The following is a 576,716-nucleotide window of genomic DNA, read 5'->3' as shown; positions in this document are numbered from 1 at the left end:
TGTGGGACCAGGAATACTGTGGTAGCCACTTTTAGAAAAGAAAATTGACCACACCTGCACAGTTGAGGTTGAATGAGCTAACACAACAAAGTGCTTCGAACAATTAGCAGTGTCCACTGCACACTGTTATGGCCATAGGTAACAGCCTCCCTGCTCAGCTTCTGTTGTCTCCTCACAGCCAGCTTTTCCCATCCACAGGGGCCCATTCCCAGCACCACTTATCACAGACCCCAGAACAAACTAAGGGAACCTCAATACAGGAGGAATTAAGAAGCATGCTAACGCTGGCTTCCACCACATATTCATGCAACAGTCTGACCACAGATTAGGGCATAATCCCTCTGAGGCTGGACTATCACAGACCCAGGATTAGCTCCTCTTTACATTTCCCTTGTAAAAGATTTAAGAAGCTTTGAGTTTTTATGTTAATTAAGATAATCTACCTACACGTGTATGATAGTGCCAGAGATCTGCAAGAACATGTTAAAACTATTTAAAAGCAGTAGCAGGATATGTGGTGGGTTTTTACTTTCATTTTTAAACACAAGGATAAAAATTCTGTCAAACTACATGGTATTTTCTTAAGAGCAGATATTAAGGCAAAGTGAAATAAGCCTGTAGCAGGCAAGTCATTTACTAGGTGCTCAGGAGGCTGGAACCACAGGATATCAACTAGCAATCTTTTAGTTTATGCCTGTGAGGACTGGATTGTTTGTTGTTAGCCATGCTGTGTGGATTAGATACTAAGGACCTCCTTTTCACTGAATGACTAAGATCAGAACGACCTACGAAAACAAGCTTGGTAGATATGTAAGCTATTGCGTTATGTGCATGAGCCAAGGGCCTACCATGTCCTCCAAACTTCTACTATGAAAGGTGCAAAGGAAGAGAAACTGTGTACCAAGAACATTATGCACCGTTTATGTGTAATCTGAAATCCAGCAACTTGCTGCCATTCTGATCAACCTCAAGTTTGATATGGAATTGAAGTATCTCTAAAACTTCCAAGAGGTATCTGAACATGGAAGATCTCACAGTTACTAAAGTTAAAAATCTAGAGCCACAAAGTATTTTTAACGCTACCTGGCTTGGTTGGGTGAGGCTTTCTCAGGAAATATGTTACAGTCAAATCATGCCAGGCTTAAAATTCAAGTGTTTACAAGTACAAGAAAATCCTTAAAAGTCATCTAATTATTAATGGCATTTCCTGTTTCTAGGAGAAATTTTTTAATCGTAGAGAAAAAAAGACCCTCCAGCTAGTCTCAATTTCTCATTTTCTAATAGCTAAATTTCTAGCCTACTCACTTTTCCCATCAAGTATTCTTATATTTACCTGTACACCACCATCCCCTTTTTAAACATTTTTAAGAGCCAAATGCACATTCCGTATTTCAATATATTGTCTCTAAACAACCAATGAGTATTTAAAACTCTCTACCTGGTCACTGAATGTATCCATGATATATTTCCTTTCCCCAACTATGTTCAAAATACTTTTTTCAATCAAAAATGCTTATCTTTGGTTCTATAACTAAGTTTTAACAGACCTCAGCCATGCCTATTAGCTGACATTATCTACATGACTAAAACAGAGCTAAACAGTTCCAACACAGATCCTTAAAGTCTAACATATTACTATTAAAGTTTTATTAAAGCTTACCCCCAGCTCCAGAATAGTCCCCAGCAAGGACATTGGTTCAACATAAAAAAGAAAAAAATGAATTGGTATCTTAGAAAACAGAACTGCCATGAACTCCTACAAAGGACTTATATCTCTAAAGTTTGCCTAGCCAGCTGTTAGGATGGAGCCAAGACTAAGAGAAGTTGCTAAGGGACCACAGCAAGATGACACAGCTCTGGGAGGAGGCCACATTTCCATGAGGCCCAGATAGTTTCCAAAGCGGTTCTATCAGGAAAGTGTTATGAGCTACATCAGACCTCCTCCCACTGCCTTGTTTTGTTGTTGTTTTTAAGGGTGTTTGGGGAGGAGAAGGGGCTGGGATTGAACCAAGGGCCTGTGCATGCTAGGCAACAACACTACCACTGAGTACATCCCCAGTGTTTGTGGCCTAGTTCACTGTCCTCCTTACAATGATACACCAAAAGCTGCTCAATTTGTAACTACCAAAAATGGAAGGACTAAGTGAATATAAATGAGGAGAGCAATGTTTTAGATGTATGACTTTTATTTTTGTCAAGCCCAAACCTGAGTGGTTGACTCTTACTAGTCCCCTATCCATCCCCAGCTTCCCCACCTTCACAGCAAAAAGAAACGTCTGCTTTCCCTCCTCTGTGTGGACAGCGAGGGCCTAAGCTTTGGTGGCTGACTTGTAATGGGTCAGAGTTCGGGCCGAAGGGTCGGTGGCGTTGATCCACTTGGGCATCCAGTAGTGGGTCAGCCAGCCAGCCTGGCCTGGGTAGTGGCATTCAAAGATCTGGCGATAGTAATAGCCTTCTTTCGTTTTCGGGGTATTGAAGGGAAATTTCTGGGCTGCAGCTGCCATCATTGCATCATCAACCTGTAAGAATAAGAGTGTGAGAGCAAAACAGCTTTGTAACTGTCATGGAAATACTTGCATTTGCTCTGGTGCCACAAGACCAAAATAAAGTTAACAGAAGCCACAACAAACAATGGCACAAGCCTCTGAATCACTCACTCTTTTAAAGGCCAAAACATCCATAATATGCATCACTGCATTAACTTTCAAAAAAAATTCACATGGCATATTTCTAATAACTTGGTGTGGAGCATTTCATTCATTTTTGGCTGATATTAATACCCAGCAGGTACCCAAAAATGTGTTTAATGGTTAATGATGATTAAGTCTCTGCTCCTCCTTTCTCTTTTGCTTCTTCTACATGCTACTTAATTCTTATATAGTTCTTATAAATGAGGTATTATTTATAGGCACTGTGAACCTCTCCTATAAACACAAATTTTTCAAACTAGATAAATATGAATCCAAATTGTCCAATTCCAGGAAAGCCTTCTTAAAAAAATCAGATCATACCTGATGTTCAACAAATTCCCGTAAAATCTTAAACCAGGAATTCTTGACTGAGGTTATCCCATCGCTGAAGGCCTCTTTCGGTCGCCAGAGAATTTCTTTAGGTAGCAGTTTAGAGTCTTCAAATGCCTCTCTCAGGAGATGTTTTTCTATCCCATTCTGACATGAAAACACAAGGAGCATCAGTAAAAGTCATATATGCAACCTGAGAGCAATGGACAGTGTTTATTCTGAGTTGATTTACTCACTTTTGGAATTCTCATTTCTGGTGGCAGAGACAAGTAATAGGAAGAAAATCGATGATCCAGAAATGGAACTCTCAGTTCAAGGCTTAAAGGAGAAAAGAGAATAATCTAAGTCAAAATGAATATTTAGTACTTGTCAGTTCAGGTTTTGGTGCAGTCTCCTAGCAAATGAGCCAGATTGAGTAACACTAAGCTTAGAGTCCTTTTTATCACTCCTAATGATCTACACTAATGGATGGATATGAATATCTGCTTTCAAAATAATATGTATTAACTTACCTAGGGCATAAAACTACCTATTCAAAACTATTACTTTTACTTTCCTTCCAATGAAAAGTTAAATGCACATCTCACAAAGCAGAAAAGTTAAGAATCATGAGGAAGCTGATCATTAAGAATGTGCCTTGCCCAAATCTTTGTGGCTCATATTTTTCAAGGTAAGATCATCTCTTCTACTAGTAACAGAGTTGAAAGGACAATTCAGTGTTTTTTACCACTGATCAATAATTCACATACAATATTCAAATTAAACCAATGTTCCACAACATTTTATCAAATGCCACATCATCTGTGTCTGGCATCTTAGTGACTCTGATTAAGACAACCAGATAGGATAATAAGCAAGGGTCCAGTACCTTCCCTATCCCCTAATAATTATTTCCTATACTTAAGCATGCTTCAGTAGAGAAAATTAAAACATTTAATTCAGTTGTTTATCACATGCAGTATGAGTCTTCAATTCTCCAGCATGACCAGTTAAAACAGGAAAACTTAAGCCAGGGGCAAATGACATGGAAGAAACCTGGTTTTCAAGTAATCTAGTCATCTTGTGTCTTCATTCCCATTAGGGTCACCACAACATCAAGTAGGTATAGCAGGTGCTCAATAATTGCTATGCAGAGTTTACAGCTTTCGAGTTCTTAGACTTAAAGACGGTTGCTACAGCTTTCCCTGGGCTCAAACGTGGAAGACTGCTGTAAAGTCTGCTGTTATGCTTGAAAGATAGGCCCTCCAAGCAGACAGTGGTGTCACAGGCCTATAACCCCAGCTCTGTGGGAGGCTGAGGAGAGAGTGCAGGTTGGAGTACACACTGAGCAACCTAGCACACCCCTAGCTCAAAAAAAAAAAAAAGAAAGGAAGGGAAGGGAAGGGCGAGCCCGCACTGGGGATGCAGTTTGATGGAAGACCTTTCAATCCCCAGTGCTGAAAGGAAAAAAAAGGGCAGGTACTATGTCTGAAACAATCGACACAGGACCGCTCCCCATTCCCATGGCAGCACTTTCACTTTATCCCAGTTACTCTGGTGCTAAAAGAGACGACTTTCATTTTGTTTATTAAAAGAATAACCACACTTTGCAGCATTTGGCCAACTGTGGGGGAGGGGCAACTCGTCCACCAGTCCTTTTTATTTATTTTTTAAGAATCATTTCTTAAAAGATCTAGTTACCCATGGGCAGCAGTAGTTCGGTCTGCACGGAGAACATCAAACAAATACAGTTCCTTCAGAAGCCTCTGGCTCTCTTCTTCAGCCTTTTCCGGAGAAGGAGCCTATTTTACAAACAATGAGCTCAACAACAGCTTTGCTTTTGGCACACAGAACAGTTTTGATTTCTCCTTCGGACACGCATTGTGACACTAAAGGTGGGTAAGGCAGGCAGTAAAACAACTGGGCATGGAGCAGAGGACTGGACAGCAACGGGCAATGCTTAACCTGATCTTCTCCACAGCCCTGGCACAGCATCAGAGCAAACAAAATGGGCCCACTGGGGGCAAGGGCCGTAATTCTGCAGGGATTAAGAAACTGAAAGGTGATTCTCAGCTTTACTAATTTCAGAGAATGAGTATTATCTGATGCTATTAAGACTTCTTTCTTCATAAAAGAAATAACAGGTACACACTATTAGATTTCATCACATGTATGAACTCATAAGATACTCAAAAACGTCACTGTTACACTGAGACTACAGGTGATAGAAAACAGTCACGTAATTCAGATTTTTCTTAATCTGGCACAGATGTCCCTTCATTTCAGAGTGCTTACCTTGTGGAAATATATGTATCCCTGTGTCAGTTCATCTGATCCTTCTCCAGAGAAGATCACCACGCTATCCGTGTTCTTCTGAATATATTTAGAAACTAAATACATACCTTAAATAAGAAAAAAAATTGATGTTAATGTAACATAACCTTCCATCAAAAAGCAGCTTGCAGGTTTTACTACTATACTGGGATTTGTATGAATATGAAGTAACTTCCAAATAACCTCATATTGACAAGCCATTCATGTGTACTTAATCCAAAAGTAATACTATTGTAATAAAATAGCCCAGAAACCATTCTACAATTTTATGCAATTTTTAAAGTTCTAATGTTTTTAGATCAAGAATGTCCACCTTAAACTTTTGCTAAACTGAACAATGACTCAAATGCCTAAAAATCATGCCTTGCACACTATTATTATAACACAAAAATAAGGGTTTGGTAGTACTATAGTTTGACCATGCTTTGTCCCTGAAGGTTATGAATTAGAGGTCTGATGCGCTGTGGCAATGGGGACCTAGAGGGAGGCCTAGTTTTATGGAGGTCCTCTGGTCCTTGAAGGCATGCCTAGTAGCTCTGCTGAGAGCTTGTAGTTACAAAAGTGCGCTTCCTTCTGGTTTCTCCTTTTAATCCCTCCCTTTCACACATATTTCCACTGGGACGCTGTCTACCATGAAGGGACATAACCGGAAGGGCTCTGGCCAGAGTGCCATGCTGTTTAGACTTTCAGCCTCCAAAACTATGAGCTAAATAAACCTTCAAAGTTACCAGGCATCGGGTATTTCATTACAGTAACAGAAAATAGACTGATACAAGTGATTTTGTTTAAACTTTGTTATTTTGCCCTCCGCCACTCCTTATTTATAAAATTTCACTGTAGCTAAAGAAGCTTAATTTATGAAAACATGCCTGCTTGGCACTCATTCCACATCTCTCTAAACCACTATCATCTTTCCACCCTTTTATTTATCACCCGCCAAGGGAGCCTTTTCAACTTTTTTCCTAATCTCACCCCACCCCATTAAATTTCAATAACATATTGTACACCTGCCTATTTTCTATAATATTTGGAGGGCCATACCTAGGGTTTTGGGGTGTGTGTGTGTGTGTGTGTGTGTGTGTGTGTGTGTGTGAGAGAGAGAGAGAGAGAGAGAGAGAGAGAGAGAGAGAGAGAGAGAGACAGAGACAGAGACAGAGAGACAGAGACAGAGAGAGATTTGAGCCTTTTTTTGCCCTCCAAGACAATATCTTAGAAAAAAGATATGTATCCAAAACAGTAGCACTTTACAGACTCACCAGCAACACTGGATCTGTCTGATTTGGTGTATGCTTCAAATATCAATACATATCTATCAGATAAAACTAGTACTGTCTGCAAGGCAATCATAGCTAGTGATTGTTAGGTTGTATGATGGAATATTTACCAAAACACATCTCAATCTAACGAAAGTACTCCTTGAGGAAAAAGAATTACACTAAAAACCTATTTCCAATTTTCTACAGACCACAGTCTTTCCTTGGCATCCATGGGGGCTGGTTTCAGGTCCCCTTGTAGATGCCCAAATCTGCAGATGCCCAAGTCCCCCTTATAAAATGGCACAGTATTTGCACATAACCTATGCACACACTCCTATATATAGGCACATCTTGTTTTATTTTGCTTTGCTTTATTGTGCTTCACAGATTTTTCATTTTTAAAAAAATTAAAAGTTTGTGGGAATCTTGCATCAATTTTGGTATCACTTTTTCCAACAAAATGATTAACTTTTTTTAGCAACAAACTATTTTATAATTAAGGCGTGCCCCTTTTTTTGAGACAAGGTCTCCCTATATAGTTCAGGCTGGCCTTGAACTCATGGTGATCTTCCTGCCTCAGCCTCTCAAGTGCTAGGATTACAGGCTTGCACAACTCCTGGCCTGAAATAATGCTATGAAAGCTTAACAGATCACAATATAGCATAAACACGATTCTTATATGTACTTTGAAGCCAAAATATTTGTGACTATTTATAGCAATATTTGCATTATTGCAGAAGTCTGGAACTGAACCTACAATGTCTCGAAGATCTACCTGGACTTTAAATCATCATAAATTACTTATAACACATAATACAACATAAATACTATGGAAATAGTTATTAGGCTATATTGCTTAAGAAATAAAGACAAGGAAAGAAAACTCTGTACATGTGTAATACAGATGAAATTTTATTTTCAGGTATTTTCAGTCCTCATTTGAATCCAAGAATAAGGAACCTACAAATACGGAGGCCAATTAAATGCCCCAAGAAACTCACCCAGAGCACCTGGGAGAGCAGGGGGCCAAAATATGTACCTACTTTTTTTGGAAAATAGAAAAGATGGTATCATACATATGGTGGGTAAAATAGGTATTTACCATCCCCCTCACTCCAAAGGAAATTCAAGGAATTCTGAAGGGGTCATAATTAGCAATATAGGATTTTTTTGTATTCATTCTTAAACAATGTTACTTAAGCTGCATGCTATGGTTTGGATACAGAATGTCCCCCAAAAGGCCTAGGAGTTTGAAGGATAGTCCCCAGCCTGTGGCACTATTAGAAGGAGGTGAAACTCTTACCAAGTAGGCCTAGTGGAAGAAGCTAGGTCACTGGAGACATGCTGCTGAAGGAATAATAGGGTCCTGGTCCTTCCTCTCTCTCTCTTTGCACTTCCTGGCTGCCATAAAGTGAAGAGCTTTGCCACAGACACAAAAGCAATGGAGCTGACCAACCATGGACTGAAACTTCTGAATCCAGAAGCCAAAATAAACTTCTCTTCCGTTTAAGTTGATTTTTCTCAGGTATTTTGTCACAGTAGTAGAACACTGAATGAACACTATTACTTGAAATATTTTTTAAACCTTATGCTTTTACAATATTAAAAAGTTTTAATTCATATAATGCCTTACCCACTGATGCTCGAACTGTTGTAATGTCATAGGTCTCCAAGGAAAATATGACTTCATCCAAGGCCTGAATGCCTTCCTCAGAGTTAAAGAGGACTTCATGATGTTCACTTCCAATATGATTTGCCACCTGAGTATACAAAGAAAAATCCATATAGTAAATATTTAAAGAAAACAATTACCGTTGAAAATGAAACAGGATAGTGGTCCACAAGACACTGTAAATTAATAGTAAAAAGTAAACAAGGCAAAATAAGAGGAAAGGGTTCTCCAGGACACCACACACAAGCCCACCTACCCAACTACCTTGTCTGCCCTGCTCTCTGCTACTCAGCCACAAGTAGTATTGTCTCCATAAGCTCTTCTCATTCCAAGGCTGACACCTAATAAATACGAGGCTCCCAACTAGCACCCCTCTTCCCATCTATTTACCTAACCTACCTCATCTCTCTCTAGTCCAACACACCTCCACTTTAATCTTGGTCTCTTTTTGGGCCTCTCAAAATGTCTAATTTTATATCCTTCATGTTATTCCTACATAGAGTGGCCCTCCCCTCCTGCTACTTTCTTTGGATATTTTAGAGTCTTCTAGTATTGATCAATTTGCATTGAGATTACTCTTCAGCTCTTTCTCAGTCACTCTTGAGTCTTCGAGACCAAGAACCAGATCTCCTACATACTATGCACAAGGTCCCCTCTGCACACAGTTCCAAACATAACACCTTATAAAAAATGAAAAATAAATCAGCTAGTATTCACTAAATATTTACTTGCTAGATTCTATCCTATGTATTTCATATGAGTTATATATTTTCCCTCAAAACTATCCCATTGTAGATACTATTATTCCTAGTATGTGAGGACTTGTGTGGTAAATCCAGGATTTAAAACTACAAAGCCTGCAGTTTTAACACCACACCATGCCTTGACTTGTAGCACAGAATGAATGTCATGTGGTTTTTGTGAGGATTGTATGTGTCATGATGGATAAAAGTAACTAGGGTACAGTGCAGAACATGGTGGATATTCAAATGACATTTCATTCCATTTTAATGTATTTAATTTAAAACAATTACTGGAGTCTATATAGCAGCAGAAATAGGATCATCTCGACTGACTTGATTTCCATCCTAGTAACAAGTCTGTTCTAACTACATAATGTGCACAGACAGCTTCTTACTTTTCTAGCAGCCAGTAAATCGGGGCTGTCTTCCATGCCAATTGCAAATGTCTGGAGAGGATATTGTACTTGGGCCTCTTTTAGTTGCTTCAACAGAGTGGCAGCAACCAAGCTGGAGTCCAAGCCCCCTGTAAACAAGAGAACCGGGGTACTGGTTATGTGCCTTGCATTAGACAAGGACAGACATCATAACTTACAGTCCTATTAAACATTGGGATTTTAGTTTTACCACTTAAGAGCTCCAAGTTTTACAAACAGAAATCAACTTTCATAAATGAAAATATATAACATAATTTTTATGGGATGCTGCAGTAACCGTAACTATGCTTAAATTGGTTAAAAATCACTACACAGGATTCTAAAGAAAGTGTACTCCTAGCTGTTAACACTAATACAGCTACAGCATAACTCTAAGTTACATCACTATGAATATTGAATACAACTTACAAAAAGTTTTACACCCTATAAGAGAAAATATTAAATCATAAAACAAATACTTTAGTCAAAACCTCAGGAATGGCTATAAATCATTTCATTTAAACACATACTAAATATTATTAGATTTTTAAATGGGCTTCACCTGATAAAAGGCAGCCAATCCTTCTATCTGTCATCAAACGCTTCTTCACAGCATTGTTAAAAAGGACACGGAGGTTGCTCTTCACAGTTTCTATCTCAAAACCTATGAACACAGAAAGTAAATTCAACAGTTCCAGAAAAGCTGAGGCTGACTTAGTTATGAAAATGAAGTCCAAAGGAGAAGGGGAAGTGGGAGGGGTAGGAGAAAGGAAAGAAGGGAATGGAATTAATATGAGAAAATGAAAAAATGGCAACAAAGTCTTTGTAAATAGGGAGGGGTGGAGGGGTTGGAGGGCAGGGGAAGGGGGAAAAATAAGAACCAAGAGAGATTATGTAAAGGTGCAAATTTCCAATAATGAATGTCATTATATTGTATACCTAAAATGTACCAATAAAATTAATTAAAATTTTTTAAAAAAGAAAGAAAATGAAGTCCAGTCATCCACAGCCATCGTGATGCCCAGCAGTCAACAGTAGAATCTGCCAAGCCCCAGGGTGTTATATCCAAGTAAAATCACTCAACTGATGTGACAATATGGCTTTTGTTTGGGGGGAAAGGGTGGAATGAGGGGGAATAAGTAGCTGCTCGTTACCTGGAAAGAGTTTCCCCACACCATCATAGATGGCATGTGCAGGTTCATCAGTACAGTGATGAAACTTAACCATTTCCACAGATGCCACTTTGCCATTTGGCTTTAAATCCAAAACTTCATAGTGTCCCGGAAGAAAAGGCTCCACTTTTAAAAACGGAGTCATGGAGTGCTTCAGTGTAACCAGACCTACAAATTTTAAAAAGATAATTTATTCAATAAGGTAATACTTCACAGTAACTTTCATGATTAGGTAAAATTCTCTAAATTCCTTTTTATTTATGATATATTATTTATATTATATGTTATGATAATATATTATATATATATATTGGAGACGGGGTCTTGCTATGTAGTCCAGGCCAACTTTAAACTTGCAGCAATCCTGAGTGCTGGGATTATATGGTCCATCATATCCAGCTATTTTTCTACTTTTAAACAAAAAAACACCCATTATATAAGCAAAGTAGGGAAAATTGATCACTCAAAGATCTTCTATCTACTTACTAGAAAGATAAAAGTGGCATAGAGACAGAGCAAAATTACACTAATTTGTAGTAATTCAAAGAAATGGGCAAATTTTTTATTCAATTCCTTTTCCTGCGTGGAATTTCTAAGAAAACCTATTTTCTACAATAAAGTTTTAAAAAATACCCCTAAATCCACTTATGAAACAAAAAGAAAGAGATTAACTCAAATCTGTTAATTTTATAATGATCTGGAAGTCATTTCTTTGCCATCACTTAAGTATTTTTAAGAAAAGATCCATGAATCCTAATCCTTTACTGAGCAAAATGATACAGTGTTAAGTACTTTAAGGAAGACACTTAGAAATCAGAATCTATTCCTTAATCGTTATGTACTGTGTGCTCAGAACTGTAAAAGTTAAATTTCCTTAGTAATTTTCTATAGGCAGTAACCAACCTGACATCACCATGATCTTTGAGACAAAAGCCAATGTTTTATTACAAACAGCAATAGCCTATTTATACACAATACTATGACTATCTCCATTTATTAGCCTTATAATCTATAGAGCACTGAATTTGATGACCAAAGGACCTAGATGTTCTCACTAACCAGCAGCACCCAAGGTTTTAAGTAGAAAGTATCACAATCAGATTTAAAATGACTGAAAAGGGCCAGGGATTTAGCTCAGTGGTTCTGCTGCCTGCCTTACAACCGCAAGGACCCGAGTTCAATCCCCGGTACCAAACAAACAAATAATAAGTAAATAAATAAATAAATAAATAAATTGAAAAAAGAAAAACTGTACTCTACATGAGATCTTTTAGTCTGAAAAAGGACACTGTCAAGATTACAGACAAGAACAATCAAGAAAGTTCAGAGGGCAAATTAGGCATGAGGTTGTAGTTTTGTATCAATTGACCAAAGGAGACCCTGTAGAAGTAGAAGTCTACTTTTCCTTTGTATTTTCTGTCAGGTTTCCAAAAGCATATTAGGTAAATATATACTTGTTTTGGGCTGTTTTACCATACTAAAATATCTAAAATTTCAGGTATTTACTGATACCCACGCTGTAACTAGCATCTTAAGGACCCTGTGACTGATCTCATTATCTTTGTCTTGGCCAACATTAAATCTAAAAATTAATAAGATTTAGATAGGCAAAAGAACTCATTTTAAGATGCTACTGATTTCTAGGTAAAAGACGAATGTTTTTGTCAAGTTTACTGTCAAAAAATGCCAAGTATGTTTGTTAGCTTTCCATCACTGTGACAAGATACCTGACATAATCAATTTAAAGGATTTGTATTTTGGTTCACCATTTCAGAGGCTCTGGCTCATGGTCACTTAGCCCTCTTGCTTTTGAGCCTGTGGAAAGACAGGATCACAACACAAGCACACAACAGAGGAAGCCTGTTCATCTCACAGAAGCCGGGAAGCAAAAGAGCAAGGGGAAAGAGCTCAGGTCCCAATACCCACTTTCACAGCAGACCCCCAATGACTAACTTCTTTCCACTAGACCCCCACCATGCAAAAGTTGTACCTCCCAAGAGCAGGCTGACAATAAGGCTTTAACACACTGGCTTGGGGGACATTTAAGAACCAAACCATAAAAGTGTGGTTTGCAGTGTTTTTTTCCTTTTTCTTGAAATGTATCCTTAGTAAAACAAAAATTTTAGTCTTGATAACATACAATTTATCAATCTCCCTTATGCTGGTTATACTTTTTGGTATTACACCCAAGAAATCCTGGCTAAATTCAAGGTTAGGAAGATTTACTCCCACATTTTCTTCTGAGAGTTATTTAGTTTTAGTTCTTATATTTAAGTCTTTGATCAATTTTGAGGTAATTTCTGAATATGAGATAAAGGCCTAACCTAATTTTTTCATATGTATGTCCAGTTGTCACAACAACATTTTCTTGAGGGTATTCCCTCTCCCATTGAACCTTTATTAAAAATCAGTTGACTATCAATGTCTGGATTTGTTTCTGAACTCCCAATTCCATCCTACTGGTCTATATGGATACTCTTATGGCAATATAACACTGTCCTGATTGCTGTTAATTTGTAGTAACTTTTCAAGTCAGGAGTATGTTCTTCTGTTGTGGTTGGAATCCATTATGTCCCCCCAAAAGACTCAATGTGTTGAAGGCTTGGTGGCTAATGGGGTTTTGGATAGTGATTAGATCATGGGAGGTAATGGAAACTGGACATGGAGCCTAGTTAAAGGAAATGAGTCACAGAGACATGACTTTGGTGGTAGTACCTGTCCCTGACCCCTTTCTCTCTGGTTCCTTCCCTCTCTCCTTGCTTCCCAGAGATGAGCAGCTTCGCACTTCCATGCCCTTCCACCTTGATGTTCTGCCTCCCTGTATGCCCACAGCGATGCACCCAGCTGACCATAGCCTGAAACCTCTGAAACTATGGGCCAAAACTCAGATGTGATTTTCTCAGTTATTAGGTCACAGCCACAAAAAGCTAGCACATTTACTTTGTTCTTTTTCATGATTGCTTTGGTTGGTCTAGTCCTCAGTAACTCCAAATGAATTAAAATCAGCCCATTGATTACAAAGTTATCTGGGATTCTGGTAGGGATCACACTGAACCTATAAACTTTGAGGACTACTGCTGTCTAATGTTAAGTCCTAGACCCATGCTCACTGGATGATTTATTTAGATTTTCCTTCATTTCTCTTAACTCATCTTGTAATTTTCAAAGCACAAGTTTTGCACTTCTTTGGTTAAATTTATTCCTAAATATTTTATTCCTTTGATGCTACTGTAAAAGTAATTGTTTTCTTAATTTCATTTTCATACTTTTTTTAAGTATATAGTATACACTCCATGTATTGTTTTATATATTGATTCTGTGTCCTCCAACCTTACTGAAAAATCTTCCTGAGATTTATACCTAGAATAAATAAGAATGGCTACAACTAGATAAAAAGACAAATAACTTAATTAAAAATGGATAATTCAGAAATGGTTAAACAAACTGATACAGCCATACAGTGAATAAAAGGATAATCAAGCTATGAAAAGACATTCAAGAACTTTAAATGCATATTGCTAAATGAAAGAAGCCAGTCTGAGAGGGCTACATACTATGTAATCATAACTATATAACATTCTTGTTAAGGCAAAATTATGGAAATAGTAAAAAGATTGGTGATTGCCAGGGGTTCGGGTGGTAGAAGTGGAAAGTTGAAGAGATGGATCACAGATTATTAGGACAATCGAACTATTCTCTATGATAATGTAATAGTGGATACGTGATATAACTGTCAAACAAAAACTTGTAAAACACATGAACCCTTATGTAAGCAATGAACTTTAGTTAATAATAACATATCAATATGAGTTCATCAATTCTAATAAATGTACCACAGAAAGCAAAATGCTAACAATAGAGAAGCCTGGCAGGGTGGGGACAGTACATGGGAACTCTCTGTACTCTGCTCATTTTTGTGAAACCATAAACTTTTCTAAAGAGTCTTAATCTTTTTAAACAAAATTATCCCCAGCAAGAAAACAAAACAAAAATGACAAAGACACTGAATAGACATTTCTCCGATGAAGAGATATAACTGGCCAAAAAACACAGAAAAAGATGCTTACAGTCACTATAAGTAGGAAAATTCAAAATCAAAGCCACAGTAATATATCACTTTACACACATCAAGATGGAAAAAATGAAAAATTCCAGTATAAAAAACTGAAAGCTTCATATACTTTTGGTAGGAGTGTATATTGATACAGCCACTTTGGAAAAACATCTGGCAGTGCCACTAATAGTTACTAGATGACCTAACAATTCCACTATTAGGTACACACCCAAAAGGAAAATGTATATCCAAACAAAAACTTGTACACATTAATAGCGGCATTATCCAGAAACATAATGTGTCTTATCCATGAAATAAAATATCATGATGCCAGAAAAATAAGTACTTACAAAATAGGCAATCTTGAAAATATTATACCAAGTTTTTAAAAATCCAGTCACAAAAACACATATAATGATATTATTCTATTTATAGGAAATATCCAGAATAGGGAAATCCATAGAGAAAAGCAGATTAATGATTGCCAGGGACTGAAGTGAGGGTACAGGGCTCTAGATAATAGATAAGAAGGGTTGGGGAACGGCAGTTAAAGGGTAGAGGGCTTATTTTTGAGCTGATAAACAACAGACTAAAATTGATTGGCGTGCTGGTTACACTGTGACTATACTAAAAACCATCGACTTATATACTTTAAATAAGTTATATAGTACATGAATTAGATATCAATAAAGCTCTTTTTAAATGCTATTATTTACTTGTGCAATAGCTATGGCAAAGTATCACAGGGCAATAAATGTAGCACTAATTCTTTGATTATACTCAATAGGAAAACTTAAAAATGCATGTAGGATCAAACTAGATGCAGAATATATTAGCCTAACATCACATAAATGTACTAAAACTTGTCCTTCAAGGATTACAGAATTTAAGTGCTAAAAAAGAGAGCTTATCTATTAAAAAACAAAACCAAGCTCAGAGAACTCACAACTTACTTGGCCACTTGTAAAAACTTGGAGGTCCCCCTAGGGGATTTCCAAATATGATCTAGAAGAAAACACGAAACTAAGACAAGATTAAAAATTCATAGGAAAATTAATTTTATTATTACCTTTAGCTTCTGAACACACAGCCAGAAATCCATCTTCTGTCATGGCTTTAAACAAAGGTCTGACTCCATAGGTATCTCTGCCCAAGAACACTTTCTTATTGGCAGTGTCCAGTAAAATAAATGCAAACACCCCATCCAACATACAAATTGTTTGTTCAATTCCTCCTTTGGCATACAGATGAAGAATTATCTCTCCATCCACATTGGTCTGGTATTCAAATTCAAAATATTGTTGCATCTTAAGGAAGCAGAACAAAGCAAAAATGTTAGGCTTCTTGTGCACTGACCAATTAATTTTCTATTGCAAAGCTTATTAAATATTTTGGTCCCCTACAAGCATTCCATGCATCTCGATGTAGAAGAGTCACGACATTATAAAAAGAGTTTGTTGCAACTCACAAAAAATTCTGAACATGTTCTGAAACATAAGACCAAACCCCTGACAATTTTAGTTGTATTTTGATAAATACTGTACAGTGGCATGTACCAGAAGAGTAATGTGTGGAGGGATGAATACTTACGTACATACTTATATATTTATATATGCAGTCACCCCTAAGTGTCCATGCAAGACTGGCCCCAGAACTCACACGAACAACAAAATCTGCAGATGTTTTAATCCTTACATAAAAAAATCCTCTATTCTATACCAGGCATCATTTTTCCAGGCGCTTAGAAATGAAATGGTGAAAAGAAAGGTAAGAACAAAGTGTCGTGTTAGTGGAAAGTGGAGGAGAGGAGCAGTTCTGATCAAAAATATACAAGGGGTGATCAAAATATAGTGAACAGTTAAATTTTTAAAATTTATTTCAGTAAAGACACATTGCCATTAATCCTTCAGAATACTCAAAATGCCCTCCTCACCTCTTACACACTCAAACACACTTATCCTATTGTTCTTGGCAATTACAACTATTCAATCTAGATGATCATTGCTCTTTTTTTCTGAAAGAAATTTTTTTCAAACTTAAAAGTTGTAGAGGAGGTTAATAAACAAAAAAATAATAACTTGAAAATTGTAGATTAGAAAGTTTTTATGAAATATTACACAAATAATCCCGGATCAGAAAGTTCTTTTCAAATTTGGCTTCCTAGGACCAAAATTTCCATCTCTTCACCTGCTCTCATCCTAAAAGTAAGCTTCACCAGATTAGGAAGTTGTTCCAATTTCAATGCTGCTAAAAGTCTAATATACTTCACTGCAGTCCACCACCTTTCTGTCTTTTGGTTTTAAGTGAAGTCTGAAATTGTAATAAATCTCAGTAGCAGTCTATGTAAGTATTATAAATATGATCATCTCCAAACTATTAAATTCTATCCCTCCCTTAAAATCTTGATTGCTTCTGCCCTGAGAATGACATTCTAACTTCTTATCAAGGCTATTACATCCTGCTCCACGTTACCTACCTTCCCAAGCATCCCTTCCCCATATACCTCTCACTCACTACAATCCCAGGGCTGCTTTCTTCCCACCACGGGCTGCTACACCGGCCATTCCTCCCTGCATCCAACGCTCTTCCCATCTTGACTAGGTGATCTTAGTCCACCAGGTCTCAGTTTGGGTGTCACTTCCTCAAAAGCCATGCTCTGAACACATTTCCTAAAAGTGGTCCTCATATTCACTTCTGTAATTGTTCTTCCAGGAATCCTATTATATAAACAATGATATTTTGTCTGTTTCCTTCTAAAATGAGCTCCATTCAGTTGCAGAACTATCCCTCTTACTGCCGTCTCTAACACAGAACTAGTGCAACCATAATGCTAAAATTTGTAATAGAAAAAAATCTAATATTCAAAGAATCTTAGATTAAATTGTAATCTCCATTTTTATTACTTTGTGTAACCAAGTCATTCACCTCTCTGTGCATCAGTGCCCTGGCACAGCTACATGACTTGAACAAATAAGATAATCAACACAGAAAAATACTTTTTAAAAAAATCATATAAAATATAAAAAATTATTATAGCCAGAGAGCTCTTGGGATTCATCATAAGCAGACATCTTCTGGTTTCCTTTTGCTTACCGCCCTGTGGTTGTAGATTTCACCATTGTAACAGAGCCACAAATAAGGATATTTCTTCACTCGAATTGGCTGCATTCCAAACAGAGGATCAACTATCGCCAACCGGTGAAATCCAAAGCAGCAGTTGGTGTAGCCATTGACATTCTCAAAACGGAATGCATCTGGACCCCTGTGTGCAATCTTCATAGCACTCAGACACTGCACCGCAAGGCAATCATCACTGCCAAAGAGGCCCCAAATGCCACACATGGTGCAACAGAGATATGGACACTGTGGACAGAAAAGCATATCGGCCAAATATTTGATATCCAATCTAAACCAGAATTAAACCTCTATTCCAAAACTTATATAACACACTTCAAAAGTTGAAACATAATCATCTCATCTTTACCAGTTTTCCATTAGGTTGGCAGGCACACAGGAGTAGGTGATTTTTTTTTTTTTACAAGTATTCAAAAACAATATGACCTTTACATTGAAACAGCTACACAATTTAGTACATAGCCAAAGCCCCACCACCCCAGGATCAGAAAAATCTCTCAAAAGTCTGGAACATGCCCCAGATTAGTAGTCTCCTTGACAATTACATGCCCTCTGTTTATGTACTAACAGTAGGTAGTACATGGAAGGTATAATAGCAGATCACATATACCACTAAGGATAATATTGAGACGTAAAGGTTTTATAAGCATTTCACAACTTCTACCTCTAAGTGACTTATTCAAATGTAACTGAAGAATGAGAAAGAAATCAATAATCTGATATCAGATGTCCTAACCAAAAAAAAAAAGCTTTTAAGTTGTAAGACCCAAAATGTTCACTATCAAAATATTATAAATGACAAAAATGTTCTCAAATATTTGTCTTGATTGGTCAGTAAGAAAGCAAACAAAATAAATTATAAAACATTACTTTAGGGAAAAGAAAAATAAGGGAAAAGGAAAAAACGGAAATAGTCTTTGTAAATAGGGAGGGCCGGACGAGCTAAAGGGAGGGCAGGGAAATGGGGAAAAAATAAGAACCAAGATATATCATGTACAGGTGCAAATTCCCAATGATGAATGTCATCATACTGTATACCTAAAATGTACCAACAAACTTAATGAAAAAAAAAAAAAACCATTGCTGAAACAAAAATTTAATGTATCCCTGTAGGCCAGGAAGCAAATAATTCCTACAAATGTTACTTCAATTTCCAATTTCAAAGTATCAACAGTGAAACAAAAGGCTGTTTGATTTGTACATTGTCAGCTCAAACAGTTTTTTTAACATCTGTAATTTGGGGGAAACTACTTTTGGATTTTTAACAAAAGGCAAATCTGTAACAAACGCCAGCATAATTTGGGACAAACCCCCTAAAGAAAAAAAGATAGATTCAAGTTACATCAATCCCTTTGAACAATACTTTGAGGACATTTCATTTATATCTAAATGAACTGCAGCTTTGGAATTTTAGCAAGACGTGAAAACAGTATCAACTTAGGCAATTTGGAAATGAAGGGCCTCATGTTGTATGTAGTCCCTTCCATGTACTTAACTAAACAGCCTATAAAAAAGATTTGAGATTTAGTGCAAAAATTCATTGAGATTTTAGACTTGACTCAATTTAAAAGATTCAGGAAAATGCTTTGAAAATAAGTAGGTATCAGTTACTAAAGTTGTCTCAACACTGCTTTGTGAATCTTCCTATATAGCCTAACACACTAATTACTAAAGTGAAGCCAAAAGAAAGAAAACAAAGTTTTGTGAAACACATTTACTTCTTCAGCAGAAAAAAAATCTAATTACAACTATAACCCATCGTTTTTGCAGCAGTCAAACTTACTGACTGTAAAGTCAGAGGTCTTACGCTGTAAGGTCAAAGAGCTTTTTCTTTACTGCTGCTGCCTGTTCCCAGGAATTTTCCTTTTCAGTCCTACACTTCCACATCAATGATATCCAATACAAATCCAAGCCACATGTGTAATTTTAAATATATTAGTACCCTTATTTACAAAGTGAAAAGAAAATAGAGAAATTAATTTCAAACATATTTTAACACAATATGCCCAAGTAGCATCATTTGAAAATATAAATATATGAGATCTTTTACACTACTTTTCCTACTAACTTGTAAAAAAAAAAAATGATGTATTTCTTATTTTCAGAACATCTCAATTCAGACTGGCCTGCATTTCAATTGCTCAATACCTGCAATCACACCTGGCTAGTGTCAACTGAACTGGACAACGCCACCGCAGTGCATTTCATTTCTGTTCTACTTAGGAACCACTTAAATTCGCCATATCACCCTATTTTAAAATTAAGAGCTCAATAAATAAGCGGGGCTTGGTGGCGCATGCCTGTAGTCCCAGTACTCCGGAGGCTGAGGCCTGAGGTCGAGAGTTCAAGGCTAGCCTGAATTACATACAGAGCAAGACCCTCGGAAATGAAGAGCCAATAACCAACTCGGAGACAGGTGCAAGTACTTCTAATTACTTTTACAGTAATTCCATCATTGAAATAAGAGTTGTCAGTCTTTCCAATTATACGTACCGAGGGCAATGGCAGGCCACGGTCGGAGAAGAAAAGACTGTCCCTTTATTTAAACAGTGACATTAATCGGAAGCCCACTCTGTGGAACAGATGTTCGTTAAGAGAAGGCAGTGAACTCTTGCCTTTTTCTGTGGTTCGCCTGTCTCCGGAGCGGGCACTCCACTTCGCAGGGTTCCCTGGAGGAGTCCTGAGGCCTGCAGACCAGAGGAGCGGAGAGAGGAGGGAAGGTGAGCAGGGCAGAGCGAGCCGGGAACCCAGACAGCAGGGAGGTGACACGACACCAGGGACCCTCCCGCCGAACCGAACCGAACCGAGCCGAGCTCATCCACACCCGGCCACCCGCCCCCTCCGGCTGCTCGGCGGGGCCTGGGACTGCTGGGATCCCAAAGGCTTAACTCGACGCCGCCAAGTAAAGCGGAATGCTATTTAACCAGGGCCCGACTTAGGCGGCCGCTGCCTTCTCTCCATGACCCCCGGGGACCTCTCCCGGCTCGCTCGCTCTCTTTCAGATGCGCAGCAAATCGCCCGGCGCCCTCAAAGGACCCGCAGGATTCTCCCGGCGCCCCGGAATCGCGTCTGCCGGGCTCCGAGCCGCAGCGCATCCTCCTGGGCCTGCAGGGTCACAGCAGAGCGCAGCCCCGGGGGCGAGCCCGGCTTACCTGGGCGCGGGCCGTGGGCGCCTGGCGGAGCGGACCGGGGCTGCGGGGCGTCGGCGGGAGGCGGCTAGTCCCCCACGCGCGCGGCCCAGCTCCTGTAACCCTACGGGAAGTTTCATCAGGCCCGGAGGACCAATCAGCGCGTGGGGTGTGGCTCCGGCCGTTGCGATGGGCGGGGCCTAGGGGACCGAGGGTGGGCAGCTCAGAGCAGCTGCTGGGCTCCCAGGTCCACCAGGTGTCTTCATGCCTGCTAAGGGTAGCCTCAGAGGCCCAGCCAGGTGCTGCATTGGCATCTAGGTTACCTGACCTCTTCTGGCAGTCACAGGCCTCTGTACTTGATTTGTTCCTAGAAATTCATCATAGCGTCCCCTCTACAGCAGATTTTTCCCATTCCCTTCATTTTTAAGTTCTCCCTTTCTAAGAGATCTTCTGATACATAACTGTGATACACAAATACTTCCTAAAGTAATTAAAGGTAACGCAGATAAGAATAGCTGGAAGGGTGGTCTCCTAGTACAAGGTAGATTGCACAGTGTTCAGGGACAGTTAAATTTTCCTTCCTCCGCGTAGGAGCAGCAACAGACTGGAGATGTGGTGCATTCCTGCACCAACCCTTTTCTGTTGAAGTATTGAGTCCTGTGTTCAGCTCGGTGAATAACACTAAGTAAATTCTCAATATATATTCCATTCGATTCCCTATTATACTTGGTTTTGAGGTAGAAGAAATAAAGATAAATAGAAAGGAGACTAGGAGATGGTAATTTTAAATTGTACTTTTAAGAAAAACTACAGCTTCGGGACACTAAATTTAAAAAAAAAAATCCTAAAGGCCTTAAAAACCCAGTACTCGTGGGCACATACTTTTTGCTCTTTTACCTGTAGAATGGGCCATTACCTTCCCACCTGTGGATGGCCCCACCCCTTCACCTGTAAAATGGTCCCTTTGTAGCTGTTGAAAGGACCACGCCTTTCAATTGTAACTTGAACCTCTTTCCACACATAAAACCACATAAATATACCCAGCTCAGGCCAAAATATGCCCCCTTACCTGCTCCCTGACACATTCAAACCAAAAAATCCACTGCATTTCCACCAACCCCACAACCTCCCACCTTTCCTGATCTTAAGGAAATCCTTCATAGGGTAATCATTGCTTCAAGAATTATTGCTTCAGAAATACAGCTAAATGTGGTTCAGAGTAGAACTCAGCAAAGATATCAGAGCAGAGACTGAGATAGTAACAATAATAACATTAACTGACATGTACTGAGGACATCCTAATTGTAATATATCTTATATAAGCTATTTTTGTGCTGCAATCAACCCTGGAAAATAAGCATTATTCTTCTCTTTTGATAGTTAAGGAAGTGGCAAGTGACTCGAGATGATAAATTAACATTCCAGCACCAAAGAGCTACACAGTAGTGAGCCACTTGTTTCAAACCTAGTGTGCTGGCTCATGAGTCCTCCTGTCTCCCCAAGAAGTGGATCAGCAGGCAGATCAGGAAGTGAGAGCTCTTCCAAGAAATGGCAGTGAAACATGAAAGATCTCACTGTTTCCCCAAGGACTGCTGGAGCAATATGTAGATCAACTGGAAAAGACAATGAAGAGGAAGGGATTCCATTTTAAGAGAGAAAGATTAAGTGGAGCAGAGCTGAAAGGGAGGGTTATAGGAAATCTGCAGAATGCAATACAATTGGAGAGAGAGAAAAAAACTTTCTTTAGGTGGAAGAGAGAGAAAGGAATGGCAGTGGTGTTGATAGACCAAGGGGAAGAGGAAAGGGGAACCATAGAGAAAATAAACAAGACAAAGTATTTGTTAAATGCATCAGTGATGATAAATGATGAAAGAAAAAAAAAGAATAGAGTGAAGGCAAAAGGAGTGGAGGAGGGTTTAACAATTTTTACAAGAGTTTGTAGGCTCATTTTCTGTAGAGCATAGGAGGCACATCGTATGAGGTACCACAGAGCTGGTGAGGCTGTGAGGGTGAACTTTGAAATAAGCAACAAATATCAGAGAGAGTTGATGAAGGGAAAAGATAGAGATCCAGCAAAGGAGGAAAACAAGTGTGGACAGACGGGGGGCCATCCTCCAACCACAGGGAGGTCTCAGAGCTGGAGTGAGACATGGAGAGGAAGGGATCCAGCATGTCTGGAAGAAACATCAGAGGCCAAAGGAGCAAGTGTGCAGCATGTACACCCAGCAGGGTCAGGATTTGTAGTGGGTTCTGTTATTGCTCAGAAATAGTCAGTGCCCTTCCCTGGGTGGGGTGGGGGGTGGATTATACTATTTCCAGTCTGTTGCTATCAGCATGGCTATGTGACTTGCTTTGCCAATAACATGTGAGCAGAAGAGACAGGTATCACTATGAGCAGCCCCTGTGTGGTTCACCACCTACTCCTTTCCTTTTAATGATCCAGATAGGAGCAGTGCCACAGACCCAGGGCCCAGAATGAAAACTACAGAGAGGCCAATCTACCTATGATCCACGTGCAGCTTGGGTGAGTGAAGAAACCTTTCCGGTTGTAGTGCCTTAGGCTTAGAAGTCATTTGTAACAGTAGCATAAACCTAATCTAATCTGAATAATGGAGTTTGATTATTGTGTAGTAAAAGGGTAAGAAGTAAAGCCAGAAATGAGTTAACTTATGGACAGCATAACACACAAGTTGGGCTTAGTTTTAAGTGAGAGACGTACAAGAAGGGAAGTAACAGATGAACTAGATATTTTCATGGGAGAGGAGTATGTAAATTTTTAGCATTAAATACATTAAAGAAAACAAGGAATGTAAGATTTTCTAGCCTGGATCCATGGACACAATGTGCATTAAATAAACAAAGGTCCTTCCCAAACAGAATTCTTCAATCATTTCTGAACTATGCTCTATCCAGCCAAAATGGTTATACATAGTGGGAATCAGCAGCCCTGAAATAAAAGCACCCCCCCTCCACAAATCAAGGTCACATATCAAGCCCAGAAGCTTGTAAATTACCCTCATCCTTTTTATATTATGCTTTTTACTGCTCTCTTCCCAGTTCATTATACCCCAGCCGCACTGGTCTTATTGTTCCTGAACATAGCAGCAAAGGTGAACAGTTTTCAGCAGATAGAAGGTAGAGTTGTGGTGAGAGACCAGACCAATCTCTTTTCCTTCCTGTGGAAGCTATGATTTGGGTTATCAGGGCAGAAAATTAAGGTTTAATTTCTTTATTAACTCATAATATATTTTGTGCATCTATTGTGTTTTAGAACACTGAACTTACACCAAGATAAACAATTTGCACATAAGTTAGAATAAAATAAACCACTGTGGAGAACAGTAGAGCAAAGGAGTGTGTGTTTCACAACACAGCCCTGCCACTCCATTATATAATATCATTCTATAAGAAGTGTGCTTGGATTTCACATTTAGTAAAATGTTAATGAATATCTCTCCATGATGAAACTAAACCACAGTCTGCATTGCTGTAGTGAAAGGTCCTTGGAAGACAACCACTACCCTCTAAGGCTTCTCAGGTATGATCAATACATCCATTGCATCTCAGCCCTAACTATAAAGAATGCTTACCAAAGGGGAAAAGGTTTGCTGTGTTCCAACAGTCAGTACAATTTTGTACTAGTTGGAGGTTCATTTCACACTTGCCCTAATTTTGGCCACCATGACATGATCCAGCACTATATATCTATATCACAGCAAGATTTTTAACACCATAGTGGGGACCAGTGTTTCCCAGAAAAATACAGGTACAAATGACACTGTAGCATTTTTACTAAAAAAGTCAAGAGCAAACAGGTATTAGCTACAAGGCTGTCTCTATGGCCTGGGAAAATGACTTTTAAGAAACTGGAACCTGGTAAAGGCTACACTCAAACTATCCAGAGCAATTGTAGCAGACCAAGAAAGAATGATAACATCTACTGTTTATTGAATTTCTACTGCTTATTGGGGGCATCTGGGGTCACTTTTTCCAAGTGATTTATTTTTACCTACTGCTATATATCCAGTCAGACACCTGCCTTGTAAGTTGGACACCATTGTCCCCCTGGTAGAGCAGGAACAGCTCCAGCCTCAGAAAATTCCTCATACTAAATGTATCTCGACCATCAGGCCCAGCACAGACAGAAAAACACATCTTTCTGGGGTGTCTGGGTGTGATTCAACAGTACAGAAGTCAAGGAGGGTGCAATGGGATTAACAGGGCAATCAAATAAGGGGCTAAAAACGGGCCTACCTGTGAGGCCACCTTGGCCCATTTATCTCCCAATATAGTATACAGTGGGCTTGGTATAGTGACTTTAATGGTGACCCCTAAAACATGCCTGAATCGCAGAATTTCTAAATGTGACCTTATTTGGAAACATCTTTGTTGATGTAATTAAGGTAAGGATTTCAAGATGAGATCATCCCAGATTATCCAGACAGGTCTTAAATCCATCTTTTTATAAGAGATTCAAAGAAGAAAGACAGAGAAAAAGACCATATCAAGACAGACTCTTCTTGAAGTTAACACAACCACAACTCAAAGAATACCTGAAGCCACCAGAAGACAGAAGACGCAAAGAAGGAATCTTCCCCAGACCCTTCAAAGGGAGTATACTCCTGCCTTGAAATAGACTTCTGGTCTCCACTCCTGCACCTCCACCAACCCCACAACCACCCAAGTGAGAGCAAAGAACCTGATCTTTAGAGAAATTGTTCATCTCCATGGATTATTCATCCCATTTGCCTCCAACCTTCCATGCCAATGATTGTCTCCACTTGACAAGGCACCATTCACAAGAATCCATGCAATCATCCTCCTGCTAGTGTCCAAACACACTCAAGACAAAGGAGTCCTTTTAATACACCTCTCCAAACACCATGGTTCTTCCACCTGCGCAGCCTCCACAGAAATGTACTATAATAAATTACTTTTTCCCTCCTAGAGACTAGCAAATTTCCTCAAAATTGTCATTTTTCCTCTCTGCCTCTTCTCAGGAATACATTCATTTTGACACAGTTCAGAGCTGAGCTCAACACCTAGCCCAGGTGATAAGACAAAAAATTCTGAGATGTCCTAAACTTAATTACAAAGGCCAGAGTATGAATAGGAGGAGAGATAAAGGAAGTTAATCAATTAACAGCTATGGGCCAAAACCAACTAAAAACTGCTACACATTCTTGAACAAATGCTGAAAGCTTGACTCAAAATCCCAGATGGCCAACACCCACAGGCACCATCACGTCCTGCTAACAGCCCCAATCCATCTGAAGCAACAGATACTTCTCCTTGTGGATCATCTTTCTATTCCCAAACTTTCCCCCACATTCCTGCGGTTCTTATCTATAGACAATGTAGGTTTGATATAAACATTTTTTTTCTTTCTTTTCCAAAATTTTCATTATAAAAACGTGTTTTGCTTAGGTCCAGAGGACAAAGGACAGTTCCAACTATATAGCTTTGCTCCTGATGCTTGACACAGGACCTGGTCCTTTTTCTGGCTAGCATCTGGTAATGGCTCAATAAAGCCTGTTTTATTTCAGAGATTCTTCAATCTGAATAGTTTTGGTTTAATGAAAGCACTCAATGAATACTTGCCGGTAGAATAACAAGGAACTGGCCAGCTTAAGAACCCTCAGGCGAATGGTCTAGAAAACCAAGGATACATGAAAACATGTTCTAAATATTTCAACTGGCACTGCTCCTACTGGCCTCCTACTACACTTGACTACCTTTTCAGCTCTACCCTAAACTCAATGCCTGTCACATGAGAACTGTGGGGGCCTTTCCTGGCCTCCCCCAGTGGACACACAGGAATACATTAGCACTTACTTCTACCAAACCTTTCCTGCCAAAGGGGGAGAAGTCTATGAGTTGAACAAGCGAAACTTCAAGCGTAACTCCTACCTCTGGCCAGTATTCTCCCTACTGGCTCTTCTTCCCAATTTTGGCCTCCTTCATTCTATATCTTGAGTTCAGATACTCAGAATTCTTGGCTTTTATTTAATGTTTGGACCAATTTCTTCACCTAATTTTACTCTCACAAGTTATCATGTAGTGTTTTGGGAGTGTGAAGATAAATATACTTGTTCTTTGTCTCCAATGCCTGACACAGAGTTTCTAAAGCCCTTAGAATTTCCACATGATGTGGGTGATTGGAGCATGTCCTAGGCACACTCCTCTTCACTGAGACACTTTCCCAATACCCACAAATTAAAGGTGGAGAGGTTTACTTTGGTTCATGTTTTCAGTCCACAGTGGGCTGGCTCCAAGACAAGAAAAGTCTGGTGGGGAACAGATGCTCAAGGTGATCAGAAAGCAGTGTGCAACCTGGGAGGGAAATGTACCCTTCCAGGTCACACCCACAGCAAGCTGCCTCTAACCAGGCCCCACCTCCCAACAGCACATTCAGCAGCTAAATTCCTTAGAGGATGAATCCACTCATGAGTTTAGCACCCACATGATCCAATCTCCTTCCAAAGGCCCCACCTAAGAATACATGAGCCTCTTGGGGAACATTCTAAATCTAAACCGTAACACAGCATCTTTTGATATTCATAACAATTCCCTTTCAGCCTGAGTTTATGCTATATATATGATTCTCGGAAGACAGGGGTTGATTGCTAAAGGAATCCATCTGGTGATTAGAGGGTTCAAACTTTCTGCCCCACCTCACCTTTACCCCTGACTTACTAGTAGGAAGAGGGACTGAAGATTTACTTAATCAACTATAGCCAATGATTTAATCAATCACCCTTGTGTAACAAAAGCTCCATAAACCCAGCAAACAATGGTGTTCAAAATGCTTCAGGTTAGTGAACACCTCAGGGTGCTGGGAGGGTGCAGGAAGACTATGGACTCTTGTCCCATACATCTTTTCCATTTGGTTGTTCCTATGTTGTGTCCCTTATAATAAATGCTAGACAAAAGTAGAGTGCCTTTTCAGGTTCTGTGGATTATTCTAGGAGATTATCAAACCTGAAGATAGAGTTCTGAGAATTCCATTGTATAACCAGCCAGTCATAGGTACTTATGTCCTAGACTTACAATGGCCTCTGAAATGAGGTCAGTCTTGTGGGACTCTGTCCTTCACCTGTGGGATCCAATGCTAGCTCCAAGTGTCAGAATTGAGTTGAGTTGTAGGACACCAGTTGGTGTCCAGAGAGTCGCTGAATTGTTTGGTGTGAGGAAGACCCTCCCATACTTGGTGTCAGAAATGTTATGAGTAAAAGTAGTTCCAGGAGAGAAAATCTAGACTAGCAACTCATATGGAGCAAATACAGAATTCCAGATACATGACCTTCGACCTTGAGTAAGTCCCTTCAGCTTCTGAGTTTCTTTATTTGCCAAACAGAAAACAAAGATAAGACGTTTTCAGATTTCTTGGGATGGTTGGAAGTAGTAAGAGGACTGGCAAGTTAGCAGAGTAGCTGGAAACAATAAAAGTTCAAAATATGTCAGCTGTTCGAGTTGTCCTCATATTATTGTTGGACACCTCCATATTTGGCCTCCAAATTCACGTCACACTCTGCGAAGGTGGTCTTGTAGAACCCTGGAAAGCTTTGCAAAGTCTTTCAGATCCAATGAAGTAAGCAGCATATTGCCACTAATCCCATATATTTCTACTTCATTGGACAAGGGGTAGAAATAATGAAAACCATAAAAAATAGTTTGAAAAAAATAACTTTTTGGCATTTAATTTTGTCTCTTGGAAATGTAACTGTCCACTATTACATACTATCAACAGATGTAATTCAAAATGCTATACAAAAAAAGACACTGTGAATATGCTAAATACTTCTGATTTCTATACTAAAAATGATTTAAGTGGTGAATTTTGTCTTATGTGAATTTTACCTCTGTCCACACACATGTGCATGCACACACAACACACACACACTTTTTTTTGGCAGTACTAGGAATTGAACCCAGCATCTTTGCTTTGAGTTATAACTCCAGCAGTATTTTATTTTGAAACAACTTATTTGTTAAGGCTGGGCTGCAATCCTCCTAATTCAGTCAGAGAGAGAGAAAAAAATGCAGCAACTGCTGTTGTCTTCAATATCAAAATGTTGACCTGGGCATTATTTTGCAAATATCCTAATTCTGAAAGTCAAGATACAGAATAGTCATTTTTACCTTTTAAAAATTACTCCCATAGTGATTCAAGTGAATCAAAGTTGAGAACTACTGATTCATGACTTAAAATATCTCAAAATTGGGCAAAGGATATGATATGAACTAGAAAGTGCACTTTCTTTTTTCCTTCTTTCTTTCATTTTTTGGGAGGAAGAAGCAATTGCAGACTAAACCTTCACAGTGAGTTACATCCCTGGGACATTTTTGTTAATTTTTAGATAGAGTTTTGCCAAATTGTCCAGGTTGGGCTAGAACTTGCAATCTTCCTGCCTCAGCCTCCCAGACTGTAGAGATTACAGTCATCTACTACGTGGCTGGAAAAGTTGCGATTTTGTTTTAAAGGCAGTTGTTCACTGGTTAAATGGTGTGATTCTGGTTAAGATAGTGGGATTCTTGAGAGCATTTTTTTTCTCTTTATTATCCTCATATTGGGGTTATAATACAGTTTGAGCAATACACTTAATCACATAAATAATACTTTTCTGTGGGATTTCATTTATTTTGTTTTTTGAAAGAAGCATCTGTCTAGTGGTATGGAAGCAAGTAGAAGGTAGAAGCCAGATTGGGATTCAGTCAATGGGAGGGAAGGGGAAACCAGAACAGCATCCCCATAGCACCTCAGGGACTGTCCACCAGGTTCTATCAAAAGCACCAAGCACATCTATTGTCCTGCTGTGTCCTGATAGGAGGTGGCCTGAGAGAATGTGAACATGCTAAGATGACTGAGGTTTTCCTGATTACTAGAGTGCTTGAGGTCTGGAAGCAAAATGGGTACAGAGGTACAGCCAGGGTGCCGCATGCCTCACTCCACTGCCCAAGGCTAATCTCAGTTTTCCCACTGACCTCCCCATCTGTCTTCCTCAGCCCGCTCTACACCTATTGCATGGCATGTGAATGCAGACTCCACAGGACCTTATTTCCGAAATGGCTTGCTGCTGCCAGAAAGACATCACCTCAGCCGAGATTGTAGCTCAGCGGCTCCATGCCTGCCTGGCAAGTGCAAGGTCCTGAGTTCAATCCCCAGTACCACCTCAGACAAGAGGAAACAGACTGACAGGGCTCTTCATGTTCACAGGGTTGGGGAAAGAACATCATGTCTGGGTATTTGGAGGTCACATGATTTGCTGTAAATTGAGAAAATATGGGTTCTGGGTATAGCTTAGTGGTAGAGCACTTGCTTAGCATGCACAAAACCCTGGGTTCTGTCCCAGCACTTAAAAATCAAACAAACAAATAGAGACAATGTGTTTCGGGATTTGCTTGCATTTCTTTTAGGGATATCATCATTACTTGTTGTTACTATCCCCCTCTCCATTTTATTTCTCCCTCATCCTTTATTTATAAATAAATTCTTTGCCTTTTTTAATATCAATTCAAATACTACCTATCAGACTTATTATGCACAAATATTTTTTTAATCATGAAGTATTGAGTGGGAGTGGAATAAGTGAGTTGGAATGGAATACAATGGAATATTCTTTGACTACAGCAGATGTGATGAATCTTTTCTGTGATCTCCAGGAAAATGAGCCTTCCTTTCTGTGCCTCCCATCTCTTACAGCTTGTGTCCCAGTCTTACAACATTGGTATCTCAATCAAGGCACAACCCTCCTCCCAGGCTGTAATCCCCCATCAAAACACGTTAGGTTAGGAGACAAGAACACTAAGGTCTAGTCCCAGGTGTGTTTCGTTTATTACTAAGTATAATCTTTTCTTCGGGCTTTACCTAAATTCCTTTTTTATTAGATAACAATTCAGCTATTAGGAAAGAATCTATTTGTTGTTGTTTTGGTTATTTTGAGACAAGGTCTTGCTTTGTAGTTTAGGCTGGTCATGAACTCACATGTAGCCCAGGATGCCCTGGAACTTGTGGCAATGTTGCCTTGTCCTCCTGAGTGCTAGGATTATAGGTATGCACCACCATGCCCAGTTTAGAAAAGAATCCATTTTATTCCTGTTTTAAAAAGATATCTCTGCTTTCCCTGTCTGTACTCTGTCACTCTTCTATTACCAAAGTTTCTTATGTAAAATTAATATGCCCTAGTCACAAGGTCCACAGCCAAAGAACAGATCTGACTGAGAATATTAGTTAAAATGAGTTTTTTCATTAAAATAATTTAGCTGGTATGTAGTTATGAATACAAGTGCTTTTTTAACATATAAATATTAAGCAGACTTACATGTCTATTTAGTTACCCACTGTCTGAGAAAAATACGTGATCATTTTTAATTTGGTAAATTTATTTAGCATTTAATAAAGATTTTTAAAACTAAGTTTATTTCCTTTGTCATAAAAGATAACTACATATATCATGAAATATAATCCTTTGCATGTGTTCATGATGTCTCTGGCAAGCAGAGAGTACCAGCCATTTATAGAGTAATATTCTAAGAAGACTGGAAATGCTGTTGCAGGCATCAAGGGCCATGCTAGGTTTCCAAGTGCCATGGAATGATTAAGGTGACTTTTCAGATGCTAGTCTCGACAGCTGCAGTGAGAACTAGATGTGGTGTGGGGCCCAGCAGCAAGAGGTCAGACAGGAGCCCCAGAGAAGGTCAGCTGCACTGTAATTCAGAGCCCCCTCTGTAGTGACTCAGACACATGGGTGAGGGACACAGAACAATCCAGAATATTCTGGATTTAGGAAACGGACTGAAGGCGACGCTCTGATAATAAATAAGGAATATCAGGGCAGAGGTAATGAAATAGGGACGTATGGTGGGTAGGTAAGCAAGAAGTTGAAGTTAGAGGCAATAGTATGAGTTTAGTTGAACACCTATTAAGGTAGAAACGCTAAGCTACATGCATTAGGTAATTGGATGTCCTGGTCTAAAACTAAAGGGATCTGAGTTAGAGCTTTAGAAGATAATAAAATATTATAATTATAATAACAGTTTTAGAGTCAAATAGACAATGGGTTCAATTAAATTATGATACTTACTAACTCCATGGAGTTGGGCAAGATTTGGAGCTTTTCTGAGCATTAACTTCTTCATCTGAAAATGAAGGATGGGTCAGAATTACCCTATTAAGCAGATACTGTGTAGTGGAGAAGATTACCTGTCAATGAAGATGGCTTTACTGATCTGAACAAAGAGTAGTTTGATGAAAGACAAGGTAGAGACAGTACATGAGGACAGCTTTCAGCTTTCCTCGACATCTGAAAACTTAATTATTAATTAGTAACAATAGATGTAATTCTAAGAAAGGGAATAAAGATAAGAAGGCTAATTAATTGAATTAACACAACGGAAGTGGCTCTCTTAAAGAACTTCCCCTCAGTGAGTGATTATGCTATTATTTCTCCCATTGGAAAACCAAAAATGAAAAAAAAGCAGACTCAAGCTTCCTCCATGCTGGGAGCCATGGGCCGGGAAGCAGAATACCATCACCAGGATGTTACCAGCAACCCCAGCTGGATTAAGATACACCTGCATGGCCCACTCCAATGGCTGGATAAAGTTCTCACCCAGATGGGTTCACCTCATAATTCTATTTCTTCAGTGTCTTAAATGGCCTCAGGTTTGTGCCTCTTGAAAACTACTGAGCCTTGCATGTACTTGAAGGATGGATGAGTCAGACGTGATGGAGAGCTGACAAAGGAGCCTTGATAATATTTGACCTCTGTGACCAACTGTTGGATTCAGAAATTTTAAAACTTTGGTAACATACTGTTGATATCAAGAACCTGTGTAGTTTACATTGTAACATTCTGTTGTAAAATCAACTAAAATGCAGACTTTTAGCAGGATGTTGTGTATAGTTAAAGAAGAGATGGCCAAGCCAAGGACAAATTATCATTAGAAAAATGGTCCTAAGAGATGCTTTTGTGTTTGGCACTTTAAGGTCATCATTTGGCGGAAGTTTAGCATTAATAGTCTCTCTGAAGTGTGTTTTTATCAGGCTTGGAGCCCATGGTGAGACTTTTCATGGGTTTTTGTAATATTTTAAAACTATTTCTTGAGTAATGGTTTTTGTTTTTGTTTTTTTAAGTAAAGGTTAATCTTTATGATATACATAGTAATCTTTCTAAAATTGTATGGTGACCACACTGTTGTCAGAATAATGTTAGGCCTATGCTCTTTGCTAAATATGTATATACAGAACATTTGGAAGTTAAGAATTGATTAGACTAGTGAATTTAGGAATATTTGAGGAGGGTAAGGGAAGAGGGAAATGACAACTGCAAATGTAGAATATACTGTAAAATTTCAGTGTGTTGCCTAAAAGAAACAAATTGATATCTGAATTTTGCTGTGTTTCAATTTTTTTTAGAGATTTTATCCTACCTTTTTGTTTTGTTTTGTTTTTTGGCATTCTTCTATCTCATCCTCTCCAAAAAGTAGTTATATAGCTGGATAATTCATATAATGGTGAGAGTAAATGAGTAATTCCTGCCATACTGAAATTGACTGACTGTATATTTCAATACCAGTCATATGGAGTGCTTAAATTTAATAAGCAGTTTTTATGGAGTTTACAGAAATAGGCTTTAATTTTCAAGTGAATTGTTTGCCAAACCAAGTGACTCTGTTAAATATTTGGAGGATTTAAAGAACATTCCTGTTTAAACTCATTTCAAACTTTTAAAAATTTCTTTGTACTATGTTTCATTTTTTTCTCTGTTAATCTTTTATATTAGCTTAATGCTCTCATACATAAGTACTTTTATTCCAAAAATAGTGGGTTTTCTCTACTGGAAATTTTAAATAAACCTGTCGTTATTGCGTACTTTGATAAAAAAAAAAAGCAGACTCATGCACATCCACATATATCCTCTTGCATCTACAACTGTACTTCTCCCTCCATCTACTGCTCCATTTCTCTCTTTACCTTCAGAGAAAAATTCTTCCAATGGTTGATCTAAACTCCTCATTTCCAACTTGCTTCTTTTCTCTCCCACACCAACTCCAAAAATGTTTTTATTTTTTTCTGTATTACACCCAAACTACTTTAGGGAGTCATAGTGACCTTCATGTGGTAAAATCCAATGGCCAATCTCAGTCCTCACCTTAATTGGCCTATCAGCAATATTTGATACAGTTAACCATCCTCTTCCCTTTGATCTATTTGATTTCTAGGACACACATTCTCTTGATTTTCTTCTTTTTTTTCTTCAGCAACCACTCTCAGTATCCTGTGCTTATTCCTTAATTACATCTTGATCTCTTAATTTGTGAAGGTGTGAAGTTCAAGACAGGTTCAAGACAGAAATCTGAGTTAGTATATTTTGTACCATAGAATAAGTTTAAGACAACGGCTTTGCAGTCAAATCCATGATCAAATCCTATCTCGTCCAAGCTGTGATTTGAGCCAAGTATGCAACTTTTTTGAGTCTCATTCAAAATGGAGACATAATAATGGCCTTGTCTTAGTTACTTTTCTCATTGCTGGGAAAAAAATACCTGACACTCAAAATTAAAAGAGGAAAAGTTTATTTTTGTCTCATAACTTGTAGTGTTCCCAGTCCATAGTCAGATGGCTCCAAGGCAAGGTGGCGTAGCAGAGGGGCATCACAGAGGAGAAACAGTTCATAGCAGATCAGGCACAAAGCAGCAAAGCAACAAGCAGCAGCAGCAGCAACCTTCTCTCTGTCCCTTTAAATTCCATCCAGGATACAAACCTACTGATTGGTGCCACACACACCCAGGGTGGGGCTTTCATTATTCACACCCTTAATTCCAGTATCACACCCTTAATCCATAGTTACACATCCTAATCCAGGCAACTTCAAAACTTCCCACCTATGACTGTGTGAGGTTTTGGGGGACCATAGATACAAGCCATAACAGACTTTAAAGATCACTGCAAAAATAATTGACATAAATATATAAAAAAAATAGTAACTGGCACATAATAATTACTCAAAAAGTGGTAGATTTTGAAAGTTATCAACATATTTGGAAAGTGAAAATATCCTGAAAGGGCAAAAAGGTGGTAATTAAAAGCCAGGCCTCTGAAATGTCAATATTTCAAAAATAAGGAGAGAATGATCAAGCAAATACATCATAGAAATGTAGGCAGAGAGGCCAAAGAAGGTTCTTAGGGAGTGATAAATTAGAAGCAATGGAGAAAAGTTCTTTTATGGTCATAGAAAAAGATCAATACCTTTAACACAGGAAGTAAGGAAATTCTGTCATTAGACTGGAAAATGAGGAATTCGGTGTGAACTGAACAATTTCTAACAGAACTGATCTATCTCCAGCTTGTACCCTTGGGGATGTTATCTAAGCTTGGTCTGTAAAAATCCCTGTGACCAGCCATTAATTTAAATAACTGGTTGATTGATGTCTTGTCTAAAGTCCATTAAGCTAATAAAAAAGGTTGGATACACTATTTTGTGCCTTCTTGTACAGATGGTAGAATGTGATCTGAAGGTAGCTTTCATTTTAATCCAGCTCAAGCTTTTACAATGACTATATTTTTTATCAAGAACCAGCCAAGGATATTTCCTTAGGGTGCTTCATGCACCCTCTCTTCTTTATCTGGAGTACAGTTTCAGTACAGACCAAAGTCCTTATTTAAAGACTGATCCTGGGTATCATTTTATACAATAATTTGATTATAAAACACATTTTTAGTTGAATGGGAAGCATCAAAAACCTTGAAAATGGGTGGGAACTGTGTGAACTCAGGATGAGACTCCTGGGCACCTTTGGTCCCCACTGCTCCTCAGGGATGCTTGGACAGGCTCCAACCTCACACTGGTTTCTGTTCAGAAAGACTGTCTCCACAAGAATTATGAAGTGACTGTCTGCCTCATTGCCCTTCCTGCCTCATTTATCTTTACTGTATGACCCCTTAAGAATAGAGAGCTTTTGATTCCAAAACCAGGGAAAGACCCCACCCAAAAAGAGAACTACAGGCCAATCTCCCTGATGAACATAGATTCAAAAATCCTCAACAAGGTACTGGCAAACAGAATACAGAGGGTCATCAAGAAGATCATACCACCCTAACCAAGTGAGATTTATCCCAGGGATGCAAGGATGGTTCAACATTCGTAAATCAATAAATGTAATACACTATATTAACAGAGTCAAGGACAAAAACCATATGATCATCTCAATAGATGCAGAAAAGGCATTCAACAAAATCCAACACCCATTCATGATAAAAACCCTACAGAAAATTGGAATAGAAAGTCTTTATCTCAACCTGATTGAGGCTATCTATGAAAAACCAACAGCCAACATCATATCAAATGGTCAAAAACTGAAAACTTTCACACTAAAATCAGAAACAAGACAAGGATGCCCACTATCACCACTGCTGTTCAATATAGTTCTGAAAACATTAGCCACAGCAATTAGAAAAGAGAAAGAAATAAAAGGAATAAAGATAGGAAAGGAAGAAGTGAAACTGTCATTATTTGCTGATGATATGATACTTTACATAGAAGATCCAAAAAACTCCACCAAGAGACATCTAGACTTAATTGACACATTCAGTAGCGTAGCTGGATACAAAGTCAATACTCAAAAAACAATAGCCTTCTTGTACACAAATAACAGACTCCCTGACAGAGAAATTATGGAAACAATTCCTTTTACAATAGCATCCAAAAAAATTAAATATCTAGGAATCAATCTAACAAAGGAAGCAAAAGACCTCTACACTGAAAACTACAGCACTATGAAAAAAGAGATCAAACATGATACAAGAAAATGGAAACACATCCCTTGCTCCTGGGTAAGAAGAACCAATATAGTGAAAATGGCCATACTTCCAAAACTACTATATAGATTCAATGCAATGCCAATTGAAATTCCAACAATATACTTCACAGAACTAGAGAAAACAATCAAAAAATTCATTTGGAACTATAAGAGACCTAAATAGCTAAAGCAATTCTAAGCACCAGAGACATGGCTTGGGGTATCACAATCCCTAACGTGAAACTATACTACAAAGCTACTGTGATAAAATCAGCATGGTACTGGTAAAGGAATGGACCTGAGGATCAGTGGAATAGATTAGAAGATGCAGAAACAACTCCAGACATACTCAGCCACCTTGTCTTTGACAAAGGAGCCAACCACCCTCATTGGAGGCAAGATAGCCTATTTAATAAATGGTGTTGGAAAAACTGGATTTCAACCTGTCAAAGATTAAAACTAGACCCATACCTATCACCATGCACTAAACTGAGATTGAAGTGGATTAAAGATCTAAATATTAAGACTGAAACACTAAACTTTCTGGAAGATAAGTTAGGTAGAACTCTTGAAGACATTGACATAGGAAAAGACTTATGAACAAAACCTCAGTAGCACAGGAACTAGCACAAAGAATCAACAACTGGGATCTCATCTTATTAAAAAGCTTCTGCACTGCAAAAGAAACCACCAACAGAGCTAACAGACAACCTACAACATGGGAAAATATTTTAGAAGCTATACCTCAGACAAAGGACTAATATCTAGAATATATAAAGAATTGAAAAAAATCAGACCCCCCAAATTCAAAGACCCAGTTCAAAAATGGGCATCTGAAATGAATAGACATTTCTCAGACAAAGAAGTAAAAGCAGCAAACAAATATATGAAAAAATGTTCAACATCATTGATCATTCGAGAGATGCAGGTGAAAACAACACTAAGATTCCACCTCACCCCAGAAAGAATGGCTGATATCAAGAAATCAATCAATAACAAATTCTGGCAGGGATGTGGGGAGAAAGGAACCCTTCTCCGTTGCTGGTGGGAGTGCAGACTGGTGCAAGCACTGTGGAAATCAGTATGGAGATACCTCAAAGAACTAGGACTAGAGGTCCCATTTGGCCCAGCTATTCCCTTGCTGGGTATCTTCCCGAAAGAATTAAAAGAATCATACCACAGTGATATATGTGCACCCATGTTCATAGTGGCACAGTTTGTAATAGCTAAAGCTTGGAAGCAGCCCAAGTGCCCATCAACTGGAAACTGCATAAAGAAGATGTGGTTTTTTATAAAATGGAGTATTATTCAGTCATAAAGAATGAGAAACTATAGGCATTTATAGCTAAATGGATGCATATTGAGGCCATACTCTTCAGTGAAATAAATAGGACAAACATGTGTAAATACAGAATAGTTTCTCTAGTGTGAGAAACTGATAGTGTGAACAAGGGTTAAAATGATTAAAATGAATAATTGATAATTTGAAATAGGAAAAAAGGTCCAAAGATGAAGGGGTGAAGAGAGGGGAAGGGGAAAGGAAAAGAGGTAAATGAAAAACTATGAGAAAAGAAAAAAAATGGAAATGATGTCTATGTAAATAGGGAAGGGTCCACAGGTAATGGGGAAAAAATAAGAACCAAGATACTTCATGTACAGGTACAAGCACCCAATGATAAATGTAAATGAACTGTATACCTAAAATGCACCAATAAAAGAATTTTTTAAAAAAATCCCGTTTACAGGGATATTTGGTGACACCACATCCATAATGAGTCCCATCCAACAGCACCCTTTGCCCCTAATTCCAGACAGTCTAAAGGTTTTGTGATGACAAAATTTTATGTGTCAACTTGGCTAGGCTATGATCCAGTTGTTTGTCACACATTAGTCTAGATGTTTCAGTGCATATATTTTGTAGATACGATTAACATTTACAATTGGTTGACTTTAAGTAAAGATTATCCTTCATGATGCAGACAAGGCTTATCAATCATCTAAGGGCTTTAAGAGCAAAAACTGAAGTTTCTAGAAGAATACTGATAAATATGAATATGGCCATCATTTTAGCCAATTCTTTTGTCACAGTTAACCTAATTGAATTCAACCTAACCAGACTCTAGCCTTCTCCTTCCAGCTGTCATTATAGCCCCATGATTTTCCAGCTGTTCAGTGCCCAATGGCAGCCAGATGCTCTTTTTTCACACTCTTTAGGGAGAAGCTGTCCAGATTGCTAGGCTACCCATTAATCCCTCCATGAGGTATGCCTGGAGCCAGCTGTCACTTTCCTCCACGTTGACCAAACCACACTTTCCTCCTTTTCCATCACCTAGGACCCCATTCCTCCCCAATCCTCTGGTATAACCCAATGATTAGCAGACTTTCTAACTTATAGAGATTCTGAAGAGCAAAACTCATGTAGGAAAATCGGTTAGTTAGCAAGCGAAGGTGTCCACGAAGACTTTTAAGAAATCTGATGGACCAGTAAAAGTGAGAAAGGATATCTGTTCTCTCCTCCAATTACCAATTCTGCCAAACAAAAGCCATATAATAACCCTCCAGGATTATTGTAGGGTTTAGAGTTCATCAGAGGCTTCATGGGCACTAGAAGAGCCCTTGGAACACAGTAGGAAATTTAAAATTGAGACAAAGAGATACAGGGACAAAGTGCAAGGGCCTGAGTAAGCTAAAAGTAAGCTCAGACAGGCCTTGGAAAATTGGAACACAAGGGACTAACCAAATTATTACATAATTTCAAAAGAGGAAAAAGTAATCTGGATTAAAAATAGAATGGATATAATTAACCACATTACAAAACTGAAAGAAAATTTTTGTTTAAACTAAAAATGTCAAGTAATCTTTGATTTGCAAACCCAATCCATCATCAACTACTGTTCCAAATGCAATTCTGTCTCTTCTCTCCTACTCCTTCACTACCTCCCTGACTTGAAGCCACCGCCATCTCTTTCTTAGCCATTTTAATAGCATCTTTACATCCTCCTTTGTCTCTGGAGAATCTATCCTTGATATTTTGCTTCCAAATGGTCTCCTTAAAATGTCAGTTACAAAATTTCTGAGCATTACAGAGAGACCAGGTGAGGATGGGGGCCGCGGTGTGTGACATGAAACTGGGGTCTATTTCCTAACTTCAAAGGAAGCCCAGAAGTAAGAGTAGATAAAACATTGATCCATTTTGCTCTGCTTGACAGAGCACACTGGAAGGTCTCCTTGGTCTCTCTTTCTGTTCCTTACCTCTGCCTGCTCCCCCACCCCAGTATCCACTGCAGCAGCAGAGTAATTTAGTCCACCTATAAATCAGGTCACTATCTCAGGCAAGTTCTGGTTTAAGTTGCCCAGAATAGAACCCGGAGATATTATGGTTTCTAATCTCTCTGGGTGATTCCAATATGTAGCCCAGGCCGAGCATCCACAGCCTAGAGGTGTGAATCCCAGTGGGGTAGGGGGCATCCAGAAATACTGTATTTCTATATAACAAGTTCCTCTGTGCTTCTGGTGCTAAGCCAGTCCCTGGAAGGGTAAAATCATTACTCCCCTCTGGTAGGTCTGACCCTCTTCTGACACCCTCCCCCCAGGAATAATTCCTACTGTGCTGGGACACGTCACACACACCACACCTGCTAGGTCACAGTGCACCCACAACAGAACATTAGCAGTTACTATGGCCACGTACTCAGCTATTCTGGCTCCCCCACCTAAGTCCATCCCACTCACCCCCTAGCCCTATCTATAAATGACCCAGCTCAGTAAACTGAACTCAGACTCTCCTTTGGAGTTACTCAAGAGATTCCTCCTGGAATTCCAAATTCATGCTGGCTATGTTCTTTACTAGGTTGTCACCATTTACCTAACATCTGGTGCACAGTAGGTTTTATCCAGGTACAATGCTACAAAATTTCATTGCCCTTTTGGAGACTGGGTCTTCATGGGGACAGATTAAAATCTAACTACAGTACACCTTTCTCTCTGATAGGCCTCTAAAGCAGGGATTCTCAACCTTTTAATTATGATTACCTCCCTTAGAAGCCTTGTAGACACTTTTTCCTAATTGCATACTTCTGTGTGCTCAGTAAATGGTAGTACCTGACTAAGACTTAGAGTTTGCCCTATACAGCTTCCTACTTCAGTTTAGATCTCTTACACATAGCATTCTGATGTTCTAGTATACCAAGCCAACTAAAGTTAGATAGTGCATCTCTAAGGAAGAAGAAAGACACATCTTCCCTATGGATCTTCCTGAGAACAACGGCATCCTAAGGGAGTCATAGGATTATTACTAGAGTGGAGTAGGGGGCTAAGATAGATTTATCAGCACAAATTAACATACAGCCTGCATCCTAGGTCACTTCTATAATTTTTAATCCTAGCTAACTGTCTTCAACTCAACTCTACCCTTGATAATTACTTTCTGGACAGGGATAAGCCTGAGCAGCGTAGGTCTGATACGTCAGTCTTCATCCCAAATGTTCATGGCTGGAGTTCCATTTCAAGCATCATATTTAACCTCACCACAGTCATCCTAGTTTGTCTCTTGAAATACCTTCTCCACTGTCTTAGTTACCTCCTCATTGCTGAGACAAAATACTGGATACTCACAAGTTAAAGGAGAGGTTTATTTTGGCTCACAGTTTGTAGAAGATTTAGTCTATAATTGGCTGGTTCCTAGGCAGGATGGCATAGCAGAAGGGCATGGCAGAGGAGAAACAGTTCATGGCATGGCAGGCAGGAAGCATATATTCCCTTTCAGGCCACGCCCACAGTGACCCACCTCTTTCCACCAGGCTTCACCTCCCAATGTCACACCCAGCTCTAAACCCATCAGAGGACTAATCCAGTGATGAGTATCACACCCATAATTCAGTCATTTCCCAAAAAACCCACCCATGAGTGCATGAGGCTTTGGGTGACACTTTAGATATAAACCATAATACATGCCAAAACTATGGGCCACCACTCTCCTCTTCAGCAGGGACTCTCCATCTTCCAGATGACCTACCACCTGAACTGCACCCATCACCCCCAGTGTTTATTCCTATTTTGCAAAGTACCATTCAAAGCTGAATTATTCTGTCCAGTGCCCAGACACAAGCACACAGAAAAAATCAGCTCCCATCCTTCTGGTTTATGCTCTAAAAATGCCACAATTGTCATCCTCCAAAATAAAAAAGCCTCTTCCCTCAAAGTGACAATTCCCACTCCACCAATTTCCAAGTCTCCATTCATCCTAGAATCCCTTGACTAATTCCTTGCTTGGCCCAATGCCCAAAGGACCCAAAGTCCTAAGTACATACATGTTGCCTATTGGCCCACTGCAAGCACCAAAAACACCCATCTTCTATCAGCTGTGTGACCCTCCTACAGATGACCTTGTCTCCTTGATCCTCAACTCCCTCATCAGTCAATTGGCAGTAAAGTAACCTCCTCCCAGAACTTTCATGAGGGTTGGGACAATTAGAGAATTGGAGATGTAACAGGAAGCCTAGCCCCCTCATGGCCCTTTCTAGTCAGAGCATGACCCAAAGAGATGTTTCCCTGGGGGTGCTTCTTAAGGACAGATGGCTTCACTGGGAGAAGTTGGCTGCCACCTCTTGTTGAAATTTCAGGTTGCAGCTGAGGACCAAATTGTATCATACTATAGGTGTGCCTTATTACAAAAGAATTATTATTTCTTTTTCCTGACTTTAACTCCTTCTCATTAGATCCTACCATCAAAGCCAAAAGCCTCTTACAATTCTACCACATAATGAGTCTACACTAAGGATCACATTGATCTGTGAGTTGCTTTAGGGCACCTTCAGGTCTCCTAGGCCTCCTGCTAATATCTACTGCAGGAGTCAGCTCCATGGCAGGACACATCAAGACAAAACTCAAGAGCTTTAAGACTGCCTCTTTGACAGTTGTTTCCTCAACCGGACTGGGAACTGCTGGCAGAACTACCTGGACTTTCCACCACAGCAAGAAGTCAGTGACCATGAAAAAGTATGATGTCTGTACGTGAGAATGGAACTGGCATGTGCACAATTCCCTTTGTCCTGTGTCCTCAGTCTCAACCAGTGGCCATAAAGGACATTTCCTAAGAAAATTAGAACTGGCTCTACCCCTACCTCTCCTCTGCCCTCCTCCCAGTGTGGTGAAGGGGCACCTGGGTGCATGGTAATCCCGATCTAGGATCTTGAATCATGACAACCAATAATAAGAATTCATTGTAAAAGCATTTTTTAAAATTATACCACATAAGAAACCACCTTTATTTTTAAATGATTTAGTATGACAACAAATAACAGAAATATTTAGGAAGTGGGATGATAAACAGGACCTTCCTGATGCTGCATTTCTTCCATTTTGTGCAACTTGAATTAGTTCCAGCTCACAGCCAAGAGTCCTCCTCTGATTAGATGCAGAGCACAATGGAGAGCAGAGTCCAGAATTTACAGAAGTCTTCAAATTACTGGAGGCGTGGTCCTGGGGAATGAAGGGACAGAGGCAGTGGGAGCTGCCACCCAAAGGTTCACGCCTCCTTTTGCCCTGCATGTCTGGCAATTGGAACGTAGACTAGACATTTCATCATTTTTACAAGCACTTACACAAGAAGGGATATGAACTCCGATGCTGGAGAGACTCTAGTTTAGACTAGAGGCTGAGGAGGTGGGGTGGGGAGACATGAGTGAGAAAGATGAGTTAATGCTGCATTTTTGAACCAGGACAAAAAATTTGACCCTGCATGGAGATTTTAGCCAATAGGCTCTGTTTTTCAGAGAGACAAAGAGCCCTCATTCCCAGCATTTGGTATTGGATTTATTTATATTTCTTTGGGGAAAATATCAACTTTCCCATTATTTTTCCCCTATACATCTTATTTTCTCCCATTTCCTTAATTTTAAACTATAAATTGTCATCAAATGCAACATCCTGTACAGTCCAAAATTAGAATTTCTACTGCATAAGTATAATGTATTGAATTAATGAATAACTCAAATTGGAAGAGCTAGAACAGAAGTCTATCACCAGGCAGATAGAAGATATCCCAGAGCCTTCCTTTTGATCCCCAGGCGAAATAAATGCTGCCCTCATTTTGCTTCTGCCACCTTTGGCGCTTCTGCAGAGTTGGTCACCCCTGCTTCCTTTGTTAAGCTCTGTGACTCACTGCAGACCACTGGTTCTCACTGTTGGCCCTGGAGCAGAAGCATCACCTGGAAACATTAAGAAGAACATGTCCTTGGGCCCTGCCCAAACCTACTGAATCAGAACTCCAGATAGGGCCCTCAACAATAGGGTTTAACAAGGCCTCCAGGTGATCCTGTGCAGACCAGCATGGTTCTCCTTTGAAGCGTGAGTTCCTACAGGGAAAAGGCACCACTGAGGTGTACCCTGTAAAACCTGGGATTCCTGTAGGAAGGCAGATAAGTAAAAGACAAAAATGTTTCTAGTTTTAGACACTGGATTGGAAACCAAATAAGTAATATAAGAGGTATTTCCATTTTATTATTATTTAACGGTGGGGGATAGTTTACAAGAAGAAACATAGGCTAAAAATGTAGTTTATGCCTATTTTTAAATGCCTGAGCTACATATAAGAGCAGTCCACTAGGCAATTTAAAACATCAATCTGAGAATGTAACTCATAAACAGAATAGTAGCCACCTTATATTTGTCAGTGGTCGTGAAAACAGCTGGAGAGCCACACAGGCCTGGCTTTAAATCCAAGCTTGCCATTTTAAATGGTTTGATCTTGGGCAAATTCTTGCCCATTACTGAGCCTCAGCTTCTTTGTCTGACAATTAGAAGAGTCATACCTACTCCAGAGTTGCAGAAAAGATTAAATGAGATAATGTATGTAAACCAATTAGCAAAGTTCCTGGCTTATAGAAATAGCTGGTACTGTTATAGATTTGTAAGCCTGCAAAATGTAGACGGAGACTGGTGATAATGAGTAGATTTGATTAACATCGTTCACAAGAGAGACAGAAAGGACTGAGCCTAGGGATGTCAACACTAGAGGGGGCTGGAGGTGGGGGCAGACAAAGAGCTGCTAAGCAAGCATGGGTGAGAGGGAGCATGAGAATCTTGTGCCCGTGGCCTGAGTCAGTGGAGGAAGGGAATGAATTGTCAGCTGCATGTTATAGCTATTAAGCAGAACTGGAACTAACAGCCATTTTATTTGGCCATAGGAAAGTCACAGAGGTGTGGAACACAGCCACATTAATGGAAGTGTTCAGAGAGAGCCAAGATGCACAGGCTGCATCAACCAGTCCTGAAGTGCTCTAAGCTTAATCATTGAAATGAATCAATAATTGAAAGACAAAAGAGGATGCAGTCCATCTTAAAAACAGGAAGAGCCTAATTAATGACAATAACAGGAATAACAGAATAAGTTTAGTCAAACCCAGATTTCTTGGAATCATCAACAATTCTTTTTTCCCCTTCACATATTACATGTAATTCATCAGCAACTGTTTTTGGGCCTGGCACCAAAATAAATCCCCAATCTGTCCACTTCTCTGCTCCACTGTTGCCACCCTGGTCAGGGCTACATCTCCTCTCTCTATCCTGGGTGATTTCAATGGCCTAGCCGGTTCCCTGATGATTCTTGATGACTCTTCCACTCTCCTGCTGTCTTTTAAGCAGCCCCAGTGATCTTTCGTCATGAAAATCATCCACAGTCATCCTGCATCAAACCCTTCAGTGGCTGCTCAGGACACTTAGCCAGTAATCCCAGACTACTCACCTTGGTAAATACAGGACTCACTCAGCCTGTTCCCACTTACCCTTTGACCCCATAGTGTCTAATATGGAAGCCACTAGTTACATGTGGCCACTGAACACTGAAATGTGGCTGGTACAATTGGTAAGCTTTGGGTTTTACTTGATTTTAGATTAAATGTAAAGAACCACGTGACTAGTGTTTACCACCTTGCAGAACAAATATTTCTGTGGGACCAAAATGACTCCATTTTGGAGCTGTCTCCTTTGTTCTCTCAAATTTGTGCTTAAACTAGGAATTCACCACTTGAAATTCCTGAGTTTATTACCCAACCACCTGTGTACCCGGGGAGAGAGCGTTCCAGGCACACTATCTGTAGGATAAGCAGTTAATGAGCTGACTGTCCACACAAGATAGATGCGGCCATTAGTTAGTGGGTCTGCTAACGATCAGTATGTAACAACCGGCCGTTAATCTTTGCCCCTTTTCTCCCTCACAAAAACCAATACGTAATCCCCTTTGACCCCCAAAGCCTAGCCAACCAAAACCCTACACTTCATATGTATTAAGTATTAACCAATCACCTGGCTACTAATAACCAAAGCTTGTTGTATTCTCAATAAAAACCCTGCTAGTTAGGGACTCAGGGCTCTCAATCTCGATCCGCTGTGTCGGTGACAGTTGAGAGTCCCTGCTTAAGCTTGAATAAATGACCCTTGTGTGCTTACATCGGAAACGGCCTCCTGGTGGTCTCTGGGACTTCACAATCTGGGCACAACATTTGGGGGCTCGTCCAGGATCCCAAGACCTTCAGGACTCCCGTACCGGAGGGTCAACGCCGGCTGGTGAGTGTTTTTTGTGTTTGTAAAGTCTGGGCCTATTTTCTGGGAAGGTCGGCAGACGGTCTAGGCGGATGCGCTGCAAGGGCCGCCGACCCGGGATCCTGGAAGACGTTCCGGATTCCGCTGGTGGGGACGGAGTGCCCCAAGAGTATGAGTCAGTGAGACTCCTGGAGGGACGGTGCGGGTCGCTCCCGCGGCATGGCACGAGGCCGTCGTTCCATTTGCATTGCCTCCGATCAGGCGGAGGACGGTTTTGTCTCGCGTGTTTTTCTGTTGTGTTTATTTGTCTGTGTGTTGTACTGACTTGGACTGAGACGATGGGACAGACTGTGACTACCCCTCTTTCCCTCATGAAAGATCATTTCAAGGAAGTTAGGGAGAGTGCTCGTAACCTAAGTTTAAAAATTAAAAAGGCTAAGTTCATCACCCTCTGTAGCTCGGAGTGGCCCACCCTTGGGGTAGGATGGCCCCCCGAGGGAACTTTTGATTTACAAATTATACGCAGAGTTCGTAAAGCCATCCTTCATCCCGACCAGGTACCCTACATTGCCATTTGGGAATTTCTGATCTCTAACCCACCCCCATGGGTTAAGCCTTTTTTGCCTTCACAGCAACAGCAGCCAGAGTTAGTCCTGACAGCCAGTAAGAAGACTCCTAGAGGGCGCGATGACAAGGAGCAGACCGAAACCAAGCCGACCGCGCCACTCTACCCTGTCCTCCAGGGAGGGACCGAAGAAGATCTTATTTTCCCTCCCCCTTACTCTCTCCCCTCTCTTCCGCAACAGCAGGCTGAAAGAAATGACCCAGTCCCAGCCGGGGCTAGGGAGGAAGAGCCCGCCCCGGGTGCTGGCAACTGTAATGGTCCCGCCCAAAATACTCGTCACCGGCGCGCCGCCTCGCCGGCAGGACCAGCAGACTCTACTGTTTGTCCGCTTCGAGCGATAGGGCCCCCTGATGAGCATGGGAACCAGCCTCACCATTACTGGCCCTTTGCTACAAGTGATCTTTATAATTGGCGCCGACAACATGCCAATTTCTCTGATAACCCTAGAGATTTGATTAACCTGTTAGAAACTGTTTTGTTTACCCATCAGCCCACTTGGGATGACTGTCAACAGCTTCTGCAGGTCCTGTTCACCACTAAGGAATGAGAGAGGATCCAGAATGAGGCCAGGAAATTGGTTCCTGGTGACAATGGTCAACCCACCACCAATGCTGACACTATCAACACTTCTTTTCCTCTGTCCCGACCCAACTGGGACTTCAACACGGCGGAAGGTAAGGAGAGGCTTCGGGTCTATCGCCAGGCTCTATTAAAAGGTCTGAAAGCAGCAGCGAGGAAGCCTACAAATTTGGCTAAGGTAGGGGATGTACAACAAAAGTTAGATGAAAGCCCTGCTGCTTTCCTAGAAAGAATTCAGAAAGCTTTTCGTAGGTACACTCCTATGGACCCAGAAGCAATTGAGACAAAGGCAGCTGTAATAATACATTTTGTCAACCAGGCGGCGCCAGACATTAAGAAAAAGTTACAGAAAATAGATAGGTTAAGAAAAAAGAGTATTCAGGACTTAGTGGCAGTGGCAGAGAAAGTGTATAACAATAGAGAAACCGCAGAGGAGAAACGAAAAAAAGCTGATGACCGCCAGACCCGAAACTTAGCTCGGATCCTTCTGGCTGCCACTGCGGGAGAACAGAAAGAACGTGAACGTAGACTAAAAAAGATTGCGGTGGAAGGAGAAAACAAAGAGAGATGCAGAGAGCGCCCCCAGTTGGGAAAAAATCAATGTGCTCATTGCAAAGAGTATGGACACTGGGCCAGAGACTGTCCCAAAAAGAAACAACAGGAAGGACGCCCCAAGGCCCCTATCCTGGCTATGGATAAATTAAATGATTAGGGGGGATGGGGTTCGGCACCCCTCCCCGAGCCCAGGGTAACCCTAAAAGTGGAGGGGAGACCTATCGAGTTCCTAGTGGGTACAGGGGCTCAACATTCAGTCCTACTTGAACCATGTGGCCATGTTTCTGATAAGACCTCCTGGGTTCAAGGAGCTACAGGCATGAAAAAGTATTCATGGACAACCCAAAGAACAGTAGACTTGGGAGTGGGCCAAGTAACCCACTCATTTATGATTATACCAGACTGCCCCTACCCCTTATTGGGAAGAGACTTACTTACTAAATTAGGGGCTCAAATTCATTTCCAACCCGGGGGCACAAAAGTCCTTAATCAAGAGGGAAGGCCCATTCAGGTACTAACCATAAACCTAGAAGATGAATATCTGCTACATCAAAAGAGGGCCCCTCCTGATCCTGACATGGAACAATGGCTCACCATGTTCCCACAAGCATGGGCGGAGACTGGAGGCATGGGGTTAGCTGCACACAGAGCACCAGTGTTTGTGAAAATAAAACCTGGGGCAGATCCTGTACAAGTTCGCCAATATCCTATGCCCCTAGAGGCCCAAAAGGAAATAACTCCACACATCAGGAGGTTGCTTGCTCAGGGGATTCTTAGGCCTTGTCAATCAGCCTGGAACACCCCCTTGTTGCCAGTGCGAAAACCTCATTCTAATGACTATCGGCCAGTACAGGATCTCCGGGAAGTGAACAAGAGGGTTATGGACATCCACCCCACAGTGCCTAATCCATACACCCTTTTGAGTTCACTTCCCCCGAGCCATCGATGGTACACAGTCTTGGATCTCAAAGATGCTTTTTTTAGCCTTCCGCTAGCACCCAAAAGCCAACACATCTTTGCATTTAAATGGAGTGACCCAGAACAAGGCCTCAACGGACAGCTGACATGGACCTGATTACCCCAAGGATTCAAAAACTCTCCCACCATCTTCGACGAGGCCCTACATGAAGACCTGGGTGAGTTTCGCCTCCAGAACCCCCAACTAACTCTGTTACAATATGTAGATGACCTCCTCATAACAGCTAAAACGCGGGAAGACTGCCTAAGTGGAACCAAGAGACTCTTGATAGTCATAGGAGAACTGGGGTACCGGGCGTCCGCCAAAAAGGCCCAGATCTGCAAACCCGAGGTAAGCTACTTGGGGTACATGCTTAGGGAAGGGCAGAGATGGCTGTCGGATGCTAGAAAAGAGACAGTTCTTAAGATACCCACACCAGATTCTCCTCGGAAAGTCAGAGAGTTCTTGGGATCGGCGGGCTTCTGCCGCCTATGGATACCGGGGTTCGCAGAGCTCACAAGGCCCCTTTACGAGGCAACCAAAGACAATCAGGCTTTTCAATGGACAGAAAAGCTACAAAAATCTTTCGATCAAATTAAAACAGCCTTGCTGACGGCACCAGCCTTGGGCTTGCCTGATATTACTAAGCCATTCCACCTTTACATTGATGAAAACAAAGGAGTCGCTAAGGGCGTCCTGGTCCAGCATCTAGGGCCATGGCGCCGCCCAGTGGCGTACCTATCAAAAAGACTTGATCCAGTTGCATCAGGATGGCCCCCGTGTCTAAGAATGATTGCAGCAGTGGCTCTAATGGTCAAAGATGCTGACAAGTTGACATTAGGCCAAGAACTGTGCGTGACCACCCCTCACGCTATTGAGGGAGTCCTAAAACAGCCTCCGGATCGATGGCTCAGTAATGCTCGCCTGACCCACTACCAGAGCTTACTCCTAAATCCAACCCAAGTTGTCTTTCAGGCCCTGGCTGCTTTAAACCCAGCCACACTGTTGCCAGACCCGAACTTGGAGGCTCCGCTTCACGACTGCACAGACATCCTAGCCCAGGTACATGGAATTCGAACAGATCTGAGTGACCAACCGTGGCCAGATGCAGATGATACCTGGTACACTGATGGGAACAGCTTTGTTCGTGATGGCCGCAGGTATGCAGGAACAGCAGTGGTGACAGACACTGAGGTCATTTGGGCAGAACCATTGCCCACCGGGACCTCAGCACAACGGGCGGAGCTCATAGCTCTGACCAAGACATTGACTCTAAGATGGGGCCAAAAGTTAAATATATACACAGATAGCCGGTATGCCTTTGCCACTGCACACGTCCATGGGGCCATCTACAAAGAAAGGGGACTCCTGACAGCTGAAGGAAAGACTATTAAAAACAAAGAAGAGATCCTTGCCCTCTTAACAGCCCTCTGGCTACCTAAAAAATTAGCCATTATCCATTGCCCAGGACACCAAAAAGGCGACACTCCAATTGCCAGAGAAAATAATTTAGCTGACCAGACAGCCCGAGAAATAGCCTTAAAGATTAATCTGACACTGGCCACTCAGCTGCCCGATCCGGGAAGTGCAGCCCTACCAGAAAAACCCCAGTACACTGAAGAAGATTTAAATTGGATAAAACAATTACCTATGCCTCAGTGCCTCAACGGGTGGTGGAAATCTTCTGATTGTAAAGTCATCTTGCCTAAAGCGCTGGGAGAACAAGTTCTCTCCAAGATGCACCGGACCACCCACATGGACACTCAAAAAATGCAAGATCTCCTGAGACATGCTGAAATTAAGATCCGTGATGCTAATTCTAAAATTGAACATATTGTTGCTACCTGCAAAGCCTGTCAATTGACAAATGCCACCCACAATAGGGCCAACCCAGAAAATAGGCTGAGGGGAAGCCGACCTGGAGCCTATTGGGAATTGAACTTCACCGAGGTAAAACCTGGAAGGTATGGTTATAAATACTTGTTAGTTTTTGTAGACACTTTTTCAGGATGGACAGAAGCGTTTCCTACCAAACATGAAACAGCGCAAAGTGTGACTAAGAAACTGCTAGAAGACATCCTGCCAAGGTATGGTTTTCCAGTAATGCTAGGATCAGATAATGGACCCGCCTTTATTTCCAAGGTGAGTCAAACCCTAGCACAGATATTGGGGACAGATTGGAAATTACATTGTACATACAGACCCCAAAGTTCAGGACAGATAGAGAAGATGAATAGAACATTAAAAGAGACCTTAACTAAATTAACCTTAGAGACTGGCGGTGACTGGGTGACTCTCCTTCCCTTCGCCCTCTATAGGGTATGCAATTCACCCTATAAGATGGGATTAACTCCCTTTGAAATCATGTTTGGAATTCCCCCTCCCATTATTCCCAACCTTCAATCAAATGTGCTTGTTGAATTTGATGACCAAAAGTTGTTACTTTCTTTAAAAAGCCTCCAAAGTGTGCACGAGGATATCTGGCCTAAATTAGAAGCCTTATATCAAACTGGACCGCCTCCCGAGCCCCATCACTATCGACCAGGAGACTGGGTCTTCGTCCGGAGACACCGACAAAAGGACCTTGAGCCCCGTTGGAAAGGACCCTACGTCACAGTCCTGACCACGCCCACCGCTCTCAAGGTCGACGGGATTGCCTCGTGGGTGCACTACACCCACGTTCGCCCTGCAGATCCTCACACTGTCCTAGAGGACTTCGTTCCATCATGGCAGGTGTCCAAAGACCAAGACAATCCCCTCAAACTCAAGCTGCGTCGTCGACGGTCATGATTGTGGTAACTGTACTTTTGACACCGATATTAAGAGGACAGAACCCACATGCTCCCCTAAATTTAACCTGGATGATCATCAATACCGCCACAGGTGACATTATTAACAGCTCGTCCAAAGTGAGCCCACCATTAACCTGGTGGCCTGCTCTAGAGTTTGATCTCTGTCGGCTAGCCACTGGCAGCTGGGATATCGGACACTGGAGCCTAGAGTCACGGGGAAGGCCTGAATGTGGGGAAACAAAAAAGGGGTGTACCCTCCCCCCGGTCGATTCACGAACACCGGGTTGCAACCATGTAATTCGCAGGACAATATTACGAGACACCCCCTTCTACGTCTGTCCGGGGGGGGGGGCGTACTAGAAGTCAAATTGTAACTTGTGGGGGTGCTGAACAGTTCTTTTGCAAAAATTGGGGTTGTGAGTCAATGGGGGCCATAGCTTGGAAACCCTCCATTACAACTGATTTTATTTCGGTCGACAAGATTCCCCAACAGAAGTTGGCACACAATCCTCTCTTTGGCCGCTGTGCCCAATTTCTGTGTAACCCCATCCGTATTACTTTTACGGACCCAGGCAAGCAGTTCACAAATTGGGAAACAGGCCGCAGTTGGGGGTTGCGATTATATGAAAGTGGATATGATAATGGATTACTTTTTACTATAAAACTAAAAGTGGAGCCGCTCGCAATAAGGCCTCCCCAATTGATAGGGCCAAATTTGGCACTAGCCCCAATAGCCCCTTTTGGACCTACTAAGCCCCCTCCCCCGAAGAGCTCGCCCATGCCACCAAAAACAAATACCTCCATACAGCCATCAAACTTAACCTCCGCTTCCACATTCCTGCCCTTGGTTCAAATGATCACCCAGACAGAAAAAGTCAATCATAGCCAGGACCAAGACCCCCTTTGGGAACTGATGGTCCACACCTTTAAGGCCCTAAATACATCTAGGCCAGACCTCACTCAGTCCTGCTGGCTATGTTATGATACCAAGCCCCCATACTATGAGACAATAGCTTATCTAGACAATTTCACTAAATCAGACAGTCTGACTCAGTGTAGATGGCAACAAAAAGGGACAGCTAGGCTGACCCTACAGTCGGTAACTGGACAAGGAACTTGTGTTGGTAGTGTCCCGGTCTCCCACCAACACCTTTGTAACAAAACCATTCTTCGGCCTAGACCCAAATATCTCATTCCCCCTTATGACGGGTGGTGGGCCTGCTCCTCTGGACTCACCCCTTGTGTACATGGACTAGTGCTAAAACAGACTAGAGATTTCTGTGTACTTGTACAATTGGTCCCCCGGCTGTTATATCACTCAGAAAGGGACATCTCCAGCCGCCTGACTGAAACCCAAATCAGAGTTAAACGAAAACCTGTAACGGCCATTACTCTGACCGTCCTCCTAGGTTTGGGGCTAGCTGGGGCAGGAATGGGAGTTTCATCGCTAATACTACACAATAAACATTACAATGACTTAAGGGCAGCCATAGATATAGATATTGAAAGACTAAAAAGCTCCATCTCCCACCTCCAAGAGTCTTTAACTTCACTGACAGAAGTAGTCCTCCAAAACCGAAGGGGGCTAGATTTAATTTTCCTTCAACAGGGAGGACTCTGCGTTGCCTTAGGTGAAGAATGTTGCTTCTATGTAGATCATTCAGGAGTGGTCAAAGAGTCCATGGCTAAAGTTAGGGAGGGCATCGCCAAACGTAAGCGAGAAAGAGAACTATCTCAAAACTGGTTCGAATCTTGGTTTAATTCTTCCCCTTGGCTAACTACCCTAATCTCTACCCTGCTAGGCCCCTTGCTTATCGTGTTACTACTGTTGACCTTTGGACCTTGTATACTCAATAGACTAGTTTCGTTCATCAAAAAACAAATTAATGCTGTTCAGTTAATGGTGCTCAGGTCCCAATACCAGCCAATTCCTACCGACTTGATAGAATTAACCCCCAGAGGCCCATGATTGGCCCTCTATAGCATCATGAGAAGGGGGTAATGTGGGACCAAAATGACTCCATTTTGGAGCCGTCTCCTTTGTTCTCTCAAATTTGTGCTTAAACTAGGAATTCACCACTTGAAATTCCTGAGTTTATTACCCAACCACCTGTGTACCCGGGGAGAGAGCGTTCCAGGCACACTATCTGTAGGATAAGCAGTTAATGAGCTGACTGTCCACACAAGATAGATGCGGCCATTAGTTAGTGGGTCTGCTAACGATCAGTATGTAACAACCGGCCGTTAATCTTTGCCCCTTTTCTCCCTCACAAAAACCAATACGTAATCCCCTTTGACCCCCAAAGCCTAGCCAACCAAAACCCTACACTTCATATGTATTAAGTATTAACCAATCACCTGGCTACTAATAACCAAAGCTTGTTGTATTCTCAATAAAAACCCTGCTAGTTAGGGACTCAGGGCTCTCAATCTCGATCCGCTGTGTCGGTGACAGTTGAGAGTCCCTGCTTAAGCTTAAATAAACGACCCTTGTGTGCTTACATCGGAAACGGCCTCCTGGTGGTCTCTGGGACTTCACAATCTGGGCACAACAATTTCCATCATCATGAAAATTTGCATAAATAGCCCTGCTCTGACCCAGGGTCCTCCTGTGTTCCTTCTCTCTTGCTTATTCGACAACAATATCATTGAGACCTTCTGCACTTTGCATATGTAAAGTTCCTTCTCTTCTGAGGGTTTTTGCATAGGTTGTTCTCTCTATGTAGATTTTGTTTCATTTTTATCTTGTTCATAAGCTTGTTTCAGGTTGAATGTCACCCCTTTCCACCCACGATAAAGTCTCCTTGTTTTATTGACTTCCAAGTATCTCTGGATAGTTGAAAATATTTTTGTAGATTATTTATTGCCCACAGTCCATTTTGGTATGCTATTTCTGAAAGGGCAGGGACCTTCACTCTTTAATGTAGGTGGAAGATTTCAGATTTAAGAGGCAGAATTTCTACTTCTGTGGAATAAGAGAGCAGGAAGTAAGCACAGGTGTTTTTTCTCAGAAGAAGAAAAATGCATTAAAGATTAAATTTCAAGATTGTTTCCTTTTAAAAATAAGAGGCAAGGTTGTCAGCTGAATGTAAGCCTGGGGATAAAGTGATTTGAGAATCTGGAAAACCCAGTAAGAATCTACTGAAAAGGATTTGACTAGCCGTTAAAGGCACCACTGAGAATTGAGAAGGGAGTAAAGGTATAAATATGGTTTGTGGTACAATCTATGTGACTTTTCTCAAAATAAGAGATGGTCCAAATGTGCTTATCACATTTAATCCTTATAACCTGCAAGACATGTGCTCACATGCACTTTATAGGTGACTAAAGTGAAAGGCAGACAGGTTAAGTGACCTGTCTAAGATGAAGCAGCTAGGAAATGGAGGAGCTGGAATCAGAACCCAGGCATTCAGAACCCAAAACCAGAGCTCTTAGCCACGTTACCATATGGCCTCCCACCTAGTTAGAGAGATGTTTGTAGCAACCACTCCTTATAAACTACGATAAATGAATGTTCACTCCAGGGCTCTCAAGTTTACATTCCTTTCACAATGGCAAACCAGGCATAAAAAACAAGAGGTGATAGATGACTTAGTAATGTGTATATAAATTTCCATAAATTAGAACTTTTGCCCATGAAATAATACAGATTATTCAAGAACACATACAACAATATGGACAGTAAACTCTTGAGAATGGTTACTTATGGGGTGTTGAGGACAAACAGGAACAGGTAAAACGTGAAATGGGCCTTACTTGGACATATAATGGCAGGAACTGAGACGTAGAACCAACTGGCACTTTGGACCTGAGCTCTAAGCACCTGGGCCCATCTCCATAGACATAAGTAGCAGTGTCCCCCCAGAATCCCCCACCATTCTAACCTTACAGGGTGTGTGATGTGATAAGATTTAAATTTATAGGGCAATGCTTACCAATTTTAGGTGAGGCTAGATACAAAAATGAGACACTCCAATCAAAATTCTATAAATAAAAATATATGCTTTCACACTTCTTCTTCTTGGCAATGACTTTAAATACATCTTCTCATTTTGGGAATCCACATTTCTGCAGTCTGGCCCAGGCAGCTGGATAGTGTGTGTGGGGGGGTTGTTACTGCTTTTAACAGCTTTATTGACATGTAAGTCACATACTATATAATTCAGCCATTCAAAATTTAAATATGTAAATTGGACAGTTTTTAGTATTAATAGAATTATGCAACCATCACTAGAATACATTGACTGTATCTGCAAAAGAAATACACACACTTTACCAGTCACTTACTCTTTCTCATTCCCATTCTAACTAGCATCCCCAGGTAACTACGTCTGCTTTCTCTATCTCTGGACTGACCTAATCTCAGATTTGCATATAAATGGATTTATACTGTATGTGACCTTTTGTGAATGACTTCTTTCACTTAGCATAATATTTTAAGTTTGATGCATGTTGCAGCATGTGTTAGTATTTCATTACTTTTTATGGCTGAATAATGTTCTATGGTATGGATATACTACATTTTGATGGTCTAATCAACAGTTGATAGACATTGGAATTGTTTCTACTTTTCTGGCAGTTATAAAAATGCTGCTATGAATATTTATGTCTAAGTGTTCTTTTGTGGATGTATTATTTTCTGTTTTCTTGTGTATGTACCTGAAAACATAATGTGTAATTCCTAAGTTATAAAAATTGTTTAACTTTTTATATACTCCTGAAAGTATAATGTGGAATTCCTAGGTCATATGGTAAATTAATGTTTAACTTTCAAAGAACTTAGACATCTGGATATTTTAAACCTCCCTGGCACATTCTAAATGATATCCAGGAGGGACAACCACTGATTAATTCTGTAACAAATATTACAAAGCTATATATTAATATGGCTAAGAATGAGAAAGTATATAGAAAAAATGACTATTTGGTTTATTTAGATAGGATTGAGGGTAATGTTTTGAAATTTTTACTTTTTGTTCCCTAAATTTAGAAAATGTAAATTACACATTTTGTAAACACTCAGTACTCCAGTGGTTTTCAGAGGGAATGGAGGTAAGGTTAAAAAAAAAGAAATAAATTAAATTAAATTAAAAAGAGGGAAGGAACTACAAGGAAGTTGAGGGTCCAAGAGCCTAGGGGAAGAAATTGTAAGGCAGTTGAGCAAAGAAGTCAGCTGAACATTCTTTTTTGTTACCCAGAACTAGCTCATCAGCCTTCCCTGGAGGCAAAGGGAAGTACAGGTCCTACTGGGTAAGGCTTATTCAGGAGCAAGGACCTGTGGGTTGCTGAGAATTGCCCAGGCACGTTGGCTTCCCAGGCTACCTCCTGGAAAGGAAAACCCATAGCTCAGGCTTTTAGGAGCTTCTTCAATACAGTATTTTAGGAAAATAATTTCCTTCATTTTGACCATTTAGTGAAAACATCAGCATGGTTATTATTTCCCTTTCATCCTTTTCTCTTTAACTGTATGTATTCTGAGAATGAAGTTATTTACCAGTTTAAGTGACAGGCTGCCTAGTGTAGTGATGAGCATATGACATAGAAACAGGATTTCTGGGTTCCATACTGGGCAAGTTACTCAGTCTCAGTTCCTCACCTGTAAAAGTGATATGATGATAGTAATGATACCACCCCTTTAGGCTTATTGTGAACATTGAACTCATACCTGTGAAGACCATAGGAGAGTACCTGGCATAGCCAAAGTATTCTATAAATGCTCATTTTTATTATTCTACTACCTGTATTCCATAATGACATAGAGCTAGTGTTCCAAGAATATCTGCTGAATGAGATGCATGACAGAAGAGCACAGCTGGATGAGACATGGACTTATGCTATCACACAGAAAATGGAGTGGAACACTCTTTCCCATTTGTTTCCTGGGAAATCAATCCCTTGTTCTTAGTTGTACCAAAAAGAATATTTAGTACATCCAGTAGATCTAATATCTCAGCCATGGAATATGGTGGCTGTGCTCAGAGCTATAACCCGCACCCAATTTCAAGTTCATCTTTTTCACCACTGACACCCAGGGGCCAGGCACTAAGTAGGCTTGCAAATAGTCAATGCAACATCTTATTGTCAATGGATTGCTGGCCAGTCTCATCTTCTTTAGAACATGGAGAAAAATGTTAGCCAGAATCCAAGAGTACAGAGTTAGTTACAACTAATAGTAAGGCTTTTGATCATGCAGCTTCCCTCTTTTGGGTTCTCATATGTATGATTCTGGGCCAGATGTATAATTAAAAAATGATCACTAATAAGTTATTTAATATGATTCAACCTAATCCTTCCAGCTGTCAAATTCTATGCAGTAAGCCAGTGGTTCTCAAAAGAAACAAAAACATTCCCTATGACATACTCATACACAAAATATAATTTATACTCATTAAGATATACTACATAAATAATGGGCTATTTTGGAGACTAGGATTAAAGACAGGAAATTATTATTATTATTATTATTATTATTATTCAGTATCACAAGCCAGCATTTATTATCATTTGATTTCTTGATGGTAGCCATTCTTTCTGACCAGGCATTGAAATGTCATATGAAATACAGAACTCCAGATTTTCATTTCTATAATCCTTACCAGGCATCTCATCATGTGTTTGTATATTCTCCTAAATGTGTTAACTAAAGTTTTACATTTCAGATACTATGTTAAATCTTAGTGCAAACTTGTTTTATCACTCGTAAAGCAGTTACTTAGACTCAACCTTGTATTCTTTGCGTGTTGAAAACACTATTGGCATAGTTATAAAATGTTATTTTTTAATTTATATAACCTCTGTATTGTTTTACTTGATACCAGTCTGTGTCACTTGTGTAAAGTGCAATGAAGAGACACGTTTTTAAAATGTTCTAAAGAGTTAATTTGTAGAACCAACTAATTCATGTATCAGTGATTCACTTATTCATTGACTTAAACTATCATTTATTGTCCCATAGTTACAGATAATAAGGTTATTCTGGATATATAAAATGAATATACCCAAAAGCTAATGCTAATTAATTTTATTCATTGTGCTGTGAAAGAGATGAATACATAGAACACAAAGTAATTAAGAGTTATAGGAAAAGTGATTAAAAACGCTAAATTATTTATTGCTGTCATCAGGGTAATACATTTCTCTTTTCCTTTCTCCAAAAAGCAGAGTTAATTTGCCTCAGGGTATGTGTTAAAAGTTCTGTCACCAAAAAGTGTAAGGTTGGCAGGTACCTAGAAGTCACCTCATGGGCACAATGGAACTATCACTGTGGATCATCCAGGGAGGAAGGACACCTCCAAGAGAGTAAGCAGTAGACCTGCGGATGAGAGAGCGAACAGGGCTGTGGAACTTCTCTGGGGGTTGGATGGGGCTGGGGATGGATAGAGAATAAGTGCTGGGCTTCTGGGATAACAGAGACCTCCCTGCCTTGTAGCACCTTGGAAAGCAACAGGACCTCTGCCTGAAGTGGCTCCTTCAGAAGCGTCCTGGGACGGCTGCACACTATTCCAGTTTTTGGTCCAAATTTGCCACAGAAAGCACGATGCTATTTGACTTAAAGGAGTCACAGGCTGTAATAATTACCCCCATGACCTTAGGCTGACAGGTCCCTTAGGGGCTATGTGGGCTCTTCAAGCCCAAGGAAGGAAAACAAGCCACCAAATACTAGCTTCACTTGAACATCTTATAGACTCTAGGGTTTAGAAGAGACTTAATTTGCTTTAAAGGAACAAAATAATATAACTTTGTTTCTTTACCATCACACATTTTTTCGTTTTGTTTTGTTTTTTGTTGTTTGTTTGTTTGTTTTTTGCGGTACCGGGGATCGAACTCAGGGCCTTGCCCTTGTGAGGCAGGCGTAGCACCACTGACCTAAAACCTTGCCCTACACTTTTTTCTGAATATTTTTGATTTTGTGTACTTCATTCTATTTTTTAAAATAAATTTTATTTTATCCCATTTCCCCCCTCAAGCCCCCTCCCCTCCCTATATACAAAAGCTTTGTTTTTATTTTTACTTTCTATTCCACTACACTTTTGAATATATGTATATATCCCGACCATATCATAAAAGTTAGAAAAAATGCTCAACACCTCTGACCATTAGAGAAATGCAAAGGAAAACAACACTAAGATTTCATTTTTGATGGAATGAATGACAATCATTAGGAAATCAAACAATAACAAATACTGGCATGTCTGTGGGTAAAAAGGAATTGTCCTACATTTTTGGTGGGAATACAAACTAGTACAACCATGTGAAAATCAGGATGGAGATTTCTCAAAGAACTAAAATTAGAAATTCCATATAACCCAACTATTCCTCTGCTAAGTACCTTCCCCAAAGATCTTAAGTCATCATACTACAGTGATACATGTGTACCAATGTTACAGCAGCACAATTCATAGTAGCTAAATCCTGGAAGCAGGATTTACAGGAAGTCCTGTATAGCCATCAACAGATGGTTGGATAAACAAAATGTGGTATCTATATATAATGGAATACTACTAAGCTATAAAGAGTGACAGATTTGAGGCATTTGTGGGAAAATGAGTTCACCTGGAAAATATAATGTTGAATAAAATAAATCAGACACACAAGCTTAAACACCATATGGCATCCCTCCTTTGAGTGAGGCAAAGTACAAATAAAGAAAATTATAAATGATGGATAAAAAGGGACATCTTTATTCTTCTCATTTCCCCTTCCCCTCCTCATCACCCCTTGTCCTTGTTCCCTTGGATCACTTTCCTATTGGATGAGATCTGTCCCCTTTTTATCCTAGAATCTAAAGACCGCCGAGAAGTAAGAGAGAGAGAGAGAGAGTATGTATGTGTATGTGTAAAAGCGACCTCCAGAAGATTCTCGTGAACAGCAAAGCTTAGGAAGCACTTCTATGCCACTGGATGAGGATCAGCTTCCCAGTCAGACAGAGAAGGGAAGGATATTTCAAGCAGAGACAGTGACAGTGCAGCAGGGAGAGTCCTGGTGGTCTAGAACAGGTCATCTACTAGAGCTCAGGTTGGTGTCAACTGGTGGCAGAAGCTGAGGCTGTGCAGGTGCAATAGGGTCAGATTTTGTGGTCCCAGGAAATGCAGAGAGCACAATTTCATTCAGGAGATGATAGGGTTACCACAGGTTTTTATGCATGAAGTGGGACAATCAGATGTGTCTGTTGCCAGTATCAAGCCAGCAACAGTGTGTAGGCTGGAGGCCCTGGTACACACACTAAGTAAAAAGGCAAGATGGAAGGCAGCAGCCCAGACATTCTTCTAACAGATGAGAGAAGTACAGGGTGACACTGATGTTTCTATCATTGGAGACTAGGTGGGAGGTGCCACTCAAAACATTAAGTCCTTGTTTAATTAGATCATCTGGTTTGAATTCATTTCTGACCCCCCAAAAATGCCAGCTGATATTCACTTCCATGTACTTTTATTACTTTATTGTATTTATTACTGAGAATACTAATAAAGCAGGATATCTGAGACAAAGATGAAATACCCAGTTTAGAGTGTGTTAAATTCAGATATATCTGATAAATATCCAGTTTGATGTTCAATGGGAAATTGGATGTAAGCCTTCAGAACATAGGTTTTCACCCTTTGTCGTAAATGAAAATTATTTCTGGAGCATTAAAAAAATTACATATGGAATCCTTACCCCTGAGAATTCTGTTTGAGCAGAGTTTGAATGGGGAACAAGTATATCTATATTCATATCTATAAACATATATGTATGTGTATATATGTGTATATATATATATTTATAGATAGATAGATAGATATCTCCATGGGTCAATCTGGTTTGAAGCAGAGAATGAAAAATGAAAAACACTGCCCTGAAACTCAAGCTAGAGATCTTTCCACAGGTACAGTAGGTCATAGACTATGTAACGCTTAAGAGCATCAGCTTTGAAGTTACTGGAACCTCGGTTCAAATCCTAGCTCTGCTATGTACTGCCTGTGTGATCTTGAACAAAAGAACAAACTTTGTAAAGCTTCACCTGAAAAATAGGCATCATAAATATTCTCAGAGAAACTTTAGCCAGTTAAATGATTGAAAAATTCCAGGTATAATGGGTAAGCTTAAAATTGGCAATTTGATTGGTTTGGGAGCTGCCTCAGAGATTAGTAAAGCACACTTCTGTGTGTGTCTTGGTGGGTCCTGCAGGAGTGACCTAGGAGCCTATATCTTCCTAGCCTCTTTCTCTGGTGCTGTTACCTTGCTGTGCTTCTCAGCTGCTGTGAACTAAACAGGTTTGCTCCACCACACCCTTCCTCTATGATGCTTCTGAGTGGAGCCAGATGATCATGGACTGAATCTCCCAAAACCAGGAGCCAAATTAAATTTTTCCTCTAAGTTGTGGGTGTCTGGTATTGTGTCCAACCAATGGAAAATCTTACTAATGCACTTAACATAGTAGTAATTATTTGGTAAGACTTATCAGCTATATTAATATGAAGAGAGAGCTAATCAAAGATATCAACATGTCAGAGGGAGAAAGAATATAATGAACTCAATGAGCATCTGGTTTTTAAAACTTGAGATAATTAGCCCTAAAATCATATAACTAAATTTCCTGGCTTGAATTCTCTTCCCTTCAAACAACACCTTTATATATTTTCTACTGAAAAATAATGCATTAGTCATAGATTCTTAATATAAATAATGTGCTTTACATAACAATATTTGTCATTGTAACTTAATAAGTTAAAATTTTATTGTACATATCAGGCATAAGTTTGGTTAGCATAAGTCAAGTCTTCCAAAGTTTGGCCAACCCCAGAAAAATCAAGAGGACTAAACCTTAGGGTACAGTAACTTCCCCAATATAGCATCATCCCATGAGGCTGTATCTGAAAGACTGAAAAGTTTGCATCCCTTTATTAACAACCCCTATCTTGTTTGTCCTTTAAACTGCAATCAGTGATAGAAACCCAAATGCAATGAGTTAAAGAAGAAAAGGAATTACCAAGTGATGACAACAAATGTTAGCAATGGTTCTAGAACTTTAGGGGTCAGAAATGGCTTGAAATGATTAAAGGGATTTTATTGAGGATGGGGAGACTATAGCAGATATATGGGCTGAGAGAGAAATGCTGATTACAGTGACCCTCAGCTCTTACCTTATATTCTGCTACCTGCAATGCTCTCATAGGATTCCCTATTGAGCCAAACAAAAGAGAAATAATGATAATGACTTTTAGAACTTCATAATGAAAAGAAACATTATTTTTAGACATTTCCAGGATTTAGGTCTTATCTCCTCCAGGGTGCAAGATGATAACAACAGTTCGATTTAGGATGAGAGATTAGCACTGGAAACCCTTAGAATCACAGATTATATAGTTTTCTCTATTGCAAATTCTCAGTACAAATTGCACACACATTGTCAAAAAGGCAAATGGAAATTTACAGCAAGTTGATTCATTGGTGGTGTGTTTCTGGATGTTTGTTCTTTTTTATTAACATTGTTATTCATATACATATATATTTATGTAATTTTTCTCTCAATAATACTTATCTCGTGAAGAAGCTAAGAGAGTAAACAAGGAGGGGGAGCTGCAAGAGAGCACAACATGGGTCTGCTCTGGCTTTTCTCCCCTCTAATAGTTCCCACCCACAGCCTGGTAGCCTGCATGCAAGTGTGAAGATGTACTGACTCCGTATTTCTGCAAGGCTAAGTAACTTTAATGTAGAAAGAAGCTATTTAGGGCTGTATTTTTAGTTCTCCTCTTTCCTGTCCCTTGCTACACAGACTGGGATCTGCTGAAGGCCAAGTAGTCAGCTGAAATTCTAGCCTAGATACAAAAGAGCCAAGAGAAGGCATGGGCAGGTTGATAAGAAGGGTTGTGTGCTGTGGTCTGAGGGAGAAGGAATACCACAAAAATCTGAGTCACTGACTTTCCAGGAGTCCTCAGGATTTTGCACTGAGTTAGAAGGATACTGCATGTTATTTACATCTCTTTAATGAAGAGCTGAGATACTGCCCGAAACTGAAAGTAATGCTTGCTTTCTAGGCTCCTGCTGAGATGATTATGGGAGAGCATCCAGGTGTGGGGAATTAAACACCAATCTGGAGGAACCAGGCAGATGATGCAGCCAAGAAACAAACCAAGCTCTTGCTTTTTTTGAGTCATGTAAGCCAGAATGTTTATATTTAAGCAGCCACATTCATTTGACCCAGCCTCTACCCCTAGGGTGGGAGTCTGAGAAGGATGGCTATGGTAGCTTTATTCCAAGTACAAATGCTGAGCACAAGCAGCCCAGCTTACTGTGTGTCTTCTGCTTGATCATGTAGCCTCCTTAAGCCTTAAATCAGCCTGGTAAACATCACTGACCCACCAGGCTATATTTTTTTGTGTGATGATTTTGAATATCTATATTCCTTTATCTTTTAGTAGCTTCTCCCTTCTACTCAGGTCATTCCCTTTTCATCTGCCTTGTCAGTCACACTTTATCTCTCTGCTTCAGTCTTGCTAGATGATTATAAAAGTAACAGCTACAATTTCAGGTATAAAGTACTGTTATAAGCACAGTTACAGTTCAGCTCAAAATCCTCACTGACAGCAGGTGAAGAAATCCTGCTGAGAAGTTGTGCAGTAATCCAGAAAAGAGATAAGAAGAATGTGGATGAGGAGGTGTCAGGGAAATGAGAGGCCAAAGAATTCACATGGAGACTGCACATATATTTACTGAGGGGAGAGAATGGAGCTACTTAAAAGATGAGGGATCACTATTTAAGAAGGAAAAGGTGTGACAAAACAAAAGTTTAAAAAACAATCACTAATAGATATCGACAAAATAAATATTTTTAAGAAATTCTAGTATGGTAGAAATAGAAAACATCTCTGAAAACGTGATAACTTCAAAAGAAACCAACTTTTTATGAGATCAATTTATCCTGTATTAACTTCTTGAAAGACTTCTCTTTAGTAAAGTGATACACACCAGACTCTGTACAAGACACTCTGCTCTCGGTTATGAATCCCAAACCTTGGCCTCCCCTGCTAAGACATCTCACTCCTCACTTCTTTCATCCAGCCCCTATAGTATTAAAACACCAATGTTCCACTAACACCCTCAAATTTGCTCATAATCCAACTTCTCTTAAGTAAACTTTTCAGAACACACTATCATGAGAACTGATTTTGGGGAGTTTACCATTTGCTAAGCAAAGCACCAAGCACTTTACAGAACTTTTCATTTTTAATAATAACAAGGAAATCATTATCCCTTCCTAACACAACAATTAAAGCTAAAATGGATCGCTCCTCTTGTACCTCCTTGTCTGGACATGATATGATTGAGTTATGCCCCTCCTGGTAGCCTTATTTCTGAGAACAATTGTATGTACGGTATCTTACCTTTAAAAATCACCCTAAAACTTCTTGGCTTAAAACACCAAGCTTTTATTAATCTTGCAGTCTCTGGGTAGAGCTTAGCCAGGTATCTCTACCTTGGCTTCTCCCAGTAGGCTAACATCTCAGTGTTGCCCAGAGTTGTGCCCCTGCCTCCAGAAGGCTCAGTTGAGGGTAGACCTGCTTTCAGATTCACAGGTGTGGTTGCTGGTAGGACTGAGCTCAGCCCAAGCCCTTAGCCTTGGGCCTCTCTCAGTCCCTTGCCATACTTGCCTGTCCATGGAGCAGCTCACAACATGACAGCTGGCTTCCATCAGAGCAGGTGGGCAAGAGACCAAAAGGGAATTCCCAGGACAGAAGCATCAAATTTTTGCAACCTAGTCTCAGAAGTTACAATGCTTCACTTGTCCTATAATCTATTCATTAGAAATGAGTCACTATATTCAGTCCACCCTGGATGTGAGGAGGTTAGTTGAAGGTTCAGACCCAAGAGGCAGGGATCACTGGGGGTTGCTGAGTGCAAAACCTCATACTCATGATCTCCAGTGTGTATAGGAGGAGCAGTAATTGTCTGAGGTGTTAATAGGGTTTAAAAAGTACTGCATTTTGCATTTAAACTGTATTTTTAAATTTCCATGAGCTTTAATAAAGCTGAGTAACAAGTATAGGAGTATGCTTATTTTCTATAATTTATTTACATTTATAATATAACAACAGAAACAATTTACATGTGAAAATCAAAAACACTCCTAGAACTGTTTTCATGCAGTAATCTGTATATACAGTCTTTTCATGTGCTGGTCTATGTTTTACATCTTACCATAATTTCAACATATGTTTGAGTATCAATGTTGATGTACTAATCTTTTGTCTCACATAAGCTCTCTCTCACTTGTTCCATGCACTTGTTCCATGCCTCTTCACATTCTAATTACAATGACTTTGCCATTCTACCTACCAGACTAGCAAAATGCTCTTCTTTCCTAGTTTTCCTTTCCCCAAATATCCAGGAAAATTTCAGATGTGTTTTTACATGTCCTTTAATCAAATCTAATTATTCATCTAGTGATGCTAATTTATTTTTTCAAACTTGCAAGCAGGAAGAATATTCATTTTCTTGATGGATATGAAGTAGTGATTGTGGGTAAATATGGCCAACCCTACAGACTTAACTTGTGTAATGGGGCCCCTAGACCTAGAAGACAAGGAATAGCTGGCTCACAGCACCTAAACTCCAAGCTGGGTTCCAATTCAAGTGATTCTTTGCTTCCTGTATACCTGATTCCCACATATACCTTACAAATGGTTCTGAACTCAAAGGAGAAAACAGGGATATTATTAATTATCACCTCCTAAAACTCCAACTGATATTATATAACTTCTGAATATAAACTGGCAGATAGCAAAGGTACATGGAAGACATAAAAGGTAAATTTCAGTGGAAAAAAATCTTAAAACTAGAACCTCACTTTGAGACAAAACAACACTGTAGAGCCTATAAAGAGAGTGGAAATGATGTGGGAGAGGGGAGGGGGGACCAGGTCATGGTGAATGTTGCTCCCATGCCAAGGAACTCAGGACTTCTTCTAAGTCAATGAATAGTCACATATAATAGCTACATTTAAAGTGTTCATAGGTGATGGCATATAAGTAATTCTTTTCCCTTTTTGTACTTTAAGTATTTTCTTCATTTGGAAAGAAAAAAAACCTATTTTATAAAGGCCTCCAGCCAATAAGAATAAAGTGAGAAAGAGAATGCACCAATCTCCTATTGTCCAGAATTGTGGGACTATGTGGATTTTGCTAGGGTCGCTATTAACTGACATATTTCCTTTTCTTCCTCAACTACCAGGAGGGTTTGGACAGGTCCATGACTCAGGGCCACTGCATACATTTGTGAAGACTACACCTGCCAAGGGTGTACAGGCAAGGAGAAAGAGTGGCTGACATTTAGTCTTTGCTCTGCTCCCCAAGCCCTATGCCTTCATGTGACCTAAGGGAAAGGCACCTTTTGAAAGGTGTGGGCTTGAAACAGTCCTTCTTGAATTCAAAATAACCTACCACTGCCAAATGCCTCCAGACTAAGAACAGAAGGCCCTCTGTGCCTGCTGTCATACAAAACATGCAATAGGAGCTTCTTTGTCTGAGGAAGAAAGAGTGAACACAGGAAAAACCCACAGGATAATGATGTCTGATGTACCTGCAAATAGTATGAAATCTAAATGAAGCAGGTGCAATGAAACAACAGGTCTCGTTTCAGGTTCTGATTTGTCTCCACAAATGAAATAAAACCTCATTTGAGTAAACACATATGCAAAGGGTTTATTTAAAAGATACAGAGGAACTTCACAGAGACAAAAGCACAGCCTGGCTTCTGGGGAGCTGGGAACCTAGGGTGAGGCGCTAGTTTTACTCTGTCTTTGTCATCTCACTGCCTTTCCTTAGGCTCACTTCTGTGCATCTGCTCTACAGCTGTCAGCAAACAAGTTTCTCCTCTTCACCAGAGACCTTGTAGCAAAGGGTGGCTCCTCAGTCTCAACGTTATGGTGCCAACCTGGGCATGTGCTCAGTGTTCTCTGACCACTAGTCTAGGTTTGGGTGAAATTCCCACGAAATGAAAGAGAAAATATCTGCTCATTTACACACTCAACAGTAGCACATATATGATTTCTAAAAGAGAATTTTTTTTTTACCAACCTTGACAGATGCCCTACATTTAGTTCTACAGATCAGCTCATAGCTTGTTCCCAACCATTAATCACAAAGAAAGGAACAATCAAAATAAGACTTAAGTAGTTTTATAGAAATTTTCCAACAAAGTGATGAATGTATCGATGATGATCAACAGTGAAATAAGCATGCTATAAACATCCCTGCTCTGTATAAACTATTGAACTGACAAACACAGACATGTGATGTATCAAAGAGGAAATAACCATGCTTTTTAGACATAATGCCCAGGAAATTAATCAGTTCACAGCTTAGGAAGATGGGTTCTTTTTCTCTATTGCTTAACAAAATGAGACCCTTGAATTAATATGTTGGGTGGACAGGATAAGACTTGTTAATGCAAAATGTCCAAAATGTTAGTACCATAAGGATTGAGTCTTCTCTCTACAGTAAGAAATAGGGATGTTGCTCTGCCCCACTTCCTGTCTTAAGGCTGACAGTTGTCTGTCCTCTGATGATATGGGCCAAGGTCTCCCTACCCCCACCCAACCCACAGAATCAAGAAGCATTGGCATCTGAGATTGGCCCCTCCCACTTGCAAGTCATTTACCTAGGCATTGGTCACTCTGAGGAATCACTGTTTGAGAGATAAGGAACTCAGGATCTAATCTAGAAGATAAATGGCAGCCCCCATCTGACTAGTGGCTAAAAAGTACACAGAATCAGGGCCTTGTAGACTTCTTTTGTTGGCTGTTCCACTTTAAACTGCTGTTGGGGAGGCTCCCCTTACAGATTAAACTGTTGAGAAACAGTGCTAACTCAGCTTCTGTTTCTAAAGGTCAAGAAATAAGTGCATAGCACACAGCCCTGGTGCTGGTATCCTCAATCTTAACATCTGTGTGCTTTCTGTGCCCGACTCTCTAGTCCAGCAATGGTGAACCTTTTAGAGACCAGTTGTCCAAACTGCAACCCCAAACCCACTTATTTATCACAAAGTGATAAATCTGAATGTCTGATACTCAGCTGCTGGGGTGACCTGGCTCACAGGCCAACATAGAGGGCTCTGCATGCCCTCTGCAGTACAAGTATCATAGGTTCATAAGAGTTGGCTCATATTTGGTCCCAAAAGTGAAGTTTCAGTTTCTTGGAGAAAAAGAGGGCTTATTATGTTGAACAAAATGGTAAAGAATATTTTAAATATTATATGTTGTGTAGTTTAAATAAACTGCACATAATACATCTGTTTTCTGTCATCAGGCTGCCTACTATGGTTCTCTTCAGACACTTGTCTGAGTCCCCCACTATGGCAGCCCTGGTCCCAGGCATGGCTCAGGACATACCCAGAAGAATGATTTTCAGCTGCTCACAACTTGCACCACCTCTAACATAGGATTTCAATCCATTTTGTCACATCCACTTTTGTACAGTCCCTGTGGTGTGGCACTGTCAGTCAAAAAGACATATTTATTCTGGCTTTTCTCCAAGGACACATTTGAACAGGGATTGTGATCACTTTGCTGGTAGAAGAGAAGGGGATAGGACAATCCATTGTTGCCTGTAGTTACAACTTGAACAGCAAGAGACCGGCAAAAGGAAGCAGGAAGTTTAGTCAATGGGCAGGTGGAGGAGGCTAGCAGATGGTCTATTGACAGGTCTGTGAAAAAGGAAGGCACAAAGCAGGGCTTGCTTGGATTTCAGGAAAAGTTAGAGATAAACAGCAGACTCCTTCATATCTTGAACAACAGACCCTAGCCTTCCTTCTCTGTGAAGAGAGTGACGACTGGATCTCCTTGGTAACAGGGCAGGCATCCTGGGCTGGCCTCACAGGCATGCACCAGTGAGCCTGGAATGAGGGCTGTTTCTCCTGCCCTTGCTTGCTCAAGCCATCCAACTCTACTTCCTTTCACTGGTCTTCATTGCTTTTATCTAATGCCTTTAGGTCATTTGCTACCATTGAGTAAAATATTTACCGACAAACAAAAGCCCAGGTCCTTATGGCTTCACTGCTGAATTCTCCAAGACATTTAAAGAAGAACTATCACCATTACTCTTTAAACTCATCAAGGAAATTGAAAAGGAATCAATACTTCCAAATTCATTCCTGGAAGTAAATGTTACTTTGATTCCAAAACCAGGAAAAGACCCAACCCAAAAAGAGAAGTACAGGCCAATCTTCCTAATGAACACAGATGCAAAAATCCTCAACAAGATACTGCCAAACAGAATACAGAGTGCCATCAGGAAGATCATACATCCTGACCAAGTCAGATTTATCCCAGGGATGCAAGGATGGTTCAACATTCATAAATCAATAAATGTAATACACTATGTTAACAGAGTCAAGGACAAAAACCATATGATCATCTCAATAGATGCAGAAAAGGCATTCAACAAAATACAACACCCATTCATGATAAAAACCCTACAGAAAATTAGAACACAAGGTCTTTATCTCAACCTGATTAAGGCTATCTATGACAAACCAACAGCCAACATCATACTAAATGGTCAAAAACTGAAAATGGAAAGACATCCCTTGCTCCTGGGTAGGAAGAACCAATATAGTGAAAATGGCCATACTTCCAAAACTACTATACAGATTCAATGCAATACCGATTGAAATTCCAACAACATACTTCACAAAACTAGAGAAAAAAAATCCAAAAATTCATTTGGAACCAGAAGAGATCTACAATAGCAAAAGCAATTCTAAGCAACAGAGACATGGCTGGGGGTATCACAATCCCCAACATGAAACAATACTACAAAGCTACTGTGATAAAAACAGCATGGTACTGGCAAAAGAACAAACCTGAGGATCAGTGGAATAGATTAGAAGATGCAGAAACAACTCCAGACATACTCAGCCACCTCATCTTTGACAAAGGAGCCAACCAATATCATTGGAGGAAAGATAGCCTATTTAATAAATGGTGTTGGAAAAGCTGGATTTCAACCTGCCAAAGATTAAAACTAGACCCATACCTATCACCATGCACTAAACTAAGATTGAAGTGGATTAAAGATCTAAATATTACAACAAAAACACTAAACTTGCTGGAAGATAAGTTAGGTAGAACTCTTAAAGACATTGGCATAGGAAAAGACTTCATGAACAAAACCTCAGTAGCACGGGAACTAGCACAAAGAATCAACAACTGGGATCTCATCTTATTTAAAAAAAAAAAGCTTCTGCACTGCAAAAGAAACCAACAGAGCTAACAGACAACCTACAATATGGGAAAAAAATTTTAGCAGCTGTCCCTCAGACAAAGGACTACTGTCTAGAATATATAAAGAATTGAAAAAAATCAGATGCCTCAAATTCAAAGACCCAATTCAAAAATGTGCATCAGAAATGAACAGACATTTCTCAGACAAAGAAGTAAAAGCAGCAAACAAATATATGAAAAAACGTTCAACATCACTGGTCATTCAAGAGATGCAGATGAAAAGAACTCTGAGATTCCACCTCACCCAGAAAGAATGGCTGCTATCAAGAAATCAACAAATAACAAATGCTGGCAGGGGTGTGGGGAGAAAGGAACCCTTCTCCATTGCTGCTGGGAATGCAAACTGGTGCAACCACTGTGAAAATCAACATGGAGATACCTCGAAGAACTGGGACTAGGGGTCCCATTTGACCCAGGTATTCCCCTGCTGGGTATCTTCCCAAAAGAATTAAAACAATCATACCACAGCTATATATGTGCACCCATGTTCATAGCAGTACAGTTTGTAATAGCTAAAGCTTGGAAGCAGCCCAGTGCCCATCAACTGGAAACTGGATAAAGAAAATGTGTTTTTTTAATAAAATGGAGTACTACTCAGTCATAAAGAATGAAAAACTACAGTCATTTATAGCTAAATGGATGCATATCGAGGCCATACTCTTAAATGAAATAAATAGGACACACATGTGTAAATACAGAATAGTTTCTCTAGTGTGAGAAACTGATAGTGTAAACAAGGGTTAAAATGATTAAAATGAATAATTGATAATTTGAAATAGGAAAAAAGGTCCAAAGATGAAGGGGTGAAGGGAAGGGAAGGGGAAAGGAAAGGAGGGAAAGAAAAAACTATGAGAAAAAAATGGAAATGATGTCTATGTAAATAAGGAAGGGTGGAGGGGGTGAAGGGTCCACAGGTAATGGGGAAAAAATAAGAACCAAGATACACCATGTACAGGTACAAACAACCAATGATAAATGTAATGAATTGTATACCTAAAATGTACCAATAAAAGAACTTAAAAATATATATATAAACTCAATTCAAGAGCCTAGAGATAGTGTTTTCAGCAAGTGGCACTAGAACACCTGGTATTCCTATATAAAAAATTAAGCTCAACCCTTTTATTTCCATACATAAAAATAACTTGAAAGGATCTATGAATCTAAATATGGAAGCCTAGAAGTATAAAACTTTAAGAAGAAATTATAAGGGAAAATGTTTATGAATTTACGGTAGACAGTAACTTCCTAGGATACAAAAAACATGATGTATAAAAGAGAAAAATTTATAAATGAGATTCCATCAAAATTTAGAACTGTAAATGACATTGTTAAAATGAAAAGTAGTCCTTTAACAGACCATATTTACAATGCATATAACCTATGACCAGAATATATAAAGAACTCTTACAGCTCATTAATAGACAAACCAATTAAAAAGTAGACACAAGAAGATGATAGATAGCCAGTACAGCTCAAGGAAAAGTGTACAACACTAGAATCAGAAAAATACTAATCAGTACAATAACAAGATTGAATTATACATTCATTAGAGAGATGAAGTTAAAAGTTTTAAAAGCCTTGTCATGACTTTTCTTTTTGTTGGATTCTCTCCCTTTGCATTTAATTTGCCACACCCAATGGATTCATTCTGCTGGGCTTCCTGGCATTGTGGTCCACATTGTCTTTTCCTAGGATATTGTCTAAAATTTTTTGGAATGCTGGTTTGGTATTCATGAAGTTTCTGAGGTTCTCTTCTTCTTGAAAGTATCTTGGCCAGGGATTTAGCTCAGTGGTTCCGTCGCCTGCCTTGCAAGCACAAGGTCCCGAGTTCAATTCCCAGTGCCAAAAAAAAAAAAAAAAAAAAAAAACTGTGAGAAAGTATCTTATTTCTCCATCAATTTTGAAAGATAGTTTTACAGGGTACATCAATCTGGGTTGGAGGCTGTTTTCTTTTAGGGCTTAAAATACATCACTCCAAGCTCTTCTTGCCTTGATGGTTTGCATTGAGAAGTCGGCTGTGATTCTGATGGGCTTTCCTTTGTATGGGATTTGTTTCTTTTCTCTCACTGCTTGTAGAATTTTGTTCTTCTGTTGGGTTTCTGGAATCCTAACTATTCTATGCCTATGTGTAGATTTTTTTTTATCAAGGCTAGTGGGAGTCCTACATGCCTCACTTGTCTGTATGTCAAGTTCTTTTCCCCTCCTTGGGAAGTTTTCTGCCATCACTTCTGTGAACAGTTTTTATGTCATCTGCACTCTCTCCTGTTTCTTCATTGACTCCAATCAGTCTTATGTTATTCTTCTTTGCATCATCTAGCAGCTGCTGGATTGATTTCTTGTGGTCCCTTACAATTTTAAAGCAATTTTTCTTTTCCTGGTCACTAATTGCAATCTTATCTTCTATATCTGAAATTCTGTCCTCACATTGGTTCGTTGTGCTGCATAGACTTTCCCTGGAGTTTTTAATCTCCTGGAAATCTATTTGCATCTGTTTTATGGATTCCATTTGTTTCCTATGTTGGGATTCCATCATGTTCCTCAGATCCTCTATTTTTTTATCTGTTTCCTTTCTGGATTTATTTATCATGTCTTGCACTGTGGGAACAATCTTTGCTGTTATCTGAGAAATTATTTCTGATTTCATTTTTTCCAGATCCTCTTTTGTTGCCAGTTCGGTTCATCCACGTGGTTGAGTATCAGATTGTTCCATCTCATTTCCCTTTGGGGTTGCTGTAGGTGATCTGGAAGTCTGTTTTTGAGGTTTGTTTGTGTGTCTTCTCATTTCCACAGGGTGGGGGCCACTGCCGCCACCCATGTGGCTCACCTCCTCTGCCCTGGGAGTGGTGGAATGTCAGAGGAGGAGCCTCTCCTGGGTGTTGGGATTGGCTCACCTCCTCTGCCCTAGGAGTGGTGGGATGGCAGTTGCAGAGCCTCCTCCTGGGTACTGGGATTGGCTTACCTCTTCAGACCTAGGAGTGCTGGAATGGCAGCAGGGGAGCCTCCTCTGTCTTAGTTACTTTCTGATTGCCAAGACAAAATACTGATGACTCAAAGTTAAAGGAGGAAAGATTTATTTCAGCTCACAGTTTGTAGAGGTTTCAGTCCATACTTAGCTGGCTACAAGTCAAGGTGGCATGGCAGAGGGGCATCACAGAGGAGAAACAGTTCATGGGAGGGCTAGTAGAAGGTAGCAAGCAGTAACAGCAAGCCTCATTTTCTCTTTTATCTCATTGAAGTTACAAGCCTTTTGAGTGGTGCCACCCATATGCAGTGTGGGCCTTCCCACTATACCCAGAACTATGCCAAACCAATCAGTGGACTAACCCAGTACCACAAACACTTAATCCTAGAATCACACACCCTAGAATAAGCCACCTCTGTAAAGCCCCACCTATGAGCACATCAGGCTTTGGGGGGACATCTAGATACAAGCCACAACATGATTCTACTTCTGTCCACTACAAACTTTCTGCCTCTTCTGACCAAGTCTCCCTTCACCACTACCAGGAGCATCCCCACTCCATTGCACTTTCATACAGTGGCAGAGTTGAGTATATAGTTATAAAAGAGATTGTATGGCCCATGAAGCCAAAAAGAACTGATGTATGATTCTTTATTTAAAAAAATAAACTGCTGACCCAACTCCTCTAAACCTGTAATTTCTGCCCTGCTCAACCCACAATGATATGATCTTACTTTTGTGTCTTGCCATTTTCTTACTATTCCCCATAGTAATTTGATGCGTATTTGCATGAGTGACCATAGTCACTTATACTTTCCTAATTTAAAGGAAGGGAGTATTTTTTCATTTCTCATTAGACCTCTTTGCTACAGTGGATGCTTTTAAATCACACACTTCTTGAAACTCTAAGAAAAATTCCAAATTCAAAGCCCCAGAAAGACCAGGCAGATCGTGTCGATTTGTGAAGAAAGCTACATCGAGATATGAGCATTGTCTTTACATGCTGAGTCCCATATGGACCTGGAGAGCACATTCCCCACAGCAAAAAGGCTCCTCTGCTGAAGGAAACACTGCCTGCCTGAATTGCCAAATTCTCCAAGTTTTGAGGGAAGCTAGAGATGCAAATTTTTGTGACACCTCTCAATTCTTTGATGTTGGAAAATATTTTCAAGTTATTACAAATACTAATGCAGGAAACAAAAAAGAAACTATAACCCTATTTAGCCTAAAGGCTATAAATTAATCCCCCTGGATTTCATGTAGTCATCCCATCCTCTGCAAAGGCCATTCCAGCCTTCCACCACCCCTAACCCCTCTCCTTTGTCAACCAACACTTGCATATTTGCATACTTCCTACTGACCAAGCTGCCCTCTTTCCTATCTTACCATCAGGATGGGGTACCTCTCCCTGTGTCTTCACTTCCTACAAAGTATTGTGTGTGATTATTTACCTTTGGATCTATAACATCCCTAGAGTGTGACTTCTCAGAGAGAAGAAGCTATGTCACATTAGTCTAAATTTCCAACTTCTAGCATAAGGCTGGCATACAGCAGGTTCCCATTAAATGCTTGACAAATGAATAAATAAGAAAATATGAAAAGATGCACTAAAATTAAAATTTTATATTATGTCTATAGGGTAATTTTGCTAGTGCTATTTTATTTTTGCTCTCTCTTTTATAGTGTTACTGTTAATATAACATTTTAGTATTTTACCAGAAATAATTTCCCCTAATTGTTATTTTAAAAAAGCATTAGCTGGGCTGGGGATTTAGCTCAGTGGTTTTGCTGCTTGCTGTGCAAGCACAAGGACCTGAGTTCAATCCCTGGTACCGAAAAAAAAAAAGCATTAACTAGCATAAATTTACAAATAAAAATAGTAAAACTGAATAATGGAATTAATGAATAACGTATGATTTGTCAAATAAATTATTAAGCAAAACACAGTGGATAAAGATCTCTACTATTAAGTGTAAGATTTACTGGGACAATTTGATACCATATAGAACATAAAAAGTAGCCTCTTGATTGTCAAATCTTGATTTGTGGAATGAAAGCAAGTAACAATGAAAGTGGAAGTTTCTCTCAAGAAATTACAGAAGGCAAAGGATTCCAACTGTCCTCTCATCTTTTTATTTTATAGCATACTTTTAAGAATATGAGCTTCCAGGTGTGCTGATACACTAAGCCCAGCCTTTGGGAGGCTAAGGCAGGAGGATTGCCATGAGTGCAAGATCAGCCTCAAATACAGTGAGACTCTGTCTAAAAAAAACATTTAAAAGTCCTATGAGCTATACCATTGGAGGAAACTTGTCAGGGATGGGCAGGATGTGAACATTGAATTAACAGTTTTATTTTTGTACATAATCTGGGACTCCATCATTAGGGCTTGTATACAAAACATTGATATAATGTTCTCTTCATCTACCAATAGATGGCAGTATTGCTTCGAGACAAACAATAACAAAGACTACAGTACTCTTGTGGATTTATGTCTTAAATTTATTGAATTCTTAAATTCTAGGCTGCAAAGTACCCCAATACAAATGACAGATAGTAAACAAAGCACAAAGTATGATACTTGAGGGAAATGAAATTTATCTCTTCAATTCATTGGGAGCCTCCCTTTTGGAAAGAATTGGCACTAATTTCTCTCTTCCTAGGAAGGCCTCTTTCTTATCAAGTAAACCTAAAGTTATGATTAAGGCAGAGCACAGGATAGATGTTGGAAGTGGTAAATTTCCTTCTCTGAGAATCTCCAGATCAGGTTATACTCAATTAATGAATCTGTTCCCCAGCCTGCCAAGAATTTATCCTAAAAATGTATTCATATACATTCCTTTCTTTCTTTTTTTACATTGATTACTGGCATAGGACTTGAGTCAGGGATCTCAATTTCTTGGTGCTGTCTTAATTTTTTTAAAGTTTTGCATGTATATGCTCCCATGTAACCACCATACCTATTAAGATATAGACCTCAGTGGTACAGCACTTGCCCAGAATGTGCAAAGCTTTGCATTAATCCCCAGTATTCCAGTACGTACTTTAGAATTTTCCCTGTGCTCTCTTTTTAAAAGCAGGAAAGCATTATATTTTTCAAATTTAATTTTAAAACACAGCTAAAAAATAAAAACTGAAGGTAGAAGGATTGGAGGGAAGATTACCTTACCTGATTCATTACCCTACCTCTCTGCATTGCCTGAATGGAAACTGTGTGGTAGATGCTTTTTGGAGGGTCTTCTCAACCATGAGCTATGCCTTTCTCTGAGAATGGCTTCCCAATCCACATCCTGGGTCTCCAGAAACCATGTTGGTAGTCTGTAACTCTGTGCCATTTGGATACAGTTGATTGGAAAAACTGATCCAAGTTAGCCAATCTTTTCCCCCCAGGAACTTGGAATTAAGAGCACATAAGATGATGTACATAAAATGCTAATAACAGTACCTGGTAGAAAGCAAGTCCTCAATAAATGGTAGTAATGATTATACATTAATTCAATAAATATTTATTGATTACTATTTAAAATTTAGGTGACCTGAAATGTATATATTCAAGAATTGGTCCCTCCTCTCAGAAAAATACATAGACATACACAATAGAAAACAATGTAAAATAATAAAGGCTGTGTGAATGTTTAAACACCAAAGACTCCAAGTCGTCTTCAGAGAAATACAAATTAAAATCACAATGCAACCCCACCAGAATAACACAAATGAAATAGGTGGAAGATGCCAAGTGACAGTGAGGATGTGGAGCAACTGGAACCTGTGTGCTCAGAGGCAGGCTTTTGGAGGGTAATTGGATCATAGGCCACTGTACTCAGTCAGATGGTCCATTGATGAGCTCACACTGGGTGTGCTGTTGGGAGGTAGGGCCTGGTCTGGAAGAGGCAGGTCACAGGAGTGTGATCTAAGAGAGTATATCTTTTCTTTGGTTCCTGCCTTCTCTCTTTGCTTCCTGGCCAGCATGATGTGAGCAGCCTTTTGTCCACCTGACCCTCCTACCATGTTGTTTCTGCTTGGAACCAGCCAATCAGAGACTGTAACTGTGAGCCAAAATAAACCTCTCCTCCTTTAAGTTGTTGGTATCAGGTATTATATCTCGGCAAGGAGAGAAAATAGCTAAGACAGTGGGTCTAAAATTTATACATTTGCTTTGGAAAAGTGTTTGGCAGTATCTGCATAAGCCTATGCTATGACCCAATAACTCTATTATGAAAATGCACAACAAAAATCCATATGTACTTTCACTAAAAGAATATATTAGAAGGTTCAAAGTAACAAAAGTCCTCTCAACAGTAGAATAAATAACTAGATTGTGATATAGTCACACAATGGAATACTATACAGCCACAAGGATGAATCATCTATAAATACATATAATAATATAGATAAATTTTCAAATTTGAAATTAATCTGTGCCTGATAATCTGAAATCATTACCCTTCAGTTGAAACAGTGACTGGAGAAAGGATTTCTGGCGCGCTGTTAATGTTCAGATTCTTTTTTTCCAGTACCATTTATTAAGGAGGCTATCTTTCCTCCAGTGAGGGTGTTTGGCTCCTTTGTCATAGATGAGGTGGCTGAGTGTGTCTGGAGTTGTTTCTGCATCTTCTAATCTGTTCCACTGGTCCTCGGGTCTGTTTCTTTGCCAGTACCATGCTGTTTTTATCTCAGTAGCTTTGTAGTATAGTTTCAAGTTGGGGATTGTGATACCCCCTACCTTGTCTTTATTGCCTAGTATTGCTTTTGCTATTCTAGGTTTCTTCTGGTTCCAAACGAATTTTTTATTGTTTTCTCAAGGTCCACGAAGTATGCTGCTGGACTTTCAATTGGAATTGCATTGAATCTATATAGCAGTTTTGGAAGCATGGCTATTTTCACTATGTTGGTTCTTCCTACCCAGGAACAAGGGATGTCTTTCCATTTTCTGATATCATCTTCAATCTCTTTTTTTCAGAGTGCTATAGTTTTCAGAAAAGAGCTCTTTGATTTCTTTTGTTAAGTTGATTCCTAGGGGCTTCTACCAAATTTTATAAACAACTGATTGGATTCTTTTATCCATTCTCCTGTGAATGGATACTTGAAGTGTTGCCTAAATCTTTCTTCACATACCTATATATTTGGTATTTGCCTTTTTATTATATTTTAAATTTTGTTAATAAAAATTTTATGAAATCATGTTTCAATTAGGCTCTCAAGTGTGGGTAAGTCTCCCTAGGTGGCAATGGAGAATGGACATCCTAGGGGAAAAAAGCAAAAGGAAAATATTGTATAAGCAAACTCACTGAAGTTAGGAAGAGTGAGGGGCAGTCAGAAAAAGTCTCCACTGCCCAAAGAATAAGGTTGGTGTGAGTAAGAAGCAGGAGACAATTTCAAAACTTGACTGAGAGCTAAAGAATTTAGTTTTTATCTATTGGGCAAGAGGGATTGTTTCAGTGTTTCCTTTTGTGTTATGTTGTTTCAAAAAGGAAGCAAAATGATCAGATGCACACTTTTGGAAGGCCAATGTGCAGGTTACAGTGCAGAAAGACTAGAGACTCAAGCTAGCATACAAGGAGCATATGAGATGTGACCTACCCCCAAACACCTACCTCTTCAACTTCATCCCTCACCTGACTCCACCCCCTGCAAAATAGTCATTAAATTACTTACAGTTCCACACCAGATCAAACCCTCCCAGCTTTCACATGAGATCCCTTCCCCCAAATGAAACCACCTCTGCTTTTTCACTAGGCTTATGCTGGAGAGGAAGCAACATCCCTCCCTCCAGCACTCTTAGGAATTTCCCATAAAATAAAGCAAAGTCTCAAAGGCCAAAACTTGTCTTCAGGATCCTTACAACCAAAAAGAATGTACTATGTATAAACTAAAACATAAAATATTAACAGTTTTTATTGTCAAGTCACACACAAACTATGAAGAAAAAAATTATTAATTTTTAACATATTAATTGATAAAATTTCATGCAGTGGTTTCTCAGCACTCATTAACCTCTTATCATTTTGAGTGCTGTAACTGAGGTCTCTGTAACCACAGAAGCTTATCATAGTTTCTATAACAGAAAACACCATGAGTCCTCTCTGACAAAATTGACCCAATTTTGCTTTGGTGCACAATACACCATTCTTCTTCCCTTCCCATACTACTGACCAGAAAAACTCTCCCTGGTTATTGCCAAGAAATCAAAATTGGAGTTATTTGTATAGACTCAAGTTGCTCAGTGAGTGGACAAAAGATGTAAAAGGACAATGAACTATCTCTATGTATTCCAAGGTTCAAAAGGAAACAGGAAAACTCAAACCATCCGTAATTATTTACACTTTCTGAACAAAGTATATCATTCAACATTGTTAAGTGCAGTCTTCTATAAATGCAAATATTGGTCCAGGTGACATACATGCAGGGCAGCAGTAAATGTCAGGAACAAATATTTGTAGTGGGACTTCAGTGCCAGAACCCAGCTCTGACAGAGAATGGAAGCCAGTTGCAGGCTTACAGTGCAAATAGAGCAACATTAGTCCAAAGTTTCTATATGAAGGGGCTGGAAGGAAACTACTCATCTGGGAGCCTGTAGGACAAAGGTCCAGGGAAGATCAGTGTTTCAGAATTGTAAGATACTACTGTTCTGCCTCTATCCCCAGATTTAGTATAGTGAAGGGTCCAGCCGTGGAGATTTCCCCAAACTTTCCAGTTGATAATGTAGCAAAGTTTGGGAATCACTGCAAAAACAAGAAGGCAGAAGAGTTATAACTGTGGGGTGAGTTGAGGTTGTAATACCTCCCTGGCAGAAGTTGCTCTCCTTATTATCCTAGCAACCCACCTCACTTTATACACACTCACCCTCTAGCCACTAAGTTTTGTTGTCTTCCAAGTCAGACTCTAGAAGTCTGTGTTTTTCCATTCACTACCCCTCAGCTCTCACCTCAGCAAACTCTTTCCATCAATCACCAAGTTTTTGTAGTCTGCATCATCATATCACTCAAACCTTTTCTTCTTTCCATTTGCATGGTTGCTACTTTGCCCTGGATATTCATTTATACAACAAATAGTTACTAAGTGCCTAGTACTCTGTAGATACAGGGTATACGCACTGTGTTGGTGAATGAAACTGCCTCTGCTCTTCAAAGCCTACACCCTAACGGGCGAGAATATAAACAAGCAAATGAGCAAACAGGTTTATAATATAAAGTGAAGTTCTAAGAAGGAAATAAGCAGGGTGCAGCGAAAGAAAATAAGGAGAGGGAGAGGAATCTGATTAGATAGGGCAGGAGAGACTTCCAGGTTCGTCTTATAACGTTTTTTCTAAACTCTAGCATAAATAATCTCAGTTTTATTCCTGTCTAGTCCATCGCCTCTGGAGGCCCTTAGCAGAGCCCATGGTTCTTCCTAACCTAGATCCCACACACCCACCCTGAATCACATGGCCTGTGGCCCTCAGGCTTCAGGCCACTAGCAGCTTCTGGATGCCCATGATCCTGCACACCCACTGTAGGCACTTGCCCCAAATGCCCCTGGTCTTCACACCCTCCAGCTAGCTTACTCCCACCTGCCTTTCACAGCACATCTCGGGTCATCTCTTCTGAGAAGTCTCACTGAGCTTCTTCCAGGTGAGGGCAGCTGCCAATTTTCTGGGACGCCAGGGCACTGTGTTTACACTGAACACAGCCCTGGCCTCTCTCAGTCTGCTCCTGCTCTGACTTGGAGTATCTCCTGTACAGGCCCTGTCTTGTTCCTCTCTCAGCCTCCTGTGCCTAGCTCAGTGCTTTGCACATAAGCATGCAGCAAACCTGAATGTGTGCCTGGAAAAACCTTTTAATGCTTTTTGGCCTTTTGTGTAGTCCTGCTAGGTAGGTCTTAAAGAAATACAGAGTGATGGACTTTGCCCATTGGTTTAAGTACTAAATCAGGATTTGAAGCCATTTCCTGTCTCCAAAGCTCATGTCGCCCGCCCCCCCCATAATAATGCTATAGTTTTCCTTACACTTGCATGATAATGAGTATACGGTCACTTTTGAAAACTTAGAAGATACAGATAAACAACAAGAAAACAAATCACTAAAATCCTATCTGTAAGTAACTCCTGTGAACGCACCCTTCAAGATCTCTTCCCATGTAAAGTCACTACATACAAACATGGCGGGGTTTGACCAGGCTTGTGGGGGAGTATCGTTCTTCACTGCGTCAGGGCCTTGACTGCAGATATGGAAAAGAGACTATTCCTTGTTCAGCTTCCAAAACTCTGGGATTTTTTGTTTCATTTTTTTAATATGTATGTCACCAAGTGCTTAAAACAGGACACTCCCTCCCATGTGTTCTGTACCTTTATTATACAGTCATACCCTGGAATTTGATACTCGAGGAATTTTGATGCAGAAATTTTGTCATGTTTATCCTTTGCTTGGCACCAGATGCACAAGCTAGAACTTGTCAGTGTAGGTTGCCTGGTGATTCCTTATACCTTCCAGCCAAATAATTTGTTTGGTCCTCAGTTTTGTGCCTCCCAGAGTCATTAAACAACAAAAACTGAGGCACTACTGTATCCTCAAGTTTTCAAGCTCTCAATGATAAATCAGTCCAATCCATGCCGGGCTTTTCTGAGCATTTCCCATCCAGAGTCCTTAGTCCACTGTGGGCCATTTGCAGGCTGATTTCTAAAGCATTAGGCTGCTGCCCAGCACTCTTCCTGGGGCCTGACAGCCCATTCTCCTGGGTTCCAGTGACTGCTCCCTATGTTGACCCCACCACCACCCCATTCTTCTTGCTTTTATTACTCTTACTACTGAAATCCATCCTGAAGAAACTTTTAATGAAAGGATATGTTGGAGATAGAATTTCTAATCCTCAAGTATTTAAAATGCCTTTCTCTATTGATAGTTTGGCTAAACATAGCAATCTGGATTTTAAATTATTTTCCATAGAAATTTGAAAGCCTTGCTTCATATTTTTCTGAGGAAGTCATGATGCTGCTAAAAAGTTCAATGTTGGTTTAGTCTCTCCCATCTCCCAGATTTTAGGGTGTGTGAGTCATGTCTGTGTGTGTTATTACTGAGTAAAATGAAATGTATATTTTACTGCAATAGACAGAATAATGATCCTCATCCCCTCAGATGTCTATGGTTAATCTTCCAAGCCTATGAATTTGTTGTTTTACATAACAAAAGGGATTTGACAGAGAGTATTACAGTTGGTGACCTTAAGACAGGAAGATTATTTTGGATTATCTGGGTGCGTGAGATGTAATTATGAGTCCTTGAAAGAGGAGGGCTTTCTCAACTGATTCATTTGAAACAGAAAGACACTGAAGTGTGAGAAGGACTCAAGCCACCACTTCTGGTCTCAAAGCTAGAAGAGGGGACTATGTGTCTCAGAATGCAGGTGGACTCTAGAAGCTGGAACCACCCCCAGCCAGTACCCATGAGAACATTCAGGAACTTGGACTTAGATCAGCAAGGAACTGAATTTCACTAAAGACCCAAATAAGCCAGAAATGGATTTTAAAACCTAGAAATCTAGATTCTACAAATGGATCACAGAGCACCCAAAATGGAACATAGCCCTGATGACATTTGGGTTTTAATCTAAAGAGACCAATACCAGCCTTCTGACCTACAGAATTTAAGTTAATAAATTTTCATGTGTGTCTTTATATATTTGTTTTAAAAACCACTGAGTTTATGTTAATTTGTTACAGCATCAATAAACACTACTATATTTATATTTTGATAAATGCTGCCAAAGTTTAATCCCAAAAAGCTGAATATACTTATATTATTCCAATAGTTGATGAGAAAACACTTTCTAAAAACTGAAAAATATATAATTTTTGTTTTCATTGAAAATCTACTAATTTTAACATGTTTGAGTATCTTTCACAGATTCATTACATCACTTTTTGCTTGGAATTATGCTTTTTAATACTTAGATTAATAAAATTTTAAATTGTTGTGACTATGTGTATAAAAATGTATCCTGTTAGGCATTTGTTAGAAACTTTAAAATTAATGATTTGTATCCCCTTTCTGCCTTGCAAACTATATTATATATTAAACCATGTGGCAGAAGCTGCTAATGTCCTAACTGGAGAGCAGTAATGCCCTCCTTATTGAGTATTCTGACCTTTTTATCTGGTTATATTGCTGCCCAGAATAAAAGACTACTTTTCCTAGTTTTTCTTGCAGCTAGGTTGGTCAGTATGATATAAGAAAAATTATTGGAAAGCTGCTTAAATTAATTAGTTGCCACAGCTTTAGAAGGGTTTTGTTTTGTTTTTCTTTTTTTTTTTCTGTCTTCTGATTTGACTTCTTTTTCTGGCCTGGATTTAGATATAATGATTTGAGATCTAGCAGTCATCTTATTACCAGGTTCTGAGGTTCTGGGATTCTGGGGTCTCCTCCTAGAAGTGCTTCCTAGGTTCTTTCTGTTCTGAACAAAGAACTGGTCAAGACAAATCCAAAAGGTAGTGAGGTTTTATGTACATTAAAAGTAGGAAAAGAAGCATACTCTGCAGAGAGAGTGTGGGCCAATTAAAAACAGGAAAGGAAGTGCACTCTACAGTGTGAGACCAGACCACTGTAAAAGAGAGAGCACAATGACCAAGAGCTTAATTGTGGCCATCTTTTGTATGCCCCACTCCTCAGGCTAATATTAGATCTAGGCCATCCTATCAAAAACCTGTTTGACTTCTCATGATAATAATTGGAGATAGCACTTTCTGATTGGTTCCAGGTTCAGGGTTTGGGCATGTCTGATGAATCTCTGTGATTGACAAGTCACAGTCTGCCCAGCCAGTTTGCCACACCCTAATCTGCTTCAATCTTGAACCATGAAGTGTCTGTACAAACAGAAATCATTTGGCAGATAGTAAAATGGAAGGTAAGATTTGTTTCTGGTGACTCAACTGAAATCACCTAATCATCTTGAACTTTCTTTTTATTTTATGTAAGTGAGAAAGTTCTGTCTTCTCAATCTTAGATCATTTTGTGATTTTTTTTTTTTTTTACGGTATGTAGTCACATCCAATCCTAATATAGTACCCTGTATGGGTCTGCCATGTTTTTTATACCTTATTTCTCATATCTCTCTTTCTTATTGTTAGATTTCCTGGGTGAATTTCTTGAATTCATCTCTAAAACCTTATCTTTACTGTTGGTTCTATAATTCCAATTTTATTTTCTAAGAGCAATACTTTTCATAGTAAAAATTATCATTTTTTTGTGCACAGTGGCTTCTCAAATCTCAAAAGTCACCAATTGGAAAGTTTCTCCTTTTTAAAAGTATATTTCTCTTCCCTAAATTATGTCTTTCTTTTGATGTCACTGTTTCTTCCTGTTGTTTATTTTGGATTTTTCTTTTATTTTGGAGATTTTCGTCTGATATTTAGTGACCTGTGGTTGTTGCTCAGATTAAGAGTAAGTCAATGATGGAACAAATTAACATGATGTGTCTCCTGATGAAATAATACACTGAGGGGCTGGGGATTTAGCTCAGTGGTTCTGCTGCTGGCCTTGCAAACACAAGGACCGGAGTTTGATCCTAGGTACCAAAAAAAAAAAAAAAAGAAATAATACACTGAGGAAAAAAAAAAATTCCTGTGATATTTCGGCCAAAGGTAAATAATATGAATTTAATTATGAGGAAACATTAGACATACCTATACTGAGAGACATCCTACAAAATAATTGACCAGTAGTCTCCACTGTGAGTTCTATGAAACACAAATAGTGGGATGTGAATGTTGGTCCTCATTCAAAGAGATTAAAGAGATAAGCCAATGGAATGCAATGTGATGTAGAAATTTCTTTTTTTCTTCTTTCTGTGTGTGTGTGTGGTGCTGGGTATTGAATCTAGGGTTTCATGCTTGCTAGGCTAGTGTTCTACCACTGGGCCACACCCTAGCCTTGGAAAATACTTTTGCTAAAAGATTTTTTAATAATAATCAGCAAAATCCAAATACAGTCTACAATTAGATAATAGTATTTTATCAATGTTAATTTCTTGATCTTGATGTTTTTCTAATAGTTATGACAGAAATTTTTAAGAAATGCACATTTAAAGCCAGTAGTGTTGGGTCATTCCTGTAATGCCTGCACTCTGGCGGGATCAGAAGTTCCAGCCAAACCTGGGCAACTGAGCAATTTAGTAAGACCCTGTCTCAAATTAAAAAGTAAAAAAGGGCTGGGGTTTGAGCTTAGTATAAAGGCCCTGGGTTTGATATTCAGTTCCACACACACACACACACACACACACACACACACACAAATAAGTTGAGGTGGAGGGCTGGTAATATAGTTCAGTGTAAAAGTCCTGGATCCAATCCCCATTACCCAGTACCACAAAAACAAAACAAAGCAACGGGGGAGTGGGGGGGAGGCGGAGAAAAGAAGGAAGGAAGGAAGGAAAGATGGAAGAAAGACACATTTGAGTATCTAAAAATAAAGGAGCAACATCTACAATTAACTCAAATGGTTCAGAAAAAATTACATTATATATATAATGTGTATATAATATATATATGGATGGATCTTTCCATCTCTCTCTCTTTACCTCTTTACCTATGTTTCTATGTAGAGAGAACATGATAGGGAGAGAGAAAGAGGAAGACAAAGAGAGATAGAGACAGGGAGAGAAAGGAAAAACTACATATGTTAAAATGTTAATATTTCAGAACCTGGGTATACTGTACATGGAAATTTTTTTTATTTCTCTTCCAACTTTTTTATAATCTAGGAATTATGCCAACATGAAAAGAATTTTTCAAAGAACATGGTAATATAACGACTTTCTGGAAGCTGCACCGGCTGGTTGGTGGCAGGCTTCTTAGAATGTGCACAGGTACAAGCCAGCCTCAACTCTGGGAACCCTTTCATGTCAGAATTAAGAGGTATTTGCTATAGAAATATTTTTCCTTGTCATCGTCCCTATTCTTCCTAGGCAGTTACCTAAGATTTCAAACCCCCCAATTTTGGCCTGGGATAAATGACTATTCGATTTTAAATCTGGAATCTTTCAAAGGCCCATGTGCTAAAAGGCTTGGGCTACAGACTGTGGTGCCCTTGGGTGGTAGTAGAACTGTTAGGGGGTACAGTCTCATGAAAGAAACTTAGATTGTTGTAGGCAGGTCCTTGAGGGGGCTACTGGGATCCCACCCCACCCCCTGCTCCCTGGCCCCCATGAGATAAACAGGTCATCTCGACCACGTACTCCTATGATATACTGTGCTGCCATAAATCCAAAGCAACAGAGCCAACCAACCATGAAATAGAACCTTGAAAACTGTGAAACAAAACACATTTTTCCTCCTTAGAAGTTGCTTGTCTTAGATATTTTGTCACAGTGATGGAAAGCTGACTAACATGACTGAAAGTCCTTTTGATCTAATTTCTGAAACCCATCCTCCGCTGTGTCTGCTGCACAAAAGTCCAGAACCTCCCCAGAGCTGGACGGTCCTCTCCATGGTATGACCTTGATTATGGCTTTCTCTACTATACCCCATCAATACTGATAAGCTTCCCAGAGAGTCCTGGAATCTCCTGGATACAAATTATCCCTCCCATTCCTTTCATTGTGTTCTTTTTTATTTTATTCTCTCTATATTTTTATTCATGAGCATTCATTTCATCAGCCAACTTGAACCAGAATTCTTTAGACAACATAATGCTAATTTTAGTATGTAACTAATTAATCAAAGAACATAGCCTTTTTCCTGTAAATATGTTTGACATATCTGACAATATGAATATCATAAGCATTCAAACATTCCACGTTGTCATAAGCTTTCTTAGGTCAGTGAAGATCGTATGTGATTCTTACCATTTGGTATTTACTTATTTTCATACTATTAATTTGGCCACTTAAGTTACATAATTATTTCATGTGCACTGACTTCTATAGTTTTGCTTTATACATTTTAGCTTGTCGGGGTAAACTTCAGTGGCATTATTGATTTATTTTATTCATCTGAAGAAGGGAGTGCCCATAAGAATAGGCACTCAAGCACATCACAGGCACTTCCCCTTCCCCACCCATGCTGATAGGGCAGGTATCTGCCCCAGACAGGCAGCTAATCTACTGGTTGATGAAAAGCCATTGTCTGGTGTGGCTTAACTAGAACAGAGATCCATACCAATCCATTAATGATGGATTCTCTCCATCATTCATTCAAACTATAAAATATAGAGATTGATACTAGTCAGGGGTGAGAACTGTAATGGTAAAGTTATTCAGCTTAGTGGCTGAGGAAGCTATTTGCAAAATGATAAGTAAGCAAATGAAATTGATCTTCAGAGACAAAATGGTATACATGTTGAAAAAGAAGCTGCATTTAAGTGAGAAGAAGAGAAGGAATATATCTTTGTTCTGAACAGCTTTCTAGTTTGTTTGAGGCCCAACTGCATGGAATGCTATGATATCCATAACATTGAAATAAATCTCTCTAAGCTAATTTGAGTGAGTTTGTAGTCTTTGCAACCTAAAAATCCATTAACTTTATTATTTGATTTGCATGTTTTATTTTTTAAAAAGAGGCTTATTTAACAAATCTCTATACAATTAGCATATATGCCAATCACCAATTATACACAAAATAAAATGCTAAAAAATTAGAAGTTATGGTTTGCAAATTCTCTGATAGCATATCCCATACTAATCTTCAGCTGCTTTTAGTAATTTTAATCAATTCCTGCTACTAGAATAAAAATTTAGTCTTCAAAAATTTGTTTTAAGAGTCAGCATCAGGCAGGCAATTTCTGTTGCAACCTCTCCTATAAGAGTTCTTGCCAGCAACTGATTAGAGAAACTTAATGCTCCCTCTGCTCTCTTCGTTCATCCTTCTTCATCTTTTCCTAGAAGCAGCAGGAGAAAGACCCAATGCCTTTAATGTTTGTACACATTTGCTATTGTGAAAGGAGGCCCTCTATTTGCATCTTGACCTTTGATGTTAAGTGTTGATTTCTGTATCAATTGGATCAGATATATCATGGATTTTAGAAACTTGTATAGAATTATAAAAGTGTCCAACCAGAACAAAATTATTTCAACACATTTAAAATCTAACTTTGAAAATGAATTAAGAAATAAATTAAAATAGTCCTCCAAAATGAGTTCCAAAAGGCAAGTACTGTTGCTCTTCATTCTTCATACTTTCCCTCCGAAGTGGACAAAACAAATTCAGAGCTGAGTAACCTTCAGCTGTCCAATAAGTGTGGTTGAATTAAATCATTTAAATTACCAGAAGAAAATTTTATTAAATTTTTGTGCCAAGTTTCAATATGAAAACACTTTTAAAGCAAAGTTTGGAAATGGTGTTAAGTTTTTTTGAATTGCAAAAGTAAGCAGTTCAGAGTAATATTGCAAAACAAACACAGTCCATCTCCTATGAATAAGCAGTTTACTTTGGCAGAGGCAGAAGCTTTTCTTGGGTGGGTTATAATGATCCTGTGCCATCTCTGTTCTTTCCCAGATTAGTAAGAGATTTCCTTTTTATTCAACTACCAAACTGATTTCTAAAACTAACACAAATATGTAGTCAGAATATTTTTTTCCACTTTGAAATAGTTCATGTTCAAAAAATAAGTTTGAAAAGTATGGCAAAGTTGAACAAAGAAATTTGCCAGAGTTCCACAATCCAGTTAGATTCACTTTTAGTATATTCTTCTGGTTATTCTCTCCCATAGATCCCAAAGCATATTAATTGCTTTTTGTGTGAGATAAAAAACTAATCTATATGAAATGTTGAGTAATTTATTATCTAAACTACAATGTACCATTTGTTCATGAACAAACTCACAGACTTACTTCTGTACTCTAGGTCTGAGTTAGCCTGCTGAAGGAAACTTTGGCCCCAGTTACAGGTTGTTTGGGTAGTTGTATTTTGAGAGAAGACGAGAAAGCATACTACAACAACAATGCTTCTGAAACTTTACTACACATGGGAATCATCTGTCAATCTTGTTAAAATGCAAAGTTAGCGTCTAACCAGCTCTGGACATACACTGAAATTTCCAGTCCATGGACAAGCATTTAGTGGGAAGATCCTAACATAACCTAAAGCAGGATGAAATTAATGGAAGAATTTTTGCTGTCACATATCTACCTATCATTAATCCATTACAACAATTCTAACCAGTTTCTGGGAAGACATGGGACTATTCCTCATATCTGGAAAATGTCCCAGTCTAAGGGCGGAGTAGCATGTCAGTGAAAGTATTGAGCAACTATGGCTAGTCTCTTCTCTGCACAGGCAACCTTCCAGAGGTCATAAAGTGTTCACTCATCTCTTTCTCCTTGGAAATACTACCTACTGTACATGGGCATATGGCTTCCACCAATAAGGGCTGCCTTTCACACCTTTATTGAAAGCTGGTTATGACCATATTACCAAGTTCCAACCAATGAGATCAGAGCAGAAGTATGTATACAAGCTTTGTTTTGAAGATGACAAATTACATTAATTTAGATATTTTATTTGTCCTAGCTATGTTTTTACAGTTCAGGTACAGTCAGCTAAAATTTTACCTGAAAGTTCACACTCCAAAGTTAGCATCATTATTCCAATAGAAAAAGCCTATATCTTAGAAGGAGCTACTCTATTCCTATCATTCATATTTGGAACAGAAATGGACTCTGTTAATATTCTCAGTGAATTTCAGAAATAAGCTTTTAAGGGTGAATAAAATTAACAGTGTAATAACATGATAATGCCAAAAGAAACTTTGATTGGCTAAATTAAAGATATTTAAAATATTTAGCTAAAATATTTTAGAGACACTCCCCTCCTCCCCCCTTGTATTAAGAAAGAAAAAAATTCAGTGAGACCTATGGCCTGTACCTATAGGTACAGGTAGAAGTGGTGCCTTTAGCTTAATTTCTAAATGCCTGGGGTTCCTAACTAGTTTTAGGGACTTTTTCTTGCCTGAGGCTGACTACAGAATAACAGATTCCTGCTTCTGGAATGTTCTAATGCCTGCCTTAGTTGAAATTTTCATGACTGAAGGCCTGGAAACTAGAGGAGTAAAAGCTGATTTTTCATATAAATGAAAGAATAGAGCACATCAACTATTTTCATGCTTGCTTATTATGATGACTTAGACCAAGAATGACCGCCAAAACTCTCAGGCATCCAGAGGCAATGCTATTAAAGGTGAATGAATCATGGGGGCAATATAACTGACTTGTTGTTAGCAGGTCAGGTCGGAAGAGGTGGCCACTGAGGGTATGACCTGGAAGGGTGTATCTCCCTACCTGGCTTCTCCCTTCTCTCCTTGCTCCCTGGCTGCCATGCTGTGAGCAGCTTTCATCTGCCAGACCCTTCTACCTTCCTGCCATTCCTGCCTTGGAGTCAGCAGACTATGGGCTGAAACCTCTAAAGTACAACAGGATAGCAAGGTGGTTCTCCAAAACCATGGGACTGTCATTAATCTCCAGACTGCTTTTCCTGTGAGTGAGAATTAAATTTCCAACTTGCATCAGACTTTACCATCTTTCATTTTTTATTACTTAGAGTGGAATCTGTCCAGATAGTTCTGTATGCCTATTCATTTAACTTATCGTTAACTTATTAAGTCAGCTATTCATTTAACTTATTTCCTCCTCACTATTGTCCCCTCCTGTAATTTAGGATTCTCTTCTGCCCCCTCTTCCCTGTATTGTCAGATACTCTGCACTCCCCTTCAATCATTTCCAAGCAGAAACAGCTACTTCCTAGGGAAGGGTCTCCTATATACTGCTCCCTTTGTAGTGCTCACCTTCACTGTGTCAAAAAAAAAGAAGTTCCTAATCTTAATTAATTTTTAATGAAACATCTACCAGAAGTCAAGCATTTTATTTAGATTTATGTTTTGGTGCCTATGATTTTAAAAATGAAAGTGATCAATTGTTCAGAATCAAATAAAAGCCAGAGCCCATATAAAATGATATGACATTTCTTTTCATTTCTGAGTTATTTTCTTTGTATCTCCCTTTGTATTCACAGATTTAAAATAGCATATTTTCAAGATCACAAATGACTTGTGAATGTATTCAAGATGGCATTACATGACTTCACCAGCTAGAACATTTTTCAGGACTATTAGCATTCTTTACCCTTTTCTTCATACAACTTTCCCCATTTTTCTCATAAAATAAGAAAAGAAAATAAAGGACTTCATGCTCTTAAGAGCTCTCAAACCTTTTGCACAGCTCAGCAGCATAATTTGGATTCCTTGGAAATTCCTCTTCATATGAAGCCCAGCTCATGGTGAAAGCAGCTGAGTATGCTAATTTAGCATGTTCTCAGAAGTCAGTCTGAGTTCAGATCCTGGCACTAGCTACATGCCTTAAGCACTAGCTACATGCCTAAATGCTTAATACTTAACCACTCTGTGCTTCACTTTCCTCACCTAAAACTGGGAGCAGTAATAATGCCTACATCACAAGGCATTGAAAGTATTAATATATTTAAAGAGCTTGGTATGAAGTAAGCATTTAATCACATTTAATTATTCAACAAATAATAACCTAATATATACCATAATCCTAAATATGATAGAGAGTTAGAAATTGAAGTAGACTGAGTTCTTCCCTTAAGGAACATGCAGTCAGTCCCCTAAGAGCTGAAACATGCAAAGTAGATAACTATAATGGAGATAGGTATAATTCAGATATATCATTTTTTAGCATATTAAAAATAGCTGCAAATTCTTTGTTATTCCTGTTGCTGAGGCTAATTCCCCTTGCTCTAAATTCAGGTTTGTTTTCGTGACTTGCTTAACAGAATATGACAGAAGTGATATTCTAGGAGTTCTGGCTCTCTTAGAATGCTTGCTAGGGGGAAGCTGGCCATCAGGTAGCCAACTGTGTGAGACTACTGTGCTGTAAGGAAGCCCAAGACATCCATCTGGTAAATCTGCATAGACAGCACTAGCAGGTCCAGCTATTTTACCCCATGTGCTAACATTGTAAGAAGAAGCTGTCCTAGCAAGATGGGAACTCCAGCAAACACAAAATGGAGAAGGACCAAGAAATTAACAGCCACGTCTTAAGTCTCTTTGTCAATGAAACACAATATCCAACACCCACAACTTTTAAAGAAGGAGAGGTTTACTTTGGCTCACAGTTTCAGAAGTCTCAGTCCACGCCTGACTGGCCAGTTCCAAGGGGAAAAGGGCATGATGGGAGAGGCTTCTGTGGAGGAAAGCTGCTCACAACAAGGCAGCCAGGAAGCAGAGAGAGAAGAAAGGAGCAGAGGAGGGAGATATATGCTCCCATTTACCCACCTCTTCTGATCAGGCCTCACCTCCAATAGCACATGTAGCTATAGAGCCTCTATGATCTAATCACCTTCCAAAAGTGCAGCCTCTAAGCATATGAGGCTTTGGGAAGAATATTCAAGACCTAAACCATAACAAGCCAGAACTGAGGCCCCAGATCTACACAAGGGGTGACCAAACTATATGGTGAATGTTTAATTTTTTTATTAGTACATGTTTGCAATACATAATGTGTACATTCCTGGGCCAGGGATTTAGCTCAGTGGTTTCGCTGCCTGCTGCACAAGTGCAACGACGCAAGTTCAATCCCCGGTTCCAAAATAATAATAATAATAATAATAATAATAATAATAATAATGTGTAAATTCCTTGTGTAGAGTTGGTACATGTGCATAACCATCTTAATTCCTTTCTTCATTCCCCTACTCCCCCCATCTCTTGATCTCCTTCCCATTTGAGAAAGATATCTCTCCCTACTTCCTAGTATCTGTCTTTTATTTTGCTGTTTATTTATAACTTGCTTTTCTCGTGTAAGAGAAACCATGAGATATTTAAGCTTGTGTGTCCGATTTATTTCACTTAACATTACAGGCTCAAGGTGCATGCATTTTCCAGACACATTGCCATTAACCCACCCAAACTATTCCCCCTCACTTCAAACACACTTACCCCATCATTCTTGCCACTTTCTGAAGCAGTTCTGGGAGTCCTCTTTCATGAGTATTTTTGTGAGATGTGATCAAAAATATGGTGAAAGCTGCTGGTGAGTACATCCAACAGAAAAGCAGGGTCATAAAAACATTATAATGTGGGCCAGGAATGTAGCTCAGCAGCACAGCGTCTGCCTGGCAAGCACAAAGTCCTGAGTTCAATTCCTAGCAACAAAAAAATTATGATGTGTCTCATCCACCTTATTCAGCAAATCTGGCATCCTGCAATTTCTGGCTCTTCCCTAAAGTAAAAATGACCCTGAATAGTAAATGTTTTGAATTTATTCAGGACATCAAGGCAACCACAACAGGGCAATTAAAGACACAAAAAGAGACTTTCAGAACTGTTTCAGAAAGTGACAAGAACAATTGAATAAGTGCATTCCAAGAGAGGGGGAGTATTTTGAAGGAGGTTAATGGCAATGTTCCTTTTACTGTAATACATTTAAATCTTCATTATGTTTTTCATCATACCTCATAGAATCTCAGTTGAACTCAGTCAACTAACTAGGTAAGACTTTCAGCAAACTAACCTAAGATACAGGTTAGCTCAAATGAAATTAAGCTAATTGTCATTCCTTTCTATGCATGCTGAAATGAGGAAACTTTGCTGAGTACAGAGAAGAATTAGCACAGCAGACTTGGCCTCTGTCCTTGAGAGGCCTGCTTGCAATGTCAGCCCTTGGCTGGCATCTGGAAACCTGGATGGGAAAAACTTCCTTACGAAGATATAAGACTTTGCCTTAGCAACAGGTGTGGCTCACTATGGCTAGAGTGCTTGGGCAGACAATTTGGTTTATACTATACACTGCTTTCCTTCTGGGAGTCTGGGAGTTTGGTATATGCCAGGTAGAGGTTCTTATTTGGTGAGTCTCAGATTAAAAATATTAAGCAGTAAGTCTGTAGTGAGCTACCTCAGCAGAGAATTATTTGCATGTGTTGTCACAACTCATTGTTTAAGGACTTAAACCACTTTACTGAAAGAATGCTCAGAAGCATGTACCTGGTTTCCTCCTGAATTCATCCTTTGCACCTACTCCTCCTTCTGATTTACTTTGAATTTTTTTCTTAGTAATAAATCTTAGCTGTGAGCTCTGTTCATCCTTTCATCGAATCACCAGACTTAGAGGGTAGTCTTGAGAACTTCCAACACAGAGACTTTAGATATTGTGAGAGTGTGCTCTTTGACTTCCATAAAAGGAGGTTACCCTAACTTTCTCACACTCTCTTTTCTTTATCTTTCCCAGGATATTCATATTTACCTTCCTTATTCATTCCCCCCATGTTGAAAATGGCACATAGACATAAATATAACTACCAGAGGTGACACTTTCAGTTCCTCAGCTATAGAGATGCTGGAAAACATATTTTGCAAACAAATACAACACCAGTTTACGGGAATTTTACTTTTTATCCAGTTATGTAAAGTCTTTTATCTTATTATGCTAAAGATAGCACTGAAATTACCTTATAAAGTATTTATCCAAAGGCTGATATGGTGATGAAAAATATTTACTTTGCTATTACATAGCCAGATATCTTAAATGTGTGACAAGTCACTACAAGAACTAACACTACAAAATCAGCATCAAATAAAATCTGAACAGAATAACCTTCCGTATAGCAATCCAGCTCACGTTGTATAATATGCACAACTTGTTTCCAGATGATTTTCTTAGTAAGATTTGTGATTCTATTTTGACAGAATTGAGTATCATTTTTTTAATATTTGAGAACAATAAGAGATTAGGCACTATGGCAAGCAAAGGATTTTAGATTTGACTGTAAAAATCAACTGAGCACAATATACTTTAGGAATTCACACAATAAGCCAGTAAACTACTAAGTATTATGTACAGAGACTGTAACACAGTTTATGTTCTAAAGATGTGGCCTGGGAAAAGTAATTTAGGCTTAGTGGACCTCTGCTTTTCCAGCTGTAAAATGAAGGGTTTAACCACTCTTTTTCAGTCTCACACATTCTTGGATCAGTAATAATACAAAATGTGGGACCAATGCCCAGCGAAAGGGTACACATGTATATTGTAGGAGGTTTATGTCCCTAAAGGTGAAAATGGGGAAATGCAGCTGGCCATAAAAGAAAGAGCACTCTACTTGGGGGAAGGAGCTCAGATGAAGCTACAGAGTCAGAATCTCTACTCCGAGGAGGGAAAAGTCAATGTGAAGTAACGATGATATTCACAATAGCTAACTTTTGTTGAGCATTAGCTAAGGTAATGTGTTATTTCACTTAATTCCCACAATCACCCCAGGTTTTATCATTATTCTCTTTTTGTAGGCTAGAAAAATGACACACAAGAAAATTCAGAATTTGTCTGAGGTTTCATAGCAAGTAGCAGAACCCGGAAGTGAACCTAAGCAATCCAATACTCCAGAGACAAAGAGATTAGCTTCCAGTTGTTGTGCCCAGATTGTGAGGTCCCAAAGACCACCAGGAGGCCGTTTCCGATGTAAGCGCACGAGGGTCGTTTATTCAAGCTTAAGCAGGGACTCTCAATTGTCACCGACACAGCGGATCGAGATTGAGAGCCCCGAGTTCCAAATTAGCGGGGTTTTTATAGAGGTTACAGCAAGGTTTGGAGATTCTCTACTTAGCAGTTACAATGATTGGTCAGCGCTTAACATGCATGAAGTGTACATTTCTGATTGGGTGAACTCATCACGGGTAAGGGGTGATTACGTATAGGTTTTACAAAAGAAAAGGACAAAGGCTAGTGGGCAACTGTCACGTATTGATGGTCAGCAGACACGGTGACTAATGGTCACGACCACTCAGCACTGACAGTCAGCACATTGACAGACGGTTCCTACAGATAGTGGGCCCAGGATGTTCATTTCCTGGGTAAACAGATGGCTGAGTAATTAACTTAGGAACTTTGGTTTGTTACAGATTGTATCTTTTGTCCTAGATCAAGCACATTTTAATCATTAATGTGAGAGGACAAAGGAGACTACTCCATTTTGGGCAAAAGTGGAGTCATTCTGGTTTCACATAAGCAAAATGGAGTCACTTTGGTCTCACACAGTCACCACTAGGGCAGTCAGGAGTAAAAGCTGCCCATAAAATTCTCCACAGAATCACTGTAGTTTAGATGAATTTGACTGGAAAACTAGCATTAAACAGAAAATGATAGGCCATCATCAGAAAAATGATACTTACCAGTCATAGACCGCCAATTGTGCACTTTCTCACATTTGGTCTAGGCTTCCCAGACGTTTTTGGTTTTGTCTTAATTTACTATTGCACAGATTTTAAAAATCTAGGACCAGCACGCGCAATTTTCACCAGGTCAATGTTGACAGGTTGGAAACTTAGGATGCAACTCTGCCTTCATCTGTCTTCAAAGACCCTACTTGTTCCACTATACCATACAGGATTTTTGGCAAGGAAAAAAAAACCTATGATATTAAAAACAGCAGTATGTTACTGCATGCTTGTATTTATATGAAGTCCCAGAACAGGGAAAACTAGTCTATAGTGACAGAAAGAAGATCGGTGGTTTCTTGAGGTGAGGATACAAAGGGTTTCCCTACAAAGGGACAGGAAGGACCTTTTAGGAATGGTGGAAATTTTTTATGTCCTGTTTCTTTCTTTTTTTGTTTCTTTTTTTTTTCCTAAATTCTTTTATTGGTACATTGTAGGTACACAACACAATTACATTTCTCATTGGGAATTGTACCTTTACATGATGCATCTTGGTTCTTATTTTTTCCCCATTCCTAGCCCTCCCTTCACCCCTCCACCTTTCCCTATTTACAAAGACTTTATTTCCATTTTGTCCATTTCTCATCATTTTTCCTTTCCCTTCTTTCCTTTCCCCTGCCCCTCCCACTACCCCTACCCCTTTGGACCTTTTCTTCCTATTTTGCATTATCGATTATTCATTCTAATCATTGGTACATTTTAGGTATACAACATGATGACATTCATCATTGGAAATTTGCACCTTTACATAATTTCTCTTGGTTCTTATTTTTCAACCTTTCCCAGCTCTCCTTTCAACCCCTGCATTCCTTCCTGTTTACAAAGATTTTGTTCCTATTTTTCCATTTTCTCATATTAATCCCATTCCCTTCTATCCTTTCCCCTAGCCCTCCCACTTCCTTGCCCTTTGCCCCTTTTCTTCCTATTTCACATTTCCTATTATATATTTCAGTCCTTATTTACACTTTCAGTTTCTCAAACCAGAGAAACTATTCAGTATTTATACACATGTGTCCTATTTATTTCACTTAAGAGTATTGCCTCATTGTGCACACACTTAGCTTTAAATGTCTCCAATTTCTCATTTTTCATGGCTGAGTAGTACTCCATTTTAGTCAAGTAGCTGGTTATAAGGTCAACACACAAAAATCAATAGCTTTCCTCTACATGAATGAAAGACTCACTGAGAGAGAAATAGGGCAAATAATTCCTTTCACAATAGCATCTAAAAAACTGAAATACCTAGGAATCAACCTAACAAAAGAAATCAAAGACCTCTTCCCTGAAAACTATAGCACTCTGAAAAGAGAAATTGAAGATGATATCAGAAAATGGACAGACATCCCCTGCTCCCGGGTTGGAAGGATCAACAGTGAAAATGGCCATACTTCCAAAACTGCTATATAGATTCAGTGCAATCCCACTTGAATTCCCAGCACCATACTTGGTAGACCTTGAGAAAACAATCCAAAACTTCATTTGGAACAAGAAGAGACCCAGAATAGCAAAAGCAATTCTAGGTAAGGCAGGGGGTATCACAATCCCCAACCTGCAACTCTACTACAAAGCTACTGTGATAAAAACAGCATGGTACTGGCAAAGAAACAGACCTGAGGACCAGTGGAACAGATTACAAGATGCAGAAACAACACCAGACACACTCGGCCATCTCATCTTCGATAAAGGAGCCAAACCACTTCACTGGAGGAAAGATAGCCTCTTTAATAAATGGTGCTGGAAAAATTGGGCTTCAACTTGCCAAAGATTAAAACTACACCTATATCTCTTGCCATGCACTAAACTAAAATCAAAATGAATTAAAGATCTAAATATTAAAATAGAAACTCTGAACCAGTTAGAACAGAGGTTAGGTAGAACTCTTGAAGACATTGGTATAGGAAAAGATTTTATGAACAAAACCTCAGTTGTCTGTGAACTAGCACAAACAATCAACAAATGGAATCTCTTCTTATTAAAAAGCTTCTGCACAGCAAGAGAAACCACCAGCAGTGTGAAGAGACAACCCACAATGTGGGAAAAAATCTTCACCCGCTTTTCCTCAGACAAAGGTCTACTATCTCGAATCTATAAAGAACTGAAAAAGATCAGACCTCCCAAATTTAAAGACCCAATCAGAAAATGGGCATCTCAGACATTTCTCAGACAAAGAAGTAAAAATAGCAAATAAATACATGAAAAAATGTTCAACATCACTGGTCATTTAAGAGATGCAAATGAGAATAACATGGAGATTCCACCTCACTCCAGAAAGAATGGCTGCTATCATGAAATCAACCAATCACAAATGCTGGCGGGGCTGTGGGGAAAGAGGAACCCTGCTCCACTGCTGGAGGGAGTGTAGACTGGTGCAAGCACTGTGGAAATCAGTATGGAGATACCTCAAAGAACTAGGACTGGAAGTCCCATTTGACCCAGCTATTCCACTGCTGGGGATCTTCCCCAAAGAATTAAAAGAATCATACCACAGTGATACATGTGCACCCATGTTCAAAGCAGCCCAGTTTGTGATAGCTAAAACTTGGAAACAGCCCAAATGCCCATCAACTGGAGACTGGGTAAAGAAAATGTGGTTTCTTTTTTTGTTTCTTTAGGAGAGGAGGATATAGTCTTACTGTGTTACACGAGCTAGCCTTAAACTCCTGGGCTTAAGTGATCCTTCTGTATCAGGTTCCCAAGCAGCTGGGACTACATGCATGCACTATGTCTAATGATTTTATATCTTGATTATGTTAGTGATTAAATTTATATTATCTGCCAACAGTCACTGAGCTGTACACTTCAAATAGTTACATTTTCTTATATGCAAATTATAATTCAATAAAATTGATTTTTTTAAAAAAATCCCAGTTTAATGCAATATTTGATCCGTTAGATAGAGCAGACCACTGGCATATGTCCTTTCATATGCAGGAAATTATTCATCAATTCCAGCCACCTCTTATGGTATCTTCTCATACTGCAGTGGCTGAAAAGTCAAAATTGGATTTCTCTGATCCCTTTATAGCTAGCATTCTGTTTCTAAGTTTAATAAACTTGAAAGGCAAGACTGAGAGCAGGGCTACCTGCCTGCTGTGATGTTTGTTGCTGGGGACAAGTAGGACCATAATGGCCCTAAATTTTCCCTCAACAGGATTGCAACATTCAGCATCCAGCTTTGCAAGTGTTATAGTTAGTAGGTGAAACAATGACAGTGACTTAATCATTCTCAGATTGCAACTCTGGCACTGTGTTCAAGGATTCAAAAGTTTTGGTGGGACACTCTTGATTTTCCATACTTATGACCATGGCTGGGGCTATAGCTCTTTTAACAAGTCAGTTTGATAGTTTTCTCCTGGGAGTTATTTCTGGAGCTCAGCCTAGAGACTGTTTTACAGTCTGTACACGGAACTACACATTGACGTCATCACAAAGGATGGTACAGCTTCCTTTCGTCAATGTGGTAACTAAAATTACTACCAGGATTATCAGATTAACAGCGCCTTTTTCTGAGTATTGACTTTCTGCCAGGACAAATAAAGTGAACTGCTAGTGGAAGACAACTTTGTTCTTTTTCTTATCCTATTCAAACCTGTGGGTAGATTTGTCCCCTTCCCCATGAATGAAAAGGGGAGGGTATCATTGCCTTTTCAGTTCCTCTCAGATCATAAAAAATCCTCTAATTTATTTTGGCCCCACAGAATGATCTAATTTTAGTCATTAAAACGTCTAGTCCAGGTCAGTACCATATAACCCAATGTCCTCATCCAGTTTAAATCTTACAAAGACCTCCCACCTGAGCTCCCTTTGGACTGGAAAGCTTGCTGATGTGGAGGACAAGGCTGGCTTCTGCTCCAGATCTCTGTAAAATACATCTCCTTTTCTTTTTTTTCTTTTTTTTTCTTTTTTTGGTACTGGGGATTGAACTCAGGTCTTTGCGCTTGTGCAGCAGGTGGCGAAACCACTGAACTAAATCCCCAGCCCTACATCTCCTTTTCTGTCCTCCTTCTCCTCCTTTCAATGTCCCCTCTCCCACAGGACTGCCTCAGGATTCCCTTGGGCCAAAATACAAACTAGGTAGGAAGAATTCTCTAAACTGGTCTGGATATAGTCAAGAGTTAAGAGTCCTCTGCAGATTCCCATTGCTGATTCCTTCCCTGCTGCAGTGTAGACATTATTGTGTCTGCCAGGGGGCGTCTCTGAGTGACACCCCACATCTCCTCAGGTCCTTGCCCTCATTTCAATGAACAATGAAGAAGTAGAGCTCTTAGCAGGAAGAGACAGAGTCAAGACTGATATAGTACAAGGCAAAAGTTTATTTAAAGTGTGGCAAATACAGAGAAAGCAGAAGAGAAGTTCTCTGAGCATCAAAGTGGTGCTGCAAGAGAGGGGGCATCCCAGTCAGGATGCCAGTGAGAATGGCAGGTGCCCATACTTATAGGGGTAGACTGTCTTGTTGATTGGTGTGGGCTAGACCAATCAGAGTCTTAGACTTTGTTTCTGGGAAGGGGACAAGGTCAGCATGTGAGTAACGCATTTGCAAAGCTCAAGTATACAGTAGGGTACATTTTCTCAGGTACATGGTATAGGATAAGCATGTGGTGATCTTACAATCATCAGCCACAGATAAAAATTTGATGATTTTACAATGGTAGTCATCCTTGTCTTGCCCTGGATTTTTGTTGTTGTTGTTGTTGAATTCTTTTATTGGTACATTTTAGGTATACAGCACAATTACATTTCTCATTGGGAATTGTACCTTTACATAATGCATCTTGGTTCTTATTTTTTCCCCACCCCTAGCCCTCCCTTCACCCCCTCCACCCTTCCCTATTTACAAAGACTTTATTTCCATTTTTTCCATTTCTCATCATTTTTCCTTTCCCTTCTTTCCTTTCCCCTGCTGTTCCCACTACTCCTACCCCTTTGGACCTTTTCTTCCTATTTTGCATTATCGATTATTCATTCTAATCATTGGTACATTTTAGGTATACAATATAATGACATTCGTCATTGGAAATTTGCACCTTTACATAATCTCTCTTGGTTCTTATTTTTCACCCTTGCCCAACCCTCCCTTCAACCCCTCCATTCCTCCCTATTTACAAAGATTTTGTTCCTATTTTTCCATTTTCTCATATTAATCCCATTCCCTTCTATCCTTTCCCCTAGCCCTCCCACTTCCTTCCCCTTTGCCCCTTTTCTTCCTATTTCACATTACCTATTATACATTTTAGTCCTTACTTACACTTTCAGTTTCTCAAACCAGAGAAGCTATTCGGTAATTATACATGTGTGTCCTATTTATTTCACTTAAGAGTATCACCTCAATGTGCATCCACTTAGCTATAAATGTCTCTAATTTCTCATTTTTTTATGCTGAGTAGTACTCCATTTTATAAAAAAAAAAAAACCCACATTTTCTTTATCCAGTCTCCAGTTGATGGGCATTTGGGCTGTTTCCAAGTTTTAGCTATCACAAACTGTGCTGCTATGAACATGGGCGCACATGTATCACTGTGGTATGATTCTTTGAATTCTTTGGGGAAGATCCCCAGCAGTGGAATAGCTGGGTCAAATGGGACTTCCAGTCCTAGTTCTTTGAGGTATCTCCATACTGATTTCCACAGTGCTTGCACCAGTCTACACTCCCTCCAGCAGTGGAGCAGGGTTCCTCTTTCCCCACAGCCCGGCCAGCATTGGTTATTGGTGAATTTCATGATAGTAGCCATTCTTTCTGGAGTGAGGTGAAATCACAGTGTTGTTTTCATTTACATCTCTCAAATAACCAGTGATGTTGAACATTTTTTCATGTATTTATTTGCTATTTTGGCTTCTTTGTCTGAGAAATGTCTGTTCATTTCAGATGCCCATTTTCCGATTGGGTCTTTAAATTTGGGAGGTCTGATCTTTTTCAGTTCTTTATAGATTCGAGATAGTAGACCTTTGTGTGAGGAAGAGCAGGTGAAGATTTTTTCCCACATTGTGGGTTGTCTCCACACTGCTGGTGGTTTCTCCTGCTGTGCAGAAGCTTTTTAATAAGAAGAGATTCCATTTGTTGATTGTTTGTGCTAGTTCACAGACAACTGAGGTTTTGTTCATAAAATCTTTTCCTATACCAATGTCTTCAAGAGCTCTACCTAACCTCTGTTCCAACTGGTTCAGAGTTTCTATTTTAATATTTATGTCTTTAATTCATTTTGATTTTAGTTTAGTGCATGGCAAGAGATACCGGTGTAGTTTTAATCTTTGGCAAGTTGAAGCCCAATTTTTCCAACACCATTTATTAAAGAGGCTATCTTTCCTCCAGTGAAGTGGTTTGGCTCCTTTATCAAAGATGAGATGGCCGAGTGTGTCTGGTGTTGTTTCTGCATCTTGCAATCTGTTCCACTAGTCCTCGGGTCTGTTTCTTTGCCAGTACCATGCTGTTTTTATCACAGTAGCTTTGTAGTAGAGTTGCAGGTTGGGGATTGTGATACCTCCTGCCATGTCTCTGTTACGTAGAATTGCTTTTGCTATTTTGAGTCTCTTCTTGCTCCAAATGAATTTTTGGATTGTTTTCTCGAGGTCTACGAAGTATGCTGCTGGGATCTCATTTGGGATTGCATTGAATCTATATAGCAGTTTTGGAAGTATGGCCATTTTCACTATATTAATCCTTCCGACCCGGGAGCAGGGGATGTCTGTCCATTTTCTGATATCATCTTCAGTTTCTCTTTTCAGAGTGCTATAGTTTTCAGAGAAGAGGTCTTGGATTTCTTTTGTTAGGTTGATTCCTAGGTCTTTCAGTTTTTTGGATGCTATTGTGAAAGGAATTATTTGCCCTATTTCTCTCTCAGTGAGTCTGTCATTCGTGTAGAAGAAAGCTATTGATTTTTGTATGTTGACCTTATAACCAGCTACTTGACTGAATTTGGTTATTAAGTCTAGAAGACTTTTCGTGGAGTTCTTGGGGTCTTCTATATAGAGTATCATGTCATCTGCAAATAGTGACAATTTGACTTCATTTCCTATCTTTATTCCTTTTATTTCTTTCTCTTGTCTAATTGCCGTGACTAATGTTTCCAGAACTACATTGAACAAGAGTGGTGATAGTGGACATCCTTGTCTTGTTCCTGATTTTAGTGTGAAGGAATTCAGTTTTTGACCATTTAATATGATATTGGCTGTTGGTTTTTCATAGATGGCTTTTATCAGTTTGAGATAGAGACCATCAATTCCAATTTTATGTAGGGTTTTTATCATAAATCCATGTTGGATTTTGTCAAATGCTTTTTCTGCATCTATGGAGATAATCATATGGTTGTTGTCCTTGGCTCTATTGATATAGTATATTACATTGATTGATTTTTGTATATTAAACCATCCCTGCGTCCCTGGGATGAATCCCACTTGATCAGGGTGTATGATCTTCTTGATGATCTTCTGCATTCTGTTTGCCAGTATCTTATTAAGGATTTTTGCATCTATGTTCATTAGTGAGATTAGCCTATAGTTCTCCTTTTTGGTTGGGTCTTTCTCTGCTTTGGGGATCAAGGTGATGCTTGCTTCCAGGAATGAATTTGGGAGTATTGCTTCCCTTTCAATTTCATTGAAGAGTTTCAACACTAGTGACAGCATTTCCTCTCTAAATGTCTTGTAGAATTCAGCAGTGAAGCCATCAGGGCCCGGTCTTTTCTTAGTTGATATGTTTTCAATTACGTTTTCAATTTCATTGGTTGATATTGGGTTGTTCAGAATTTTTAGGTCTTCTTCATTCAACTTTGGTAATTCATATGTATCTAGGAATCTGTCCATTTCTTCTGTGTTTTCCATCTTATTGGCATATAGTTTCTAGAAGTAGGTATTGATGATCCTCTGGATTTCTGCTGGGTCTGTTGTAATTTCACCCTTTTCATTCCTAATTGCATGGATTTGGGCCTTTTCTTTCCTTTTTCTGATAAGGTTGGCTAAGGGTTTGTCAATTTTGTTGATTCTTTTGAAGAACCAACTCCTGGCTTCATTGATTTTTTTGTATTGTTCTCTTAGTCTCCATTGCATTGATTTCTCCTCTGATTTTTATAATTTCCTCCCTTGTATGAGCTCTGGGGTTGTCCTGCTCTTCTTTTTCTAGAAGCTTCAAGTTCAGCATCAGGTTGTTTAATTGGGCTCGTTCTGTTTTTCTAATATGCGTATTCACTGCTATGAATTTCCCTCATAAGACTGCTTTCATTGTGTCCCATAGATTCTGCTATGTTGTATTGCCATTGTCATTTATTTGAAGGAACTGTTTGATTTCTTCTTTAATTTCCTCTGTGACCCATTGGTTATTCAGAAGTGTGTTGTTCAATTTCCATGTGTTTATGAAATTTTTCCAGTTTCTTTTGCTATGGATCTCCAATTTCATTGCATTATGGTCTGATAATATACAGGGGATAACTTCAATTCCTTTGCACTTACTTAAGCATGTTCTATGTGTGAGTATGTGGTCTATTTTGGAGAATGACCCATGTGCAGCTGAGAAGAATGTGTATTCTGATTTTGTGGGGTGGAAGACTCTGGAAACATCTGTTAAGTTCATTTGTTCGAGTTTGATTGAGTTCTAGTATTCCATTACTTATTTTTTGTCTAGTTGATCTATCTATTTGTGACAGTGGGATGTTGAGGTCCCCTACTACAATTGTATTAGTGCATATATGACTTTTCATGTCCATTAGTATTTGTTTTATATAGTTGGGCACACTAGTGTTTGGTGCATAGATATTTACGATCGTCATCTCTTCCTCTTGAATTGTTCCCTTTACAAGGATGTAGTATCCTTCTTTGTCTCTCTTAATCAGTGTTGGTTTGAAATCTACTTGATCTGCAAAGAGGATAGCTACTTCTGCTTTTTTGGGGGTTCCCATCACATGGAGTATTGTTTTCCACCCTTTTACTTTCAGTCTATGAATTTCCTTTTGAATTAAATGTGATTCTTGTATGCAGCATATTGTTGGATTTTGCTTCTTGACCCATTCTTCCAGTCTATTTCTTTTGATTGGTGAATTGAGACCATTAACGTTGATGTTTATGACTGAAACGTATTGACTTGTCATTGTCATGACTTTTTCTTTTTGTTGGGTTCTCCCCCTTTCCATTTAATTTCTTGGCATGCCAGATGGGTTCATTCTGCTTTGCTTCCTGGGGTTGTGATCCTCAATGTCTGTTCCTAGGATATTGTGTAAAATTTTTTGGAGTGCTGGTTTGGTATTCACGAAGTTCCTAAGGTGCTCTTTGTCATGAAAGTATCTTATTTCTCCATCCATTTTGAAAGATAGTTTTGCAGGGTACATCAATCTGGATTGGAGGCTGTTTTCTTTTAGGGCTTGGAATATGTCACTCCAAGCTCTTCTTGCCTTGATGGTTTGTCTTGAGAAGTCTGCTGTGATTCTGATGGGCTTTCCTTTGTATGTGATTTGTTTCTTTTCTCTCACTGCTTGTAGAACTTTGTTCTTCTGTTGAATTTCTGGAATCTTAACAATTATATGCTTATGTGTAGATTTTTTTTTGATCAAGGCTCTTTGGAGTCCTATATGCCTCACTTATCTGTATGTCAATCTCTTTTACCTTGCTTGGGAAGTTTTCTGCCATTATTTCTGTGAAGAGTTTTTTTATGTCATTGGCATTCTCTCCTGTTTCTTCATTGACTCCAATCAGTCTTATGTTATTCTTCTTTCCATCATCTAGCAGCTGCTGGATTGATTTCTCATGTTCCCTTATAATTTTGAAGCAATTTTTCTTTTCCTGGTCATTAATTGCAATCTTATCTTCTATATCTGAAATTCTGTCCTCACATTGGCTCATTCTGTGTAGACTTTCAATGGAGTTTTTGATTTGGAAATCTATTTGCATCTGTTTTATTAATTCCATTTGTTTCCTATTTTGGGATCCCATCATGTTTCTCAGCTCCTCTCTAGATTTATTAATCATGTCTTGCACTAGGAGCATAATTTCTCCTGTTATTTGAGAAATTATTTCTCATTTCATTTTTTCCAGATCCCCTTTTGTTGCCAGTTCAGTGGGTCCAGGTGGTTGAGTATCAGAGTGTTCCATCTCATTTCTCTTTGGGGTTGCTGTAGGTGATCTGGAAGTCTGAGATTTAACAAAGTCTGAACACTGAGACTGGTTTTGAGACTTATTTACGTGTTTTCTCATTTCGAAGGGGGGGGCGGGGGGGGTTGCTGTTGGCACCTGCACCAGTTACCTCCTCTGAGCTGGGAGAGGTGGGACAGGGGATGGAGCAGTGGTAGGAATCCAAACCCCTTTCCTCTGGGCTGGGAGCAGTGGGAGGGATGGTGGCCAGGAAGCCCCTTCCTCTGGACCAGGAGCAGTGGGATGGTGGCTCGGAAGCCCCTACTTCTGGGCCGGGAGCAGCGGGACTCAGTACCATGATCTGGTGGTCCGGTGTCCTCTGCATCTTTGTAGTGTGGAGCCAGGTGGCTGTACAGAGGAGCAGGGGGTTGGGGTCCAGTGGATTGTTGCCAGGGCAAGGGCTGATTCGGCACATTTCATGCAACTCGTGACCTCGGTAGGGCATGCGCAGACCTGCCTGTCTGCAGCAGGCTCTGCCCTGGATTTTTGTTTACATCCTTCTGATTTGCCCTTACAACATAGGTTCCTGAGAGAAGCCCCCTCTGTGCCTTCCAATTATGACACTTTTCCAGACTGCCACTGATGAGTGCCCTTCAGTGTCAGTTCTGGTGGCAAGCTCTTTCTTTCTTTCTTTCTTTCTTTCTTTCTTTCTTTCTTTCTTTCAGCTGAGATCCAGAATGTCAGCAAGCTCTCTTGAGTTCAGCCTTTCTAAATAGTTCCAGGCTAGCTTTATCACAACCCAACTCAGGACTCACGGAAAGCCCCCTCATCACTGTTCTGCTACCCTGGGAAAAATTTGAGCCCCTGCAGTGATGAGGCAGGCAACTTTTTTTCAGAAAAAATTCCCTGACCTCTTCAGTCTGGATTTTTTTATCACTAAAAATGGTGGTTGCATATTCCAATCCAAATAACTTTATTTTTTTAATTTAACTTAATTTAATGTTATCCCACTCCCCCCTCAAGTCCCCTCCCCTATGTACAAAAGCTTTGTTTCCACTTTTTCCTTCTATTTTCACTTTTTTTCTTGTACCTTCCTTCCTTTCTCCCTCCCTCCTCCCTTGTTCCCCTTCCCATTTGAACACTTTCTTCTCATTTCCCAACATCTATTATACATCTCAGTCCTTATTTCCACATTCAGTTTCTCACATCAGAGAAACAATGCAGTATTTAAACATGTGTGTCTGATTTATTTCACTTAAGAGTATAGTCTTAAGGTCCATCCATTTGGCTATAAATGTCTCAAGCTCATACTTCTTAATGTCAGAGTAGTACTCCATTGTATAAAAAAAAACACACCTTCTTTATCCACTCATCAGTTGATGGGTATTTGGACTGTTTCCAAGATTTAGCTATTACAAACTGTGCTTCTATAAATGTGGGTGTGCATATATCGCTGTAGTATAATGCTTTTAATTCTTTCAGGAAGATACCAAGAAGAGGTATAGCTGGGTCAAATGGAACCTCTGCTTTTAGTTTTTTGAGAAATCTCCATACTGATTTTCCACAGTGGTTGCACCAGTCTACACTCCCACCGACAGTGGCGAAGGGTTCCTTTTTCCAACAGCCCCTCCAGCATTTGTTATTGGTTGATTTCTTGATAGCAGTCATTCTTTCTGGAATAAGATGAAATCTCAGCATTGTTTTAATTTGCATCTCTTGAATGACCAGTGGTGTTGAACATTTTTTCATATATTTATTTGCCATTTCTAATTCTTTATCTGAGAAGTGTCTTTTTATTTCAAATGCCTATTTTTGGACTGGGTCTTTAAATTTTGGAGTCTGATTTTTTTGAGTTCCTTATATATTCTGGACAATAGTCTTTTATCTGACTAGCTGGTAAGAAAATTTTCCCACTCTGTAGATTGTCTCTTCCCTTTGTTGGTGGTTTCTCTTGCTGTGTAAAAGCTTTTTAATAAGATGAGGCACCAGTTGTTGATTCTTTGTAGTATTTCCTGTGTGGTCTGTGTTTTGTTCATGAAGTCTTTGCCTACTCCATGTCCTCAAGCATTCTACCTATTCTCTTTTCCAGCAGATATAGTGTTTCTGTTTTAATATTTAGATCTTTGATCCATTTCGATTTTAGGTTAGTAGATGGTGAAAGATATGGATCTAGTTTCAATCTTCAACATGTGGAAAGCCAGCTTTTCCAGTTCCATTTATTAAAGAGGCTATCTTTCTTCCAGTGAAGGTGTTTGGTTCCTGTGTCAAAGATAGGGTGGTTGAGTATGTCTGAAACAAACCCAAATAGCTTTAAAGTCATTGAGTATGAGTAGTGTATCAATTCACTTTAGAATGTCGAGGTACTTTGCAAGTATTTTGTTTTCAGTCTTGGAGATCATGGACAAAAGTGAGACAAAAGGAGATCTACTCTAGTATCATGTTAAATATATGTTATTTAAGTATCCCAACAACTCTACAAGGTCAATGACCCTATTTGAGAAACAAAGAAATTCAGGTGGCCAAAAATGGGATTCTAACACAAACAGATCTCATTCCAAGGCCTTGGTTGTTAACAATTATAGTTATATGATTACACTGACAATTGTTATGGATTGAATTGTATGCTCTAAAACTCATAGGTTGAAGTCCTAGCACTTCAGAATGTAATCTTATTTGGAAATATGATTGTTGCAGATGTAATTAGTTAAGTTATAATGATTCAATATGACTGAGATATCTTAATACAAAGGGAAAATCTTGAACCCAGAGACCCACACAGGGATAATGCTTCCTAAAGACAGAAATATGCTTCCACCAGCCAAGGATCCACTAGCAGCTGGGAAAGAAATCTGGGGCACATCATTCCCTAGTGTCTTCTGAGGAAGAACAGCCCTGCTGACAATTTATCTCAGACTTTGAGCCTCTAGATTAGGAGACAAGAAGCCATTCAGTTTATATTCTGCGGTAGGATCCTAGAAAACTAGTAAAACTGTGTGACAGTCATGGAGATTGACATTTCAGTTGAAATGCACACTGCATGAGACAGCACCTGAGCTGATGAGAGAAGAAGAGGTACTGGAACATCCAGAGTTGAGCCTGACATGTGTCTGTTGGATGATAAAAAATTGGCTGGTCATTAGGAACTTTAGACAGGCTAAATAGAAAGCTTCTAAATTAATTCCACTTCCTTTGCAACAAGCAGAAATGGATTTTTTAATTTACCTTGAGAAACTTTTCAGAAAACAAATCTCATACCAGAATTTTACATAGTTGTTTTGGGGAGGATCTAAAGATATTTGAAAGTTGGCTAAGCAAGACATTCCACGTGTATCTGAATGTACAGAACTTGAGGTAAATGAAAGGGCTATGGAATACAGGCTTGTATTTAATATTTAATGTCCATGCCATCTTTGAGAATAGGGATGCAAACATGCTAGAATACTTTTAATTGAATTTGTATATACACCCATGAGACTAACAAACGTATAAGCAATTGCAAAGATTTTCAAAGTGTAATTCATGTAGAATATGGAAACATATTTGAATGTCCTTAATGATGTATTCTCACATTATTGTTTTGAATATTTTAGGTTTAGTCTGTATCCAGAAATATTGGCTCAAGTAGCACAGATCTGCAATTAATTGTTAGTAAAATACGCAAAAAAATATCGATGTCTTATCACAATAAAAGTTTTCACTCATAGTCCAGTATGGGTCAAGCCCTCCTATAGCTTGTAACTATGCCACCTGGAACATTTTATCTCTACTGCAAAGGAAGAAAGGGATAGAAGAAGGCAACTGACTCCTAATTGTCTTTGACTACATTTGATTTAAGTCAAAAGGCAGAGAAGCTATTGCCTCAGTCCAGAAGAGACACAACATCACTTCTGCTCATAGTTCATTGTCTCAGAACAAATCACATGGTCTCCAACCTAGCTACAAGTTAGGCTGCAATGTAGAACACCTGGAATATCTGGGCGCACTAATTGTCTTTGCTATAAAAACCAATATGGGGGGCCCGGGGATTTAGCTCAGCGGTTTCGCCGCCTGCTGTGCAAGCGCAAGGACCCGAGTTCTATCCCTGGTACAAAAAATATATATATAGGGGCTGAGTATTTAGCTCAGTGGTTCCGCTGCCTGGCTCGCAAGTGCAAGGTTCTGAGTTCAATCTCGGGTACCAAAAAACAATATAGGGAAGAATTTATATATACATTTATTTTACATACTCCCAAAAGGTGAGATGTTTTGTTAGCTGATGAGCCCAGTGAATGAAGTTATCATCATTAATCTTAATGAGGGATGCTCTGATGCTTCCTATCTTCATGTAAATTAGTACAGCATAGCTTGCTTGCCTAAATTAAATACTGTTCAAAAGACTCCGCATTTCTTCTTAGAATTCTCAAAGGAGTACCTGTCATATGACACCCTCAAAGTTGAATTGCTCCATATATAAAGCAAAAAGAAATAGGAATTTTCAGAGAAGCTGAAGATAGGGAGTAGCAGTGGAAGAGAATGCCAGGACTTGGAGCAGAAGTAAAAAGAAAGCAGGGTCTCAAAAGGGACCCAGTCAAATGGCAGGAGGCAAGAGCCCTGGGGGGAAGGTGGCCAGTGACACATCTTCTGTGTCAGGATAGTGAAGGCTAATAGCCCACTTTGAGTTAACCATTCATTCTTTGGCTCTAGTCTTGCTTGGGACCCTAAACAAGAATAAAAGTCTGCTGTCTCAGAGGAAGTCTGCAGTCTTAAGGGTTCAGGATGGCTAGAATAGTGACAGAGACCTTGGTCTCATGATTTCCAGGGAAAGCCCACAATCTGGTCCTATATTTTATAAAAATGTGCTTCTTAAACCTTGTATTACCTTTTTCTCCCAAAACAAAATCACTGTGGAAAGCATCTCTGTGGGAATAAAAGTATTGTTCTGTGTAAAGCCCCGTAGCAAGCAGATGAGAGAACAGATTTGAAAGTGGGTCCCAGAAGCATATTTTCATAGTTTTTGCCAACAGTGTTCAATAGAAAGGAATTTTTTCCATATTCTCGTTGTATTTTATTTGCATAAATGAACCTAAAGTGATATCAAAAGAAGCTAATCAAGTAACTACCTAGGGCAAGGAAAGGGAGGAAATAAGCCCAGTGAGGACAGAGCCAGGAGCAAGAATGTCTACTCTATACCATTTCATATGTTACAAACTATGAAGTGTGAATATATTATCTATTCAAAATAATCCAATCATCACAGCCTTGGTTTAAGCTGTTTTGAGAGAATAAAAAATAGGACAGACCCTGTCCAGAGTGAAGCAGCACAGAAAGAGGACAGTAGCATGACCGTTAGGATATGCAGGAAATTGGGGAGCAGGAGATGGTCAAGTAAACTGGGACCTCCTGGCTCATCTACATCCCTTGAAGCTTCAGATATACTTACAGGGGTGAGGAGTATAAGGAAAAAGAAAATGATGTTGGGCTTTCCATAGAATGAGAATGAGAGATTGAGACTTTAAAATTTAGGTGATAGAGGAAAGGGTGGCTCTAGACGGATGGAGATACTTGGAGACATCGAGTAGCAGACACTTGACTTACATAATCATGGCATCCAAGGTCATTGGCAATGTGACTGACCCTTGCTGAGTCTCAATTCTTCCATTTCCTGGAGCACTTCTCTAATTAAGGTCCAGCCCAGACCAGCTGTTGGGAACACAGCAAGAATAAAAGATTAAGGAGCTCTGGGGCTGGGTGATAAAAACTGACTTCAAACAACAGGTGTTACTAAGACTCTGCTAGGAAAGTGTGGACTTTCAGTGAGGGGCTCTAGGGTGGAGTAGTCAATGGTGTCTGGGGAGACTAGATAATGGGGCTTCATAGTCAAAGTAAAGCTTGAGCTAAGGTTTGAGAGGTGAATGGAGATGGTTGGGTGGGGAGAGAGTGTTCCTGGCTGAAGGCTTTGTGAAGAGGCATGGAAGGGCCACACAAGTTTGGGTTTGAGGAACCTCAGGTGTTGCACAAAGGGAAAAATAAGTAAAGTAGGTGCTGAGAGATGGAGCTGGAGAAACAAGAAGAGAGGCTTTAGATGTCAAAGACTTTATCCCATAGTGGGGCATTTATAAAAGTGAGTCAAATGATCCCATAGATTCCCTAATAAATGTGTTAAATAGTTGAGTCAAAGGATCCTATACATATTTATTTAATAACATTGGCTTCAGTAGTGAAGATTGATTGGACTTGCCAGAAGGATGAAAGACTAGAAGTAGTGAGGTATGCTAAACACCATTTCTATAGAGAGAAAAAAGTTGGAGAAAGGCCAAAATGAAATAGAAACATTACACTTCACCATTCTGCCATGACTGTACCTGTGACATCACTGGTCATTCGAGAGATGCAAATGAAAACAACGTTGAGATTCCACCTCACTCCAGAAAGAATGGCTGCTATCATGAAATCAACCAATAACCAATGCTGGCGGGGCTGTGGGGAAAGAGGAACCCTGCTCCACTGCTGGTGGGAGTGTAGACTGGTGCAAGCACTGTGGAAATCAGTATGGAGATACCTCAAAGAACTAGGACTGGAAGTCCCATTTGACCCCACTATTCCACTGCTGGGGATCTTCCCCAAAGAATTAAAAGAATCATACCACAGTGATATATGTGCACCCATGTTCATAGCAGCACAGTTTGTAATAGCTAAAACTTGGAAACAGCCCATCTCCATCAACTGGAGACTGGATAAAGAAAATGTGGTTTTTTTATAAAATGGAGTACTGCTTAGCCATAAAAAATGAGAAATTAGAGACATTTATAGCTAAGTGGATGCACATTGAGGTGATACTCTTAAGTGAAATAAATAGGACACACATGTGTAAATACTGAATAGTTTCTCTGGTGTGAGAAACTGAAAGTGTAAATAAGGACTAAATGTATAATAGGTAATGTGAAATAGGAAGAAAAGGGGCAAAGGGGAAGGAAGTGGGAGTGCTAGGGGAAAGGATAGAAGGGAATGGGATTAATATGAGAAAATGGAAAAATAGGAACAAAATCTTTGTAAATAGGGAGGACTGGAGGGGTTGAAGGGAGGGTTGGGCAAGGGTGAAAAATAAGAACCAAGAGAGACTAAGTAAAGGTGCAAATTTCCAATGATGAATGTCATTATATTGTATACCTAAAATGTACCAATGATTAGAATGAATAATCAATAATGTAAAATAGGAAGAAAAGGTCCAAAGGGGTAGGGGTAGTGGGAGGGGCAGGGGAAAGGAAAGAAAGGAAGGAAAAAATGATGAGAAATGGGAAAAATGGAAATAAAGTCTTTGTAAATAGGGAAAGGTGGAGGGCATGAAGGGAGGGCTAGGAGTGTGGAAAAAATAAGAACCAAGATGCATTATATAAAGGTACAATTCCCAATGAGAAATGTAATTGTGTTGTATACCTACAATGTACCAATAAAAGAATTTAATACAAAAAAAAAAACTATGATTCTGTAGGTTGTCTAGGTGATTCTGCTGGTCTTCCTGGGGCTTCCCTTATATGGCCACATTCAGCCAGTAGCTAAACTATACAAGAAAATTTAAAATAGTGGCTTCACCCACATGTCTGGGACTTTGGTAAGAATGAGGGAAGCTGGAACTTAACTTTCTCCACATGGCCTTTCTTAATTCCATAATTGATTTCAGGCTTTATACATGGTGGCTAACATCAAAGACAGTAAAAGTGAAAGCTTCAAAGGCTGCTCTAGTTATTTATTGCCATAAAACAAACCATCCTAAAACAGTTCAGCCATTTAGAGCATGTATCATTTCATGATAAGCATACATCCTGAGAAATGCATGATTTTATTATTGTGTGAACATCATAAAGTATACTTACACAAACCATGTGGAAAGGCGGATCACTCAATGTGGTCTCTTGATGCCATCAAAAGACAAAGTAAACCCAAGATATATCAGGCATCATGCTAAATTCTGTGAGGCCCCTTTAGGTCTAAGCCTGCAGGTCAAACCATATTTTTTCACCTTTATTCTCTTGGCCAAGCCAAGTTACAAGCCTAGACCAAATCCAAGGTACCAGAAACACATCACTTCTTGATTGGAGATTGAGAAAAGTCACATTGCAAGAGGACAAGTGGAGCGAAAAGAATCATGGAGGCTGCCTTGAGAAATGAATTATTCCATTAGGAAAGCACAGGTTTGAGAGACCTACAACTTGTCGACATTGTTACTTAACTACTCATTAAAGATTTTCTGCCTAAATGTAGTGGTCTTAGATTACCATCCAACATCTGGACTGTTTTCTAAGTAAGAGTACCCCTCTCATGAGCCACACCTTCTAAGATCTACCACTAGACTTGAACGTTCTAAGAGGAAGACTATCTTGATAATTTCTTTATATTCAGAATTTAACATGATTCCTGGCACTGAGTAAAAAAAATAAAGCACTCAACTATTTGTGTTAAAAATAAGACATGATCAAAAACTCAGCAAATGTTTAAAATTTTTAAAAAATCATAGTAGAAGTCACATTGCCATCATTTCCCCCTCAAAGTACTCCTTACTTACTAAACACTTATCCCATCATGCCACTTTTTAAAGCAGTTCTGGAAACTCTCTTTCATTTCTGTAGTTGCATGGTTATGTCTGCCTTGATGTCCAGAACTGACTCAAAACATTTACCTTTCGTGGTCATTTTGATTTTAGGGGAGAGTCAGAAGTTGCAGGGTGGCAAATCCCATGAGCAAGGTGGATGAAGACAAGTTTAATGTTTTTTCCGGTCTTCCATTATTTTGAATGATATTGCAAAACAGCATTCACTGTATTTTTATCATACCTCATAAAGATACAAAAGAGTTCCAGAACTACTTCAGAAAGTGGCAAGAACAATGGGATAAGTATGTTCGAAGTGATGAGAGTATTTTTGAGGGGAATCGATGGCAATGTGACTCTTAATGTAAAAAAAAAATTTATTTAGACACTCAGCATATATTTTATCAGTTTTTATTGGGCACTTCACATATATCAGAGAGTGCTCTAAACAATATGCATGTATTGGTTTACTTAACTATTGCAACCCTCTGAGACAGGCACTATTTCCCAATTTCAGATTAGAAACATAAAACTCAAAAGGCTAAATCATTGACCTAACTGAGCATTATATACCATTGGTGGCTTTGGATTCGGATCCACTTTATGAGGCTCAGAGACTGTGCCCTGAACTGCCAGGCTTTAGTGCATTAGCAAAAGTGTAAACAACTGTAGTGAAGACAGCTGAAGAAACACTGGACTCGATTTATTACAAACCTAGTTCCAACATCATATTAAAAGGGGAAAGCTGAAAGAATAAGCCAGGAACAAGACAAGGATGACCACTATCACGACTTCTGTTTAATACAGTATTCAATGAGGCAAGAGAAAGAAATAGACTGGTACATATAGGAAAGGAAGAAGTCAAACTATCCTTATTTACACATGACACGACCTTTTACATAGAAGACCCAACAAATTACATCAAAAGAATCCTAGAACTAATAAACAAGGTCATCAAGGTAGCTGGATATGAAATCAATACACGAAAATCAATAGCATTGCTGTGTATCAATAATGAACTCCCAAGAAAGAAATAAGGAAAACAATACTGTTCATAATTTCTTCAAGAAAAATTAAATACTTAAGAATTAACATAACCAAGAAAGTGAAAGCTATAGTACAATGAAAACTATAGTACTTTGAAAAAGGAAATTGAAGAGGACACCAGAAAATGGAAAAACATCCCCTGGATAGGCAGACTCAATATTGTCAAAATGATACTACTTCCCTATTGGGTTGATAGCTCAACCAGTTGCCTGGGGATTCCCAGTCACCTGAGTGAGGTACAGCAAGGGATGAAAGAATAATATAAGAAGAACAAGGAATAAAGAATAACAAATAATAGTTTATTACTTGGGGGGCTGGGAATTTATCTTAGCTCTCTCCTGGCTAAAGACCTGATCTTAGATCTTTCATGGCTAAGACCATGGGCTTCCTGAATTAGTCAGTATTTATGATTATACTATACCAACATGGCATGAAGGCAGATGTAAGGAACAACAGAACTAATGCACTAATGAGCCAGGCTGTAAAAGGGAGTAACTATGTATACTTGTGAAGGACAGGTCACAGTTAACAAGCCATCTGTGCTATCTTGCAGATAATAGCTAATGAGCCACCTGTGTTATCTTTAGCTAACATTTGACATTGGACAATGGTTGCACAGAGTCATAATTTCTCAACTGCAGTGTTTCCTTGTTATTAGAGATCTCACAGCCTCATAGATCATTGAGATCTCAACTGTGACTGTTGCTGTAGGGAACTCTATCTCAGTACACCAGGTGAAAAGTCAATTAACAATTCACACTTAGGCCTTGGAGTGACTCATAATTTTAATCAATAGATGAATTCATATGCAAATCAATAATATCTAAAGTCTGCTCAGTGCAGTTTTAAGCTGGTCTCCTGCACTCCCCAAACTGATATATAAATTTAATGCAATCAAAAGCAAAATGCCAACAACATTCCTAACAGAACTAGAAAAAATTCCTAAAATTCATATAAAACTCAAAGAAATCCAGAATACAGAAAGCAGTTCTAGACAAGGGCAAGGCAAGGGGCATCACAATCCAAGACTTCAAGTTACACCACAAAGCAATTGTGATAAAAACAGCATGGTTTGGGGAGAAAAAAAAAAAACAGACTTGTGAATCAATGGAACAGGAGAGAGGATTTAGACTAAGGTACATTCTGTTACCTGATCTTTGACAAGGGGCCAAATAAATTTCACTGGAGGAAAGATAGCCTCTTAACAAATGGTGATGGACAAACTGGATTTCCACATACAGAAGGATGAACCTAGACCCTTATCTTGCCATGAACTCAACTAAACTAAAAAATGGATTAAAGATCTAAATATTAAAATGGGAACATTTAATCTGTTGGAAGATAAAATAGGTAAAACATTTGAAGACTTAGGCATAGAGAAGGACTTTCTGAACAGAACCCCAGTTGCCAAGAAATAACATCAAGAATCAATAAGTGGGATCATATCAAATCAAACATCTGCACAGCAAAATAGGCAAACAACAGAATGAAGAGACAACCTAGAGAATGTGAAATGAATTTTTTCAGTTACTCTTCAGACAGAGGAGTATATTTTATAAAATATATAAAAAACTAAAAATAAAAATTAGATTCCCCCATAAGAAAACACCCAATCTAGAAATGGACAGCTGATTGAAATTAATAAACCCTCCTTTGAAGAAGTACAAATTGTCAATATATACATGAAAATATGTTCAAAACCTCTGCTCATTAGAGAAATGAAAATTGAAACAACACTGAGATTCCATCTTACTTCAGAAAGAATGGCTATCATCAAGAAATCAAACAATAACAAATATCAGCAAGGCTGCAAGGGAAAAGGAACCCTTTTACAATGTTGGCGGGAATGTAAACTAGTATAACTAGTATGAGAATCAGTGGCCTATATGTTCATCATCAGATGAAGGGATAAAAAATGTATTTATAACACAATGGAGTACTACTGTGCTATAAAGAAGGATGCGTTTGTTTTATTTGTAGAAAAGTGAATGCACCTTCAGGCCAAAATGCTAAGTGAAATAAATCAGACACACAAGCTTAAATACTGCAGGACTTTTCTTATATGAGAAACCCAAAATACAAATAAAAGAGAAAAATAAAAGATAGACGATGGAAAAAGGGAGGTAGATCTTTTGCAAAAGGGAAGAGGACAAATCCATGGGAGTGGAGTATGTAAAAAGCATTAAAGTGTGTTATGTATATCTACCAACTCTCCATGATTAATGTAATCATTATGTACTACAAACAGGTACTAATAAAAATAAAAATAAACTTTTGGAAAAGGTAGATTATATTGAAAAGTTTTAAAAGGCTACTATAGCAAGAAAAAAAGGTTAGGTGACACACCAAAGAATTATTAAACTCAAGAATCAAGAGGACTGGGGCTGGGGATTTAGCTCTGTGCTTCCACTGCCTGCCTTGCAAGCGCAAGGTCCCAAGTTTGATCCCTGGTACCAAAAACAACAACAACAACAACAAGAATCAAGAGGACTACTCAGTGGGCAAAACACAAAAAAAGACAGAACTCTCCAAGAAAGAAAGAGAAAAAAATTCCAACATGATAAAATCCTAATACTAGTTTTCAAATTAAGGGTCAAGTGTACTACAAAGAAATCAATATGTAAACGCCAAGTGACGAAAGGTTTGAAAACTATGTACGAGAGTTTTATTTAATGGGGATCATGCCAGATAAGCTGAATGAGCCTGTCATTGGTATCTGATGAGAAAAAAAGTCACAGACATGTTCACTGGGGTTATCTAAATAATTCCTTTCTTTTTGGCACCTTGATGAAGCCTTTATTAGAAAACTAGCAAATAACATCTGTAGAAAGAGAAAATGATGCATCTTAAGTTAAATCCCTATCTTTCCCCAGTCTACTGAGGCTTGTCCTCCCTCCATCCTTCCCTTCTTCCATCTCTCAGGTGAGGAAGGTAGATAGGAAGCAGTGGAATCTAATGACAGCACTGGTGATGGGGAGGAGAAGGTATCAGTTTCCTGTGCATGACACATAAAACAGCAACCTAACAGTTTGTTTTCCATGGAGAAACTGGAGACCTTCTTTGTCTTCAAATTATAAATACAAATTGAAGTAGAAGATTATAAAACTGTTTATATCTTTCAAAACAGGACTTTCTTGAAAATATTGGTTCTACAAGGCTCTGTAATACGAGAGACTCTCCAGGGTTTACAATGTTCTTTTTACTTCACCTACTCATCATGTAGCTCTGTATCTATAAACGATGCAGCACTGTAAACACTTTTTAGAAAAGAGGCATAAAAAGCAATATTTATTTTAGGTATAAGAAGCATAAGCACATTTTTAAAAAGGAAATATAAAATAATATACAAGGTTATTTGACTTTCATTGACTAAAACAATGGGATTCATTTAATCATCCAGCAAATATTGTGAAATGCTTAATATGTGCCAAGTGCTATTCTAGACACTGGGAACCCAATAATAAATAAGACAAAGCTCCTGCTCCCTTGGGCATTGCATTCCAGTGAGGGGAAACACGATAATTTTTTTAAAAGACACATGAAAAGTGATTGGGTCTTGTAAAGAAAGATAACTCAGAGTAAAGAGAAAAGAGAACAGTTTTGAATCTCCTTAGATAAGGTGTTCAGGGGAGGCCTTCTGATAAACAGAGACCGAATGAAGTGGAGGAGCATCCAGGTACAGGAATGCCAAGTTCAAAGGCCATGGGGCAGAGTGTGACCTGTGTGGTCACATCAGGCCCATTTTAGGACTGCATGATTTCTAATTTAGTGCTACCCAATCACTAAAATTCTTTGTAATTTTAGAGCAAATGGCCACATGCTTTCATTTTACACCGAGCTCCAAAAATTCCATTGTCAGTCCTTCCGGGGGGCCGGGGCTTTGAAGAATACCAAAGAGGTAGCAGGTGTTTCATGATTGTCATGTGTGAAGAGTATAAGTGTACAAGATGCAAGGAAGAAGGTAGTGGGCATTAAGACACTGTGGTAACTTAGGACTGATCACAATCTCAGATGGTCACCTTGGTGCTTGATAAAATACCACAGCTTGCCTGGTAACTAGATCGCTGATTTCAGATCCATCAGTTCCTTGGCTTTTGCTATAAACTGAAATGCTATTAGTACAACATAGTATTTGGAATCAAACACATGAAGTTCTGTCCCACAGCGCTTTGATTTATAGGAAACAATAAATTTGGTAGAATTACTAGAGAAACTACAAAATGAGCTAACGACGGTAAGCAAAGAGTGTCCAGGATGCTAATGCCCAGCACCTCGCTCTTTCTTTCAGTACCCATCATGGACTAATTGCTCTCTGCTGAGAATGTCTGGCAGTTTGCATTTCAGAATCATAAAGATACTGCCCATTTCATCTGCTGTAGCTGTCTGAATGGCGTGTTTCCAACTGGTCTAATAACTGATTACAAACCATATATATTTTTATTTTTCTTCATCAAAACTGTTCTTTTTTATCTTCCAAGAGCCTCCATTTTCTTATTTGTAAAATGAGACTCTCAAGAACACCCACTTTAGAGTGATGTTATGATCAAATTATATAATATTTACAAAGTGCTTAATATATATGTCACGCAGCCTCAAGAGCTGTTAAGAGCTGCTGTTACTGTTCTTGACATTATCATTCATGATGGAGATATAAAGGTTCTATTCTCCTTCACCCTGGCTTCCTAGGGATGTTAGTATAATTAGTTACGCCACTGTCAAATTTCACCCAGTTATAGGTGATGATAGCTTTTCCTTCCATATCATTCCACTCTCATGATGCTAAAAAGCCCTCCCTTTGGGAGTTTTTGAAGAAAGGAGGATCCTGTGAGGACCCAGACCCTCTTGGACCATTGGTTGGCCTCTTTTGAATAGATTTTTGGACTGCCTCCTTGACTCTTTAATATGGTTTGATGTATGGCATATTTCTATGTTTGTGATTGTTTCTTGATATCATTATTGTTATTCTTTGATCTGCAACCCAAAGTTCAGTCCTGTTCCACCCCATATCTAGGCTTCCAGAACCATTGTAAGAACCACTTACCTCAGCTTGCTTAAATTGGAATCAGAAAAGAGGCTGGATTGTGAAGTGGAATAAAGAATGTTTTGGATTTAGACAGACCTAAGTTCAAATCCCCCTACCATTATCTGCTAGTTTTATGAGTTAGATCTGTTACAGGACAACTCTGTGAGACAGTTTTATTAGCAGTAAAATGGATAAGATTAATTTGTTCAAAATAGCAGAGATAAGTTTTTAGATAATAATATATCATTGTTATGTAGGTGAGACTCTGTCATCTCATCTTTTACTACTTCCTAGGCAATTGCTTTTCTTCACAATCGTTTGTTTCTAGATACTTGACCTTGGCTTACTATCTGATTTTATTATTTAACATAACTAGTAGCTTATTTGATTATTTTAATTAAGTTGAATTGGTGCCTGAACATGAAAATATCCTTGTTTCTTAGTAGGCCAAGTTTCTCCTTTGCTGATTCTGCCAATTCAGTCAACTAATTTTGCCTTTTGTGAATGCGGTATTTCTGTCTCCATATTTTTCTCAGGGAAAATGCCAATTAAAAATATGTGTCCTGGAGCCAGGAATTTAGCTCAGTGGTTCCACCACTTCGCAAGTGCAAGGTCCTGAGTTCAATCCCTGGTACCAAAAAAAAATGTGTTATGAATATTTATTGATGGTTAGAGTATAGGGTCCCTTTATGAGACAGAAGAAACTCTCTTTATTATTACTGTAAGTGTGGGGAAAACTTTATGTGTTCACATTTTGATAGGCATATTTTAAACTCACTGTTTTTCACCACTATAAAGTAGCAACCATTTCTATATTCTCTAGCAAAACAAAATTCTTAATTTGATAACTTTGTTCTTTGTTCAACTATGTAAAAGCTCCACTCAGAAAGATGCTCAGAAGGCTGGACACTTTTACCCTTCTATTCAATACATTCATTTAACCTTTTAATAAAGATTGTCTCCTCTTTATCACCATGTTGAAAACCTAGCAGTATAATTCCTTCTATTCCTTATATTGCAAAAGATAGTTTTAATTTAGCCTTGGCATATTTATAGCTAAGAATTTACTACATTTTGGTAGTCTGTTGTGAAACTAAAATACTCCTATCTGCAAAGATGCAGATAATGTCTATTTATTACTCAGTGGGCTCTGTTTGCTGCAGAAAAGAGTGAAACTTTTAACTACTTAGCACATTTGCCAGTGAAATATACCTGACAGGGCAGAAGTTATAACTTTGATCTAATTATTTTAATAATGACAAGACATGAGTTTTGTTTGTTTACATGCTGTTTACAATGGCATAATTTTTAAATATATACAACAATTGAGATATTTATTGTATACTATTTTAAAGATGTTTTGTATGTTTTCACCTTTGAAATATATTGTTACATTTCCTGTACAGATAATTTGGGTGGCTTTGTTAATGCAGCTAGTAATTTTTATGACTACTAAGTGACCAGTTTTTGGTGCCTTTTATTGTGGTATGCATGATTATGTATTTATTGTACGGAAGCTACTGATGTGTGTATTTTTGTACTTTGCCAAGAGTAATGGTTGATCTTGATGTACATGATGGTAAGAGAGCTCTTTCTCAAAGGGCACTGCCCTGAGATTATCCTTCTGAAATAATAATGCACTTAAAAAAAATATGTGTTAACTTGGAAACAGCCCAATTGCCCATCAACTGGAGACTGGATAAAGATGTGGTTTTTTTATAAAATGAAGTTTTATAAAACTCAGCCATAAAGAATGAGAAACTAGAGACATTTATAGCTAAGTGGATGCACATGGAGGCCATACACTTAAGTGAAATAAATAGGACACACGTGTAAATACTGAATAGTTTCTCTGGTGTGAAAAACTAAAAGTGTAAAAAGGATCAAAATATATAATTGATATTGTGAACTAGGAAGAAAAGGTCTAAAGGAGTAGGGGAAGTGGGAGGGGGAGGGGAAAGGAAAGAAGGAAAAAGAAAAAAATATGAGAAAAGGAAAAACTGGAAACAAAGTCTTTGTAAATAGGGAAAGGTGGAGAGGGTGAAGGGAGGGCAGGGGAATGGGGAAAAAATAAGAACCAAGATACATCATGAAAAGGTACCAGATCCCAATGATGAATGTAACTTTATTGTATACCTAAAATGTACCAATAAACTTAATGGAAAAAAATGTGTTATCGTGCTCGCTTCAGCAGAACATATACTAAAAATATGTGTTAGTGAGCATTTTAATAATAGCATACATTTTTTTAAATGGAAGTTATTGATTATTCAATTAGCAAGAAGTTCATTTATCTTGTAGTCTTCAACTACCTTTCACATTTAAGAAACCAGCATGCTAAGCCAAGCATGGTGGTGCACACCTATAATCCTAGCATTCTAGATGTCTAAGGCAGCATTATCACAAGTCCAAGCCCAGCCAGGGCAACATAGCAATTTAGACTCTATCTCAAAATTTTTTAAAAAATCACTCAGTGCAAAATTCTGGAGTTTAACCCCCCATAATGGGGAAAATAACTTCCAGCACGCTAGATTTGTTACTAAAAGCCTCTGTCTGCACTACCATGACAAAGCTATATAATTTATAATTGATTAAACGTGGTCTTCCTGATCATCCCTCTTAGGCCTTTGGTCAAAAGTCAAATCTTCTCTCATTGTGGTTTATATGAAGAAACAGGGTTCAATTATATTACTCAAGTTCTAGCACTTTTTCAATTTTTCCCAGTTAGGGTAACAGGATTAGCAAGGTAGTACCTTAGAGAAGAAGAAAAGAGGGAGCAAGTAATCCCAGGAAGAGAAATGTAGGTTCACACACACACAGAGTACTGAGGTGAAAGAAGGTCTTTCTCCTTTAATGTTTCTAAGTTCTGGATTCTTGCCTTTTTATCCTCCAGGGAGGATAAACCAGCTTTTCTGAGTTCTGGACCTTTATCCAAAGGTAGAATTGTGTTTCCTGAAAAACAAGAGCCCTTCTGTGCTCCAAGGCCTAATGGAAAAGGGGGTGGGGTCTAGGGGCTTAGTGTAAGGACCAGGTACTGTTCAGAGCAATCCACAGTTAAATGAACTCCTGTGAGTATTGCTATGTGGCCCCTGTGGTGACCAGGTGGGGAGGCCTGCCTTGCCTTTTGTTCCTGGAACCACTGTGGGAGTGCAGGGATCTTTCTAGCAAACAGGTGCCCAAGGATTACAGGAAGGGAGCCTTGAGAAATTTTAAGTTTCCCTTATAGTTTCTTTGATTCCACTCGTCTCTGGGACCTCCCAATCTAGCAATGCTCATTAGTAAGCACCCAGAGGTCTCAGGCTCATCAGGCATATCAAAAGATGTTCAACATCATTGCTCATTGATAAATATTTTCCTAAACTTGCTATGCAAAAATTTATCACTTCTGCATCTCTTCTGATTTTTTCCAAACTATTCATAAATAAAGATCATTTTTAGCTTGTGGGCCACACAAAAAAGGTGGTGGGCTGGAGTTTGCCAACTCTTTGTTTGGAGCAAAGATCATGACTATTATTATTATTATTATTATTTCATATCATATTCAATATGTGTGCAAAATATCCTCTCTACCATTAAAACACTCCTTTGGTATGGCTATATTTAAAACTAGCTGGATGTTTTGTGGTGGTATGCACCACATTTTGGGGCCCTAGAAGTGATACGAATAACAACTAACATTTAGAGAAATTAATACATGCCAAACTCTGCACTCAAGTGATTTTACGCATCACATATCTTACAACATACCCTTACAACATATAGTACACATATCTTACAATAATCCTGTGAGGAGGTAACTCTACTATTGTCATGTTTCTGATGAGAAAACTGAGATGCAAAAAGATGGAATATTTGTTTTTATTGACTCAATTGTAATAGCTGAGCAGGACATTGAATCCAAGCAATCTACCACTGGTATTCATTTGCTATTGGTAAAATTTTTAATTAATTATATAACTAAGATAATCCACTCGAACTATCCAACAATTATATATACAATACACATAATATCCAAACTAAATAACTCTGGCCTTTATCCATTATAAAAACAAGAATGTTTTTGTTTTCTTTTCAGCTGACTTATTCTGGATTGGGAATATGTTTAATACAAGAAAACCTGAGGGTATGCTCTGTTAGCAGAGGCTCTTGTGGCTGCGATTTTATTTATTTTTGCATCACATATTGCTATGGCCAACAGAGATAGGGGTCCCTGGCAAGAGTAATGGCAAAGATTCAGTGAGACCAGTGCCATGTAATACACTAGACCCAAATGTGGATTTCAGAACCTTCCGGGCCCTTGCATTATGTGGTATAAGCACAGTGCCCAGACCTACAAGGATCTCAACGGCCTGCAACATGGTTTTATGCCTCAAAAAGAAACAAATTATTGGGCCTACAAAGAAAGAAAAATCAAAATTAGCAAATACTAAATTAAATGTCTATAAAGGGCACTGTCTTAAGTCAAGTGGTCAATTCCAGCTAAGCCCTCATCAGGTTTATGGAAATATTTTATGTGAGAAATGCTTGCCTTTTAGTATGTTTGATATGACATGAGAAAGAGCTGACAAGAGAAGAAGGTCTGTGTGGTGATCCCCTACCCCAGCTCCAAGACTCCAGGCTAGGCTGCTCCCTATAGCTTTACCAGCCCAGGTCGTGAACAGGTCTTACTTCTCCAAGCCTTGCCTCCTGATAGCATCTCTCTGGGAGGCCTGATCTGTAAGCACACAGTATGTACACACATTTACTTCCAGTTTACCTGCTCACAGCTACTTTTCTCTCAGCACACAACTGTCTTTTGCTCTCATTTTCTCTCCTTTCCAATCCAAAGGAAAACCCATCTGACGACACTGACTGTATTTTAGGAGGGACCAAGAGGCTGCAAATTCAAGACTTATGTCAACCAAATACAAAGAGAGAACATAAATTAGAGACAGATGAAAAAGAAACCATTAAAAATTATACTGAACTAAATTCATGAAGTGCTCAGGAAAATAAAATACAAGGTGACAATAAGTTTACACTTCCATTGATATAAAATCTATCTAAAAATTTCTTTGTAATTTAGTTCTGTATTTATTGATACTGAAGAATGCTCACAATACATTTAGTGAAAAAGATTGCAAACCAATAGGGGCATATAATTCTATTTTTGTTTTAAACATATGAATGCACATTTGTTCAAAAATTAGGAAATTCTAGAAAGATGAAGAAAAAATGTTTATCACTGATACTTTTCATTGGATAGTAGGATGATAAGTAGACTTTTTCTGATTTTTCTATAAGAAACATAAATTATTATAAATTTTAAATTTATGAAAAACAATCATGGCCTAGTCCCGCGGAAACACTTTACTTTGTGATACAGGGGATGGGATTTGTTTACTTTGAGAGGAAATGAGTAATGATATTTAATGTCAGTGAACAAATTTTTAAAGAGAACTTCACTAAGCATGAGAAAACTCTGGATCCATTTCCTGGCTCAGCCATGGACCATCTGTATATCTTGGGCAAAACACTCAGAGATACAGTTTACTTATCTTAAAAATAAATATGTAAAAAATACTTAACCTAAAAAACTAACATCTTTTTGTTTTCTGAGATAAGTTTTTTTTTTGAATATATCTCAGGCTGGCCTCAAATTGGCAATGTAGTCCAGGCTGGCCTTGAACTTGTGATCCTCCTGCCTCAGCCCCCCAAGTGCTGGAATTATAGGCATGCACCACCACTGCTAGCTCCCAAAAGTAACATTATGTGATTTTATGTTCCAAATTCTATAGTAACCAGTAATATGGATGGACCTTTCCTTTTTCTTTCTAGGTATATCCTGAAATACATCAATTTATCTTTCTACTAATATATCCATACATGTATCCATTTGTTCAAATAACTTTTATTGGCACGTTATTATGTGTTTGGAACTTATTGAAGCATGTCTTTTCACTTTTCATAAAACTTTTTCTCTCGTTGATTTATCAAGGAATAGTAATCCATGAGTGCTTGCATGTTCACACATGCTTTGCTTTTTGTAGCTTTTATAGTTTGAAATAAGTTTAAGTGTGTATAAAAATCATTAATATTTTGTCCTTCAGTATCTTAAGTATGTTTCTCCATTGCTTTATGATATAATAGAAATTTTTTATAAATGTGATTTTATTTTCAGCCTAGCTATTTCAGAACAATTTGAAGGTACTTAAAAGCCATTCAGACAGCAAAGATTTATAAGGCCAGGATTCAGGAAAAAAGGAATCCCAGAGAGTTGCATCTGATATGTGCCATTGCTTTTAGGTTTGAGGCATTTGCATATTTGAGAACAATGGGTGAAAAGATCAGAATTTGAGCAAAACTTTTGATACATTAAAGAAGTTAGGGTAAAATTGGAGTTCAGAGCTATCCAGGAAGGAAAAAAATCAGTTAAACATCCTAGTCTTGCCGGGGATTTAGCTCAGTGGTTCCGCTGCCTGCCTCGCAAATGCAAGAACCTGAGTTTGATCCCCGGTACCAAAAAAAGCATCCTAGTCTTTCAATTGGTAGCAAAATAGTGTAAGCTGAAAATAGACCAACCTTCTTACTATACCGATTCAAACCAGTTATGAATTACAATACCTTTAACTGATAGCCATCTTACTTCTGAGTTTCTTGGTTCTAATATATGCCATTCTTTTATAGTTTCTATTATTTTCTTAATTTCCTGTAGACAATTTTGTCACATTAATTTTCATTTGTTTTTAAAATTTTCTGATATACATTAATTATCCATTGGCTCACTTATTTATTTTGTATCCTTTATGTATTAACAAAATCAAGTGTTCTATACTTTTAAGGAGTGGTTCTCATGGGATTGAGATGTGCTGTGTGACCCTTTTACCTTTGAGAGCTCCCTCCTCCATATTATAACAGGATGGATGGATGGATAGATAGATAGATAATGTCTTTATGTAGTCACATTCATGTTCAGAAATCTGCCTCCTGTAGAGTTCTATCTCATCTGCCAGTGTTTAATCCTTTTCTCTCCTTTACTTTCACAGTTCCTGTCCTGTTTAATCTGAATTCTTTTAGCATTACCTTATGTTGAATTAAGTCATCCCACTACCTTCCGATCTCTCCATGGTTCCCTACTGTATGGCTGACATCTTTTAATATTACTCACTCATAGATTAGAGCTTGAAGCTCTCTCTTTTTCAGTGTTTTCTTACAATATATATTTGCTGTGACTTTCACTCAAGGAGAGGTCCACCCTATCTGTTTGCAGTGCCATCAAAACTCTTGTTCTTTCCTCTCCACCGCCTCTGCTGAGCTGCTGAACCTATGCATGTCCTATATGTGTCCTGCTGTTTCTGTGGTTTGGGTGGGCAAAATTCACTGGTGTTTTGGGACTCATGGGAATGTTTTATCAGTTGGTTTTGTGGAGGATGTGGTAGGTAGAACTTTTGCTATTCTAGTTGTTTAGTATGTTTTTAGGAAAGGATTTGGGGAAATTAAAAAACCTGTGTATCATGATCTTGCCCTGACCTAAAAGGAAGGATTATTTTTAAATCATTGACTCATCAATCAACATAAGTGATTGTGCATCATTTTATTGCCTTGACTGGCTTCTGAGATTGTACTTAACTTCTAATATACTGTTCAACTTAGTTAAGTATTTATTTTATTTATTTATTTATTTATTTTATTTTTGTACCAGAGATCGAACTCGGGACCTTGCGCTTGCAAGGCAGGCGCCGGAACCACTGAGCTAAATCCCTGGCCCAAGTTAAGTATTTATTAACTTCCCTGAATTATTCTTTTGAAATATATTCAGCCTCTATCTCAGAGTTGCCCATGTTCTGATATTGCTTTCATTTTCTTCAACCTTTTTCAAATTTCAGCTCTCTTCATTAGCTAGCCTCTGTTAGAGTACACACATGTATTTTCTTCAATAAAATTATTTCCTTTAAATTCAGACTTTGTTTTAGAACTGTTGTAATACTGAAATTATAATATTTTCCTCATAGGCGTGTTTTAAATTGCTCTTTATATTTCAGGAGCCTCAGAATATTTCCTTTAATATTCAGAGGACTTGCTAAATTGAAAATAGTTTACTCAAATTACTGTTGTATTAACTTTGTGGATTTCCTTTCAAATGAAAATTGGCATATACAAGCCTATTACCCTCACATTGCTAGATCTGAAATCATTCTCTGATGAATAAAGTAAATTTACACATCTCTGAAATTTTTCAGAGTTGTCTCTACACCTTAGATGTAGAATGTCCCTCCCTCTCTTCTCTACAGAAAAGAAATTAAATGGGAAGTGGGGATGGGAGAGGGGGAGTGTTCTCTAGTCTCCAGTTATCTACTGCACAACCCTACTCCTGACTCTGCTAGTTTTAATTCAATCAACAGTCCAACATTCCTGACTACTTCCTATGTACTAAGTCTCATGTAGAGTACAAAAGATAAATAAGAATCATCTTTCAAGGCAACACTGCAGTTAGATATAGGTTTTAGAATTCTGATCTATTTAGTAGAAGATGGTTTGGGTTAGCTATTTAATTGCTTTGCACCTCGATTTCCATTTTTTAGTATAATAATTCCCACATGATAAAGCTGTTACAAAAATTTTATATAGAGAGAAAATTTTATAATATATACTCCATATAGACACATACGTGTATACAGTAGTTATATACAGTGAGGGCTCCATATTTGTGTGTTTCATGTCTATAGATTCCTACCACAGATAAAAAATATTCCACAAAATTTTCATCTGTACTGAAGATGTACAGACTTTTCTTGACATTATTCCCTAAACAATGTAGTATAACAGCTTTTACATAACGTTTACAATGCATTTAGTATAATAAGTAATCTAGAAATTTAAAGTATATGGGAGAATGTACATAGGTTTTATGAAACTATTCCATCATTTTAGATAAGGAAATTAAGCATTTCCACATTTTAGCATCTGGGAGATCCTAAAAACAATCCCCCAGGAACACTGAGGGGTAGCTACATATACATATATGTGTATATTTTACATATATATATATAACTTTTACAATTGCTGTATCATGTAGATATCATACATAAATTTATATGTGTAAATTTATTTGTATATTTGTACATTATGTATGTAAGTATATGTAGTAGGCATTCAATAAATGCTTGTTCTTTTTGGATAATGTACTTGTAATTTGTTAGTATTTCTTCCTCTTCTCTAATCACACAAAATGACTATTATATGGCCTATTGATTTTCTTAATAAAATGAATTAAAACATTATATCTTAAGAATGTTTTAAGTCACTCTTTCTGTTTCAAATTGTCTGACAGTTGTGATATTTGAAAAATATATTGAGACAAGCAGCATGGTTCTAAAGTCATAAACTCCTAAGGAGTCCAGGGAGTTTTTGAACCTTCTGAAATTATATTCAGATAGAATTTGTCAGTGACTTATGCACTTTTGGAAGGAAGCAATTCATCACTAATTAAAAGTCACTAGATTTTTAATGGGATTTAGAAGAAGAAAAAAGTCAAGAATCATGAGCATGTTATAAAATCACAGCCATTATATATGAATACTCGCTCTTAGTGGAATTGGAGAGATAATTTTTAACAAGCTTTTGCTTTGTGTTGATATATGGTTTGTTTTTTAGTTGTCAGTGTTACTAGTAGTTCTTTTCTCCTTTCAAAGTGATCTGAAAGCAGCCAGGCATGGAAGCACATGCCTTTAATCCCAGGAGCTTGAGGCAGGAGGATCTCCAGGAATTTGAGGCCACCCTCAGTTATTTAGTGAGTTCAAGGCCAGCCTGGACTACATAGCAAGACCCTGTATTAAAACAAACAAACAAAACAAAACAAAGTGATCTGAAAGCATTGAGTGGGTGATTTGATGCCGAAACACACAACCCAGAGTGCACTGTACAGAAAAATATACCCCCATATGATAATGGAAGATATATCCATCCCAACAAATGTGTATATCTCAACAATAGAAACATAACAAGCATGGCAAAACAAGACAAAAAGACATCTCCTAAAGGTAATAATTCCCCAATAACGCAATCCATATATATTGATGTGGATGACATGTCAGACAGAATTCAAAAATTGATTACAAACATGATCAATGAATTCAAAGAAGACAGAAATAAATAGCTGAAGGAATTAAGAAAGATAATATAGGGTATGAGAAAGTATTTTTCTGGGAATTTAGCTCAGTGGTTGCCACACTGCCTTAAAAGTGCAAGGTCCCAAGTTCAATCCCCAGTACCAAAAAAAAAAAAAAAAAAACAAAAATAAAACCCTGAACAAGTATTTCAATAAAGAGATAAAGATTTTTAAAAAAAGTAAAGCTTGAAAATGAAAAGCTCAATAAGTCAACTAAAAAAACACACCTGAAAGTTTCACCACTAGATTAGATCAAGCAAAAGAAAAACTATCAAGGCTTGAAGACAAGGTTGGTGAACTAGAACATTCCAACCACAATAAAGAAAAAAAATCCATAAAGAGATATATAAGAACTCTGTGACAACATTAAAAGACCAAACTTAAGATTCACTGGTCTTAAGAAAGGAGTAGGAATATTGGTCAATGGCATAGAAAATGTATTCAGTGAAATAATAGGAGAAAAATTCACAAATCTGAGGAGTAAGATGACAATTCAAGTACTAGAGGCATTTAAAACCTGAAATAGACATGATGAAAAAAGAACCTATCCATGACATATTGTATTTAAAATGCCAGAAACTCAGAATAAAGAAAAAATATTGAAAGCTGCAATAGGGAAATACCAAATAGAGTACATTTTGCAATAGAAACTCTAAAGGCCAGGAAAACATGGAATGATGATTTCAAATGATGAAAGAAAATAACTGCCAACCTAGATTACTGTATTCTCCAAAGCCATTCTTAAGAATAAAAGAAGAAAGAGAGACCTTCAAAGACAAGCTGAAAATACTTAATGGAATCATACACAGGAGGAAGATAAACAAAAGACAGGAAGGCATAAACCTTATTAGAAGAATAGATAAATGAGGAATGAATCAAGTATTAGAAAAACAAAGAAGACAGGGATTAATATATACATTTCTATAATATCCTTGAATGTGAATTTTTTAATTCTCCAATTAAAAGAGATAGCCTGGTGGATGGATAAAAAAAATAAGATCCAAGTGTACATTACCTACAGGAAACACACCTCAAGGGCAAAGACACACACAGAATAAAAATAAAAGAATAAAGTTATTCCATGCAAATGGAATTTTAAAGCAAGCAGTAACAGCTACACTCATATCTGACAAAGCAGACTTGAAGCCAAAATTCATTAGAAGAAAAAAGATCACTACGTGTTGGTAAAGGGAACAAAACACCACAAAGATATATATATATATATATATATATGTGCACACACACATCAATGTATGCAATTTCATAAAATAAACACTATGTGCCATAAGGGACATTTGGGCCCAATACAATATTAGTGCATGATTTCAATATTTCACTTTCACCCACCACCTGGGAGGAGGCTCCCCCTCCACCACTCCACATTCCTAGGGCCGAGAAGGTGAGCCAGTCCCAGTGCCCAGGAGGAAGCTCCCCTGCTGCCATTCCACACTCCTAGGGCAGAGAAGTTGAGCTATGCCGGTGCCAGAAGCACCCCCGCCCACTGTGGAAATGAGAAGACATGTAAACAACCCCAAAAACAGATTTCCAGATCACCTACAACAACCCCAAAGGGAAATGAGATGGAACAATCATACTCAAACACCTGGACTCCCTGAACTGGCAACAAAAGAGGATCTAGGAAAAATGAAATCAGAAATAATTTCTCACATAACACCAAAGATTGTGCTCATAGTGCAGGACATGATTAATAAATCTAGAGAGGACACAGATAAAAAAAAATAGAGGATCTGAGGAACATGATAGAATCCCAACATAGGAAACAAATGGAATCCATAAAACAGATGCAAACAGATTTCCAAGAGATTAAAAACTCCACCAAAAGTCTGTGCAGCAAAATGAACCAATGTGAGGACAGAATTTCAGATATAGAAGATAAGATTGCAATTAGTGAACAGGAAAAAAATGCTTTAAAATTGTAAGGGACCACAAGAAATCAATCCAGCAGCTGCTAGACAATGCAAAGAAGAATAATGTAAGACTGATTAGAGTCAATGAAGAAAGAGGAGAGAGTGCAGATGACATAAAAAACTGTTCACAGAAGTGATGGCAGAAAACTTCCCACACAGGAGAAAAGGACTTGACATACAGGTAAGTGAGGCATATAGGACTCCAGCTAGCCTTGATCAAAAAAAAAAATCTACACATAAGCATATAATAGTTAGGATTCCAGAAACCCAACAGAACAAAATTCTAAAAACAGTGAGAGACAAGCAACAAATCCCATACAAAGGAAAGCCCATCAGAATCACAGCAGACTTCTCAATGCAAACTCTCAAGGCAAGAAGAGCTTGGAGTGATGGATTTCAAGCCCTAAAGGAAAACAGCCTCCAACCCAGATTGAGGTACCCTGCAAAACTATCTTTCAAAATTGATGGAGAAATAAGATACTGTCATGATAAAGAGCACCTCAGGAACTTCATGAATACCAAACCAGCATTCCAAAAAATTTTAAACAATATTCTGGGAAAAGACAATGTGGATCACAACCCCAGGAAGCCCAGCAGAATGAATCCATTCAGCATGTCAAATTAAACACAAAGTGGGAGAATCCAACAAAAAGAAAAAGTCATGACAAGGCTTTTAAAACTTTTAACTTCATCTCCCTAATGAGTGTATAATTCAATCTTATTATTGTACTGATTAGTATTTTTCTGATCCTAAAGTTGCACACATTTCCTTGTGCTGTACTGGCTATCTATCATCTTTTTGTGTCTACTTTTTAATTGGGTTGTCTATTAATGATCTGTAAGAGTTCTTTATATATTCTGGTCATAGGTTATATGCATTGTAAATATGGTCTGTGTAAGGACTACTTTTCATTTTAATGATGTCACTTAAAGTTCTAAATTTTGATGGAATCTCATTTATCAATTTTTTTCTTTTAGACATCATGTTTTTTGTATCCTAGGTAGTTCTTGCCTACCCTAAATTCATAAACATTTTCCCTTATAATTTCTTCTTAAAGTTCTATACTTCTAGGCTTTCATATTTAGGTTCATAGATCCCTTCAAGTTATTCTTATGTATGGAAGTAATGGGTTGAGGTTAATTTTTTATATACGGATACCAGAAGTTCTAGTGCCGTTTGCTGAAAACACTATCTTTTCCTCAGCTCTTGAATTGAGTTTATATTCTATAAAATGTTAATGTTAAACAATCTTTCAAAACTCAGGGGACCATATATGTGTGGTTCTATTTCTAGATTCTCTGTTTTATTCCAATGATCTATGTGTCTTTCCTTACACCAACACTGCCTTGATTACTGTAGCTTTAGAAGAAGTCTTAAAATTAGGTACTAACTTCCAACACTGTTTTTTTTTCTTCTTTTTCTTTTTACTTTTTTAGGTCCTTTGTACTCCTAAATAACTTTTAAATTTCAATATCCAATTCTTCATTTATAGCATGTATACATAGACCTGAATTTTTATATATACCTTGTGTTTTCTAATCATTCTAAATTCAAATACAAGTTCTAGGGGCTCCTAGAGATTTCTTAGTATTTTCTCTGTAGATGATCATTTCATCTATATATAAAGATTTTGCTTCTACCTTGCCAATACTATCCTAATTGTGTCATTTTATTGCCACACTATTTTGGATGTGGGCCTATGTCTCAAAGTTTAATGAACAGATGAAGAATAAGCATATCTGCCCTTGTTCCCCACCTTAAGGAGAAAGCATTTTATCTTCTCCATTCATATAAGGCGTTTTTGCTGGAAGTATGGAGTACATGTCTTTAATCTGTTGAGAAGGTTCTGTTCTACTTTTAGTCTCCTGATAGCTTTTACCATGAACAGCTGTGGAATTTAGTCCAATACTTTTTCTCCAACTAGTGACAGGATCATATGGCTTTTTCCTTTCCTCTGTTAAAATGATGACTTTTGGGTGTGGATCTTCCAATGCTGAACCAACGCTGCCATCCCTGTAATAAAACCACTTTCTACATACTGCCAGATCTGACTTCTAATAGTTTGTTTTGTTAAACAAATTTCTATCTATGTTCATACTTTTTTCTTCTATTATCTTTATCCAGTTTTAGGATTAGTGCAATATTGATTTCCTAAAATGAGGGGAGAAGTGTTCCTTTTTTTTGTGCTTTAAATGTTTGATATAATTTATCAGTTAAAATGTATATGAGCCGGTTGTTGTCATATAGGTAGGTTTTCAAGCTAGGAATATACTTTCTTTAATAGGTGCTATTCAAATTTTATATTTTCTCCAGCGTTAGTTTCATTAATTTGTCTTCCAAGGTACTTCTTAGAAGTTGTCAAATTTATTTCAAAACAGATGTTTGTAATATGCTTTCTATATCCTTTTAAATTCTGTAAAATTTGTGGTAATGTCTCCTAGATCTTGATATTGTAATTTTAAAAATGTATAATTGATATTGCGTAATAGGAAGTAAAGGTCTAAAGGAGCATGGGAAGTGGGAGGGGTAGGGGAAAGGGAAGAAGGGAAAAGAAAAAATATGAGAAAAGAAAAAAATGGAAACAAAATCTTTGGAAATAGGGAAGGGTGGAGGGGGTAAAGGGAGGGCAGGGGAAGGAGGGAAAAAAAGAAGAACGAAGATACTCATGTAATGGTACAAGAGCCCAGTGATGTATGTAAATGTATTTTATACCAAAAATGTACCAATAAACTTAATGGGGAAAAAAAATATTTCACTTTCACCAAGAGAGACCAGAAAAAACCCACACAGACTCCAAAAAAATATCACAAAGAAACAATAGAGTCAAACTACACCATACATTAAGTAGACTTAACAAGATATACAGAATATTCCATCCAATAACAGGAGAATACATATTTTTTTCAGCAGCTCATAAATTTCTCCAAAATAGATTATATTTTAGGACATAAAGCAAGTCTTAACAAATACAAGGTATAAAATAATTTCTTATATCATATCAGATCAAAATAGGATGAAACTAGAAATCAATAGCAAGAGAAACTATAGAAATTATACAAACATATGGAGATTAAATAATACATTTTGAACAATCAGTGAGGAAATTTTGAAATATCAGTGTGGAAAAACTGGGAGGGGGTTTAAAAATTTCTAGAATCAAATACAAATAGAAACACAACAACACAACACCCAGGGCTGGAGACTTAGCTCAGTGGTGCCATGCCTGGCTCACAAGTGCAAGGTCCTGAGTTTGATCCCAGTACTGGAAAAAAAAAGAAAAGAAAGAAAGAAACACAACACACCAGAAAAAAGAACCACAAACACCACAGGGGACACAATGAACACAGTTGTAAGAAGGAAGTTTACAGCCATGACTGCCTACTTAGAAAATCCAAAAGATATCAAACAAATAACCTGACAATGCATCTAAAGGTCCTAGAAAAACAAACTCATACCATACCCAAAACAAGTAAAAGGAAAGAAATAATAAATAGTAGAGCTGAAATTAATAAAAGAGACTAAAAGGACACTAAAAAGGATCAGTAAATCAAAAAATGATACTTTGAAGATAAACAAGACTGATAAACCCTTACTCAAACTAAGAAAAAGAAAAAGAGGGAATATATAAATTAATAAAATTAGAATAAAAAAGGAAATATACAGCAGATATCATTAAATCTGGGGGATTGTTAGGGAGTATTTTGAAATTTATATTCTAATGATTTGTAAAATTTAGAACAAATGCATAAATTACTAGACACATATGACCTACTAAAAGTGAATCAAGAGCATATAAGAAAACATAAAAAAACAATAACAATGATCTTGAAACATTAATGAAAAGTCTTCCAACAGAGAAAACCCAGGGCCAGATGGGTCCACTTCTGAATTTAACACACATTTAAAGAAGAACACCAATGCTCCTCAAATAATCCCATGAAATAAAAGGTAAGAAATGCTTCTAAAGTCATTTCACAAAGCCCGTATCACCCTGATACCCAAACCCAAAAGAAACAAAAATAGAAAAAATTATAGACCAATACCCTTGATGAACATGGATGCAAAAATCCCCAATAAGATTCTTACAAACCAAATTCAATAACACATTAAAGAGATCATAAGCCACAACCAAGTTTCATTCATGAGATGCAATGTTGATTCATCATATGCAAATGAAAAAAACATAATACAACACATAAAAAAAATCACATGATCATCTCAATAGATGCAGAAAAAGTCTTCAAAAATTCAACACTACTTCATGATAAAATACCCAAAAAATTAGGCATAGAAGTATCTTACCTCAGTATAACAAAGGGTGTATATCACAGACACACAGCCAACATCATACTGAATGGGGAAAAACTGAAAGTATTTCCTATAAAACCAGGAATATGACAAGTGTTTTCTCTTTCATCACTCCTCTTCAGTATAGTGCATGAGATTTTTACCAGAGCAAATAGGCAAGAGAAATAAATAAAAGGGACACAAATTGTATGGAAAGAAATCAAATTATCCCTATTTGCAGATGATATAATCTTACTTAGAATACTCCAAAAAATTCAGCAGAAGATTTTTATATCTGATAAACAGAATTGGCAAAATGGCAGGATACAAAATAATCATATTTAAAAAATCCATAGTTTTTCTATGCACCAAACCTGCAAAGAAAGAAATCAGGAAAAATAATTACTTTCACAATAACTTGAAAAGATAGAATACCTAGAAATAAAAATAATATAACCAAAGAGGTAAAAGACGTCTACAATGAAAAGTATAACACTGAAGAAAGAAATTGAAGAAAACACTAGAAGACGGAAGGACCTCTTGTATCCATGGATCAGTAGAATTAATATTGTTAAAAGGCCATATTATTACTGAAAGTGATCTACACATTCAATTCAATCTCCATCAAAGTACCAGTGATACACTTTAAAGTACAACAAAAAGCAATCCTAAAACTTAAATGGAAAAGCAAACGACCTAGAATGGCCAAAGCAAGTCTCAGGAAAAAGAACAATCGAGAGATATCACAATACACAATTTCAAAATATACATCAAAGACATACTAACAAAACAGCATATTACTGACATAAATGTGGACACATAAACCAATGAAGTAGAATACAGGACACAGAAACAAACTGTTATGGCTTGTGTCTAGATGTCCCCCCAAAGCCTTAGGCAGTCACAGGTGGGCCTTTTTCTGAGGTGGCTGGATCTACAGTGTGTGACACTGGGATTGATTCATGGTGCAATGCAAGGCTCAAGGACACCAGGATTCAGGTTGTGAGTTTTACCCGCCCTAAGTAGCTTGGATAAGATATAAGGGATAGAAAAAGCTGTGGTTGTCCCTGTTGCTTTGCTACTTTCTTCCCTCCATGAACTGCTTTTCCTCAATGTTTGTCTCCCATGCCACCCTGCATTAGTGCGAGCTGATTATGGACTGAAACCTCTACAAACTGTGAGCTAAATAAACCTTTCCCCTTTTAGTTTTGGGTGTTGGGTTTGGGTCTTATCAATGAGAAAAGTAACCAAGTCACAAACCAATACAACTATATCTATCTAATTTTTTACAAAAGTACTCAAAACACATGTTGGAGAAAAAACATTCTCGTTAATAAATGATTCTGGGAAAACTAGATATCCATATATAGATGTCTGAAACTGGATCCCTTTTCTCATCCTGTATAAAAATCACTTCAAAATGGATCTAAGACCTAAGCATAAGTGCCCAGTCTTTGTAAGTGCTAGATAAAAATAGGAGGAACTACTTCAAGACATAGGCACAGGCAATAATTTCCTGAGTTGGACTCCAATAGCTCAGGAAATAATAACAAGTGTTGACAAATGAAACTGCATCAAATTAAAAAGCTCTAAAACTGCAGCAAAAACAGAGTGAAGAGAGAGCTTACAAAATGAGAGGAAATCTTTGCCAGCTGTTCTTCCCACAGAGTAGGATATATACATAATATATAAAGAAACAAACAACAACAACAAAACAAAACTTTCCAAAACCCCCAAATATCTCAATGAATGGACAAATGAACTGAACAGACACTTCCAAAGAGAAGAAGTACAAATGGTCAACAAGTACATGAGAAAATGTTCGACTTCTTGAGCCATCAGGAAAATGCAAATCAAAACTACAATGAGACTGCATCTCTCCCCAGTCAGAATGGCTATCATTAAGAATACAAAAAATAATAAACGCTCGCCAGGATGTATGGGAGAAGGAGTGAGAATCTAAATTAGTGCAGTCAATTCAGGAATCAGTATGGTGGTTCCTTAAAAAACTAAGAATAGGGAAACTATTTAATCCAACTATACTCTTTAGTATATTCCTGAAAGTAAAGTTCTGAAAGTTAAAATCCATCTATAGAGATCCCTGCATAATTACATTTATGGGGGCCCAATGTGCAATAGCCAGGCTGGAAGATCAGCTTAGGAACCATCAACAAATAAATGATTGAATGAAGAAAATGAATGAATGAGTAATACAATGAAGTGTCATTTGGACATAATGAAAAACAGCATCGTGTCATTTGCAGGTAAATCGATAGAACTGTAGATCATGATCTTATGTGAAATAAGCCAATCTCAGAAGGACAAATATTTGTATTGCATGTTTTCTTTTATATTTAAAACCAGAGAGGCAGGAGAGGGAGAGAGGGAAAGAGAGAAAGAAAGAGGGGAGAAGATGATAATGATATTAAAGTACTATTCGAGAAGAAGGAAATAAAGAGAAGTGAAGGGAAGGGGTAATACAGGTGGAAATGATCAAAGCATGTTATATGAACATATGATTAGTCTAACATGAAGCCCATTATTCTCTGTTTAACATGCACTAGTAAAAATAATTTTAAAAGAACTGAAAAAATTTAAGACTTGTTTTGTGACATAACATTTGTTTTATCTTGGAGAATATTCCATGAACTCTGTGTATTTTGCTATTATTGGGAAAAATGTTTTATACATGTCTGCTTGTTGAAGTTTATTTATTGTTTTGTTCAAGTTCTCAAATTTTTTATTTATTCAGCCTTTTCATTTATTTTTAGAAGTACTGTATTGAAGTCTCCAACTATTATTGTAAAATTGTTTGTCTCCCTTTAATTTTGTCAATATTTGCTTCAAATATTTGGAATCTCTTGTTTGGAGCACATGTATTTATGGATGAAATATATTTTTGGTAAATTGACTCTTTTGTCAATTTATAATGTAATTTTTGTCATTATAACAATATCTGACTTGAAGTCTTACTTGCCTGACATTGACATAGACATCCTGCCTCTCTTGTTTACTATTTACATGGAGTATCTTTTTATCTCCTTTCATGATGAACTTGTCTCTTTCAATCCATCATGAATCTCTTTTAGATAATGTATAAGTGGATCAAGTTTATTAACCTTTTCTGCTAATCTCTCTCTGCCTTTTGATTAAAGAGTTTAATACATTTATATGAGAAATAATATTTATACTATTATAGTATTTATATAATATTATAATATTTATAATATGTTTTGTACCTTTTTGGTCCCCCGTTTCTTCTACAACTACCTTCTTTTACATTTAGTTGATTTTTGTAGTGAACCATTTTCATTTTCTTGTCATTTGCTTTTGTGTATATTCTTTAGATATTTTCTTTGTAGTTAGCATGGTGATTACATTTCACGCCCTGTTTATAGCAATCTATTTTGAATTGCTACAAACTTCACAAATATACAAAAACTATAATCCCCTTTTATATTATTAATATCTTTATTACATCTTTATCCATCATGTATCCAATAATAGACTTACAAATTTTCATACATGTGTCAGTTAAATCCCACCCAAAGTGAAAAGCAGAGTTAAAAAAAAAACATGTTTTTTATTATTTCCCATGTATTAATCTTTAGCGGTGATATTTATTTTTTCACATAGCTATGAGTTATTGTCTAGTGTCTTTTCATTTCAACCAGAAAGACTTTGTTTAGCATTTCTTATACAGTAGGTCTGGTGGTAATTAAGTTCCTCAGATTTGTTTATTTGGGGATATCTTAATTGCAACTTCACTTTTGAAGGACAATCTTGTTGAGTATAGAATTCACTGTTTACAGGTTTTTCTTTTCATGACATCAAACACCTCACTGTCCTGTCTTCTGGGTCCACGGTTTCTATAGAGAAATGGGCCATTACTCTCATGTAGGATTGCTTGCATGTGATGTTTCAGTTTTTTTCTTGCTTGGTACTTTCAGATTCTCTGCTTATCTTTGGCTTCTCACAGCTTGTTTAGAATGTCTCAGTGTGCATGTTGTAGTTTAGATGCGAAATGTCCCCCAAAGATTCATATAGTAAGGGCTTGATTGCCAGTGCAGCTATGTTCAGCAGTGTGGCTTTTTGAAGTAACTAGATCATGAGTGTGCTAACTATTGAGGACTTAATCCACTGATGAGTTCATAGTTGTATGGGTTATGAAGAAGGGAGGTACAGTTGGGGAATGAAGGTCACTGGAACTGTGTTTTTGAAAGTTATGTTTTGCCCTGGCCCGTTTCTCTCTTGCTTGATCTCTTCCTTCTCTCCCTGCTTCCTGGCTTCCATGAAGTAACACCTTTCCTCTGCTCTGCCCTTCTACCATGACAGTGAGCATATGTGTTTGGAATGGTACACAAACAAACAGGTGGCTCATAGCACACCTGTTGAAAGATATCTTGGTTGCTTCCCAGTTCTGTCAATTATTACCAAGGCTACTATAATCATTTACATACATGTTTATGTGTGTACAAACGTTTTCAACTCGTTTGGGGAAATACCAAGGAACAAAATTGCTGAATTGTATGTTAAGAATGTTATGGTTTGTAAAACTGTCTTTCAAAGAGGTTTGGCATTGGTATCCCAACAATGAATTTCTTCGTTCTTATTTCTGTTCCTCAGAATCAATTATTTTAATTGTCCTGCCTTCAAGCTCACTGAAGCTCTTTTCTGCTTGTTCATTTTCCCTGGATTTATTCTTATTTTAGTTATTATATTTTTCAGTTCCAGAATTTCTGATTTGTTCATTTTTATAATTTCTCTTTATTGATATTCTCATTTTGTTCAGACATCATTTTACTGGTTCCCTTTAGTTATTTCCTTTGCTCTTTGAGAATACTTAAGACAGTTGTTTTAAAGTTTTTATCTAGGAATTCCAATATTTGGGCTTTTCTAGGAATGGTGGTGTCTGTCAACTTATTTTGCTCCTTTTAAAGAACCATAACTTCTTATTTCCCTGTAGGTCTTGTGTGTGTCTTTGTAAGTGAAAATGGGATATTCTATCATGATGTGTCAAACAGAAGTGAGCTTCTCCCTTCTCCTTTCCCTAAGATTCCCAGCTGAAGTTTGTGGAAGACTGTGGTAGTTAATTTAATGCCTTTTCTGAACTATTATTGGAAAGACTATATGCCTTGACAATGAGATCACTGAAATCTCTTTTCTTTAGCTTGTGTTCAGCTAGTGTTTTCACAGGGATTTCCTTGGATGCCATAAACTCTTGCCAACTTGGCAAACTGGCTATGAGCCAGGGCCTTCCTTCAATTAATCAGGTTTGCCCATGCCAAAAGATCAGCCCAAGGTGAAAGCTTTGGGTTTTCTCAAGTATCTTTTGAACATATATGCTGTTTTTGAATGTCATAATTTCCCAAAGAAACTCTGGGCCAGCTTTTGCCTTAAGCAGTCTACTATATGTCTCAACTGTAATCTTTTTCCCTAGGGTTGTTAATTCAGCTTGCAATATTTTAAAGCTTTTCTACTCTAAGTTTTGGTTTAAATAAAACAGAGAACAGCACCTTGAATCAGTTCTTCTGTGTCAGTCTGCCTGGACTGCTGTAACAAAATGCCATAGGCTGAATGACTTGAAAAGGAGAAATGGATTTTTCACATTTATGGAGGCTGGAAAGTCCAGCGTGGGAGCTTTGGCTGATTTGGTTTCTGATGAGGGATTTCATTCTGTTTTGCATGTTTCTATCTTCTTGTGTCCTCACATGATAGGGAGAAGGAAAAGAACAGGGTACACTCTGATGTTCATTACTTTTCTTTTTTTTAATTCATTAAGTTTATTGGTACATTTTAGGTACACATATGATGGCATTCATTATTGGGAATTTGTACTGATACATCTTGCTTCTTATTTTTTCCCCATTCCCCTGCCCTCCCTGCAACACTTCCACCTCTCCCTATTTAGAGACTTCATTTCCATTTTTTCATATTTTTTCCTTTCCCTTCTTTTCTTTTCCCTTCCCCTCCCAGTTCCCCTTCCCTTTGGACCTATTCTTCCTGCTTCACATCATCTATTACACGTTTTGGTCCTCATTTACACTTTCAGGTTCTCACACCAGAGAAACTATTCAGTATTTACGTGTGTGTCCTATTTATTTCACTTAAGAGTATGGCCTCAATGTCCATTCCTTTTCTTAAGAGCAACAATTCTATCAGATTGGGCCCAATCATTATGCTCTCATTTAACCTTGATTACTTTCTCATAGGCCCTGGCTCTAAAATCATATTGGAGGTTAGAACTGCAACATCTGAACTTGGGAGACACAACTCAGTCTATAATATCCCCAAACATACAGAATAATTTCCAAACAAGCAATTACTTTGCTCTTTCTAGTACTTGGTATATAGCCCCACACTAGGAACCAGAGACAATAGTGCTTTTAGAGGGCTATCACTTTAAGACTTCAGTCTTTTCATGTCTATAGCAGCTTTATAACTGCTACTGCTTTACCATACTGTTACCACTTTAAGACTACTGTCACTTCAGATATCCCCATGAAGGAAAGGTGTGCAGGGTAAGTACAACCAAAATCCTCACAGAACATTCCTACTGTTTTCAAGTGCTTTTGTCTTGCTTAGTATGCTTTTGCTTAGTTCATTACTATAAACTTTTAAATGTTTTCCAGAGTTTCTCACAAAATTAGTTGTAACAGCTTCTGCTTGTGTTTTGATCCTGATAGCAGAACAACAACATGGAGCTTCTTGAAAGTCTGCCATTTTTCCCTCTTTATTGAAAAGACTACTTTTGCAGGCTCTTCATAAACCTTATATTATTGCTTTAAGCTTTCAATACAGTTTTTACTTCTTGTAAGTAAAAAGAACTATTTAGGTCTCTTAAATGAAGTGATAAAATATATTTTAAGGAAAAATATTCATTCAAACTAATTTAACAAAAAGCAAGTTATGAATACAGAGTAGGGATTCATGGAACTCAAAGCTATTTCTGAGATGGAGGCCAGGGAAACCTACGAGAAACCAGAAACAAGCCTGTCCTCTTTCTCTCTCAAAGAGCCCAGATCAGGGTCAACTACTCTTCTATGACAGTCTGCTTTATTCTTCTCTTTCCCTGAAGAATGATTTCTCCTTATTGTGGGTTTACCCCCTTGGATTAAAAGCCATGTTTGGTTACAATTTCAGTGTTCAACAGAGAGTAACTAAAACCTTTCTGTCCCATCTCCAAATTCCCAGAAAAGGAAACTTGATTCAGATTCTTTCAGGAACCAACCCTACCCAATCACCTGTGACCAAACATGGAGAAAGGTTCTCTCCTATAAACACAGCTATGGGGCCCAACCTGTACTGTACATAGGGATTGAGGAAACTAACCAAGGAAGCAAGTACTCTCAATGGAAATGAACAGAAACCCAATAAGGTATCTCATACAGTCAACCTTTAGATTTAGGAATACAACTTGAAAGAAAGAATTTAAAATTTATGGTTTATTATACAGTTAAAATTTGTAGATCAGTTCTTTACAATAACAGAGGCAGCACACACATTTATAAATAACTTACTTCTTCAGGATTTCAAAGTAAAGCAAGCTTCCCCTACTCTATTTACAACAAATGTTTTCTGCTTTTGGTGAGCCACCAAGGAAAACAACTAAGGAATATTATGGTTTTTATTCCAGGGGTCTAGAAGAATATAGAGTAACTCCAGGGAACCTAACCTCATAAGTTGAGAATATTTCTCAAAATAACACAAGTTCCTCAGTGCACACATGGCAGTCTTTACTTCCAAGCTGATATGATGTGAATCATGCTGAGTCCTCTTCCCTGGAGGTTAAAAGTATTTCCTAGACTTTCTTTTTTAAAATCTCCTCCTCTGCTCTGTTGTTCATCTTTACCTCATTTCTGTGTCAATCAACTCAGAAAATAACACCAGCCTTTCCAAGTGCCTCAAAATCTTGGTATATTTTATGATGATATAACTGTAAGGAATAAAAACTAGAAAATGCTTTTTTTAGGTTTCCCAGTGTGGAACTAGAAGGTATTTTCAAAGAGAGATGAGAAGCTCTGTTGAAAATCACACTGACTAATACTTTCCCACTGTCCACTTTTCATTTATTTCCTAATTTAATATGGGACATGGAATGCATATTTTTTTGTAGAATTCTTTTTGCTATTGAGATAGCATCTGCAACCACAAATAAGCCAATGTCTGCATAAACTAATAGTTTCAACTGATTTGGGATGCTAGTTAAATAAAAGGAAGCAAGAAACAACAATACTATAGTATTCCTTCACTTGTGTTCGGGAGACCAGAGGAGAATTGAGGCCTAATTGGCCTCCTCTGTGAGCACAAAGGAGAAAGGGTGCACTCAGAGGGGATGGCATACTGCAGGTTCTAGGGAAAAGTTAAAACAGCTGAGATTGAGTTGTTTACCTGAGCATGGACTAATGAATATTGGGAAGCAGATGAATCTTGTGCTACTTTGATTGCTTGTACCTGTGTTTGGGTGACTAAAAGTAAGATGAGCCAGATGCTGGGGGCTCTTCCACCTACTACAGGCAAGAATCCTGTCTGCTAGCATGTTAAACTGACTCCATGTCTCTTTGTCATTCATCCTCATTCGCTCCCCAGGGTCAGGGAGAACAAAGCAGCTGGTCTAGATCCCCCACAAGTGGCACCTGGGTGGGGAAAGTTTAGAGGATGTGGGCTAGCTCCCCACAGGTGGTGCCTGGGGCAGGAGGGACCTGAGACCTGTAGTGATAGCCAGCTAGGTGGGTCAGCTACACCCATGGATTTGCTTCTTGAGGTTTCATTTATCCATGTTCATCTTCAGTTCAAAAAGTTAAATGGGAATTTTTCAAGTTTTATATTGTGCATGATTCTGAGTAGTGTGATGAAATCTCATGCTATTCCACACCATTGCACTGACCATGTGAATCATTCCTTTCTCTAGCATGTCAATATTATATATACCACATGCCCATTCACTTTGTAGTCATTTCAGTATCAGAGCAGCTTATGGTATTGCAGTGCTTGTGTGTAGTAAGCCTTGTTTTATTTATTAATGGCCCTAACATATAAGAGAAGGGATGCTAACAATTTGGATATGGCAAAGAGAAGCCAAAAAGAGCTTCTTGTAAAGAGTAAGAGTTCTTGATTTCCTAAGGAAAGACAATTACATGCTGAGATGGCCAAGATCTATAGTACAATAATGTATTTTGGAAGAAAGAGACAGAGACAACATCCACACAATTTTTATTAGTATATTATTATACTTATTATATTATTAGTTATTGTTAATTTCCTACTTGCTTAATTTATAGACAGTCATAATTATGTATGTATAAGACAAACAATACATATACATGTGTATATACACACATACAAACATATATAGGCTTTGGTACTATTTGTGGTTTTAGATATCTACTAGGGGTTTTGAAATATATACCCTGTAGATAAAGGGGGACTACCGCACAACAAAACCAAGTAGTTTGGATAATTTGTCCACTACATAATTAGGACTTGAATTTTACACTGGGGCTCTATTTTACTCATTCTGTATTGCACCAAATTGTGCAATGTCATTAATTGTATAATTACTACCTCTGACATGTCATTCTGTAAAGCCTCCCTCTATCCCCCTAGTCCTCCTCTGTGAAAAAAGAAGAGATATATTCTATCACTTAATTTCTTGCTGTTGAGTAATATTTTACCTTACTTTAGACTCAGACCAAATTGTAGAATAAGTGTATGTTTGCTACTAAGTATGCTGAAGTACCACTGTTGCTATAAAGAGAGGCAAATACCCAGCCACAGTTACAAGTTAATTCTTGAAAAGAAAAAGGAGAGTCATAATTATGCATTCTGTTTAAAGTGCAATAAACTTTCAACAGGCTAATAAAATGAGATCTGATATATAATAAACTATTATCCTGCCATACTTCTAAATCTACACTTCCCTACAATGTACGCAATTCAAATCAGTAAATAAATTGCCATCTCTTAAAGGAAAATCTCTGTACTTGCATCTAAAATATTGAATGCTTACTTACTCCACAATAAAAATCAACGTAATTTGATGAAACAAATGTTAATGTTTTGCAGTTAAACTGTAACATACAATTTCACTGTCTTTTGAGGAAGGTTGAGATTATTGTCCCCAATTAATGGATTGGAAAATTGAGGTTTAGAAGAATTTGGTGTTTTACCATAAGTCACTCTGCTAATTAGTGATAAAATTAATGACAGAATTCAATTTCAAGAATTTTATTGCTGTATTCACCAAGTTATACAAAGGACTATAAACATTTAGTTCCCAGTAAGATTCACAACTGCTTTCTCTATGAACATATAAAAACCCTCATAATACAGGCTGAGAAGTCAAGATAATAACAGTATTGTATATAACCCTTTAAAGTTAAAAACACTCTACAGCATTCATTCAACAAATATTTACACACCTGTGTAGTGCCAGTCATTGTACAGGGCACTATTATATCTAGCTGTATTAGTTATTGTTGCATAAAAATAATTCCAAAATATTGTGGTATGAAACAATTACTTAAACATGTATAGCATTATTTCAGTTTCTGTAGGCCAGGAATTTGAGAGCAGCTTAGCAGAGTGGTCTTGGCTTGGGATCACCCTTGAGGGTATAGTTAAGATGTTGGTCAGGATTGCATGCAATTATTTGAAGGCTTGATTAAGGCTGGGGGATTTGCTTCAAGATCACTTGCATGGTTGTTGTATGGAAGCCTTAATTATTCACCAACTGAGCCTCTCCATTAGTTGTCTGAGTGACCTTACGACTATGACATAACAGCAAGAAATTCCAGAAAGACAACAAGAAAGCTGGCATGTGTTTCATAAACTCCCTCAGAAGTTGTACTATGTTATTTATGCCTCAGTCTATTAATGAGAACAAGTCATTAAGTACAGTCCAAACTTAAGGCAATAGGACTTAAGCTCCATGCTTTGAAAGCAATATCAAAGAATTTGTGGATATATATTAAAATGACCCCATGAGCAAATATAACAAAATTTAATTTATTATAAGATGATTTGTTAATCTATTTAATATTTGTGTATTAAAAGGAAAACTAAGTCTACTAGAGAATTATTTGCATTTTCTGTCCCTATTTTTAATCTCAATTTGTCTATCAAAACATCATCTATAATAGACTCATTGCAATAAGACTGTATAATCTACACAGTGCCAAATAAGTGATGATGTATTATACCATTTAGGAATTGCATTCAAACTCATATAACAAAGCCTCATATAGGACATATTTATTTTTCCTCACATAAGAAAAATCCAGAAGTGGGCAGTCCAGTTCTGCTAAGCTGGCCCTCCAAATAAATTGTGAACTCGGGACCTCGGGCTTCCAGCACTATTAACAGTCAATGTCACTGCTTTTGTTATTGTACTTAAAATATGGCTGTTCTACCTTCAGAATCATGCCTGTTACAAGTATGAAAAGGTAAGGGTGAAGGTCAAATAGCTAAAGCTTTCTTCCATAAAATTTTGTTAAACTTCTCTTAGAGACACTGACTTTCATTTCATCAGCAGGTCATGAAGCCAGCCATGACTTACAAGATCCTAGGGAAGTGAATACACTATCTCTATCTGGACACATTGTCTGCCTGGAAAAAAAAAAACCAGGGTTCTGCTAGTAAGGAAGAAAGGGTATAGGTTTAGACAACTGCCAATGCTTATCTTCCTGCTCCAGGGAGTTTTGACACACATTTTTCTGATCTGAAGAGCTTTGACATTCAATATTGAACCATTAGACACCAAACCGACAATACTGTCTGAGGTTTATTTGTGTTTCAGATGGGAGAATCTGGTCAGTTTTGAGTCCCACACATGCACTATGTTTTTCAAAGTAGCCATAACGTTCTTTTTTCTAGTTGATAGCACTGAAGAATAACCTGACATGAACATCATTTCTAAGAATGTGTCCAAGAAGATAACTGCACAGTTGTGCAAAGATATATACATGAAGTTTATCAAAGAATTAGTAAAAACTTGAAAGAATCTATCAAACTATCAAAGAATAGTAAAAACTTGAAAAAAACCCATGTCAATCAATAGAATATTGGCAAGATATATGATGGTACATCTACTTAACACATACCATGAAAAATTTTAAAATATTATTTATGACATATTTTTCAGTGAGAAAAGACTTGTATATAAACTCTAACTCACAAAATATTGTACTTATATGTCCTGATGTGTGTTTTAGTTTTAGGAAGATATTTGGAAGAATGTAAGACAGAATTTTAAAAGTGGTTATCTCTAAATTAGGGATTTGGACAAATTATAACAATCATCTTTGCATTTTTGTTTGAATAAGCATATATATGTATTTTTCATAAAATAGCTATTTTCAAAAACACCAAAAAAGGTATTCCTATCAACATTCCGTCTTGCCTCTAATTTTCCTAGATATGGCTATGGCTTACCTTACCCTTGGAACAGTTTATCTTTGTTCACTAGAAAAGTTATTCATTATAGCTTTCAATAAAATTAAAATGATATAAGGAACCCTGAGTTTTGTTTTGTCTTTTATTTAGAATTTTGTGATCTCTACACCAGTCCCCCTTTCTGGTTTTACAATGGTACAGGAACTGGGAAGGAGAGGAAAATGGAGGTAAGGATGTCAGGGAGAGGTATGAAGACATGGGCCAGGGAAAGGCCATCGACTTGGGTATCAGAATACCTGCACTTATTTTCTTGTACGGGCCTCTCATTTTATTTTTTTGGCCTCAGTTTTTTCATCTGAAAAAGAAACATTTGGAGTAGAATCACTAGATGTGCTTCAAGTTTTAAATTTCTTTTCAAAGATTCTTTTGGATCTGTTGATGGTGTGACCTGGTAAACTACACTAAAGCTGAACCTAAGCAAATTGACGGAAAAATAACAACAATAACACACACATTGTTTATTATGTCTCCCAGGAACACTGCTAAGTAACTTAACAAAGTTACATAACTAACAGATGGAGGGAACAAAGATTCCAGCCTATTATTTGAATGAGGATTGTCCTCTCCCAAACTCATGTTAAAATTTAATCTTCATTATGAGAGATTAAGAGGTGGACCAAGTGGAACTGTTAGGCAGGTAGTTAGACTTTAGCAGGCCTGAGGGACAAAGGTGGGGAGAAAGTCCAAAATACATGCTTTGTCAGTTACAGTTAAGAAAAAAAGACTTCAATGTGTAATATATTTACAATCATTTGTTAGGTCTCAGACCTGCAGCAATCCTTTACATTACAATATTGTAAGGTCATACATTGTATACCTTCCTTTTGATACTTGGCCAGTTGTGGCTATTTCCAAAACAAGGCATACAACATTCCAGGGTGCCATACCTATAGCCACGTATCAGAAAGGGGAGCATTCTTTAAGATTCTCCCTCCTTGGGCTGAGACCTGATTTAGATTCTTATAAGATTAACGCCCTTAGGGGAACAATAGCTACCTGAAAGGAATAAGGAAGACATTTTTGAGATCTTGACATTCCAAAGTAATCCCTAAGAGAAATGTCAGTAAGAATACATATAATTAAAAGCACTGATAATCATCATAGTTCCCTAAAGCCCAAGAGTAACCTGTGTGTGCATAAAAATATATTCAAAGTCACACATGGGGCAGATGTCTTTGTGGCACTGCTCACCTTCTGACTTGAAGATGTAACTCTCTACTTTGCAATAAATCCTACCTATTCTTCAGCATGGCCAGTTACATGTCTTGAATTCTTTTAAGGGCACAAAAAACCAGGGATCAAGGAAGTGAGGATCCAGTTTTTTGCTGCTTCAGGACCTGGCTTCCCAATGACAGAACATTTATGAATTATTAGGATTCTGCCCTCACGAATGGCTTAATATGTTCATATGATGAATGGGTTGATGGGCCATTTTGAGAGTGGGTCTGCTACAAAAGTCAGCTTGGATAAGTCTCTTTTGGTTTCCCTGTTTCTTGCCATGTGCTTCATTTCAGGACTCTGTTCAGCAAAACCGCTGGCACCAGATACAGCCCTTTGGCCTTTGTCCAGAACCAGGCAATAAAAATGTCTCCTTTATAATTTATCTAGTCTGTAGTATTCTGTTATTAGCAACAGAAAATGGACTAAGACACAGCCCAAAGGGGTTGATTTCAGAGCCCATAACTCTGAATAGCTATGTTTGGGTACTGAAGAAGTGCCTGAGTAGGATATTTAAAGGAAGAAGGAATGAGACAAGAGATTAGGGCATGGTAAAGCTGGCTGGGGAAGCAGGTGTGACCTGTTAATTACAAAACCCCCAACACATGCGCAGAATGGGTCCCAAAGCCCTGCAGGTGGGCTTCTCCTGAGAACAAAAGCAGGTTTTTGATAGGATGGCCTAGACCTGACGTCAGCCTGAGGAGTAGACAATACAAAACAATGTCCACCCTGTGTTCTCTCTTGCATGGTGATCCACCCTCACGCTGTAGGATGTACTTCTTTTCCTACTTTTACTTGGCCAAAACTTGCTGCTGTAGAGCCTGTTTCTTTTCCTACCTTTAATAAAACTTTGTTAAGAACCTAGAAACCCTCTCCAGAAAGAAATTCCAGCACCCCAAAACCTGGTAAGAGAAGCAGCTTCCCCATCATGGAGCTGGGCCTTGCTGATGATAGCTGACACCAATAAAGTCCACACCAGTTCTCCTGAGAGGTAGCATAGGAAAAATAAACGGTACAAAGGAGACTAGAAAATCCTAACTATCAACTGTACTTCGTTAAAAAGACTGCAACTTATGGGACAAAACTAAAGTTACCCAAGCCATAAATTGACTCAGTTATGACAGACATAAGAGACTGGCAATTTGGATATGTGTGAAGGCTGCAAACAGGGTCCTAGGAAAGCGGGTCACAGGCACCTGGAAGGCCAAGCTAAAGAGGGAGTCAGATGTATTCAGTAAAGGTGGCATCAATGCCCAAGACCTGGCACCTGGAAGCTCAACCAACAAAGGCTTTATTAGATTCGCAAAATTTTCCTGCCCGGTAATAATATATCCATTGGCAAAATCTTCTTGCCCAGTAACAATATATCCACACTGGCTATAAAAAATGTCCTTGTGTTTGTTTATACTGATAGTTTAAGCAATGCACTCATTTTTTTTTTTTTTTTTTTTTAGTATAAAAGCCCTAAGCTGGGAGTTCCTTTGGGCAACCCCTTTCCGACCCCTCCCCAGATTCATTGGTGGGGGGCCTACTTGCTTTCCCTTCTCCTAAAGGCTCTCTGTTTTCCCTCTATGATACTTTTGCTCTGTCCTTGCCTAATCCTACTGTCTCTGTGGCGCGTCTTTTTCTGCGACAAGACTCAGCAAACCCATTTAAAAAGGATGGGTTAAATTCTTTATTTCAGCCTTGGAGATCACAGACCCAACCCGGTGACACTCCCACCTCCTGTGGCGGGATTGCCTTACTAGTGGCCGCCCGCTCCCTCTATTCCAAAGACAGCTTCCTGCTGCATAGCCCTGATGCCAAGGAAGAGCTTGAATTTTGTAAAGCCTTGAGGAACTTCTTCCTGCCAAGCAGGACAGAACTATAGCACTAACAAAACCAAAGACCATACTCGTGTTCTACAGGAGGCTTTCTGGAATCACTATCTGGGTTTTCACCAGCATTTCTGGGCTCACAAAACTAGTTATACAATATCCTTTTGCAAACCTCATCTTGTCATATTTCCTTTTATTAAGAACAGAAAGATATTGGGTAAAGACTATGGAGGAGGAAAGAGAAAAAAACTAGTTAAGGGAATAAGAGCGTATTAGACGCAGGGTTAGAGCCAGTTCTTCACACAAAGATCCCTCAGGCACCCCCAGCCTCAGTTCTCGTTGTTTCCTTGCTTTAGTCTCCCCTGAGCCCGGAAGCTAGCTCAGGACCCAAGAGCAGATCAGAAAGGTGGTAATCAAAAAACACTACCACAAGAGGGCTGCAACCAAAACTAAAGCTGATGAAGCCCCGACATCCCAGACCCCTTCGCAGGGGGCGGAGCATGAGCTCGGCAGCCAATCGTCGCGCCCGCACGTCTCCGGAGGCGGGGAGGCCCGCCCCAACCTGCCCCCTCCGGCTCCGCCCTTCCCCGGGGCTGGGTGGAGGCGGTGCCGACGTCAGCGTTGGAGACCCCTGGGTGGTGGCGGCGCCGTGGGCGGGCCGCGGCTTGGACGCGCTGCGGGGCGGGGTGGGACGAGCCAGAGAGCGAGCGAGCGGGCGGGCGTGCGCGCGCGCTGGGCCCGCCTCGGCCGCCGCTGCTGTCGGAGGATGTCTGAGCGGCCGCGGCGGTGTGGGCTAGCGGCCACGAGCTACTTCTGCGGCTGCCCAGAGGAGCGAAGGTCGCCGGCCCCGCTTCGTCCCCTCTCCGCCCCCCGGAGGGGCGAGAGGGAGCGCAGCTGATGTCAGGTACGGCCGGCGGCGGCGGCGCCCTCAGCCTGCGGGTCCGAGGTCTCTGCTCTCCGCGCCCTCTTCCCGCCCGGGCCGCGCGGGGAAAGCGGAGGGTGGGACCCACGCCGGGCGCTGCCGAACAGGTGCCTCGGGGTCGCGGTCCGGCTCCCGAGGGAGGCGTGGGCACTTCCTACCCCGGAGCCTCCGACTCCCCCAGGGGCCGGGCGCTCGCGGCCGCTACGTTGCTGCGCGGAGCCGCCGCGGGGTCGGGGTTCTTCCCTTCCGCCCTCTGTGCCTCTCCGTCCCCGCGCAGCCCGGCGGGCGTCCGGCCGGCACTTAGCGGTCCCCCCCCCCCCGGCCCCTCCCTGGGTCCTCCCGCGCGTCCCCGCCGGTGGGCGCTCAGGTGTGCGGTGCCTCCCGAGAGCCCCGAGCGCTCCTCAGGTTCGTCTCGGGCTGATTTATTTTTTAAGTTTCCCTGTTGCTGGATGGACGAGCCGGGTGTGTGTTGGGGCACTTCTGTGTGGAAGAGGAAAGGGGTTCTATGTTGCTTCTCCCCTCCTTGGGCCGGACATAGTGTGATGGGATTTCCATACGTGTTGGTAAGTTTGTCCACACTGCTTTGAATTTAGATGAATTGTATACTCTTAGAAGATGACTGAAATTTAGGGATGGGGAGTTACTGTGTTTTAGCCCTTAACGCCCGCTACCTCCCTTTAAAAAGAAGTATCAGCAACAGAAACCGCACATTTTGGAAAAACTGACTAAATTTCTAATCCAGTTCTCTCGAGTCATTGGGAGTTGCGATATTTTCTTTCACTGCTGTAAGGATTGAAAACTATTAGACTATGAATTGGTTTCATTATGAATTTAAAAGTTACAAAGTCAGAACTTTAATGTTTCCTAATTAGGTAATGTGTAAGGGGCAGGAATTGTTAATTTATAAAAAGCCTAAGAACATAGCTCTTCCTGGATACCATGAAAATAATTGCAGGTGGTTTAATTCTGGTATGGGCTGAGAATCTAGAGTTTTTAGAAGGTATTTTAGACGACAGCTTTGCATTCTCATGTCAGATAAATGTCAGGAGAGCCTTACGTGCATGATACTGTGTTCTAAGTATTGTGTATAATAAACTGCACTTGTTTTATTTTCTGCCAGCTTTAGTGTATATTGATGTACAGTTTAAATGAATATAAAGCTTCAAGTAACCAAACAGTTAACTCTTTTCACTGTATGTTAAGTAAAGCAGTGATTTAGTAAGGAAAGTATGACTCATTTAAAATTCTTCGTAGGAAAAGAAAATGATTTTTTAGTACTCGTGGAGGCCTCTTAAATGTCTCAGATTTGCCTGGAATTTCTTCAGTATAATAAGAGATGTTAATAGGTGCTATAGGTAAGAGTAGTGTGATCAGGGAATGTTTGAGAAGTAGACCTGAAGTAGTTGGGGAATAAGACAGATAAGTGAGGTATGTGCCCTGTAAAGAGCAGCAATTTTAAAAACCCAGGGATGACTGAGGAACTATAAGGAGTCCAAATTTAAAACACGGTGAGGGAAACAGTATTACATTCAATCCTATGAAATTTCTATTTGTTCACCCCCAACCCTCTGAATTCAAGGAAGAGAGAAAGAAAGGAGTGGAATAGGATGGCAGATTATGTGAAGATTATTTAAGATTTTGACTTTTAAAGTAAGATTAGGAAAGCAGAAGAAGGTTTTGAGCAAATGGGTGACAAGGATTTCACTTTTTAAAGAATTACTCTGGCTGCTGGTAAAAATAGACTGAAGAAGGGAAACATTGCTCAAAGGTTATTCCAGTAGTTAAGAGAAAAAAGTGACTCAAAGGCATGTATTAGCTGTGGAGAGGCTCAAAAAGATTAAAAACACTAAAAGTAGGGGCTGGGGATTTAGCCCAGTGGTGCCGCCACCTGCCTCACAAGCACAAGGTCCGGAGTTTGATCCCTGGTAACAAAAACCAAACAAACAAAAACACTAAAAGTAAAAGTAGTGAAGAATGAGCATTTTTTTCTTCTAATTACCTTAGTCACCCAGTTGTCCTCAAGAACAACCAGTGTTACAAGTCTTTATATATTCTTTCTGAGATATTTTGTATATTAGCACAAGTGGTGTGATAAAAATACAGTGAATATTTAGATTTCAAAAATGTATTACAGAAAAAGATATATTGTCATTAACCCCCTTAAAAATACCCCCCTCCACTTCCAACACACATATTTCACCCTGCTTGGCACTTTCTGAAACACTTTTGGCAGCTCTCCTATTTGTCTTCATTGCTGTCTTGATGGCCTGAATCGATTCAAAATGTTACGACAATTTCTATCAAATAAAAACATCATGGTGTTTTCTCGTCCATCCCATTCACCAGATCTGGCACTATGCAATCTACCCCAAAGTCTAAATGACCATGAAAGGTAAACATTTTAAATTTGTTCAGTTCATCTGGATAGCCACAACAGTGTAACTAAAGATACTCTGGAAAGAAGATTTCCAGAACTGCTTCAGAAAGTGGCAAGAATGATGGGATGAGTGTATTAGAAGTAAGAGAGAGAGTATTTTGAGGGAATTTAGTCAGTGTATCTTTCACTGTAATGTTTTAAAATGTAAACATTCACCATATTCATTGAGCATATCTCACATATGAGAAACTAAGTTTCAACAGGTTAGTAGAGTGGTTCTTAACTGGTTCCTCCAGGGAACATTTGGCCATGTCGAGAGACATTTTTGTTTGTCACAACTGCTGGGAATGCTATGGTTTCTAGTAAGTAGAAGCCGGGGAACCTGGTAAATATCTTGTAGTACAACAGAGTATTTTCTAGACCATAATGTCAGTATGCCAAGGTTAAGAAACCCTCACTTTATGGCGCTTGTAGAGGTTTGGGCATAGTGGAGGGAAGAAGGCTTTGTAGTCAGATAATAAATAGGAATAGAGGACGTACCTATATTGGAATGTTTAGGGAGTCATTGATAATTCAGGATTACTAAAGTATAAACTATAAACCATGGAATCAGTGAAAGATAAGGCTGGAAACCTGAACAGAAACCTCTACTACATCAAGGAGAGCCTTTAATGTATCATGTTAATTAAAGATACTTAGTTTCTGTTTTGTAGATGGTGAGGTTCTATGAAAGGATCCATGAAGTTACACAGTCACCTTTTCATTTTAGGAGGTCATTCTTCTAACAGACCGGTGATGAGTTGAAGAGAGGTAGCACTTAAGTTGGCAGACAGGTTACATATTGTAACAGTTTAGAAAGGAGATGAGGGTCTGACGTAGGACAAAGTAGAAATGAAGAGTAGATGATGGTTTAGAAAAATAGAAAATAAAATTGACAATACTTAGTAATTAGATTTGGGGTGAGGGTAAGAGGAGCTTTAAGAATGCCTCCTGGGGGCTGGGGTTGTACTCCATGGCAGAGTACATGTTCAGCATCTCCAGCACCCCTCCCCCACAAAAGTTTCCCTAATTTCTTGTTTGATAACCAGATGACTCTGAGTGAAATAGGAACCTTTTGGTGAATAATTTAGATAACTACCAGTAATTAAGGTAAAATGAGCCGATTTAGGGGAAAAAGGAAATGACTTGGACTTGTTGAAAGATGCCTGTATGTAGCAGGGATTTGTGTATAGTCTTTGAAACTTGGAGAAATCTGAAAAGGATCAAGAGATTTTGTGTAACAAGTGTAGGAAAATTACAGTGCTTTGACTTATTCTAGATAAAATACCCTACCTTTATTTCTGTTAAAGAAACAATAAGTGTGTGCCTGATAAAAAATTTAAACATTAACATTAGTTAGACATTAACAATTAAATGTGTTAGGCATTTACAATTAAACATGTAATGAGTTGGGCACAGTGGCACTACACTCAAAGAGGCTGAGGTAGTAGAATCCCTTGAGGCTCCTAAAGTTCAAGACCAATCTCGACAACATAGTCTCAAAGAAGAAAAGACAGAAAATGTATAATGAAAAATTTTTTTGTCCTTGCCCATCCCACCCAGTATCTCCCAGAGGCAACCCTTGTTAAAATTTTCTTTATGATCAGATTTTATATATAGAAGCATTTTTTATATTTAAATATTCAGAATTTAATACTTACATAAGAATTTTAAAAGCCAAATGGGATTGTGCTGTGCACACTTCAATAGTTTGCCTTAAAAATTCTTCTGTATCATTATTAAAATGAATGCAGTTGTATTACAGAAAAATTGAGAAGGGTAAATTGGATATATAGCGTGATCTCTAACAAAAATTAAAAGATAGGGCCGGGGATTTAGCTCAGTGGTTCTGCTGCTTGCCTCGTAAGTACAAGGTCCCGAGTTTGATCCCAGTACCAAAAAAAAAAAAAAAATTAAAAGATGTACTTAAATGTATGCTGATGTAGGTATTACTTTTTTTCTTGCAAAGTTTCAATGAGTGGTAATTACCTTTGGAGAGAGCTGGTAATAAAAATAGTAAAACAAAACACTTTTATAGGTATATTTTTCTCTTTGTGTAGTTCATTTGATTTTCTTTTTTCTTTTCATTCTCTGATTTTTAGAAAAGTATATTTTATTAACAAATAACCTTAGCTGAAAGTGCAAAGATTCTCCTTGTTACCACATATAGGCCGTTGTTAATTTTAACAGCTGTATTCTGTTGTATAAATGTATGGAATTCCATCAACAAAGAAACATTTTATACTTACAGTTGTCAAGAACATTTTGGAAGACTTTATGATTGTGTCCCCAAGATAAGTTTCCGATCATGAAATGATAGATCAAGGTATATTCAGTTAAAATTTTTAACATATTGTCAAACACCCTTCTAAAAGACAGTAAAAATATGTAATTGTGAGGGAAAATGCATGCATGCCAGTTAATAAATACTGGATGTTAATAAACTTTACAGTTTGTTAAAAATAGTATCTCTTCATTTGATTTACCCTTTTTTTTTTATGAGTGAAATCAAATTGTCATTGATCATTGTATTTTTTCTGGGAATCTAATATTTTCTTTATGTTTTTATATTTTGTGGGTCATTTGTGCTTTATGATATACACTGATTTTTTTTTTTTTTTTTTTGAGTCAGTGTCTCGCTACATAGTTCAGGCTGGCCTCAATCTCACTATGTAGCTTAGGCTGGCCTCGAACTCGCACCAATCCTCCTGCCTCAGCCTCCCAAGTGCTGGGATTACAGGCATGTGCCACCACGCCTGGCCTTGTACACTGATTTTTATGAAGAAACCTACTTTTGAATCAACATTGCCACCAGAAATTTGTCCACTGAAACTCATAATTCTGTAGTCATAGCTTCTGAGTTTTGAGATCTTAATTTATGATTTAAAAATGCAAAAAGATTTTTTTTCTAGTTTTAATTTCAGTTTCTTGAATATTAAAATCTCAGACATTTAGAATTGTTAATTATCAGAATGAGATCCATGTGGTTACTTTTTGTTTCCTAAGAGATTGATTCCAATACCATTTCTTCCATAAGCCATTTTTTTCTTGATTTGAAATGCTGTTTGATTTAGGTATTAAGTTTCCACATGTACTTACTTTTTCATAAACTATTTCAGTTGATAAAATCCTTCTGATAATGATCATTGGGGACATCTCTGTAAATTGATGAAGTTAGACTAATTAACTTGCTGTAAGGGAGACTTATACAGCAGAGGAAGAGCCTTATTTCACTGAAGAATAAACTGGATTATTACAGGATTTTGAAGAAGTATTATTAAGGCAAATTTTAAATGCAATAATGTTTGATACTTTTAAAGCACTAGAGGACTGTGTCTCAGGGGGTTAATAAACATCAGGCCAGGCTAACAAGCTTACTCAGGGTCTTGTTTCCTTGGAGACTATAGAGCTGGGATACATGTGGAATGTGTATCTGGAAACCCCTTATCTGAAGCTCTGTGATGCAAATTGAGGCTGCTTCTGTTTCCTAATAATTCATGCAAGAGTGGGATGGTCCTTTCTCACTAATACAGTTCAAACAAAATAGCTTCTGAAAATCTGATTATAGAGAAAAAAGGTTCAGCACTATGTCTTTAGTATCAGTAATGCATTTTTTTTTTAAATTCTGTATTTTTATCTTTTGGTATCAGGGATCAAACTTGGGACCTTGTGCTTGTGAGGCAGGCAGTGGAGCCACTGAGCTAAATCCCTGGCACTTAGTACGGCATTTTTTATAGAGTTGTAGAGAAGTTGCTCTGTTCCGTGTAAATATCAGTTTGTTTTAATTATCGTTCCTGTGTTTTGCAGATAATATATTTTAGTATGTGGTAGGCTTTGCTCCCCTCTCTATCCCTTTCAAGAATTTCCCATCTATACTCATTTATTTTTTCAAACAATATTTAAAATAATTTTGTTATTTAATTTTTTAAAATCTTGCATTTTTAAATGACTCTCATAGGCTTAGTTCATCCCTCCCCCAGTACCTCTTTCCACAATTTATGTTCATCTTTTCCAAACTTTTAAGATGCTTTTTGCTAGGTTATTTACTTTTTTAAAAAATCTACGTGTATTTTAACTGTGATCTTATTACTGTATACACATTAATCTGGAGAAACTGACACCAATAAGGATTTTTTTTCTATTTTATTGTAGTAAAATAAATTCACCATGTTAGTCATTTTTAATTATACAGTTAAATGGTATTAAGTACATTTATAGTTATGCAATCACCACCATCCATATCCAGAATTCTTTTTTCCTGCAGAGATGCAGAAATATGCACTTAATAATTTCCCATTTCCCTAACCCTATAGACCCTGGCAGCCAAAATTTTGCCTCTGATTTTTACTGTATTTCATATTAGTGGAATTATACATTATTTGCCTTTTTATGATTGGCTTATTTCACTTAGCATTATGTTCTCCAGGCTCATGCATTTTGTAACAAATGTTAGAATTCCCTTTCCTTTTAAAACTGACTAATATTTTTCTGTGGGTAGATACCACATTTTGCTAATTTGTTCATCTGTTAGTATATGGGTATTTTGCTTCCACTTATTTTTTGATACTACTGCTGTGCACATGGATGTACACATACCTCTTTGAGACCCTGCTTTCAAGTAATTAGGACTTATATCAGAAATAGAATTGGTGAATCATACAGTAATTGTCTTTAATTTTTCAGGAGCAGCCATACTGTTTTCCACAGCAGCTATACATTCTTACCAATAAAGCACAAGTGTTCAGTTTCTCCATATACTTGGAAAAACTTGTTTCTTGAACATTAATGGTAGCTATCCTAATGGGTATGGAGTGACATATCCTTGATTTGTATCTGATTAATGATTAGTTATGTTAAGAATATTTTCATGTGTGTTATTGGTCATTTGTTTATCTGCATGCAAGAAATACCTATTCAAATCTTTTGTCCATTGAATTGGGTTGATTTTTGTTGAATTTTAGTTCTCTGTATATTTTGAATATTAATCCTTTATTGTTTGTCTGATTCATAGTTATATTTGCCTGTTCTCTGTGTTACAGCTTATATCTAATGCCCCCCCCCCAAAAAAAAACCTTCATGCAGTTATAGGTGGGGCTTTTCAGAGGTGGGTGGATTATGCTGGGATCGATTCGTGGTACAGTGCGAGGATTAAGGGTGCCTCACCCTGGGTGTGAGTGCTACTTCTCCTAAGGGTGGATAGCCTGGATAGAGTATAAGGGACAGAAGGCATGTCACTGCTTGTCACTTGCTGCTTTGCCACTTCACTCATCTGCCTTCTGCCCACCATAAACTGTTTCTCCTCTGTGGTGCCCCTCTGCTATGCCACACTGCCTTGCAGCCAGCTATGAACTGAAACTTCTATAAACTCTGAGCTACAATAAACTTTTCCTCCTTTATCTTTGGATGTCAGGAATTTTGTGTCAGCAATAAGAAAAGTAACTAAGATACTGTGGTTCTGCCTTTTACTATGTTGATAGTGTCTTTTAATGCACAAATTTAAAAACTTTTTAATAAATTCCAGTATGCTGATTTTTCGTTGTTATTGCTGTTGTTGCTGCTGTTAACTGCCTTTGTGGTCATATCCAGGAAATCATTGCCAAATTGAAAGTCTTAAAAACTTTTGCTACGTTTTTTTCCTAAGGATTTTATAATTTTAGGACCTATTTTTTGATCTTTAATCCATTTCCAGTTAATTTTTGGATACTCTCTTATGTAAGAGACCAAATTTATTCTTTTGCATGTGAATATCCAATTTTCTCATACCCCTTTTTTTAAAAAAGACTGTCTTGGGCCAGAGATTTAGCTCAGTGGTTCTGCTGCCTGCCTCGCAAGTGCAAGGTCCCAAGTTCGATCCCCGGTACCAATAAATAAATGAATGAATGAATGACTGTCTTTTGCCCATTAAATGGTCTTGATTCCTTTGGCAAAACTCATTTGAACAAAAGTGAGGATTGTTTTCTAGACTATATTCCCCTGATTTGCATATGGCAGTACCACATTGCTGTGATTACTAATAATAGCTTTGTAGTTAAGTTTTTTTAAATCAGGAAGTTTTTTTTTAATCAGCAAGTCTTCCAGCCTTCTTTCTTTTTCAGGATTGTTTTGCCTATTTGGGATCTCCTACGATCCCATACAAATTTTAGAAAGGATTTTTCTCTTTCTGTACAAAACATTGTTGGGGTTGTCCTAGGTATTGCATTGAATCTGTAGTTCACTTTGGGTAGTATTGATATCTTAACTGTACCACGTCTTGCAGTCTATGAGCATGGAATATCTTTCTACTTATTTTTGTCTTAATTTCAGCAGTGTTTTTAGTTCTCATACAACTCTTTCACCTTCTTGGTTAAATTAATTCCTAGGCTTTTTGATGCTGTTGTAAATGGAGTTGTTCATTTGCTTTTCAGATTGTTCCTTTTTCCTTTACAGAATTCATTTATTAGTTCCATCTGGGGTGTCTGTTTGTGTTGTGGGTGTGTATAATCTTTACTACTTTCTACATAAAAGATCATATCAAATGTGGAGATAATTTTACTTCTTTCTTTCCAATTTGGATACATTTTCTTTTTCTTTTTTCTTTTCTCCTTCCTCTGGCTGGAACTTCTAGTGCTGCATTGAATGGAAGTGATAAAAGCAGGCATCTTTGCCTCTATCCTGATACTGGAGGAAACTCTTCCAGCCTTTTGCCGCCCTGCATAATGATTGTTGTGGTGTACTCATTTATGTCTTTTATTATGTTGAGGAAGTTTCTTTCTGTTGTTGGTTTGTTGAGTATATCATGAAAAGTATTAAATTTTGTCTGTTGAGAAAGGTTCTTACTATAAAGTTCAGGCTGATATGGAACTCCAGGCTTGCCTCAGTTTTTCTACCTCAACCATCTGAGTACTGGGACTATACCGGTGCACTATTATGCCCAGCCTCTGTCACATTCTTTTTTTCTGACTTGAGAAGATTGAGCCCCCTCCCCTGCCCCCTGTCCATTATGTTAATGTGGTATATTACCTGAACTGAATTTCATATGTTGAATCAGCCTTGCATTTCAGGAATAAATTCCACTTGGTCATGGTATTTGATCATTTAATGTGCTGCTGAATTCAATTTGCTAGTATTTCATTCAGTTTTTTGTATCATGGTTCATAGTGGATACTGGTCTGTAGTTTTCTTCTGGTGTCTTTTTCTGCCTTTGCTATCAACATAATGTGGGCCTCAATGAATAAAGTATTCCTTCTGCTTCTGTTTTTTGGAAGAGATTGATAAGGCTTGGTTTCAACTACTTAAATGTTTGATAGAATTTAACTTTGAAGCCATCAGGTGGCCCAGGGCTATTCTTCAATGGGAGATTTTATTACTGATGCAATCTCTTTTTGATTACTGATTCAGTCTTACTATAATAGGGCTCTTCAGTTTTTGTTTTATTTTATTTTGTTTTCATGTGTGTATGTGTGGTTCAGTTAGGGTACCTTTCGTGTTTCCAGCAGTTTTCCTCTAGGTCATGCAGTTGTTGGCATCAATTGTTCATAGTGTTTTTGATCCTATGCATCTCTGTAGAATTGACAGTGTCTCCATTTTCATTGATGATTTTAGTGTTTGAGTCTGCTCTTTATTTCTTAGTCAATCTATGTAAAGATTTGTCAATTCTGTTGATCTTCTTGAAGAACCAACTTTCAATTTCATTGTTTTTCTCTATTTTTTCTATTTGTTTTATCTTTGCTCTAATCTGTATTATGTATTCTGTACTTCTCCTAGCTTTGAGTTTAGTTCTTCCAATAGGTTTTAGGTTTTGTTTTGTTTTTTCTTCTTACCTGAGAATACCTTAATTTCCTCTTCACTTTTAAAGGACAGTTTTGCCAGATACAGAATTATCAGTTGAATTTTTAAAAATTAGTACATGTTTTCAGTACATGCATTTTACAGTCATCTTGAATTGATACATGTACATATTCAGCTTTCTTTTTTAATCTCTTTCCCTCCTCCTTCTTCCTAATTCCCCTTTCCCCCTTTTCATTCTTGTTCATATTAATCTTAGTTCATGTTTATGGCATATGATGTCCACATTTATTGAGGTAATTAGGACTTCGTATGTGGCTTATCTTTGCTGTACATTATTTCCCCATCCCCTCTCCCTCACCCCTTGCGCTTGATCCTGTGGACCCCTTCCCATCTGCAAGAGATCAATCCCTTTGTCTCCTTCTGTCCTTCCTTTATTTTGATCTTAGTTTGTACTTTGCCTTACTCAGATGACAGATACCATATGGTTTTCAAGTTTGTGTTTCTGGTTTATTTGACCCAACAATATTCTGTGTGCTTCTTGTTTTCCTACAGATGTCTCAAATTTATCCATCTTTATAGCCAAATAGTATTCCATTATTTATAGACACCACATTTTTCTTTATCTAGTTGTCTGTTGATGGATGTACAGGCTATTCCCAGGATTTAACTACTGTGAATTGTACTATGAACATTAGTATGCATGTATCACTGTATTATATCTTGATCTCTCTGGGAAAAATACCTAGAAGGGGGGATAGCTGGGTCATATGGAATTTCTAATTTTAGTTCTTCGAGAAGAACATGTTGATTTCCATAATGGTTGCTCTGGTTTACATTCCCACCAGCAATGTGAGAAGGTTCCTTTTTCACCACAGCCTCACCAGCATTTGTGATTTTTAAAAAATTTTTTGTTGTTGTTTTTGTTTTTGGTACCGGGGATTGAACTCGGGTCCTTGCGCTTGCGCAGCAGGCGGCGAAACCACTGAGCTAAATCCCTGACCCGTGATTTTTTGATTTCTTGATGATTGCCATTCTTTCTGGAGTAAGGTAGAATCTTCACAGTGTTTTAATTTGCATCTCTCTAATGGCCAGAAATGTTGAACATTTTTTCATGTATCCGTTGGTCATTTGTACTTCCTCTTGAAGTGTATGTTCATTTCTCTTGCCCATTACTTGACTGTATCTTTAATTTTAGGTGATCTAATTTTTTTGAGTTCTTTATGTACAGTATTCTAGATATTAGTGCTCTAAGAAGTAGCTGGCAAAAAATTTTTTCCCATTCTGTAGGTTGTTTCTTCATTCTACTAATTGATTCTTTTCCTTATAGAAGCTTTTTAGTCTGACATTAATTGCCTTTGTTGATTCTTATTTCTTGTTCTGTTTAGAAAATCCTTTCCTACACCTATGTCTTCAAGTATTTTACCTATTTCATCTTCCAATCTTTATTTTAATGTTTAGATTTTTGATCCATTTTTATTTTGATTTAATACATAGTGAAAGATAAGCACCCAGTTTCAACTGATATCCAGTTTTCCCAGAACCACTTGTTGAATAGGCTGTCTTTCCTCCAATGTATGTTTTGGCCCCTTTGTCAGAGATCAAATAGTTGAATGTATCTGGGGATGTTTCTTTATTCTATTCCACTGATCCATGTACAGTATGTGTTTTTGTTCCAGTACCAAAGCCACTGTTGCTTTGAAGTCAGGTATTGTAAGGCCTTCTGTTTTGCTCTTGGTTGCCTAAAATTGCTTTTGCTATTTTGGGTCTTTTCTGGTTCCATGTGAATTTTAATAGGGTTGTTTTCTCAAGATTTATAAAGCATGCTGTTGGTTTTTTGATTGGGACTGAATTGAATCTGGATAACAGTTTTGGGAGTATGGCCATTTGACAATATTTATTCTTCCTATCCAGGAGCAGGGAACATCTTTCCATTTTATGATGTCCTCTTCAATCTCCTTTTTCAGAGTAATGTAATTTTCTTTGTAGAGGTCTTTCACTTCCTTGGTTAGGTTAATTCCTGGGTATTTTTTCTTGGTACTGTTTTCATAATTTCCTTTTCATCAAGTTCATTATTGGTGTACACAAATGCTAATGATTTTTGTGTGTTGCTCTTGTATCCTACTATGTTGCTGAAGTTGGTTATTCTAAATTTTTTGGTGGAGTTCTTTGGATCTTCTATATAGAGTATCATCTGCAAAATAATGGTAAGTTGAGTTCTTCTGTTCCAATATATATCCCTTTTCTTTCTTTCTTTTCTGTTACCTGGTTTGGCTAATTTTCAAGCACTCTGTTCAGTAGAAGTGGTGATAGTGAGCATCTTTGTCTTGTTCCTGATTTTAGGGGGAATGCTTTATCTTTTCTTTAATATGGTGCTGGGTGTTGGTTTGTCATAAATTGATTTTATCAAATTTAGGTATGGTCTTTCTCTGCTTGTTTTCATCATGTCTTCATCATGTAGGAGTGTTGAATTTTGTCAAAAGACTTTTCTGCATCTGTTGATATGATCATGTGGTTTTTGACCTTGGTTGTGCTTATGTATTACATTTATTGACTTCTGTGTGTTGAACCATCCATGCATCTCTGGGATGAAACCTACTTGGTCATGATGTATGATCTTTTTTGATGATTAGCATTGATTAGCATTCTATTTGCTATTTGCTAGGTTCTATTTTATTTCTTCCCCATTTTCTTTTTGTTCTTCAGACTCAATAATTTCACTTGTTCTATCATCGAGATTGCAAGTATTCTTCTAAGATTTGCCTTTTGAGTCTCTTCAGCCAATTTTAAATTTCTGTTCCTGTTCTTTTCTGCTCCAGAATAATTTTTGGGGGGCGGTTTCTGTTTTATCAAAGTCTCTGTCTGTTAGATTTGCCAATCAGACCTATCTTAGGAACAAATTATTTTCTTTCTTTGAATGAATGATACTTTTATTTCTTCAAATGCCTTGTAGTTAGTTATTTGTTAAAAAGCAGATGTTTGAATTTAACTATGTGATGACGCTGGGACTCAGATTCTTCCCTTCCCTAACCTTTGCTCTTTTGTTTTGTCTTTGCTTGATTTTGATAGTTGTAGTTTTTATCAAGGGTAAATCTGAGTTTTTGCCTTTACTCAGCCATAATGACTTTCTAATTTCTCATGTGTATGGACCCCCCCCACACACACACACCATGGTACTAGTAATTGAACCCAGATATAGGTTTTATATTAAGGTATATCCCAGACACTTTTTATTTTTTATTTTGAGGCAGATTTTACTCAGTGCCCTGCTTCTTAAAGTCTGGCTTCTAAAAATGAGGAAAGAGAAAAATAAAGAGAAAAGAGGGTTGGGAAGATATTATCCCTTTAAACAAACCCCCTGGAATCACCTCTGTCAGAGGGGGGAATTTGAAGCAGTGGCGGTGCATCAACAGTGGCTGTCTCATCTCTGTCATCAGAAGCAATAGTTAACAAAACAACTTGTTGCTGATATTTAGAGGACCCTTTTTTTATTGCTCACCCTTGCAGCACAAGCATCACTCAAGCTGCTTCACAAATATACACTGTGTACCAAAGGAACTGTGTTAGGTGAGAGATGGATAGTTCCTCCTGAGCTAAGAGCTGAAAGTAACTGAAATCATCTACAACTGACCTTACTGTCCAAGCCTTTCCTGGGATGTTTTAAGCATTTAATAGTTTTTCAGAATTTCAAAACAGTTACATCAGATTTTGCCAGTGTAATTGGCTGGGTGGGGACACTGATTCCTCCTATTTCCTACTGTATTTCCCCAGAATCCTCTAAGCCAGTGGAGGAAAACTTACGGCACTTGTGCTGCAGCTGGCTGTTTGTTAGCATCGGAAGCTCTAAAAGGTTTCCTATCACTGCTCTAAGCTATTCTTTATATTTCAAGATATATACAGCACAATGATGCCTTGGTTCACGAATGCTTCTGTTTGTGAACAATTCGGTTCACAGTGTTAGGCAAAATTTTACTTCCATTCCTGAATTCTGCATTGGGTGGTGAACTCGAATACAGCTGTCTTCCCCAGAATAGAGGAATGCATCATGTTTGCGAATGAAGGAACCACTGTATTTGTCGTCTTTCCATTTACTCAAGTTTTATTATAGATCCTTCAGTGGAATTATGGTTTTTGTACATTTTTAGTTACGTTCATTCTTTGTACGTAGTTTTTTTGCTTGCTGTTGCAATAAGATTTTCCATTATGGTTGCTTATCATCTCATATTAATAATAATTTCACAAGTAGCTGCCTTACATTATTTTCTATTTTTATATAGTGTTTCAATTTTTCTCAAAAGATGGTCCAATTATAAATAGTTAATGATGACACTGTTCTTAAATACTTACATCTCTTATTTTCTTCAGTTGCACTGGCTAGTGCTTTCAGTGTACTATTTAATGGTAGTGATAACCTGTATCTTTGTCTTATATTTAATTTAGTAGGAAAGTTCTAAGGACGCTACTACATCAAAAACTGGTAATATTGACTCAGGCTGTATAATTTTAGTTTCACAATTGGTAGATATTGTGTGTAGAAGGGAAAGAAAGTATTTTTAGATATGGTAGTTTTTGTAGGTTCAAAGATAGACACAATTGGAAAACAGTACCAAAATGGATAAGAAATTCATACTTTGTTCTTATGAAGTCAGAAATAGGGACAAAAGTGGTCATGATGCATAGGGACCAAATGATAACCTTTCAAGAATAAGCTACTACCTTGTGGTTGGAGTCTCAGTGTACTGTTGGGAACAGGGCAGATGTGGGATTCATGGAGAAAGAATATTACTTGTTCCTAGGACAGTTTCATTGTGATAAACATCATAACTTCTAACTTTGGGTATTATAGGAATCATTGAGGATGTAAAAGATACTTGTGTACTGACAAAAAAGGAATGAAAGAATTCTGACTTGATCATCTGAACTTAAATTTAGGAATTTTTTAAAAATACAATGTCAGTCTTAGATTTATACAACTTGACTTCTTAGTATGACATTATATGCAACTTTTGGAAGGATTATTTCTTATCCTGAGGTACTTTGTCAGGATTTATGAAATTCCAAGATCATTTCTAGTGCTTGAGTTGTATAACTTTAGTGCTCATATAGTATTTTAGGATCATTAAGTAAGAGTTTGCATTAATTTTTTTCTGTAGATGTCACTAATTTAATATTTGTAGCCTCTGTCTTTGAATTAGTGTGTACTTTTGATAGTTCATAAGTCAAACACATTAAAAGAAATATATTATATGGCTAATTAATGACCTTGTGCTATAGAATAGTACTTAAAAGCATCAAATGATGGGCCTTGTATGATTTCATGGTTAGGCAGATTCTTAATGATTCTGTGGAAATATAATTTATTCAGTAATAACTCATTTATTTTTCATTTCTTTTTGTTGAGAGACTTGCAAAGCTTTGAAATAACTGTTGATGTAGATGTTAGACATGATTTGAAATACAGTAAAAACAGTTTTATTTAGTAAATCAGGCAACTCAGATAGCTGTTGGGAAAAATCATTTCAACTGTACCTTTCTCCTCCAACTTGGATATCTTTTACAAGCTATAATGTGTGTTAGAGTTGGAGAGATGGAGATAAGTGAGTTCATAGCCAGCTCTTCTAATGGTAGAGAGATACCATATCCTTACCCTAATGCAGCATGATGAGAATATGGTAGAGGTATAAATAAAGGAACAAAGAAATACTTGAAGGGAGAATAGTTTGCTCTTAGTGTTGAGGAAAGGGGTCATAGAGAGTACTGAAACAAAGATAACCTTAGAAGCTAATTATACCTCTATCTAGAAGGCAGAATGGGGTGAGATGCTCTGGGCAGAAAGAATAGAATGGTCAGAATCAATCGTAAAAGTCAATGACAAACTTAGAGAATGGTTGTAAGCTTTAGAGATAAGCATTATCAAAAAAATAAGAGGGCAGGAAGCTAAAGTAGTTAGATCTTATATACCAAATTAAGCAGTTAGGCTTGATAGTGTTGCATTGGAAAGTACTTATCTTCCTTATTCTTTCATAATTTCAGGTTTCAGTTACTGGCAATATCTGTGGTCCGAAAATAAATGGAAAATTCCAGAAATGAACAGTTTATAAATTTTAAATTGTGCACGGTTGTGACTAGTGTAGAGAAATCTTATATAGTCTTGATCTTTCTTCTTCCTACCTGGAACCTGAATCATCCAGGGTATTCATAGTATATATGCTGCTTACCTATTCATCACTAAGTAGCTGTCGAGGTTACGAGCTCTGTCACAGAATTACAGTACTTGTATTCAGATAACCTTTATTTTACTTAATAGTGGTCCCAAAGTGCAAAAGTGGTAATGTTGGCAATTTGTGGCAACGAGAGGCTGTAAAGTCCTTCCTATTGATGAGAAGGTGAAAGTTCTCAACTTCATAAGGAAAAGAAACCATATGCCGAGGTTGCTAAGATCTGTAGTACAATTTGAGAAATACAGAGATCATATTCTAATAACTTTAATTATAGTATCTTGTTTCATTTTTCTATTTTATTGTTGCTAATCTCTCACTGTGTATAATTTGCAGATTTATCAGAAACGGTATACATAGTGTTCACTCTTGTTCACTATTTTGGACATCTATTTAGTGTCTGAGTTTATTCCCTGTATATAAGGGGTGACTACTGTATTACAACTTTTTGCAAGTCTGTTATTTAAAGCCTCTATGAAGTAATTGGTTCAGAGAAGAATGATCAATAACTGAAGGAGAAAAGTATTGTCACAGAGTGGTTAAAGTAAGAAGGTAGACAGTTATGGTCAGATTTGACAATGGGAAGAATATGAATGAAATGTGGTGCTTTGAACTTCCACATCAAGCGAGCTAGTGTTGACTGTACTGCTGTCTTATGAAAAGCATCGTAGTCTACAACTCGGAGGCAAAATACTATATTTTGCCTGTAGGCAGTTTATACTCTATAAACAGGAGGAAAACTGTAACTTTATTACGGTAATGACGGTTCCAACTTTTCAAATTTACAGTGGCTTATCAGGGCATAACCCTATTGTAAGTCAAGGAAATCAGGATTTTAAATGGTTCAATTTACATTTTTTATTTCTACATTGAGTTTATCAAGATATTGAATGCATTTTTGGCTTATGGTGTCTTTACAATGGATTTATTGGAATGCAACTCCTTTGTAAGTTGAAAATCTGTTTAACAGATGGAAAGGTGTTTAACTTTTCCAAAGATTACATAGTCAAATTTAAAATCAAATTGTATAAATATGAATCACTGATTGTATATTTTTAAATGTTACTACCAGTTCTACATCAGAAGATCAAAACATAAGAATGTCTTATTAATATTCCATAAATCCACAGATTTTTTTGCATTCTCTGTGGTGTCTGTAATACCCAGAGTTACTGGCATGTTGTATAGATTTATTGTAACAGGCTGAAGAAAGGGCTGGGTGTGGTAGCACCGCCTGTAATCCCAGCACGGGGCAGGAGGAGTTCAAAGCCAGCCTGAGCTATGTAGTGAATTCAAAGCTAGCCTGAACTACATAGCAAGACCCTTGTCTCAGAAAACAAAATGAAACAAAACAAAATGGATGAGGGTAGAAAATATCACATTTGGCAAATATTTCTTAGTAGCCAACACTCAGATTAGTTCCAAATCTAGTTATACCTATAGATAATGTAAAAAATAACTGAATCTTAACCAAATGAAAGAAGCCTTGAACTAAAAAGTCTTGCTTCTCTGCTTTTTTAAAAGTTTTTTTTTCCTGAAAAAATAATATGAATTTTTTTAAAATTTAAGAGGTAAAAAGTATATATATATATATATTATATATATTGACCAGATGAAAGACACCCTGAACTAAGGAAAGTCAATATATTTATAGAATATAGATGGTTATAAAGAGGTAAAGAATTCTTTTTACCTCTTAATTTTGTTTACTTCTCCTTTCCCTCACCTACTTCCCCCTCCCCTCGCTTCATTCATCTCTTGGTCCCCTTCCCATTTGCAAAAGATCTATCTTCCTGTTTCCTATCTTGTATCTTTTATTTTGCTCTGGAGGTTATGTCGTATAAGAGAAACCATGCAGTATTTAAACATGTGTGTCTCATTTATTTTACTTAACACTTTGGTCTCAAAGTGCATCCATATTCCTACAGATGACTCAAAATTATTCTTTATTGCAGAGTAGTACTCCATTGTATATAAATATCACATTTTCTTTATTCATTCATCTGTTGATGGACTCATAGGCTGTTTCCAAGATTTAGTTATTATGAATTATACCCTTTCCCTCTCCCTCAAATATATTTTTCATAAAATGTTATTTGTATTAACAGATAGTGGGTTTCTCGTCTATTATGAATAGAGATGGTCCCCAACTTAGAATTATTCTGTTTGATTTTTTTCTTTACCATCGTGGGAAAGCAGTATGCACCCAATACAAATTATTAAAATTTTGAATTTTGACCTTTTCTTGGGTTTATGAGTCAGCTTCCTTGTTGCCGAGACACAATACCCAGCACTTAGAACTTAAATGCAGAAAGGTTTATTTTGGCTCATGGTTTTGGAAGTTTTAGTCCATGGTTGTCTGGCTCCAAGGTAGAAATGTCATGACAGAAGAGCCTAGAAGAGAACAACTACTTACTCCATGGCAGCCAGGAAGCAGAAAGGGAGGGGTGGAGCTGGGGGACAAGAATACACCCTTCCAGGTCAGAGCCCCAGGAACTTTCCTTTTTTGACCAGGCCCCAAATCTGAACAGCACAGCTATGAACTCATCAGTGGACCAAACACAGACCAGTGGAGCATCTCCGTGATCTAGTCACCTTCCAAAAGTCTCACCTCTGAACACAAGACTTTTGGGGATATTTTAGATCTGAACTATATCACGGGCTAGTGATAAGTCGGCAGGATACTTTCAAGGTTAGACCGTAGCAGCTCTCCAGGGTAAACAGCCAACGGTGTATAGTGTGTTGTTTTGCTAAGCTCTGTTATTTGGTAGGTTAGGTATGTTAAATGAATTTTCAGGGTCAGTATTTTCACCTTACAGGGGGTTCATCTGAACCAGACGTGGTGGTGGCACATGCTGTAATCTCAGCACTCAGGAGGCTGAGGCAGGAGGAGCACTGTGAATTTGAAGCCAGCCTGGGCTATACAGTGACTTCAAGGTAAGCCTGAACTACATACTGAGGCCTTGCCTCAAAAAACCAAACAAGGAGTTCATCTGACTATAACCCTATCGTAAGTTGAGGAGCAGCTGTAGTTTAAACACAGGCTTTTTAGGGCAGTGAAAATACTGCTATTGCAATCTAGTGTCAATATGCCATATAAACTCAGAACGTACACCACCAAGAGTGAGCCCTAATGTAAGCTATGGTAATAATGTAGGTTCATCAGTTATTAACAGATGTATCCTCTGATGAGGGATGCTGATAATAAAGGAGGCTATACATTTGTGGAAAGAAAGGGTGTATCTCTACCTTCTTAATTTTGTTGTAAATATAAACCTGCTTCAAAAAATAAAGCCTCAGAGTATTTTCTGTTTTAATTTCTAATACAAATCTAATCAGTAGATGTAATTCACATTAACAGGAGCTATTTGAGATCCTCAAAATTGAGAGTTTAAAATCAAAATTAATTTTTGAGTTCTTCAAACTGTGTATACTCACTACACTCAAATTTAGAAAAATAGGGAAAATAATCCTACCGCTGAAATTAGAAATTTTTACATTTCTTTTTCCTAGTTGTTTTTTTGGGATAGCTTTTTCTTAAATACATGGTTGGAAAAACAACTGTGTGTACAATTTTGCATCTTCTTTTTCTTTATTTGCTTACATTCTAACCATGTTTTTATATTGAAATATAATCTTTAGGAGATTTTTTAGCAGTTGTGTAATATTCTGCTTAGTGGGTTATTAAGAGTAATCTAAAAGTGGAGGCACCTACATTTGAACACAAAGAAAGGAGTACTCTAAAAAAGAATTTTAATTTGTCTTGAGGTTTTTATAGTAGCAAGCCACTTCAGCAAGCTATAAATTACTGGGAATTTATACACCTGTTTTAGCTTATGTGTGATTGTGGAAAGATGACATAAATTTAAAACACTTAGAAGAATATCCTTTTCAATGAATAATTAGTTACATATTTTTATTTGGTAGATTATAGGTTCGGTTTGACTTTTTAGTTTTGCAGTTCAAATATACAGATGACTAATGCTGTAACTTTTCCCCATCTCTAAACCTGTATCTCCAACAACTTGGTCAGCATCTCTATAGCTGTGTCTTATGTTTTAAAGTAGAAGTATTAACATCAAAAACTAATATAACCAAAATCTATTATGTTTAAAATTTCTGTATTCTTCCCTCACATTTGTTGGACAGTTTGGCTGGGTACAGAATTTAACATTGGAAATTATTTTCCTTAGAATTTTGATTTTTAACTTTACAGTTTTGAAGTATAAAAGTCCAGAAGCATTTTATTCTTAACTCTTGTCCATGACCTTTTGTTCCAGTTTCTAAAATCTAGCAGAATGGTTTCTTTGACATAAGTAGTCCAAAATTTTATGATAATGTAACTTTATGGGGCTGTTTTTACTTACTATGCTGGGCATCTGGATCGCCTCAGTGTGGAAACATCTTTGAAATAATTTGTTATTTCCTCCCTTTGGATTTATCTGAACATATAAAACTGATTTTTGGTTATCATGAACACTTTATTTTTCATCACCTTGTCTTTGCTTTGCTCATTTTCAGCAGATTTCCTTAACTTTTTCTAAACTACAGTTCTTCTGTTGAGGTGTTTATAATTTGTAGGGGTTTTTCTTTAATTTTCTAAAAAATTAGTGTCTTCATGAATATGAGGGTATGGCATCTTTTTATCTTTCAAGGTATTAGTGTATGTGCTGCCAAAGTGAGCACTATCTTTCAGGATATTAATGGTAGGTTTTTTTTAAATCACTACATAAGCTCTTCCAAGTTGCTTTAACTATGTTGGTATTCCTTAAAATGCCTTGGAATTCTTAACTCGCTATTTATAGCAGAGTAGATACTAAAAAATTTATTGAAATCTCTGTACACATCTTTGGGGCTAATCATCTGTAGCATGATCCACCTGGAGTGAGTTATTGCTCAAGCTTGTGCGAGTTCCACAGTGAGAATCCAAACTGAAGAGTTTTTAACTTTCCCTATCTGAAAACCACTGTTGCTGATGATACCAGTGCTTTGTGTATTGGCCTGTTGTTTCCTTCTTGATGTTAGACTTCTGATGTGTGTTCATTCCCAACTTCTGTAGTTCATTTCCAGCTTCTGTACTTCTTTGTGGGACGGCCCCCCTTATAATGCCAGAGTCCACTTTGGCAGCGTACACACTGTGGAAATGCCTTGGAAATTTGCTTCGTAAGGACAGATCTTAACCAGTGACTGATGGCATGAGTAAATAGATGTGACCTGCATTTTCTTCAGAGCTGTATTGAAGGATTGGGCTAAAATTGCTCTCCATGGATACTTCCTTGCTTTCTTTGCTTTGTTCCTGTCCCTGTCTTATTTCCCTACAAGTTTTTCCAGGGAATACTTCTGTTGACCCTTGAGAGAAAGAGAACAGATTAAGCAACAAAAAGTGTAATTGGGGTGATATGAGATGCAGCTCATAAAACACAAATTTCAAGCAAGTTGAAGTGTACTGTAAGATCTTAACAATTTTGAAAGGCAAAAATCCCAAGTGGGAGAAGGTCTATGCCAGTTCCTTGCCAGAAATTTAGATTAGTGCAGGCAGAGTAGCAAGCTATTTTGTAAGAAATTGCTTGGATAATTTAAAGAATGTTCATAAAGCAGCTCTGAGGAAAGAGGAGGAAAAGTACAAGAAAAAGAAATTCTTTTTTTTGTTTGGTACCGGTGATCGAACTCGGGTCCTTGAGATTGCGCAGCAGGTGGCAAAACCACTGAGCTAAATCCCCGGTCCAAGAAAAAGAAATTCTTGAGAAAATAATGGAGTTAGATGTGGAATGATTCTGGTGGATATCTAATATAATCTATAGCTAATAAACTAAGAAAGCCTAAATCCAAAGTCTGACTTTACATCTTTGGTGAAATGTGTGTTTGGTGAAGTATCTTCTGCACTTTTTCTAATTGAATTTTATCTTTGAGAATTATTTATATATTCTAGAAGCTAGTTGGGTTTTTTCCCCAGATGTGTGGTTTGCAGATGTTCCAGTCTGTCATTTGTCTGCTCATCCTCAGTCTTTCACAGAGAGAGTTTTTAATTTTGATAAAGTCAAGTTTCAGTTTTTTTCTTTTATGAATTATGCTTTTTGGTGTTACGTTTATGAAGTCTTTCCTAGTTCTAAAACACAAAGTCTTTTTCTAAGGGTTTTGACCTTGCATATTTTAGCATTTAAGACTGGTCCATTTTGAGTTAATTTTTATGAAGATGTGAGACTTACATTGAGGAATGTGGGCCTTTTTGCTTGTTTCATTTTTTGGCACTGTTAATTGAACTTGGAGCCTTTGTGCTGAGCTATGTCTTCAGCTCTTTTTTAAAATTTTGGCACAGGGTCTCACCAAGACCCTCAGTCTTGGCTTGAACATGCCATCCTTTTGCCGAAGAACGTTCAGCACCATTTATTGTAAGGATATCTTTCATTTGTTTCTGTATCTTTGTCACAAATCAGTTTGAGCATCTATACACAAGTCTGTTTCTAGATGCTCTGTTCTTTTCCATTGATTCCTGTCTCTATCTTTGTACCAGTACGCTATAGTCTTCATTACTCTATATGATACCCTGAACTCAAGAAAATCAGTCTTCCTGCCTTTTTCATATTTTCAAAATTTTAACTATTCTAGTTCTTTCACCTGAAGAATTGTGAAATAATATTGTCTACTTGTTGAAACTTTGATAAAAATTGCATTAAAGCCTAAATATCAATTTGTGAGGAATTGACATTTCTACCATGTACTTTTGACTCATAAACATGGTATATGTCCCCCTTTATTTAGTCTTAATTAATTCCTTGACTTTTAAGACTAAATTGCATGAGAATAGGGAAGGGCACCTTCTTTTACCTTTTCTCATAATATAACCTAATGCTATATATTTTAAATGATTTAGAACTTTCAAATAATATTCCTGTCAGAGGTCTTGGGTAACTGGATGCATTGTAAGTGAGCAGTAAAATTTTGATTTTTTTCTTTCTGAGCAGTAGGTCTTAATAGCACACTTTTTGCAACATACCATGCTGTAAGTAGATGTGCTGTCTGTTGGATTTGTTGTTCCATTTAGAAAGCATTGGCAGAGTAGATTTAGTATAATTCTTAAGGACCTTAGGACCTTTTGGAGTGATAAATGACCATTAACTTCAGCTTTCTTTTTTTCCCCCGGTACCTGGGATCAAACTCAGGACCTTGCTTGCACTTGCCAGGCAGGTACAGTGCCACTGAGCTACATCTCTGTCCCTAGCTTCAGCTTAAAACCACCAGCTGTTTTAGCTTCTAACAAGAGAGTCATTCCTTTGAAGCAAGATAGTGACTTCTCTTTAGCTATGAAAGTCCATTTCCTCTACATTGAAATTCCGTTGTTTAGTGTAGCCATCTTCATCCATTACCACAGCTAGATCTTTAATTTGCTATAGTTTCTACATTAGCATTTTCTGCTTTGCCTTGCACTTCTCTTTCCATAAACCTCACTGACCTACCTCTGCTAGCTTCGGGCTTGCCTTTTCCAGCTTTCTTACCTCTGGATTAGAATAAGCGTGAAGGATATATTATGTTAGATCTTCCATCAGACCACTAAAACTTGCCACATCAACATTGACTGTTTCACCGTCTTATTCTTGTGTACACTGGAGTTGTACTTTTAATTTCCATTAAAAAGTTTTCCTTTGTTTTTACTACTTGGCTCTTTGGTGCAAGAGGCCTAGCTTTTTGGTACTGGGGATCGAACTACGGACCTTGCACTTGCAAGGCAGGTGGTGGAACCACTGAGCTAAATCCCTGGCCCAGAGGCCTAACTTTTGACCTTTATTGTCTTTTTATGTGCCTTTCTCACCAAAATGTAATTATTTCTATCTTTGACTTAAAATGAAAAATGTGTAGCTGTTCTTTTCACTTGAACACTTAGAGGCCATTATAGGATTATTAATTGATGTAATATTAATACTTTTGTGTTCAAGGGAGTAAGGAGGCTTAAAAGGGAGAGAAATGAGGAACAGGCCAGAGTAGTTAGAACACACATAACCGTTATTACGTTCAAAGTCTTAAACAGGTGTGGTTCATGGTGCCCCAAAACAATTACAATAGTGACATCAAAGATTATAGACAAAACAGAAGTTTGAAATATTGGAAGAATCACCAAATTGTGACACAGAGATGAAAAGTGAACACTTGCTGTTGGAAAATAGACTTGCTCAATGAGGGATTGTCACATATTTTGAATTTGTGAAAATATCTCTAAAGCACAGTAGAACCAAGGACAGTGAAATAAGATATGCCTGTATTTTCAAGTGTAAAGGATCAGTTCTCAAACTTCTCAGCCATCTGTGTAAGAAGACCATGAAATACCATGTACAAAGTTCTAAGGAGAATGTTTGTATTTGGACAGGTTGTGCTTCATATATTAACGCAATACCAGACATTTTCCAGCTTGCAAGATTTTACTCAGCGCTGACATGAGAACTACTTGCTGATATCCAGTCCAAAAATATATGGCATCAATGAAGAACTAAAGTTTAGAGGAGCTACATAGAGTATGGAATCCAGTTTTGCTTAATCCAAGATTAAGCAGTCATGAAGTTACAATTCATAATAAATTTTAGCAAGTAAAAATAGTTCACAAAAATTGAGAGATATGTGTGTATGCAGATCTCTACATTTCTCACAAAAACCAAAAGAGTTACTACCTAAAATTGAAATGTGTAGCTAAATAAAGGGCCTATAGCTGCTTTGTTTTTCATAGTTTTTTCCTAATCTTTAAAGGGATAATTTAGAGGATGTGGGGGAGGGGTCATATTCTGAATAGCTAAGTGACATTTAATAGCTCCTTTAGATTCATTTCCTTTTTTTTTCTTATAAATCCAGTTTGTTAAATCTTTGAAAGAAAATGACTAGTAAAAACTAATAATGTTTAAGAAATTCTTGATTCACATTGCTAGTGTGACTGGGAATTTTACCATTTTCTGTGTCTGAGTTGTAAAATGGGAATAATAATCTCTATTTTATCCATGTAAAGTTCTTAGTACAAGGCTCAAATGTTAGCTATAATTACCACTTCTTCTATGTTCTTTATTCATAGCAATAGGTCTGCAATGATATTCACCAAATGTTAATGATGGTTATTTCTTGGTGGTAAGATTTGGGGAGATTTCTTCCTTCTTCATGCATTTCTTTGGATTGAGTATTTTCTTTACAGTGCGTAACACCAAGTTTTGTTTTTAGGGCAGTCTTTTTTTTTTTTTTTTTTGTACCGGGAATCGAACTTGGGACCCTGTGCTTGCAAGGCAGGCGACAGAACCACTGAACTAAATCCCCGGCCCCTACCAAGTTTTATTTTCCAGACAAATTTTTTGCATCTGAATTCTCTATTCTCAAGTCTACAAGTCTGCATTATTAAAATGCTTCTCAGGTAATTCTGCTGAGACATCAGGTTTAGAAAGTACCAGGTTTGGAAAGCACTTGTCATAAGTAACCCCCTCCCCAGTTCAAATAAATATAGAAACCTCCTTAATGTACAACATGGTTAAGTAATCTCTTCTTCCAGCCTGGTCTACTTCACCACTCTGGTGAAGAATCTGTAGAGGGGGACATGATGATTTTTGCCAGAACTCTGAGAGGCCTTTGGGGTGAGGGGTGTATTCCACCTACATGAGATGATTTTTATACTGTCATCAGAAAAGAAGAGTAGTTTACAGATATTTAATCATAAGGTAGAAGTCCTTGAAATTGGGAGAGAATCAGGTAAAATCAACAAGGAAAAGCCAGCATGTACATATGCTTGAGTGATAATACTCTGAGAAGAGTATAGCAACATGAAACAGCATCACAAAATATTTTTAATTTTAAAAGCAAATTATGTAACACAAAGGAAGGAGTGTTTTCTTGGATCTGTTCTAGGAAGACTGACTTTTGCTTAGTTTCATTGCCTCTCAACTGTTTTCTCTGTCAGAATCAGTACAGTAGAGCTGTGACAAGTGCCCAGTTCACCTCTCTTCTTTTTTCCAAACTTTGGACCCACTAATTCTCACTATTTTCTTATCTTACTGGTGTCTTCAAACATAATTTCTTTTTTTAACATTTAGTTTGTTGTTGTTTTTTTAAATTTTATTGTATTTTGATGGTTTGTCTAAAAGATCTTAGCCATTCTGGAAATACAGTCATGTGAAATTGTTTTATTTTTGTTGTTGCAGTGGTGATTGTTGACTTGTGTATTTGGTTTCATCTCTCAGACTTCTAACTTTATTACATGTGTCCATTGACTTCTTATTGGATGACAGGTTTGAGAAGTGTAACAGAAAGCACTGGTTTTTTCTTAAGCAAATAGATCTGGGTGCGAATTCTCTCTTCCTTCCTTGTGCTTACCTTTCAAAAATTTGTTTCCTCATCTGCAAAATGAGCATAGTCAGAATGAAAAATGAAATTATGTGTGATGGACAGCATCTGGCATATGATAGATGCCAAGAAATTTATTTTTTTAATTATCTTGAGAAGTTGGAAGCTGTGCTCTAAGGACTATTCTCAGAGAATTTATAACTGCAATGTATAGTAATTACTAGCAAACCCCTAAAAAGGGCCTGTGTGTTTGGCTGTGGGGCAGTTCAACAGGTATCTTTTGAACAGCCACTATGTTCCAGACACCCCACTACAGGTATTAATCCTGGTAATATAGATGCCATTCAGCATCTTGCAGTCCAGTGAGAGAACAGTGAAGGATGGTAAGCAGGGGAGGCTACATCCGGTACCGCCAGGGTTTTATAGCAGAGGCCAGCACTTTTTCTGAAAAGAGTCAGGTAAGGCTCTTTCCTCTGTTGGAACAACTCAACTCTAATTTGGAGTGAAAAGCAGCCAGAATAAATACATTAAAGAATGGACATGAATATACGTAAATAAAGCTTTAATTACAAAACTTGTGGCAGGCCAATCCCTCCACAAGCTAAATCCCTTTTACATTTTTAAGTTTTTTAGAACATGATGCAACAGGGATGACATTATAGTCCTCAAAGCCTGAAGCATTTTATTTCTAGTCATTTACAGAAAAAATTGAGTAACTTCTGGGTTGGAAAATAGGTGTTGATTGCTGTAAAAGTGAGGGTAGACTTCAGTACTCATAGTTGACAGCCAAGGGGGAAAAAAGATTATGGCAAAGAGGCTTGAGGTTCACAAAGGATACTGGTGGGAAAAATAAGTGTGTAAGCAAATACAGTACTGTCATTCCCCCATTCCAGCAGTAATTATTTTGCTAATTAGTCACTTGTTTTATTGAATATAATATGCTGTTACAGCAGGAAATAGTGATAGATAAGGAGAAATTAGAAATGTTCTTCTATATAGAAGAGATAACTTTCCATGAGAGCTAAAAGTTATCACACTTTTTTTACTTTTATTATGTTTATTGATTTATAATTTTATAACATCCTGCTTTTTTTTTTTTTTTTTTTTTAACAGAAATACACTTTCAGGAAATGGCCTCTAAATCTTGGCTGAATATTTTAACCTTCCTCTGTGGATCAGCAATAGGATTTTTTTTATGTTCTCAGCTATTTAGTATTTTGTTGGGAGAACAAGGTGACACCCAGCCTAATATTCTTCATAATGATCCTCATGCAAGACATTCAGATGATAATGGACAGAATCATCCAGAAGGACAAATGAACTTCAATGCAGATTCTAGCCAACATAAAGGTACGGGTTATGTTATTAAGGAGTATATCAGTCTAGGAGTTATGTAACTTTTTTATATGACCATATCTGTAAGCTAAAATGAGCTCTATATTCCAGGTATTAAAACATAATTTTTGGATTGCCTCAGGAGACAGAAGTTGCTAAAACACAGATTTATTTAGGGAGTAGTATATTAATTTTAATAGAAATGATTTAGAAACTGTGATTTAGCAAAAACATAGGGTTTTTGAAAATTGTTCCTTAGCCCCAATTCTGTTATTATGGTTATATCTGTATCTGTGGCTTTTGCTGTTGTTTTGTTTCCATCATAGTTTTTGCTTAGTCTTGTTTTCTTAGAAAAAAGATATGTTAACTACTGATAAAAATATGTTACAATATATACATGTATAATATTTTCTCCTTTTCAAAATAACAAAACTAAGAAAGTAACAAACTAAGGTGATGGTGTAATGATTTCATCTTCTCCTTGCCTATTACCTCTAACAGGATTTTTTCAGTTGTGTTTTGTATGTACCCTTGAAATGTTGTTTTTCTCCAAGTTTCTGTCCTTTAGCTATTTTTGTATAATGTCTCTGTTGTAACGTTATATCATAACCTTCATAATTTTAATTTCCATCTATTTCTTAATATATTTATCCTCAGCTGAGTTTCAGATACTTTGAGTACAATATAGAGATCTTTGCAAATGGTGATTTGGCAAAAAAGAATAAAAGCAGCTTGAAAACTGGAATTCTGGGATGCAGAGAGTCCTCCCATTAAGAGTTGTTTCTTTTACCTATCCAGTAGTAAAATACTCCTTACACAGAAGTTAAATGGTGAGATATCAAAACCTGGTTGAGTTTTATCGCCTAGGATGTACATGCATTCTATTACAAATTGTCATGTTACGTGAATGTTTATATAACAGCATTTAGGTTCTGAGAGACACTCTGTGTTCTTATGGAGCTCTTTGGTCACCGTGCACTTATTCAGTAGCATAGTGCCATGTCTTCAGATGATTGATTAGGACAAACTTCCCTACTACTAGTAGGATTTACAGGCCCCACTGCAGCCACTTTTATTTGATATTAATTTGTTCTGCTCAGTGGCCCACAAAATGTGGGTTATGGGAAAGGTCTGTCTACTCTCCTTAGATTCAGTATGTTAAATTGAGCTCCTGTTTCTTTTCTTAGCACTTTAAAATCCTGCTCTTCCTCCTATATTATTTTGTATCTCTTACCACAGTCTGCATAAATTGGAAACTGAAATTATGGTACATACTTTCCTTAATATGCCAGTTAATTTCATTTATCACTGAATTCTAACAGTTTTACTATTTTACCATTTTTTTAAAGAACGCTTCCTCTCAATCCATAGTATATTTCCCCTAACAAGGCCTTCAGCTATGGCCACATACCTACTCAGCTAAACTTTAACATACCTTTTGTCCTTTCTTTTGATGAGCTTCTACTCACTTAAAGACTTTCCACATCATCTCTTTTGTCATCTCATTTCTTTCTTCTCTGTTCTACCCAAGTCCTACATGTCACTACTCCGTAGGCTGAATCAACCATTTGTTTCTTTTCTCTCAGCACATTGATCACTTTATACATACTTGTGTTAGCATTTTTTATATGTAGCAATTACGGGTTTGCATATAAGGCTCCCCTGCTAAGCTGTAAATTCTTCTGTGGCAGGAAATGAGTGTCCATCTCCAGTGCCAGCACACCTTGGTACAGAGTGATTAATAAATAATTGAAAGTGAGAGTATCAATGCTGTTTGTGTCCTAAGTGAGACAGATTGGTGGCAGGGGGAGTGGGGTCCTCCATGTACTATTTTCTCCTTTTGTCCAGGGTTTGGTTTGTCTATATAGCTAAGAGATTGGGCTCAGGTATATCAGCAGTCAGTGCTTTCTTGCTGAAAATAGGGGGATAATGGCCTTTATGTTTGTGAATTCTTGATATTCAGCCTTTTCTTCTTTCCCTTCTCAATCAGTTAATTAGTAAATTATGCCAATATTTAGTAAATTATGCCAGTATTGTTAAATTTTTTTGGGGGGGGGGGTTGAGTCAGGGTCTCCCTTTGTATGTAGTTCAGGCTGGCCCTGAACTCACTATGTAGCCCAGGCTGGCCTCAAACTTGCAGCAATCCTCCTGCCTCAGCCTCCCGGGTGCTGAGATTACAGGTGTGCGCCACCATGCCCGGCTGTATTGTTAATTTTTTACAGGAATAAGATTTTTTTTTTTTTGAGACAGTGTCTTGCTGTGTAGTTCAGATTAGCCTTGAACTCACTTTTAAGCTCAGGCTGGCCTCGAACTCTTGGCGATCCTCCCGCCTCAGCCTCCCAAGTGCTGGAATTATAGGTGTGTGCCACCACATCTGGCTTACAGGACTAAGATTTTGAAACCCACTATTCCATCCTGACTTTAAGGTTACCCTTCCTTAAGATACTATACCATTGCTACTCAGTGTGGTTTGCAGACTCAGTAACTAAATATATATATGGAAACTAAACTTGAGATAAGCAGAAATGTTTTATGGTAATGGTGATTTTGTCTGAATCTAAAAATAAAGACTCCAGACCTTTTTATATTTTTGAGTCATTGATTTTTATCATATTTAATAATTAGAAATAATTCATCCTTCACCACAGATAGTTTAAGAAGTACTAGTTTAGAGTCTTATAATTGGGGTCTTCTTTTAGACCAGTACTATAGTGTGGTCCTGGCCTGACAGCCTGTGAATTGTTCTCAGTCAGGTAAGAAGCTTATGCCAGGATGTAAGTCAGTTTAAGTCCCTAAGCTTACTGCTTAGTTAAGTGGACCTTCCCCTCCTCATTTTAATCAGAATCCTTCCTTGATGAAAGAAGTAATATGTTGAATATGTTGATTTATATTCTCCCATAAGCTTATTTCTTTGCAAACTAGTAGTTTAAAAAACACTGTTCTGAACAGTCTTGGAAATTGCACCTGTTCTGTTTCTGCTTGGGGGATTTGCATTTTGAAATGAAGTGTTTAGAATTATCAGAAGTAATCTCAAACCTGCATTAACTCCTGTTGGAACTGTGCTAGCATGAAAGCTTTCAGGGCCACCTGAAGGTACCTGTAGAAATTCATGACCGTGGACTCTAGTGACCTTCAGAAATGAACTGCCACTTCAGCAGCATGTTTTTTTCTGCCCTTCAGAAGCTCAGAGTAGTGAGAAATTCCAGTGAATGTTCTGAATAACAGCCAAAACTTTCTTTGTAGTATGAAATACCAAGCAGAGATTATTTAAAGCAATATTTAACATGTGTATGAATCACCAGAACTTTTTAAAATTCAGATTCTGATTTGGCAGTTCTAAGGCAGGGCCTAAGATCCTGCATTTCTAACAGTCTCCGGTGGTCCTGATGATGCTGCCCCATGAACAACATCTGAGTGGTAAGAATGTGAGTCCTAGAGACACCTTTAGTAATCTGGGTAAAACTGACAAGAAATCAGTAATTCAGAATGTAGTTACCCTTAGGTTGAGTTTTGCTTTCTTTCATCTAAATCACTAATGATAGATGGGTAAATAGAGAAGAGTCTTTAAGAAAATATTTTCTTCAATTTATTTTATTTAAATTTTAGATGAGAACACAGACATCGCTGAAAACCTGTACCAGAAAGTTAAAATTCTTTGTTGGGTTATGACGGGCCCTCAAAATCTAGAGAAAAAGGCCAAACATGTCAAAGCTACATGGGCCCAACGTTGTAATAAAGTGTTATTTATGAGTTCAGAAGAAAATAAAGACTTCCCTACTGTGGGCTTAAAAACCAAAGAAGGTAGAGATCAACTATACTGGAAAACAATTAAAGCTTTTCAGTATGTTCATGACCATTATTTAGAAGATGCGGATTGGTTTATGAAAGCAGATGATGATACATATGTCATACTAGACAATTTGAGATGGCTTCTTTCAAAATATAGCCCTGAAAAACCCATTTATTTTGGGAGAAGATTTAAGCCCTTTGTAAAGCAGGGTTACATGAGTGGAGGAGCAGGATATGTACTAAGCAAAGAAGCCTTGAAGAGATTTATTGATGCGTTTAAAACAGAAAAATGTACACATAGTTCTTCCATTGAAGACCTAGCACTGGGAAAATGCATGGAAGTTATGAATGTAGAAGCTGGGGATTCCAGAGATACCACAGGAAAAGAAACTTTTCATCCCTTTGTACCAGAACACCACTTAATCAAAAGTTATCTACCCAGAACCTTTTGGTACTGGAATTATAACTATTATCCTCCTGTACAGGTAAGTTTGGAAATTTTATTACTGTATAAATACTTGGGACTAATTTACTTTGTTGACTTAAAAGATAAACTAGCTAGTATGTGTATGTTTCTTCAGTATCAATAAAATACCAAGGGAGAGTTCTGCTTACCATGGCAGTATAACAAAGCAAACGAAAATGGGAATCGGCAGTAGCCATTTAACCAGTGTTTCTTGATACTACCATAGCCAGGCATTGAGAGTATAAAAGCAAATACAGTCAGGCTTCAGTTCTTGAGAATTGAACATTCTGGATGGGGAAATTCACCATTAGCAGGCAGACTCATAAGGATATGAGTTTAGGTACTCTTCAGTTCTTTTGAAGAAAAAGATCCTTAAAAGTTACCCATAGTTGGTGGGATACTGTGGTTTTGATGCAAGGCATTTCTAAGAGATGACTTTTGAATAAAAACTTGCATGAAGCCAACTGGAGATCTGGTTAAAGAGCCTTCTAATCATCAGGAACTTGTGAGAAGACTGCGAGGTTCAGAAAGACCTAGGTTCAAATTCTGCTCTCCCATTTATTAATTGAATGACCATGGAATGAACAGAATTCGGCTGAGGTCTGTTTCCTCATTTGTAAAATGGACAAGAGCTACTTGTGCCATTTCCTTGTAATTACGTATAGTACAGCCTATCACGTGGTAAGCATTTAATGAGCTTTGGCTCTCATTTGGTACCTTAGCTTACCTTCCTGAGAATTTTATGTAAAATACATTGATGCAATATTTCAAGTATACAGCTGTTTGATAATAATATACCTTATACTTATCACCCAGCTTAACCAAATGTTAATCTTTTGTGAATTTGCTTCAAAATTTTTCAAAGGAGAAATATGTTATACTTGGAGCCTGCATACCCTCCCCATTCTAGCTCTCTTACTCCTTCCCTAGAATTAAACATTATCATAAATTTGTTATTCACTAACTACACATTTATTTTTCTTTCGTGTTGATGTTCATAAATATAGTATTGTTTTGCAGACTTTTAAATGAATAGAATTAGACCATATGCATCTTTCCACATTTTCCCTTTTCATACAACTAACATATTGTTAATGTGTCTACTTCATTATTTTAACCTGTTGCATAATCTAATATATAAACACTTTGTTCCATGCTGATATGAATGTAGATTGTTTCCAGTTTTTCACTGTTAAGAGTACTACTACAGTGAATATGTGACGAGGAATCATGAAACCCAGTTTTTAGCCTCAGCTCTCTTATTAAAGTCTTTAGGCAAGTCACTAATTCTCTGTACCTTTTCTCTGCCTGATATTAATAAATTGTACCACTCTCCTCTTCACAAGCCAGTGCTTTCAAATCATCCGCTAGAATAATGATTCTCTAACCATTATTGTTACCCCATGGGACATCTGGCAGGGTATGGAAAACATTTGGTTTTTACAACTAGGTTGCTAGAAACCCACTAGATACTAACCATCCTGCAGTGCATAGAACAGGCTCACACTCCCATCAAAGAATTAACTAGTACAGAATATCAGTAGTGCCAAAATTAACAAACCCTGGCCTACATCTGGCCCAGGCTTTTAGGTGACCAGCTTTAAAAGGAAATTTTGAAGCAAATCACTGCTGTTTGTATTGTCAGCCACCTGTGTGTTTTTTGTGTCTACACAAACATCATGGGTAGCTAATCCTTGCAACAGTTCTGGATTTAATAGGTGACAAAACTGAGCTCAGGAAAATTCAGTAATTGGCCTTACCTGATAATTGACTAGGCCATTGGTGGTGAACCTGTGGCATGAGTGCCGCACTGGGCTGTTTGTATCAGTGAGAGCTCTAAAAAGTTCACCATCACTGAACTAGGCAGTATTGCAAACCATTGTGATTCTAAAAGGTTTTATTTCCTTTTACTGCTCATATGCATCTTTCTATGATCAATAGGATAATGTGCCAAAAGAAGTAGTAGAGTGTGTATGTTAAAACAACTATTATATTATTGCGGTAAAAGTCCACTTTAATAAATGAAGATTTTAAGTTCACTTCTATGTAATGAGATTGTTGAAGCTTTATGCTGTTTTTTCATTGCTACTGTAGCTGCAACAATATAAGACTGTGAAATAGAAGTACAGTGTTTCCAGTCTGCTTTTTTGATACATGCTTTTCTTAATCTATTCTAAACATTGCAAGATGACTTGACCATTCCCCTTCTAAATTTTACACTCATTCCCATATAAAAATGTACTCAGATTTAATAGCATTACAAAGCATGTACAAATATATCCCAGGGCATATGAGTGTACTGAAATATTGGTTACATATACAATAACAAAAGGGCATCATAACTGTCATTATTTTGTAACCAGTGAAGTATTATCCCTATTTACAAAATTTGTAGAGGACATCTTTTATTTAAGTAGTGGTTTCTAAATGAAGGGTAAAGTTTGTTGTCACCTTAAAAATTTACTCTGTTATAATGAAAATTCTAAAACAAAATTTGAAGTACTGAAATTGATCGCATCTTCTAAAATTGCCTGTTCTGTATCAGGACATTGTACAGAAACCAAAATGCTGTTATTCATCTATCACTGAATAATATTTTTCTAAGTCTTTCTAAATATCATGCATATATTTTCTTTATAGTAATTACTAAGAATATAGAAAAATTTTATCTGGTAAGTAGGGATGAAGATATTCAACTTCATACATACTCAACTTTATCAAAGAGGTGGGTTTTTTTTGGTACCGGGGATCGAACTTAGGACCTTGCGCTTGCGAGGCAGGTGGCAGAACCACTGAGCTAAGGCCCAGGCCCAATATTTTAATTTTTGTTAGAGATCATACTATATATCCAATTTACCCTTCTTAATTTTTCTGTAATACAACTGCATCAGTGTCTGGGATTTCAATTCTGTGCCATTGTTCTGCTTGATTTTGCCCCACCAATATGTTGTTAGTGAACCTTCTCTAAGTTACTAATTTAAAAATGTGTTAGTCTCCCTTTTTTTCTTCTCTTTCAAGGTGTTTCAGCAACTTTATGTCTTTATTCTTGCATGGAAGCTCATTAGTTTTGGGACAATGATACTTTTGCCCAGAATTTTTTCCTTAGGTTGCCCTTTTAGATCCCTTCATGAAACTTTGTCAATTAACATCTTTATCTACTAAGTATCTCTTTAGGTATTTCCTTTTTTGGGTAATATTCTGTTTGAGCTTTTAAAAAACTTACCTGTTTAATTTGGTATATATGAAAATGTTTTAAGCATCTTTTTTAATCGGATTTATAGAATTCCCTATTTATGTTTATTTTTTCTTTGACACTCTTGAGTGTTTTTGGTAACCACAGTCATTATTTCTTTTAAATAATTTAGCTGTTTTCTTTTATTGTCTTTTATTGCTTGTATGCTTAAAAATAACAGTTTAGTACAATATTTCAGTCATAAATATTGCTTCCAGAAAGGATCAGAAATTTGAAATAAACTATACCTTAACAAGTTAAACCTTCTGTGTTCATTTGTGGCTCTCATACCCTTGCCTCACAAATTTGAAATAAAATAAACTATACCTTAGCAAGTTAAACCCTATGTGTTCATTTGTGGCTCTCACACCCTTGCCTGGGAACTTGTTTTTTACTAAAACACTGAAAAATAAAAGAATAGTTTCAGTTAGAAATACTTTGGCAATTTTGTTTGACTAGGAACTCTTAGTTTCTAACAAACTGTTAGTTTCTTTCACGTCTAATAAATTAGGTAACTCTGCTTTATGTTGCCAACTTTAATGCTTGGATTCTTTTAAAATTAGTATGTGATGATTGGATATTAATGTGCTTTTTATTAACAGTGTCTTTCCACCACTATTTTAGGGCCCTGGTTGCTGTTCTGATCTTGCAGTTTCTTTTCACTATGTTGATTCTACAACCATGTATGAATTAGAATACCTCGTTTATCATCTTCGTGCATATGGTTATTTGTATAGATATCAACCTGCCTTACCTGAAAACATACTAAAGGAAGTAAGTCAAGTAAACAAAAATGAAGATCCAAAAGTAAAATTAGGGAACCCTTGAAAGGAACACAAATGAGCCAAGGTAAAAAGTCTGACATTGCACTAAAGAAAGACTTCTGCATTTCTGACACAGAACCTTGAAATCCCAGTGATGTATAGAAATCTATCAAATGAATGACTGCAAACTAAAGCTTTAAATAAGCTGTTAAATGTTTTTTGATACGGTAATATATAAATCTATATAAGAACTTGTGTTTTTTAAAGTGGTGGCAAGTAGAAGAACTAGAAAAGAGATTTTGTCACCTGTTCTCCACCATGTGTATCATTGTCACTGAGAAACTAAAACAGTTAAATTTGCTAAAACTGCTGTGTACCACATTAGTTACAGTGCTAAACGGATCTGCCTTAAAATTTTAGAAGGAAGTACTGTTGCTCAGTATTGTTTATAAATTTATTTGCAGTATGATATAAATGAACCACTCCTCCACACAGTTGTCTAATGAAAAGTTTGCTGTGCTTATTAATAATTAGTATTTCTTAAAGAAGGTAGAATAAGAATAGCACTTATCGTAAAGTGCATTAATAAAACTGCATTTTAAAATTATCATGGGCCTCAATATATTTGGTTCTAATTAATCTTTTACTGAATCTGTTGTCTCTTTTTTTTTTTTTTTTTGCTACTGGGGATTGAACTCAGGACCTTTTGCTTGCAAGGCAGGCAAGGCACCTCTGAACTAAATCCCTGGCCCTCTGTTGTCTCTTCTTAATGTTTAACCACTCTTGAATACCATTTTCCACTATTCGTATTTATTAAAGCATTAATGTTCTATAAACAAGCATTTTAAAATACTTTGTTCCAAAATTTACCCATTGTTAACTATGGGTAATTAATAGTAAATTTAATGCTATTTTGGCATGCTTTTCTTTACAGATATTTTTAGTTATTTTTTTTCCAGCTATATAATTAAATTTTCATTCTTATCCTTTTGAGAAATGAGAACTTGCTTGTGCCTTTTCTAACTTGGTTAAAACTGTCTTAAAATTCATATTTAGGTTTGAGGTGGCTGTTACACTGGCAAGATATTTTGAATTAAGTTTTGGCCAGAGTTAATTAAATGCATTAGAATATAGAATGTTTAAGCTAAAATATGTTAAAAGACCAAATAATATATGAACAACAACCTGAAGTTTGATGTTGACTTATTTTGGAATAATGTCTCACCAGTGGATAATTCTGACAGCAGAGTACCCATTGAAGACTACCATCAAAACATGTTTGTAAATGTCTCATTCTAACTTAGTCACTCTGAAGAGTTTTTGCAAAGAAAGAAAATCTTAAACTTTTTTGGTCTTTAGCAGTACTGGGTGTATAACAATATTTTACAGACTTTCTGTAAGATTATTTTTAATGTTACATATGATTTTGATTGTGCTAATTTTATCTAGTTGTCATTCCATCGATTCTGTTGCTTGGCTAAATAATTTATATTTATTGTACCAAAACATGACCTCTTTGTATGGTATATTTGAGAGAATGTAATTTCAGTGACTAATTGTGGATTACTTTTTCACATACTGAAAACACACACCAACTTTTACCTATTATTTTAATGATATCTACCAAAATTGTAAGGCATTCATTCTGTTCTTTGAACACTTCTTTACTATAGTGTGGATATATGAGTTTATCTGTGGTCCATAGATGCTATTCTTTATTAGAAGTGTAAATAGTTTATCATAAACATTAAAAAAAAAAACTCTTAAAATTGACTCATAGGAAATGAATGCTGTGATGAATCCTGGACTTTAGAATCAGACTGCCCGGGTTTTAAATTTTTGTAACCTTGAGCAGTTAGTCTCTCTGTGCCTCAATTTCCTCATCTATAAAGTAGGGGTAATAATCTTAACTACCTCATAGGATTTTTATGAGGATTAATAAATGAATATATATAAGACTCTTAAAACATTGTCTAGGCCAGCATAGGGAGTTTTTATTATTCTGTTGTGAAGCATAAATATTTAAATGAGTAGAATGATCAAATGAGATAGCAAAAGATTTTTGTATGTTTCTTAATAAATAATATTTAGTGCCTACTGTATATCAGGTACTGTGCTTATTCTGTATACAGGAGTGTTAATCTTCACTTTTCCCATATTATAAATAAGGAAACTGAGGCTCAGGGAATTAAAGAAACTTTTGCACAAAGCTAGTAAGTAACAGAAGTAGGATTCATATTCAAACCCTATGTGTTTTGTCAGCCAGCCTCAGGGTCATTTGGCATTATTCTCATTTTCACGTATACGATACGTGACATGTACATTGGCTAGTAATAATCAAATTAACCAGCCAAATTGTCATACTGATACTTAAATTGTGGTTCTTATACTCTTTCCTGGGAGTGTTTTTAAATAGAGATCAAGACCTCAGCCCCAGGAATTCTGATTGTAGCTTGGGCCCAGGACTATACATTCTTAGCAGATACCACACAGTAGTTGTCAAACAGTGGTCCCAACAAGCAGTATCAGTCTCAGCTGGGAACTTGTTGGAAACACCCTCGCGCCAAAGAACTAAATCAGAAACCAGGGTGGGTCCACCACCCATGATTAAACAAGGCATACAGGTGAGTCTTAATTCCTCCTACTGTGAGAACCATTGCCCAACTGCTTACATGATTATGGTGCAAATAGTCTTTGGAACACACTCAGGATGCCCCCACCAGTAAGACATTTTTCAGAAACTTAGACAAAGTATGTTTTAAATCAATTCAGTCCAGGATCACACTATATTAAAGGTAAAATAAAGAAAATTTAAAGGTTCAGTGGGTCATTGATTTTGGCAAAATTCTTTAACTTCTCCAGACTGACTAATAATCAGGGAACTGATAATAAACTTGTAAAATCTTTAATTCTCCATTACTATTAAGTGCATATTCATTGAAAGCATACATAAATGAATGTCGTCAGATGGCCACAGATGTGCTAGTAATAAATTTTAGATAGCAAAATGCTGTTTTTTAATATAAAATGTTTGACTGTCCTGTATGATCTAATGAAACAGAAACATTCTCCCAAGTATTCAACAGAGCACATGCAATCACATTTCCTAACAGTGATTTATTCACCATCTTTTAGATAAATTATTTCAGTATGGTACCAATATAAGGCTTTTGATGTCTTTAATAATACCAGGCTTGTATTTTCTGGTTGGAAGTTCATAGAAAAATTTTTGTTCCAAGATTTGGTTATTTTCAAATACCTTAAATTTCGGAGGACTTTCTGTCATTGTACTAAGATTAGAAAGTAGATCACTGACCAGTTTTTAATGTTTTTGAATATGGTAATTGGACCTATGCATTAAAGTTGCTAGCTAGTTATTTTCATAATTGTTTCTTGAACATTGGCTTTTCATTTCCTTGAGCCCATCAAACTGTATTACCTGTTTTTGAGGCACTATAGTACTTGAAAGACTCCCTCACTTGATTGATCAGGTCATTCTGGACTTTTATTCACTTAAATTTTCAGTTTAGTAGATCATTCTGTCTTTAACTATTTTTGCTTCTTTGTATTTATTGCCCTTCTTTGTTTCCTTAATAACTAACCTCCACTTTCTAGCTACTCTTTATGCTGCCTTCATAATGTTAATTTGGTTGTGTTAGTGATGAGAATTTGTATTACTTGCTGATCATTTTATACCTACTAACTTTAGGTTTTCCTGTGAGATAAAAAGTTTAAGAATAATGCCTGCTGGTTCTCAGGGTACTTGTCCTACTTAAAAATACACAATTTTAAACTAATTCTACATCTGTAATTACTAAAGGAAGTAAAGTTATTTGGATCATTTGCTTCATTTCCCTGCCTCTTTATAATAGGTCTGACAGAAACCTGCTTAAGAAATCTGGGAGACAGCCTGTGGTGCATTGTATGCTAAATGTATTCTCTTGGTTAAAAATGATTCATGTTTATATATCAGAGTTGAAGTAGAAATTTAAAAATTGAAATAAGGACTTCTACAAGTTCTCTTTACAGAAACCAGCCCTAAAAGCAGCTTTAGAGTTGAAGTGTGCTGTGTTTAAACTTCCTTCTCTAGCTTTCAGTTTGTATTTAAGTTTGAATGACTTTGCAAGGCCCTACAGTGAATAATCTACATGAAGTATGTTATCAGAGGGAAACTAATCTTACTGCTAAGCAGTGTGTTGTACTGTATAGTGAATGTGTTTTGAAATTTAAGAATTATTTAAAGTAATAGTGTCATGAATGATTTAAAAATGTTTGGTGACTTGCTTATTTTAAGTGATCACCATTAAGTCAGAAAAATGTATTTTTAAATGATTTTAAAAGTGCCTTTTGAAAATTTTTAAACAATGGATTTAAACTACATGAAATAAATTACCATGTTCAAAATCATTTCGTCTCATTATTTTTAACCAATGTAAAAGTTATGGGATAAATATTTTGTGAGTTTTTTTCTTTTTGGAGGGGGGTGTCCTGAAGTTTTTCACATTTAATATATATTATTCACTTTAAGGCAAAAAAAAAAAAAAAAAAACCCAAAACCTCTACCTCTGTCTTAAAATAGTATACCTGATATACCTTAAAGAATTAGAATGCTTTTTTGTAGTCCATATTGGTTCATGTACACTGAAAAATCCATTTATTCAACAAATAATGGATTTGCTAGAAATGCATTGGCAAGCAAGACATACAGGATCTCTGTTCTCAAAGTAAATTCTAGAGTTAGAATATATCAATAAATGTGTGGACAGGGTATTTCAGACAGTGGTGTCAGTAAGCTAAAGTGATAGAAAAGCATTTTTCTGGGTAAGACCTCAAAGAAGACCCAAGAAAGTAACTCAGATTTGAGCTGAAACCTGAATATCAGACATTTTTTTACACTTCAGAAATTTTTTATATTTATAAGAATCTTTGCCCTAGTAAAAAATGTTTCCACCTTCACTTAATCATATTTTGGACATGTAATCTGTAAGGCCAAAAAACTTGGTGTTTTTAAGTATATTTCATGAAGAGCTCAGGTCTGTTGATATTAAATCTGGCTAGGAATTATGGGATATGAGTTAAAATTGAACTGTATTTCCTAGGCATAGAATTATTCAGATGTTCATAAGGCCTTTATGTGTAGCCTGTTTGCCTCAGTTATCAGTAATTGCTACCCAATATGTTGTTATTAGCACACATGTATATACATGTGTGTAAACATGGATTAGTCAGCTTTAGAAAAGCTAAGGAGGTAAATGTCACTTCATGTTCCTTTGGTAGCAGAGTTGCGTGATTTAACATGTTCAGATAGCCAAATATTTTCAAATTTGCTAATATCATTAGAAAGTAGATTTATTAAAGATAGATTTACTGTCTTTTAAATTTTCCAGGAGTATAAAATTACAGTACTGAAAAGGATACAGCATTATTTATTGCTAAATTTATCTTCTTTCTAAAGGGAAGGGCCCTACCTCAAACATTTTTTACCAGATGTAGTACTGACAGTATAAGATTGTCCAAGAAAAATTCCTTGAGTGATTAAGAATGAATGAACATTTATCAACCGAAATTCAGCAACGTTGACATTCTTCAGATAAACTTCTATTAGTAAAACTCAGAAGTGAACTTTGTTTTGCCGTAAGTTTATTGCTCTTTCATGCATTCAGTATTGCTGCCTAGAACTTTACTGATAAAATATTCTTGCAACATTTTATTTTCCAAAAGAACTGCATTTGTTTGAGCTAATGCTTCTTATACTCTTTATCTTTGTTTTTGTTTGTTTGGGGCTTTTTTCCCAGAACTGAAAACTTTCCCAAGGCATATATACACTTTGTTTTACATATTGTCTTTGTATGGTGGCTGAACACAGCAGCTTTGCCATGCCAAAATATTTGTCTTTTTTTTTAATACGATTCAACCCTAATATTTAAGCGTATCTGAGTTTTCCAATGAATTCCTAGTGAAAGATTAACAATACTTTATTTGTAGAACTACTAAATGCTGTGACTACAAATTTGAATGCAGTGTCTTAGTCTTAACAGCTATTCATGATTTGATTTTCGTCAGGCTCAGTTTTTCATAAAACTTACTCTAAACTACATTTTCCCCTGCTCTGTTCCTACAACAGTACAATTGTACTCTTTTTTTATGTTGGAAGTTATTTTTTTAAATGAATTTTATTGATACATTTTAGGTATACAATATAATGACATTCATCATTGGAAATTTGCACCTTTATATAATCTTTCTTGCTTATTTTTTCCCCATTCCCCTGCCCTGCCCTCCCTTCAACCCCTCCCTCCCTATTTACAAAGATTTTGTTTCCATTTTTTTATTTTCTCATATTCCATTCCCTTTCCTTTCCCCTACCCCTCTAACTTCCCCTTCCCCATTGCCCCTTTTCTTCCTATTTCACATTATCTGTTACACCTTTTAGTCCTTTTACACTTTCAGTTTCTCACACTTGAGCAAGTTCGGTATTTACACATGTGTCCTATTTATTTCACATAAGTATTGCCTCAATGTGCCTCCATTTAGCTATAAATGGTTCTAATTTCTCATTTTTTATGGCTGAGTAGTACTCCATTAAAAAAAATTACATTTTCTTTATCCAGTCTCCAGTTGATGGGCAATTTGGCTGCTTCCAAGTTTTAGGTATTACAAATTGTGATCCTATGAACATGGGTGCACGTATATCACTGTGGTATGATTCTTTTAATTCTTTGGGAAAGATACCCACCAGAGGAATAGCTGGGTCAAATGGGACTTCCAGTCCTAGTAGTCCTTTGAGGTTTCTCCATAATGATTTCTGCAGTGGTTGCACCAGTTTGCACTCTCAGCAGCAGTGGAGCAGGATTCCTCTTTCCCCACTGCCCAGCCACCATTTATTATTGGTTAATTTCATGATAACCAGGCATTTCTGGGGTGCATCTCTCGAATGAACGGTGATTTTGAACATTTTTTCATGTTTATTTGCTATTTCTACTTCTTTGTCTGAGAAATGTCTGTTCATTTCAGATGCCCATTTTTGGATTGGGTCTTTAAATTTAGGAGGTCTGATTTGTTTTTTTTTTTACTTTCTTTATACATTCGAGATAGTTGACCTTTGTCTGAGGGACAGCTGGTGAAAATTTTGTCCCACCTATTGGGTTGTCTCTTCACACTGTTGGTGGTTTCTCTTGCTGTGCAGAAGCTTTTTAATAAGAGATCCCACTTGTTGATTGATTGTGCTAGTTCACAGGCAACTGAGGTTTTCTTAAAATATTTTCCTACACCAATGTCTTCAGGAGTTCTACCTAACCTCTGTTCCAGCCGATTCAGTGTTTCTATTTTAATATTTAGATCTTTAATCCATTTTGATTTTAGTTTAGTGCATGGTGAGAGCGATAGGTCTAGTTTTAATCTTTGGCAAGTTGAAACCCAATTTTTCCAGCACCATTTATTAAACAGGCTTTCTTTCCTCCAGTGAGGGTGTTTAGCTCCTTTATCGAAGATAAAATGGCTGAGTGCTTCTGGAGTTGTTTCTGCATCTTCTAATCTGTTCCACTAGTCCTCAGGTCTGTTTCTTTGCCAGTACCATCCTGTTTTTATCATAATAGCTTTGTGGTATAGTTTCATGTTGGGGGTTGTGATACCCCCTGCATGTCTCTGTTACCTAGAATTGCTTTTGCTATTCTGGGTCTCTTGTTCCAAATGAATTTTTGGATTGTTTTCTCAAGGTCCATGAAGTATGCTGCTGGGATTCCAAGTGGGATTGCATTGAATCTATTTGGAAGTATGGCCATTTTCACTATGTTGATTCTTCCTACCCAGGAGCAGGGCATGTCTTTCCATTTTCTGATATCTTCAATCTCTCTTTTCAGAGTGCCATAGTTTTCAGAAAAGAGGGCTTTGATTTCTTTTCTTGGGTAGATGCCTAGGTATTTCAGTTTTCTGGATGCTATTGTGAAAGGTATTGTTTGCCCTATTTCTCTCTCAGTGAGTCTGTTGTTCAAATAGAGGAAAGCCATTGATTTTTCTGTATTGACCTTGTAACCAGGTACTTTATTACTGGAGTTCTTGGGGTCTTTATAGAGTATCATGTCATCTGCAAATAATGACAATTTGACTTCTTCATTTCCTGTCCTCCTTTTTAATTTCTTTCTCTTGTCTAATTGCCATGGCTAATGTTTCCAAAACTATTGAACAGGAGTGGTGATAGTAGACATCCTTGTCTTATTCCTGATTTTAGTGTGAAGGGTTTCAAATTTGACCATTTAATATGATATTGGCTGTTGGTTTTTCATAGATGGCTTTTACCAGATTGAGGTAGAAACCATCTATTGCAGTTTCTGTAGGGTTTTTATCATAAATGCGTGTTGGATTTTGTCAAATGCTTTTTCTGCATCTATGGAGATAATCATATGGTTTTTGTCTTTGGGTCTATTGATATAGTGTTTTATATTGATTGATTTGCCTATGTTGAACCATCCCTGCATCCCTGGGATGAATCCCACTTGATCAGGGTGTATGATCTTCTTGATGGTCTTCTGCATTCTGTTTGCCAGTATCTTACTAAGGATTTTTGCATCTATGTTCATTAGTGAGATTGGCCTGTAGTTCTCCTTTTCGGTTGGGTCTTTCTCTGCTTTGGGGATCAGGGTGATGATTGCTTCCAGGAATGAATTTGGGAGTATTGCTTCCCTTTCAATTTCATTGAAGAGTTTCAACACTAGTGGCAGCATTTCCTCTCTAAATGTCTTGTAGAATTTAGCAGTGAAGCCATCAGGGCCTGGGCTTTTCTTAGTTGATAAGTTTTTAATTCCATTTTCAATTTCATTGGTTGATATTGTGTTGTATAGAATTTTTAGGTCTTCTTTGTTCAACTTTGTTAATTCATATGTATCTAGGAATCTGTCCATTTCTTCTGTATTTTCCATCTTATTGGTGTATAGGTCCTTGAAGTAGGTATTGCGAATCCTCTGGATTTCTGCTGGGTCTGTTGTAATTTCACCCTTTTCATTCCTAATTACATGGATTTGGGCCTTTACTTTCCTGTTTCTGATAAGGTTGGCTAAGGATTTGTCAATTTTGTTCATTCTTTCAAAGAACCAACTCTTGGCTTCGTTGATTTTTTGTATCATTCTCTTAGTCTCCATTGCATTGATTTCTCCTCTGATCTTTATAATTTCCTCCCTTGTATGACCTCTGGGGTTGTCCTGCTCTTTTTTTTCTAGAAGCTTGAAGTTTAGCATCAGCTTGTTTAATTGGGCTCATTCTGTTTTCCTAATATGCATATTCACTGCTATGAATTTCCCTCATAAGACTGCTTTCATTGTGTCCCATAGATTCCAATATGTTGTTCTATCATTGTCATTTAATTGAAGTAACTGTCTGATTTCTTCTTTAATTTCCTCTGTGACCCATTGGTTATTCAGAAGTGTGTTGTTCAATTTCCACGTGTTTATGAAATTTTTCCAGTTTCTTTTGCTATGGATCTCCAATTTCATCACAGTATGGTCTGATAATATACAGGGGATAACTTCAGTTCCTTTGCACTCACTTAAACATGTTCTATGTGTGAGTATGTGGTCTATTTTGGAGAATGACCCATGTGCAGCTGAGAAAAATGTGTATTCTGATTTTGTGGGGTGGAAGACTCTCTAAACATCTGTTAAGTTCATTTGTTCAAGAGTTCGATTGTGTTCTAGTATTTCATTAGATTTTGTCTAGTTGATCTATTTGTGACAGTGGGGTGTTGAGGTCCCCCACTAAAATTGTACTAGTGCATATATGACTTTTAATGTCCATTAGTATTTGTTTTATATAGTTGGGCGCACTAGTGTTTAGTGCATATATATTTATGATTGTCATCTCTTCCTCTTGGATTGTTCCTTTTACAAAGATGTAGTGTCCTTCTTTGTCTCTCTTAATCAGTGTTGGTTTGAAATCTACTTGATCTGCAAAGAAGATGGCTACTCCTGCTTTTTTTCAGGTTCCCGTCGCATGGAGTATTGTTTTCCACCCTTCATCTTTCAGTCTATGAGTTTCCTTTTGAATTAAGTGTGTTTCTTGTATGCAGCATATTGTTGGATTTTGCTTCTTGACCCATTCTGCCAGCCTATTTCTTTTGATTGGTGAACTGAGACCATTAACTTTGATGATTATAACTGAAGCATATTGACTTATCATTGTCGTGACTTTTTCTTTTTGTTGGGTTCTCCCCCTTTACATTTAATTTCTTGTCATGCCAGATGGGTTCCTTCTGCTTTGTTTCCTGGGGTTGTGATCCTCAATGTCTGTTCCTAGAATATTGTATAAAATTCTTTGGAGTGATGGTTTGTTATTCACAAAGTTCCTAAGGTGCTCTTTGTCATGAAAGTATCTTATTTCTCCATCAATTGTGAAAGATAGTTTTGCAGGGTACATCAGTCTGGGTTGGAGGCAGTTTTCTTTTAGAGCTTGGAATATGTCACTCTAAGCTCTTGTTGCCTTGATGGTTTGTGTTGAGAAGTCTGCTGTGATTCTGATGGGCTTTCCTTTGTATGTGATTTGTTTCTTTTCTCTAACTGCTTGTAGAATTTTGTTCTTCTGTTGAGTTTCTGGAATCTTAATTATATGCCTATGTGTAGATTTTTATTGATCAAGGCTATTTGGAGTCCTATATGCCTCACTTATCTGTATGTTAAGTTCTTTCCCCCTGCTTGGGAAGTTTTCTGCCATTACTTCTGTGAAGAGTTTTTTTATGTCATCTGCACTCTCTCCTGTTTCTTCATTGACTCCAATCAGTCTTATGTTATTCTTCTTTGCATCATCTAGCAGCTGCTGGATTGATTTCTTGTGTTCCCTTATAATTTTGAAGCAGTTTTTCTTTTCCTGGTCATTAATTGCAATCTTACCTTCTATATCTGAAATTCTGTCCTCACATTGGCTCATTCTGCTCTGTAGACTTTCAGTGGAGTTTTTGATCTCCTGGAAATCTATTTGCATCTGTTTTATGGATTCCATTTGTTTCCTATGTTGGGATTCCATCATGTTCCTCAGCTCCTCTCTAAGATTTATTAATCATGTCTTGCACTAGGAGCACAATTTCTCCTGTTATCTGAGAAATTATTTCTGATTTCGTTTTTTCTAGATCCCCTTTTGTTGCCAGTTCAGTGGGTCCAGGTGGTTGAGTATCAGAGTGTTCCATCTCATTTCCCTTTGGGGTTGCTGTAGGTGATCTGGAAATCTGGTTTTGAGACTTATTTACATGTTTTCTCATTTCACCTGGGGGGTGTGTGGTGTTGTTGGTGCCCGTGCATATCACCTCCTCTGAACTGGGAGAGGTGGGACGGGCTGGGAGTGGCGGTAGGTATGGTGGCCCAGAAGCCCCTTCCTCTGGGCCAGGAGCAGCAGGACAGAAGACATCCCAAACGCCCTATCCTCTGGACTAGGAGCATCGGGAGGGATGGTGGCCCAGAATCCCCTTCCTCTGGACCAGGAGCAGTGGGACAGGGGCTCAGAAGCCCCTACCTGTGGTCCGGGAGTGGCAGGAAGGATGGTGCCCCGGAAGCCCCTTCCTCTGGACCAGGAGCAGTGGGACAGCAGCTCAGAAGCCCCTACCTCTGGGCCAGGAGCAGCGGGACAGAAGGCCTATTAAATGAGGTTTTTAAAGTATGTGTTTAGAATTGGTCTCAGTGGTGATTTCCCTCCTAATTTTTTACAAACCTACTTGCCCCATTGAATTTTCCTTCACCCTAGAATCTGGCTCTCTGTATCTCCCTCCTACTTTTATCTATGTCTTTTTTTCTTTTTTCTTTTTCTTACAACTGCCAGCAATTCTTTGGTTTCTTAAGACTTTTTCTTGCTCCCATTTTCTGTCAGCAAATATATTTCAAGCGTTCCTAATTACCTGTATTTAGGGAATTTCAATTTCCTCTCACTAATTTAAGCAACTTTCATTAGAAGTCACTGAAACCTGAAGGAAGAGAGAAGACTCAGAGTACATGTAGCATAAGCCTAATTTCCTTTTTCCTAAGGAGACATTTCCCTTTAGAACCTCCTCCATAAATTATGTTTAAATACTTGAAAACCAATAAGACTCATCCTCATTTTTGTTTTGCCTTCGTTTTTCGAGATAGTCACTATGTCATCTAGCACTGCCATAGAACTTTTTACATAGTCCAGCCTGGCCTCGAAAAATGAATCTTCCTGCCTCAGCCTTCTCAGTATTGGGAATTAAGGCATGTGCCAACCTGGCCTGATTTTTTTTAACCCCAGTTGATGCAATCTTCTCTGGAAATAGTAGTGTGATTTTGAATGGTACTGGTGGCAGAAGGAGCTTTTAGGAACAGAATCACAACTATTTGAAACAACATTTGCTGGCTTGCTAAAGATGGAGTTCAAATCATAGTGTGATACATAGGAGTTATATAAAAAAGAGATAGTTGTCATAGAAAGGTGGCATGTCTTGTCACTGCCCTCGGTCCTAGGCATCCAGAGCTTCAAGTGCTGCTGCCACAAGAGACAGCTGTTTCCCAGCTAAAAGATATAACTTCTTGGGCCAGGGATTTAGCTCAGTGGTTCTGCCACCTGCCTCACAAGCAGAAGGACCCAAGTTCGATCCCCGGTACCAAAAAAAAAAAAGACATAACTTCTTCAGATTGGAGTAAAGGGATATATAATAGACCCTAAGCTTTCTGTCCTAGGTGTACATGCAGTATTTCTAGTCTGATTTCAAATGGGTTGAGGTATGTGAAGATAATTTGAAGGGAGAGAGCTTGATGCCTTTAAACATTTTTTGAAAATAGATTGAAAACCACCTAAGTTTAGCCTAAAGATCAGTGACATCAAGGAGATGTGAATTTATTGGTTTAGGTTCATTCTTTTTAATTAAATATCAAATTCTTATCCCTAGTAAATGTAAACCAACAGTGGGATGTGAACTGACATGACTGGACCCCAAACGTGGACAAATTACATCTTTAATCTTAAGAATTTTTAGAACTATGATAATCAGAAAAATAAAACATTTCATAGAAGGAAATGTCTGTTAGGTCAAACTGTTGTCCATTCAAATCAGAAATTTAGCTTTATAGATAAAAGATTCCAACACTATTTAAAATAGTGTTGGAAAAATTCCAACAGTATTTAAATGGTCCCTCTAAACTGTTCACTACTAGCTTTTTAATATAGTACATATTAAGATTGTGTGACCTTCCACATCCTGTTTTCCCTTTTTGTTTCTATTTATTACACAAATGTTTAACTACAGAAAAAAATGTAGCTTCTTACCAAACATTTAACCAATATTTGAGTACTTAAAACAAGGCTAAATTAGGCTAAATCATAGGGATAGAGTGGCATATATTTGTGCTCTCAGGAACTCATTTCCTAGGAGGTGGAAAGTGCAAAGACAAAAGATAGTTAAAGGCCGTAGAATTGTACATTCAGGCAGTGTGCTCATGGGTTTATGTATCTTTAATTACAACGCTGGAGGGTGGACATTATCCCATTATATACAGGAGGAAATTAATTTACCCATGGCTGTAGGGGTGGCAAGTAGCAGAATCAACATTTCAGTGTGTTAATAAATAGGTCTTTAAGACAGCAGATTGTTCCAAATCACTGCTGTATATTATAAGGTTTAAAAAACAATGAAAAAGAAGAAAGAACTTACACTAATCATGTCTTCCCTTTCTGGCAGTGTTTTCTCCCCAGTTAATTTATTATACACAATGATTTCATGTCCTGCTATCAGGATCTAACTAAAAATGTTCTCTTCCATAAAACCACTCCAGTTCACTATAGTCAGAAGTGATTTCTTCTGTGTTATGCTCTGTAGAACTAATCTCCAAATATTCCAATTATGGAAAGATAACTAGCTTTTTAAAATCTTTTTTATGTCATTGCATTTTGGGGTATATATATACATACTTATGCATTATATTTGTACATGTATAATATTGGTATATTAGTACTTATTTGTTGAAGGAACATGATCAAAGACATTTTACTAATAGAATGTACAATGTAAAAATACAGTTTCTTAGTTCTATGAAGTTTTAGTTGTATATCTTAAATATCACAAATTGTCTTAGAGTATTTTTTGTGTAATGTATATTTTAGACTTTCCTGGAATGGTTTCTCTATCCATATTTGCCATATATTGAAGTGCCTAGTAATAGCCTAGTTCTAAAATTAAGCCCTTTCTTAGAGTGGCCCAGAATGAAATGGAAAAATATGATGACAATAACACATAACATAATGACCAGAAATAACACAGATTTGAGGAATTAGAAATTATGAGAAAGTTTTGGTTGGTACATTAGCTATTGAACCTTCTGAATTCAAAATTTTATAAACATCTTGAAAATGCATTGTAAGACATGTAAGTGGTAGTAGCTTTCTCAATTGCATCATGCCTGAGTTGGAGATGATAATGTCAGAGGTTGCTGGAAAGCAGAACTAAATATGTTACTTTTTAGCCTGAGCCATGTAAGGGGAACTGAAAGAACCAGATGTTGTGCAAGGGAAAAAACAGAATATGAACCAAGAGACTATTTCTGAAATGGGCTATCTCTAAAGCACTTCATTCTCATAACAAGCGATGTGTAAAAACTTTCATCTGTATCATTAAGTGCCTTTTATTCTGTAATTTCATGTTGCTAAAAACACTTCATAAGGTTAATAAAAAATTATCCAGAAGTATCCTGAATCCAGAGGCCAGGAGAAAAATACCACTTCTCTGACTTAAACCCATTAACCTATACCAAGTTGTCAGAATTGAGAGGTTATGGTTAGGAAGTTATTCCCTTTTTAAATATTTAAAATGTTTCCCCCTTGTTTGTGTTAATTTTTCTTCAAAACATACAGAAAAGTTCAAATCAGAAAGTTCACCAACTTAACCTACATTATGTCTTGTGTATTTACTGGCAATATTTTTCTTGGACTGATTACTTAGTAAATGATGAAATCCATTATGTAAACATTCATTAAAGTACAAAGATTAAAATTCAAATAGTATCCCAAGCCCCCACCCACCCAAAACTAATCCTAGACATCTATACACAAATATAAATAGGATAGTGAGCTAAATATGTCATAAACTAATTTTAATATTATAATTTTTTTAAATAGTTGTTCTGACACTGCACAGAATCTGCAGACTGATCTGGGGTGGGGAGAGAGAGGGGCATAATTAAGCAATAACAAACTCCAGTCACTTCTCTGGAGGGGGAAGATGGAAGAGGAAGAGATGGGTCTTAAGTTCTCCATAACAACATCCAGTCCTAAAGCAAATGAAGCATAGTCTACCAGGTCTCAATGGGGTAGAGAAAGCCAAACTGGATTTCAAGTGTAAAGGTAAGTGAGAGGAGTCAGGGAACATGAAATTGATGGACTCTATTTAAAAACTCTTAGATGATGAAATCCATCTAATAAGTGGACAAACATTGAGAAAAGGACTGGTGGTGATTGTTTGATCATTTAAATCTGTTACTAAGGATAACACAATAAGGCTAGAGAAGCATTTGAAGGGCATTTTTATAAATCTTTCGATATCTTAATATAAAAAAAGATGGTTAACAAGTTTGAAAATGGAAAATTCTAAGGTACACGGTAACACATGCCCTAGTTGCTTTTACTTTTCAGAATAGTTTTTGTGAAGTGTATCCATCAAGAAAGAGACATATGCCAAGTTATAAAAGTAATCACCAAAATAACCAAAAATGTAAGGCTGCTAACCATTAAATTGAAACAAAATTAAAGATAACACAAGCCATATATCAAAAAGTAAGGAAGGGGCCAGGAATTTAGCTCAGTGGTGCCACCGCCTGTCTCAGAAGCTCAAGGTCCTGAGTTCCATCCCCGGTACCAAAAAAAAAAAAAGGAAGAATTTAAATGGAAAGTAATACAAGATGAAAGATTAAGATATATGCAGTCTCTTATGGAGCAAGGTACTAGAATTGGAAGAAGATTCACTGTTCATTCTATTTTGAACTTTTAAAAAATCATATTTATGTGTTTTCATAATGAGAGAATTAAAGAGAAGAGGTACTGACTCTTAAGTCATTAGAATTTTTACTACTGATAAAGAATGGCCACAGAGACTCTTAAGCAGCATTTTTGGTAAGCAGGTGAACATATGTCCAGGAAGGATCTCAAAGCTGATACAGGTTCCTTTTCTATCTTTCCAGGAGGAATTCCTTTCTTCAATAGAGGGTAGAAAGACTACTGAATTAATCTTAATGACAGGATAGATCAGGGAAGTATCCACCTTTATAATGAGTAGGAAATAGATGACCCATATGAATAACCAGGAGCTTCAGCTGTACTCGTGTTAGTGCCCCTCACTTTCATCTACTCTATATACTCAGTCCATTTATTAAGCCTGGGAGTCAGAATTTAGTCTCCTATCTTCTTAAAACACATTTGTTCTGGCTTAAATCCAACTTGTCTTTCACAGAGAGAGAGGACAACAAATGAGCCCTTTCTCTTATAAAAATACAGTACTATCAATTTCTAGAATTTAAGACTTTTTAAATGCTTTGTTTTAAAGATCCAGCAACAAGTCTGTAGTTAAGTACACCAAACTGACACCATTCATGCTAGATCTGGCAACAGAACTCAGTTCTGACTCGAGATCAGTGGTGTTTGTACTGAATTGCCATTCTCTTCTTTCTTAGCTGTTTACTTTTTACTGCTAGATAAAACATTGTATTGGTCTCTGCCTTTTCCTACCATATGTAAATATATTGTAGGTAGTATAATGTTTCCAGGCACTGTTATCAGGCTATAGCCTCAAAAATTTTTCCAGTTCTTACGAAAGTGCCATAATACAGGTATGGATTCACTTTGTTAATAAGGAAATGGAACTTCAAGGAAGTTGGATTTTACTCCTCTAATAGGTAGAACAATGACCACCTAGAACCTCAGAATGTGGCCTTATTTTAATTAATAAGGTTTTGGCTGACATAATTAAGGATTTAAATATGAAAGAATAATACTGAACTGAGGGTGTGAATCCAGTGAGTAATGTCTTTATAGAAGAAAAGAGATTTAACATCCAGACCCACAGACATAAAGTCCTGTGAAGATGGAGACAGAGATTAGAGAAGTTACCAAGAGCCAAGGAATGCCAGAAGCCAGAAGAGACAAGGACACATGCTCCCCCAGGGCCTTAGGCTGGAGCATGGCCCTGCCAACACCCTGATTGCACGTTTTTGGATTCCAGGACTATGAAAGATCAAGTTTCTGTTCTTTTAAGTCACGAAGTTTGTGGTAATTTTTACAGCAACCCAAAGAAACTGGTATAAATCCATATTGCAACAGAACTGGAAAGTGGCCCCTAGGGAATTCAACTTGGGACCCATGACACCAGTGCCCTTGAACCATAACAGACAGCAGTGATTTGCAGCTGGCTTCCTGGATTGTTCCATTCAGTCTAGAAACCTTGTTTTGCTGTGCTGACTCTCATTATGTATCCTTTAAAGCACAGATTAAATGTCACACTTCCTTTTCAGAAGCATTTGCTGAGTAAGGCTGTAACCTGTACTTCCCTTTTCAGAACTTAGCAGTTTAAAAAAAAAAAGGCCTTTAAAATTACCTAGGAGGTTTGCTATGCATTATTCGAACAGGCATCAGGTGTCTTGAATCCTGTGTTGCCTAGGGGGGACATTATAGGAATTGTGTATTCTTCTGAACAAAGAAATGATGAACACCCTGTCATGAAAAGTTTTTAGATAAGACAAGATGTGATTGAAAACTTGGTGAATGTGTAAATTTTAAATTATTCCATCATTTTTGTCATTCTCTTGAGGCAGTTCTAGAAGTCCAGAACCTTTTGAATATTGAGCCATTTTGCATTTCATACATACATTACAAATATTTTGATTTTTCTCAACATAAGGTTTCTTAATTTTCATACAAATAAATGTATCAGGCTGTCTTTAGGGAGGCTGAATTTTGTCTTTCAAACTGTCAGGTAAAAGGGCCAAAAACCAAGACCAGACCAGGCCACAGCAAGCCTTTATTAGGGGAACAGATCTGCCGGGCTGTCTGAACAAAGGAGAAACAAAAGCAGTATGGCCGGGGCAGGGAGAGTCTTTTATAGAGACTGGGGTGGGGTTTGTAGGGGCTGAGGAGGGGTTGAGTGAGGTAGTGACTAGGGAATGGAGGAGCCTGTGAAGTCACTAGGTGGTAGGAGGTGAGCGAGTATTAGGTTACTCTCTAGGCGGGAACAGGGGCATGCTGGGAAGAAGGGTTTGTTCTTTGGTGGGAGCAACCATCTTGGCATGATGTCACACGGGAGGGGGCAAGGCACCATAGGAAGAGGGCTGCTACTATACATAATAGCTGCTGAGGTAGTGGGAGACCTATCACAAACCACATCCATAAGTAAATATGACGTTTTTGTTCTTAGTTTCATTTTTTATGTTTACATTTTCGATTCCCACCCTCCCCAAATTTGTTTTCTTAAATGGAGTAGCATAGGAAAGTAACTTTTTACTAGTCAATTTGTTGCCCAATTGTCTCAAAATGCATTGCTCAACATTTATTTTAAATCACGTATGTGTGAACCCTATTCTGGTCTGCTTATCTATTTTTTCTCCAATACTACATTATGTTAATGCTTTTAGATACATAATGCTTAATTGGCAGAATAAGTTACTCAAAGCAACATTTTGCACAATGTAATGATTATATTTATCATAGCATTATACCTTGAGCCCTTTTCAGCATCATTGTATTAAGGGCCACCTTAAAATGTCCAGGTGTTCCTGAGAGGTTCCTGGGGCAAAGGGTCACATGTACACAAGGTTTCTGTCTCACTCAACACCCAGGCTGCCCCTACAGGGCCACTAATGCCATCCCATAGCTGCTCAAGTGGACATTGCCATCTCCTGCAGTGACTTGACTCCTACATCATCTTTGATGCACATCATCCCCACAGCACAACAGAGATCAGACTTTTCTGACTGTTGCAGAACAATGGAAGAGTCCAGAGAATCCTTTATAGGAGCTGTCAAGCTCCTGGAGGATCCTCTCCCCACACCAGGCTGGCTCCTTGCCTTCTTGGCCCTGTTTCCAAAGAACCAGAGTAGCTCAGCCACCCCCCTAGAAGCTATCCAGATGCCACTACATCTTTAGAATTGGAGCAAAATGGAAATCTGCACTGAGAGAAATGAGGATTTCCCCTCACCCCATCTAAACCTCTCAAAATACCAACCTTCCCATTGGAGAAGTGGCCTCTCTGGGCTGAAAACATTTGCTCTCTTCTGAGAGTATTGTCTGCATTTTGAATTTATGACCCCAATAAGAAAACTCTCCCAATGATCTGATACCATTAAGAATGTCACAAAGCCTGTCTTGGTTATTCATGTGATAGCAGCAACAGCCAACAGGTGAGGCTGTGCCAAATTCAGTTCTCATGCTTCGCCTCAGTGTATTAGGGTTTCAAACATGCTGTAGGATCTGACCTCTGCCATGGTCCCCTTGTTCACGAAACGAATCAGCCTTGAAATGTAACAGAGTACTACTTCACAATTTCAGTCATACAACATGCCTTTTTAAAATTAGCTTCTTCCAAATTATCCCCTTTAAATTTCAAAATTTTGGAAGTGGAAGGGGAAAAAGAGTTCTTTTCTTATCATAAATTAGGCCTGTGACCAGCTGTTTCTGAAGTAAATGGTGTTTTTATCTACGTGGGAGTCAGTCTTCACCAGATTAGCCCTTTCTTCCATGTCTTCTTATACTTAGACCAGCTCAGGCTACTTGGATGAATTCTCGATCAAAGGGAAAACTGGTGTCCACATGTTGAGTGACTCAAGAGTGGTAGCAGAGCATGTAACCTGAGTCTGAAGTTTCAAAAGACATCAAGATCCAGTTGTCTGTGTTTGAATAGTATACAGACTAAAAAGAGTGAAAAGAGTTGTAAAACTGCCATGTACTCACAGATCTCAAATTAGAATCATAGATGACCTCATTGTAGGTGAATCACCTAATATATTAATGTATATAAAATACATTAATGTATATAATGTACTTAGTGATTTTAAATATGTTATATATAATATATATATTTTATATATAATCTTTGCTCTATGGTAAGCAAAAAAATAGGCTTATTTGACTTTTTACTAGTTTTATACTCTTTACAAATCCTAAATGTAGAGAATATTTTCTAAATTTTTCCCTTTGATTACTCCAGGTTGTTGCATGGAATTTGTTTGGAATTCATTCATCAGTTTGTCTTGTGAAAAGAGTTTCCTTTTTTTCCTCTTTGCATCTAAAACTTTTGATGTAGGATTACTCAGTTTCTGCTGCTATTGAAACTGAAATAAGTGAAACAAAGTAATAGAATCTGTAAATTATATCAAATTAAAAATCTGCATCCCAAGGAAAACAACCAACAGAGTGGAGACAGCCTACAGAATGGGGAAAAATTTTGCCAGCTATTCCTTGGACAGAGGACTGATATCTAGAGTATATGAAGATCTCAAAAAACTTAAGACCTCCTAAAATAAAAGACCAAATCAAAAATGAGAAACCAAAATGAATAGACACTTCTCAGAAGAAGTACAAATGGGCAATAAATGCATGAAAAAATGTTCAACCTCACTGGCCATTAAAGAAATGTAAATTAAAACATTAAGATATCATCTTACTCCAGAAAGATGGCTATAGTCTAGAAATCAAATAAAAATTATTTTACTATATTGTTAATAATATAAATATTTGACTATTATTATGGCAAGGCTGCAATGGGGGAAAAGGAATCCTTCTGCATTGTTGGTGGAAATGTAAACAAGTACAACCACTATGGAGATCAGTATGGAGATTCCTCAAAACTAATGCTAGAAATTTTACGCCACCCAGCTATTCCTCTTTTAGGTATCTTCCCAAAAGAGTTAGTCATATTACAGTCATGCATCCATCCCCATGGTTATAGCAGCACAATTTGTAATACCTAAATCTTGGAAAGAGCCTATATGCACATCAATAAATAAATGGATAAAGAAAAAGTATTTACACAAGACAGAATATTACTTTGCCATAAAGAAGGATAAATGTAAGGCATTTATAGGTAAATGGATGTACCTTGAGACCATAATGTTAAGTGAAATAAATCTGACACACAAGTTTAAATATAGTATGGTTTCTCTTTTATGAGAAACCCAAACTATAGATAAAGCATAATAAAAGATAAACAATAGGAAGTAGGAAATCTTTTTCAAATGAAAAGAGGAACAAGATGGAGGGAGGGGTAGAGAAGGAAGAGAAAGATTTTAAAAAGTTGAAAAATGGAAATAGAACTTTTGCTAATGGGAAAGGGAGTAAGAGTTGGAGGGAGCAGGGAGGGATGAGAGGGAAAGGGGATGAAATAAAATTAAGATGTGCTATGTACATGTATGAACTCCCTACAATAAATGTAATATTGTACTCCAAACATGTACTAATAAGAATATTAAAAATAAAAGAAATAGAACCTGTGAAAATGGAAACCATTGACTTTACCCAGAAGCACATGCATGAGATTATTTTTCAAATGAAGTTAAAGTATGAGTTTCCTATGAACTGACATGCTATTTCTCAAGACTATGTAACAGGATGGTGGTTGTTTTCTTTCATTAAAAAGTACCTTCACCCCATAACATGACGTGTTAAAATCTGAAGTTATGGTTACTTTCACTTTCTGTTGGTAATTCTAGCAGTAATTACTTGGAATTAGTTGTCCAACAGGTAATTCTACCCAAGATTCAACCCACACTATCCTATACACACAAGGCCAGCAAACACTTGTTTTATTTCCCAGCTTTAATGTAAGCCAGAATCACACCTAGGATGCTCCAGTGTGGTAACACAGATACTAACACCCCTAATACCTTCAGAACCAGCGTTAGTCACCACCTTCTTTTGCATGGGAAGTTACATGGAAAACAATTTCCCAGGTAACAATCGTGCTTCTACAGCCAAGGATGATTGCTGACCCTTGACAGTTTCTGACAACATTTCAGAACTATCTTTTAAGAATAGTAGTCTTCTTCATTAACAAAACATGGGGAAAATTCATTCCTCACACTCCTCACTTTTTATTCATGTCAACAGTTTAGATGGAGAGTGAAGATAAATCTTGAGGAAACCCAGATACAGTGACCTCATTTTACACTTTGCCACATTGCACATAGGAATAGGCCAGCCGCTTGATGTGCTGTTTTTCCTGCTTTAGTATTTCGAACTTGAGTCAAACTGAAGAACAACTTCAGTTGTGTGCTGTGATCCTCACAGTTTTCTTCCCCCAGGATAAATTTAGCTATGTGTACACTTGAGCCTGCTCTAGACAGGTGAGGGAGATGGGAGAAAACATCATCATCATAGTAGGGGGAAAGGCCTGCCCCCACTTCATCGCCAGCAACAAGGTCTTGGTGAGATCTCTCACTTTCTATTACTCAGTATTGTTCTTGCAGAAAATGCACATCTTTCAGTAACAAGAAGAGGATTGTCATGAAGGGAGAACTGGCCAGATGGAAGGTGGTGAAGAGAAACTAGGGAAAGTACAGACAAAAGAAACAAGAAGAAGAGCAACTTTCTGGTGTTGCTTGGTTCAGCCCATCACCTCGGGTTTGTATTTTTCCTTAACCTTTTGCTCAGTTTTCCTCTACAAGTCCAACTCTTATATTCATACAAATGACTAATTTTTATCTCTAGTTACTTTGCTGGTCTTGGGATTTCAGAGATAAAAAGATACAGTCCAGACCCGGGAGCTCAGCATCTAGAGATAGCTCCTCCAACCTAACCTTACAAGGTCCATGACTGTCTTCAAATGTGCCAAACCAAAATGAGTGATTAGGGCCAAGGGCTTTGAAGCAAGAGCAACTCAAAGATGACAAATGACTACCTAGGATGAAGCCCTGCCAGATGAACTGTCCAGGGCAAATGAAGTAGCTTTTTGGAAACCAAGATATTTTGTGAAGTTAGAATTTAGGGGAGCTTACTCAGTGACTTCTGTAATGAAGTTTTGTTGGTAGCATTTGTCCATTGAGTTTTGGGGATGTTTTTTCAAATTTTTAAGTTCTTACTATTTACTTTGACTTATTAAGCATAATCATTATAGAATCTACATTGGTAACTCCATTATCCAGATCCCCTATTGTTTTAGACCTTTTATCTATTTCTTTTGGTATTCATTTATATTTTCAATCTTTTGGGGTTGATGCCATATGTGACAGAAACATGACACTTCTCAGTAGCTGTTTGAACAGGAAGAATGAATCTGTCTCACCTTATGAAAGCCATAAAATCTGTTAAAATCTATGCTACCCAAATTCCTCTAGTGGCAATGGTGTATATGTAACTGACAAATCAAGAACCCACTGACTTTCTGACTGACCTAGTGAGGTTACAGAGAGTTCAGCAAAGAATTGTCCACAGAGAACCAAAAGGGGCAGGCCCCCCAACTCCTGCAATGTGTGGAATACCCACACTGTATTAATCAATATTCAATCCAGTATCTTTTCACTTTAGACATTCAAGAATGAGCGGACCTATGTGGTCTTAGAAGGGAGGATAAGCCTATCCCTGAACCATCACCTTTCATCATACTTTATGCTTAGAGAATAAGTACTGAGGATGTACTTGCTTTAAATGCATTGAATTATTCTATATCCTTACTTGCTTCCAGTGTTTGTTTAGAATGTAGCAATTTAATCTGGGTGCAGTGGCACATGCCTGTAGTACTAGGTACTTGGCAGGCTGAAGCCAGAGGATCACATGTTTGAGGCTAGCCTGAGAACCTTAGCAAGACCTTGTCTCAAAATAAAAAGGACTGGGTATGTAGTTCAGCAATCCCTAGATTCAATCCAGGATAAACTTGAGGCATTTGTAGGAAAATGAATGTACCTTGAGACTATAATATTAAGTGAAATAAATCAGACACACAAGCTTAAATATTGCATGGATTCTCTTATATGAGAAATTCAAATATAAACAAAGAGCAAAATAAAAGAGATATTAGAGAAAAATGGAGATAGATGTTTTGAAAAAGGGAAGAGGGCCAAGAGATGAGGGGGAGTGGAGGGGAAGGAGTTAAGAAAAATAAATTAGATGTGTTATGTACATGGATCAACTCCCCATGAGGGATGTAATCATTCTGCACTGCAAACCTATACTGATAAAAAATAAAAACTGAAAAAAATAATAAATTTGATGACCAATAAAAAAGCAACTTAAGTAGCATTTATCACTCCAAAGAATTATTTTTTAACCCATAGTAATTCCCTCTTTCTTTGTATTTTACAGTTTAAAGAAACTTAAAGCCAAACTGTTGCCCAAGGTGTACATCACTGGAAACCAGAATCTTCTACTCCCTCTAACCCACAACTGGCCTTCTTGATTTTACACTACATCAAAGAGCACCTTGTGTCCTGTTTAAGGTTGGACTGAGAATTGCTATTTTCTAACTTATCTCAATTTCCATGAAAACCAAGGATATTACAAGACCTAGAAAATATCTATAGAATTGTACTTTAAGGCATGAAATGGATATTGTATATATGTGAATCTCATATATATCTTAATATCTGGACTGATTTAATTCATTCTGTTCTTAAGTACTGTTTTTCTCTTTCAAAGTTTGCAAACACTGAACATCAGATGTCAGTTCCAGTCACATTTAACACTTTAGACAGTCCTGAGTGGAGGTCAGGGATTTGGGCACACACCTCTGCTCCACAGTAGGGCCCACCAGGTCACCAGGAGCAAGGTCAAGGCCACCTCTGCAGGCTACATTCCCATCCCCACCCCCACCATCACTTCACAAGAGATGAATTTGAGAGAATAATTTCCTTGAATTACTTTTTGAAAGGTGGTGGACAATTCCTGATTATTATTAATGAAACTTTGAAATACCACCATTATTTCATAAATGCCGTATTCTGAATAGCTGTGTATGGCTGACAATTTACCCCTCATTTCAGTTGTGCCCAAATCCTGATGCATTTAGTGCATTGTTGAAGAAGATAATTGGACACATTTGTGGCCTCTCTGAAACTTTCACTTTCCTATCACTTGCTTTTGAACTCTCTTGGGGGGTGAAATGGAGACATTTTAGAAAAACACTGAAGTGTTTAAAGTCTCCCCCAAAAATGTACTTTTCAATTATATTTTAAACTGTTCGAATTCGTTCCTCCTTGAATTCAACTCAAAAACACATGTGCACTGGGCACACAAAGAGACACACCTACTTTGAAGTCCTCTGGCAAACAATCTGTCCTTACAGTTGGTGAAACTTGCAGGCTCTGTTGCCAGCCTGAGAGGATCATTCAGGATTAGTGCCTCTAAGGAGGTAGTGGAGCAGGATTGGACAGAGGAGGTGCTGAATTATAAAGCAGTCCTATCAAAGGCCTAAACCAATCGCTTGGGAAATGGAGCGTATGCAGCCTTTTATTCTTATTCTACTTAAGGCAAGGCTGCCTGCCCTTTATATCTCAGCATTTAGCAGTCATTGGATGAGGGGTTCCCAGGAGGCAGCATGATCTTGGATTAGATAATGCTCTTCAGCTAAGATTAATTCCCTGAGAGACACTTAGCTGAGAGCCATCAGCTGCCAATACTCCTGGCACCTGAAGAATGGGTACCTCCAGTATGACAAGAGAACTAGGCCATGTACCTCAGTGTCCACTGTAAAATCACAGTAACATAGTGGCCATGAAAGCTCATTTATAGTTTCTGTCTCAGAGCTGTAGTATTTTTTTGTTTTGTTTTTGGATTACCCCAGACTCTCCCATTACCAGTATGATTTTTTTGTGCTTTGATTTGATGTGCATTGTGCTTTGATTTTTAAAATTTAAATTTTTCCCATTTCAAAGATTAGAAATCAGACTAAAACAATACTGGGCTGATAACTTCTGAAAAATGCTCTGAGTAACTGTAAGGTATGTATTGCTCCAGAAGAATAAATTAAGATCATCCTGAATGAAGTTGAGCTTTTGGGAAAAGTAGAAATGAATTTAGGGAACAGAAATAGGCAGCTACCTACTTCCTAGCATGATTGGAATGGTCATTGAGAGATTCCCCAAAGTCATCCATTCTGACATCCTTTTCATTCATAACAGCCTCTGAACCCAGTAGTGCCTGTCACCATCACTCACGTGGACTGAAATATCTCCTCTTACTGTTCATCACTTTTTGTCTAACTAAAATTCCTGTTCTTGAATACCTGATGCCTTCTGCCCTCCAGGTCAGGCAAGCCTGTGGTTTTTCCATATCCAAGGCCAGAGCATACAAGTGAAGCTACCATTATTCTTGCTCTGGTGTCTGCCTAATATGGTATATAAATTATACCCACATAGAGGTTTAATAAAAGCATAGGTGCCACTTCACTGGAGGCTTGCTAAATATCAAGTGTATTAGTCACCTTCCCATTGCTGGGACCCAATAAGCTGACCCCTACAATTTAAAGGAGAAGGAGTTCAATTTGGCTCATGGTTTCAAGAGGATTCCATCCATGGTCAGCTGGCTCCAAAGCAGAAATCTCATGGTGGAAGGGCATAGCAGAGCAAAGATGCTTAGTTCATGGCAGCCAGGAAGCAGAGCAGGGGAAGTGTGCCATAGAGGAAGGGGTGACAGGACACACATACCCCCAAAGTCATACCTCCATGACTCACTACACACACACAGAGAAATGTGCCCCACCAACTCTCTGGATGGATCCCAAAGCCAATCAGATTGACACCATCAAACTGCCACACCAAACAATAACAAGATTGCAGGATGGATGAGCCAGGAGGAAAGGTATGCTCTAGGAGGATTTAGATGGGTGGCAATATAGGCAGAATTTCTAAAACAGACCACCCCAAACAGTCCTAGCCTAATTTCTAGAACTTGTGCCAAAGATAACATACCATGTCCATGTTCATGTTGTAAGATATACTTAATCTTAAAATAGATTATCCTGGACTGTGTGCAGGGGCCCAGAGTAAGCACATGGGTCTTTTTTTTTTTTTTTTTTTGGTATCAGGAATCAAACTAAGGGCCTTGTGCTCGCTAGGCAGGTGCTGTGCCACTGAGCTACACCCCCAGCCCACATGGGCCACTGAAAAACATTTTTTTTCCAACTGAGGGCAGAAAAGAAGTCAGAGTTAAAGTTTGAGAAGCACTTGACACCTTGTTGATGTTTTGATGATAGACAGAACCTTGTAAGAAGGAATGTGAGTGGCCTGTAGGAGTAGAACCTCATGTGGCATCCAGCAAGAAAATAGGATGTCATTCCCATAACCACAAGGAACTGAAATCAGCCAACAACCAAAATAAACTCTAAAGTAAAACAAAAACATCATAAATTAAACCATTATAAATGGGACCATCTATATATAAATCCACCCTACCAGTAGGTTCTATTTTTCTGGAAAACTCTTCCCATCTCTGGGGAACTCTTCCCAACTGTTCTCAGCTAGAGGCAACCATGACACAGTTACAGCCAAAAACATATGCATGTATACAATGAATATTTATATTTTAAAATATTACAGTGAAAGACACATTGCCATTAATCACACTCACAAAACTCTCCCTTGCTTCAAATACATTTTCCCCATAATTTTTGCCACTTTCTGAAGCAGTTCTAGAAGCCCTCTTTTGGAAGTGTCTTCATGAGGTATGATCAAATACAGCAAAAGCTTCTGCTAAGTGCCATCCAGGGGAAACCAGGCTCATAAAAACATTACAGTGTATCCTCATCTCCATTATTCACCAAATCTGGCACCATGCAACTTCCGGCACTTCCTCAAAGTAAAAATGACCATGAAAGGTAAATGTTTTGAATCAATTCAGGTCATGGAGGCAGCCCCAATAGGGCAACTAATGACACTCAAAAGAGGACTTCCGGAACTGCTTCAGGATGTAGCAAGAATGATGGGATACGTGTGTTCACAGTGAGAAGGAGTATTTTGAGGGAGATTAATGACAATGTGTCCTTTACTGTAATGATTTTTTTAAAAAATTAAACATCCACTGTATTTTTTTTAATCACACCTCATTCAAGACAACTCTGCAAGAAGCAGGGAGTTTCTGGGAAAGGTTTTCCTTCTGAAAGAAAGACAAAGGTGCACAAGGAGAGCTGTCTGTGCCCCTCCTGGGCATGGTAGAAAGGTACACTGCAGGGAGCAGCGCCATCAGTGGCCACAAGGGAAACCCTTTCAGATGAAAGCCTGACATAATGAGGGGTAGAAGGACAGAGAACCTGGGCCTCTTGTGAGATTACCAAGCTTCAGTATCAGATGAAGTTTTGGTGAACTATCTGAGTTATTGGGTTTGAAAGAATTTCCAAATGTACACAGCACTAATTTAGAATGCAAATAATTTCTGTTGGCTAGCCATTAGGCTTGTGTTGTTCTTTTTGTTTCCCCCAGTACTGATGATTGAACCTAGAGCCTTCTCACTGAACTACATCCCAACTCTTTTTTATTTTGAGACAGGTTCTCATTAAGTTACCCAGGTTGGACTCAAACTTGTGATTCTCCTGCCTTAGCCTCCCAGAGTACTGAATTACAGCTATTTGCACTCTTTTTGTGTGTGTGGGGGGGGGATCTATAGGCAGACAGACTTGGATTCCAGTCCCTAATCTGCCATGTCTTTTTTTTTCCCCCATTAAGTTTATTGGTACATTTTTGGTATAAAATATAGTTACATTCATCGTTGGGATCTTGTACCATTACATGAGTCTCTTGGTTCTGTTTTTTCCCCTTTTCTTGCCCTCCCTCACCCCCTCCACCCTTCCCTATTTGCAAAGACCTTGTTTCCATTTTCCCTTCCCCTACCCCTCACAATTCCCCTGCTCTTTTAGACCTTTTCTTCCTGTTACACAATATCAGTTATACATTTTTTAAATTACAATATTAAGATCTAGGAGACATTACCACAGATTTTACAGAATTTAAAAGGATATAGAAAGCATATTTCAAAAATCTGTTTTGAAATAAATTTGACAACTTCTAAGAAGTACCTTGGAAGACAAATTAATGAAACTAATGCTGGAGAAAATATAAAATTTGAATAGCAACTATTAAAGAAAGTATATTCCTAGCTTGAAAACCTACCTATATGACAACAGCAGGCTCATAAACATTTTAACTGATAAATTATATCAAACAATTAAAGCAGAAAAAAGAAGGAACAATTCTCCCCTCATTTAAGGAACTCAACATTGTGCTAATCCTAAAACTGGATAAAGATAATAGAAGAAAAAAGTATGAACATAGAAATTTGTTTAACAAGACAAACTATTAGAAGTCTGATCTGGCAGGATGTAGAAAGTGGTTTTGTTATAGGGATGGCTGTGTTGGTTCAGCATTGGAAGATCCACTCCCAAAAGTCATCATTTAAACAGAGGAAAGGAAAAAGCCATATGATCCTGTCACTAGTTGGAGAAAAAGTATTGGACTAAATTCTACAACTGTTCATGGTGAAAGCTCTCAGGAGCCTAGAAGTAGAACAGAACCTTCTCAACAGACTAAAGACATGTACTCCATAGTTCCACTGAGAATGCCCTATATGAATGGAGAAGATACAATGCTTTCTCCTTAAGGTGGGGAACAAGGGCAGATATGCTTACTCTTAATCTGTCCATTAAACTTTGAAACCTAGTCCCCACCAAAATACTCTGGCAATAAAATGACACAACTAGGTTAGTATTGGCATGGCAGAAGCAAAATCTTTATATGTAGATGAAATGATCTTCTACAGATAAAATACTAAGAAATCTCTAGGAGCCCCTAGAACTTGTACTTGAATTTAGCAGGATTAGAAAACACAAGGTATATATAAAAATTCAGGTCTATGTACACATGCTATAAATGAAGAATTGGATATTGAAATTTAAAAGTTATGTAGGAGTACAAAGGACCTAGAAAAGTTAAAAACAAAAACAACAACAGTGTTGGAAGACGTTTAGTACCTAATTTTAAGACTTCTTCTAAAGCTACAGTAATCAAGGCAATGGTGGTGTAAGGAAAGACATATAGATCACTTGAATAAAACAGAGAATCTAGAAATAGAACCACACATATATGGTCCACTGAGTTTTGAAAGATTATTTAACATTAGCATTTTACAGAATATAAACTCAATTCAAGAGCCAAGGAAGAGATAGTGTTTTCAGCAAACGGCACTAGAACACCTGGTATCTGTATATAAAAAATTAACCTCAACCCTTTTCTTCCATACATGAAAATAACTTGAAGGGATCTATGAACCTAAATAAGAAAGCCTAAAAGTATAAAACTTTAAGAAGAAATTATAAGGGAAAATATTTATGAATCCAGGGTAGGCAAGAACTACCTAGGATACAAAAAATATGATGTATAAAAGAAAAGAATTGATAAATGGGATTCCATCAAAATTTAGAACTTTAAATGACATCTTTAAAATGAAAAGTAGTCCTTAAACAGACCATATTTACAATACATATAATCTATGACCAGAATATATAAAGAATTCTTAGAGCTCATTAATAGACAACCCAATTACAATGTAGACATAAGAAGATGATAAATAGCCAGTATAGCACAAGGAATGGTGTGCAACTCTAGAATCAGAAAAATACTAATCAGTACAATAACAAGATTGAATTATACCCTCATTAGGGAGATGAAGTTACAAGTTTTAAAAGCCTTGTCATGACTTTTTCTTTTTCTTGGATTCTCCCCCTTTGCCTTTAATTTGTCACGCCCAATGGATTCATTCTGCTGGGTTTCCTGGGGTTGTGATACTCATTGTCTTTTCCTAGGGTATTGTCTAAAATTTTTTGGAGTGCTGGGTTGGTATTCATGAAGTTCCTAAGGTGCTCTTTGTCATGAAAATATCTTATTTCTCCATCAATTTTGAAAGATAGTTTTGCAGGGTACATCAATCTGGGTTGGAGGCTGTTTTCTTTTAGGGCTTGTAATATTTCACTCCAAGCTCTTCTTGCCTTGATGGTTTGTGTTGAGAAGTCTGCTGTGATTCTGATGGGCTTTCCTTTGTATGTGATTTGTTTCTTTTCTCTGACTGCTTGTAGAACTTTGTTCTTCTGTTGTATTTCTGGAATCTTAACAATTATATGCCTATGTGTAGATTTTTTTTGATCAAGGCTATTTGGAGTCCTATATGCCTCACTTATCTGTATGTCAAGTTCTTTTCCCCTCCTTGGGAAGTTTTTTGCCATCACTTCTGTAAAGAGTTTTTTTATGTCATCTGCACTCTCTCCTCTTTCTTCATTGACTCCAATCAGTCTTATGTTATTCTTCTTTGCATCATCTAGCAGCTGCTTGATTGATTTTCTGTGTTCCTTTACAATTTTAAAGCAATTTTTCTTTTCTTAGTCACTAATTGCAATCTTTTCTTCTATATCTGAAATTCTATCCTCACATTGGTTCATTCTGCCTCACAGACTTTCAATGGAGTTTTTAATCTCTTGGAAATCGTTTGTATCTGTTTTATGGATTCCATTTGTTTCCTATGTTGGGATTCCATCATGTTCCTCAGATCTTCTATTTTTTTATCTGTGTCCTCTCTAGATTTATTAATCATGTCTTGCACCATGAGCAAAATCTTTGCTGTTATCTGAGTAATTATTTCTGATTTCATTTTTCCCAGATCCTCTTTTGTTGCCAGTTCAGAGTCCAGGTGGTTGAGTATCAGATTGTTCCATTTCGTTTCCCTTTGGGGTTGCTGTAGGTGATCCAGAAGTCTGTTTTTGAGACTTATTTTCATGTCTTCTCATTTCCACGGGAGGGGGTGCTTCTGGCGCCCACACGGCTCACCTTCTCTGCCCTAGGAGCCTGGGATGGAGCCGGGGAGCTTCCTTCCGAGTGCTGGAACTGGCTGAGTTTCTCTGCCCTAGGAGCCTGGGATGGAGGCAGGGGAGCTTTCTTCCGGGTGCTCTATTTGCATTCTTAACAATCATCCTATTATTTGTAAACTGAAATCTAAGTACTGCTGTTGTAAAGTCACCTATCCAGAAAACAAAGCTGTTCATATTTGGTCCATGTTTTCCACTTTATGGTACTGGGGGAAAAAAAAGGAGAGACATTTTACATTGCTCTCTTGTTACCATGTTCCCTGTGGGAATGTTGCTATTAGACGTCCAGGCAATGATAATGAAACAATCTGGAGAAAACATGTTTATAAACTTTTTGTTGGGTAGAAAAATCTCAGTTTGTAATGCCCATATTTGCAAATAAATTGAGAAATAATGGTTGTATGGGGAGGAATGGGAAAGAGAGAACAGCAAAAATACTATTTTTCACATTAATTGCAAAAGACTTGCTGACAAATAAGATACAAGCTCCCAGAATCTCTGAAAATGCTCACCTACGTGCATTTGTACAACTTTTTGTAAATATGGTAATTCCACATATCAGAACATCCCTTAATAATCTAGATATTCAGAGACAATTTCTCTGTCCAAAATCTTCCAGTCTTCCCATTTAGAATGACTTTCATTTTCATCCTAATCCTAAAGTCATCCTATTCAGGATCTCATGCACAGAAATTTGTGTGCACTCCCCAAGGAGAACAGCCATGTTCCTTCCATTCACTGTTCCATCACAGCCTAAAGTGCAATGCTTTGCACATGGTAGAGGTGTTCAGCCAATGTCAACTGCAGGATCCCAGAAGATTCAGATGGTCCCTGGCACTTTGGAGACTTCTGATTTGTGAGCCATTTGGAATATATGGTGTGATCAGAATATATAGTGAATGTTTAAATTTTTAAAAATTTTAAAAAGACACATTGTCACTAACCCCCTCAAAATATTCCCCCTTGCTTCAAGCACACTTAGACCATTATTCTTGTCACTCTCTGAAACATTTCTGGCAGTCTTCTTTTGGAAGTGTCTTTACAAGGTGTGATTGAGAATACAATGAATACTGCTACCAAGTGCCATCTAACAGAAACAAACTAATAAAAACACTGCAGTGTGCCCTCATCCACCTTATTTACTGGATCTGGCACCATGAAACTTCTCACTCTTTCCCAAAGTCAAAATGACCATGAAAGGTAAATATTTTGAATTGCTTCAGGACATCAAGTCAGCCAGGAGGAATATAATAAAAGATACAAAAAGAGATTTCCAGAACTGCTTTAGAAAATGGTAAGAATGGTAAAATGTATGTGTATGAAGTGAACTGAAGTATTTTAAGGGAGATTAATGGTCATGTGTGTCTTTTACTATAATAATTTACAAGTTTATATATGCACCATATTTTTTTATCATACCTTGCACATTACTCTCTCCTCTCAGGCAAACCCAAGACACTGACAAGTACAATGCATTACTAAATGTCACAGGATTGAGTGGAGCTCTCTGGCTTTATTCCTATGCATTTTCTTCCAGGTTCCTTTCAACCCAGAGCCTGACCCAGTCTCCTTTAAAACTTACCTCCAACACATCTCCTCTATGAAGATTAAATGGAACAGAGCAGCAACTGTATACCTTCAACCAATTACGTTGTGCCATTTAAAAGGAGAAAATAGACAATGTGGCTTCCTCTTGTAAAACTGGAATTTAATTGCCTTCTGATGGCCACATGTAACTTTTCCATTGTATGACACATACCCATGACCAGTATACAGAGACATCATATACATTCATCACGAGAATACAGTAAAGCACAAGTTTTCTAACCCTTTTTCTTTACCTCACCTTCTTCATATCCCAGTTCACTATTTTGCAACAAGAATCAGGAGCTCATTAAACGTAAAAAAAATAAAAGTGTTTTTCCCAGTCTCACTAAACAGATGTTTCTTACCTTAGGGCAAACTTTTTACAAACTGAAAAACAAACAACAAGAAAATAAAGGACACTGAATTCAATTTTCTATAACTGCTCCATCATCAGAAAGGCTAATTGGTCACCTGAGATGAAAAGAAATTCCTTTTAATGAATCAAGCACTTATTTTCTTGAATCTCAATAATTCTCAGCCCAACACTAAAACTGACATATTTTTCCTATAAACATTGTAATTGACTAGTCACTTTTGGAGGAATCTGTGGGAAAACAACAACCTGTCACTGTATTTCCCCACCCCCAGTGTTTGGTATTCTTCACACTGTACAGGTGGAGAGTGAGTCTTGGGGATCTAGGGATTCCTTTGCTCCTGGATGAGGGAACAATGCTGACCGCTTCTTATTCCCTCATGGCTGCTGTGGTGTCTCCAGAACACATCTCCCCTTGGGGTCTATTTTCACTGCCTATGCACCCTCCATGTTCTCCATCTTAAATGTATCCAGGGAACTCCTACCACTCTTCATCTCTCATGGCATCTGTATTGCAATTATCTAGTGCAAACCTGGTATTTTTAATACATAGTTCCTGTCTTCTAGGAAAGCCAGCCTAAGTTTGGCTTATCTTTGCATGTCCCACAACATCCAGGACAAGGGATTGAACCTAAGATATAGTGAATGCTTACCTGAAGTGATCAGAACAGCCAGCTTCCTACAAAAAAACATGCTCCTTTCAAATGGCCCCAAGAGTAACAAAGTGATTCAAAACTGTGATTATGTAGGCAAAACTGTCTTCAGACAACTACTGTGTTTAGTTTTCAGAAATTTTCTGATGACAGCCCCAAACTACCCAAGCCCTGTTATTAGTTAGTAGTGACCTTTTCTTTCTAAAAGAGCAATACCATGGAAAATGGTTGAATTTGGATTGTACCCACTATTTGAGATTGAAACTTCACTTACTTGAGTGAGGTCCTAGCTACCTGAAAGTCTAAGACTAAGGCATTTGTTGAGTGAAAGAGTGATGGAGACCACTCTGACAAAGCTACAAATTCATAAATTAGCTTTTCGTATTAAAGGTCTGAGTCTGCCTATTAGACCACTATGGCTTGCTTGAAGAGCCAGCAGTTGGTGTGTGGGAAAGGAACAGCTCCCTGCACCACTGGCTATAGCAGAGGTCTCAATGATCTGTGAAACTGTAACATCATGGATGGCAAGACAATAGCGCAGCTAAGGGCAGCATGACTCATACAAAAAACTCCTATAGAGGCCAAAATTAATCCATGGGAAGAAATGAATTTCCCATTAATCAATGATCTGTTCCTACTAGAATATCTTGTTCCCTTGTTGTTGCTAGGACCCTGCTCACATCAGTGCTCTCCACCTCACTGTTCCCTGCATTGCCCCTTACCCCTTCTGGAAGCTTCATGATCGATAAACAGTGGCAAGCTCCAAGAGATGGTGTCTTAGCCAGATAAGAGCTTTGACCATCCTGGGCCCGCCACTTATGCATTAAGATCTTATCTGTTTTAATCCATCCACCTGTACCCTTGGTCAGGTGATTGGGGATCTGATCAGTCTTCAATAAATGAGTTCACAGATCTTTGACCAGCACATATGGAAGACAAGCCATGAGGAAATGTTCAAGGAAGACGGGATATCTGAGCTGAGACTTAGAGCAGAGAATTCTTGAATACTTGAAACCTAATTTTATCACCTATAAAATAGAGACATTAATAAAGTCCTAGAGTTGTGGTGATGGTGAAATGAGTGATGTATGTGTCTGCCAAGGTATAACAGTGAAGATAGTTAAGGGAGAACTTTTTGGAGTAAAGGGCATATAAACAAAGGGGTAATATAAAATCTGATCCCTATTCAGATTAAAATTATGCTTCACTTTTCTATTGTGTTCTTGAAATCTTAACTCTCATCAAGCATGGAAAACCTGTTGGCCAGCCAGGCAGAAGGGCTTGAGGCATACACAGAACAGGCTTACACGGTTAGCTAGAGACCCTGATGGCCAAGGCCTGAGCAGTTTCATAAATACTGAGCAGTTACTAGTACTTTTCCAAATGAGAGTTGCTGAAATGATGAAATGTTGCTGAAATGCTGAAATGTTAGCTTTTGATGGGCAAGTCAGAAAATTTTGTTTAAATATTAAATCATACATGCTTCTTAAAGACCAAATAAAATATGGTAAGGAAAAACTTGCCACGATAACAAATAAGAAGTTGTCCTCTCAGGTCCATTGTGTTGACTGTTTAGGACTTTTCATATGGTTCTTGATGTTTCCAGAGAAATTTATGTGTTGACAATACTCTACTCACAAACACCTTCTAGATGAAATTGTATCTACTCAAGTACTAGATGTATTTTTTTAAAAGCCTAACTGCTGAGGAGCAACTTACCAACCTTAAAATGCCCATATAAGCATACCTAATTTTACTGGTCTTCTCTGTGTTGAGCTTTACAGATATTGCATTTTTTTTTACAAATTAAAAGTTTGTAACAATCTTAGGTCAAGCAAGTCTATTTTCCCAATAGTATGTACTTATTTTGTGTTTCCATGCCCTATTTTAGCAATACCAGTCTTTTAATTTTTGTATTATATTTACTACAGCAATCTGTGATCAGAAACTTTTTCCCCATTCCCTTGCCCTCGCTTCGACACTTCCATCCCTCCCTATTTGCAGACTTTGTTTTCATTTTCTCATATTAATTCCATTCCCTTCTTTCTTTTCCCCCACCCTTCCCAATTCCCCTCCCCACTTTGCCCCTTTTCTTCGTATTTCACATTACCTGTTATATCTTTTAGTCCTTATTTACACTTTCAGTTTCTCACACCAGAGAAACTATTCGGTATTTACACGTGTGTCCTATTTATTTCACTTAGGAGTATGGCTTCAATGTGCATCCATTTAGCTATAAATGTCTCTAATTTATCATTTTTTATGGCTGAGTAGTACTTCGTTTTATAAAAAAAAAAACACATTTTCTTTATCCAGTCTCCAGTTGATGGGGAATTGGGCTGCTTCCAAGTTTTAGCTATTAAAAATTGTGCTGCTATGAACATGGGTACACATATATCACTGGGGGAAGATACCCATCAGGAGAATAACTGGGTCAAATGGGACTTCCAGTCCTAGTTCTTTGAGGTATCTCCATACTGATTTCCACAGTGGTGGCACCAGTCTACACTCCCATCAGCAGTGGAGCAGGGTTCCTCTTTACCCACAGCCCCACCAGCATTTGTTATTGGTTAGTTTTATGATAGTAGCCATGCTTTCTGGGGTGACGTGAAATCTCAGCACTGTTTTCATTTGCATTTCTTGAATGACCAGTGATGTTAAACATGTTTTCAAACGTTTATTTGCTATTTGTACTTCTATGAGAAATGTCTGTTCATTCCAGATCCCCATTTTTGGATTGGGTTTTTAAATTTGGGAGGTATGATTTTAAGTTCTTTATAGATTCTAGATAGTAGACTTTTGACTGAGGCATAGCTGGTGAAGATTTTTTCCCACGTTGTGGGTTTTCTCCTCATACTGTTGGTGGTTTCTCTTGCTGTGCAGAGCTTTCTAGTAAGAAGAAATGCCACATGTTGATTGTTTGTGCTCATTCAAGGGCAACTGAGGTTTTGTTCATAAAATCTTTTCCTACACCAATGTCTTCAAGAGTTCTACCTAACCTCTGTTCCAGCCAGTTCAGTGTTTCTATTTTAATATTTAGATCTTTAATCCATTTCGATTTTAGTTTAGTGCATAGCGAGAGATATAGCTCTAGTTTTAAACTTTGGCAAGTTGAAACCCAATTTTTCCAGCACCATTTATTAAACAGGCTTTCTTTCCACCAGTGAGGGTGTTTGGCTCCTTTGTCAAAGATGAGGTGGCTGAGTGTGTCTGGAGTCGTTTCTGCATCTTCTAATCTGTTCCACTGGTCCTCAAGTCTGTTTCTTTGCCAGTACCATGCTGTTTTCATCATAGTAGCTTTGTAGTATAGTTGAAGGTTGGGGATTGTGATACCTGCTGCCATGTCTCTGTTACCTAGAATTGCTTTTGCTATTCTGGGTCTCTTCTTGTTCCAAATGAATTTTTGGATTGTTTTCTCAAGGTCTATGAAGTATGCTGCTGGGATCTCAATTGGAACTGCATTAAATCTACATAGCAGTTTTGGAAGTATGGCCATTTTCACTCTATTAATCCTTCCTACCCAGGAGCAGGGGATGTCTGTCCATTTTCTGATATCATCTTCAATCTCTCTTTTCAGAGTGCCATAGTTTTCAGAGAAGAGGTCTTTGATTTCTTTCATTAGGATGATTCCTAGGTATTTCAGTTTTTGGGATGCTATTGTGAAAGGAATTATTTGCCCTATTTCTCTCTCAGTGAGTCTGTCATTGGTGTAGAGGAAAGCTATTGATTTTTGTATGTTGACCTTGTAACTAGCTACTTGACTGAATTTGGTTATTAAGTCTAGAAGACTTTTGGTGGAGTTCTTGGGGTCTTCTATATAGAGTATCATGTCATCTGCAAATAATGACAATTTGACTTCTTCATTACCTATCTTTATTCCTTTTATTTCTTTCTATTGTCTAATTGCCGTGGCTAATGTTTCCAGAACTATATTGAACAAAAGTGGTGATAGTGGACATCTTTGTCTTGTTCCTGATTTTAGTGTGAAGGATTTCAGTTTTTGACCATTTAGTATGATATTGGCTGTTGGTTCTTCATAGATGGCTTCTATCAGTTTGAGATAGAGACCATCTATTCCAATTTTTGTAGGGTTTTTATCATAAATGCATGTTGGATTTTGTCAAATGCTTTTTCTGTGTCTATGGAGATAATCATATGGTTTTTGTCCTTGGCTCTATTGATATAGTGTATTACATTGATTTTCATATATTGAACCATCCCTGCATCCCTGGGATGAATCCCACTTGATCAGGGTGTATGATCTTCTTGATGATCTTCTGCATTCTGTTTGCCATTATCTTATTAAGGATTTTTTGCATCTATGTTCATTAGTGAGATTGGCCTATAGTTCTCTTTTTCAGTTGGGTCTATCTCTGCTTTGGGGATCAAGATGATGCTTGCTTCCAGGAATGAATTTGGGAGTATTGCTTCCCTTTCAATTTCATTGAAGAGTTTAAACAGTAGTGGCAGCAGTTCCTCTCTAAATGTCTTGTAGAATTCAGCAGTGAAGTCATCAGGGCCCAGGCTTTTCTTAGTTGATAAGTTTTTAATTACATTTTCAATTTCATTGTTTGATATTGGATTGTTCAGAATTTTTAGGTCTTCTTCATTCAACTTTGGCAGTTCATACTTATCTAGGAATCTGTCCATTTCTTCTGTGTTGTCCATCTTATTGGCGTATAGGTTCTGGAAGTAGGTATTGATGATCCTCTGGATTTCTGCTGGATCTGTTGTAATTTCATCCTTTTCACTCCTAATTGCATGGATTTGGGCCTTTTCTTTCCTTTTTCTGACAAGGTTGGCTAAAGCTTTGTCAATTTTTGAAGTTCTTTCGAAGAACCAACTCTTGGCTTCATTGTTTTTTTGTATCTTTCTCTTAGTCTGCATTACATTGATTTCTCCTCTGATATTTATAATTTACTCCCTTGTATGAGCTTTGGGATTGTCCTGTTCTTCTTTTTCTAGAAGCTTGAGGTTCAGCATCAGGTTGTTTAATTGGGCTCATTTTGTTTTCCTAATATGCGTATTCACTGCTATGAATTTCCCTCGTAAGACTGCTTTCATTGTGTCCTATAGATTCCTATATGTTGTATTGTCATTGTCATTTAATTGAAGGAACTGTCTGATTTCTTCTTTAATTTCCTCTGTGACCCATTGGTTATTCAGAAGTGTGTTGTTCAATTTCCACGTGTTTATGAAACTTTTCCAGTTTCTTTTGCTATGGATCTCCAATTTCATGGCACTATGGTCTGATAATATACAGGGGATAACTTCAATTCCTTTGCACTTACTTAAACAAGCATGTTCTATGTGTGAGCATGTGGTCTATTTTGGAGAATGACCCATGTGCAGCTGAGAAGAATATGTATTCTGATTTTGTGTGATGGAAGACTCTGGAAACATCTGTTAAGTTCATTTGTTCAAGAGTTTGAGTTCTAGTATTTCATTACTTATTTTTTGTCTAGTTGATCTATCTATTTGTGACAGTGGGGTGTTGAGGTCCCCCACTACAATTGTATTAGTGAATATATGACTTTTCATGTCCGTTAGTATTTGTTTTATATAGTTGGGTGCACTAGTGTTTGGTGCATAGATATTTATGATTGTCATCTCTTCCTCTTGTATTGTTCCCTTTACAAGGATGTAGTGTCCTTCCTTGTCTCCCTTAATCAGTGTTGGTTTGAAATCTACTTTATCTGCCAAGAGGATAGCTACTCCTGCTTTTTTTCAGGTTCCTGTCACATGGAGTATTGTTTTCTACCCTTTAACTTTCAGTCTATGAGTTTCCTTTTGAATTAAGTGTGTTTCTTGTATGCAGCATATTGTTGGATTTTGCTTCTTGACCCATTCTGCCAGTCTATTTCTTTTGATTGGTGAATTGAGATCATTAACGTTGATGATTATAACTGAAACGTATTGACTTGTCAGAGCCATGACTTTTTCTTTTTGTTGGGTTCTCCCCCTTTACATTTAATTTCTTGTCATACCAGATGGGTTCATTCTGCTTTGCTTCCTGGGGTTGTGATCCTCAATGTCTATTCCTAGGATATTGTGTAAAATTCTTTGGAGTGCTGCTTTGGTATTCATGAAGTTTCTAAGGTGCTCTTTGTCATGAAAGTATCTTATTTCTCCATCACTTTTGAAAGATAGTTTTGCAGGGTACATCAATCTGGCTTGGAGGCAGTTTTCTTTTAGAGCTTGGAATATGTCACTCCAAACTCTTCTTGCCTTGATGGTTTGTGTTGAGAAGTCTGCTGTGATTCTGATGGGCTTTCCTTTGTATGTGATCAAAAGGCTTTCTTGTTAAGAGTCTAACATAGGGCCGGTGATTTAGCTCAGTGGTTTCGCCACCTGCTGCGCAAGAGCAAGGACCTGAGTTCGATTCCCAGTACCAAAAAAAATCAATAAATAAAATTTAAAAGAAGTCTAACATAGCTGGTGAACTTAAAGCCAATGGCCATTTCATTCTAAAAATCCTAGGGCTCTAAACAATCTATACTTCCTGTGTCTTACAAATGGGTCAAGAAAGCCTAAAAAAATAGCATATCTGTTTACAAAATGGTTTACTGAATATTTTAAGTGCACCATTGAGAACTACTGTTCAGAAAAAAAAAAATCCGTTAAAACTTTTACTACTCATTGAAAATACATCCCGTGGCCCAAGAACTCTGATGGAAATGTATAAGATTAATTTTGTTTTCATGTCTGATAACACAGCATCCATTTTGCAGCCTATGGATCAAGAAGTAATCTCAATTTTCCAGGCTTAGCTTAAGAAATACATTTTATATGAATACATCTGCTGTAGATCCCAATTCCCCTGATGGATCTGGGCAAATAAAATTTAAAATCTTCCAGAAAGAATTCACCAATCTAGATGCCATTAAGAATATTTGTGATTCATAGTAGATCAAAATATCAATATTAATAGCACTTTGGAAGAAGCTGATTTCAATTCTCATGGATGATTTTGATGGGCTCAAGACTTCAGTGGAGGTGGTATCTGCCTGTGTGATAGAAATAGCAAGAAAACTAGACTTAGAAATGGAGTCAGATGGTGTGACTCAGTTTTGCACTTTCATGATATGAGTTTAATGAATGAGTAATTGTCTCTTATGAAGAAACAAATAGAGCAGTTTCTTCAGATAGAATCACTCTTGGAAATATCCTGTAAAAGACCAACAATGGATTTGAATATTATGTAAACTTAATTGATTAAACAGTGAAAGAATGTGAGAAGATTAACTTTAATTTTGAAGGAGCTACTATGTTAGGTAAATTACTATCTAGCAATTTGCATGCCCCAGAGAGTCTTTCATGAAAGGAAGAGTCCATTGATGCTATAATCTTTACTATTGACATATTTTAAGAAACTGTCCAGCTGCCCCAACCTTCAGCAATGGCCACCATCTTCAGTGAGTAGCCATCACATGGAGACAATTTCCACCAGCAAAAAGACTGTGAATTGCTTAATGCTCAGTTGACCATTAGTATATTTTAGCAATAAAGTATTTCTTCAGGATTTTAATCAAAAACAGTACCAACAACAAAAATACAAATGAGAAGACACTTAAGAAAGTCACAAACCCAGATTTCAGCTCACCAAAGGCAAATTCTGGGGGAAACAAGGTGGAAACGTCTGATCCTGGGCACCCTGAACTGTTAGCATAGGAAGGAACAAAACATGAATGAGACTCTAGAAAAATTCAAAACAGAAATAATTTCCTAGATAACCACAGAGATGGTGAGAATGAAAGACATGATTAGAGACTCTAAAACAGAAACAGATAAGAAAAAAAAGATGAATTCAGTACCATGATGGAAGCCATGAATGCCCAGCATAAGAAAGAAATGGAAACCCTAAATGCCCAACATAGGAAAGAAATAGAATCCATGAAACAGATTCAAACAGATATCTAGAAGATTAAAAACTCTATTGAAAGCATATACAGCAGACTGAGCCATTCTGAAGACAGAATATCAGATATAGAAGACAGGATGTCAGTCAGTGACCATGAAAAGAGAGATCTCTTAAAAATAGTAAGGGACCATGAGAAATCAATCCAATAGCTCCTAGATGACACAAAGAAGAATGATATGACTGATAGGCATTCATGAAAAAGCAGGAGAAAGTACAAATGACATAAAAGAATTGTTCACAGAATTAATGACAGAAAACTTCCCAAACACAACAAAAGAATTTGATGTACAGATAAGTGAGGCATATAGGATGCCAACTAGCCATGATCAAAAAAAACTACACCTAGACATATAATAATCAAGACCCCAGAAACCCAACAGAAGAACAAAAGTCTACAAGCAGTTAGAGAAAAGAAACAAATCACCTACAAAGGAAAGCCCATCAGAATCACAGCAGACTTTTCAACACAAACCCTCACGTCAAGGAGAGCCTGGAGTAAGGTATTTCAAGCCCAAAAGAAAACAACCTCCAACCTAGACTGATGTATCCTGCAAAACTATCTTTCAAAATTGATAGGGAAATAAGATACTTCCATGACAAAGAACACCTAAGAAATTTCATGAATACCAAGCCAGCACTCCAAACAATTCTAAACAATATCCTGGAAAAAGCTAACAAAGGTCACAACTCCATAAGGCCTAACAGAGCAAATCCACCAGGCAAGGCAAGAAATTAAAGGGAGAAAGGGGAAAATAATAAAAGACCCAACAACAGGAAAATAACATGATAACGATAAGTCAATACATATCAGTTATAACCATCAATGTTAATAGCCTCAATTCTCCAATCAAAAGAAATAGACTGGCACAATGGATTAAGAAGCAAAATCCAACAAAATGCTGATAGAAGAAAGCCACTTAGTTCACAAAGAAATTCATAGACTGAAAGTAAAAGGATGGAAAACTGTTCTCCATGCAACAGGAGCCTGGAAAAAAGTGGGAGTAGCCATCTTATTTGCAGACAAAATACATTTCAAACCAAAATTAATTAACAGAGACAAAGAAGGCCACTACATCCTTGTAAAGGGAATAATCCAAGAGGAAGAGATGACAATCATAAATATATATGCACCAAATCTAATGGCCCCAAGTATACAAATTAATATTAATAGAAATGAAAAACCAAATAAGCACTAATACATTGTAGTAGGGGACCTCAATACCCCACTGTCACAAATAGACAGATCATCTCAACAAAAAATCAACAATGAAATAATAGAAGTGAACCAAGCTTTTGAACAAATGGACTTAATAGATGTCTACAGACTGTTCCACCCCACAAAATGAAAATATACATTCTTTTTGGCTGCACACAGGCCATTCTCCAAAATAGACCACATGCTAGCTCATAGGACATGTTTAAGTAAATGCTAAGGAATTGAACTTATCCCCTGTATATTATCAGACCATTGTGCAATTAAACTGGAGATCAATAGCATAAGAAACTGCAAGAATTCCACAAACACATGGAAATTGAATAATACAATTCTGAACAACCAATGGGTCATAGAGGAAATTAAAGAAGAAATTAGACAGTTTCTACAATTAAACGATAATGGAAATACAACATACAGGAATCTATGGGACACAAAGAAAGCAGTTCTATGAGGGAAATTCATAGCATTGAATGCCCATACTAGGAAAACAGAGCAAGCTCAAATAAATAACCTAATGTTAAACCTTAAGCTCCTAGAAAAAGAAGAGCAAGACAAACCCAAAGCCCATAAAAGGGAACAAATAAAGATCAGAGCAGAAATCAATGCAATGGAGACTAAGACCGATACAAAAAAATCAATGAATCAAAAAGTTAGTTTTTGAAAGAATAAATAAAATTGATAATCCTTAGCCAACGTTATCAATAAAAGGAAAGAAAAGGCTCAAATCCATGCAATTAAGAACGAAAAATGTGAAGCCACAACAGATCCAGCAGAAATCCATAGGATCATCAATACCTACTTTAAGAACCTGTATTCTAAAAAAAAGGAAAACACAGAAGAAATGGACAGATTCCTAGATACATATGAACTACCAAAGTTGAATGAAGAAGATATAAAAAGTCAAACAACCCAATTAAAATCAGTGAAATAGAAAATGTAATTAAAAATTTACCAACAAAGAAAAGCCCAGGTCCTGATGGGTTCACTGCTGAATTCTACAAGACATTTAGGGAAGATCTATTGCCACTACTCTTTAAACTTTTCAATGAAATTGAAAGGGAAGCAATACTTCCAAATTCATTCCTGGAAGCAAGTGTTACTTTGATTCCAAAACCAGGGAAAGACCCAACCCAAAAAGAGAACTACAGGCCAATCTCCCTAATGAACACAGATGCAAAAATCCTCAACAAGATATTGGCAAACAGAATACAGAATGTCATCAAGAAGATCATACAACCTGACCAAGTCAAATTTATCCTAGGGATGCAGAGGTGGTTCAACATATATAAATCAATAAATTAATACACTTTATTAACAGAGTCAAGGACAAAAATCGTATGATCATCTCAATAGATACAGAAAAAGAATTCAACAAAATCCAACACCAATTCATGATAAAAAAAAAACCTAGAGATAACTGGAATAGATGGTCTTTATCTCAGCCTGCTGAAAGCCATCTATGAAAAACCAACAGCCAACATCATATTAAATGGTCAAAAACTGAAAATCTTCATGCTAAAATCAGGAACAAAAGGATGTCCACTATCACCACTCCTGTTCAACATAGTTTTGGAAACATTAGCCACATTAATTAGACAAGAGAAAAAAATAAAACAATAAAGATAGGAAAATAAGAAGTTAAACTGTCATTATTTGCTGACAATATGATACTCTACATAGAAGACACAAAAAATTCTGCCAAAAGACTTTTAGACTTAAGTGACAGATTCAGTAGAGTAGATAGATACAAATTCAACACTCAAAAATCAATAGCCTTCTTGTACACAAACAATTGAGAGAAAAATTAGGGAACAATAGCATCCCAAAAAATGAAATATCTAGGAATCAATCTAACGAAGGAAGCAAAAGACCTCTACATTGAAAACTACAGCACTTTGAAAAAAAGAGATTGAAGAGGATATAAAAAAATGGAAAGACATCCCTTGTTCCTGGGTAGGAAGAACCAATATAGTGAAAATGGCCATATTTCCAAAACTTCTATGCAGATTCAGTGCATTCCTGATTGAAATCCCAACAGTATATTTCACAGAGCTAGAGAAAACAATCCAAAAATTCATTTGGAATCAGAAGAGACCTAGAATAGCAAAAAAAATTCTAAGCAACAGAGATGTGGCAGGGGATATCACAACCCCCAACTTGAAACTATACTATGAAGCCACTGTGATAAAAACATGGTACTGTCACAGAAACAGACCTGAGGATCAGTGGAATAGATTAGAAGATGCAGAAATAACTCCAGACATACTCAGTCACCTCATTTTTGACAAAGAAGCCAACCATCCTCACTGGAGGAAAGATAGCCTATTAAGTAAATGGTGTTGGGAAAACTGGATTTCCACCTGCCAAAGATTAAAACTAGACCCATTATCTATCTCCATGCATTAAAGTAAAATTGAAGTGGATTTAAGATCTAAATATTAAAACAGAAACAGTAAACTTACTGGAAGATAAGTTAGGTACAACTCAAAGACATTGGAGTCTTTAAAGTCTTTAAAGGAAAAGACTTTATGAACAAAACCTCAGAAGCATGGGAAGTAGCATAAAGTATCTACAACTGGGATCTCATCTTATTAAAAAGCTTCTGCACTGCAAGAGAAACCACCAACAGAGCTAAGAGACAACCTACAATGCGGGAAAAAATTTTTAGCAGCTATACCTTAGACAAAGGACTACTATCTAGGATATATAAAGAACTGAAAAACATCAGACCCCCCAAATTCAAAGACCCAATTCAAAAATGGGCATCTGAAATGAACAGACATTTCTCAGACAAAGAAGTAAAAGCAGCAAATAAACATATGAAAAAATGTTCAACATCACTGGTCATTTGAGAGATGCAGATGAAAATAACACCGAGATTCCACCTCACCCCAGAAAGAATGGCTGCTATTAAGAAATCAACCAATAACAAATGCTGGAGGGGGTGTGAGGAGAAAGGAACCCTTCTCCATTGTTGGTGGGAGTGCAGACTGGTGCAACCATTGTGGAAATCAATATGGAGATACCTCAAAAAACTAGGATTAGAGGTCCCATTTGACCCAGCTATTCCCCTGCTGGGTGTCTTCCCAAAAGAATTAATCATATTACAGTGATATATGCACACCCATGTTTACAGTGGCACAGTTTTTAATAGCTAAAGCTTGGAAATAGCCCAAGTGCCCATCAGCAGGAGACTGGATAAAGAAGATATGGGGTTTTTTTTTTAATAAAATGGAGTACTACTCAGCCATAAAGATCAAGAAACTAGAGACATTTATAGCTAAATGCATGCACATTGAGGCTATACTCTTAAGTGAAATAAATTGAGCACACATGTGTAATACCAAATAGTTTCTCTAGCATGAGAAACTGAGAGTGTAAATAAGGATTAAAATAAATAATTGATAATATTAAATAGGAAGAAAAGGTCCAAAGGGAAAGGGGAAGTGGGAGGGGTAGGGTAAGGGAAAGAAGGGAAAGGAAAAAATATGAGAAAAGGAAAAAATGGAAACAAAGTCTATGTAAATAGGGAGAGCTGGAGGAGTTGAAGGAAGGGCAGGGAAATGGGAGGGAAAAAAAGAAATTTCATGTGGTTGCCTTGCTTTGGTATCAAATTGAAGAAATCATTATCAAGTTCAATATAAAGCTTTTGCTTTTTGTTTTCTTCAAAGAAATGTGGCTTGTTTTTAAGTCTTTGAATTTGGGTTCATTTTTGCATGTAGTGCTAAGTAAAGGTTGAACTTCAGTCTTTTGCATGTGGAAAACAGTTTTTCAATTGTTGAAAAAATTATCCCTTCTTCACTGAATTCCTATGGAACTTTTGTAAAAAATTATTTAACCACAAATGTAAGAGCTTATTTCTGTGTTCTGTTGTCTATTTAATCTGTATGTCCATATTTATATCTTGTATCACATCAATTTGATTACTGTAGCATTATAGTATGTTTTGAATTTAGAAATTGTGTGTCCTCCAGTATCATTTCTCTTTTTTGACATTGTTTGAGATATTTAGTTTTCTTTGAGATTCCATATGTAAGGAGACATTTCCTCCAGGAGCAGATTTAGAGTAATATCAGTATTCACTGAACTACCAAATGTTGGTTCAGTTAAGTGAGCACTTATTTTGGGGCATAAAGGATGGAGGCCTGAGCTGAGTTTTGCTACCAGCCTCAACTATAAACAGAGGTGAAGAAATACTTGGAGATAAAAGTTCAAAGTTATCTAGGTCCTCCTGGGTTTATGAGATATTTCCACATATCACCTGGAATGATGGACATAAATTTATACTGCACCCAAATGTTGAGTGGTACCCTTCAATCTTCTACAACAGAGGTTATTGGAGTTTTTTCCTTCCTGGAAGAGGGAGATATTCCTTATTTCACCATCAAAAACACAGATTTAGTGTCCATGGTGTGACTCATGTGTCTCACAAATTGCTAGTGCCAATTCACAACAATACACAACTGAGTCAAGTACAACTCTTCAATTAATTAAAACTTCATACCAAAATAAATACCAATGATACCCACCACAAAGAGCTGTCCTTTGTGGTTTCATCTGTCTTGCCAAGTTATGGTATATTTCCTGATGTGTGTACACATCAGGAGCCTAGACAGGGTTGCATATGTAATTAGTCTTTAAATGTTAATATGTTGGTTAGCTTATCCCATAGCAAAATCCCACACTTTTGATATTTTCTGTTATGTCATAAAGACACAAGTAGAACTGGAATGAGAAATTACATTCAACTTCACTTATGAATCAGACACAGAACTGAGCAACTGAAATAAAAGCCATACACTCTTATTTCACACAGTGAAACTTTGATACTAATCTTTCTTAACATGAGAAGATGTACTTGTTATCACACATGTACCAGAAAGTGACTTGATCATAGCAAAACCTTAAGGACATTTGAGTTTGTGGAATTTGAGAAGCTCTGGATACAAATATCCCATCAAGTGACAAATTCATATGGCAGGGAAAAGAAGCTGCATTGGATGGGTAAGTTTTTGAGCATTGGAGATGCTTTTAAAATTGTTTTGAAAGGAGATGAACCAAAGAGCTTTGGCATGTTCCTTTATCTAATGATATCTGTTTTAAAATTTATATGAAAAGTCAGGATGTCTAGAAGCAACTTGTAGAGAATGTAAAACCTAACCCTCCTGAAGTAGATATTCAGCTTGATGAGCCATAGGACATTAATGGCTGTAGTCAGCTGATGTTATTTTTGCAGTAGCTAAGGGAGAGAACGCAGATAAGTTCTTTTATGAACTGCTTAACTACTAAAGGAATTGATGGTGTTCAGTCTCAGCCAAGATTTCTTTTTTGAAACATAAGCTAACATGTGGTTTGTGTGGATCAATTTGCACTGCTGATACCCCCTGCTCTTGGGTAATGTCATGTTTTACTGCCTATACTACAAATGAATAATTGTTTGTATAATACAATATAATGTACTTGGTGAAAGAAGCTTGTCTGCAAAAATGAAGAATGTCCTGTCTTTATATAGTAATGAAGCTCCACCAAAAACTTCTCTTCCACAATTCTTGTAAAGGACATGGTAGCTGGCCCATCATGTATTTCCACATAGACACGATCTGGCTTGCCATAGCAACATATACTGTAACAGTAATGAATACTAGTAAAGGGCTCTTCTCTTTTGCCTGTCTGAGAAGGTAGCCTTTTTCCAGTTGGCCTGGGTGACCTCCATGGAAGGTGAAGGTATACATTGTATAGACTGGAATTTACAGTAGGAAAGAATACAAAACCTGTTATTTGATATAATCCAGGTACCAACATAAGAAATAAGATTATGCAGAAAATATAAAAATACTTCCAAGTCAGGCCATTCCATTGAAAGAGGGTTTCCCAAATATTTTTAATCTCTTTTTTAACATATCATAGCCCCACCCTGAAGGATCCACTGTATGAAGTTTTCCTGTGGTCTAGAGAGGAAACTTTGCTACCTATTAAACCAAAGCTCCAAGACCTGCTGTTTCACATTAGAAGATACATCACAAAACAAAAGACACTCCTCTGTTTTTCTCCCAGGTATGTCAGGAAGAAGGAAGCAGCATGGGAAGGAAGATTAGGAAAACCAAATACTGTTTAGAGATGATAGATATTCCAAGAACCACTCATTAGGCTTTTTCCCACTCTACTGCTTAATTTCAAATGCAGAATGGTGTAGAGACTCTTACACCAGCCCTGCACTTGTGGACAGGGGAGGGACCACCTCATAGGCTGCTCTGCCCTAACCTAGAGAGTCCACATTACTTGGCAGTACATACCAGGAGGAGGCTATGGTTCTCCAAGTGGCCTCAGCTCGTGTGTGATGCATTAGTATCCTACAGCTACTAAGTCTGTGGTACAAAACAATCCCAGAAGGGGTTGCTGTAGTAGTAGTGGGGTGCCCAGGAGAGAAGGTTACAGAGAACATCACCAAGCCTAGGGATCAAGTGTCTATACCCCTTGAAGAACCATATTGGGCCTGAATCAGTCAACAATAGATCGAATAATAGAATGGCCATAGATTTGCTCAAAATAAGCTATGCTCTAACCAATGAAGAACCAAGAATAGCATTCAGGAAGTCCTTTTAATGATTCCTAAACATAAGAACAGAATAAGTCAAAGAAATATGAAGACAGTGAAAACATGTGGAGAATGGAAGGGAGCATCCAGATAATACATATAGGGATGTGGTGGGCACTCTACATTGAACAGTAGCCACACAACTGAGCCACAAGAACCATTTGGGCAAGTAGCAACTGGGGGGGGGGGGTGCGGGTAGGTCTGCCACCCCCAAAACCACTGTGCCCAAGACTTTTATCTTAACCCCAGCAGTCATGGAAACTATGACCCTCTCCTCCACAGTCATCTTGGAGTGGAATCAAGGGAGACTGAAAAAATATGATAAGCTGTTTGTTAATTCACTTATTTTGTCTTCTTCCCAGATGCTGAACATTGTCTGAAGGAATTATTTCCTTTATTAGTTTAAGCTAAGATTTTGCCCAGATTGATTTTTTTTCCTCTTGCTATTAGTGGACAGGGGGAACCTGCAGTATTTACAGATAAAAATTAAAACAGTGTACCTTGATTGTACCATTAAGTAAAATTTGCAACTTTGTTAACATTTATTTTTGAAAGTCGTGAGAAATACAAGTCTACTCACTAACAACTTAGTAATACTGGAGCTAAGAAATACAAAGTTTCCTTTTCACCTAGCATCTAAAATAGTTGTGTTCAAATGTGAAAATGAACACAATTCACAGAAGTATTAATTTAAGGACGTCATGTGACCAGAGAGATCGTACTTGATTTTATAAGGAAAATTTACTTGGGATAAAGCACACTGAAATATTTTGCTTTCCTTAGAGAAGTAGTTCTAGAATATGAAGAAATGACCATCACAGCCAATGTGACAACATATTTGCAACAATTGAGGGACTCACCATGGATATTTTTCTACTAGAAATTTCATGGAGGAAACAACACCATCAACAAAATACCAAAGAGAACCATTTAAGAAACAAAAATCAATTCCATCAATGATAGTTCTATATATAAAAAAGAATTTTATTGAATAACAACTAAACGAGCACATTTTAGCAAAGAGTTCTTGGGAATTTCTGGTGAACTTGACGTGCACATCTCATAAATAGCAAAGATCGCAGTGATTATTATACAATTTTAGATTTTGCTAACCCTTACACATCAAAATAAATTCTAGTCCCAGGCATGACAATACATAACCATAACCTAGCTAATCCAGAGGCTCAGGGCAGGAGGCTCACGAATTTGAGGCCAACCTAGGAAATTTAGTTGAGTCCCTGTCAAAATTTTTTTCCCTCTGTCTGTTATTTTTTATTAATTATATTGGTACATTTTAGGTATATAATATAATGACATTCATCATTGGAAATTTGCACCTTTATATAATCTCTCTTGGTTCTTATTTTTTCCCCCTTCTCCTGCCCTCCCTTCAACCCCTCCATTCCTCCCTATCTACAAAGACTTTGTTTCCATTTTTTCTTTTTCTCATATTAATTCCATTCCTTTCTTTCCTTTCCCCTACCCCTCCCATTTCCCCTTCCCCTTTGCCCCTTTTCTTCCTACTTCACATTATTTATTATACCCTTGTTAAAATTTTTGATAAAGAGCTGGGGATATAGCTCAGTGGTAGAGTACTTGCCTAGAATGCACGAGGCCTCAGTTTATTCCCCTGTACCACACATCAGAAAAGATTACAAGTAGATGTCAGTATGAATATAGTTATAATGAAGTAAAATTTCCTTTTAATATCTTTGAATATAAGGTATAGACAATTATTTTTATTATACTTTGAAAATATTATTAATTCAGAATTGTAGTAAGTTCTAACATTATATTTTTATTCTACAGTCATAATTATCCAAAAAGTATGATCACCTCTCAGAGGTTCATAATACAGGAAATGGAGTAAGGATATAATTTGAGAACAAAGAGATGCAATTCGCCATAAGATTAAGGACCGAGGTTCAAAATTTAAGTCAGTACAGCATTCCAGAGAGTTGGTCCTTAAGTCCCAATAGCAACAACTCAACACAAAACCCTACTTCCTTGATCTAAAAGTAGCTGAAACTTGATGAAGTAGTCCATTTGCCTTTCATTTTAAAGTAGGATTTGATAGAATATAATGTGTGTTAAGGAGCAACTTGAAAAGCTAGGGAATTATATAATCATTTTTAATGATATAAAGCAAACGTGTAACTGGTCTAAACTGTAAGAGCAATAAAATCATTTCAGATAGGCCGCCTTCTCGGGAGCTGTTAGATCTCAGGCTCAGCATGTCTGTGTCCAATGTATTTCTCAGTATTATCTCACTTTCTCTCCAGCAATCTTCTAGTCACAACACTCTGTATATCTTTCTGCCATTGGTAGTTTCTTTCCTTTTTTCAGTGGCAATTAATCTTATCTTTTTAATGTTGGAGCTACACCCAACATCTCAGCTTCTCTGTTCCTTAATACACCTCTCTTGTTTGATCATTAAGTCTTCTTACATTTCATTGGTGTCCCAGCTCCATTTACAAGGCCTTCCCAAGGACAGGATAGGGTAGTGAGTACCATCCTTACACATGCATTTTTCTTTTGTACCGGAGATTGAACACAAGACCTTACACTTGCAAGGCAGGCAGCAGAACCACTTAGCTAAATCCCCGGCCCCGTGCAGCATTTTTATTAAAGTGTACATTGAGTAGAGTTGGGAAATTAGAAATGTTGTCTGGATTCAGAGTTAGTTTTGCTGCCAGGTAAGTCTGCTTCTCCCAAGAAGAAAGTCTGTCTCACTAGTCACCTCCCCAGGTCTCCAGAGCCCCTGGGATGTGTGAGCTTCCTTCCAGGGAGCAGAGGAGTTAAAATTCTCTCAGATCGCTCCAAGTACTGCATGTGGTTATGAAGCTCTTTACTGTTTTTCTGTTTTGTTTTTTTGTGGTACTGCAGATTGAACCCAAGGCCTTCACATTGAGTTACACACACAAACACACTTTTTTTTTGGAGACAGAGTCTTGCTAAGTCATTAAACTGCCTAAGCTGGGCTAGCACTTGCAACAGTCCTCAACCTCCCCAAGTTCCTTGGGTGCTCTGATACATTCATTCTCTACGTGGCTGGAGGAGCCTGGCTGTGCACTGTAGCATCTCAGCCACTCACACTTTCCCACTCACTCCCAACAAGTGCACATAGTAGATTCAGGTTTGGATGTGTCTGCTTTCTTTTACAGTTTTACCCATAAATCAACGAAGTATTGTAGTGTTTACTAATGCTGCATAGACAAGTCCTTTATATGACCCTTTTTCAACCTCCACCTTTTTTTTTTCCAACTAAAGTCTCAGACACCCTAACCTTACATTCCACTTTTGACTGTGACTCTGCCTTTCTGGCCCAGTAATGTGTCCTGAGGTCTACCGAGCTCATACTCTCACTCCTTAACCAAAAACCTAGCTGGGTGCCACCCCCCTTTGAGAGAGCTCCCTACAAGCTCACTCCAACTTTATGGAAACCAGTCTTTACAGATATAAAAATATTTGACTAATGAGACTTAGGATATACATGAATTTATTTCTGGCGAACAAAAGAATTTTGGATCAAAAACAGCTCCTGTCAGAGAGCTGAGAGGAAAGAAATTGAGATTTGTGCAATGAAAAGCAGTTGTCCCTTTATATCTGCAGATTCATTTTGGGATCTCTCCTCCCCCACCTAAGGGTTCTCAAATCCCCAGATGCTCAAGTCCTTTATGGAAAATAGCACGGTGTTTGAACTATCCTTTTTCAGATCTTATAGTGCTTTAAGTCATTTCTAGATTATTTATATTACCAAGACAGTGTGAATACTGTGTAAATAGTTATTATTTATATTATTATCTATTCCCTATATTATTTAAGGAATAATGACAAGGAAAAAAGTCTGTATATATTCCATAAAAATGCATTTTTCCCCTGAATATTTTCTAAGGTTAGTTGACAGAAGCATAATGTATGGATATGAAGGGCTGACTATACTGGGAAGATAAAATAAGACAATTGGAGGCCACCTAGGGTGGAAGAGCCAAAGCTAGTGGGAGTATATGCGTGGAGAGAGAGGTAATGAACAGGGGAAGACCTGGGAGGTAGGAGACCGAAGTCACCAGCCCACAGAGTGATACATTCATAAAAGTATGTAAGGTAAATATGGTAAGTTATCTTCTGGATTCTATTTCCTCCTTGCTCTGAACTAACAAAATTCTCTCCTTTTTTTAGGGCAAAAAGTCATTAGTTGAAAACACTTTCCTGGATTTCCTTTCCACTAAGGGAGTGATACCACACCAGTGAGAAGCAGGCAATCTCCCCAGAGGCTGCAGTCCTCCCCACAAAGTGACAAAGCCAGGGAAAGGAAGAGTGGTGCTGTTCCCCTTCCTCCTGCCTTGTGAGTGGCCTTCATGCTTACACTTCTTGCTGAAATAGTGAGGCAGGGGATGCTAAATTTCCAGTTAAAGAGGAATGATAAATGGAAATTCACTGAGGCACCCATCATCATTCATGTGAAACAAGCAAAATAATTTATCATTTCTGTTTGGTGTTCTGTTTGTGTTGTTCAAGTCTAGTAAACCTAAAGAAATAAGATATTTCATAAGTTTATATACAACACGAAAGTCTACCAAGTGCTTCCATTAATTCTGTATCAGGTTTTAAGTTATTCAATGTCAAATAATTCTCTCTTGGATGTTTTTAGGAACCTAAATCTTGTTGGGGAAGAAAGATTATGTTATAATCCTCTGAGATTTGGAGTCCAGCATTATAATCACTCCAACAATCAGTCTTATAAGAACTGGTTCTGGTCTCCTTGAAGCTTTTGGATTTGGGGTGTAACCAAGTCAGTAACTGGATAGAACTAATGCCTCCAACACTGCTATTCACCCCACAGTGTCCTTAACTCTTTGTTGTTCAGTCAAATCCTAGTGTTGTACACCCAAGGTGAGTTATGGAGGATTAATTACAGTCCTGAGAATCTAAGCAGGAGATGGCAGCTCAGCTGTCCTGATCCCTGGATGACTCTTTTCATGGATTCAGCCTTAGTTAAACTTAGCATTTACTGTTGGTAATACATAAGTGTGGACAGAATACATTTCTAAGTGACTCCCTTTAAGAAATTTGGATATATCTTTGTAAATATTAATATCTATCAAAACCAATATGCTTTCTAAAATTCAGACAATGAATAGAAAAAGGTGGTATCTCTCTTTGAATAAAAAGCAAATACATTTAAATCATACACCCAATGTGGGTAAAAGAAATTTATCAGAAGGGAAAAAACGATCAGCTCTACTTAGACTACCTGTTCCAGAACTACATTAGTTTCTTATTCAGAAATGTACCTGATTAGCTTAGGTACTATTCATTACACCAGAACTACCAATGCCTTTGCTACCCAGTTCAGAAGAAAGGGCATAGATCAGATGTCAGTGGATAAAGTAAATCATTACCCTCACTTTAATAGTTAAAATTTAAGAAAGAAAATGAACACAGTATTGCTTTCCCCACAAACAGATGAACATGTTACAAATGACACGGTAATTTCAAGGAGAGTTACAGTTGTTTTTTTTGTTTGTTTGCTTTTTTATTCTAAGAGTTGGCTCAATGCTTCATTACTGAAAAAGTGTAATCAGGCAAGACCTTCCCATCTGAGCTCTGCTGTGGTCTGGGAGTTGCTAATGACTATCTGACAGCTTGTCACAGACCTTGGATTTTCCCCTGGTGTCTCTGGTTGGTTTTCCTCCTTTTTGGCAGTGGTTAAGGTGCAGATTGCCAAGAGACACCGTACTCAGGATGTTGGGGATTCTGTTTCCAGCAAGCCTTCTTTTACTATCCTTTTCTATATTACAACTCTGTTCCAGTTCTCCTTAGAATTTTCATACTAGTACAGTTTTAATTTGCATTTGTTTGTTATATCACTTTGCATGACTCTCTTCTCTCTTTTATGAATCTGTCTGATCTCTGCAGTAGATCAAAGTTCTTAGAGAGTCTGATTCTCTTTGACACAGAGAAGTTCCCTAGAGACTAGGCCTCAGTTTAGTTCACAGGACTTTAGAAAAGTGTTTCCACCCTGAACTCTCTTGCAGATGAATATATTTCTTAAGTTATTGAACAAGGAAGGGAAGAAAGGTGACGGGAAGAAGTGAAATGCAAGACAAATCAGAATACCTATCTTGAACTAGAGAGGTCTTAGTGGGAAACCTTTGCCTCTCTGGTCTTATTGCCTTTTTTTGTTTGCTTGTTTTATTTTGTTTTTACTGATACAATATCTCATTATGTAGCCTATGTAGCATGATCAAGTGGGATTTCTCCCAGGGTTGCAAGGATGGTTCAATATATGCAGATCTGCAAATGTGATACATCACAGTAACAGAATGAAAGACAAAACCATATGATCATCTCAATAGATACAGGAAAAGTGTTTGAATGCCTTCAAAATCCTTTCATAATTAAAAAAAAGTACCAAAACTTTAGGTACAGAATCAATGTCTCTCAACATAATAAAAGCTATATATGACAAACCCATAGCTATTATCATACCAAATGGGAGAAAGCTGAAGGCTTTTCCTCTAAGATCAGGAACAAGACGGGGACTACCACTCTTACCACTTCTATTCAACATAGTACTAGAAGAATCAGCTAGAACCATTAGGCAAGAAAAAGAAAAAGCATACAAATTAGAAAGGAAGAAATAAAATTGTGTTTGCAGATAGCATGATCTTCTATATAGAAACTCAAAAGATTTCAGCTGAGCGAGGTAGCATTTTGGGAATCTGAGGTAAGAGAATCATTAAGTTGGAGTCCAGCCTGGGCAAATTAGTGAGACTAAAGATTTAAATAAGTAAGTAATAAAAAGGGATGGGGATATAGCTCAGTGTGAAAGGCTTGGGCTCCTTTTCCAGTACTGCAAAACAAATACATACATACATACATACATACCCTGAAGATTTCACCAAAAAGCTGTTTGAACTAATAAATTCATTAAAACTGAAGAACATAAAATCAAAGAACAAAAGTTGTATTTTATACCCTACAATGGATTTTCAAAAACAGAATCAAGAAAACCAATTTCATTTATAATAGTAGCAAAAAGAATAATCTACCTAGGAATAAATTTAACCAAGGAAGTAAAAGATCTGTACACTGAAAACTATAAAACATTGCTGAAAGAAATTGCAAGTGTCACAGTTAGATGAAAAGATGCACCATGCTCCTGGACTGGGAGGATATTGTTAAACTGTCTGTATAACCCAAAACACTGTAAAGATCAGTGCAACTCATACTGACATTCCAATTGCAATTTTCATAGAAATAGAAAAAGCAATCATAAAAATTCATATGTAAATACAAATGACCCCAAATATCCAAAACAAATTTAAGAAAAAACAAAGCTGGTGGTATTGCACTACTGGATTTTAAACAATATTATAAAACTATAGCAATAAAAGTAGTGTGATATTGGCATAAAAGCTGAAACATAGACCGATGGAACAGGATAGAGAGCCCAGAAATAAACCATATATAGACAGTCAATTAACTTTTGACAAAGACACCAAGAATACACAATGGAGTAAGGATGATTTCTTTGGGAAACATTAAGAAAGTTGGGTATCCACATGCAAAAGAATGAAATTATATCCTTATACCATTTCCAAAAATCAACTCAATATGTGTTAAAAATCTTAAATATAAGACCTAAGTTATAATACTTTCCCAAACTACAAATTCCATTTTTTTTTGCTTAAATTCTTTTATTGGTACATTTTAGATATACAATATGTTTATATTTATCATTGAGTGCTTGTTCCTGTACGCGATGTGTCTTGGTTATTTTTTCCCCATTACCTGTGTGCGCTTCACTCCCTCCATTTTAAAAAAAAAATTCAGTACATATGTTAATCGGTTTCATTCATACTACTAGTTTATTGAAATATTTAATTCATTGAAAAGAAATATTTGCATTATTATCTGTTTCTTTTTTATAAGAATCTTTTTGGTTTATGTCTTGTATTCTGTATTTAGAAGATAACAATTCATGGGGTAACTTGTTATTCTCTTATTTGATTATTAAATTTTATTTTATTTTTTCATAAAATAAAAAAAACTCCTAGAAGTAAATATAGGAGAAAAGCTCTTTGACATTAGACTTGGCAATGATTTTTTGAATATCACAACAAAAGTACAGGTAACAAAAGCAAAAATAAACAAGTGTCCCTACATCAAAGCAAAACATTTTTGCCCCACAAAGGAAACACTCAACAAAATGAAATAGCAACACACAAAATGGGAGAAAATATTTGCAAACTACTGCACATATTTGATAGTAGACTAATATGCAAAAACCATAAGGAACTCATACAACTCAATAGCAAAAAAAAAAAAAAAAGTCAACCAGATTTTAAAAGTGAGTAAAAGACCTGAGTAGATATTTTTCCAAATACAATATACAAATGGCCAACAGACATATGAAAGTGTTCAATATCATGAATCATTAGAGAAATGTAAATCAAAACTACAAGATATGTCACACATGGTAGGATGGCTATTATTCAAAAAAATAAATCAAGAAATAAATGCTGGAAAGTATATAGAGAAGAGGGAACCTTCTACAGAATTCTTGGGATTTTGAATTAGATCAGCCATTATAGAAAATAGTATGATGTTCTTCCCTCCCTGCAAAACTAACAAGCCACTGTGTGATCTAAAAATCCTACTTCTGGCTATATATCCAAAGGGAATGGAATCAATTCACAAAGAGATATCTGTATCCTATGTCCATTATAGCATTATTCACTATAGCCAAGATAGGAAATAACCTAAGGAGCCGCTGGTTGATGAGGGCATCTAGAAAATGTGATACACAGACACAGAGGAATATTTTGCCAATATAAAGAAGGAAATCTTGCTATTGCTAATTATATAGATTAGCCTAAAGGACATTATATGACGTACATTCAGCCACACTAGAAAAATAATGTGTCCGGGGATTTAGTTCAGTGGTTCCCCTGCCTACCTTGCAAGCACAAGGTCCAGAATTCAATCCCCGGTACTGAAAAAAAAAAAGAAAAGAAAAATAATGTAGATCATGCTTAAATCAAAACCTAAGAAATGGTGTCTGAAAATGTTGAACTTATAGAAATAGTAGAGCAGCAGTTGTACAGTGGTGGAGGATTGAGAGGCTGTTGGCCAAAGGGAACAAACTTTCAGTTAGAATTGTCTAAAAGTTGGATGCCTAATGTATAGTATGGTGAACAGAGTTAATATATTATACACTTGAAATTTGCGAAGAAAACTTAAAATTTTGTACCAAAAACAAAAATATAACTCTGCGAGATAATGAACAGGTTAGTTAGCTTGGTTAGAGAAATCATGTAATGATGTATTTATAGAGCAAAACATGGACATCTTAAATGTATACAGTATTTGTCAATTATATCTCAAAGATGGGGAAAAAGAAAATTACACCTCAAAGACAAGGAAAAAAAATACCTTATATAGGAATTTCTGCAAGAAGATTCCTGTTATTACTAATCTAAATCTCACTAGCCTCTAACTTCTATTTTCACTTTGAAATGATTGTTCTTTAATGGAATGGATATAATTTGAAGGTTGCTTAGGAACGCAGTTATTGAGTATTTTATACTGTCTGAAACTTTAAGTGCTTCAGCATTGATAGTATGATATGTATGTGTTTAAATTAGCTTTAGTCTATGCCCACGGAGATGTTTAACACTCAAAGTACTCTAATCATCAATTCACACTTGAAAAATGGGTTGCATGTGATAAGTGATATACTCTGGGTGGTACTTCTGCAAGAGCTTCAAAGACTGTTATCTAGATTTGCACTTGGAGAGTTTTTAAGGAAGAAGCATAGCAGCATTTTCAGTGGTGAGAAGCAGTATATCTCTACCTTTGGATGAACAGAAATATGAGAAGGTCAAGAACCTAGCAGCCTAACACCATGCAAGACTCCTAAAATTTAGAACCATGTCCTGCATTCCTCCCCTTGATGGAGTGTTCTCTTCTTTGAGCCAATTATAAAATTTATTATCTTTAATAAGAATAATCTTATTGAATTCGCCTGCCTATAATAGATACCTGTCCATGCCTATCTCAGTCTTATCTACATGAGATGTTGTGGACAAACCTATACCTCAGTGACTGTACATCCTGGTTTTCCCAGGAGGATCTCAGTTAATACTTATTGTTCTGTATTGATTACTAATCTTTCCATCTTTCCATCTTTCCTTCCTTCTCTCTCTTTCTCTCTTTCTCTAATTCTGTGCTAGGGATTGAACTTGGGGACTCACCTAAGCTCTCCACCACTGAGCTATACCTCCAGCCCTCTTTTGGGGTATTTGCAAATTATGTTCTTCAAAACCTCAATAGCACGGGAACTAGCAGAAAGAATCAACAACTGGGATTTCATCTTATTAAAAACCTTCTGCACTGAAAGAGAAACCACCAACAGAGCTAACAGACAACCTACAATGTGTAAAAAAAATTTTAGCAGCTGTACCTCAGACAAAGGACTACTATCTAGAATATATAAAGAACTGAAAAAAATCAGACCCCCCCAAATTCAAAGACCCAGTTCGAAAATGGGCATCTGAAATGAGCAGACATTTCTCAGACAAAGAAGTAAAAGCAGCAAATAAACATATGGAAAAATGTTCAACATCACTGGTCATTCGAGAGATGCAGATGAAAACAACACTGAGATTCCATCTCACCCCAGAAAGAATGGCTGCTATTAAGAAATCAACCAATAACAAATGCTGGTGGGGGTGTGGAGAGAAAGGAACCCTTCTCCATTGTTGGTAGGAGTGCAGACTGGTGCGACCACTATGGAAATCAGCGTGGAGATACCTCAAAGGACTAGTTTCTGGAGGTCCCATTTGACTCAGCTATTCCCCTGCTGGGTATCTTCCCAAAAGAATTAAAAGAATCATACCACAGAGATATATGTGCACCCATGTTTATAGCGGTACAGTTTGTAATAGCTAAAGCTTGGAAACAGCCCAAGTGCCCATCAACTGGAAACTGGATAAAAAAGATGTGGTTTTTTAATAAAATGGAGTACTACTCAGCCATAAAGAATGAGAAACTAGAGTCATTTACAGCTAAATGGATGCACATTGAGGTGATACTGTTAAGTGAAATAAATAGGACACACATGTATAAATACCGAATAGTTTCTCTGGTGTGAGAAACTGAAAGTGTAAATAAGGATTAAAAGGATTACTAATGAATAATTGATCATTTGAAATAGGAAAAGATCCAAAGGGGTAGGGGTGGTGGGAGGGGATGGGGAAAGGAAAGAAGGGAAAGTAAAAATTATGAGAAAAGAAAAAAAAATGGAAACAAAGTATGTAAATAGGGAAGGGTGGAGGGGGTGAAGGGAGCACAGGTAATGGGGGAAAAAAATGAAAACCAAGATACATCATGTCCAGGTACAAGCACCCAATGATAAATGTAAATGTATTGTATACCTAAAATGTACCAATAAAAGAATTTAAGGAAAAAAAATTATGTTCTTAAATTCCCTGTTCCTTCTCCATTGAAGAGGTGTGAACCAACCTTTGTGCGTAAGCTGGATTTAGAGACTGGCATCTAAGGAATAGAATAAGGCAGAAATGACTATGACTGAATGACTATTTACTCTGAAGAAAGTCAACTTCCTTATATCAAAGACTCCCAAGCAGCCCTGAGGAGAAGCCCACTGGCAAGAAAATGAGGACTTCTCCTGACACCCTGGAGAACAAGCCATTTTGGAAGTATATCACCCAGCTTCAGCCAAGCCTTTGGAGACCACAGGCCCAGCAGACAGCTTGTCTACAACTTTTTGAGAGACCTTGAGCTAGAACCACCTACCTATGCCATTCCCAGTTTCCTGACTTTTATAAATTCTGGATGAATGTAAATATTTGCTTTCTGTTGCTTAATTCTGGAGTCCTTTATTATTCACCAATAGATAAGTAACACAATTTTCTGTATCTGTCCTTCAGTTCTCATCTACAGACTTCATTGATATTTACCATAGATCTGACAAATGGAAATGACCAAAGTGTCCTATGTCTGACTGAGCCCCAAAGCCTTTTACCTGTTCATATCCAGCACAGCAGAGCAAAAATTAACAACAATAATAGCCACCACGTGTTGGCATTTAGCCTCTTACTAAGGACTTCACTTGATACACTTACCACAATGAGCCCTATGAGAGGGGCTCCTGGCCCCAAATTTAAAAATAAAGCAGTCTACCTGTTCCCACAGCCTGGCAGTTGTGGAGCCAGCCCTCAGCCTAGTTCCAAAGCCACACATTTTTCCAACACTTAAAAGTGTGCTGTATTGTCTTGCAAAAATAAATCCAGAAAAATTATATAACAGACCTTTTGGCAAAATTCCAAGAGCAAATACAGAAAGCTTTGTCTGAAAGAGATAGTAAGCCTAAGGTTTTGTATGCTGTTTTCAAATCATTTTATTTTCAGAGTGGATAATACATTCACATGTTTCAAAATATACAAAGTGTAGTTCAATGAAATCTTTCACCTCTGCCCCCAACCACCTGGTGCCCCTTCCAGAAGGCAAATTTTTTCAGAAATATTGGTTTCTTGCATATACTTTTAGAAATATTCCATGTATGAAAACTATACAAACATACCCTCCACTATCACTCCTTTTCTGTAAATTTGGAAATATATGCTATTTGGCACCTTTTTTTAACCTAAGAATGAATTTGGGATGTCAATAAGTACCAGTACATTAAAAAATAGAAGTATCCTCATCTTTTTATTGCTATTTTATTACATTTTACTTAATTGTACAACAATTTATGTGCTAAGAACCCTGTTAACAACTGTTTAATTTATTTTTGTCCCTCTGTTATTTCAAAATGAAGTGTTCTGGTGAATCACCTTGTCTAAGTAGTCGTCTCCAGATGTGAGTCCTTAGAACCATAGCCCACTCCACTACCCTGACTTGCTGAAGTTTCCATGCTAGGACATTATGGACTACACTACACTATTTCCTAGCTCAAAGTTTAAGCTATAAGTATTGTGCTGTGATTTTTAAAATTTGATTTCTAACTCGGTCACAAGATCCCTGTCAAGAGTAGACATAAGCCAAGATAGTCACAGTAGAACAGTCCCAGTTAGAGAGAAGTTAGGTTTTGGTGTGTACATCAGCTGGGACACAAAGAAGAGTTCAGCAGTACCAAAAGGAGGTTCATAGGAAGTCTGAAGGCAATAGGGAGCTCAACAGAGAGCAGTTGCGATGTAAGAGAAACAAAGAGAAGGTGTGAGACTATGTCTTTATGAAGACACCCTGGGGATTATTTCCTAAGCTTTCCAAAGGATCTTGTGGATTGGCTGGTTTAAAGAAAACACATTCAAAGGGGGAATTTGCCTGACTCTGGCATCGGCAATCAGGCTTAGTATGGCCAGCAGCTGTGGGAACCCTTGAGTTTGCGTCTGGCTGTGGAATGAATAACAAGTGGGCAGTATCACAGACCATCTGACAGGAAGAGGACGTTAGATAGGACTGGGTTTCACATAATTTATGTCAGGCCTAAAAAGGAATGTCAAAGCAGCAACTATTTTAAACACGTTAATGACAGTACTAAATCTACTGGTTTCCTTTTCTATTTTGAGAGTGAGATGAGGGCAAAAGAGCACAATCATGTTTTCCTCTCAGATAGGTAAGTAGGCATTTATCTTCTAACCTACTTTACGTGAAAAAATAAAATAGCTGTTGAAATGATTTCCACCTGGCAGGCTCATTGGCTTTGGTATCCAGCACATTCTCATTTGTGCAATCAAGGAGATGATGGATACTTTTATATAAAAAATTTTCCTTAGACTTCCCCTACCCTTTCTTTTCTATCTACCCTTTCTTCCTTTGACTTTAGATGGCCAATTATCCAGGACAGCAAGTTGGAATTCAGCTTGCTTCCTCCTATCTCCTAATTGTGAAGAAATGGTCAGAAGAGCCAGAAGTGATCCTAGATGCCCATTCTTGGTTGACAGGACAATGGGCCAGCTGAGACAGGAGCCTCATCCTCACAGTGGAAGATGCTAGCATTGCTCATACCAGCTGCAGGAGGGAACAGACCCCTCACCACACCTGTCCCTTAGATTCCATGTAGCATTTTATCGGCACAAAATTTCCACCTGCTGGGCATTTCCAGACAAGTTATATAAACAGTGGAATCCTACAGTGTCTGTTCCTGTAACAGGGTGCCTCCTCACACCTGCTCCATAAGCAGCAGGATTAGACCCACGCTGCATATCCAGTGGGGTGCCCTGGCCCAGCATACCTGTCTGTATGCTGAACAATGGAGACCTCATGCTATCTCTTCCTTGATGACTCAGCTCAATTTTTTTCCCCTTCCACGGTAAAGCCTCTTCCTAAGCCCATGCTGTAAAGTGTGGTGGAATTTGTCCTGACTCTCACTGAAAATAAATGGTCACAACAAAGAGACCCATCTTGCAGGACACATATCAGTATCTAAATCCTCCTAATTCTGTAGCAGCTATTTTACCAAAGGATGAACTTGGTAGGAGAAGCAGAGTGTAATATTTTTCTTTCTCACCTCTCCCCCTCAAACCTGCCCTGAGGGCCCATTCTAAATTTGCTCTGGAAGAAATGCCATGCAGGTTCTACAATCTTTCTGGTCACTGTCACATAATAATAAGTCCAGTCTGAACCAGCTGCAGAACTGAAGAGATATAAAAGAGATGCTGCCACCTCCTTCACCATGCTGTAGATGAACTTCACGGATACCACACCTTGCAATAAGGAACAACATGACCAACTTACCTAAAGCAGAACCCTGGAAAAATCCTGGGGATAACAGAATGATATGAGTGAGAACAACACTGTACTGAAATGGATGAAATCAAGCTTTTCATGCAGATTATGTCAAAGCTGGTAACCAAAATAATTAGAAGGTGCTTACAGCTGCATGCTAATCAAGTCTTCTTGTTGAGTGGACACAATATGGCAAGCATTTCTACCTGATTTGAGGTCTATAAAAGTGAGAAGGATGAAGATGGATTCCTGCACATGGCATATGTATCGCAGGAAACATTTGGCATGAAACTGTCAGTGTAGGACTTGCAAGATGCATCTATTCTAGAATTTCTTAAATGCTAACCAAAGAAAAAAGGGATGTTACCAGCTGAGATCCATGCACTTCAAATGAGCATATTCAGCATTTGAAATCTATATTACTTAAGGTTTAGAAATTTGAAAATAAAACACTTTGCATTTTAAGTTCCCAATAAAACTTTCCCCCAATATGAATTAGCAATTCAAGCAGCAACTTAAAGTCATTCCAAGAGACAGTGAGTCGTCTTTTTAGATTCACAGAACCTGCCAACTTTTTATAGAAGAGTTTCTATTCCACTGAAAATCTTCCTTAGAGACGCTTTAAGCATAAAATGCCAAGCATAACCCCCACCCCTAAACTCCTTTGCCACACTAGTTATGCAGAGCAGGACACATGGGTAAATATATTTTACAAATCTCACTATGAAATACTGCTCGAGGTTCCTGATTTCTTGTAGAAAGTATATCCAAATTCAACTCTTTTGCAGTCTTGTTAATTATTTGGTTTTTTCCTGGACAATTACACATATTTTCCTTTAAAAACCCATTCAATAGGAATCTTGAATAATTTATAATTGGTTTAGCTTCTAAAAAGATTCCAGAAAAGAAAAAAAAGTGACATTGTTTTTTGTTTTTACTTATCTCTGATCTACTCAAAGTGGCTGCTTTGGTAAATAGAGTATCAGTTTCATTCTTTAGGCTGGTGGTGAAAACTATAGAATCTAAAAACTATAAGGTGGAGGGGAGGGAAAAAGGACATAAAAATAATTAAGATGTGTCATGTGCATTTACCAATCCCCCTTAATGAATGTAACCACTATGTATTGCAAGTATGTACTGTACTAATAAAACCTTTTATTTGCTAAATAATTTGGGTGTGATGGTATACAATGTAATCCCAGTACTCAGGAAGCCAAGGCAGGAGGATCACCATGATTTCACAGCCAACCTGAGCTACATAGTGAGTTCAAAACCAGTCTAAACTACCTAGTGAGATCCTATCTCAAAAATAATAAAATCAGGCTGAGAAGTATTCAATATGAACTTTCTGTCTTAGTTATTTTTCTCATTGCTGGGACAAAATACCCAACACCCATAAGTTAAAAGAGGAAAGGTTTATCTCAGTTCACAGTGTGTAGAGGTTTCAGTCCATAATCAGCTGTATCCAAGGCAGGGTGGCACGGCAGAGGGCATCACAGAGGAGAAACTGGCAAAGCAGGCAGAAGGTAGGGAAGCAGCGCTCCTTTTCCCTTTTATCTCATTCAGGCTACAAGCTTTTTGGGTGGTGCCACCCACACCCAGGGTGGGCCTAACCTTGATCCACACCCAGAAGTATGGTAATCTGCTCTAACTTGATTTCATTTCTTCTCTTCTTTGGTATTTAAACTTAAATTTTTCAGTCATTCAAGCATTCACAGTCGAGAGCTTTACAAGGAAGTTCCTAATAAGTACCTATGGTATTATTCTGAGTGACAAATCATTTTTTTGCTTACACAAAAGTTTTCTTATGGGGCAGAAAGTAGGAAACAAGCAGGGGTAGAGTATAACATAATCCTGAGATAAATCTCTCTCCTCTTCTGTTCTCTTTTCTTCTCATCTTGTCTCTTCTCTTCTATTTTCTTTTTTATCTCTTCTATTTTCTTTTGTTCTTGTTCTTGTTCTCTTCTTCCTCTCCATCTTTCTCTATCTCTCTCTCTCTCTCTGTCCTTCCCCCCTCCTTCCCTCCTTCCTTCATCTTTTTCCCTCTCTCCCTCTCCCTTTCTCTTCCTTTCAGAGGCTAATTGGATTTCCACTAGTGGTGGGATGTATCTCCAGATTTGATTTACTCTCCAGGAAAGTATGGACCAGTCTGTTTTATATTAACTAGTGAGAGACCAGGTCAGGATAATCCTAACTTGGAAATTGAAAACGGTCACTATGGACTATTCCAGGCCCAGTGCCATCTCCCTTTTTATGCAGATATGAGATTGCCAAAATAAACAGAAATCAGTACACCTCAAACCCTAACCTATGTGTCTACCTAGATTTGACCTGGAACCTAGGCATAAAATGACAAAGGCAGCTGTTATGGCCCTCTGGGGTCTCTGGGCAGACCTGAGCACATTCTTGGTGGCCTGTTGATTATTACGACTCTTTCTCAGGTATGCTGACGAAAACTTCCCTGCTATCTGACACCCAGACTTCCTTCTAGTATCCAGAGGTCAAAGGGAAGTGGTGCTGGAAGATGGCCACACTCAGATGCAGAATGCTGACCTGGAGTCCATGCATCTCTCAGAGCATTCATTCTCTGTCTTCTAGAAGAAGATTCTCCTTGGGCTCTTATCTTAGCTCATGTAGTTATAAGAAACAAATTGTTAAAACAATTATCCTAAGAAGACGCGTTAATATACAGCTAAATGGGGGCCTGAGATGAAGAGAGCGTGTTGGGCAGATTTCAGACCCATCCTCACCTCCTGGGAGCTCTACTTCCGACACTCTGGCTGTTCCCGTCTCTCCTCTTTCCCTCCAGCCTCCTTGGCTTGCACCCTATATCCTTTCTGCACTCAATCCCTGTTTGCATGTGACTTTTCATTGCCTCGGCCCTGATTCAGCCTCCTCACATCATGCTACTTTGAACTCCACTACTGACTGTAGTTCTCTGTGTTTCTGTTAACATTCCCAAGAGAAAAATTTTGATGACCCAGGAGGTTGAATTATGTCCCTCAAAAAGATACATTCAATTCCTCATCCCAGACAACGATGAATGGGACTTAACCGGGAAATAGGATCTTGGCAGATCTATGATGAGGTCATACAGTACAGTGTGGGCTCTAAATCCAATATGCCAATGTCCTTAAAAGAAGTCAAATTCTGACACTGAAAAAATATCACACAAGGGGAGTGTCATGTGATGACAAAGGCAGAGATTAGAGTGAAGCCAAAGGACAAGAAGGATTGTTGACAGCCACCAGAAGTGAAAGAAGAAAGGAAGGAGTTTTCCAGAGCCAGTGGAAGGAACATGATCCTACCAACAAGTTGGTTTCCAATTTCCAGCCCTCAGACTTGTGAGAGAATCAACTTCTGTTGTTTTAAGCCACTCAGTTTGTGGTACTTTGGGTAAGTGGCCCTAAAAAATTAATTTATGCAGATTATCTTTGGGGCCAGGGCAGTCTGGGAATTTGGCCAATTCAGTTTAAGTATTTACTTTTCATAGGCAAATGTGGCCTGGGGAGTCAGGGCAAGTTGGTCCTATCAGAGCCATTTGAGCAGAAATACTGTAGGCAGAGCCATGTCTTTCAAGGAAGACATGAGCAAGAGTAGCTGTTGGTAGATGCCATCTCCCCATCTAAAGATGCACGCTGCCTTGGATTCCATGTCATCTCTGGCTGTATTCTATCCTAAGGAATATTGTTGCTGTTGCTTTGTTTGCTGAAGCATTGTTTTAAATATAAATTATTTTCCCACCTGCAATTTCCCAGGGACAGTTTATTTAAATAAAAGACATGTTATTTACTGTCCGAACCTGCCCTATTCACAGATGAGCCCAGTGAAAGTGCCTCCCACACTGCAGGGCAGTCTCATGGGGCAGAATGCCCTGGGCATGTTTACCTGGCACATCGAGAGACATCAACATCCTAAGGACAACAAACAAACTGACACAGAAATTAAACAGCAGACATTCATGCCAAGTGAAGTTTTGGTTTTTTTTTAAAAAAAAGAAGATTCATGGCCTAAGGCCTTGAAAGACAGAAAGGCTTTCTGTGCCAAAATGAGAAAGAAAAGTGTTGTCAAACCAAGCCATGAATTTTGAAGAAATGTACAATTCTCTCTTTCCTGCCTCTATGGTGTGTGGATTCCAGGTAAATATGGCATCTTAGCAGAGTGGACAATCTGAGACTGCATTCCTCAAGGTGCTTTGTGTGTAGGTGTGTTGAATTAACTTTTTCTTAATAAGTATACCATTTTGACATAGTGTAACTCTATATTTATGATAATAGTGGTGCAGGATTTTCGTGTAGAGAAACGGAACACCGAAGCCTTTTTCCCAGGAAGCAGCTTTATTAGAACCAGCCCTGACTCAGCAGGTTCATAGTCAGCAGCTTAGCATGGAACATGGTGTAGTTGCACCCTTTCATACAATTTTTATGTCTTTGCTCCCCTTAAATGGGCATACACTAACATTCTAAAGTCTGGGTGGGCATACACTAACATTCTATAGTCTGGGTGGGTATACACTAACATTCTAAAGTCTGGGTGGGTATACACTAACATTCTAAAGTCTGGGTGGGTATGATTCATGTGACAGAGTTACATTGGAACCTGTGTACACAGAGGCTGATATCTCTACCTTATAAAATGTTCCCACCCCGACACATCAGGCAGGGCCCTACCACAATAGTAATAAATATGCCTTCAAAAAAAACTAAAGGAGAGACTCCAGGTTATTGACAAGGTTTGCTAGGTTACCTTGCCAATCTGCTTTCTTTTTGTTTTAAATAACTTGTTTTCATGAGTTTAAAAATAATACATATTTACTGTAGGTATTTAGGGAGGAATCTTATTTTAAAGAGTTTTTAAGATTTGATGCCAATCAAATTCTAGGGCTTAAGGTTCATTCTTGCAGTCAGATCTCTGCTTAAGATCTGTCCCTAACAGATTTTATTACATTGCATTTTCTTTCCACTCCCAGCAACTCTAGCTGAGAACCATCACCCCCTCAGAGAATCTGTTCTTACTCACCTTCTTCCTCTGTGTAAACAGCTTTTTATAAAATCAGGCAAATTACAGGAATGTTTTGCATTGCTTATCATACTCTTTTGAAGAACCTTGGGAAAGATCCCTATCTGGAGCTAGAGACTTCTTGGCACCCACTTCCAGCAAAGACACCTTTCTGGTTGTTGTCTCTGGTTCTAAAGCAAAGTGTAAGAGGATCTGTGGGCCACTGTTCAGAGATTGCATACCTACAAAATACCAGAGATGCCAGGATGCAAATTTTCTGTTAAAAGTCTCTCTTTGCTTAGAATTTGTTTTTGCTTCCTTTTAATGTTTCAATTTTTAAAATATTGAGAAACTGGCTAGATAGTGCCTCATACAGGCACTGTTTGCATGCCCCTGGCCTTGGGAAAGCTGTTGACCAGGAAGGTTGCAGCATTCTAATACCAACTTTCACTTCCCCTGTAAACCGTCACCTGGCCACACCTAGGGAGGTTTCACTGTTTCTGGAGGACAGCTGTGCATTTGGAGTTATGCAACCCACTGCTGACCCTTGGCCTTGAACCATGTGTGTGAGCTGATGCCCAGGCTCTCGGCCATCAGTGCTCTGACTGGCATTCTTCCTTAGGTCTGCAGCTCTTGAGATGGGAGTTGGAGGCTGATGCCTTTTGCTATGTGCCTTCCACCACTGTCACACTGCAAATAGCTTCTATCAGTCTGCTAGGGATAGCTGTGTTTACTTCCTATAAGCACTTTTGAGAGCATTGCCAAGCAATCCCAATAGAGACTTCTGACCAAAGTCTTCTCTTGCTTCCTATTGATGTGGTACACAGAGCACACTCTCCTGATTTATCTGATGAGGGGAGGACATTCCTTGCATATGGAACTGCCTTCTAGCTTTACCTACAGGCCCCTGTCCTCTCCTCCCACTGGTGGTGCCATGTGGAAAGATAAAGTACAGTCAACATTGAAATAAACCATATGCTAGAATCACAGTAATTACAGCCTAAAATGATCTAGAGAAGAGGTGATTAAAGATGTGTTCTTCTACATTTATATTGTAAAATTCAAAAGGATAAATTTAACATGACCAGAAAATGGGTGCTCACATTTTCCTATATAATCTAGGAAGATGTGCATTTAGGTCATCTTCAATAAAACATGGCAGGAACTTTGTAAGAAGATTTGGAAGACAATATTCATGGGTAGCCTGACAGATGATGCCATATCCTGGGTGATAACATAACCAAAATAGCTTCAATAGTATCAGGGGACCACAGCAGCAAAAATATCTATAAATATTTATCAGCTTCAATTCTACCATATTCTGAAGAGCCATCATATTGCAAAAAAAAGTTAGTCACAAGTGGAGCATTTGGGAGTAAAAAGCACAAAGAGATCGAGATCATTCCTGGACAAGAAATACATTACAAAGAATCTTAACGCGTGCTGATTGGACAATAAACAAATATGATAGACCTCTGCCCATTATTCTAAAAGTTCATTGAGAGATAAATAACAATGCCTCATATGGCTCCATGAATTTTGTAATATATTTTTAAATCAAAATTTTGATAGATAGGATCTTGCAAAAAAATATTCTTTGCCCAAGGCATCACAAATCCTATCTTCTTCATGAGTCTAGGAAAAGAGGTAAAATATCTACTTTCTAAGAACAATTCTTTGGTCTATCATCTTGATTGTATATCATCCCTCTAGCCATTCTTCATCCTTTTTGGATGTCATCTCTCCCTCTCTATTGCTTCTCTCAGCATTTACACAGTAAGTTCTCTTTTTCCTGGAGGAAGCCTCTACTGCACCCTGCTATCCCACTAAGCCACCACACCAAGGCACTTTCCTTTCCTAATCTCATTTATTGAAGAATAATTCACTACTTCTTTCCCTATCTATTGTACATTTTGTTCTTTCCCTGTTTAGACCCTGTGTGTGTTTTTTTATTTACTCTTTTGTCAGCACTGACCTCTGAATGCATGAAGACAAGATTCTGTAGATATGATTTCCACCTGCCCACTGCCCATCTCCTTTCATTTATGATTATTCAAACTGCATAAACTTAAAACCAAATCTACCATTTAGCTCCATACCTTACTGCTTCAATTCTGTACCCTCACACAAAACACTACTGCTGCCTTTCCTAGATTAGTGGTGGTTATGGATGACCCCTTCACCCCCAAACTGAATTCCCAAGTCCTCCACTCTGAACTGTCTCTAGTATCTGTTTCTCTACTCACTTCCTCTGGCTTGGAAGGTGGCATCTATCTCTTAACCACTATTTTTACCCCTAGTCTTTTCTTTTGCTGTATTCTTTACCAAGAGGAATGGTTAACAACATTGACCCTACATGAATGCTTATTTCTTCTTGCTGATTCAAAAAATTTTCATTGAATTCTGAAATATGTTTCAAGGAAGACTCACTAAAAACAGACCAATAATAAACCCCTTGACATATATTCCTCTGTAGTTCAAAATTAGCAAAGAGGATTGGAATTTGAGGAAATTGAGAAAATTAGAAGGAGAAAAAGAAATGACGATAAGAGAATAAAGGTGAGGACAGTAAGAGATTAATCAAGGAGTCCAGGAAATTTGTCTACCAAGAGACAGTAGCAGAGGAAAGAGAGCAAGTGATGCTCAAATGAGGAGGTGCAAATGTCTCCTAGGCAAGGCAGTGACCTAGGGCTCAGGAGTCAGTGGTAAGCCTGGAATGGTGTTGCGATTTACGTGCTGCTTGTGTGGAACACACTTAGGCCGATTTGGCCACTGAGTAGGTGTCAATTTCTTTTTAGAGTTTACCTATACAATTAAGTAGAAGTGGTTCAGCATCATTAAGTCAACCATTGATCCAGAAATCTCACTATCAAAAAATTAAAGATAATGACCACAAATCTCAATCTAAAATCTGCTAAACTTAAAAGACGTTTAATGGCCAAGTAAGCACAAATAGTTCTGATACCTCCTCCTTGGAATTGGGAAGAGGCCTTGCTCCCATGCCTTGTGGAGCCCTGGCCAACACTATCAGTGAAAGACATACTCAGAAAGACACAATGAGACTTGCAGGGTGAGAGGCCTAATATGCAACTCAAGTATAGGGCCCTCAGGAGGGGGAAAAATGCATGCCCAGCTGGGTGGAATCTTCCACTCAGGGCCAGTGGGCACAGTGCCTCAAATTATGTCCCAGAAACATATCTATAATAGAATTCATAAGTTCTAGTGAATTTATAAGTTCTAGTAAATTTATACAATTGTGCTGCTGGGCTGGGATTTAGCTCAGTGGTTCTGCCTCCTGCCTTGCAAGTGGAAGGACCAGAGTTCGATCCCTGGTACCAAAAAGTAAAAAAAAAAAACAACTTAAAATTGTGCTGCAGGAGATTAGCCCGCTAGGAATTACTAGCCCAAGGGGGCAAACAGAGATTAAAGACACAGACACAGATGATTCAGAATGAAGGGACCAGACAGCTCTTACCTCTAGTGGACTCTAGTGGACTCTTCGTCTCCACAGAGTTTAGCTCACCTCGACTTTATTCACTTAGACAAAGGAGGAAGCAATTAGGTTGGAAGAATCATCTGCTTCTTGTTACCTATAGTGCACCCAGGTAAATAGCCAGATCTCAGCTGTATTGACTCTTCCCTGGAACCTGCAACGTGCTAGCACGCCTGAATGTTGCCAAAGGAGGCACAGCTTGTGGTTTTTCTCTTTTGTGCTCACCGAGAAGGTCAGTTAGGCCTCTGTCCTCATTATTGGGTCTCCTACATAGTTCTGCATTACAATTGAGTTTTAGGATATTTCTGTCAGCCAGAAATTTCCCTCATGCTCATTTGCAGCCAATCCCTATTCCCATCTGTCTCTGTCATTTCTGTCTCTGTCATTTTGCTTTTTCTGGAAATTTTAGGCAAATGGAATCATTCACAATATGCAGCTGTTGAGTCTGGCTTCTTTGAGCATCATGTTTTTGAGGTTCATCTATGTTGATGTAAGTATTAGTTTATTCTGCCTATAAATGAGTAATACTCCATGCATGGATATATTATGGCTTGTTTATTTATTCACCAGATCCTGGAATATATATTACATCCATGTTTGGCCTACTATGAATAATATTATTATGAACACTTCTGTACAGGTCTTTATGAAGATGTGTTTCCATCTCCCTTGGGTCACTACACAGAAGTGGAATTGCCAGATAATATGGTAAAGTTATGTTTAACTTTTTAAGAAATTTTAAACTATTTTCTAAAGTGAATGTACAGTTTTACATTCTAAAATTCAGCTCCAATTCTCATAGATTCCATCCCAATTTCTTCACATTCCAATCAACATTTGGCATTAAAAATATTTTTTACTATCACAAATCCAATGGCTATGAAATGGTTTCTCATGATTTAATATACATTCTCAAATAATGATATTGAACATATTTTCATGAGTTTGTAAATATATGTATTTTATTTGATAAAATATATTTCCCAATATTTTGTTCATTTTAAAAATTAGATTGTCTTCTTATTGTTGAGATATGAGAATATTTTGTACTGGAAGCAAGTCCTTTATCGAATCTATGATCTATAAGTACTTTTGTCGAATTTGTAGCAGTCATTTTATTCTCTGAATAATATCTTTTTAAAAGCAAAATTTTAAATTTTGATGAAATATAATTCATCAATTTTTCTTAAATCGATCAGACTTCTAGTATCCTAATCTTTGTTTATCTCAAGATCATGAAGATTTTTTTCTTATTATCTCTTAGAAGTTTCTAATTTAAATTCTTTTTTTTTTCTGAGAAAAGGGGAAATATTCATACACGTAGCAGTTTTAAAAATGTAATTTTGTTCTACCAATTAAACATTAACATACACACACTAACTGAAAATGTGCTACAACCATGTCTGGAAAAACAGTTTAAAATTTTCATCAAAATTTAAAATTTTGTAAAAGAGGCATTCCAACCCCATTAGCTGTGTACTTAGACAATCTACTCATGTCCAATTATTTTACTATTAAATGCCTGTGCATCCAACCAAAGAGAAGGCTTCAAAGTAAATAGATTAGTTGATTAACTTACTGAACTCAGGAGTGGAGACGGATTGTTTGAAATGGGGTTTCCTTGCTTCTCACCATCCTATATGGAGCCCTACCTCTGTATTTCATACAGAGACTGACATATAAGGTAATAGCATGTGAAACTGCATGCCAGCAGACTCTACTTCCTATGAAATTTGCATTGATGTCACATAGGGAGCAGGGTGATTTAAGCACTGAGGGAACAGGACAAGAGCAAGATTTGGTTGGAAATATTCTGATACATTAAGAATGCATAATTCTTATTCTTTCCATATTTTCACATTTTAGTCCACCCTCAATCCCTATTCAGAGATCCCCTGTGTTCCATTGTTTCAGACAGAATATATGGAAGGCTGAGAAGCAGAGGTGTGTGGAAGCTGGAAGACTTGAGATGGATTTGTTTTCCTAGAAACTCCAGCCAACCAGGAAGATTAAGACTCAAGGGAAAGGGCCAGGGTCATTGTGTGAGGGATCATTTTCAGAAAGACCGAGAGGACAGGAGCGGGAAGGGATACTCATTGCCAGGAAGAAGAAGCAGGGTCGTAGTTCTGTGTTAGAGCAGTGGGAAGGTGAGACAGCTTCAGGGACATACAGCTCTGTGCCAACTCTAGGAGAAAGAAGTCACAGTCCTGGGATTCCAAACCACTACACCAAAAAGATTGCTATGATCTCAAGTAGGATAGAAATAAAAGGAATGGCCAGGCCAAAGGCAACCACATTACCATTTTTTGTACATAAAACTGGTGAAGTGGAGCTTACACAATTCTGTGGCAGTAAGTCAGTGCTGGAAACAAGAGTACTTGGCATTGCCCCAAGTATGGTTGAGGTGGAATTTTCTTCCAAGTTAGCATCATGGTGACTCAGTATACAAATTAAGTTGATAGATTTTAAAAACAAAGATGAGAATTCCCATACACTTGACAGTGTGCATTGAGATTTATGCCAATATGCAGGTATATTCTTCTCTGAACATAAACTGAAACCTTGAGGTTTTATATAGTGGGTTTCTCAGTGGAAAAAATTTTGATAAAAGCAAGGAAAGGAGGCAGGTTGAAATCAGAACATTGCTTTTGAGGCTCTTGGCCAGTCAGCTAAAGGAACAGATCCATTATAAGGCTTTGCTACCTTTGCAGTTACAAAGTGGTCCAGGTGCTATGACTGAAAGAATACATGGAAGGAGGCCTTTCCCACCATCTCCTATCTTAGTCCCTCAAAACTCCTAAGAGATAGGTACATTTTGTTCTTGTTTTTAAACATGACCTAAGCTTCAAACTGCAAATCATTAAAAAGACCTTAGCCATAGAAGGTAGGGCTCTTTAATCCTACATCTCACTGTAAGAAAGTCCTCTTGACATGGGAAGAGGGGAATGTAAAGGCAGGTCGCTCATCAGGAAGGGCAGGAGAGGTGCATCCATCATTGAGGCTAGCACTGGCTGTGGGGCCACAGAGAAGCCAGAGCTCCCAGAGTAGTGACTCTGTAGAGAAAGCACCTGACAGGAGCCTTCATGGAAAAAACAAATGGGCTGAGGATATTGGGTTTTGAAATTCAGCACTTGAGGCCAGTGACTCACACAAGTAGGCTGATAAGGCATGTGCACACTAATATTCTGAAGGAGAGGGGGATTACACTCTATGTTCTTATCACAATACTTAGGGCACTCATGCAGCAAACTATGGAAGTGTTAAGAATTACCCTAAGCTACATATTCTGGATGTCCCTGATTCACATTTTGAAAGCCTCCCTCTGGCTGCAGTTTAAAAACCTGACTACATAAGGGCAGGAATGGAAGCAAGAAGACTAGTTAGTTTGGTAATAGTTTGGGCCAGGACTGTAGACTCAGCATAGTGAAAGGTGGTCCGAGAGAGAAGATCAACAGTTTAAGAATGACAGGGAGAATCCCCGGTACCGAAAAAAAAAGAATGACAGGGAGGCCTTTGGTTTGAACATGTGAACAATGGTGTTCTGGAAAATAACAAAGCAGGAGTACTCATTTTGGAGGTGGCCATAGTTAGAATGTGTCCCCCAAAGATCATGTATTGAAAAATTAATCTTAATACAATAGTGTTGAGAGAGAGGTGGAAGTTTTAAAAGAAGATTAATCCATTCAGAATCTATTAATGTTTTTATTGTGAAAGTGAATTCATTATCACCAGTGAGTTTGTCCCTTTCTTGTGTTGTCCTTCTTTCTCTCCCTCTGCATTAACTGGATAATTCTTATTCTCTCCATATTTTCATTTTTAAAAATGTATCCCCATCCATATTCAGAGATGGCCTGTGTTCTCTCTCCCTCTCAATGAGCTGTTTTCTGCCATGTTATTCTGCAGCAGGAAGCTCTCTCTACATGCTGCCACCTTGATATTGGACTCCTGGCCTCCAGAACAGTGAGAAATGGATTCATTTTCTTTATAAATTACCCAGAGTGTGGAATTCTGTTATAGAAGCACAAAAGGGATTCAGACTAGGGCAGAATAAAAATTGGTTCTGAACACAATAGTATTAAACATCTAAGTAGAGATTTCAGGCAGACAGATACATGAGACTAGAATGCAGAGAAAAAGATTAGAGATAAAATTTGGAGTTTTTAGTAGATGAGGAATGAACAAAGTCATGAGCTCTGAAAGGAGAAAGAGCAGATGGAGAAGTCATCTGAGGCTGAGCCGGAGGCCTTTCTGGTATCAAATGTCAGGAATGGAAAGAGGACACAGCCAAGGAGGCTTAGGAGAAACCCCAGTGTCAAAGCAGGAAGCAAGATTAAGTAAATTAGGGCTTGGAGGATCTCCACTACATTTGCCTCTTCACCATGCTTCTTCATCGGATAGAACAGTTTCATCTCTAACAGCACCTAGGGCCCTCCTCCCCAAGTGTTTTGCCTATTCAATGTTTTCTTCCTCTTCATCCTTATAGACTCACAGCTTACCCAGGAAAGCTTTGGATCTACCTCCTCTGAGCTGGAAATAATCCTATGGCCCACATCTAGCCAGTGAGATGTAAACAGGGGCATGGAATGCAGACTTTTGGAAAATTCTTTAAAAGGGACCGACTTAGGTAGCACAAGTGCCCATTTTCCTTAGCTCATCTCTTTCTTTCTGCCTGAAACGTGGATATGATGGCTGTTAGGTATTCCAAAGCCGCCACAGAACAAGCTTCCTCCCCCTTCTCCCTGTCTTCCTCCCTAAAGGCGAACAGGGACTTTCTTCATAACTAAGGCTTGACCCCTCCTAGTTAATGACCTCCTACCGACTTAGGGGCTTTTCTGCCCCACCGATTTCCTGACCAAATGTTCCCTTAAAATAGGGACCTCCTGGAGCTTGTCACTCCATCCCACATCCCATGTCCCCTGCAAGACAGAGACTTCCTGGAGCTTGTCACTTCATCCCACCAGATACTCTCATGAGATAGTGACTTCCTGGAGCCTGTTTCTCTGTCCCCCAGCCAGAATTTGTTGTTATATGCCCTAACTGCAATCACCCACCCCCATCGAAGGATTACTTGCTCTCCCATATGCAAAGACCCCATATAAGCCTCCAGCTCAGCTCATGCTGCAGCTGGTCTCCATTTTGTGAGTCAGTCTCCGTAGGCTGCAGGCTGCTGCCCCAGTAAAGCTTGCTTGAATATATGTGTGCCCCTCCCTTTCGGTGACCTTTTCAATGGCTAGAAATATATCCTGACACCAGGAGGACTGTAGATGCATCCTAAGGAAGGTGGATGGGAAAGACAGCAGGATCTTTGATTACCTAATGATGTTGAGGAGCCTCCATGCTGGTCTTAGATGACTTACTGCCTGATTTCTTTTTATTTTTTCATGGAAAAATTGTTTAAAACACTAGTGCATTTGTTTTCTGTTACATGACTACTAAACCTGATCCTGATATACTACTTATATATTCTTTACCATTGGCTCTCCTTTCCATTGCAGTCCCTAGCATCCTATATAATGGAAATAAGATGGGACTGGAAGCAGCAGACTGTGGTCCCAGGACCATCTTGGCTAATCTTCTCACTAGGATGCCTTTGCTCAAGTTGCTTGAGCCATCTTCATACTTTTCTTACTTCCTAAAGTATGTGTAGGGGGTAGTAGCTTAGTGGTAGAGCACTTGCCTGGCATATGTGAGGCCCTAAGTGCAATCTCCAGCACCCCTCAAAATAAAATCAATCTATAAAATGGATGTGTTAGAAGAACCAACCCTTAACCTTCTGATTGGACTATACATTTTTTTCTTCAAAATTGTTTTGTTCTTGGTCATCAGTGAACAGTTCTGGTTATGCTGCTTGAAGTAAATATGAATATAGTACATCTGTGGGGCCCAGCTTAGATCAAGGCTACGGAAAAGAATATATGAGCTGCTATAAAAATAAAAAGCTACTTAAAAAGCTTGAGATACTAAAATAGAAAGCTTTGTGCCTTTTAGTGGCTGGTTGGTAAAGCAAGAAAACACAAGAGCAAAAATTTCAATTGTAAATGGAAACTAGGCTGGACACATTAAAGGCCTAGATTTGAATTACAAAGCCAAAAAACTATGTGAAGAGTGTGGGTGGGTTTGCAGGGAAGTTTAGCAATAACTGCTAAAGATGCTGGAGGAATACAACAGCCCGCCAGAGAGCAGGTAGGAGCCTGTGGGCCACCAGCAATGGGAATCAGCTTCCTGCCTCAAGATGGGTGTTTCAGGAAGTGGAATTAACTGTGGAAGGGTGTGTGCAAAGGAGAAATGAAAAGTCTAAAAGCAGGAGGAGGAAAAGTGTTACCTCTCAAAGACAACTCTTAAGTATCATCTATAAACACTATATTATATTCAGAATCCCAGCATAGATTGTGCTGATGCCAATAGTAGGGCCCATCCAGAGGTGAGTGATTATCTGGTTGGAAAGCCTCCAGAATCATTTCAGAGGCAGAGGAAGGAAGAACCCCAGCCCAGTGCAAAACTGCTTGTGTCAATATCAGTGCATCTATTTGCATAACCCAGGATGGAGCTCAACCCTTATCACATTCCATCCTCAATTACCTTGTGTGGCAGGTTGGACAGGTTCAGGGCTATTACCTGGCCTGGTCCTGTCACTCTTAGAGTCTTCGAAGAACAGGCCTTCCTAAGAAGTTAGAAGAGGCTATACTCTTAAAGGTGGGCGACAGCTTCAGTGGTACCACTGGGTAGGGACCACTGCACTCTGAAGATTCCCTGGAATAAGAAGGATTGTGGAGCTGAAGGCAATCTAGAAATTGATACGGGAAAGTTTCTGGCCTCCCTCTGTTTGTCTAAAAGCAAGAGATTTACAAAGACAAAAGTTATTTTAACCTCCCCTATCTCTACCTGGGAGAATAAAGGTTAAACACTGAATACAGCATTCAACCCTTATTAGCTAGGATGGTACCAGAGGAAATTTCATCGACACACTTTACTAACCAGCCTTTATCCACCACTGATTTGCCTCACCCAAGTTGCCACCACAGAGATTCAAAATCACTTTTTTTATAGATGCTCTATAAACTGTAATTCAAAGCCACCACTTTGAGGACTACTGATATCTGACTGATATTTGACATATCTGATATGTCTTCCACTTATATATGAGATATGTGTTAATATATTTTTGTTTTTCTCTGTTAATCTATTTTTGGGAGTAGGGATCTGTTTCAACTAAGAATCTACTAGGGATTTGGGGTTTCGTTGTTGGTTTGGTTTCATTTTTCCATACTAGAAATTGAATCCAGGGCCTTTGCACTGAGTTTATTCCCAGCCCTAGTTTCAAACTATTTTTAATTTTGAAACAGGGTCTCACCTAAGTCATTAAGTTGCCCCGAGCTCGAACTCGTGATCTTCCTCCTTCAGTCTCCCAGTTGTTTCATTTTTAATGATGCTTTCGTACTTCATTGGACTTGTTCTTGTCATTAAGGTAGGAGTGGTAGTTTCTTGAGACTTTCCATATCTGGTAAAGGAGAATCTCCTGATTATGATTCAGTTCCAAGTAGGATCATGGGGGATCCTGGGGCTGGGTAGCTCATTGGTGTGCTCTGTGCAGTTGGTGGCAGACACTGATGAAAACTTTTCATGGTTTCTTACCTCGAACTGTTTATATAGTATTGGGCTAAAGAAGACCTCAGAAGACGATGTCTGAGCTCAGAGGCATGACTGCACAATCTACACGACTGTACAATTAGATAATGTAACATGTAGATAAGATAGACATGTAAGGCCACAGAGGACTTCCCAACACTTCCATCTCACGGAACTGATTTGGTTCAGGATATGATATCCCAAAATATATCTTGGCATTTAAGAAAATAGCAGAAGCAAGAAGGTCACCTTTTACCTCCCCCAACTCTTAATAAAATATAATAAAGATTCTCTGATCTGCTCCAGAAGCAAATCACTATACCCTCATGTTAGAGATGTTTCCCAATATATGGAGAAAAGGACTGAAGACACAAGGCTGACAAGAAGGATTTGCTAAATTTTATGCAGTTTATTATTGTTTGATCATACGCCCATTGTCTTATCTACTCTTCATCAGACCTAGTATAGGTTGCATATCCCTAATCCAAAACTCTGAAATCTGAAATGCTCTAAAATCTGAAAATTTTAAGTGCCAACATGACATTACAAGTGGAAAATTCCACACCATGAAATTTTCGTTCATGGACAAAATTATTTGAAATGTTGTACAAAAGTAACTATAGGCTATTGGGTTCCATCCCTAATATATTTCTGTATGCAAATATTTCAAAATCCAAAAATATTTAAACCCAAAACATTTCTGATCTCAAGAATTTTGACCAAAAGATATTCAACCTATATAAAATATTCTCAAGTTCAGTTGTTTCTTTGGGTCTTCATTTCCTGATAAGGGGTCCCATATAAAGTACAGCTTATTTAAATGCATGTTTTTTCTCTTATTAATTTGTCTTTTGTTACAGAAGCCTCAGCTATAAACCTAGAATGGGTAGAGAAAAAGCCATTTTCCTTCCTCCATGGTACTTTTGGACCTACTTCATCTATATGTAGAATCTACACTGGCTGTTGCGGTCTCTGCTGTGCTTGTATTAGAGATACCTGAGTTAGATAGAAATATTATAGGCAGTCAAATAGGGCTAGGTTCTCAAAGGAGTCAGGACAAAGGTGAAATACATCACAGCTGCGGCCAAAGACACATCTGTTAGAGACTAGGCCTCAAGATAAAGACAAGATGACTAGACCTATATACTTTCTCAAAGGACAAACACTGGGCCTAATGAAGGCTAGATAGACATCAGCCACCCTGGTGGGTGACCAGAGACCTCTGGACCCACCATTTCCTAGGAGAAGTCTTTGTTCTTTCCAGCCACACTTGTTACACGACTTGTTTCCCAATTAGACCACTACTACCTAAGTGACTACACCTATAACCTGTAATTGGTTATACCTACACCTATAATTGGTTGATCATGGCTGTGGCCCATGTTGTACCCACATGGTTTTACACCATAAATCTCCCCTGTAGAGTGGGGGTCCCTGGATAACCATTTTGGAATTCTCCTGCCTCTCAAGAGGTATCCTATCACTAAATATCTTCCAACTCCTAATCTCCATTGTCCCTAGAATTCATTCTTCGATTTTTAGAGAACAGAAGCTCAGCGTTTCAGACATCTAACAGGTTGGAAGATATAATATTTCATATTTCATCTCTGGTATTATTTTCTATAACACTTGGACACTAGACAAAAGTACCAGCAACAACAGAAGGAGGAGAGGGATGGTTCAGGAAGAAGAATAATGAAATGCAGTGTTTCGGAACTACCTCGATAAAACATAGGCTTGACAGTCTTCCTCTTTCTTCAGTCTACCATCTATCTCCCAAATGAGAATTCTTTCATTCATTTATCCATCCTACTAATACAAATTCACTGGAGCATCTGTTACACACAAGGATACAGCCACTGAGACAAAGTAAATAAACATTGTGCTAAAGAGTCACCATGGGAAAGGTGACCCTAGATGGGGAGGACAGGGAAGACCATAACACATGGGATGAGATCTGAGAGATGAAGACCAAACAACCATGCAAAGAGCTAGAGAAGAGCCTTCCAAGTTGAGGGAAGAGCAAGTCCAAGCACTCTGAGTTAAGAAAGTCTTTCACGTTGTTGCAGAAATCTCAGAAAGAAATACATAGAGACACAGAATTTGGGTAAAATAATAAAATTTCTTCTTGCGAGCAGGCAGGAATGCCAAAAACCAGTCTGGTCAGTATCCACCCCCTTTGTTCGGCATTTCCCTTTTTGTATCCTTTTTAGCCATTATCTCATCCTTAGTGGTCTTTAATATGTAAATACAATTCCAGTTCCTATTTACAAGTCACAGACACAAGATAGGCCATATACATTGTAAATTCACCCTGGCATGGTAACTTTGTTAGGTTAATGAAGTTACCCATTAGAGTCCGATAATCCTCACCTTAAACCAGGAGTTATGGGAAAAGCAAACTTAAAAGAACACATTACTTATTTTGTTCTACAATTAGAATTGTCTTGTTCTCTGTGCATCTAAATCACTGCACAACTGCCTATAAATGATTGCATGGTGCAGAAAATCATTGTGAAAAGGGCACTGGCCAAAGATCAGAAGACCTGGATCGTGTCCATGTGAGCAAAGAACCACTGTAGACACCTGTATCAGGGGCCTTCCTATGGGGCAAAGACCCAGGAGTTGGACAGTATGTTGAGTGCCCATTAATCAACACAATTAGTACTAGGACTCATTTGAAGATGAGACCCTTTCCAAACAGCAAAAACGCTGACACATTGGTGATATACAGGGGATTATGCCAAGTCTTGTTGCATGGTAACCCCTGTTTCTTACACAACATGGCTTCTCAAGAAACATCCAACCTGGCCACGCACAAAACAGGCTTTGCCACCTCATCCTGCACTCAAGGAGAAAGGGCAAAATGCTTAGAGAGCCACCCTTGCCAACTCTCACCAATTATGTCAAAATTCACTAAGGCACTTGGGTTCCATTCTGAGACACGTTTCCTCCTTAACACCAGAGTGCTGATGTCTAATTTTTAAGGGATATGGAATGACTCCTGAATTAGAAGAAATTACACTGAAAATTACAGATGAGATTCAGCATTAATCTAAAGAGGGATTGATGTTGTACAGTATTTTGAAAACACCTCTTCGAGTTTCATACATGGAAATGGGAATAACTCTTAATGAAATCTGCTCTGGGTTCCTCCTAGATTAAAATCCTCTTCAGGAACAGAAAATTGAAAAGGTCCTATTTGCATCTTGAGATTGTGGGAAAAGGAGGTAGGAGTTCAATTAAGTATAGATTTAAAATTCCAAGCACTTAGCTGTAGGTCACACTCAAGAGATTCCTTAAACAACTCTTCAATTCCAACCCAACTTTAAGAGACAGTCTATTAATAGTTAAAAAGCAGTATTGCAAGTAGCTATTGCTGTCTGACTCGTATATTTTCCATATGAAAAAAGCTGAGATTCTGTTCCAATAATTAGGCTACCCAGAGTCACCAAAACTCAGGTCTGACTCATAGCTGACCAACCATCCTGGATATTGGGACCCAGCGATGACCCAGAACTGGAAAGGCCGGAAACTATGGTTCCTTCACTATCAGACTCTGAGACCTTAACAAACCACCAAATGGAGAGCAATCTGAGGTTCAACCAGGACTAGACCAGTCTTTGAGAGTGGGTGCTATGTAAAGACTCCCAGTGGGCCAGCTACCCATTTCCAGATACCTGGAGTATCAGTCTGGGCAGGGAAAGCAGTAGTACTGTATTTGTTAGAGTCAGAACTGGCTTTAGGTAATAACTTTATTACATAACTAGATGACTATCCAAATTAACTAGTGACTAGCCAAGTGACTGTGAGCAAATCCTTAACACTTCTAGGAACTAATTTCTAGTATTTATAAAATAAAGGCCTTGGATTCAGTAACAACTAATAAACTATAAACTTCTATTAGGAATTATACAAAGAAACAGGAACTTTATATATAATTTAGGATGTAGGTATTAAAAGTCTAGGTCTGGTTCATCTAAAATTCTCTAAAGTATTTTCCAAATGATTTCATTAAGTCTTGGAATTAAATGATGTTTACTGATATAACATCCTGGATTTCCTTAATAATAATAATGTATATAGTATATTTCATTAAAACCCCTAATATTATTTAAATTAAAATAAAATTTCAGTATTAGATGAAAAAGTTTAGATTATATCTTGCTTCTAAAAAAATTCATTTCAATAGCAGCTGCCATCCCCTAATGATGATAGTTTTATAAAATAGTATAATTGATCATCTGTCTACCTGTGGATTTAATCATAAACCAATTCCTATAGTATAAGGTTTAATGGGAATATGTTGTCTTTTATTTTTTTTAAGTCCAAACAACAGCTAATTCAGTACTATAAACATAGCCAACATTCAATAATGTAATTATTGGCTGAATCTAGGCAGTCAGGGAAGAAAGGACATTGCTACTTATTTGGACATGCCTCTCTGATTAAATGCCACTTTTGCCTTACTAGCTAATCAGTCAGTAAACTAAGCATGGTGCATATTTAATGTTCTCCCTTAAAGAAGACCAGTGGCTGAGAATAAGATCCAGAGCAATCACATTCACATTAGATAGGCCCCAAGGACCATTCTTTGTTTTGGGGGTTTTTTTGGTACCAGGGATCGAACTTGAGACCTTGTGCTTGTGAGGCAGGTGGTGGAAACACTGAGCCAAATCCCTGGCCCCCCAAGGACCATTCTTAAAATCTTAGTGTTCCTAGAGCAGTCTCCACACTCAACACACTCACCATGAATACTCAGTTATGTTTACAAAGGTAGCTGTCACTTATTATATCGGGTTTCTTAGGGAGAGGGGGAGAGAGAGAGGGAAAGAAGAGGAAGAATGGCAGGGCTAGAAGGGATATGGAATAGACAGGACATGGAGGGAAGAAAGGATGGAGTGAGAAGGGAAGAGAGAGAGAGAGAAAGAGAGAGAGAGAATCTGATAAATCTACAAACTGCAAGGCAGGCTAGCAGGCTGGAGACAAAGATGAGATAACATTACATCTTAGGTTTGAAGGCAGTCAGAAGACTTCAATCCTTTCTCTCACAGCCTATAATGGCCACTCATGTCATAGAAGATAGTCATCTTGACTCAAAGTCTACTAATTTAAATATTAAACATATCTAATCCCTTTACAACAACATCTAGACTAGTGTTTGACCAAAGCATCCAGACACAGAAGCTTAGGCAAGTTGACAGAAAAATGAGCCACCACAGATATCAAGCAGAGTACAGGGTTTTGACCATTCTAGTTATCTTCTGAAAGTTCATTGATTATTTTAAATATTCTTCAAATAACAAATAGTGATCATGTCAATGATTTTTCTAATTTTAGAAAATTAGAAATTAGAAAAAATTCTAATTCCTAATCTTTTACCACTTCTCCAACTGAAAGAATTTTATTCATTCTCTCCATACCTATTACATGTCAGCAATAAGGATACATAAGAGAAAAAAGCCCTTTCTCCAACCTAAAGGATTATATAGTGTGCGAGGAGAAGAAAATGCAAACTATCACATTACAGGGTTGCTGCTTTGAGTTGCACAGGACAAGAGGAAATAAAGTTTAATAATAAACTAGCAGCTTGGTAGTGCCCACCTACAAGAGTCCTGTTTGCTGTCTCTCTGTAGCACACATATTCTCAGTGTACAATGGTTAGAAATTTGATTTTTCTTAGAACTGAGTCTGAGGGCATGTGACCAACAAAGGTTTGTAAATTCATTATCCTCTCCATAATAAACACTCTGCTAAATGAATTCAGTCTCTCAAGAAAACTTGTTGCTCAAGGAGATGAAATTACCTCAGTGGTACTTTCTCTTCACTTCTGCTTGTAACTTTATATTTCTCTTCTAATTTGATACTCATTAAGCTTCAGATTTTAAATAAGACTTTACAGTTATATTTATCTTCATGGAGCCACATCTGTGAACAGAGCAGGCGAGTGTGCTGACCTGTGTCACTGAGACAGAGCAAAACTCCTTTCTCATGCAGCATGAAGATTAGACTCTGTAGCTCTGTCTTCCCAGTGCCAGAAAGGTGTTAAACACATCAAGAGTTTTATCTAAGCCTTCATTGTGCAGGCACTGCCAAGAAACCATCAATAGGAAATGAAGACTAGATACTAGTATGCCTGAAATCATGTCTCCTGGAATTTCTCCTAGCCTTTGACAGTGGTTCCCTGCCTTCCCCTCCTTGAAGAGTTTTTAGAAAAGTGGAGGGGCTCATGGACAGAGACCTGGAACTTTCATTGACATCTGGTTCTACACTTCAGATAACACTTTTTGTTTTCTAGACCTGAGTTCTAGGTCCCATCAAGGGAATACAGAAAGCTGTCATTGATTTTGTCCCTTCTAGATATGAGAGAGTATTGTGTTGCTCCAACTCAATAGTCCCTTATCACTACTCTTCCTGTATTTTTTCTTTGCTCTCAGGCATAAGCTCTATTCATTGTCTCTAACAAGGACAAAAAGGTTGAAAAACCCCAAGTTTTGCCCAGAATGTTAAGGGTTCTATGTTTTAGACGATCCCAGGCACATCTGCAATTGCTTTCTCAAGTATTAGGGGCACAAACAGACATGTATTTCTCAATTATTCTTCTCACATACTTAAAAATTCCACCATTAGATCCTAGAGTGTTTCAGAGGGAGAGTTCCAGAGAAAATGGAATTATTAAAAAGCAAAGCCTAAGGCATAGACCATCTTAAAAGGTTATGAAACAGCCTCAGCTTCTGCAAGCAGAAAAAATGGTTAGTCTAAAACTTATTCTAATGCATTTAAGAAATGGCTCTTACACATACCTTATATATTCTGAAATTAAATGTTTTATTCCATTAGATGACTTCTGCATATTAAATAGTTTGGAGAGTGATGCCAGGGGAAATTTTGTGCTTCTTTTCCCACATTTCATTCTCCTAGCTCCTCAGAGGAATTTCATGAGCTCAAGTCTTTTAAAAACAACTGACATGAAGAAGTTTTAGTCCCTCCCATTCTTTAGTAGGCAAATAAGAAATACATGATCAGTTCCATTTCTCCTCATAGGCACATCTTATGGGAATCAAAACTGGAAGGATGCTTCAAGAGCCTTGAATCAGAGCAAGAGGACTTGGTGGAATGTTGAGAGCATTTCTACATAAATTTTGGGGAAAATCATTTCATAATTAAAGCATGACTATAGCTGTCTAAGGCCCAATGTTGCCCTGCACAAGAGCAGACTATAGTATGAGGAAACGTAACTCCTTTTGCCTCTGGTTTGAGGATGTGGCACTTAAAGGAAAGATAACATCAGCTGAAGACATCCTGGTTCTTTGAGAACCCAGTAGTAATACAAAAGAGAAAGGGTTCGAATGGGGAGGGAAGAGTTCCTTATCAGCTCAACTCAACCCACCTATTGTCCTGGGAATGCTCTCCTTCCCACCCTCATCAGCATGAGATTTGCATGGAAGTAGGATCAGACTTACCACTGCCCCCCTAAATTACTCTATACTCCCTCCCATTATTATGTGTACCTAATAAATGCTGGCTAGTATGCAGAGTCTTGGTCTTTGCCCATTCAGAAGCACTGACCTCCTGGCCGCTGTCCTGTACCACTTTGTAGGTAGTCAGAGGATATCGGCCTCCAACAGTGGAATGGTACAAATATCTGCCAGCATCAGGCTGTGAAAGCTGATGCATCTGTCCACAGCAGGGTGAATCTTGGCACCAGGTAGGGCTAGGAGCTGGGAGGTCCCTACCATCTGCCAGGACAGGATGGGTGTCACTGTGTGCAGTTTTAAGTTAGATTCAAAATCATTTGGTTTTGCAAATATTTGAGAATTGTGGAGTATCTCTTGAATCAAGACAAAACCACTGGGCAGGGTTACATTGTTAAACAATTGCTTCTTACTGATTGAGGATCAGTTTATTTCCAAAAGTTGGCTTGATCTCATGAAGCTGGAAGGAAACACTATGGGTGGCATTATGTGCAAATAGATTTAAAATGAAAGAAGAAGAGAAAGGTGAAGTGGAAGAGACTGAGATGGGAAAAGGGTAGAAATAGAAGATGTTAGAAAGCAAGAGGCAGAAAAGGAAAGAAAAATATGTTTTAAGAAGATTTGCTTTGGAGTAAGGTATAAATTGCCTCCCAAACTATTTTTATAACCATAGGTCCCTGGCAGCAAGTTAAGCAACACAAGTATCTGAATGGAAGAAAGGAGTGATGTGCCCTAATCCTAGATAGATCTAAGAGTAATGCCTTAGGTTACTGGCTTTCTGTGTGTTTTTTATCCATAATCCCCAAAGAATATTTGGGAAGCAGAATGAAAATAAAAACCAAGACTTTGTGGCCAGTAATGACAATACCTAATCAAAATTACTAGTTTTTTTCTTTTTTTTTCCATTAAGTTTATTGGTACATTTTAGATGTAAAATACAGTTACATTCATCATTGGGATCTTGTACCTTTACATGAGTATCTTGGTTCTTACTTTTTTCCCCTTCCCCTGCCCTCCCTTCACCCCCTCCACCCTTCCCTATTTGCAAAGACTTTGTTTCTGTTTTTTTCCTTTTCTCATATTTTTTCTTTTCCCTTTTTTCCTTTCCCCTACCCATCCTGATAGGTCTCCCACTAGCTCAGCAGCTATTATGTATAGTAGCTGCCCTCTTCCTATCGTGCCTTGCCCCCTCCCCTGTGTGATGTCATGCCAAGATGGTTGCTCCCACCAAAGAATAAACCCTTCTTCCCAGCATGCCCCTGTTCCCGCCTAGAAAGTAACCTAATACTCGCTTACCTCCTACCACCTAGTGACATCACAGGCTCCTCCATTCCCTAGTCACTACCTCACTCAACCCCATAAAAACCCACCCCAGTCTCTATAAAGGACTCTCCCTGCCCCAGCCATATTGCTTTTGTCTCTCCTTTGTTCAGACACAGCCCGGCAGATCTATTCCCCTAATAAAGGCTTGCTGTGGCCTGGTCAGGTCTTGGTCTTTGTCCTTTTACCTGACACCTCCCACTTCCCCTGCTACTTTAGACCTTTTCTTCCTATTACACAATATCAATTATACATTTTTAAAATTATAATATCAAGATCTAGGAGACATTACCACAGATTTTACAGAATTTAAAAGGATATAGAAAGCATATTTCAAAAATCTGTTTTGAAATAAATTTGACAACATCTAAGAAGTACCTTGGAAGACAAATTAATGAAACTGACTCTGGAGAAAATATAAAATTTGAATAGCACCTATTAAAGTATATTCCTAGCTTAAAAACCTACCTATATGACAACAGCAGGCTCATATACATTTTAACTGATAAATTATATCAAACAATTAAAGCAGAAAAAAATAAGGAACACTTCTCCCCTCATTTTAGGAAATCAACATTGTGCTAATCCTAAAACTGGATAAAGATAATAGAAGAAAAAAGTATGAACATAGATAGAAATTTGTTTAACAAAACAAACTATTAGAAGTCAGATCTGGCAGTATGTGGAAAGTGGTTTTGTTATAGGGATGGTGGTATTGGTTCAGCATTGGAAGATCCACCCCCAAAAGTCATCATTTAAACAGAGGAAAGGAAAAAGCCATATGATCCTGTCACTAGTTGGAGAAAAAGTACTGAAATAAATTCTACAGTTGTTCATGGTAAAAGCTGTCAGGAGCCTAGAAGTAGAACAGAACCTTCTCAACAGATTAAAGACATGCACTCCATAGTTCCACTGAGAATGCCCTATATGAATGGAGAAGATACAATGCTTTCTCCCTAAGGTGGGAAACAAGGGCAAATATGCTTACTCTTTATCTGTCCAATAAACTTTGAAACCTAGGCCCCACCAAAATAGTCTGGCAATAAATGACACAATTAGGATAGGATTGGCAAGGTAGAAGAAAACTCTTTATATGTAGATGAAATGATCATCTACGGAGAAAATACTAAGAAATCTCTAGGAGCCCCTAGAACTTGAATTTGAGTTTAGTAGGATTAGAAAACACAAGGTATATATAAAAATTCAGGGCTGTGTACACTTGCTATAAATGAATAATTGGATACTGAAATATAAAAGTTATGTAGGAGTACAAAGGACCTAGAAAAGTTTTTAAAAAGTGTTGGAAGACGTTTAGTACCTAATTTTAAGACTTCTTCTAAAGCTACAGTAATCAAGGCAGTGTTGGTATAAGGAAAGACATATAAATCATTGGAATAAAACAGAGAATCTAGAAATAGAACCACACATATATGGTCCACTGAGTTTTGAAAGATTATTTAACATTAACATTTTATAGAATATAAACTCAATTCAAGAGCCGAGGAAGAGATAGTATTTTCAGGAAACAGCACTAGAACAACTGTTACCATATATAAAACATTAACCTCAACCCTTTATTTCCATACATGAAAATAACTTGAAGGGATCTATGAACCTAAATATGAAAGCTTAAAAGTATAAAACTTTAAGAAGAAGTTATAAGGGAAAATGTTTATGAATTCAGGGTAGGCAAGAACTACCTAGGATGCAAAAAACATGATGCATAAAAGAAAAAATTTGATAAATGAGATTCCATCAAAATTTAGAACTTTAAGTGACATCATTAAAATGAAAAGTAGTCCTTAAACAGACCATATTTACAAAGCATATAAACTATGACCAGAATATATGAAGAACTCTTACAGCTCATTAATAGACAACCCAATTAAAAAGTAGACATAAGAAGATGATAAATAGCCAGTATAGTACAAGGAAAGGTGTGCAACTCTAGAAAAATACTAATCAGTACAATAACAAGATTGAATTATACACTCATTAGGGAGATGAAGTTAGAAGTTTTAAATACCTTGTTATGACTTTTTCTTTTTGTTGGATTCTCCCATTTTGCATTTAATTTGTCACGCCCAGTGGATTCATTCTGCTGGGTTTCCTGGGGTTGTGATCCTCATTGTCTTTTCCTAGAGTATGTCTAAAATTTTTTGGAGTGCCAGTTTGGTATTCATGAAGTTCCTGAGGTGCTCCTTATCATGAAAGTATCTTATTTCTCCATCAATTTTGAAAGATAGTTTTGCAGGGTACATCAATCTGGGTTGGAGGCTGTTTTTCTTTAGGGCTTGAAATCCATCACTCCAAGCTCTTCTTGCCTTGATGGTTTGCATTGAGAAGTCTGCTGTGATTCTGATGGGCTTTCCTTTGTATGTGATTTGTTTCTTTTCTCTCACTGCTTGTAGAATTTTGTTCTTTTGTTGGATTTCTGGAATCCTAACTATTATATGCCTATGTGTAGATTTTTTTTGATCAAGGCTAGTTGGAGTTCTATGTGCCTCACTTATATGTAAGTCAAGTTCTTTTCCCCTACTTGGGAAATTTTCTGCCATCACTTCTGTGAACAGTTTTTTTTTATGTCATCTGCCCTTTCTCCTCTTTCTTTATTGACTCCAATCAGTCTTATGTTATTCTTCTTTGCATCGTCTAGCAGCTGCTAGATTGATTTCTTGTGTTCCGTTACAATTTTAAAGCAATTTTTCTTTCCTGGTCATTAATTGGAATCTTATCTTCTATATCTGAAATTCTATCCTCACATTGGTTCATTCTGCAGTGCAGACTTTTGATGAAGTTTTTAATCTCCTGAAAATCTGTTTGTATCTGTTTTATGGATTCCATTTGTTTCCTATGTTGGGATTCCATCATGTCCCTCAGATCCTCTATTTTTTATCTGTGTCCTCTCTAGATTTATTAATCATGTCTTGCACCATAGGCACAATCTTTGCTGTTATCTGAGTAATTATTTCTGATTTCATTTTTCCTAGATCCTCTCTTGTTGCCAGTTCAGGGAGTCCAGGGGGTTGAGTATCAGATTGTTCCATCTCCTTTCCCTTTGGGGTTGCTGTAGGTGATCTGGAAGTCTGTTTTTAAGGCTTGTTTATGTGTCTTCTCATTTCCACGGGGGTGGGGTCCTTCTGGTGCCCTCGTGGCTCACCTTCTCTGCTTTAGGAGCTTGAGATGGTGGCGGGGGAGCTACCTTCCTGTTACTGGGACTGGCTCACCTTCTCTGACTAGTTTTTTTCTTTACTATACTCTCCCTTCCTTTTATTTTCATTATTATTTGCTATGTCATTAGGTGTTAACAACTATCTATTAATTTTTCTCAATGAGACCAAAACTTGATTTCAATTTAGCGAGAATCAAAAGGCAAACTAACCAATAACCAACAAAACACGTAATAATTGTTCAGAACTTAATATGTTAGAAAATTTGTCTATAAAGTTTTCAGGTTTAAGTATTTTTGTCAAAGAGTTAGAAAACAAAATTATATTATTGTGCTATGTTCTAGATTATACATGCATGGTCTGATTTGATTTTTTTCCAATCTTGCTGGTTAGATAGTGCTTATCTCATTTCACAAAAAAACGTGCTGGTTTAACTTTATATATTCTGACTGTAATAAATGTTGGAATGGTGACTCATATCCAACATCTATCTGACTTGACCCTTCTTCCATTAATTGTTAATATATATATTTTTTAATTAAAAAAATATTTTTAAATGAATTTTAGTGGTACATTTTAGGTATACAATGTAATGACATTCATCATGGGAAATTTGCATCTTTACATAATCTCTCTTGGTTCTTATTTTCTCCCCCTTCCCCTGCCCTCCCTTCAACCCTTCCATCCCTCCCTATTTACAAAGACTTTGTTTCCATTTTCTCCTATTAATTCCATTCCCTTCTTTCCTTTCCCCTACCCTTTCCAAATCCCCTTCCCCTTTGCACCTTTTCTTCATATTTCACATTATCTATTATAACTTTTAGTCCTTATTTACACTTTCAGTTTCTCACACTAGAGAAACTAGTCGGTATTTACATGTGGGTCCTATTTATTTCACTTAACAGTATAGCCTTACTATGCATCCACTTAGCTATAAATGTCTCTAATTTATCATTTGTTATGGCTGAGTAGTACTTCATTTTATTAAAAAACCACATTTTCTTTATCCAGTCTCCAGTTGATGGGCATTTGAGCTGTGTCCAAGTTTTAGCTATCACAAACTGTGCTGCTATGAACGTGGGCGCACATATATCACTGTGGTATGATTCTTTTAATTCTTTGGAGAAGATCCCCAGCAGTGGAATAGTGGAGTCAAATGGGACTTCCAGTCTTGGTTCTTTGAGGTATCTCCATACTGATTTCCACAGTGCTTGCACCAGTCTACACTCCCACCAGCATTGGAACAGGGTTTCTCTTTCCCCACAGCCCCGCCAGCATTTGTTATTGGTTGATTTCATGATAGCAGCCATTCTTTCTGGAGTGAGGTCAAGTCTTACTGTTGTTTTCATTTGAATCTCTTAAATGGCCAGGGATGTTGACCACTTTTTCATATGTTTATTTGCTATTTCTTCTTCTTTGTCTGAGAAATGTCTGTTCATTTCAGATTCCCATTTTTGGATTGGGTCTTTAAATTTGGGAGGTCTGATTTTTTAAGTTCTTTATATATTCTAGATAGTAGACCTTTGTCTGAGGAACAGCAGGTGAAGATTTTTTTCCCACATTGTGGATTGTCTCTTCACATTGCAGTTGGTTTATCTTGCTGTGCAGAAGCTTTTTCATAAGAAGGCATCCCACTTGTTGATTGTTTGTGCTAGTTCATGGGCAACTGTGGATTTTGTTCATAAAATGTTTTCCTACGCTGATGTCTTCCAGAGTTCTTTATAACCTCTCTTCACCCAGTTTAGTGTTTCTGCTTTAATATTTAAATCTTTAATTCATTTTGATTTTAGTTTAGTACCTAGTGAAATATATAGGTCTACTTTTAATCTTTGGCAAGGTGAAACCCAATTTTTCCAGCACCATTTATTAAAGAGTCTATCTTTCCTACAGTAAGGGTGTTTGGCGCCTTTGTCAAAGATGAAGTGGCTGAGTGTATCTACAGTTGTTTCTGCTCCTCAGGTCTGTTTCTTTGCCAGTACCATGCTGTTTGTATTACAATAGCTTTGCAGTATAGTTTCAAGTTGGGGGTTGTAATACCCCCTGCCATATCTCTGTTACCTACAATTGCTTCTATTATTCTATGTCTCTTCTTGTCCCAAATGAAATTTGTGATTATTTTCTCAAGGTCCATGAAGTATGCTGCTGGAATTTCAATTGGGATTGCATTGAATCTATATAGAAGTTTTGGAAGTATGGCCATTTTCACTATGTTGATTCTTCTTATCCAGGAGTAGGAGATGTCTTTCCATTTTTCTGATATCATCTTCCATCTCTCTTTTCACAGTGCTATCATTTTCAGAGAAGAGGTCTTTGATTTCCTTTGTTAGTTTGATTCCTTATTTAAATTTTTTCGATGATATTGTGAAAGGAATTGTTTGCCCTATTTCTGTCTCAGTGAGTCATTGTTCGTGTAGAGGAAAGGTTTTGATTTTTTGTGTTGACCTTGTATCCAGCTACTTTACTGAATTTGGTTATTAAGATTTTTAATGGAGTTCTTGGGGTCTTCCATATAGAGGATCATGTCATGTGCAAATAATGACAATTTGACTTTTTCATTTCCTTTTTTTTTTTTTTTTTTTTTTTGGCAATGGGGATCAAACTCAACACTTTGTGCTTGTGAGGCAGGTGGCAAAACCACTGAGCTAAATCCCGAGCCCTTCATTTCCTATTTTTATTCCTTTCTCTTGTCTAATTGCCGTGGCTAATGTTTCCACAAAACTATGTTGAACAGGAGTGGTGATAGTGGACATCCTTGGCTTATTCCTGATTTTGGTGTGAAAGATTTTAGTTTTTGACCATTTAGTATACTGGCTGTTGGTTTTTCATAGATGGCTTTGATCAGATTGAGGTATAGACCATCTATCCCAATGTTTTCTAGGGTTTTTATCAGAAATGCATGTTGGATTTTGTCAAATGCTTTTTCTGCATCTATTGAGATGATCATATGTTTTTTGTCCTTGGCTTTATTGATATAGTGTACTACATTTATTGATTTGCATATGTTGAACCATCCCTGCATCCCTGGGATGAATCCTACTCGGTCAGGGTGTATTCTTGATGATTTTCTGCATTCTATTTGCCAGTATCTTATTAAAGATTTTTGCATTTATGTTCATCAGTGAGATTGGCCTATAGTTCTCTTTTTTGGTTGGGTCTTTTTCTGCTTTGGAGATCAAGGTGATGCTTGCTTCCAGGAATGAATTCAGGAGTATTGCTTCCCTTTCAATTTCATTGAAGAGTTTAAACAGTAGTGGCAGTAGTTCCTCTCTAAATGTCTTGTAGAATTCAGCAGTGAAGCCACTCAGGGCCTGGGCTTTTCTTAGTTGATAAGTTTTTTATTATGCTTTCAATTTCATTGGTTGATATTGGGTTGTTTACAATTTTTAGGTCTTCTTCGTTCAACTTTGGTAATTCATACTTATCTAGGAATCTGTCTATTTCTCCTGTGTTTTCCATCTTATTGGCATATAGATTGTCAAAGTAGGTACTGATGATCCTCTGGATTTCTGGAGCATCCATTGTAATTTCATCCTTTTCATTCCTAATTACATGGATTTGGGCTATTTTTTTCCTTTTACTGATAAGGTTGGCTAAGGGTTTGTCAATTTTGTTTATTCTTTTGAAGAACCAACTCTTGGCTTCATTGATTTTTTTGTATCATTCTCTTAGTCTCCATGGCATTGATTTCTTCTCTGATCTTTATAATTTCCTCCCTTGTATGAGCTTTGGGTTCGTCCTGCTCTTCTTTTTCTGGAAGCTTGAGGTTCAGCATCAGGTTATTTAATTGGGCTTGCTCTGTTTTCCTAATATGAATACTCACTGCTATGAATTTCCCTCATAAGACTGCTTTCATTTTGTCCCATAGATTCCAATATGTTGTACTGTCATTGTCATTTAATTGTAGGAATTGTCTGATTTCTTCTTTAATTTCCTCTGTGACTCATTGGTTATTCAGAAGTGTGCTGTTCAATTTCCATGTGTTATCAAAATCTTGCAGTTTCTTTTGGTATTGATCTCCAATTTCATCACAGTATGGTGTGATAATATACAGGGGATGACTTCATTCCTTTGCACTTACCTAAATATGTTTTATAAGTGAGTATGTGGTCTATTTTTGAGAATGACCCATGTGCACCTGAAAACAATGTGTATTCTGATTTTGTGGAGTGAAACACTCTGTGAACATCTGTTAAGTTCATTTGTTCAAGACTCTGATTGAGTTCTAGTATTTCGTTGCTTGTTTTCTTTCTAGTTGATCTATTTATTTGTGACAGTGGGGTATTGTGGTCCCCCACTACTATTGTATTAGTGCATGTATGACTTTTCATGTCTGTTAGTATTTGTTTTATATAGGTGGGCACACTAGTGTTTGGTGCATAGATATTTAAGATTGTCATTTTTTCCTCTTGGATTGTTCCCTTTACAAGGATATAGTGTCCTTCTTTGTCTCTCTTAATCAGTGTTGGTTTGAAATCCATTTGATCTGCCAAGAGGGTAGCTACTCCTGCTTTCCTGTAGCATGGAGTATTGTTTTCCACTCTTTTACTTTCAATCTATGACTTTCTTTTTGAATTGTGTTTCTTGTATGCAGCATATTCTTCAATCTTGCTTCTCAACCTATTCTGCCAGTCTATTTCTTTTGATTGGTGAATTGAGCCCATTATCATTGATGGTTATAACTGATATGGATTGACTTATCAGTGTCATGACTTTTTCTTTTTGTTGGATTCTCACCCTTTACATTTAATTTCTTGTCTTGGCTGATGTATTCATTCTGTTCAGCTTCTTGGGGTTGTGATCCTCATTGTCTGTTCCTGGGATATTATCCAAAATTTTTTGGAGTGCTGGTTTGCTGTTCATGAAGTTCCTAAGGTACTCTTTGTTGTGAAAGTATCTTATTTCTCCATCAATTTTGAAAGATAGTTTTGCAGGGTACATCAATCTGGGTTGGAGGTTGTTTTCTTTTAGGGCTTGGAATATGTCACTCCAAGCTCTTCTTGCCTTGATGGTTTGTGTTGAGAAGTCTGCTGTGATTCTGATGGGTTCTCCTTTGTATGTGATTTGTTTCTTTAACTGCTTGTAGAATTTTATTCTTTTGAGTTTCTGGAATCTTAACAAGTATATGCCTATGTGTCAATTTTTTTGATCTAGGCTATTTGGAGTTCTATATGCCTCACTTATCTGTATGTCAAGTTTTTTTCCCCTGCTTGGGATGTTTTCTGCCATTACTTCTGTAAACCGTTTTTTTATGTCATCTGCACTCTCTCCTGTTTCTTCATTGACTCTGAACAGTCTTATGTTATTCATTGAATCATCTAGCAGATACTGGATTGATTTCTCGTGGTCCCTTACTATTTTAAAGAAATTTTCCTTTTCCTGGTCACTATTTGCAATCTTATCTTCTATATCTGAAATTCTGTCCTCACATTGGCTCATTGTGCTGCATAGACTTCCAATGGAGTTTTTAATGTCTTGGAAATCTGTTTGCATCTGTTTTATGCATTCCATTTGTTTTCTATGTTGGGATTCCAATATGTTCCTCAGCTCTTCTATTTTTTTTATCTGTGTCCCCTCTAGATTTATTAATCATGTCTTTTACTATTGGCACAATCTTTGCTGTTATCTGAGAATTTATTTCTGATTTCACTTTTTACAGATCCTCTTTTGTTTCCAGTTCAGAGAGTCCAGGTAGTTGAGTATCAGAATGTTGCATCTCATTTCCCTTTGGATTTGCTTTAGGTGATCTGGAAGTCTAGTTTTGAGACTTGTTTACATGTCTTCTCATTTCAAGGGGGGGGGGGTGTTGTGCTGGAACCCCCTCAGCTTACCTCCTTGGCACTGGAGGCCATTGTATAGCCAATTGTTAATATATTCTTCAGTGTAGGGGGTGTATTCTTTGAAGATTCAATTCAGGATCCTCCTGAGAAATATGCTTTTGATAAATTCTGGTAAATTTGCTCTTAAGTTGGATACATAATATGATTAATGGGGTGGACTTACTAGTTACATGACTTGGGCATGTTTTCTTGCCCTTCCTGTGCCTACGTTTCCTCATCTCAATAATGGTGACTTCACAAGAACAAATAAAGTAATAAAATAGAATACAGAACTCAGAAACGTCACTATGTCTGCTCACCTAATATTTTAGCAAAGCAATGCTATAGTGTGGTGGAGGAAGTGTGGTTGCTTCAATAAATGTAACTCAGTTAACTGAGGAACCATATGGGAAAAAAGTAATCTCTACTTCACATCATACTTCCAATTCAATTTCAAATGGATTGAAGATTTAAACATGAAATATAAAGCAATAAAATGTTTAGAATATTAGAACACATTTATTACCTTAGAATAAGCAAGAACTACTCAAATTAAGGAGCAATAGTGTCATAACATGGGAAAATAGGACTATAAGAAATGACTCTAATAAAAGGTTAATATGATAAAAGGGATGATTAAGGGACTGAACAAGCAAACTACAGGATTGTATATGATGCAAGGCCCAAATATAGAATGCCTAAAAGCCAATTTAAAAGGCAGATTTGTTGTGAAGATTAAGTAAATTAACACAAGTTTATGGCAGAGTTTGGCACATGACACATATTCACTTGATATGCTATTATGCACAGAAGTGTTCAGAACACAGTTCTAGACATCCTGTTTTGAATTTCTGTTCTTTGCCAACTGACATGTCTCAGGTGTTTGGTTTGGAAAACATGGTAACTATAGCACTCAGGCACCAGGAAGGCAAGTCTGTAGAACAGAGTTCAAAATGTGATTTAACAATAGGAGGAGTAATATTTATTTTTCCAGTAATTCAGTGTTTGTTATTTTTGCTGCTTCCTGCTGATAGGAAAGGTATAAAAGAATGAGTAATAACTCAATTGGATTCATCTCAAACTGCAAAGTGAGATGGCTTCATACCTACTTCTCAGTCCTTCCTACCAAATTCACCACCAGTTCAAGCCCGCAGACCCAGCCATGCAGGAGGCTTTGATTCACCATTGATTCTGCTGCCTTGGCTTTTGTGCTGAGACATCACAGTCTTCTGGTCACTTCCTCTGGGGATCCCAGACAGACTTCTCTTTGATTTCCAATGCTCCACCATTGCTATTACTTAGAGTCTACTCTTCCCACTTCACATATTCTCTTTGTAAGATGATATTCATTTTTTTTCAAAAAGTTTTGTTTTACAGCTTGATTTGTATTAGAAAGAAAAGGGTAAAGTATTTAATGACTGCATAAGAATCATCATGTTTATTTTCCCTCAGATTTAACTATGTTATAGATGGTATAAAAGTAGTACATATTAAATAAGAAAGTATAAAAAATTAAATAAATTTTTCTTGACTTTTTGAAACTAGATACATTTTTAAATCATTCAGATTGTTTCTACAATGATTATCATGCCTGTCAATAACATTTTTTCCTTCCATAAAATTCTGAAAATAGCTAAGAGAAATCATTGGATTTGCATAATTGTTGACTTGATAGACCTTCTATTATTGGTTTTTTGGTAGTAAATTAAAATTTTTAAAATTACCACCTCAATATTTGTAAAACTCATATTAAGAATGTCCTTTTTGAACTTTTCATTATTCCTAGTGAGGTAAATGATGCTGGGATATATTGGAAACTCCACTAAACTCATTTAGGAGTGTGCTCTAACCTAAATGAATCTCTTAGAGCTACTTGCTATTCCTATTCCTGATATCTTAAATTTCTAGCTCACTGCAGAAAGACCTATTTGCTCCCTTTGCCATACATGGCTGCCTCTCCAGATGAGCCACTTGACTCACCTTGAAGACGCAGGTCCTGGCAGGGAATAGTAGCTCACTAGACAGTTAGCTAATGGCTCCTTGTTGGCTTTCTTACTGGTTGGCACTCAGATCTAGACCTTGGACTATTAATTGCTCCTTCCCATTCTTTCCTTCCAATCAAGATTCTCAGTCCAGGGATTAACTCAGTGGCACTGTGCCTGCCTCATAAGCACAAGGTCCTGAGTTCGATCCCCAGTTCCCAAAAAAAATAAAAGATTCTGTTTGATCTCTAATCTCTATCTTTTACACTTACTCCTCCATTATTGCCTGGTTCCTTTCAGGCTCGTCTAGACTACATGCCCTTTCTCTAAGCCCATCTGTACTCATTTGCAGAGCCAGGGGAAAAGTGAAAATGTAGACCTTCACGCTACATCAGCTTGACCTTGGTAAATATTCCTTTATAATAAACAGGAAAACCAATTTTGAATTTAAAATTTTTGATTCCTTGGAGTTCTATCTAAATGTAACCACAAGGAGAGAGCTGATGGCTCTGGACCAAGGCCCAGTCCTCTTTTCCTGCCATGTTCTGTACTTATCCAGAAAGGGCCATGCATATTCATATGTGGAGAGCCATGCTCTGTGTGCTTTCTCCATTGTCCTTGCCAGTGCCACTTGGCCCCTGAAAGCCTGAGCAGGGAAAGCTGGAGGCCATTTGGACAACAAATTCCAGGGTACCATTTATGTGCAGGAAGAAGACATAAGAGTAATTATTTGTGCCTTCTCCTTCTTTTCCTCTGACTAGCATCACAGAGGTGTGTCAATTTTATTAATATTTTCAAAAAATCAACCTTATTGATTTCATCTATTGTACATACATTATTTCATTCAATTTTGCATTTCATTTTCTTTTTACTTTGTAGACATTTTGATGATGTTTCTCTAATCATATTAAATTTCAGCCTTTTTCTCCTCTATTATTTGTATTTATTGCTTATAATATCCCTTTGCTTTTTAATTTCTATCTGATTTTTCAATGGCTTATGCAGTTTTTAGAGCTAAATTCCCAGGCTTTTCTTTTTCTTTTTTATTTTCTGAGACAGGGTCTCACTAAATCACTAAGTACCCCAGGCTAGGATCACACTTATCATGCTCCTGCTTCAGCCTCCCAGAATGTTTGTATTACAGGCATGTACCACCATGCCAGGGGTAAGCATATTATTTTCAAATAATATATTTTGCCTTTGGAACTTTTTAAAACTTACACTGTGGCCAGGATATCATCAGATTTTAAAAATGTTTAATTTGTAAATGAAAAAAATGCAAACTTTGGAGTTGTTAGACGCAGTGTTCTTTATATTTTCATTTTGTCAAATTAATCATGTTATCCAAACCTTATATTGTCTTAAAGATATTATTTTTTCTGATTATTCTGTAAGTTGCAGAGAAAGAAATCTTCCACTGTGATTTTGGATTAGTCTATATCTCCTTAGAGTATAGTCCTTTTGCTTTATATCTTTTTATATTATATTAGTAGGTACATAACACATTAAATTATTGTATTGTTTTAATGAACCAAGCTTTTTGTCACTATGCTGTGAAATCTTTATCTCTAATAATTCTCTTTTGCCTTTAGATTTATTTTAACATAATCACACCATTACTTATTGTCTTAGTATGCTCATGTTGTATCTTTTACCATATTTTTATTTTTACCCTCCCTGTTTGCCCATGTTTTAGACTTGTCTTTAGTAAACAAGATATATTTGGATAGTGTTAAAATCTAATCTGGTATTCTTTTTCTCTTAATTGAAATATTTGAGCTGACTTCATTTAATGTAATTTTGAATATATTTCTGTTTAAATGCAATGCTTTGTAGTGGCCTATCTGTATAACCTTACCATTTCCTTTTTATTGCCTCTCCTTTTATTCCCATGTGATCATGGAAGATATATTTTCTGTTTCTATTCTTATTTAATCTTCCTGGAAACTTCACATACACACTGAGCATCAAAGGCTGAAGTTAACCAGCACCTTTATTCTCTGGCTAGAAGATACAGGACCTTACATTTTAGCTCCTTTTATTCACTTCAGACTTATATATTACCATTGTTTTGCATTTTAATTGTCTTGAAAATATCATAATATAGAACTATTATTATATTATTTGGGCAGTGTTCATTCGGATTTATCTGCGTATTTATCACTTTCTTTGTTTTTCCTTTCTTCTTATATCTCAGACTTTCCACTGGGAATCATTTTCCTTCTTCCTGAAGTACTATTTTTGTAATTTATTTACAGTCTGCTAGAGTTGATCACATTGTTTCCCATCAGTGTTTGTTTCACCCTCATCCTGGGAAATACAATTTCTGAGTTAGCAATTATTCTTTCAAAGCATGAAAGACATTCTCTCACTCTCCTTGGTTTCCACTGACACTACTGAGAAGCCAGTTGTCCATCTGAGGCTGCTGCCTAAAGGTCACCTCTGCCTGATTATAAAGGTTGTTCTGCAGTTTTATATCATATATTAGGTGATTTCTTTTTATTTATTTTACTGGAGATTTAATGGGATTATTGAACTTCTAAATTGGAATGATCATCAGTTCTAGAAAATTCCTGTTATCAAGGGGTTTTTATTTTGTTTGGTTGGTTGGTTTTTTGGTTACTGAGGTGGGATCTATTCTGCTCAGGCTGATCTCAAACTCATGAACTCAAGTGATCCTCCTGCTAATCCCTCCCACTTCAGCTCCTCCCTCAGTCTCGCAAATTCTTTTCATCACAGGTGGGTGCTACCATGCCCAATTTGTTAGCAACTTTAAGAATTGTTTTTGCCTCATGTCTTTTTCTTCTCTATCTAAAGTTTCAACTAATATCATGTCAGACTTCTCACTCAAATCTTTCCTTCATATATTTAATCTCTTTTTCTTTTCGCTGTATGCTAATGTCTTCTGAATGATCTTTTTTCTCTTCTCCATATAATCTGCTAACATGTGTATTCATTATTTTAAAATCGAGTTCATTGATGTATCATTTATATACAATTAAATGCACTCATTTCAAGTGTATAGTTTCCTGAGTTTTCATAAATCAACATACAGAATATTACTATATAACCATATGTGTGAATGTTATCCTAGCCTTGCTGTTCTTACTATTTGCATTGTATCACTTTTTATTTTTAATCCATTTCTTCCTTTGTATTTAAGCATATTTCTTATTTCCTATATACAGCATATACTTGAGACTTACTTTTTTCAATCCAGTCTGATATTCTTTGCCTTGTGATTATTCTATTTACCTTTAATATAATTATTCGCATTTGAATTTTTTTCCTTTTACCATTTATTTCCTCATTATTTTTTCTCATCTGTTTTTTGTCCTTTAGTCTCTTCTTTTCTTGCCTTATTTTGTGGCATTCAAATATTTTTTAGTATTCCATGGTAATCCTCTCCTATCTGTTTAGTTCTATTTTTTAATTTTTTAGTAGTTGATCTAGCAATTATACATATATACTTAATTTATCTCAACCTACTTATAGTTAATTTTGAATTACTTCAGAAAAATATATAAACCTTGTAACAACATACTTTTATTTACATCCATCCATCATTCTGTGTACTATTTGTCATATTTATCACATCTATATAGGTTAAAATTCCAAAATTTGAGAGAGAAGTTTCTCTTTAAGCTATTATATATTACAAAGTATCAAGAAAATAGAATATATATATTTCTAATACATATTTCTAAAATACATCTTTTTAAAATTTGATGATTTAGAGAATTAAAAAGCCAAAAAAAATTAAAAGTAAAAGTTAAAAGTATTGAGAGAAAAATAAACATTTCCCATGGTAAAAGTGAAAACTAAAAATAGAAACAAAAAGGCATACAGTAAATACTGGAAGCCTACTCAAGACTTTAATATGTTCATTACTATTTTGTGGCTGGTAATTCAGGAAATCAAATGATACAATCGAATATCCTGTACTATTAACTGTATATTATTTTTACCAAGTCACTTACCATTTCTGATGTTCTTCATTTCTTCTATAAATCAAATTACCATCTGGTATATTTTTCCTTCAGGTAGAAAACTTCCTTTACCAATCCTTAAAGTACATATCTAATGGAAATTAATTATCTCTAGTTTTAATTTTTCTGTTTTTATTTTCCACTTAACAGTTTTTATTGGACATAAAATTCCACATTGACAGATATTTCCCTTTCAGCAATTCAAAAATGAGACAACGTTTTCTGGCCTTCACTGTTTTTATGAGAAGTCAGTTGTTAATCAGATTATCATTCTGCTGTATTCAATGTGTCATTCTTTTAGATTACATTGGAAATTTTTCTCTTCATTTTTGACTTTCAGTAGTTTGAGTATAATGCAGTTAGATATATTTTTCTTTGTATTCATCTTCCTTAGCTTCTTGGGACTGTAAATTAATTTTTTTTCACTGAAGTTGAGATAATCCCTATGTCTTTCTTCACACAGGAATCTCCTTCATGTCCCTTTGCTGTCCTTATTCCCTTGGTAGAAAGACTAAACCTCCACATTTCACTGTCCCCCGAGTTTTAAATTTTGTGTTTTTCATCTTTAAAAGCTGTTAAACCAGAGCTTGAGACATTCTACAATAACAAACGTTCAGTGGCAGGAGCAGCTCCAGTATTCTGTCAATCCCTCTGGTTGTTCATTTTCCTCAGACGTTAGCCTTATAAGCCCCTCGTATATCTGATTTTAAGAAAAACTTTAACATTTAGGAGACAGTTTGAGAAATATAATCTACTTTCTTCAAGAAATCAGTTATTTTCATCTTAAGGATTTGTCCAAATAAAATAACCCTGAATATTACCAGGCACAGAAGTTTCTAGTTTTAAATAGGTTCAAAATGGTTTTTATTAATAAGAACCTACATTTACTAAGTAGTTCTTCTAAAATGATATGTTTCTTCTAAAATGTGAGTATCTAGAGATTAAACAGCTCTAATAAAGGCCATTAAATGGTGTTTTAATTGGAAAGTATAGAAAGATATTGTGAAAGTGAAAATTAAAAAATCACACAGAACATACTGAAAAACTACTCTAGCCTTCTAATATATTTAAGTCTATTTTGTAGTTGCTGCTTCAGGAAATCAAATATCATATAATTTCCTGTGAAAATTGATTTGAAAGGATTTTCTCAAAATAAAATAATGAAATTCCATGCCTTTTGGATGTTCATTTAAGCTGTTGGTAAAACAAAGATGATCTGAAGGTGGAGTAATATTTGTATTGGGAGAATATTTAAGAGATTTTTCATTAATTTGAAACTAATACTTATGGGGAAAACCAGCTAACAAATATATCACCAAAAAATTTCCACTTCTTTGCCAAAACAACTATGTCATAAAGAGAAAGATAAATCTGAGTCATTTTTAGAAAAATGGATTCATGTTAAGATTATAATGTTAAGTGAAATAAACCAGACACACAAGCTTAAATATCACATGATACCTCTTATATGACAAACCCAAAGTATAGATAAATTAAGAGCAAAATAAAAGACAAATAAAACAGGGAGTTAGATCTTTTCCAGAAGGGAAGAGGACCAAAAGATGGATGTGACTGTGGGAGAAAGAAGAAAGAAAAGAGATTAAAAAATAATTTTATAATATGTTATCTACCTGTACCACAATGAATGTAATCATTATGTACTGCAAACATTACTAATAAAAAAATTATTTGCTGGAGCTTTTGGATACTAGAAATATTTATAGGATGAAGTTTAAAAGTTTTGTTTTTTATTAAAGTTTCATTATTTTAATACACTTAAATTTTATTTTTTATCAAACAAACCAGGTAAATCAGTTACAAATATTTCAGCAGAGATGAATTAAGAAAACTGTCTCCTAGCTTCCATTTCTTTATACCAGGTTGCTTTTCCCACATAGTGACAGATCTTGACTAAAATGAATCATAATAGCCACACTAGCAAAAAGAATGTACAAGAACTTTCCATTAGTCGTTGGTCACCCTGGGCAGAATAAGGAAATAACTGAGCCCTTGTCACTTTTGCATGAGCCGCTGTTCAAAATACCTGGATATCTCCTTTGGAATGATACAGCTCCTTATCAAGCAAATTTCTTTCTCAGGTGACTTAATAATTGTAAACTTCTAAATGCTCCAAATGCAGATTTTCTTCTTGTTCTGTTTATTCTTAGATAAATAGCTGTACTTCATATTTTATTACTAGATTTCTAAAAACATAGTAAGACCACTGCCCCCTCCAACCTAAGCAGTCCTCTCTTCCTGTGACTTCCTCTTTCCACCAGCACTTCAGTGTCTTCTCCCAGCCCAAACCACTGCAGGAGCCCAAATTTACTGTTCCAGGTTTCAGTTAATGTTTGATATGTGCCATTAGTAGTAACCTCTGGGTAACCCTGGACAAAGTAATCTCAAGATCCATATAGTACATTGCTAGCTACTACAAGCTCTTTGAACCAAAATCACCATGACCACTTATTTTCCATTTGGTTTTGGTTTTATCTATTTGGTGGCAAATTTATAGTAACTCCAATAGTATTGGCAATGAATGACATTATTTCTTAAGCTAGGTGATAGATACTCAGGTTTTTATATGATTACTTTACTATAAACTTTACTTATATATAGCATACATTCTTTTATGTACATTAAGTCTTTTACAATGTAAAAATTGAAAAATAGGAGTAACACAGATAACAACTAAAATAAAATTCCATTTCCCCCACCAGACTGACAAAAATTAAATAAGTGATAACACTCAATAATAGTAAAGAAGGGAAAAGTAAGCAAGCTCATAAGTTGGAAAATGTAAATTGGTACAACATTTATAAGAATAATTGGTATAGCTGTCAAAAGTACATCTTTCTCTCTATAATCTGTCTTTATAAATATATTCTACAAATATACTTACCCAAAGGTTAATCATACAAAAATATTTGATGAAGCTTTGGACATCACAGAAAAAATTGATAACATTTAAATGTCTGGCAAAGATGGATTTATTAACAAGGGAATAGCTCTGAATTTCTTAAAAAATAATAAGATAGGTCTTTGTTTATTGATAAAAAATGAATTCCATAATGTTAAATGAAGAAGTAAAGAAGGAAGAAAAGAAGAGGAGGAGAGAAAAAACGGAATGAAGAGGAAATTCCAAAGAAAAATGAATAGTGCTCTCAAAATTAGCAAATGGTTGGGTATAGCTGCATTGAAGAGCATGCGTAAGTACTTGAAGGGAGATAAAATACAAACACTGGTGAGGTCCTGGAGAACATTGAGTACTATGACCAAGGGTTTACCCTTTACCATGAAGGAAAGAGTCCATAAAATATTTTAAAGAAGAAAATGATTTGGTCCAAATCACTGTAACTCCACAGCCCTGAGTATATAGAGATTGGAGGTGAGGAGGCAAATTTGGAAGGAAGCCAGGAGCGGAAGCAAGATACATCAGATCCATTGACTAATCAGCTATGAGGATGAGAAAGAAGAAAGAGTCTGAAATGTTTCTCAGGGAGCAGATGGGGTCACTTGCCAGGAGGATTATGCCATTCACACAGAAAGAGAGTACAGAAGGACTGCTAGTTTGAAATGAAGGTGGAGTGGGTACAAAGCATATTTAATAGACTTTGCCTCCAATTTTTAGTATGGGAAAAGTTCAAGTAATAAGCAAAATTTGAAGAAGCACAATTTTAGCCAATTTTACTTTATCAATATTTTTCCATTCTAATGCCAATATTTATTTCTTAGAAGATCAGAAATGAGACAGTTACATAAAGGCAAGAGTTGGTTTGGTTTGGTTTTCCAGTAAGGACATGTTCTGGATTTTGTTGTCATTGCTTTTAAACAGCTAAAAGCAAGTTTCAGCAGTGATTTATTCATGACAAAATCAATTTGAGAAAAATCCCAATTTGCATACACTGACAAACCATAAACTCATTGAAATGCAAGAGAGAAAAAAAAAAGACCAAAGGATAAATTTAATGCAACACCAGCTAATATGTCAAGGAGAAAATAACTGGAGAATTCTATTAATATTTTAAAATAAAGTCAAGAAACTATGAGTGTGAAGTATAAGGGCAAATCTAAAGGATGGTGGAAATAAGACTGAAACCTCCAGACCATTTCAGAGTGAAGTCTTGGCAATACACAACTTCTAATTTGCTGTATGGAACTCTTACTATGTTGTTGAGGGTGTAGCTTAGTGGTAGAGCCTTTATAGCATGTACAAGGACCCAGGTTCAATCTCCGGGTGGGAGGAAGGAGGAAATTTATGTTTCTAAGAGAACTCATGTTTCTTTTTTGTATTAAAGTTAGAAGGAAATTATTCTAAGTCTTCTATTGATGTGGCAGCCATCTTGAATGGAATCCATTGGAATAACACAGGAATGTAATATTTAGAACAGAGTGTTACACCCAGTGAGAGAGCACCAACCAGAGACCAATATTAAATCCACACAGGAGTTTATTACCGGCCAGGACCCAAGCTGAGCATCGGACTTGAGCCTCGACTGGGGGTTGACAAACATGTTTTATACACCTTTGAGGCCAGCAGTTTCTAGGTCCCCCCATGGGATAGAACTAGTAAAGTAAGCAAAAGGTACAGAAGCGGAACGTCCGGCTGTTAGAACATTTGTAAAACAATAGTTGATTAATCGTTATTTCTAAAGAGACTTTCTAAGGGGAGGAGGTTTTTAAGCTTCCTCCTTCCGAGTTCATCTAAAGGGCAGGCAGGTGGGTCAAGCAGCAATATGGAGTCTGTCTTGCTAACTAGGGTCCTTCAAGATGACATGCTGGTTTGCTACTCTCCCCTCCCTAGTCACCAAGAATATCTTCAGAAGCTGGAGGATGTGTCAGAATTAGAGGAAATAGCCATGGAAATAGGACAGACTGCTGATGCAGCCAGAATAAAAGAGGATATATTTGCTGTTCTAAAATAATAACACAATTGTTACAATGGCTCCACAAGGTCAAAGTAGGATAGTGAGAGTTGAACCCTGGAGACAGCCAGCTCTAGTTACAGCAATAGGAGTCAGTGTTACCTAAAGCCTGGGCATCTCAGGAGGAGATAATGTCCTACTAGAAACCCAAGAATACCAGGTCCCTTAGGGTTTTTGTTTAAGGCTTAAAGGCAGAGGAGATACAGGATTCTGAGGAAATTTTTGGTGAGTCTAATAGCCCTTATTTTCTTAACCCAGTTAAAACAGGGCTTAACAATTTTATTATTTAGAGGTAAGTGTGACTTTAAGTGCATTAATTTGTTTAAGGATGTTTCAATGACTACTAATTGATATAAAATGATAAAGATGAGTCCTTCTGGAATGCAAATCAGTCCAATATTTTTAAAAATTAAAATATGAAATTTCATATGTGTGAGATATGTTTTGGACTGTTCTAGTTTTAACAATCACACACATTCCTAGACTATTCTAAAGCATCTCATTTTAGTAACATTTCACTTGAAGACAACATAAGAAGTGGGGAATCTTGTACACGCGACAGTATTAACCTATCTTTGCATTGCTATTAACTAAAAACACTGGATTATGTATTTGTAGAGGAAAAGGACATACATAAATATTTAACATGTATCATTCCACATCAATTATTAGAGTCTCTCTTAAGGTTAGCCTGATTCAGAAATCCCCTTGGTGGTTCTGAACAAGTGTTGCAGGGCAGAATCACCTGAGCCTCTTTATAGGAGTACAGATGCCCTGATTCAGCCCCAGGCCTGTGTTAACATGCTTTTTTCTGACAAAGTAGAGCATCTTTTCCTGTATTTCTACTGGCCATCTTCTTTCTTAATGCCTTTCATTTTTCTTTTTTTTTTCTTTATTTATAGACTCTAGATTTGTTAGAGATGTAAAATATTATTACATGTATTGCAAATATTTTTCTCTCATTCTCTCATTTACTTATTGTTGTGTGTATGATAAAGATAAGACTAAAATTGTGAAGCCTAATTGTCATTTTATAAATTTAGCATGCTTTTCAAATACCTGATTGGGGCATTTCTTGTAATTAGCAAAGATAAGGTTTCAACCAAATGAAAATGATTGAAATGATTATCTAAGACATTTTAACATTCCACAAGTTTTTTCACTGTTAATATTACTGCACTTTTTTAGTACTTGATGAAATGCTAAAAATTCCTCAATCTCTTCATTTAAAGTGCAGACTTTAGATACTTATCTTTGTTTTTAGCACATCATATACATATTCTGTCCTTTTTCATTTGAGATTAGAAAAATAAAATGTCCTATTATCTCTCCCATCTCATTTTAACTAAAGAGAAATGGCCTCACCAGGTATTTGAAGAGTAAGCCAAAATGAAACTATAAACTACCACCCTCTTTTTGAGAATTCTTATTGTTCAATTCATTCTCTTCAGTGCCACATCAAGCTAGACAATAATCCCTCTGACCTTTTCCTTGGGGTTGCTTACAATGACATAGAGAGGAAGGAAAAGGCTCCTAGTGTCGAAAGTGGATCAGAGGGGATAATTTTCACACACTGATATATCACTTTTCTCAGCCTTCTTTTAAACCAGTGTGGATTTTTGCTTTCTTTCCCTGATTTTTTTTCTATTCCTCATTTGTAAGTAGTTATTTATTTCTGTAATGACTTTTATAAAATGAGTTCAAGTGAAGGCAAATGTGAGCTTGCAAGGAGGGGATCAGAATGCAAACAGACCAACTAAGGAGAGGCTTTTTTGTTTTGTTTTGTTTTTTGGTTTATTGAGACAAAGTCTTTTTTTTTTTTTTTTTTTTTTTGTGCTGGGGATTGAACTCGGGTCCTTGTGCTTGCATAGCAAGCGGCGAAACCACTGAGCTAAATCCCCAGCCCCGAGACAAAGTCTTGCTATACCCCAGGCTGACCTTGAACTCACAACCATCCTGCCTCAGCCTGCTATGTGTGCTGAGATTACAGCCATGTGCCACCAGCCCCAGCTTTGGCTTAAGGTCTTTCATTAGACTATAGTAAGAAGTTGGTTGGCACCCAGGATATTTAAGAATATTTGTAACTTAATAATTAAAAGACACATATCCAATAAAAAATGGGCAAGGGATCTAAACAGACATTTCTTCAAAGAAGATATACAAATGGCAGTGACCATGTGAACAGATATTCAACATGATATTTGTCATGGAAATGCAAATCAAAGTCACAACGAGATACCACCTCATACTTACTATGATGGTTATGATAAAACAATACAAATGATAACAAATGTTGATGAAGTTGGAACAAGGATACACTGCTGGCGCAAATGTAAAATGGTGAAGCCACTTGGAATATACCCTGGCAGTTCCTGAAATGGTTAAACAGAGGGACTGGAGATGTAGTTTGGGGGTGGAGCACATTTCTCATGCACAAGGCCCAGGTTCCCTGGCACCAGGGAAAGAAATAAAGGTTAAATAGAATTAACACATGACCTAGTAACCATATGAATTAACATATGACCATATTAACATAGATAAATATGTATAATAGTTAATTTATGTGTCAACTTCCTTGAGTCTCATGGTACATGGATATTTGGTCAGATGTCATTCTGAGTATGTCTCTGAGTGTGGGTCTTATCCAATCAACTGAAAGCTTGAGCAAAACAAAGGCTGATGGTCCCAGAAGTTAGAAGTAACCCTGCCTGCCTGCTTGAGGTCCAACTGCACATGCAGCCACCAGGTTTGCCTGGACAGCCTCCCATGTACTCAGGGAGCATTGACTGTTTCTGGAAGACTCTATTAGAGATGATGGCATCACAGGGATGTACCAGGGTATGGCTGACCCTATCATTGGGGTCACTTCCGTGTTTGCTGTGTTCTTCTTTAAGTTTGGTTTAGGGAAGAAAGTACAGCAGAAATCTCCAGATGATATGCTTAGCCACCCCAAAATATTTGCTGCTGGGATGTTATCTGATATATTTACCACAGAAATCATGACCCCTGGAGAAAGAAGCAAGTGCTTATTACAGATTTATGCTTCTTCAGGGGAAACCAAGTACACTGGAACTTGGACTGTGCAAAATGCTGTTCCAGGGATCTGGAACTGCGAGGCATCTATAAATGGACTGTGCTCACCTCGTGAGAGATGTGCCAGCCAGTAGGATGTATTTCATGACATATGAGTGGCTGAAAAATATTTTCCCTGCAGAGGGAAAGAATGTCAGTGACCTCAACACTCTTCAAATCCTGGTAGCTGGGGGAACTGCAGGGATTTTTAAACTAGGCTGTAGTGATGCCTCTAGATGTGCTCAAGTCCCATTTCCAGACTGCACCTCCTGGAAAATATCCTAACTGTCTCAGAGATGTGCTGAGAGAGCTGATCCAGAATGAAGAAATCACATCCTTGTACAAAGGATTCAATGCAGGGATGATCTGAGCCTTTCCAGCCAACACAACCTCTTTCCTTGGCTTTGAAGTTCCCATGAAGTTCTTCAATTGGGTCACTCCCAACTTGTGAGGCTGAAGGCTGCTGAGGGCTTCTGGATGCTGGACACTCACTGAGGAGAAGCAGTGGACAGGATAGGACTAGGTCAGGCCAAAGGGTGAGAGGGATAATAGGACCAGAGTGTGCATGGACTTGCTGAAACTGTTGCCCTAATGGAGCATAACACTAATTTTGTCATAAAGGGGCATAAACATGGGTGTGTCTAAGCCATCTTCTTCATCATCATCATCATCCACCCACACTACTCTTTCCTTATGAAAACATGTATTTTGCCATAATGGATTGTCTTCATCATCCATGGATGAGTAATCTGATGATTTACTTTTGACCTCCTCTAAAACTTCCAAATCTGGCTTTTCCTATGCCATTGTACTGAATTGGGCTACTTCTACCAGAAAAATCAAAAGAAAATTGTTTTTAAAACAAATCCTAGAGTGGTGTGGGTTTACTATACTCTCTGTTATGTTCAGGTAAACATACGTAAAACCAATTAGATGGTACAAAATGTGGATGAAAAAAATCTCAATTTGACACTTTTGCACAGGTACACACACTTTGCATTTTGTTGTACCAAGTGGGTAAATACAAAGATTGCTTCCTGCATCCCTCAGGCAAAGGTACTGAGACATATAGCCAGCTATTATGATGCTAAAGTAAAAATCTAAAGTAGAAAATAAGGGATGGGTTTGTAGAACTCAACGATATGCTCAATGGGTTTAATAATGTCCTCTACTTTCTAGGACTTGATGTCCCATTTTGAAACTTGAATTCACCCAAAAGATTTGGAGATGGAATAAGTAGCTTCTTGACCAGATACCACCTGTAGCTAGAGTGCTGCTTGCTGGGTGACTGCCAGCCCTATTAAATCCCAATACTCCTGGCTAAAGAGGCAATCTCATCCTCTCACTTGAGGCACAAAGCACTATTCACTCAGCTGACCAGAAGCTGGAATCTTTTTCAAATCCTAGCCAAGAAAATTAACTGATTTCCAGGGAACCACCTAATCCTGGGCTGTATATAGAAATGAGGATTTAAAGCCCACTTCTGTCTATCTAAACTGGATTGATATGCCTAGGTGTCCCAGCCTGCGGGTAAGTCAACGGAGACCCTAGAGGGGGAGTGAGAATGACAAAGGACAGGGGACACGAGAGATGGAGACAAGACAGGTTTCTGATCAAGTCTCGTTTATTGCGGAAGCTGCTACAACATATATACCGTAGGGCTAGAGGGGAGGAGCAAGAGGAGGGTACTGGGGCTCCTTCCTTGTTGCCGGGTAGATTTGCAGCAGGCCCGGATATGTCCGTAAAAGGCACTCAAGAGTTCTAGTGGGGGGGCAAGGCCCCCCACACCTAGGAACAGATAGCCTGTTAACCATTTGTTATAGCTTTTGTCTAGATGGCCCCTCAAAGCCTCATGTGGTCATAGGTGGGACTTTTCAGAAGTGGCAGGATCTAGGATGTGTGATGCTAGGTTTAAATTGTGTGATGATGGGATTCAGAGTGTGTGATTACTAAATTAGTCCACTGGTTGGTTTGGCATAGTTCTGGGTATGGATAATGGGAAGGTGCACCCTGGCTGTAAGTGCTAGCCAGTGTAAAGGTGTGTGGCCTGGGTATAATATAAGGGACAGCTATTTCACTGCTTGCTGCCTTACTGCCTTGCTGCCTTCTGCCTGCCATGAACTCTTTCTCCTCTAGCACACCACCCTTCCGTGAAGCCAGCCAACTATGAACTGAAACCTCTACAAACTGTGAGCCAAATAAACCTTTCAGTGTCAAGTATTGTCTCAGCAAGAAAGAAGAACTAAGACATCATTGGATATTGAGGTTTTTTTAAAGTTTTTTTTTACACAAACGAACAATGAAAAGTAAAGCTAGAATAGTCTAATTTCTCAGGAGTAGGTGGTGAATTTTACCTCCTATACAATGAGGAGAGTACCAGCTTGCTGGGATAAGTACAAAAGCCTATAGTATAGGAAGGCTCTTTTTGCACACTCTTTTTTCATGATACTGCCCAATTTTAACTCTGAAAATAAATAAATAAAACTAGTTCAACTTGGTTTTAGATTTATTGAGTTATTCATATGTGTAAGGAATTGGTGTTACAGAGAGAAATGAGACATGAATGTCTTTGCTCCTGAATACCTCAGACAGCATGTAGAATATAGAGATAGTGTGATAGGTAATATAATAGCCCCAAAGATGTCCACTTCCTAATCCCCCAAACCTGTGAATATGCTACCATATGTGGCAAAAGTGAAGCCACACATTGAGGTAAGAAGAGAATGACTTAGAGGTAGGAAGTTTATCCTGGATTACTCAACTGGATCCTACTTTTCCACATGAGTTCTTGAAAGCAAAGAACCTTTCCTGACTTCAGTCAGAGAACCAGAGGATAGAAGCATGAGAGAGACCTGACCTGCTGTTGGATTTAAAAACAGAGGAGGGGCCACAAACCAAGGAATGTGAATGGCCTTCAGATGTTGGAAAAGGCAGGGAAATGGATTTTTTTCTGAGGTCCTCTAGAAAAAACACAGGCCCACAGATGCCCTGATTTTAGCTGAATGGGACCTACATCAGACTTTGGACCTACAGAACTCTAAGATAATATATTTTGTTGTCTAAGCCCACCAAATCTGTATTATAGCAGCAAAGGAAATGAATGCAGCTGTGCCCCTATGAAGCGCTAAGCAGCTCAGCTTGTGATTAGTGTGTGGAATGGAGACAAAGCCAAGAGCTTTATGTCCTCAGTGTTGGACATGAGTGATAGGGATGAGAAGGCACCACAAGTAAAGAGGCCTTCTGAGTGTCCTTGGGTAATACAACTTGGTTAGCCACCAGAAGTAGAAAAAGAATGTTTCAAAGGGACAAATACCCAAATCAATATTACAACATTTTGTGTATCAATTTTTTTGAGGGGTGGGAAGGTAAAGTTATGGAAAGCTTTAAAAAGTAATATTAATACTTCTGCTCCTATCAATATAGCAGCCTAGATATTCTGAAGGGTCTTTCTACTTTCAACAATGTATGGTAACAGATACAGTTTATGTGCATTTCAGGGCTTCCAGGAAGTAAAATGATACTCAAATCCCTTTATCCCACCACCGCAACAAAAATATAATAGAGCCCTTTTTATATTGCTCACACATTTAACCCAAGGATAATAAAAAGTAAGTTAAGCAAATTTTTAGAAATCATCTAGAAATCACCTACAAGCTAACAGGATAGTAAGGAATTACCAGGCGCAATGATGGAAGTCTAATCAGACTCCCCAAATTCAAAGACCCAATTCAAAAATGGGCATCTGAAATGAACAGACATTTCTCAGACAAAGAAGTAAAAGCAGCAAATAAACATAGGAAAAAATGTTCAACATTACTGGTCATTCAAGAGATGCAGATGAAAACAACACTGAGATTCCACCTCACCCCAGAAAGAATGGCTGCTATTAAGAAATCAACCAATAACAAATGCTGGTGGGGATGTGGAGAGAAAGGAACCCTTCTCCATTGTTGGTGGGAGTGCAGACTGGTGAGACCGCTATGGAAATCAGTACGGAGATACCGCAAAGAACTAGGGCTGGAGGTCCCATTTGACCCAGCTATTTCCCTGCTGGGTATTTTCCCAAAAGAATTAAAAGAATCATACCACAGAGATATATGTGTACCCATGTTTATTGCACCACAGTTTGTTATAGCTAAAGCTTGGAAATAGCCCAAGTGCCCATCAACTGGAAACTGGATAAAGAAGATGTGGTTTTTAAATAAAATGGAGTACTACTCAGCCATAAAGAATGAGAAACTAGAGTCATTTATAGCTAAATGGATGCATATTGAGGCCATACTCTTAAGTGAAATAAATAAGACACATATGTGTAAATACTGAATAGTTTCTCTAGTGTGAGAAACTGAGAGAGTAAACAAGGACTAAAAGGATTAATAATAATTAATACTTTGATAATAAATAATTGATACTTTGAAATAGGAAATGGTCCAAAGGGGTAGGGGTGGTGGGAGGAGATGGGGGGAAAGGAAAGAATGGAAAGGAAAAATTATGAGAAAAGAAAAAAAAATGGAAACGACGTATGTAAATAGGGAAGGGTTTAGGGGTGAAGGGTGCACAGGTAATGGGGAAAAAATGAGAACCAAGATACGTCATGTACAGGTACAAGCACCCAAAGATAAATGTAAATGTACTGTATACCTAAAATGTACCAATAAAAGAATTTAAGAAAAAAAAATGATGGGAGTCTAGAGAAGTAATGCCAGTACTCAGAGTGATTTTTGTCCTGGGAAAATTTCCCTTCAAAGAAAGGTAACTGAGAAACTGACAACATAAATAAGGAACAAAAAGCACCATCCATTAAAATTAAGACAATTCAACAGAAAGGATAGGCGGGCAGGAGGGAGGTGAGAAGGTAAAAAGACATGCTATAATGACATTAGCAACATAAATATACAGTAAAAGTTATGACCTGTAATACATAAGAACTCCAAGGATTCAGTAAGAAAAATGTTAAAATGAAAAATCTTCCACAGTTATAGGCATGTATTTCATAGAAGCAGCAGCAAAGATGGAAATGAGCATGGTAAGCTGTCACCAAAGAATGCTATATTAAAACAAGACACATTTTACACTCATTTTAGCAAAATTAAGAAGTCTGACGCAAGGACCCGAGTTTGAGCCCCAGTACCCCCCCACACACACAAAAAATTAAGAAGTCTGATAACACTAAGTATTGACTAGAATATCAAGCAATGGTAACTCTTATGCACAACTGGTGAAAATTTAAAATAAATTCGTTCAAACACCTTGGGAAAAAATCAGTATACATATTATATATGAGCTTTGAATATTTACATACCCTGCTGTCCAGAAGTTACTTTTGGATATACACCCTATAGAGACACAGGGGTGTGCACAGAGACATATGAATAAAAGCAGTCATCACAACACTGGTAGAACAGTAAAAAAAATGATATTGATCATAGTAATGGTTAAATATATTGTGTATATTCACACAAATATTATACAACTGTGAAAGTAAATATATATACATAAACAATAATGTAATAATCTAGCAAATTATGACAGAAATTTTCTAAAGCTCAAAAACTAATAAACTATTTAGGAATACATTCCTATGTGGGAAAACACATGGATTATTTATAATATTGAATGAAAATAACAAGTTGCAGAATACTAGAGTACAGCACCATTTTTACAAAGCTTTAAAATAAACAAGACTAAATGCCTATTGTTTAGTGATCCACAGGGATCAAATGTAGTTTTACATGTGAAATTACATATAAGAACCAATAGCAACACAGAGTTTAAATTAGAATATCTGGAGCAGGGTCTGTGGTGGAAAAGGGACACACAGGAGCTTCAATAAAATCAGTAAAACTTGGTTCATTCTCCAGATGATGTGTTCAGTGGTATTTATCTCATTCTCACATTTTAAAATTTACAATCATGTTGCATATATTCTTTTGGAGTATCAAATATTACATAATAAAAATTTAATTTCACCATAAAATTGTAATATTTTTGCTAAGATTGCTATTCTATAAATACTTTTTTAAGGAGTTGAACTTAAATGAGAACCACAAGCCTGAATGGAAAAAAATGTGTTGATGAGACAGACAAATGCTGTCTGAGCTCAGCTCAGGACTAATAGTCTTCTCAGACTTCATATCACAAAATCATTATAAAATAACAGATCCAATCCCCCATAACTCTCCATTACTCTTTTCCATTTGGTGGCCCATTTTTCAGTGTAAGTCCTGTCTCTAAAATGCCTTGCTCAAGAGTGGATGTGGGATGTATGTGGCTCTTGACTGCCAAGTGCCTTCTAATTCTATCTCTAACAAACTCAAAAGTTCCCATTCACATATTTTGAAGGAAGAGTATAAAAAGTTGTTTTATTTAAATAAGAGTTTATAATGATGGTTTTGTTACCAGACATATTAGAGGATTGGGAAGGGGCAGTGTAGAATGCATTTGACTTAAGTAATTTTGATTCAGATTAGTTTCTCTCTACTATCACTTTTAGGGCAACTGACAAAAATCTATCCTCACTATCCCTGCTCCTAACTCAGCATTCAGGCACACACGTGGCCCTTCAATTTTCAACCCTAAGTCCTCCTCCACCAGTTACCTTTTGTTACTGACTGGTTGTGTGAGTGTTAGGGGAGAGGGGGCATGTGCAGAGTGGGGTGTGAGCCAACATAATGCAAACAATAGGAATTAACAGGCATCAGAATCACACTGCAGGCTGTGAGACAGACCTGTGCACAGAAGTTAAACAGCCTTGAGTCCAAATTCCCAGCTCTACCACCTTTTAGTTGGGTGACAGTTGATGAGCTACTAAATTTGTCAGATTCTTAGCTTTCTCATCTGTTTAAACAGTTAATGTATCTACATCCTAGGGCTGTCATGCAGTTTCAAGTACACTTGTAAATTATAAATACTTAGTATACATGCCAATATGGTGCTTTGTTTGTATTGTGTTCTTTCTAGACTTTTGACAGAGACAGATAAGTTTACTTGCTCACTCTTTCATGCAGACATCTTCACATTCCTTTTCACTGTTGAATCGATTTCCTGAGCCATTACAGCCACTGAACCAAAAGCGGGCACAGGAGTTGACCTGCTTGTCATAATACCATCGAACCACATAGTCACCACAGTTCCCAGGCTTCAAGGGTTCCAAACATCTCTGATCTAGGGTGAGAAAAAGATGTATAGTATTGCCAGATGTTTTCCCTTTATTGAAGTAATGAACTATAAAAGCTTTATGAAGTTATGGAAGTAAATGATTAATTCCCTATGCATACTAACAGATCAATTAAGACAATTAGTGAAAGAATTCATAATACTCAATATTATGCCCACCACCTGACCCTCTACTACTAGATATTCATTCTTTTGGAAACAAAAGCTTTTAATCATGAAACACCATTAAAAATGCATATTTTCCTGAAAGCATTATAAAACTTCATTGACTAAAACTTTTCTGGGGATTCACTGACAGAAGATAGGGTTGTTTTCATTTACTTTGGGGTTTTATTTAAAATCCAACTTGACAGGTAGAGAGACAATGACTTCAGACTTCTGGACACATTCCATTCTAGTTTATTCATAGAGAATACCACTATGATCACACTCTGCCTATTAAAAAAGGAAAACCTTTTAAATTACTAAAAAAGTAAAATGAGCTCTCTATCACAATTCTCTATTAAATGATAGCTCTTATAGGACAGTAAAAATATGATATGACTTCTCATATCAGTTTATAACTAAATTTCAGAAATGCATCTACTATAGGAAAGCAAAAGAACCCTATTGTGCTAATGAGGCTCATTTAATCACAGAGTTTCTCATTTGTTAAATCCACTTTTATAGGACAACACTCCATTTTGCCTTGATTCCTATTTCCTAGTGAAGGTGTGATTCCAAGGTGAGAATTTCCAGAACAAAAGACCCAACAGATAACTGCTATCTAGGACTTTTATTTGTGAGATAGTTTATATGTCATAAGCTTCATTTTTCTATAGCAAAACCAGCCCTTTCTCCATTTCCCCAGATTTAGAGTATATCTTGAATCATTTATCAATGATTATGATAAATATTAGTATTTATTGATATTACCAACATCAGTTATGATTAATACTGATTAATTATTTTCAAAAACTAACCTCTAAAGGCCAGGGATTTAGCTCAGTGGTTTCGCCGCCTGCTGTGCAAGCACAAGGACCTGAGTTCGATCCCCAGTACCAAAAAAATAAAAATAAAAAACAACTAACCTCTAAATCTACATCTCCTACAAAGCCTCTTTAGGCAAAATGGAAAGGAACAAACTTTTATTACTTTTGTTCTTAAAAACAAACTAAAAACTGTCTACTGTATGACTTGTTTTCAAGATGATCTAAGGTTCTTGAGGACGTGGATATTATTCTTTCTTACATATTTTGCAAAACACATATATATATAATGATGTCTTTTCTATATGTATCAGCTCCATGGAAAACATACTAATGGAATCAGAATCTGAATTTCAGAATTTTCTTCCTTTTTATATAATCAAGTGAAAGGCATGTGTAAGGAAACAGGGAACAGCAGGGACTATGGAAAGCAAGACAACACAATCTTCTCTAAAGGTATTCAAATTAAAAGAACAATTTAAAATTTTTATTATCACATTTATTCTACAGCCACCTGGTTTCAGATTCTACATATAAGTCAGTGAAAAATATCTTTGTCTTTCCTGTTTATAGCCATAATGGATGAGATTTAAGAGACCATCTTCACTGTGCCTTCCTCATATGGGAAATACAGCAGCTGGTTGGAAGATATTTCTTACCTTTGTACAACAAATTTTCCATGTCTGGTGTCCAAATGGGATTGGGAGTTCCAGTTTTCATGTCACTAGAGGTGCTATGAGATGGCTGAAGAGTGGTGGCAACCTTGGAGGAGGCAGTGGTGGCCAAGCCATCAGCCCAAGTAGGCTCTGGAGCCTCATTTTCTTCAGCCTGGCCTGCAAGGACAATGAACTGCATGCACACACACACAAATTACATTTTTTATTTTTAATAATACCAAGTCAAAAAACCTACTTTGGGGCCAGGGATTTAGCTCGGTGCTTCACCCACCTGCCTTGAAAGTGGAAGGACCCAAGTTCGATCCCTGGTACCAAAAACAAAACAAACAAACAAACAAAAAAAACCCTAGTTTGCCCAGGGAACATTTAAGGAAAGGTTCAGCATTGTTGTAACACTCTGATATTGACTCTTTCAAATGAAGGCTCAAGAAATAATGCCTTTCCTCTACATCTGCATCTTGGGAATGGATCTAGGTTGTGCATTTTCCTACCACTTTGTGTGGGTGTCTGTACACACCTATGTACTCCCCACCACAAGGCACCACCAGGCATGGATGCCAGACCTTCCAGAGAGATCTGCAGGTAGGGCATGAAAGATGTGAGGTGGGGAAGGGTTTATTATCTTTATTTTTTGCTTAGTCTCTGCTTTGAGGAAAACAACCAGGCCAAAATAATTTCATGGCCTTTTTCTCTCCATTTCCTAATACTAGAAATCTTGAAAATGTAATCAGCTATAACAAAACTAAAAGATTTTGAGGCTGGGAATTGGAGTGGTAGAGGACAATAACACAGTTGACATAAAAATACTAATAGTAATCACTTGCCATCTCACTTGACTGCTTGCCCAATCTCAGCTGAAAACAACTTTTGCCTGCCCTTCTTATCATCCCAACCCCAACTAAATCCAAATGCCACGGAGTGCTTAACTTCTACGAAAATTGTCTGATATTATGCGGCATCTAAACCACAAAGGGTTACAATTTCAAAAGCAAATTTTCAGGACTTAAAATTTCTAGGTTTCATTTAAATTTATGATATGTAATGAAACAAGAAGAAATGTGTTTTTCTTTTTAAAAAGGAAAGTCATGTCACTTTTCTTTTTTTTTTTTTTGGTACCGGGAACGAACTCAGGACCTTGCGCTTGCGAGGCACGCGGCAGAACACTGAGCTAAATCCCCAGCCCTCACGTCAGTTTTCTGGACCACATTATCAGGAGCTAGGCAAACACTCTGTGGGAACAACTGTGTTCTCTTTTTATCCTTTAGATCCCAGCTACACGGGGTTAAGCCAGTCATTCACCTGAACTGTGACCCAGTATGGGCATTTGTCCATGCAAGACCCTCTCTTTTGAGTTTGTTTGCTTTTTATATGTTTAAAAAGGTGGACTGATGCACTAGGTAGTTTTTGATGCTTTTCTACCCAGAGTTCCTTACAAACTATGACCACAGCCACGCACCGCCATTCACTGTCCTCTGCCATTTAATCTGTTCTATTGTATTTGATTCTGCACGCATTCACACACACACACACACACACACACACACACACACACAATTAGGGAAGGGCTAATTCTATTTTTTGTGTACGTATACTTTTACAGTTATTGAGTACTACCAGGCAAGTCAGAACACTTATTTCTATTAGGATTAATTGTCAGCCCTATAGTAATTTTTTTTTTTTTTTTTTTTTTTGGTATCAGGGATCAAACTCAGGACCTTGTGCTTTTCAGGGCAGGCAGCAGAACCACTGAGCTAAATCCCCAGCTCCCCTACAGTAGTTTTTCAGTGGTTCCAAAACACAACCTTTGGTGCAAATGAAGGTACAGCTGTACATTACCTTAGTCTTATCCTCTGTGGAACATGGCAACTTGAATATCAACTTTAGTTATAGCAACAAAACTAGAGAATTTTAAATCTAGAGAAAAACTCTCAGCCCCTCATTCCCCACTGCGGAGAACTGAGAAAGGCCTGGTCTCAGGAAAGGAATGCTATTGTTATTTTTTGCTTGCACATATGTCATTTTGAGCAAGAAATAAAAATTTGAGAAGCAGTTTATCAAAGGTAGAAGCCAGCTGATATTAGTTAGTCTACACTTCAGATATATCATCTGAAGAATGAGAATGTTTCTTTGCAGAAGTGCTCTGGGCAGCATAGTTTTCTTAAAGGAATTCACTCAGCCTTTGAATCTTGAGTCCTGCAGCCTCATAAGTTATTCTCTACCATTTGCAAGTATAGGACTATTTGGGGTTTTTTTGTCAGTCATATAACCATTTAGGAATTTTGATCACTGTAACATTACACCTCACTTTAGAATAAGCACAATTAACCTTGTTTATATATGAAAATGTCATCAGTCTTCTGGATCAACATAATTTAGATTATTTAAACAAATGCATAATTTTTATGGCGTGCAATTTTTATAACTTTCTTTCCTATTACAAAAGCAAACATGTTCATGGAAAGGAACTTTAGAAAATATGAACAACTAAATAGAAGAAAATAAATATAAGATGTAGTTCTACCTCTGAGAGATATCATACTAGTTATTTTTACATTTTTCTCAATCCTTTTTTCTATGTGCATAGATTTTTAAACAAGAAAATGCTATATGTTTGGTTTACCATGTGAGATGCTGTTTATTTTTTCATTTAATATATTATGATCATAGCATATATTTAGCTGTGACTATAACACTATTTTAAATATGGAACATAATCTAATGGTCTTTAAGGAAATGTATTTCCTTTTTTTCTGTTATAAACCTCAAGGCTATCTACTAGGTTAATGAACATATATATTTAAGTCTTTTGAGAAAAAGTTCTCTCCAAATTTTTTTTTACAAATTTGCACACTCACTACCTTTCCTAAACAGTCACCATTTATTAGCTGTTCTGATTGAAAAATTAGATAATTGCCAGTTTGATGGGTGTAAACTTCTCTAGCTGATCTAGAGCCCTGCCACAAGCTGTCTCCTCCAGTTATACTCTGGCCTCCTACTACTCCCTGTCCTAACTCTCCATTTCTTCTTCCTCTTCATTCTGCCTCAGGCTCTCAAATCAACCCTTTCACTCCCTATAAAATTTCCAATAACCAGTCAGCACTAATTCTCCCCTTCTAGATGGTGTACAGTACCTTCCGACTCTCCTCCACTTGGCCCCGATCATATAGAATTTAATCTGCAACCCTTTTCTACTGTAGGAGAATATACCACCATCACATATGCCACTTTTGTATATTATTTTGAGCTAAGGGCAATTGACAAATGAGAAAAACTGATTCAAGAGAAACTCTCCACCCTCTCCTTATTTACCCAAAAGTAGAACATAAATTTTTAAAGTTGTCCCCCACCTCTCTCTACCAGGAAGCATAGAGTTAATCACTGGAGACAGTGCTAGTCCTAGCCCAGAGACAGTGCCAGAGGACTTTACATGATAGATTTATGTGGCCCTTGTCTTGCTCTAGTTCCTCCATATATTCACTTTCCCATAATTTGCTACCCTAGAAACTCAAAGTCCTTTTCCTTTGTCTTGTCACTGTCTGCAGATGTATTATTCTTTTGTTAGGATGCTGCACAAGCTCACAGGGCTCTCTGCCCCTCTGAATTATTCTTCATGGAGTGTTCCTTTGTGTATGTGTGCTGCACATGTTAATACGCTTACTTGTGCTCCTCTTGTTTATCTGCCTGTCAAATTTAAAAAGCTCCAGACATTGAGCTTAAGAGGGTGAAGGAAAAAGAAAAATGGTCCTCCCTTTCACTATCTTGTATTGTTTTCTATTTCACATGTATAAATATCATATTCCTGATAAGAGAAGTTAAACTATGCCACTTTTGCTTGTTTTCTTACTTTCTCTTCCTCTTTTTTCTTTTTATCTCTATAAATAAGTAAATAGTAGCTACTGAACAAATTCACAGTGGGTTAGGGTCTATTACTCATCTTTAGGTTGAACTTAATAAAGCACAGAGCACAACAGAGAACTTTGGAGGATCCAAGTCCTCTAGGCTTTAATGTCATCCTTTTAAAAATAATAAAAAAGAATAAGATTAGACCCTAACCTAGCTTCCAACTCTAAGATTGTATTTAAGAAACAAACTTAACTGGTAGAATAAACACCAAATTCATGCTAATGGTTGGCTCTGGCCAGAGGACAATGAGCTCTGGGAGAAAACAAACTCAGAATTAAACTGTGAGTGAACCAAAGGAAACCCAAGTTTCATGGGGGGGGCACCCAGGTATTTGTTATATTGCTTTTTTTAATCGATGTTAAAACAAGCCTGCCCACAGGTCTGCACATCTCTGCTCCACCCTTGCAGAAGTGGGTGGCCTCAGCTCCATGCAGGGTTTCACCATAGTAAAAGGTGCAGAACAGGAGTCTAGGAGGGGTTGAGGGCCTGACACCCATGGTCCAGGGCTGCTGCATACAACTGGACGAGCAGAGGTGCTAATCATTCTTCTCTGACAGCTGCTCTTTGAATGGAGGAAAACACCCAGTGCAGCACCCCCAGAACATGAATGCATGAGCTAGGAATTGCCAACCAGGCAGCACACCATTCCAAAACTTTGGTTTTCATTTCTGAAAATTTTCCTCATAATTTGTTACCCAGAATCTGGCATATATTTTAGACAAGCTTTTCAAGTCTGAGCTCATGTCTCCTCTGGATGAACACTAAATATCCTGTGCATTAGCCCTTGTGTTCAGATTTAGCATTTTCCAAGCAGTGAGGGTCACAATTTCTCCCATTTGGGCATGAAAGATTCTGCCACTGCCAGAGGGCTGGACAGCCAGTGCCTTCTAAGCATTACTGCTCAGAAACTCTCCTTGATGGGTTCCTCCCAGGGGATAAGAATGCCTTGCAAGATCTCTCACCACCTAAGTATTGAAACTGAAGACTTTAATTTGCATTTCAAGGTTGTAGTACCTTCAGGAACACCTTGAGCTTAGTCTGCACCTCCCTGGACTGACTGCTCTTCCACAGAGGTGAAATGCAGGTTTCTGTTCTGTTTCAAGTAAACCCTCTCAGAGCTTAGTCTAATGCTGGCTAGTATGGCATTGCCCAGCAAGTGTTTTAGACTTCTGTGATTTTTGTGCTTTAAAACAGGAAGAATATTCTGATAATAACCCCTTGTTTTATAGATAAGGACACTAAGACCTCCAGAAAAAAGAAGATTCACCCCATGTTGTGCAGGTCTCAGATTTCACTTCTAGGATGTCATTCCTTATGAGATAACACAATAAATTAAGTTAGAATCTGAAAGTGTAAATAGGAACCAAAATGTATACTAAATAATGTGAAATAAGAAAAAATTGTTTAAAAGGAATGGGGAAATGGGAGGGGGGGAAGAAGATTAAATGAGAAAAGAAGGAAAATATGAAAATAGAGCTTTTGTAAATGAGGGGAAGAGAGACTGAAGGGAGGGGTGGGTAATGGGGAAAAAAAAGAGGAATCAAGACACATCATATACAGGTACAAATTCCCTATGATGAATGTGATCATTATCTACATCAAAATTATACCAATAAAATTAAAAATCTTGGGGCTGGGGATTTAGCTCAGTGGTTCCAGCACCTGCCTTGCAAGTGCAAGGTCCTGAGTTTGATCCCTGGTACCAAAAAAAAAAAAAAAAAAATTAAAAATCTTTTTAAAAGAATATACAACAGACTTCTGGCCCAGAGGCATGGGCTTTTGGGCCACCATCTGTCCTGCCGCTCCCAGCCCAGAGGTAGGGGCTTCTGAGCTGCTATCCCACTGCTCCTGGTCCAGAGGAAGGGGCTTCCCAGCCACCATCCATCCCACTGCTCCCAGCCCAGAGGAAAGGGCTTTTGGAACGCAGTCTGTCCCACCATTCCTGGTCCAGAGGAAAGAGCATTTGGGCCGCTGTCCATCCCACTGCTGCCAGCCCAGAGGAAGGGGCTTCCAGGCCACCATCCCTACCGCCACTCCTGGCCCCTGTCCTGCCTCTCACAGCTCAGAGGAGGTGAGCTGCACTGGTGCCCACAACACCCCACTGCCCAACCCCAAGTTGAAATGAGAAAACACATAAATAAGTCTCAAAACCAGACTTCCAGATCACATACAGCAACCCCAAAGGGAAATGACATGGAACACTCTGATACTCAACCACTTGGATGCGCTGAACTGGCAACAAAAGGGATCTAGAAAAAATGAAATTAGAAATAATTTCTCAGATAATAGGAGAAATTGTGCCCCTAGTGCAAGAGATGATTAATAAATCTAGAGAGGAGCTGAGGAACATGATGGAATGCAAACATAGGAAACAAATGGAATCGATAAAACACAGGCAAATAGATTTCCAGGACATGAACAACACCATTGAAAGTCTACACAGCAGAATGAGCCAATGTGAGGACAGAATTTCAGATATAGAAGGTAAGATTGCAATTAATGACCAGGAAAAGAAAAATTGCTTCAAAATTATAAGGGAACATGAGAAATCAATCCAGGAGCTGCTAGGCGATGCAAAGAAGAATAACATAAGACTGATTGGAGTCAATGAAGAAACAGGAGAGAGTGCAGATGATATAAAAAACTGTTCACAGAAGTGATGGCAGAAAACTGCCCAAGCAGGGGAAGAGAACTTGACATACAGATAAGTGAGGCATATAGGACTCCAAATAGCCTTGTTCAATAAAAATCGACATATAGGCATATAATTGTTAAGATTCCAGAAACTCAACAGAAGAACAAAGTTCTACAAGCAGTTAGAGAAAAGAAACAAATCACATACAAAGGAAAGCCCATCAGAATCACAGCAGACTTCTCAACACAAACCATCAAGGCAAGAAGAGCTTGGAGTAACATATTCCAAGCCCTAAAAGAAAACAGCCTCCAACCCAGATTGATGTACCCTGCAAAACTATCTTTCAAAATTGATGGAGAAATAAGATACTTTCATGACAAAGAGCACCTTAGGAACTTTGTGAATACCAAACCATCCCTCCAAAAAATTTTAGATAATATCCTAGGAACAGACAATGAGGATCACAACCCCAGGAAGCACAGAAGAATGAATCCATCAGGCACAACAAGAAATTAAATGTAAAGGGGGAGAATCCAACAAACAGAAAAGGTCATGAAAATGATAAGTCAATATGTATCAGTTATAACCATCAATGTTAATGGTCTCAATTCACCAATCAAAAGAAATAGACTGGTATAATGAGTCAAGAAGCAAAATCCAACAATATGCTGCATACAAGAAACACACTTAATTCAAAATGAAACTCATAGACTGAAAGTTAAAGGGTGGAAAACAATACTCCATGCAACAGGAACCCGAAAAAAAGAAGGAGTAGCTATTCTCTTGGCAGATAAAGTCAATTTCACACCAACACTGATGAAGAGAGATGAAGAAGGACACTATATCCTTGTAAAGGGAACAATCCAAGAGGAAGAGATGACAATCATAAATATCTATGCACCAAACCCTAGTGCGCCCAACTATATAAAACAAATACTAACACACGAAAAGTCACATATGAACTAATACAATTGTAGTGAGGGACCTCAACACCCCACTGTCACAAATAGATAGATCAACTAGACAAAAAATAAGTAATGAAATACTAGAACTCAAACTCTTGAACAAATGAACTTAACAGATGTTTACAGAGTATTCCTCCCCACAAAATCAGAATACATATTCTTCTCAGCTGCACATGGGTCATTCTCCAAAATAGACCACATACTCACACATAGAACATGTTTAAGTAAGTGCAAAGGAATTGAAGTTGTCCCCTGTATATTATCAGACCATAGTGCGATGAAATTGGAGATCCATAGCAAAAGAAATTCAAAAAATTTCATAAACACATTGAAATTGAACAACACACTTCTGAATAACAAATGGGTCACAGAGGAAATTAAAGAAGAAATCAGACAGCTCCTTCAATTAAATGACAATGACAATACAACATATCAGAATCTATGGGACACAATGAAAGCAGTCTTAAGAGGGAAATTCATAGCAGTGAATATGCATATTAGGAAAACAGAATGAGCCCAATTAAACAACCTGATGCTGAACCTCAAGCATCTAGACAAAGAAGAGCAGGACAAACCCAAAGCTCATACAAGGGAAGAAATTATAAAGATCAGAGGAGAAATCAATGCAATGGAGACTAAGAGAACAATACAAAAAAATCAATGAAGCCAAGAGTTAGTTCTTCGAAAGGATCAACAAAATTGACAAACCCTTAGCCAACCTTATCAGAAAAAGGAAAGAAAAGGCCCAAATCCATGCAATTCGGAATGAAAACGGTAAAATTACAACAGACCCAGCACAAATCCAGAGAATCATCAATACCTACTTCCAGAACCTATATGCAAATAAGATGGAAAACACAGAAGAAATGGACAGAGTCCTAGATACATATAAATTACCAAAGTAGAATGAAGAAGATGTAAAAATTCTAAACAACCCAATATCAACCAAGGAAATTGAAAACGTAATTAAAAACTTATCAATGAAGAAAAGCCTGGGCCCTGATGGCTTCACTGCTGAATTCTACAAGACATTTTGAGAGGAACTACTGTCACTGTTGTTTAAACTCTTCAATGCAATTGAAAGGGAAGCAATACTCCCAAATTCATTCCTGGAAGCAAGCATCACCTTGATCCCCAAAGCAGAGAAACACCCAACCGAAAAGGAGAACTATAGGCCAATCTCACTAATGAACATAGTTTTAAAAATCCTTAATAAGATACTGGCAAATAGAAAGCAGAAGATCATCAAGGAGATCATTCACCCTAATCAAGTGGGATTCATCCCAGGGATGCAGGGGTGGTTCAACGTATGCAAATCAATCAATGTAATACACTATATCAATAGAGCCAAGGACAAAAAACATATGATTATCTTCATAGATGCAGAAAAAGCACTTGACAAAATCCAACATGCATTTATGATAAAAACCCTACAAAAAATTGGAATAGATGGTCTCTACCTCAAACAGATAAAAGCTATCTATGAAAAACCAACCGCCAATATCATACTAAATAGTCAAAAACTGAAATCCTTTACACTAAAATCAGGAAGAAGACAAGGATGTCCACTATCACCACTCTTGTTCAATGTAGTTTTGGAAACATTAACCACAGCAATTAAACAAGAGAAAGAAATAAAAGAATTAAAGATAGAAAACAAAGGAGTCAAATTGTCATTATTTGCAGATGACATGATACTCGATATAGAAGACCCCAAGAACTCCACCAATTAAGTCTATTCTAGACTTAATAACCAAATTCAGTCAAGTAGCTGGTTACAAGGTCAACACATGAAAATCAATAGCTTTCCTCTACACCAATGACAGACTCACTGAGAGAGAAATAGGGCAAATAATTCCTTTCACAATAGCATCCTAAAAACTGAAATACTTAGGAATCAACCTAACAAAAGAAAGCAAAGACCTCTTCTCTGAAAACTATGGCACTCTGAAAAGAGAGACTGAAGATGTCAGAAAATGGAAATACATTCCCTGTTCCTGTATAGGAAGGATTAACATAGTGAAAATGGCCATACTTCCAAAACTGCTATATAGATTCAATGCAATTCCAATTGAGATCCCAGCAGCATACTTCACAGACCTTGAGAAACCAATCCAAAAATTCATTTGGAACAAGAAGAGACCCAGAATAGCAAAAGCAATTCTAGGTAACAGAGACATGGCAGCAGGTATCACAATCCCCAATCTGCAAATATACTACAAAGCTACTGTGATAAGAACAGCATGGTACTGGCAAAGAAACTGACCTGAGGACCAGTGGAAGAGACTGGAAGATGAGGAAACAATGCCAGACACACTCAGCCATCTCATCTTTGATAAAGGAGCCAAACACCCTCACTGGAGGAAAGCTAGCCTCTTTCATAAATGGTGCTGGAAAAATTGGGTTTCAACTTGCCACAGATTAAAACTAGACCTATATCTCTCACCATGCACTAAACTAAAATCAAAGTGGATTAAAGATCTAAATATTATAATAGAAACTCTGAACCAGTTGGAACAGAGGTTAGGTAGAACTCTTGAAGACATTGGTGTAGGAAAAGATTTTATGAACAAAACCTCAGTTGCCCGTGAAGTAGTACAAACAATCAACAAGTGGGATCTTTTCTTATTAAAAAGCTTCTGCACAGCAGGAGAAACCAGCAGCAGTGTGAAGAGACAACCCACAATGTGGGGAAATATCTTCACCTGCTTTTCCTCAGACAAAGGTCTACTATCTCGAATCTATAAAGAAATGAAAAAGATCAGACCTCCCAAATTTAAAGACCCAATCGGAAAATGGGCATCTGAAATGAACACACATTTCTCAGACAAAGAAGTAAAAATAGCAAATAAATACATGAAAAAATGTTCAACATCACTGGTCATTCGAGAGTTGCAAATGAAAACAACACTGAGATTCCACTTCACTCGAGAAAGAATGGCTGCTATCATGAAATCAACCAATAACAAATGCTATCGGGGCTGTGGGGAAAGAGGAACCCTGCTCCACTGCTGGTGGGAGTGTAGACTGGTGCAAGCACTGTGGAAATCAGTATGGAGATACCTCAAAGAATTAGGAGTGGAAGTCCCATTTGACCCTGCTATTCCACCGCTGGGGATGTTCCCCAAAGAATTAAAAGAATCATACCACAGTGATATATGTGCACCCATGTTCATAGCAGCACAGTTTGTGATAGCTAAAACTTGGAAACAACCCAAATGCCCATCAACTGCAGACTGGATAAAGAAAATGTGGGTTTTTAAAAATAAAATGGAGTACTATTCAGCCATAAAAAATGAGAAATTAGAGACATTTATAGCTAAGTGGATGCACATTGAGGTGATACTCTTAAGTGAAATAAATAGGACACACATGTATAAATACCGAATAGTTTCTCTGGTGTGAGAAACTGAAAGTGTAAGTAAGGACTAAATATATAATAGGTAATGTGAAATAGGAAGAAAAGGGGCAAAGGGGAAGGAAGTGGGAGGGCTAGGGGAAAGGATAGAAAGGAATGGGATTAATATGAGAAAATGGAAAAATAGGAACAAAATCTTTGTAAATAGGGAGGACTGGAGGGGTTGAAGGGAGGGCTGGGCAAGTGTGAAAAATAAGAACCAAGAGAGATTATGTAAAAGTGCAAATTTCCAAAGATGAATGTCATTATATTGTATACCTAAAATGTACGAATGATTAGAATGAATAATCGATAATGCAAAATAGAAAAGGTCCAAAGGGGGTAGGGGTAGTGGGAGGGGCAGGGGGAAGGAAAGAAGGGAAAGGAAAAATGCTGCGAAATGGAAAAAATGGAAATAAAGTGTTTGTAAATAGGGAAGGGTGGAGGGGGTGAAGGGAGGGCTAGGGGTGGGGAAAAAATAAGAACCAAGATGCATTATGTAAAGGTACAATTCCCAATGAGAAATGTAATTGTGCTGTATACCTAAAATGTACCAATAAAAGAACTCAACAACAACAACAAAAATCCAGGGCAAGACAAGGATGACTAACATTGTAAAATCATCAAATGTTTATCTTTGGCTGATGATTGTAAGATCACCACATGCTTATCCTATACCATGTACTTGAGCAAATGTACCCTACTGTATACTTGAGCTTTGCAAATGCATTACTCACATGCTGACCTTGTCCCCTTCCCAGAAACAAAGTCTAAGACTCTGATTGGTCTAGCCCACACCAATCAACAAGACAGTCTACCCCTATAAGTATGGGCACCTGCCATTCTCACTGGCATCCTGACTGGGATGCCCCCTCTCTTGCAGCACCACTTTGATGCTCAGAGAACTTCTCTTCCACTTTCTCTGTATTTGTCACACTTTAAATAAACTTTTGCCTTGTGCTATATCAGTCCTGACTCCCTCTCTTCCTGCTAAGAGCTCTACTTCTTCATTGTTCACTGAAATGAGGGCAAGGACCTGAGGAGATGTGGGGTGTCACTCAGAGATGCCCCCTGGCAGACACAATAATGTCTACAATGCAGCAGGGAAGGAATCAGCAATGGGAATCTGCAGAGGACTCAACTCTTGACTATATCCAGACCAGTTTAGAGAATTCTTCCTACCTAGTTTGTATTTTGGACCAAAGGAATCCTGAGGCAGTCCTGTGGGAGAGGGGACATTGAAAGGAGGGGAAGGAGGACAGAAAAGGAGATGTATTTTACAGAGATCTTGAGCAGAAACCGGCCTTATCATCCACATCAGCAGGCTTTCCAGTCCAAAGGGAGCTCAGGTGGGAGGTCTTTGTAAGATTAAACTGGATGAGGACATTGGGTTATATGGTACTGACCTGGACTAGACATTTTAATGACTAAAATTAGATCATTCTGTGGGGCCAAAATAAATTAGAGGATTTTTTATGATCTGAGAGGAACTGAAAAGGCAGTGATACCCTCCCCTTTTCATTCATGGGGAAGGGGACAAATCTACCCACAGGTTTGAATAGGATAAGAAAAAGAACAAAGTTGTCTTCCACTAGCAGTTCACTTTATTTGTCCTGGCAGAAAGTCAATACTCAGAAAAAGGCGCTGTTATTCTGATAATCCTGGTAGTAATTTTAGTTACCACATTGACGAAAGGAAGCTGTACCATCCTTTGTGATGACGTCAATGTGTAGTTCCGTGTACAGACTGTAAAACAGTCTCTAGGCTGAGCTCCAGAAATAACTCCCAGGAGAAAACTATCAAACTGACTTGTTAAAAGAGCTATAGCCCCAGCCATGGTCATAAGTATGGAAAATCAAGAGTGTCCCATCAAAACTTTTGAATCCTTGAACACAGTGCCAGAGTTGCAATCTGAGAATGATTAAGTCACTGTCATTGTTTCACCTACTAACTATAACACTTGCAAAGCTGGATGCTGAATGTTGCAATCCTGTTGAGGGAAAATTTAGGGCCATTATGGTCCTACTTGTCCCCAGCAATAAACATCACAGCAGGCAGGTAGCCCTGCTCTCAGTCTTGCCTTTCAAGTTTATTAAACTTAGAAACAGAATGCTAGCTATAAAGGGATCAGAGAAATCCAATTTTGACTTTTCAGCCACTGCAGTATGAGAAGATACCATAAGAGGTGGCTGGAATTGATGAATAATTTCCTGCGTATGAAAGGACATATGCCAGTGGTCTGCTCTATCTAAAGGATGAAATATTGCATTAAACTGGGATTTTTTTTAAATCAATTTTATTGAATTATAATTTGCATATAAGAAATTGTAACTATTTGAAGTGTACAGCTCAGTGACTGTTGGCAGATAATATAAATGTAATCACTAACATAATCAGGATATAAAATCATTAGACATAGTGCATGCATGTAGTCCCAGCTGCTTGGGAACCTGATACAGAAGGATCACTTAAGCCCAGGAGTTTAAGGCTAGCTCGTGTAACACAGTAAGACTATATCCTCCTCTCCTAAAGAAACAAAAATGAAACCACATTTTCTTTATCCAGTCTCCAGTTGATGGGCATTTGGGCTGTTTCCAAGTTTTAGCTATCACAAACTGTGCTGCTATGAACATGAGTGCACATATATCACTGTGGTATGATTCTTTTAATTCTTTGGGGAACATCCCCAGCGGTGGAATAGCAGGGTCAAATGGGACTTCCACTCCTAATTCTTTGAGGTATCTCCATACTGATTTCCACAGTGCTTGCACCAGTCTACACTCCCACCAGCAGTGGAGCAGGGTTCCTCTTTCCCCACAGCCCCGATAGCATTTGTTATTGGTTGATTTCATGATAGCAGCCATTCTTTCTCGAGTGAAGTGGAATCTCAGTGTTGTTTTCATTTGCAACTCTCGAATGACCAGTGATGTTGAACATTTTTTCATGTATTTATTTGCTATTTTTACTTCTTTGTCTGAGAAATGTGTGTTCATTTCAGATGCCCATTTTCCGATTGGGTCTTTAAATTTGGGAGGTCTGATCTTTTTCATTTCTTTATAGATTCGAGATAGTAGACCTTTGTCTGAGGAAAAGCAGGTGAAGATATTTCCCCACATTGTGGGTTGTCTCTTCACACTGCTGCTGGTTTCTCCTGCTGTGCAGAAGCTTTTTAATAAGAAAAGATCCCACTTGTTGATTATTTGTACTACTTCACGGGCAACTGAGGTTTTGTTCATAAAATCTTTTCCTACACCAATGTCTTCAAGAGTTCTACCTAACCTCTGTTCCAACTGGTTCAGAGTTTCTATTATAATATTTAGATCTTTAATCCACTTTGATTTTAGTTTAGTGCATGGTGAGAGATATAGGTCTAGTTTTAATCTGTGGCAAGTTGAAACCCAATTTTTCCAGCACCATTTATGAAAGAGGCTAGCTTTCCTCCAGTGAGGGTGTTTGGCTCCTTTATCAAAGATGAGATGGCTGAGTGTGTCTGGCATTGTTTCCTCATCTTCCAATCTCTTCCACTGGTCCTCAGGTCAGTTTCTTTGCCAGTACCATGCTGTTCTTATCACAGTAGCTTTGTAGTATATTTGCAGATTGGGGATTGTGATACCTGCTGCCATGTCTCTGTTACCTAGAATTGCTTTTGTTATTCTGGGTCTCTTCTTGTTCCAAATGAATTTTTGGATTGGTTTCTCAAGGTCTGTGAAGTATGCTGCTGGGATCTCAATTGGAAATGCATTGAATCTATATAGCAGTTTTCGAAGTATGGCCATTTTCACTATATTAATCCTTCCTATACAGGAACAGGGAATATATTTCCATTTTCTGACATCTTCAGTCTCTCTTTTCAGAGTGCCATAGTTTTCAGAGAAGAGGTCTTTGCTTTCTTTTGTTAGGTTGATTCCTAAGTATTTCAGTTTTTAGGATGCTATTGTGAAAGGAATTATTTGCCCTATTTCTCTCTCAGTGAGTCTGTCATTGGTGTAGAGGAAAGCTATTGACTTTCGTGTGTTGACCTTGTAACCAGCTACTTGACTGAATTTGGTTATTAAGTCTAGAATAGACTTAATTGGTGGAGTTCTTGGGGTCTTCTATATCAAGTATCATGTCATCTGCAAATAATGACAATCTGACTCCTTTGTTTTCTATCTTTAATTCTTTTATTTCTTTCTCTTGCTTAGTTGCTGTGGTTAATGTTTCCAAAACTACATTGAACAAGAGTGGTGATAGTGGACATCCTTGTCTTCTTCCTGATTTTAGTGTAAAGGATTTCAGTTTTTGACTATTTAGTATGATATTGGCGGTTGGTTTTTCATAGATAGCTTTTATCTGTTTGAGGTAGAGACCATCTATTCCAATTTTTTGTAGGGTTTTTATCATAAATGCATGTTGGATTTTGTCAAGTGCTTTTTCTGCATCTATGAAGATAATCATATGTTTTTTGTCCTTGGCTCTATTGATATAGTGTATTACATTGATTGATTTGCATACGTTGAACCACCCCTGCATCCCTGGGATGAATCCCACTTGATTAGGGTGAATGATCTCCTTGATGATCTTCTGCTTTCTATTTGCCAGTATCTCATTAAGGATTTTTAAAACTATGTTCATTAGTGAGATTGGCCTATAGTTCTCCTTTTCGGTTGGGTGTTTCTCTGCTTTGGGGATCAAGGTGATGCTTGCTTCCAGGAATGAATTTGGGAGTATTGCTTCCCTTTTAATTGCATTGAAGAGTTTAAACAACAGTGACAGTAGTTCCTCTCAAAATGTCTTGTAGAATTCAGCAGTGAAGCCATCAGGGCCCAGGCTTTTCTTCATTGATAAGTTTTTAATTACGTTTTCAATTTCCTTGGTTGATATTGGGTTATTTAGAATTTTTACATCTTCTTCATTCTACTTTGGTAATTTATATGTATCTAGGACTCTGTCCATTTCTTCTGTGTTTTCCATCTTATTTGCACATAGGTTCTGGAAGTAGGTATTGATGATTCTCTGGATTTGTGCTGGGTCTGTTGTAATTTTACCCTTTTCATTCCGAATTGCATGGATTTGGGCCTTTTCTTTCCTTTTTCTGATAAGGTTGGCTAAGGGTTTGTCAATTTTGTTGATTCTTTCGAAGAACTAACTCTTGGCTTCATTGATTTTTTTGTATTGTTCTCTTAGTCTCCATTGCATTGATTTCTCCTCTGATCTTTATAATTTCCTCCCTTGTATGAGCTTTGGGTTTGTCCTGCTCTTCTTTGTCTAGATGCTTGAGGTTCAGCATCAGGTTGTTTAATTGGGCTCATTTTGTTTTCCTAGTATACGTATTCACTGCTATGAATTTCCCTAGTAAGACTACTTTCATTGTACCCCATAGAATCCACTATGTTGTATTGTCATTGTCATTTAATTGAAGGAGCTGTCTGATTTCTTCTTTAATTTCCTCTGTTACCTATTGGTTATTCAGAAGTGTGTTGTTCAATTTCCACGTGTTTATGAAATTTTTCCAGTTTCTTTTGCTATGGATCTCCAATTTCATCGCACTATGGTCTGATAATATACAAGGGATAACTTCAATTCCTTTGCACTTAATTAAATACATTCAATGCATGAGTATGTGGTCTATTTTGGCGAATGACCCATGTGCTACTGAGAAGAATGTGTATTCTGATTTTGTGGGTGGAACACCCTGTAAACATCTGTTAAGTTCATTTGTTCAAGAGTTTGATTGAGTTCTAGTATTTCATTACTTATTTTTTGTCTAGTTGATCTATCTATTTGTGACAGTGAAGTATTGAGGTCCCCCACTACAATTGTATTAGTGCATATATGACTTTTCATGTCTGTTAGTATTTGTTTTATATAGTTGGGCACACTAGTGTTTGATGCATAGATATTTATGTTTGTCATCTCTTCCTCTTGGATTGTTCCTTTTACAAGGGTGTAGTGTCCTTCTTTGTCTCTCTTAATCAGTGTTGCTTTGAAATCTACTTGATCTGCAAAGAGGATAGCTACTCCTGCTTTTTTTCAGGTTCCCATCACATGGAGTATTATTTTCTACCCTTTAACTTTCAGTCTATGAGTTTCATTTTGAATTAAGTGTGTTTCTTGTATGCAGCATATTGTTGGATTTTGCTTTGTGACCCATTCTGCCAGTCTATTTCTTTTGATTGGTGAATTGAGACCATTAAAATTGATGGTTATAACTGAAACATATTGATTTATCATTGCCATGACTTTTTCTTTTTGTTGGGTTCTCCCCCTTTACATTTAATTTCTTGTCATGCCAGATGGGTTCATTCTGCTTTGCTTCCTGGAGTTGTGATCCTCAACGTCTCTTCCTAGGATATTGTGTAAAATTTTTTGGAGTGCTGGGTTGGTATTCATGAAGTTCGTAAGGTGCTCTTTGTAATGATAGTATCTTATTTCTCCATCCATTTTGAAAGATAGTTTTGCAGGGTACATCAATCTGGGTTGGAGGCTGTTTTCTTTTAGGGCTTGGAATATGTCACTCCAAGCTCTTCTTGCCTTGATGGTTTGTGTTGAGAAGTCTGCTGTGATTCTGATGGGCTTTCCTTTGTATGTGATTTGTTTCTTTTCTCTAACTGCTTGTAGAATTTTGTTCTTCTGTTGAGTTTCTGGAATCTTAACAATTATATGCCTATGTGTAAATTTTTATTGATCAAGGCCAGCTGGAGTCCTGTGTGCCTCACTTATCTGTATGTTAATTTCTTTTCCCCTCCTTGGGGAGTTTTCTGCCATTACTTCTGTGAAGAGTTGTTTTATGTCATCTGCACTCTCTCCTGTTTCTTCTTTGACTCCTCAGTCTTAATGTTTTTCTTCTTTGCTTTGTCTAGCAGCTCCTGGATTGATTTCTCATGTTCCCTTACAATTTTGAAGTAGTTTTTCTTTTCCTGGTCTCTAATTACAATCTTATCTTCTATATCTGAAACTCTCTCTTCACATTAGCTCATTCTCATGCATAGCCTTTACTGGACTTTTTGTTCTCCTGGAAATCTGTTTGCATCTGTTTTATGGATTCCATTTGTTTCCTATGTTGGGATTCCATCATGTTCCTCAGCTCCTCTCTAGATTTATTAACTATGTCTTGCACTATGAGCACAATCTGCTGTTATCTGAGAAATTATTTCTGATTTCATTTTTTCCAGATCCTCTTTTGCTGCCATTTCAGTGTGTCCAGGTGGTTGAGTATCAGAGTGTTCCATGTCATTTCCCTTTCAGGTTGCTCTAGGTGATCTGGAAGTCTGGTTTTGAGACTTATTTACATGTCTTCTCATTTCGACCCCGGGGCGGGGGGGGGGGGGGTGGTGCTGTTGGCGCCTTCGCTGCTCACCTCCTCTGAGCTGGGAGAGATGGGACAGTGACTCAGAAGGCCCTTCCTCTGGGCTGGGAGCGGTGGGACCTTTTGAAGTTTTCAATAGCATTGGTTATAACCTTTTGGGAAAATTACTTCATTTAACAATGTAATATGAGTAAACAAGCTACAAAATTTTCTGTTGTACTTTTATTTTTTGTATTCTGTAAGTTTCTTAGAACATTGAAAGAAAATATAGACTCACTCATTTATGTTATTTCTCCTGCTGACTCTACTGTCACCGAGTCTTACTCCTAAGTTAAAATATGTACTACAGTAAAATACAAGCTGCAATAGAATTATATGTAAATGAAATAACTTAATGGTTAATTTTAAAAGATGAAAATATATAAATGATACCATCAACAGGTAATGAATAAACAGGAAAGGATGAAGAGAAGAGAGATAGGAGACAAATTATGACTATATAATATTATTCTTATAGAAAATTCAGCAGACCCTCCAGTTATAACTGGTCTGACATATGAACAACTTGGGTTATGATCAGAATTTTAGTTCTAACTTATGGCCAAAGTCTTGAGTTACAACCTGAATGCTGGCCACTTGTGCTTCCAGATGGTCTCAGGTATAGATTTAACCCTTAATGTGTTCTGGAAGGAACATTACAACATCCTTTACTGTGTGGAGTTAATTGAGAAATCCTGGGCCAATGTCTAAGGACACTGAGATCTGCCCGTATACAAGAGAGAGATTTTGAAGGCTGTGTAGAGGAGCCTGGGCCTTCAGTCGACCAACTTGATTTATAACCATCCTCACAAATGAATTGAGTTCATAAATCAAGGCTCCACTGTAAATGAAGAGGTCTTGATCTAAGATAAGAATGTTATCGATGAGGAGAGAGGTTTATAGGGTACAAAGTAGGATGCTAAGAACACACCAAAGAAGTTAGTGCCAGTGAGCATGCAAGGGAAAGTAAGAAAGGATGATGGATTCATCCCAGGTTTCTTATCAGATGCCTGGCAGGTTGGTGGGAAAGTGATGTTCCTGTAAAAAGAAAATTTAGAGAAACAACATTATGACTATGTTCCATGATGAATGCCTGTGGAATACCCAGAATAAGGTGTTCATGGGCCATCAAAAGTGAGTGTGGGGCCCAAGAAGAAGGTTGGGTTAAGAAGGCAGATTTAACAGCAGTGGACATGTGTGGAAATGGACTCAGTGAGGATGCGGAATAAGAGAAATAGGTTGAGGGTGGATCTCGGAGAAATTCATAGTTTAATGTTCAAGGGATAGGCAGAGAAAGAAAAATCCTGGCAGCAATTGAGAAATGATACTCCCAGAGGAGAACAAAAGTTAAGACTCTCAAAATCAAGGAAAAGTTTTTTTTAAAAAAAGAGAAGCCATGCTGTTACATGCAAAAGAGAAATCAGAACTACAGCAACAGGACTGGCAATCATCAGGTCATTGGTGGCTTATTTTTAGCAAGATTTTAGTGGCACAGTGAGGCAGTAGCCTGACTTCAGAGGATTTCCCAATGGGAAATGATGAGCTGAGAGGGAAGATAGTGACAGGGAAGGAAGAAGGGTAGGAATATGAGGAAGAAAGGGAAAGAAAGGGAATGCAAAAGACAAAAAGAAAGAGACACCAGAGACTGCCCTGAGTAATTATTTTATTATGAAAAGATAGAAAAAGTTAAGACATTAGCAAGAAGAACATGTGGACCATAGGAGGGCTAGGGGCATTTTTCAATAGGTGAGTCTGAACCCTGTTTACCAACCCTGGGGAAGGAGGGAGAAAAAATGCTAGAAAATGGCACAACAGTGAAGCAAAGACCTGCATTTGGAAAAGACAGAAAGTAGCAGGTCTAAGAGCACAAGTGTCACCTTAGAGCTAAGAACGGAGCTCAGAGCCAGATTCTGGGATGAAGGGCCCATTTGACTCTATTATATCTGAACCAGTTCTTTCAAAAATTAGGGCCAGCGATTTAGCTCAGTGCCACTGCACCTCCCTTACAAGCACAAGGTCCTGAGTTCAATCCCTGGTGGTACCAAAAAAAAGTTCTTTCAAAAATTGCCCTTGAAGCCTGGTCTCAAAAGCAGCTTTGTTTAAGAGGATCTTGAGATGGAGTAAGAATGAATAAGCGTGGGGAAAGAAGAGTATGAGATGGAGAGATGACAAGAGTGAAATGGAAATGGAGAGTGGACAAAGAGAGGATGGAGCAGCCAGCAGTTGGTCACTATGCTAGTTTTCTATAATGTACAGTGGTATAGAATACAAGTTTTTTTCATGGAAATGAGGAGCCAGCATCCTAGACTTATGGCTGGCATTGCATATATCAGGCACAATCAGGAAGTAGAAGAGGAAGACTCATAGATCCCTTTCTCTTCCACTACACTGCCTCCAGCTAATGCAAGAGCTTCCCAGAGGGGCTCTTCCCAAACTGGCCTGATCATATCAGTGTTCAGGTTGGTTGTTCTGGAACCTGCTATGCGAGAATCTCACAGCCTCCCTTCTACAGAGAGGAAGAAAGCTTGCTGCCAATTCTCTAAGTTACAGTCAGAAAACAATTTTTCATAATACAAAAAGAGAAAAGTTTTTAGAGTCTCCTTTCTACTTCTTCCAAGGGAAAAAAATCTAAAATATTATTATAAGAAATTAGCTCCACTGAATAAATACCCTATGTACTGACATAATTTTATTTATCAAGGCATTTAGAATGACAGTGTCTTCCTTTAGGAAATTAATAAGCTTGTGGGCTTAATGGACCATAACTGGATATAACCAATTGGCCTAATAAGGTGTTGATTTCAGTTTACTGTATTGCTCCCATTTGGAAATCTTAACCCAAATGATCAAATCAAAAAGAATAAAGGAAGAGGAAATGTTAAGATTATTAATCCCATAAAACATAATATTTTTATGCATATATTTTTATAACAGTATAACTTAATTTTAATTTTAATTTTTTATTGGTGTATGTTTGTGATACATAATAAATACATTCATTATAGGGTCTTGGAATATAAACATATTACACTTTGACCCTTCTTATCTCCCCTTTCCCTTCTCTCTTTCTCATCTCTCCTCAACTCCAGAACCCTTCCCATCTTCACAAAGGGTATCTGATATCTTTCACTGAAGAAAATCTTCAGATTTCTCTTTGAGCCCAATAATTAATAATAGCATTCATTAAATCAATAAGCAATTATTGAGCATTGACTATGTAAAGTTTTATATTATAAGTAGGACACAAAGTTTAATTAGGAACACATTATTTCCTCAAGGAATTTAAATCCATTAGGAAAGCTGAGGAACATACATAAATAATTATTAATTATATAAGATGCAAGAAATTCCAAAAGAAAGCATAAGTCACCCCCAGATTTTAGCAGAGGGGTTGAATAGAATGAAAGCACATATTTAGCATTCCAAGATTGGCCTGTGAGAGAAACAGAGGTGGAGACTGCCTAAGTATTATGAAGTCAGTAAAGCTGAGCTTTCTATTTCCCTGTTTCCCAACATTCTTGTTCCAAGATTATTAAAGTTCATCTATCCAGGATCAGGTCTAATTCCACAGTCAGATGCAGTGCTTAAAATGTTAGTCCTTCTTTGAGGTGGAAGCCACTAACTTAGACTTCATACTATAATACTAATAATTGATATCACACTTTTCTTCTAAGAATAGATTTTGGTAGAAAGAAAAGAAAGCAGGAATGACAGAGGTAAGTATCTTAAGGGAGTGATAAAAGGGACAGCCCAGAAAAGAAAAGAAGACACAAAAAAGGGAAAGGGAATTTCTGAGATCATTTCTTGTTTTGCGGCACTGCCTAGAGTAGGCTCTAAAACAATCTGAGAATCTGAAAGTTTTAACAAATCCACTTTATTTTAAATGCTTGGATAGTGTAAAATTAGATAAAGATAGATGTACATTCACAGAAATAGAAATATGTTTTTACATTTATGTGTGTATACGATAGAAAGATGGATATGTATTTTCAGACTAAATATTTATTAGGAAATCAATTGTTTAAAAATTCAGTTTTGCCTTGGTGCTTCTACAAAGTGAGCCAAAGTGAGAAGGCCTAGCAACAAGGGAGGCTATGGAAGATGCTCCAGTTCACTGCAGGCTCCTACTGTCTTAAATGCCCCCTAGAGAAACTTAGCTGACATTCAATTTCCCTCTATTAGCACTCTGTTTTATAAATCCAAGCTTTTTGGATCTACTGTTCTAATGCCATTGCCCCTGTCCCCAGTTACCACACACTTCATCTGCCATATCTTTAATGTCACCTATCTCTCAGGGTCATCAGACTTCTAGAGACCTGACACCGGAGGTATATGGTCTTACTGGTCCTCATTCTGGATGTCCCTCAAGTACTTTACAGTATACAAACTAAACATCATTTTCCTTTAAAAATCTATCCTTCCTCTTAGAGCCTCCATCTCAGTATATGGTGTTTCATTACACCTGTCTCCAAGATAGAACCCAACAATTATGAAAACTCCTTCCTCTCTCTAATCTCCAGTCCATTTAGTCACTGCCAAGCATGGTCATGCAAACTTATATTCATAGCACTTGAGAGGCTGAGACAAGAGAATTGCTCCAAGTTTGAGGCCAGCCTGAGATATACATCATGAGACCCTATCTCAAAAAAAAAAATCTGTTCAGTCAGTAAATCCTGCTATTCTACCCTAAAAAAGGCTTTCCAATTTGCATCTTTTTTTAATTCTCATTGCCTCTGCCTTAGTTTAGGGCATTATTCTCTTTTTCCTTGACTATCACACCTTACAGCCCAGCCTCCACTTTCCTCCCCTTCTCTTTCAAGTCACCTTCACACTGTAACCAGGGTTATTCTTTCTGTGAGCCAGTCATAACCACATGGCCTTTGCTTTACAGTCTCTGCTATCTCCTGGCTGTCTGACCTATGGGTGAAGGTCAAGCTCCTTAATTCGACATAGAAACAGTCTAATTAGTCCTTATAAGTGTGCCTCTGACTCTCACCATTCTTCCACACACACTCTTAGGTACAGTTAGATTGAACTTATCCTCTTCTCTTGAAATGTCAAGAATCTCCCTTTGCCCACATGTCCCCTGTGCTGGAAACATCCTTTCCCTACTTTTCCTTTGAAAAACTCTTAGCCATTGTCAATTCTTCAATCAATGACACCTTCCCTATGAAGCTTTCTTTTTCTGGGGATTACATGTTTGCATCCCTACAAAATTCATATACTGAAACCTGAATCCCCAATGTGATGGCATTTGGATGTGAGGGTTTGGAAGATAATTAGGTCATTTGAAGGAAGCCCCCTTGAATGGGCTTAGTCCCCTTTAAAAAGAGTCATAAGAGAGATGAGTTTTCTTTCAGCCACATGAGGACATAGCAAGATGGCTGTCTACAAACCAGGAAGTAAGCCGTCATCAAACTCTAAAATTCAGACTCCTCAGTCTTTGGAACCATGAGAAATAAATGTTTCCTGGTTTTTTGTTGTTGTTGTTTTTTGTTGTTGGTACCTGGGATCGAACTCAGGTCCTTGTGCTTGAGAGGCAGGCAGCGGAACCACTGAGCTAAATCCCCAGCCCAATATTTGCTGTTTAAACTACCCCAGCCTAATATTTTTAGTCTTAGTCCAAGCTGACTATATTACTTCACATTACTCTCCCTGAAATTAATTGTACCATCACTTGTACTTCATCCACAGTTCTGTTGAAACTCTTAAAGCCTACATGCATCTTGCACTTATCCATTTCCCTGACAGACCATGGGCTTCTCTCAGGCAGGAGCTAGGTCTTACAAAGTAACACCTAGCAGAGCAATAAATAATCAATACACAGTACTAGAATTCATTGGTGTTAATTTAGACACAAAATGTCATTGAGCAGCTACGAGGAGGGCTTAGCTCAAACATGACTGACTTCCTGGATAAAACCTGAGCTCACTCTTTTTTATGGAGACTTTAGGAAATGTCTAAATATATAGTAGGAAACTGATTGTTTACATAGATCGATCAGAAGAAGCACAAAGTGATAAGACACAAACAAGAAAAGTGGTCCATGTTCAAGAGGAAGTAGTGTATATTATTGTCTACAATTTACTTTAAAATGCTTAGTATATCCCAAGGTTGGAAAACCCATGGGCCAAGTATCAGTCTCTATCTGTTTTTGTAAGTAAATTTTTGTTCTGTTTTGGTGCTGGGGATTGAACCCAGAGCCTCCGGCAGGCTGAGCACATACTCTACTGCCTCTGTTTTTGTGATTAAGTTTTATCAGAACATTGTCATGTTCATCCCTTTAAGTATCATCTATGGTGACTTTTGTACTTCAAAGACAGTCAAGTAACTAGAAATTGAGTTGTGCAGAAGCCAGTAGTATTCAGCATGAGACCCTTTACCAAAAGAGTGTGCTGACCTCTGGTATAGCACAGGTGGTAAAATAAATCAGCAGGTGTGTTGATTTCAAAGCAATTCAGGAGCTGTCTTGCACTAATTGGAATTATTCATTTTGAAGTCAGTGTTTAATAAATAGGACTATGTTAGAAGCTCTCTGCCTTTTTTGAACAGGTATAAAAATCTACTGAGTTCTGTAGACTGTGGCCTTAAGAAAGTATCCTAGGTCTGATTCCTGAATGACTCTGGTCTAGTTCCTGCTCTGGATGTTCATCTAACAAAACAGACGGTTGAATCCCGATATTAGAATCCTGTGCACTTGCTATTGGTGACAAGTTCATGTAAATGAAGAAATACATGGTACAGGGACTTCACTGAACTTAAAGAATAGGGGCATGACTGTGAGCCTGTTTGCTACAGGGTGTCCATATGTGTAGTAGAAACCAGTCTAGATTTGCATTAGCTGTAAACTGGCGAGAAAGACTGTAGTACTCACCAGTAACTAACTGAGGGCTCTCTAGTTTTCACCTGAAGAAACTACTAGTTGCTTATAATCTAATCTGTTAAGTGTGTTCACAGGAGCTTACTATGAGGAAATCATATTTGTCTTCATTGATTCAGGAGGTCATTATTCCAAAGACACATGTCCAGGGAGCTCTGAAATAGAGTGTCCACCTAGCACCAAATGCATACAGCCTCTCTCTCGCCACAACTCTGAGCACAAAAGTGGAAGCTCAATGAGCAAGAGTGGGGCTGGGAGTTTGGGAAGGTGGAGGGATAGACATGTGCAAACTCTGGAAAGACTCAAGAAGGTACCAAGTAGAAAGTGGATGCATAGTACAATGAGGGAAGAGTAGTATCCTGGTATGAAAGAAGTAAGTAAGCAAATTCAAATAATGTAGTATTAATCTGTCCTAATATATATGATTGTTTTGGGCATGACAGGCATATAGTATAAAAATATTATTTGCAATATTTAATAAGTAATTATCAAATATGGACTTTTAAAAAATATCATACTTGTGTTTACAAGCTGTAGAGCTATTTCAGACCTGGAAATGTAGAATCAAGGTGCTAATATTTGAGCCAAGGATCTGCAAATGCAACATAACCCCACCTATTGCGACAGGGCAGGGAGGTGATCTTTGATGTAAAACAGACAGAATATACCACTTTACATCCAAAAGATAAGCAAGACAGTTACTTACTGGTTCAGAAACTTCTTGTGGAGGCTCTGGAGTGGATTCATTGAGTTCTTCCCCCAACATCCCAAACCCAGGTCGAAGCGATGCTGTACCAAAAACTTGAACAAGATAGGAATCAAAATCCTCACAAATTGTTTTAGACAACTTTTGTTTCAGAGTGTCTTTAAAAGAGAAATAGAAAGGGAGATAGCAGGAGCAATAAATGTTACTTAAAGCCTGTTTAAAGAGATTCTTAAAACAAAACATCACATTATTTAGGATCAACTGTTAAAGTAGACTAATTTAGAAAGCAAGTTTATACATCTATAAGAGGTTATCTAAAATAACTATTTAATAATACACAACGGCACAAAAAGACAAAAGAGTTACTTAAATGCTTGTTTATACCAAGTGTTGGTTAACTGAGGATACTCTGTGTAATGGGCTAGCCTCACTCATTATAAGTTACATAAGCAATTACTTCTGGTTTTAGGATAGCAAAAGGCCATCCAGCCCAAAAATATAATCCTCATGACTTCTAACAAATTACAAACTTCTCCAGATAAGATGATAAAGTTCTTTGATTATTAAAATATAACCTTTTCTGAAACATGTAAGGTGTGGGTCATTCTAACAAATGCTTAGCCCTGTAAGATTGATTATATCAGATATACCCACCAGTCACCCAGCAAAATGGTAAGGAAATGAGACACTAGATGTTAGAAAGCTCTAGAGAAGGAAGGAAAAGGAAAGTGGAAAGCTAGGCTGGTGGTGCTGGCACCCAGAATAGACAAGGCATGGGGCACATGCCCAGCCACAAAAGTCCGTGCTCCCAGGTAGGTAGCAGAGGAAAGATGATGACAAACTGAAGCCTGCAATCACGTTAGCACAACTTTTATTTACTTCACAAGCTTGCATGGATAGGCCCTGCCAGAATGAGTCATCAGTTTCCAAAGCATTGGGGTATATTTCATTGTAAAGTGATACAGACCCTAAACATAGATGAGTCAATGTCTTAGGTTGCCTCATTAGTAAATGTTAGTTAATGTGAAAGAGTAAACTTAGCATAGGGAAGCCATGAGATTAGCATTAGTATGATGTGTATCTAAAAGGTTATTCTTTAAGATAAAGTCCTGAGATCAGCCAGTTTTCATTTAAACCAAAAGCTAGAACATATCATCTAATTAATCCCAGTTACTTGTGCCTCTCCTCACTTTAGATTATTATAACTATCATTGAACAAGCATTTTTTACTTCATTTTGATTTTATGGATGTTTTCTGCCTTGTTGTTGGCTTGCTCTATCCTTTATTCTAGATAGGTAATTTTCTGAACATTAATCAATCAGTAATATTCCCAAATCCTGTTCTTTCTCTTTATTATTGTCTGTTGACCATACTCCAATTTAAAAAGGTCCAGGGTCAACTCAGCACTTACTACACATGAATAAAAACAAAGAATTATCTTTCCAAACAGAATGATACAAACTTTCATTGCCTTCTATAGGGTATGAGTTACAATTTAACATTGTCATGATAAGCCTCATTAACCTCTTGATTTCTATTTTTGGTCAGGAGAATCTAGTAACATAACGCATGGAAGAACGAAGTAAAGTCCTTTCTCTAGGGACACTCATACCTTGCAGGGTAAAGAAGTCATCAAATTGATACACATGCTCTGCGTCAGTAGCAATTACACTCATTTCTTGGTGGAATATTTCAAAATTAGGGTCATTTTTCTTCACCACCCCAATCACAAATCTCTCCACGTTAGCATCATTGGCATCTTTCACCACTTCAGTTAGTTTCTTTTTATCTCGAGAATCTGTCTGTCCATCAGTGATGACCAAGGCCACCTTCTTTACTCCTGGCCTTGCATCCCTGAACATGTCATTGGCTGCTTGAAGAGCAGTGGCTGTGTAGGTGCCTTCCCCCAGATACTGCATGTGGTCCACGGCCAGCTTGAAGTCATCCTTGCTGGAGAACTGTTTCAAATTAGCAACCATCTCCACCTTATGGCTGTAATTGATTATGCCTATGCGGGCTGTGACAAGGTCCAGAGTGACCCGGTCAGCCAGAGTCTTCACAAAATTCTGGATGATCTGGAAGTTCTCTGGCCCCACACTTTCTGAACTGTCAATCACAAACACCAACTCCAGTGGAATCGCTTTGCATTTGGGCCCACAACCTACAAGGAGGATATTGAGATGGAAATACTGCAGGAATGAAAAAAAAGCCACCCCTGGATCATTGAATTGTGTGCCACATTGGAGGGGCAAGAAGGGTAAGGGTGAACCTGACTTCCTTTTCTGAGACTGTGGCAACCACTGAAAACTGTCTACTTTCTAATTTCTACACTTGGCTCTTTTTCAAAAAGTATGTATTTTTGAAGGAAAGAAAAACACTTTGCAGTAGATGAAAATAATAAACATCTATGTGTCCATTCCTTAAATTAAAACAGAATAGTTTTTAAAAGTTAGCATGCCCTGTGTATTCCTTCCCAATAATACTTTTCTCCCTTCCCCTAACTACGAACTATCCTAAATTTGCTCTTCATTCTTCCATTTGTGCTTAATCCGAAAGCTGATATTTCAGCCTTCAACCACATTCTTATTTGAAAACAGAGACTTGGTTGCCAGCATGCCCAATGGATGAAGTAATGGGATGAAAAATTTTAATTGTAGGGAAGCACTGGGACCTTAAACTGTACACAAGAATAACTCTCCTTAAGTATTCTAGTTCAGTATCCAGGCACCCTCACCAACATGGCGGGTTCCATGTTACCAGAGAGGCCAGTAGTCCATCTATACTACAGAACCCTTCAAGAGGAGTGATCTGAGAGAATACAGTCAATAAACAACTTATATTCACATCATTTAGCAGTCATTCAATGCAGTTTCCAGAATCCATAAAAAATAAAAATTATCAAGGTTCAATTTCTTTATATTCTCACGTTGTCCAACAATCCTTTCACCAAAAAAGCATCAGGAAACTGGCTGCCATTTTACAGGGCTCCCAAAACTCAGAAGCCACATCCAAACTGGCTCATCACCATGGAGTCCCAGACTCATTCTGAGGTCTGAAAGTCTTTTAAGGGACAAGCCAGTTCTAGGATTCTCTGGATGGAAAAACAATATTCCTGCCTCTGTCTAAGCACACAAGTTTCTCTCGTCATTGTTCCATTAATCTGTTCCTTTCGCCTAATCTCTCTCTTTTTTCACTTCCTATCGCTGGTAACTATTTTTTAAGTCTTAAGTGTTCAGCCAGCGAAGCATTTATATATAGTTGTGAGGCAAGATGAACACCTGAATGTCCTCCTTCCTTAGCAACCAAGGGCAAGGCTGGAAATTGTGCTCAAAACTCAAATCAGAAGGATTCCTTGGCTTCAGGAAAAACATAGACCTAATAATGAGCATAATCATCATATTCAGTATAGCTAGACTGGGCTCAGATACCAGTTGGGCTCATGCAGTCATATTTTCTTTGTTGCATTTTTCTTCCCAAACTCAAGTAAATGGCACCAACTGCAAATGAGTACAGTGCTTCCAAAAGACTGGCTTCCACACGTTCTGCCCTGGTACCTTCACACTCCCTAACTACCATGAGAAGATGAGTTTCTTTGCTCAAGTCAGGGTTTCCAAGCTCTGTCACTGCTTCCTCTCGGTTTCTCTCTGACTTCAGATGAACTTCACATCTCCCCAGTAGCTATGTACTGTGCATCTACTGAGTAAACACATTATCCCACCAACATATCACACAGTAAGGATGGTACTTTAAAGGGCTGAAATCTTACCACATATTTCAAAAATAAGTTTGATAATTTCTTCTTTCTGGGAAAAAAGGGAAAATATATTAACATTAGATGTATGACTATAATATTTTTTTCCTATAGTAAAGATGTCTTATTACAGTCAGCATAGTCAGCACTTAATCCTTCCCCTGTAGAAAATAAAATGAATAGCACAGAAGTTAAAAGTTAGACATAATATATCATAACTAAAATGACATTGGATTGTGATAATAGCTCAAAATTTTGGAGGTCAAATTGCAACTCCAGAGTTTTTCAGCTATGTGACATTGGCAATTAAGTGACCTAATAATACCTGTGTCTCAGGAATGTGGTGCAGATTAAATGAGGTAAAAGCACCAGACTCCTAGAACAGGGCCTGAGTCCACTAAGCACTACCTACAGTGCGTGGTACTACATGTGTTTTCAGCAATATTATTTATACCACATGTGCTGAGCAACAAAGACAAGTACCAGAGCCTAAAGAGAACTCATTCTATGCCACATATCCCTCCTCTTTTTCTGTACACATTTCCAATTTTTTAAAAAATTAATTTTATTGGTACATTTCATTGGTACATTTTAGGTATACAATTCATTTACATTTATCATTGGGTGTTTGTACCTGTACATGATATACCTTGGTTCTTATTTTTTCCCCATTACCTGTGCACCCTTTACCCCCTCCGCCCTTACCTATTTACATAGATTTCATTTCCATTTTTTTTTTCTTTTCTCATAGTTTTTCCTTTCCCCTTCCCCTCCCTTCACTCCTTCATCTTTGGACCTTTTTTCCTATTTCAAATTATCAATTATTCATTTTAATCATTTTAACCCCTGTTTACACTATCAGTTTCTCACAGTAGTGAAACTATTCAGTATTTACACATGTGTCCTATTTATTTCACTTAAGAGTATGGTCTCGATACACATTTCCAATTTTGAAAGTCTACTCATCACTTTCCAATTATTCTGAATTTGGCCCCTCCACAAAATGTCCTGGTGATGCTGAATACTCCTTTTTTGTCCTGCTACCCATCAGCTCCATCTGAAGGGCCTGAGATGGGCTGGGAACTAGAAATGAGGTTGTCAATGCCCCCCCCCCCCGTGTTTACAAGAGACTGGAATGAGGACTAGAGCAGGTAGGATTCTACATTTGCCAAAGACACGAAGCCAAGAGGGATGATTAACAAGCCTAGATCTCAACAAAGAGGAGCAGTAGGCTCAATCCAAGAGGATAGAATTTAACAGATGTAAAAGTAGTTTAAAGAGTACACCTAAAATAACAGAATTGGGGGTTAGAAGAGACACAGCTGTTGACATGACTTAAAAGCAGTATACATGGTAATGATTCAGGTCATTTTAATCTAATTTAATTTTTAAAATTATAAATTGAGTAAAAGTCAATGGTTCGAACTGGCTACTTAAAAAGAACTCCAATACAATTCTAAGGTATAGTAATAAAGTTACATAAAACAAAGGAGTCAACAGTCACCTTTTCTTTTGAGGCCTTATCATACTTTTCAACATTTAGAGAGATGTTTAACAAATGTAAAACTATAATGCATACAGAAAGGGAAATATATATGTCTATAGTGAGTATATCTAAAACAGAAAATATATGTATTTATATATTTCTATTTAATTTTCTACATGTGGAGTAAATACTCTTCACCAAATTTTATGATTGCAGTTTTTCACTTAACATTGTATTACAATTTTCTATATTACTAAGTATTCTGAATAGCTTGTTCACTAAAGTCAAATGCATGGTCATTTGTAAGGCTCTTTGATAAGTGATGCTAATCTATCCTCCAGAGAAGTTGCAGTAACTAACCCTCCCCCAACAGCAATACACAAGATATCTTTATGAAGGGAGCTTATGAAGTTTGGGCCTGGCTGAGTTTGATGCACATGTAGATCACACATAATTCTAGTTGTTATTATTATTATAAAGTCACTGCACTTTGATACAGTAAAATATGTTTAAAATTGTATTTGTTAGTGAGGTCGATTGTACTTGTTAGTTACTTCACGTGCATGCTTCCAAGTTGCATTCTCTCATGCACAGTCTCTGTATGTCCTTTATCCCACTTTTTCTTTGGGATGTTTGTCCTTTACTGACTTATAAAAGCAATGTATATATTAAGGTTTGGCTTTAATCCTGTCAATGTAGTTTTATAGAATAATCAGGTATAAAATGTTTTAATTAGTTGCACAGACCAATCTTTTCCTCATATCTTTACTTTTAAGTGACCAAAATGGTTCATTCTTACTAAATTGCTGAGTAACTACCTTGGCCACTTGGTACCAACAGTGAAGTCACAACTTTATGCCCATCAAAGGATTCAGAACCCAGTAGGAACCAGACAAACAAGAAAAAGACTTTTGTAAATGCTACATAGAGCCAAAGAGCTATGTGGGTCAGACAGAAATGCTACAGGTCAGTAGGAAAGATTGAGCCAGAGGTCCAGGAGTCCAGGGAATCCAATGACTCTGACTAGTTTTGGGGAAGCAGGTGAATAGTTCAGGTAGGCAAAACAGCATTCACACAAAGCACATTGACTTAAAGTACTTGAGTGAACTTGTGACTCAGGGTATGTGGCAGAAAGAATGACAGGAAATGTAGAAGAAAGATGACACTAAAGGACTTAGTTTTTTTATTGAAGGTGTAAACTTTATCCTGGGCAATGAGATACATGTGATTCCTAAACAAAGAGAAGCTCTGGTTTTACTTTTTCATTCTTTTTAAAAATTTTATTGGTGCATTTTAGGTATACAGTATAATGACATTCATCTTTGGAAATTTGCACCTTTACTTAGTCTCTCTTGGTTCTTATTTTTCACCCTTGCCCAGCCCTCCCTTCAACCCCTCCAGTCCTCTCTATTTACAAAGATTTTGTTCCTATTTTTCCATTTTCTCATATTAATCCCATTCCCTTCCATCCTTTCCCCTAGCCCTCCCACTTCCTTCCCCTTTGCCCCTTTTCTTCCTATTTCACATTACCTATTATACATTTAGTCCTTATTTACATTTTCAGTTTCTCACACTAGAGAAACTTCAGAATTTACACATGTGTGTCCTATTTATTTCACTTAAGAGTATCACCTCAATGTGCATCCATTTAGCTATAAATGTCTCTAATTTCTCATTTGTTATGGCTGAGTAGTAATCCATTTTATTTTTTTAAAACCACATTTTTTTATCCAGTCTCCATTGGCATTTGGGCTGCTTCCAAGTTTTAGCTATTATAAATTGTGCTGCTATGAACATTGGTACACATATTTCACAGTGGTATGATTCTTTTAATTCTTTGGGGAAGATACCCAGCAGTGGAATAGCAGGGTCAAATGGGACTTCCAGTCCTAGTTCTTTGAGGTATCTCCATACTGATTTCCACAGTGCTTGCACCAGTCTACACTCCCACCAGCATTGGAGCAGGGTTCCACTTTCCCCACAGCCCCACCATCATTTATTATTGGTTGATTTCATGATGGCAGCCATTCATTCTGGGGTGATGTGGAATATCAGTGTTGTTTTCATTTGCATCTCTTGGATGACCAGTGATGTTGAACATTTTTTCCTCTGTTTATGTGCTATTTCTACTTCTTTGCCTGAAAAATGTCTGTTCATTTCAGATGCCCATTATGGGACTGGGTCTTTAAATTTGGGAGGTCTGATTTTATTTTAAGTTCTTTATAGATACTCTATAGTAAACCTTTGTCTGAGGAACAGCAGGTGAAGGTTTTTTCCCACATTGTGTGTTGTCTCTTCACACTGCTGCTGGTTTCTCTTGCTGTGCAGAAGCTTTTTAATAAGAAGAGATCTCACTTGTTGATTCTTTGTGCAAGTACACGGGCAACTGAGGTTTTGTTCATGAAATCTTTTCCGACACCAATGTCTTCAAGAGTTCTACTTATCCTCTGTTCCAGCCGGTTCAGTGTTTCTATTTTAATATTTAGATTTTTAATCCATTTCAATTTTAGTTTAGTGCATGGCGAGAGATATAGGTCTAGTTTTAATCTTTGGCAAGTTGAAACCCAATTTTTCCAGCACCATTTATTAAAGAGGCTATCTTTCCTCCAATGAGGATGTCTGGCTCCTTTGTCGAAGATGAGGTGGCTGAGTGTGTCTGGAGCTGTTTCTGCATCTTCTAATCTGTTCCACTGGTCCTCAGGTCTGTTTCTTTGCCAGCACCATGCTGTTTTTATCACAGTAGTTTTGTAGTATAGTTGCAAGTTGGGGGTTGTAATTCTTCCTGCCATGTCTCTGTTACCTAGAATTACTTTTGCTATTCTGGGTCTCTTCTTGTTCCAAATGAATTTTTGGATTGTTTTCTCAAGGTCTGTGAAGTATGCTGCTGGGATTTCAAATGGGATTGCATTGAATCTATATAGCAGTTTTGGAAGTATGGCCATTTTCACTATGTTGATCCTTCCTTCCCAGGAACAGGGGATATCTTTCCATTTTCTGATATCATCTTCAATCTCTCTTTTCAGAGTGCTATCGTTTCCAGAAAAGAGGTCTTTGATTCCTTTTATTAGGTTGATTCCTAGGTATTTCAGTTTTTTGGATGCTATTGTGAAAGGAATTATTTGCCCTATTTCTGTCTCAGTGAGTCTGTTCGTGTAGAGGAAAGCTATTGATTTTTTGTGTGTTGACCTTGCATCCAGCTACTCTACTGAACTTGGTTACTAAGTCTACAAGACTTTTAGTGGTGTTCTTGGTGTCTTCTATATAGAGTATCATGTCATCTGCAAATAGTGACAGTTTGACTTCTTCATTTTCTATCTTTATCGCTTTCATATCTTTCTCTTGTATAATTGCTGTCGCTAATGTTTCCAAAACTATATTGAACAGGAGTGGCAATAGTGGACATCCTTGTCTTATTCCTGATTTTAGTGTGAAGGATTTCAGTTTTTGACCATTTAGTATGATATTGGCTGTTGGTTTTTCATAGATGCCTTTTATCAGATTGAGGTAGAGGCCATCTACTCCAATTTTTCATAGGATTTTTATCATAAATTCATGTTGGATTTTGTCAAATGCTTTTTCTACATCTATGAAGTTAATCATATGGTTTTTGTCCTTGGCTGTATTGATATAGTGTATTATATTGATTGATATGCATGTTTTGAACCATTCTTGCATCCCTGGGATGAATCTCACTTGGTCAGGTTGTATGATCTTCTTGATGATCTTCTGCATTCTATTTGCCAGTATCTTATTAAGGATTTTTGCATCTATGTTCCTTAGTGAGATTGGCCTATATTTCTCCTTTTCGGTTGGGTCTTTCTCTGCTTTGGGGATCAAGGTGATGCTTGCTTCCAGGATTGAATTCAGGAGTATTGCTTTCCTTTCAATTTCACTGAAGAGTTTAAACAGTAGGGGCAGTAGTTCCTCTCTAAATATCTTGTAGAATTCAGCAGTGAAGCCATCAGGACGTGGGCTTTTCTTAGTTGGTAAGTTTTCAATTACATTTTCAATTTCAATGATTGACATTGGATTGTTTAGAATTTTTAGGTCTTCTTCATTCAACTTTCGTAATTCATATGTATCTAGGAATCTGTCCATTTCTTCTGTGTTTTCCATCCTATTTGCATATAAGTTTTGGAAGTAGGTATTGATGATCCTCTGGATTTCTGCTGGGTCTGTTGTAATTTCACCCTTTTCATTCCTAATTGCATGGATTTGGGCCTTTTCTTTCCTTTTTCTGATAAGCTTGGCTAAGGGTTTGTCAATTTTGTTTCTTCTTTCAAAGAACCAACTCTTGGCTTCATTAATTTTTTGTATCATTCTTAGTCTCCATCACATTGATTTCTGTTCTGATCTTTATAATTTCCTCCCTTGGATGAGCTTTGGGTTTGTCCTTGTTTTCTTTTTCTAGAAGCTTGAGGTTCGGCATCAAGTTGTTTAATTGGGCTCGTTCTGTTTTCCTAATATGCATATTCACTGCTATAAGACTGTTTTCATTGTGTCCCATAGATTCCAATATGTTGTACTGTCATTGTCATTTAATTGCAGGAACTGTCTGATTTCTTCTTTAATTTCATCTATTACCCATTGGTTATTCAGAAGTGTGCTGTTCAATTTCCATGTGTTTATGAAATTCTTGGTTTCTTTTGCTACTGATCTCCAATTTCATCGCACTATGATCTGATAATATACAGGGGATAACTTCAGTTCCTTTGCACTTACTTAAACATGTTCTATGGGCAAGAATGTGGTCTATTTTGGAGAATGACCCATGTGCAGCTGAAAAGAATGTGCATTCTGATTTTGTGGGGAAGAATACTCTGTAAACATCTGTTAAATTCATCTGTTCAAGTGTTTGATTGAGTTCTAGTATTTCATAACTTATTTTTTGTGTAGTTGATCTGTTTGTGACAGTGGGGTATTGATGTCCCCCACTACTACTGTATTAGTGCATATATGACTTTTCACGGCCATTAGAATTTGTTTTATATAGTTGGGCATGCTAGTGTTTAGTGCATATATATTTAGGGTTGTCATCTCTTCCTCTTGGATTCTTCCCTTTACAAGGCTGTAGTGTCCTTCTTTGTCTCTCTTAATCAATGTTAGATTGAAATCTACTTGATCTGAAAAGAGGATAGCTACTCCTACTTTTTTACAGTTCCTGTTGCATGGAGTATTGTTTTCCACCTTTAACTTTCAATCTATGAGTTTCTTTTCGAATTAACTGTTCCTTGTATGCAGCATATTTTTGGATTTTGCTTCTTGACCCATTCTGCCAGTCTATTTCTTTTGATTGGTGAATTGAGACCATTAATATTGATGGTTATAACTGATATGTATTGACTTATCATTGTCATGACTTTTTCTGTTTGTTGGATTCTCCCCCTTCGCTTTTAATTTCTTGTGGTGCCCTGGGGATTCATTCTGCTGGGCTTCCTGGGGTTGTGATCCTCATTGTCTTTTTCTAGGATTTTGTCTAAAATTTTTTGGAGTGCTCGTTTGGTAATCATGAAGTCCCTAAGGTGCTCTTTGTCATGAAAGTATCTTATTTCTCCATCAATTTTGTTTTTTTGTTTTTTTGGTTTTTTTGGTACCGGGGATCGAACTCAGGACCTTGCGCTTGTGTGGCAGGTGCCAGAACCACTGAGCTAAATCCCCAGCCCCATCCATCAATTTTGAAAGATAGTTTTGCAGGGTATATCAATCTGGGTTGGAGGCTGTTTTCCTTGAGGGCTTGGAATACATCACCGCAAGCTCTTCTTGCCTTGAGGTTTTGCATTGAGAAGTCTGCTATGATTCTGATGGGCTTTCCTTTGTATGTGATTTATTTCTTTTCTCTAACTGCTTGTAGAACTTTGTTCTTCTGTTGAGTTTCTGGAATCTTAACAGTTATATGCCTACGTGTCCATTTTTTTTGATCAAGGCTAGTTGGAGTCCTATATGCCTCACTTACCTGTAAGTCAAGGTGTTTTCCCCTGCTTGGGAAGTTTTCTGGCATTACTTCTATGAAGAGTTTTTTTATGTCATCTGCAACTCTCTCCTGTTTCTTCATTGACTCCAATCAGTTTTATGTTTTTCTTCTTTGCATTGTTTAGCAGCTGCTGGATTGATTTCTTCTGGTCCCTTACAACTCTGAAGCAGTTTTTCTTTTCCTGGTCTCTAATTACAATCTTATCTTCTATATCTTAAACTCTGTCCTCACATTGGCTCATTCTCCTGCATAGCCTTTACTGGACTTTTTGTTCTCCTGGAAATCTGTTTGCATCTGTTTTATGGATTCCATTTGTTTCCTATATTGTGATTCCATCATATTCCTCAACTTGTCTATTTTTTTATCTGTGTCCTCTCTAGATTTATTAATCATGTCTTGCTGTATGAGCACAGTCTCTGCTGTTATCTGAGAAATTTTTTCTGATTTCATTTTTTTCCAGATCATCTTTTTTTGCCAGTTCAGGGAGTCCAGGTGGTTGAGTATCAGATTGTTCCATCTCATTTCCCTTTGGGATTGCTGTAGGTGATATGGAAGTCTGGTTTTGAGACTTGTTTATGTGTCTTCTCATTTCAATGGTCTGTGTGTGGGGGGGTGCTGTTGGCACCCGTGCAGCTCACCTCCTCAGCCTGAATGCCCCTTCCTCTGTGCTAGGGGCAGTGGAATGGCAGCGTGGAAGCCCCTTCCTCTACACTGGGAGCAGCTGGATGGCAGCCCGGAAGCCCCTTCATCTGGACTGGAAATGGTGGATCAGCTGGTCTTACTTTTGTTTAAGAGAAATTATCACAGTAACCAATGGAAAGGTTTGAGATTCCTGAATAGTTCCAGTGAAGAAAAAGAAACTAGAAGGCAGTGGTAGTAGTGCCAAATGGGGAGGGCTGGCCTGACGGAACACTCCAGACTGGAAATGAAAGGTGGGTAACTGAAAGAAATGATAAAAGTCAAGAAAGAATCTAAGAGGAGGCAAAATATGGTAGAGCTTTGCTCTGAGACAGGAAGGAATGGAAGAGGGTTAGGTTGGCAGGTCATGAAGATGATTGGGCCTGGCTGAATTTCCTCAGCTAGTTGATTTTTTGCTCAACTTTTCTGTCTGCTGTATCATGTCTTCATTGGAAGTAGAGACAATACTATTTACCTCATGGCACTATTGTGCAGATGAAATGTGGGTTCTAAGCAAGAGAACTTTCCAAGCAACCTCATTTGTGAGGTCCCCACCTGAATCGTCATGCCCATCAGCCTGCCCCATTCTTTTATTTATTTATTTTTTTTGGTACTGGGGATCAAACTCGGGACCTTGTACTTGGGAGGCAGGTGGCAGAACCACTGAGCTAAATCCCCAGCCCCTGCCCCATTCTTTTTGCACCCTAGCCTCCTCGCATTTGTGTGGTGAAGCCAGTCCTCCCTTCCAACACTGTCCAAGTCTCCTGAAAACTCCACCCTTTGTCCATTTCTTGAGTGGTCAATGAATATAGGCCAGTGCTGTGACATGGGGTCCTTTGGGCTGGGAATTTGGAGGTCTAGTGTACCCAGACTATCTCTCATAGAAGAGATTTATGAGTAGGGTGGTCACATCCTTTTGCCCCCTAGAACTCTTCACTGGAGCAAAGAGTCCAGCTGGAGAGGGACTAGAGGTAAGAACAGGGCCTCTGCAGCATGGGCCCCTCAGCACCTGTAGTACTCAGCAAGTTTGGTACTGGTGTCAAGGAGCCTACTTCAATGTGTGTTACTTACTAGATTTTAACTGAATTCAAGTTCTCTTTTCCTTTACTTTTCCCATCCTGCTAGTTCCTTTTTCTAGAATCTAGAAAACCAAGGTAAACAAAATGAATCCATTTCTAAAGTCTTTCCCTTTTAGTTTAAAACCCGTTCTCTTGCCCCAAACATGTCAGAAATCACTTTGCCTCTGGATTCCCTCTTCTATCTTTTCTATCATGACGTTAGGTAAAGATCCCTTGCATTTTTCTCTCCATTAGGCTGACAGCTCCTTGATCCCAGGAACAGCATCTGTTATTCTCCACTCTTTCCCCAGTGTTTATCTCAGATCCTGACCTGCTTCCCATGTTGGGGCAGTAGGGCTGGTATAAACCTATGAAGATTATTCCTCTGCTCATTTACATACTCTACCTTTCTATTCTTTGGAAGAGTAGAAAGCATTATATATATATATATATATATATATATATATATATATATAAAACATATATATTTTATAGACTATATATTATATATTATATATTTTATTATATTATTATATATTATATATAACATTATTATATATATATATATATATATATGCTTTATCCACAGTAAGCATCTTTAGGGGTCTGACTGCTGGTGGGAATAACAAAGAGAAAAGGCAGAACACACGAGTAGTCTTCTCTGTCACATGTCTGGTTCTCTGCGCTTGTCACCACCTGAATTCCTACCCCCTCATCCTGGGATTTTCCTGACACAGTACCTAGAAAGGATCAGCATCTCCAGACTATGACTTGAGGGAATATCAAAAAGGAAAGAAAAAGAAAAAGGAAAGGTTCTTAATTCCAGAAAAATCTAGTGCCTTCATATCAAAAGGGAAGAATTAGAATTTGCTATAGAAATTCTAGAACCTTCCCACCCAGGAGAATTTGAGGAGCCAGCCTTTTATTTTTAATGGTGCATGGAAAAGAACAGGAAAAAGGCTGTGGGTGCTTAACAAATATTTGTGGAACAGGTGAACCAATATATAAATATAATCCCAATTTTATTTTGCTGTTCTCTTCAGAACACTTCCTAAAAGAAACTAGTAGATGATTTTGCTGTTCTCTTCAGAACACTTCCTAAAAGAAACTAGTAGATGATCACATAAAATAAAATGTTATTTGGCCATCTGGCTTCTTTTAAAAAATCTCACTTCCTTGTTGCCAGTAACAGCAATATGATCCCTACCAGGGGTAAGAGGGAAACAATCACACACCTGTACCAGGAGGCTGGGCAAGACTGCTGGGTGGTATGCCTCCTCTTGCATTCAAAGTCAATTATCTCATGCATCTAAGTCAATGTTGGGTTGGTGGCAGCCCAACTATCATTTAAATAGCAACTAGAATCCTACATCTGAAGATTCATAATTTTACAGCTCTGACATGAAAGTAGTAATTTTGTAACCACAAGCCCCTCAATTATCCCCTAAAATAGATACTCACTGTAAGACCCAGGTCTCCTTTTGGTCCTTGTAAACCCTACTTAGTGGAAGAAGAGTAAAAGTTAATGTAGGTTAGAATCATTTAGAGTATAAAAATTATAGTAGTAAGACTTGAAAAATCATTTCTTGCCTGTTTTCCTGGGGATCCAGACTCTCCAATTTCCCCCTTTTCACCTTTCTTTCCCACATCACCTCGTTCTCCATGCTCTCCCTTTATAATATGGTAAAAAGAAAAGTTTAAAATGTGACTATAAGCCAAGTAAAAACATTGTATAATTTGGTTTACTTGCACATCATATCTGTTGAAGACTTAGGGCTCTTATTGATACAAATACATGAAATGAAAAAAATTTGGGGGGCAGTTTATTTGCACTCTTTTGGGTACCACAATCTAATTTATGATGAATCATAAACCTCAAAGCAAAGAGATCTTGAGATATCATCTGATTAGCCCACTGCCTTTGGGAAATTCAGCTACCAAGTAATTTATCAGATTCCTGAGTTATATGATATTTCTTACATGCATGTTGTAAGGATTTATTCCATTATTAGCTGGTCTTTAAAAAGAAATTTTATAAAATGAGTGTGTTTACAGATAGAAAAGGCAACGTATGAAGATTCAATTCCAAATGGATTTCTAAGAGTTGTAAGAATCATGACACATATGAGATCTTTTTCAAAGCCAAGGTTAAGATCTGAAGATCTCAAGCCCAGGCATTTCTCTGAAATCCTGAAACACTTACCTTTTGGCCTGGGAGTCCATGGCCCATGTTGCCTTTTGGCCCTGGAAAACCTTGAGGTCCTTGTTCTCCCTACACAGAATGTACAGAAAATGAGTAATTTCTGTTAATTTCCCAGGAGGACTAAGAATATTTTGGAGGTTAGAAATACAGAGCTTGAAAGCTGCATTATAGCATCATCTAAATTTTAGAAAATGATACAAACAGACATATAGATCTAAATATAGAAATAGAATAGATACAGATACAGATAGATAAATATGCTCAATTGTTGCCTAGTAAATATTGAGCTAAATCTGGGATAAAAGTAAGGGCCCTGAGTTTTAATCTTTGCCTATTCTATGGTGTAAATTCCTTCCTCAGCCCATTTCAAGCTATGAACATATCAAGCAATTCACAAAAAATAGCTGGTATTTCAGTTGCAGTATTAAGGGTAGATTTTCATCTTTGCATTTTTTAATATTTATTTATATGTTTAAAGTACAAATTAGTAGTGGAGAAAAGACACAACATAGTACCACCCCTACACCCATTAATACTAAGGAGTTGTTTATATAATTCACCTTTAATTCCATTTCTAATAATTTATAAAAACATGCAGGACTTGTTTTCAACTTTCTCCACCACATCTTAACATTCTCTTTTGCCTTGCCTAAATCACACAGAACAAAAGAGCTTAATGATATAGCACATGAAATAGAAATAATCACTAGCAAATATACAAAGTCCTAGTACTGATGCAAATTGAATCCCTAACTGTGGGTCATTATTAGTGATGAGTCTGTAGCAAAGATCCAAAAGACCATGGTCTCCTGAGGACTGATTTGTTTGTCTTCTATCATGGTTCTCAAAGGTAACCATCCTGACCAACCCTACCAGAATCATTACTATGTATGACAAAAATTCCAACTTCCATTCCCAATCTTAGACCAACTTATTGAGAATCATGGTGGAGATAAAGGTAAAATATCCATTTTCCCATAAGAATGGTAAAACTTGAGAGATACTACTTCTGAAGGTGGGATGGGCCACAGAGCTTGCTTGGAAATGACTGCAATTTGGCATCTCATCATTCCTGAGCCTCCTTTATCTAGCTCATTGGATATCAAGGTTTTTGTAAAAAAAATTAGAGTCCATCGTTTTAAAAATTGTCACAAGAACATATTTCACACCCCCAAAGTACACAGAATAAGATAAAAATCTATCTGACACCATATCAAAAAACAAAATAGTACAGATACAGTTGAAATCCCCTAAGTATTCATCTCCAATCCCATTTCCCTGAAAGAAGAAATCTCTGTCTGAAATTTATATTTATCATTGATAGCCACACTTTTATACTTTAATTACATGTGAATACAACAGGAACATAGATATTTTGCAAATGGGAAGGGAACCAAGAGATGGAGGAAGGGTAATGGAAGGAAGGATAAGGGGACGTAAAAAGAATTAAGATGTGTTATGTACATGTACCTGCTCCCCATGATGAACGTAATCATTATGTACAGCTAAGATGTACTAACAAACATAAAAATTTTAAAAATAAAATAAAACTTAATTAAATTATATATTTATGCATCAAATTTGCTTTTTAAATCTCAACATTATTTGAAATTTATTTGTATATCTGTGTATGGCTTTATTTTGTTAATTCTATATCCTGAATGGTATTTCATCAGAGAACCAGATTACAATTTATCCATGACCCTATTGATGGGCACTTTAGTTATTTCCAATATTTCTATATCAAAAATAATGCTTTAATGAATGTAATTTTATATACAATTACATATAGGAGAAAACCCTTACATCACAACAAATATGTGGAAGAGTACAAAATAAAATTAATACAAGCAAATATTCTCTGAAATTGAACTGAAATGCCCCATCAAGAGTCCTAACCTCTCACAGATTAGTGTAACTGAACTCTGAGGTTCTTTCTATCCTCTGACATGTTGTGGTTTTAAATGAATCACAAGTACGGGGTTATACTCTTACCTTCTAAACTTAACACAAAAGGACTTTTAAAAAGTTCCTCACAATGGCCAGACTGTAGAGAACTTATTCCCTGTATGTATTTCCACGTTGGTGCTCCCTGAGCCAAGCCCAATGCTCTAACATAGTAGGTCGCCTGGGAATGTTCATGTAGCATTGAACAATTTCTGGGCCCACATAGGGAGACTCAACCCTGAGGAGGAGTGCTTCCTCTCTCACTTGCTTAGCTGGTTAATGAGGACAGGTAAGATTGTTGATCTTGACTCAGCTTACAGCTTAAGAGAGAATAAGTTTTTTCTACCAGGAAATCTGGAGATATTATTTGGAAAGGGATTGGTATCTATTAAATACGCCTTGAACATTGAAGCAATTAGATTCCAAACTGAAGACTCAAGCAGAAAAAAGTACAGGAGAGAAATCTGTTCTCTTTCCAAAGATGACACTACTAACACAGGTGTTACACAGTTGATAGGCAGTGCGATAAACTGTGGGGTCAACTTGAATAAGAAATGTCCAGCTGATTGGCTTAGCACAGTTCTGGGTGTAGATAATGGACTTACTGAAAAGGGAAGACCCATTCTGGGTGTGGGTGGCACCAACCAATAGGCTTGTAGCCTGGATGGAGTAAAAAGGGAAAGAAGGAAGTCTCGCTTTTGTTTCTTCAGAGGAGCATCACTCTTCACCATCACCTTTGGACATCCATCTCCAGGCTTCCAGTGCAGACTCTTCAGTTTCCCGATACAGATTCTTACAGGACTCTACAGTGAGCTCCAGGCCTTTGACTTTTGACTGGATCCTTCAGCTCTCCAATGCACAGATGGCCCTTTTGTGTTCTTCCACACCTGACTCTGCAGGTGGCCATTGTAAGCCTACCTTGAAAATCTATACATATACATATACATATATAATATATTAAATCTATTCCTCTAGTGAACACTGAGTGATACATGTAAGAATGTATAGATAACAGAGAAATCTCATTGTACTCCCTGGAAAATGTGCCCTGGGAAAACAACATCTGCCCCCTCTCCTACTGCAGGTCAGAAGGGTCTATTTGGGAACAGACCAGGTAGCTGCCATGCCTCAGGGTGGCATGAAGGCTCTGGGAAAATACCTGTCTGAGGTACTACTGTCCTCTGTTCTATTTTTTTTAAACACACATATTAGAAGAAAGGTATACTTTTAAGAAAGATGTCTCAGTAAAGGACAGTTTTATAAGTTTGTTTCCTCAGATTTCTTGTCAATGAGGATGTCTTCATTCAGTGAAGTATGTGGGAGAAAGGTAGCTGTCATGGAGATATCTCAGACCACTGATACATGAGCTGGTGGGTACAGGAGGGTTCCCAGCCAGGTATAAGGGAAACTTAAAATTCATGGAAAAGTAGGACACAGCCAATGGTTAGCTTTGTCCCAACCCCAAAGGGCAAACAGAGAAACACCAAATGACTGCATTATAATGGTAAATTATCACTAGGAAGTGTATATTTAGACAAAAGAGGTCCAGGAGGAATTCCACACTTTTATAACAGTTATTCAGAATAATTATTTCTTTTACAACTTTTTAGATCTCTAGAGCAGCTAATACAAAATTTGTTTAATAAAGGTTTATGACTAACTAGCCACCTTTAAGAAGTTACACAATTTCCTAACAGTGTTAAAAGCAAATGTGGCTGCCTCACCTTGTCCTAAGGGAAAACTCTGAGGGGAACTAACTAATTACCATGTTGGGATTGGTTCAGGAATTTATTTTGTGTTACTTTGCACTATAAATTTTTTCTATATAATTATTAACAGTAGATATTTCAGGCAGCTGGGTGTCATATAGGTAAGGTATTTTTTCCTTTTCAGTTACTAATTTCCCTTCAAAATACTTGAAATTCCTATCACTTTCAGAAAAGACTATCTAGCTAAAAATCTTTAGCAAGCAAACCCATGCATTAGCTTTGCAGAGATGAATACCATCCAATCAGATTTCCTTCTTTATAAAACTCAAGAAAATGGTAAATAGTGATTTCAGTATGGGTCATAAGTAACTAAAGGAAAGGACCTGTCTATTGGAAGATATAATTGAATCCAAATTTTAAACCTTGCTTTTTAATTACTATATCACTGTGTCCTACTCTTAAATCTGTTCTAATAAAAATGTGATCATTTTCAGATGATTGCTTGCTTATTCTTTGAGAAACTACTTGAATATTTTAACAAGCTATTTTCTTTTACATTAATGATATATCAAGAAATAATAGTTTTTCTTTCTAAATATTTTCTTCATAAGATACACTAAGGAAAAAAATCAAACACATAAGAGATGATTTTTTTTTTTTTGTACCAGGGATTAAACTCAGGACCTTGCACTTGCGAGGCAGGCAGTGGAAACACTGAGCTAAATCCCTGGCCCTAGAGATGATTTTTAAAAATGTAAAACAGATACTTGGCTTCTGCTCAGAGTGTAGAAAACTATAAAATAAATGTTCTCATTTTTAAAACAACAACAAAATGCTTACTTATGTGTGAAGTCACAACTTGTGTCTCCCATAGAGATGTGCACAATTGCAGGGCCACTGGACACCCCAGCATCTAAAGAAACATAGGACCTTCCAGAGAGAGAGAGCAGCTGAGCACCCATTTACCTGGTAGAGACACCAGATGTTATACAACCTGATGAGAAAAATTCAGCTAAAACTTTTCCCAAACACTAAAAGGCCAAGGATCAGGTGATATGAAAAGAAATTACCCTGGACATACAAGGAGAATTCTCTTCTCTCTTCTAGAGACCTTGCCATTGCTTCAGAGAAAGACTGGGGGCAGGTGGGAATCTGGAGAAATCTCCTGTTCTGTAGGCATGAGGAAGGAAATAGTAGTCTCCAGTGCCTTAGTCTGTTTGTGCTGCTGTACTATGGAATAAGTAGCTGATAAACAGCAACAGTCTACAGTTTTTCTTACAGCTCTGGAGCTGGGAAGCCCAAGATCAAGCAATGGAGGATTCAGGGTATAGTGAGCCATTTCCTGGTTGGTGGTGTCCTCACATGGGTGAGGGGTAAGCCAGGTCTCTGGGGCCTCTTCTAGGAAACTAACTGTATTCACTAAGGTTTTGCTATCTTGATCACCTATCAAAGGCCCTACTTTCTACTAACATCATCTTGAAAGTTAGGATTTCAACATATGGAGTTTTAGGGGACACAAATGTTCAGACCAGACCACCCAGGGAAAGGCACAACAAGCTGGGAGAAGGGTAGTAAACACTCTGTCCCCTTTAGGACACAGTTGTAGGAGGAAACAGACTAAAACCTGCAGTGATGAATACTGGGCGCAGCTCCTTACAGCTGCCCAACTGCCTGGGGAGGGTCAGGAAACCATGCTCAGCCTAGATCATTAGAGGCTTCTTATGGATTTATGGAACTCACAGAGCTATACACATGAAAAACTGGATTTCCCTGTATATAAAACATGTCTTTGAAAAATTACAAGGAAGGGCTGGGGACGTAGTTCAGTGGTAGAGTGCTTGCCTAGCATGCAAGAGGCCCTGGATTTGATCTCCAGAAAATAAATAAATAAACAGAATTAATGAAACATTTGGCAAAATTTGCATAATGTCTATAAAGGAATATTGTACTATGCTATCTTTCTGAGATTTATTCTTATATTGTGTTATGTAAAAGAATATGCTTCTTTGTAGCAAAAATGCTAAAGTATTTAAGTATGATAAGGGACCACACTGGCCACTTATTCTCAAGTGTTTCAGAAAGATAATGGGATTGTCTATATACACACATAGATAAAACAAGAGTGGTGATGTTAACATTTAGGGAATCTGAGGCATATGGAAATATTTTGTAGTATATTTGCAACTTGTCTGTAAGTGTGAAATTAAAATGTTGAAAATTAAAATAAGATACAAAATGAATGAATGAGTGTAGAATAAGTAAATGCACTATTGGTTCCAAAAAGATGTCATCTATCATCACTGTAGCAGCTGAAACATATGCGTATACAGGTACTTTGTCTACATAAGGTCCATGAACCCAAGAGCTAAAAGAACATCAAGAGACCAGAAACAATGCCACAGCTGTGGATTTCTTGAGACAACTTTTGCTCTTTGTTTCTTTTTCCCCCCCCATTAAATTTATTGGTACATTTTAGTTATAAAATACAGTTACATTCATCATTGGGATCTTGTACTATTACATGAGTCTCTTGGTTCTGTTTTTTCCCCTTCTCTTGCCCTCCCTCACCCCCTCCACCCTTCCCTATTTGCAAAGACCTTGTTTCCATTTTCCCTTCCCCTACCCCTCACAATTCCCCTGCTCTTTTAGACCTTTTCTTCCTGTTACACAATATCAGTTATACATTTTTTAAATTACAATATTAAGATCTAGGAGACATTACCACAGATTTTACAGAATTTCAAAGGATATGGAAAGCATATTACAAAAATCTGTTTTGAAATAAATTTGACAACAGATTAAAGACATGTACTCCATAGTTCCACTGAGAATGCCCTATATGAATGGAGAAGATACAGTGCTTTCTCCTTAAGGTGGGGAACAAGGGCAGATATGCTTACTCTTCACCTGTCCATTAAACTTTCAAACCTAGTCCCCACCAAAATACTCTGGCAATAAAATGACACAACTAGGATAGGATTGGCACAGCAGAAGCAAAATCTTTATATGTAGATGAAATGATCATCTATGGAGAAAATACTAAGAAATCTCTAGGAGCCCCTAGAACTTGTACTTGAATTTAGCAGGATTAGAAAACACAAGGTATATATAAAAATTCAGGTCTGTGTATACTTGCTATAAATGAAGAATTGGATATTGAAATTTAAAAGTTATGTAGGAGTACAAAGGACCTAGAAAAGTTAAAAACAAAAACAAAAACAGTGTTGGAAGACGTTTAGTACCTAATTTTAAGACTTCTTCTAAAGCTACAGTAATCAAGGCAGTGTTGTTGTAAGGAAAGACACATAGATCATTGGAATAAAACAGAGAATCTAGAAATAGAACCACACATATATGGTCCACTGAGTTTTGAAAGATTATTTAACATTAGCATTTTATAGAATATAAGCTCAATTCAAGAGCCGAGGAAGAGATAGTGTTTGCAGCAAACAGCACCAGAATACCTGGTATCCGTATATAAAAAATTAACCTCAACCCTTTTTGTCCATACATGAAAATAACTTGAAGGGATCTATGAACCTAAATGTGAAAGCCTAAAAGTATAAAACTTTAAGAAGAAATTATAAGAGAAAATATTTATGAATTCAAGGTAGGCAAGAACTACCTAGGATACAAAAAAACATGATGTATAAAAGAAAAAAATTGATAAATGGGATTCCATCAAAATTTAGAACTTTAAATGACATCATTAAAATGAAAAGTAGTCCTTAAACAGACCATATTTACAATGCATATAACCTATGAGCAGAATATATAAAGAATTCTTAGAGCTCATTAATAGACAACCCAATTAAAATGTAGACATAAGAAGATGATAAATAGCCAGTATAGCACAAGGAAAGGTGTGCAACTCTAGAATCAAAAAAATACTAATCAGTACAATAATAAGATTGAATTATACCCTCATTAGGGAGATGAAGGTAAAAGTTTTAAAAGCCTTGTCATGACGTTTTCTTTATGTTGAATTCTCCTCCCCCTTTGCATTTTATTTGTCACGCCCAATGGATTCATTCTGCTGGGTTTCCTGGGGTTGTGATCCTCATTGTCTTTTCCTAGGGTATTGTCTAAAATTTTTTGGAGTGCCAGTTTGGTATTCATGAAGTTCCTGAGGTGCTCTTTATCATGAAAGTATCTTATTTCTCCATCAATTTTGAAAGATAGTTTTGCAGGGTACATCAATCTGGGTTGGAGGCTGTTTTCCTTTAGGGCTTGAAATCCATCACTCCAAGCTCTTCTTGCCTTGAGGGTTTGCATTGAGAAGTCTACTGTGATTCTGATGGGCTTTCCTTTGTATGTGATTTGTTTCTTTTCTCTCATTGCTTGTAGAATTTTGTTCTTCTGTTGGATTTCTGGAATCCTAACTATTATATGCCTATGTGTATATTTTTTTTTGATTAAGGCTAGCTGGAGTCCTATATGCCTCACTTATCTGTATGTCAAGTTCTTTTCCCCTGCTTGGGAAGTTTTCTGCCATCACTTCTGTGAAGAGTTTTTTTATGTCATCTGCACTCTCTCCTCTTTCTTCATTGACTCCAATCAGTCTTATGTTATTCTTCTTTGCATCGTCTAGCAGCTGCTGGATTGATTTCTCATGTTCCCTTACAATTTTGAAGCAATTTTTCTTTGCCTCCTCACTAATTGCAATCTTATCTTCTATATGTGAAATTCTATCCTCACATTGGTTCATTCTGCTGCTCAGACTTTCGATGGAGTTTTTAATCTCTTGGAAATCTGTATCTGTTTTATGGATTCCATTTGTTTCCTATGTTAGGATTCCATCATGTTCCTCAGATCCTCTATTTTTTTATCTGTGTTCTCTCTAGATTTATTAATCATGTCTTACACCATGAGCAAAATCTTTGCTGTTATCTGAGTAATTATTTCTGATTTCATTTTTCCCAGATCCTCTTTTGTTGCCAGTTCAGAGAGTCCACGTGGTTGAGTATCAGATTGTTCCATCTCGTTTCCCTTTGGGGTTGCTGTAGGTGATCCAGAAGTCTGTTTTTAAGGCTTGTTTATGTGTCTTCTCATTTCCATGGCAGGGGGGGGCGGGGGTTGCTTCTGGCGCCCACACGGCTCACCTTCTCTGCCCTAGGAGCTTGGGATGGCAGCAGGGGAGCTTCCTTCTGAATTCTGGGACCGGCTGAGCTTCTCTGCCCTAGGAGCCTGGGATGGAAGCAGGGAGCTTCCTTCTGGGTGCTGGACAACTTCTGGTCTTTGAATTGAGGAAGCTTAGTCTATCATTATCAAAAATCTTTACATTTCCCCAGGATTGACCTTCATACCAACATCTGCTTGATGTTTTAAACCAGAAATGGCGCTGTCCTACTTGGACACAGTCACATTATAAGCCCAATGCTGGTATTCTACAGACAGTGACCTTTACCTTCCTGGGGAAAATGTAAATGTTATCAGAGAAGAGAGACATCAGAGCAACAAGGCAGGAAAGGGAGTCTTTAGCTGCTACTTTCCCTTTCAGTTTGAGTTCTTGTCTCCTAAGTTTGCTGTCAACCCAAAGATAATAATGGGGATAATTATAACACAGAAATACCTATTTCCAAGAAGGGGCATGTACTTCATATTTACACAAGGTACTAAGAGGTTCATTATTAGGGGAAAAAGGAAAGAAGTTGTTTTGGGACTTCAGCACTCATTCATTGCCTCAGAATTAGTTCTGAAATGGAAAAGATGAGAAAAAATAAATCTTAATGAAATTTTAGCATAAATCCAGGCTCACTTTAGTAAAGACACTTCACCGTTTTATGTTTATCTTTATATCTTTTTCATTTACTGTTGAGCTGTTTTCTTATCATTTCTCATTCCTTGCTTTTTAAAAAAAGATTAAAGTCAATAATTATGAAAGGTGTACAAAGGCCAGGATTTCTAGTTCAAACAGAAGCTTGGGTCAAGATTTGCATTCCTATCTAAGAAACCAGAGACCTGGTTACACATAGAAAACAAAAAGAGTTTCTGGCTAACCTTCAGCTATTAGTCAACCAATACATTTCACACCAAGAGCCCTGGCTCCAGATGCCCTGGTGAAAGAAAGAATGTTACCTTTGTAAGCAATTTTCTTTGCTGGGTGCAAATGTGCAACCACACTAAAAGTCTAAATCTATCCCCACTACTTTACTGTGGTCTTCCAGACATCCCAGAGTAATTTTCTAAAATTTATTTGTTCCTCTGCTTCACTCTTCATTTACTTTTCCTCCTTTCTGATGATGATTACAGTACTGTTAATCAGAAACCTGAGGAGTTATAAATTTTTAAAGTAGGGTATGAAAGCATTCTGCTGGCTGGATAAAGAAGTCAGTATTGTATTAAGATGTTGAATTAGTGTTAAGAGAACAGTGAGCTACCAGAATAGTCATCTAGGGTTTGGCCCGGAATCCAGGAACCATTTTATATTAAAAAGGTTTGTTCTCTGCTTTGTGAACACAGCTAATTCACTCAAAAAAGAAAACAGATATTTTCGATGGCCTTATTAAAGTATCTAAAACTGTACATGCCAATAGAAGACATTTATCCAGGGTCTCTTAGAAAAACCCAACTGGTCTGCCACTTGGGCACCGAACTCCCTAAAGTCCTGATCATAACAATCTTCTCTTTCAGTTAGCTACTGCCATTTATTGTGTCCTTATGTACAAAGGACTGAACTAATATTCCTGTTTAATTTCTGTAATAACCCTGAGAACAAATATATAAATGAGAAAACTGAAGCTTTAAAAAATTTTTCCATGTCATCTTGAATTATAAGTGCTTTTACAACAATATTCTCAACAGTAATTCTCTCCAAAATGTAAGCTCCAAAGGCTCTACTGATTTTTATTCCCCAGTGTTATCCTGGCATAGCAAAGCCAGGCAGTTTCCTTTTCTTTAACCTGATAATCAATAGCTTCTAGTTTCTTTAAAACCTTTTCCTTTTTGGAATCAAATTCCTCTAATTTAATGTCACATTTTGATATGTTAACATTCTCTAATAGGGACTAAGACAGCCTAATCTTTGTTCAATAAAGCAGCCCATTTGGTTGGAGTAGAATCAATGAGTAAGTTAAGCATTATTAGGCCAGCATTGCTGGAGGATAGCCCTGGCGTGTCTGTTACCTGGCCAGCATACAGTCCCAGGGGGCTTCATGGAACCAAAACATGGCTTCATTATATTTCATTTTTATTCAAATGGTGATCTAGTTCCATTGTGTCTGGTGAGGGAGAAGAAAATCATTGACATTTTACAGATTCAAGGGCTGACTTTGAGTCTATTCCTAAGAACAGTTTAAAACTTCACCATTTGTACTTTTTTCCCTGTGCCTCAGTAAAGGACTTTTGGTAATAACTCAAGAACTGTCAGTCTCATACTGCAAAGATTTTAGAACAGCTCTTGTGGAAATTTCCATGAGTGGGACCAAGATATTGCTGACCTTAATATTGATAGCTGCACTCATTTTCTATGGCTTCTGTAATGAATTACCACAAATTTATTGGTTTAAAGCACCACCAATTTATTCTCCAATACTTCTGGAAATTGGAAATTTGAAAACAATTTCAATGCAGCTAAAGCCAAGGTGTTAGCAGGGCCAGTTTCCCCTAAAGACTGAGGAGATCATCTGTGTCCCATTTTTTTACACTTCTGGTTACTGCCTCTATACTTTTCTCCATGTTCCTCCAGTACTCCAATCTGTTTCCCTAACCACCTCATCTCTTCTTGGTCTATTCTCCCCTGCCTCCTTCTTACTTGCAACTGATAATCCAGGATACTCTTTCTATCTCAGGATTTCATTTGCCATGTAAGGTGATACACATGTGTTCATGTATGAGAACATGGACATCTTTGGGAGCTACTATTCAGCCTTACATAGTGGCTTTTGTCCTATCATACAAAAAGGTAAAACAATTGTCTGTAATTTACCTTACTGTATTTCCATTTAGAAAACATAACTAATATGTGTATGTGAAATTTAATTTAATTTACTCTCCAGAGATGTTGAGTTAACCCTTGAAATATAGTCATGCTCTGTACAATGACATTTCATTAGACAGCAGGTACAATAGTGGTCCCATAAGATTAGAATGGAATGTAAGAACTGCAACCATCCTAGCTGCCATAATGTCATAGCACAACACACTATTCACATGTTTGTGAGTGCTTACCATGCTGACAGTCATCTAAAAGTACAGTGCATACAATTATGTACATTATTTAAGCCAGGTGTGGTGGTGCACACCTGTAATCCCAGCACTCAGGAGGCTGAGGCAGAAGGATCATCATGAGTTTGAGGCCAGCCTGGGCTATGTATATTATTTAAAATTGATAATCATAAACAATGATATGCTACTGGTATGTGAATTTACTATCTTATACTTCGTATCATTAAATTAGAATGTACTCATAAAAAAAACTACTGTGAAAGAGCATGCCATGTTTTGGCAGCAGGAGCCTCACAAATCTTGCATTTGCTGCACTGCTTGATTACATCAAGAGGCCACATCAAGTGACTGATCATCAAGCTTGTGTAAGTATACTCTGTGGAGTTTGAACAATGATAAAACTGCCTACTGACATTTCTCTGAACATATATCCCCATCATTAAGCAAAGCATGACTGTACCATAATTGGTAGTTCACATTTCCAAAAACGTGTGCATCAATTATTGCTATCTGAATTTGCTCTAGAAGAATAATAAAAAGTAATTTATTATAGTGAAGTAAGGAGTGTTCAACACATGTAGGAGTTAGAAATGTGTTTGAGTACCTTTCCCCTTGCATGCATGGGGCATATGAGTCAGGAGAGCCCACCAGCCAAATATTTTGGCAGAGTGCCCTAATTTTAGAACTCCATTCAAAACCAGTGCCTCCTACCCTTATCCCACAATGAAGAAAACCTTTAATTGATCCTAACCTGAAAATATGGTTGTATTTACTGCAGAGTGATCATTTTATGCAGTACTTGTAAAAATGCCTAGGAACACATGGAATTGGAAACTTGACCAATCTTTCAGTTCATTTGTGTGTGTGTGTGTGTGTGTGTGTGTGTGTGTGTGTGTGTGTGCTTGTTAATAACCAGCTAAACTTGGAGTAGAATTCTACCTGAAACTTGCTTTAATTGCAACCTGCAACCTGAAGTAGCAGGCCTGTCTAGGAAGAGACAGATAATTCCCACTGACTTCTAATCTTCAGGGGCCACTGCTATTCAACAAAGAGAATCTAACAAATAGTAAATATCCAAACTGGGCTTGCTCAGCTTGCAATATTTACAGCCAAATTTTCTCACTGTGTAGATGCTATTTTCCTTTGATAACTTTTCTTACACTTTTAGTTTTTCCATTTTTTCCAATTTATAATTACTATCAGATGATAAAGCCATTGAATAAATAACAAATGAATATTTACAAGTGATCTCAGCAACAGTCAAGTCATTTAACCAAACTGTTTGATTACTTCATGAACCTAGCTCACTATGTGATTTTCTGTCAAACCAGTAGAATTTAGTCTTGCTTTCTATAATAAATTTGTTCTTATTTTAAATTCTAGCATTAAATGCGCTGATAGGTCACAATACAAAGAGTACAATGGCTTTGAGGGGTTTGAACAGCTGGTCCCAGCTGCATACATTAATTTGCCCTGCCCTTCTGTCTAAATAGCTGTCTGTAAAACCTGCCAAATCATACTTGCACCACAAATGATAAATACAAAGAGACAAATTGGCTCATGGCAATTGGCTGTGTTAGGGCCAAGGATGTCTGGAACGCTCTCCTTGCTGGCCATCTGCACTGCAGTCTCCTGCTACTCCTCCACCACAAGTTTCTACAGCTGCTCAGTTGTCAGTCTGGTTTGACTACTCTGATGCCTTCTTGCTGGTTCTTGTGTCCTCAAACTAGACACATACCAAGGCCCTCCAATTTTACTTTTATCCTTCATAAATTTATAAACAACTACAACTTCAGTTGTGACCCTGTAAGGCTAATGTCCAATTCTCTAGTCCTCGATCCTACCCTGTCTCTAAACTCCAGGCTTAACTTCATATCTACTCTCTAGATCTTTCCACATGCTCACCACTTCAGAACTAAATCTATCAAGCACAGAAATCCTCAGCCACATCTGCTTTCCCCCACTCACCTAGGCTTGGCATTCTCTATGTCCTAACCTCTGTGCTCCCCCTAAACACTCTCATGCAATTTGTGGGCAAGTTCCAGCCCTTCAAGCACATCTAAGAAGTCTTCCTGGACTGCTCTCATTCCAGCCCAAATGATCACCCCCGTATCATCCTGTACCTCTCTCGTAGCATACGTCTTATAACAGGTTTGGATGCTCACTAATTATAAACTCCCAAAGCAGAGGCAGTTCATCTAACCTGTCTTTCCACCTTTTGATCTGCTTATTTCAGTGTGCTGTATAGCATGCTGAACTAGAGAAAACAGATATGGAGTTTGACTTTCTTTTTGGTGGAAGTTGCCTAGAGATCGTGTAGTTTAAACTCTCTCATTTATACTCACAAATTCCATAGGTGCTGAGTGCCTTTCAATTTAATTCAAACCAAAGTTCATGGTACACTTTTGGGATCCAATGTGGAAAATATATAATAAAATAGGCATACGTGAAAAAGTTCCAGTAGATAATTAATTCATCATGTGAGTTGACTGAAAAAGGGGTTTAGAACCAGTTTCTTTGGGCCTAGAAGGGAAAGCTGAGTTCAGGGTTCACTTATTGACAGCTCTTGTGACACTGGACTCTAAACAGTTGAATCAAGCTGGTAAGAGAGCTTTCTCAAGGTAGAAAACCACTTTGACTATGTGAAGAAGCATTCTGCTGACCACATAGGCCACTTCAGCAGAATGGCCAGAATACAAGGACAGAAGGAAAGGAGGACTTTGACAGCCACGGCCACTGCCTCAGCCAAGAGAAACAGCTTCTTGGTCCAATATTCTATCTTTGTATATAAATTTGTGAAGGAAAGGATTACATGAAACATTGTGAGTTTTTCTTTCTTATATGTCAGTTCATTAATAGACAAGAATAACCCAAGAAGTGGTGAAAAGGACCAAGACACCTCCATACTGATTAATAATGGGGCTGGCTAAATGCTGGCCTACAGAGATATCTAGGTCCTAATCCCTGAAACCACTGAACAATCTCTTAACATGGACAAGTAAGTACTTGCAGATGTGATTAAATTAAAGATCTTAACACAAGAGATTATCCTGGATTATCTGAGTGAGTCTTAAATGCAATCACAAGTGTCCTTGTCACAAGAAGGCAGAAAGAGAATTTTCAGACAGAAGAGAAGGCAGCCACAGAAACAGAGTGAAGCAGATTGAGAGAGAAAAGATATGAGCCATTGGTTTTAAAGATAGAGAAAGAGTTCCTGAGTCAAGGAATATAAGGACTATGGTGCTAGAAGCTTAAAAAAAAGGCCAGGAAATGGATTTTCTGTAAAGCTTCTAAACTTCCTGCCAAGACCTTAATGTTAGTTCTGTTGAGATTCATTTCTGGACTTAATGCACTCCAGAATTGTGAGAGAATAAATCTGAATTATATGAAGCTACCAAATTCCTAGCAATTTATTAGACCAGCCACAGGAAACTATCACAGATACTGATGTTATCGTTTCTCCCACTTTTAGCACATCAGGCCATAACAAGAGAATTTTGCATTAAATTATCAAAAAATTGGCTCATAAATATTTCAAATGTCAAGAAATACAAACTATGACATTAAAAAGAAGAGGCATGACTAGTACCCAAGGTGACTCTGTGTTTTGCAGGCACATGGCTCCAGACAAGGATGGTTCTTCAGGGGGTGGTGTTTTGTGACTTTTCTCTCTACAGGAGAGAAAGCAATGCTGGGAGATACTAGTTGACACAAAGGGCCAGCGAAGGCTATGCACTGTATTAGATTCCTTTCTAGTTTTGTAGGAGAGGGATGGAAGAGGCCGTGAGTCACAAAGAATAATGGTTCAAAATCATCACATCTATTCCTTTAAACCTACTGTAGTTCAAATTCACATCACCTGTGGACTAAACTGCTGCACTGGTTTCTTAATTCACATCCTCACTTCTATTAAAGAGAACCTCAAAGGTGGGGCAGGGAGAGGAGAGGCTCTCAGAATCTGAGGGGAGGAGGATATTTCCAACTGCACAGCCCCTCTCTCCATACACACACACCATATAATAAGAGAGCAGTTTCCAGCAGAGTTCACAGTGCATGTGAATAATATGGAAGCAGAAAAATGAGAAGAAAACAAATCCATAAGATGCAATATATTCAGTCACTCAGTTGACTAGCTCACTCTGTCCTTAAAATCCTTCTAAGATGTATACTCAAGAAATGAAAACATCTGTCCGCAGAAAAACTGGCATGTGGATGTTCACAGCTGCATCATTTATCATAGCCAAAAAGAAGATGTACATCAATGGACAAATGAATAAAAAATATAGTATGTACACACAATGGAATATTATTTGAATATTATAGAAAGGAAGGAAGTTCTGATACATCATCAGCGAACCTCAAAAACTTTACGCTATGAAAAAGAAGTTAGTCACAAAAGGCAGCATGTTATACTATCCCATTTATATAAAATGCCCAGAACAGGAAATCAGTAAAAATAGAAATATTAGTGGCTTGCAAACCTGGGGGTTAAGTGAGATGGGAATGTAAATCAACTGCCAGTGGGTATGAGCTTTCTTTTGGTGATGATTAAAATGTCTAAAATCAGGTTGTGGTAATAGTTGCATAATTCTGTGAGAATGCTAAAAAAATGAATGAAGTATGTACTTTAAAGAGGTAAATTGTATTATTGTGAATTGTATCTCAGTAAAAAATAGGTTTGTTTGGTTGTTTGTTTGTTTGTTTTTTTAACATAAGAAGACCCTTTAAGGGATCGCTATCATCAGAGCAGTGATTCCCAGACTTCAATGTAATATCTGAAATATCTGTAAAATTAGTTAAAATATTACTAAGTCTATCCTCAGAGGTACTCATGCCTTAGGTCCAGGGAGAGCCTGAGAACTTCGTTACTTACAGGTTTCTGGTGATACCAATAGGGTGGGGATGCCCTCGCCTGATGGGATCCTGCTGAACCCTCACCTGATGGGATCCTGCTGAACCTCCAGTGTGGCCCTCACCTCCCTTCATAATCTGCCTCTACCAGTCTTTTCAGCCTCTTACTCTAAAGGCTTCATCTCATCTTAACTCTCACTCATATACATCAATTTCTAATTCTCTCACAATCTTTGACCCTATATTAGACATCTGTTTATACATAGCATCTAACCTAGCACATAGAAGTTATTCAATTAATGTTTTTGAAGCAGCCACCCCAGGACTCTATCTCACATAAAGGGACAACTACTGCTTCTTAACATTGGTGCTACTTTTTTGTCCAAGTCCCCTAAGAAAAAGAAATAGAGAAGCCAAGTTATATTAGTGAGCTACAAACATAGTAATTTTAAATATTCCCAAATACAGAAGCCCCAAGTTGCTGAGCATGTATTCTCAGAAAAGAATGCAATTGAATTCTAATTGGAGTTTCCTAGCCTCAGTGTTCCTAGACATCAACTATCTCAAGAGGAAATGCACAATGAGAGTGTGGTATACCCAGAGGAGGAGCAGGAAAGAATAGCAAATAGCTTTACACATCAGCAGAAGGTAGCAGGACCAGTTCTGGGGATGAAAGTGTCTTTATTATCATACTTTCAGATGTGAAGCCTGGTAAAAAAAACAATGTTTAATTTATAACAACACCATCCAATTCTGAGGAAAGAGAAACTTGTTTATCCTGTTACATGTTTAATTATGTCAAAAAGCATGTTCCAAGGTGACACACAGCCAGCTCTTCCCTTAGGCCTGTTACTTCCTGCCAGTAGGTTGGCTGAGGCCAACTACTTGTGTGGACCACCAAACAGCTGATCAAAGCAAACACAATGGACATGAAAAATCAAATAAATACCAATATAATTGTAATAGGGGACCTCAATACCCTACTGTCACAAATGGACAGATTGACTACACAAAAAAATCAGCAAAGAAATATCAAGTTGAACCAAACCTTCAAGCAAATGGACTTAATAGATACCTACAGAGTGTTCTATCCAGCAACAACAGAATACACATTCTTCTCATCAGAACAGGGTCTCCAAAACAGACCACCTACTAGCCAATAAAATATGCTTAAATAAATGCAAAAGAACTGAATTTACCCCATGTATATTATTAGACCATAGTGCACTGATACTAGAAATCAATGGCAAAAAACACCACTGAAACTATGCAAACACATGAAAATTAAATAATACCATCTTGAATAATGGATCACAGATGAAATTAAAGAAGAAACTGGATAGTTTCTATAATCAAATAATGATGCCAGTATGGTATACCAGTACCAATGGGATGCAATGAAAGCAGTTCTAACAAGGACGTTCATAGCAGTGAATTCCCACATCAGAAAGATAGAACAAGCTCAAAAACCTAATAATAAACCTCAAAGTCCTAGAAAAACAAGAACAATCTAAGCCCAAAGCTAATATGAGGAAGGAAATTATAAAGATCATGGAAGAAATTAATGAAATTGAGGCAAAAAAAAAATACAAGAATCAGTGAGTCAGAGTTGGTTCTTTGAAAGATTAAGCAAAATAGACAAACTCGTAATCCATCATACCAAAACGAAGAATAGACTCAAATCCATGCAATTAGAAATGCTGAAATCACGACAGATTCTGCCAAGATCCAGAAGATTACCAGTAACTACTTTGCGAACCTGTGCTCTAATAAAATGGAAATCTTAGAAGAAATGGATAAATTCCTAGATATATATGAACTACAAAAGCTGAACCAAAATGATATAAAAATCCTAAGTAAGCTAATATTAGTCAATGAAATTAAAGGAGTGAAAAAATACTACCTACTAACCACTTAACAATTTACCCCAAGCCTTACTCAGGCAGCATGTTTGTTTCAATACTGACTAGCACACGCATTACTCAGGCAGGTGACCTTCCAACCGGTCAGTTCTTATACTGAATAAGTTTGATAAAATTGTTATTTTATATTAACTGTTATATTATCTTATAAAAATTAATGAAAAAATATGTAGTTTTTGATCATCCTGTATTTAAATAATTGGACTGATAAGGGGTTGAGAAAAGCTCAGGTCCTGATGGAGTCAGTGTCAAATTCTCTAAGAACTTTAGAGTAGATTTAATGCCACTACTCCTCAAACTTTTTAAAGAGATTGAAAGGTAATCAGGATTCCCAAAGTCATTCTTGGAAACAAGAATTACCCTGATTCAAAAACCAGAAAAGGACTCAATAAAGAAAGAGAAATACAGACCAATCTCTTTAATGAACATAGATGCAAAAATCCTCAATAAGATACTGGCAAACATGGGCCAGGGATTTAACTCAGTGGTTCTGCTGTCTGCCTTGCAAGGGGAAGATTCCAAGTTCAATCCCCAGTAACCCCCCCACAGAAAAGATACTGGCAAACAGAATGCCGCAAATCATCAAAAGATCATACACCATGACCAAGTAGGATACATTTCAGAGATGCAAGGATGGTTCAAAATATGCAAATCAATAAATGTAATACACTACACGAACAGAAACAAGGACAAAAATCACATGATCATCTCACTAGACACAGAAAAAGCATTTGACAAAACTCAACATCTATTCATGATAAAAACCCTGAAGAAAATATGAATAGAAGATCTTTACCTCAACCTGATAAAAGCCATCTGTTACAAACCAACAGCCAACAGCACACTGAAAGGAGAGAATCTGAAAGCTTTCCTGCTAAAATCAGGAACAAGACAAGGATATCCTCTATAACCACTCCTGTTCAATACAGTACACAAGGGCCAGGAATTTAGTGCAGTGGTTCCACTGCCTACCTTGCAAGTGCAAGGTCCCAAGTTCAATCCCTGGTACCAAAAAAACCCCCCAAAAATACAGTACACAAAACATTAGCCAGAGCAATTAGGCAAGAGAAATAAATAAAAGGGATATGTATTTGAAAGGAAGAAGTTAAATTATCATTATATGACATGATCCTCTACATAGAACACCCCAAAAACTCCACCAAAAGATTCCTAGAACTAAATATCCAAATTCAGTAGTATAGTAGGATGCAAAATCAATACTAAAAAACAACAGTATTCCTGTACATGAATAATAAATTCAGCAAGAGAGAAATTAGGGACCTAATTTCTTTTACAATAGCAATAAGAAAAATGAGATCTTTAGGAATTAACCTAACAAAGAAAATGAAAGACCTGTACAATGAAAACTATAACACTCTGAAAAAGGAGATTGAAGAGACTATCAGAAAATGGAAAGATATCCCCTGTTCCTGGATAGGCAGAGCCAATATAGTCAAAATAGCCATACTTCCAAAACTGTTTCACATACGTTCCTTGTTTAAAGACCACACTCTATTCCGGCTACTAGATCATTAAATGAATTCAGACCAATGAAATGGTCAAAGGAAACTTCAACTTGATTACTTTGCTTTTATTTGCATAACTCTTACATGTAACACTGTAATGTATAACAGAACATAAAACTACACACTGTAGTTTTAACATTAGGATTTAGCAATCCTGAAATTCATATGGAACCACAAGAGATCTAGAATAGCAAAAGCAATTCTGGGCAACAAAGGCAAGGCAGGGAGCATCACAGTCCTGGACTTCAAGTTATATTACAAGGCTACAATGATTGAAAAAAAAAAAAGTATGGTATTGGAAAAAAAAACCTCATAGATCAATGGAACAGAATGGAAAACAAAAGAACAACTCCAGGCACACTCAGCTATGTTGTCTTTGACAAAGGAGCCAAATCCCTTTGCTGGAGGAATAATAGCCTCTTCAACAAATGGTGCTGGCAAAACTGGCAATCTATATACCTAAGGTTGAATCTAGACCCAAATCTTCCACTACACAATAAACTAAAATCAAAATGGATCAAAAATCTAAACATTAGAATAGAAACATTTAGTCTTCTGGAAGACAAAATAGGCAAAACTCTTGAAGAAATATGTATAGGCATAGACTTTCTGAACAAAACCCCAGTTGCACATGAAATTATACCAAGAATCAACAAATGGGATCACATCAAATTAAAAAGCTTTTGAACAGCCAAGGAAACCAGCAGCAGAGTTAAGAGACAACCTACAGAATGGGAAACTTTTTTGCCAGCTATTCCTCAGACAAAGGACTAATATCTAGAGTATATAAAGAACCAGCTCCAAATTTAAAAACCCAATTAAAAATGGGCATCTGAAACGAATAGACACTTCTTAGATGAAGAAATACAAATGGCCCGGGGCCTCGAGGCCCCCTCCCCGAGGGCTGCCTCGGGATCGCGCTTGCTGGCGCCCGCCCGCCAGACAGGCTTCTCCGAGCGCGCTCTGCCGCCCGACGACGCACGCGCCGAATAGCGCTCCCTGCGTTCCCTGTAGCCCAGCGGGGACCCGCCAAACCGGCGCCCTCAGTTTGCTGCCTGGACGCAATCAGGGCCGCGGAATCTGCAGCCCCGAGCTGCAGCGCCGCGGCGGGAAAAATGAAGAACGAAATTGCTGCTGTTGTCTTCTTTTTCACAAGGCTTGTTCAAAAACATGATAAATTGAAAAAAGAGGCAGTTGAGAGATTTGCTGAGAAATTAACTCAAATACTTCAGGAAAAATACAAGAACCACTGGTATCCAGAAAAACCATCAAAAGGACAGGCCTACAGATGCATTCGTGTCAATTAGTTTCAGAGTTGATCCTGATGTCTTAAAAGCCTGTGAGAATAGCTGCATCTTACACAGTGACCTTGGCCTGCCCAAAGAGTTCACTCTCTGGGTGGACCCATGTGAGGTGTGTTGTCCGTATGGAGAGAAAAACAATGCATTCATTGTTGCTAGCTTTCAAAATGAAGATGAGAGCAAAGATGGTATCTCCAAGAAAGTTACCAGAGCCCTTGATAAGGTCACCTCTGATTATCATTCAGGGTCTTCTTCTTCAGATGAAGAAATAAGTAAGGAAGTAGAAATGAAGCCCAGTTCACTGACTGCAACCCCAAACCCTGTGTACCAGATTTCAGAACTGATATTCCCACCTCTTCCAATGTGGCAACCTTTGCCCAGGAAAAAGCCAGGAATGTACCGAGGAAATGGTCATCAGAGTCACTGCCCTCCTCCTGTTCCATTTGGTTATCCAAATCAGGGAAGGAAGAATAAACCATATCGCTCAATTCCAGTGACATGGGTACCTCCTCCTGGAATGCACTGTGACCGGAATCACTGGATTAATCCTCACATGTTAGCACCTCACTAGCTCCTTTTGATTCTCTTGATATGCTGTTGAAAAAAAAGGTAGATTATACCTTACGACACATTAAAAGTTCATATTCATAGTAGTGAAGTTAGATGAATCAAACCATTAAACTTATTTTTATAGAGAAGTTATTGAGAATAATCTTTCTTAAAGAAAACATATTGCACTTTAGATATATTGATATAGTTTGAGAAACTTTATTAGTCAAGTGCCTGAGCTTTTAATATTGGACTTGAGCATTTATATATTGTGCATCAACTGTGTTGGATACAAATACACTGTAGGAGTGGATGATCTGTTCCAGCACCTTTAAACATTTACTTTATGGAGAGTATGTAAGTTATTTATAATACAAGAAAATCTATTTTATGTTGTTGTTTGGAAAAGTTGTGTGAGATCATGTAGTTGCAAATAAAAAGTTTGAGGCATGAAAAAAAAAAGAAATACAAATGACCAATAAATATGTGAAAAAAAAATCACTGGACATTCAAGAAATGCAAATTAAAGCAACACTGAGATCCCATCTCATGCCAAAAAGTATGGCTACCATCAAGGAAGAAACCGATAACAAATGCTGGCAAGGCTTTGGGGAGAAAAGAACATTTCTTCATTGCTGGTAGGACAGTAAACTGATACAACCATTATGGAAATCAGTATGGAGATTCCTCAAAAAACTAAAAAGAGAAATTTATTTGACCCAGCTATTCCATTTCGAGGTATCTTCTCAAAAGAGTTAAGGACATCATGCCACAGTGATATCTGCATGTCCATATTCCTAGCAGTGCAATTCATAATGCCTAATCTTGGAAACAGTCTATATGTCCATCAACAGAAGAATAGATAAAGAAAATGTGGCATTTATACACAGTGGAGACTACTTTGCCATAAAGAATAAACTTGAGTTATTTGTAGGAAAATGGATGTACCTTGAGACTATAAAGTGAAGTAACTAAGACACACAAGCTCAAATACTACATGGTTTCTCTTGTATGAAAAAATTCACATACACATACACCCACACCCCCCCAGACACACACACACACACACACACACATATATGTAAAAGACAGCAGGAAAAAAGAAAGAGAAAAGTATTAAAATTCAGCACAGACAACACATCTAACAATGTACCTTGACTTAGTACAATTGTCCTTACACCTTTTATATGTTCTTCAGTCCATTAGCCTGGTTTTTAATCCATATACATGATAATTAAATTTATACAGTTTTATATGATAATGAATCTGATCTTGGAAAAATAAAAGGGGGTGGAGGGGAAAAAAGAATTGAAATGTGTTTTGTACACGTACCAATTCCCTACAGTGAATGTAATCATTATGTACTGCAGACACGTACTGATAAAAATCTAAATAAATAAATAAAATATTAAAATGGAAGTGTTAGTATATATATGAGAAAATGTGGGAAAATTTTAAAATACTATTTAAAATAAGGCAATATATTAATAAATTATGTTGCATTCACTTATTGAACAACTATACAGTTGTTAAAATATAGTAAACTGTGATTTGGAAGACATCCGTGCTATGTTGACTGGAAGAAAAACAACTCAGGAAAGTTATGTATAAGTGATTTTAAAGAATGTTGGGCTATTTGTGTGTGTATATATAGTCTAACATATGGAAGCTGCATACAACACTGTGAACTGAAATGAACATTACAGACTAGAAGTGCAGAAGAAAAGGAGATTTTCACAACTTTCCATGTTATGAGGAATGTGGATATGACAAAGTATGCAAAGTTTTCATAAGTAAATTTTTAAAAAGCTCTTTGAATTTGTTGCAATGTCATTGGAAGGTATGCAATCTAAGAATGTGTTTCCATTCCTAGGAATTTCCAAAGAGCATGGGGGCTCAGGCTCCCTTAAGAATGCTCCAAAATGACTCTTCTGTTGGAAGAGAAGGGGATTAGAAGTGGTTTCCTGGGCCAGAGATTTAGCTCAGTGGTTCTGCTGCCTGCCTCACAAGCGCAAGGTCCAGAGTTCAATCCCCAGTACAAAAAAGTTGTTTTCTATTTGAAAGATAAAGAACATGCCTAAAAATTCCTTTCTCTTTAGCATCACACAAAAAAATTTCCTCATTTCCATTAGTATACAACATACTGTGATATCTCCCACCATTTAAAAAAGAAATCTTACCTAGTCACACATGGCTCTATTACTCTATCTTTATCCTCCTCTTTTCAGAATGTCATCTTTATACTATGTCTTCATTTCTTACCATTCACTGCTTTTTAAAATATCTTATTTTACAGAAATTTCAAACTCAGAAAAAGTACAAAGAAAATACAAATATTTCCCATAGTCCCTTCACCCAGATTCATTAGTTAAGATTTTTCATTCTTTTTTTTCTCTCTGATCCCCATGTGTGTACAGCTCTTGTCAAGGTCATCAGTGACTTTCATGTTGTCAAATCTAATGATCATGTTTCAGTTCTCATCTGATCAGCAGCACCAAAATTAACTGTCCTTAAAACACAGCTTCACTTGGTTTCTGGTCTGCCACATTCTTTTGGTTTCCTTTCCGCTCACTGGCTACTCCATCTCAGTGCCCTTTTCTGGATCTTCCTCATTATAAAAGCCTCCAAACACTAGAGGGTGCTGCACCCAGTCCTAGAATTTCCTCTCTTCTGTATCCACTCACTCTCCACATGTCCTCATCTAGTCTCAAGACTTTAAATACTACCTATATACCTTGAACAAAATTTTATTTCTTGTCCTAACCTCTCCTCTGAACTCTAGATTTCTATCCTTAGATGCCTACTTAATAGCTCCATTGGAAGGTTTAGCTTTACAGGCCCAATTTAAAAGTTTGATTTCTTCTTTATCTACCCACTTCTTATAATGTCTCTTACTTCAGAAAATTGCAACTCCATCCTTCCAGTCATTCAGGTAAAAAATCTTAGTCTTTCTTTGAATACTTTATTTATACTATACCCCATAATCAATCTAAAATCAAACCACTCCCTACTACTCCCACTATTACCATCCTTGGCTAAACCACCACCATCTCTCACTTGTTTTTTTACAATTTCTTCCTATCTCACCTCTTTTTCTTCTACAGACTAGTTATCATCTGCTTCCAGAACTACTCTTTTAAGACATGATTTGTATTGGGTCTCTTTTCCATGTGAAATTCTTCAAGTGCTTTTCATATCACCCACAGCTCTCTACCTCCCAGTCAAGATGTCATTAATGTTTCTCAAATATGCTGGAAATGATTCTTGCTCCAAATTCATAAGAACCCCTCAAGTTTTTCCTACCTGCTGCCTGAGCTTAACTCACTTTTAAACATGCAGACTGAATATCAAAGAGCAAGTATGCAAGATGAAGGGCAAAAACATTGCTAATATTGGAGGCTTTTTTTCCAAAATAAGCAAAAAACAGTCAATAAGAAACTTTTCCAGTGAGTAAGGTGTTGCTCTGAGTCTTTTGTCACTTTAAAAATCTACCATCAGCTACATACTCCAGGAAACTAGTTTGCACAGTGGCTGACATTAGGATCAGTTCCAATTCATTATCTCATCAGCAAAGAACCACAGTTAAACTTTAGGACATTTTGCTTCCTCTTTGCAAGGTTGGTTATAATTCCATCACCATAAGCATTGAGAAATGGTAATGAACACATGTATTCTATGATTCAGAAGGAATAGCTTAATTTTAGTGTGTGGTATTTGAACCCAGTCTTACAAGTTTCTGGTCCCATCTTACACAACAGTCTTTATTATTAAACACAAACCATTACTAAATTAGTATATGAGAGAATGCATTTTAACAGACTTTTCAGATTTGTAGAAAACTGCTTTGGAAAAAGGAGGCTTCCCAGTTGACATACTACAGTTCCCAGGGCAGAGTAGGAGCTTTCCAGGCCAACCTAACAACACTCCCAGCACATAAGAGGCTTCGGGGTCATTGTGCTACAGCTCCCAACACAGAGGAAGAGGCTCCCAATTCAACGTGCCACAGCTCCCAGAACAGAGGAGGAGGCTTCCAGGCCAACCTAGCACCACTCCCAGCAAAGAGGAGGCAAACCACGTGAGCACCAGCAGCATCATACGCCCCCACCCTCCCACCCTGTCAAAATGAGAAGACATGCAAACAAGCCTCAGAAACAGACTTCCAGATCACCTACAGCAACCCCAAAGGGAAATGAGATGAAACACTCTGAGAGATACTCAACCACCTGGACTCCCTGAACTAGCAACAAAAGAGATGTGGAAAAAATGAAATCAGAAATAATTTCTCAGATAACAGCAGAGATTGTGTCCATAGTGCAAGATATGATTGATAAATCTAGAGCAGACACAGATAAAAAGAAAAAATAGAGGAATTGAGAAACATGATGGAATGCCAACATAGGAAACAAATGGAATCCATAAAATCAATGCAAATAGATTTCCAGATTAAAAACTCCATTGAAAGTCTATGCAGTAGAATAAGCCAATGTGAGGACAGAATTTCAGATATAGAAGATAAGATTGCAATTAGTGACCAGGAAAAGAAAAATTGCTTTAAAATTGTAAGGGACCATGAGAAATCAATCCAGCAGCTGCTAGATGATGCAAAAAAGACCATAACACTCATTGGATTCAATGAAGAAACAGGAGAGAGCTCAGATGACATAAAAAAATTGTTCACAGAAGTTATGGCAGAAAACTTCCCAAGCAGGGGAAAAGAACTTGACATACAGGTAAGTGAGGCATATAGGACTCCAAGAAGCCATGATCAAAAAATATCTACACATAGGCATATAATGGTTAAGATTCCAGAAACCCAACAGAAGAACAAACCCTCAAGGCAAGAAGAACTTGGAATGACATATCCCAAGCCCTAAAGGAAAACAGCCTCCAACCCAGGTTGATGTACCCTGCAAAACTATCTTTCAAAATTGATGGAGAAATAAGATATTTTCATGACAAAGAGCACCTTAGGAACTTCATGAATACCAAACCAGCACTCCAAAAACTTTTAGACAAAATCCTAGGAAAAGACAATGAGGATGACAATGGCAGGAAGCCCAGCATAATGAATCCCCTGGGCACAACAAGAAATTAAAAGCAAAGGGGGAGGATCCAACAAAAAGAAAAGGTCATGACAATGATAAATCAATATATATAAGTTATAACCACCAATGTTAATGGTCTCAATTCACAAAACAAAAGAAATAGTCTGGAAGAATGGGTCAAGAAGCAAGATCCAACAATATGCTGCATACAAGAAACACACTTAATTCAAAAAGAAACTCACAGACTGAAAGTTAAAGGTGGAAAACAATACTCCATGTGACAGGAACCAAAAAAAAGCAGGAGTAGCTATCATCTTTGCAGATCAAGTGGATTTCAAACCAACATTGATTAAGAGAGACAAAGAAGGACATTACACCCTTGTAAAGGAACAATCCAAGAGGAAGAGATGACAATCATAAATATCTATCCATCAAATACTAGTCTGCCCAACTGCATAAAACAAATACTAATGGACACGAAAAATCAGATAAGCACTAATACAATAGTAGTGGGGGACCTCAATACCCCACTGTCACAAATAGATAGATCAACTAGACAGAAAATAAGCAACAAAATACTAGAACTCAATCAAACTTTTGAACAAATGAACTTAACAGATGTTTATAGAGTGTTCCATCCTACAAAATCAGAATACACATTCTTAGCTGCACATGGGTCATTCTCCAAAATAGACCACATACTCATGCATAGACCATGTTTAAGTAAGTGCAAAGGAATTGAAGTTATCCCCTGTATATTATCAGACCATAGTGCGATGAAATTGGAGATCAATAGCAAAAGAAAACACAAAAATTACATAAACACATGGAAATTGAACAACACACTTCTGAATAACCAATGGGTCAGAGAGGAAATTAAAGAAGAAATGAGACAGTTCCTTCAATTAAATGAAAATGACAATACAACATATCAGAATCTATGGGACACTATGAAAGCAGTCTTATGAGGGGAATTAATAGCAGTGAATACTCATATTAGAAAACAGACCAAGCCCAATTAAACAACCTGATGCTGAACCTCAAGCTTCTAGAAAAAGAAAACAAGAATAAACCCATACCTCATACAAGGGAGGAAATTATAAAGATCAGAGCAGAAATCAATGCAATAGAGACAAAGAGAACAATACAAAAAAATCAATGAAGCCAAGAGTTGGTTCTTCGAAAGAAGAAACAAAATTGACAAACCCTTAGCCAACCTTATCAGAAAAAGGAAAGAAAAGGCCCAAATCCATGCAATTTAGAATGAACAGGATAAAATTACAATGGACCCAAGAAGAAATCCAGAGAATCATCAATACCTACTTTGAGAACCTATATGCCAATAAGATGGAAAACACAGAAGAAATGGACAGATTCCTAGATACATATGAATTACCAAAGTTGAACAAAGAAGACCTAAAAATTCTAAACAACACAATATCAATCAATGAAATTAAAAACATAATTAAAAACTTACCAACTGAGAAAAGCCCAGATCCCGATAGCTTCACTGCTGAATTCTACAAGACATTTAGAGAGGAACTACTGCCACTACTGTCTAAACTCTTCAATGAAATTGAAAGGGAAGCAATACTCCCAAATTCATTCCTGGAAGCAAGCATCACCTTGATCCCCAAAGCAGAGAAAGACCCAACTGAAAAGGAGAACTATAGGCCAATCTCACTAATGAACATAAATGCAAAAATCCTTAATAAGATACTGGCAAATAGAATGCAGAAGATCATCAAGGAGATCATACACCCTGATCAAGTGGGATTCATCCCAGGGATGCAGGGATGGTTCAACATAAGCAAATCAATCAATGTAATACACTATATCAATAAAGCCAAGGACAAAAACCATATGATCACCTCAATAGATGTAGAAAAAGCATTTGACAAAATGCAACAAGCATTTATGATTAAAAAAACCCTACAAAAAATTGGAATAGATGGTCTCTACCTCAATCTGATAAAAGCCATTTATGCAAAAACAACAGCCAATATCATACTACATGGTCAAAAACTGAAACCCTTCACATTAAAATCAGGAACAAGACAAGGATGTCCACTATCACCACTCTTGTTCAGCATACTTTTGGAAATATTAGCCATGGCAATTAGACAAGAGAAATAAATAAAAGGAATAAAGATAGGGTAAAAAAAGAAAACTGCTTTGTACAGATGTCATAAATCAGGTTATATGGACTTGTAGTTCACTATGAATTTAAAATGTTGGTGCCAGCTTACCAGGTATTAAATAAATATTAAGTCAATGTATTAAATGAAGTTATATTGTTTAGTACATTTATAAGGTAAAGAGCCAAGAGACCCAGTCCACTGGTCCTTATTTTCTTCTTTTCATCCACTGTATGATTCATATTTTTTTAATCTAATGGATATAAGGGAAGGTCGATGGAGACCATAGAATCTATTCTCCATAGTACGCAGGGTTTTAGCTGTCATAGTCACTTCTATTCCCAGCACTTTGTACAGTACCCAGCACATAGTATACTGTCACTAATATTTGCTGAATAAATGCTCTGAAAAATATAAAATTATAAATATTGATTACAGTTAGAATCAAGACTCATTCTTTTTCTTTTGAGTCTATGTGCCAGATATCTTTAGATGTTTAGAATACAATAATAAATGAGTCATCTGCCAGTCTTACAGTTTGGTCACTAGATAAGAAAATGAGCATTTGAAAAAAGCTATGATGGGAATTATCCACTGTACCATGGGACCCCCAAAGAAAAACAAGTTTAAGAAGCTAGGAAAGGCTTCCATAGAAAATATTCTCTAATATTAGCCCAGCTATATAACTAAGAGTCAACCATTGCGGTGGGTAGGAAGCAAAGGAAATCTCTGCAAAAAGAGGAAACAGGGTACACAGCTGTCACAGGGAAAGAGCAAGACCTGAGGGATTACAAAAACTCAGGAATGGGTGACCAGATTCCAGAGTCTTGCTAATTTTTGAAGCCAATTTCATTGGGCACATGATAAAAGCTTTTAAAGATCTGCTTTCCTGATAAATAAACACACAAAATTTAAAACTGTAAAATAGATTATTAGACTCTAGTAGGGAAGTCAGGTAATGCAAGAAGTACTTCTGTTAAATGTATATCCTATACCTGATAGTTTCCCCAAATTTCAGCATATAATAACCATAGATTGAGCAGAGCGGAAAGGAGATGGATTCCACCTTTGTTCTTGCCAAATGTACAATAACGAAGCACCTCAGGTGAACTATTTTGTTTTGTGCTACTGTCAGAGAGAAAGAGAGAAAATACACTTCATTATGGTTCAATAACCTAAAGTTCAGTGGATAGGTTTGCAATCAGACTTACATATCAGGCACCAATTTTGTCATTACAGAATGTTTTCTGTTATATGTTTGTTTCCAGGAACATCGCATTATATATACATTCTTTCCTAAGGAGCTAAAGTTCTATGAACTAGATTTTTGAATGCCATTTGAAATTGTCTAGATTTCTGCAATAGCCTCCTTGGCACAATAATGGTACTGTCACAGTCTGTTCTCAGCCTAGGAGTCAGTCATTCTTTCAAAAAGAAAATCAGAACACATCATGCTGTTAGTGAAATTCTAGCAAGTGGCTCCTCACTTCACTCAGTGGAAAAACCAAAGATCTTATCAGTCTATGTAGCTACAGGCCATTCCTCAGCCTTACTGCTGCTATCTCTCTGACATTATCTCCAGTTCAGCTGGTCTCTGCTCTTCTTTGAGTATGCCAGGTACCCAGGTTTTTGCACAAACTCTTCCTCTTTCTAAGATGCTCTTTCCCACCACTCCACAAGGCTCCCTTGCTTACTCCTTTCAGGCATCTGCTCAAAGGGAGCCTTCTCATAGGCCATTAACTTAAAACATGATCACATCTCTCTTTTCCCCTTTACCTGGCTCACTTTCCATCACAGTTTTTATCTTGAGACATGATATATACTGTAAACTTTCTTATTTATTATATTTTTTCCCAATGGAATATAATCTCCATATATGAAGGATCTTTACCTCTTTTGTTATGATAATGTCCCAAGCCCCTGCAACAACACTTGGAATACTACAAACATTCAATAAACATTTACAAAATGAATTGCTGAAATAAAATTTTGTACAACTATCCAGGACTGACTCGTGGAGTCAATATCCCTCATTTTAAGTGGAAAGAAGAGCTGACTTTTAAATTTTTATATAAACTTACTTTCCTGACATGCAAAACAAAAACAGGTTCTATTTTGAAGAGCATATGAGCACTATTTATCTCACAAGTCTGGCACAGAAAGGGTGTATATTATTAAACATATACCTAGCAAAAAAACAGCAAATATGATGTTTTACTTTGAAAAATCACCACAGTAAGGTAATTTAAGAAGAAAGGTCAAATTTAGGTTTGTGAAAGATTACTTTCTTTCTGAAACTGGTATAATAATTACAACAGGTACTATTAATTCATAAAATTTCATATCCCAAAACCAAAAGAAGCCAGTTAGAGAATTTACAAGAAAAATGGCTTAAAATCTATTTTCTGCTTTGAAATTTAAAAGACATCACATGCCAAAAAATTTCTTATGAAAGCTCACTGTCTATGCCCATGAGAAGAAATTATAATGAATGTATTAGTACTACTCTTTAAATGTCATCTCTACAAATACGAATTCACAAGAAGGTCTCCCCATTCCCCAGGTTTAAAGTTCCTGGTAAAAGCCACAAAGTAGTAGAAGTCTAACATGCATAGCACTGGGTATCTCATTTATTTCTAATTTATTTACCTGAGAGGACTATGGAAAGTGCAACATCATTGCATAATGATTGGTTGCCCTAGTAATGGGCAATGATGCATTACATTTGCTCAACCTTTGATGCTTAATCCATTAGAAATAGATTATATATAGGTAATATGAGTGCTTAAAAATAGGATCAATTGGTGGATGTCGCTCAGTAGAAACCTTGCCTAGCATGCTTAGGCCTCAGGTTCACTTCTCAGCACTGCAAAATAAATAAAAGTGGAATCAATCAAGAATGTACTCAATATATACCTTATCATTAATCAAAACCCAGTGGACACTCAAAAGAATCACCAGCCACAATACCCTTTTGTTCATTAATATCAAATACATTCCTTTTATTGCATTCATTGTGACCCTGATACGTGCTGGTAATAGATAATTTTATCACTTCTTCCAAGTAAATATCAGATCAACTAAATATAATAACCTATAAGAGTCAAATAATTCCACTACTAAACACTAGGATCTAGAAAAGAATTAATCACTTCACAAGTTTAACTGTCTCTTTAATGACAGAATTCGATACTTGTTGAATTGAAAGTACACATGACATTGGCAGGTTGTAGACTAGGCCAATTCTCAGAGAGAGAAGGAGAGCCCAGAGAGGGTCAGCAGCTCCAGGGAGAGACAGTGGACCAGGCCAGCAGCACTGGTCACAAGAAAAACCCAGTTATTGCAAACTGTAAAAGCAGCCTGGGCTTTACTCCAAAAGTGACTCCTGTATAGCAGGCTAGAGTTGGAGAAGAAATCCAGTGCAGCACCCAACATATTTCAGAAGATTTAACAGCAGCTATTTTGGAAAGGGGTTAATTGTTTAAGACTGAGCCACACCACTACAGAACAATATCACAACAGTGACTGGATGGGAAACACTCACAAGAGACAGTTGCATAGAGGGTATGGGCCAAACAAAGACCCAGTGAGAAATTTAAGATCAGGTTGGGAAAGACATGGGGGTCCCGGCTTCTATAGTGGGAAGCCAGCCCCAGCATATATGGCTTTCAGAGTCAGCTGGGTCTGACAGTGCTGCCATTAAGTCCAGAAGTCTGCTTGAAGCCCTGCCCCACTACCTACATTCAGCACAGAGATTACTGATCTTATTGCTTTCTCTGTCTACTAACATGAGTGAGGACACATCTTGGCTTGGAAGGCTACTAAGGCTGTGAGTGTATGGGCACAGGGCGCTCTAGAGCACAGGGAGCTCACAAACCCAAGGCCATAAAGTTTGGTGAAGAAAACTGACTTGCTGGATACCAAGACTGCAGACCCTGGAAAGAAACCACTCATTCAAAAATACAGAGGAATTTTTTTTGGATGCATTTTCTTTTTTGTTTGTTTGTGGGCTTGGAATTATTTTTTTCTTTTAATTTTTTCTTCTTCCTTTTCTTTTTCTCTTTATTTTCTTTTTTCTTCTTTTTCTTATTCTCTTTTGTTACTTTTATCTAATCCTATTATTTTTACTTCTTAATAGGATCCTTTATTTCACTTTTTTCTCCTTTTCATCCTCCATTGCTTAAGTTTTTAGATTTTACTTCTTTCTTTATCCTATATCACGTTGCTCTATCTAAAGTAACCATTAAACTTTACAAATCTTTAGATAGTTAATTCTATGCTATTTCTGTGACTTCTTTAGTATTGCAAGTGGAGATATTCTATATCAATATTTGGCTCTTTTCTATGGTTAAGGGTGGTACATTATTAGTTCTTATGGTATGTTCGTATAGTTTGTCTTTGTTGCTATTATTATTGTTGATTTTGTTTTTATCGGCAGGGTGGCATAGCATTGTTATTAATTGATTTTTTTCTGTATGCCAACATCTAGATTGCCTTAGTGGCATTGACGATACTGCAGTCTGCTCAGGGAGAACTGGGTGCTGGGCCAATTATACTGCATCCTATCCTCCCAAATTAATGGAGGTGGTTGGATCTTGGGAGACAGGCAAGGGCCTATAATTAGCCACATCCAGAATATATCATTGAAAAGCACAAAATAACAAAAGAGATCTCTATACTAGCAACAAAATGTTTCTACTATAATCAACCCACAAACCTCAGTAACACCAAAAAGAAAAAAAGAAACAAACAAACAAACAAATATGAGAAGACAAGGCAACAAAATGACTCCAAAATCTCCCAATTCCCCCAAAGCAGATCCATGGGGCATATAAGGATGAAATCAAAAGCTACAGTGCTGAATTATTCAAAATAGTAACACAGGAGGTTAAAAAACACAGTTTAATGAACTACTTGGTTAGCTCAAAAAGATATAACTAAGCAGAAAAAGGACTTAATAAGCAAAACAATATGCAAGTTTACAGAAGACAATAATAAAAAGCTAGCTGAGCTAAGCAGAATGATAAAAATATGAATGACCAGTTTAGCAAGGAATTAGAGTTCATAAAAAGGTATCAAACAGACATTTGGGAGATTAAAAATTCTACTGAAAGTATGGGAATCACAAGTGAACAATGTGAGGACAGAGCGTCAGACTAGAAAATATGGCTGGTGTCAGTGACCATACTCAGAGATTCCTTAAAAGAACAAGAGAACATAAAAAATGGATTCAACAGCTGCTACATGACACACAAACATGAATCTAAGATAAACTGGAATTAATGAAAAATCAGAAGATAGCATTAATGGCATTTAAAAAGCTGTTTACAGAAATAGCAGAAAACTTTCCAAATACAGGGAAAGAATTTAATATACACATAAGTGAAACATATAAAAATCCAAATAGCCATGATCAGAAAAGAACTTAATGACATATCATAATCAAAATACCAGAAGTCCAACACAAAGACAGAATCTTAAAATCTTTAGAGAAAAGTAACAAATAACTTACAAAGATAAACCCCCTTAGAATTACAACAGACATTTCAACATAAACCTAAAAGGCCAAGAGAGCATGTAGTGAAGTGTTTCAAGCCCTAAAAGAAAAAACTCCAATCCAGATTGATATGTTCTCCAAAACTGTCTTTCAAAATTGATAGAGAAACAAGGTATTTCCATGACAAAGAGCACCTTAATAATTCAATGACCACAAAACCAGCACTGCAAAAAAATTCTCAAGGATGCCCAGAAAGAGACAATGAAGAAAACAATGGCAAAAACAGTTTAATAGAATGAATACACCAGGCAAAGTGAGAAGTTGAACAAGAGAAAAAAGAGAGAATCAGCAACAGGAAAATAATGCAATAATAGAAATAAGTCAATACCTTTCTGTAATTACTCTCAATGTGAATGGTTTCAATTTCCCAATCAAAAGATATAGATTGGCGACTGGATCAAGAAATAAAACTCAATAGTACATTTATATAAGAAACACATTTAATCCAAAAAGAAATTTATAGACTAAAAATCAAAGGATGAAAAAAAATATTCTGTGCAACTGGAAACTGAAAACAAGCAGGAGTAGCTATACCATTTTCAGACAAAGTGGACTTCAAGACAAAACTGATCAAAAGAGAAAAACAAAGAAGGTCTCTACATATTAGTTAAGGGAACAATTCAACAAGAAAAGGTAACAATTATAAACATAAATGGACCAAAAACCAGTACATCAAATATCATAAACAAATACTACTATACATAAAAGACCAGATAAATATCAACACAGTGGAGGACCTCCATACCCCACTGACACAAATAGACAAATCAACTACACACAAAAAAAGAAAACCAACAAAAAATATCAGAGTTGAGCCAAACTTTCAAAATAAATGGATTGGATACACAACAAAGTGTTCTACCCAAAATCAAAATACACATTATTCTTAGCAGAACATGGAATTCTCTCCAAAATAGTCCATATATTAGCCCATAAAGCACACTTAAGTAAACAGAAAAAAATCAAAATTTTCTTATGCATATTGTCAGATTATAGTACAATGAAACTAGAAATCAATGGCAAAAGAAACAACAGAAATAATGCAAACATATGGAAATTACACAATACACTCTCAAATAATCAATGTGGTAGAGAAGAAAACAAGGAAGAAATTAGACACTTTCTAGAGTCAAATGATAATGTCAGTAAAATATACCAGAACCTATGGTACACAATGAAAGACATCCTAAGAGAGACGTTTATAGCTGTCAATGCCTATAACAGACTAACAGAGTGAGTCCCGATAAATAACCTAATGATACACCTCAAGGTCACAGAAAAACCAGAACCATCCAAATCCAAAGCAAGTACAAGAAAGAAAATAATAATGATCATAGTAGAAATTAATGAAATTGACACAAAAAAATACAAAGCATTAAAGAATCAAAGAGTTGGTTCTTCATCAAAAGAATAAGCAAAACGGACAAAGTGCTACACAATATTACAAAAAAAAAAAAAAAAAAAGAGGAAAGGACCTAAATCAATGCAGTCAGAAATAAAAAAGATTAAATCACAACAGACACTGTTGAAATCCAAAAGATTATCAGTAACTATTTCAAATTGGAGAATTCAGAAGAAATTAATAGATTCCTAGATAAACATAAATTACCAACACTGAACCAAGAAGATATAAAATCCTGGAATAATCCAATAACAGATAATAAAATTGAACATGTAATAAGAAATCTACCAAGAAAATCCAGTAGCCAATGAATGCACCACTGAATTCTACAAGAATGGCAGGAAAGATCTAACATCAACATTGCTCAAACAATTTAATGAAATTAAAAGAGGATTACTCCCATAGTCATTCCTGGAAGCTAGTATTACCAATTCCAAAACCAGAAAAGGATCCAATTACAGGTCAATCTCTTTAATGAACATGAATGCAAAACTTCTCAACAAGATACTAGCAAATAGAATGCAACAAAGCATCAAAAAGATCACACATCATGACCAAGTAGGCTTTACGACAGGAATGTAAGAATGGTTCAACATATGCAAATCAATAAATGAAATCCATATAATAAATATAATCCATCACCTAAACAGAAGCAAGAACAAAAATCACATGATCACCTAATAGATGCACAAAATGCTTTTATTTTTTTCCCATTAAGTTTATTGGTACATTTTAGGTATAAAATACAGTTACATTCATCATGGGGATCTTGTACCTTTACATGATGTATCTTGGGTCTTTTTTTGCCCCCATTCCCCTGCCCTCCCTTCACCCCTTCCACCCTTCCCTATTTACAAAGACTTTGTTTCCATTGTTTTTCCCTTTCTCATATTTTTTCTTTTCCCTTCTTTCATTTCCCCTACCCCTCCTACTTCCCCAAGTCCTTTAGAAATTTTCTTCCTATTATACAATATCAATTATACATTTTTTTAATTACAATATCAAGATTTAGAGGACATTACCACAGATTTTACAGAATTTAAAAGGATATATAAATTATATTATAAAAACCTTTTTTGAAATAAATGACAACTTCTATGAAGTATCTTGGAAGACAAATTAATGAAACTAACTCTGGAAGAAATATATAATTTGAATAGCACCTATTAAAGAAAGTATATTCCTAGCTTGAAAACCTACCTAAATGACAACATATACATTTTAACTCATATACATTTTAACTGATGAATTATATCAAACATTTAAAGCAGAAAAAAGAAGGAACACTTCTCTCCTCATTTTAGGAAATCAACATTGTGCTTATACTAAAACTGGATAAAGATAATAGAAGAAAAGTATGAACACAGATAAAAATTTGTTTAACAAAACAAACTATTAGAAGTCAGATCTGGCAGTATGTAGAAAGTGGTTTTATTATAGGGATGGCAGTGTTGGTCCAGCATTGAAAGACACACCCCCAAAAGTCATCATTTTAACAGAGGAAAGGAAAAAGCTTTATGACCCTGTCAGTAGTTGCAGAAAAAGTATTAGACTAAATTCTACAGCTGTTCATGGTAAAAGCTATCAGGAGACTAGAAGTAGAACAGAAACTTCTCAACAGATAAAAGACATGTACTCCATATTTCCAGCAAAAATGCCTTTTATGAATGGAAAAGATACAATGCTTTCTCCCTAAGGTGGGGAACAAGGGCAGATATGCTTACTCTTCATCTGTCCATTAAACTTTGAAACACAGGCCCAAACCAAAATAGTCTGGCAATATAAGGAACAAATAGCTTAGGACTGGCAAGGTAGAAGTAAAATCTTTATATGTAGATGAAATGATCACCTACAGAGAAAATACTAAGAAATCTCTAGGAGCTCCTAGAACTTATATTTGAATTTAGCAGGATTAGAAAACACAAGGTATATATAAAAATTCAGGTCTATGTATACTTGTTATAAGTGAAGAATTAGATATTGAAATTTAAAAGCTATGTAGGAGTACAAAGCACTCAGAAAAGTAAAAAGAAAAAAATAACAGTGTTGGAAGACATTTATAACCTAATTTTAAGACTTCCTCTAAAGCTACAGTAATCAAGGAAATGTTGGTGTAAAGAAAGGCATATAGATCAATGGAATAAAACAGAGAATCTAGAAACAGAACCACACATACATGGTCCACTGATTTTTGAAAGATTATTTAACATTAACATTTTATAGAACAGAAACTCAACTCAAGAGCAGAGGAAAAGATAGTGTTTTCAACAAATGGTACTAGAACACCTGGTATCTGTATGTAAAAAATTAACTTCAACTCTTTATTTCCATACATAAAAATAACTTGAAAGGATCTATGAACCTAAATATGAAAGACTAAAACTATGAAATTTTAAGCAGAAATTATAAGCAAAAATGTTCATGAATTTAGGGTAGGCAAGAATTACCTAAGATACAAAAAACATGATGTATAAAAGAAAAAAGTTGATAAATGAGATTCCATCAAAATTTAGAACTTCAAAAGACATCATTAAGAAAATGAAAAGTAGTCCTTAAATAGAACATATTTATAATACATATAACCTATGACCAGAATATATAAAGAACTCTTGCACCTCGTTAATAGAAAATCCAATTAAAAAGTAGACACAAGCACATGACAAATAGCCAGTATAGCACAAGGAAAAGTGTGCAACACCAGAATCAGAAAAATACTAATCAGTAAAATAAGATCATATTATACACTCATTAGGGAGATTAAGTTAAAAGTTTTAAAGAACAGATGTCAACTTAGGTCTGAACCAGTTAGAACTTTCTAATACTGCTAATGTGAATGTAAAATGATAAAACCATTTTGGAAAATAATATAGAAATTTCTTGCATTATTGTTAAGAACCAACAGTTCTGTTCTTAAGTTTTTACTTAGGAGGACTGAAAACACATATTCACAATAGATTTGTACACACAAGTTGACTATCCCTTATCTGAAATTCTTGGGGCCAGAAGTGCTTCAGATTTTGGTTTGAAATCCACTTGATCTTTAAAGAGGATAGCTACTCCTGCTTTTTATTTTGGGTTCCTGTCACATGGAATATTGTTTTCCATTCTTTAACTTTCATTCTATGAGTTTCTTTTTGAATTAAGTGTGTTTCTTGTATGCAGCATATTGTTGGATCTTGCTTCTTGACCCATTCTGCCAGTCTATTTCTTTTGTTTGGTGAATTGAGACCCTTAACATTGATGGTTATAACAGCTATGCATTGACTTATAGTCATGACTTTTTCTTTTTGTTGGATTCTCCCCCTTCGCTTTTAATTTCTTGTCATGCCTGGGGGATTCATTCTGCTGGACTTCCTGCGGTTGTCATCCTCATTCTCTTTTCCTAGGATATTGTCTAAATGTTTTTGGAGTGCTGGTTTGGTAATCATGAAGTTCCTAAGGTACTTTTTTTCCCATTTAGTTTATTGATACATTTTAGGTATAAAACACAGTTACATTCATCATTGGGATCTTGTACCATTACATGAGTATCTTGGTTCTTATTTTTTTTCCCCTTCCCTTGCCCTCCCTTCACCCCCTCCACCCTTCCCTATTTGCAAAGACCTTGTTTCCATTTTTTTCCTTTTCTCATATTTTTTCTTTTCCCTTTTTTCCTCTCCCCTACCCCTCTCATTTCCCCTGCTCCTTTAGACCTTTTCTTCCTGTTACACAATATCAATTATACATTTTTTAAATTACAATATCAAGATCTAGGAGACATTACCACAGATTTTACAGAATTTCAAAGGATGTAGAAAGTATATTACAAAAATCTTTTTTGAAATAAATTTGACAACGTCTAAGAAGTACCTTGGAAGACAAATTAATGAAACTAACTCTGGAGGAAATATAAAATTTGAATAGCACCTATTAAAGAAAGTATATTCCTAGCTTGAAAACTTACCTATATGACAACAGCAGGCTCATAAACATTTTAACTGATAAATTATATCAAACAAAGCAGAAAAAAGAAGGAACACTTCTCTCCTCATTTTAGGAACTCAACATTGTGCTAATCCTAAAACTGGATAAAGATAATAGAAGAAAAAAGTATGAACATAGATAGAAATTTGTTTAACAAAACAAACTCTTGGAAGTCAGATCTGGCAGGATGTAGAAAGTGGTTTTGTTATAGGGATGGCAGTGTTGGTTCAGCATTGGAAGATCCACCCCCAAAAGTCATCATTTTAACAAAGGAAAGGAAAAAGCCATGTGATCCTGTCACTAGTTGGAGAAAAAGTATCAGACTAAATTCTACAGCTGTTTATGGTAAAAGCTATCAGGAGATTAGAAGTAAAACAGAACCTTCTCAACAGATTAAAGACATGTACTCCATATTTCCAGTGAGAATGCCTTATATGAATGGAAAAGATACAATGCTTTCTCCTTAAGGTGGGGAACAAGGGCAGATATGCTTACTCTTTATCTGTCCATTAAACTTTGAAACCTAGGCCCACCAAAATAGTCTGGCAACAAAATTACACAATTAGGATAGGATTGGCAAGGTAGAAGCAAACTCTTTGCATGTAGATGAAATGATCATCCACAGAGAAAATACTAAGAAATCTCTAGGAGCCCCTAGAACTTGTATTTGAATTTAGCAGGATTAGAAAACACAAGGTATATATAAAAATTCAGGTCTATGTATACTTGCTATAAATGAAGAATTGGATATTGAAATTTAAAAGTTATGTAAGAGTACAAAGGACCTAGAAAAGTTTAAAAAAAACAAACAAACAAAAACAGTGTTGGAAGACATTTAGTATCTAATTTTAAGACTTCTTCTAAAGCTACAGTAATCAAGGCAGTGTTGTTGTAAGGAAAGACACATAGATCATTGGAATAAAACAGAGAATCTAGAAATAGAACCACACATATATGGTCCACTGAGTTTTGAAAGATTATTTAACATTAGCATTTTATAGAATATAAGCTCAATTCAAGAGCCGAGGAAGAGATAGTGTTTGCAGCAAACAGCACCAGAATACCTGGTATCCGTATATAAAAAATTAACCTCAACCCCTTTTGTCCATACATGAAAATAACTTGAAGGGATCTATGAACCTAAATATGAAAGCCTAAAAGTATAAAACTTTAAGAAGAAATTATAAGAGAAAATATTTATGAATTCAAGGTAGGCAAGAACTACCTAGGATACAAAAAACATGATGTATAAAAGAAAAAAATTGATAAATGGGATTCCATCAAAATTTAGAACTTTAAATGACATCATTAAAATGAAAAGTAGTCCTTAAACAGACCATATTTACAATGCATATAACCTATGAGCAGAATATATAAAGAATTCTTAGAGCTCATTAATAGACAACCCAATTAAAATGTAGACATAAGAAGATGATAAATAGCCAGTATAGCACAAGGAAAGGTGTGCAACTCTAGAATCAAAAAAATACTAATCAGTACAATAATAAGATTGAATTATACCCTCATTAGGGAGATGAAGGTAAAAGTTTTAAAAGCCTTGTCATGACGTTTTCTTTATGTTGAATTCTCCTCCCCCTTTGCATTTTATTTGTCAAGCCCAATGGATTCATTCTGCTGGGTTTCCTGGGGTTGTGATCCTCATTGTCTTTTCCTAGGGTATTGTCTAAAATTTTTTGGAGTGCCAGTTTGGTATTCATGAAGTTCCTGAGGTGCTCTTTATCATGAAAGTATCTTATTTCTCCATCAATTTTGAAAGATAGTTTTGCAGGGTACATCAATCTGGGTTGGAGGCTGTTTTCCTTTAGGGCTTGAAATCCATCACTCCAAGCTCTTCTTGCCTTGAGGGTTTGCACTGAGAAGTCTGCTGTGATTCTGATGGGCTTTCCTTTGTATGTGATTTGTTTCTTTTCTCTCATTGCTTGTAGAATTTTGTTCTTCTGTTGGATTTCTGGAATCCTAACTATTATATGCCTATGTGTATATTTTTTTTTGATTAAGGCTAGCTGGAGTCCTATATGCCTCACTTATCTGTATGTCAAGTTCTTTTCCCCTGCTTGGGAAGTTTTCTGCCATCACTTCTGTGAAGAGTTTTTTTATGTCATCTGCACTCTCTCCTCTTTCTTCATTGACTCCAATCAGTCTTATGTTATTCTTCTTTGCATCGTCTAGCAGCTGCTGGATTGATTTCTCATGTTCCCTTACAATTTTGAAGCAATTTTTCTTCTCCTCCTCACTAATTGCAATCTTATCTTCTATATCTGAAAATCTATCCTCACATTGGTTCATTCTGCTGCGCAAACTTTCGATGGAGTTTTTAATCTCTTGGAAATCTGTTTGTATCTGTTTTATGGATTCCATTTGTTTCCTATGTTGGGATTCCATCATGTTCCTCAGATCCTCTAATTTTCTATCTGTGTCCTCTCTAGATTTATTAATCATGTCTTGCACCATGAGCAAAATCATTGCTGTTATCTGAGTAATTATTTCTGATTTCACTTTTCCCAGATCCTCTTTTGTTGCCAGTTCAGAGAGTCCACATGGCTGAGTATCAGATTGTTCCATCTTGTTTCCCTTTGGGGTTGCTGTAGGTGATCCAGAAGTCTGTTTTTGAGACTTGTTTACATGTCTTCTCATTTCCATGGGAGGGGGTGCTTCTGGCGCACACAAGGCTCACCTTCTCTGCCCTAGGAGCTTGGGATGGCAGCAGGGGAGCTTCCTTCCGGGTGCTGAGACTGGCTGAGCTTCTCTGCCCTAGGAGCCTGGGATGGAGGCGGGGAGCTTCCTTCCAGGTGCTGGGATGGGCTGAGCTTCTCTGCCCTAGGAGCCTGGGATTGTGGTGGGGAGTTTCCTTTCAGGTGCTGGGACTGGCTGAGCTTCTCTGCCCTAGGAGCCTGGGATGGAGGCCAGAGCTGTTACTTTCACGAGCCCCAGGTATGCAATGCACCTGTGGCTGGAGATGGGGAGGCATCTGATTGCCCCTGTCATGCCTGAACAGGCTCGCCTGTCCATGTGTCCCAGCCTGGCCAAGATGAGAGCATCCTAATACATCTTTGGTTTCTCATCAGGACTCTCAATTAAGAGTAAATATTGAAGAGAAGAGCAAAAAGTAATATGTAGTTTCCAAACTACTAAAGAGAAAATGCAATAGTCAGAAATTAACTCCTTTTATTTCTTTTTCTCTTTTTTCCTCCTATTACTCATCTTAATCCTCTGGTCTTCTCCTTCAGCTTCCACAGTGTAGGGCGGACATCAGTTCCTATCTTGCACCTGGGCCCATGATTTCCACCCCAACCATATGAAAAGTGATTCTGAAGAGCTGCTATCAAAAAAACTTTTTACAAGATAAAAGAAAAATTATTCTGGAGCAATAGGAACAATCATATGGTTGGCCAGTTAGTGATACAAATCCTTATAAAACTTTGTAATGTTTCCTTGAACAGGTAACTTAATTCCCTTTCCCTCCCTTCCTATATTTAAATTGAAAGTTAGGTACATGTACCAACTCTCTATGATGAATGTAAATATTATGTACTGCAAATGTGTAAACATTTAAAAAGAGAGAGAAGTCATATCTTCAACTAAATAAGGAAAGGTGCCAATAATGAAAAGCCAGCAATCATAAAGTCCTTAAGATATTTGTGAGAGCAATAAAAATCAGCTTAGATTATGGAGCGCTCACTGATTCGTCACAGAGGTTTGCAGTACTAAATTGCACCTCCTTCAGCAAGCTAACTGGAAAGGACCTGATAAAGGTTGAATGTGTGATGTGTGTAGAGGTGATTCAGCCTTACCCAAGGTAGCTATGCTACGCATACTAGCCCAGATCCTGCTGGAATTTCCAGTAAATATCACATTGGTTTCAAAAGGTCACTGACTCCTAACCCCAGATACTGTCAGAACTGTACTCGTGGAAAAATAATTGCTTTTAATACTTCTATCTTTTAAAAAAATTAGGTTATCAGCATAAAACACTTCACTGTATGTATCTCACATCTTCAAATGTCAACTTTTAATTTCAAGATGCAAATTAAAATTTTGAATAAGATTTTTTTTAAAGACTCGAACTAATCAGTTTTTTGTCTCCAAAATCTTCCCTGACTTGATTACTAGCCATCATGTGATCTCTTCAGGGAAGCCTGTGGGAGAGTAGCTCTGAGCAACCTTTTAGTTTCCTACCCCATAGATTAGTGAGACTTAAATAAAATAGTGGCTGCAGTTTAAAGAGCATAATATGGCCCTGGCTCTCTGCAGGAGCTCTGAGTAGTAAAGGTACCTCTTACCTGGTGACATGAGAGGGGAAAATATAGTCTAGTAAATTACTTCTGAACGACCATTGATGGTGGAAGAAAGGTAAAATTCCTGTTATAAATTTTCAATGATGAAATTCATGGGCTATAAAGACAGTAATGGCAGCTAAAAGTAATTTATCCATATCTTTCTCTCACCTTGCTTTTATTTAGATGTTATCTGTTACAAGAATTGAAAGGAATAAATATATATTCTATATCTTTATATATGAAGAGTGGATGGATAGGATGAGAGAAAAAAGAAATAAAGGAAGGAAAAGGAGAAGGGAAGACCAGTTAAGACTGGCTTATAGTAAATATAAATCATGTATTCTTATAGCATGATAAGTAGCTTAATATGAAGATGCTTAAGTGAAATTTTTCATATAACTTTCTAGTTTTAGAGATACTTTCAATTTTTAAAAAAATTTAGCATCAGCACATGGTGCCTAATCTTCATGACCAAGTCAAAATATGTAAATGATTTGTCTTTTGGCTTTAAGAAGCCATAATCCTAGGGTAGGGTACTTATTTACTTTGAAAAAAACATGATTTCAAAATTTATTTTTCCTTCTAGGTTTATAGCCACATAGAGTGTGTTAGAAGTCAAGCTAATCTGTGTAGTTCCCTAGTCATGGTGTAGGGCCTTGTTCATAGTAAATAAGTACAAAGATAGGCTGGCAATAATGTTGATTCAAGACCACTAAATTGAGAGCCTAAAATTTGCATTCCAATTCTGAGGAAATTCATTCTTTTTCAAAGAGAAAATGTAATATAAAATTGAGAGGGGAAAGCACACTATCATATCCCCAGATTCAAGGAAGGCAGGCAGGCAAGTGGGCAAAAAAGAAGCAAGGAAGGAAGGAAGGAAGGAAGGAAGGAAGGAGAATAAAAGGGAGGGTGGGGAACCATCTCTTTCTCACTGGAATGAAGGAATAAAATGACTTGCCCCTGAAGTAAAATGAAAATGCGAACCAGCAAGTGAAAAATACAAATGGTGTCTACTGAACATTGCCAACCTTCCCAGATGTGGGCAATCTGTACACATCACACGACTGCAGATTGAGTACTTGGGGTTTGATTTATTATGTACACAATTATTTTCACTTTGGTTTAAAAGTAATTAAAGGTGTAAAGGTCTGAGATGCCATCAGTGTAGAAACTTGGTTTGTAGACTTAGATTACTAGGTTCAATTTTAGCCACCACCTCCCATGCCACAGTCCTTTTGCTTGGGGAGGGGGGTACAATACTCAAACATCAAACTATTTAAAAGGTGAAACCTCACCTGTGACTTTTGTTTCACTTGACTTTTTAGGGCAGAAGAATCACTGTGCACATTGGAAAATTACACTGAGGGATTAGTACAACAACTTAAAGATACTTTCTGTGATAAGCATATACAACCTATTAATTATAAGTAATAACTATATTACTTATTATTTCTACTTAATTTCTAAGATGTATACAGATTGATCGAATGCAATAATGGTACAATTACCAAGATTGGTTTTGTTTTCTAAGTTGTTATTTGTTTGCAATCTGAAGAAGGAAAGAAAATTTTAAATTAAAACACCACAAAGTCCTAATATTAAAATGTGTGTTTCCATTTTTTTTCTTTTCTCATAATTTTTCCTATTCCTTCTTTCCTTTCCCTTCCCCTCCCACTTCCCCTATTCCTTTGGACCTTTTCTTCCTATTTCAAAATATCAATTATTCATTTTAATCATTGTAATCCTTATTTACACTTTCAGTTTCTCACACTAGAGAAGCTATTCGGTATTTGCACATGTGTGTCCTATTTATTTCACTTAAGAGTATGGCCTCAATATTCATCCATTTAGCTATAAATGTCTCTAGTTTCTCATTCTTTATGGCTCAGTAGTACTTCGTGTAAAGTAGCTTGATATACAGAAACTCAAGCTTTGGTAGTCTAATGCTTTCCCTTCTAACTATACCTACTTAAATAAATAAAAGAGAATAAAGGTTATCATTAAAAAAAAAAGTGTGTGTGTGTTGCTCCCAAATAACATTATCACTGTCATACAGCATAGCTATCTATGAGTTTAGAAACCAAAAAAAAAAATTTACTAATATCAATTCTTCTTAACCTCTGCAGGTATCTGCAACTTTGTGTATATTAAGCCTACTCCTGACTTTTTATATGTGAGATTCTCTTTTTTTTCCCCTTAAGTCAGTTTTTTTCAATGAATAAATCATTTCTCTTTGGTCTTTCAGGTGGGCAATTTTCTGTGCTGTAATAGATCCATTCTAACCACAAATCTAGTCAAATGGATTCTGGAAACACTTTCAAAGCAATCAGGTAACAAGTAGGAGCTACAAAGAAGACTGGCAGGGCCGGGGATTTAGCTCAGTGGTTTCGCTGCCTGCTGCGCAAGCACAAGGACCTGAGTTTGATACCCGGTACCAAAAAAAAAAGAAGAAGACTGGCAGGCTCTGAGAGAGGTTTTTACTATAGAACCCTGACCTTCTTTCAGGCTTTTTCACTTTGTTGAAGGGGCACCAGAATTAGCAAAACTACCTGATTCAGTTAAAAGAGAGCTTGAAGTTATGCAAATAGTTCTCATTTTTGGCACAACTGAGGCAAATTAAAGAACTCTACTGAGGAAATGGCATGCATATTAAACACTGAGCCAAGAATCTTACACTATTTTTGGTTCTGTCCTGGATTCCCAAATCAGAGAGCTATGGCAGGAGAAACCATTTCCCCAGACTAGCCCTGCAAGATGGGCTGACCCATCCACTACCACACCCTGCTGGCCTCAAAGGCTAGCAGTGTTCCAGGTAACCCTCGGGACTCCAGGCCTCCCCCTAGCTCCCTCCTGATATCAGGCTCTCTTTTGATGCCTGCCATCTTTCCCCAACCTCTGAACCACAGCTCTCCTACTGGATGTCAGGGTCCATCCATTTATGGCCATGGCTTTGCCATGACAAAAACAAATACTTCCTGTTATTTTGCTGGTCCTACTAACTCCAAGCCTCCTTTTTTAGCTGCCACTCAGCCTGTCTTCTCAGGCAATATCTAAATCATCCACTGGTACTCCTGATACTGCTTGAAATAAGTAAAATTATAAACATTCAACGATTTTCTTCTGTAGGAAAGGAAAAAAGAAATGATAGGACTGAAGTCAATACCTCCAAGTTCAGGTGCCTGTTCCCTCACACTGTCAGGAAAATGATGGGGTTTTCTGGAAGTTGCCATGGAGACCATTTACAGTTTTATTCTTTTCTCAAAATACCAATATACTTAGAGCAACAAATAACTTTAAAATTTACATCTTTCCTAGAAATTGGTCAAACTGTGTATGAAGGTAATTCTTCCTCAAATGTGAGGAAAGCTAACCTGGTCAACCTTCTGGCCAAGACCCTTAAGGAGCAGGTATGCCCTTTCACATACTCTCTTTCTGCAAGTGTAAGTGGCAAAGCGGCCCAGCCAATGGAGGAGCTAGAAATGGAAGACAAGGTTCCTCAAAATTCCATGCACACACACACACACAAAAAACTGGCCACCAAGCAGGAACCCTTATTGGACTGTTACGTGACTTACTGTACATTTTTGGGTCTATGTAGCACTGAATTCAAGCTCACACTGACTAATGCAACCAATATATTATGTTTAAGAACACTGAATCAAATGAATGTTGGAATCCTAAACCTTCCTCCTGGAAAATACCATGAAATAGTAGAAAGGAAAGGAAAGGAAATCAAGTTAGAATAATTATGTGAAAAATGCAAATATTTAATGCATATATATCTATTATTAAAAATATACACTATCTTTTAAATTTCAGTTATACCTCATTACAACTTTGGGAAGCAATTATTATCTCTATTACTTAGATGTGGAAACTGAGGCAAAGATGCAATACTTAGGAAGTAGAAAAGCCATGATTCAAATCTATTGGCACCATAGTCCAAGCTGGTTGCATACCAGATATTTGGTACAATTTTATCTTCACATTGTACACTTCTTTATCCCCATTTTAAAGATGAGTAAACTGAGGTTCAACAAGGATAAATAATTTATCCAAGTTTACACCACAAGAAAGAATCAGGCTCTAAGGTCAGAATATATAGAGAAGAAAGAGGTCATGTAAACTGAGTTTCCCTCCATTCATGATCCCTGAGGTCCTGGAGGTTGGTCTGTTAGCTCTGTGACAGTGTGACCACTGCAATGATCACAATTTGTCAGATTTGGAGACACTGGAGTTTCTGCTGGATAGCATTCACCAGATTCCCCATCATGTCAGGGAGGTGACTTTTTTCACACTAATAACAAACTGGACGAGCCTGAAATAGCCCATACTTTGCAGCAGCCAAACTTTATGGAATAAACAATCAGCCTAGGATGGATCAATCATGCTCAGGTCCAAAGGAAGAACTGAAGCCAGTGGCATAGGGACTAATTCTTTCCATGAATGAAGGATATATGTATATTAAGAGTTACAATAGAAACCAGAAGTCTTATTCACAGAAGGACTTCATCCTCTGAAAAAAAGTACTAAGGGATATGAAAAAATGTTCAACAACACTGGTCATTCAAGAGATGCAAATGAAAACAGCCCTGAGATTCCACCTCACCCCAGAAACAATGGCTGCTGTCATGAAATCAACCAATAACAAATGCTGGTGGAGCTGTGAGGAAAAAGGAACCCTGCTCCACTGCTGGTGGGAGTGTAGACTGGTGCAACCACTGGGGAAATCAGTATGGAAATACCTCAAAGAACTAAGACTAGGGGTCCCATTTGACTCAGCTATTCCCCTGCTGGGTATCTTCCCCAAAGAATTAGAAGAATCATACCACAGTGATATATGTCCACCCATGTTCATAGTCGCACAGTTCGTAATAGCTAAAGCTTGGAAACAGCTCAACTGCCCATCAGGTGGAGACTGGATAAAGAAAATGTGATTTTGTATAAAATGGAGTACTACTCAGCCACAAAGAATGAGAAATCAGAGACATTTATAGCTAAATGGGTGCACATTGGGGCAATGCTCTTAAGTGAAATAACTAGTACACAAGTGTAAATACCAAATAGTTTCTCAGGTGTGAGAAACTGAAAGTGTAAATAAGAATCAAAAGGTATAATAGATAATGTGAAATAGGAAGAAAAGGGGCAAAGAGGAAGGGGAAGTGGGAGTAGTAGGGGAAAGGAAAGAAGGGAATGGAATTAATATGAGAAAATGAAAAAATGGAAACAAAGTCTTTGTAAATAGGGAGGGGTAGAGGGGTTGAAAGGAGGGCAGGGGAAGGGGGAAAAATAAGAACCAAGACACATTGTGTAAAGGTGCAAATTTCCAATGATAAATGTCATTATATTGTACACCTAAAATGTACCAATAAAAAAAAAGTACTAAGGGAACTTCTAGGCTGATCAAGACACTGAAAATGACCTGAAGAAGGATGGAGAGAGGGAAAACGGCAGAACTCCTGAGGAGGAATAGAGTTGGGGAGAAGCCATCTCTTTCAGTCCTATTCTGGGCTTTCTTGCCTGCCCTCCCAGCCTTAGGGACTAGTCTCAAAGGAGCTACTAAATTAATCTCTCAAAATCCAACCCCATCCATTCTCCCCCCTGACAATCTGTGGGATTGGTGACACATCTAGAGTCCATCTCTAGGGGAAAGGCTATTACTAGAGGCTCATAATGGGACAAGACAGTGGGATCATATAGCCTCCAGACCCAGACTATGAACTTGAAAGACCAAGACCATCTAGGGGTCAAAGAACCTCAGTCCTATATTCATTCATTTGATCAATCAACAGATTTGTAGTTGGGGAAAAGCACTGAGGCCATATAAAGGAGCCAGAGCTTTTCTGCCATGCAGTCAGCTGGACCCTAGCAGTGTCAACATAGGAAAGTTAGGAGTTTGCCATGGTATCCAAGCATTGACCAGGACCAGAACTACCACAGAAGCAGCCCTAGGTGGTCCCACAGTCCCAGTTAAGGTAGGAGAAAGAAGTTCCCAGAAGAACACAGTCTTCTACATGAAGCATCAGGAGAATGGGAAGGAGAGTCCTTCCATTACTATATTTCTTTAGTTATGTCCATCTATTCCACAGATGGCAGCCAGAATGAGTGTTTTCTAATGATCATGTCATGCTTCTCTGACTTGTAAATGCTCTTAAAATCAAAACTCATTACTGTGACCATAGGACCTTGTTGGGACCCTGTCTACTCATTTGATCTCAACTCATTCCACTGTGTCACCCTCCACTCTCACCTAGAGCTCACAGTCAGATTATTTCATAGCCTATAAACTCCATGAGGACTGAGTTCATGCCTTCTCACTCACCTTTCATAACATTAACACAAATGGGTGTTCGGTCTGTAACAGTTGGTTGATTAAAGAGTAGGACTGACTAATTAAAGAGCCAATATCCAGCAATAAAGTCAGCTGGGTGCTGAAACAGATCACTTCTGTAAGTGCAGCCCTGGCCCTTATTTTGTCCATGGTTTGGGTGGCACAGAGAGGCAGAGTGGAGCTCAGGTCCCAACTTTAAAGCTCAACAGCAACAAAACTCTCCATCAAAGCCACCTAAGCAGATACAAAAGAAGCAAGTTCCACTAATTCAAATGGTCTTTAGAAAAGTGTGAGAAATATGTCAACAGGTGATTATAAAAAATGAAATCTCACTGAGTATGTAGTCTTACAATGACTCAAAAGAATACCACTAGCTCTATTTATTCAGCTACCTCTACTTTGCAATGATGGTTGGACTAAGAGTCAGGAAAATGAGGCAAACACTTCTGCCCCTGTGCAAGAAGGATGGCAGGTCTAACAGCTCTACAATGATTTTATGAGTCAGCCATGGTCAAGTACTACCTTGCTCAACATCACAACCTAGTGGAGAAAAAGCTTCTGTCATTTCTGATATGTCATATGGAAGTTTGGGTTCTTTCTCTATGATAGTTGGCTCCATAAGCTAGTTTCACTCAGGACAGATTTGAACACAGTATAAACTGAAGGGCATAAGAAAGGGCCTAAAGCCAGGAAAGTCATGGTTGATGAAGATTAATTAAATGCAACCCAATGTGCTCCAGTAAGAATAAAGGAAATATTTCCAGATAGAAAGGAGAAAGCTGGCATCAGATTTAAGAAGTGGACATAATATATTAACAGCACATGTGAACTGAGCTCATATTGGAGCAAACCCACACAACGCCTTGTAGAGAGAGCATTACCATCGTTTAGGCATAACATTTAAGGATTAAGTATAAGAATGATGTTTATACAGAAGCAGAGTTTTGCTGTACTTTCCAGTGCTTGCATGCTATCAGCAACATGCTGTCTGGTCTTTGCTTGGATACTCAAACTGACAGATGAAAAACTGTTATTTAAAAGACCTGCCATGAAAACTCTGGACACTGTGTGATGGATTAGATCTACATGGGTGGCAAACCTATGGAACATGTGCTGGAGCACTCTGTTTCTTATCATTAAAAGCTCTAAAAGGTTCACCATCACTGGATTAGAAGATTTAACACAGATTCATTGAGCTTTGCTTTTGACTTGGCTCACTTTTTCTACACAGGCGTATTTAATGCCAACACAGGACTTTCATATTTATTATCTTAGGTTCCTTCTGTCTTCTGCTTACTAAGAAATTCTGCTATTTGTAAAAGTTTGTTTTGTATATCTCCAATCTTAATTATCTAGAGTTCTCAATTATCAATTACTCAATATCAAAGCATACCCATGATAATAAATACCAATTTATTGCAGGGAGGGTTATAGAGAAATGAGACAGGTTAAAAACAAAATCTACGTATAAAAAGTGGAAAAGGGGCTGGGTGTAGTGGCACACACCTGTAATCCTTGCATTTGGGAGGCAGAAACACAAGGACCCCCATGAATTCAAGGTCAGCTTGGGCTATATAATGAGACTTTGTCTCCAATAAATAGGAGGAAAAAAGGAAAAAAGGGGAATTACTTGACTGAAATACTTGGTAACCTCTAGACACCAAATTTTATCTACTGAGACATGGGACACCTTGAAAATTCCACCTTGCTCGATAGGTTTGTTGTTATCTAACAACAATAAAGCAGAAATAAAACAGAAAGCAGATATCTGTGAATTCTACTGAGGAACTTTTAAAATCACAGTACTCAAAGTCTACCCTAAGTGATCAAGATTCCAATCTTCTAGGGCTGGGTATCAATATTATTTGTAAGGTCCCTGGGTGAGTCTTCTGTGAGCTAAAACTGGAAAGCTCCCCACATCCTGCCCTCTGTCCCCCTACTCCTGGTTATGAGGGGAGCATACAGGTAGGGAGGGCAGGTTTAGGGGAGGGGAGAAGGGAGGGAGAGAGGGGAGAGGGAGAGGGAGGGAGGGGGAGAGAGAGAGAGAACAGAGCTGGACATGAAGTTTCCATTCTTCTCGGAAACCAGAGAGAACAGCAAACAGTTAAATTTTTCATTAAGTAATTTGTGTGTGTATCATTTGTAAAACTATTGTACTTATTGCATTTCTACACTTCTGTATGGTGTCTCTAAATATTAGATGCAATTTTAACTGCTAACCTCACCTGAAATCTATCTCATAGTTGCCATATTTTGCATTATCCCCAGCCTCTTCTCCCAGTCATGCTACTGACCTGAGAGATGATTCTAACACAATCACATTCACTTACTTTAATTCCTTGGGACCCATAGCCTGGTGGCCCAGGAAGGCCAGGCAAGCCTTTCTGCCCAATATCACCCTGTGGGAAGATGGGAAGAAATTAGACAAAGTGTAAGAAGACTAAGGAAGAAGATAAAACATAAATATTACTGCTCTCAGCTCCATCCTTACTTCAGTCTGATTAGGACCTTCTCTCTGTCCATGAGTTATTTCATATTTCATTTAAAGAAGAATTTTTCTAAATAGTTTAGTTCAGTCAAATTGCTTGCAAACAAAATCTTACATATAAATCAAATATTTTTTTTAAAGGGTAAGACAGTGTTGCTTGAAATAAGCAGAAGTGGAAGCCAGGAGTTCCTGCTTGGCTCCTCTAGCTATCCTAACCCTAAAATACCAGGCCACTCTACACCAAGTCTAAAAAGACAGAAGCGGGATTCCATGTGTCCAGTAAGACACTGCTCCATTTCAATGTGGAGTGTCTGGGACTGCTATAAAAGACTCAGTGGCTATTGCTATGAACTGGTGTTAGATTTTATGCAGCAGTAAGTGAATATAGCATCTCCCAGTGTGTGCTCATAAGGTGATCCCGTGTTTATTAAGGAAAGACTTCTTGGGTGGAAGCAAATTGGAAAACAATACATACTACCTTGTAGAATTTTCCAGTGCACATTTCTACAGCCTCAATGGTACTCAGTTCTAAGAAATGTATGCTGAGAAACTGCTATGCTGCATAAACATCATGGAGTGTACTTACACAGAAACGGCTGTGACATCACTAAATGATAAAATTCTCAAAGGACCACCTTCACATGCAGTGCGCCAATGACTAAAACATTGTTATGTGACAAGGCTCTAAGAAAATTAACTTACTTATCTTAGAAGTCCCTAAATTAATATTGAATGTAAGAAGCTTTGAGAAATGGTGGGTTGATTTGTCATTGTATAAGTCAGTACTGTTCTTACTGGTATGGAATAAAATCTATTTTTTCTGATTATAAGAGAAATATTTTCTCATTGCAAAAATATTTTAAAACCAAAAATTAAGATGACAATGAAAAATTAAAATAGACCCATCTTCTCTTCACCAGTGATAATGACTACTGACATCTTAGGAGGATCCTCATCTGTATAAAGTGATCTATGAGGTTCAAAATAACCTATTGCCAAACCAGAGCTGACAGACAAAAAAAAGGGATAAACTGGGAATCCTGACAATTCTGGTATTCTCAGTAAAATCTTTGATTCATAAAGCTTATTCCGTCTCCTCTCTGATGATAGGGTTCAAGTTCACATCTGTGCATTTTTGAATCCAAATATATTCAAATATATGTGAATGCATATATTTGAAAACTGAATTGATATTGGGTAGTTCTTTGACGCCTTGTAAAAATGCTTGATACTTCTTTACCTTTCTTTAAAAAAATATTTCCTGAGCAGGAGAATAATCAATAAAATTAGAGTTTCTCAAACTCAGCACTATTGACATTTTTGAGCTGGATGATTCTTTATTATGAAAAGTGCTTGTTCATCATAGGATGTCCAGCAGCATCCCAGGCCTCTACCTACTACATGGCAATAGCATTCCCAGGTGTGACAACACAAAATGTTTGCAGACATTGCCAAATACCCCATAGTGGGGGCAGGGGGAGGGGGTATCCCCTTCATTGAGAAACACTGGATTGAAAGAATAAAAAGACAAATAACCACCAAACTAGCAGAGACAAAAGGAAGAGAAACAGAAATAATGGCAAAAGTAGCCAAAGGTAGTTCTTCTCATCTTCTTTGGGGACAATAATTCTAGAGGCTTGCACTGAGGATCTGCCAGTGTGGACACAGCACATAGGTACAATATATTAGCCAGGGACCTGGTAAAAGACTAACCAAGGCATCTCTGGCCAAAGCAAATATGAGCTTCTTGATGATAAAACAGACTCTAAGAAACTTAGAAATATTTTGAGCACATTGCTACTACTTAAAAAAGGTTGACTTTCTCATTTCTTTGTGGGAAGTACATAGGTCTATAAATGTAAATATTATTTTACGAAAATTTCAGATGAAGTGGAAAAATAAGATTTTGCATCAGTAATCAAGAAAAAGAAGTTAACACCAACACAAACACTATGAAGCTATTGTTTACTTGATTGGCATTAACGGTACATGTTGAGTAACCCTGTTAGATGTGCTTGGACCAGAAATATCTCAGATTTTGGATTTTTAAAATTTTGGAATATTAGATAAACATAACAAAGTATTTGAGAAACGGGACTGAACACTAACCACAAAACCCACTTAGGTGTCCTATAAACATAGCCTGAAGATACTTTTAGACAATACGTTTAGCGTACTTGGATTTTGACTACCACTTGTCACATGAGGTCAGATGTGAAATTTTCTACTTTCAGTGTCAAGTTGGTGCTTCTGATAGTTAACTGTTCTGTGAAGTTGAGTAAGAAATGCCTAGCTGGTTGGCTTAGCACAGTTCTTGATGTGACTAAATAATAGACTTACTGAAGAGGGAAGACCCACTCTGGATGGGGTGGCACCAACCAATAGGCTTGTAGCCTGAACAGAATAAAAAAGGAAAGAAGGAAGTCTCTCTTCTACTTCTTTGGAGGAGTTCTAACCTTTGCTTTGGCCTTTGGACTTTCAACATCTATCTCCAGGCTTCCAGCACAGATTCTTTACCCTTCCAGCTCAGACTCTGACACAGTACTCCAAATTTTGGAACTTGAAACATTTCAGATTTTGGATTTTCAGATTATAGCTGCTCACCCTGCTTCTATCCCCAGGTACATCACAGAACCGAAGACTCACCTTTGGCCCTTGAGTTCCTATGCCCCGAGGCCCAGAGGGACCTGGAGGGCCTCTGGCGCCAGGCTCTCCCTAAAAGATATACCAAATGATAGGTTAGTGATTTTTCAAAAACTGCATAATATTTCATTAAATATGCACGTCCAATGATACATTTAATATTTTAGAAACCTTTGAATTTGATTAAGATATTAACTGAACCCTTTCTTCCTAAATTACTTTCCTATTTTGACATGTGTTATCACCTTTTGTTTCATTTCTTACTGCCAATCATACAATCCTTAAAACAACTAATTAAGGTCCATTTGAAATCAATCCAGGTAGTTAACTTCTTGGCAACATTAATATATACTTTTTTCAGATCTTTTTCCTCTAGAATTTAGAAAAGTAATTACTGCCATTATAAACAGAGCACAAAAGAAAAGAATAAATAGAAGTTAAGAGATATAATTATATCCTGAACTAGTTGCTTTTATTGTTTCAATCAACAAAGACTATATTACTTGACTTAGGGGTTGGCTTTATGATATTTGTGCCACTAATGTGATTGTGACTGCAGAGTAAATCCTATAAAGTTTCTCCAAGGCATGACAGTTTTATAACAGGCAACTATTGCCAGAAAAGGGATGAGGCCCAAGAAAGCGGGGCAGACCCTGTGGTTGGACCCTTTCTAAGAAGCTAACAATGGAAAGAAGCAGGAAAATAAACTCTTTATTAGTTAACTTCCCTATGCCTGAGACTATGCTAGACATGTTTGTGTGTGTTATTTAATTTAATATTTATGGGAATCCTGCATTACAGTGATAACTAGTTTAGCTAAGTCTGCTGAACCTCAGTAAATACATCAGATATGTAGAAAATAATATCTACACTTCACAGTGATAAGAATGAAACATGGCAAAGCATGTGAATGTTCCTATCACAAGATCTAGAATAGTGCAGGTCCTTGGTAAATGTCAATGAGCCCCCTGCCCTTTATTAAAGGAAAACTAAAGTTCACTCATGTCTGCACAAATATTAAGAGGCTGGGCCAGACAGACATAGACAAACAGGAAGCCTCCCTGCACTATTAAGCCATCATAGCCCATTTGGAAAAAACTTTGGCAGATTTTTTTAAAGTTTCGCGTACATTTACCACACGATCCAGCAATTTCACTCCAAAGCATACATCCAAGAAAAACAAAAACCTATGTCACACAAAATCCTGTATCTGAATGTCCTTAGCGCCATTATTCATAATAGCTCATAATTCATAGTGGTAATAATCTAATACCCATAAACCAGTGAATGGATGGACAAAATATAGCAAGGAATGAACTATGGACACATACTATAAAATAGATGAAGCTCAAAATCATTATTTTCAATGAAGGATGTCAGACACATTGTTTAATTCCATTAATATGAAATGTCCACAAAAGGTAAACTTATACAGACAGAAAGTAGGTTAGTGTTTGCCAAGGTTAAGAACATGGATTAACTGTAAATGGGTGTGAAGGAACTTATTTGGGGATAAATCGTTGTAAAACTGGTCAATGGTGATGGATATACTGCTTGATAAATTTACTTTGAAAAATCATTTAATTCATACTTGAAGAACTTCTTTGAAGTGTAAACTACGCTTTGATAAAGCTATAAAGGAAAAAGAGAGCCAGAGCCAGGCTTTGAATTTATGTTTTCCAAGATCTTTACCTTTCTAAAATACTTCTAGATAAAAATAACAGAATAGGGAGAACTCTTAAACCATATTTTATTACTGACTTAATCTCTTTCATAATCATATACTTCTCTTTTGCTGACAGACCACTTTTATGATTCTGCTCTCCTATCTCCATCTCTTCCACTTACCAGTAGTACTCGGCTGCTTTTGAGGCCCCAGGTACTAATTATCTTTAACATCACTCTCCTACTGACTCGTAGTTCTGAGAGACCTCAAGTTCTTCCCAGCTTAAATGATGGCTCCCACATCAAGAGCTCCAAGTAGGGAACAGGAATGCCCTCAGTTATGTACATCTCCATGACCTCATTTTCCTTCTCTGAAGTGTCTGTACATTCCCTGCATGAGGCCTTTCAACTACACCTAACAGATTCACACATTTTGCTAGTTTTCGAAAAAGACAAGTCATTTCTCATCCAAGTCTTTTGACACTCTCTAACAAAATAGAATACAAGCAAACACAGATAAGTAAACACTGCCTAGAACTATGGAATGTTTTATCAGAAATAATTTTCTCCTTCACCCCAACTTTACCCCAGATATGGCAGCTTCCTCTCCCATGTTCTTGTTCATTGCCCTTCCAGGATTCAAACAAGAGTTTAGAAAAGACGTAGCTGAGCACCATGTGCCTCCTGCAGAATACACAACTCCATCTAAAAATAGACTGGCCAAGGAAAACTGCACCTGGATCTGAGCAGGTCTCTATATCCACCAGCTTAAAAAAATAGAAGATGGACACATCTGGTGACTTAAGCAAGAGCATTGTGAAAAGACTCACTTTGCCACTTGACACCACCGGTTCTCCCATGATGCAGCACTACTGGTACCTATGAAGAGGTGTGTTCACCAGTGGGACTTCTGCTTTATGGTTTTATTGGCAGCATACAGGGTGACACTCTCAAATAAAGGAAATCAGAACAAGTTCTTGCATCGCTGGTTTTAGTCTCCCATGTAAAAATCTGAGGGTTGTGGGAGCCTGCAGAGGGAGCCCTTGTACTAGGAGATAATGAACAGAACTGAGAGCAAATCCTGGTGTTTCCATTTATAGCTGCATCAGTTTCATAAGCCCACAGTCTAAGCTTTATTCTTATCCGCCTTCACTCCCTCAAGAAAATAATAACGGCTTACATAGCTTCCGACTTCCTCTTGGCCCATAAGAGATACTCTGGATAGGAGACACTCCTTTTAATTTCACTAGAAAGGGGAAAGTTTAGGACTGTTTGTAGTATGCATTCATGTGAGAGAATGATTCAGTAAATGTTTTACCTAAATCAGTGATGGCGAACCTTTTAGAGCTTCCAATGATAACAAACAACCTGCTGTGTGGCATGTGAGCAACAGGTTCGTCATCACTGACCTAGACCATAACCTTGCATAGTGGTTTATCTAATACCTTTAAAAATAAACATAATTTTATGAATTATAGTAAGCATACATTGGAATTTTTACTTTTTAAAAGAAAAAAGTGCATGTACACTATTACAAATACTTTCTCATTAGTAAAGCCTTGCTATCAATATTAAAACTTATTGTAAATAATAATGAACATGCACTAAGTTTATTATTATTTATTAGCAAGCACTTTTTATTCATTATCTCAACTGATCCTATCAATATCAACTTACTCCATTTTACAGAGAAGGAACTGAGGATTGCAGAGATTACATGACTTGCCTAAACTCACACAGCCTGACATAATTCATCCTAGGTATGACTCCAGAGGCCATCTCCTATTTTGATGTTGGATGTAACCACATACAAGATGCTGCCTTCTCCATAGGCTTTCTCTCAACTGCCATTTAATGCAAAAACCACACCTGTGTGGCTATAAAAGTATTTTTCCTATATAATGTCAATCATATTCTCAAGGAGAAAAAAATAAAACATTCTGGCTTGTAAAAATTCTTCCTTTATTCTAAGAGACCTGTATACTTGCACAAGTACCTAGCTGCCTACAACTTTCTTTTCCAATTTCCCTCTGTTGACTTCCTCAGTTCTGGTTTACCTCCACATTTGTACAGGTCTAATTCCACAACTGTTACCTATAGAAATTCTTAATTGCTCATTTCATCCATCCTACAGTGTACTCGACTTGGCAGAGTAAATCATGCTGTGACTACTACTAACTATAAAGTTTTCATTGGTTAGAACTCCTAAAAGTGTCTTATATTATTCCATTAATTTCAAGGAGGAGCCCTGTGAAATAGGTATCATCCCAAATCACAGATGAGGGCCCTAAATATCAAGGAGATGAAATATCTTGCTAGGGTCACATAGCTAATAAGTGGCAGAAATTTTGATATGAAGCAATGACAAGGAAACAACCATTATATCTTATCTATCTAATAAAATTTATATATAATACTTGACAAAATAATCAGCCCACTAGACCATACACAAGGCTTCAGCCATTCTCTCTCCCTTTGTTTGTGCCAATTAAATCCCTTTCACTCTTTAAGGGGAAAGCAACTTAAAGTTGTACAAAAGGTGATTTCCTGCTTTTCTACTTTGGAGGAAATAATCAAATTGAATTCACTGTGAAAATAATCACTCTTAAGAATTTTTTTAAGGAATAGTACTCTGAAGAGTCCACTATGATGAAGCTTAAGAATATTGAGGTTTAAAATAATGTAGGAGAACTCAAAGTAATGATTAGTATCTGCTTAATGTTTCTTTCTGGCTTTCCAATAAAGTTAAGCCATAACTAGGTCTTCAACTTGCATAAACATGAGCACCACTCTGAAACAAACAGTGCAGTTCAGCATATGTCACAGTTTAGTGACTCTTGAATACCTCACTATGGTTTTCAGGATGTCAATGGAAATTTTATAGGCTTCATTCTAAATTCATTACAGCAACCCAGATACCAGTCATGTGTACTAGCTATTGACTAATCATTGTCATATCACTCACCCTTTAAAATGAACACCATGATTATTAAGGGGATTAAGAAATAATTTAGAAGATGCTGAAAAGCACATTACTCACATTGCTATCACATTTCCTGTCAGGTATTTTTTCAGCTTTAAATTTCAAAGTATTTAAAATAATTTCAACTCGTCAAATACATTTCTCTCCTAGAACTTTAATAGTAATCTGAAAACAACCATATTTCTTGGTTCCTGATAATTTTAATAATTGCTAAGGGAATTGGGGGATTTGTTGTTATTGCATTTTTCGAAGTCATTCATGGACGATAAGCTTGATTGCTTTGTGCCGAGAATTACATTGAATAGGAAATTCTTTCTTATTTAATTGAATTAGAAACTTGAAAATATAAACACTGGTACTGCACCTAATGACAAGGAGAACAGCAGGCTCTATAGTGCTCATATTCAATATAACTTTCCACTGGAGGAAAGTTCCCCAGTCTGCCTTATTAAAAATAAGCATGTGTTGATGGTAATGAGGGCAGTGAATGTTCAGAGGAGTTAGTGTACATCTCCAGGGCTGCAGGGAAAGTATGTGTTTACTCCTGGGAAGAGAAATGCAATGCTAGGAAAAGCACAAGAAGAAATGAAAGCAATATTGAAAGTCACAATCTGGAAGTCTGGAATGCTGCTCAGATTTTATACATCATACATAGAATGGAATCAGATAATAACCTTCAAAAGTCACCTAGTCAAGTTTTCCTGGTCTTGAATTTGACCTGTTCTGAAACCTACAGGTCAAACTGCCTAACATTCAGTTTTCACTTGGCTCTGGCTTTAATTAGTACTATCATGAGCTTACGGTCCAGCCTGTAGCAATTTTTCAGGCATATTATGAGGGAGTGGTTTCAAATCCACTTGCAATTGTGGACCCTTAACTTTATTACTATTCAGCCTATATCCTAGGTGAGCCCTCCTTCTTAGGCCCATTCAAACTGGAATTCCTTGTCTGGTCCGTGTGTGCCAATGAAATCCACAAATTCCTAATGCATCTCTGTGTGAATCGGTCCTCTGTTCCCACACTGCTTGGTGGTGGTGTGCACATATGTGAGCTATTGCAGAGAACAGAGGGGCAATTCAGATGCTGGAAACATTTTTAGAATAATGATACACAGTGGTATTTTACACAGACTTGCATTTTAATTTATGACTATGGGCCCCTTTTGTCAAACAAAGCAATGTGTTTACAATATTCAAACATATAACGTTTTTGAAAAATTTTAACTCTTTTGGGTTTGGGTGTATGTTTCTCTTTAAGGTTTATATCTTCTAGGTTGTAGTGATGAAAAAGCAAGAATGGAAAGAAAAACCATCCCCAAACTACACACAAAGCAGGAGTGAGATGGTTTGAAGATGGGTAAATTTGGAGACAGTATCCATGGACAGGGGAGGGTGTCACTTTCTGGTCTGACTCATTCAGCCACTCAGTCTTTTACCCAGTCATCACATTCATACTCTCCCTTTCATACACACAACACATATTGTACCAAAAATGTCTGTATTGTAAAGAGGCAAGTTGTTCAACTTCTCTATTTCTTCATTTCCTTATTTAGAAAATAGGCAAATTGGAAAAAATGTCATATCTTGGAAATGTATAGGTAATATACAATAATTATAACTCTGAGAACAACAATCATACTACATGTCTTTTCTGCCCACAGGTGATATACCAACTACTTGATGGTGAAGAGGTCCTCTGAGCTCCCCAAGGCTAGATTTAAGGATTGGCCTAAGTTAAACCATTCTAAGGCTTTGGGAAAGGCTTAGCTTTCCCTGTGATAAGCTAGCACACTGAGAGAAGCTGAAAGAACTAGTAGAGAAACAGGCGTGATACACCTGCCCTTATGAAGCTCAGGAGAGCCATCCCTGTGTTCTGCTTATGTGAGGCCAGAAACAAACTCCTAGGCTCATGAACACCAGTAAATCAGCCCTTTGGTTACATGGACCTCACAGGGCTTTGGGAGAGAAAATTCAAGAGGAAAAAGTTATCTGCAGCTTCTAAAAGGGAGATGAGATTTATGTAATGACTATCCTCAAATCACAAGGGCTCCTCCTAAATCTCCAAGGCTCCAGTGAATAAATGCAGCAGTAATAGTAGGGTCTTTGAGTTTGCCTTCCCTGTCAGTGAGCCAGGACTTCCAGTCCAGACTTCTGACAGAGGATGAGCACTTTCCATTTAGCAAGGATTCATATTTATCAGTTTCTCTTGCCACTGTGTTTCACAAATAGATTTTAAAACTACATCTACTATGTCCTTGAAAATGTTTACAAGAAATTTTGAAATATTTCAGAAGGTCCTGTCAAAATTTGAATTAAATTAAAGGTAACTGTATTAAAAGAACTACAACCACTGATGTTTTATAAAATTTTCCACTTGAGAAAAAGCCACAGAGTACCACAAGTGTGCTAGATGTAAGGGAAAGTTTTTATATGTTTTGAAACACAGAAGCTTTGATTCTAATGTTGGTCATATGCTAAACATATGTGACCTTAACTAAATATCTCAAAAACCTACCATAAATTAATCATCAACTTTAATGGTTTCCTCATTTCAAAACACATTTGTTTTGTAAGTTAATGCCTTAAGGCCAAGATTTTAAGGTGACTACACAGAGTTTAAATGAAAAACATATCAGGAAACATATGTCTATACAACCACACACACAAAATACTCCCACATACTTATAGTTTCTCTGTTGTTTAAACTCAAAGTGGAAGGAGAGAAATTAGGCATACATCTGGGTCCTAGGCTTTGTTGCCAATGATAATTTTTGTTATTTTAGAATTCTCATCTTCACTTTATCAGGACAAAGTTATCTAGAATTAAACTTTTCAAACTCTCTCCCTTCTCTTTACAGTGTCTATGTGTTTCCAAAAGTTTTCTTCAGAAAAAAAGGTCACATCGAGACTTGGAGGCCTCTTTTCTAAAAAAAGGAGAGGTTATTTCAAAAGTCATTTAAAAGCTGGTATTTGCTTTTAGTACTTCCTTCATTTGCAAGTTTACAATGTAAGTTCCTTGGATTCTACAGCCAACTCACTCTCCTAACATCTCCTTCCACATCTAGAGATGTCGTGGTTCAAACACTTCCCACAGGAAGAAACAGGAGGCAATGGAGAGAAGTCAGGGGCGTCTCAGAGGAAGGCAGATAGAGAGGTGGGCCTGGCTCCTGTTCCTCCCCCAACCTCCACCTCCAGCTCAAAGCAGGCTGAAGGCTGCAGCCTGCACTCACACTGCTCTTGTTGGCCTGCACAGGAGACTAAGTCTCACTGATGACATACCTGGCAACACATTGGCTATTTCAAACACAATGAAAAATTTAAATGTAAAAGTAGTATGAAATTTTGCAAGAAACACCATTTTCTTGGTTTGCCCCCGATGGTATATGAAAACAAATACAAGGAACATTTGGAGGGAAGTGGTATGAAAATATTCAGCAAATGTTTTACTCTATGACTTAAATAATCTGACAGAGTGGAATATCCACAAGAATGAAATTTTTAAATGCTCTTTATCTGTGCCTAAGTGCCTGTCTTTATTAATGCTAAATTTAAAGCAGTAGCATAATAATATAACTTAATGTAACATTACGCAGGCTTACATAAAACACTCATAATAATCTACTCTCTGAAAATGTAAATAATCATCTGTTTCCCTTGGAATAAAAATACAGTCCATTATATAGTTAACATTTTATTTTTGTCTTATTTTAAATAGGAATAAATTTCTATTTTTCTAAAGAAATATTTGCTCCAGTTATAATTTTTTCCCCTTTTTTCAAATGTTTCACTCAGAGCAGAAAATAACAGTTTACCTATTGAATTTCTCTATTTTTTATATACTTTAGCACTTTGATAAACTATCCCTTAAAGGAAAAAGATTGCCTTAATACTTAAATTCAGTATAGTTCATTGACAATGCCAAGGCTTATTCAAGAATCTGGTTTAGTCCAGACTGTTCTGGCTTGTGTCTACATGTTCCCCAAAGCCTCATGCAGTATTTTTCAGAGGTGGCTGGATCTAGCATGTGTGATTGATTCATGGTGCAATGCTGGAATTGGTGGCATGTGATTACTAAATCAGACCACTCTTTGGTTTGGCACTGCCCTAATCCCAGTAGCTTAGATAGAGTATAAAAGGGACAGAAAAAAGCTGCTAAGACCCCTTGCTGCTTTTGCTATCCTGTGTGCACCACGAACTGTTTCTCCCCTGTGATGCCACTCTGCCATGTGCCACTCTGCCTTGCAGCCAGCCAAGTATGGACTGACCCCTCTACAAAGTATGAGCTGAATAAACCTTTCCTCCTTTCACTTTGGGTGTTGGCTATTTTGTCTCAGCAATAAGAAAAGTAATGGAGACACAGATGAAGTTGGAACTTTGAACAAAGCATCTCACATTTGTATGGTTTACCCAGTACTTTCAGATGTGTTCTCACACTGACCCCTTGTAATTACCTCCAAGAAACAGAAACAGGGCAGGTATTAAGATCTCCCTAGAGGGCTGCGGATTTAGCTCAGCGGTGCTGCACCTGCCTGACAAATACAAGGTTCTGAGTTCGATTCCCAGTACCAAAAAAATTAAAATAAAAATAAGACTAAAAAAAAATCTTTCTAGAGTTGATATTTAGATGCATTCTCCGATCCTTTATTCTACTTGGAAGAAGCAAAAGTACACTGGGCCATTGTAGAGGAGCACTATCAGGGTGTGGTCACCTCTATGTTTCTGCTATGGCAGAAACAAAAAACAACACAAAAGAATTGGCATTGAGTGGGTATATCTTCTTTCACTAATGAGCTAGAATCATGAGGAAAAGCTGAGTAGTTATATTACTAAGGAAAATTTTTCTGTTTAGGATAACGATGATCATTCATTCATTTTCTAGTCATTCAACAGATTATAGACCTCTTAATGGGTTGCACTCCAAGATCTGGTACCAGGAAGTTAGGAGGGGACAACACAAAGAGCTTGCCTTCAAGAAAACCTACATTCTTGTGGAATGTGCTATGCAATAAACAAGCAGTGTGATCTAAGAAAGTGATCCATTCTAAAAGGAAATACACAGGGGTATAACAGTGATGTGTTTTGAATGGGTGGATAGGGAGGTAAGATATGAGCTGAGGCCTTGAGAATTGGCTATCCTAGCAGAGCCAAAGCTCAGAAGCATGCAAGAGTTGGGATAGGGCAGGCCAACATGACTGGACAGGTTAGTGAGGGGGAATAGACAGAAGCTGTGTCAGGCCATGAAGGATCCCAAAGGCTCAGGAAAGTGGTTGAAGTTTATTCTAAATAAAAAGAGAAGCCACTACTATACTTTTTTTTAAAATGAAGTATTGTCTGCTTTGTAATTTTCAAAGATCACTCTGTGTGCCAAGTCATATGAAGGTAGAGTTGGAAGAGGGAAGACTAGTGAAGAAGCCATTTGAATAGCCCAGCCAAGTGATAGTGATGGTGTTTTGCCAGGAGGAAGCAGAAGAAACAAAGGAGCCTGAGTCAAGATATACTTGAGAACAGAACTCAGAATTTATCAAAAGACTAAACTAAAGAGGAAAAGGAAGGTAAAAGGATGAATTTTAGGTCGGGCTTGAGCATGGAGTAATGGCAATGACTTTTGCAGGATTATGAAGTGAAAATCAAGGGTTCTATTTCTGGAATTTAGGCTAGAGATGTCTGTAAGAAATCTAAAGGAAATAGATGGCAAAATCTAGATACATTAAATGAGAGCTTAGGAAAAGGAAGTTAGAAATTAGGAAGCCATCAGAATGCAGATAATGGTTGAAGCCATGGGACTGGATGACAGTGTCTAGGAAAAGAGGAGAGAGGAGGGCTCTGAACTGAATCCTGATGTTAGTACAAGAAGCAGAAGCAGCAAAGGAATGTGAGAGTTGCTAATAGAAAAACCATAAAGTCAAACTCTGTGTTCAGGTTAGTTCAAGTACACCAGAAAATCCAGAGGTAAAGGCAAGTAACTACTGATTATTTCAGGCACCTCTGTTCTTCTGTCAGATAAAAACAATCACCTTTATGAACACCATTACCTATAAGTATGTTTTTAGAAGCTAGGATCCTTTCTACTTCAAAAATCTTACCTTTGCTCCAGTGTCTCCAACTCCATGTAAACCCATGGGTCCCGGGGGTCCTGGTAATCCTCGAGGTCCCTGAGATGACATCATAAGGGGGCACCTTGTCATATGCAATGCTCAGAAAAACAGAATGAATGGAGAGGGAGGAAAAGTAATGTTTTCAACATTTCTGTAGTTTAAAATTTATTATATATTTTATAGCAAATCAGAAAAGAAGGGCTTAAAGGTCCACAAAACAAACAAAAATGATAAATGTTTAAATAGATAGAAATGCTAATTATACTGATTTTCCCTTTACACATTATATGCATGTATCAAATCATCACACTCTACACCACAAATATATACAGTTATGTGTGAATTAAAAATGAATAAATTTCAAAAATAAAAAGGAAAAATAACATCAACACTTACAGCCACACCAGGATAGCCATCGCCCTTGAGTCCTGGAGTACCCACTGGTCCCTGAGGGCCTTGGGCACCCTGGGTAAATTCCAAAACCAGGTGATATCATGAGACTAGACATGAACCATCAGGGAAAACCTGAGCATAATACCAATTCAATGTACCAAAGATAGATTTGGTAAGTGCAAAGGAATAATATGAAAATTTTTAGGATAAAATCCTACCACATAGGACAACTCCATGTCTCTTCACAAGTCTCATGCACTTGAGCTCAGCAGGAAATATGGTATGAATGTAGGCAACATATAGGAACCATTACAAAGTCTCATAGGAAACACACGTAGAAGGAATTGTAAGATACAGTATCACCGTGGGTGCTGGCACATACCTGTAATCCCAGAACTTGGGAGGTTGAGGCAGAAGGATTGCTGTGAGTTTGGGGCCGGCCTGCACTAAATAGGCCAGCCTGAACAGTGAGACCCTATCTCACCCCCCCCCCAAAAGATATAATATTATAATACATTGCTAATACTTTAATTTTTAAAATTACCAATTTTGTGTATTGCAAACCAGGAAGAAAAAATGAGAAAATTTAATAAGCACAGGATAAAAGAAAGAATACATAGAAAATGTTGAGTGTAGGAAGAGGGAAGGGAAAGAGATAAAAAAAGAATCAAGATGTGTTATGTGCATGCATCAACTTTCTATGATGAATGTAATCCTATACCACAGACATGGACTAATTTTAAAAAAACAAGAAAATTCTGAGTGTTAGAATAAGATTACTATGTGATCTACTATTGTATTAAATCAACTGTCTTCATTCATGGCACTCAAATCACATGGGGAATAAATAAACCCAAGTGAAAACCTAAATAGAGTAACTCTTAAAAACTTATGAAGTAATGGGATACTGGCAGTTTGTGTTTCACATTTTAGGACTCATGAAAATGTTATAAACATTCCTTTACAGTGATATCCTTCAGCATCAAAAGCTTTCAATAGCAGCCAAACTTAATATACTATTTACTATCAACACAAACCTAAGATGATTTCTTAAAGTTGCCTGGTAGAGAGGAAGAAGAAGACCTATATGGGACTTGAATTTTGGTACATCCCCAACTACAGGAAACTAGTCATTTTGCAGAAGCATTTTTGTGTGTGTGTGCACTATTCCAACTACATTTAGGGTGAAAGCTCTGAACATTCGCTTACAATATTTATCCCCAAATAAGACTCCCATTTCTCCCCACGCTTACACAAGAAGAGGGCCAACAACAAAATAAAGCAGTAACTGCTCCCTGGTCACATTGAAAAGAAAAGAAATTTGGAATCCAAAATCACTTTTCAGTTTTTATTTCTAAGTTCCAAGTCAATAATTTAATAATTCCTGGCACCTGTTATTACCCTCTGGCACCCACAGAGGAAGGAAAAAACATGAAAACAATCTTAGTTTGCAAACCTGTTTTCCTAGAGATTTTTTTTTTTTTTTTTTGGAGACAGGGTCTCATCATGTAGTTCAGGCTGGTCATGAACTCACCATGTAGTCCAGGCTGGCCTTGAACTTGTGGGAATCCTCCTGCCTCAGCCTCCTAAGTACTGGGATTACAAGCATGCACCACCACACCTGAATTTCCTAGAGATTTTTGTCCTCTCTCCAAAAATTTTCAGTTAGGTTGCAATTTCTAATATTAATAAGAAATAGCAAGAGGAAGGACATATTTTATCTCAGACTCCTCACACGTTTCTGTAGATGGAACTTTGCCAGTTGGTCTTTCTGCCCTGACTTCAAGGAAATGTCCTATAAAATGAAAGACTTGGAAAGGTCTCTCTTATTCAACAAAAATTAGGGCAAAAACTAAAATCTGATGTTTTGAAATGGGCTTTAGGGCAGGTCTGGTAGTTCTTGAAGTAGTACACAAATTGAATTAATGTGCCAAAACTTCTATCAGACATTTAAAGGAGTACATGACCTCCCAGAAACCTAAAATTAATGAATTAGGGAAGAATAGAAAAAAGAGTATCATTGGAACCCAAGGGATTAGAAAAATTTTGGCTGAAAAGGAAAACATCTTTAAATACCACCATCTACAATGTCCAATAATCATCAGAGGAAAACAGGTGTAGGTTGGAACTCTAGCAACCCATTTAATTCTATGTTATCCCTATTGCAAAGAGAAGTATAAACACAAACAGATGCATATAAATCATGGATTGTGAGTACAGTTTTGAAACAATGTGAGAGCTGTCACACAAATAATTGATCAAGGTCATGTCTAATTTTCACACTGTGAAATGTAGCCTTTTCCCCTTCTGCTGTCTACACAGTTGAGTTCTGTGTACCTTGGGATCTGAGGAATGAGGTTAACAACTTATCCTATTTGTCCAAGACTTTCCCAGGTTTAGCTCTGAAAACCTTGCATCCCAGGAACCCTTCCATCACAGGCACACTATTGCAGTTGTCATTCGAGCAGGGGAACTGTGAAAATGGTAAGAACACCAGAGGACCTTCAACAAGAATCACTCCAACTTATATCTGTTTTGTGACAGATTTTGCATTATATTTCATTTGAGATATGAAGTCAAGTTACATTCTTTTTAAGTCTGGAAGTTATTGGTTTGACTATTTGACTGCTTTTATCTATCTCACTGAAACATCTGATAAGGAATCATAGAAGGCAGCTTCAAAGCTACATAACAACACACTATTCATTTGATAAACACATGACAGCCCCTGAAGCCTATTGTCATAAACAGAGATGTGTTAGCCAACAGCCAAAAATATTGTGAATGCTGTATTTTGCCATGCTAGTGGGTATAGTGTGAGGAGAGAAACCATGCTCTATGGTCATGCGAAACTAGTTATAATGACTTACAATTGGTTGGGTTCTCATTTAGTACTTTTATTTTCACTTGCAATAAGTCCAAAGGAAGGACAATCAAAGCAGAAGAAACTATTATCCAATAAAGTTTCCAAACTCAAAGAGAAAGGAAAAATGATGAGAAATGGAAAAAATGGAAATAAAGTCTTTGTAAATAGGGAAGGGTGGAGGGGGTGAAGGGAGGGCTAGGAATAGGGAAAGAATAAGAACCAAGATGCATCATGTAAAGGTACAAGTTCCCAATGAGAAATGTAATTGTGTTGTATACCTACAATGTACCAATAAAAGAATTTAACAAAAAAAAAAAAAAAGGAAAAAAAAGTTTCCAAACTCAAAATTCTTTGGTCTGTTTTTCAGAACAGTTGTGCTTCTTCATTGATAAGTTAACTGAAAGACTCAAATACCATTCCAACTCTTATATTACAGACTTTGCAAAAAGAGTGTTTTCAAACAATTGTCTAGTAAGCAAAAATTTAACCATCTGAGCTGCTGCTCCTCACATGTATTGAAAAAGAAACTCTTTTTTCTTTTTCTTTTTTTTTTTTTGAGAAAGAGAATAGCTCTATTCTAACAGTTCATCAGTATAGAGACTCTACAAGTGGAGCAACCAACTTAACTAAGTGCGATAATGTAAACTTTGAATGCACCCAGAGGACCACGTATTGAAGGCTTCTTCCCCAGCCTGTCATACTATTTAGAGATGGAGGAACCTCTAGGCGGTAGAACCTACTGGAAGGTTATTGGAGCCATGTCTTGAAGGGGACCAGGACCCTGGCCCTTTTCTGTCTCTGTTTTGGGTTTCTCATTATCATGAAGTGAAAAGGCTGCCCCACCACATTCTCCCACCATGCTCTCCCGTGATGCCACAGACCCACAGCAACAGGGCTACCTAATCATGGACTGAAACCTCTAATACCACAAAACAGAGTAAGGTTTTCTGTTTATGAGTTGATTGTTTCAGGAATTTTGTCATAGTAACAGAAAGCTGACTAACACATGAGGCATAAAATCTACCTTCATATATGCAGGATAAAAAAAGAGCATAAATAAACATACCTTTAGTCCTCGAATAGAAAGCCCAGGCTCTCCTTTAAAACCAGGGATCCCAGGTCCTCCTCTGTCTCCCTGTACATTTCAAATAACATTCATAGGCTCTAGGTTTCATGAGGAATCACAGGAGTACATAGCAAAAGAGGGATTGGTAAAGAGCTTGATGTACTCCTCTCAGGCCTTGAAAGAGATATTCTTTCAACAAATTTGAGAGGATTTCCAAATCCTGAGTAAATAAAACCTGTCAGTATAGACTACTACAGCTAACTGGAGAAAATCTAGTGAAATAATATGTAGCAATTCAGAGTCAAATACTTAGACTGTAAGAATGCCTGGGGGTGCTCTTAAAACTGAGTGCATTTTTTCTGCCACACTTTTCAATTATACATCCTAGTAGATTCTTCTGAATAAAGGTAATAAAATTCTTGCCTGCTTTAGGGTTTAGGAATTGAGAGAGGTAGCACAGTGTGAAGTGAAAAGATTAGGATCAGGAGTGGGAAACCTGGTTTTTAGTCCTAACTCTGTTGCTGACTTTTATTCTGCCTAGCTGTGAAATATCAGGTTGAATGAGACCATTTCCTAGAGCTTTTCCAAAAGTAAAAAAAAAAAAAATTCCCCAAAACATATACCTTTGGTCCAGGTGGTCCAGGAATTGCTGCTCCAGGCATTCCAAAGGGGCCCATAATGCCCGGCTCTCCCTTGGAAAGAGCAAAATACTCATTACATTTCAAGCAGAAAAATCACATGTGGGGACTGTTTTAGAAAAAGAATATAAATGTCTGCAGATTTTATAATGTTAGAACCTTGATCTCTCTCTTAAAGACCAATTTGAAAATAATTTGAACATCTTCTGTACACCACTGCCAAAGTTATTAACCTGTAAGATTTCAGTGCTTTTAAATAAGTATATTCAGTTTATTCCTGAATGTTGGGGGGATGTTTACCTCCTGTGCACCCTTTTACTAGCTAATGAAAATGATGGCTCCAGGGCTGGGGATGTGATAGAGTACTTGCCTAGGATGCAAGAGACTCTGGGTCCAATACCTCGCACCAAAAAAAAAAAAAGATGTAGTATGTGATGCTTCTCTTTATAGTGTATGCCAGGAAGCTCAGAGAAAAAATATTTTGTTCAATTAAAACAATTTTATTCAGCATAAAGTTTTAGAGTACACTGCTAGTTTATAAGTCTTTCCCCTTTATTGCTTTAGGGGCCCATGCCTTGTGCCATAACTATTTCCATTATACTTTATCTAACATTCTTTTTAGAAGTGGAATTTATAAATTAAAACAGAAATTTTGAATAGAAAAATTTAAACCCTTTTCTCCTTCCTTTTCTACCCCAACAACCTTTTTCTCCCTCCTTTCCTCTTTGGTACCTAATATTAAGTCTAGAGGCCCACTCAGAGCAATGACAGCTCCTCTGTCCCTCTGAATCTGGACATAACTGAGATTTAAGCAAGTATAAGAATTATCACAGCATTTGGTAGATACGCAGTCAGAGGTTCCAAGCCCCACAGATTTGGATTCAATCATTTACAGGCTGAGCCCAGGAATGTGCATTTTCATGAAACGCCTATGGTGACTTTGACATGAGTCCCAACACCACACTTTGAAAAACACCATTCCAAAGCAACTATCAACATATACTACAAGATGGGTAATAAGAAGAAAATATTAGGACTTCTCTATATAGCAATCATCAGTCTTTTAAATTTTCCATAATTTATGTAAATGTCATAATATACTAATATGACATTTTGTGAATTAAAATTATAATTTAAAATAATTTTATATTGGAGTGTGATCAAAATTTCTAGGTGTGGCTCCATCATCAGAACAGCAGGGAAACTAGCCCCCTACAGTAAGTATGGGCAGAACAAACAAGGCTGCTTCTGGATTTTGAACACCCTTGGCTATGAATGATTTCACATTTTCAAATGGTTGTAAGATGAATATCTATCCAATAGTCTCAATTTTGTTTCTTGGCCCACAAAGCAAAAATATTTACTATCTAGCCCTTTACCAAAAAAAACACAAAAAAGAAGAAGACTTACCTAGAGATTGAAGTATATCTGTGCCTATAGGATCTTAGGTTGCAACTCATCCCTCTCTGCCTGACTCATATTCTCTGAACACTCTGTGACATGATCTGTCTGCTGGGTCACATGGCCTCCTCCAGGAAGGACACACCAATCACATTTACTGTGACAAATTTATCTTCCCTGAGGCCTCTGCTGTGCAAATAGTGCAACACAAGCTAAGCACACCAGTCTCTGGGTCTCAGTTCCCACCCTACCATGTATGTGCCCATCCCAATTCAATGGCAACAGACACACTCTGCTATCCAATCCTGTGACAAAGAAACAAAAGTCTTATCTATTAAAATTCTTCATTAAATTGCACATGGTGGTACACATTTATAATCTCAGCAGTCTGGAGGCTAAAGCAGGAGGCTCCAAATTCAGCCCAGGCAACCCAATAATTTAGTAAGACCTGTCTCTCAATAAAAAATAACAACAATAAATAAATTTTTGAAATTCTTCACTAAGACTAAGGAGAAAGCAAAATTATACTTCTACACTTATTGTGTTCTACCTTTTAAAGAGGCCAATTACTTTTAAAATGTGGAAAGTATAGAAAGTATACAGTTTTCTCATTACAAGACCTCTGAATTAAGGTATGATTATGCTTTAAAATATGACAATGCTTCATCTTTAAAAAGCAGCTTTATTTCAAAACAGAAAAATATTCACTCTCAATAAGAATAACCAGGACAAGACCTAAACCAAGAGATTCTTACATAAAAGAAACACATAGAAAAAAAATTTTAAAAATAAAATCTGATTACATGCAAGTACATAAAGAATCATAACTAGTATTAAGACTAATACAAGGCATTTCCTATATGATGGCATTTCACATAATGTGTTTCTTGAACTACCTGCAGCAGAGGACACTTTTGGGAGACATGCCGTTTCCCAGGGACCCAGAAGTCTAGATTTGTAACAACCTTCCCAGATGACACTGAGTGGCACTGAAGTTTCAGAATCACTGGTCTACAGGTAGTGCTCTGTTTGTACCTGCTCTTATCTGGCCGGTACCATTTTTTTTTAATTTTTGTTTTTAATCATCCTCACACATACTCTTTATTTTTTTCCCTACAATTAACATATTTCTAGAGGTATAAACTCTCCCAAATTGGCAGTTTCTGTTTCTTGAGAACCTCATGACTTTGATGTTTTCACCTAAGGACACGTAACCTTGCTTGCCTCTGGCAATCTCCTTCACTTCTTCCTTGGCACCCTGGTTGGGACAATTCATCAGGACCATATTTTCCATTTCACAGGACTGATTTTTCCCTCTGAATAATGTGTTGAACACTTACTAGAAGCTGGGGACTTTGCTGAGTTCTTACTAATTCCTTATCTTTACAACTTTGTGAAATTGATCACTTTATTATCTTCTTTCTATATTTGAATGAGCGGGCCCTGAAAGGCTCGGAGCAGAGCCAGATGAGGAGGGCCTGCTCAAGCTCCACATCCTCGTGTGCTGCCCCTCACTCTCCAACTTCCGCTGTTGTCCAGCAAAATGAGATGAGGAAGAAATGGTACATGCTATGGTTCCAGCTTTATCCCAAATTCTGTATATTTGGCCATTACTAGAGAAGGCTGACTGACATATGGCTCAATTTCAGAAGCATAAACATTCCCATGAAGATTGCATACTTTATACAATCTCTTCATTCCATTCTATTATGGCCTGGGAATGGAGGGGTTCCTACAAGATTGTTTTTATTTGAGGGGGCTTTGTTTTGTATTTGTTGGGAAGTGAACAAGTAATCAAATTTGCAGTGGAAATCTAATATTTTATTAAAACCAGACACAATTATAATCTCCCCAAAGCATAAATGAGAATACAAGAAACATACCTTTGGCCCTTCAGGCCCTGGAAATCCCCTCTGTCCTTGATTTCCTTTGCTTCCTTTCTTTCCTTCATCACCCTGACAAAAACCATTATAAAAATATAAATAAGGGATTAGCAAACCTTCTCCTAATCTAATAATCACACCAGTCAGATTCTCAACAAACACCAATTTAAAAATTATATGCCTGCACAGCTTAGTTGTGCAGGTTCGTCAATGTTCTTCAAAAAGTTGGATGGCTTTGAAATTGTTTAAGGTTCATCATTTATTCAATATGATTTAATTTTTAATCTAAGTTCTGGATCTCTTTGAGGTTGTACTTGAATTTACAGTTCTTTTATATCCATCTATTAACAGATGGGTCTAAGACATTCAATTTCAGAAAAAAGGTCTATCTGTGCTTTTCATCCTGTTTTTCATTTTTCATGCTATTTCAGTTTTAAAACATTAAAAAAAAAAAGACATTTTCCAAATGAGAGCCCCATTTTTTCCCCAGTGGGAAGTCTAGTTCATTCTCCCAAAGGACACCAATAATCTTACTGGTAGGAAGACACTTGAGAATTAGCTGGGAGCAGGGACAGAAACCACCTCCTGGCTGTTCCCCAGCAAGGTTGTAACCTGCAGGGATCCCACAAAAGGATTCTGTGATCTCCAACCAGAACCCTCACACAATTACCATGCTGTCTTCCACTAGCGCTCCACTGTGAGGCACCATGTCCAAGTACTCGCCTGCAGCTGAGGTAAATTATACATTCCCGCTACAAATGACTAAACCATGGTTTTCAAACTTGAGCTTCAGAATCACCCGGAGGACTTGTTGGAACACAAACTGCTGGGCTTCTCACCCAGACTTTCTGACTTAGAAGCCCATCCCTGAGCCCAATAATGTGCAGGTGTAACATTCCCAGGCAACACTGGTGTGGTGAGTTCAGGAACCACACCTGGATAACGAGTGGACTCTACTCGGGTCATCAGCAAATCAGATGCTTCAGGAAGAAGAGGTGGACTCCTGTGGAATCCACAGAGATGTAATTAACATCCACAGAGTACACACTAAGGAAGATCAGGGACACTGGTCATGGAACAGCTGAGTATCCGAGTATCGCTTATATCATTATTATCCATAGAAACAAAGCATGGCCACAACTGTTTATTTTTCTCCATTCAACTTACTGACCGAAATCACGCCAGAAGACAACAGGAAAACAAGGGAGACTGCACTGACCCTGCATCACGGCCTTCCTAGAATAGGTGACATGTTCCTACACTCTTCTCCAATGACCTCCCATAAGCCACAAACCACTTCAAAGCCGCAAATCTAGTGGCATCCTTTATAGTGCCATTTCTCTTTGCTTATTGGTAGCATCTACTATCACCCCTTGCTTTCATCTTGAAACCCTTTCTCCTTAGCTTCCCTCACACACTACCATATTACTGTCCTCACACTGTTCTGCGTACTCTTTCTCCAGCCACCTCACAATGTAGGACCCGAATTTCAGCTCTTTCTCAGAGGTAGAATTGATTCTCACAGCTTCAAATTATTAACTTCAAGGTTCTATTTCCCAAAAGTATACAGTGGACCCTGAAGTTATGACCAGTCTGCCATACAAACAGCAGGTCAATTAGGTTAATGGAAGACCCATCTGCCTCTTGTTATCTTTAGCATATACCCAGGTAAACATCCAGATCTCAGCTGTGTTGACTTACATCCAACTTGAGTTACAACCAGCCTCCAGAAACTGATCAAGTTCGTAAGTCAAGGGTATTCTAGAAAATATTCTAGAATTCATTCTAGAAAACATTAGTTCTCCTGAATGTTAGGTCAGTATTTCATAAAGCATATCATGATTTTTTTTTTAAAAAAGTGTTTCTTCTCTCCCCATTCCCTGAAACAAAAGGAATCCTATGATGGGGTAAATCAATAAATTAAAATGTTTAAAATTCTATATATATAGTTAAATTTTAGTTTCTCAAATTTAAGATTAAGAACTCAATTTCTTCAATTTTAATAAAAATATATTTTATAAGACAGTATTAAGCTATCAATTATTATTTTAGTAGAATTATAAAGAGAACACCAGTAAGTATACAGATTTTATTTTTGCTTTATTCATATTTAATTCATTCAAAACTTTCAATGGACATTGGTAACTGTATGTAAAAATTACAGAAACTTTAGAGGGTTTGGTTATGTCATTTATCCTATTCTTATTTTGACATATAAAGATGTTATTCAACTAGCATTTCTACTGGGCATAAAATAAATTTATGCCAACTGTTAACATAAATTGCATTTTTTTTGGTACTATGGACTGAACTCGGGGCCTTGCACATGCTAAGCACATGTTCTACCTCTGAACTACATGTCCAGTCCTCAAAATTGCCATTTAATAAAGTAGTATTTCTTATTGTATGAGATTCTTTGACTATCTAAAGAAAATTTATGGGCTTTCAAGTTTCTGCGATGCGTCTTGGGGCTTCTTTTTCTTCCTCTGAGTTTTTAAATGTCCGTCTTTCCATTTATTGAGAAAACATGTGTTGAACTCATCTTTATCCTGGGTCTTATGATAGATGTTAGGAAAATAAAAATGAATAATACATACTTGATGTCTTCCAAAGGCTCACAAGACAGTATCCACAGTTTTAAGCCAGATGTAAACACATTTGACATAGCAAAAATATCAATCAATATTCTCCTAAGTAGGTCCTCAGTATCAGGAACAAACACAAACAACGTGCCGCCCCCACGTTCCATCATTTGCATACCTTGGGCCCAGGCTGTCCTTTCCCAGGTGGTCCCTCTGGGCCTCTTGTTCCTGGAAGCCCCGCTTCTCCCTGGAGGAAATGACACTAATGTCTTAGCTGGCCTTCTACAGACAGGAGACTTGATCCCCACCCCAGCCCCCCACCCCCGTCTCCTCTTTCTGCCAGTGGATTCAGTTGAAACCCTCCAAAACACACCAGACCTTCACTCTAGTCTCAAAATTAATTTGGAAGCTTATCAACGAATAAATTAACATGAAACTCCAGTTTAACTAGAGCAACTGAAATACCATGAGAAAGTCCAATTTCTTAGCCAATTTCCAAAGCAATAAGCTCACTTTTCTTTGGCTCTTCATTCACATTTGGTAGGTTTTTTTTAAAACAAGAATGACCTTCAGCCTGTCCATCTGCTGTTTTTCAGTACTTTAATTGAAAAATGAGTATTTCAAATGTCGCCTCATACTTCAGGAAATCTTTACAATGGCCTTACTTCGAAGCTGAATGCATTTACAGACTCTACTTATGAAAAGGGGGTGGGGGAAGCTAATTTTTTTCTTTAAATTTAAACTAATGAGCTTTCTAGAAATCCTGAGGAAACTAGATTACTGGAAAAATGCCATGGCCAAAATACCAGAGGGGATGTGAGACACTAGAATCAATGCATTGGTGCTTTTTCTATCTGGGGTAAGTGAAAAGGGAAATTTAAAATTGTGGAAATTGTTTTTCTTAAAGGTCCTGGACTTAATTGGAGCTCTTGCAAGACCAAGATATCAGTTTGATCCAATAGTTTCCACTCGAATAACAGGAAAGACAGTGTTACACTACCTTCTTCCCTGCGGCTCCATCTTCTCCTGGTAATCCAGGTTGTCCTGGGAGACCTGTTGAACCTGGCGCCCCCTAATGGACAATCAAAGATTTTAGTCTCCTGAAGTTCTTATTTATCACACAACTCCACTACAAGGAACTTGAAATTGAATATATCTTATCGTGTTTGATTAATGCTTCTGGGATGAGAAATCTGATTAGTAATTAACATTAATTAAATGAATGGACCTTGGGAAAATTACCTAATTTCTGGGGGCTTCAGATTTGCATTCTGCTGCTATGGGTTGATGTGATTTCACCCCCCCCCCCCACACACACACACAATGACCTTAATTAGAAAGATGATGACCTTTATAGATAGAAGCAAGTTAAGATAAGGTCATCAGAGTGAGCCCAAATTCAGTATGCCTCGTATACTGATACAAGAGGAAAATGCCACGTGAAGACAAACAGGAGAAACTCATGAGAGGCAGAGAGGAGAGGCCAAGGGATGCCAAGCACTGACGACCATGTGAAAAGCTGAAAGGAGATTGGAAGGGTTGTTCCTTACAGAGTCTGGAGCATGGCCTTGATTTTTGAACTTCTAACCTTCAGAACTATGAGGCAATAAATTTCTATTTCTTTAAGCCACCCAACTTGTATTTCTTCATTATATCAGCTCTGGTAAACTAATGTAAGTGTGATATGAAAACTTGGGGCCCTGATGCCATTTCCAGTTCTAAAATTCAATAATTCTACCTGCTTGCAAGTCAGTTAGAGATTAAAAATAAGTCCCTCAACATATTTAGAAAAATTTTTTTACTATTCTCAAGTAGTATAAAAGTGTTCTCACAGTATTAAGAGCACAGAATATTGAATTAATTGGAAGTCATTTCAACTAAACTAAAAAAGTTAATGGGGAAAAAAGCACAGCAAATCTAAAAATTGAAAGTATAGGATAAAAATGAGAGAAGAAAAAAAATAAAATTGAAAATAAAAAATGCATAAAATAAAAAGGAACATTTTTAAAAACCTAATGACAGTAAATCTCATGTAGGAATGATTAATATTTTAAAAAGAAAAGGCACCAAGTACTAGGAAACAGTACTAGGAAAGCTGTCATAATTATATATAGTAAAATTTTTAAAGATCATAGAAAAATTTTTAAAAATCATAGAAAATTTCTGTGACTGTTTCAAATATATTGAAAAGCATTACTAAATGTATAATCTTCAAAAAATATAAACTAAAAAATTGACATCAGAAGAAATGAACAAGCTAAGTAAACCAATATCATTAATACACTCAGTGTTTGAAAATCTCTTCCTCTCCTTCCAAGACAATAGCTTTAGTTGGCTTTACAGTCAAATCTTACCAACTTTTAAACCTTTGAAGAATATATTTTATGCAAAGATTTCTGGAAAATTGAAAAAGGTAAATCTACGCAACTTAATATGACCCATCCATTTCACTCTTAGGTGCTCACCCAAGAAAAATGAAAACACATGTCCATACAAAAACATAAATATTCATAATACCTATATTTGTAATATCCACACCTGGAAACAACCAATAGTCTACCAACAGGTAAAAGGGTAAGTAAATTGCAGTTTTTATGCAATGGAATAATGTTCGGGAACATAAAGAAGCAAACTATTCATACACACTACCAAGTATACCTCAAAGTAATTTTTCTGAGTGAAAACAAGCCAGAAAAAAATACAAAGCATATGATTACATTTACATGCAATTCTGGGAATTATAAACTAATGTGTACTGACAAAAAGCAGATCAATGCTAAGCAGATCATTGGAAAGTACAGCAGTAGACAAGAAAACTTAGGGAGGGAGGGCAGAAGGGTTTTACAAAAGGACACATGGTAACCTTTGTGAGTAAAAGATGTCTTTGTTAATTGTGAGAAAGTTTGAAGAACATCCATGTGCCAACAATTATCAAATTGTACACTTTAAATATGTATATTCATTGTATGCCAATCATACAATAAATGATTATTTTAAATGCATTCAAAAATCCCCAAAAGTTGAGACATTGAATTATCATAAAAAGTATATTCATGATCAGTTAGATTTATCTCAAAAATACAATGATCATCAACATCTGGAAATTCTGTTCATATAACATGTTAATGGGTTAAATGTAAAAATAATGCAGTTATTTCAGTAAATTCAGAATTTTATAAAATTCAGCACTCATTTATAATTAGTAAGCAGCAGTTCATACAAATAAAATAGAAAAGAATTTTCTTGACCTAATACATGGCACCTCTCAAAAAAACCTACAGAAAACATCACACTTTAAAATGTAATTTTAGAAGTATTTTTAAGTCATTTCTTTTCATCATTTCATTGAAGATCCTAAAAGTGCAAACTGATAAAAGAGAAGAACTAAAAGAAAACAAAGTTATTTTTATTTTCAGATACTATGATTATGTACATAGGGTGTACAAAAGAAAGAGACTCTATAAGTAAAAATAATACTTGATTTGATAGGGTGCCTTGATATAAAAATCAACATGCCAGAACTAAAAACAAATAATACTTTTTATAGACCTGTAATAGTCAATTAAAAGAGGTAGAAGAAGAGAACAATTCACACTGCAAAATTTCCTCCTGAATACTTGAGAATAATTGTAACAAAAGAAGTATAAGGTACAAGATCTTTATGGAGGAAATAAATGTTTTGCTAAAAAAAATTAGAAAGTTTTACTCTGGAGTTGGGAAGACTCAATATTAGTTCTGTAGATGAAGGCATTCCCAATGGATACTTTGTCAAATTTGATAAGCCAATCCTAAAATGTGCATGTTAGAATCAGTAATAACCAGGAAAGAAGATGATGAGAGCATTTCCACATCACATGACAAAACTTATTTAAAATCTGTCATAATCAAGAGAGGGGAGGCAATAGCACTTAGAGATATAAATAGACAAAAGAAGCAGAATAGAGAGCTCAGGCACTGATCTCACAAATGCAGAAAGTTGATACATAACCTGGGTGATAATGCAAATCAGTGTGGCAGAAAGGGACAAGGCAACAACAGAAGCCAGATCCCTGCTTATAAATAGGAAAAACATCTCTAAATTGACCTGTGCATGAGAATCAACTCCATGTGCATCTTTAAAAATTTAAAAAGCATCCAGTGCCTGCCTCAAAAGCACAAGGTCCCAAGTTCAATGCCGAATACCAAAAATAAAACAAAACAAAAAAATTTAAAAAGCAAACACTGAAATTTTCAGTAAAATGCATGGCAATACCTTTCAAGTCAAGAAATATTTTTAAATAACATTTTTAAAGCATAATAAATACAAGTTCTGGCCTAGGAAAAGATATTTGCAACATATACAACAAAGGATGAGCAATAAGATATACAAAAAATTCATTTTTAATGAATTTTATTGGTACATTTTAGGTATACAATATAATGACATTCATCTTTGGAAATTTGCACGTTTTCATAATCTCTCTTGGCTCTCATTTTTTCCCCATTCCCCTGCGCTCCCTTCAAACACTCCATGTCTCCTTATTTACAAAGACTTTGTTTCCATTATTTAATTTTCTTCTATTAATTTCATTTCCTTCTTTCCTTTCCCCTACCCCTTCCAATTCCCCTTCCACCTGCGCCCCTTTTCTTCCTATTTCACATTATCTAATATACCTTTTAGCCTTATTTACACTTCCACTAGAGAAATTATTCAGTATTTACACATGTGTGTCCTGTTTATTTCACTTAAGGGTATCGCCTCAATGTGTATCCATTTAGCTATAAATGTCTCTAATTTCTCATTTTTTATGGCTGAGTAGTACCCCATTTTATAAAAAAAACCCACATTTTCTTTATCCAGTCTCCACTTGATGGGCATTTGGGCTGTTTCCAAGTTTTAGCTCTCACAAACTGTGCTGCTATGAACATGGGCATACATATATCACTGTGGTATGATTCTTTTAATTCTTTGGGGAAGATCCCCAGCAGGGGAATAGCGAGGTCAAATGGGACTTCCAGTCCTAGTTCTTTGAGGTATCTGCATACTGATTTCCACAGTGGTTGCACCAGTCTACACTCCCACCAGCAGTGGAGCAATGTTGCTCTTTTCCCACAGCCCTGGCAGCATTTGTTATTGGTTAATTTCATGACATCAGTCATTCTTTCTGAGGTGAGGTGGAGTCTCAGAATTGTTTTTATTTGCATCTCTCGAACGACAGGTGATGTTGAACATTTTTTCATACGCTTATTTGCTATTTCTATTTTTTTGTCTGAAAAATGTCTGCTCATTTCAGATGCCCATTTTCAGGTTGGGTCTTCAAATTTGGGAGGTCTGATTTTTTAAAAAATCTTTACACATTCTAGATAGAAGACTTTTCTCCGAGGAACAGCAGGTGAAAATTTGTTCCCATATTGTAGGTTGTCTCTTCACACTGTTGGTGGTTTCTCTTGCTGTGCAGAAACTTTTTAATAAAAAGAGATCCCACTTGTTGGTTGGTTGTGCTAGTTCAAGGGCAACTGTGGTTTTGTTCATAAAATCTTTTCCTACACCAATGTCTTCAAGAGTTCTATCTAACCTCTGTTCCAGCTTATTCAACATTTCTGTTTTAATATTTAGATCTTTGATCCATTTTGATTTTAGTTTAGTGCATGGTGAGAGAGACAGGTCTAGTTTTAATCATTTGCAATTTGAAATCCAGTTTTTACAGCACCATTTATTAAAGCGGCTATCTTTCCTGCAGTGAGGGTGTTTGGCTCCTTTATCAAAGAAGAGGTGGCTGAGTGTGTCTGGAGTTGTTTCTGCATCTTCTAGTCTGTTCCACTGGTCCTCAGGTCTGCCAATACCATGCTGTTTTTATCACAGTAGCTTTATACTATAGTTTAAAGTTGAGGCTTGTGATACCCTCTACCTTGTCTTTGTTGCCTAGTATTGCTTTTGCTATTCTGGGTCTCTTCTTGTTCTAAATGAATTTTTGGATTATTTTCTCAAGGTCTGTGAAGTATGATGCTTGGATTTCAATTGGGATTGCATTGAATCTATATAGCAGTTTGGGAAGTATGGTCATTTTCACTATGTTGATTCTTTCTATCAAGGAACAAGGGATGTCTTTCCATTTTCTAATATCCTCTTCAATGTCTTTTTTCAGAGTACTATCATTTTCAAAGTAGAGGTCATTGATTTCTTTTGTTAAGTTGATTACTAGGTATCTCAATTTTTTTTTGATATGTAACACTGTGTTTATTTTTATTTGTTTTTCTTAAATTCCTTTATTGGTACATTTTACATATATAATAGATTTACATTTCTCATTGGGAATTGTACCTTTACATGATGCATCTTGGTTCTTATTTTTTTCCCCATTAATAGCCCTCCCTTCATCCCCTCTACCCTTCCCTTTTTACAAAGACTTTATTTTCAATATTTCCATTTCTTATTATTTTTTCTTTCCCTTCTTTACTTTACCCTGCCCCTCCCACTACCCCTACCACTTTGGACCTTTTCTTCCTATTTTGCATTATCGATTATTCATTCTAATCATTGGTACATTTTAGGTATACAATATGACATTCATCATTGGAAATTTGCACCTTTACATAATCTCTCTTGGTTCTTATTTTTCACCCTTGCCCAGCCCTCCCTTCAACCCCTCCATCCCTCCCTGTTTACAAAGATTTTGTTTCCATTTTTCCATTTTCTCATATAAATTCCATTCCCTTCTTTCCTTTCCCCTACCCCTCCCATATCCCCTTCCCCTTTGCCCCTTTTCTTCCTATTTCACATTATCTATTATACCTTTTAGTCCTTATTTATACTTTCAGTTTCTCACACCAGAGAAACTATTTGGTATTTATACATGTGTGTCCTATTTATTTCACTTAAGAGTATTGCCTCAATGTACATCCATTTAGCTATAAATGTCTCTAATTTCTCATTTTTTATGGCTGAGTAGTACTCCATTTATAAGAAAACCCACATTTTCTTTATCCAGTCTCCAGTTGATGGGCATTTGGGCTGTTTCCAGGTTTTAGCTATCACAAACTGTGCTGCTATGAACATGGGTGCACATTTATCACTGTGGTATGATTCTTTTAATTCTTTAGGGAAGATCCCCAGCAGGGGAATAGCGGGGTCAAATGGGACTTCCAGTCCTAGTTCTTTGAGGTATCTCCATACTGATTTCCACAGTGCTTGCACCAGTCTACATTCCCACAAGCAGTGGAGCAGGGTCCCTCTTTCTCCACAGCCCCACCAGAATTTGTTATTGGTTGATTTCATGATAGCAGCCATTCTTTCTGGAGTGAAGTGGAATCTCAGCGTTGTTTTCATTTGCATCTCTCAAATGACCAGTGATGTTGAACATTTTTTCATGTATTTATTTGCTGTTTCTACTTCTTTGTCTGAGAAATGTCTGTTCATTTCAGATGCCCATTTTTGGATTGGGTCTTTAAATTTGGGAGGTCTGATCTTTTTAAGTTCTTTATAGATTCGAGATAGTAGACCTTTGTCTGAGGAAGAGCAGGGGAAGATTTTTTCCCACATTGTGGGTTGTCTCTTCACACTGTTGGTGGTTTCTCTTGCTGTGCAGAAGCTTTTTAATAAGAAGAGATTCCATTTGTTGATTGTTTGTGCTAATTCACAGGCAACTGAGGTTTTGTTCATAAAATCTTTTCCTACACCAATGTCTTCAAGACTTCTACCTAACTTCTGTTCCAGCCAGTTCAGCGTTTCTATTTTAATATTTAGATCTTTGATCCATTTTGATTTTAGTTTAGTGCATGGTGAGAGATATAGGTCTAGTTTTAATCTTTGGCAAGTTGAAGCCCAATTTTTCCAGCACCATTTATTAAAGAGGCTATCTTTCCTCCAGTGAGGGTGTTTGGCTCCTTTATCAAAGATGAGATGGTTAAGTGTGGCTGGCGTTGTTTCTGCATCTTCTAATCTGTTCCACTGGTCCTAAGGCCTGTTTCTTTGCCCATACCATGCTGTTTTTATCACAGTAGCTTTGTAGTATAGTTGCAAGTTGGTGGTTTTGATACCCCGTGACATTTCTCTGTTATGTAGAATTGTTTTTGCTATTCTGCGTCTCTTCTTGTTCCAAATGAATGTTTCAATTGTTTTCTCAAGGTCCATGAAGTATGCTACTGTGATTTCAATTGGAATTGCATTGAATCCATATAGCAGTTTTGGATGTATGGCCATTTTCACTACATAAATCCTTCGTACCCAGGAGCAGGAGATGTCTGTCCATTTTCTGATATCATCTTCAGTCTCTCTTTTTAGAGTGTCATAGTTTTCAGAGAAGAGGTCTTTGATTTCTTTTGTTAGGTTGATTCCTAGGTATTTCAGTTTTTTGGATGCTATTGTGAAAGGAATTGTTTGCCCTATTTGTCTCTCAGTGAGTCTGTCATTCATGTAAAGGAAAGCTATTGATTTTTGTGTGTTGACCTTGTAACCAGCTACTTTATTGAATTTAGTTATTAAGTCTAGAAGACTTTTGGTGAAGTTCTTGAGGTCTTCTATATGCAGTATCATGTCATCGGCAAATAACGACAATTTGACTTCTTCATTTCCTATCGTTATTCCTTTTATTTCTTTCTGTTGTCTAACTGCCATGGCTAATGTTTCCAAATGATAGTGGATATCCTTGTCTTGTTCCTGATTTTAGTGTGAAGGATTTCATTTTACCATTTCAGACCATTTAGTATGGTACTGGCTCTTGGTTTTTCATAGACGGCTTTTATCAGTTTGAGGTAGAGACCATCTATTCCAATTATTTTGTAGGGTTTTTATCATAAATGCATGTTGGATTTTATCAAATGCTTTTTCTGTGTCTATGGTGATAATCATATGGTTTTTGCCCTTGGCTCTATTGATATAAAGTATTACATTTATTGATTTGCATATGTTGAAACATCCCTGCATCCCTGGGATGAATCCCACTTGGGCACAGTGTATGATCTTCTTTATGATCTTCTGTATTCTATTTGCCAGTATCTTATTAAGGATTTTTGCATCTATGTTCATTAGTGAGACTGGCCTATAGTTCTCCTTCTCCATTGGGTCTTTCTCTGCTTTGGGGATCAAGGTGATGCTTGCTTCCAGGAATGAATTTGGGAGTATTGCTTCCCTTTTGAATTCATTGAAGAGTTTAAAAGGTAGTGGCAGTAGTTCCTGTCTAAATGCCTTGTAGAATTCAGCAGTGAAGCCATCAGGGCCTGGGCTTTTCTTAGTTGATAAGGTTTTTATTATGTTTTCAACTTCACTGGTTGATATTGGGTTGTTTAGAATTTTTAGGTCTTCATTCAACTTTGGTAATTCATATGTATCTAGGAATCAGTCAATTTCTTCTGTGTTTTCCATCTTATTGGCGTATAGGTTCTGGAAGTAGGTATTAATGATCCTCTGGATTTCTGCTGGGTCTGTTGTAATTTCACCCTTTTCATTCCGAATTGCATGGATTTGGGCCTTTTCTTTCCTTTTTCTGAAAAAAAAAGGGCTAAGGGTTTGTCAATTTTGTTGATTCTTTCAAAGAACCAACTCTTGGCTTCATTGATTTTTTTGTATTGTTCTCTTAGTCTCCATTGCATTGATTTCGCCTCTGATCCTTATAATTACCTCCCTTGTATGAGCTTTGGGTTTGTCCTGCTCTTCTTTGTCTAGAAGCTTGAGGTTCAACATCAGGTTGTTTAATTGGGCTTGTTCTGTTTTCCTAATATGTGTATTCACTGCTATGAATTTTCCTCATAAGATTGCTTTCATTGTGTCCCATGGATTCCAATATGTTGTATTGTCATTGTCACTTAATTGAAGGAACTGTCTGATTTCTTCTTTAATTTCCTCTGTGATCCATTGGTTATTCAGAAGTGTGTTGTTCAATTTCCACGTGTTTATGAAATGTTTCCAGTTTCGTTTGCTGTGGATCTCCAATTTCATTGCACTATGGTCTGATAATATACAGGGGATAACTTCAGTTCCTTGGCACTTACTTAAATATGTTCTATACACCAGTAGTGGTCTATTTTGTACAATGACCCATGTGCAGCAGAGAAGAATGTGTATTCTGATTTTGTGGGGTGGAAGACTCTGTAAACATCTATTAAGTTCATTTATTCAAGAGTTCGATTGAGTTCTGGTATTTCATTACTTATTTTTTGTCTAGTTGATCTATCTATTTGTGATAGTGGGGTGTTGAGGTCCCCCACTACAATTGTATTAGTCCATATATGACTTTTCATGTCCGTTAGTATTTGTTTTATATACTTGGGTGCACTAGTGTTTGCTGCATAAATGTTTATGATTGTCATCTCTTCCTGTTGGACTGTTCCCTTTACAAGGATGTAGTGTCATTCTTTGTCTCTCTTAATCAGTGTTGGTTTGAAATCTACTTGATCTGCAAGGAGGATAGCTACTCGTGCTTTTTGGGGGGTTACCATTGCATGGAGTATTGTTTTCCACCCTTTAACTTTCAGTCTATGAGTTTCATTTTGAATTAAGTGTGTTTCTTGTATGCAGCATATTGTTGGATTTTGCTTCTTTACTGTTTCTGCCAGTCTATTTCTTTTGATTGGTGAATTGAGACTATTAACATTGATGTTTATAACTGAAACGTATTGACTTGTCATTGCCATGACTTTTCTTTGTGTTGGGTTCTCCCCCTTTACATTTAATTTCTTATTGTGCCAGATGGGTTCAGTCTGCTTTGTTTCCTGGGGTTGTGATCCTCAATGTCTCTTCCTAGGATATTGTGTAAAAATTTTTGGAGTGCTGGTTTGGTATTCACGAAGTTCCTAAGGTGCTCTTTGTCATGGAAGTATCTTATTTCTCCATCATTTTTGAAAGATAGTTTTGCAGGATATATCAATCTGGGTTGGAGGCTGTTTTCTTTTAGGGCTTGGAATATGTCACTCCAAGCTCTTCTTGCCTTGATGGTTTGTCTTGAGAAGTCTGCTGTGATTCTGATGGGCTTTCCTTTGTATGTGATTTGTTTCTTTTCTCTAACTGCTTGTAGAACTTTGTTTTTCTGTTGAGTTTCTGGAATCTTAACAATTATAAGCCAATGTGTTGATTTTTTTTTTTATCAAGGCTATTTGGAGTCCTATATGCCTCACTTATCTGTATGTCAAGCTCTTTTCCCCTGCTTGGGAAGTTTTCTGCCATTATTTCTGTGAAGACTTTTTTATGTCATCTGCACTCTCTCTCCTGTTTCTTCATTGAGTCCAATCAGTCTTATGTTATTCTTCTTTGCATCATCTAGCAGCTGCTGGATTGATTTTTCATGTTCCCTTACAATTTTGAAGCAATTTTTTTCCTGGTTACTATTTGCAAGCTTATGTTCTATATCTGAAATCCTGTCGTCACATTGGCTCATTCTGCTGTGTAGACTTTCAATGGAGTTTTTGATCTCCTGGAAATCTATTTGCATGTTTTTTATGGATTCCATTTGTTTCCTATGTTGGGATTCCATCATGTTCCTCAGCTCCTCTCTAGATTTATTAACCATGTCTTGCACTATGAGCACAATCTCTGCTGTTATCTGAGAAATTATTTCTGATTTCATTTTTTCCAGATCCCCTTTTGTTGCCAGTTCAGTGGGTCCAGGTGGTTGAGTATCAGAGTGTTCCATCTCATTTCCCTTTGGGGTTGCTGTAGGTGATCTGGAAGTCTGGTTTTGAGACTTATTTATGTGTCTTCTCATTTCAACCTGGGCGTTGAGAGGACGGTGCTGTTGGCACCCACAAGGCTCACCTCCTCTGAGCTGGGAGAGGTGGGACTGTGGCTCAGAAGCCCCTTCCTCTGGGCCGTGAGCAGTGGGATGGAAGGCGGCCCAAAAGCCCTTTCCTCTGGGCTGGGAGTGGCGGGATGGATGGTGGCTAGGAAGCCCCTTCCTCTGGGCCAGAAGTGGTGGGCTGGATGATGGCCCAGAAGTCCTTTCCTCTTGGCCAGGAGCAGTGGGACAGTGGCTCAGAAGCCCCTTCCTCTGGGCTGGGAGTGGCGGGATCAGTGTTTCAAGTTTTTGGATGCTATTGTGAAAGGATTGATTGCACCATTTCTCACTCAGTGAGTCTGTTTTTTGTGTACAGAAAAGCTATTTATTTTTGTGCATTGAACTTGTATCCAGCTATTTTACTGAATTTGGTTATTAAGTCTAGAAGACTTTTGGTGGAGTTCTTGGGTCTTCTATATAGAGTATCGTCATCTGCAAATAATGAGAATTTGACTTCTTCCTTTTCCATCTTTATTCCTTTTATTTCTTTCTCTTGTTTAGTTGCTGTGGCTGTTTCCAAAACTATATTAAGCAGGAGTGGTGATAATGGACATCTTTGTCTTGTTCCCGATTTTAGTGTGAAGGATTTCAGTTTTTGAACATTTAGTATATTTTCTGCTGGTTTTTCAGAGATGGCTTTTATCAGATTGAGGTAGAGACCATCTAGTCCAATTTTTTGTAGGGTTTTTATCTTAAATGCATGTTGGATTTTGTCAAATGCTTTTTCTGCATCTATTGAGATGATCATATGATTTTTGTCCTTGGCTCTATTGATATAGTGTATTACATTGATTGATTTGCATATGATGAGCCATCCCTACATCCCTGGGATGAATCCCACTTGATCAGGGTGTATGATCTTCTTGATGATCTTCTGTATTCTATTTGCCAGTATCTTATTAAGGATTTTTGCATCTATGTTCATTAGTGAGATTGGCCTGTAGTTCTCTTTTTTGGTTGGGTCTTTCTCTGCTTTGGGGATCAAGGTGATGCTTGCTTCCAGGAATGAATTTGGAAGTATTGCTTCACTTTCAATTTCATTGAAGATTTTAAGCAGTAGTGGCAGTAATTCCTCTCTAAATGTCTTGTAGAATTCGGCAGTGAAGCCATCGGGATCTGGACTTTTCTTAGTTGGTAAGATTTTAATGACATTTTCAATTTCATTGATTGATATTTGGTTGATTAGAATTTTTAGGTCTTCTTCATTCAACTTCGGTAATTCATACATATCTAGGAATCTGTTCATTTCTTCTGTATTTTCCATCTTATTGGCATATAGGTTCTCAAAGTAGGCACTGATGATCCTCTAGATTTCTGCTGTGTCCATTGTAATTTCATCCTTTTCTTTTTTTTTTTTTTTTTTTTTTGTACCAGGGATCGAACTCAGGTCCTTGCATTTGAGCAGCATGCAGCAAAACCAGTGAGCTAAATCCCTGGCTCATCCTTTTCATTCTTAATTACATAGATTTTGGCCTTTTCTTTCCTTATTCTGAAAAGGTTGGCCAAGGGTTTATCAATTTTCTTTATTCTTTTGAAGAACAAAGTCTTGGCTTCATTGACTTTTGGTATTGTTCTCTTAGTCTCCATTGCATTGATTTCTGCTCTGATCTTTATAGTTTCTTCCCTTGTATGAGTTTTGGGTTTGTCCTGCTCTTCTTTTGCTAGAAGCTTGAGGTTCAGCATCAGCTTGTTTAATTGGGCTTGCTCCGTTTTCCTAATATGCATATTCACTGCTATGAATTTCCCTCCTAAGATTGCTTTCATTCTGTCCCATAGGTTCAGATATGTTGTATTGTCATTGTCATTTAATTGTAGGAACTGTCTGATTTCTTCTTCAATTTCTTCTGTGACCCAATTGTTATTTAGAAGTATGTTGTTCAATTTCCATGTGTTTATGAAATTCTTGTGGTTTCTTTTGCTATTGATGTCCAATTTCATCACAATATTGTCTGATAATATACAGGGGATAACTTCAATTCCTTTGCACTTACTTAAACATGGTCTATACACGAGTGTGTGGTCTATTTTGGAGAATGACCCATGTGCTACTGAGAAGAATGTGTATTCTGATTTTGTGGGGTGGAACACTCTGTAAACATCTGTTAAGTTCATTTGTTCAAGAGTTTGATTGAGTTCTAGTATTTCATTGCTTATTTTTTGTCTAGTTGATCTATCTATTCGTGACAGTCAGGTATTGAGGTCCCCCACTACTATTGTATTAGTGCTTATTTGATTTTTCATTTCTGTTAGTATTTGTTTTATATACTTGGGTGCACTAGTGTTTGGTGCATATATATTTATGATTGTCAACACTTCCTCTTGGATTGTTCCCTTTAAAAAGGTGTAGTTTCCTTCTTTATCTCTCTTAATCATTGTTGATTTGAAATCCACTTGATCTTTAAAGAGGATAGCTAGTCCTGCTTTTTTTCGGGTTCCTGTCACATGGAGTATTGTTTTCCACTATTTAACTTTCAGTCCATGAGTTTCTTTTTGAATTAAGTGTTTCTTGTATGCAGCATATTGTTGGATTTTGCTTCTTTACTGTTTCTGCCAGTCTATTTCTTTTGATTGGTGAATTGAGACTATTAACATTGATGGTTATAACTGATATGCATTGACATCATTGTCATGACTTTTTCTGTTTGTTGAATCCTCCCCCTTCTTGTTTAATTTCTTGTTGTGCCCAATGGATTCATTCTGCTGGGCTTCCTCGGGTTGTTATCCACCTTGTCTTTTCCTGGGATATTGTCTAAAATTTTTTGGAGTGCTGGTTTGGTATTCATGAAGTTCCTAAGGTGCTCTTTTTCATAAAAGTATCTTATTTTTCCATCCATTTTGAAAGATAGTTTTGCAGGGTACATCAATCTGGTTTGGAGCCTGTTTTCCTTTTAGGCTTGAAATATGTCACTCCACGCTCTTCTTGCCTTGTGGGTTTGTGTTGAGAAGTCTGCTGTGATTCTGATGGACTTTCCTTTGTATGTGATTTGTTTCTTTTCTCTAAGTGCTTGTAGAAGTTTGTTCTTCTGTGGCATTTCTGGAATCTTAACTATTATGTGCCTATGTGTAGAATTTTTTTTTTATCACAGCTAGTTGGAGTCCTATATGCCTCACTTATCTGTATGTCAAGTTCTTTTCTCCTGCTTGGGAAGTTTTCTGCCCTCATTTCTGTGAAGAGTTTTTTTATGTCGTCTGCACTCTCTCCTGTTTCTTCACTGACTCCAATCAGTCTTATGTTATTCTTCTTTGCATCATCTAGCAGCACTGGATTGAGTTCTCATGGTCCCTTACTATGTTAAAGAAATTTTTTCCCAGTCACTAATTGCAATCTTATCTTCTGTATCTCAAATTCTGTCCTCACATTGGTTCATTCTGCTGCATAGACTTTCAATGGAGTTTTTAATCTCCTGGAAATCTGTTTGCATCTGTTTTATGGATTCCATTTGTTTCCTATGTTGGGATTCTGTCATGCTCCTCAGCTCCTCTATTTTTTTATCTGTATCCTCTCTAGATTTATTAATCATGTCTTACACAATGGGCACAATCTCTGCTGTTTTCTGAAAAATTACTTCTGATTTCATTTTTTTTCCAGGTCCTCTTTTATTGCCAGATCAGGGAATCCAGGTAATTGAGTATCAGATAGTTCCATCTTGTTTCCCTTTGGGGTTGCTTTAGGTGATCTTGAAGTCTGGTTTTGAGATTTGTTTACATGTCTTCTCATTTCCATGGAGGGGGTGCTCCTGGCTCTGGTGTGGTTCACCTCCTCAGTGCTTGGTGTGGCTCTGCTCCTCGTCACTGGTGGTGGTGGTATAGTGGCCCAGAAGGCTCCTCCTCAGCACTGGGTGTGGTGGTATGGCAGCCTGAAAAGCTTACTTCCTTCCACCACTCTGGGAAGCTCTTCCACTGAAAGATTTGCCCAGTGTTTGGTGGCTGTGATGATCCATGGGGCATCTGAGACCTCTGAGGTGTGTCAATCATCTGAAGTTCAACTAATCAGGATGGTGAGGGCACCTGAGCCCCGGAGAGTGGCCAGTTCATAGAGATTTCAGTCCATAATCAGCTGGCTCCAAGACAGGGTGTCAGAGGGGCAGCAGTTCATGGTGGACAGACAGTAGCAAAGCAATAAGGGCCAGATATATAAAGAATTGTAATGAACTAGAAAATAACCTAACCTCAAAAAAATGAATATCCATAGGAATTTACAAAGGGAAAAGCTGAGGGCATTAGTCGTGTAAAAAATTATTCATTTAAATATCAAGGAATAAAAATTGAAACAATGAAATATGTTTTTACACATTTCAAATTTGGAAAGATGTAGAGAAAGAACGTCATCACCAGCACTGACAAAAGATTAAGGTGACACAACCATCCTTGCAAAATGAAAAGCAAAGACTTGTGTCCTCTATAATCTTCCAGTTCTACTTCTACCAAACAGGGATAGTTGTACCGTGATTCACACAAAAGGAAAAGCAAAATGCTTATGGCACCATTGTTGGCAAAAGTAAAAACTGAAAAACAATTTATATATTCATCAATGGGAAAATGGATAAATATAAAATGAGATATTATCATACAATAGAATACTACAGAGCAATTAAAATGAATGAGTTAGAGTCATATAAACAAATAAAAACATAATTCTAAGTATAAATATATTGCAGAATGACACAGTAGGTATAATTTAAGAACACAAAAAAGTAATATATGGTTTATGTGTAAAAACATTTGGGAAATTACAAATACTTTGAATGAATGGTAAATGCCAGTCATGAAAATAACTGTCTGGGGAGGGAAAAGCCAGCAGTGGGATTCAGGATGAGCAGGGACCTCCTGTCCCTCCTCCTAGCTAAATGAGCAATACTTCTTTTTTTTTTTTCTTTTTTTTTTTTTGGTACCAGGGATGGAACTCAGGTCCTTATGCTTGCAAGGCAAGCGGCGGAATCACTGAGCTAAATCCCCAGCCCAGGAATACTTCTTTTAAAAGCCTGAGTCAGTATGCCAAAATATTTTCATTTGGTAAAGTTGGACTGTGGAGTACATGGGTATTCTTTGTATTATCATGTATACTGGTGAGTATACTTGAAATATTTTTTTTTTAAGTAAAAGAATCTTAAGATGTAGTAAGTGACAGAACAGGGATTTATAAAATGAGTCTGAGCCTTACTATATTGTATGTTACTTTTCTGAAACTCATATATGAATGACATAATATGTGTGACTGCATATATTCATATGTATATACTACATACACACATGTAGCAGGCTTAGCATATTATGTAGCATATCAGAACGTGTAAAAATGAATCTATTATTACTATATTAACACATATTTATCCTTTATAATTATGTTTATAAATATGTCATATGCATATTCTTAGACTTACATTTACATTTTATTTCAATACCCAATAATGACAATGACAGCAGAACACTGGTGAAATTCAGTGCTAAGTGTGGCTTGTCAGATCCCACATACCTCCAGAAGGAGCTATAGGGAAGGGCAGTGTTCATTTCCTTCTTCATCAGTTTATAATGGAGTACCCGTCCTGCCCTCACCACTGAGCATTCAGTAATAAACAAGATAAACAAAGTCTTTGTCCCAAAGAAGCATATATTTTAGAGCAGCACTATCCAAGAGTAATATCAAGCAAGATATGCACACAATTATAACATTTTTAGTAGCCACATTTAAAAAGTCAAGACGAACAGGTTATATACAATTGGATGACACATGCAAAATGTGTATTGTATTGAAATTTTGTATAATATTCTGTAAATTGCCTAATCACACATAAGCAGCATAATCAACTCACCTTTGGACCCTGTACGCCAATTCCCACCAGTCCTCTAGGGCCTGTAGGTCCCATCTGACCCACTTCTCCCTATTAAGAAAAGAGCATTTGAGTGGACACACCTAGAAAAGTTAAGCAGTTACACTGTAGAACAACTAAAATGGACAATGAGAAGCCAAGGTGACGACTGATCAAGGGCAATATTATAACCAGAAAGAACAACCTGTGCTTTCAACGATGGGCCCCAAACAAAAACCTCAGGGCACAATGGTGAGTATTACTGAGCTGCTTCTTATTTGGGCAAAAAGTAAACAGGATATTCTCATCTGAGTCATCTGTGAGAAGCATTTTACTTATTTAACAACCGTTAGTGATTCTTTCAAGCTAGATTAACGCTAGCTACTTAAATAACAAATATCAGACCTTTCCTAAAGACATAACTAATAGTTCTATTTAGAGGATAATTTGAATCCAAAGTTCATGGGAAAAAATTATATTAGGTCATTTCTAATTGCCTCTACTTAACTAAGGTTCTATTAAGTGCCCACTAAGGACCTGTGGGGGTATTGGTGAGAATGCAAATTAGCCAACCCAGACAGCGAGGAAACCACTGACAGCCTCTAATAGCTGCTCCAGTTGCTAGAATAGGGTCTCAGAAACCAAAAAAAAAAAAGAAATTAAATAAAGATTGTGTAAGTAAAATCTTCTTAAAGCATAAATTGTTATATTTTCTAGATTACTAGGAACATCAGTTGCATTTGATAGAAAGCAGAGATCTTTGATTTTTAAATTCATTCTATCTGTTCTTTTCCAGATACACTATCATCAATCCGGAAACAGCAATGACACTGTAGACAAACTGTGATCTCATTTAGACAGTTACCTTGGAACCAGGTAAACCTTGTCCTGGAGGCCCTTGTGGACCAGGTGGACCAATAGGACCTTGGATTCCCTTTAAAACAAGATTTAAAAAAATATTATGAGTTAAATTGAGAAAATATTTGATTAACAATAATTTCATGTCCTCTAAAGTAAAAGTTTAGTTCATACCCCATAATAAGTTACTCATACTACATAAGCATCTGTTGAATGGAATGCCAGAAGCTTCCAGTCAAGCCCTAGTATGCCTTTTTCCCTTCTCCTATAGTAAGAAAATTTTAGCTGGCCCATACCGATGCCTACAGGGAAGACTATATTCCCCAGTTCCCACTTACACCAATTGATTATGTGTCAAGATGTTAAATTGAAAGTTTGACTGGGCTCTAAGAAGACACAGCCAGCAGACACCAAACTGGTGAATGTGCAAACCCTTGACTCCCTCCCTCACATCGTGGGTATGAAAGGAAAAGGGAGACGGGACTTGTAATGCACTTCTCTGGAGAAAGTAATCTCGATTATAAAAGAGTTTTCTTAGTAGAAAATGGGAAGGGTTTGAATTCCTTCTCGCTCTAGTCTAGAAAGAGGACTTCAGTGAACCCATTTGCATCCTTTGGTTTCTGTTCTGGGAACATACTGGTCTGACTAAGATCCGAGAAAGTTAAACTGGCCTGTGGTGACCAAAAGAAATAGGTGGAATCAACCTTTGCATCCAGACTCTATCAGGACAAAAGCCACATGACATGTTCCTGTAGACAAATGGCACGCTAGGTATGAGACAAAGTTGTCCTGGAACTATTTTGAATCTTTCTCAAGATACCTGGATGTGTAAGAGCCCCAAAAGAGAGAAAGTAAGCCCCAAGAAAAGCAGAGGCTGTCAGGGAGAAGCTGCTGGAGGAGGGAAGTCCTTCATCCACATCCCAGGAGGGGCAGTCTGGGGGGCCAGTAGACGAGCTAGAAAAAGAAGAGGTCAGCTGCACACAACTGCCAAGCCCTGAAGACCCAAAGCTCCTGACCATGGTGCCAAGAAAAAGCCTTCATGTCCTGCTCACCAGCCCCTCTGAGATTCAGCTGGGGGCAGGCGGGATGTGAAATACACTCTCCCTGAAGCTTGTACCAGATGATGAAGATTAAAAAGAAGATTAATAGATGGACTGCATACTTTTTGTTACAGAATTAAATCTAAGATTTTTCAATTTATAGCGACTTGTCAACTTTTCGTTACTTACTATGATCCAACAAGTCTGTAGCCTGCTGGACATTTCCATCCATGGCAGGCAAAAAAAAAAAAAAAAAAAAAAAAAAAAAATTCCCACTGTAAATGAATCGTTAATGGATGAAAAGAGAAAAAAAATAAAATTTTGTTTCGCTTATATCCCACAAATTATATTTGTGCAAACATGTTTACAGATACATAGTTATTTTTATACCTATAATGTGTTACAATGTAACAAATGTCATCCTTTTTTTCCAGTTAGATGACCCAACTGCTTGTTCAGTTTTAAAATACAAATATTATTACCTTTTTCTCTGGTTAATGAAGATGAACAGACCAAACAATTTAGGAAGGTTAAGGTTGCTACACTGTAATTATTGAACCGTTATAAGAAGTAACACTTTCTCACTCTTACAATAGTCTGTAAGTAGCATACAATATGGCAAGGGATAAAAATTCACAGGGTGTGCACATGTGTGTGTGTGTGTGGTCATTTATAGTCCACTTTACAGAACACCTGAGGTGACCAAGCCTCCAAATATTTAATGAAAATCTGCAGGCCGCTAGAAAGATATTGTAAACATGTTGCTGGAAACAGAAGTAGATTTTATATCATTTGTCTTAAAGGAATAAATAAATTCTTTTATTTATGCAGGGCAATTTACAAAGAATACACTCCGTTCACTCTCCTATCCATTAGGGGCCAGCTCTCTAGGCCACCTGTGCTCCAGTATTTTTTCTCTTATTAAAGAAGAAAAGGGGGTAAGAAAATGAAAAAAGTCAAAGGTCAAATAGGGGGCTGTTTTGCTTTGGGTTTGGGTTTTGTTTTGTTTTTTGTTTGTTTTGTCTGGTTTTTGTTTTGTTTTTAAACCACAGAAGGAAACCTCCATCAAGGGCCAGCATTACAGGCCACAGGAAGCTACAGGCGGGGAGGTCCAGAACCCACACAGCACAGGCCATCTGGACAAATTCTCTTCCTTTGACCCCCATTCTCAGCCCCACAGTGGTGACTCAGCACCAGGCACTGTAAGACCCAGAATGCAGCACTGTCCAGTGCTTCTGGGACCAAAATATAAGCCCTGCTAAGCCGAGGAAATACATGGAAGAGCTCAAGAATGCAAGCAGTGGTCAAACCAGTCTCCTTCCATAGTCAAAATATCCAGTTCTTAATTATTAGCTAAATATTTACTTTCAGATTTATTTTGGCTTCTTCTGCACTTTAATCCTCCCAACAATTTTCTAAGAATTTTGCCAAGGGCAAGGAAATGGAAAAAGGAGTAATATTCAACTCTCTTGTTCCTTGAGCTAAAATATGTAGCAAATGATAACAATAAATTAACAGATGGTTAGAAATAAACTCAAAGCTGAATGTCAACAATGAGATTTGGAATTATACCATTTTCTAAATTCTTTTTCTCATTATCCTAGATAAAAGAAGAACTATTCATTTTTCTAGACAACAAGATAATTCAAAAATTAACTGTAAATTTTAATCAAACTGACTTGCCATTTTCTAACCAGGAGAATAAATCTGTATTTGTTTGTGGCTTTGACTAAATGAGAATTTGCAGTTAAAAGTATATGATAAATAACAATAGTAGATGTTGCTATTATACTATCTTCATATTATTTAGATTTAACACATTATTTAGATTTAAATTTTTCCAGCTTTTCCAAAAGTTACTAGAAGGCTTTGGAAGCAGTTCCAGCTGTGAATTTAGAAGCATTCTGAGAGAACTTTCCTTTCTTTTGGCCAAGAGAGGCCAGGTGTCATTTATAAACGCTATCTATAAATTGCTTCTATTTAGGAAGGAAGTACCTTGTATACCTGTTTGCCTCTGATTCTGGTCCTTGTTTTATGTTTAAGACTATTTTTACATTGGTATGTGGCTAGGAGGTAGGAAATACCACTCTATTGGCATTGAAAAAGAGTAAGATTTTATCATTCACAAAGCTTCAAGAGGAAAAAATACACAAACCAACAGGTAAATAAACTACTTTCAAGAGGAACCAAAAAATATAAATATTACCCAAAACTTTTACCTGGTTCATTAGGTTTTAATATTAAAAGTCATAGCACCAAAAAACACACAATTTATTTTTTAGGTTTTAAAAATTCTAAAAATAAGATCTCATGAAACTATCTTATATTTCCCCCCTTTTCACTTCTGGTCTGATACTCCATTGCAATTTGACTGTCAAATATATTCATAAATGTTTGCAGTGCTGGCCTTTAATCAACATCAAGATGTTCTATATCAAAGGAAATGAAGAAACCATAAATTACCTGTTCCCCTTGACTACCAATGCCTGGGATGCCTATTGGCCCTTGGGGTCCCACAGGTCCCAAATCCCCCTGTAGAGAAAATATCAGAAATATAACAATAAACAAAACCTTCTCTCATGCTTTGCTAATCTGGAACTAGACTTGATTTAAATCTATCTTTACACTACAAAATTGGCCAACATGGAAAATCATAAAATCATAAATCATTCCTTTTGAGCAATTTATAGTTCAAATTTGCCAAAATAGTAATGACATTTTCACTAAATAGTACAAATTGATTAGTATCTGTATCAGTTTAGCAATCATTTTTCTCACAACTCAAACATTTTTACCAGTTATTGTAAACACTTCCTGTTGGGATGATCACAGAAATTTTAAAGTAGAAAATTCTTAGAGTAAAAGAAAACTAGAATTTGAAGGAAAACTATTTTAATATTTTATAAATAATTTTTCTCTCCAAATCTTATATTTTGAAAATTGAGAAATGATCTAAGAGAAGGCAACAAAATTAAAGAACTCCTCTTTCTCCTACCATGAAATAGACTGAGAAAATCAAGTGAGAATTGTCAGTGAGGACAATATCACTCATTCACTCTATAAATATTTGTTAAGTGCCCGTTTTGTGCCAGAACTGTTCTGAACATTAGGAAACAACAGTGACTAAAGCTGTCCAAAATTTCCTCCATAGAGCTCACATTGTAGTAAGGGAAACAGAACGTAGAATGAAAGACTAATAGATAAAATAAATAGCATACTGAATAATGATAAGTGCTAAGCAGGAAAATTAATTAGGGAAGGCAGAGGTAGTGACAGTCTTGGATAGGGTGGCTTGAATGGAGAGAATGAGCCAGGAGAAGCCTGGAAGAAAGTATTTCAGGCAAAGCAACCACCAGTGCATGCATAATGCCTGGCACATTTCAGAAACAGCAAGGAGATAGTGTGGGTGGAGCTGGCAACCCTGAGGGAGCAGCAGATGATGAAGGCAGAGAAGCGTGGCACTGTGCCAGGAAGAAAGATCAGCAGGACCTTCGAGACAATGATAAGGACTTGGCTAGTCCATGAGTGAGGTAAGGACTGGTGCAGGCTTTATGCAGAGGTGTGAGTCATTGACTTAGTCTTGAAGGCTCAATGTGGAAGCGGATTGAGGAGAGGCTGGGGTAGGGATATGGGGGGCATGGACCTGGGTATCAGCAGCACAGCAGGTGAAAAGTACCAGGGTCCTGGGTACATTTGGAAGGTGGCACCAACAAAATATGCTGCAGATAGAGCAGACTCCAGGATGTCTCTGAGGTTCTTGTCATTCACTGAGAAGGAGAAGCCTGAGGGGTAAGGCTGGGGCTGGAGCTGAAATCAGGAGATCCGTTTTGGATATGCTAAGTCTGAGATGTTTAAAATAGGCATCTAAGTGAACATATTAAGTGAGTGAAAGGGGTCCATGCTGCAGATATAAATTGGGATCCTGTGGCATAAAGACAAGATTTAACGCTGTGACTGGGTGACTACACCAAGAGATAGAAAAATGGAAATCTGAGGACTGACTCCTTTATAACTGCCAATCATTAGAGGTCTGAGAAATGAGGGAAGAGCAACGGTAGAGACGGAGCAGGAGCAGCCAGAGAGGAGGGTTGAAGAAGGAAAGAGAAGGTTTTAAGAAGATGAGGGATCGATACAGGCTCCTGAAAGGGCCAAGCAAGTTGACCACTAAGAACTGACTACTGCACTGAGCAACAGGAGTAAGCAAGCTTCTTTCAGTGACAACTATCTCTAGACTACATCAAGGTTCACATATTTTTTCTTAAACTGTTGATCGTTTGCTTAAGGGTCAAAATAAAATCTCATTCGTAACCTATCAATGCTGCTTTGGTGGAGTGAAAGCAGACATAGATAATGCCTAAAAGAACAAGTGTCCCTGTGTTCCAGTGGGATATTATTTAAAAAGACAGGCAGGCAGCTAGGGCTAAATAAATGTTTTCATGAACAAAGCACTAATTTTATATACTATTAAAGTATATTAAACTTGCACAGAGACATATCCTGGAAGATACTTCTTAATGTTTAACTTTGTATAAACCTTGAGTATCAATAAATATCAAGGACCAGGCATGGTGGTGCACCCCTGTAATGCAGCACTCTGGGAGGCCGAAGACTGAGTTTGACCCCGGACTGGGCAGTTTACTGGCTTAATGAAATCCTGTCTCAAAATAATTTTTTTAAAATTTAAAGTGCTGGGCATATAGCTCTGTACAATGGCCTTGAGTTCAATCCCCAGTACCGACATATGATAGATAGACAGACAGACAGACAGACAGATGAAGAAGTAAGAAAAATACTAGAGAGACAGGTTTTGATTCAGAACTGAATTATTTGACTCAGAACTTGACCGCACATAACGCAGGTTCCACTATACTAAACTCGTCAATTTATGTTGTGTACACTCCCAATCCCCTCTGCGGTGGCTGTTCCCATTAAGTCATCCACTCCATCTAGTTCCTACAACTGCTGGATGACAGAGGTGAGATTCAAGTCCACAGAGCTCAACTTGAATAGTCTACAAATATACAGCAAATGCATAAGATCCCTTTTTATGTAGTGTTATTTATAATTAAATATCTGTGTCATAAATACTTCTTTGTTTATATAAATATAATACATATATACATATATGTGTGTGCTCTTATAATAATAGTGTTTATCTTACCTAAATTTTTGTTTGTTTTTTTCTTTTTTTGTTTGTTTGTTTTTTATTAAATTCTTTTATTGGTACATTGTAGGTATATAGCACAATTACATTTCTCAATCTTACCTAAATTTAAAGTTATATGTAAAAGAATAGGAAAGATAGAGAGAAATAAAAGAAGAGATGGTATTAACTTGCTAAGGGAACAGTAAATAAAAACTTTGCTATGTGTGATAATGTCCTGATATTGTAACGTGTTTTGTTCGCATTGGCTCCAGAAGTAAAAACACAAATGCCATGTCACAACAACCCTTGGAAAAGTTAATTTACTGAACTCATAAAACAACAATTCTGTTGTATTCAGTTCTCACTGCTTTAAAGGAAGAATGACCATCTTAACATATTTTTGGAGTATTTTGTAGCTACAATTGCAAGCAAAACTGACCTGTTTGAACTGAAACTTATATTACATCTAAAATTTATATCACTTACTATCCATCATTATCTCTACTATGTGAATATAGTCAGCCTTACTGTGTCACTATTCTCTTGCTCAGTAGCTACTCTGTAAGGCAGATAAGGCAAGGATAAGCAGACTGGGACTGGTATTTTTGTTCTCTAATTTTCAAGGCTAATTAGTTTCAAGCTAGGTTTTATTTTGGGGGGAAACCTACAATCTGCAGATATTTTAAATAAAAAAAGTTACTAGTAAGAAAGAATAAAGCAGCATCTGACACCCAGGAGCTGACATGACCCTGGCAGTGAGGATGTGATGCTGAACATAAATAAGTTCACAGGTTGTCAACATTAAACAAAGGGATGGGCCAAGAGAAAAGCAAGACCACTCTGTAATCATATCTGAGCACAGACAAAACAACACTGTTCAAATCCCCAAAAAGCACCCTAATGGCCCCTTACACTGGCTGAAAAGAGTTGCTGCTTCTTCTTTACCAATTGCAATTCAGCCTGAGTCCATTTTTGCAGTGCCTAGTCCACGTTAAAATTATCCCCACTTCCTGATGGCATCCAATCCAGACCCAACTTACACTTTCTTAACGCTTCTCCAAAATTCCTAACATGCCCAAATCCTATGAAAACTCTTAGTCCTTCATCCTCATCCTGAGTTGCTGTCAGTTCCCCAAAGTGCACAGTCTCCATCGTGGAGTGAATCAATAAACCTTGGTTCAACTATAGGTGAACCCCTGTTGGTCCTTGCTGAGGGCATTAATAGTAGTTTTCTTCAATGAGTTCCCTCATTTTACCCATATTTTAAAGTAATATTTTTGAATGAGGATTTGAAGATAAATATACTGTCCTGTAATGATGTCAAATCAATGCCTTTAACAACAATTTTCTGTACTAAAGAAGAGGTGTCTTTTACAAATTTCTACGTTAAAAAATGTTTGCTGATCTTAAAAGTTACTAGAAGTTAGAATCCAAATAAGAAAGTATTACTTGGGCTGGGGATTTAGCTCAGTGGTGCCACCATCTGCCTCGGAAGCACAAGATTCTGAGTTCAATCCCAGTACCAAAAAAAGCATCACTCTAAATATAAATAATGGGAATTCCTAGATTATAATTCATACTACATACTAATATTACTTCCATATACTAGGTTTATAATTACCTGGACACCTGTGTAAAATGGTTGTCATATTTATATAGCTCAATACATAAAGACCAATGACAAAATAATTTTATTGGCACTGTTTATGCTATAGTTTAAATCTGAAATGTCCTCCAAGTCTTATGTGATTGGAAGGTGATTAAATTACGGGGCATTATACTATACTTTCAGTGGATTCATCCATTGAAAAGATCATGGCTGAATGTCCTGTCAGGAGTTGGGACCGAGTTGGAAAGTTGGGTCACTGGTGGGTGTGACCTGGGTAAATTCTTGACCCTGGCTCCTCCTTTCTTTCTCTGCTTCCTGGCGTCATGATGGAGCAGCTCCCCACTGCATGAGGCCACTCCACCATGCCATTTCTGCTTTGGAGCCTGATATCCACGGACAGAAATTTCTGAAATTGTAAGCCAGAATAAACCTCTCCTCCTTTAAAATGCAGGTATCAGGTATTTTGACGCAGGAATAAGAAAATTGGTACAGAGAGTGGGGCCCCTGCTGGATGCACCTGATCCTGCAGTTCAGAAGCTTTTGGAATTTGTTTGCAGAAGGGGTTTGGAAAAGATCAGAGGTGTGGGTTAGAGATGTCATAGACTGTTGTGAGCAGTGCTTCATGTGTGATACTAGTCAGAGCACAGAATGCTGTTAGGGATGTGGACAGTAATGACCAGTTTCAAGAGGTTTCAGCTGGGAACAAAAATTCCATTGGAAGTTAGATTACAGGCCATGTTTGTTATGCTCTGGCAGAATTTTTTCTTCATTTTCCTCTGAGACTTTGAGGTGGCAGGCTAATAAATATGACAGAAGAAATTCAAAGACAGCTAAACACTCAGGCTGTGACATGGGTACTTCTGGCTGCTTTTAGCCAGATCAACAGTGAGAATCAGGAATAGATGGCAGAGCAAAGTATATATCTAAGTTCAGCTCTGCAGGCAGTCAGAGGCTGCTGTAGCCATGGTCCATGGGGGTCTGGCTGTTGCTTGAGCTGGCAACAGACCTTGGCATCCATGTGGTGCTGGTTTGTAGGCATGCAGAATGCAAGAGTCACAGGATCATGAAGGCTTCCACTCAGGTTTCAAAGGAAGGCCTTGGCAGTGTGCCCTTGAGAGAATGATGTATGAAGCTGTGAGAGTGAAGCCATATGTGCAGTGAAGACCTAGGAAGTTAGAGATGCCAGGAACATAAATTGTCTGCTGAGGGAAGCCAAAGGCAGTGAGCAGAGCCAGCTCAAGAGAGAGCCCGTGTGGGCTACAACCAACAAAGCTGTAGGCAAGGGGCCCTTCAAACCCTTTGAAGTTTACATCTTGCCACAACCTGTCTTGGGTCCTGGACATAGAGCTACAAGATTTAATGTTTGACTTGTGAGATTCAGTCATGTTGTGGTCCTATTCCTTGTTATCCCCATATTTCTATATTTGGGAAGGGGAATGTTTACCCTGTGTCACTGTATGTTGGAGGTTCACAACTTTCTTTTTTACTTTTGTAGGGGCTCACAGCTAAGAGCCTGCCTTCAGTCTCACAGGAGACTTTGGACTTGGACTTTTCAGCAATCCTGAAACTGTTAAGACTTTGGCAACTTTTAAATGTGAACTAAATGCTTTTTCCATAATGAGACAGACATGAGCTCTGGGGACCAAGGATGGAATGTCATGGTTTAGGTCTAAAATGTCCTCCAAAAGCCTCATGTGTTTGGAAGTTGATTAAATTATGGAGGTGTTATACTCATCAGTGGATTCATCCATTGCTAAGTTCATGGCTGAATGTGCTTTTAGGAGTAGGACCTGGTTAGAAAAGGTGAGTCACTAGGAACATGACCTGGAAGGATGTATTCTAGTTCTTGGCTCCTCCCTTTTCTCTCTGCTTCCTGGCTGTCATGTGAACAGCTTTTCTTTTCACCAGGCCCTTCTAGCATGACATTTCTGTGTTGGAACCTGCTGATTATAGACTGAAACTGCTGAAATCATGAGCAAAAATATAAACTTCTCCTCAGGTATTTTGTGCCAGCAACAGAAAAGTGATTCATACAGTTTCTATTATATACTTTATGTACAGTACCTTGTCCCCTTTGATTGATAGGCCTTGTAGTCCTTGAGGACCAATTGGTCCTTCAGAACCTTTTTCACCCTGAAAGTACATGGGAGGGATATCAGTGCACTAATAAAAATAAGGATTTTTAAAGAGTTTATTTTATGATTACTATAAATTGTGTTTCAGAAGTATTTTTAAATAAAGCATCCAAATTCATGGCTCACTACAAATGAGTAATTTTGATTCTAATGTTTGCAACTTGCAAAAAAAAGTAGTCATAACATTTAAATAGGAAGGAGTCTGTCTAAGTAGAATACATTTGTAGCATTACTGAAATTGGAAAAGAGCTCAATTCCCAATTTCAACAGAAATATCTGAAATTAGGGATCTAATATATTAATCATGCAATGCAAATAACTGGATCAAGCCTCCTTTTTCTTAATATTGCTAAAATTAGATCCAAGATATAAAATTTGTCTTTTATATTATATATGAACTAATATTTGCTAGCATTGAATTATTTTCTAAATGTTTTGTATCTAAAGTTATAAACATTCATTGAAAATTTAGACTTAGAGGGATTCATACAAAAATCTTTTTATACTGTGGACCCTCAAGTTATGACCAGCCTGACATATGAACAACTTGAGTTTCAACCAAAATTTCAGTTTTAACTTAAAAACAAAGTCTTGAGTTACAATCCAAATGCCAACTGCTTGTGCTTCCAGATGGTCTCAGATGCAGATTTAACCCTTAAAGAGTTCTGGAAGGACCATTACAACATCCTTTCCTGTGTGGGGTTAATTGAGAAATCCTGGGCCAATGTCTCTCTAAGGGCACTGAGATCTGCCTGTGTACAGGAGAGAGACTTTGAAGGCTGTGTAGAGGAGTCTGAGCCTTCATTGACCAACTTGAGTTACAACCAGCCCTCAGGAATGAATTGAGTTCATAAGTCAGGGGTCCACTGTATCTGCTTCTTTAATCCTATGACCTAACTGTTATATTCATGACCTAACTGTTCTTAAAGTAATGTTCTTAAAGTAACATTTAAAGTAATGTTTATGAAGTCATGACATTTTGTGTCTATGAAAAACACCATATAGTCAATCAGAAATGGCATCTATTAAATGAATTTATTACAACAAAAAGTAAATTCAAAGAATATTTTCAAAAACCTAAGAAAAGAAAATATAGCCATGTGTCTTAATATCTATAATTTTACTTACTCATTTCCCACATCATTGTAAATTAGTCACAGATAGAAAACTCCTACTGGTCTAACTGGTTGGGGAATGAAGTATTCTGACCAATGGGGTTTTCTGATCCTCACCACAGATTTTAGTCATATACAGTATACTTGATCCTAAAGCCACACTGAATATAATATGCTTCTTCTTTGACGAGATTAAAACCAATGCCCTTGGGTTATTATATACCAGAACATATCATTATATCATTATATATTCTGATATATATAATGATATATATTATATCATTACATATATCATTATATATTTTGTCGGGTATAAAGGTATGTTGAACATGTTACTAAGAACATGCCTTGGATATATCTCTTAATGTTTCACATTTTTATTTCATTTTTATTTCTTTATCTTCAAAACATACCATGCACACAGATTATAAGAGAAGTAGTCCTGGCTATAAGATTTTTACAGAGTCTCACAGCTAAGAGTTTGTCTTGAATCTTAGAGGAGACTTTGGACTTTAACTTTTCAGCAATGCTGATCCAGATTGTTTGAACTAAACATAAAAAGAAATTGTCTATGTGCCAAAAAAGTTCAAGAAACTATATATTTTAAAACTTTCTGAAATGTACTGCAAAATTGCTGACTTCCATTTTTTTTTTTTTTTTTTTGTACCAGGGATTGAACTCAGGACCTTGCGCTTGCGAGGCAGGTGGTGGTAACACTAAGCTAAATCTCTAGCCCCTGGCCTCCATTTTCTGAGAGCAGTACTTTGGTTTGTCAAGGGCATTAGTAATGTCACCTTTATTCAACATATTTTTCCATCATTGTGATAAATTTTAATGTGTTAACAAAGGCTCTTTTAAAATTCAAACAGAGTTAGCACAAATCTTTTGCTTTAGCTAATTGTTCTCCCCCTATTAAGGTTAGAGTTTCTCATAGGTAAGTGGATTTGACCATAGTGGAAGAGTCTGAGAATGAAGTGCAGTTTTAGAGCATGAGGCCATATTGAGAAGGTGAGATCTTAGTGACCTGACAGAATGACTGATATGGAATATCTTAGACATTTATAAATCAGCCTGTGATTCTCTGGGAAGTGTGTGCCTGTGCATGCTCATGTGTGTTTGTGAGAAAGACTTTTTAAAAAAAGAAAGGATGGGCCAGGGATTTAGCTCAGTGGTTTTGCCGCCTGCTGTGCAAGCACAAGGACCCAAGTTCGATCCCTGGTACCAAAAAAAAAAAAAAAAAAAGAAAGGATTCTAAACTGTATCTTTACTTACTCCAAAATTTTGTTGTTATTACTCAAAGTATTTTGGAAAACCATTTCCTATGTGGCCCTTGCCAAATATGCTGCAGATTTTAGTAAACCTGCCTAGACCAGGGGATAGGAAACTACAGCCTGTTTATTGTAAAGTTTTATTGGAGGAGTCACATTCATTCACTTATACACTGCTTGAGGCTGCTTTCAAGCTACACCAGTTGAGTCCTTGCAACAGATATCAGATGGTTTAGGACACCTCAAATGTTTGCTATCTGGCCCTTTCCCAGAAAGAGCTGGCCATCCCCTGGTGCAGAGGGACTTGAGTTTCCAGAGTTATGTATGGGAAGCAACAAAACATTTTGAACCTTCAATTGCCAGGTCAGAGGTCTTTCTTAACATTTTGTTCTTGGGGTAAAATTACTTTTCTCATTACATTTATGGCAACACTATTACAAATTGTTGTATTAGACTCTTTTTCTTATCTGTGTTTCACACACAAAAAAACAAAACTGTGAGCAAGGTACTGTCATAGATATGCCCAATAACAACTTCTGGGTATAAAGATGCTACTTACAATTGCTGCTTTAAGGACTACAAACTACCTTAAGAGCTTTTTCTATGTAATTTCTTAACGTGATAGTTACATGAAGTGGAAGTCTGTTGAAGTCTTATTTTGTAATTAAAAATTCACCATAAGGGAAAATTTATATATTGCTTCACTTAAGAGGGTACAAATGGTCAGGACAATACTTGACATATGATAATTGGCATTTTAATTCATGACCATGCAAGACAAAGCACATTTTCCTAGTTGAGAAGCTACTGTTACCTTTGGTCCTGGTACACCTTCTCCAGGTAAGCCCCTCTCTCCTGGTGGTCCCTCAGGACCTCGGGGACCCTAGTTATGGAAGGAGCAGAAGGGGAAAGAAAAAAGAATAGAAGGAGGAGAAATGGAAGAAAGGAGAGAGAGAAGAGAAAGATTATGTTTTAGTTCACATGGACATGGTCATGAATAGTCCTATTAAGTTTTCGGTGAATCCTTCCAGTCAGCTTCATGCAGATCAATAGAATGGTAAAGCTGTGAAAAATATTCCCATTGTATTAAAGATTTGTTCCATTTGATGGGCATAAGAGCTTCTTTTCCAGTGTCCTCAAATTAGAAGAAAATTTAAATTAAGTGATGCTTCAGAATAAGGATTAGGAAATAAATCCAAGAGAAAAGGCTAAAAATTCATGACTGTGAGATCTGAAGAAAGATACAGATGACCTAATAATTTCATTTAGTATCAGGAGAGCCTAGTCAAGCTGTTGTACAGCATTGACCATTATTTACATGTGTTTTAATTTCTCTCCTGATAAATGTAAATTAAAATTTGAATTATTTCAGGAACTGGTTGAACCCACTAACATAAATTACTATCTTGATAGGATTATTGAGAGGAAACAGGATTTTCAATCTCAATGACTAAAATTAAGAAGCTTATGTAACTATTGCATCGACAGTCACCGGGAGAAGAAAGTGCTTCTCACATAGATAAGCAAAACACACTGTCCCAGGCTTTGCAGGAGACTGACAGAAAACACCCTAATTGAAAAATAAATACAACAGCAAGGTCTTCATTTAAACCAGGAACTTTTTTTTTTTAAGTACTGGGGATTGAACTCAGGACCTTGAGCTTGTGAAGCAGGTACAACGACACTGAGCTAAATCCCTGTCCCCAAACTGGGAACGTTTTAAAGCTACAAATTTTTTCTTTTTTTTTGTTGCCGGGAAGGCAAGAAAAAGCCAAAAAGTTATTAACAACAAGAATCTTCAAAACACAAACTCGAGCTTTTGCTCTAATAAACCTAAAGAGAAGTTAGAGTTCCCTGGCCAGAGAAGCCAACCTATGACAGAACAAAGCTGAATCCTTGCTGTCTCTGAAGCCAGCACCTTCCGACTCTGGGTGATCTTTGTGTTTGAGATAAGCAGTCCAAGTTTACTTAAGAGAGCTCCTCTTGAGAGCCAGGTAGCAGAAGCAGGACTCAGCACTATGCTTATCAGTAATTGATCGTTTGTAGATTTGTATATAAGAAAGAAAATTAACCATATCCTAGCGTTTATTTTTTGCCTTTCCTTAATACTGTATTTTAAAAAGACAGCCATCTTTACAATGTGTACATAGACTATTTTGTAAAAGACTTTAATTAAAAGAAAAATCTGACATCTAATTCAATTTAAATTGCAATGCTCATGGGAAACCTAGCTTTTAACACTCTAAAACCTTAATCAAAGCACTAATATACATGACAGCTTGCTTGAATGGCAGAATGATTAGCTAGGGAAAAATAAAAACTAGCGCGAAAACTGGATTGCAATCTAAACTGAAACGGGCCAAGTTAACATCACACCCTTTGACAAAGAGAATATTAGCAAGTCATGCTTCTTCCCTAATGATATGACAAATGAAAGTACACAATTTACATTAAACATAAGGAAGTCCTCTTTAATCTCTAAAATTAATTTAATCACTAAATTTTTTTTTCATTCATTCAGCGAACATTTACCAACCACCTAATAGGTAGAAGGAGCTCATCTAGGTTCTAGGAACAGCAAATAAACCTGTTCCTAGTCTCATGAAGTTTAGTCTTGCATCATAGTTTAAAGCAAATTTTAGTGTCTTTTGGACTAAGTATTGGTATGTATTAGCAATGTGACCTTAAACAAGTAATTAGGTTTCTCTGAAGCTCAACATGGACCACAGAATGGTGACAATGTTAATATCTACCTCAACCACAGGTGTCAATGTGAGGATTAAATCAGACAGATTTAAAGTTCTTATATATTAAGCACCCAATAAACAGCTGCCATGATTATCAAAACTATTTTACTTGGGCCAGGGATTTAGCTCAGTGGTTTCACCGCCTGCTGCGCAAGCACAAGGACCCGAGTTCGATCCTCCATACCAAAAACAAAACAAAACAAAAACTATTTTACTTGAGTCCCACTATTGGTACAACTGTCCTTTTGTGGAAGTGTTTACAAGCAAGGGAGCCTCCAAGGGAACAGTTTCCACTAAACCATGAGGACGGAGCATGCTGCACACACTCTGAGCCTTCCTGCTCTGCCTTTCTAGAGTCCTTTGGCTCTGGTGAAAGTACAATGACTGGCAGCTTTAAGGAGTTACATGTTCAAAGCTGCTGAGAATACCATAAATGCTCATGAGTAAGCACTTAGGAAATTTTATAAATCAGTGATCCGAGGCTTAATTACTCTAAAACCCTACAGCAATATTCTACACGTCAGTATGTTCTCAGGTTTTCCGATTATACATCAGAATGGAAGATGGTTAGTAACCAGAGAAGAGAAATAGCAAGTGCTTGGGTGAGATGAGTCCTATATTTAATTTGTTAGGGAGTACCATAGAATCATTTTTTAAACATTTTAATTGATGAATAATAATTATGTATCATTTTGAAAAGACAGAACTGCTTCTATAAAAATCTCAATGACCTTTTCCAAGGCCAGAAGAACCAATTACAACTATGACATACTTATTCAGCTACTAACAGATACCTCTAATAAAAAAAATCTAATGGAGGAAACTATCAGTTAACACAGTCTAATCACTGAAATGCCTTTCTGAGACATTAACAATGAGATAAAATTAAATTGCTCATTATATTTTTCTTAATGCTTTAATAAAATCAATAGTGCTAATAATAACTGACTTCAATATACTCTGCAAGCATTAAAGATAAATGTGCCAAATAATAATAAAAATGGGCCATTATCTTAAAACAGTGCCATCTACTTTATTCTTAACCTCGAAGTAACTAGAGTTCTACTTCAGGGGATATTTTTTTTCTGCTGAGAGCATTTCGAATAACCTTACACAAAAAGCAGATTATCCTAAGAGTCTCAGCCCATTTACTTTTTATGAATCAGCTATACTTGCCATATCAGCACAAAACTAGTAATAATCACATAAAGATGATAGCTAACAGTTCAGAGTTAAGTATTGGAGCTAGAATATTCATTTAATTTATCAGCAGATTTACATTACCATAACATTGGGAAGAAAACCTGCACAGCAAAGGAAATGGCTAGCAGGATGAAGAGACAACCTACAAAATGGGGTGGGGGATTTTTGCCAGCTATTCCTCAGATAGAGGACCAATATCTAGAATACATAGAGAACTAAAAAATATTACCCCTAAAAAAAAGATTCAAGCAAAAAATGAGCAATTGAAATGAAGAGATATTTCTCAGAAGTACAAATGGCCAATAAACACATGAAAAAATGTTCAACATTGCTGGCCATTATAGCAGTTAAAATAAAAACAACAAAGTGATACCATCTTGTTACAGAAAGAATGGCTGTCAAGAAATCAAATGATAACAAATGCCGGTGAAAATGCAGGAAAGAGCACTTCTACATTGTCATTGGGAACGTGAACTAGTACAACCACAATGGAAATCAGTACAGAGATTCCTCAAAAAACTAAAAATAGAAATTCCTTTGGACCTAGCTATTCCCCTTCTAGGTTTCTTCCCAAAAAAGTTGAAGGCATCATATTACTGGGATATATGCATACTCATGTTCATAGCAGCACAATTTATAGAAGCTAGATCTTAGAAATGGCCTATATGCCCATCAAAAGATGAATGGATTAGGCTGGGGATTTAGCTCAGTGGTTCCACTGCTTGCCTCACAAGCACGAGGTCCCGAGTTTGATCCTCCGTACCAAAAAAAAAGAAAAAGAGAGAGAGAGATGAGTGGATAAAGAAAATGTGCACTCCATGTATGCACAAAAGAGTACTATTCTGCCATAAAGAAAGATAAACTTGAGGTATTTGTATGTAAATGGATTGAGACCATAATATTAAGTGAAATAAGTCGCACTGTTCTTCTTATAACAAAAACTCAAAAATATGTGTAAATAAAGAGCGAAATAGAAGATAAATGGGAAGTGGGGAGATCCTTTTTTCAAATGGATGAGAGAATAAGAGATGGAGGGAAGGGGAAGGAGAGAAGGGATAGGAGATGGAAGAAAGGAGTTGAAGGAGAAAAATGATGAAAATAGAGCTTTCGCAAATGGGAAAAGGACCAGGAGTTGGAGGGAGCAGGGAGGGAGAAGAGGGATAGGGGATAAAAACAGACAGAAAAAGAATTGAGATGTGTTATATACAGCTCCCCATGATGATTGTAATGATTAGGTACTACAAACATGTATTAATAAAAAAGGAACTTTCCCACAGACATCATAGTCAGAATCCTAGAAGTCCAACACAAGGACAGAATCTTAAAATCTGAGAAAAACAACAAATCATTTTTGAAGGTAAACCTATTAGAACCACTGCAGATTTCTCAACACAAGCATTAAAGGTCAGAAGATCATGGAGGAAAGTTTCCTCAAGCCCTAAAAGAAAGTCACTTTCAATCCAGATTAACATATCCTGCAAAACAGACATTTCTCAGACGAAGTAAAAGCAGTGAACAAATATATGAAAAAATGTTCAACATCACTGGTCATTTGAGAGATGCAGATGAAAACAACACTGAGATTCCACCTCACCCCAGAAGCAATGGCTGCTACCAAGAAATCAACCAATAACAAATGCTGGCGAGGCTGTGGGGAAAGAGGAACCCTGCTCTACTGCTGGTGGGAGTGGAGACTGGTGCAAGCACTGTGGAAATCAGTATGGAGATACCTCAAAGAACTAGGACTAGAGGTCCCATTTGACCCAGATATTCCCTTGCTGGGTATCTTCCCAAAGGAATTAAAGTAATCATACCACAGCAACATATGTGCACCCATGTTCATAGCAGCACAGTTTGTAATAGCTAAAGCTTGGAAGCAGCCCAAGTGCCCATCAACTGGAAACTGCATAAAGAAGATGTGGTTTTTTTATAAAATGGAGTACCACTCAGCCATAAAGAACGAAAAACCGGAGTTATTTATAGCTAAATGGATCCATATTGAGGCCATACTCTTAAGTGAAATAAATAGGACCACATGTGTAAATACCAAATAGTTTCTCTAGTGTGAGAAACTGATAGGGTAAACAAGGGTTAAAATGATTAAAATGAATAACTGATAATCTGAAATAGGAAAAAAGTCCAAAGACGAAAGGATGAAGGGAGGGGAAGGAGAAAGGAAAAGAGGGAAAGGAAAAATTATGAGAAAAGAAAAAAAATGGAAATGATGTCTATGTAAATAGAGAAGGGTGGAGGGGTGAAAGGTGCACAGGTAATGAGGAAAAAATAAGAACCAAGATATATCATGTACAGGTACAAACACCCAATGATAAATGTAAATGAATTGTATACCTAAAATGTACCAATAAAAGAACTTAAAAAAATATCTTCCCAACTAATAAGGAAATTAATACCTTCTACAACAAACAGACAAGAAATTCATAACCAACAATCAGCACTATAAAAAATATAGTCAAGGATACCATACACAGAAACAATGTCAAAGGGCTACTGAAATGAATACAGCAAGCAGGGTGAGCAGTTAAATGAAAGGGAAATTAAAGGAATTAATGACAGAAAAACAATGCAATGACAGGAATCTGCCCATCCCTTTCAGGAATATTTCTCAAGGTGAGTAGTCTCAATTCCCCAATTAGGAGACACCGACTGGCATCAAAAACCAAAGCACAACACCATGCTACATTCAAAAAACATACTTAATATTTAAAGAAACCCACAAATTAAAAATAAAAGGAGAGAAACAATTTCTATGCAACAGGAGCCCAAAAGCAAGTAATAGTAGCTATACTATTTTCAAACAAAGTAGATTTCAACCCAGAAATGATCAGAAGAGTGCTCGCTAATGTTCTCTCCAACAGTAGCTTGTCTTTTAGCCTTTTAACAGTCCTTAACGAGGCTGGGCATGGTGGCACACACCTGTCATCCCCTGCCCCTCAAACAAACAAACAAAAAAAATCTTTGACAGAGCCAACCTTTTCCATTCTGATGAAGTCCAGTTAATCCATTTTCTAAATCCGTTTTGGTGACATATCTAAGAAATATTCATCAACTCCTAGGTCTCAAAGATCTTTTTCATATGTTTTTAAATTTTCAGCGTTTATAACTTTTACATTTAAATAACTATGGTCTGTTTTGAGTTGGTTTTTGTATAAGGTGTGAGACTTAGGTTGAAGTTCATTTTGTTGTTCATGGATTGTTGTTCATGGATTATTGTTCATGGATTATTGTTCATGGATATTCAAATACTCCAGCACCATTTTGAAAGAAGACTTCACTTCCTTTCTCTTGGAGTGCTTTTGTAGCTTTATCAAAAATCAGTTGGATATACTTTGGGAGTCTGTCTGTTTTCTCTTGTTTCTTTGATCATGTGTCAGTGCCAAACAGTCCTACTTTACTGCAGCTAATTAATCCAGGCCAGGTAGTGTGATTTATCCAAAATGTGTTCTTTTTATAAATTGTTTTAGTTATTCTATCTCCTTTATCTTAACTTAAAAATTGTCCTGTTCATATCTACAAAAATATCTTGCTGGGACACCAACAACTTACATTAAACCTTTATAATAATTTATGAAAGATTGACAAATTTATGATGTTGAATCTTTTAATCATGAACATAGTATAGTCTTTCAACTTATTAAATATTCTTTAATTTCTTTCATCAGTGTTTTAGAGTTTTTACAAATTCTACATATGTTTTATTAGACTTACACCTAAGTATTTATATTTAGCAATTATAAATGATATTGTATTTTTGTTTAGTTTCTATATAGTCATTGCTACTATAAAAATAAAATAGATCTTATAATCTGTGACCATACTGAACCCACTTGTTAATTCTACTGGGGATTGAACTCAGGATCTTGTGCTTGCGAGGCAGGTGGCGGCTCCACTGAGCTAAATCCCCAGCCTTCTAGGAAATTTTTTGTAGATTTCTTGAGATTTTCTATGAAGACAATCATGTCATCTACAAATAGCAAGAGTTTTATTTTTGTCTCTTTATCTCAATTTCTTTTGACTTTTTCTTCTTTGTGCTGGCTAGAACTACTATTACTATGCTGAATACAATTGGTGTAAACAGAAATCCTTGTCTTATTTCTAAACTTAAAGTGAAGCATCTAGTCTTTTGCCATTAAGTATAATGTTACCTGTAGGGTTTGTGTGGAAGTTGAGGAAGTTTTACTCTATTCTCAATTTCCTGAGAGGGTTAATTAGGTTTTTATTAGGATTTATGGGGGATCTGAATTTTGTGAAATGTTTTTCTATGTCTTTAGATATGATTGTGATATCATTTAATATATGATATGCTGATTTTTAATATTAAATCAACTTTATATCCATGGAATACAACCTACATGGTCGTGCCATCTAATATTTTTTCATATTGTTTAATTCTATTTGCTAATCCTTTGTTAAGGTTATTTTGTATTTATATTCATGAGGGATATTGGTTTGTAGTTTTTCTCTTTTATATGGTTATTATTTTGTTTTGGTATTAAAAGAAGCCAATCTCATAAAATAAGTTGGTAAGTGTTCTTTACTCTTCCACTGTCTGAAAGAGTTTATAGAGATTTTATGTTTTCTAAATAAAATATAAATCAAGGGGAAGAAATCTCCTAGGTAAATTTATTTTCTTATAGGAGGTTTGTTAAATCATTCCCTATTTGTTTCAACTTACTTAAAGTCTTTCATTACTTAAAAATAAAAACATTTTAAAAGCTAGAAGGTATAAATAATAGTGAAGCACAACATTATTCGAACAAAATATCCATCACCTTATATTAAAGAATTAAAAGTTGCACTAATTTCTTGGACATTTTTAAAACTCTAGTTCAGTACTTCCAACTCTAAAAATTACAAAGGTAGAAAGGTTAACAATATTTTAATTTTACAGAAGTTATAATTTGTGATCATGAAGAATTAAAGATATCTCCAAGTTCTTTGACATTCTCCATAGCGGGGTGGAGTTTTTTGCTTTACTGCTCAAATCTGAGCGGGACTTATGCTTGTGTTAGCCAACTGTATCACAAAAACAATAGCATGCAATTTCTGATGCTGAGCATTACTTGACAGTAGTTTCTTCCAGTTGGAACACTCCTGCTTGGATTCTAGCTGCCATCTTGTGAGAAAGCCAAGTCAACCACATGCGAGGCCCATATGGAAGAGAACAGGGGGTCTCTGGGCAACCCTAGCTGAGCCCCAAGCCTACTTGGTGAGGCCTTTTTTAACCTTCAGCTGTTTTTGTACTCCAACTAACCTCACTTTGCATGGAACTCCCCAGTCAACCCAAAGAATCATGACTACTTACTGTTTAAAGCACTACATCTTGAGGTAGGTTATTATACAGCAATAGATAACTAAAATAGAGGAACAAAAAGTTGGTGGTTCAATCTTAAGATCACTATCTAGTTAATGAAAATTAAGAATAGATCACTGATCTCTAGATTCCTAGTCCAATGGGTTTTTTCTCCATATGAAGCTCTACTTTTTAAATTAGTGTATACAGATATTAGTAAAAAATCTCTATCCTCAAAAAAAATGCTGCTCCTGCAATCAGAGAGTATAGCACATACACACACATTCCTGATCATATTTACAAGTGAAGAATAATGTAATGCAAAATCAAATGGGAAGACTAGCTGTATACAATCAGTTGTTTTAACTTGTACTTCAACAAGTCCACTACAGTTCTTTTCCTAGGAGACTGATGACTATTTGAGAAGTTAAGAAGCTTCATACACTGGAGTAGTCACGTTTTATTCACTTCCTCTTCAGATCTCTTTTGATAGAAAATTTTTTCTTCTCCAACAACAGCAAAACTTCAAAGCTACATAAGGTAGAAGTTGTGAATAAAACAAGTTTATCTTAATACCATCAACAATCCCAGCTTTAGCGCACACTCATGGAATAGATAATGAGTAAGGTTCTTATTCTCAGTTATTTCTCTCATGGTTTTAAGAAAGTCAATTATAACATTTAGGCATTAGGCTTAGTCTAGTTCTATTGTCTCCTAGGAAATTCCAACACAGGTGAGCTGCTCTTCTCAAACAAGCTAATCAGCATTATAAGAGATGACAGTAATAGAGAGCCAGTCATAAACATCATACATACACATTTTATATCCCTATTTCAAGTGTTGTGAAAAATAACACTCAGATCTGATCCTTACATGTTCTTGTCTCTTCTATCCAAAAAGATACGAACTAGATTCACTTTACCATTTATTCTAAATAAAAAGAACACCAAAAAATTATATTTTTCCTTTTTATTCTACCTCCAATTTTTGCTACTTACTGGCTGTCCTGGCTCACCAACTCCAATTGGTCCTGGAGCTCCTGTCCTTCCTTCTTGGCCTCTTTCTCCCTGAGAAAGATATAATAGAGTGTGAGTTTTTGAATGAAGAATAGACAACACAAAATACTCTGGAGATCTCAACATGGGTAATTAGTAAAATAGCCAAACTTTTCATATTCATATACATTAAAATAATTCTAAAGGAGGAGAAATTACTTGAGTATGAATTTCAGTGAACAAATAACCATGAAATATTCATCATCCCTACTTGTCTAAGTGCAACACAGTCCTTTCAGCTTTCACAACCTCTTATATGGTCAAGGCAGGTGGACTGTGTAGCAATTCATTTGGGTACCGAGACAGGCAGGCTAATAATGTTTGTGCTATACCCTGCCACCACCCTAGAATGCCACTCCTTCCTTCTCCCCTTTCGTTCACATTTAACCTCTCCTTTAGCTCTCTTACTTGATTTCCTTCAAACCCTTCTCCAATAAATCTGCCTGTATGAACTTCACCTTCTATGGATCCTCTCGATGCACTTATTGTCAAAATGTTCACAGCACTGTTTTGCACAGCTCTCTATTTCTGTTGTGCATCAAAGTCTTACTGTCCCAACCACAGAGAAGAGCCATTTAAATCAAGTACTTCTATTCTTTTCATATAATGCATGATGCAGGGTACCCCTGTAGGGATACTGCTTAACTTCATAGTTCCATATAAACCTTTCTGTCAACATTATTTATTCAGTGCCATTGTTTTTACCTCTCCGTGCTTATTTAACATAAGCAAGTGGTAATTGATGTGTTAAGGTGTTTCACTTCCCAATAACACATGTGCATGATAATGTTTAGAGACCACGAATCTCAACAAAGCTACATGTACATTTTGAAAGGGTACATATTTGGAAACAAGCAAATTTTTCAGTCCAACCAAATAAAAAACAATAGCTTAATTATTCTTATGGTAATTGCCTCTGACCAGAGTATTACACTAAGAATCCCAAATGGAAGTAATTTCGGCTGAAAAATTCCCCATTTCTATTATAATTAGGCTGAACAGAGTTCAAATCACATTTCCCCAGCCCCTAAAGTAAATTCAATGTCATCAGTGGACAAAGACAAAAGCATTTTTACCTTAATACCTTGCTGTCCAATACCAGGGGCTCCAGGAGGACCATAAGGACCGGGAGGACCTGGCTCACCCTAGAGGAAGAAATAGTGATGTGTTTGGTCAAGTCAATAGTACTGCTCTTCAATGTATAGTGTTGCAATAGGGGCTTTGAGGGTGACAGGAAAACTTAATACACAGTCCCTGACCTCAGTTTTCTACAACCCAATTGGAAAAACAACCTAAGACTCAGAGTCAAACTATCTACTAGGCACAATAAGAACAGTGTCTGGGACCTACAAACTTTTGGGAGTCCATGAAAATACTTTCATTTTAATTTTTTAAATCAGAATAAATGTAAATATAATAATAAATTTTGCTTTGATTGTATTTATCTTTATATCAACTCAGTCATATGTTTCCTAACAATTTATATGGAGGAAGATACCCACAAATGCAACATTTTAGGACTTCTGAAAGTTAAAATGCAACCTGCATTCATTCATTCAACAAATCTTTGTTGAGTATCCTGGTAGGTGAATTTCATTTCTTCTACAATGGCTATCTTTTCTCCCCTTCCCTTCTTTGCTGATAGAACCCTGATCAGGTCAATGGGCTCTCTCAGGTCCTTGCTCTCTAAGGTATAAGATAAATGGAAATTACTCTAATCCAAGATTGAGATCTCCTTTCCCATTGCCATTGATTAGTCTGGGTTGGTCATGTGACAGTGCTGACAAATGAGATGAAAGGAATCTTACTGGACGTACAGGAAAAGACTTTCATCTCTGCCTCTTCTTTCCTACATATAGATGTGGTAATTGTCTTATATCCATGACACAATAATCTCTAGGATGAAAGCCAAGAGACAAAAGGGACCATGCAGAACAGGTGGAGAAGAGCTTGCCTGCTAGATAACCTCACTGAGCAGATCCATTCTGGACCACCTATGCAAATAGTCTGTCTACTCAGAAATGAGAGGTATTTTATGGTTAAACCACTCTTAGTCAAGATTTCTGCTACTCAGACCCAGAGCATTTTCAATTAATACAGCCTACTGTGTGGCAAGTCAATAACAGAACTTGGGCATCTTAGAACGGCACGAAACCATAGCACTCAAACCTCCCCATCACATGTGAGGAGCCTGATCCCAACAAACTACCTGGCCTGCACAAATTCATCTCCTCAACATCACTCACACCAATACAGCTGTTAGGGCATCTTGGGCTTCTGGTCCTATGGCATGGTGACAGGCCAAAAGGATCCCAGCTGCTCTGCATTTCAACTGCTTTTTTAATAATGCTAAATTTCTCTATTTACCAAAATGGTATATCTTCACCTTACATTTATGTTAACCTCAGAATATTTATCATATATTAAATGGTCATATACAAAGACATTTTTAAATTATTTATAATTGGTATTATTTTTAGCATTTTCCTTCCAATATTTATATACACACATGTATATTTAATCTATGCTAAGGAGGATTTCTGAATACTATGAGTTAAAGAATAATCGCTACTTAAAAATCTCACTTGACCTAAATTTTCCTCTGTTTATGCTTGCAAATAGTAAAGTGGAACATAAGTTGAAACCAGCCTTCTCTTAGACTAAGGAAAATTGAAGAATTTTCATTAAACTCCCAAATCACCCTGAAGACCTATGATTTTGGAGGGGATACCTCGCAACAGAGCATGCTGCATTGGTGTGGGTAGAGAGGCATTACTTATGAGAAGTCTGTCGACACTGACCAATTGCAAAGGAGAAAGAGAAGGAATGAGAAGAGTCAGAGTCTGGTCAACTTCCCAGAATATATGCCCAGGCTGAACATTAAATAACGGAAACCTGTGTAAAACTCAGATGTCAGAGCTTATGACACTTTAAGTGGATTGAATTCAAAAGTACTGGCTATTCACGCTGTTGAGGAAAAGACAATCTGGCAGATAAGTCAACTAGAAATTTTCCTTTAAAATTCAAAAATATTATTTATTTTTCTATATAGTTTAAATTTTCTGGAGCAGTCAGATGATTACCATTCTTATTTTACATTTTCTTGGCCATGAAATGTCTTTCTTTTTATAATATCAGATGTAAATTTTGCACTAAATTTGAAGTTGTCTTCTTGATCTCAAAGTATAAATAAGTGTTAAAAAATATTCAGCTTCCTACATATTCCAAATTTTCTCTTTAAGGAATTTTTTCTTACAACTTCTTGTGCTTTCCACTCAAGTTGGAATCTCCATGTCCGTTTTACAAGCCCAGTATGAATGACTGTTTCCATCTTACAGCAAATGGATACCAAGTACCTGATATGTGGATGGTTATGAATAAATACAGAAAAGTTCAGATGTAGTATAGTTTAGATCTGGGGTGTCCCCTAAAAGCCTATTGTGTTTGGGTGATGATGGGATCATGGGGTGCCATATTGAATGTGCTAAATGTGCTATGAGGAGATGGAGCCTGGTCGGAACAGGTAAGTCATTGGATCATAAACCTGGAAGGGTGTATCTCCCTCACTGGCTCCTTGCTTCATTCTCTGTCTCCTGATTGTCATCGGATGAGCAGCTAGCTGTCCTCTGCCCAAGTCCTTTCATCATGCTGTTTCAATTTAGAGCTTGCCAGCCATGGACTGAAACTTCTGAAACTGTGAGTGAAAAACTTCTCTTCCTTTATTGTAGGTGTCAGGTATTGTGTCTCACTGACAAGGAAAGTAACTAAGACAAGTTTCTACTTGAGCATGGTGGTATATGCCTGTCATCCCAGCACTCTGGGAGGCTGATGAAGGAGGATTATAAATTGGAGCCCAGTTGGGGCAAAAATTTAGTGACTTAGTGAGATTATGTCTCAAAATAAAAAATAGAAAAATGGGCTAGAGGATTATAAATTGGAGCCCAGGCCAGGAAAATAACTTAGTGACACTATGTCTCAAATTACAAAATTTTTAAAAGGGTTGGAGATGTAGCTCAGTACAAAGACCCTAGGTCCAATCCCCAATACTACCAAAATAATAATAATAACAATGCCCTAAGTTGCAGTTTTGCTCTGTAATAAGTGAGAAGACATGTAAATACATTTAGTAGACAATTTGAGGGTTTTTTTAAGTTGTAGAAGTTCTGCTCCTACTTAGCACTTATCTGTATGTTTGGTCAGAAACCAACAACACATATTCATAATATGTCAAATTTCTTAGTATTAATTTTTCAAAATTATGGGGATCTGACAATTGCAGAGTGGTTGATTTTTCTTATCTGAACACAGTCCCTTTACATCATATCTTTACATTTCACTTGCTTAAATTTATTTCTCAGAAGCCTGGCATCACAACATGGGACCTCCATTTTAATATCCACTTTTCAGCATGCATAGAACCACAGGAGGAATAAACCAGGCCACAGAGTTTTACAGTCTAGTAGAATCCTGGCTCTATCACTTATGAATAATTTGAGCTTTTACAAGATTCCAAAATGCAGGATAATCAATCTACCTTGTAGGGTTGAGAGAATTTAAGATACTGTCTGTAAAATATCTAAGTCATAACCAGTCACACAGTAGCTATTTAATAGACTTGGTTGTTGTTCACCAGATCTTTATTGACCAACCTCAAGTCTAGTAAAGAATCCATGTCTATACTTGATTGTCAGTTTTTCATAATTAGAAATATAAATCAGATTGCACCTGTACTTGCAGAAGCCAACAATCAGGCTGGAGAGACAAATGAATATGAAACAAAATACAAGCCTGTGAATTAGCTAATAATAAAGGCATTAGCAGAGTATATGTCTCTGAGGCAGAAATGTTTAATTTTCCCTCAAGGTATTGGAAAAGTTTCATTATAGTATAGGAGGTATTTGAGCTGAACAAAAAAGTAAGAATCATACCTAACCTGGAAGGGGAAAAAGGAACAAAATTTCAAGGAGAGGAAAGAATATGAGACATAAAATAATATGAAATATTCTGGGGACAGTGAACAAACTTCTGGTTCAAAAGAGCTGGGAATGAAGTGACACTAGGCTCAACGTCTGGAAGAGCAGTGTTCATAGGAAATACACAATGAGCCACATAAACAATTTTATATTTTCTAGTAACTACATTAAGAAGGTAAAAAAAAAACAGGTAAATTATAGTTACATATATTTACTTGGTATATACAAAATGCTATCATTTCAGCATGTAATCAACATTTCAAAGTACTAATGATCATATTTTTTCTCTTTTTAATACCAAATCTTTGGAAACCAATGTATATCTTATATTTACAGCAATCTCAATTTGGATGAGCCTCATATCCTGTGCTCAGTAGCGGCATGTGCAGACTATATTGTACAGCTCAGTTTCAGATTAAGGAGGCTGGAGCCTTAGGTCAGAACCATGGACAGTACCAATATTTAAACAGAATAAGACTGGAAGCCAACAAGACAGTGCAAGAAGCTGAGGGAAGAGAATCTCAAAAAGGACTAGTCATTTCTAAAGACAGCTCATTATTTTTCCCTCCCAGACCTGGTCATCTCCCAAGGTTCTATCTAAGGAAAGGTTCCCTTATCCCTCCTGTGTCAAATTAGAACCTAGAGCTCATTTTCTCTCATTCCTTCCACTGTATGGAATATATCCCAACACCTATCTACAGGCTTCCTAAATATTTCTCACCTCTATAGTGCACACAAAATTAACAAAATCTTTTGTTCGAACTAAAACAAAGTCTTTCCTACTCTACCTGCTTGTTTATACTCCAATTTGTCCCCTCCATTGCTGCCAGACCAAACTCTTAATTTTAACTTAAATATGAGTAGAAACTTCCAAGGCCTTTTCTTTTGCTCAGAGGGTAAATACAGAGCTTGCATGACTCCTGATGGTGTAATTTTGAAGCCTCTCCATTCTCGGGAGTCATCAGTCACCTCTTCACTCTCCACTCTAGCAGCATTGGGCATTGTTCAGTTCCTTATTCTCTATCTAGCTACATGATATTCCTTCTGCCTTGGATGCTTTTAGCTCTTTCTTTCTTACTCTAACTCAGATCTTCTTTTAAACAGCATGGCTTGAAGGAGAACTTCCCTGATCAGGTGATATCCCTACTATAGTCACTACAGCACTGATAACACCATTTTCCTCTTTTTCTGAGCATTCACTACATTTGCAACTTTACACTTCTGTGTTAATATGTCTCCCCCACTCCAGCCTATGGGAAGGATGCATGTGGTTTTGTTCATCTCTGCATTCTCAGTGCTTAGCTAATTACTATCATTCACTCAACCACTGATTTGTTAAATATTTACTGAGCACCAACTAGGTAGCAGAAATTGTGCTATCTGTGGGAGGTGAACAAAAGAGAAAACAAGGTGTAGACTAGGGGAATTTGTGGATCTGGAAATGCTCCTCTTGAGTTTTCAATGAGGAGGATTCATATATAAATTACACAAGGATACCAAGTGATTATTATGCAATTTCTTCCACAAGATCTCTCAAGACACAATTAATCTTTGTTTCAGGGAAAGAGTAATGAAATCATACTGAGTAGCCTAAGGTTACATGTAAGAAAAGTTGAACTAAAGAAAACTCAGCACTTCCTATTTCTGGCATGGGCTCTAACCAAAACCTTTCTCTAAAATAATATTTTTCTAATTCACTGAAACTCTGAATTGTTTAAGAACAGAATTTTAACTTTATCTTGTATAATACCATTATGAACAAGGTATTCATCCCTTGGCTCTTCTTAAAAACAGAAAGATATTTCAGCAAATTCTATTCATTTCTCAGATAAGGGTAACACCAGAATTAATATCTTAAGTCTGGTAGCAAATATTCTCATGCTTTCCAAATGGAAGAACATGATGAATGAGTGTTTTGTAGTTGCAGAATGGTTCACAAGTGCCCAGGCTACATTCTTAGCTAAACTCAGTTCAATGATAAGTATATACAGTCAAGAAAGAGCCTTTTTTGGAAGGCAGTAAGGGAGGAAGAGACAGGAAGTTAATATCTACCAAATACTTGTTAGATCACACTCCATTTTTACACCTAATTTCTCTTGTTTCAGAGGAACTGTTGTGCAATAAAAAACTTGTTTTTAGAAAACATATCAGGATAGACTTGATCAGAATTAGTATAAAGAAAGTTGTCAAAATACATAAGTGCTTCATAAAAATAAACAACACATGTGGCATTCACTATGGACAAGTGCTACCCTAAATATTTTAAATATATCAATTCACATAATCCTCAACTCTAAGAGGTGGGCACTATTAATAACCCACTATATGGAAGAGAAAAACTTACTCGTGGGGGGAGGTAAAGCAACTTGCCTGAATCACACACCTAATAAAACCTATGACTGGTTTCAACCCCAGCAGTCTGGCTTCAGAACTACTGTTCTAAACTACCATGCCAAACTGCATCTTTAGAATTTTCAATTCCTTTTTTAATGAATTTCAAAAATCATTTGACTAAAGACTACATTTATATCTTTTTACAGGATGAAAAATACAAAATTTGGATAGTTTAAATCTATCCATAATTGAAGATCCATCATAAGGAGAGAAAAATTATCTGAAATAAAATATAAGCCAACAGAAAATATAATTTATACAAACTGACTTATGGATCAAAAAGTCTACTGAATCAGTGGTAAAGTTAATGTAAATCATAATTTGCAATACAGCGATCACACAAGGTAACTTTACATATAAACTAGCAATTAATAAACTACACTCAGTTTAGAACCACCATTGTCTCAAATCTCCAATTAAAATCTTTTTTGAAATCCTATCTAATTGGCCTCAATCCACATACTGTACCTACTGTGCTTACTGAAGAACACACTCCAAAAAACAAAAAAAGTGATGAGGAGTATAAATAAAATTGTAGTGTTACACTAGATTTTAGTAATTGAACTCCATTTCAAAGTAGATATTAGGTTAAGCCACATAAAACTGACATTTGATCACATTTGACCTATAAAATAATAATTCATAGGATCCAATCTAATAAGAAAGTTACACTGCATCCTATATAACAAAGACTAAGGAATTGTGCGTCATTTCCCCTAAAAGGAAGAACCAGTTAGCAGCCTAACGAGAGCTTTTGAGAACCTTGACTCCGGAGGACACCATTCTGACTTCTCCAGTACAAAATAAGTTGCTGGAAAATACTCCAGTTGGACACTGCCCACTAATCTGACAGCAAGAACATTGACTTACAAGAGGAAGTGCGTACATAGACAGTGTGATGTGTTTCTTAAACACTTAAATTTGGAGGCTGAGAGGAGGAGGAAATGAGGGGATATTGTTTAATGTGTAAAGAATTTATTTTGGGATAAGGACATTTTTGGGGTATAGATATTTGGGATAAGGACATATTTTGGGGTATAGATAATAGTGATGGTTATACAATGTTGTGACTGTTTTAATATCAGTGAGTTGTACCTTCACAGAAATGGCTCAAATGATATAAAAAATCTACAATTTTTCAAAATGTCTTACATTTGTAATAAATTTTTCCCATTGCACAGGTGCTATTATAACTTTCTTAAAGTACTTAAGAACATTGATGTACTTAATTTTAAAAGTGGCATCCCTCTGAAGACAATGCAGTAGCTGATGCTATTTCACATCAGTGCCCAGTCCAACTAGGTATATGGGTTAGATTAACTCTGTGAGAAATGTTGGCAACATTTTGGGTTCCTTGATGCATCAGAATTTTTACCTCAGCATTGTCTACACACATGTGCACATATGGTATACCTCAGCCACTAGGAACCATATGTATCAGAGATTTGGGGATGGAAATCATCTACCTTGAAGCCACTAGCTGACATCCTACACGTTCTGGCAGCCACATCAAGTTGTCACTATCAGTTACCTTGTATCAAATGAGTTAATAAGCTCATTTAGAGTCCTGCTGGACAGATGTCCATGTAGGTCAAAGGCCTTTCCACAGCAAGAATTGCTGAATTGCCAATGATTTTTCCCTTTAATTAAGCCCAGGAAGAAATAGCATTTAGACAGACATCTCTGAAGGAAAATATTCACATAGTTTGGCTATGAGTCTTTACTTAATAGATAGCCATAATTAAAATTACATAGGGATTCTTCCTATACACTGAATACACTGCCTTGTTCAAAGTTATTAGCCTGCCAAGAGAAGCAGAAAGCATATTACTGTGTTTTGACAACTAGAAAAACTGTTGAATTTCCCTGTTTTTAAAAAATTATTTTATATAGTCAAAAATATAATCATTCTTAGAGTTGTAAATGTAAAAACTTTTTTTGTTTGATCAATTATTCTTTATGAGGAATTCCAGATACTATATATGTTTCTCTTGATTTACTACACATAAAGTTATAAAGTATTATATATCCTATTATAAATCATGAACTTTTTCAGTGGTTGAAAGAATCATCATGATATTAAGAGACTGTTAAGTTTTTGAGTTGTATGAGAGCCAAAATAAATCTACATAAGATGCTTGTTTGAAGAGAAAGCTTTAAATTCTTCATAGTTGTTCATATTTGGCAGTAGTTTTGAACCATTTTCAAGCCACAATTGGAAATATTAAGTTAAGTTTATTTAACAAATTAGGCTACTAAAACTATTAAGCTAACTTTACATCAAACCAACAATTTAAATAATGATGAAACAAAAATCTATTTAAAAACTGTTAAAATTTTAGTCGTTTGGGCCAGGGATTTAGCTCAGTGGTTCTGCCACCTGCCTCGAAAGCGCAAGGACCCGAGTTCAATCCCCGGTACCAAAAAAGAAAAAAAAAATTTTAGTTGTGATTCTTCTGTTCTAGTGAAAATATTTATGTTATAAAAATATGATATTCTAGGTTGTATATATGAAACTTAAAAAAGTTCCAAGTGCTATTTTTAGAAGAAAGTGCAAGTATAAATAATACACTAGATTATTTAATGAACAAGAAACTTCTAATATCAATGGGTTCCTGTCACTGTATTATCCAAATATGTTATAAGCATGATCAGTATTCCTGACTGCTACATCCTCCTTCTGATTCCGGTATAACCTAATGGGACCTCCCATCTTTTCTTTACATCTTAAAAGCTAAACTGAGCATAAAGTAAGACCCAATCTCATGCACAAGAGGACCTGAACATAGAGCAAACAGAAAACACTTAAGGGAAAAAAACCTGCAGGGAATATTATGCACATCCTGGAAAGGAACAATGCAAGGTACAAGCAGGGAGGCAGTTCATCTATGAAGATAATTTAATATGTAATATAATATCACAGTACTTTTGTAATTGTTTAAGGATTGACATATGGGACTTCACCTTGGGAAAGGACCTCAGGGCCATCTCCTAGTGCTCTTTTGGCCCCGCCTCTGGAGCTGTAACACTAGGACACTAAGTGTCACAAGATGCTTCCCGCACATGCCACAGTGCAAGCCCTCCTCCCAGGAACACAAAGACCAGCTTCAAGAAAGCAGCTTTGTATAACATTGAAGAAAATGTCCTTAGAAATACTCTCAGAAAGACATCAACAAATGGCAAAAATGACCTAATATGGCTTTGACCCACCCTGTGTTCCACTGTTTATTTGTTCAGGATTAATTTTGGTAACTTGTTCTCTGCAAGTTGAAAGGCTATCGATATTGAGTCATTCTTTCTAGTTATTAGACACCCCTTTCACAGCCACATGTAACTGCAATCTGCTGTGTCACCACAGCCCCATGGAAGGTGGCAGTGTTGGGCACATAGGGGTTCGAGTCTACATTCTGGGACCAGGGAGCACTCTCTCTTCAGTCACACTTTCAGTTTGGTTCTAGGAATGAGGCTTCCCAGGAGCATGTGTGATTACAGTTCTGATTTCAGAGACTGGTGAGAAGTCACTCATATTGATGAATGTCACTCATGTGAAGAAGAGGCTAAGGTGACTTCTCAGCCAAAGCTTCATTCTGAGAAATGTCTGTTTTGTTGCTAAGGTAACAAAGGCATTTCAGGCAGAGTAGGAGCTACTTTACATGTGGAAAGTATTAATGACTAAAATGATTGTGAAACTGGTCCAGAAGCACATTTTTCCTTGATTTAACACACGCTATTTTTTTCTTTTGTTCTTTGGCCACCTTTTCTGAAAAACCCTTAGATGAAGAAAATCCAACCCCCAGAGCAACAGAAAGCGATTATAGTTCATGAGAGAGACTATTCATAAATTGAAAAACTTAGGCAAGCCCCATCTAGAAACTCTCATGTAATCTTTGCAAATGTTACAAGTCTAAGATTTCTATTTTAAGGTCTCATAAGAAATACAGTGTTTGAATTGCACAATTAGCATTACTGTTTTCTTATTCCCAAGTGGTTCCCTTCCTTTTCCTGAACTTTCAGATGAACATTATAATCAAGTAGAAATGCACTCTTCATCAGATTGTTATTTCCAACCAGAAGATTCTAGAAGGAGAGACAGATGCCATTTCCATACTATGCAAAAGAAATACATTTATCTCAGGTCAAATATTCAGGAAATTCGGCAATTTTTCTCAAATGAATCAATAGCAAATGGCTGTTAAGAGCAGACTTCTGGATTTGAATCCTTATCAGCTCTGTAGACTTGGACCCATTACTTCAACTCTTTCTGCCTTAGTAGCCTGATTTGTACAAAGGGGAATAAGACTAGATCATGCCTCAAAAGGTGGTATTGGCATAAAATGCGTATTTAGAACTGTACCGAATATTGAAAATATATAATAAATGTTAACTACTGTTATAAAAGTCTCAACATAAACAATTTTCTCTATGCCCGCTAGAAAATACAGAATAACTAGATTTTAGAAATGTTTTTGCATAATTTACAACAGTAGTTCCTTAAAAACATTTTTAATAAAACAATAATGGATGAAAAGAAATAAGTCACTGTCTAATATAACATTATTTCCAGACTGAGGAATGAAATAGTTTATATATTCAAAATGTACATGTACATTCTGGGAGGCAAAATAAATCATTGCCTGAGACCTGACTTTTAAGACAATATACTCATAAATACACAAAATGAAAAAATAATTAATGATCAATGTTTCATGCCTCTCTGGCTAACAAAATAATAATAAAAATCATATATAAAGTAGTAATAGTCTCAAAATAAGACTCAAGATATCACTGATTTGACATTTTTTAAATTGGCAATGAACTTTATCTATTCACTTACTGGTAAACTTTGTGATTAAAATTTAAGCAGCAGGGCCGGGGATTTAGCTCAGTGGTTTCACTGCTTGCTGCGCAGGTACCGAGTTCGATCCCCAGTATCAAAAAAAAGAAAAACTTAAGTGACAATCTTATGTCATGTATGCTTTACCACAATCAAATTTTTAATTTAAAGTTTTTTATTAAAAAATTTAAAGAGGAAGGGCCGGGGATTTAGCTCAGTGGTTCTGGCGCCTGGCTCGAAAGCGCAAGGTCCTGAGTTTGATCCCTGGTACCAAAAAAAAAAAAAAAATTTAAAGAGGTATCCTTGGGAAACTGATGAAATCCTTAAATACTTTTGGAAAAATGACTCCTTTTTTGATTATGCTATGAAAGTCAGAACACAAAGTGCTATTATGTCAGAAAACTTATTACTAACCCTCCAAAGTCACTTGACTCATTATTTACTAAGAATTAGCACATTGTTGGAAATAAAAACTAAATAAATTGAAATAAATTTAATCAAAGTGGTAAGTCCATCCAACATAAAAAGAAGTGACCATGTGCCCAGCCCACTGTCACCCCCATCAAAGGCTGTGCACCTTGCTCCTGGCCCAGCTCCTCTCCACATTCTCTGGAACCAAGGGAACCTGCCCAGGCCTCTGACTCAGGCAAGCCACATGTCATGTCAAGGCTTTAGCTCTCATTTCCAAAGTAAAAATGTTGGGCCAGTATGATCTTTAACATACTGTACTTTATGACTCAAACATTCCATTATTTTATCACTGATACCATCTCCTGCTCTGATTCCTAATTTTAAGACTAAAATTATCATCTTAGTAATAAATGAATTCCGAAAATATGCATGTACTGGCCAAACAACTTTTTTCTTGCTTCAGGGTTTTACCTATAGCCAATGAGACTTTATGAAAACCTCTACTCAGTATTCAACAGGGCCATTTCTTTCCCCCCAGAGAGAATTAATCATAGGCAAGAGCTGGAAAAGACAGCTTCCCCAGATGAAGCTTAAGCATGCTCCCACTGAGAAGCCCATTCTATTTTAATTTGCCAATTAAAAGTGGCCTGGGAAATCTCAAACTGTCATTATCTCATTAAAAATACATATGTGTCACTCCCTTTCCTCCCTCTGGAAAATTAACACTCAAGTAGCCCAATTGCTCCCTAAAACTTAAATTTAATACCACTCTTAAAAGATTGGCTTTATATAGGGTCAGTTGAGGACAGCAACTTCTGCAGTTAATAATGGCCACACGTTGCTCACAATAGCAGTCTCTGAGTCAACACTATTTATTGGATATTTACTCTGCCCGTGAAATTTACTAAGCAATGAGAAGAGTTAAAAAGATTGCTTCTAGAAAATCAATGGCGCTTCTCTTGGGAAAAGGATTCTTATAACCAGGTCTATTTTTGTTATCAAATTTCTATTTTTATTAGTACATGTTTGCTGTTCATTCTATTTGATTGTTATTCCACACTCCCTATCTGTTTTCCCTAATTGCCTGTGATGACATTACAAGCGTGCAACTGATGGTCAAAATTGCTTGATTTCTGTTGGTATGAGTTATAAATTTCATTCCCCAATAAACTGTATATTGAGATGGCATTACATGTGAGACTCAGAATGATTAGAATTGTTACTTGACACAGTTTTTCAGTTACTAGTAAGCCATAAAATGACTAAAGATCATAAGTAAGGAACAGTTACAATTCTAGATAATGGCTTATCTTTAATAATGCCCTCCTGAATAATAAATGATAAAGCTATGCCAATGACTCCCTGCATATACTTGAGCTGGACGCTGTGCATTCACCTGCAGGTTATTCATTATTTCCAAAGTTATTTCCTCAAAGAGTCCATGGATTTCTGCCTAATAAAAACATGCATTACTACAATACTAGGGGAAGGTACTCTTTCTTCTCTTTAACCAATAGATAAGATTACCTTATTGCCTTGAAATCCCTTTGGGCCTGTATCCCCTGGAGGTCCACTAATGCCCTGTTCCAAGATAAAAAAAAATTAGTTCTGTGCACAAAAGGCCAACCAATAATGAATTATCTTTAGGATTCTTATGAGTTAAAAGTCAGGCTGTACAGCTCAGGTCCATTGAGATCACATTCAAATGAGGAACTGGATGACAAAAATCTGAGTTAAATAAACAGCTTCTAAAATAGCAATTATCTACACCTGTCTTCAAGAGTTCTACCTATTCTATCTTCCAGCAAATTTAGTGTTTCTGTTCTAATATTTACATTGTTGATCCATTTCAATTTTAGCTTAGTATATGGTGAGAGATACAGATCTAGTTTTAGTCTTTGGCATTTGGAAAGCCAGGTTTACCACCAACATTCTTTTTTCCTGTGGTATGATTCTTTTAATTCTTTGGGGAAGATACCCAGCAGGGGAATATCTGGGTCAAATGGGACTTACAGTCCTAGTTCTTTGAGGTATCTCCATGCTGATTTCCACAGTGGTTGCACTAGTCTACACTCCCACCACCAGTGGAGCAGGGTTCCTCTTTGCCCACAGCCCCACCAGCATTTGTTATTGGTTGATTTCATGATAGCAGCCATTCTTTCTGGGGTGAGGTGGAATCTCAGATTTGTTTTCATTTGCATCTCTTGAATGACCAATGATGCTGACCATTTTTTCATATGTTTATTTGCTATTTCTACTTCTTTGGCTGAGAAATGTCCATTCATTTCAGGTGCACACTTTTGGATTGGGTCTTTAAATTTAGGAGGTCTGAATTTTTAAAGTTCTTTATAGATTCAAGATAGTAGAATGTCTTTGTCTGAGGAACAGCAGGTGAAGATTTTTTCCCACATTGTGGGTTGTCTCTTCACATTGTTGGTGGTTTCTCTTGCTGGGCAGAAGCTTTTTAATAAGAAGAGATCCCACTTGTTGATTGTTTGTGCTAGTTCACATGCAACTGAGGTTTTGTTCATGTCCTCAAGAGTTCTACCTAACCCCTCTTCCAGCCAGTTTAGTGTTTCTGTATTAATATTTAGATCTTTGATCCATTTTGATTTTAGTTTAGTGCATGGAGACAGATATAGGTCTAGATTTAATCTTTGGCAAGAAGAAACCCAATTTTTCCAGCACCATTATTAAAGAGGCTATCTTTCCTCCAGTGAGGGTGTTTGGCTGCATTGTCAAAGATGAGGTAGCTGAGTGTGTCTGGAGTTGTTTATACATACCAGCACCATTTATTAAAGAGGATATCTTTCTTCCAATGAAGGTGTTGGGCCCTTTTTCAAAAATAAGGTGACTGTGTTTGGAGTTGTTTCTGCGTCTTCTAGTCTATTCCATTGATTCTCTGATCTGTTTTTGTTTTTGTTTTTGTTGGTTGGTTTGTTGGTTGGTTGTTTTTTGTTTGTTTGCCATTACCATGCTGTTTTTATCATGGTATCCATGTAGTATAATTTCAAGTCAGGGATTGTGATATACCTTGGCTTACCTTTGTTGTCCAGGGTTGTTTTGCTATTCTAGGTCTCTTCTGGCTCCAAATGAATTTTAGGATTCTTTTCTCTAATTCTGTGAGATATGGTATGTATTTTGATCAGGACTGCATTCAATCTGTATAACAATTTTGGAAGTGTGTCCATTTTCACTATATTGGTTTTTTCCTATTCAAGAACAAGGGATATCTTTCCATTTTCTGATATCCTCTTCCACTGCCCTTTTCAGAGTACTGTAGTTTTCAATGTAGAGGTCTTTTACTTCCTTCATTAATTAGATTGATTCCTAAGTACTGGCAGGGCCATGGGGGGAAAGGAACCCTTCTCCACTGTTGGTAGGAGTGTAGACTGGTCCAATCACCTTGGAAATCAGTGTGGAGATTCCTCAAAGAACTAAAACTAGAGGTTGCATTTGACCCAGCTATTCCCCTTCTTGTTATCTTCCTGAAAGAATTAAAAGCGTCATACCACAGTAATATATGCACCCTCATGTTTATAGCAGGACAGTTTGTAATAGCTAAATCTTGGAAACAGCCCAAATGCCCATCAACGGATGAATGGATAAAGAAGATGTGATTTTTTTATACAATGGAGTACTACCCTGCCATAAAGAAAGATAAACTTGAGACATTTCTAGATAAACGGATGCACCTTGAAACCATACCTTACATGAAATAAACCAGACACATATGTTCAAATGTCACATGGTTTCTCTGGTGTGAGAAATCAAAAGTGTAAATAAGGACCAAAATGTATAATAGATATTGGGAAATAGGAAGAAAGTGTTCAAATGGGAAGGGGAACTAGAGAAAAAGGAAGAAAGGAAAGGAAAAGAAAATAGAAGGAAACAAAGATGTTGTAAATAAGGAGGGGAACAAGGGTTGAAGGGAGGGGAGAAAAATGGGAAAAAAAGAAGAATAGAGATATAGCATGCATAGGTATAAATTCCCTGTGAGAATATTATCATTATGTATATCTAAAATATACCAGTAAAATTAATTTTAAAAAATAAAACAATTAATGAGGTGTTTGCTTTCTAAGGTTTTCCAACCTTATTTCTGGACTGAGCTCTTTTTAAAAAGATTTTGCCTTTTAAATAATGTGTCAGGCATATAACTGAAAGTTATGGCTTCCAATGGCCCTGTCACAATCAGAGTTAGGGCCTTACTCTGACAATTCCAGGCCAAACCAAAAAGGCTGATGTTAACTAAATGCTGTCTAGGAAAAGTACAGGTAAAGTTTTCAGCAGATTCTTGAAATGCTAAAAGTCACTGTTTCCATATGTACACATGCAGTGTAAGTTTAGAAAAGAGAAGGCCCAGGCCTGGAAAACAGTGATCCAGATCATCTTCTGAAATCTTGTGCTCACTTTGGCAGCACACGTACAAATTATTTTCTGAAATCTGTGGTATATATTTAACTTCAATAAGTGCCTTAAGAATTGTTCCATATTATAGAGTAAATGTATAGTGGTAGAATATAAATATTCTAATTTAGATAAAATACACAACTCTTCCAATTGTATTACAGGTGGCAATGCAAAAATAACTACACCCACTCTTAACTATTTTAACATTCACCAACTACCTAAACTAATATTTTATCCCCTTAGCTACTTTCTAAATTGGTTTGCCTGCTGGTAGCCATCTTCAGGGAGCCTGAGTTAATCAAAACATTATGCAAGTGGTTTCCAAACCATCCTGCACATTGGAATCATCTGAGAACCTTACAGAGTAATGGTACTTGGCTCCAATTCCCAGACATTCTGTTTTAATTGGTAGAGGATATAAGCAGGCAAAAGGATTTTAAAAAGCTTTCCAAGTGGTTCTAATCCAAGCTTAGATTCGGTTTTAGCCTCCTTACCTGAAGTCCTCTGGGTCCCTTTGGTCCAGATGGCCCTGTAGCTCCCTATAGAATAAAATTAGTGGTAAGTCTCCCTCAGTAATATCTATCTCCCAACTACAGGGAGTTTAGGTGGGAGGGAAGGGAATGCATCATGGGTAATGGCCAGTGTTTCCTGTTATCCAAACATTAAAGCCAACAAACTGAAATTATCCTGATTAACAAGAGATCTCAGAGTCAAACTTTGCTTTAATAAACAAACTCAATGAAAATCCAATTTTACATGACATTTGGAGCCTTTATATTAATATTGCAACCAGAGTAAAGAAATTGCTTCATAAATTCCCTAGAAGACTATAAATTTGGCAAAATATTGTTTCCTTCCACAAGGCAATGTCACTAAATTAACAACAGTGAGTTTCTATGCTATATATATGTCATTCTTTTGTCCATCCTCAAGACATGAAACTTAGCAAAATACTGTTTAAACTCCAGACTTTTCTAACAGAAAAGATTTCATTATGCTTTGTAACTCAGAAACTCTTCCTTTTATGAGAATATAATGTAGTCCAAGTTCTCTTTTTTTCATACTTCCACTTTTTTTCAAGATAATATTCAAGTATAGGTATCCATAATAATTTATTCACTTCCCTAGTTTTTAATATTAAAGTATTTCTGGTGATTTTTATTTTAATTAATATTATAATGAATATCTTTTGTGTATTAGCCTTTGTTCAGTTTCTAAGGACAGCTTCCTAGATGATGACTGAGGCAGAGACTACAAGCACATTTATAGTTCTCTATCAGTCTACTTTGCTTCTCATGCCATACATGGAAAGAGAGAAACTTCCTCCACAAAGTTTGTCATCAGTCCTCTGAGTATGTCTTACCTGAATAGGAAAGACTGCATCTCCAGCTTAACGAATCCCCATCAAGACTGAGGATTTAATACTACTTCAGTGCCTGCTAATTTGATATGTGAAGTAATATTTTACTGCCTTAATTCCAGTCATCTGATTGCTAGTATGTTTGGATATTTTTTCTAATGTATTAGCTATTTATATTTTCTCTGCTATGTCTCTTCATACTCTGTGTATATTTTTCTTATGACTTTGTATGAGCTCTTCATATCAAGAATACTATATTTTATTGATGCTAAGACAGGCTTTTTCATATTTTTTATATCTGTGACATTCAGATATGTCTTAGAATCAATCACATCTTATATTTATAATTGGAAGTATTTTCTTTTTTGGCACAGAAAATAATGGGACATTTAATAATATCTGTCATCTTACTTAAGGAGATATATTTTTGTCAACTTCTTTTATTTCACATTTTCGCAGGAATTATTTGCATTTCATTTCTGTTCTGTATCCGTTCTTCTGTATTTCCAAGTTTCCACATCCATCTCCCATCTCCCATCATCCTCTAGGAAGTAAGTACCCATTCATTCTCATGGTCTCTTCTGCCCAGCAATAATTACCAAGCCCACATTTGACATATCTACCTTATTTAGCTCCACAGCAGTTAAAAACTTCCAGAAAGTCTCAAGGTATTTAAAGTGTTTAGTTCCATGGGCCATGTCATTATCTTTTATTCTTCCACCTCATTTTCTCTCCTTGGCTTCCGCTCATAATTATAACATAGATATTTTTAAAGTTTAGTATCTTGGTGGCCTGCCATTAATAGTTCTTAACTATGATGAAAGCTATTGATGTTGAGTCTGTACTTTTTTGGACCTCTTATCGTTATGTTTTTAGATATACTCTATATTTCTGGTCTATTACAGAACTCTTAACATACTGAATATTGTCTCCCATTTAAGTTCTCTATCTACCTATCCGTCTCAATTCATATCTTTTTTTCAGAATTGGGGATCAAAACATTTCCAGCCCTTTTTATTTTTTATTTTGTCACAAGGTCTCACTAAGTTGCCCAGTTGGGATGCCTCAGCCTCCCTCAGTACTAAGATTATAGGCATGCACCCCTGCATCTGACTTCCATATTTATATTTTAATTAAAGATAAATACCTATCCATTGTTTGTGTCTAGCTGTTTTCAAAAATTTATGCTCCCCCCTATGTCTAGTTCTGCCATAATATTTCTATTTCACTAACTCACAGGGTTCTTGCTTTTCCTTCGAAAAATGCCTGATTTCAGTGTTTAGATCTAGCAAGCAATTCTATTAGGACCCAGCTGGAGTTTAAAAATGACCATATTGTTTAAGTTATTGTTTTCACCAGAAGGTTCATTCGAACTGGCCTTAAAGGTTAAGGTGGTCTATAATAAAGGCATCTGGGGGCTCCATGAACTAGATTAGATATCTTTTTTTCTTCTTGTTTTACAGATGTGAAAATTGAGCCATTGATTCTGCAGCTCTAGAAATAAGAGTTACACAGTTCAACCAAGGAACTGCCTTGTAAGGAAACTCAGCCCCAAAGGGAAGCACAGCTGTTAGTGTTTAAAAGTAATGTTCATTCCTTACTTTGTCACCTTTTATTCCTGGTTTACCACATTCTCCTTGTTCGCCCTAAAAAATAAACACAAAACAAAATAAATAAATAAAGGGACATTTCCAGTCACTCCATACTAGGATTTTGTTTTAAGATTCCCAGCAGAATCTTATGACACAAGCACATTACACGATTTCATGCTCAGTACTGAAGTTGGGCAGGCACTGAATGCTGAAGTTTTGTTCCTGACTCATTCTTCACTTGACAGGATTGAGTCCCGGGCACCACCTAATGAGGTTTGACATTTTCAAGAGCTGGGTGAAATTAGAAGGAAAACTGAGCATCTGACACATATCAGATGGTCTTTTTGCATATGTGATCTAATTGAATCCACATTACGACCCAGTGAAGTCAGCTGAGAAAATTGGAACTCACTGTGACATCTTCCCTCGATCCTACAGCTAATTAAGTGGGAGGATTAAGATCTAAACTCAGCTGTACTATAACTCAGAGTCCCTAACTTTTCCCCAACACCATGCTCCAGCCTAATAAGCACCAATCCTAATCAGTTGGCTTTGTTTCCTGGAGAACTCTGGGAGAGTTTCTGAGACAAAGCTGTCATGGCTTGGGAAGGGTGCTATCGTGGGTGTGCAAGGCCCACTGTGAGAGGTCAGCATATTCCACACTCTCCATTATCACACTCTACTACGGTAACTGTCTTCCCTAGGTTATCGCTCAAAACTAACATTAGAATTATGCTTCAGAGCTTATTAGTGATATTTTACAGACATTTTTGACATTAACTGTCTGAAATAGATATTATTAACTCAATTTTACACACTGAAAATTTGTGATTCAAAAAGCTTGATGTATATATTATGGAATATTACTCAGTCTGTATAAAAAAAAACCTTATCACTGTGACAATACAGATGAACCTGGCAAACATGTTAAGTGAAATAAGCCAAATGCAGACAGACAAATACTCCATAATTTCACTTTTATGTGGACTCTCAAAAAGTTGAGCTCATAGAAGCAGAGTGAAATGGTGGTTACTATGAATAACAGACAGAGGTTTGGAGAGATCTACTTAAAGGATACAAAATTTAAGTTAGAAGCAGTAAGTTCAAGAGACCTATTGTACAACATAGTGACTATACTTAATAACAAGGTCTTGTATTCTTTCAATTCTTAGAGCTAGCTATGCCTCTGTTCAAAAGCAATCTGTTCTCTCTCTCTCTCTCTCTCCCTCCCTCCCTCCCTCTCTCTCTCTCTCCTACCACCAGGAAAAACTGAGTTTTCACTTAGTACAAGTTGAGCATTTATTTCTGAATGCAAAAGAAAACCAATCTTGAAGACTCAATTACAAAGCAATTAATTTACTAATCTTGGATGGGAACAAAATGAGTCAACCACCAAAATATAAAACAGAAAAATACCATAAATACACTCAATTATTTTGGCCACAATTCTCATTCCATTTGTCCAGACAGATTTGTTAGCTATAGGGTCCTGAGGAACAGCATTTGTTTTAGGGGCAGATTTCTATCAATGAAAATATTGTATTCTATCAATGAAATATTGTATTCTTGTTGTTTGTCTCAGCAAAGGCATTTTCTTTTTTAGTGGCTCATTAATCCCTGTGGAATGGCACAGTTACATAGTTCTAGAAAGCAAATGCTTCAGAAAGCTATGAACAAATTAGCTCTGTTCCCAGTCTCAGACTTCTGGTGCTGCTCCTCCGGGTGACATTCTGGTTTGAATGTTGAACATTTAGGGTCACTTTGCTCTGACAGCTTGTATTTTCCAAGTGAGAATTCTTCCAGTAAATCTTCAATTTTTCAGAAGGTTAAATGAATCTTTTCATATATATATATATATATATATATATATAGTTAGCTCATTTTAAAAATCAGGATGGGAAAGAAGCATCCATAATTTTCAACTGTATATAAGATAATTTTATAATCTTAAAAATTTCTTTCTCACATTAGTATTTCTTCCTTATCTCTTGATGATAGGACTTTACATTTATAGAGAAGCAATCAGTTTACAGTACATTATCATACTTATTATTCTATTTGATTTTCGAACCACTCTGTAAATTAGACAACCCCATATTAATCCAGTTCCCCATGAATGAAGAAAGCAACACTGAGTTCTCGAGACCAAGTCTGATAGATGGTGATAGAGAATCCTGGGATTTCTTACACTCCTCCCATTTGAGGCCTGATATTTCTAGTGCTTGGGATATATTTACTGGCCTGTATACAAGTTCAGGAAAACATTCCTACTATGTTCAGTGTCCAAGTGCCAGAAGTACAAAGGAAACCCTACTACCATCCATCTAGTTGAATGTTATAAAAACAAATTAATAAGCTAATGGTTTTCTAGCTTCCTTTCTTGATAAATACACCTTCAAAAGGAAAAAAGAGATAAAGAATTTTGGGATTCCTCAGTGGTCCATGCTGCCCCTTGTCCACACTGCAGTCTTTCACTTCCAATAGCTACTTCCTTCTGAGGCAAGAGTAGCTGTGAGTATGAAAATGCCCAAGCACCAAAATGTGAACTGCCACTTGGTTCCCTCTCAGGCCTTGGAAGAAGGTGGATATGGAAAAGAAGTGTATGTACACTCACCAACTAGGCTCAGGCCATTCTGCATGACTTCTGAGGTCTCGTTTACTGAAAACATGATCTAGAAAGGGGCACAATCTTCTCACCCAGAAGTCTCCTGGCTCTGTGGGCAGTGAGGAGACCAGACAAGACCAGAGCAAGAACATCTAAAAATGCAGGCCCCTTGCCCAAGTCTGAGGGCTATGCCAAGTGCACAGTAGAATGGATGCTAGGCACATGTTCTCATCTCTGACATAAAATCTGATAGTGCAACTTTGGGATAGATGTATTCCACTGAACATTCAAGAGGTTCCTCAGCCCCAGTCCAATTTGTTAATTTCTTACTAAGCAGATTGATTTCCTAACTTTCTTTTGGTTTTTGGTTTTGGGGTTTTTTTGAAACAGGGTCTTGCTAAGTAGTGCAGGCTGGCTTCGGACTCATTATGTACCCCAGATTAGCCTTGAATTTGTGGCAATCTTTCTGCCTTGGCCTCCCAAGTACTGGGATTACAGGTGTACACCACATACTCAGATTTCCTAATTTGTAATTTACAAATAATAATAAAGTCATCTACAAACCCACACTTTTTGTTTCCTTCCCCTGCCAGCTCTTTCCCATGCCTGCCTCAGAGAGGTCAGTGATCCTTTACTGCTTAACCAGGATAAATCCTCTCTTGGATAAATCCTGGAGAAAGGGATTGGTATCTAGGCTTTCATAGAAAGTCAAACATCCACGCAGCAACCTACTTGCAGCTTTGCAGAATTAGATTATACACATAAATTTTTTACCTGAGTACCTGTGCTGCATGGTGGAGTTCTCTCCTGAAAGAATTCATGTTTTCAGAACTAAAGGAGGTTGCACTGAAATCTCAGAAATCTTAGGGCACCCTCTATCCCTTACAACATATACCTGTATCTTTAGTTTTATTACGCATTATTTTATGTTAACAGAATTAAGAGTATACTCAAGAATGTAGGAATCTGGACTTTCAAAAATAAAGGAAAATAAATTTATTTATTAAGTACATGAGTATATTATGTTTCTGGTTTTCTTTCTGAAATTCTGGTCTATTTGTTGTGACCAACTTACCTTGTCACCCTTGTATCCAGGAATTCCCTAATTAAGAAAGAAAATAAACTAAATGTTAAAATATATTATACAGCACAACTAAAGGAAGTATTAGATGTTTTTCACATATAAGGCATAACAAAAAATATCCATACAAAGTAAGACCAGATAAAGGTCATTAATTTTACTGCTCTTTGTACTTGAGGAGTGTGCATTTACTAAGAAGAAAAGAACCTGTCTCTCTATTCCATTCTATTCTCTGCTCCAAATATTTTTTTTCAAACAGTTTCTTACCTTTTAGTAGCAAACTAAAAAAGAGAAGGTACCCTGAATGTCATTGCGGAAATGACCACTCGTAATGGTTGTTTCAAAATTATTAAACTCTATTGACTTTTAAATTATAAACTACTGCAGTTGAGAATGTTTCACAGAAACTGTTAGAGAAACTGGCTCTGAAAATGTGCTAAGATTAATGTCCTTAAGAATATACATTAATATCTGTACTCATTTCTGTCCTCCTTTCAAATTCAATCTAGAATGCACAACATCAAGGAAATGAATGGTTCCTCTCTCAACCCTAATGACAGTGACCTTTAAGTTACTGTCTTCTATCTCATGCTAAATAAAGAGCCAGCAAGTCTGCTGCCTTCTGAGTCACTCCCAGGAATCCTGCACAGCCTTCTCCATTGTGCCACTGCCCATATGCCCTGCACGAATACAAGACTGAATATCAAATGCACTGGGAAATTACCAACTCTAAACTGCATCACATTTTTTCCAAATTAGATGTCATGTCTTTTTCCTACAAGTATATTTTTCAAGAATGAAAATATAATTATAAATCATATTTAAAGCAAGCCGGTGACAAGCTATTACTACAGCTGTACACAATTCAAAAGTTTTGTCCTTTTTTTCCCCAAAAGGAAACTTCATGAAGGAAACAATAACACTCCAAATAAGTGATCACTGAGGCACATAAAAATACAATTAGTCAAAGTTAGGATTACACTACAATTTAATCCAGTTTTAAAATATATATGCAAACAAATTGTTTAACTTTTAGAATGGTGCTGTGCTCACTTCGGCAGCACATAAACTTTTAGAATTGTGCTTAAAATTAAAATCTACATTATTAACAATTAAGTGGAATTCTCTATTAAGACATTCATGTCTAAAGAGATTGAAAATGATCAAGATATTGTACATAGATGTGCCAATTTCCCATTATGATTGTAACGATCATGTATCACAAACATACACTAATAAAAAAAAATTTAAGATCATTCATGTCTATAGTGCCAAAAGAGCCTGAATTTCTAATCTCAGGAATCTCTGGGCACTCTCCACCCATTATAATACACCACCATACATAAAATTCTGTCATTACTTTATGTTAAGAATTGAGACTGTATTTTGAAAGGAGCCAATTCAGCTCTACACAACGAAAGGAATATTACTTTTTTAAATAGTATTTTTCTCCATTTTTACTCTGAAATCCCTGGTAGTCTTATTGTTTGACTGCCATACCAGCTCTCTCCCACTCCCTTTTCTTACATCTTCTTTTCAAGGCATCCTAATTACTAGTTTAAAAATATTCAAAATTGCACTCATTAGTTTCTGCTAAGTTTGTTTCTGACTTTCCTATTTGTAGTAATGATATTGTCACATTCAAATCACAGCACTAAATTTCATAATCATCTTAGTTTACTCCCTCCTTTACTTAACATTATAACCCTATAATCTCACCTATTTAAAATTCTCCAAGAGCTTCCCATTATACCTGGCTTGCAATTCACTCTTCTGACTCTGGCCTACTAGTCCCTATCTGTTCTGGCACCTAGCTGGCTCCATGGCTTTGTCTCCCATCACGCTTCACTAACAAATTCTAATAATCTTGGAAATAAATGCTTTTCTCATTTGAGCCTTTCATAAATGTCCACTTAAGCATCAGAGAATGCTATGGGACTGAACACCCTTGGTCCCATCATCACTCCTGATAAGCAGAGTATTTTCTACCCATATTTCCACTTCTACGATCATATCTGTATCTGTCTGATGGCCTTCCTGAGTCATCAAAAGCTAGGTAGATAAAAATCACTTTTTACTTGTACTGCAAGGGTCACAATGGTCAACCACAGAGTTGGAGCACTCTAGGGTCACTTCCTCAAGAAGGCATTCCAGTTGTGTACGTACCCCAGGACCTCTCTCTCCAGATTCTCCTTTTTGAGCATCACCCTGCAACAAACAACAGACTCAGTCAAAATTCTGCAACCCTGCAGAGTGATTGATCATTTAATAAAATGTGTTATTCAGAAGTCCCAGATTGATAGGTTAACCCAATTGGGGAATCCTCTGAAGCCATTACCATTGACATTTTCTTCATGTAATCTAGAAAATAAAAAGCAGCAGATAAACTCTGCCTTTTTGGAGTGAAGCCAGATGTGCAGGGTGCAGAATCCAGGTATATTTTTGCAGTTTAGGGCACATCTCAGTTTAACCACATGGTTGTTTTTCTCAAATATAGCATTGTATTTGCTTGGAGCCGGACACCCTGGCTTTTCTCCAAAAGACTTGGGAATGTTTTCCAAAATGTCCTCAAGGATGATTGCTAGAGTTCAGCAAGCCTTAGGAAAATAAATTATGGGGCACAAAATTACAAACCAAATATATGACATGTGCACATTGACTAATAAAAAGGTATTTAACACAACAAAAATGATGAGGGCATCCATTTAGCGCTACATAAGATGAGTGAGTGAGTATACAGCTGAGTGTGTATGTTATTGTGTGTGTGTGGTAGAGTGACCCAAGAAGACTATAAACATTTCCTTAGCAAGCAAACAAATGCCAAAAAAAAAAAAGCTTTCATGCATACAACATATTTTTCATTACCTTCCTAAAAATATTCTCAGAAATAGGGTTGGGTTAAAGTCTCAAGTATTTGAATGCCTCTACTATATTACTAGCTACTTTAAAATGTTTTTGTCAAGTTATTTTTGCAATAAGAGCAAATCAGTTCCACTACCACAATACTATCACCAGTCATTGCTGTTTTAAAATTCCTATGTTAATTGCTATAAGAAAAGAAATTTTTTAAAAGTTTGAAACTCATAAAAACAATTTAAACTTGAAAGCTACTTCTTTTAAATAAAAATCCACCACATTTCAAAGTTTCTAGAATGTAAATATTTAGTATTAAAGGGTATCTTATTGTATCTATTTAAATCTAAGTTTCTTTCGTTACCTAATGAAATGACATATTTTTCTATTTCTTTCTTTACTTGTTTCATTTCCTCTTTTAAAAATTATTTGTGTCCTTTGCTCCCTTAATTATTTGTAGCTTGATATTTTTTTCATCAGTTTTGTATGGTTTTTATGCACTACAGAAATTAACAAAATCTGCATTGTATTTATTATGAACAACCCTGTATATGTCTTTCTCATTTTAATTATTTTTTATTATATAATTTTCACATACTTATATCTACTGATCTCTCTCCTTGTGATTCCTTCAGTCTTTCTTAAATTTGGAATGATGTAATCCCAACAATAATTTGAATAGGTAACTTTTTAAAATCTATGATTTTTTTTTTTATGTGCATACAAAGAAAAGAATTGGGGAAATACCAGGAGATGTTCTAGGACTGGGAAATCACCAGTGTTTTTTCTATTATTATTGTAGGACAGTTTTTATAATGTGGATACATAAAAAATACAAGTACCAATGTCGATCTGATGTGGCACATGAATTAGTGATTTGTGAAACACTGTCCTAAGCTGATTTGGGCCACTATTATTTAAGTAATAGTTTCCACTTAGTCAATATCCTTAGGTTTCCTAAACTTCCTGACTAAACTATTCAAATTACTCAGAATTTGTGAATGCAAGTTAGTACAAACAAGATAATGTAGAAAGTAAACATAGTGTATTCTTCACAGAAATTACCAGATTCTTGCCATATACCACAATACTTTGTTTTCTTAATCTTTATTAGTTAAACAAATCTAGAGGGTTTATTGGTTTAAAAAAAAAAGCTGTTTATTCATTTACCGGGTTTCCTTTTGGTCCTCGTTCACCTTTGATACCTGGGTTTCCATGTGTACCCTGAAGGCAAAGGGTAAAAAAATTATCTTGAGCAACTATTCTATTAGTTTTCTACATTTTATAATAATTTCTGATGAGCTACATCCCACAAATTGAAGGAATATTATAAAACCTAGACTCACCAAGCAGAAATTATACATTTTTCTCCCTTTTACAACACTAGGGAAACTGCACTATCTTGAATAGACAGAGTCTCTAGATTTGCTAAAAGAGAATAATATCTCTCTCTTCCCAGCAATTATTTCTTTCCCCCAATGAGTGTTCACATGCTTTGTAAACAAAATCAAACTCAACTCATACCAGGAAGATGGGAGTTGCTCCTACCCTCACTTCACTTGGGACCACTTACTCTAGCTCCCCCTACACACTTCATAGCTTTTAAAAAGACCACGTCAGCTTGCCTGCCTTTAATCAAAGAGGTTCTGATATCCAGGGAATACCCTCTAATGATGGAAGAAGGGAGTCCTCCAATCCTGTTCCAGAAAAAGCATTTTGTTTTCCTATTTTCAAGCCACCAAAAAGCTCCCCTTTCTGAGAACTGGTTTTGGGAGCACTCAATACATATTAAATAACAGCTCCATGGCCTATAGAGCCATGACAATATTGAATGATTGAAAGTGTCAGTTTAACTCAGCAATTGTAATCTTTCTCATTGTCATTCATTGTTTTAAAAAATAATTGGCTATCTCTTTACCGGTGATCTCTTGATGTATTAAGTATAAACTAAGACTTAACAGGAAGGGAAGGTTAAATCTTAGCTTTAATGAAAGTCAACTCTACTGGCTGCCACAATATCATGTAGTGTACCTTATTTTTTATTTTGGGAGGAAAAAAGACAACTGTCCTCACTCTTTAATACCTTGCTTAGTAGAGCGGTTTGAAAAAGTATAAGCTTTCGACTGAAGTCCCAAGGTAAAATGTGTTGTATTTGAAAACAATCACAGTGCACATTCCCTTCCCTGTCTCCAAATACAAACATTAATTCAAAAATTTTATCTACACATTTTGTGAAACATCATCCCCAGTTCTCTGAACTCTACGGATAAGGTTTAGAATCGCATAAATGAATGAAATACTGAATGAGTAGCAGGGATGCTTTCTGATTATATCTGTCAGAGAAAAACTCAGAATCTCCAGTAGTCTTCACATCATTTCAAATGTGTTCCAACTATAAACATAGCACCTACCAGATACTAGGCCAGAATGTAAAGAAAGCACTCCTTTTGGAATGATCTTACCAAATATTGAATCATCTGTCTTTGTCTTGGGTTGCCAAGTGGGTACTTCCATTTCCCATATTTCACCTTACCCCCAAAGGGTCCTCATCTGGCCCCCTTCACTCAGCCACATGGTATTCCTACTGCAGGAGAGGGCTACGTCTCTCCTTTCTAATAGGATAAAGGTTTGCCTAAAGCATTGATGAATTTGCATTCTTTTATTTTGTAACTTGGTTGTTGAAAAATTTTGGCCTCAATTATCAAATAAGGAATGACACTGAAAAGTCCTTTCTGAAAACAACTTCATCATTGTTTCATTGTTGCCTTCCTCAGCTGTAAGTTCCAAGTAATGATATACTCACAGGAGGCCCTGGATCACCTGGATCCCCCTTCTCACATTCACAAATCTTGTGTTCACACTGGATCAATAATGAAACACAATATTAACATACAGTGACATACAGTATAAGGCAGCATTTCAAATTTTATCCAGCATATAATTAACTGGAACACTTGGAGAAAGTTTACCTTGTAAGTATATGGAAATTTTGCTGTTTCTATTAAATTATTCCAGGCAAACTCAGACTTAGTAACAGCGAGCTACTAAAGCATGATTAAATTTTGCCATAGCTAAATAAAATAGCATATATATAATATATATATATATATATATACACACACACACATACATAGAGTGTATATATAGTGAGAGTATATATATACATAGAGAGAGAGAGAGAGAGATCAGTTAAAATAGAAAAATAAACATTTTCAGTGGACTTGGGAATTTCTGCTCTTTCTTGTCTAAAATATCAAAGCTCAATAATATAAAAATATTAAATTACTCTTTACTTGGAAAAATAAAACATTTGACTTAGACTATATTTTATCCATAGTAAAATGCACATTTTTCAACCTAACATCACTGAAATCAGAATGAGTCTTCTAATAGCTGTCTAACAACCCTGAACATGACAAAGTCATTGTTTTCTGCACACGTACTTCAGAACTTACAGTGACACAGAAGAAAATTCCAGAGCACTTTTATTTTCAGAGCACTCTTAATAAATGCTTCATCACATGTTTTTGACAGTGCAGAGCCTAGTATATTGTGTGGAAAAACAAGGCTATCATCAACTTACACAAAAACTGGTGCAGAAGATTTAGACTCTGATATGAAGATTTAGAAATAATCATTTTTTTCTGCCTATATTCTATATTTGCACTTACATATATATACACTAAAGGAATTCAGAAATAAAAACTCTATAACTAAATAAATCTACAAGGACTTTTTCCATAAGTGAATTTCCATAAATAGAAATTGTAATTAATGAGAAAGTATTTGTATCATAGTTTAATTGGCAAGGCTTTTTCCTTTCTTAATGTTACATAAAATAATGGTACAACTGACCATATATGACTCAATTAAACCTAATGATTGATTGGTTTCTATTATTTTATAATAATGCTTGTAAAATGTCTTAATGTTTTAAAAGCAGCTTATTGGACAAAGTACAGATGTTCCAAACTCTTTGCTTTAAGAAATGCCTGTCTAGCTCAGAAATTCTTGGCAAATTCAAGATCATCTATGGTGCTAAGTCTTAACCAACTGAGTGCTCTTGCCTAGTTTCCTTTGCCATGTGCTCTGGCTGCCACTATTTGGCTTTCTTTTCTTCAGAAGAATGAGCTTAAAGTCAACCTCAGCAGTATGCAGCAAGGGGTGATTCTGAGCTCTGTCTCAGCACTAGCCAAAACCATGAAGTAGGCCAACACCATGAAGACTCCATAAAGTAGCAGGCTCCCATAAGTAGCTAGTGTCAGAGATATGCTTAGAATAAAGGAAGCCATATCAAAGTAAGCAAAAATTATGCCATTTAGTTATCATTGATTTCTAAAATTATCTCCTGAATCATTAAATAGTCTCTACGTTTTCTAAATTTTCCAACCTGCAGTTGATATGGTGGCACTAAAAAAAAATCAGATGTCTCCCTAAAAATAGAGTAGCTCATATTAAAAAGAATTAAGCATTTTATTTATCACACCTTATCTTCTAATGTGAATTATAATGCTGATTTGATACTGCAAGCTTTTAGAGTAATTCTCAGCAAACAATCCAGGTGCTTACCTTCTTTTCAAACAAGATATCCTACAAGAGAAAAAGCATGAAACATTAAATCAATTAATTGTTCTGCTCCCAGTTTCTCATTAGTCTTAATTATTCCCAATGGGATATGTAATTTCCAAGAAGAACAGCAATTCAGTCTTTTAACCTTGTAAAAGCAATAAAGCCTACCAGCCAGCCACCCAAGGAGTACTCTCAGCCATGTAATAACAGGAGAGAGGAAGGACACTAGCATTAAAAATCATGTGTTTTCTAGGAATCTTATCCTATTACATTCTATGTTTTATCTTTTGTTGTTGTTTTAGGAGCTCTATAATCTCCATAATTTAGCTACAAGCTTAACTAGTCATAATAAGAAGTTCTCACTCTTGCAAAGACTGAGGTAGAATACATAATTGTGTATTCTTTTCTTCTATTTTTTCAATTCATTTTCAGCTTTAAGACATTAATTCTAGAGTTATAACTTTATAAAATATTAATGGGCCTTAATAATTGCATTGAATCTCAAAAACTGAAGGTTAGAAAGCCTGATGGCATTTTTTAGATGGTCTAGGTTATGGAAAGTCAAAGATTTCCATTACTAGAATCACCAGGAGGAAGAGTTTTCTACTTAAAATTATAAGAGCCTCAAATATGTATTTATAAAAGTTTGTTTTATAAAAGTTTGACATAGAAAACAAACTCAGTTTTAAAATTTAACAATATTGAGAATAATATTTTATAGAAAATTCAAACTGTAGCAATTTGCATTATATAAATTTAAATAATGCACAAATAAAAATAATTCATAGTAAAAAATGATCATTATGAAATATATACATATATAACATACACTACATATATTTTATTATTTATATGGCTTGAGAAGTTGATCCAACCTCTCACTTTACAATAAGGCAACAGACTTGGAGCCACAGTACTGTGCCTTGACTGAAGTCACACCTTTGGGGAGTGTCTCCTGATCATCTGTAGGGCCACATCATAATTACCTGTGCAGGAATGAATTAGCCAGAATATTTTTCAAAATTCTTTTAAATGCATAATTTTACAGAAATATCATGATCTGATTTTTGCCCAGCTCATAGGCCTCACTAGGTCCTGCAGCTCAGTGGTGCATTGCCTGAAAAATGTACTGAAGGCCATGTGGGAAGACAACAAGAGAAAGAAATTAACACATGCTAACAGACAGAATCAGTCCTTTCCCTAAGACAGAAATTAAGTGCTTATTTAATGACTGAACTTAGAGGTAACTTACATATGGTAAAATAGAAATTGAAAGGTGAAAGCACTGCAATATTTGTTATAAGATATTAAAAAATAATGATCTTATAAGAAGACAAAAGATAAATCAGAGTATGCACTACTATGGAAGAGTCTGTTTCCTTTTAGTATAGTTTTTTGTTTTGTCTTTATTTAAATACAAATTAAAAACAAAGTAGAGAAAGAGCAAAAAGTCTTAAGTGGCTCTAGCGATTTCATGGAGGAAAAATTAGTTTAGGAATTAACTGTCAACTTGAGTTTTCATCCTGTTTCAACCATTAACAAGTGTATATGAGCAAGTTCAGGTAATTTTTCCCATATACTGTATAAAAAGGGGAAATTGTGACCACATGCTCTCAGGAGCTATAAAACTCTGGCCACAGATGCTATTTATAAAAATTTAAGTGTCATCTATCATACTCTCTCCAGCATGATTTTAAATTCCTACTCATGTAAGTCTGGGCTGGATGAGACAGCTGAATCTTTAAGAGTGAGCAGATCATATGGAGAAATGGGAATTCAGATACATGGAGTGTCTCAGTATAAAGTGGCATCGCCTCTCTGCACAATGTTTAGTAGTGCGGGGAGTGTTTACGAGTCCTTTCCTTATCTCTAGGCTACCAGAACAATTTTTGTTTTCACCTTATATTCATCTATTCCTTCCAGATAAACCCTAGAGAAATTTTTGCACTTGTACATTTCAATATTTATTGGTTTTTTCCCCTTGCAAACAAGTTTATTTCAGTGTGAACTTATGATGTGGCTTTTTATGAAAAATAAAACAAAATTTCATAACCAAATAATACAAGAATAACAGTAGTTATCACAGTGTGTATCATTATCTTCAAAATAGTTACTCAGAATACAAGACATATTAATAGTAAAATATCCATCAATAGTGGAATGGATCAATAAATGAAATACTATTCATCAGCTAAAGTTAATGCATGGATCTATGTAATTCAACATAGACAAATTTCCAAAAACAGAGTAAAAACAACTTCCAGATGGATATGTACAATATAATTGGAATTCTGAAAGTATTTAAAACACACATCAGAAGCTTGGTTACCTTGAGGAACAGAAAAAGAAACTCAAAAGGTGGTCATAAGAGGTAATTTTAAAAATTGATAATTCAAGTAAAATTGTAATATTTGAAACAATTGGAAATTTTTTAAATTTCAAGTTTTGTCACTTTACAACTTTTTTACAATAAGCAATATTCTGATCTGTTTTAAAATTCATTAATTTATCTTTTATTTTGTCTATTGTGTAATTTTATACTTTTTCAGCTCTTTCCTTAAAAATTGAATTTTTGCTTTCCTTCATTTCCTCTTGAAAACTGTGCCATAAGATTTAAAACTACAACATAAATAACTATTTTTAGAACTCATTTGTTTTTGTGTTTGCTTCAACTTATATTTCTATGGAAACAAAAATGGACCCAAAACTACACAGTGGATGAGACTGTTTCACACAAAGAACAAAGCCCCATCCCCAAGGGCACTTACAGTCTATAAGCTCCGGGGACAGAGGACAACATATAGCAGTGTAGGAAGGAGGTCCTAGACTAGGGATGGAGGAGTCAGTAACAAGCTGGTTTCTTGGAATAGGTGGGATTTCTGGATGCTTTGCAAAGGGCCAACTCATTGATGGTATGCTACTCTATATGTCAAAGTTTGTAAGGAAAAGAGTCATAAAGACTAGTGTGGGCAATAAGACAAAGGAAGCAGTGAGGAAGGACATTTAATAGGAGTGGACAGAAGGCCCCACGTGGACTGAGCTGAATGCCTTGGGGAGTAGTGAGGGCCTCCATGTAGGCAGAGAGTCAGGCTGCAAGGACAACTGCTGGGAGCCCATGGTCAAAGCCAGAAGGAAAAGCTTGTGCAGTTATGGTCTAGGTGGATCTTTGAGTTTTAATTCAAAACACAAATAGAGAAAGGGCATTATTAGAGCAAAAGGTGCAATTTATTAACAGATTCAGATTTTTATGGTACTGTATAAGTCAAAGAAGAAGGATAGAGTGGAACTGTCAAATTTGTGAAAGAGTATGAGGTCAATGCTAGGAGAAGGGTTGAAGAAAATATGAGAACTAGATGAAGTGATGAGCATCATAGCAAATAGGATGAGAGAAAGGACTTAGTGGGCGATGATAACAAATTCCATGACCAAAGAACAAAACCCTTGCAGCTTAATATAGCAAAAACTGCTACTGTATAACCTTAGAAAGAGAACAGAAATAAGGCTCTAAAGGAACCCTGGAGAAATGGGAAGGTCAGTATAATTAATAAATAAATAAAGCACATGGCTCTAAAGATGATATAGAAATTACCAAATTAATTCCTGGTGTAATGGGAGTAATATCATAAATTTATATTTTTCTTAAAAATCTCCAGAAAAAGAGAGTAATTTGTCACAGCCTTTATTCCTATAAAGGCTATCTAAATAATTACATTAAAGGAAATAAAGGAAATTTTTTTAAATTTTCACAAAATCCTTCTTACTTTTCTAATACATTTGAAACACTGGGTTGACTTTGCTTCTGAGATTTCAATACTAATATGTAAATCATAATGGACTTAACAAAAATATCTCACACATTCCCTTCATTCAGAATTCTCATCTCTCTTGGGTAATTCAGAACTGTTTTCATGAAGTTCATACATGATACTTCCTACTAGAGATGTAAAAGGGATATACAATGATACTGTGATTTATCTTAGCTCCTGTATAATTATTATATGATTTGGACAATTGTGTCTATTAAATTTAACTATATTCTCCTCTATAATAAAAAGTAATACACACGTTGCTGATCTATAAGACAACTCAGATTAATTTCAAAATCCTTATATAGGGTAAAAGAAGCCTGACACACACTCTTTAAAGTTACTTATATAAAATTCTATATGGTGTAAACTAATTTAGAGTGACAAAAGTCAGATCAGTAGCTCAGGAGTAAGGTAGATGTGTATTACCAAGAGGCATGGGGTGACATTTGAGGGTGATGGAAATGTTTTATATACTAATTGTGTTTATGGTATCTGGGGTCATGAATATTTACAGCTGTCAAAACTCATAGAATTGTGCACTTTAAGTAGATGCAGTTTTGTACTTAAATCATACCTCATAATATTTTTTTAAAACTAACTGGATAATAATTTCAAAATAAAAGGTTAAAAAAGTCAACTAAAGATATAATAGAAATAAGTGATGAATTTTTCCAATGACCTGATCAGGAATCAAGTTCTGCTTCATAAATGGTTGCCATTTGGAACACTGAACCTGTTGTATCATTCTTTGAAGAGCCTAGTAAGCACTGTGGACCTGGGAAGGGTTTTGAAAGCAGAACTTCCCTCTAAAAAGATTATTCACTGAGCTCCATCTGAATAAACACAGGATGCTAAGGAAAAGCACTATTGCTGGTCATTTTCTGGTTTCCCCAGAAACAAACATATCTGCCTTCCGTCTTCTGCCAAGAGCCTGCCTCCTCAGTTGGGCAGGAGCTCTCAGTGAGTAAGACTAGGGGGAGTAGGAACATCCTGAGCCTGCACATCTGGCCAAACAAGGAGCTGGCTGCCCTGCATCTGTTATAGTAAGCTCTTCTCACACAGGGTCAACAGGCCACTCATGTTCAGACCCTCAAGATTCTCTTCTACACATGCTGGAACCTTTTGTTTTAAATTAAGTGGAGAAGACTCCCGAAACTATGGGCACAGTAGAGCTAGGTGCACATTTCCCTTTCATACAAAGAGCTACTCAGAACGAGCAAGCACTCAGCTCAAGGATCATAGGGCTGGGCTCACCATCTCTGTCTAAGGAAAGGCGGAACTCTCACATGTACCCTCAATCACCGAGGAGAAAAGGATAGAAATAATAGTAAATTTGGAAGTGAGATATTGTTTAACTGTTTCAGGGCAATTCTGATTGAGAAAAACCTTTAAAAAATGCTACTATTCCTCTTTGAATATGCTTTCACAGGGCTGAGCATGCATTCTGGGGTCTTGGCTAGCCTTAAATGTTTATCTATAAAATAGAATGATAATAATAGTAGCTACATTACAAGATTGTGGCAAGCACCCAATGAAATAAAAAATGTAAAGGGCTCAGATGCCTAACACATGGAAAGCACTCAATGCACAATATTATTTAGGTAAGAAAAATTCAAGTTTCATGCCAAAAACAATGAATACTAAAAAGAGTTGAGAAAAGAATTTGAGAAGGGACAAAAGGATCAAAACCACCTTTGAAATAGGGCCTAAATTTTCTTTGTAATATATGGAAATATCGCTATAAAATGCTCAGTACCTATAGGACACATTTATCTTTCCATCTCAGGAAATCAAAGAAATCAGTATTTTTAAGAAAATCAATTTTTAACCAATTTATCTCCTTGAGAAATGTAACAAAGAGGGATTTCTTTTTGATTGCTTTCCTTGTGTTTTCCAAAGCAGCAAGGACGGGCTCTCACATACAGCTGAGAAACCACTACAGAGAAGCACTGACACAGCTAACCAGACCCATTAAGTGAGATTTGTTGATCTGATGGGAGAAATTGTTGGTTGGCTGAAAGTTGCAGGTGATTTTAAATTGGATGGGCTTGTTAACCTCTAACAAACAAGGAGATAACTTTTTAAAGTGGTAGTGTGAACTTTGTTTAAGTAGTACAATGCAGTAATAGGTGAGACAAGAGAGTAAAAAATATTTCTGCAGATATAGAATGGGAACAGACAGTTACAAAAACAGCAGACCACAAGTTAACCACAAACTGAATATGTCAATGTTCATAGTTTTGAGATGTCTAAAGAGGAGCATGAAGTATGACTGGAAAGTAATCCTTCCAAAATCCTCAGCATTGACAACAATAGGGGCCAGTGATGTAGCCCAGTGGTGCCTGCCTGGCAAACACAAGGTCCTGAGTTGGATTCCCAGTATAATATGCATACATATGTACATATATATATGGCATGGACAACAATAAACTTCAGAGTGCTATATCAAGGAATGAGCCCCATATTTTTCCAGTTTATTTAGTATAAATTATCAAAGAAGTAGAGAGAGGCTTCAGAAGTTTCCTTTTTCTGTTTCCAAAGAGAATCCTATTTTGTTCATCTTTTTAATGCAGTATCTACCCTTATAGAATTTATGACCAAAATACCAATATTATGATGAGAAACACAAAACTAGCTCATTAGGTACCTACCAGGCGATCCCGAATTTTATCTACAACGGTTGGATCACTCAGCAGTAGGATGGGTTCACTATGTGAATCCCCAGATATCAAACGAAGTTTAGCTTCATGGACTACAGTGGAAAGTCCGATGGTGATGAATGATATTCCAGAAATTCTAGCATCTTCAGAAATACTTTGAACATCTGGATTCTTTGGGTGATCAATGCCATCTGTCATCAGCAAAGCCACTTTCACACCATCTTTACGCCCTTCCCTCTTAAGTAGCCTTGTGGCATTAGAGATGGCATAATAAGAGAAGGTACCTTGCCCAATTAAATTCATAGACTTGGCCCTCTCCTTAAATGTCTGCAGATCTTTCCAAGAAGAAAACGGTGGATCAATCTGGACAGAGCTGCTAAACTGAAGGGCAGCCAATTTGATGTCATATTTCAAGGAGTGACCAGGGGTCAACTGGAAAATTTTGTCACTCAAACGATTCACGAAGTCTTTCTGCTTATCATACAGGAGAATTTTAGAACTTTCAGAGCTGTCCACAATGAAGACAATGTCTATGAAGCAAATGGAGTCTGAAATGGAACAGAAAGTTTAGACAACATAATGGTCTCTGCTCATGGGTCAACATTGTATAAGGAGGGCTCTGACATTGTGTGTTGTGTGTTTGTTGTTGAGAGGTCAGTGAGTTGAATATTACAGACAACCCGAATGATGAGAGATCACCTTAGAGATAAGGCTTAACTTGTAAAGAACTACATCTCTTTCCAAGTCTAAGACATCTCCCACGCTTGTAGAATCATGCAAATCAAAAGCAAACAGATTAACAAAATATCATATTCCTCAGCATTTTCTCAGTGTTAAACTCACATAAAATGGGAGGAAAAGAGGGTGTACTACATTTTAAAAATTCAATAGACATAAGGCAAAGTTGTCTAGAACTAAATAAATAATGCTCCAATTCTCTTCATATTACTGAGTGCCCACTTTGTTTTATTGCTGTTGTTTTTAATTTTATTAAAATCAAAGGGAGAAATGACTGCACAGCATAATACTCAAAAAAGGGAAAGAAACTTATTTTAAAAACAGAGAACTGAAGTTTGAATCCTAGCTCTGTTTCTGATTATTTTGCTTATGGCCACTTACCTTTCTAAGGTTCAATTTCTTTATCTGTGAGAGTGGCAGTATTTGGCCTGCCTGTTTTACAAGTGCGGCTCAAACAATGTAATAAATGCACAAGTGTTCAAAAATCTCTGATGTGTTCCTAAAATGGAAGGTGTATTCATTGTATCAGAGTACAATATCACAAGTATGTATGTATATGGTTTGCTATTTGCATCAAATACTACCACTTGTCAGCCTTTTAGCTAAGATCAAGTGTATATTAAATGCCATTTAGAAATGATAAAACATAAAAATGTTTTAACAGGAAAAAACTAATAAATAAAAACTAAAACTAAACTTTTTTTACCCTGGAGGTCATTTTTCCTTGCGAGTAACTTTGGCTTTGACCCTTTCCTTCTTTGTCCATATACTATTTGGCTCATAAAAGGCAGCAAAAGCAGGAGACAGGAAGTAAAATATCTATTCCACATCATGGTAGATGGCGAAGAATCATCTGCCTGGTAGCACCTTGAAATAGAAAAATCAGCTATAAATACTTTAATAAATTTTCTCTTTTTACATTTCCATCTTATAGAGTCAAAAATTGGCATATGACTGAAGAAAGAAATTTTCATTGACATTTCTAGAAAAACATTCACAGTGATATTTTTATTTTAAATTTCTTTTTATTAGTACATATTTGTAATACATAATGATTACACTCATTGTGGGCAACTGGTACATGTACATAATACATCTTAATTCTTTTTACATCATTTTCTTATCACCTCTCCCCTCACCCTGCATCTATTGGGACCTTTGTCATTTACAAAAGATCTATCTCCCTATTTCCTTTTATCTATCTTTTATTTTGCTCTTTAATTTATTTATAGTTTATGTTTCTCATGTAAGAGAAACAATACGATATTTAAGCTTGTATGTCTGATTTATTTCACTTAACATTGTGGTCTCAAGTGGCATCATCTATCTACAAATAACCCAAATTTATCCTTCTTTATAGCACAGTAGTATTCCATTATGTATAAATACCACATTTTGTTTATCCATTCATCTGTTGATGGGCATATAGGCCACTTCCAAGGTTTATCTATAATGAATTGTGGTGCTATAAACATGAATATGCATGTAGACATGTAATGTGGGGTCTTTAACTCTTTCCAGAAGAAACCTACAAGGGGAAGAGCTAGGTCAAGTAGAATTTCTAGTTCTAGTTTTTTGAGGAATCTCCAAAGTGATTTCCATAATGCTTGGACTAGTTTGTACTACCACCAACAATGTAGATGGCTTCTTTTTCCCCCACAGTCTCACTGGCATCTGTTATTATTTGATTTCTTGATGAGAGCCATTCTTCCTGGAGTAGGATAGAATCTCAGTGTTATTTTAATTTGCATTTCTCTAATGGCCAGAGATGTTGAATGTTTTTTCATGTATTCATTGGCCATTTGTACTTCTGAGAAATGTCTGTTCATTTTAGTTGCCTGTTTTTTTGACTGGATCACATTGAGATTTTAAGTTTTTAATCCAAGTAAATCATAGCAACATGACCAAACACTTATTAGTAAATACTTTTATGTATCCAAATAACTATAATCAAAATCTTAGTTTCTCCTTACATTACGAGAAACAAGGAGTGAAGAGAGCCATTTAAGAACATTTCAGTCCCACTCTGTATGAAAAATGTGGTTCAATCCTAGCATCTATTTTGACATTTCCAGGGTAAATTCTCTCCACAGTAATTCTCCAAAGTGAATTCAGGTTTCTACATGGTTGTTTCACTCATTTTCATTATAACTGATTCCTGAGGAATCTAACATTTTGCAATATAGAAAACCTCCACCATTTGTGTCCTAACATTATATATACAACTTCAGTGCATTCAGAGGTCAAGCCAAAAATTAAATTACTCTTCTGTTTCCATCAAACTCCATTTCTTTTTTCTACTCTTGCTTTTGAAACTTTGTCTCTGCTAGAGTACCAAACTAGAACTGCATATCCAAAGAATGTGAGAGCGAAACATTAGTGCTCTTGTAGTGTTCACTACAAGAATTGACAGAAAAAGACTGACAATCAGGAAGTGCCACACCCACCCCACAGTCATAGGAAACTATTTTTCTGGGTAGATTAACAATGAAAATTCTAATTCTGTATTAAAATCCTCAGTCACCTTCACCAGTCAATATGCTCAGCTATACACCAAACTACTTTTAAACCTAGAAAATTCCATAATAAAAGAAGGCTGATATGTTGGAAGCTCAGTATGCCCAAGAGAGTGGGAATGAGGAAAGTTTTTTTGAACTAATAGTCAGTATGGTTTTGAAATGCTTTCTGGCTTAAACTATATTGACTTCAGGAGTTCTGGAAAAAGAATCACACTTTCCTTCTTTGCCACCTTGCCTTCAGGGAATGTGAAGTGGGAATTCATGAGCATGATTTTTCCAGGCTCTAAACAGAGGGTGGAAATACATGGCAAGGAAGTGAGGAGTGAAATGGGAGACTGACTTCTTTCATACTTGCCAGATGGTAAACCCCAAAGAGAAGCAAAGCTGGTGGGCTGGGACAGAGCAATGGACGGGTTTATGTCATAGTCTGTTCCTCAAATAACTCTGTCCAACAGAAAGTTTATTAGAAGAACTTCACTGCTGTATAACCAAGTATCTCTGCTGGCAGATATATCAAATGCAATTGGTTAAATGCCAACTGATCTTCAGACCAAGTACCGTTAGATCTGAAGACATTTACAAGAAAATAAGACCTGTGCTAAGGAAATAGAACACATGAAGGACGTCGCTCCTTATGTAAACTCTTTGGTAACCAAAGATAAGAAGACAAAGGACAAACAATTAATTCTGAAGATTAGTGTAAAGATAAGGCTATATAGAAAACCCCAGCTGTTACTACATTTTCAAAGGAGAAAATCAATGGCCCTATGTTGCTGGTATTACATAAGATTTTTATCTTTGGTTGAGTTCAAATCATAATGAACATTCCCAAAGTTCTAGAAATAAGAGCCTGAGAACTAAATTTCATTGAGAACAAGAAAAATTTGATAAGCTATTTGATGGAGCAACTCTTCAAAAACCTAAAGAAGGTGATTTCTCTGTAGGATCCTGAGAAAACCACTTTTTTTTTCATATATAGGCTTCAATTAGGTCTTTGGAAATTCTAGTTTTAAATAAAGACTTACCTTTGCTTCAAACTAAGCACTTGATCATTCAGGTTTTTTGGCATATAATTGTGAATTCATACTTGAACCCAATATATGATACCAACATAATTTATCCAATAGCAATAATCATAATATTGTACTTTTTATTACTTTCTGTTCTGATAGTTTTTACCTAGCTCTCCCAAACCAAAATCTTGCTATTCCTTTTAGCTTCACTATAGTATTCAAAGGACATTCTTCTACTTTTTTTTCTCTAGTTTTTTAGTTCTTGTGCTTTCCTGAATTCTTTCTCCTTGATTAATTTGGCATTATGAAATCCTACCCTCTTCTAATCAGCTTTTATTGGCTTTCATTCCCTCTGTTTTTAATAATTCTCACCTTTCTCTCTATTAGACTTCATGTGGAAACAAAATGGGCTTAAGGGGTCTAAAATATAATTAGTTAAATAAAAGAAATGTAAATTTTTATATTTACCATAGGTTGAATTTTATTAATGCAGAAACAATGATGATCTTCAGCCAAATGCTATATTTTTGCTTTTTTTTTTTTTGCCTAAGATGTATCTTGGGTAAATATTGGGATATATAAACCCATGTATATTTTATAATGTTTCAGAAATAAAATTATCCTTAAGTTTACCAATTTTATTGAATATTGTTTAGGACTATACTGATTTCATTCAGTGTTTGTATCTTGTTTCTACATGAAGATAAAATGAGTGAATGAAATCAGTAAATTCAAATTGCCAAACTACCCAAATTATATTCTATAATTAACCCTGAATTATAAAAGACTGTTCTATTTTTTTAAATGCCCCCCCAAAATATTAACATTACTATCAGGCAATTTAGTACTATAAATTAAAAATAAATACAACTTAAATTTTTATATTTTACAATTAATCATATTTATGTAATAATTGATTTAAAGTAATAAAGGATAAAAAATTGAAAAGCTTTCTTTGCATAATAAGTACATAAATCATTTAGTCTTTTACAGACCTTAGATGGCCTTTTCTTATTTAAGTGGTTAAAGCAAAGCAATATATCTTACCTTATAAAATTTATCAAACAGGAATTAGAGACTGGTTGAACAAATGCCCACAGCAAGGACTACTGTTAAGGATAAAGTTAACTACTTGACACTGTCTGTTCTGTGGGAAAAAAATCGTCTTTGCCTTTGGATCTTTTGCAATATTTTATTCCTGTTTATTTAGACTAAGTTAAAGCAAGAATGGTTAGGCATCTGGCCAGGGTGCAAGATCTGGGTGGGATCAGGAAGCAACTTAAAGACACAGTGCTCTCTCAGAGTAAGTCTGTGTTTTCCTGACTATTGTAAAAAATAACCTGAGCAAATTTTCTACATTTTAAGTATTTATTGACACTCTGTTTTTGTTTCTCATGGCATGTCGTTCTCTTTTAATTCCTATTTTTTCTTTGTCTACCATATGGTAAGATAACAGTTCTAAACACTATGTAAAGGATTATAAATGATACCAGACTCAGATTAGAAAATAGCAAGTTCCAGACCAGTCTGGGCACCTTAGAGACCCTGTCTCAAAATAAAAAATAAATTATGAGAAAAGGGAAAAATGGAAACAAAGTCTTTGTAAATAGGGAAGGGTGGAGGGAGTGAAGGGAACACAGGGAATGGGGGAAAAATAAGAACTAAGATCCATCATGTACAGGTACAAGCACCCAATGATAAATGTAAATAGATTGTATACCTAAAATGTACCAATAAAAGAATTTAAGAAAAAAAGTTGACTTTTTGAGAGGTTGATAATTATGAAAGCTTTTAGAGGTTTATTAGTCAAGCATTTCTACTTGTGTGATTTTCTGAAATTTTTCATAGCAAAAAGTTGATGTAATATACAATGAAAGGGTAGTCTGAGATTAACATTAGTTCCCCATGAGGTTCTAGGGGAGTCTTTCCCACTTAGGAAGTAAAACTGAGAGGTAATTGTACGAAGGCCAATATTCTGAGGTCTTTGTGCAAAAAAGAAAGTCACTGTAGGTGTTTCATTGTCTTTTTCCCCATCTTCTACCTTCTGCTTATAGTCCTTAGTAAGTTAGCGTCATAGCTGCAAAATATCTTGCCAAGAAACCACTTGACCCCTCAACAATGGACCAGTACACTTCTAGTGGGATGCTTTTGAGACAGAGGCCACATATCAGCTTTCTTAGGAAAACATTTTAATATTTACAGACTTTTCTCCTTGTAACAATAATAGCCTCCATTTCATGATCACTTACCAAGGGCTAAGTGAGTACTTTACACACATGATTTCATCCGGTCCTCACAAGAACACATTTTTAAACCATAGAAATGAAGAACAGATGATTGGTTAACAGGGGTTATGGAAGGAGCAGGGGGAGGAGTAGAGGGAAGACAGTGATGTGTTTATAAAAGGTCAACATGAGGAATCTGCATGGTGACAGAAAGGATCAGTGTCTTGACTATTAACATCCACGTCTTTTTTTTTTTTTTTTTTGGTACCAGGGATCGAACTCAGGACCTTGCACTTGCGAGACAGGTGGCGGAACCACTGAGCTAAATCCCCAGCCCTCAACATCCACATCTTGATCATGATATCATCCTAGAGACCTACAGGATGCTACCATTAGGAAAGATCAAGTTAAGGACACACAGAAGGCTGCATTATTTCTTTCAACTGCCTGCCAACCTACAATTTCCTAAAAAAAATGTAAAGGACATTTCTTAAATGAACAGAAAATGAAAGTGTTCTCAAAGAAAAATGAAGAATTCACCTTTTGCAGACACGGAAGCCGAGAAGAGTGCAATAACTTTCCCCGGGCTATACCCAAGCTACAAATGCCAGGATGGGACTTAACTCGGGTCTGTCTGACCCTTGAGCCTCACTTACAACAACTACTGCATCATTAAACTAAGTACAGTACCTACATGAATGTTCATGTTCATTGTCTCCTTGTCACAGAGCAGCTTCTGAGGAACCGAGGAAGTTTTGTGGGGCTGTAAGTAAAAGTGGAAATTCCCGGGGAACAACTATGTATTTACCATGGATGTCAGCCACACCTTCACTCACGAGATGTGAAACAAAGCATAGGAAGTGACTTTTTTCCAGATCAACTCTTTTTCCTGAGGCAAATTAACAACAGGCAGAATAATAATACCCCTAAGAAGCAAATTGGTGATTCCCAGAGGGAGGAGTGGACTAAAGCCCTCCAGTTTTGGAGCTGTTCTCATTGAAGGGAGGGGTTAGAGTCCTACCTACTGTTCCGTTCTAGCCCACAGTGTGCAAAGAGGGTAAACCAAACCCAAACTTTGCAGCCTCTCATTGCCAGGTGTGGCAATCAGCATAATTGTGAATGTGACACCAGAGAAACTCTTAAATTCTGTCTATTTATATAAAGCAGTTGGCATCATACCCAGAAAAGCAATGTACCATAGCTGAAGCCTGTTAACCTTCACCCTAACTGATGATCTTGAATTAATGCATATTTCCACATACACCAGACAAATAAGAAAGCACAATAACCATGACTGGGAAGAGGTAATGTGGAGCCTATGCTCTTCTGAGAGTTCTTCTGCAGTAGTTTTTATAGAAAAAGATCACACTATTTTTTATTGTTACTACTGTGGATGGCCCAGTAGTATTTTGAGGTCCTAGAACCATTCACAAGAAGTCAAAGTCTGTTATGTCAGAAAACTTTATCTTTTATGAAGTCAAAAAAGACTAGTCATAAACCAGCTCACACTTGCTTCAAGGTGATATATTTGGAATGAGACTAAGGCATAGTGTAACATTTTACTTCTTCCAATTTCAGCCACTCCCATGCTGCTGATCACTGAAAAGAATATTACCAACTGAGAAGGGAGCATTCCATACCATTCTGAACAAATTCGGAAAATTCACTGTTAGAAGTCCCTGTTTTGTTTTCATTCTAAAATCTTGATACAGTAGAAATTCTAACACTTGCTCCAAAACTCTGAAGTTTCTGGGATTCATTATCCTGTTGGCTCCAAGAGTATCACTTAGACATTCCTTCATCTCTTTCATCAGTAAATAGAAAAACATCAAAATGATATTGGTCCTATTTATCAGCAAAAAGAAAGATTCAAAGACAATAGGAAATGAAAATAATCATTGGTAATAGCATTTAGGAAATGTGGTATTGCACAAGTTTGGAATAGCAAAGTTCTAGTCCTCCCTGTGCTCCCTAAATTCTAGTTGAATTGGCCCTTCCATGTGTCTTCTATTCCTTTCTGTTGTTATTCTTATTTAATAAACTGTTTTTTGAATAATTTTAGGCTTACAATTATAATGTCTCAATCATTTTTTATCTTGTTTACTTCATAATACACCTCATTTTATTCATCATTTGGCCCCCAGCTTGAGTAACTGTCACATATGCAAAACACATTGTCTCCTAGACCACAGTGACAGCATAAATTTTCATTGTACTAAACTGAAAACTATTAAAATTTTCCTTCCTCTAAAATATTCCTCTAATATTGGTATTTCCTGTTGATAATTATTGTTTCTATGTTGTTTATTTCGTACTAAAAGCAATTACTTCATACCAAAATAGCCAAGGTGCTAACTGCAAAAATTTATAATTTTCCTTTCTAATAAATATCAAAAAGTATATTGGCCTATGTCTTGGGTTTGGGTGTTCAATTTTTTAAATTATCCCTTCACTTAGCAGATAGAGCATTCTTAAGTTTTTCATGTTGTATTCACCAAAAGAGAAAGATTAGATCTATTTAAACCATGATTAAACTTTCTTTTACTGTTTGCTATTTTTCACTTAGCCAATTCTTCTTTCTGATATTAGAAGGTGTTATATCAAATCTTGGTGAATTATTTAACACACACACACTGCTTACATTTTTTGTAATAGGGACAAATAATAGCATTGAATCTCAGAGATTCAATCTTTACTGAATGTAGAGATAATGTTTATTTAATTCTTCCATTTCATAGTTAATAAAATAGAGGACAGATTTTGACATCCATCCAAATGTCAAATCATGAATCAGTGTGTGACTAAGTTTAGATTTTTTGCATTAACTGAACATTTTACATTATTCTTATATACCCCAAGAGGTTTGTTGGTTTTTGCACCATCCAGACTTATGCTAGAGCAGTAGAAAAACAAGAGTGTATAGTCAACAATTAGTGTTTGTAAAATATGGGTTTAATACGGCCCTTTATGAGTCTCAGATCTCACTGCATAAACATTAATTCCTGCCCTGGGCCATCAAAAGCAATGAACACTCATTTTCAGAACCGAATTAGCTGAAGAACTTTCTCCTCCAGGTCTAGATAGGTCTGCCTGAGCACCTGGGGAATGTTACTCTGATTGCAGTGCCTGTGGACCATGTTTTTGACATTTGACCAAAACATAGCCAGTAATGCAGGTAGGTATCATCATTTCCATGAATTTGGAGAAACTACCCAGCTACTTAAATTTTCTGATCAGGGTATTTGAAATTTAATAAGAATATCCAAAAATGAAGGTTTTAAAATAATTAACAGGTTCCTAGAACAAAATACTTAAAGAACATTAAGTAACTTATTATCCCATAGTTTATTATAACACTAATTTACACAGCATTGTCCCTGATTAAGGTAATAGTCATCTCTTTTTCAGTTACATCTAAATTATGTAATTCCTCTTGTTCAGTAGTTTGTTTCTTTTGTCCTTTTAAACTATGTAGAAAAAGCAAAGCATTCATGGACAAAGTTTACAGTGAAGGAACGTAAGGTAGATTAATATTTTTACTATGTGGAAATATAAAAAACACTTTTTAAAAAACTCTACACAAATAAAAGTTACTTACTATAATCATTATGCATTGTTCATGTCCACAACTACAGATTCTAAAGTTACACATGTATAATTTTATTCACTAATAGGTAACTTTTTTCTTAATTATTTATTTTCTATTATGCTAACAGGCCAAATTCAGAAAGGACAAATACTAACAAATTAGTTAAGATTGACCAGGAGTCTTTAGGGATTATTATTCTATAAAGATATTTGGGCACCACCTTGTGGAAATTTGTAAAAACACAGTGTGAAAGTCAGTTTGTCTGCTAACATTAACTATTTAAAATTATTAATTCCCTATGATGTTGAACTAGTGGAATGGAAGTTGCTTTCTACAAATGTCCTAAAGAAGAATGAGGGGATGAATCAAAGCACTAGTAAAACTACTGTACTTTATATATATATATAAAGAAATAGGATCCAGGGATTTAGCTCAGTGGTTCCGCCTCTTGCCTCGCAAACACAAGGACCCGAGTTTGATCCCCAGTACCAAAAAAAAAAAAAAAAGACAAGAAAAGAAATAAACTAAAGTAACATCTGATGAAATTCATTTAACAAATTAACTTAATTTCTACTATATGTGAGGCACTGATAGAAAACAAATGATGCACAGTTACTTCAATCCAGTGGAGGCAATAGGAGAGGAAAAAAGGCAATGGCAGATTTTCTCAACAGAATGTTTAATTGTTTATATTTCCATGGTATACTGTGATAATTCAATACATGTATACAACATGCAATGATCAAATAATGAACACTCCTATTTCCATAAATTTCACCTTTTTTTCAAAAAAAAATGTTTAAGTAATTGAGTTTGAATTCTAGCTACTGATACTATGCTGAAGTTTTGAGAACAAAGTGTACTGGTATCTACAACTTATTTTGAAGTGCATAATTTAAACAATAAGATGAATAGAGGGATAAGTAAGTGGATAGATATGTTAGATATCCTTATAGCACAAATGTCAATTGCAGAAGGTAGATGATAGGTAGTGGGTTTGTGGTATGATTCTTTCAACTTTTCTGTGTGCCTGAATTTTTCATAACAAAATGATAAGCCAAAAAAGAGACCTTCAAAGAGAGTACATTGCCTGGATTTTGATGGGAAGTTGGAAGTACACTACAGGAACAAAGGACAAGTAGGGGGTTCTACAACCATGATTTCCTACACAAGTTTTAACACAAAGGGACTCTCTCCAAATTACTTCTTTGCTTTCTGCTCTCCAGCCAGTTTTTATATTTCTGCTTCTTAACCCCCAAAAATGTATCCCCACCTCAGAACTTTTGCTTTTGTAGTTTTCTCTCCAAGTCTTTGCACATAAAGCTCCTCATCATTCATAACTTGCATCTTCAAAGAGGTCTTCCTGTCTACTAATATCTCATCCATGTTAACTACTTCTTTATAATCACAGTTCCTTGTAACTTCAAGGAAATAGGAATTTCATCAGTCTAGTACAAAGGTCAGTTAAAGGATCAATGAATATTTCAAGATTTGCAGAAAATATGGTCTTTGTCACATGTACTCAACTCTTCCACTGTAGCACAAAATCAGCTTGAAACAATAAATGAACATGGTTGTGTTCCAGTAAAACTTTATTTACAAATATAGGCAGCAGGACAGATTTGGCCAATGGGACATAGTTTGCTAACCTCTACTCTAGTGCCCTAACACCAAGAATAGTAGAACAGCTCACAAGTGCTCATAAAAATTAATAAATATTTACAGAATATTTGTAGAATAAGTGAATGAAAGTATTAGGATCTATGAAACCAACTCATTAGGCATGCCCAAAGACATAGAAAACTCAGCAAAGGACATAGAATAGGTTCTAGACTTCACTGGGACTTCATACTTTTTCACTGGATTTCTTCTCCTGTCTTCTCTCATGCCAAGCCCGCTACAATCTACCTTGAACACTGAATCCACCTGAAAAAATTTTAATCAGGTCACTTTCCAAATTTATAGTTTTGAAGACTAATGTATAATATTACTGTAGCCATGACACCTTCCACTCTTAATGACAGAATCTTCACTCAAATTGGTTAAGCAAAAATAAAGTCATAGGATCTTGTTAAAACGTAGATTCTGATTGGTAAACACTGATGGATGTGGCCTGGGATGCTACAGGTCTAACAATCACATCAATGCTGTTTATCCCAGGACAAACAAAGCTCTGAATAACTGAATCTACATATTAACCAATTTGATTAGCACTTTCTTCCTGACCGTCTCTCAGTTCTCTTTCTTGTGTTGGTTTTGTTTTTCTCTTACTGCAAAAAATGCTTCCTCCAAGTGGGGAAGGATTTACCCACTGACAGTCTGGGTTCACAGACTGGGGCTTCCCCACCAAAGGTAAGAGATTGTCTTTCTTGGGACCTACAGTACAGAGTCCCAGGATTCAATCCATGATTCAATCACTCCAGCCAAATGAATGATGTTCTCTAATTAGCCAGCTGTAGATCACCATCCGTGTTAGAGGTAGGGTGGCTGAGAGCCTCATCAAAAGTACACAAAACAGGACAGTTCCCAGAAGGAAAGACGGGCCCTTTGCAGACAAAACCAACTTTATCTACAATAGGGACCAACAATGTAGATGTCCCCATTATCTACAACATATGCAGGGAAACTTCTTCCCTGTGGGCCAAATCTGTCTATTGGTTGTTTTGTAAAGAAAGATTTATTAGAACTTAGCTATGCCCACTTGTTGGTGGCTGCTTTCTAGCAGAGTTGAATAGTTGCAATACAGTCCAAATGGCCTTTAAAGTCTAAGACTCTCTGTCCCTTTGCAGAAAAAGATTGCCAATTATTGACCCAGAAGCTAATGTTCAAACTCTTCAAACTGACATTCAAAACTATTTATAGTCTTCAAGTAGTATTTGGTCTATCCTCCTCTGAATCTGGCCACCCCTGCCAGCCACAGTGGACCTTGTTCTAGACAGGCACTGTATTTTGACCACGCTACAACACAACTTCACTCACATTGTGCTTCCCTCCACTGCACTTCCCTCCTATCCTCTCAATCCTTTTTTCCTTCCTGCATCTTAGCTATCCATTGAGTCCCTTACATGTCTCATTTTGACAAGCTTTCCCAACTCTTCTAGTTGAAGTGAACATTGCCATTGTCTTCCTACACACATTTACTTTGACTAAGTTTGCTAGATAAAATGTAGAACATCCAATTGATTTTTAATTTCAAATAAACAATAGTTCTTTAGTGTAAGTATGTCTCATGCAATGTTTAGGACATACTTATTTTTTAAAATACTCATTGCATTTTCAAAATTCAAATTTAACTTGCTGGTCTGTAATTTAAATCTATCAACTCTCGCACTAACTTATCACTTGATTTCTACCTAGATTATTTGTTCAGGTATTAAGCATGTCCCAGGCATGTGATTCATACTAATCAACATAATCTCATGCCCTAGTTATAGTAACTCATTTACAGGTAGATATGATTTCTAGGAAAGATTTACTGCTCTTCTGAGCCACATTTCGGAAAAAAAATCTTTCGCCAAAAAAAAAATCCCTACAGTTAAAGGTTACCATTTTATAGTAACCAGGAAATTCATCTTTTGATAAAGCTAATCAGAGTAGAAGAAAATATAAAGAAAATATGGTCCCTATTGACATCTCTCAACCACCAAATCAAAGCAAACTTGACATGCATTTTATCTCTGGACTCATAGTTAAATAGTTCAAATTCCATCTTCTTTTGGTTTAAGCCAGATTGAATTCACTTAAAAATAATACTTCTTAGCTGATATGCAGCCCACAGAGATCACGCCATACTCATGAATTCTTTCAGCAACACTAATTTACCATTTATTTATCAAAACTTACTGTGTTTTGTATTGAGATATAAATACCTTATATTTTAATAAATATTTTACACTTTAATATCCTCTCACTAAGTGAAGAAGAGGAGTTTAGTATTGTTTTACCTTTTTTTTTTATAATACCCATAGTGATGTATACATGGTCATTCATCAACAGTAGTTATGAAATGAATAATTATTTGAAATTATTGTGTACTCTGTGGCTGTCTTCTAGATAAGTTTGTCAAAGGTGGCCTCTTTAACAAATGGTATTGGGAAAACTGGCTATACACATGCAGAAAATCAAATCTAGACCCATATCTCTTACTATGCAGTAAACTAAAATCAAAATGTGTCAAATACCTAAATATTGAAACAGAAACACTCATTCTACTGGAAAAGAAAGTAGGTACAACTCTTGAAGACATGGGCACAGGTAAAGAGTTTTTAAAGAGAACCCCAATTGCACAAGAAATAACATCAAGAATGAGCAAATGAGGGCCAAGATTTAGCTCACTGGTTCAGCTGCCTGTCCCACAAGCGCAAGGACCAGAGTTCAATCCCCAGTACCAAAAAAAGAGAAAAGAATGAACAAATGGAACATGTCAAATTTAAAAAGCTTCTGCACAGCAAAGAGAGTTAAGAGTTAGGACAACATATAGAATGGGGAAAATTTTGCCACCTATTCCTTCGACAAAGGACTAATACCTGTAATATATAAAGAACTCAGGGGGCCCAGGATTTGGCTCAGTGGCACCATGCCTGCCTCACAAGTACAAAGTCCTGAGTTTTATTCCCTGTACAGAAAAAAAAAAAAATATATATATATATATATATATATATATATAGAACACTCCCCCCAAAATAAAAGATCCAATCAAAATATGGGCCACTTAAGTGAATAGATACTTCTTAGAAGAAGTACAAATAGCCAATAAATACATGAAAAAATGTTCAATATTTCTGGCCATTAGAGAAATGCAAATTAAAACATCACTAAAATTTCATTCAGAAAGAATATCTACCATCAAGAAATCAAATATTAACAAATGCTTTCAAGGTTGCAGGAAAAAAAAGGAATATTTCTACATTGTTTGTGGAAATATAAACTAGTACATCCACTCTGGAAACCAGTATGGAGATTCCTCAAAAAACTAAAATTAGAAATTCCATTTGACCCATCTATTCCCCTTCTAGCTATCTTCCCAAAAGAGTTAAAGACATCATGTTACAGTAATACATACATACCCATGTTTAAAGCAGCACAGCTCACAATAAATCTTGGAGGCAGCCTGTGTGTTCATCAACCGATGAATGGATAAAGAAAATATGATGTTTATACATGATGGAATACTACTGTGCCACAAAGAAGAATAAATTTGAGTCATTTGTAGGAAAATGGATGCACCTTAAGACCATAATGTTAAGTGAAATAAATCAGACACGCAAGCTTAAATATCATATGGTTTCTTTTATTTGAGAAACCCAAAGGATGAAAAAAGAACAAAATAAAAGATAGATAATAGGAAATGGACATAAAAGTTTTGCAAATAGAAATGGGACCAAGAGATGGAGGGTGAGAGGATTGAGGAGGGAGGAGGGACACAAAAAGAATTAAGATGCATATATATATATATATATATATATATACCAACTCTCCACAAGGAATGTAATCATTGTGCACTGCAACTATGAACTAATAAAAAAGAAATTAAAAAATAAATGTTTCTATTTCCAAAATGATGATAAAACTTGAAAAATTCTCCAAAATATATCATGGGAACTCTGTGCCCCTGCCTTCATATTTATATGATACATCTGCTAGTATATAATTTTTGGCATCTCTCTGCCCCTTATTCAACTTCCTTGTAGGAGAGGAGTTAGATTTATCCTGAATAACAGGGGTGAAAATCTAACACTCATTGCTTCATTTTGCTTGAACTAGTGAAACTAATGTGTTAAAAGTTCTATGCAAAAAAAAAAGTTCCATGCTCACTGCATGCATCTTCTCCCTACTTATTATTCTGGATCCAAGGATGAGAGGCAGTGAGTAACACCGTTTGCAACAGTAGTGATCTAAATAAAGCCCAAAGTATTGGAGATCTAAGCCATGTTCAGTGTTACCAGCGATAACAGTGATATTTTGATTTCCAAGTCTCTGCCTGCTAAAGGTATTTCTCAATTAACTTCAAACCTGGAGGAAGAATGTTGGAAATAGTGATCATTCTCAATACCAATCTCCTTGTGTATATACGTAGGCATAAACTGACCACATGTCATTTCATTCTTTATATACTCTCTAGTCCACAACATCTATCTTGTAAACTAAATGCAAATGAAAGAAAAATTTAGGTTAAAAGGAATAATTTTCAGTAATTAAAATTTTAAAGAGCTAGTGGAAATATCAATAGCAGTTTGAACCACAAAAATTTATGGAGTCAATGCTTTTACTAGAATGAATGATCCTATCCTATTCTATTTAACATTCAGGATAGGATTTACTTGAATCCAATAATGTCAAGGCAGCTGCTGATACATCAGCATCCTTTATAAGCTACTAAATGAGAGTCTTATTTCCCAGACATTTATGTAAAGTTACAAGAAAAAAGTTCTGAGGCAATAAGACATTCATTTAATATAGTAATTCAATATTTATAGGCATTAATATAAGAAAATATTTCCATGTTAACAGGGAATGCCTTACATCTTCAATTAGACTTCTAGAATTTACATGTATTTGGAGACAAAGAAGTAGGCATATATTGTAAGATTGAACCCACAGCCATGTTCATGCGAGGTAAATGCTCAACCATTGAGATACATCCTCAGCCAGGAGTGTAAAAATTTACACACTAAAACTCATGCACAAAAACAAACTCCTACTTTAATTTCTAAATATGAACCTAGCTTGTCCCAGATAATAGAAAAAAAAACCTTACATTTGTTTACAGAAGATTATTGACTATCTTCCTTTTTCAGTCTCTTGCTCTTGTAGTTAAATTCAGTCCCTTGGGGCTCTTCAATTTATGCTCAATATGCATATTTTTGGCAAACGAAAAAAGAAGTGAATATGATATAAATGCATTTCCTTGGCTGACATGTTAAATAATAAATGTAGATTGGGATTTAACTTTCAAACTATTACATAAATAATTACAGAGATGCTTTTTCATATTAATAAAAACTAAGTTGCTTTCAAAAGATTATTTCTGAATCCACTACATAAACATCCATTACATAACAATATTGTTAATAGTCTGAGAATTTGCCTAAGCTGTATAATCATGGTGAATGTTCCTCATGATATCTGGCATCATCCCCATTACGACTCAATATAAGAAATGTGCCCTTTTCTCCAGCTTTCTGCTCTCTGACAACTGTCAGAATAACCAATGTGTCCTGGAGGCACCGAATCTGCAGTCTGAAGAACTGCATGCTTTTGCCTTTTGTAACATCACATTATTTGTGCAATTAACAACTATGTGGAAATGAAAAACAATGCTTTGTCTATGTATTATTATATTTTGTAATTTATATTGTATTTATTAAAGATTTAAATTTTCTGGGCTAGGGATGTGGGGATGTATGTGGTAGAGCCCTTACCTGGATGGACAAGATCCTGGGTCCCTTTCCTAGAACTAGAAGAAAAGATTTAAATTTTTAGTTGTATAAAATTGTTTGTTCGTCCTGATAACAGCTGAATGTTATCATTACTGAAAAAGCAGGGCTCTGTAGGATGCATCATAAAATAAGTTTATTTCCCTCAGTGCTCTTTCTATTTTTAGGGGACAGTATTTTCCTTGCCACTTGGATGAAATCACAGGCAGGAGTCACAAATCTCTGAGTCAGTCTTTTATACAAAAGCTCATTTCCTTCACATTTCATCATAAAAACTACCTCATTCCCAAAATTGAAATGTTTACCTTGTATAATAGCCAAACAGAACTGAATGGTTCTCCCTTCCTCAGCTCAGGCTTGCTTCAGATTGGAAGCCTTCAGGGAGACAGGAAGCAGGGCCAACTTCATGTCCCCACATCATGCCTTGCTGCCTCCCCAAACTCATGAACAGCAGTTTTAAGTCATTCCAGGCTGAAGTGAAGGGAAGATCTGATTAACTGCTTATTGCCTTGCTCTAATTTTGAGAAGTATTCTTGTGATCTTTTCTTCTCACTTGGGAGCTCTTGTACATTCTCTGGAGACTGCTTTGCTGTGGATCTCTCACACAAAGTTCTCTTTATGCCAGCCTTAATGCAAGGTCTCTTCCCTGCTGGGTGACCAATATAATCTCTAGTTTACACTGTTTTATTCCCAAAGAAACACCTCCAACATTTCTCTGCTAAGGGTGCCTCCCTCCTGCCAGAAAGTCCTACTGAATCCTCCAGGCTCATTCTTGCCCTCATGCCCTGACCTGGCCCAGAATGTGATCGTCCATCCTCAACCCTGACAAACTCTGGGAGTAAAGATTGTTACTAACAGACATACCTCTCCCCCCTTGACCTTCAGTACTAACCAACCCCACTGAGGAACAATGAAAGGAAAAGTGATGCTTGTAATATGTATTACACTCTCAAGGAATTTACACTGGAAATACAATACAGTATTATTATAATGAAGTCTGTCTGTTTGTCTATGTGTATAAACAAACTAGGAGTCTGAGAGAAGCACAGAAAAATGCTAAATCCAGCATTACTTCTAGCAACAGCTGATTTTAAGGAGGGGCTGGAGGCATGTATCTTGAAGGATAGATAGAATTTAATGTTTCTAAATCTTAAAAGGGGACATTCCAGCAAAAAAAAAAAAAATGGAAAAAGCCAGGTCATAGGTAACGTGCCATGGAAAAGTAATTGGAACAATTCAGTGGGCTAGAACTAGAATGAGTTAAGGGATCAAGTGAGGAAAATACATTGGGCCCGAATGGAGTAAACCTCATACTGATAATTTTTTTTAATATTCTGGAAGCTTTTTATATAAGAAGCCCCAAATATAAATAAAGAGTAAAATAAAAGATAACAGGAAATGAGATAGATCTTGTGCAAAAGGGAAGGGAACCACAAGTTAGAGGGAGGGAGGATGGAGGGGACAGAAAGGGGATGAAAAAGAATTAAGATGTGTTACGTACATGTCCCAAGTCCCCAACGAGGAATGAAATCATTATGTACTGCCACCATGTCCTATAAAAAATAAAAATTGAAAAGAAAAAGATCCTGGAAGCTTTTGTGCATGTCATATAGGGAAAAATATTCACTATTATATGTGATTTCTTAAACCTTAAATAATTCATATATATACTTCATTTATACAACACAGTAAAAATCTACTAGTAGTAAAGTCATAGTTTTGAACCAAACTGTTAAAAATCAGTGCAATCTTAATCCCTCTTCTCAAGATAATTGCACAGTTAATTTTATTAGTTGAAACACAAATTTTCTTTCTCATCAACCATAATGACTTACAATATTGACAGCTTAAGTAAAGGCTGAGCCATTTGAATGTTAATTCATAGGGAAGAATGTTGCACCCAGTGAGAGAGAGCCAACCAGAGACCGATATTAAATCCACACAGGAGTTTATTACCGGCCGGGACCCGAGCCGAGCTTTGGACTCGAGCCTCGACTGGGGGTTGACAAACATGTTTTATACACCTTTGAGGCCAACAGTTTCTAGGCCCCCCTATGGGATAGAACTAGTAAAGCAAGCAAAAGGTACAGAAGCAAAAAGTCCTGCTGTTAGAACATTTGTAAAACAATAGTTGATTGTTATTTCTAAAGAGACTTTCTAAGGATAGGAGGTTTTTAACCTTCCTCCTTCTGAGTTTATCTAAAGGTGGGTCAAGCAGCAATATGGAGTCTGTCTTGCTAACTAGGGTCCTTCAACATGAACAAATAAAGGATTCTAAGTATCACTTGAGGTGTACTTCAGGCAGATCAATCTGGCCACACAAAGGAAATGGATTAAATAGGTAGGAAAAGGTTGCAGAGACTAGTTTGGAAGACTACTGTCTGATTGAGGAGTGATTAAGTCCTAAACCAGGGCAATAGTTATGGGAGCAGAGACAGTGGCAGAATTTAACCACATCATCTGTTCCCAAGTTTCAAATGTAATTTATTCAAATCCTGTCTGATGAGGGGCACAGGTCAGATAGTAAAATGGCTTTGGTTTAACTGAGATTAACAGTAGCAATTTGATAGTTTTTGATAGCTGCTACTTAAGTGCTTCAAGGTTCAATCAGAAGAGATGAGCAAAACTGCCTACATGTGAAACAGAGACCCTACTTAAAAAGCAATGAATAAGGCAGGGAATGTTAACATCACCCACATTATGGTGGCCATCCCAATGCTATCCCAGTTAATAAGGCACCTAATATACTAGTGGAACCTTATTTTTGCCTTAACTTTGTAGGTATAGGAATATGATGTATTTATCATTATGGAATCCAGCATCCCAATCTCTCTAACTATACTATTTAAAGTAACAATTACATTATTCACATTAAAGCTGTTTTACATTTTAGTGGAAATCAAAATTACGTTTTTATTGTAGAAACACAAAAAAGTAAAAATGAAAATAGTATTTTTTAAACCTACCACACAGAAAAATCCTGTTAAAATTTTACTTCCCTCTTCTCTCTCTACTCCTTTCCTCTCCTCCTCTTGTTCCTCTCCCTCTCCTGGCTGCCATAAGGTGAGCAGATGTGCTCCAACATGCCTTTCTGCCATGATGTTCCACCTCACCTCACACCCAAAGAAACGGAGTCAGCCAATCATGGCTTGAAATCCCTGAAGCTATAACTTATCTTTCACTGATTACTGGTCATGGTAGCGAAAAACTACTGTCACACATTGTGACAGAGACAGTATAGCATGCAAAGCTGAACGTATTTACTATCTGCTTTTTAACTAAAAAGTTTGCCAAATTCTGCTTCAAAAGATTATTCAATGGCTTTGTAGAATTACCTCAAATAGCTATGCCATTTTATAATGCAGTGGTCAGAAATGCCATGCTGAAGCCAGATTGTCTAGATTTGTATTCTTGCTCTACCATTTAAGTAACGGGTGATCTTGAATAACTTAGTGAATTTCTATCTGCCTCAATTTTCTAATCTATAGAATAGGAAAAATAATAGTTTTATCTTCATAAAGCTTTGATGAAGATGAGGTAGAATCTATGCTGCACTTCCAGATCCTCCTTCAGTAATGAATGATGTATTCCTTCAGCTGCTGGGAGTCCTACCAGCTCGATCATTCTACCTTCATTGGCACAGCTCAGATCCAGTGACACATCCACATCAATGGGTTAGTGTAAAGACTTGGCCCCAACTCAGGACTGAAGGACTAGTAGGTCCAGTTAGAGTTTTCATTGGGTTAGCTGAAGTCTGTTGCTATTGCATTACAGCTGAATTTCTCCCTCTGGCCAATCTTGGCCAATCTCCTTCATACCATCCATTGACATTGGTCCCGAGAATACTCCTTAATGGATATTTTTACATCCCAATCTCTGGCTTGGAATAAATTCCCAGGATACCCAATTTGAGACAATATGTTAAATGAGTCTACATAGTAAAATACCTGATGTGTTGTATATGATATATAATTATTGGTTAAGCAAATAAATAATCTAATAGGTGAAACTAGATTAGAAATACCAGTTTAAGGAGAAAAAATAGAATAATGTAAAATTTCCTACAATTAAAGAGTGGTTTATTCATAAAATTTTTAAATGAATGATAGAATGTTATGCCTTGGGTTTAGATGTTCCCCCAAAACCTCATGCAAATGAGGTGGAGCTATTTCAGAGGTGGCTGAATCTAGAGTATGTGATTCATTGTGCAATGGTAGGCCTGAGAGCACTAGGATTAAGGGCATGAGTGCTACCCACCCTAAGTAGTCTGAGTAAGATAAAAGGGGCAGGAAGACACTGTTAAAGTCCCTTGCTTGCTTGCTTTTGCTGTCTTCCACCACCATGAACTGTTGCCCTTCTGCCATGTTCCACCCTGCTTTGGAGCCAACAGATTATGAACTGAAACTTCTACAAACTGTGAGCTAAATAAATCTTTCCTCCTTTAACTTAGGGTATTGGGTATTTTGTCTCAGCAACAAGAGAAAACTAAGAGAATCCTTCACTTAGATATTTAAATTTCTGTAAAGTGTGGTATAACAGAGTTATTTACAATATAAAGGTTTTTTATGTTTAGAAATCATGTCCTTGGCAACTATGTAAACTTCTTATGACAATATTAGATATAATCTCAAAATTGTTGAAGGGTATTGATTTATAAAATGTATTTGGGTGTATGCAAGAAAACTTCTTCTTTTTTTTTTTTTTTAGGGGCTTTTTTTTACTTTTCTTTTTTTGGTACTGGGAATCGAACCCAGGGCCTCGCGCTTGCCGGGCAGGTGCTGTGCCACTGAGTTAAATCCCTGGCCTTGCAAGAAAACTTCTTAAAGACCACTAGTTTAGGATGTACATAGTAGTATACATTTTCAGATTTTTCATTCTGAACATTTGTGAAAAGATTACCTAAGCCATGTCATATGTTTACAGGGCCTTAATTTTAGCTTAATGACTACTCAGCCTCTATAAGAGTAAATCTTGCTGTCAAGTATGGACTGATTTTGTACATGTGGAAGTAAAGAGAGCAAGATGAGCCAGCCACCAATTCTACAGATATTCCAGAACTAACTGAATTACTGCCAGGCACAACAGTAAATAAGAAAATTTGTTATTCTTTGACTGATAATTCTCTTTTGTTTTAAAACCACAACAAAAATTCACTGTGGATCACTACAACAAAAATGAAGAAGCTTAAACACCCTGTAAGGGGCATAAATGTTTAAATTTTAAAAAGAGATACTGAAACTGAACTATTGTAACCTTGGGATCCATTACAAAATGCATGTTTAGTAAACCTAACTGGTATAACCTCAGACCAGTTTGTTAAATTCGGTACAGTTCAATCTTCCCAACAAATGCAACACATACTCCTGTTTAGTAAATATTTTTTAATATCTATTATGCAGAAGGTGCTACAGGAAATTCAAAGTTCTACATAACAGGCTGCTACACATAAGGAACACAGTAAACGGAGAAGGGGAATCAATTTCCAAGAATGAAAAAAAGTGTCACTTACCCCTTAGAGGGGATTTACTGTGCAAGGAACTGGTGACAACATGAAAAGAATACACCTCCACAAAGAGTGGGTGGAAAAAAAAGAAGAGAACAAATGACATTAACTGGAGGGAGCTGTGTATAGAAATATTTTTTAAGATTTATTCATAAAAATTTTTTACTGAATATATACTCTGTACCACGATAGGCCCTAGTGATTAAGCAGAGAATAAAAAGCAAAGCCTCTGTATATTAGTAGGGGAATAGTCCAACTAACTATAACAAACAGGTCCAAAACAATGATTTTTTTTAAAAAAAGTAACAAAGTTTATTTTCTCTTGGGTAATGATCATTTCTTGGTAGATGATCCAAGACAAGAGGTATCTTTCTTTCTCAAATCAGGCAGGGACTTAGGCTAATGGGTCAGCTTTGCTTTCCCTTAATTCATGGCTTCCATTTCTGATCTGGATCTCTTTTTGCCATTTTCCAGACAGCAGGAAGACAGAAGAAGTAAATGGCAAGAAAAGTAAGGAGCTAATTTATATAAAGTCTGCAAAAAGTGAGCATAGTCTTGAAGGAAGGAGAGTATGAGTCATGAAGATCTCTGATTAAAGAACATGCAAGGCAGAGGGAGCAGCTGGTGCAGAGACCTGAGGCAAGACCACATTTTCCTTGTTCAAAAAACAACCCCATCAGAAGACAAAAAAGACCAATGATATGGAACAAAATAATAAAATATTTCAAGAGTCGAGAAAAAAAGCTGCAATGGTGAAACTTTGGCCATGGGAACAGGCAGCATGGTGGTTATTGGTGACCCTGACAAATGGCATGGTGGGGATGAAAGACTGAGTGGAGTGGATTCTGGGGAGATATGAGGAATTGGGACTAGAGAGAGCAAGTATGGTCCCCTCTTTTGAGAGTGTGTAACTGACTAATGTATGTGAAGTTAAAGAACCAGTAAAAATGGAGAGGTTGAAGACACACAGGAGAGCAGAAAATTGATGTTGCCAGATCTTAAGAGGAAATACAGGAATTCCTCCTCTTCCTGCATGTCAGCTAAAGATATGAATGGCAGTGAGTAAAGATGTTGGAGGACAGAAAGAGAAAGTAATAAGAGCCTTGGGGGGTACTCCTACCTAATAGTTCTTTCTCAAGTAAGAGGCCAAGTCTTCTCCTAAGCTTGGCGGAAGAGTTTTCCACAACTATGTATGGCAAGAGTGGCTAGGCAGACATTTATATGGATTTGAGGTGGTGTGTGAGGACTTGAGGCTGAGGCCAAAACCATAAAGACTGGCAAGACAGTCCTGAAGTGATAAATCCTGTGATATCTTCTTTCAATCATACAACATTTCCTTCAGACTCCACTCTTCCAACAGCAGGAATGAAAAGCCATCCCCAAATTCATCCTCTCACCGAAACAATTTGCCTTGAAAATCATTAGGACTAAAACCAGTATGCTGTTTATATCAATCACCACCACAAATCCAAGACTTCTCCTCATAAGCATGAAGAGACAAGCAACAATGGTCAGCCATCTGAAGGGAACCATCTGAAGGGTCACACTGGTAACACCCAGGACAGTACCACACAGTTATGGGGGCCACACCTAAAATCCTCTTTATCTCTTTGTCATTCCCTTGGTCAATCTTCAAGCTCTGTTTAGACCATCTTCTAAATGCCCCGTCGCCCACCCAGGCTGCCAACTTCTCTAAATTCCCACTCTCCATACCATTGGTAATTTGAGTTTCCATCATCTCTCATCTGGACTATCCCTCCAGCTCTCTGTGCAAAAATTGGTCATACTACTGAAATAAGAGATAGGGCCTGGCTTAAACTGGCAGGGAAGAGAGGTATGGCAGGATTCCAGGATCTGCACAGCACCACCTCTCAAGATGCTCTATGTAGAACTCACAGGTTCCCACCATATGTAGATAGCATAAGAGATGAAACACCAGGAGAAGCTGGCCATCGTGTCCCTTACATGGTATCCAACCCTGTGTCTTTCCAGACCCAAGTTGTACTGTTATATTTGCTTTTTTCCTTTCTTGTTTACCCCAACTTTGCTCTGCAGAGGCAGTTTCTCCCTCACCCCCCGTGTTAATTACTTTCTCTCGTTGCTGAGACAAAATTCCCAACACCCAAAGTTAAAAGGGGAAAGGTTTGTTTGGCTTACAGTGTGTAGAGGTTTCACTCCATAATCAGCTGGCTCCAAGGCAGTGATGGCAAACAGGCATCACAGAGGAGCAACAACATGGCATGACAAAGTAGCAAAAGACATGAGCAAAATGCAGACAAACTTTCTACTGAGCCATAACACACATTATCTAGAGTCCAGCAGCCAATGCATTCCTTCTTCCCAGCAGAAATCTCCTGAGCCTAGTCTTTATTGGCTTTCTGGTCTTCTGAGCTCTGACCAGAATCTCCTATACAGAACAGCCAAAGGCATTCCAGGTCTACATCTTCGGCTGGCATCTCCAAATCTTTCCTAACTCTTCCCCTTCCCACAAACCAGTTCCAAAGGCTCTTGAGCTACATGGCCAGGTAATGTCACAGCAATGACCCTACTCTCAGTACCCCTACTTTTTTTTTCTTGGTACCAGGGATCAAACTCAGGACCTTGCACTTGCAAGGCAGGGGTGGTGCCACTGAGCTAAATCCTTGTCCCCCCCCCACACACACACACTTTTCAAATAAACTTTTGGCACTGACTTTTTGGCTTGTTTTATCCAATTCTTTGAGGTGAGAAGAACCTGGAATGAGTTTAATTCACAATCCATTTCTAAAAAGAACTACCCAATAACACTAGCCTCATTAAAAATCTCCAATGATTCCACCATTGCCTTAGGAAAAAGTCCATCCAAATTCACTACGCTGATTTTCAGTGCCTAATACGGCATTTTAATCTCTCCATACTTTCCGTAGTGGATTAACTAATGATCAACTTGTAACACCCATCTGAACTGAATCAGTGTCATCTGAGCATGGGGGATCCACCTGAGGACTGTTACCAATAGCCATAAAAAAGAGAACTGGAAAGGAAGATCTTGGCCGGTTGATTTTCTAGGAGAAGCTTGCTGTGGATGGTTTTCCTGATGCAAACTAGGCTGTTCTCATTGGAGGAGGAGCTCTCGGGGCCTCACTGTCACTGGGAATGGCTGCTGTTTTCCTCAGGGGAGCTCTGATCTTCACCGTTAGCATCACTCCCTGGCTCTAATGTGGATCCCTCAGCTTAGTGGCACAAATCATTCATCTCACCAGTGTAGGTTTTCTGGCTTCCACCACTGGCCTTTGGGCCTTCCAGGTTCAGATCCTCAATACGGACAACCATGAGACTTGCTGTGGGCTCTAGGCCACTGGCTAGACTCATGGAGGACTTTGCATTGGACTCTAAGCCTTTAGCTCGACTTGTGTGGGACATTGCTGGGATCCAGGAGCTCAGCTGGATTCTTTGGGCCCTTACTGTGCAGTTAATCTCTTGCATTCCTTTGCATTTGACTTTTTGGGTAATTATAATAAAATAATCCTATCAACTATGTGTCTTTTAGTAAATGTATTCCCTTGCCAAAACCCTGACTACATTTCCTCTGTTCATCCACACAGTAGTCCCCTTCTCCTTCATAGATATCTTGTAAGTACCCCCAGTAAACATCTGAAACTGTGGATAGTATCAAACCTCATATATACTGTTTTTTCCTATCCATATATACCTACGGTAAATCCAATTTGTAAATTCAGCATAGTAAGACTAACAACATAACTAATAATAAAATAGAACAATTATAATACTATACAGTCACCATTGGTACTTCCCAAGCATAAAAAAATCTGTAGATGCTCAAGTACCTTATAGAAAATGATGTATTTGTACCCCTCCTGATTACTTATAATATCTAATACAAAGCAAGTACTATGTAAAGTGTCTTTAAATACCATATTGTTTAGGGAATCACAAGAAAAATGTTCAATACGGGTATGTAGTAGGAGGCTAGGGCATGGCAACGTAGCTGGAGCAGCAGGGCACAATCTCCCAATTGAGGAGATTAACCACAGGTGCCAAACAGCAGCACCCAAACCTAACACAGGATCAAGCTGAGCCCCGCACCAGGTACCAATCTTCTGACTTGAGAACACACCAAAACCTGACACCTGATATCAGTCTTCTTGCACAAGACCAAGTGGGACCACCTGGATCAACTACCAAAGAAGACATAAAAGAACACAACAGTTGACTTTTGGGCCACTGACCTTTGTTCTTGTAGTGGTCCGTTCTGCTTGCAGGATGAATCCTCTTTTTCTTTTAAAGCACACTTTTCTCCCTGAGCACTTCTTTTGCACTTCGTCTTTTTTCTTTTCCTTTTCTTATTTCTGCCCTAAAGTAAACAGCAATCTTTCATATCTACCTATTGTCCTTACCAATTCATTGACTGGGACAAATAAGAACCTGGAAAACCCTTCTGGTTCCCACCTCCCCCAATACTAGGTAGACACAAGTTTTTCAAATATATATATATATATATAAATATATATTTTTTTGGTACCGCGGATCAAACTAGGGACCTTGTGCTTGTGAGGCAGGCGGAAGAACCACTGAGCTAAATCCCTGCCCCTTTCAAATATTTTTGATCCATGGTTGGTTGAATGGCCTTCCTCTCTCTATCATATTGTACTGAACTCACCCTACTCTTATGAGATGAAGTGAGGTGAATGATGTAAGGTATCCTGGTGTGGTTGAACACAAGCATTAGTACTCAATCTGATCATTCAAAACTACTAAGTGACCAATGCAGCCTATACCTTGCAGGGTTTGCCCTAGAAAAAGTGGTTCATATTGTGGATGAGATTTCATCACATCACCCAGTATATGTGCTACCAAAGCGAGCACTCATCACATCACTCAGAAATTAAAACTTATGAATTCTTTCTAGAATTTGGTATTTAATATCTTCAGGCTTCAGTTAACATCGCGTAATTGAATCCTCTGAAAGCAAACCGAGCTAAGTGGGAGCCTCACAGTCATTCCACTGTTAGGCCCTCTCTCCTGAGCAGCACTTGATCTTACCCATCCTTAGAAGGCTCTTTTCTTTCTACCCTCTCGCCTGGAGCCCTCTCATATTTATTCAGTCTTCTTGTCTCATCCTAGTGATCGTCAAGGGGGCTTTGCTGGGCTTCCACCAAGTGGGTTCCTCTCCTGTGCAGTACTCTACAGGCCTTAACAAGCCCTCACTAATTGCCCGATTTCCACAGGGACGTGTCTTTTTAGGGCTCTCCTACATCCCCAGCATTCCAACTCCGTGCTAGGTATAAAATGGGTGTCCAAGACCTATTTGTGGACAGAGTAAAAGGTGAATACGTCATAACCTCCAAACCCTAGATTTTCTACCATATCGCCCTCAATAATGTTTGATAGGCATTAAAATTGATCAAACGAGCTGAAGTGTGTGAAGGCGCTGGAAGGCTCTATCTGGGATCTGAGCTCCGGACACCCGGGGGACCAGCCCCGGGGGCGGGGCCTGTGGAAAGGCGGGGGCTCCGGGACGGCGGCCCCGCCCCTAGGCAGTGAGTCCCGGGAGAGGGAAGGGCGGTCCGCCAGCGGGGACTCCCCTTGCGAGGCCCAGGCGCAGCGGCGCGGCTGGAGGCCAGTGGTTAGGTCGTGGGCCCCGGCAGCACCGCTCTCGGCCGCCGCCATCTTGCCCGTGTCCGGGCCGGAAGCGGCGGTCGCGCTGCCGCCTCAGGTCAGTGAGTGCGGCGGGCCGCGTCTGCGTTCCGAGCACACCTGGGTGGCCTCGTGGGCCCAGGAGAGCCCCGTGGAGGGCTCAGGGCGGGAGCGGGCCCGGGAGTTCCCCGGAGCCTCGCTGGGGACGCCGAGGGATGATGACTGCGCCGCGCGGGCCTCGGCACGAGTCCGGAGTGGCGGAGGCCACGCGAGGCTTCTCAAGCCCCCGCCACGGCGGCTGGGAGCGGAGCCCCGCCTTCGTGTCACCCGGGGCGCAGCCCGGCGTCCCGGCCAGGCAGTCGCGCTGAGGTTCCGGGTGTCCCCGAGAGCAGCGTCCCCTGTTCCGGGTACCCGATGAAATGCTTCCTAAAGAGCACCCACCGGGTGAGCTCTGTTCTCTCTAGAGTCCAGTAATGAAAATATGACTGGCTTTACAGGCCTCTTGCATAACTCTTTTTCTAGGGAAATTTGTATTTTTGCAGTGCATCTTGTTGAAGATGGCAATACTGGAATGTTGCTGGCACTGCTGTCATTGTACACTAATTTGTCATGGTAAGGAAAATAGAAACGGGGAGAAAAAAGCATGTGATTGTCTGCTTTGTGTTATTATAGTGTATTGGAAGTCTGTCCAATAGCCACGTGGTTTGAGATGTGCTGTGAGTGTAAAACACCGGCTTTCGAAGACACTTGGCACCAAAAGATAAATAAAATTTCCCAGTTATAATTTAACATCGATTGTATATTAAAAGGATAATGTTTTTTGATAAGTTGGGTAAAATAAAATATATTTTAAATTTAATTTCATGGGGGTTTTTTGTTGTTGTTTTTTTTACTTTTTAAACATAGCTGCTGGAGAGTTATAAATCATGTGCCTCACACCATATTTTTGTTGTACAGCACTGTTAGAGACGTTTTGGTGATGAACAAAGACTCAACACAGCTTTCCTGTGCTGAGAAGCCATTGAGAGGAAGTGAACACTTGTTAAAACTTGAAGGTGAGAATCTAAATATAAGCCATAATTATTACAGAACTCCACCTCCTCTACACCTGATTTTTCAGTGTCTCAGGCATTTGAAAACTTAACTTCCAAGACTGTCAAGAGAATAGTAATGATATGGATATACGTGTAAAGCAAAGAACTAATTTCTTTTGATTGTCACAACTTTGTGAAATGGAAATAGGATAGATTCTGTCTCTGTTTAATGGTCTTGGAGTATTAGAGACTTGTTAGGGTCTAAGCTAGTGTGGCTGAAGGGATTCTGAGTCTAGGTTGTTTTCTTTGGTCTCTACCAGATTCCTAGTTATGTGTATTCACAAGCAAGTATCCCTCTGTATTGTATATAGTAATAGCATTGGACCCAGCATTTAGAATGACTCACAATCTAAAGTTCTGCTATCACCATCTTGAAATTTGTAATAATTTTTCTAATAAAAATATTCATTTTGCATTGGGCTGTGCAAATTATGTAGCTCATCCTTTGTCAGATCCTTTTTAGTGCATCCTAGTCAGTAGTCTAGGGTGGAAGTTGAGAGACCTTGAATAAGAACCAAAACATCTGGTCTTCACTTTAATCCCACACATGAGAGAAATTTGTTAGTTTCTTTCTAACTCTCAAGTTCTGTAATTCTGTATGAGTTACTGTAATCAGATTTTGTGGATGATGACATAAATATTTCAAGTGCAGCACTTCAGTGGAAATGCAAGAGTGGTGTAAATTAAGAGTTTTTAAAATTACAGCATCACTTTCTATTTGTGTTTTGAAGTGGATTTTTCCATGTGGCATCTACTTTTCTTACCCATAGACCAGTGATGATGAACCTTTTAGAGCTATCAGTGATACAAACCACCCACTGTGGCACATGTGCCATAGGTTCGCCACTATTGTCATAGACCATTAGTATAAAGAGCAGGTTTGTAAAATGGAACCCTAGATAAAAAATGTTATTGTTTAAGAATTTATTTTTCTGTGAAATAGGAAGATGGTCCAGATCTCAGGATATCTCCAGTTAAGAGGTTTCCTCTGTTTGTGAAGGTGTAGATCTGATCCCTTACTTATCAGAATGATGGACCTTTTCTTTCTTGTCTTAGCTACTTCCTTTTACGTGAGGTGCCTCTCTCCTTCCTCATTCCTAAATTTCCAAACCCTTTTAAGATTGAACTGTACTTCATCACTGAAATGCAGACTTTATTAGACTGGGGACTTTATTGCCTTGGTCACTTGGCTGTGTTCCCAGCTTTTAAAACAAATGCCTACAACATAGCACCCCATCAACAGTTACAGAATAAATGAAAAACAATGTGTTACTGTAATTCTTATAAAGTCAGTCTTCAGAGCCTTAACACTGTCGTCCTATGTCTGGTAGCATATGGCTACCTAAGTGGAGGAAAGAAAGTAAATAATTAGTTGATCTAGGACAGTGATGGTGAACTTTTAGAGCTTTCAATGATACAGACAGCCTGCAGCCACACATGTGCTAAGGGTTTGCCACTACTGATCTAGGATTAGGGAAAGGCATACCTAAAGTGGAAAAGAAATGAAGAAATGGAAGGTACTCTGAAGAATTAAGGACGGAAATAAAGCCAGTATAAAAATGTTTTTTCTGGACCAGGGATTTAGCTCAGTGGTTCTGCCACCTACCCTGCAAGCACAAGGACCCAAGTTCGATCCCTGGTACCAAAAAAAAAAAGAAAGAGAAAGAAAAAAAAATGTTTTTTCTAATTATCTAACATATTAGTCTGTGAAATTCTAGACTAGTACTTCCTGACTAAATTTTTTGCAAGATCAAAAAGTAAAGCAATTATATTTCAGTTGACTTAGTACTGTATATCTTTTTTAGGAGTCTAGTGGGCCTTCTACCTAAAATGAAAATGAGTAAACCATATTTTAACTCTGAGAATTGAGTCTTCTTCTGCAGATACCAGTTGCAATGAAGATTTTAAATGTACCTTTTGATTTTGATCCAGATTTTTACCTCTTGTCAGCCTCAGTTAGAAACAGACATTTAAATATTTGTAGGCAGCCTTTATTACTAAACATTATTTTTAACTACACTAGTTTTAGTTTGTTCTTACACTTCTAGAATGTATATTCATTTCAACACTTATCCAAAGTTTATAGAACTGAAAACTAAGAGACTCTAGTAATCACTTAGCTCAGTATCCCAAAGTGTGGTATGTGTATACCACTTGTCATAAATGGGATGATTTTAGATAGAATGCAATCAAACATATTAAATAGTTATTAGTGTATGTTAGAAAATATACTTAGAACATCATACTCATGATTTATGGACCTCATGATGAGATGAAAGTTGATTCTCAGATTTGAAAAATAAATAGATTTAAAGAAAAATATTGTCACAGGTGGTGTATACATAACTGAGGTTTGGAAAATATAATCCAAAGTGAGAAAACAATTCCCCACCCAACACAAACAGTGTCCTTTCCAAGGCACATAAGTAGTACACAAGAGCAACAAATAAATTCATTTTACTTCATAAATGCCAGTGTTCTAATATATAGGCTACCTTTTAATGGTTGAAATTGAAGAAACCTGTTAGTATGATATTGTAACTTAAAGTTAGTATGATATTAAATTATTTAAAAGGAAGTGAAGTTTAAAAATTAAAGTAGCCACATTATTTCTAGTGCCCAGTAACCACATGTGGCTGGAGACATTCGGACAGCACAAATATAGAACATTTCTATCATTAAAGAAAGTTCTTTTGGACTCTTGCTCTACACTCTTGCTTAAGACCATGATTCATAATGCCCCCTTCAAAGGGATGGTACTTATTAATTTACTCACCACTCTGAGGTTATTATAACCCTGAGGTTAAATTGAAGGTACTTCTAACAGTACAATTTTGGTAACTGATCATGGGAAATAAAGCTAGGATGGCGTTCTCACATTCCTAGAAATTCTTTTTACTGGAGGAAGTGGTTGCTCTCTTTTTTTAAATTAATACTGTCTTGAATTCATAGATGTAGAGAAGAAATACAAATAATACTGGAAAAAAGGGATACTTGCATAGAGAATTTCTTGGTTTTCTGAATAGTTTATTCAAGTAAGAGTTGTATTTTGTTGATATTTTAAACCTTTTTATTTTTAAATCCTTTCAGTGAATGGAACTGACTGGTCTCTTTCATTACATCAATAAACATGAGCGGTACCAAACCTGATATTTTGTGGGCACCACACCAGGTTGATAGATTCGTTGTGTGTGACTCAGAACTGAGCCTTTATCATGTGGAATCTACTGTGAATTCAGAACTCAAAGCTGGATCTTTACGTTTATCTGAAGATTCTGCAGCTACATTACTGTCAATAAACTCAGATACACCCTATATGAAATGTGTTGCATGGTATCTCAATTACGATCCTGAATGTCTCCTAGCAGTTGGACAAGCAAATGGTCGAGTTGTACTTACAAGTCTTGGTCAAGATCATAACTCAAAGTTCAAAGATTTAATAGGAAAAGAATTTGTCCCAAAACATGCACGACAATGCAATACCCTTGCATGGAATCCATTGGATAATAACTGGCTTGCTGCTGGTCTAGATAAACACAGAGCTGACTTTTCAGTGCTAATATGGGATATCTGTAGCAAATACACTCCTGATACTGTTCCCATGGAAAAAGTGAGACTTTCAGCGGGTGAAACTGAAACAACATTATTAGTAACAAAACCATTGTATGAATTAGGGCAGAATGATGCTTGTCTCTCTCTTTGTTGGCTTCCACGAGACCAGAAACTGCTCCTTGCTGGTATGCATCGTAACCTAGCCATATTTGATCTTCGAAATACAAGCCAGAAAATGTTTGTAAACACAAAAGCTGTTCAAGGGGTGACAGTAGACCCCTACTTCCATGATCGTGTTGCTTCCTTCTATGAAGGTCAGGTTGCGATATGGGATCTTAGAAAATTTGAAAAGCCAGTTTTGACTTTGACTGAGCAACCAAAACCCTTAACAAAAGTAGCATGGTGTCCAACTAGAACTGGTTTGCTTGCAACTTTAACAAGGGATAGCAATATTATTAGGTTGTATGATATGCAGCACACGCCCACTCCCATCGGGGATGAAACTGAACCCACAATAATTGAAAGAAGTGTTCAGCCTTGTGACAATTACATTGCTTCCTTTGCATGGCATCCGACAAGTCAAAATCGAATGATAGTTGTGACTCCCAACCGAACAATGTCTGACTTCACGGTTTTTGAAAGGATATCCCTTGCTTGGAGCCCGATTACATCTTTAATGTGGGCTTGTGGTCGTCATCTGTATGAATGTGCGGAAAAAGAAAATGATGATTCTTTAGAAAAAGATATAGCAACGAAAATGCGCCTTCGAGCTTTGTCAAGGTATGGACTTGATACAGAACAAGTCTGGAGAAACCACATTTTAGCTGGAAATGAAGATCCACAGCTCAAGTCACTCTGGTATACTCTGCACTATATCCTTTGCATTGTGAATTTTGTGAGGTAAATCAGGTAGAAATGTTTTTGAAGTTGCTGAAAGATTAGTCTTTAAATACAGTGAATGATTTATATCCAAGTTCAGATTATATAATACTAAATGAAGTAAAATTGTTCAAAACTGTAGAATTTAAGTTACTGCTTTCTAGATTGTGTAGGAGGAATAAAAGTTCACAATAGAGTAGGATCTTATTTGCATGCATGCCTGTTATGAATAGGCTCCTAATGAAAATAAATTTAGCTTTGAAATATTATGCATCATCACTAGTATTTCCTATGCATTTAAATACTTATGAAGCAATATACAGAAGATATGGATCAGAAATCTCCAGGCAACAAAGGATCATTGGTTTATGCAGGAATTAAATCAATAGTAAAATCATCTTTGGGTAAGAAAAAACCATTTTATTTTCTCAAATGAGTTTATAACTTTTTATGCTTATTTTGTCCCTCATCGTTTGGTTGAAATTATGTAGTTATTTCAAGATTGTGTATGTAAACATACTTTTTCTTTTTGATTTTCTTTTAGATAGTTTAGGGAATTGTACTAAGTTCATAATTGTATTTATATACAAAATCCTTTTTGGAGGGAAGTTTGATTCAGATGATAGGAACTTTCTTAAATTTACTCATTTATTATTCATTATTATTTATTTGAAGACCCACTTCGAGAAATCTTATGGAAGATGGTTTATCAGATGCTAATTGTTAGTTTGGATTTTATCACAGCATTTTGTATTTCTAAAACTAAATTAAAAGAGTTACAATTTAGGAGATTCTTTTTTTAAAATTTTCCTGCCCAAATGCTTTGACAAAGACTGTAATATGCCATGAAATATGGCCTTAGAGTCATACCTAAAATTCTTTAATAAGTGAATGAATTAATTAAACGGATGAATTAATATAGGATTAAAATTGACAAACTACTTAAGAATAAAAGCAAAAAAACATTTTTTAGCTGGCTGCTTTAAATATTCTGAGTTTTTATTGGAATTGAATTATGGGTTATATTACTGTTATCTTCTACCTCAAGATTTGGTCTCTAGCTTTTACTAGTCAAATTTGAGCCCAAGTCAAGCTTTTAGAGGAGGAGTTCAAATTACTTAGTTAAAGATCCAAGGTAAAAATAAAGCCAAATGCAAAATAACATACTTATTTTGTGAGTAATTTTTTTGTTTTTTGGTACCGGGGATTGAACTCAGGTCCTTGCACTTGCCCAGCAGGCAGCGAAACCACTGAGCTAAATCCCCAGCCCCAAGCAAAATAACATACTTTTTAAAGAGTAAGTTAAACATTTCAATTAACTGTTAAATTTGTTATAGTGGTTATTTCCTTTTTTTATCTTTTTTAATTTTTTGGTACCAGGGATGAAACTCGGGACCTTGCGCTTGCGAGGCAGGCGGCAGAACCACTGAGCTAAATCCGTGGCCCTATTTTCTTTTTTTTAAAGGGCTTTCAAATTGCTTCAGTTCCCATTGCTGAAAGATACAATAGACTTCTCATCTAATCTATTTCATTTTGCTGTTCTCTCATTATATGGCCTATCAAAAGGGGGAGGGGCTTTATAATACTGAACAAAATAAGTATATTAATATAGGTGAATGGACAGATATATAGTATGTCCCCCATAAATGAAGCTGAATCCTATACTTTACGAATTTAGAACTATTACTGAAAAGAATTAAATACCACAAGTATAGAATGTGTAATATTTTAGCTATATAGTAGGTTAGACCACATGACATTCTTATTTTCAAAGGTTGATTATTGTGTTTTTTGTATTTTAATACATTTTAGAGAGAAGCCAACAAATTGCTTCTGAGCAAAAGCAAGGGAGAAAAGTAGAATATTTTTGTTTTTAGTGCGCTAAAGACAAATAGTATTCCACCCTTGAATCAGACTAAGAAAGACAATTGTTTCTCATTCTCTTGTAGATTTTCAGCTTCTTATTTTGTTTGAGACCAGTAAAATAAGAAAGAAAATTCTTATTGGCTTTAAGAATGGGTGAAAGAGCTTTAGTAGTGGCATGGACAGAGAATTGTAGTTGGCTTAGAAATTGAGACTGGGTTAAAGAAAGGAAGCCATCAATTATAAATAATTCAAGAAATTGGACTATATAAAGGAGTTTAAAATGGTAATTCAGTAGCAGGCGGGAAAAGAATCTGGAACCAAAGGAGGGCTTTTATGTCGCTTTATTTTCGACATGGTATTGGCTTAATCATGTTTAATGCTGATTAAAGGAAGGCCATAAAAAGAAGTTGAAGGTGTCAGGGAAGAGGCTGAAACAAGATTCCTAGGAATTAGAAAGAATGGGATCCAGAGCACAGATCAGCTTTATAGACAGCTCCATATTAATCAGAGGCAATGGGGAAAGGGTATGGTATTCAGGATCTTTTAAGGTTGAATGACCAGAGCATGAGGGGCTATTTGATCGTTCCTACAGTTTAGAAGGAGCAGGGATATTGTGGGGAGAGGATATGGAAACAAGAAGAGTTAGTTCTCTTGAGAAACACAGGAAGATTGTAGGGCTATTAGTTTACAGGAACATAGAATAAAGGAGAATGGGTCAAGAGAATTAAGGACTTTGGCAAGAGAGTTATTCACTTGTTTGCCTTTGGCTAGAAACAAAAATGAGAAGACTGAAGTAAAAATGCTAGTATTAAAGAGAGTAAAGTTCAAGAATATAGAGGCAGTGAAACTTCTGGACAGTGGTTGTGGTTAGAAAATAGGTCTTTTGAATGAAGAACAATTTGGAGTGTGGCCAAGGAAGTCGCAACTAAAATCATGGAAATGTACATCCCTGGAGATAAGGAAGCAAAGTCATTGAGATGTTAGTTTTAGATGGGCTAAGTGTTCAAATTATCCATTTTCAGGAGAATGCATGCTTTGAAGTCAACTTGTATATTCTCGTATAGTGATATTCAGTGTTACTGGTATAATTTCTGACTTCTAAGATGCCAGGAGGTTGTGTAATAAAAACTGGCCAGTTTTCCATCCAACATGATGAAAATGTTTTGGTGTTTTTAACACCAAAATATTCTTTAAAACAGTCATTTATTCCTATTATTTTATCCACATATATAAATGTAACAAATCAACATCTGCAAATGTCATAATATCTGCTGATTTGAAACTTTGTAGATATGAAAATAGCTGATTTCAAAACAAAAATTTTAAACTTGTTTTTTAAATTTTTAAGTGAACTTGTTTCCCTTACAAACATCAATAAAACAGCGATTCTATTATTTGTAAAGAAAATCAGATTCAGAAAATACAGTTTTGTCACTATATTACATATTGTGCATAAATTCCAGTTCCTTTGCAGATATGTTTAGAACTAATACATGTTAAAATCATAACAATGTATTAAAAATGCATGATAACATCATATTTTTGTTAGATACCATTAATTATCCATAGCATAGTTATCCAGCTATTAAAAAAAATTCTGAGCAGCCAGAACACGTGATACAATATTCATCCCCTTGTAGGTCTACCTCCTAGTTAATAAACTCTTTGGATTCATATATGTTGATCTCTATTCCAGGACACAATTTCTACAAAATAAGAGCTCTAAGATATGGGGCTATTCAACTGTAAGAAACAATTTGAAAAAAATTGCCTCTTTTTGCTCACTTGTTATAAAATTTGCCATTAAAAAATACCAGCTTTAATTCCAAAGTACATAGAAGCATGAAAATAAATACCTTATAATACATCTAAAAGTTATTTTACCTGAAATTTGACAGCATCCTATCAGAATTTATTTAGAATAAATCTTTTTTTCATAAAGTAATCAAATATGGGTTAAGATACATACTAACATGGATAATGTTTTAGACTTGCCACAACCTGATATCAAGATGACAATGACAAGTTATTTAAGTATGAATTAGGTGTTCTGGAGAATTTAGGTCTTTGTTTTGTACAATCTTTACTCAATCTTTAAGTATTGAGACTAAATTTTTAAAAATATTTATAGGTACATATATACATTCATAAAATTTAACTTGCAAATGACAACTGATTAAAAGGTTGGGTTTTTTTGTTATTTTGCTTACTTTTATCCCATTGATGCCTTGACCAAACTGAGTGTAGCTAGAGTCAACTCTGGGCAGTGTATTAGTTTTCTGTAACATGCATTATCTCATCATTTTCATGGTCTACCATGAACCTAAGCACAGCTTAACTTGGGTCTTCTTACAAGGCTAAAATAAAGGTGTTGGCCAAGCCACAGTTTTAGAAATCAGAGTGCCCTTCCAATTTCATGGAGTTGTTGGAAAATCCAATAACCGTAGAAAGAGGTTGAAGATACACAGGGGATAAAATAAAGTTCTTAGGAAAATGAGGAATGAGATTTCTAGCAGAGATTTAGCTTTAGATAAGAGGATGTGCATCTCCATATTAACCCGAGGGAAGGGAAAAAAGAATGTGGTGTGCAGGACGTTTAAGTTTCAGTTACCAGAGGCTGAAAGGCTGAGGGTTCCTTGTGGTTGTAGGACCAAGTTATCCACTTTCTTCCTGCCTGCTGGCCAGGGCTGCCCTAAGCTTCGGCTGCTCTCCCTGTTCCTTGCCAGGTGGCCTTCCCAAAGGCCTTCTCAACAGTGTGGCAGTTTTTACTTCAACTTCTCCTTTCTTAATTATACTTTTACTTTCTTTTGCACCATCTTTTAAAGGGCTTACCTGATTCAGGTATTTCTACACAGGGTGGTTTCCCATTGACTCAGTCAATAGTGTAGGTACCTTAATTACATCTGCAAAATTCTTTCACCTCTGCTATATATATGCTGTTGTTTAGAATCAATAATTATATAAATACATAATTCCTGTAAATTACAAACGTAAATTTCTACATTAATAAAAGAAGCTTATACTGTGGACATTCATGTTGTTTAATTCATAATTCAGTTTATTCTGAAAATCCTTTTTATTAAAATAAAAATAATTATGTAATGACGATTTTAATGGTAAAACATTCTAGCACATAAAAGAATTTGAGTTAGTTGTTAAAGTCTATAAGCTTCATCTTTATTTGTTTTGCCTTTATTTGGCACTAAGTATTGACCTAAGTGAAATTTCCCTGCCATTGGAATCAGCTGCCTTGATTGCAGTATAAAGAATGCTACAAAAATAGTAAAGCTTTGTTAAGAAAAAGGAGTGAGAATATGAATTTTCTATTTTAGTAAGTAGAAAAAAAATCATTCCCATTGTATTTTCATTGTAGTACTTATACTAAACTTTCAGAGTATTTTGAAAGCTACAGTCTCATTTTTCCATGTACCATATAGGGGATGGGAAGCAAAAGTGGCCCTTCTCTCCCTTCTCATTAAGGTACACATAACTGTACATGCATAGAAGGAAAGAGGGAGAAGGGAGAAAAAAATCAGAGTTCTTCTACTGAATCTTTAGCTTAAATAAGGATACCTTGCAAAGAAACAGACAAGATATCTACTCTCTCTGAGCTTGTATTCTAGTGGGAAAGAAGACAAAAAGTAAAGTAATAAAATAAGGGACCTTGTGTTTAGTGCTTTATGTAGGAAATAGAGGAAACACTGAGTGGTGAGTTAGATAATCATAGATGTATCTGTTTTAGATTAGGGAGTCAGAGAAATTTCCCTGAAGCAATGACAGCTTAATCCATCTGAGCATTTACTCCTATCCTAGTAACTCTTTGATAACTAATTTGTACTTACAAATATGCACAATGTTTGTTATTTGTGACATATTCCATATTTATGGTATAAAATTTTGACTGAGATATTGAATATTCTAAATACGTTGTTGAAATACTTCTCTGTAAAATGTGTTTCCCCCTATATATTTCAAAATAACAATAAAAATAAAAAAATACTTTCTGTTTTTAGGAATGGTAGAAAGCAGCAGACATAATTGGACTGGGTTGGATAAGCAAACTGATATTCAGAATTTAAATGAAGAGAGACTCTTAGCTTTACAGCTTTGTGGGTGGATAAAGAAAGGAACAGATACGGATGTAGGGCCATTTTTGAACTCCCTTGTACAAGAAGGAGAATGGGAGAGAGCTGCTGCTGTGGCATTGTTCAACTTGGATATTCGGCGAGCAATCCAAATCCTGAATGAAGGGGCATCTTCAGAAAAAGGTATTGGGTTATGTTCTAAGAATTGGCACTTCATAAACTCCTTTAAAGAAAGGATGCTGTTAATTTTCAAATATCTAGTATTTTAACGGAAATTTTTGTTGAAAGAAACGAGCATGTTATCTGTAACAAATATTAGCCCATCTCTTTTATTTATGCCTTGGTTTAGGTGTGTAAAAATAAAGCTGTACCTTAAATGTCATTTTAATAATGTTATGAGCTATGAAATATATCTTATCTTCAATATTTTCCTTTTAAAAAATAGTTCACATACATTTAAAATTACTTTTTAAAAGATTTAAGACTAGTTTCCAAGCATTTTTATGGCACATATTTAAGTGTGTTTTAGTTTATACTTTTGGATGGTTATTAGATGACCTTTAGCAGACTCTAAATGACATTTTTATTTAGATCAGTATAGATTCTTTTTTTGGGGGATGGATACCGGGGATCAAACTCGGGACCTTCCACTTGCGAGGCAGGTGGTGGAACCACTGAGCTAAATCCCCTGCCCCTAGATCAGTATAGATTCTTATAAAAAGTATACTTTGATCTATAAAAAAATGCTTCTACTTGAGTTTTGTAGACTCAAGGTTCCCTATGATATTTTTTTTAAAAGAACAAAAATGTGACAAGGTAGTTTTACTCTGGCATTTTACCAGAGGATCCTTAGAGAAACAAATCTTAATCTAAAATTTCAAGGTTTTTCTTATAGAAATATTTCACTTAACAATACCTAAAATGAATAACTATCTTTAATATGCCTAGTAATTTTTGTCTGTGTGTGTGGTACCAGAGATCGAACTCAGGACCTTGTGCTTGCAAGGCAGGTGCAGTGCCCCGGGGGTAAATTGTTTTCTAAGTTTTCAAAGTACTTCATTTTTACTTGCTGGTCCATTTTGAAACCATTATAGCTATAGCATAAAGAAAAACAATGAAATTAACTGTAGTATATTAGTTAATATTTTGCCTAGATAGGCATATTTTCCTTCACATTGCTCTCATGAAAACCTTCTCCATTTGAGAGTGCAATAAATGATATGTGGGGATGGGAAAAAGGCGTTTAAATTCAAGAACTCCATCTCTGGGCTAAAGGCATAGCTCAGTAATAGAGCACTGACCTACCATACATAGTATAAAAAACACCCAAGGGCCGGGGATTTAGCTCAGTGGTTCTGGCACCTGCCTTTCAAGTGCAAGGTCCTGTTTTCCATCCCTGGTACCAAAAAAAAAAAAAACACCCAGGGTTAGATTCCCCAGCTCTCCAAAAAAGAAAAATCTATTTCTAATTATAATTTTGCTATAACATATTTTCTTATCATGTATATCTGGAAAATTTGGTAGTAGATTTAAACACTTGCACAGAAGATAAATTACTAAGTAATGAGGAAAATGGTTTGTAAAAATGAAAAATAGACTTGTTAAGAACATAAAGTACGTGTTGTTAATTTATTTGGAAAAGAATGGTTTTAACTAATAAACAGAATTTCAAAATTATAATAAATGTAGAAAATACCTAATAGGAAAAGTTAAAGGGGCTTAGTTTTCTCTCTGAGGCTTAATGTATGTTAGAAGAATTTGCACCCATTGGACTTCTGAGGCCAGGTTTGGCAGCTTCCAAGTGGCCAAATAATAAACTCCTAAGAACAAATTTTTTAAAACAACAACAACAAAAAAGTTATTGGTAGTGCTTGGCATGGTGATGCACGCTTATAATCCCAGCACTCGGGAGGCTGAGGCAAGAAGCTCTCCATGAGTTTGAGGCCAGCCTGGGCTACACAGTGAGTTCAAGGCCATCCTGAACTGCATGGCAAGACTCTGTCCAAAAAAAACTATAGTAGAAAATGGTTTGTTCCAAATATGCATAAATGCAATTCTATGATAATTCTGATAGTTGAGTTGTCCTAGAAAAATCAGAAGTATAATACTATAATAAGAATGCTGAAATATTTGCTTTCTGTACTTTGCGGTTCACACACATATAAAATGTACATTATATATTTAGGAAAATAAAATGCTTTTGAAAATTACAATTCTGAAATGCAGTAAAAATTACTGTCAATGCTTTGAAATAGCACAACACAAATGAACTTGATAAAGTTGGCAGTGATTCTGGTAGAGTGGTTTTACTTTTCTTCATTTAGATACTAAGGAATAACATACTATCCAGGGAACTGCCTTGAACAGGAACTTGAAAATTAAGAGATACACTTGTCCTGCACAGGGTTTACAAGTGTGGAAAGTTATAAGAATGGAAAAGTTTATAAGAATGGAAAGTTTCTGCTTATAGTCCTTGCCAAATTTTCCAGTCTAAATCAAAGCCCTTATTTCTAGAGGACTCGTTTTTCTAGGATAAAAGTAACCCTCTGATCTCTGTGTGTTTATGGTTTAAGGAATATGTAAGAAGGGGATACCAAGTTTTTAACCTGGCTATTTTTAATATGCAGGAGATCTAAATCTCAATGTGGTAGCAATGGCTTTATCGGGTTATACAGATGAGAAGAACTCCCTTTGGAGAGAAATGTGCAGTACACTACGATTACAACTCAACAACCCTTATCTATGTGTCATGTTTGCATTTCTGACAAGTGAAACAGGATCTTACGATGGTGTTTTGGTAAGCTAATTTGTTTTCCAAGATCCTCCTTTGAATTAAGATTGGAGTTTATTAAAATTTGACTTTGTTAAAATTTTCAAATATCTGATGCATTGTATATTATATTTTGGTGTATGTATAAGATAAAGCATCTAAAGATTTTCTTGAGCATTTGTTTCTGGGTATCATTGCCAATCTAGTTAATGGATATCAAGCTGGTCTTGATTTTCATAGCTGTGTTAGTGTAATTTAGATAGAAAAGGAATATATTTAATCCCTTAGCTTAAGAACTGAGCTCTACAAATCTAATATATAAACATAAAAATATACTTGCTATTTAAATATACTCTGTATATTATTTTGTTTTTTAGCTAAATAAAACACTCATGATCAGTCTTACCAATTTTGGTCAAGATAGCCATACATCTTTTCGGAGTTAACACTTGTTAATTCTCAGACCTGTTTGTATTTGGAAGGTAAATTATGATCATACTACTACTTATAGTGGACCATTTTATTTTTTTCAGTATTTGGTCTTTTTTGTTGTTATTTTTTCTCTCCTGTTTTAGCTACCACATCACCAAATAGCTTCTTGATCTGCACTTTGGTTTCTGTTGTTGGATTTTCAGCTTCCTATTAGTACAACTTACTTTGTGTTGTTGGGCTTCTTTCTAGCAGTGAGAAGAGTCTTATATACTGCAACTTCTATGTTTGCTGTTACAGCATTTCTTATATTACAGTGTTTGAAGAATTGATTTAAATGTCAATCCCTTAGAATTTGTAAAAGTATATACTTTATTGGTGTATCATATTAAAATTTTCAGTGTTAATGTTCATTTTGGCATTTTGCACAGTTCATCTATTTTTCCGTTACTTTTAATAAATTACCATTGAACTTTTCTAGCCATTTAAAATTAATGTTTATTTTTTGATTGTTACTACTACTTTTGTTAAAGAGAATACATTAAATATTGAATCTTGAAGCCGTAAAATGATGCTTCCAGTAAGTAAAAGAGAATGAAGATTAGAAAAAGAAGTGAATTTATAAAGTATACTGTTTAAATATTAAATTTTCATATTTTAAGTACCCTTTCATTCTCATTCTTAAATGTGGGTTATTAAGTAAGGAATAACTGAGATGAAAATTCATATATCCAAACTGAATAATGTATTTAATTATACTTTATGTGTATGTAATTGTAATCAGTGGGCTTTTTTTTTTTTTTTCTTAGTGTTAAATTGCAGTAAGGTAGTGAAACACACTGAATTGGAAAGTCTGATAAAGGCCTGAGTTCCTGTACCACAGTTAACCTTTTTGGGCTCTAGTTTTCCCAGCTCTAAAATAGGACAAATAATATTTATAACACTTTCCAAATCAAAATTATAACACATGCAACTAAGTCTAAGAGTTTGTTTCCTCTAGGGCAGGATTACATTTTATAATTAAGAAAACATACTAAGGGATCATATATTTAAAGAGGGAAAATTTTTGTAGAATGGCTTCAATGGAAATTAGATTTTTTCCCACCTTTAAATAACTTTTTACTACTCACAGAATTAATGTATACTTTCCTAAATTTATAGCAAACATTTTTCATAGGTATTTTACAATATTGACAGGTATATAAACATTTGTTATAATGCCTCTGAAAATTTTGCCACAAATCACATATAGAACAGTATTTTACTTTAAACACAAAACTGGATCTATTTATTTATTTTAAGACTTGATGTTTTATATTTAGAAAGATACAGGTATTCTTTCTAAACAATACTTGTGTACTCAGTTCACAAATTGCTTAGACTTGTTGATTAACTTAGCCAATGAAAGATTTTCTAGTTTCTTCAAAATTAATTTCTGTAATAGAAGGATTACATGACATCTTAAATTTGATGAAATATCCATAATTGCTTATATTTTATGTTATATAAGACCCAACTGAATTTTTTTTTTTTGGCGGGGTGTGTTGAGACAGGATCTTGCTGTGTTGTTCAGGCTGGCCTCAAACTCCTTATGTAGTCCAAGCTGGCCTCACACTCACGGTGATCCTTCTGCTTCAGCCTCCCAAGTACTGGAATTACAGGTGTGTGTCATCACACCCAGCTTGAATTTTTTTTAAAAAGTAAATTTGGTCCATTTTAAAAAACTAAATCTTTACTTTCAAGGACTAGAGCTTTAAGGGGCCAGGGATTTAGCTCAATGGTGCCACCGTCTGCCTCACAAGTGCAAGGTCCCGTATTCGATCCCTGGTACCAAAAAAAACCCAAAAAACCAAAAACAAAAAAACAAAAGGACTACAGCTTTAATTTTAAGTTCCTTGAGAGTTATATGAGAAAAGGAATCCCAGGCAGTCATTGACTCTTCCAACATTATACAGTAATTTAGCATACTTAAAAACAAACATATATTTAGTCTCTGTAAAAATTTAAATCTTACAGCATGTACAGGTAACGTGTTGCTTTTTCTTTTTTCCAGTATGAAGACAAAGTTGCGGTACGTGACAGAGTGGCATTTGCTTGTAAATTCCTTAGTGATACTCAGGTGAGAAATGATTTAATTATATATGTGAGGTGATTAATACTTATTATCACTTGTATAAGAAGTCTTTATATGTAGTTATATGTGTGCTTTTTATAGATTCCAAAAGTACTCATTTTTTATTATATTGGAGATACTGTAAATGTGTCTATCATAACTAAATTTACTTCTTTAGAATATTGACTTGATATTTTAGTTCAATTTTGCTTTGAGGGGAAAGACTGGTTGGCAGATAAAAATGTTAAACTCACTTCTTAGTGATGCTATGACAGAAATCCTTTATTTTCAATATAATAAACAGTTGCAGCTGTGAGTATAGTGAGGGAGAAGTGTACATAAACAACTAGTAATACAGTGTGTTAAGTACTTTAATAATGATGAAATGCTGAGGAATATAGAGGAATCTTGGCTGGAGTTTGAGGTGGCATTGAGTCAGAGAACACTGAAAAAAATGGTTGTTACTGTTTTTGAAGTTCCCTTTCAACTCAGATTCTGTGATTACATTAAATATTCCCACAATAGACAACAAGAGTTTTGCAGAATAATGAGGACAATTCTCTCTCAAAATAGTAAACTATTGTTTTAATAAAATAATTATCAGAACATAGTAAATGTCTTGCTTTTTAAAATGTTGGGTAATATTTGTGGATACTGATTGAAATTTGAAATAGTAGATGTGGCCTTCTTTCCTTCTTGGCTTTTATTTTAAATGTTTTCCTTGATGAATCAGATTGTTCCAAATGTAGTTTTCAAGTACAAAGCAAGTGAAACAGACTGCTTTAGAAAAAAATCACTTTGAATTTTCTAGTTAAATAGATACATCGAGAAATTGACCAATGAAATGAAAGAAGCAGGAAATCTGGAAGGAATTTTGCTTACAGGCCTTACTAAGGATGGAGTGGACTTAATGGAGAGTTATGTTGATAGAACTGGAGATGTCCAGACAGCAAGTTACTGCATGTTACAGGTTAGTGCAGTTTGACAACACACTTAAAAAAAAAAAAAAGTAAAAGAAAGAAACCTGAACCACTTTCTGTATTCCCTCAGTTGAAAGAGAGCATGTACTTTTGTTTACTTAGGATTTCTAGAAGACATTTAGCTTTGATCTAATCACTTGATCTGCTGAGGACTTGTGTCTTATCTTACTGTCCCTGAGTCTTATTGGGTTATCCAGTTTTTCCTTTCATTCTGGAAAGTACCAGTCTTGATTGCATCTGAATTTGTGTAAAGCTCAAATGGAACAAAGAAACTTTTCTTCAATTTCTCCAATTGTTGACAGAACTGCATCTTCTACAAAAGAGTTTCTCTTTCCCTGATATGAGCTACAGTCTCACTTCAAATTCAGAAGCCAAGTTAAATCACAGTTCTCTTAACTCTCAGTTTCTCTTTCTGTTATCAGTGAGGATGATTTGGGCAACTCCTTTATCTGTTTTTTCTCATTTTTACTGTCCAGTGGGTAAAAGCAGATTTCTGGAGAATCTTATCCTTTCATGGATACCCTCTTTCTTGCTCTCTTCCTTTTATACAATATAAAAGCTTGCTGTGTACTAGGTAAAGGTAACCATTGTAAAATGTCCATTCCCCAGATCTACCTTCCTGCGAGTGTAACTGAATAGTGGTTCACAAACTGTAAAGTAAACTTACCTAAAGTTATCATGCCACTGCCTATGAAAGAAAAAAGTTTTTTCTTTCTGGAATAAGATTCTGTCTGTTAAATTGCAGAAGTATGACTACAGAGTACAAATGGGTTAACTTCGTTAGATATATGAAATATATTTTAAAGGTTGACAATGTATGATAGTTGCTTTTTTAATATCTAGACTAAAGCCAGGCATGGTGATTTGTGCCTGTAATCCCAGCATTTGAGAGGCTGAGGCAGGTGGATTGCCATGTTTGAGGCCAGCCTGGGTTGCATATGAGGTCAGAGCCAGCCTGAACTACATAGTGAGACCTATCTCAAAAAACAAATAAACAAAAAATATTGTAGACTGATAGTTGTTGCTTTTTAATTGGGATGTTTCCTCTATTTATATTTACATGGTCAAGATTAAGTTAGCCATTTTGTTATTTGTTTGAATTTTGTCTTTATGTTTTACTCCTCTGCTCCTTTATTGCCTTATTTTGGGTAAATTGAATATTTGTTTTACTTTAATTCCTCTATTGCCCTTTTAATTAAATACTCTTTTTATTATGTTTTTGTTAAAGTTGTTGCCTTCAGTCTATGAAGATGCATCCTTATCACGATCAACATTTTAGCCCCCCATACTTCACATTACAAACCGAATATGCTCTTCACGCTTTCTTTTTTTTTTACCTTTTCCTTTCCTTTTCCTACCTTATACTTGGCACTTTCTTACTTCAAATTTAGAGCTTCGCAAATGTTACAGCAGGGTAATTACACTTACGTACTATCTTAATCACTTTCCCATTGTTGAGACTGATACTGGACATCCACAATTTAAAGGATGTTTATTTTGGCTCACAGAGTTTGACTCAGGCAAGCTCTTAGCTGTGAGCCCCTGTAAAAGTCAAAAAGAAAGTCAAATACAGTAATACCTTAGTTTACGTTAATAATTCATTCTGCTTATAATCCAAACCTCTTGTATATGAAAGCAGAGAGAGAGAAGAAGCAGTTGTGATCCTGTGATGTTCAGCATGACATACTACTTGTATTGGAAGACATTGCTTGTTTATCAAGTTAAAATTTCTCAGAAATCTTTGCTTGTCTTGCAAAACACTCACGGACCAAGTTACTCACAGACTGTACTTCTAATATATATTATTACAGGGTGAACATTCCTATTCCAAAAGAGACAAATAGGGACATAGAAAGGAATGGAACCAAAGCAAGCAAAGCAGGACTAACACCCAGCAGGGCAAACATTAAATCTTGTAGTTCCATGTCCAGTACCTGGATCAAGTTGTGAATTCCAAAAGGCTTGGGTAACCCTGACTCTGTAGCATTGCTTGTTGCAATTCACATGGCTTCTTTCTTAGGGTGGTTTTACTCACTCCCTGGAGCTTTCCTTAGCAGACAGCATGTTCTTGTCATCTCTAGCTTCTTGGGGTCTCTTGTGCTTTTGGCTTCACTCTTATAGCTTCACTCTCTGCCCTCGTGGGGGCACACTGCTGGGCTTCCCAGGCCTTCTTCTGAAATCTAGGTAAAAGGCTCTGTGAGCCCATGGCTCCTGTATTCTGCATGTCTGTAAAGCCAGCACCACATGGATGACACTAAGGTCTACCACCAGCTCAAGCAGTAGCCATGCCCCCTGTGATAATGGCTACAGCAACTCTGAATGCCAGAATGACTGACCATTATGTAACAAATCCCAGGGAACCAGTTCCTTAGGCAGCTGTTCTTAAGCAGAAGGGCCAGAGGCACTCTTCTCAATTGAAAGCTTTACAGTTTTGCACCCTTGAAATAATGAAGGATAGGGTCTGGGTGATTCCTGAGTTAACTTCAGGCCATCTTTTCTATTGTCCTGATGCAAAATACTTGGCTTTGTTATAATGCAAATCTTTTCAGCAACCATGCTGTCCTTTGCTTCAACTTTATAGACTCTTTCTTTCTGGCAAAACTACAAACTTCAGATTGTTCAGTTCTGCCCCCTATTCTGATTCTCAGTATAGATGTAAGAAATTATAGCATGCAGTACTCATGCTGCACCCTGAACATTGGGCTGCTTTGAAATTTCCTACACCAGATTAATTAGTCCACCACCCTTAATCTCAGTCTCATGCAAAGTCTCAAACTATGGCAAAATATAGACAAATTTTCTACCAAACCACAACACATATGGCCTCTAGTCCAACTGTCAGTGGAGTCCTTGTTCCTAACTGAAACCTCCAGAGCCTGGCCTTTACAGTCTACATTCCTGTCAGCATTCTGGGCTTCTGAGTTCCTACCAGTATCTCCCATCAAACTCTGCTTTCAGCATTCTAAGGCTCCTCTATGTGACATCTCCAAGACTTTACAAAGTTCTCCCATGAACCAATTCCAAGGGCTTCGCCACATGGTCAGATATAGTTACATCAATGACCCCACTTCTCTGATTCCAGTGTGTGTCTTAGTCACTTTTTCATCTCTGGGACACAGTATCGAACACCTACAACTGAACACTTACAACATTCAAAATGTTTACCTCTCATGGTCATTTTGACTTTAAGGAAGAGCCAAAAGCTTCATGGTGCAAGATCAGGTAAAGAAGTTAGATGAGGATACACCATGTTATTTGTCAGAAATTGCTGTAAACATTTTGAATCAATTCAGGATATCCAGACAGCCAGGAAAGACACTCAATACATTTTGTGTATTGAGGGTAGGGTGGAGTTAATGGTAGTGTATCTTTTACTGAAATAAATTTTTAAATTTATATTTAATCATTTATTGTATTTTTATTACACCACATATATTAGAAGAAACTTAACATTCAGTGTTACTATTTTTGTTTTTGAAAAATTGTGTCTTTTATGAGTTGAAAGGAAATGACCTTGTATTTATTCACTTATTTGCTATTTCTGGCATTCTTCATTCCTTCTGTTTCACCTGGTATCTTTTCCCTTTGGTCTTTCTCTTTAGCATTTCTCATAGTATACGTGAAGAATTCCCTCAGCTTTTAATTTTTAACTGAAAATGTCTAGTTCATCTTTTTTTTCCTTTCAACACTTAAAAGAGGTAGCCTCATATTATCTAGCCCCCGTTATTTTTGATGAAAAGTCTGCTCTTCTTTGTCTCCCTGTTGATCATTCATTTTTTTCTTGGGCTTCTTTCAAGATTTTCTCTTTATCTTTGCTTGTCAACAGTATTATACTCATGTGCCTAGTTGTCATTTTTTAATCCTGCTTGTAGGTCATTTAGCTTCTTATATCTGTTAATGGTTTTGCTTCTTGTGCCTGTTAGTGTTTTTCACCAGATTTGGGAAATTTTCATTCATTATTTCTTTAAATATTTTTTGTTGCTCCAATCTTGTTCTTTTTTGTTTTTGGACTCTTATGATGTAGATATTAAACCATTTGATATTGTCCATAAGTGCCTAAGGTTCGAGTCTGGGGTGAGGGCTTTGTTCTTCAGATTGAATTATTTTCCTTGATTTATATATTGATTCTTCTGTATCTCTTATCTGCTATTAAGGTTTCCAGCAAATTCTTAATTTCAGCTATTGTGTTTGTCAGTCATAGAATACTTTTTTTGAACCTGCTGCATTGGTCTTTGCTAAATCTTAATGTATCAGTTATTTTATTTTTAATTCTGTTGACCTCCTTTTCCTTTACTTTGAAGCACATTTGCCTATTATATGTCTAGTGATTTCTTTATTGACTATTGGGCATCGTATACATATTATGTAGATCTGGCTACTTTGATCCTTTTCTGAAAAATAATGATTATTATTACTTTTGAGAGTTCAGTTACTTGTTGATGAATTTTGGCCTTCCTTTTTGTTACTGTGAATCTGTGAGAAGCCCAAGTTATTGCCCAAGCCCTACTGGTTTGGTCAGACTAATCTCTGAACTATTTCCTCTACAGATTTTGGTGATTTTAGGCTTTATCAGGGCAGGTCTAGAGAAGCCATACCAAATATGAGTTGACCAAATTCTTTTTAATTTGTCCTTACTGCCGTCTTTTTAGTTCATCTTTAGTGCCATGAAACCAGGAAGAGGGTATGATGACACCTAGTTTTTCTGTGATCCCCACCCCCATCCCCAGTACTGGGGCTCAAACCCAAGGCATTTGTACTGAGCTACATCCACAGCCCTTTTTTTAAATTTTTGAGACAGGGTCTCACTAAGCTGCCCAGACTAGGCTTGAACTTGTGATCCTCCTGGCTCAGCCTTGAGGGATGCTGGGATTACAGGTTTACACCACCATACCCAGCTCTGTGAATTTTTTTTAAAACCAGGGATAATACACTACTTTAGTACTTAGTTTTGCTTAATTGGCCATATTTAAGACTAAAGTAGATATTTTCTTTTTTTTAAGAAATAAAATTATGAGTTTTTCACATTTTTTGCTAAATTTAACTGATCATGAAATTAATACTTAATAGATGAAAGACAGGCTCATGCTTTTGATTGAATATCTAAAGATAGATTTTATTAACTGTTACAGGCTTCTATTCTTTTCCCATAAGTAAAATGTTTGCTAGTTTTTTTTCTAATATTATTTTCCTTTTCTGTCTGGCCTCAAGTAGGACTGGGAAAACTGGGATTCAAACTCATGTCCAAGGTATTACAAGTAGTCTTTCTCTGCTTTCTGTATCATGTAAAGTTCAGGAGGATTTCCTAGACAGAGCTAAAAGCCTTCTACAAAAATTGAAACCAAGCATAGATGAAATGTAGAATGTCACAGCTACCATCTAGTATGGTTAAGGAAAATACAGGTTAAGGAAAATTCTTACCACCAAGAAATTGAAGTCTTAGCTGGGCATGGTGGTACATGCCTGCAATCTCAGGACTCTGAGAGACTCAGGCAGGAGGATCACAATTCCAAGCCCAGCCTGGGAAACTTAGAGACTTAGACCCTTTCTCAAAGTAAAAATTTTTTTAAAAGACTGAGGATATAGTTCAATTCAATCCATAGTACTGTTAAAAAAAAAAAAAGAAAAGAAAAAAGAAAGACAGGCTCAGTGGTGCCGTGCCTGGCTCACAAGCGCAAGGTCCTGAGTTTGATCCCTGGTACAAAAAAAAAGAAGAAAGAAAGAGAAAAGAAGTTCTTAATGAGAACTCCAAAACTCCAGTAAATTTAAGAAAAAAATTGTTACTTTGCATTATGCCCTGTGGGGGGGGGGGTCAAGAAAATGTTTGGTTTTTGTTTTCTTTCTTTTTTTGTTAAGTAAAAAAAAAATATATTTTAATTGGAGGCAAGAGAAAGAATAGATTAATTTACAGATGATAGGTGTTCAAAAACAGCATTTCCATTTATAGTACCTTGCTAGATATGAAGAATAAGGCTCCGTACTCATTTATATGTGATTGAGAAATTTTGGTGTGTATTTGGATAAACTAGTAAAGAGTTTATGAACCCAGAGGTTTTAATAGTTAGGACAAAACTTTTCACATCACTATTCAACCATGGAGGTGAATTGTTTGTTCCCAGCTCCTTAAACTCAACTAAAAGAGAATTACACTTCCCTAGCCAGTATGGTATCTGTGATGTATATTTATATCATTAGAGAAGACCAGCTTGAGGTAAATTAATGGAGCTTCTATCCGTTATCTGTATCCTCATTAGGAAACAACTTTTGGCAAAAAGGGGGACTGTTTCTTCTGTCTGACTCGTACTCCCATGTTACACAGAATCCTCTGGGTTAAACAGAACATTTTAAACAACGGAAATAATTTGTGTTCTTTTTAGGGCTCACCTTTAGATGTTCTGAAAGATGAAAGAGTCCAGTACTGGATTGAGAATTATAGAAATTTATTAGATGCTTGGAGGTTTTGGCACAAACGAGCTGAATTTGATATTCACAGGAGTAAGTTGGATCCCAGTTCCAAGCCATTAGCACAGGTAAGAACATTGTTTTACAGAGAATCAAATGATAACATGTTTTATTTCAATTTAATAAGTTATTTTCAGCTCATTCTTTTGCTTGTATCAAGTTCCCATTGATGTCTATTTCAGATTGTACTTACTCTTGATCTTCCTGTTCTTTGGTTCTGCCAGTCCTAACAATCATACTAGGCGGTTGAGCATTAGTCTGAGATGGAACAAACTACAGAAGTCCAGAGGATCTTAGGAAAGCCTAAATCCTGGGGTTGTATGAAGTTTTCCAATATGTGTCAAGGCCTTTCAGAATCTAAACTATTAATGTGATATTAGAAATCCCATCTATGTAGTTTTCTGCACTCTTAATGTGCAATAAAGCAGGATTTGGGGAAATTTTTTTAACTTAATAGTATATGCATTTTATATGTCTAATTGTACATGGAAATCTTTTTTTCTTTTAGCGCTAGTTTAAAAACCATGGAATCAGTATCCTAGGACTGTGATGGTGAACCATTTAGAGCTTTCAGTGATGCAGACACCCCACTGTGGCACATGGGCCATAAGTTTGCCACCGCTGTCCTAGTGGTGTAGCAAACTGAATCTGGGAAGGAAGACACCCAGGGAGGCAGGAGGCATTGTACAACTTTTTTATTACATTAATGGACCTGACTAGGATTGCTCCCAAAGAAGTCAAGCCCAGAATATCAGTGAGCCGCCAGTTTTATAGGGTTGCAAGCAGGAAGTACGGAAGCAGAGTATTTGGCAGTCTTTGTTTGGTTAGTTATTTGACATTTTTTACATCTTAATTTCATTGGCGTTTCCCTGGGAATATAGCAAGCAGAGTTTACACAAAGCAGTGCATTGTGGGGGGAGTTCTTGGCAGGACTTTCTAAGTCCGTTACGCTCTTTTGGTGATAGATTACAGAAGTTGTAGTGGCTACTCAGGTACATTCTACAAAGAACATAGTTAGCTAGTTAACTCATAGTTGCTTAATAACACAGTTAACTCATAGTAGTCAAATTTAGTTATTTTTTTGTTAGAAATTTATCTGTTTGCCTAGAAATTCCCTTTCACTGGGACACATGATCTAAGATCATTTTATCTTAGTTTAGACATTAAGGATTAGGTTTTCCTCAATATGGGCACTGGATGGTGCTCTTATTTTAGGAAATTGAGAAATTAATATGCTTATATTAAAGCAACCAGAGTATTGTAAAATGATATGCTATTGTATATGTTAATAATCTGTATAATAAAAACTGAGGCATTTACTATAAAAGCAAATGAATACCATATACTGCTGCTATTCTAAAATTTTAACAATTTGTCTTTAAGGATCCTTAACTCCTTTTTATTTTAGGAACAGACTGTTTTCTTTATAAGGAAATTTTGTTCAGAAGATTACATCGCTGAACTTTTTTAAAAAGTCAGAGGATATTTTAAATGGCCATGTGAATTCTAATGTCTTTGTTAAATCTAAAATGTCAGGGTCTGAAGTTCCTAATTTTCCAGCAATATCAATGGTATTTGGAAGAATATAACTGAAGATAACAGAAAGGAGCTACCCATGTATTGTAACTAAGGGGTGATTATAAATGAGAGCTAATCAGATTTAGCAGATAAGTCATTTTGCAGTGTCAGATGGTTTTTTGTTTTTTGTTTTTTGGTACTGGAGATCGAACTCAGGACCTTGCACTTGCAAAGCAGGCGTGGTGCCACTGAGCTAAATCCCCAGCCCTCAGATGGTTTTTAAGATACTATAAAATAATTTTTTGGTTAAAACTTTATCATCTTTATGATTTGCATCACATTTATTTCTCTTCTCATTTGTTTTGTAGGTGTTTGTGAGTTGTAATTTCTGTGGCAAGTCCATCTCCTACAGCTGTTCATCTGTGCCTCATCAGGGCAGAGGTTTTAGTCAGTATGGTGTGAGTGGCTCCCCAACAAAGTCTAAAGTCACAAGCTGCCCTGGCTGTCGAAAACCCCTTCCTCGATGTGCTCTTTGCCTCATTAATATGGGAACACCTGTTTCTAGCTGTCCTGGTATGACATAATTCTACAGAAAATTTTTTCTGAGCTTGAATTGTTCTTATATAATTGAGTTAATATTGAAATATATACAACTGGCCTGTTTGTGTTGTTTCTAAGAAAGGGCATTTTACTGGTTTGAAAGCTTTTGTGATCCCTCTAATTTATAAAATCTGCATTAAAAGTATTACTTTAGCTCTATTTACAGTACAGTACAGTAGACCCTTGAGTTACAGTGGACCCTGACATACAAACAGCTTGGGTTATGACCAGAATTTTGGTTTTTTGGTTTTTTGGGGTTTTTTTTTTATTAACCCATTTGTTTTTAATGATTGTGGACAGCAAGAAACATAAAAGAACTGAGGATTGGCACAATAAATTTCATGGCAACGATGAAATGACATAGTAGAAATGTGTATATTTAAAATATAGACATACCTTTATGTCTGTGAAGATTCAGATATATTGAGTTGTTTTTACTCTCCATTATGCATTGATGACAGAATTTCAAAATCACTTAACAGTGGTAAGAACCAGGCATTTCTTATTCCCTGCCTCTTACTTGGTTCATATGGGTTTTTTTTTTTCCAAACCTTTGCTCACATACTCAGACCACATTAGTCACTGTTTCCCACAGTGCAGAATAGGTTAAAAATGGAATTTTCTCTACTCTGTCAAATTATTCCCTGTTCCACATTATTAATTCTTTTTCAGTTAGGCTTTGAGTTCTTTCTGATAGGATAGAGTCAGCCTTTTGGATTGCAAAGAAATTCTGTTATTGAGCCCAGGTGTCCCAGCTTCTCAGGTAGCTGAGAATTAACCTTTTCATCTGCCTTCTGTAGAAGGAGAAGAGTTTCTAGGGAGCTACAAATAAATTTACCATCTTCTCAGTGACTCGTTTTGCTTTTTTATTATGAAAAGCCACAAGTCATTGAATAAAAATCCTCAAGGTCTCCACTTGATTATGTAGACAATTAGTAATGGTTCAACTCTCACTTTTCTGCAAAAATGGCTTGTAGCCCACTGTTTTAGGATGCCAGAAACGTGGTAATAGGTGAAAACCTCAGCCAGCCACCTGGATAGCTACTAAACGCAAGTCATCTGGGAATCTACAAAGAGCTGAATGGTTGACAGAATTTTAATTGTCCTTCCAGGCTGTATGTCTCTGCTCCATATTTTCTCTTTAATTGTTCTGACTTCCCTTTTTTTTTTTCCTTAAATTCTTTTATTGGTACATTTTAGGTATACAGTACATTTACATTTATCATTGGGTACTTGTACCTGTACATGATGTATCTTGGTTCTTATTTTTTCCCCATTCCCAGCCCTCCCTTTACCCCCTCCACCCTTCCCTATTTACAAAGACTTTGTTTCCAATTTTTCCTTTTCTCATAATTTTTCCTTTCCCTTCTTTCCCCTACCCTTCCCACTTCCCCTACTCCTTTGGAACTTTTCTTCGTATTTGAAATTATCAATTATTTGTTTTAATCATTTTAACCCTTATTTACACTTTCAGTTTCTCACACCAGAGAAACTATTCAGTATTTACACATGTGTGTCCTATTTATTTCACTTAAGAGTATGGCCTCAATATGCATCCATTTAGCTATACATGTCTCTAGTTTCTCATTCTTTATGGCTGAGTAGTACTCCATTTTATAAAAAAAAAAACACATCTTCTTTATCCAGTTTCCAGTTGATGGGCAATTGGGCTGTTTCCAAGCTTTAGCTATTACAAGTTGTGCCGCTGTAAACATGGGTGCACGTATATAGCTGTGGTATGAGTCTTTTAATTCTTTTGGGAACATACCCAGCAGGGAAATAGCTGGGTCAAATGGGACTTCCAGTCCTAGTTGCTTTAGGTGTCTCCATAATGATTTCCACAGTAGTTACAACAGTCTGCACTCCCACTAACAATGGAGAAGGGCTCCTTTCTCCCCACAACCCCACCAACATTTGTTAATGATTGATTTCTTGATAGCAGCCATTCTTTCTGGGGTGAGATGGAATGTCAGTGTTGTTTTCATCAACATCTCTCGAATGATGAGTGATGTTGAACATTTTTTCATGTCTGTTTGCTGCTTTTACTTCTTTGAGAAATGTCTGTTCATTTCAGATACCCATTTTTGAATTGGGTCTTTAAATTTGGGGGGTCTGATTTTTTTCAGTTCTTTATATATTCTAGATAGTAATCCTTTGTCTGAGGTATAGCTGCTAAAAAATTTTTCCCACATTGTAGGTTGTCTCTTAGCTCTGTTGGTGGTTTCTCTTGCAGTGCAGAAGCTTTTTAATAAATGAGATCCCAGTTATTGATTCTTTGTGCAAGTTCCTATGCTACTGAGGTTTTGTTCATAAAGTCTTTTCCTATGCCAGTGTCTTCAACAGTTCTACCTAACTTATCTTCCAGAAAGTTTAGTGTTTCTGTCTTAATATTTAGATATTTAATCCACTTCAATCTTAGTTTAGTGCATGGTGATAGGTATGGGTCTAGTTTTAATCTTTGACAGGTTGAAATCCAGTTTTTCCAACACCATTTATTAAATAGGCTATCTTTCCTCCAGTGAGGATGGTTGGCTCCTTTGTCAAAGATGAGGTGGCTGAGTATATCTGGAGTTGTTACTGTATCTTCTCTTCTATTCCACTGATCCTCAGATCTGTTTTTTTGCCAGTACCATGCTGATTTTATCACAGTAGCTTTGTAGTATAGTTTCAAGGTGGGATTTGTGATACCCCCTGCCATGTCTGTTACCTAGAATTGCTTTAGCTATTCTAGGTCTCTTCTGGTTCCAAATGAATTTTTGGATTGTTTTCTCTAGTTCTGTGAAATATATTGTTGGAATTTCCGTCGGCATTGCATTAAATCTATATAGTAGTTTTGGAAGTATGGCCATTTTCACTATATTGTTTCTTCCTACCCAGGAAGAAGGGATGTCTTTCCATTTTCTTGAATCCTCTTCGATCTCTTTTTTCAGAGTGCTGTAGTTTTCAGTGTAGAGATCTTTTGCTTCCTTTGTTAGATTGATTCCTAGATATTTCATTTTTTTGGATGCTTTTGTAAAAGCAATTGTTTCCCTAATTTCTCTCTCAATGAGTCTGTTATTTGTGTACAAGAAGGCTATTGTTTTTTGAGAACTGACCTTGTATCCAGCTACTCTACTCTGTCAATTAAGGCTAGAAGTCTTTTGGTGGAGTTTTTTGGGTCGTCTATGTAAAGTATCATATTGTCAGCAAATAGTGACAGTTTGACTTCTTCCATTCCTGTCTTTGTTCCTTTTATTTCTTTCTCTTTTCTAATTGCTGTGGCTAATATTTCCAGAATTATATTGAACAAGAGTGGTGATAGTGGGCCAGAATTTTTGTTTTAACTTACAAACAAAGCCTTAAGTTATGACCTAAATTCCAGCTGCTTGTGCTTCTAGATGGTCTCAGATACAGATTTAACCTTTACAGAGTTCTGAGTTCTGGAAGGAACATTACAACATCCTTTCCTGTGTGGGGTCAATTGAGAAATCCTGGGCCAGTGTCTCTCTAAGGACACTGAGGTCTGCCTGTATATAGGAAAGAGACTTTGAAGGCTGTGTAGAGGAGCCTGAGCCTTCAGTTGACCAACTTGAGTTAACAACCAGCCCTCTCAAACAAATTGAGTTTGTAAGTCAAAGGTCCACTCTTCTGGACCAGAGCTGCTTTCTGTTTCTGATAGTTTCTTAGTCTGCAGCTTTTTCATGTAAGCAGTCTGCTTCTTTTATTAATATATGTGAAAGACTTGCTAATATCATTGACTGAGTCATTATTTTTCAATGTAGATGCTTGCCTTTTTTTTTTTTGGTACTGAGGATCGAACTCGGGTCCTTGCGCTTGCTCAGCAGGCAGCAAAACCACTGAGCTAAATCCCCAGCCTGATGCTTGCCTTTTTTAACAAGTGAAGGCAATATTTAATGCTTTTAGATGTACATTTTAGTTTGATTTAAGTTTTCATTAAGAATTTTTATGTTATGTGCGGATCAGTTTTTCTATATGGCCTTGGTCCTAATAAATAAAAAAGTAACAGTTTGGATTATTTACTACAGTGAAAGAACAAGGAGTAAAATATAGCATAAATAAGTCATATATCTGTGTGAACTGGGATATACAGAAATAGTTAAATTTAGTAACTCTCTGGACTATAGGTCTCAGAAAGTTATAGGGATTATTTGCCTTCTAAATACACTTGTGTGCTATTCTTTTTTATTAGATAGTACTTTTTTAGTCCTTTATATTTTTTGAAAGAAGATAACAGTAATTTTCTAGAACTTGAAAATTAAATCATATAATATTTCAAACTCTGTTATGGTGACTTTTACAATAAATATTGAACATTCAGGTTAATCAGATCTCAACTTTTTTTCATATTTCACAATTTCTAGATTTGCTTCAGAAGTAATTTATGTATTGCAAGAAATAAGGCTCATGTATTTAGAGGAATCAGCCTCATGGAACTTATGGCATACAATAAACATGAATAATATAAAATCATATGTTCTAGAAAATAATTACTGGTCCATAGTGCCTTATCTGTCTTTCCAAAATCTTTAGAAAGATCTGAATATCCAGAGTTTTAAAAGAATGGATTTTTTTTAAAAAATGGATTATATTAATCTCATTTGGCAGCACAACCTGTTTAGATTTAGAATTGACAAGAAGCTGGTAGGATCTCTGTCTCGTTTATTTGTGAGTATTCATATATCTCACTGCAAAATTGTCAGTGTGTTTGGTTACTGCTTGCAGCCTCAGGCTTCCCTAGAGGTATTATACAATAAATATTTGTTCTTTATTATTTTTCTAAAATCCCAAAGCAGTCTGAATTTTGAAACATACCTAGCCCCTAGGATGAATAAAGAAAATGTGAGGAATTTTGAAAGAGAGAAACATTACTTCTAACTGAAAGATACCTGGAAAGCTTCAGAAAGAAGGTTCCATTTCAGCTAGTGCATTAACATTTAATAGATTTAAATATGTGAAATTTTAGGGAAGCTGTGCCAGGTGTAGAGTAATATTGAACAATGTGAATTGGGATAGAGATTGGTAAGTAAAGTACAGAGAGTGTATGGAAGTATTAAGTGCATTGTGTACAATGCACTTTCTTATCAGAAATAGACTGTTAGGAAATAGTATAGGAGAATTAGATTTTGAATGTGATCTTTATAAAGACATTTCTGAGCTCTTTAAGTTAGAATAATCATATTATTTTTATCAGAAGAATCATAGTTCTAAAATAAAACGGGACCTAATAGAAATCAAATGCTGGTTCATGGCAGCCTAAAAGTTCTGATATACAATCATCTCTGGTGCTTTGCCTTTAATCAACAATTGCATCCACCCATCATGTTTCATGATCCAAATAATTAAGATTTCCATAAACTTATTTATTTAACTGAGATTTGCATATTTTTATACTCAGTTGTGTAGTGAAGATTAGGACTCTATTCAAACAGTTCTAATTAATATCACTATATAGATTATAAATTATAAACATTATTTAACAAAATATTTATTAGTGCTTGTTCTTTGTTTTTGTTTTTGTTTTTTTGGTACCAGGGATTGAACTTGGGACCTTGTGCTTGCAAGGCAGGTGGCAGAACCACTGAGCTAAATCCTTGGCCCAGTACTTGTTCTTTTAAGTAGTAGAAATATAGTGAACAAAACATATCTGCCTTCATAGAGCGTAACTTCTAGATCAGGCATGTTCATGTAACTCTTGGGCACATGTGGCCCAGAACATCTAGTGCTGTAACCCCACAAGATCATAAACTTTTAACATTATTATGTGATTGTTTTAGCAACATTTTTCATAACTCAGCTGTGCATGCTCCAGCATGAGCTGCATAGGTGACAGTGGAATACTGTTGAGGGAAGGGTGCAGTGCAGTGCTAACTTCACTTCCTGTACCCACACACAGCCAGTCCTGTGGAAACCCAGGATGTTACATGCACTTGTGCAGCTTGGCAAGGAAAATGTAATGATCAGTAATAGTTTTTCAGCTATTAAACTATTAAAAATATTTTTAAAGGAAGTTTTATTACTTCTACACATTATATTATATATCTTAGATGTGGACCAAGTTAATTCTTTACTCACTGCAGTCCAGGCTGGACAAAGGGTTCTAGATAGTGACATATTTGTTAAAAGTTAGATTGTGCACTGGTTTCCTTCTTACTCTTCTTAATTTGAAATTATGAAAGTGAACTCTAGTTTTCCTCAGATATTCTGTATCACTTATCTTTATAATTTACTGCCTCTTAAAATTTAAAGTCACTTGATCTTAAAAATAAGCCTTTTCCCTTTGCAATAGAGTAACCCTTAATAGTTCCAGTTTCATCAAAAAAAGATAAGGAATAGTTTGTTCTGTGCATTTTAAAGGGCTGGGAATGTAGCTCAGTAGCACCACGCCTGCCTGGCAAGCACAAGGTCCTGAGTTGGATCCCCAGTACTTAAAAAGATTGTTGGTAACTTATAAACAGTTTCATTGTATTTACATTTTCTTAAATATTTTTTAATTAATTTTATTGGTACATTTAAGGTATACAATATAATGACAATCATCATTGGAAATTTGCACCTTTACATAATCCATTGTGGTTCTTATTTTTTCCCCATTCCCCTGCCCTCTCTGCAAGCCCTCTACCCCTCCCTATCAACAAAGACTTTGTTTCCATTTTTTTCTCATATTAATTCCATTCCCTTCTTTTCCCCTACCCTTCCCACTTCCCCTTCCCCTTTGACCCTTTTCTTTCACATTATCTATTTCACATTATCTGTTACATCTTTTAGTCCTTATTTACATTTTCAGTTTCTCACTAGAGAAACTGTTTGGTATTTACCACATGTGTGTCCTATTTCACTTAAGAATATCGCCTCAATGTGCATCCATTTAGCTATAAATGTCTCTAGTTTCTCATTCTTCATGGCTGAGTAATACTCCATTTTATTTTTTTAAAAAAACACACATTTTCTTTATCCAGTCTCCAGCTGATGGGCAATTGGGTTGCTTCCAAGTTTTAGCTATCGTGAATTGTGCTGCCATGAACATGGGTGCATATATCACTGTGGTATGATTCTTTTAATTCTTTGGGGAAGATACCCAGCAGGGGAATAGCTGGGTCAAATGGGACTTCCGATCCTACTTCTTTGAGGTATCTCCATACTGATTTCCACAGTGGTTGCACCAGTCTACACTCCCACCAGCAGTGGAGCAGGGTTCCTCTTTCCTCACAGCCCCACCAGCATTTGTTATTGGTTGATTTCATGATAGCAGCCATTCTTTCTGGAGTGAGGTGGAATCCCAGCATTGTTTTCATTTGCATCTCTTGAATGACCAATGATGTTGAACATTTTGTCATATGTTTATTTGCTATTTCTACTTCTTTGTCTGAAAAATGTCTGTTCATTTCAGATGCCCATTTTTGGATTGGGTCTTTAAATTTGGGAGGTCTGGTTTTTTTAAGTTCTTTATATATTCTAGATAACAGTCCTTTGTCTGAAGGACTGTTGGTGAAAATTTTTTCCCACAATGTGAGTTGTCTCTTCACACTCTTAGTGGTTTCTCTTGCTGTGCAGAAGCTTTTTATTTTTTTTAAATTTATTTATTTATTTACTTATTTTGCAGAAGGTTTTTAATAAGAGATCCCACTTGTTGATTGTGTTAGTTCACAAGCAACTGAGGTTTTGTTCATAAAATCTTTTCCTACACCAATGTGTTCATTGAGTTCTACCTAACCTATCTTCCAGCAAGCTTAGTGTTTCTATTTTAATATTTAGATCTTTAATGTTTTGATTTTGGTTTAGTGCATGGTGAGAGATACAGCAAAAGCAATTCTAGGCAATAAGACAAGGTAGGAGGTATCACAATCCCCAACTTGAAGCTATACTACAAAGCTACTGTGATAAAAGCACCATAGTTTTGGCTGTGAAACAGACCTGAGGACCAGTGGAACAGATTAGAAGATGCAGAAACAACTCCAGACACCCTCACCCACCTCATTTTTGACAAAGGAGTCAAACACTCACTGGAGGAAAGATAGCCTCTTTAATAAATGGTGCTGGAAAAATTGGGTTTCAACTTGCCAAAGATTAAAACTACATCTTCTTAAATATTAACCTGGGTTTGGTGGCATGCCTGTGACCCCAGTACTCTGGGAAACAAGTCAGGATTGCAAGTTTGAATCTAACCCAAGCAATTTAGCAAGACCTTGTCTCAAAAAATTTTAAAAACAGCTGAGAATGTAGACCAGTGCAAAAGCCCTGGGTTTATCCCCTACCACTAAATAAATACATACTACTATGCATTCTTTTACTTTCATATCATAAGCAAAAATAGATGAATATGTTTTTAAACTCTCTGGTTTTAAGGCCAGTTTTGTAGTGGTTAAAAGTGTGAGAGCAGTGCCTAAATGAAATTTTGATTATGATTATCTATACATCATATTCTAGCAGGTAACAATTGCTTAAGTAGGCCTAATATTTTTACTTATTTTTCCAATATTTTAACTTGATTTTTTTGTTTTAGAACAACACAATGACATAACCTAAAGTACTAGAATGGCCATTTTCTGAACACAAAAAAGGTACATAGAGATACAGAGTTGAACATTATGAACATGCATATGTAATAATATATTTTTGTTTAAATTTTGGTGAACCATAATATGAATATTAGCATATGTATTATATACAATAAGTCAAACGTCTAGTGACTCCGCTTTCCTCCGCTCCAGAGGTTGCCACCTTCCTAAATTGCATGTTAATTAGTCTCTGCGTTGTATGTATAACCTTATTATATGTTCACTTTTTTTGCTCCTGTTTTGAATTTTATATAAAGGACCTACAGAATTTTTTCCTTGACTCACGTTTTTTTGCTCAATATTAAACTTTTGGGGTTTTTTTTTTTAATTTCAGTCATGCAGAGGAATTTAGCTGGAGTTTATTTTTTACTACTATTAAGTGTTCTATTTAGGACTGAGACAGTTTCTACACTTTGCTATTAATAAACACTTTGGTCATTTCCAGATTTTTACTATTAGGAATAATGCTGCTATGAACATTCCTTTTTTTTTAATTTACTTTTTTTTTTAATACATGTCTACAGTGCATAATGATTACTTTTTTTGTGGAGAGTTGGTACTGATTTCCAGTACTAGCTTACATTCCCATCAACAATGTAGAAAGGTACCTTTGTTCTTGCATCCTTGCCAGCATTTGTTATTTACAATTTGATTTCTTGGTGAGAGCCGTTCTTTCTGGAGTAAGATGGAACATCCATGTCATTTTCATTTGTATTTCTCTGATAGCCAGAGATGTTGAATATTTTTTCATGTATTTATAGGCCACTTGGACTTCTTCTGACAAATGTCTGTTCATTTCAGATGTCCATTTTTTTATTAGGTCTTTTATTTGGGGGAGGATCTAATTTTTTAACTACTTTATATATTCTAGGTATTAGTCTTCTGACTAAGGAATAGCTAGCAAAAATTTCCCATTCTGTTAGTTGTCTCTTACTCTAGTGGTTGTTGATTGCTGTGCAGAAGCTTTTTAATTTGATTTGCTCTCATTTGTCGATTCTTACTTTGTGTTATTTCTTGTGCAGTTTGGTGTTCTGTTCAGAAAGTCCTTGCCTATGCCTAGGTCTTCAAGAGTTTTACCTATTTTGTCTTCCAGCAGATGGTTTCCGTTGTAACATTTAGTTTTTTATTTTAGTTTAGGACATGGTGAGAGTAGGGGTCTAGATTCGGTCTTCTACATATGGATAGTGAGTTTCCTCAGGACTATTTATTAAAGAACATTTGTTAAGATACATGTCTCATATTGACATATGTAAAAGTTTCTCTAGTACGTTTACCAAGAAGTAGAATTGCTAAATCATAGGATTATGTTATTGTGAGATTTTATTTGCTCATATTTTACACTCAGGATTTTTATATGTGTTCAGGAGGGAGATGGGTCTATAATCTTCCTTATTCATTTTATTTTTGTCTGGTTTTGTTAGCAAGATGTATCATCAGCCTTGTGAAATACAATGGGAAATTTCTTTTTTGTCTTTTTTGACAGGGTTTGTATAGATAATAATTATCTGTCTTTATTGTTGAGTAAAACTCTACACCCTAGCATCCAAATCAGTGTTTCCACGTGATGTGAAATTTGTATTTTGAACATTGTTTTAGGTATACCTCTTAAGAAACTTAATATTATAATATAGTGAATAAATAGAGTTTTCCTTTTCCATAGGAGGATCCAAATCAGATGAAAAAGTTGACTTGAGCAAGGACAAAAAATTAGCTCAATTTAACAACTGGTTTACATGGTGTCACAATTGCAGGCATGGTGGACATGCTGGACACATGCTTAGTTGGTTCAGGTAATCAGTACATTCTTTCTTTAATAATCTTAGAGTTACAGCACATAAGGCAGATTGCCCTCTAAATAGTTCACATTATTATTTTATGCTATTACTGTATAGCAAAAGGATGAATTTCTTTTTTACTATCATTTGAGTTAGTAAAGGTAAGATCAACATATCTAACACTAGATAGCCTATGTGATCTTAATCTATAAGATAATAGTTAAATAAAATGTATTTTGTACGTGTTAAATGAGTATCATTATGTAATTTTATTAGAGGCAATATTTACAGTTTTTCTGACTATGTATCCTATAATTTATCATGTAACTGAATTACAAATGTAATGATAAGAGAACATACAAATTGCACTGGTTCTTTTCTAAGTAAACTTGCTATGTGGTAGGAAAGCACCTCATGCAGTGGAGACTCTCAAGACCTTCAGCTTTTATTTTGGACACTACCACTTGCCTTGTGCATATCTCATAGCTATAGCACTGATACCCAACTCATTTAATTGGCTTTAATTAAACTTGAGCATATCCCTGTCACCTTATCTATAAAGGAGATATCTTACTGTATATATAGAAAGCGAAGCTATTCATTTTTTAATAATTTTCTATCCCAAGTTCAACTTGGCAGTCATTTCTAATTTTGATGCTTTTAAAGCTTTTCTCCTTGGGGTTTTCAATGCCATTTTGAAAACTTGCATTACAGATAGATATAGATAAATGTGTTCATGTACTGTAATTTGGATTTTTAACTGTTTTTTGACCTTTTTTTTTTTTAGGGACCATGCAGAGTGTCCTGTGTCTGCATGCACGTGTAAATGTATGCAGTTGGATACAACTGGGAACTTGGTACCTGCAGAAACTGTTCAGCCATAAAATGTTATCACCTAAAGAGAAACCTTCACGTGTGGAGCTTTCTAATAGATGTCCTTCATAGCTGAAAAACATACCTCAGAACAAGTCACTCATGACTTTCCTATAATGAGAAAATAAATCATTCTATCAGATCAGCCATTTGATTTTTGAGTGAATTTGATGTGCTTCACAGAGACAAATGCTGCTGAAATGAACATCAGAGTGTGAGCATATGTTTTGTTCAATAGGTTGAAACTTCCTGTTGGAAAAACTTTTAGGGTACTGTTGAAATTATAAACATTATAAACAGTTTCTGGAATAACGAAGAGACCTTGAACCTGTATCTTCAAAGCCAAAATCAGATATCTTTCAATAAAATCTACACTTTTAAAATAAAATGACAAATTGAGTAGTTCACATGATAGCTTAAGCTTAACCATACTTAGATTCTTTTCAGATACAATTATGGATATTTACTTTTAGAATTCTCCTAACCCACACTGGAGAAATAAAATTTGTCAATATATATTTGATAATACACATTTTAAGGAGACTTTTCCCTCATACAATTTCATTTAAATATAAGAAATTTTTGGTGTAAACTATCATTGTGTTCCTTAAAACCCAAAATTAAGAATGTATCTTACAACTTTTCAAAAAAGAAAAGTATGCACCATTTTGGGAGAAATTATTACAAAATTTTCAGTTTCAAGTTTTTAATTTGCAATGTACCAATTTGTCTTCAGAGATTTCTCTCCATTTTAGTATGTCCTCACCACCTAGGAACATTTTAACTGAACACGAAATCTATGTAAGATCATGTTTGACAACCCATTTTACATAATCTCTTAGTGTGTCCTACTGTCAGATTCCTTCCTGGAATATCCTGTTTTTTTCTAAGATAGATTAGGAAGTGTCAGGGAAAACAGGGTTATTTTGGAGATTGAAGGCACAAATCGCTAAAGGTAAGTGTATTGTGCCAGTTGAAGGACTTTATTCTAAAATTGATTTTTTTCTCTTTGTAACTAGATAGTTGGAGGAGAAATAACAGAATTTGTATAATACTTCCC

The 576,716-nt window shown here is 37.2% G+C and overlaps 4 protein-coding genes and 2 pseudogenes across 40 annotated transcripts; 4 read left to right on the top strand and 2 right to left on the bottom strand.

Moving 5' to 3' along the window:
• Nucleotides 1-2,166: 2,166 nt before the first annotated feature.
• Nucleotides 2,167-21,041, bottom strand: Asns (asparagine synthetase (glutamine-hydrolyzing)). 3 transcript variants are annotated; one of them, XM_021242853.2, is made up of 13 exons: nt 20,931-21,041; nt 20,394-20,465; nt 17,737-18,006; nt 15,713-15,950; nt 10,572-10,757; nt 9,980-10,081; nt 9,400-9,527; nt 8,223-8,349; nt 5,295-5,401; nt 4,701-4,801; nt 3,257-3,338; nt 3,012-3,167; nt 2,167-2,519 (listed from the first exon to the last, which is right to left on the bottom strand). In XM_021242853.2, exons 3-13 carry the CDS (start codon nt 17,983-17,985, stop codon nt 2,310-2,312), a joined length of 1,686 nt encoding a protein of 561 aa, XP_021098512.1. In that variant the 5' UTR covers nt 17,986-18,006; nt 20,394-20,465; nt 20,931-21,041; the 3' UTR covers nt 2,167-2,309. The 3 variants fall into 3 exon arrangements, with proteins under 3 accessions (XP_021098512.1, XP_021098510.1, XP_087060816.1); XM_021242851.2 differs by having other exon boundaries at nt 20,272-20,465; nt 20,931-21,037; XM_087204690.1 differs by lacking the exon at nt 20,931-21,041 and adding an exon at nt 20,668-20,793 and having other exon boundaries at nt 20,272-20,465.
• A 133,234-nt stretch (nt 21,042-154,275) lies between these two features.
• Nucleotides 154,276-264,158, top strand: C1galt1 (core 1 synthase, glycoprotein-N-acetylgalactosamine 3-beta-galactosyltransferase 1). 11 transcript variants are annotated; one of them, XR_015448751.1, is made up of 6 exons: nt 154,401-154,600; nt 182,432-182,668; nt 186,260-186,927; nt 213,315-213,482; nt 215,160-215,293; nt 245,221-264,158. XR_015448751.1 is itself a non-coding variant. In XM_021242840.2 (5 exons), exons 3-5 carry the CDS (start codon nt 182,449-182,451, stop codon nt 190,966-190,968), a joined length of 1,092 nt encoding a protein of 363 aa, XP_021098499.2. In that variant the 5' UTR covers nt 154,276-154,600; nt 173,836-173,953; nt 182,432-182,448; the 3' UTR covers nt 190,969-195,311. The 11 variants fall into 11 exon arrangements, 6 of the variants coding, with proteins under 6 accessions (XP_021098499.2, XP_004862787.3, XP_087060815.1 ...); XR_015448750.1 differs by having other exon boundaries at nt 224,234-264,158; XR_015448749.1 differs by having other exon boundaries at nt 215,160-245,386; nt 251,283-264,158.
• Nucleotides 264,159-297,118: 32,960 nt separating this feature from the next.
• On the bottom strand, nt 297,119-538,362 carry Col28a1 (collagen type XXVIII alpha 1 chain). 19 transcript variants are annotated; one of them, XM_021242826.2, is made up of 40 exons: nt 537,515-538,012; nt 536,701-536,825; nt 528,470-528,521; nt 526,954-526,988; nt 510,884-511,053; nt 509,440-509,996; nt 502,980-503,000; nt 501,214-501,270; nt 499,581-499,634; nt 497,724-497,765; nt 495,552-495,578; nt 491,881-491,925; nt 489,414-489,458; nt 486,034-486,087; nt 472,971-473,039; nt 471,838-471,906; nt 462,393-462,461; nt 459,125-459,193; nt 452,769-452,837; nt 449,273-449,341; nt 448,411-448,479; nt 431,857-431,928; nt 431,035-431,103; nt 428,275-428,346; nt 424,976-425,044; nt 424,353-424,421; nt 420,424-420,492; nt 420,016-420,084; nt 409,289-409,357; nt 406,485-406,553; nt 353,450-353,518; nt 352,837-352,917; nt 352,708-352,743; nt 342,069-342,105; nt 339,915-340,463; nt 338,302-338,459; nt 312,471-312,660; nt 310,663-310,831; nt 308,970-309,003; nt 297,119-297,242 (listed from the first exon to the last, which is right to left on the bottom strand). In XM_021242826.2, exons 5-39 carry the CDS (start codon nt 511,017-511,019, stop codon nt 308,985-308,987), a joined length of 3,456 nt encoding a protein of 1,151 aa, XP_021098485.2. In that variant the 5' UTR covers nt 511,020-511,053; nt 526,954-526,988; nt 528,470-528,521; nt 536,701-536,825; nt 537,515-538,012; the 3' UTR covers nt 297,119-297,242; nt 308,970-308,984. The 19 variants fall into 19 exon arrangements, 18 of the variants coding, with proteins under 18 accessions (XP_021098485.2, XP_021098489.2, XP_021098483.2 ...); XM_021242830.2 differs by having other exon boundaries at nt 510,893-511,053; XM_021242824.2 differs by lacking the exon at nt 526,954-526,988 and having other exon boundaries at nt 510,893-511,053.
• On the top strand, nt 303,275-304,380 carry LOC101720514 (mitochondrial carnitine/acylcarnitine carrier protein pseudogene; annotated as a pseudogene).
• LOC101704991 (protein BTG3 pseudogene) lies at nt 374,634-375,456 on the top strand (annotated as a pseudogene).
• On the top strand, nt 538,016-575,810 carry Mios (meiosis regulator for oocyte development). 7 transcript variants are annotated; one of them, XM_021242835.2, is made up of 13 exons: nt 538,016-538,187; nt 538,631-538,720; nt 539,066-539,163; nt 542,293-543,626; nt 543,939-544,037; nt 549,513-549,767; nt 552,212-552,381; nt 554,837-554,902; nt 555,708-555,866; nt 562,251-562,403; nt 564,222-564,426; nt 574,669-574,798; nt 575,571-575,810. In XM_021242835.2, exons 4-13 carry the CDS (start codon nt 542,333-542,335, stop codon nt 575,665-575,667), a joined length of 2,628 nt encoding a protein of 875 aa, XP_021098494.1. In that variant the 5' UTR covers nt 538,016-538,187; nt 538,631-538,720; nt 539,066-539,163; nt 542,293-542,332; the 3' UTR covers nt 575,668-575,810. The 7 variants fall into 7 exon arrangements, with proteins under 7 accessions (XP_021098494.1, XP_004862790.1, XP_087060811.1 ...); XM_004862733.4 differs by lacking the exon at nt 538,631-538,720; XM_087204685.1 differs by lacking the exons at nt 538,631-538,720; nt 575,571-575,810 and adding an exon at nt 572,954-573,011 and having other exon boundaries at nt 574,669-574,799.
• The last annotated feature ends 906 nt before the right edge of the window (nt 575,811-576,716 follow it).

The sequence above is a fragment of the Heterocephalus glaber genome, unplaced genomic scaffold (genome assembly GCF_053883595.1).
Source record: "Heterocephalus glaber isolate CG9 unplaced genomic scaffold, H.glaber_assembly_v1.0 deba00000546, whole genome shotgun sequence".
Taxonomy (NCBI): Eukaryota; Metazoa; Chordata; class Mammalia; order Rodentia; family Bathyergidae; genus Heterocephalus; species Heterocephalus glaber.
This window is presented reverse-complemented; position numbering and strand designations above follow the sequence as displayed.

Excerpts from the sequence above, each read along its gene's own strand:
- Mios (XM_004862733.4), top strand. The coding sequence starts at position 542,333 with ATGAGCGGTACCAAACCTGATATTTTGTGGGCACCACACCAGGTTGAT. Across the intron at positions 555,867-562,250 it reads CAAGTTACTGCATGTTACAG|GGCTCACCTTTAGATGTTCT; the intron begins GTTAGTGCAGTT and ends TGTTCTTTTTAG. Across the intron at positions 574,799-575,570 it reads CACATGCTTAGTTGGTTCAG|GGACCATGCAGAGTGTCCTG; the intron begins GTAATCAGTACA and ends TTTTTTTTTTAG.
- Asns (XM_021242853.2), bottom strand. The coding sequence starts at position 17,985 with ATGTGTGGCATTTGGGGCCTCTTTGGCAGTGATGATTGCCTTGCGGTG. Across the intron at positions 8,350-9,399 it reads ATTTACTGGCTGCTAGAAAA|GTGGCAAATCATATTGGAAG; the intron begins GTAAGAAGCTGT and ends TTGTATACTCAG. Across the intron at positions 5,402-8,222 it reads AACAGTTCGAGCATCAGTGG|GTATGTATTTAGTTTCTAAA; the intron begins GTAAGGCATTAT and ends TTCTTATTTAAG.
- Col28a1 (XM_087204672.1), bottom strand. The coding sequence starts at position 524,738 with ATGACTCAAATTTATTCTTCTTTGTGGCACAGTAGTATTCCATCATGT. Across the intron at positions 503,001-509,439 it reads ATAAAATTCGGGATCGCCTG|GATATCTTGTTTGAAAAGAA; the intron begins GTAGGTACCTAA and ends TTTCTCTTGTAG. Across the intron at positions 340,464-342,068 it reads ACTTATTTTTGAAATATGTG|GTTGTGGGCCCAAATGCAAA; the intron begins GTAAGATTTCAG and ends TCCTCCTTGTAG.
- C1galt1 (XM_004862730.4), top strand. Across the intron at positions 182,669-186,259 it reads AGATTCTAGCCAACATAAAG|ATGAGAACACAGACATCGCT; the intron begins GTACGGGTTATG and ends TTTAAATTTTAG. Across the intron at positions 186,928-190,764 it reads ACTATTATCCTCCTGTACAG|GGCCCTGGTTGCTGTTCTGA; the intron begins GTAAGTTTGGAA and ends CCACTATTTTAG.